Source organism: Rattus norvegicus, chromosome 9, assembly GCF_036323735.1.
Source record: "Rattus norvegicus strain BN/NHsdMcwi chromosome 9, GRCr8, whole genome shotgun sequence".
Lineage (NCBI taxonomy): Eukaryota > Metazoa > Chordata > Mammalia > Rodentia > Muridae > Rattus > Rattus norvegicus.
Genome location: NC_086027.1, coordinates 112153941 through 112687119, shown reverse-complemented (window position 1 = coordinate 112687119; position 533179 = coordinate 112153941). Strand labels below are relative to the sequence as shown.

The following is a 533179-nucleotide window of genomic DNA, read 5'->3' as shown; positions in this document are numbered from 1 at the left end:
CCCTCTTCCTTTCCTGGATCAGGCAACCTTCCTGCTTAAATACAGTTACCTCCTGCCAGACTCTTGGGAAGGTGGATCTCCAGTCAACTTGGTTGGACCAAGAGACATCTTGGAGGCTATCGAGGCACGTCTTTGGCTGTGTTTGTGGGTGTTTCACCCACTGATGGATTAAAAATTCGATTAGACTTTGGTGGAAACTGGAAGTTCTGGTCTGCTTAGAGAAACCAGGTCACAGGGAGTGTGCCTTTGAAGGACAGATTGCTAACTGAGGTGCTTATTTAACTTGTCAAAGTGGACCTGGCCATCGGGTTTTCCCAGCATCCCTCACTCCCAACCTGTTACAGGGTGTGCTGGCTAGTCTCATGTCAACTGGACACAAGCTGTAGTTATCTGAAAGAAGGGGACTTCATTTAAGACCAATGCCTCCGTGAGGTCCAGCTTTTCTCCTCTCTTGCCTTTGACATAACATGGTATGACACAAAGATCCTGGCCAGATGACTGATGATCTTGGACTTATCAGATTGAAAGTGAGGCTGAGGGAAATAAACTATTTCATTTTTTACCCAGTCTGCAATATTCTATGAAGACAACAGAGATTGGCGTCAGACAGACTTACTGGAGAAGTGCTAGGCGTGAACATTCAAAAGTGGGTCTGCTACAGTGCCACTCAGAGAGTAGCGTTTCTCTGACACTCAAAATGTTTCTGTGACACCACACGTTCATTATTATTTTTTCGTTGTTGCTGTGAGAGAATACCACAACCAAATGCCACCATGACCAGAAGGGACTTACTTTTTAAAGAGTTTGTTTTGGCCAGCACTCCTAGAAGTGAAGGTGAGTGCCCAGTGATCAGGGAGGCACGGCAGCATGAGGAGGAAGCTGCTGGGTCACAATTCCCTTCCACACGAAGGAGACAGAGATATCACATGTTCAAACATGTACGAACATGAAGCAGAGAGAGTGAACTGGAAGTGGGGGGAGACTATAAGCCCTCAGATTCCCTCCAGCAAGGTTACACCTCCGAAAGTTTCCAAAAACCCCCACTACTGTCACCAACCAGGGAAACAACTGTTCAAACACCTGAGCCTACGGAGAGAACTTGCTCCTTCAGACAACACACACCCTGCTACAAGTAAAAGTCTGACTCGGAAACCCGCAGTGAACTGTCTAGCCCAGCCTGCAGCCACCTCATCCCTTGTTCTGCCCCTCCTCTCCATGTGACGCTCACCCCATCTGCTCCTCTTTGCCCAGCCTCTCCCCACCTTCTAATCATAGATTTGGGGACAGCAGGTTACCGTCTAGGTTAAGCCCAGACAGTACCATTCAAGATACTGGTAGTTTATACTAAACAAGAGTCTAGCACTAAAATGTCAGTTTTATTCTTTCCCGTCTTCTACCAAAATTAATTGGGTATTTACCTTGGAGGGGCAAAAGAGGGTGGGGGAGAGGAACTCACAAGACACGGGCATTTCAGTCCTGCTGTACAAGTTGTCTCTGAGCATCTGCGGTACGGCACACTGTACAAGAAGCTAGAGCCACCAAGGCTTCATCCCCAAGCAGCTTATGTTTGGGCAGGAGAGGAGAGACGTTGACCACATGACTCCCATTTCATCTGCTGTGTGGTAGGACTGGAGGGCCGAGGGTTTGGGATGGTGTCCTGGTTTGTGGCATTCTAGACTTTTATTGACTTAAACATTTGCTTTCCAATGTTGTTGTTGTTGTCGTTGTCCTTCTCCTCCTCCTCCTTCTCCTCCTTCTCCTCCTTCTCCTCCTTCTCCTCCTTCTCCTCCTTCTCCTCCTCCTCCTCCTCCTCCTCCTCCTCCTCCTCCTCCTCCTCCTCCTCCTCCTCCTCCTCCTCCTCCTTCTTCTTCTTCTTCTTCTTCTTCTTCTTCTTCTTCTTCTTCTCACTTTCCGTGAACAGTTTTTAAAAGTCTTATGGGAACAGTTCCTTCCATCTCTCTGCCTTTTCTTTATTCAGAGGTTGTATTAGTCAGGCTTCTCTGAGAATAGAATGATAGGATGAATCTGTACACATTAAAAGGGGGATTTATTAGAACGGCTTACAGGCTGTGGCCCGGCTAGTCCAACAATGGCTGTCTCCTATGGAAAGGCCATGAACTCTGTAGTTGTTTCACCCGTGAAGCTCCGTGCCTCAGCTGGTCGTCAGTGTGAGCTAGAGTCCCAAAGAAGGAGGTTCTAACAGCAGGGAAGGCATGCGTGCCTCAAGAGCAGGGCTGGTGAAGTTGTCGGCAAGAGTGAGGGCAAGCAGACAAGTTTTGAAACTTTAGGAGATGAGGTCAGGACGGTAGAGGTGGGGTTTGGTGGCCTATGCCTGTTTCCAGTCCTGTTCTCTGCCCAACAAGAACAAACCTCTGCCATGTTTCCCTTGCTATGATGACAGAACGCCCTCTGAAACTGTGAGCCGACAGACCTCGACCCCCTCCATGGTTGTCTCTGGCAGGCATTATGTCAAAGCAGTGGGAAACAGAACCAACACAGGCAAAGGGGGTCAGTTTAGTCTTCTCTCCACAAATCAGCTTGCTAACTCCTCTGTTAGGAATCTGTACTGTTTCTTAAATCAAAGACTCACACTTTATGCCAGCCAGTAGGTGAGACTAGTCCCCAGCGTTCTCTTACAGAGGCAGAAGTGAATTCCCAGCGCCAATTCCAGCTTCCTTTGAACAGGTAGCTCAACATCGCAGTCGTGGTGCGCCTCACAGCTGGGGATCTGGGTACAACTTAGATTCTCCATGAACCTGCTTAAGAAGGAGGGCATTGTTCACATCTGGCTCTGCTCTTTCTCTCTAAAAGCCCGGAGAGAAGGAACACAGGAGCCGAACGCCAATGTTCACCTCTAGATTTGAGCTGAGAGGGAAGCCAGAGGCTCACTCTGGCAGAAAGCTCTCGAAGCCAGCCTTGGTGGTGGTAGTGGCGGCCTCCTCCCCACCGCCTTCCTGCAGTGTTGGAGGCAGCAGCCCCATGGGCAGACCTGTTCTGCAGTACTGCGCACTGTTTGGAGACCAAATAAGATCCTTTCAGGCGACTTCATAACTGCCGAAACCATCTCGCGCCTGAAATAGCTGGTTATTTGCTTCTTAAGACACACCCGGGCTCACATAAGGGTTCCTGAGCAACTGGGGAAGGAAGAAAAACATACGGTACAACGGATGGAATGGAAGTTCTTCAGCACCATTAGTATTTCAAATGCCTTGGAATCCATCAGCTGCGAGAGAAAGAGGAAAACAACCAGCAGATCTCCGCCAAGCTAACACACGACCAAGATCCCCAAGCCAGCAGCCACAGCAGGGCACATTTCCTTGCTCCTGCTAAGATGGTCTGGTGCAGTGCATTTTTCTAAAACGGATCTAAATCCTCCCCGTGGGCCTTTCCTCAATGGGATTAAGAAGGAGTTCGGGGAAGCAGGCGTGACAAATTAAATGTGCCTATTAGAATTTCAGCACCCGGGGCTCTCTTTCCTGTAGGTTCCTTCCCTTCCCGTGCACAGGGAGTATATGGATTCACTGTGCCAGGCCCTCCGACCTCTTAGTGGCCTGGCTTTGCTCGGGCCTGGGCTGAGGAGCACAAGGAGTCCCTCACTGTATTGGGAGACACTGCCCTCTTTCTAATACAGCGGTTCTTGCCTCTGACCATATCCCCTTTCCCAGCAGCATGGCTGCTTTGCTTTCTCTAGACCTCTATGGTCCATGTTCCCAGCCTCAGGTATGTGCGGGACAGACAGATCCGTAGCATTTTCCCTGCAGGCTAGAGGGGCCAGAGCCTGCCCCACTGTCTCAGGCTGGTGTCCATATTGTGCTGGGACAAGTACTGGATAGGCTGCGGAATCCATCTGGGTGTGGCTCTTCCTGCATAACCCCATTCCCCAGGTAGAGCACGGGAGCATGACTTTCAGCTTTGAGGTTTCATGCGGGCACATGAAACCAATGTCTATGCCGATGCTTCGGGCTGGAGGGGAGAGACCAGATTCATGCCTACCCTCTGGCTTTCCCATTTACAGCACGGAAGAGAAGGTCTTCCTTCTTCCTCTCGGCTGGAAGTCTCATCTTCATCACAGTGTTGTCATCCAATGCATCTGCATCATGATGTCATCATCCATTGCATCTGCATCATGATGTCATCATCCATTGCATCTGCATCATGATGTCATCATCCATTGCATCTGCATCATGATGTCATCATCCAATGCATCTGCATCATGATGTCATCATCCATTGCATCTGCATCATGATGTCATCATCCATTGCATCTGCATCATGATGTCATCATCCATTGCATCTGCATCATGATGTCATCATCCATTGCATCTGCATCATGATGTCATCATCCATTGCATCTGCATCATGATGTCATCATCCATTGCATCTGCATCATGATGTCATCATCCATTGCATCTGCATCATGATGTCATCATCCATTGCATCTGCATCATGATGTCATCATCCATTGCATCTGCATCATGATGCCATCATCCATTGCATCTGCATCATGATGTCATCATCCATTGCATCTGCATCATGATGTCATCATCCATTGCATCTGCATCATGATGTCATCATCCATTGCATCTGCATCATGATGCCATCATCCATTGCATCTGCATCATGATGTCATCATCCATTGCATCTGCATCATGATGTCATCATCCATTGCATCTGCATCATGATGTCATCATCCATTGCATCTGCATCATGATGTCATCATCCATTGCATCTGCATCATGATGTCATCATCCATTGCATCTGCATCATGATGTCATCATCCATTGCATCTGCATCATGATGTCATCATCCATTGCATCTGCATCATGATGCCATCATCCATTGCATCTGCATCATGATGCCATCATCCATTGCATCTGCATCATGATGTCATCATCCATTGCATCTGCATCATGATGTCATCATCCATTGCATCTGCATCATGATGCCATCATCCATTGCATCTGCATCATGATGTCATCATCCATTGCATCTGCATCATGATGTCATCATCCATTGCTGCCTTTCCATTGTAAAGCCCACATCCAAGGAACAAAGCTCGTGTAACAATATCCCTTCTATGACACCAACAATTGTCACTCAGCCCTAAATGAAACACCTGTATTAACCCTGCCCACAAGGCTCATGGGAGCATAGAAGAGCAGGCAGAAGGGTGCAAGAGGCAGGGGATGGAGTGCTGTGAGACGCCGCCTCCTGGTAAGACATGGCTGCCACACAGGATCAAACCAACAAGACCAGTCAGCGTTCCCACTGACAGCGCTTATCGGACTCAGTGGGCTGTGGAAAAGAGACAAGACATGGAGTGAGGGAGGAAGGTGTTGAGATTGCCTGAGGAGGAGGGAAAGGGGCAGTGGGGTGGGTATGATCAAGACTGGGGGGGACAGATAATATATATTCTATTGAAAATATGCATGTGCTGATACCAGCATTAATTTCCTTAGTAGAATATGTTTGATATCAAAGCCCAGGTGATTAATCACTTCTAGTAGATGTTTCAAAGCTTCTGTAGACAACAAGGCCACGACACTGTTTAGACAACCTTCTTAATTTTGATTGTTAGTATAGTGTGGTGAAAGAAACACAGAAATAAGTCTCTGTGAAGAATACAAACTTTGGGTTGGAGAGGTGGCTCAGTGGTTAAGAGCACTCTACTGCTCTTCCAGGGGTCCCGAGTTCAATTCCCAGCACGCACATGACAGCTCACAACTGTCTTTAACTCCAATTTTGGGGCATCTGATGTCCTTTTATGGCCTCTGTGGACACCAGGCATGTAAGTGGTGGACAGGTATGCATGTAGACAAAATCTGTATACACAAAATAATTTAAATTTTTTTCTTACATGCAAAACATCAATTTCACCTTTATTCCCAGGACTGGATCACTATGCAGAGTAAATGTGGAAAACAAGCAAATGACCTCAAAATGATAACTGAACTCTTTCTGAAAGGTGTGTGTATGCTTACATGAGCATGCTTACTTGCATGTGTGCAGTATGCACATACAGGAGTGTGCGTGCATTTGAGTTGCTAAAGATAGAACCCAGAGTTTCATGTGTGCTAGGCAAGCTATACTACTGAGCTTCACCCCAGCCTGTGGAAGGGTAATTTTACTGCAGTTATGCATAGTGAAGTATGCATGGCTGATTCAACTGGGACGGAAGCTGCTCTTCAGACAGAAAGTAGGAGGATGGTGGAACACGAGGAGGGCTCAGGGAGAAGGGAAGAGACAGTCAGTCAGTCCTCTCGTGTGGTACTTCTCAGAGGTGATACTTAGCAGGTAGTTACCCTGGGCACTGCAGTTTGTTCCCCCAAGTGTGCGTGAGTTAGAAGCTTGCTTCTAGTATAGAAATGTTGAGATGTGACCTGCTGTCTTTAGGGGGGGTCTCGTTCCAGAGGGGATCGAGGTGGTTCTCATGGGATCCTAGGTGATTTATAAGGAAAGCTTGACACAAACCTGAGGCATTTCAGAGGGAGATCCCCAGTTGAAAAACTGCCTGCAGGAGACTGGGCTGTGAGCACACCTGTGGTGCATTTTCTTAATTAGTAATTGATGTAGGAGGCCCCAGCATGGTGGGTGATAGTACCCCTTGGTCCTGGGTTCTATAAGAAAGGAGGTTGAGCAAGCCAGTAGGCAGCATCCTTCCATGGCTTCTGCATCAGCTCCTGCCTCCAGGATCCTGCCCAGTTTAAGTCCCTGCCTTGACTTTTCTCAGTGGACTGATTCGGGATTTGTAAGTCAAACAAGCCTTTTCTTCACGCTGATGCTCTTGGGCCTGGTGTTTGACCACAGCAACCCTAACCAGGACAGAGTGTGTATAGCTCCTCTCCATGCTCCGACTTCCTATGTCCTTATGTGATTTTCTTGTTCCTGCTTTCCTTAGTGTTGGGACCTCATCTCCATTATGAAGCCTTCATAAGAGCCAAGTAGATGCCCATATCATTCCCTTAAATCTCCAGAACTTAGAACTAAATGAATATGTCTTTATAAGTGCACAATAGCTTCAGTTATTTTTGTGACGGCAATAGAAAATGGGAATAACATAACTAATGGTTCTCATAAAGAGAACCCTGGGTGAAAATTAACAAGAAAGCTGGTTTATTTTCCTGGTGTGGACAGACCACTTGGCAAAGAGTCCAGGATAATATTTGAGCATGGGCTTTGAACCTTGACCTACCCTAGCTGTGCAACTTCTCTAAGGCCCCATCTCTAAGGTGTTGCTCACAATGCATCTGACCTCAGTGGTTGGTTGCCCTTGAGGAAATAATGCCTGCTTGTGCAGCCTCAGCTTCACACAGCATAACTACCAGGCTGCCTCGAAGCTCCCCGAAGGTCGCTGTTGGGGGTACTGGTTAGGAACGTCAGCTGTGGAGTGCTGCCTGAACATTAAGTAGTTAGTGTATTTTGTTCTTAGTTTGGCCATAGAGGAAATGTTTAAGAAGAACCAAAAGCTGAGTAAGGACAAGGGGTTGGAGGTGAACAGCGTCCAAGCAGGAGCCCCTGAAGAGTCAGATGTGAAACTTAACAATGGAGGAAAAGCAAATGAAAGGGGTAGCAATGGTAAGAGGGAAAGAGGAGGGCTGCCTTGGGGAGCTCTGGGTGTGGGGAGCAGGTGGCAGTGTTAGAGCAAGAAACATACATGAAAGACCTGTGTCGTTGTTGATGCTTGGTTGTCTGGTGAATGGCACGACTCAGATCTGGACACCATTCATCAGATGTCTTCATGGCCTCTAAGAATAAGTCTTGTGGGGCTGGAGACATGGCTCGGTGGTTAAGAGCACTGACTGCCATTTCAGAGGTCCTGAGTTCAATTCCCAGCAACCACATGGTAGCTCGTAATCATCTGCAATGGGATCCGATGCTCTCTTCTGGTGCGTCTGAAGACAGCTACAGTGTACTCTTTATCTATCTATCTATCTATCTATCTATCTATCTATCTATCTATCTATCTATTAAAATCTTAAAAAAAGTTTAAAAAAATAAGTCTTCTTTGGTCAATCTTTTGTTTTTTCTTTTGCATTTTGATTTAATTTAGCTTTGTTGTTGCTCAGAAAATCTGTTATAGGTTCTATCCAAAAATGAGGCTTTTCTGGTTCCAGAGTTCTTGGATACAGCCCAGTCCAAAGAAAAAGTCATTGCTTCCGTGGTCGGCAACATGCTTCATATGTCCACAGAAGAGTCTGAGCCCCCACAGCAGGTTAGTAGCACCTCCATGTTCTCAGAAAACACCATCTATCCCAAACACGAAGGGAGCCCCAAGTCCTCAACAAAAAACACTCAGCTGAAACAGGAAGACATTTCTAAAACCTCAAGCTACTCCAAGCAGACCAACTCTAGCAACATCCCCAAGTCCTTGGCAATAACCACCTATCCCAAACAGGGGAGCACTCTCAAGCCTGCAGCAAATGGTACCCATGACAGGGAGGCTGAAAAGCCCAAGTCCTCAGAAGACCTCATCCAATCCAAGAAAGGGGACATATTCAAGCCTTCAGAAGACTCCATCCAATCCAAGAAAGGGGACATGCCCAAGTCCTCAGAAGACCCCATCCAATCCAAAAAGGATGACACGGCCAAGTCTTTAGAAGATACCATCCAATCCAAGAATGGGGACATGCCCAAGTCCTCAGAAGACCCCATCCAATCCAAAAAGGATGACACGGCCAGGTCTTTAGAAGATTCCATCCAATCCAAGAAAGGGGACATGCCCAAGTCCTCAGACACCATTCAATCCAAGGAAAGCGAAACACCCAAGTTCTTGCAGGACACCATCCAATCCAAGGGAGGTAAAATCAACAAACAAGTGAAAGACAGCATGAAGTCCAAGGAGAGTAAAATTCGCAAGCCCTTGAAAGACAGCATCCAGTCCAAGGAGAACAAAATCCCCAAGTCCTCACAGGACTCCGCCCAGCCTAAGGAGGGTAAAATCCACAAGCCCTTAAAAGACAGCCTCCCATCCAAGGAGGGAGATATCTCTAAGCCCTCAGAAGACACCATCCAGGCCAAGGAAGAAATCACCGTGTCCCCAGAAGACACCATCCAGGCCAAGGAAGAAATCACCATGTCCCCAGAAGACACCATCCAGGCCAAGGAAGAAATCACCGTGTCCCCAGAAGACACCATCCAGGCCAAGGAAGAAATCACCGTGTCCCCAGAAGACACCATGCAGTCTAAGGAAGAAATCACCGTGTCCCCAGAAGACACAGTCCAGTCCCAGGAAGGTGACATCAAGTCTTCAGAAGACGTGCAGCCCTCGGAGAACGAAATCTTCCCTTTTGAAGCAGAAATAGAGACCCTGGAGGAAGGCATGGTGAGAGTGATCAAAGACAAAGAAGAGTTTGAGGAGGTGCTCAAAGATGCTGGAGAGAAGCTGGTAGCTGTAGATTTCTCAGCCCCTTGGTGTGGCCCTTGCAGAAAGATGAGGCCACACTTCCATTCCCTGTCTTTGAAGCATGAAGATGTGATATTCTTGGAGGTGGATACTGAGGACTGTGAACAGCTGGTGCAAGACTGTGAGGTCTTCCACCTCCCGACTTTCCAGTTTTATAAAAACGAAGAAAAGGTGGGTGAATTTTCGGGTGCCCTTGTGGAAAAACTTGAAAAGAGCATTGCAGAATTAAAGTGATCATATGTTCTGAGAACACTGTAAACTGGTTGACAGCTGGTTTATTCTTTAGTTTGCGAGAACAACAACAACAACAACAACAACAACAACAGAAGACAAAAGTGTTCGCCTAAATGGTTCTGCTTGTATATCAGAAACACGGAAGCCCACCTTTTACCTGAAAGAATCAAATCATGGAGTGGCCATATTTTTGTTGTTGTTGTTGTTGTTGCTGTTGTTCTTGTTCTTGTTCTTGTTGGGGGGGGGGAGAAAGGCAAAATTAGATATCTCCTGGATGGCTGGGTGGAAGTCGTAAGTCTTCTTTTTCCCTCTTGAAAATCTTGCTCTTTGGGTATCTGCTGCAGCACTGGAAGTGCAGGCAACTGTCTGTAGAGATTCATACCTAAGATCAGTGGGAAGCTCTTGTCATGTATTTTCTGGTGCTGGCATCTTTAGGGGTTTCGATAAGAAACTTCTGGGAACAAAGGGTTGGAATGAGTCACAGGTCTTTGCTATTCTTTTGTACTAGGAGTGATAGAGGCCCGTGCACCAAGGCTGTTTCCAGTTTGCAGAGATCATTTTTACTGATCTTTGCTCACAAAATCTGAGAGAAAAACCTAAACCTGGCTTCTCCGAGGCTCCAGTCCGAGCAATCACTGATGCCAACCTCCATGCCTAGGTAGAAAAGGACTTGCATTGTCTCCTGAGAACGGTGTTGCTGATTCCTCTTCTCAGGGGTCTACAAGACAGAAGACCCAGGTCTGGACTGGGTGGTAACTTGGGCCAGAGGTTTTGTTCTTGGGTCTTTGAAGGTTAGTTGATACACAGTGCTGGCTCTAGGTAATAAGACAACTAGTTGGGTTTGGCCAACTTCACTAGCGTGTGATACCCACGAGTGACTTTGTGATGCTGGAAATGACTTTGGGTCCCGTTGTTCTGACTATTATTGTTATTGCTGACATTTTTACTGCGACAAGGTCGTGATTGGGGGCTGCCCTCAATGAGTGTTAAGTGGTCAGTGCCATATTGTTAAACCACGGCACTACAGCAGAGTTCTAGAGAGCAGCCCATAAAAATGAGTCTTTGCAGCTGTTGAACGCTCTCATTCCCTTTGTGCGCGCTGGCGAACATGGTCTGCTTCCTACTGAGTCCGAGTATTTTTAAAAATATTAAGTCTGAGTGAACATTTTAAAGATCGGCATTCCTTCTGTAATGTGTGACAATCCAACGTTTACACTAATGCAAGGTTTGAGGCCGATCTTAGGGGCTGATGATTGTAGGTCTCTTCATGAGGAAAGACTCAGACCCTCTAGTCCTCTGCCCTGGGCCTTTGTGTGGCAAGGTAAAACAGAGAGTGGGACACCACTGTGCACCCTTAGCCCTCCTTAGAGACTTCTGTCCCAGGATCCTTTGCCGCAGGGACAGCTGTGTGACTGTGTGACGGCAGCAAAGAATATTCTGTAAGCGCTTGGCCTTCTTTCCAAAAGTGATTCAGAATGACCTACTAAAAGTATAAAGGATAAGACACAGGCCAGGGATGAGGAACGGGAGCTGCAGAAGGGATACTGTGTCACCAATAATTGCTCTGATTGGGCGGCACATTTTATTTTGAGTTTCTTCATCCCTCACAGAGAAAAGGGAAACTCATAAATCCCTAGATGCCGTCACCTGAGACTGACAGGCTTTGGAACGTGAGGGAAGGGTTAATGCTTTGCCGTAACCACGTGAATGGATGGAATCTAAATGTGAGGCAACGCTGAGCGGCCAAGGGTTGGCTTGATGGTCATTTCCCCGTTGATAACCCCAGTTCATACTGTGATCCACATGTGGTGTCTCCTGATCTTCAGCGGAAGCTGGAGCTGCAGGAACAAATGACTTCTGAGTGAGGAGATGCTCTATTCACAGTGAATGGGTGCCTTTTCCGATTTCCTGAGCATAGACTTTGACTGTATCCCACCTGCTTTTTATTCTAGTGAAGGAAACTTCTTCTGAATTTTCTATTCTAGTTTGTTCCTATTTTCCCTTGAATAGGACTAATTTTTATTATATCAGATTAGGCACACATGCCCAGAATTTAATGAATTAACCGAGTCTCTAAGCTCCCAGAATCCTGTCTGGATAGTGTACTGGCTGCAGCTCTTTCAAGCCATGCCATTTACAGGATCAGAGACACAGAGCTGTAGCATCAAAGACATTTCTGAATGGAATGCATAGGGCTGGGTTACTGTTATAGTTTGAGTATAAGAATCCCTTAAAGGCCCATGTGTGGAAGGCTTAGTTCCCAGACCCCAAACCCTCCTGTGTTGAAATTCCCAGGTGAGGAAGCCACTTTGGGGGGTAGGAGAAACTTGAACACTTGGGGCCTATTTGAAAGGAGAGCATCACCGAGGGCATACACACCCTGGAATGATGATGTGTCTTTGGCCTTTCCCTATCCACTTCCTCTGCTTCCTGATGGTCATGAGTTGACGTGCTTTCTCCATGGCAAGGGTCCAACCATGATCTTCAACCTTATTTCAGAGCCACACAGCCACCAAGTCAGCCAACTGTAGCTGAGTTTCTGAAGCATTAGTCGAGGAGAGACTCTCCCTCTTCTAAACCTGTTCCTCTTAGGTATTGGGCATAGCAGAAACAAGACTAACGAAGTGGCTGGGTTATCATAGGCAATACGTTGAAAATGGCCTTGACAACCAGTGAGATCATAGATTTCAAGGGAGATTTAGGACATCTGAATGGAAATCGAGGCGAGAAGGCAAGCTCTGAGGGCCAACACATCGGGAAGCAATGTGGGGTTCTGGTGTCTGACGGTCTAGCTTGCCCCAAAGCCATGCTACTGCCTTCTGCCTGTCACATGACCCACTTCTTGTGCTGCTTCTTTAGGCTGAGGGTGACAGTTGGATCTTGGCCTATCAGTGGGCAGCCTGTGCTGCTGGGAGACAATGAGGCATGGACTTAAACAATAAATAAAATAAGTGGAGAACCAGCCTTAACCTCTGATGGAAGCATTTTAGTGAGGATCCCACATAATCGTATCGGCAGTACATGATGATAATTTAACCACACAAAACAATGGAAGGCGAATCACGGTGACATACATCTTTAATCCCAGCACTTAGAGGCAGAGGCAGGTGGATCTGTGATTGTAAGGCCAGCCTGGTTTACATATTGAGTTCCAAGCCAGCCAGGGCTACAAAGTGAGAAGGAAGGAAGTCCTGTTAGGGTCAATAAGGAAACTCCACAAGTCAGCAATATTTAGCTTAATATTCCCAAATCAGTAGTTTTCATATGATGTAGTGATAATTAAAATTCAATACAGGAAATGACATCATTTATAATAGTAGCAGTATAAAATGCCTAGCAATAGTCCTTGAGAGAGGTACGACGAATAGGTTTGAATAAAGCGACAGTGCTCTTCTCAGACCATGTCGTTTTAACCGATGTCTCAACGGTCTGTTTTCAAAGAATAGAACAACTTACTCTAATTCACTGAGTGGAATGGACATGAAGCCTAAGTGTAAAGAATGGAAGGATGATTTACCCTGTCAGGGAGCTAAATATATAACTGGAATAGCAATTACCAGACAATGGTATTGATGATGGAGAAAAATGAGACAGAATAACCAGTATTCAGATCTTGGCATTAATAACCTAGAAAATTAAGTGCAAAGTGCTTCAGCCTAATGGATTGTTGAGTGGATTTTTTTTCCTAGAATATTGTACCTTGAAAACTTGCTATTTGGAGGGGAAAAAAAATCCGTGCATATGCCACTTGCATACCACCAAAATAAATGTAGGTTGGATTAAGATATACAACTAAAATATGAAATCATAAAAGCCGGCTGGTAGGTAGGGAGCCCACAAACCATTTGTCTGACTGGTGGGTAAGAGAAGCAACTTTTAACCACAAATGCCATAAATGAGTTGGGGCATATACAAGACCCAAATTCTCCCTGATAAAATATAAATTAAATTAATTGAAATAAAAAAATAAGGAGGGACATTTGCTAAAGGAGCAAACACCAACACTTATTCCTACAAACTAATAAACCAGCGATTCTCAGAGGGTTGGCTCACCCTGTCATGGGGGTCAGCTAAGACCATCAGAAAATACAGATGTCTACATTATGATTCAGAACAGCAGCAAGATTTCAGTTAGGAGGTAGCAGCGAAAATAATGTTATGGCTGAGGGTCACCACACCGTGAGGAGCCATCTTAAAGGGTTGGCAGCATTCGGAAAGTTGGGGACCACTGTAATAAACAGGATCAAATAGTCTCATCTAAAAGGAGGTGCGAGATGCTCAGCCACTTCCTACTGACGTAAGGGCAGATGTATAACACGTGTGGGAATTTTCCATTAGCAGGGAATGCAGGGGGACAAATGGCCAAGGTTTGAGAGTAGCTTGTGGAGAAGTAGTCAAGTCAGGTGTTGCTGGAGTTGGGTGCTGCAAGCTTTCTGACCATGGGTGCAGTGGAGTACAAATAAGTTTGCGAATTTTAGCTCATTTGTCTGCCAGGGCAAGTGTCTTAAGTGTCGGATATCTATTCTTCATAATTCTAGAGCCTAGAAGTCTGCAACCGAGGTGTCCAAAGACTCCACTTCTGAAGCAGGCAGCTTTCCTCTGTTTTACGTGTGGTTGTCCATTTGGATCTGTGCGAACCTGGCCTCTCTTTAGGCATCTGACTTTCTGTAAGAGCAACCACTCAGGTTAGGATCCACCCTAACAGCCCCATTTTATCTTAGCCCCCTATTTAAAGATCCTGTGCAAATAAAGTCATACTCTGGCATACAGGAAGTTGAACCTTCAACATAGGAATTTGGGGGAAAATAAAAGTCAACCAACAACTTCACAAGACAACGGTTAGGGACAAAGATTCTTCTGGGGTACATGGCTTAGAAATGTACAGTACAGGGGTCCCTGCCTCTCTGCCCTCTCTGCCTCCACACTTCAGATCAACCGGTAAGGAGAAAAGAGGCACCCTCAACTGTCCTTGGTAGGCTAGTGATGTCTTTGTTTCTGTTTGACTTTCAGGAATTGATGGGTCTGGTAACATCAGGGGTTTGATTCAATACAGTTTCTTGTTTCTTGGTTTTTACTACTTTGGTCAGGTTGCGATTTCATGATCAACCAGTACTTTTATTTAATTTTTTGGCATGGCCTTACTATATCATCCAGGCTAGCATCAGACTTTGCTGTGGAACCCAGACTGCTCTTGTCTCAGACTTGGCGTCATCTTGCCTTACCCACCCAGGTGCCACCGCTACTGCAAGCCTGTGCCACTCCAGCAGCAAACACGGCTCTTTTTTTTTTTTTCTTTTTCTTTTTTTTTTTTTTCAGAGCTGAGGACTGAACCCAGGGCCTTGCGCTTGCTAGGCAAGCACGCTACCACTGAGCTAAATCCCCAACCTGCAAACACGGCTCTTGACCGTCATCCTTGTGACTATAGCTTCCCGACCTGACCCCGAGTTCTGTGAACCTTGAACGTTACCTTGAAGAGTTAAGATTGTAAAATGTCTCAGGGGACTGCCTGTTCTGTAAAACATATTATGCAATTGTTTTTTTTTTTTTAAATCAGGAACTGTCGTTAAAATGCCTTGCATGGGGTGGGGGGAGGGCTCATTTTGATTAGGCATTTTATTTTTTAAAGCTCTATTTATTTATTTATTACATATAAGTACACTGTCACTGTCTTCAGACACACCGGAAGGGAGCACCAGATCCCATTACAGATGGTTGTGAGCCACCATGAGATTGCTGGGAATTGAACTCAGGACCTCTGGAAGAGCAGTCAGTGCTCTCAACCTCTGAGCCAGCTCTTCAGCCCTGATTAGGCATTTTAGAGGGAGACAAAGGAGGAGGCTCAGGAGAAAGAAGGGTGGAGGCTGGAGTTCAGTGACAGTGGGGCCAGGCCAACTGCTGGCCTTGTGATGACAGCAGTGAAGATGTTTATGGAATTTTCTGGATTGAAGTCCCATCCTGCTGATGGTAGGTAACTCTTGTCGCTTTGGTGATAACACTCTTAGGGGATGGCTCTGGGTCTGTGAGAGACTTCTGCCAGAGACATGCTCACAGCTGTCAGCAGGAGGTTCTGGTCTGTCAGGCAGGGGCTCCTTGAGTCTCCACAAGTGTCTCTGCATCCCCTTCTTCTGTCCCAGCAGGACACCAGAATGAAATCCCTGGGCTCCCTGGACAGTCATCCTTTACACAGAATCCTAGCAGGCAGGGTGGTGATCTGCCATTTGGATCTGGCCTGAGTCCTGAGGCCTTCATCCTCCCAGGTTGTTGATGGGGTGGAGGATGGGGTGTGGTGCTTGTAGAATAGTTTGCACTCCCCAAATTCACTGAGTGACAAAGCCGGGTGTGCTGGCTGGCACAGGCTTATAGTTTCGGCAACTGGGCACTAAGACAAGATCTTTAGCTCTAAGCCAGGGTTAGAGGGCTACATATTGAATTCAAGCTCAACCAGGGATATATAATGAAATCCTGTCTCAGAAAAAAATCAGAATTATGCAAGCAGAGTGGCCCCTTATTTTATTGAACGGAAGGCATAGTGGGATGCAGGCTGTCCCTGGGGATAGATACTTTCTTCTGCTCACTTATATAAAAAGGAAATTGCCAATAGTAAGCAAGAATGAAGTTCCTTAGAGTCTGTGCTGCTCACTGGTCGAGTCCAAGGACTACTAGCAAGTGTTAGAAAGTATCAAACCTACGGGAACTGAAACAAAGGGTAAGAATCTGGCCAAGGATGCTGTAGCTGACTTTAGCCAGAGGTTCTGTGTTCTAGCTGGACATTCTGGCTTCATATGATGTAAGAACACAAAGTAGATGCCCTACTGTTTAGAGATGAACTGTGAGTGATCCGGGGTAGTGTGAGCTGGGCGGTATGCTGGCGACATGAACTGTATCCACTAGCTTTCTGGTTACTTTGTGTGGAAACTGGTGAAAAGCAAATAAATCAATGAAGGAAAGATATGTTTTGTCTCACGGTTTCAGGAGATACAGCCCACAATGGTGGGAAACTTACCCCACATAAACAGGAGTAAGAGCCATCGTTGCTGCAGCTTACCAGGAGCAGAGAACTATGGGGCAGAACCAGAAGTGGGCATAATGTCCAAACTCCTACTGCCTCACTTCCGCTAGCTGGGTGTTACCTCCTGATGATTCGACAACCTCCTGAAATAGCATTGGCCGCTGAGGACCAGACATTCTACCACACACACTGATGTGGTGTGTATGTGCACCTGAGTGTGTGTGTGGGGGGGGAGAGAATGTATATGTATGTGAGTATATGTGTAAGTGTGTGAGAGAGTGTTTGAGAGAGAGTATGTGTATGGATGTATATGAGTGTGTGTGCATGTGTCTGTCTGTGTGTGTGTGTGTGAGAGAGAGAGAGAGAGAGAGAGAATGTGTGTATATGAGTATATGTGTAAGAGTGTGTGAGAGAGTATGTGTGAGAAAGAGTGTGCATATATTATATGAGTGCGAGTGTTAGTGTGTGAGAGTGTGGAGTGTGTGTGAGGGAGAAAGAGTGTGTGCGTTGAGGAAGTGTGAGTGTGTGGGGGTGAGGTGGGGGCCATTTCAGATTTAAACCTTAATACAAAACCAACTTAAACCTGATCTGGCAAAATTAGAAAGTTTTACCAAATCTTGAAATTGGAAATTCTTTTTAAATCGTTTTATTACATTTTATTGCCTTTGTGTGTATGTGTGTGCATATAGGGATGTGTGCACCATGGCTCACGTGTGGAGATCAGGGGACAGCTTGTAAGAGTCGATTTTCTCCTTTCATCACATGGGACCCATGGGATTCAGGCTGTGCACGAGCAAGATCCACTCAGCCGTTTCCCTGCTCCTCAAACAGCAAGGACGTCCCTACTTCTCAGGTCTGCCATCCACCTCGGTTTTATCGTTGGTTGCCTACTGGCTCGAGATCAGATACAAATTGAACCTTGTTCACTAGTTACCTCAACAGACATCCCAGTTCTGGCTGGCTGGCTCATGTGCTAATCCCTGAACTAGTGTGTACTCAGGGAGTTGAGATCCTTGGATTTGTCAGGCTGAGGCACTTGTACATGCCTAGAACACATCCAATCCCATCCAGTCAGATAAGTGGGGGGAGGGGTGACTTTGGAAAGTGGGAGGAAGGAAGTAATGCTGTCAAAACCGGCGTATTGATCTCAGGAGATGGTGTTGGAACACTGCTACATTCACCTCAGAGCCCACTAAGAATATTCTGGAGCCATCCTTATCCCCTCTTAGAAATCCCCATGAAGGGGCTGGGGATTTAGCTCAGTGGTAGAGCGCTTACCTAGGAAGCGCAAGGCCCTGGGTTCGGTCCCCAGCTCCGAAAAAAAAGAACCAAAAAAAAAAAAAAAAGAAATCCCCATGAAGAGCCGAGCCTATCGAGGGCTGTTTATCTGTCCAAGTTTTGTTAAGCACACCACCTTATTTCACTTTGAGTCTGATTGCATTGAGTCTGTAATCATGTAGCCTTAAGACTAGATAGTATCTGTCTTAGTCAGATGACAAATTATGACATTAAGTAACTTTCGCTAAAATTGGCCTGATGGATATGAGTCAAAATGGAACACGAAACAGTGCATTGGTCTGTTTCATGATGCTATAACAGACTACCTGACACTGGGTACTTAAACAAACAAACAAACAAAAGCCCCCAAAAACCCAAAACCAAAAACCAAAAAACCAAAGACTGGCTGGTTCTGTGTGTCAATTTGACACAAGCTGGAGTTATCACAGAGAAAGGAGCCTCCCTTGAGGAAATGTCTCCAAGAGACCCAGCTGTAAGGCATTTTCTCAATTAGTGATCAATGGGAGAAGGCCCAGCCCATGATGGGTGGTGCCATCCCTGGGCTGGTGGTCCCGGGTTCTATAAGAAAGCAAGCTGAGCAAGCCAGGGGAAGCAAGCCAGTAAGTAACATCCCTCCACGGCCTCTGCATCAGCTCCTGCTTCCTGACCTGCTTGAGTTCCAGTCCTGACTTCCTTTGGTGATGAGCAGCAATGTAGAAGTGTAAGCTGAGTAAACCCTTCCCTCCGCAGCTTGCTTCCTGGTCCTGATATTTGTGCAGGAATAGGAACCCTGACTAGACAGACCTTATCTGTTCAGCCTCTGATGCCTCACAACATGGCAGAGAAGGAAGCAGAAGCAAGAGGGGACCACGTGTGCGGTCTTGTCTTGTAAGGCCCTGCTCCCGTGAGAATTAACATACGCTGCATCTATGACCTTGTCTCTCAGGAGGCCTCACACCATAAAGATTTTACCTTCTCAATCGCCACACCCTCCGACGTACCACTTGACCTGAACAACCCACCTAAACCATAGCAAACTGTGACCCAGGGAAGACGACCAGAAAAATACAACAGATGTGAACGGGTAAGACAAGTCGGGGTGCTCTTCCAGACAGTGCCTTTGAAACTCACTCTTTACATCGGGGGACCTAATATAAGAGTGGGGGGGGGTCTGTTCCCTTTCAGTGTTAATACCTCAGTCCTTTTGATGCAGAAATAGTTAACCAAATAAATTTTTATGTGACCCAAACGTGCAAATTATGGTGCATTGTTACTTAGAACTCTGTTTTTATTTTTAGCGGATAATTTTATGTTCCCCAGACTTTGAAAGGGATCCCTGAAAGACTGCATTCTGTGTATATGAAGTAACTAAGAGGTGACCAGATGGCTTGATGGGTGAAGGTGCTTGCTGCTGAGGCTGACAACCTGAATTTGGTCTTCAGGATCCACCTGGTGGAAGGGGAACCACCCTTTGTTAAAGAACCCTCTCCTTACAGTAAATGGGGACCACCGCAGAAAAACCACGACTGGACACAATGCGGAGATCAGATCGGGGGGAGTCCAGCCGAGTTGAATGCATCTGATCCCAGGTCCTATCGCTAAGGCTCAGGGAATACTTTGGAAGAGGGGATTGAATGAGCCAGATACCAGGAAGTTTGACAGACTCTCTTAGAAATGGATGTACAAACAAGAGCAGAACAATGGCAGTACCAATAAACATGGAGAAATACACGCATGCACACGAACATGCATACTTCCACACACATGCACACTTCCACACACATGCACACACACACACACACACACACACGCACACGCACGCACATGCATGCACATGTACACACAACATGGGGGGCAGGAAGGGAGGGCGGAGGGGGGGGAGAGAGAGAGAGAGAGAGAGAGAGAGAGAGAGAGAGAGAACAACAATGGCACAATGACAATGGTAGTGTTCAACTCAGTAAGGAAACTGTAATTAACATTTTAATCAATTTAGGATTTCCAGATTCTAGAGTGGAAAAAACGACTCATTTTAAAATCAGAACTCTGATGGTAGAATAATGGTAGGTGCAAGGACATGAAGTTTGGTCACGACAGTCAGGGCTTGAAATATAGAAACTGATTATGAAAGCTAACAGAAAATGAGGCACCCATTCTATTACATGTTGGCCAGAAGTACACACTGATCAGGGGTGTCCTCTAGGTTAATAAATTTAAATCAAAGTGAATTGTGGCGTTGAGCCATTCTCCCATGTCAGTCTCTGCCCAGTCTACTGTTTCTCACAACTCCCATCTCTTGAGAGGATGAGAAATGTCACACACACACACACACACACACACACACACACACACACACACACACACACACACATCCCTTGCTGCCTTCGCCTCTGAAAGCCGCAACCCTGTGGTGTTTGAAAAGCCAAGGTAAATGTGAAGCTAATGACTACTCAATCAATATCTCCCACCGACCTTAGACAGAGGCAGAAGTCGTTGGTCAGCTAATGACTCTTGGTTTTAAAGTGAAGGTTGAGCTAGCAGCTTCCTATAGAGTGCTGTAAAAAGGAGGCTTCTCTTAAATCATGCTGGTCAGACTGGTGCTGCTGTTAGAGAGCTGAAAAACAGGAATTCACATAGTTTCTTTGTGTTGTAATTCCACTTCCGTGGGTGTCAGGGTCTGTTCCCTGTGTTCATTTCCTTGATGACCCAGATCTCTTCCGGACAGACTGAAGTCATTGTACGATAAAGACCCCTCTTCCTCCCCACCCCTTCTAGTCCTTCCTCTCTTTCTTTTGTTCTTACCTTTTCTTTTCTTCTGTTCCTCTTTCCCTGTCTCCCTAGGATTTGCTGTATAGCCCAGGCTGGCCTAAATTCAAGATTCCCCTGCCTTAGCTTTTCAACTCATAAGGGTTACAGGCACATAGTAGGTTCAGCTTGGTGGAAGTTTTTTGGAAGGACCAGGAGGTGTGGGCTTGGGGGGAGGAGGTGTGTTACTGGGAACAGGCTTTGAAGTTTCAAAAGCCTGCCACATTCCTGTCAGCTCTCTCTTCGTCATGCTTGTGGATCAAGTACAAGCTCTCAGCAACTGTTCCAGTGCCTGCCTGCCTGCCTGCTTCCCTGCTCCTGCCATGATGGTCATGGACTCTAACCCTCTGGAACTGGGAGCCCCAGATTAAGTGCTTTCTTTTGTAAGTTGCCTTGAGCATGGTGTTCTATCACAACAACTGAAAAGTTGCTAAGACAACACCACTTCTCACCTCTCCCTGAAATTCCAGTCTTTTCCATGCTTCAGGTGAACTTTCAGATTGAGTCCCCAACACTAACACCCGTTTTTTTTTTGGCCTGTGGTTTTCTTCAGATCGTTATCCAAGGATCCAAACCTCCTGACAAAGAGTCTTCCTCAAAGCCATCTGCTGCAAACTGTAGTTCCTCATGAAGTCAGGCCTCACTGAGGCAGGATTGGGGGATGGGACCTAATGGAGATGTTTGGCCATGGCAGCAGAGTGCTAATGATGAATTAATCCCCCTCCTAGGAGAATAGATCATCTATTGTGGGAGTTCAGCCCTGCCCGATCTCTTGTACACATTTCCTCTCTTCCCCTTTCTGTGTACGTGGCCCAGATCCAGAGCCTTGCCGATTTTGTGTTTCCAAGCTTCCAGAAACGTGAGCCAAAGCAAACTATAAGTTACCCAGTCTCAGGTATTCTGCTATTGAACAGAAGATGAACTTTAAAGAGAAGCAAACAAAAAGGACAGGTACCCACATGAGCTAGCAATTACAAGGTAAATAGTACTAACACTTATTGAATGCTTACGAATGGCCAGCATTTACGATCACGTATTTAGAAATAGCTTGTTTGATTTTTTTTTTCTCAAATCGGTGTGGGCAAGAGTTTTATTAGCCGTGCTTTATTTTATTAGCTCATTTCATTAGCCTTGCTAAAAATATTTTATTTGGCTGGTCATGGTGACACATATCTTTCATCCTACCACTTGGGAGGCAGAGGCAGGGGGAATCTCCATGAACTTGAAGCCAGCCTGGTCTACATAGTGAGTTCCAGGACAGCTAGAACTATATAATAGACCCTGTCTCCAAAACCAAAACTTTATGTGGATGAATGTTTTGCCTGCATCTCTGTGCACTGTGTCGGGTGCCTAAGGAGACCAGTAACTGCTGAGCCATCTTTTTGGTCCCTTACTGACCTCCTTTTAATGACAGAGTTGAACTTAGCCCTGGACTCTTGGTCCTTAGGCTATTGCTTAAGCCCATCATACATGAGGCAAGAAGATATAATGAAGATAGGAGACTTCAAAGATACTGTTATAGAACTAAACGATTAACCATTTGTGCTAAACAATTGTGGCAGATATTTTTATTCTTTTATTGCAGTGAAATACACCATAACCATTAAAAATGTGCAGCCCAGTAATGTTACGACCATTCACACCACTGTACAGTCAATCTGTAGGCCTCTTTGCATTCTGTAAAACCTAACTTTACACCCCTCCTTCCCTATAACCCCTGGGAAACACATTCTGAGTTCAAGGCCAGCCTGGTCTACAGAATACGTTCCAGGACAGAAGGCTATACAGAGAAACCCTGTCTGGAAAAACAAACCCCCAACCCCCAAAGCATGTGAATGAAGAGATTCAATTTGGTTGTAGATATAAAGGACCAACAGAAGTACATCTCATAGGACATATATAATACTGAAGAATTTTAGTTATCGTTTGGTTAAATAGAACTAAGTGTCTAATAAATCATATCATTTAGTTCTCACAGATGATAATATGTATTGGATGGTTGCTACTTAGCAGACAAAGCCATAGAGTTTAACTGTATAGTCACACAGGGTAGCATCAAGTGATGGGGTCTTAGATATACCTAAAGCACCCTGTACTTCTTGCACGTGTGTATAAGAAGGCTGCGAGCAGCCAGGCAATGTGTCAAGGAAGGCATCAATGTTCATAGACATTTCCCGTCCTTTCTCCTTGAATTTCTTTAAGAGCAGCTGTCCTCGTGGGAGAAGTGTTACCAGTTCAGACAGTGACGGGGTCTCTTTGCCACCCACCCGGGAGTGGTGGGGTGAGCAGAAGGACTAGGTGGAAACGAGAACTAAGGATGAATTCCACAGACATTTAGTAGATCATAAATGTTTAGAGGGCAGGCAAACTACCCAAGGTTGTTTCTGTATGTCCCTGTAACTTAGTGAGGTAGGGAGAGATGGACCCGTGCCTATTCTTGTCAGATGTGTGTGCTGCTATGACCTTTTAAATAACCAGAGCTTCAATTCTACACTGAAGGATTCCTTGATCCAGTGGTCCCACCACTGGATTCATCCTGTGCTCATATACGTCCTTAACGTTCTTCACTGCAGTGGTATTTGCCGCTTTAGAGAAAGAGGCACATTAATTTGCATGTTCATCAATAAGGCACAGTGATCCATGAATTCAACCAGTACAAGATGAAGAGTCATGCCAGTGGACTGTCCAATGAATGTCGAAATACCGCTGGCTCAATAAAACAATTAAGGAGCAATGTATTGAGAGTTCTTTTTTTAACTTTTTAAAATTTATTTTATGCGAAAGTTTGTTTTGCCTCCAAGTATGTCTGTGTACAGTGTCTGTGCCCAGTGCCTGGTGCCTGATGAGGCCAGAAGAAACTAACTGTTGGATCTTCTGGAAACTGGGGTTAAGGATGGTTGTGATGGTCACGTGGGTACTGGGAACCGATCCTGGGTTCTCTACAAGAGCAGCAAGTTCTCTTAACCACCGAGCCATCTCTCCAGCCCCAAAATTCTCATAAGGACTATCAATGATTACAATCAGACATAGTTTTGTAAGAAAGGTGGGAGATGACCCATAACGCGGCAGGTGATCTTGGCTGTCCTGCTACAGTGGGAGAGGTGAAATAAATGCTATTTACATACCATTGCATTATGTAGTTTATTGCCTAGGCACACACTGCTTCTAAAATAGAAGAGATAAATGAAAAAAAATTTTTAAAGATTATTAATCTAGTTTTAGCTAGTTCACCTGGTCACACAGAGAAGTGTCTTCAGGGTATTCCCTCCCCGCCCCCCGCCCCCAGCTCCTTTTCATCTTTGACTACTAATTTCATGGTGAGGCTTCAGTTTGCCTTTTCTGGGAATCTGCATTTCTCACAAATCTACAATAAGCGCCAGGCATAAATCGGCCATCACACAGTTGTGTGTTCCTGTGAATCTTCCGGCCTCGTCTCCAGGTTGTCATCTCCGAAATCATCTACTTAACAGCTGAATCTTCTCATTCCACCCCCAGCAGCCCTGCCACTCTGCAAGTGAATGTTCCCAGGTCCTGTCCATCATGACTTAGTCTCTGTACCATTCAGATAGTACAACCAGGAGAGAACATGGTGATGGGAATTGGGTGCTCGTACAGTCATTCTGGGGGAGAGCTGGAGAGGCGGGATCTATAGTAGGCTCTCTTGGGACAAGACTAACGGCACCTATCACACTCCTCTGGAACTGACATACCTTTGATCCCTTGATCAGGAAGCAACAGTGATTATTTCTTGTGGTCATAGGTCTTGTTGACCTTGCCTTTTGATAGCCAGGAAACTAAAACATGTGTTTTGAGGTTTTGTGTTCCTGTTCCAGCAGGGAAATAGCTGAAGGAGACAACATAGCTCATTGGTTGAGATAGCGTGGTTATGATAACCTCAGTAGTCTTAGGTGTTTGAGTGCTTAGCTGCGAGCTGGCGGTTGCTGTTTGGGTTGAGGAGTATGTCACTGCAGGCAGGAATTAAAGGACCTTGCGACACCTTGAGTGTGCTCTCTGCTTCCTGCTTGCAGGTCAGGATGTACGCTCTTAGCTTCCAGCTGTAGCCGCCATGGTATGCTCTTCCACTATGGACTCTTATCGCCCTGGAACTGTAAGCACAGACGAACTCCTTTATAAGCTGCTTGGTTGTGACGGTTTAATTGCAGCAATAGAATAGTAACCAGTTCAGCACATTTGATGGTCAGACTCTTAGCTGCAAAGAAGTTGACCCCTGAAGCTCAGGAAAGAATCACCAGAGGCTTTGAGAATGACAAAACCCGTTTGGCATGTCTTCCTAGTTCTCCTTGACCACACTTCCCTGCCATTGTAGCTAGTGGTTTGTTTAAAACAGTTTCCTGAGGCGCTCTGTAGGGCAGTCTCTTATTTCTCAGTGTATTGGAAGATTACAACCTATCACAGCCTGTGCTTCTGACAGGTCTGTTTCCAGTTCAGCTCTCCTGCACGTCCCGTTATTTTCTCAGCCTTGCTCCATAGACAACTCCAATGCATCTTAGTGACCGTCTAACCTGATCTTTCCATCCCTATATCCCGGCCCTGCAGTCTCTTCCTGTGGATGGCATTGCTCACCTGTGTGAGTTGGAAGTGCTTGTTAGCCTTCACTGCCTTGATTCCCCTTCCCACCTTACTGATGACTACCCCAGTCACAACAGATTGGTTACTGGTCCTACACGAGATCCATGGTTGTTCGCATCGCCACAATTCCTACCCTGCTTCATGCTGCTGTTACTTGAAATAGCCTCCAGCAAACTGCAGAAGACCCTGAACTGGTTCTCCATGACCACTCACTTTAACCCAGCCTCTGCGGTGCGTATAGGACTCCACTGTTGGACTGGAGATGTGGCTCAGAGATTGAGACTGCGTACCACTCCATCCAGTGGAGCACCAGAGTCTGCTTCCCAGCATGTCACAGGGCCATGACTACAGCTCCAGGGGAACTTACACCACCTTTTGACCTCCTTGGGTGTTGGAGATTGGTTCTTTTTTTTTTTCTTTTCTTTTCTTTTTTTTTTTTTGGAGCTTGGGACCAAACCCAGGGCCTTGCGCTTGCTAGTCAAGCGCTCTACCACTAAGCTAAATCCCCAACCCCTGGAGATTGGTTCTAATACTTTGACTCATTTGGGAATCTGCATGTCCAAACATTAAAGGTCCTTGTCCAAACGTTAAAGAGCCTTCTCCCCAACTGATTTTTTTTTTTTGGTTCATTTTTTTGGAGCAGGGGACCGAACCCAGGGCCTTGCGCTTCCTAGGCAAGCGCTCTACCACTGAGCTAAATCCCCAACCCCTCCTCAACTGATTTTTGACCAATGAAGATGCCAGTCGCCAAGGGTTGGGCAAAGGGAGATGGAGTGGGACCCTTAGAGTTTCGCAGGGTAAGACAAAGTGAGATAGAGAAGTGGTGGGATACGGACAGACGGAAGAACTGCAGGAAATAAAGCCAATCAGCCACCTGAGATTTCAGGTAAGTAGCCACTGGCCACTTCTCCTATTGGGCCTAGGGAAGCAGGCAGAGGATTAGAAGTGCCCCGGCCATTGAGCTAGGCGAGATATTAAAAATAAGCTCATGTGTGTGTGTGTGTGTCATTCATTCTTGTGTCCAAAGATCCTCTGGGTGGGTGGCTGGAAGCCGGGAACACAAAGTGGAGTAGCAGGAATCTCAGGCTACACTGGGGAACTTGCACTTACATATGTGTACACATGCAGTTTTCAAAAGCCTCCACTTTCTAAAACCCTTTGATGGCTTCTCATTTCCAAATCATTAGCATGTTTTAAAACAATCTACATGACAGTATACTATTCCCAATGGGACTGGATTTAGAACCCATTAGAAGTCAGACTTGAAACAGTCATGACTGACTGTGTCCTCACATAGGAAACCCAAACAAACTCTTCCTTCCTTTAATTGCTCTTGTCCAGTGTTTTATCAGAGCAGTGGAAAAGCAAAGGCTATCACTGGCCTTTCTGATTCCTCTCCTGACCCTATTTCCGTATTTATCCACTGGATAGCATGTCTCCTTTATTGATTTAGAATGAGCCTGGCTTGTGTCCTCCAGCCTAGTCTTCACATAAGCTACCCCTTCAGAACACACCTCATCACTCCTACAAGAAGTTTTTTTCTAGACCCTCCCATCAGTTCCCATTGGCCACACCCATCTTACCCAGAATTCTCATTTCTTCTCTTTCCTGCAATTTGAATAAAATATTAATTATTCCACCTTTGTCTCTATGGGTTGAATGCAAGGCTGCAGGTGGAAATAATGTCTCAGCATTAGTCTCCCGCATCTACCACAAGGCTAGGCAAATAGCAACATTGTAAAATTTAACGCTGATTACAGAACAGTACTGGGCACTGTTCCAAGCTCTTCTTCTACAGTAACTCCTTTAATTATTGTGACAAATCTGGAATGTAAGCTTCATTGTCTCACTTTACAGATGTCAAATTAGTAAAGAAGGGTGAAGCAAGTTGCTAAGATAACATAGTGGAAACCAGGACTGAACCAAGCATTTCAGATCTGATGTTTGTACTTTTACTGATTATATTTTATTAATCTTAATGTTTATTAAACATCATGTCCTTCAAAATGCTCCCTATCACTCATGGACAGATACATTGTTATAAAACAGGTCTGTAGTGAAGGCTAGTTTACTTGTAGAGGAGTCCTCTTGATAGATTGAGACAGGATCTTGCTGTGTAGTCCAGGCTAGCCTCAAATGTGCAGTTCTCTAGCTTCAGCTTCTCCATTGCTGACACTTTTTTTTTTTTTTTTGGTTCTTTTTTTCGGAGCTAGGGACCGAACCCAGGGCCTTGCGCTTCCTAGGCAAGCGCTCTACCACTGAGCTAAATCCCCAACCCCCATTGCTGACACTTTTATGTGTGCACCAGCATACCCAGATAAAACATGTGTCACTTGTACAAGCAACTTTGATTTAGAATGAGCCTGGCTTGTGTCCTCCAGCCTAGTCTTCACATAAGCTACCCCTTCAGAACACACCTCATCACTCCTACAAGAAGTTTCTTTCTAGACCCTCCCATCAGTTCCCATTGGCCACACCCATCTTACCCAGAATTCTCATTTCTTCTCTTTCCTGCAATTTGAATAAAATATTAATTATTCCACCTTTGTCTCTATGGGTTGAATGCAAGGCTGCAGGTGGAAATAATGTCTCAGCATTAGTCTCCCGCATCTACCTAATAGATATTGTCAAACTCATACAAGATAATCTGTCTAAAATCGAATAGTGTTAGTAAGTTCATTCCAGTTGAAGTAACAAAGCCTTAATGTCTCTTGGAGGCTCATACAATTTGGAATATGTATGTGCTTAAGAATGTGTATATGTTTATACATATGTACTTAAGGGTACTGCATTAGTCAGGGTTCTCTAGAGTTACAGAACTTACGGAATGTCTCTCTATATTAAGGCAAATTATTGGAACAACTTATAGTCTACAGTCCAACTAGTCCAGCAATAGCCAGCTGTGAATGGGAAGTCCAAGGATCTAGTAGTTGCTCAGTCCCACGAGGCTAGTTGTTTCAGCTGGTTTTCTGTAGAAGTCCGTTCCAACAGATGTGCTGGCAAGTCAGTGCAAGCAGGCAAAGAAGAGTGAGCCTTCCTTCCAGTGTCCCTATGTAGGCCTCCAGCAGAAGGTGTGGCCCACATTAAAGGTGTGTACCACCAGGCCTCCACCTGAAATAAGTTTTTTTTTCCTTGGAATTTGCTCTGTCTCAAGCTTGAACTCAGAGATCTGCTTGCCTCAGTCTCCTGGGATTAAAGGTATGTACCACCTTGCCTGGGCCTCAGCTCTGCATGGCCACTGTGCCTCAAGATCCAGATCAAAAGCCAGTGTCATCCAGCCTCATGATCTGGATCATAGACGTGCCCTCCATTTCTGGATTATAGTTCATTCCAGACAATATAGTCAAGCTGACAACTGGGAATAGACAGCATAGAAACTGCAGTGACCTTTCTGTGTTGCCCGAATCAATCTAAGAGAATGAGTGTTAGGACCCAGAGTTTAACCCTCTGTTAAATAGAAGCTAATTAGTTTTAAATTTTCCCTGGACTACTGTAGACTGTCATTTATGGTGGCTGTGAAGAGTCAAGATACAGTATCTAGGGCAGGAGAGGTGACTCAGCTTTTGAGAGCACACTTTCTTCTGGTCTCCGTGGGTAAGGTACACATACAGACAGGCACTCATGAAATAAGGAAATCGCTTAAAGATACATAGAATGTAAAACTGGGCAATGCTCCCCTTCCTGGTTTGGCTCTAATATTGACTTAATGCCTCACCTGTTTTCTTTTCCATATCTAGAACAACAAAAGTTAGCTCTTGCCAGCTGCTGTAAAGTTCAACAGGGTGTGGTGTCTGTAGAGGTCTTTGTACTACAAGAAACAGTTTAATAAAAACCAAGGCACAAGTCACAAAAACAGTGTGCTAGTTTATGAGGGGCAGATGATTCAGGGGCAGTATTGACGTCCTAATCCTAACAGGAAGATGAATCCTGACAAGTTGAATGCGTTTAGACTATTCGTCATTTAAATTCTTATGGTAGCTCTTCTTCCTTCCTTCCTTTCTTTCTTTCCTTCCTTCTTTCCTCCTCCTCCTCCTTCTGACATAAGGTCTCACTATGGAAAGGTGGATGCCTTAAAGCTATGTTGGCCCACCCTTTATGCCACCACCATCATGCCTGGCTTGTTATAATTCATATATGGTCAAACACACACACACACACACACACACACACACACACACACACACACACATATCCTGTTAATTTTTTTTAGTGACACTAAGAAGCATTTGATTTCAGTGGTAAATAATGTAAATAGGGAAAAAGTTTCTGTAACTCACCCAGTTCAGGGTTCACATGGTGAGTGGACAATCACAGTCTCATGTTGCTGGGAATTTCTACATGCTCTCCTATTGACTGGCTGTTGGCACACTGAGGATGCCTATGCTTTCTAGTAAGAGGTGTTTAACCAGCTGTGAAGTGGTTGTTTAGCTATGGAGCCTGTCCATAGAACAGTTCTTAGGCAAACATGATATTGGAGTTTGTCAGGACTCTTGGATTTTCAATTCAGAATGAAATAGATGTGCGACACTATCCTATGGACTGGTTATCATACACATTTTTTTTAAAAAATAAAACCCACAAGCTATCTTTCAAACTGTATATACTTTTGTATTCTAAAAATTGACATTTCAAAATAATTTTTGCGGACAAAAAGAATTCAAAGTATAAGTAAATTAGCATTTGCTTTTAAAACAATTTAAGCACTTCTATCTTACCAGGTTCTTCATGACTGAAGATCTATGCCTTACGTTTGGCACTGGATGGTGGTGGGGTAGGAGTGTAGACCCTCAAGTTCTTAAACTGTGGGTTTTGTGTAACTGACTGTGGGGGTTTGGAAAAGTTTGACAACAGCAAAAGGTTTCTGAATGTGCAACAATCAAATAGAAATCAAAATCGAATGAGTAGTGCAATCGGATTTGTGTAGGAGTTCATCCATGTTGGACTGTGGGTTATCACTTCAGCCTTGGTTCTGAACACGTCATGTGCACTTTGTTCTGTGTATGTAATCTTTGAAACGCCTTGGCCCAGATGTGAGATTTCTGTCTTATGAATTGCAGTGGTTTTTTTTTTTTAAATTGTAGTTTTCTAGTCTTGTAAAAGCAAAGATTATTTTTAATTATGTATACTTAAGGGTCTGTGCACCTGAGCGCAAGTGCCCCCAGGAGGCCAGAGGCATTGGCTGTTCCTGGAGTTGGGAGTTACAGGCAGATGAGAGCAGTCTGCTGTGGGTGCTGCCAAAGTCTTCTGCAAGAGCATCGTGTACTTTCAACTGCTCAGCCATCCTTTCTGCTCCTAGATTTCTACTCTTAAAAGACATAGTAGCTTAAGGAAAAAATATAATATTTTCCTATTATTGCTTCTTAGCACGTGTCAAATTTATACATTTTTGGATTGTATTGTTAGAATCTTTGATTTTAAAAATTGCAGTTTGGGTTACTGACTTGCATTTCATTAAAAAAAAATCACACAAAAAATTTGGCTGGTGATTGGGATAGAATTTCCAACTATTTTTGAAATGTTTCCAAACCTAACTTTTTTTTTTTTTTTTGCCACTTTGCACTAGGTATTTATATAAAACCGATTCTCAGCATTGGTAATTAGAAAATCAAAATAGCAATCAACTACAAAAAAGTTGAAAATGTTTAGTCTATCAAATATTCAGCCAGGAATAATTTTTATGTAGGAATGGACACGCAAACCTATCTCGTTTGTATACAAGCTAGCTTTTGTCTTAAATGTGTAAGTTTTTTCATCTTTTTTTCTTTCAAACTTCATTTTTAGGTTAGGATACAAAGTAAGCATTCAAAGAAGGAAAACAAACTTTTTTTTGTGATCAATGTTTTATACCACAATTTTATATCCTATATACCCAGGGTGGCATAAAAATTTCTCAGGTGACGGGACGGAGAGTTGAAAAAGTTTAATTAGCTGTATTCTAGACTGCCCATTTTCGACATTTACTTTCCAGACAGTCTAGGATGCCTTTCCGTGGCAGAAGCATCAATACGTGCTTTGTTTCGCACGGAGCTTCCTAGAGATTTAAATTCAAGCAGTACCATAGGACACAATAAAGGTTTATTTTTACAGCACATCCATTTGTTTTGTTTGCTCTTCCCGTCCCTGGATACCCTGGCAATGAGCTGAATATCTGTCAGCAATTTGCTTGGCAATTTTTCTCATTTGGTATAGGCTCTCCTAAGTGATGCAGATAAAATTCGTCCCTAGCACGGCACGAGAACCAGGCAAACAGATTTGGAATGAGCCACACTGTAGATACAGCACGTGAATTCCACGCCGTAGGAGCAGACATTTGGTTTCTACCCTTGATTATTTGTGCCTGGCCTAGATTTCCCCTGGAACCCGTTTGCTTTTGCGCGAGGTGTGTTTCCCTTTGCTGGGCAGGAGGGAGATCCGGGAGGCAGCTTTGGAACGGCAGGGTTAGAACAGAGCGCGCGTCCGCAGAGGGCGGAAGGAATCCCGGGCAGACCAGACGGACACGCCCTGCCGCTTTCCCAAAGGGCCGTCTCTCCTGGGATGCCTGGCTCCCAGGCAGCCTGCAAAAACCCTTTTCTTTTTCCAATGCAGACGAGACAACCTCGGCGAGCCAAAAGCAGAGTCAGCGGCCCCACCCACTCGCCTCCAACGGACCCGGGTTGCCTTCCCGGTTCCCAGCAGCCCCCGCGGAGACGCCGCCCGCACGGGGCATGCTGGGAGTCGAGGTACCCGGCACTTCTTGACTGTCTTCCGTTCGGAATTCCACTTGGAACGCTGTGAGGTAGCATCGTAGTCGGCGCTACAGCCCCGCATTCGCAGCTCCAGGGCGCCAAGAACGACGCCCCTCGCCCGGCGCCGCGCACCCCGTCTCCCACAAACAGCCCTACTACGCCCCCTGCACGCTCTACAGAGATTGACAGCAGCGCGGCGCAGGGAGCTGCGGCCAAGTCGGAGGTGCGCAGGCGCACTAGCTCAGCGCCGAGCCCAGTTAGGCCCGGAGGGCGGGGCCAACACGAGGGCTCTGGGCCGCGGGGGCGCGCACGGAGACACGTAAGGCCGTCACGTGGGGAGCCGAGGATCGCAGTGCGCGTGGCCGCGGCGACTGGTGTGGGGTTGAGTCAGTTGTGACACCCGGAGCTGCTGACCCGACAGGCAGCCCTCGGGACCCGCGGCCCGGCAGCAGGCGCGGAGCTTCGGGAATCGTGAGCCTGGCCCCGTCCTAGAGCTCCGCGGAGCCGGCGCCGCCACCGTCCCCCGCCCCCGCCAGCGAACCGCCGCCGCGGGCGCGCCCCCGCTCTGCGCTGTCTCCTATGGCGTCCGCCTCCGGGGCCATGGCGAAGCACGAGCAGATCCTGGTCCTCGACCCTCCTTCAGACCTCAAATTCAAAGGTAGGCTGGCTGGGACGCGCCCGAGCGGGGCTGGGGCCGGCGGGCGGCGGCGGGGTGGACGGGCTGCGCTCCCCTCCCCCACGCCCGGACCGAACGTCGGAGCCGCGGCTCCGCTGCGTCCCTCCGCTCGGCGCCTCGGCGTCCGCCGCTGCCGGGCCGGGCTGCGGAGGGGAGGGGAGGGAGCCGGACGGACGCCGCGGAGGGCTCTGCCCGGAGCCGCCGCCATCTTGCGGCCCACGGGGGCGCCGCGGGAGCCCGCCCGCGCCTTGCCCGCCCGCCCGCATGGCGTCCTTGCCCCAGGGCGGCCGCGGCGCGGTCCAGGCTGTGCGAGCCGGAGGCTGGGAGCAAGAGCTCCGGGGTCTGCGGGCGCCAGCGGGCGACGTTCCGCGCCTTTGGGTAGGCACGGCCCGCGGGCGAGGCGCTCAAGACCGCGGGCTTCGCCCGGAGTCTTCCCTGTCAGGTGCCGGACTCTGTCAAGCCGGGAGACCCAGCAGTGTCTGGCTGGGACTGACCCCGAGTGTTGGCACGGCCCCAAGCGCGCGGCAGAAAGCTGTGCGTCAGCTGGGGCATGCATGGTCGTAGGTTAATGGGAGTGGGTCCCTTGGGTCACGTCGACTCGTCCTTAGGTACGGAGGACCCAGCCCTTGTGCTCCTAGTCCTTGAGTTCACACTGTCTTTTTACTGAAGACGACTCAGGGTCTGTGACCCTCTTACGTTTGCGGTTTCCCAGCATACCCGGAGAAAGCTGATAAGGTGCCACACAGCTCTGGAACTGTTGACTTTGGAGCACTGACTGTGATAGACAATCACTGGTTTGGTGATCCTTGTTCAGATCCGAGGCCGTTTGCCTTCTCAGTGTGTAGGAAACGAAAAGTTATACAGAACAGTTTACTGCATTTTAAGGAGCTAAAAAGAACACGTGCTTCCTATCTTTAAATGAAAAGTGCCCCCCTCCCCCTTTGGAAAGTTAATACCTTGCGTTTTAATTTCAGCAACTGGTGAAAACAATTTCCCTTAAGCGCATATCGATTCCAGTAGGAAAAGAAAAAGTAAACCCATTATAGTAGTGTAAAAGTGAGTCCACATGAAAATAGCTGAATTGTCCTTGTAGGAACAATTTAAAATAGTTCCAGATACTTAAGACTTTTATATTTTAAATAGTTTAGGACTTAAACATGTGGTATTCTGCTAGTAGCATGCCCTGCAGGCGTTTCAGTACATTCACAAGTTCCTCCGTACTAGACAAGAACTTGATTGTGATTTTAAGGCAGTTTTAATATGCTTGGAATTGGGTCGTGAACCACACTTATAATCCCGGCATTTTGGAAGTTCAGGAACCACCCAAAGTTTGAAATAAACCTGGACTACATGTGAGACACTTGACAGTGTCTCACCCTCCGGTATTTCGAGTGTATTTTGCTGCAGCAAATTTCTGGTTGCTTGATTTAAGTTTTTTTGGAGGGGAGTTGGGCGGAGTTTGCTGAGAAGTCCTCAGAGTATTTGTACTGTAGTAGCCATCATTAGTGGGAGCGATTTAATATAAATCTTGACGATATTCTGTGTGGTTTGCTTTCCCCCTTTTGACAGTGTAGAGCAAATTTTCCTTACTGCATAGCCATGTGTGAAAGGTATTTTATGAGGCAGGTTTTAAAAACCACCAGAAATTGTGCTGTATTCATGTAGATCACTCATTTTTGATATTAAATAATTACAACCGTGTTTATGCAACAGGCTCTGTGTTACCAAAAATCCCAATGCTGGTGGAAAAGGCATGTAAATGATACCGGGGCAGGAGCACGTCTGAAAGAAGCTCTTTTCTGTAGGAAACTCAAGGAAAAGGCTCTTGAAGTTGCCTGGGGAAAGTCATGCAAAGGGAGTGGTTGAGTAAATCGGAGTGAGATGAGATGCATAGACTCCAGTCGGTCAGACTTGTGGAAAGGTGGGAGAGATGGATATGATAGGGAGAGGTGCAGAGGGTTGAAGTGAGGTTTGCTGCTTTTCTCCTTAGTGTTACTTTGTCAGCCAGAGGTAACTTGGTACAGTGGAAGCCTCTGTATTTCAATGCACAGCTTTACACTAAGTAGGGTGATTTAGAATCCACTGTGCATCTTTTGGTTGACCATATCAAAAATTATTTAACTGATCTTTACATGTCTTTCATTTAAGTATAGGTTGTTTATACATTTCATTTTGCAAAATTACTTGATTGTGTGCAAGGTTTATTTGAATTATTTGGATTCAACAGTGGTTTCTTCAGGAGTGACTCAGCCATTCTGAGATTGACAGTTTTTCTTTAATATGAATAATGACTTGATAAGTGTTATAACTTTGTAGTTTACTTCTCATAACTAGTAATATATATATAAGTCTCTTGATTGTAGAATAAATTCTAAAGCAGACCTTTTAGAGCATAAAAAGATTCATTAAGAAAATTTTTGGTTGCTTAAATTCTAGCAATACTTTAACCAATAATTTAGATTTGAAATTGGATATTTCACAGAAAAAACTTTTTTGTTCCTAACATTTACTATATTATAAAATTTGTTTATTGTTTTGTGTTGCATTTTACTGTTCCTAGCTGTTGACAGTATTGAACTTTGAAGAAGAAAGTTTTGCAAAAAGAGAATTCTAAGTGTGTGCTTGCTCATAATGGTCAGGGGAAAGAGGAAAACTGACTGAAATCCTTGTGTTGAGGTGGCTCTTGTTAGCACCTGAGGACTACAGAGCTGTGCTGCCACTGCCAGCAGTCACACCCCTTCTGAGACTGGGTTCTTTCATCCATCCCAGGATGGCTTTGGACTCCCTGTACAACCGTGAGGATCTTGAATTCATTTTAAAATTTAATTTTTTAAAGAGATTGATTTTCTTTGTGTAAGTCTTTTCCTGTAGGTACATGTGTATACTACTTGGGTCCTGGGTGCTTGTGGAGGCCAGAAGAGGGTGTCAGATCCTTTGGAAACGGAACAGGGGTTACAAATGGTCATTAGCTGCAATGTGGGTTCCTGGAATTGAACCTGGATCCTCAGGAAATGTTCTCAACCACTGAGCCATCTCTTCAACCACTTTTTAAACTAAAGAAAAAAAAATTTTTTTTGACAATTTTACAGACACACAGGGTAACGTGATCATCTCCACTATTTTGTTCTGCTCCACCTGACCCCTGCCTCATGCTTCCCTCCTACCTTTGTGTCTTCATTAAAAGATGAATATTTGTAATTATTTATGTGTGTCTTCATGTGGACATGAGTGTAGGATTCTCTGAAGCTGGGGTCACGGATGGTTGTGAGCTACCTGATGTGGATGCTGGAAGCTGAATTCAGGTCCTCTGAAGTAGCAGCCAGCGCTCTTCCATCTCCTCCGGCTCCCCTACCTTAAAAAGTTGACTCTGGTGTGGGAGCATAAGCAGCCTGCTAGCTGCCACCTCCCTTCCCCTAAAGAAGATTGACTCACCTTTTCTCAATAGTCGTCTGAGATAACCTCGAGCGGGTCTCTTGCATAGGTACCACAGCTGCTGTGAATTCAGAAGTGCAGTGGCCATGCCCCCAGACAACAGCATCTCATAGCACTCTTTTCTCTCCTCCTCCTCTTAGAGTCTCTTTATGTCCTCTTTGATAGTCTCTAAGCCTTGAGGGGAGTGTGGCCAGTTGGGACTGAGCATGCACTGTCACCAATCTTAGCACTTCTGAGTCCTGAATTAGTTACTGCTCATTACAAAAAGAAACTTCTCTGATAAAGGTTCAGAGCAGAACTTACGAATGGGTATAAACGTGTATGTTTAGAAGCAGATCAATAACATGAACATGTTGTAAAACAACAGTGGTCGGTTCTACCTAGGGCCTAAGATCTCCCCAGCAGCGACTGGGCTTTTAACTAGGTTTAAAAGGTATCAGTCCTTCTTGTGGATCAGGTTCCAAATACAATTAGAAACTGATTGGTTACCCCCATATTAGTCATGCCACTATTATATCAGTGGGCGTATCTTGCCTGGTAGGTTGGCATCGTAGCGTGGGGGATCCAAGGTTATCTTTTGATATCTTCTCCTAAGTGGCCTCCATAGCATCTTCCGGTACAATTAAAGATAGTAGGGAGGAAGTTTCTCAATCATTTCCAGATTGGTTCCTCTGTGCTGTGCATGTTATCTAAGACCTTGAGTTTTTGTTCTGCCTTCCTCTTCCCAATGCTGGGATTATAAATAAGCAGCACCATTCCTGAGCATCTTTGAATAGCAGCATTTCATAAGATAAGCACAAGCACTGATGAATACTACAGGTTTTTGGGGGGAGGCAATTTAGGAAATTTTACATGGTTCGAGAAGATGCTCTTATTCCACATAAACATCCAAATTCTGGGATGATCATTTCACAAACTGTCTTAAAATATAATCCTTAGCCAGTTCTTAAAAGGTGTAAGATACCGCCTTGCCCATGGGGTAAGGTTTGCTTGTTTGTCATTGTGGTAGGTATATCTTGCTATAGTAGACTGCTGTCTTTAACACCAGTGTGTCTGTATGCGCATACATGCTCTGTTCCCTGAGAAAGCTTTGTTTCTTTGAATTCTTACTGGTTAAGGTCAAATCCCTCATGACTCATTCTTAGACCATTTTCTAGCCATTTTTGTCCCTGTTTGCAGCCACTGGCTTCTCAAACCAAAGTGTTTCGTTTCAAAAGATTAAGTAAGCAGATAAGGCTAGGTTGTTTCCTAACCCTTCGTCAAGTATGTTTGTAAAGAGTGGGATGGTATGCTGGAGTGGGTGCCATAGTGGATCCAGGCTCTAGTATAGAGTTAAGTTGATTGGGAGCATGGGAAGGGGGGTTGAGAAGAGAGTAGTAGTGAGAGGGGATGAGAGAAGGAGAAAGGGGTCAGAGAGAGGGAAGAGAGGCCAAACAGTTCTTTTTATAGCCAGCCAGGACTACCTGGCTGTTGCTAGGTAACTGTTGGGCAGGCCTATAACTATCCTGGTCTTTTGTATCATTTTGCATTCAGACCTCTTGGAAAAGTAGTTTATGTTTTGTAGTATTATTATTCTGTGCTCAGTGCTTCTCGCCTCAATGTTTGATGTTCCCGAATGAAAGACACGCTCTGCCTTTATATTTTAATATGCCTTAAGCAGCACAATAGCTGGACAGCTGCCTACCCTCCATGCTGTTAGCATGGACCTCCCACTGATAACTAGGTTACTACTTCCTAATTTCTGTTACGGCTTGGTTGCTCCTGGGCGGCAGTCTACTGGCCCCTTTGCCTGGTGGCTCTGCCTCCCTGTCCTGCACTCCTCACGCATGGTGTCTCTCTTTTCTCCTCCTTCTGGTGGTCCCACACCTGGGAAACCTAAAACCCTGCCTCTTTCTCTTTCACCAGCTGTTGTTGCTGGCGTCTTTATTTACCAGTCAGAGTTAATTGGGGGCAGGTTCTCAGAAGCTATGCACAAGCGGTTTGGGGAACACAATTACCATTAGAATCCAAGCAGCTGTAGTGTTTGCTGTTTTCCAGTTCCTTCACATCCAAGTCATTGTAGTCACACTTCTGTCCTCACTACTTGATGTCACCTGCAGTGATCACTTCCAGTGTATATGTAACTTTATCATTTAATACTACGGAAAGTAGTATTACTCTCAGACTTCAATATCACTGTCTTATGCTTCCTCCCCCCAAGTCCCACGTGTGACCCTTTCCTTAAATGTTACTGTTTCTGACACGCTGACTTGGTTTCAATGTCCTTATTCCTTTCCTTAATCAGACTAAGTTTTTTTCTTCCTCAACTCCATATTCCTGCTCCTGCACATTTTGGCAGATACCCAGGTCTCTATTTCATTTCAGATGTACAGTCAGACACTTTGTTGTTTTGGTTTTAGAGATAAGTCTCACCATGTAACTCTGGCTGTCCAGGCTGCCCTTGAGCTGATCTTCCTGCCTCAGCCTCCTGAGTGCCACTGGCTAATTGAAAAAATTATTTTACTATTAGTTACTGAGTTTATGTATGGAGAAGGGAGGAGAGAGAGAAGTGTGTATGTCTGCATGCTGTGTCAAGGTTGTTTGTGAAGGTCAGAGGACACCCTGGATCTAACTCAGGTGGTTGGCTTGAATGACAAGTGTCTTACTGACTGAGCCCTTCTTCACTGGCTCAAAGACTACACAGTCCTTATTGCATTATTTGGATTTGAATGTTCCTATCAGGTGACAGTTCAAACCCCACATATTTCAAGCTTTCCCACTCCTTAACCTGAACATTCATGTTGTGTAATTATTCTAGCATACTCATCTCTTTTTGCCTCTGTTGATCTGACTTTTTAAAATGTGTCTTCTGCTTGTAAACTTGTTAGTTTTAGAACGAATTCCATCATGAATTTGTCAGAGGTGAGTGTGGAACTACGATTGTGAACAGTCCTTGTTTTTGTGGGGCCAATTCTACAGGTCAAGATCTCAGTTTCCAGATGGGCCGAATGTAGGGAGCCTTTGACAGTTGAGAGCTGAGACTCCAGTAGTAAATAAAAGTGACCTAGCATAGTGGTTCTTAGCCTGTTGGTTGGGACTCGTGGCAGATCTGTCTCCAACTATTTACAAGTCAACTGTAAAACTACAGCTACAATGTCATGAGGAACTGTATTAAATGGTTGCTGCATTTAGGAAAGTTGAACCACTGACCTAGAGGAAGAAAGGAACATGTGAGTACAGTATCCTGTGGTAGGAAGGCATGATGTTAACTGAAAAGGTTCCATCCAGGCAGCAGTAGTAGAAATGACCAAAGTATATGTGGTTCTAGTTTGGTAAGTTAGAAGTTTCTTCGTTTTTTTGGTTGTTTTTGTTTTTGTTTTTTTGTTTTAAGATACTGAGTGATTTAAAGTGTGTGTATTTTTTATTTTTATTTTTTTATTTGGGTGGAGGGGCAGGTGTAAAAGTATGCCAGGGTATTTTGTGTTCATTAAGAAATAATTGTAGCTATGTAAATTGGTAGTGAGGTAATTAGATGCTGTAGGCAACGATTATGGCAAGAGATGGACAGTGGTGTTGGAGATAATGAAAGGCCAAAGTAGATGTGTGTGCTGAGATAAGGTGTGGTTTCCTAGATGGTGTGCCTGAAGTGGAGGGGTGATGGCCTTCCCTGAGCTAGGGAACACTGGATGTCTGGATGAGACTAACATTTTCTTTGGGATATATGGAAGGAAGGTAGGAGGAAGACCATATTCTAGTAGTGTGACAGTATGCTTAAGACTTGCAGTAACTAATGAGAAGGATGGGATTGATTGACCTTTTGGGAGATGATTTCACATGTAATAACAATTCTCTTTAAAAAAAACTTTGAACTCTTTGCAATTGGCTTTTTCACCTGCCTGTTGGACATACTTGTATTTTGAATTTTCATAGTTCTAAAAAACGAGTGCTAGGGTATTTTGTAAAGAAATGACTAGGTTGGTGGGGTTTTTTTAGTTGTTGTTGTTGTTGTTGTTGGTGGTGGTGGTGTGTGTTTACTTTTTGTAGAGTCAGTGAGACCAAAAAGAGTATTTTGGAAGGGGGAGGGTTGGCTTTTGAAGGTTTGTGAGTACATATAAGTATTAAGTCATTTAGCTTGCCTTGGTGGCATTGGTGGGACAAGCTTATCCTAGCACTTGGAAGGTGGAAGCAAGAGAACCTGGAGTTGGAGCTAGCTTGGGCAAGAAACTGAGTCTGAAGGGGAGTTGGGGCTGGGGAATGAGACTAGGAAGATGACTCAGGTGCTTGCCTGCCAGCATGAGAACCTGAGTCTGGATCCGCAGCACCTGGGTTAAAAGGGAGGCGGGATGGCTCGTGATTGTAATCCTAGCACTATAGCACTGCAGAGACAGATGTGAGGATCCCTGGGGGCTGCAGCCCCTCAGTCCACCCTAGTCTAAGGCCTAGGCCAATGAGAGTGTCTCAGGAAGTGGACGGTGTTCTTGAGGACACCCAAGTTTATTCTTTGGCTCACATGCTTGCACATGTGTCTCTGCAGGTGCACGTATCAATTAGAGATATCAAAAATCACCTTAGAAGTCATTTTAATAGTAGGAAAATATGCTGTTGTGTACCCCTTTCATTTATAAATTTTGATTTCTGTGGTCCCAAAATAGAAGGGGAGAAATTTCCAGACATAAACAGTTCATAAGTTTAGATTTGTGTCCTTGTGAGCTGGAGTCTTGCCCAGGACCTGACTGTTGGGCCAGGTATTTCTTCACTGCAAAGCTGCCCACTAACTAGTTACTTGGACAATTTTTTATCAGATTGTTGGTATCACAGTATTTGTTCTCAGGTTACCCTTGTTTACTTTTTTACCTAAAAATGGCCTATGAACAATCAACAGGGATGCCGGCGATTTCAGCATGCCTGGGTATGCCCATGAGAAGCCACAGAGGGTTTTCCTTTAAGTGCAAAGCTCTCAGCTTAGTAGGGAAGCAAAGAAACTCTATGGTGATGTTGCAAAGATCTACAGTAACTAAGGGTCTCCCCGCATGACTTAGGATTGTCTTCGGATTTGCTGTTAACTTCAAATGATAAAAATGGATGGCTATGTTATGTGATACAGGCTTGGTTAAAATGGAAAAGGCAATAAATTATAGGACTTGATTCTGGTTTGATTTTAGGTATCCACTAGGGTTTGGGAATCTGGGAAAACTTGACTAAAGTTCTTCAGAATTAGTTTTGTTTTTCCAAATTGTTAGCATTCGTAATTGCTAAAATTATTGCTTTAATGTGTCATATTCTTTTCCCTCCAAACAGAATTTGTTATACATAGTTAAGATATTAGTTAGTGGGGTTGGGGATTTGGCTCAGTGGTAGAGTGCTTGCCTAGCAAGTGCAAGGCCCTGGGTTCGATCCCCAGCTCCGAAAAAAAAAAAAAGAATAGGAAAAAAAAAGATATTAGCTTTTATCATTGCTGTGACAAAATATGGGAAAGGCAACCAAGGAAGAAAGGCTTCTCTCATTATTCACTTTAACAGTCCAGGAAGATGAGAGTCCACTGTAGTGAGGGAATTGGGGACCGACCGGAGTTTGGGGTTACACTGAATTCCCAGTCGGGACGAAGACCTGTTGTATCGCTGGTGCTCACGGTCTTCCTCCTTTTCATCGGTCTAGTACTTCAGCCAGTGATATGCTGTGGTTCACAGTTAATGTGGGTTTCCTATCTCAGTTAAACTGACCTAGGTCACCCTTTTGGTGTGCACAGACTTACTTGTGCTGATTCTAGATTGTGTCAGGTTGACAGTGTTATCCGTCATAGGTGTATGGCTTGTTATAGGATGTATGTAGGTAATGGATGCATGACTGAAGCAAATTGGCTTGTTCCTTCCTCTCTTGCCCTCTTCACCCCTTCCCCCAGTTGAAGTTTTGTCATGTAGCAAGAATCCAGACACAGCACAGTTGAATGTCATGTGTGTTATTAGGTCTCTAGACTTGCTCTAGACTGCATGTGTGCTAATTTGTATCTTTGACCTCTTTCTATCCTTATCCCTCCCTTACCTTTTCAAGTTCTCTGTTGAAACTTTTGGGGGGAGGGGTGGCCTAGAAATGAAGATCTGTGCCTGCTTCTGCTTTCTAAGTGCTAGAATTAAAGGTGTGTGCCACCATGCCTGGCCTAAAAGACTTTGACTATGCAGAAATGGTTTGTGAAGGGACCCTGCTGGCCAGGCATCTATTTATTGGCTACTTCTAATCTCTTTTTCTTGTTGGCTTTGCCTCTTTTGAGGGACACTCATGTGAAGGCTTACTTGCTTTTCTGAGATGGATCTGGCTTTCTTAGAATTACAAAAATTGTTTTGGGGGAGAAAGCAAAACCGAAAAGAGCTATTATTTGCAAATACCTGCTTACTTACTGGGTTTTTTTATAACTGGAATGTGACTCAGATCATTCAAAATTTTAAACTTAGGAAAGTTTCCAAATGTTACTTTAAAATGTTTAAAATGTTACTTTAAAAATGTGTCTTAATGATGTAAACATTCGTTAGTATCATGATTTACTTATTAGTGTATTTTTGTTTGCCCTTTTGGAGTGGGGGAGGTGTGCTGTAATCAAACCTGAACTTTATGCATAGTAGGCAAGCATTCTGCTACTGAGATGTCTCTTCGGTACTTGCCTGAATACTTTTAAAACAAATATTCTGTGACTTAGGTTTCAATTGCTACTTGAGTTTCAATTTCTTTTTTTTTTTTTTTTTTGGAGCTGGGGACCGAACCCAGGGCCTTGCGCTTCCTAGGTAAGCGCTCTACCACTGAGCTAAATCCCCAGCCCCGAGTTTCAATTTCTAACAACTAAAAGGAAACATTTTCTTTGCATATCATTTTTATTTAAAATAAAAATCAACAGTAAGTCTTTAGCATCTACTTAGTCTTGAAGTTTTCCCAATTGTGCTTCTGCTCTGGTTTTAGTTGTTTCTTTCAGTATGTGTAAGTTTTGCCTTGATTAAAGGGGGCTCATTAGTCTTGGATGTCAGTATTTGTGGCAAAAAGTATTTCATAGATTGCATTGTGTCACTTCTGTTGTCCTGATTCACGTGATAAACTGGTTGATCATGACAGTCTTACTCTTCCATTGGAAAGGTACATAAATACGATCCATTTATTGTAATGTATAGTTGGTATGCTGAATATTCTTGAATAAACACAGTTTATATTATGTTAGGAGTGTTCCCGTTTCAGTGCTACTACCAAATAAATTCACTGATCTTGGGAGAATGTCTTTGGTTTAGGTAATACATGTCATGCAGATTTACAATTTAAATTGTAGTTAAAAATCTAATCTGGCCTGGCTAGATGGCTGAGTGGGTAAAGACACTTGTGCTTGACAATCTTGAATTTAATCCCATGACCCACATAGAGGAGGAAAAGAACAACTTTTTCAGATTGATCGCCCTCTCATCTTCACATTTACATCACACAGTGGCACCAATACACATGCGTCCCATGCACAGACATAAAGTAAAAACAAAACAACAGTAAAAAAAACCTTTAAAACTTAAAACCTACTTTGTAACGACTTTGCAAATGTTAAATCAGCTGCACATAAACGTGACATGTTGTCATCAGTTGCTGGCTTCTTGTAAGAATTTTATTAGATGTATTTGATGATACTTACTTCCCTGAGAATTGGCCCTGCATATAGAATTAAACAAGTAGGTTTAAAATTCCTCCCCTCCTCAGATAGTGTGGATTGGTTCAGGGGGCCAATGTTTTGGGATTAAACAAAACAGAATATGACTAGGAAGAATAGACTCACATCTGAAAAACCACTTAGAACCATCTTCACAGATTTCACATCTTGCGATTCAAACAACTGTTTAAAAGGAAAGGTATTTTTAAAAAGTTATGTCAAAAGTATTGAACATGCACACTTTTTGTTATTATTTCTAACATATAACAATTGACATAGTATTAACCTTTTATTTGGTATTGTCATGTAGATATATATTAAAGAACAATGGTAGGTGTATATAGGTTGAAGGTAAAAATACTGGCGTTTATTTCGATGGCAAAGGAAAAATATGCAGCTGGCCACTGGGAAAGGCTAGCTTTTCTATATACTGATGATTGACAAGTTAGGATCTTTATTCCTTGACTTTTGACACAGATGAGGTAATGAAGTTCACCCTTGAAAGACTTACTGACTTAGAGACAATGACAGGCTTGGGCCAGTGTGTGCAGAGACACTTATTTGAGAGAAGAGACGTAGGCGAGATTTTTATGGTGCTTGCTTTTTTGACTGTGATGTTACCTCTACTTCATTTCCCATGCCACCAGATTACAAATAGTAAACTCTAAAATAGATATTTGCTCTCTTGTGTTTTTTTTTTCCTTAAATATGGTTGGATCTTTGTTGTTTTGGTGCTGTTTTTGAGACAGGGTTTCACTGTGTAGCCTTGGCTGTCCTGGAACTCTGTAGACCAGGCTGGCTTGGAACTCTTACAGATCCACCTGCTTCTGTCCCTCAAACGCTGGGACTAAAGGTGTGCCCCACCATCCACTCCCACCACCTGACTGGTACTAGATCTTTCAGTGTCTGGAAAGGTGCCCCACCCCTGCCCCCAGCTTTTATTTTTGGTAGTAAGTTTGAGGCTCTTTTAGGCTACATATGAAATCTATGAAAAACAAACCAACACTAAAAAAACCAGCTGAACAACAACAAAAGTCTAGAACAAAACAAAATAACAATCACGGATATATTAGAATGTCTTAAAAAGCAACCCTAAATGTTTGATGGGGAATAATTTCTGTCTACTTCTTTATTTTCCATTGAGAAAGACACCTTCAAGATAATAAGTTGATCATAATGTCACTTAATTTTGGAGATGGAAGGGACCTAAGAGATCTTTTTGTCTATAATGGTAAGATTAATTTGGGGGATCAGTCACATTGTAAATGGCTTTAGTCTTTAAGCCATTCAGTATTCTATATTATGTTTTAACAAAATAATACACCAATAACAGAAACCAGTCCTGCCTGTCTTTTCATTGAGAGTAATGAAAAGAATAATTGTTTTAACTTTTAAAGTGCTTTCTTTTGTGAAGATGACAAATGGGTATTGGACTTATATGCCCATAATGACACTGCAGTATTGGGAAGTGGTTTAAAAGAAAGACAGACACGATGCCATCTCATTGGTAGCTTTTAACAATGATTGTGACCCACTGTGTGGGCAAACGTGGCATCTTCCCTCCTCAAATGACTACACACTCACTGCCTCTCTATTAAGTGCGTTTTGGTGAGTTTTTCACAATATATTTGGGAATTGTTTACTTATATAATCCACTGTGGATAAATAAGTGCAGTAAGTAGCTTAAATAATTAAAGCTTTGAAATATTAGAGAGGCTTAAGTAAAAGTATGAAGTCTTGGCTTAGCACTAATCCCAATCCATACTTTAGTAAAAATTTTATAAAGGGCTATATTTTAGTGTTGTAACTAAACCTTTTTGAGTAGAATAGAACTCATTTGGGGCTGGAGAGCTGACTTAGCAAATAAGAAAAGTGACTGCTGTGCTAGGGGGTCCTGAGTTCAGTTATCAGCATCCACTTGGTGGCTCACAACCATCTATAATGAGTCCTGAGGGATCAAATGCCCTTTTTTGGTGTATGGATGAACATGCAGACAGAACACCCATATACATTCTCATTTCATTTTTCCAGAAAGTGGGACTGTTGATTTGTACAAGGATGCCTACCAGTGACTGACATCAGACAGTGTTGTAACTGCAGGAGATACAGCAGTGCAGGAACTCACATCAGTCCTCGTGATCGCTCACACAGTATAGAACAGGCAAATCAATTAAGGTGATGTCCTTAAGGGGCTAGAGATGGCTGAGCAATTGAAAGTGCTTGTTGCTCTTCCAGAGGACCTGTGTTCTATTTTTCCAGTACCACATGGCAACTTTTAACAATCTGTAACTGCATTTCCAGGGGAATATGACACCCTCTTCTTGCCTTCCCAAGAACCAGGCAAACACAGATGTACATTCAGTCAAAACACCCATACACATAAAATTAAAATGAAAAGAAATATGTAGTGAACATGTTTAGAACTTTCTTGGGTGTAAAATACTTAAATGTTATTTATTTTAGGAAGTGTTAACATTGGCCTGTGGGACCAAAGGAAATAAGTACATTATATGATGCTAATCTGATTGCTCTAATGCTCCGGGAATCTTCGTGTGTATTTATGGAAATAAGTACAGTTGAGGCTCTGGAGTCAGACCTGGTTTTCTTTTACTGTTTTTGTAGACAAGGTCTTTTACACAGTCCTGACTGTCCAGAAACCATGGAGTTCAGGCCAGCCCTGAACTCACATCCTGTCTCCTGAGTGCTGGCATTAAAGAACCAGTGCACCAGCTTAGGAAACTGTGTAGCTAGTTTAAGTTAACTCGGCAAGACCTGTGCAGAGATAGTAAATAGCAATGACTTTTATTTATGTATTCACATAGGGATATCCAGCTCTCTTTAGGATTCCTACCTTTTATATTCAAAGTACAGTAAAGGTATAGTATGATCAAAGAGTAAAGCTGTAAGACTAGAATGATTTATGAAGAAAAAGAGTTTCACTTGAACATGTATACTTTCATCATTTCTTGTTTAAAAATGTTAGCTATATTTCTGGTATATGGTAATTCAACAAATAATGTATTGAGTAGCACAAGGACTCAAAGCTTGTTAACTTCTCCACTTCAGTCAGGAATGAATTTACTGTTTCTTTGGGAGTTTGTGGTGTGAGAGAATGAATGGGACAAGGCATACATAGAGTAGGAAAAATAGGAAACACCATGGAATACATATGGATTATGTTTCATGAATTGTGTGGACAGCCAGGATTCCTTTAAAGAGGTATTCTTTGGTATTGAATGTTGTGCTATTACATGGAAGCCACTAATGTAGTCTGTACCATAGTGAAGAGCTGAGAGACTTGTCAGCAATTGTGAAAAGAGTGCAATTTCATGGATGTTAGAACACTTGCAAATGTCTGAATTGAAGTAAAAGGATTACTTTGTTATTCATGACCCTGCAAGAGCTTCTGTAATTGTGGTGTTTTTCCTTGGTCACCTTCGGTTCCAAGATGGATGACAAAGGGCTTCAAATTGGAGCTATCCATAGAGCAGGGAAACCCTGAGCTTAGAGAACTTTAATCTTTCATGGTGTGCTGCACAGAAATTTACCTGACCTTTGTTGCAGAGTATGGGGCAGTAACTGTACCTGATCTGGTCCTCAGGAAGGAGGCATTATCTTAAAGGACTATTTTCTGCTTAACACATCCCTGAAAGGAGAGGAATACAGGTAGAAATGCTAGACTCATGAAGCCTTGTGCCCAAAGGGTTAGATAGGAAATGTCTGAAAGAGCCCAGCCTTAATAAAATGGGATCGGAGTGTGCAGGTGAATGTTCTTTTTTTTTTTTTTTTTGGTTCTTTTTTTTCGGAGCTGGGGACCGAACCCAGAGCCTTGCGCTTCCTAGGTACCTAGGTAAGCGCTCTACCACTGAGCTAAATCCCCAGCCCCCGGTGAATGTTCTTTATGAGGAGTGTTGTCGTGAAGGACAAAACAAGCTGCTTTCTCCCCTGCCTGATTCTCTCTGTAGCTCAGCTTAGCTTGACAATTGAGGAAAGTTTTATCATCAGTAATTCATATCATTGAGGATGGGTGGGGTGTGAATGTTTGTATGTGTCTGTCTGTCTGTCTCTGTGTCTGTCTGTTGGTAGGGTGATAACAGCTACCATAACAGCCTTATTAGCTTTTATGAATTCAGTGTTAAGATTTGTGGATTATGCCTGTGCATGCTTGATATTTTATCTTTGCATTTTTATATTTAGAATATATAATCCCTATTGGATAATATATTAAATACTCTTTAAAACACATACAATTCTTAGGAGAATTGATTAAAAATGTCATAAAGCTCAGTTATTGTTATGATCTATGGGCACTGCCATTATTAAGGAGGGGACTTCTTGTTTCACTGGTTTCAGATGTATTTATTTCTACTCTTATGCTGTGTATATGGGAGGTAAAGTGGACAGGTTTGGGGGAAGGGAATCCTCCCCTTTATCTTCATGAGTTATAGAGATGTTAAATTATCTGCTGATCAGAAACAAGCAATTGGGGAGCAGCAAAGGGTGTAAGATTGTCCACAGAGCCGGTGAGTAGCTTATAATGAAACGAGCACTTCAAGTACCAGTACTATTTCTCAGGCTTGAACTAAGCAGTTTTTAAATTTCCCCACTTCCTGTGAAGTAGTTTTTTCTCATGGTAAGCATTAGGCACATGTGTGTGTTTGTCTTACGCAGTCTGTCTTTACTTTCCTGAAAGTCTTTGTCTCAGACAGTACCAACACTCAAACTTTATTGCACATAGTTGGTGAATTTCTAAATCCAGATTTCAAAGTATGACTGTTGCAAAATTTAAAAAAACATAATTTTTGTTTATGATTCAAATAAATAGGTCAGAAGGTGACTCTGGTTCAGGGTGCTTGCAGCCCTGCTGGAAGATAGTTCAATCCTTTGAACCAATGTGGTAGGAGAGCATTGACTGCTGACCATGCTGCACATGTGGACATAGAGTCTGAGTAACACAGACAAATAAATGAATGAAAAGGATTAGATAAAACAGGACGGTTTCTATAATGTCTTTTCCTCCAGGCTTCTAGAAGACCTCTTCTCTTTTCGGTGCTGGTGGTTGAATGTAGGCCTATAGCCATCCTACAGTCTGTTTGCATCATTCCTTTGACAAACACAAAGCAAGAGCATAAAATAGATTTTAAAAAGACGATTTCAAACCATTAAAAGACCATTAAAAACGATTAAAAGTGCCTTCAAAATCAACAAGAAATTCTTGCTGCGCAAACTAGACTGTATAATCTGTCTTGGCTTTTCGGCCAAAACCAAATAGGTTTATCTTCACGTCTCACAGCCCATTTACAAACAGCAAGGATATCCTGGTTAAGTAGAGCTGGGTTGGCTTTTTGAATTCTATTTTTGTCGTTTTATTGAGTACAAAAGTAAGGCTTTAAGACAAGACTTTGCATTTAGATAGAGCATAGAACATCGTACTTAAAACACACGTGAGTGAATGGATTGAATGAATTGAGGCAGTGAGTACTGTCAGGGTTTGGTTTTGTATGGCCTTGTGAGCTCAAAGATCAGCACTGGTGACGACCACTGGGGACTGTCAGTCATGTGATGTGGTAGGAACATGAGGACAGTTTTGGCTGACAGGATGGCTCATTGGATGGAGATGCTTGTTGCCAAGCCTGAGGGATGGAGTTTGGTTTCTGGACCCCACATAATGAAAGGAGAACACTGGTTCTAAAAAGTTTCTTCTGATCTCCGTGTAGATAACCATGACACGTGTTCATACGTGCAACACACAAGCAACAATAAATAAATGTAACCAAAATTAAAAACCTAAAATCATAGTTACTTTGTGGATGAAATCACCAAAATAATGCTTTTGTGAATCCAGTTAATTTTCTTTTCCTCTGCCCCTTACCTTACAGGCCCCTTCACAGATGTAGTCACTACAAATCTTAAATTGCAGAATCCATCGGACAGAAAAGTGTGTTTCAAAGTGAAGACCACAGCGCCCCGCCGGTACTGCGTGCGGCCCAACAGTGGGGTTATTGACCCAGGGTCAATCGTGACTGTCTCAGGTAGCAGTTATGTCCTACACTAATGCAGTTTTGAATATTGACATTTTTATCTGTTTATTGTTTGGCTTCAGTTTTTGTCTAAAGGTTTTCCTTGGGTATCTGCCATATAAAATTTTACTGAAACTTTCCTACTCTGAGCTTGTGTGTGGGTGTGATTAGTTACTGTCAGTCTGAAGCATCATCTAGTCTCTGTTTCCATAACTGTCTTTCCACCGTAGTCTGTATTCTTACTCATCTTTGAAATGGCACTGTTTTGTGATTGAATCATGTTCTGTACATCCACAGAAGTGTTTTGAGGCCTTTGCTTAAAAAAATGTATGCCTGGGGCTGGGGATTTAGCTCAGTGGTAGAGCGCTTACCTAGGAGGCGTAAGGCCCTGGGTTCGGTCTAATTGTCAAGGAGTTAATGACTTTCTTTGTTTTCTTAAAATTAGATTTAAACAAATGAACACATTCTAAGTAATTGTTTAAAATCCAGTTTAAAAATGGGTTATATTAAAAGTGTTTCAGTTATCCAAATTAGAATCAGCAGAAAATGAATTTACTAATAATTGAAAGTTATAACGTGGCTTGTGCATCTTGAGACTACTACGTTTGAGTTTGACCCCATCTTGCTATTACGCTTGTGTGTTGCTGTGGTGGTGATCATGTGCCCTCTCTCTTTGTTTAGTAATGCTGCAGCCCTTTGACTATGATCCGAACGAAAAGAGTAAACATAAGTTCATGGTACAGACAATTTTTGCTCCACCAAACATTTCAGATATGGAAGCTGTGGTAAGTGTAGAAGTTGTATTTTTGGAGCTGTGGTTTAAATTTGTTTTGTTTAACTCTCAACAATCCTGACTTCCTTGCCAAAAATTAATTATCAGAACAAAATTAAAATTTAAACAATTAAAAAGCCTTTTAGTTTTTTGACACCCCCCCGCCCCCCCAAAAAAAAAAAAGGAAGACATGATTCTGCCTGTTCTGGAACTTTGTAGACCAAGGCTGACTTTGAACTTAAGAGAGATCCTCTTGCCTCTGCGTCTTCCATCACAGAGCTGGAAGGCATGCATGGCCCACCAAGCCTGAAATACTGTTCCTTGGGAACCATTTAGAAACACTAAGGTGAAGAAGACTCGTGTGTGTTGCCTTCCATTGCATTCTGTGGGTCAGAGGTCAGCTGGGTCAGGCTGGCCTCCCAGTCTGTCTACCACACAGTGTGGCTCCTAGGATGGACTCAGGCCACCAGGGTGGCAGCAGTACCCTTGCCTTCCTGGGCCCAGTGTCAGTGTGGCTTTAATTGATGGTGATGGCAGAGACACTGGTACATGATTGTAGGCGACCTGCAGTCAACTCCAGCCAGCAGCAGCCGAGCTTTCGCTTCCTGACGGGGCCGTTGTCTAAGCCACCGTTCCCAGGCTTCAGTTGTCCCCTCTGGTGAGACCTGAGTGCCACATGCTCTCTTTTCTCATCTTTGGATTTTTGTTTTGTTTCTTTTTCCTTTTAGTGGAAAGAGGCAAAACCTGACGAACTAATGGATTCTAAACTGAGATGTGTATTTGAGATGCCGAATGAAAACGATAAGCTGGTGAGTAAGAAAGAAACCTTGGTCGGTCATCAGCCTCTGACACTGGGCTTGTAGTGCCTGGTCATTTTATGAGACGTAAAAAGCTTGATAATGCTATTTCCAATTTATGATATTTTGTTTGCCCAAGAAGAAGTAAATATTACACGGTAGGTCCAAATTTCAGTGTGGAAAGAATTTCTGAGAATGCTCTCAAATTCTGAAATCATGTCTTTATCCTTTTTCTTAAAGAATAAGACATGCATATGCAGATACAGCTATAAAATCAGGGCTTCTTTTTGGGTAATCATCAATATTCTTGGACTAAAATATATAATTTACAGGGATAAGTCATCTTCCCCCCAGTTTAGCCTTTGCCAAACACTTTGCATATTTTTGTCTTCTGATCAAAATCAATTTTATTTTTTAGTGAATAATTGCTTATTGATTAGCATTAAGCAACTACATATTTGGGGGGGCTGAAGGATAGATATGTTTTTGTAGCAGACCAGTGGCCTATGCTCTATATAATATAAATTAAAAAATTTTTAAAAGTATTTTATTTTATGTGTATGGTTGCTTTGCCTTTATGTATATCTGTGCTTGTGTGGTGCCCTCAGAGACCAGAGAGGGCATAGGTTTCAATGCTTTTGAATTGCCATGGGTGGGTGCTGGCAATGGAACCCCAGGCCTTGTGGAAGAAGAGTAGCCATCTCTCCAAACCCAAGGATTTTTCATTTTTTCTGTGGTTTGTAGGAGGGACTATAGAACAAAGTTTTTGTGTGGATTGAAATGTATAAAATACTGTGGGTAAATGTAATTGGTATAATTTGGTTATAGTCTGGTATGACTCTTGCTTTGATCTGGTAACTTGTTTGCTCTATTCAGAGTAAACTATATTTCTTGATAAGAAAGCTGAAATAAAAATGCTCATAAACGTTAGTTAGGTATTGACCAGTAAATGACTTAAGTTTTCAACACATCTTTTTTTTTTTTTTTTTTTTTTTTTTCCGGAGCTGGGGACCGAACCCAGGGCCTTGCGCTTGCTAGGCAAGTGCTCTACCACTGAGCTAAATCCCCAACCCCTTCAACACATCTTTTTAAAGTGAATCAGAACCATAATTGCCAGAGTAAGAAGTACAGTGTTTAGACTTTATATGTTAGTTTCCCTGTTTATCTGTGCTGGCTCCAAAGATAATAGCTTCCATTGCTTTTTGTATTTAACAACCAAAGATAAATTTATCTTGATTGACATTACTGTAAAAGTGATTTGGGGATATTAATAATAATAGTAGTAGTTATTATTACTATTACTACTACTTTTGTTTTTTAAGACAGAGTTTCTCTGTATAACCCTGGTGACTTGGAACTCACTCTGTAGATCAGGCTGGCCTCAAATTGAGATCTGCATTGCCTCTGTCTCCTAACTGGGATTACCACCAGTCAGGCTTAGTCCCTACATTCTTCTTCTTAGATTGGTTTATTAGACCTTCCTTTCTTTCTTTCTTTCTTTTTTTTTTTTTTTTTTTTTTTTTGTTCTTTTTTTCGGAGCTGGGGACTGAACCCAGGGCCTTGTGCTTCCTAGGCAAGCGCTCTACCACTGAGCTAAATCCCCAACCCCTTATTAGACCTTTCAAGTTGGCTCTTAGCACTTAAACCAAGTAATCATTAGTGACCTCTCATTTTTAACATTTTTATTATATATATTAGCTATACATAATAGGTTTCACTGTTATTTTCATATATCTACATAATCTAGTTTGATCATGTTCAATGCCCTTGTTTTTCTTCTGCCCCCTCATGGATTCCTTTCCTTTTTCTGACTGGCCTTACTGCTACTCAGATGCTTTTTGGATCAGGCTGTCACAGGAGAATTGTTCAGTTTTGTTTACATGGCTTTGTTCGCCTCACTAGTGACAGTGAAGAGAAATACCTCTCCTCTCTCCATCAGCAGTAAGCTAGCATGAGTCTTTGGGGTGGGACGGGACTCCGTGAGCTCTGCATTCTCCTGACAGGGTTTGGGGAGCTCCTGTGCAGGTGTCGCAGCTGCTGCAAGTCGAAGAGTTGCCACATTGGTGACCTGCTGGGAAGTCAGAGCTGCACACTGCATCCCATTCTTCAAGCATTTACCTCTTTTCAGTTTCCGTACATTTTTCCTGGAGCTGTGGAGGGAAGCTGTCTGTCTTTAGAGACTGACTGACAGTCATATCACCAGTGTGCTGACTGTTAGGAACCTCTGTAGTCACCAGTGACCTAAGAACTTCCAGTTCATTTCCAATTCTCTTAATATATTATATGGCCAGGATTTTTCTAGGCTCAGACTTAAATCATTTCTTAAACACTGGAAGTGTGGCTTTGGCTGCTTATGTCTCTAATTCCAGTACTTTGGAAGCAGGAGGATTGCTGTGAGTTCCAGGTCAGCTTGTGCTACAGGGTAGTAGTTAGGCCCTTTCTTATAAAAGCGAACAAAACTCTATAAAAGTCAGAGAAGGCATTTCAGAGTGGCAGTGTGGGCACTAGATTGACAATGGCTTTTAAGGCTGTGTAATAGCAGATCCTTGTGTAGGCCTCCTGAAGTACTGTTACTATGCAGTTAAGCTTTTGTTTTGTCTTGTTCATCATTACTTGGAAGACAGGGTTTTTCTCTGGCCCAGGATGGTCCGTAACTCACTGTATGCGTAGGCTGCCCTCAAACTTGGGACAGTCCTCCTGTCTTGGCATCGTGAGAGCTTGTATTTCAGGAATAAGCCTTATGATAGTAGGTGGACATTTTTAAATGTGTGGAGTTTCCATTTCAAGATGAGACATGGTGAGGATATAGGTTAGTGGGTAGGAGGCAGGTTTAGCATACAATACCCTGGGTTAAATGACAGGACAGCACCACCGAAGCTTGTGTGGTAGAGGCACCCTGGCCCGAAACCCCAGCAACTCCAGAGGAGGAAACTGGAGGACAGTTAACTTTTGGAGTGTTGTGAAATTTACTTTTGGAAATAGGGTTCTCTATTCAAGCTCATTTTGCTGCTGGCACTCATCTGCAGAGTCTAAGAAATGTCAGTTATTGAAAAGTGTGCAGGAAACTGAAGAACTCTATGTAGAATTTGACCTTTTTTCCTACATTAATGTACATTGTGAACTAATTCTGGAATCAGTCTCATTAATAACCATCATTAATAACTATCACTTTGAATAGTTACTGGGTTTTTATGCCACAGTTACTTGAGAGTTCCGAGTTTTTTGATATATTTAACTTTGTTTCAGTATGGTAGAGAGGAGTCTGGGTTAGTTTAAACTCCCCCACCCATGCCCCAACTCTTCTGCCCTACTTTGTATTGGGGTACCCTGAACGAAATAATGAGGCATCTCACGCTGTCACACTGCACTGCTGGAGGATACTAACCTTTCCAGTGTGGTATTTGTTTTGTATTCATGGTCCTGGAAGCAGTGAGGGAAACATGGTATTTTGTGATTTCTTAGAATTTTTGGAAGACACTATAAATTAAAATGTTTGAGGTTTTGGGATCATGTCATAAGGTAACAAGCAGTCAGCTTAAATACATAATGTTTTTAGTTCATGTTTTGGTTTGTCAGAATGAACAGGGAAACTCAAGCAGTTTAAACTTAGTTAAAAAGGAGACACCATTAATTTTTTCTAGACCGCAAAACTGAAACAGTGCAGTTGTTGAGCATCACATGCACTGTCGCTCCGAGTGCAGGTCCAGCAGGCGTTTGTTTGCCTGGTACCAGAGTTGTCTACTGGAGAGCCTTTATGTGGACTCCTCATAAAGTGAAGTTCTGTATAACTTAGTTCTTCTTAGCTATTGTTTGCTTTAGATTACAAAATATTCAGTGTCCAGTTGCTGGAAGTTTTTACTTTATTTTGTTTTTGTTCTCTTGAGACAAGGTCTCTCTTAGGTAATTCTGGCTGTCCTGGCGCTCGATATGGTAGGGTAGATTGGCTTTGCACTCACTGACATCTTCTGCCTCTGCCTTTCTAGTGCTGGTATTAAAGGTGCGTGCCAGCCACCATACCTGACTCAGTTGCTTGTAGTGTTTTTAAGGATGGAATGAGGCTTTTTGATATTTTATAGCCTATTCAGTATCAATTGCTTGACATTTTCCAGATTAGTAAAACTAGTGTACTTACTGCATTGACCTACATAAATAACATCAGAGAGTCTAGACATAGTTTCTGCAAAAACTAACTTGCTTTAATGACAATGGCGCTGATTGGAACAGAGGTTCAGGAGCCGTTTTATAAAGGCATTTTATTTTTCAAAATACATGCTATTTTTGTTGAAACAAAATAGGGGATGTCTGCTAAATATTTTGTGCTCAACTTTTTGAGTTAACTAATTTTTACCTGTTAAGAGAATTTGAAAGGTAAGTAGAGAACTGTGGAATTGTGGTAGGCTAGCCAGAATATTTTATGAATTGTTGAATTTTTATTGACTTGGTGTGTTTGGGGATTAACAGGGTCCTGAGTATAAAAGAGGCTTACATATCATTACCATTTTTTAACCTTAATAAGAAAATGTTCGTGTTAAGTGTTAGCAAAAGAAAGAGGATATGACACTATTTTTCAGTTAATGACATGTATTAGTTTTTTTGTGTTTTTTTTTTTTTTTTTGCCATAGAATTAGAGGAAGAACTAATTTTTTTAGGACAGTATGAATTTTGCCTATATTTAATTAATATATACATTTGATAGATGAAGATATGCAAATAGGACAGTCTAATTTTGTGTAGAAATATTTATGAAAAGCAAGTTCACAAATGTTTTTTTTTTGCTTTGATGTTCTAATTCTGATGGGTTATTTATTTTTATAGAATAAGATATCAATATTTTACAGATTTAAGCTATTTCTTGTAGTCATTCCCAATATACAGGAGAAATCAGTTTGGTATGAATCTGAGAATATTTTTCCCATGCTACTCAGGGTAAAACTCTACCAGGGATCGCGTCAGCTGTCACCTCAGTGAGCAGCATCAGCAGTACAGTTGCAACACCTGCCAGTTATCACATGAAGAGTGATCCCAGGGAGCTAAAAGAGGTGAAGCAGGTTTGTCATAGGAGCTAACAGAAGTAGGAGACTACTAGTGTTAGTAAGTTACTGTACATACCTAAGCAGATGAGTAATATTGAGGATATTAATAAATAGTCGATTGTTTCTGAGACAGGGTCTCACATAGCCCAGATTAGTCTCAGGTCAGAGTATAGCTAAGGATGACCTTGAGTTCCTTATCTTCCTGCCCGCCCTTACAAATGCTGAGACCTGGTTCTATGCTTGGGGGTAGACCCAGGGCTTCCCGTATGCAAGCCCTCTGCTGCTTCACCAGCCACACAATTAAAGTGTTAGACTGGACCTAAAGTTACCAGGAGAGCTCAAAAGCCCGCACACAATTCTGCTCTGAAACAGTCAGTAGAGTCAGAGTGGTGAGCTGGACAGCAGTGCGAGCAGAATTAAGCTGATGTTGTTTTTCCTGTAAATGAGATTTAAAGAGCAAATACCGAAGTGGAATTTGAATCTTGTGTGAATTAGCATCGCAGATACATAGTAAGTAGGAAAGGTGGCAAACACTGCTTTTCCACAAGCATTGTGCTTTAGGAAAGAAAAATAAAAGTGCTCTGTCATCGTTACTTGGTCTTGATCACTGGACTGTCTCTAGCTCCCTCACACTAACTAATAAGACTTTAAAACACGTTCGCACCAGGGAGGCAGAGGCAGGTAGAGGGCTGTGAATTGAGGGCTAGCCTGGCCCATAGAGCTAGTTTCAGGCTAGCTGAGCTACATAGTGAGGGCCTATCTCAAACAAATGAGCCTTTTTATCTAAATGTCTAACTGTTTGGCTTTATAATTTGGAATTACTTTCTTTTGGTGACCATGGGCCTAGAGAAATCATCCTTTTGCTGTTAGGGTAGAAAGAAAAACTTTAGGAAGTCTTAATTTTTGAATATTTCAATTCATAGATTAAAAGTTTAATTCTGATGGCATAGACAGAGGTTTTGCCTTTAGCTGCACACCATCTTGGTATATCAACTCCTTTACTCACTGTAGTGCTGAGACGCCCTTTGGCTCCTCTTTTAGAGTTTGCTGCAGTGTTTGTTCTGCCCCAGGTTTCACTTTTCCCTCATTTGCCCCCAACAAGGTTAGTGAAAGGGACTGACAAGGGACGACTATGGTTTGGCCAAAGACTATGAACTAGCAGAAGGTGTAGCATGCTGGCTTGCCTTGATACCCCGCTGTAGCTTACTCTGACTTGAGCTGTAAAAGCAGGAGGCTGCTCTTGTTGGTAAGAGTCACGCACCGGATGTTGAATCTGTTTGCTTGGTCCATGGTCCTAAGAACAGTCTCCTCTTTGTGGCTCAATCTGAAGTAACTAAAAAGAGCAGGCTGACTTCCTGTAGGCAGACCCACTGATGGAGGGCTCATCAGAAGCCCTTACACAGTCGCCTGCTGAGTGTCCCGCAGAAGACTCTGTTTTCCCTCTGGGTCTCCAGCTAAGCCAGAGGGTTTGTCTATACATTAGAGACCCAGAAGTTAGGTTTGTTTGTTTGTGCATTTGCTATGCTTTGTGCTACAGATTCCGAACAACAGCCAGACTCATAACAAAAGTGAAGTGCTGAGTGATTGAATAATCCTAGATTAGAATATTTAATGAAATATCGTGCCACTTGAAATAATTAAAAGGTAGAGAAAGCAGAGCGCACACCTGTATAGTGACGTGAATGCATAGTGACATGAATGCTGCCTTTTTATTTGTACTCCTGGGTCACTGAACCAAGGGCCTACACGTTGTGTAAAACACAGGTGCAGGAGGATAGTACGAATAGTCCTATCTGCCTGTGAGACAGATGCTGTGCTTAGGACTCTTCATCCTGAAGGGAATGTGTGTGAGGACTCCGGTTATCTCTTGTTAAATGTTGTCTCTTTACAGATGGGGAGCTCTCTCTCTCTCTCTCTCTCTAAATTAGAAGTTTAGTTGTGCAGGATGGGATTTGAAAAATCAGTTTGAAGTGAATTTAATTATTGTCAAGGGAGAAAACCCAGAAAATATTGTTAGCAAAATATGAAGTAAAGGTTTTTCTTTTAGAGGTGGGTTTGGTTGGGCATCACATGATAAAGAACAGTCACAAGAGAAACTCAGAACAAACTGAAGTTAAGCAGCTCTTTAACTTTGAAGGACGTACCCTTCTCAGCTGGGAAAATTTGCTCGCAGGTCAGTCAAAAGTCACTAAGTGTCTTGCATTAGAACTCCTTGTTGCTTTTGTAAAGTACTGGCCTGGGGGGGGGGGGGGGCTTCCTGAGACCTGATGTGGCTCATAGTTGGAGGCATGGGCAGCTGGTTGTCGGGCTGCGTCTGCAGGTGGGAGGAGTGATGAGTGCTGGTGCCCACCTCCCTTCCTCACTCCAGTCGGGACCTACTCCCATTCATTCAGAGTACAGAGTTTACAGACGTGCCCCGAGGTTTGTTTACAGTCCTGGGTGATTCTACATCTGTCTAGTGGACAGTATTAACCATTATAGCTCAGTTGGCTGCCAGAATGGTTCTGTACAGCCCCTCTAATCCTGGTATAAATGACTACTTTGGGATATCATAAAATTTACTCTTGTAAATATCTTGATTAGCACTTATTACCTGGATTAAAGGTTGCCTATTTCACTTTATTTTTTGGTTTTCTGTAGCAAACCCAAGATCTCCTGCTTGCTGTCAAATGTTATATTGACTTAAACTCTCAAGCCTTCTAAAAATTTTTAACAATTAAAAATCTATCTAAATTGAAAAGGATGACTTTAAATTGATGCTGTGGTGGCATAATGATGTTGGATTTTAAGGATAATTGAAACAGTTTAGATCACAGGCTTAGAAATAATGTTAGTGTTGCCACAGATGTGCAAGTGCTTATGGTGTTGGGAAAAAGGAAGAATTTGGACCTTACAGTTTTGAAAGCTGTCTTAACCTACCACTTAAATAGAAGACTACAACATATCACACGAATTGGACAGTCTTACAGTTTGAGTAATCATCTGTGTTTATGACCACAGATAGCTTCCCATGTAGTAATCTGTTTATTGTTTCCCTTCCAGTGTTTGTACCTTCTAGTACTGTATTCCATTAATAGGCATTAGATTGTTTTTGACTGTATGTCCTTAGGTAGTTATCAATTTACAGCAATGATTGTGAGGTGTTCCTGTACCGTCCAGTTTTCTAAGCCTCATCTGAGTGCAGAATCAGACCCTCATACAACCTGTCCATTACACATGACCTGGAGCTTCTCACCCAACCTATGTCCCTTCACTGACTGCTCTTGACCAAAGTGTGTGTCTAGGGGTGAATAACAAAGAGAAGTGACTCTTCTTCCACTTGAAATTTAGAGTAAAGGGTGTAAAGGATGAGTTATTGCGACTCCTTAAGTGTCATGGTAAGGTCAGTGCCAGGGCTGTGGATTAGAGGGAGTGCACTGCTTCCTGTGGTTAACTGCTAGTGTTTACTGACATGCTCCCCTGAAAATCCTCTACAGATGGTCATATTTGCTACTTAATAAATCTTAATTCACTGAAACCTGTCATATTTTCATAATATTTTTAGAAAAGATGTAGAACTTAGATTTTTATTAGTTAAAAATCTATACCTTTTTTGCTTAAAGATTCCCTTATCTTTGAAATACAGAACGACATGGAACCTAGCAAAGCTGTCCCACTGAATGCATCCAAGCAAGATGGACCCCTGCCAAAACCACATAGTGTTTCACTCAATGACACGGAGACAAGGAAACTGATGGAAGAGTGCAAGCGACTTCAGGGAGAAATGATGAAGCTCTCAGAAGAAAACCGACACCTGAGAGTAAGTTGTTGGTTGAAAATGAGGTGACTGGATGAGGTATGAGGAGTGCGCTGGTGTCCTTCAGCCTCTCTGTGTTCATAGTTAGTCCTGTTGCTGGTTATTGAACTCGTTTGACTGTTCTTATTACTTGGAACTAGTTAATACAAGATTAAAGAAATGAAGTTTCTGAAATCTGGTAATGGAAATAAAATGGCCAGGTATCTTTAGTTAGTGTTCTAAGATTTTTTTTTTTTTTTGACATTTGATAGGATTATATTCTTTCTCTAAGTTGAAAATGCACCTGCCTATCGAATGGCCTAGCCTAGCTTAACACATTAGCATTGCTAATTAGCACCAGAGTTTGGGCATCCTCTGAGAGGATCATAGCACATGTCACCAGCCTGGGGAAGATGAGGACTCAGGACAGCTATAATGACGTGTGTCACTTCACACATTCCTAATGTTAGAACAGTAAGTTAAACTGTAATGAAGCTGGGGTGCTGGTTGAGGAATGGGGTGAGGATAGAATGGTTGATACTGAGGTAGTAAACATTCTCTAGTTTCTTAGGTTGTATGACCAGCACCTGATAAAGTTAAGAGGTATCTGTAATTTCCCCAGGACCAGGTGACACATACTATCATAACAACCACTTGCTTGAGAAACTGTTGCTTTCCTAGGAGAAGCCAAGGCAGTCACATCTCCTAAAATCATAGGACTATCAGAAACTTAAACTTAGTGCTGTGTGAAACCGTTTTAGTGAGAAGGGGGCAGCTCATTCTTTTACATGGAAGCAAATAAGGTACTTTAACACAAGGAAGCAATTTCCAGTCTGGGCAGGGGCTTCAGAGGGTTCCCGTATGTGGTCTGCATTAGTCTATGCTCCATGGTGGCCCCCTTACGTATGTTCCTAGGTTTTGCTCTGCACATATCAAGACTATGAAAATGATTCCTCCTGTGTCTGCCATGTGGCTTTTGACGTTGTTGAGTATAGGGTGCATTGATAGCCTCTGGCCCATGGCTGTGGCCAATTAAAAATGCCGTGGAGCTTAGTGGAGTGAGTACACATGTTCTGTCAGAACACATTTCTCAGTTTGTGTTTTAATAGTCATTGTTATTGCAGTGTAATTCATATCACATGAACGCTTTTGATTGTCTTGGCGGATTTATAGAATTATTCAGCAGTTGCTTTAATTCAGTTTTAGAGTTTTTCCTAATTCCACAGGTGCCCAAGGTAGATGGGAATTTATTCTTGCCCCTATTCCTAGCCCTCCACGCTCTTTATGAACTATTAGCCCCACTACTCACCTGTGTGTGCTGTTGCTTAAAATCTTTGTTTTCTGTGTTTCCCCCAGGATGAAGGCCTACGGCTCAGAAAGGTAGCACATTCGGATAAACCTGGATCCACCTCAGCCGTGTCCTTCAGAGATAATGTCACCAGTCCTCTTCCTTCTCTTCTGGTTGTAATTGCAGCCATTTTCATTGGATTCTTTCTAGGGAAATTCATCTTGTAGAGTGAAGCATGCAGAGTGCTGTTTCTTTTTTCTTTTCTCTCGACCAGAAAAAGATTTGTTTACCTACCATTTCATTGGTAGTATGGCCCGCGGTGACCATGGCCCGTGGTGACCATTTTTTTTTGTGTGTACAGCGTCATATAGGCTTTGCCTTTAATGATCTCTTACGGTTAGAAAACACAATAAAAACAAACTGTTCGGCTACTGGACAAATTGTATATTACCAGATCATCACTAGCAGATGCCAGTCGCACATCCAGTCCTTTATGAAATTCATAATAAAGAATTGTTCTTTCTTTGTGGTTTTAATAAGAGTTCAAGAATTGTTCAGTCTTGTAAATGTTATTTTAATAATCCCTTTAAATTTTATCTGTTGCTGTTACCTCTTGAAATATGATTTATTTAGATTGCTAATCCCACTCATTCAGGAAATGCCAAGAGGTTTTCTGTGGGGGAAATGGTGCCTCTTACTGTGTAAATTTTCTCCTTTACCTTTGCTAATATCATGGCAGAATTTTCTTATCCCTTGTGAGGCAGTTTGTTGACTGAGTTTTTCATCCTTACAATCCTGTCCCATGGTATTTAACATAAAAAATAAAACTGTTAACAGATTCTTGCTCGACAGCTGGTTTGTGTCTGTCATGTCATTTGTGCTGGGTCGGGTAAGGGTGGGGTGGGTGAGGAAGTTCAATCTGCAGTGAACTAATTTTATTGGACTTTATTGATTTATCTGTTTGCTTGCTTTGCCTTGCTCTGGTTTTTCAAGATAGGGCTTCTCAGTGTATCCTTGACTGTCCTGGAACTTACTCTGTAGTCCAGGCTGGCCCTGAACTCAGGTATCCGCCTGCCTCTGCCTTCTGAGCCTGAGGATTGAAGGTGCACGCTGCTGCCACCAGCCAGCAAAGGAGTGGGGCCTTGTGCACTGCACGCTTTTGTCCTGTGTGGGCTCTTCCTAGCCCTGTGGCTATGTGTAGTTTAGTCTTCAGGCTGCCTTAAGAAATGACAAGATTTAAAGCTAACGGGGATTTTGGAACATCTTAATTGAATTTATGAAATGTAACAGTGCTGTAATCGTGATGTCTCCTGCGTGCCAGCTGACTGAATCCTGTTCAGCTGACTCCATTCTTGCCAGGTTTTGTTTTAAACTTTTCTCAAGGAAGACTAATTCTCCTGTATTTCAAATACTCAGTACATTAAATAATTCTACTTTTTAATGTGTTTCTTAATAATAGCTAAAAAGAATTGTTTTTCTGTTGTGGAAATTAGTATTAGCAAAACTTGGGGATTTGCTTTTTGAAAAACAAAACATTAGTTTTGCAAATCAGTGTTAGACATGTGAAAATTACAGTTTGAACACTCATTACGTATAGATTGATGTTTCCCTGTAGTCTTATGTCTTAGTTTATATCACTTGTACTAAGATAAACTTAGAAAGTACTGTTTTCAGCTGAGAATATAGTTTATCACCTACAGGCGAGTTTGTGTTATCAAAACTAGATTTTGATTTTGTAAGAATTGGACTCTGTTGGGGAAGAAACTGAGTTGAAGGTCTTACTGTGCATGAAGCGTGTTGCAGGTCTGTACAAGGGTGTTGCCAGGTATTTGGACTGTCTTTAATTTCTCAGATTATATGTGATGTATTGTTATCCCCAGACGACTAAACAAAACAACCAGACCAGAAGTAATGCTTAGATCTATTGCTGTTGGCATTACTGCTACAGAAGTTCCCTCCCCAACGCTGAAAGCATGAGGACAACCTTACATTTTAATCCCCTGAGTATAGAATCAGCAGCTCCTTCCTTGGTCTAAAGTTCTTTATAAAATCATTCAATGGTGATAAGTTCAAGCTTGATATTTCTTTTTTCTTGGACACTTTGTTTACATTTCAAATGTTATTCCATTTCCAGGTTTCTCATCTATAAGCCACCTAGCTCATCTTCCTCTTCCTTCTAGGAGGGTGTTCCTTCCTCCCCAGCCACCCTCCTCTTCTCACCTCCCCCCTCTTCTCACCTCCCCATCCTGACATTCCACTGGGGGGTCCAGCCTTGGCAGGACCGAGGGCTTCTCCCATTGGTGCCTAACAAGGCCATCCTCTGCTACATATGCAGCTGGAGCCATGGCTCTGTCCATGTGTACTCTTTGGATGGTGGTTTAGTCCCTGGGAGCTCTGGCTGTTGGTATTGTTCTTATGGGGTTGCTGCAAACCTCTTCAGCTCTTTCAATCCTTTCTCTAACTCCTCTAGTGGGGATCCTGTTCTCAGTTCAGTGGTTGGCTGCGAGCATCCGCCTCTGTATTTGTCAGGCTCTGGCAGAGCCTCTCAGGAGACAGCTCTATCAGGCTCCTGTCAGCATGCCCTTCTTGGCTTCATCAATATTGTCTGGGTTTGGTGGCTGTATATATATGGGCTGGATGCCCAGGTGGGACAAGATCTGAATGGCCATTCCTTCAGTCTCCGCTCCAAACTTTGTCTCCATATCCCCTCCTATGAATATTTTTATTCCCCCTTTTAAGAAGGACTGAGGCATGTGAACTTTGGTTGTCCTCCTTCTTGAGCTTCACGTGTTCTGTGGATTGTATCTTGGGTAATTCAAGCATTTGGGCTAATATCCACTTATCAGTGAGTTCATACCAAGTGTGTCTTTTTGTGATTGGGTTACCTCATTCAGGATGATATTTCCATCCAGTTGCCTATGAATGTCATGAAGTCATTGTTTTTGGTAGCTGAATAGCACTCCATTGTGTAGATGAACCACATTTTCTGTATCCATTCCTCTGTTGAAGGACATCTGGGTTCTTTCCAGCTTCTGGCAATTATAGAATAAGTCTGCTATGAACATAATGGAGCATGTGTCCTTGTTATATGTTGGGGCATCATTTGGGTATATACCTAGGAGTGGTGTAGCTGGGTCCTCAGGTAGTACTATATCCAATTTTCTGAGGAACTTCCAGACTAATGACCACTTCCAGAGTGGTTGTACCAGCTTGCAATCCCACCAACAATGGAGGAGTGTTCCTCTTTCTCCACATCCTTGCCAGGATCTGCTGTTACTTGAGTTTTTGATCTTAGCCATTCTGACTGGTATGAGGTGAAATCTCAGGGTTGTTTTGATGTGCACTTCCCTTATGACTAAAGTTGAACATTTCTTTAGGTGCTTCTCAGCCATTCGATATCCTTCAGTTGAGAATTCTTTGTTTAGCTCTGTAGCCCATTTTTTAAAAGGGTAATTTGATTCTCTGGAATCTAACTTGAGTTCTTTGTATATATTGGATATTAGCCCCTCTATCAGATGTAGGATTGGTAAAGATCTTTCTCCAATCTGTTGGTTGCCGTTTTGTCCTAATGACAGTGTCCTTTGCCTTACAGAAGCTTTGCAATTTTATGAGGTCCCATTTGTTGAGTCTTGATCTTGGAGAATAAGCCATTGGTGTTTTGTTCAGAAAAATTTCTCCAGGGCCCATGTGTTTGAGGCTCTTCCCCACTTTTTCTTCTATTAGTTTGAGTGCATCTGGCTTTATGTGGAGGTCCTTGATCCACTTGGACTTAAGCTTTGTTCAGGGTGATAAGCATGGATTGATCTGCATGCTTCTACATGTTGACCTCCAGTTGAACCAGTACCATTTATTGAAAATACTGTCTTTTTTCCATTGGATGGTTTTGGCTCCTTTGTCAAAAATCAAGTGAGCACAGGTGTGTGGGTTCATTTCTCGTCTTCATTTCTATTCCATCGATCTACTGTCTCTGTACCAGTGTTATACAGTTTTTATCATGATTGCTTTGTAATGCAGCTTGAGGTCAGAGATGGTGATTCCCCCAGAAGTTCTTTTATTGTTGAGGGTAGTTTTTGCTCTCCTGGTTTTTTTGTTACTCCGGGTGAAGTTGCAAATTGTTCTAAGTCTATGAAGAATTGAGTTGGAATTTTGATGGGGATTGCATTGAGTCTGTAGATTGCTTTTGGCAAAATGGCCATTTTTACTATATTAGTCCTGCCAATCCATGAGCATGGGAGATCTTTCCATCTTCTGAGGTCTTCAGTTTCTTTCTTCAGAGACGAAGTTCTTATCATACAAATCTTTCACTTGCTTGGTTAGAGTCACACTGAGGTATTTTATATTATTTGTGACTATTGTGAAGGGTGTCATTTCCCTAATTTCTTTCTCAGCCTCTCTATCCTTTAAGTAAGCTTGATATTTCTTAAACCTTTTTTTTTTTTTAAGATTTATTTTATGTATGAGTACACTGTAGCTGTCTTCAGACACACCAGAAGAGAGCATCCAATCCCATTGTGATGAGCCACCACGTGGTTGCTGGGAATTGAACTCAGGACCTCTGGAAGAGCAGTCAGTGCTCTTAACCGTGAGCCATCTCTCCAGCCCAAGGAAAGAAATTTTCAAAAAGAAAAATCCTGTTTTGTAGAAATTCAAATTTGAATTTCTGAAAAACTAGCAAAATTGGTACGTTTTAGGTTTAAGTAAGAGACCCTCCCTGCCTCAATGTATCAAGTAGAGAAAGACCAAGAACAACATTTGATGTTAACCTTTAGCCTCCAAACACTTGCATACACATGGACATGGACCTGGATATACAACATGGGCATACACACACTCAAAATACTTTAAACACACATTCATACACGCATACACATATAGGCACACATAAAAACTGTGAAACCTAAAATTACAGAATCCAACAAATTAGATGGATCCAAAGTTAGACAAAGCTGAAGAAGGAGTTTGTTCCGAGAAATATAAGAAGGAGATGCACGTGCAGAAGATGGAAAGGAGAGGATAAAAATAAAGAACAAAAAAATCCCCCACAGTTCTGTTTCTCAGCCCCTTTGGTTTGTAGGGGAGGATTCAGGCCTTCCACGGGCTGAGGAAAAGCGTCTCACAGGCTGGCCGACACAGCTTCCTGAGTAGGTGTAAAAGGTACGGCATTTGAGTTTGGTAAACAGCTCCTCTGTGACCGCCCTGTTTGTCTTCTCTGCATCCGTGTTCGGGCTGCAGTGTCCATGGTGATGGCTGTAAATTACATTGTGTATTTGGTAGGCATTTTCTAAAGTACAGTATGTGATACTTTTGAAAATACACATGGCCCTCTCTTGACTGCCTTTCTTAGGAGACTTCATTTTTTTGTTCTTTTAGTTACTTACAGAAATGTGATCAGATTATTTTCCTTCCAAGTTCTTGGAAAGAAGTCCAGTTCTGTTGGCAGATAATATAAATTGTCTTCATCCTTTCTCGCTAGAGTTCTGCTTTGTGTATGTCAGCACGGGAGTAGACTCATCACCACTGACGTTAGTGTGGGAGGCCTTACCCGGCACTAAGTGCACTGCCGCCCTCGTTTTGTCTGTAACCAGTGCGCCTTAGTTCCGCTCACTCTTGTACCTGCCGCACACAGGTGCTCTGAGTCTCTGCTTACCGCCTTAAAGATACCTGGGGAAAGACGCAAGTTCACAAATTCTAGGTTAACGGTCCTCAAAAGTGTTCAAGTGTGTCTGAATCGTCTTAGTGCTGGTGTTGCTGCGAGATTACCTTTGCCTTATCTTTGAAACTACTTGATGTGAGCAGGTTTTAACAAGGTCAAAAGCAACAAAGATTTGACTTTTTAATGAGGTTTAAGAAGCGAACTCCAAAGTTGACATTTGCTGCGTTAGAAACATTCGCATAGTAGTTTCCCTGGAGCTTTGCCGATTCCTGTTAGTCCACTGACTGTTTCAGGGACTGGGTCTATGTGAGTTAGGGGGAGGTGTGGTTTTGTTTTGTTTTGTTTTTAAGATAGGACAAAATCAAGCTGAATAGATGGACTTTATTTTGTAGCCTCAAAAGAAGTTACAATATGGGAACCAATAAAGTGTAATGATGTGTCTGTCATTTTCACATTAAAAGCAAAAGTTACTTGAACACTGGCTTAGTTCTGAGTGAGGTGTGGGAGAAGCTGCACTCGGGGCATCTTGGGAATGCTTGGTCATCCCGAAGCTGGCTACGAAGTCTGAGTATTGGTCTGCTGGCATGACCTGGTGTGTTCTGTGTGGAAGCATCCCTTGTCAGTAAAAGCTGGCAGCCAGTAAGCCGCGGCAGGGTGAGGTGGGCAGTTTGGGGGAGGGGCTGGGGTATAGTTGGATGCAGGTTAATCACCTGGACTCAGGAAGTGGAACCGAGGTCAAGCGGCAGACACAAAATAGCATAAATAGGTTAATAAACGTTTTGAGCGAGTTGAGCAACAAGCTTACCACAAGGCCTAGGCATTTGGTTATTAGTAGGTCTCTCTTCTGTGGGAACTAGGGCACAGGTGGAAAAGCTGACGGTTAGACTGATCCCTAGGGAAATGACTTGAAAATATCCTAATACATCCCTGGTTCCAGAGCTGTGTGCTTTTGAGCAGTTAGAAACAAGTAAAACCGGGTTGGGGATTTAGCTCAGTGGTAGAGCGCTTGCCTAGGAAGCGCAAGGCCCTGGGTTCGGTCCCCAGCTCCGAAAAAAAGAACCAAAAAAAAAAAAAAAAAAATGAGTAAAACCGAGTGTGCAGCCACATGGCTTTATGCATTTGACTGACTTGGCTGTGATGCTGATAAGAGAAGCAAAGACTTACAGCCTTGCAGCCTGTGTCCCAACTTGAGCTGTTTGTTGTCCTGGAAAAAGATGTGAGGACAAATCTTGCTTAAGGACGTGGACAGTTCATGATGTCCCCCCGCTTGACTGGCCTGTGCATCCCAGTTCATTTGCTTAAGAACTGTTTCTTGGATTCCAGTTGCCCCATGTGTAAGGAACTTGAAAGATGCTCTTCAGAAAGGATGCTGTATGTTACTTTGGATATTGTTCTATACCTGAGCGGCTATCCTAAAGTCCAGATTGCTTGTAGAGGGTTTTAATTTGCAAGAATCTATCCTCACAAGTTAGTTTCTCCTCTCCACATGCAGTCCTCCTCCCCCAGTAAGTAATTCAAATAAAATTGCACATTTTGAATTGGGTGAAATGACTTTTACAAAAAGTGGGATGGGGGACTGGAGAGGATGGCTCAGTGGTTAAGAGCTCTGACTGCTCTTCCAGAGGTCCTGAGTTCAATTCCCAGCAACCACATGGTGGCTCAAAACCATCTGTAATGGGATTCAATGCCTTCTGGTGTGTGAAGACAGTGTACTCACATATATAGAATAAATAAATAAAATTTAAAAAGTGGGATGGATATTTCTGGGAGGTATTAAGAGTATTGTTGGTAAGAAACTTAACCCTTGGTTCTCAACATGAGATTTATGAAGTGCCAAAGTTAAGTTTTTCATCTCAAAGTGGATAGGGAAGGTGCAGGTAGATGGGTAGATGGGTGCTCCTGTCTCTGCAGACACTGCCTCTTATTTAAATACAAGTCTTTCCCTGTGTGTGCTTGGTACTAGCTCCTGAAGAGCACACTAGATGGCAGCAGAGTGGAGTTACACATCTGTACAGTGGGTCTCCCGTTCCAGCAGTGTCGTCCCTTCCTCGTTTGCTGTAGTTTACTTCCTTCCTTTGGAAGTTTTCCAGCTTTAACGATTTACTTTTCCCGTTTGCTTTAGCTGTACCAGAGGCCGCTATCACTAAAGGCAGACTTGGAGCCTTCATGCTCTACCCTGCCATTTCCTTCACACTGCTAACCAGGGGTTATGATCTTATCTCCAGGCTTTGGTTCATACTGTGTGTAACTACATGTATGTAAGATACCACGTCGAGTTGTCACCTAAGCGTGTCCCTGTGGTGCTTGGCCTAGGGAGTGGCACTCTTGGGAGGTCTGGCCTTGGAGGAAGTGTGTCACTGGGGTGGGCTTTGAGACCCTCCTCCCAACTTCCTGGAAGTCAAGTTTCATAGCTGTCTTTAGCTGGTGATGAACTCTCAGTTCCTGCAGCTCCGTGCCTGCCGATGCTGCCATGCTTCTGCCATGATGGAAATGGACTGAACCTCTAACTAAGCCAGTCCCAGTAAAGTGCTGTTGCTTGTAAGAGTCACTGAGGTTATAGTCTCTCCCCACAGCAATGGAACCCTAGCTAAGACAGTCCCTCACTCAGCATTTGTTTTGTTTCCACCCAAATGTAGCCCTTGAAATGTTTGGCATGGTTTTCCTTGTTGCCAACGCTAGAACTGGAAACCAAAGGCCCTGCCACATCCTGTAGCCTGTGGGTTGAGCCAGTGCCATCACTGCCTGATGGTGACACACAAGGTCTGTCGGGGGTGGGATTTCCCCTCGCTTTTAGCACAGATGTTTGGTACCACCTCGGACACCGTAGCTCTTCACGTTCCTGAGTTTCTATCTCTAGGACGGCTGGTCAGGAGAGTTGGATTTCCCCAACCCCTCCCCTGAAAGTGCTAATACATGTGTGTGTAAACCGAGGGCATGGCTGCTCCAAGGCGTGGCTAGGCAGAGGCTTTTGTTGTAGCTTCGAGGAGAGAACAGCCAGAGTCCAGAACAGAGAGGAAGCAGTAGACTGAACAAGGCCCCTGGACCAAGAGGACCAAGGCGGGGGATGAGGGGTGCAAGAGAGGAAGACAACAGATGGCCAAGAGAGTGCATAGCAGAAATGACATGGTCGTAGGAATGAGGAACTCATGACTGGAGTTTAGTGTGAAGGGCGTGTGCCAGCATGGGCTCTGAAATGTGTAACAGGTTCTTGAGATACTGAGGGAGCCTGGAGGCCAGCATGCACTTTGATGTGAGATAGGCACAGCAGGTAGCCTCTTGTCCCTTCTGCCCATGGTGAGGAAATGGCTCTGGGAGTCCTGAGGAATGCTGGCTTTTGTCTAGCCACTGGGAGTGGAGTTTCCTTGACCTGACAGTGTCTATGTCATAGGCTTTCATCGTTTTGAAAAACAACTATAAAAAGAAGTGAGTGCATATGCACGGATATGATTTTTTTTTTTTAAACATGACTACATGGGCCAGTTTGTGTCTCCAGATGATTGGCATGGGGGCGGGGGGGGATTAGGTTGTACAAAATGAAATGGCATAAAATCAGAAACTCTTAGAAAATACAAGGTTTGGGGCTGGGGATTTAGCTCAGTGGTAGAGCGCTTACCTAGGAAGCGCAAGGCACTGGGTTCGGTCCCCAGCTCCGAAAAAAAGAACCAAAAAAAAAAAAAGAAAATACAAGGTTTGAGTCACGATTCTCCCTATAACCTCTGTAAGTTCATTCTGATACATATTATTTTTACCATCTGTTATTAATTTGTATGATACCTGGTTTAGATATGCATTAACTCCAGGTGCTTCTCCCTGTGTTCAGTGAGAGTGGATCTGGGGATATGGTAAGATTACTTCATATTGAAGTAGGTCCATGTAGGGGGTTGTGCTGGGTCATTTCATGTCAAGTTGACAAAATTGAGACTCACTGGAGAGGAGGAAGCCTCAGCTGAGAGAATGCTTCCATAAGGGTGATGTTACCCTCTGGCTGGTGTTCCTGGATTCTATAAGAAAGCAGGTGGAGCAAGCCCGTCAGCAGCAGCCCTCCGTGGCCTCTGCATCAGCTCCTGCCTCCAGGTTCCTGCCTGGTTTTAGTTGCTGCCCTGGCTTCCCTCAGTGGACTGTGATTCAGGATATGTAAGTTGGGTACTCAAATTGCTTTGGACAAGGTGTTTGATCATATCAACAGAGACACTAAGACAGGGGTCCTATTGATAGAACGTTAAATAGTGAAACTGTACATAGTCATCAGAGCCCAGGATGCCCAGCCAGGGTAATGTAAAGCTGGTGCCAAGTGGGAGAGCTGAAAGGGGTCTCGATTCTGGAGTCTGTGGGATGCCACGTTTGCATGATATTTCAGATCAGCCTCTCAAATGTGACCAGCTGACAGCTTGGAGCAATTGTGTAAGAACGAGCCTACAGTGGCAGACTAGATACTTGGTTCCAAGATTGCTTTACCATTCTACTACTGGCAAGGGAGAGGGTGGGGGTGGCAAGGAGGACGTGGCTTAATGGTGAACTCAGCAAGGATGAGTCGAGAGCCACCTTTGGTCTCATCTACTAAGGAGGAGAGCATTAAAAAATAAGGGGGTTTTGAAACCTCACTGAAAGGACAAGCGTCAGCACAAGACGCATCAAGACCGAGTTCTCAGCACAAAAGAGATTTACTTGCCCCAAAGAGACAAAGCACTACCTCTGGATAGAGGGGAAAGCAAGTTGACCCAAGGGAAAATGGCAATTTATAAAGGGAAGGGGGGAAATCTTGTGTTAGGATGAGGTGTTTAATTTTGATTGGGCATGTTAATTAGGTGAGCCAAATGAATGGTTTTCAGCAAAGGGCAGAAGGGTGAAAGGCCAAACCTGTTGACCTCATGTTTGCCATGCTCAGGCCTGCTGGGGCCTCTCAGATCAAGAATGATGTCCCTGGGGTTGGGGATTTAGCTCAGCGGTAGAGCGCTTGCCTAGCGAGTGCAAGGCCCTGGGTTCGGTCCCCAGCTCCGAAAAAAAGAAAAAAGAAGAAGAAGAAGAAGAAAAAAAAAAAAAAAGAATGATGTCCCTAAAGGTTCTCCTAGCAGTGCCAGTGGTTGAAAACTTGAGAGTGTGGTCACAGTACGGTTTCAGAGTTTGGGGTTTCAACATTCAGGCTGTATGGCTGGTTGCCACCCAGTCGGCATGAATGTTATGATGCCAGGGGTAACTAGCATAGAAGTTCAAATACTAAGTCTGAGGGAGGGCATGGGAAGGAAGCCTACTGCTGAGCCGAGGCTGGTGTGGAAGTAGGTAGTGGTTCTGACTTTCTTCTTTTACTAGCTTTGACTTCTCTCTCAGTTCCAGTGCAGAAAGGCACAGCTCTGTACCTCAGGGTCGGTGCGTGCTCAGCATTGAGAGGCCTGGGTTCAGCTTTCCAGAGAAGGCATCGCTCCTAGAGCGGCGCTGCTCACGATCTGTCGGCACTGGTAGGTGAACAGCTGTGGTGGGGAGTCGTGCAGTTTAGATTAAAAATAAATGCCAATGGAGTCGCCTGAGGTGCAGCGCCTGCAGAGAAGCAGCAGGAGTAACCATCCTGGATCCTGAGGATGGGCCAACCTGAACTCTTGATTTCAGCCATGCCCTTGATGGGTCACAAGCCCTCGGGCAGCTTATGAAGCCATTCCAAGATTCAAGCTTTCTCATTTTAAAAAGTACACCCTTAGTCTGCTGTAGAGTGTGTAGAGGCCAGAGGACCACGTTTGGAATATCCTCTCAGCTGTCCTGTTGTTGCCCCATGTTGTGGAGATACTGCAGCTTTGGAACTGCAGACTGCCCCCTTCACACTCCAGCAGTTCATCGATGGGGCAGATTGTCGGGAATGGCTTCCCTGAAGCAGAGAGAAAAAGAGTCCGCCTGCCAGGCAGAGTCAGGGCAGGTCAGGGTCTGTTGGCGGACTTCCCGGCCTGCTGAGGCGTGGGATGATAAGAGGAGGTGCACTGGAGGCTCAAGGCGAGGAGCTGGATTCTGTTGACCTTGGTGGAAGGAATGGGGGCTTAGGGAGTTATTGGGTGAGAACACAGGTCTTGTGTGTATTTCAGCAAAATTGTTTCTCTTTAGCTTGTAGCTTTGCTTCTCACGGTCTTGTGGTATCAGACGGTATGGGAAATACACTCGGGGCTGGCGTGGTGATGACCTGCGGCTCTCCTATACCTGTCTCTTGCATTTTTCTTCTGTCTTTCCTATAATCAGCCTCTCCCCCCACCTCCGAGGACCATTCAGCTTCATACCAGCCAGGTCGGTACAATACATGATGGGGTGGACCCACTCAAAGCCTTGGATCTGGGCCTTGGTGGTAGCTGACTTGGTCACCTGCCAGCTCTGTCTCACTGCTCCAGACAGGTCACCCAGTGCCACCACCAGCGAGGGGCAGCGCCCATCACTGGGTCCAGCTCTTCCATGCTGCCCCGGTGAGGTGCAAGCCTTGGTAGCAGCCAGTGAGAGGGGGGACTGGTTCCTCAAAGCCCTCGGACATCAGCATGGTCCCAGACAGCAGCCCAGACCTGGGACCGTCTCATGGACTTTGTTGGCAATGGCTACAGACCCAGACATGGCCTTCAATGGCAGCATGGGCAGGACTTCACCAGGCCTCAGGTGTCAGGGCAAGCTACTCATATTAGGCTGTTCCTCACCTTCTTCTCTCCAGTTCCACCCATCTTCATGATGCTCAAACCACTTCTCTTTCCGCCCCCCATCTCTCTACCACACACCTGTACGTTGTCTTATTGACTCTGCTGGGGGCAGGCCGCATGATGGTAGGCAGGCCTCTGGGTCTCTTCTCCCCGCCTCTGCTGCGGGGCCGTGGGTGGGCTTCACAGTTTTACTTTTATAATCATAGAATTAAAAACAAAAACAAATGTATCTTGGTGGCATAGGATGACTTTAATCTGGAAAATGAAAACCTGCTTTGAGAGGTATTCTTCCGTATCAGCAGGGCTGCCTGTCGGGAGCATGCACTTTGGACTTGTGATCCCTTTCCTGACTCCAGAGCTTGCAGTAGGTCACGTTAGACTATTAGGGGTTTCAGTTCCCACTTAGCCAACTTAGTCTAAGACCATAAAACGGAGAAGTCTGGAATAAACTGTAAGTTTAAGAACTGCGAGGTTTCATGGAGAATGAGATCTTATTCCATTTGTTCTGCCCTCGCTGGGATGTGAATCACCCTTTGTCTAGTACATCCATGCCATACACACTGTGTGCCCATTAGAGGCACCTAGTGGGCCTCTCGGCTGTCAGATCACAAACACCTCAATGGCCCAAGAACAAGAGCAGAATGAAGGGCTCATCTTAGGCCAGCTAGCCTCACTGCCTTCTTCATGATGGTGCAGTGTCTTTCACTTCCCATACAGTGGTAACCGGAGCACCCACGATACAAGGTAGGTTTGTATGAGTCAATCTTGCCCAGCTGTAGACGAACGCTGGAATTCTGAGCATGTTTATCCTAAGCGAGGCTAAGCCATGGTGTTCCCTCACTAGGTTAACAAGACACACTTCCGTTCACATTTTCAACTTTAGATCTATCCGCTGTAAGTCTGCGACAGGGGGGTGAGCCTCTGTTTAGGCAGAGTTCGGTACGGTCTTTGGTTTCAGGTTATCTGTTGGGGTCTTAGGATGTATCTCGTGGATAAATATGTATTCCTGTAGGGAAGTTTGGCAATTAAAGAAAAATATGTAGTAGGGAAATATTTTAATACCCTTCCCAGATGTAATGACTAGGTCTTTAAAGACCTAGTATGTATGTATACACACTGGTCTCAGCAGTCTTGGTAGGTTCCCCGACCCCTAGTCTATTCTTAGGACTGATTCACAGTAGATCTTTATTGTGTGCAGAGTGTGCCCAGGCCCTCCGGCTTCATTTCCAGCCATGGAGAGCCCCTACAGCGGCCTGCAAAGCTTCCTTGTCTGGCCCCTTGTCTTCACCTGGTTGCTTTCTGGATTCTTGTGGGACACTGGCATAGATCTGCCTCAGGGCTGGGGTGTGGATGATATGAGCTGAAACTTTGTTTCATGTGCAATTTCTGTAGTCTTTTGTCTTAGCTCTAGGAACAACCCCTGTGACTCCTTTTCGCCTTCCTTTGTCCTCCCTTTTTGTGGAGAGAACAGCCTTGGCCTGCTTCTGATGTTCACTCTCAGTTCCTTGCCATTCCTTGTTCTCTGTCTGGAACCAGGAGTTCAGTTCCAGAGCCACGGGACATCCAGTTCTCTTGAGCAATGGGAAATCGAGGCTGGGCATACATTCCCTTTGATTTAGCTAAGGGACATTTGGGTGATTTAGCTAAGGGACAATCTGTGCTCATTCTAACGGAGCACAGATGTAGGTGACCAGATACTTGACTGTGGCACTTACAGATTGTTGGGTCTAGAGGTCTGTGCCTTTCTGGAAAGGCACTGCTGTGCCCTCCAGTCAATCTAAAACAAACAAACAAACAAACAAACAAACAAACAATCCTCTTGATAGAGCAACCCTTAGTCTTTGGGGAGGAGAGATGGGGGCCGCAGGGAACCAAAGGTAGAGAGTGGGGCCACCATGAATGGATAAAGTGTTAGTTTGTGGAGCTTGACTCCCACTCAGGGACTTGGTGGTGACAGTTACCGAGGCTCCTTCTGCCCCCACGAGGACTTGTTTAAGAAACGAGAGGAATGGAAAGGAAGCAAGATCCTTTCCTCAGTTCAGCTGTCAGAGGCAGGCACACCTTGGGTCTGGGATGGGGAGAAGCAGCTCCCTCCAGTCCTGGAACACCTCCATTTCTCAAACACCCCCAAACCTCAGGCTTCTGTGTTGGAAGTTTGATGGAACAGAGCTGGGGTGGTAGAGCAAATGGCTCGAATCTCCCAGGCGGGGGTGGGGGGGGGTTGGGGGAACACATGAATGTTCCCTGCTTTGATCCCCCAAGGCAATCGAGGTGCTAGCTGGCAGAGCCCAGCTGCTACGTGTGTGAGTGTAGATCTTTGTGAAAAGGAGCCTTATAGGTCTCATTCCTCCTGCTGCCCAGCTCCAGTTAGCACCCTCAGCTCAGAGTTATGCAGCAATGAAGTAAATGTTATCAGTTCAGAAATAAGAGGCCCTTGTTCATAGTTTTAAAGTGTTGGTCCTGAGAAGGGCTCTCCCCTCACTATGACCCTCCTGATAGGGGCATTTCTGAAGGCGCATCCTGTCTGCTACGTCCATTAGCACACGGAGTATGAGTCTGATCACTCCTCTCTTTGCCGTTGAGCTAAGTCAGGTTTCCTTATAAAATGATCCTTAATTGATCCGCATAGTTTACGTGTTCAGGATCACAACCATTATGACGTTCTAGTATATTTATGTTTGGGAATTCTCCTTAGACTTTCTAAATCTGTGTCAGTAGAGATTTTCCCCTTGTCTGAGAGGACACATTCCAAGACCCCCAAGGGACACCCCCAACCTCAGACACCATCAAATGCAACGTGTCTTCTTATGACAATGGTTAATGTGCAAATTAGGCACAGTGGGAGATTAAGAATAGCTAAAAGTAGAATAGTTATAATGATGTAACAATGTAACAATAATAACTGTGTGCATGTGGTACCTCTCCCTCAGAATACCTTGTTTTGTTTTCACCTTTTCACTTACAGGGGCTTTGTAGCCTTTGTAGCCTTTGTAGCCTTTAAGAAAACATCTAAATTGCCAGCATCACTATTTGAGCTTTGAGGCATTAGCAAGTAAAGATTATTTGGACATAGGCCCTGGGATGCTGCGACTTAAGGTTTGGTAACAGAAGCAGTTACTAAGTGACTTCGTGAGGAGCATATGCACTGTGGACACAGGCAGTGAGACCATCTTGTGTATTGTATGGGTGCATTGCCTGTCAGTTAAAAACCCGTGGCTTAGGGGTTGGGGATTTGGCTCAGTGGTAGAGTGCTTACCTAGGAAGCGCAAGGTCCTGGGTTCGGTCCCCAGCCCCGGGGGGGAAAAAAAAAAAGAAAGAAAACCCGTGGTTTCTAGGAAAGGGTAGAATAGAAGGTGGGGCATCTGGGAGGTAGAAAGAATTCTGGGATGGAGCCAGGCATGGGGGATTCACCTGGGAAGAGTTGAGGAGACAGATGTGTGGCACAGGTAACCAGCCGCATGGCAGAATATTGATTAGAATAAACAGGATAGGGGTTGGGGATTTAGCTCAGTGGTAGAGCGCTTGCCTAGCAAGCGCAAGGCCCTGGGTTCGGTCCCCAGCTCCGAAAAAAAAAAGAACCAAAAAAAAAAAAAAAGAATAAACAGGATAATTTATGATCTAGTCAGAGAAAAGCCTAGCAACATGGCCAAGGTGTTTGTAAATAGATTTGGAGTCCGAGTCTGATTTCTGGGAGGACGAACCGAGACATAACTTCTACAGACACACGTTTTGGAATATGTACTGTGGACACACGCCTTGGACAGAAGGATGATTCATGGCTTGGGTCTAGAGTTGGAACCTCAGAGAATGGAGCTGACAGAGGCCAACTAATGTCTCACGCAACAGCCAGCTTTATTCAGAGCACCAGACAATTTAGACTCCGTGGGTTAAGAAGAGTCATTTGACTAAACTGCACAGTCACAACAAGTCACACATGGCAAAAGCATGTTTTTCCAGGAGGCACATAAACAGGTAACAGTAGCCAGTTGTCAGGAATAAAGTAAGCTTACTTTGTTTCCCAAGTGCAAACCTGGGAGGGGATCGAAAGCACAACCCAAGAATTAGTACTTGCTTTCGAGGAAACTCAGGTCACAAAGCCCTTGTCTTGTTTTCTTGGAGTTTTCTCACAAGCGCTCAGAGTTCCCATCCCATGACCCCATTCTCAGACTGTGGGACTGTGTTCTGACAGTTCTGAGCGTCACCAAACTTCATCCTGCCACTTGGAATGGGGCATCCGTGTCCCATCTGCCACCTCCAGACATGTTACGGGGTACATGGCTTGTGCTGCCAACCTGTTGTCGACTGTAATTGCTGGCTGAGGGGAGAAAAAAGGCTTGGATAATGGTTTTAAAACATGACAGTAAAAATTTAAAACACAAATTATTTGTTCCTGGAAATTTCAATTTAGCATTCTCAGACTGTCATTGGCCTGACTGATGCTTTAGGCAGAAGGCACTGCTGTAACTATAGTTGGTTGTCTGGCCTCCCAGAGTCTTGCTAATTTTAGGAAAATGGCATTGCTAAATTTAAAGTATCCACAGGAGGTAGTTGTAAGCCGCCATCCAATGGTTTCTTTTTATGTTTTAGGTCAGAATCAGGTTTGTGGAACTTTCTGTGAGGACAGTAAATGTTTGGTGCCCCAAAGCAACACTAACACCCTGCCCTCCAGGTCTTCTCATTTTACCTGACGTTAAACTTGTGAATCTATAAACACACAGTTTTCACTTTTTCTAATTAAGGCAAAGCCACCCAAACCAATTGTTGTAAAACTTGGTCCCACCAGTAGATGGCAATATGGTCCTATTTCTCGAAGCCAAGCTAATTCCAGGGCTGCTTAAAAATTTTCCACTTGTGATCCCCTTTTGCCCGAGAAATCCTTACAGACCTCCAAATATCATGCATTTCCTGATAAGTCATAAGACATTTACATTAACAATTCTTTGAAATATATAATTGTATCATTTACTACAGATGAAAGCAAAATTTTCACATTACTGAGGGGGAAGTGCTTGTTTATTTTTTACAACATACTCAAGTCTTGGCAGGATATTTGATACTACAGGGTGTAGACGTTGTCACCCTTTTCAGGATTGATCGGTATTTCGACTTTATAATCCACCTTGAGATGCCACTTTGCATAAAAGTGTAGTGGAAAATGGGAGAGCTATGTTTAAGAGTTGCAAATTCTGTCCTAATCACAGCTAAAATTCATTTGACAACTGTTTAAATATGAAACTTAACACAACATCTCAGTACACACACACACACACCACTGTAGGGCTGCTGGAAGTCAGGGGACGTTGTGGAAGCCTGTTCTCTTCTACTAGCTGGGTTCTGGAGACTGAACTCAGGTTGTATTTTTTAGGGCAAATGTCTTTATCTGCCATCTTGCCAGTCCACAAACAGCAAGTTTAAAAATCAAATATTCTACTGTAATGGTCAAAAGCGATACTAAGTCGATACTTACATGGTAAGGAATGTTGGCAGTACAATGCTAAAGTTTTCTGTGACTAAGGGGTTGTATTTGTATAAGAGCAGGACGCTGTATGTACAGTAAAAATGCCACAGTTCATAGCACACAGGACTCTTGAATCGAACCCAGGTATTTCCGGCTGCATTATGGGCTGTGTCTGTGATGGTGGCGGTGTTGACAGTGTCTGTGATGGTGGCCGTGTGACAGTGCCAAGCCTGCGTGGTGTTTGTTCAGAGGTGATGCTGCAGTGAAGTTGCGTGGTGGAACATGGGCGAGCACTGCCTCAGACTCCTTAGGAGCTAGCTTATGAATTAATGATTGTTGGATGCGTTCAGGAACCCTTTCACAACACCCACTCCAGTTGTGTGACTCCGTGTGGAGCTGTGACCCACAGCTTAGGAAGCTGTGCTAATGTGCAAATTCTTAAAAAAAAATAACACCCATCTCTCAAGCGTAAACAAATGTGCAGTTACCACCTTAAACTGTACTGGGGCTGGAGGGAACGCTCCTCCTGATTGTAAGGCTCGAAATGTCCACCCCACTCCACCCTGCTTCCACTCGTTAGCTAGTCAAAATAAAGATTGTGTTTCCAACATAAAATTGGGCTAAGTGTAGTGGTAGCACGAGTAAACCCTTGTGATGAAATGATACAATAGAATATCATTGATATAATTGCTGACTTTCAGCTATGGCATTTATTTTGTTATAAGCATTAATTTTTCATAATGTTTTATAATTACACAGGGCTTTATGCGTTTAGATTCCCTTGGTCTTTCTCCCAGATGTTGAATAATTGGTTCAATTGAGATGGTTAAATTCTCGATCTACATTCATTCTTTACCCAGGTTAACCTGTGCATATTGATTCCTCTGGCCAAGGAAGAACCAGGCTTGGGTGAGGGCTTAGAGATAATAATTTAAGAAGGAAAACACCTACAGTTTTATTGATAAAATGTTCTGTGTGACCGTCTTTGAATATTCTGTTTGGAACACTAACCTCATTAACTATGAATTCAGAAGCACAATTTGGCATTGACTTCTCCGCGGCAGGTTGGAATTTTCCATTGGCTTTGACCTTATCTGCCGGGAACCGGCTTTTGCCCCCTGTGCAGTGTGCCACATCCTATGCACCACACTACCCGGAAGCCAAGGGTGATCACTTTTGACCAAAGTTGTGTTTCTTGAGTGTCTGAATCGTACCTGATAAAAGGCCATCGGAGTCAGGGGGCAGCTATGGGGTGAGCGAAGGGTGTGGGCCTGCGTTAGTAAGTTACCACTAGGTGGCAGGCCAGGTAGGCATCAGACAGGGAGAGTCCCTAGAAACTAGATTGAGGGCTGTCTGCAAAGTCTACCAAGCCTCCTTCGACGTGGGAGGAGCTTTGCATCAGTGTGCGTGCCTACTGCAAGGGGAAAGGCGACTGGAAGAATGAGTGACCCCGGAAAATGGCCCCAGGGTCCAAAGGAGATAGACCCTAAACGGGAAAATAAGCAAAAAGAGACCCCCTACCATAGATGCAATGAAGCTGCAGTCCCCTCGGGGGCTGAGTCTGTCACCTGGGAGAGGTTCAGACTGAGAACCGCCAGGCTCAGTCGTGATTGGCCCCAGGAGCCCATCGTCAAAATAGATGCAGGGATGGGGAGAGGGTGGTGGCAAACAAAGATGGACTTCATCTTTGACACAGGAGCAGCCATCTCCATGGTAACCCCCTCCCACAGGGGAGCTCATCAAAGACACATCGACCATTGTTGGAGCCACCGGTCCAGTAGGAAATACTGATTCTGTGAGCCGTGGGGTTGCTCTGCGGGAGACCACTCAATAAAACTAACTATCCCCTTTTGGGACCCGGTCTTCTCTCCTTCGGATGGTGCGTGGACTACGATAAAGCCAATCACTGTCAGACCTTCCAGCCGTCGCGGGGAAAGGCAGCAGCACTGAGCCCTGTCCTGGGAAATTTGCAACAACTGGCATGCATACATAGCAAATGGATGAGTCGCCTGGAAGGAACATCACTGTGGAGGATACTGGCCCTTCTTAAGAAGCTGGAACTGTGCGCCTTGGTTTTGCCAGAGGCATGGGACAGTGTGCACCCAAGGAAGGACAAGGGGTCTCCCTGTCAGGGACTAGCCGGGCAGCGGGACAAGAGATACTCCGCAAACTAAACACGACAACGCTACAACAGGGGTGGTCCTGTAACTTTGGGATGGAACGTGTGAAGGCAGGGGTGTAACAGACGGACGGTCCCTCAAATGGTTATGGCAAGTGCTCCATTACCTGCGAGAAAGGTCAATTGGCCCCACCCATGGGCCTCTGCTCTATCCTGGAAAAAAAAGCAGAAAACGTATCCAGATTTGACTCTAGCGCCCTCTAGTGAAAAATGTTCAACTTTCAAGTGGCTCTGTGGAGCTGGAACTGGGAAACGGTTGGTTGCTAGATCTGTTTGAAGGCCAGCCAGGTAACTTACACTGGTACTGGGGTCCTAGCCCAATTCTAGAAAACCAGACAGTCCTAGACATCCCTGATGACTCCTGCCTTACAGGCCCCCAGTGACTGGGGGAAGCAGAATGTATAGGGGCTGAGGAAAACTGTACCGGGCTGGTGACTTGAACTAAGGTCCAAATGGCACAGCCTTATATTGTGCCGATAGAATATATACCTGTTACCCAGTGTGGGTTTGCAGGATGACACCAAGCCTCCACCAGCACCAGAGGTTCCTTGAGAGGGGTCATAACGGATTCTGACAAAGAGGAGGAGAGAATGGGGTGCAGAATCTCAAACTGCCTGCCACGTGTTAAAGCAACGGAAATTCCCCAGGGCTTGAGATATTCTCCTTGTACCAGGGGTAGAACAATACTAGGGCCCTCACCACAGGAAAGAGAGAAATCCCATCTTACTCTCAGTGTTATTGGAGATGGCCCTCAATGGCGTTACTGCCACAGGAGCGACTGAGCTCAGGATCCAACAGGTCCGGCATAGCCAGCTGTCCAATCAAATGGAGGAGGGCCTCAGGCTAGCCCAGCAGAGTATAGTCACCCTGCAGAACCAGAAAGACGCCATCCCCCAGCAACCCTACAAAAATAGTAGCTGAAAAGGTGATGTGTGTCTTTAGAGGAAAAAAGATGGTTGTTTCTGCACAAACCACTCAGGGATCGTAAAGAAAATGCCAGGCAGCTGGTGGAAAACGTCAAGGTCCGAGGCAAGACAAAAGGATCTTCCTGGGGTGATACCCAAGTCGGCTTCCACTCCCGCCCCTAATAGGGGCCTTTGGGCATGATTCTCCTGATATGTATTGTTGAGTCCATACCTAAGTTTTGTCACTAGATACAGGAGAGTAGCAGGTGGACTCCATGGCCTCCACCAGCACCAGAGGTTCCTTGAGAGGGGTCATAACGGATTCTGACAAAGAAGAGGAGAGAATGGGGTGCAGAATCTCAAACTGCCTGCCACGTGTTAAAACAACGGAAATTCCCCAGGGCTCGAGTTCCATCGAGCTGTCCCCTCCCACTTGTGGCATCTCCACTTAAGGTACCAAGGAGGTGTGGTAATTGACTTTTAACACTGCCTAGCCACCCCCATGTTGGGTTGCTTCCATACTCCCACCTAATAAAAATACTGGACCGAGGCTTAGGACTGCCACCACTACAGTGCGGTTTCGGAGCCAGCGAATTAAACCTTTCTTTCCCGGGTGGAACACGGCTTCGGCTCAGTGACTCAGTTTCCTAGAAATTCTGCAACGATGACACCATCTGTCTTAGTTACAGTTCCTATCACGGTGATAAAATACTTTGACAAAAGCAACTCAAGGAAAGGAGGGTTTATTTTGGCTCAAAGTACTAGAGTCTCACTCCTTGCGGAGGAGGAGGAGGGCGGGAACTTTGCATGTGTGTGTGGGAGTCCTAGGGGCGGGAACTTGTGGGCTCGTGCTGAATTCATCTACAGTCAGGGAACAGGAACGTTGCTACTCTATTTGATTTCTTTTCCTTCATCCCAAAACTCAGCCATGGGAGCGCTATCTCCCAATTAGACCAGGCTTCCCTACCCTGGTTAACTTACAATGGCTAATCCCAGTAGGGTGCCCACAACCCTTTCTGATTCTAGGTCCGATCAAGTTGACAACCAACGTTATTTGCTTTGCTACATTTTGAACATCCGCATTCGTTTTCTTTGCTCCCAGGCCTGGGGCTGTGTGTCATTTCTCATCTCTTGTGTTTCTGGAGGTGGAGTTGTTTGGATTGTTATTGGGCCTGGAGTAGGTGCCCTGGTCCGTGGTGTGGAAGACTGGGTGTGAGAACTTCTCCTGTTCTTTCCCTCAGCCCTGCAGATGCTCTGTGCACCATTTCAGGATGCACTGCAAACTTGGAGGTTTGTCCAGAAGGACAGCTGGCTTTGTGGGAGTGAGAAACATGTTAAACCTCTGAGCTTTGGGGATGGTCTTATACCACAGTGTGGTCTTCTGTGACTGGGGATTGCTGGGAGATACTGAGCAAGGGCATGAATACCCAGTAGCTCTCTTTTCTGTCATGGTTCCACTGAAGCAGCCAAGAGTAATATGTACACAGATACACCTGTGCTCCAATAAACCTTGTCAACAAAAATCGGGGGCAGGTGTGGCTTATGCTGTAGTTGGCTGATCTTTGATCTCGACTAATACTTTGCTCCTTCAGACTTTCTTACGAATATTCTAAATAACGAAACCCGAAAGGCATTTGAACTAAGAACAGGAATGAGTGAAACTGTCTGCTCTCACTATCATTACACCATAGGGGACGCTCCAGGGACTGCACTCCTCAAGTTTCAGATAATTGTCTGCAGCTCCGTCACCATCTTGAGCACGCACTAGTCTAGGAGACCCAGAGTTTTGAGTTTATTTTGGATCCTGAAATTACTGATGTTTGTGGACTGGGGACTTAGCTCTGGTAAAGAGAGGAGCTGTTGGTCTCTCTCTCTCCTCTCTTAGGTGGCTGGGTGAGCAACCTCGTCAGGGAGTAGCTCTGGTCGAGCAGGTGCGCACAAACAAGATGGAGTTGGGGCTCTTCAGAGCCAGAAAGGGAGGGTGTACCTGTTTCTTTCGAGGTTAAAACCTTCCATCTTGGAAGGAAACTTCTTAAGACGTAGGATGTAAAGGGAAGTGAAAACATGGGGGTATTCTGCTAGGAAATCAAACGGGATAAAACACTCCACCTTGAAGGAAAGTTCCACGAACACAGGAAGCAGACAATACAAACTAGCTTCAGCAAGTCCCTGAAACGCACCAGGTTCACCAAGTCCCTCCCTCCCCGAAGAATGTAAGTGGTGAAGGCTGCTGCCAATCACTGCCAGACCAGTCAAGCTGCAAAGAAGGTTGAGGTAAGCCCAGCTGCCTGGAAGAGGCTCAGACCCATTGAACCACTGGAAAGACCACGTTCTGACCCGCTGAGCTGCCCGCAGGCTGTGCGGTGTGTTCCCAGCTTGTGAGCTTGACTCTGCTCGGTGGGCTTTGGTGATGCAGCCGACTTTGAGTTGTTTCTACTCCTGTAAGTGACCCCCAGCCCCCAGTAAAATACTCATTGGTTCAAGTTGGACTTTGGTGCTGCGTGCACTTTGGTCTGTGATGGATTCCCTTGCTGGGGTGAGTAGACACATACGGGTTTTGTCTCCCCAGGCAAAGCCTGTCACACAACAGGAAGTAATTCCTGGAAATCCTCTTTCTTCACTGAACGTTCAAATTTTCAAAATTTGAAATGTCAATACATTGCAGATTTAAATTTCCTCTTTTTGGTAAACACCATTGAGAAGTTAATATTCAAATTTTTTCGGCTTTTCAAATTCCTTTACAAAGGACATTCACCGGCACAGTCTTGGGTTCTTTGCTGTGAAGAGGCACCAGGACCTGCCTTTTGTATATTTAATAAACACTTAGCATTTACTTTGTGTCAATGACAGCTCTAAGCACTGAAACATCATGATGGTGCTGCCGTTACTTGCCCATTTTACAGGTGGAAAGACAGAGGCACAGTTAAGTAACTTATCTATGGTTACATAGCCCAGTGGAGTAAGAAGTGTGATATTTAGGAGTTGCTGGCTCTGGTCTTTGCTCCATGCTATTCATAAGGCAAGCCATGTGGCCAGCTGAGGTGTAAGAGGTGTGTGTAGGGGGATTAACTCCATGTTTCCATAGGAAGACCTGTGTAGCCACACAGGGCAGGGATGCAGGGCTGGGGAAGTAGGATGGTCCAGGAATCACCCTGCACACAGGGAGCATAGCATTTGAAGATGTTGCTACTAAGTTTTATCTCCATGTCGGTGAATACATGCTGCTGAAGGAATGGGAAACCTCAGTACCAGGGTGTGGCTGAGCAGGGGCACACGCACCAGGTGTTTAGGAAAATGCACCATCGTGGGTACCACTGTCAGATTCCCTCAGAATAAAGCCACCCAAGAGGATGGCATCTGTGGAGAGGTTCACAAGTGTGGAAGAATAAGAAGGCAATGTGGTTCGGTTCTTGGCTTCTAGGGTTTTAAAGAGCAGAATAAAGGAATCCTTTTAGTTATTGATAAAACAAGAGAGCAAGGAGGAAGCCAGGCAGGAGAGGCATGGGGTCCTCTGCAACTGCGCCTGTGAGCCTCCTCTTGGGCGTTGGGAATCAAACCCCTGTTCTCTGCAAGAACAGAGAGTGAGCACCCCCACCACTGCTATCTCTCACCCAGCAAAAGCAAAGGCTGTGTTCCATTCTGCCCTGCACGCCACAATGCACTGGAACGTCATAAAGCATGGGCCCAAGTCCCGCTCTGCTAATGGTTTAGGTACTTTGACTGCAGAGACAAACTCAACAACGAGGGAAATGCACAGCAAACCACTGAATTCTTTATCTTGAACCCTCTGTCTTCAAAGACATGGAAGTTAGGCTGGGGAGGCAGGTCTGTTAATATCTGCCTTGCTGCGTGAGTGCCAGTGTTTATTGCTCTAGAGAACATGGGACTTGACCTGGGGGCCAGTAGTGAGACAGATTAACATCTCAGGAACAGCCAGCTTTATTTAGAGTTGCAGATTATTTGTACTCTGAGGGTAAGAGGAGTCACATGAGTGATTCAAACAGGGGTCACATGTGCACACTCACAAGGACAAGCTGCAGATGGCAAAAACGTGTCTTTCCAGAGAGGTTTATAAACAAACAACAGCAGCCGGAAGTAAACTGACTCCGGTGTGCTATACCGTGGAGGGGCCGGGAAACACATGCTTAGAGCAGTTCTGTGTTCTGAAGAAAATTAGGTCACAGGGCTCTTGTTTTCTTGGTGTTTTTTTTTTTTTCCCCCCACGAGTACTTAGACTTCTCCTCACCAGAGTACACTCTTGGACTGTGTTCCGACATACCAGGACCTAAGGGGCCCCAAACACCCTTGCGATCTAAGCCCTGGATCACTGGAGCATGAAGGCCGGCTTGCATAAAGTAATGTTCAAGACTCAGCCCAGTGATAGGTTCTTGGCTCATAAAACAGGGTAGAGAGATGGCTCAGTGTTTGGGAGCACTGATGCTCTTCCAGAGGTCCTGAGTTCAAATCCCAGCAACCACATGATGGCTCACAGCCATCTGTAATGGGACCTGATACCCTCTTCTGGTGTATCTGAAGACAGCTACGGTGTACTTATAATATACAATAAATAAATAAATCTTAAAAAAAATAAGACAGGGTAGAGGACACCTGAACAGTGGCACTGGCAGCTGACCTCCATCCTCAGCATTTCTGGGTACAGATGTACCCCCTCACACATGAACAGCCTTGGTCACACACAAAACAAGAAGGAAAAAAAATCCTAATTAAATTCAATCTGTGTAATAGATACTTTAGGAAATTTACAGACATTTCCAGAAAGAAGAATCTTTTTCTCCCCAGTGCTTGGGAGAGGATGATGTCTATTTGATACGTGCTCTGATATAATTTCGAAGATGATAGGACTGGGAGCTGTGGCTGAAGGTGTGGGTGAAGGCCTTGTGTGGGAAGCTCCGGGGACATCTCTTTTTGCCACCAAAAGCAACACTGGTTGAGTCTTGAGGCATAGTCTCCCTGGAAACAAAGTACTCATTCCAATACTTTATACAAGATAGTAGGACAGCTTGGACTCCAGATTCCTAACACAATCCCCTCTTTTATCCCATGTACTCTCCCCAAGATACAGTCTGACAAGTCTGTTCTTGTAGGGACCATTAAAAAACAAGCTAATGAGGGCACCCTTCCAGCACTCGGGAGGCAGAGGCAGGTGGATCTATGGGAGTTTGGAGCCAGTCTATATGGCAAGCTCTAGGGCAACCAGGGTAGGCAGAGAGGCCTGTCTCAAAAACAAACAAACAAACAAACAAACAAACAAACAAACAAACAAACAACACGGAGACTTGTGGGGCTGGAGAAATGGCTCAGAAGTTAAGAACAACTGTTGCTCTGGTAAAGAACCCTAGTTTGGTTCTTAGCGCCCATATCAGGTGACTCACAACAGCCTGTAATTCAAGCTCTAGGGGGATCTGAAGACTCTAGGCCTGTGCGTGCGCATGTGCACGCCCGCGTACACATACATATCCCATACAAACTGTGATGGTTTGGATGTGCTTGGCTCAGGGAGTGGCACTATTAGGAGGTGTGGCCTTGTTGGAGGAGGTGTGTCACTGTGGGTATGGGCTTTAAGACCCTCATCCTAGCTGCCTGGAAGTCGTTATTCTGCCAGCAGCCTTCAGATGAAGATGTAGAACTCTCAGCTCCTTCTGTACCATGCCTGCCTGGACGCTGCCATGTTCCTGCCTTGATAATGGACTGAACCTCTGAACCTGTAAGCCAGCCCCAATTAAATGTTGGCCTTATAAGGGTTGCCTTGATCATGGTGTCTGTTCACAGCAGTAAACCCTAAGATACACGCACACACACACACACACACACACACTCACACACTCACAGACACAGACACACACTCACCAGAGCACACACAGCACACACAAGAGCACACATACAAGAGTACACACACAAACACACACAGCACATATACACACAAAGGCACACACATAAAGACTATACACATAAAAGCATACATGCACACACAGATACACGCAGACACACAGAGACACATACAGACACATCCTATGTTCATGTGCAGACTAACAGATACAAATCTTAGAAGCTAGGTAAAACCAGTAGCAAATATGATACCTCTATCATGTCTAAGAGGAAAAAAGTTGTAACAACAGTTTGGAATTTAGGAGTGCAATAATAATGAAATTAGCTTTTTGCAGAAAAAGAAAAAAAAGGGAAGTATGGAAAAATGGAAATTGATAAAGAGGGCTGGAGAGGTGGTTCAGCAGTTAAGAGCATTGACAGCTCTTCCAGAGGTCCTGAGTTCAGTTCCCAGTAACCACATGGTGGCTCACAACCATCTGTAATGGGATTGGATGCCCTTTTCTGGTGTGTCTGAGGACAGCTACAGTGTACACATATACATTAAATAAATAATTCCATAAAAATATTCTTACTAACATTCTTTTGTTTGAAGCCATTTAGATAGAAAGTACCAGATTTCCTTGCTATTTTTTTTTCTTCAAAAAAAAAATTCTCTACACAGTGGCACACACCTTTGATCATAGAACTTGAGAGGCAGAGGCAGGTACCTCTTTGTGCATTTGAGGTCAACGTGCCCTACATAGTGAGTTCAAGGACAGCCAGTGATATAGGGTGAGTCCTGCCTGAAAAAAAATATAGATATATTTTAAAATTTAGAATAAAAAATGTTTTATTTATGTGTATTTATTTACGTGTTCTCTGAGGTCAGAGTCGGGCATCGGATCTGAACCTGGGTCCTCTGCAGGAGCAATACATACTCGAACTGCTGAGCCAAGTCTCCAGGCCCTTGTGGCATTTTCAAACCCACTTCCTTTTGAGCCTCCTCCTTGCCCTCCCCCATCCGTCCTTCCCACCATTACCTTCTGCTCTCCCTCACCGCTCCCCCATACGCCTCCTGTGTTCTACTGCCCTCCTGTCCACAATCCGCATCCTTTCCTTAGCGCCTCCCCACATCGTTCCTTCTCTAGTTTCATAATCTAGAAACTACGCCCACTGCTCCTTAACACGTACAAACGTACCGCCAGGCATAGGATGCAGGGTGCTCTATTTGTCTTTCTGAGCCTGGGTTATCCCTGGATTATCTCAGTTATTTTCTGTTCACTACAGTGCCAATTTTACCATTTGAGTTTGTGGCCCAACGCACTCCCGTGGTGTTTGTACTCAGTCTCCGAATGCTGGGATTACGTTTCAGTTCCTTACCGGGGTTCCTTGCGGGTGATAGATTAGTTGTTTTGGCTGAAAGTTTGTTGTTATGACCTGTGGCAAACTGTACGGAAGGACAGGTACTTTGCTGTCTCTGCCCGGAGCACAGAACTGGTCACCAAGCAGCTTTGGCAAGCTTCTGTCATTTTAGCTTTAAAAGGCCTCGATCTCTCATAGCAGGAAAACACCTCAGTTCCTCTTAGCTGGACAGCAGCGACCAGTCCTTACTGGGGAACCGTTTTCCTCTCTGAGCATGCTCTTGACCCCGCGGGATGACACCGCTTTAGTCAGGCAGTGAAGTATTGCTGAAGGAGAGGAGGAAAGAGATACTCCATTGAGGCTGCCCGTGGAAGGTTCTAGAGCACCATTGGTATTAAATGGCAGCGGTTTACACAAAAAGGCAGGGAGAGAGGGAGACTTGTAGGGAAGGACTGGTGCCACTAGTGAACAGCCGTGGGTTGGCTGAAGTCGTTTGAAAGCTCTCCCAGACCTCCTCTCCTCTGGGTGGACCAGCCTTTCTCTGGGATCTCAGGCTGGGTCAAGGACTGAGGAGGCTAACCCATGGAGGGTGCAGGTACCTCTGTTCTTTACTCCTTGGCACACCCAGGCTATCAGTGGTCTCTTTCCTTTCTCCCCGCCATTTCTTCCTGCCTCTCTAGTGAAAGGAAGAACTCCTCTCAGAAGGGTGTCTGGTTTCAGTTGTTTTTGTTCTGCCTGATACATTCTGAAGTCTGTTCGCCTCTTTTCTCTTAGCCAAGATCATGGATATTTTGAAAAAGTTTGGCTGCCCTCTTGCTGGGAGTCCAAGGAGGACATCATGGCCTGGGGCTGAGCAGCCCGGCAGGAAGTTGTCTTTGATGGTGGAGCTGGAACTTCTGTGCTAGTTCTCTCTTGATATGGTCCTCTCCTATCTGGACCTCAGGGACTCTGAGAGTGGTAGGTACCTTGGCCAAGCTAAGACCAACCAGGGGAGCTCTCTCAGGGCACATTTCCAGCCACCAGAGTCCCTGCCACCCTATGGTTACTGAACATTTAAGGGATGTTCCACACTTCCCTGGCTTTGGAGGACAAGGGTGAAAATATTTCCCCTTCAATTCCTCTGGCCTCATTTTATATAGGCCTCTGACTATGGCTATTAAACATAGGTGCGCACTCATGCATGTGAATGTGCATGTCTGTGTGCTGATGAATATTCTTTATGAAATTCTCACTGTCCTTTCTGTCCTTCATTTCACTGTCTTCAAGCTACAGTCTTGTAGCAGCCCTGCTTGAAGGAGCCCTCCTGCCACATGGCCTCCATCTCCTTAGCACTCTGCCTCTTGGAGCCAACCTGGTACTCCTCAACTCTCTCCCTTGAGCCCTTCCTCCTTTCCTCTTGGCCCATCTCCACACCTTTCTTCACCTGCTCACCCACAGAACACTCTTTAACAAGGATCCACAGTTACCACGTCTGCCTAGGACCCAAAGATGGCAACAGTAACCAAGAAAGGAACACCCACCCAACAAGGGCAAGAACAGATATTACAACTCCAGATGCCTACATCCCACGGCAAAAACATAAACATGAATGGCAAGACACTATGCCTTCCACTAGAACCCAGTAACCTACTGCAGTAGGCCGTGACAAATGAAATATAGCTGAGTGGAAAGACAAGGGCTTCAAAACAGCAATTCGAATATTCAAGCCTTTGACAGGACATGAACAAATTGTTTAATAATGACCATGAAAACATAAACAGTTGAAAAAAATAATAAAAAACAGTTTAAGTCATGAAATTAGAAATAAAATCAATAAAGAAAACATAAACTGAAAAAAAAAGTCCTGGAAATAAAAGCTATAGGAGGCTAAGCAAAAGTCACAGAGGTGGGGTTGGGGATTTAGCTCAGTGGTAGAGCGCTTGCCTAGGAAGCGCAAGGCCCTGGGTTCGGTCCCCAGCTCCGAAAAAAGAACAACAACAACAAAAAAAAAAGTCACAGAGGTAAGCCTTATGGACAGGTTACAAAATATGGGAGAAAGAAGATTTGGTCTGAAGAGCCTGGGTACAAGAAATGTATAACTCAGCCAAAGAAAGTGCTAAATCTAAACACATCCAGGCACAACACATCCAGGAAATCTGGGGCACTGTGAAAAGACAAATCTACAAAGAATAAGGATAGAGAATGTAGAAGAAAACAAAGTCAAATAAACAGAAAATATTTATGATGAAACCATAGAAGAAAGTTTCTACAACCTAAGAGAGGAGGTGCCTGTTAAGGTACAAGAAGCATACAGATCGCCAAGTAGAAATATAAACATAATTCCCCATGATATACGATAATCAAAACACTAAATGTACAGAACAAAGAAAATATATTAAAAGCTATAAGGGAAAATGACCTAGTATCATACAAAAGTAGGCTCATTAGAATAACACCTGACTTCCCAATAGAGACTCTAAAAGCCACAAGGGTCTAGATGAATGTTTTATAAACTCTGAGAGACTATAGATACCAGCTAAGATGATACCCAGCAAAACTATCACACTAGAGGGAGAAATAAAGGCGTTCTTCAATAAAGATAAATTTAAGCAATTTCAACCAACAAATTTAGCTCTAGAAATCACTAGAAGGAAAATTCAGTGGTGAGGTTAACCACACCCAAGAAGACACAGGAATAAATAATCCCAGGGCAGCAAATCAAAAGAGGGGAAAGTCCACACCATACCAACAAAATAACAGGAACCAATAAATGCTGCTCATTGATAACTTTCAATACTAGTGGCCTAAATTCTCCAGTAAAATATCAGACTAATAGATTTTATTATAAAATAGGATCCATTTTTGTGCTGTATCCAAGAAACACACTTTGTCATCAACAATGGACAGAACCTCAGGATAAAAGGATGGAAAATGTATTTCAAGCAAATTGACCTCAAAAGCAAGCAGGTACAGCCATTTTAATAGCTGACAAAATATACCTCAAACCAAAACTAATTAGAAGACGTAGGGAAGGACACTACATAATCATCAAAGGAAAAAAAAACCCAAGAGGATATTGTAATTCTAAACATTGTTTTTTGCTCCAAACACAAGGACGTCCAAGTTCGTAAAAGGAACACCACTGCAGCTAAAATGTCCTATGGACCCTCCCATGGTGATAGTGAGTTACTTCAGTACTCCACCCGTGCCAACGGAAAGGTCAGCCAGATAAAACTAACAGAGACATTCTAAAGTTAAGTGAGGACGCAAATCAAATGGACTTGGCAGGCATCTACAGAACATTCCACTCAAATAGAAAAGAATGTACTTTCTTCCCAGCAGGCCATGGGACTTTCTGCAAATTGACCACACATCGGACACAAAGAAAGTCTCAACAGTTATAAGAAAATTGAACTAACACTGCGTCCTACTTAACCACGGAGGAGGATTAAAGCGAGTCAACAACAACGCAACAGAAGCAACGGAAAGGATGTAAACTCACAGGAACAGAATGACTCACCACTGAGCGACGTGTGTGAAGACAGAGATCGAGAAGTACATTAAACCTTTTTAGAACTGAATGAAAATGAAAACACAGTGTACTCAAACCGGTGGGACACAAAGAAGGCAGTTCTTAGAGGCCAGTTCATAGTATTGTCAAAGCCTGGAGAAGTCTCAGATTCGCCACTTAGTAACGCACCCAGAGGGCGTGTAACAAGAGGAAACAATTCCCCCAGACAGTAGACATCAGGAAACAAACAAATCCAGGGCTGAAGTCAATGAAAGGGAAACAAAATATTTACGAAGAACCAATGAAATAAAGAGTTGGCTCTTAGAGAAAATCAACAGGAAGGACAAAATAAAGTTAGGATTGAAAAGAGGGCATCACAACGAACACTGAGGAAACCCAGAGAATCACGAGGACACACTTTACAACCGGTACTCCACCAAACTGGAAGAAACAAAAGAAATGAGTGTATTTTTTTTTAAATTTATATGACCTGCCAGAGTTAAGACCAGATAAGCATTTTAAACAGACTCTTAATCATGAATGAAATAGAAGCAGTAATTAAAGTCTCCCAAGCAAAAAAAGCCCAGGGCCAGATGGATTCACTGCAGAACTCTACCATATTTTTAAAAAAGAATTAATGCCAACATTCCTCAAATTATTCTGTAAAATAGAAACAGAACATTTTGCAATTCCTTTTATGAGGTCATATTAGCCCTATTACTAAAGCTATATAAAAGTTCAATAAAAAATTTACACCAATATCCTTTATGAACATAGGCACAAAATTTCTCAAATGTTTGCAAATGGAATCTAAGAACACAGCAGAAAGGATTATCCTCCAGGATCAGGTAGGCTACATCTCAGAGACGCAGGGACGTTTCCATACAACAAACCAGTAAGCATAATCCATCCCATAAGCAGACTAAAGACAAAACCCATAGGATGCAGAAGAGGCCTTTGACAAAATCTGACTTCTCTTTATGATTGAAGACTTGGAGAGGCTGACAGTACGAAGGACAAACCTTATTATAGTAAAGGGGATTGACAGTGAGTCCCCAGGCGACTTCATCCTAGAGGGGGAGAAACTCAAGTGTATTTCTTCTAAAATCAGTGACCAGACAAAGTTGTCCACTCTCTCCTTACCTAGTCAGTGTGGTACCCAGCGTCTGACCTAGAGCAATGAGACAGCTGAAGGGGATCAAGAGGATCCAGATAGGAAGGAAGAAGTAAGTGCCTTTATTTTGGATGATATTATTTTGTACACAAAGCCCCTAAAAACTACATCAGGGAATGTCTACAGCTATCTACACTTTCAGTAAAGTAACAGGATACAAAATTAAGAATTTTGTCTTATACTAGTCAGAACGGTCAAGGTCAGTACACGAAATGACTGTACATTCTAGCAAGGATATGGGGAAAGGGACACACTTATTCATTGCTGGTGGGAGTGTAAACTTGGGTAGCCACCATGGAAATCAGCGTAATGCGTCCTCAGGAAGCAGAGACCAGATTTGTACCACTCTTGAGTATAAGCCCATAGGAGTCTGTCTATATCCTGCTATAGGAGACACTTGTTCATCCATGTTCACTGTGGCTTGACTTACAATAGGCAGAGATTGGAAACTGCCTCGATGTCCATCAATTGATGGGCAATGAAAAAGATGGCATATTTATACATTATTATTATTATACATTATATATTACGTATTTATATATTGTGAAGCAGTTGCTAAGAAGAATGAAACCATGAAACTCACAGGTTAATGGCTAGACCTCGGAAAAACTCAACTTGAGTGGGCTAGCCCGGACCCCAAAATACAAATACTTTATGTTTTCTTTTAAAATGTGGTTGTTATATTTTAACACTTCAACATGCGTGCTAAAATAATTGTAACCATAAAGGGCCTCTAGGAAGGGTCTAGGTGGGAGGAGAAGGTTTTCCAAGGAAGGGGAACTCGAATACGTTTGTATGGAGAGACAGAGGTGCAACTAGAAATGGGAGAATTGGATAGGGAGGGAGGAGGAAGGACAAGCGTGTAGGGAGGACAGCTGATGTAAGGCCCGTTTGAGGGCCATCTGCAAAGCTGATACTGTAGAAGCTTCCTGAAATATATACATTCACGAAAGGAGTCCCCAAAATAACAGGGAGACAGTGCCTCAAGTAAACATTGTCATCAGGTAGAACCCTCAGAGCCAGGAAGCCAGGGACGGGTTATAGCTTGTGGAGTCACTGGCCAGTCGTACCCATGGAAACTGGAAGACCTCACAGGTGATGGCCAAAGCTGTTGCTTGCTCCCCACAATCTGATGACAAAGCCCTATTGCTGGAGGCAACTCATGCCATAGAACACGGAGAAGTCGAGTTGGCACCTAATGAGGGTTTCACCCCTACGGACGAGTGTTCTCGGTGCTGGTAGGAACTCTGCGTGCGACTGAAGGACAAGTCAATGTCTCCAGTATCTTGCAGCCACTAACTCTGCAGCGTATTGCAGTGACTCACCAACAAGATATACTGGTTTAATAGTGGCACAGATGTTATGGACATGACAAACCATCCTTTAGGAGATGAAATCCGCACTTGATCCTGCTACTGTGGTCAAGAACAGAACACTAGATAGAGCATAGGTCCTGGGCAGGGGTGGGGGAGGTGGGGGTAGGGAGGACGGAGGTGGGGGGAGACTGAATACTATTCTTCTTCTAAAGGAACATAGCAATACAATTACTCCTCCTGGCGGTCTGCTGTACCTATAGAACAGTTCCTCCATCAGCCGTCATCAGAGATAGTTCTTGTTGTAGACGAGAACAAACACAGAGACCCACTTCTGGACAATGGGCAGAGTCAGCACACTTAGTCCTAAGTGATGTGTCTTCATCAAAACGCTCCCCTTGAGGCTCAGGGAAGTGTTCGGGAGAATAGGTGGAAATATTGTACGAGCCAGATGGGACGGTGACTCCAAGGAAACTGTCTTCTGCACACAGCAGAACCGATGCACAGAGGGATTCAGAGCCCACGGCAGCAGTTTCAAGCCAGACTGTACAGGTTTAAGCCAGGTGAGGTTCCACCCTTCTAAGAAGGGGAAGTGAACATCCTTAACTAGAAGCTATCTACAATTGATACCTAGTGGCAAAGAGAAACCACTTCTCTCCAATGGAGTCTGTCTGGGTGTATTAACTCCACTTCAGGGCAGACCACGTGACCAAAAGTAGTGGGCAGCCACAAGCTCAGCAGGGTTTTGGTAGCCCTCTGACCTCATCTCGCTGTTTGGGTATTTTGTGTTTAGTGGCTTTTTTGCTTGCTTATTTCTCTCTCTCTCTCTCTCTCTCTCTCTCTCTCTCTCTCTCTCTCTCTCTCTCTGTGTGTGTGTATGTATATATATGTATATTTTTGCTTGTATGCTTCTTATTCTTTTGTTTTTGTTTTAAAGAGAAAGAGAGAAAAAGAATGGACTGGAGAGATGGCTCAGTGGTTAAGAGCAGACTATTCTTCCAGAGGTCCTGAGTTCAAATCCCAGCAACCACGTGGTGGCTCACAATCATTTGTAATGGATCCGATGCCCTCTTCTGGTGTGTCTGAAGACAGCTACAGTGTACTCATATACATAAAGTAAATAAATCTGAAAAAAAAAGAAAAAACAAAGAGTTCGGTGGGGAGGGAGATGGGGAGGATCTGGGAGGAATTTGGGGAGGGAAATGCATGAATCAGAATATATTGTATGAAGTAATTTTTTCAGTTAAAAAACTATGTCCACCCCCTACCAAAAAAAAATAAAGAAAATATGAAAAACCTATTTGAAACGCAATCTTTCCTCTGTTAGCACAGTGTCTTCACAAACTTACAGGGTATTTTTAAGGCATTGAATTTAAACTCGCCCCCTTGTGGTTAGTACGTGTCAAAACACCCTGGGTATTTGGTAAATGACTACAGTTTTGACTGGCTTCAGATTTTCTTCTAAAGAAAGAAATTTGCCAAAAGCTACTTCTTTCAAAGATATACGGTATAACAGAGTCGTAGGCATGGAGGAAGCGCTGACTGCTGCCGAGGCGTTTGTGCGGCTGCTGGGAGGCTACACACAGTACACATGGAATCCGAGCTGTGTTTGCTTGTTTGAACTTATTGCTTATAAACTGAATACACGCGAGGTACGGGTGGGGTAGGGCTGGTGGAATGACAGCTTGTGATTGGCTAAACCCTTGAGACAGTTAAAGGTCAACCCGCTGGCTCCAAGAGCGACTTGCACAGCATTCTTAGCGACCAGCTGGAGAGCCTGGAGCGCTGGGGTGAGTAATTGTAGCTCCAATTGCTGGCGACAGTCCTGCCCTTTAGTAACCTGGACCACAAAAGACACAAATGTAGGTTGAACTTCACCCCTCAGAGTCCCAAAGCCCTGGCTATTTGAAGAGACTTCTAGTCTTTGGGGACTCTAGGCCTATCTACCACGCTTACCGCATCAGACTCCAGATTAGTCTCTGCCCTGCAACTTCCGCATTTGGTAGAGGCAGTGTTTTGGGGGAGAGTATAGAAGGTGGGGCAGCTCTGGTAACAGCTCCAGGGCATCTCCAGTTGCCTTGCTGATCAGTCTCCATGTTCTCCAGCAGTTCAACTCTTCCTCTCCCTCCCGCCCGTCTTCTTACCACCTTCCCATCCTTCCTTCTTGGACACGTCCACGTTTGGATTTCCAAAGAGAAAATTCCAACGTGAAGATTGGCACACACATAAAGGGCAAAGAATAGATGGGAACAAATCAAATCAAATCAAAACAAAACCTCACAAGTAACCTAGAAAATAATGTCAAAGTTATCAGTCAGGAAGTATTCCTAGGGGTAGGGAAGAGTGGGGTAGAAGTCTATAATTAAAGTCCATCCGATCGATGCTGTCTTCTCTGTGGTCTCTGGTCACATTCACTTTGTTCTTTAGGGTTATAGTTTAAATCTGGTGTTCCCTAATGGAAGCTACATTTCCAAAGACTTGATCTTGTTTTTAAAAGTTCTCAAAAGTCGCCTTTTATGTCGCCTACATATCTCAAAGCTTGTTTTAATTGAAGCTTTAAAAGGCTGTCCAGAGATTAATATTAACTTTCTAGAAGGAAAAGCATGCGGACAAACTGCCAAGAAACCAGGCATTTTGCTGGAGCTTGTTCAGTACGAGCGATGTCTCAGGAATGTTTTGATTTTTCATGTAAGTCTTTGGCTGCAAGGTAAGCGCTAGATTTTCATCTTCCTGAGAACTATTGAACGTTCCCCCAAAATGTATTCATTCATATAATTAATTCCAGGAAGTACTGTTCTAAAAAGTTCTTCTTGTCAATAAATTTGGAGAAAATTACATATCACATTGTCATTCAGGATTCATTATATATGCACACATACTAATAACCCCCCCCCAAATCTTGCAGCATGACAGTCTACATAAATTTGTTCAGTCTAGGGTTCAATCCAGTCCGGTGATTAAAATAATTAATCACATAGCTTTTTGAATGGATTTCAATGTAAGAGATTATATTTCACACTGCACTTTCGAGAATTACTATTTTAAATTAACTGTGGTTTCTTGCTTCTTCTTCTTCCTCTTCTTCCTCCTCCTCCTCCTCCTCCTCTTCCTCTTCCTCTTCCTCTTCCTCTTCTTCTTCTTCTTCTTCTTCTTCTTCTTCTTCTTCTTCTTCTTCTTCTTCTTCTTCTTCTTCTTCTTCTTCTTCGTTCATTTCTTCAAATGTTTCTGGTTTATTCAGTACAAGCCCGCACTCCCTCAAAATGACTCTAGCACACTAATGAATTATTTTACCCCCAGTGCTTTGTGCTGTATTTCAGCAGTAACATCTGTGTTAACTGTTTAGGGCTACCAGTTTCCCACAGTAACACAGCGGATGCTTTGTTGACACCACGACTCTAACATCATGGAATCTAGCATCTTGCACAGGCTCTATAACTATTCGAATAACTAAAAGTAGTCATTAATTTTTCCCTCTATAATGCCTATCTTATAGAAGACCAGTTAGATGCTTTTAATAACAGCCCCCAAAGTGCAAACCGTGGCCATTTGGTGGTGGTAGATGTTTTTTGTGTAGAGTAGGTGTGAGTTGAGGACTGATTGCTTTGGGTAGTTCAAGGAATGGGGATTTGAGAAGTGGCTCATCTTGTTCATTGGTAAATTGTAAATAGAAATCCCAGGTTAAGAGCAGTGTTTGGGGTCAGGGGAGGAAGGCAACACATATGGCTTTCTAAGTATTTGTCTACATGTTAGGAGTCCAAAACAGTCTGAAAAATAAATCTAGATTTTGAATGAAGTCAGACTGTAGGTAGAAGTCCAGGGGTCATTGGTCTGTCATGCACTTGACAGCATGAGGCTAGATTGCCTCAACTCCAGAGAGATAAGAGGGTGGGGAAATGTGCTTTGGCCACAAGGTTGATAGGAATATGTAAATTCATTGTATGTGGATGTACTTCGTAAACCATGAAGTGCTATGCAGGACATATGTTCCTTAGTTCCAGAAGATTCCCTGAGGAAATACATTGAATTTGATTTTCAGGAGTGTGAGGAATGGCTTAGGGGGTTGCATTTGATGAAACACACCCCTCGAACTTTAACACCAGTAGTTCACCCAAACAGGGACTTGTCCTTTCAGTAACAACACCAAGATACACATGAGAGAGCTTAGTTGTGGTTTCCCAGTGCCGTGTGTTCTGCACCTCTGTTGGTCAATTTCCTACGTGCTTCTCATCTTCATGATCATTTCACCCAGGAAGGTAGAAGAAACAGAAAGTAAGAAAGAAGGCTACGTGGATCTACCAGAAAGGCAGACTTTCTCCAATTACCTATTCAGATTTAGAAACATGTATGCATACGTATATATGTATATAACATATGTATATGTACAAGCATGTATGTAACAACACTTAATGAAAAAGGAAGCCATGGATCTTGAAGTGAGTGGGGAGGGGAGTATGGGAGGGCACAGAGAGGGGAGATGATGTTCTTACACTATAATCTCAAAGAGTAGAAGAAATAATTTACAAAAAGTTTTAGATTGTGCTTTTAGTTGCAAAAGAAAATTCACCAGTCTTGCCAAGAGCACCCAACCGAGAGTGCTGCCTCCGTGAGGACACTGAGGACCAACAAAACGAAGGCAGAGTGAGATTCCAGGGCCATGGTACCCGCCACAGCAGGGCAGAAAAATATGTCCATGGTAAGAGCTGCAGAAAGAAGTAGGACTTCACTTGTGGCTAAAACGTGGATTGAGAAACACAAAACGATTGACCAAAATCTCCTGAACACAGGTCGAGAAATCCTAAATAAAGTATCATCAGAATGAAACCAACAATGTACAAGCAGAATTAATTCTGGGTCTTATATTTCTACACTTGTTGGCTTACACACACACACACACACACACACACACACACACACACACAGAGTCACACACACAAATATACACATGCACGCCCATACATACAGACATATCACAATCCCTTCCCCCACCCCACCTTGCATACACACACTCATACATGTAAATACTACAGAAACTCACAATATAAAAGCTTACTCTGTGGCATGGTTTGAAATTTAATTCATTATTCCTCAAGGTAGGCTATCAGGGTAGGGTGCTGTTGTTTTCTTGAGAACATCTGTTCTCTTCATGGAGCACTCTCAGAGTCTGGGAATCTATCTATCTATCTATCTATCTATCTATCTATCTATCTATCTATCATCTATCTACCTACCTACCTACCCATCCATCCATCCATCCATCCATCCATCCATCTCTATCTCCTATCTCCTATCTATCTATCTATCTATCTATCTATCTATCTATCTATCTATCATCTATCTATCAATCTATCTATCATCTATCTATCATCTATCTATCTATCTCTATCTATCTATCTATCATCTATCTATCAATCTATCTATCATCTATCTATCATCTATCTATCATCTATCTATCATCTATCTATCTATCTCTATCTATCTCTATCTATCTCTATCTATCTATCTATCTATCTATCTATCTATCTATCATCTATCTATCATCTATCTATCTCTATCTATCTATCATCTATCTATCATCTATCTATCTATCTATCTATCTATCTATCTATCTATCTATCTATCTATCTATCTATCTATCTATCTATCTATCTATCATCTATCTATTCTATCTATTCTATCTATTCTATCTATTCTATCTATCATCAGCTCTGGACAGACACAGAATCCTGCACCACAGTAGTCAGTGACAGGCATCTCCGTGCAGTTGCAGATGATGCCCAGCAGGTGGTGCTATCCTTGGGAGCTAGAGCTACTCTTCGAGCACAGAGGGATTGTTCTGCGGCGCTAAGCTCCTCAGGACCAGAAGCTGGGACGTCAGATTGGTTATTGCTTACTGGAACACCATATATTTATACTGAGCACCAGAGACCACCCCATGAAACTCTTGATTATTCTTACCTTGAGGATGGTATTCATTCCATTAGAGTCTGTCTTCTTTATGGTCGCTTAGGGGAAAATGTCTTGTAACTTTACCAGGAGTGACTGTTTCTCTTACAACCCGTTAGATTTTAAGCTTCTGAACACAGTAAATTGTGGCTTTGAGCATTATTTTTAAGACAAACTTGTAGCACACCCCTGGCAAATGAATAAATGTGATTTTATGACACGAACATACCTACCTCACCCTACCTTATTTCTTTATTCCTTTTTACTCTTTTATCTAGCTTTTGCCCACTTAAGATCTATTCTGCTTCTGCATCTGGTCATTTCCTGAATGCATCCCGAAAACGTTTATAAATGACGAGGTGTCAGTAGCTGGGCACACACAGAGTGTTGGGTTATTAGTGGAAAGGATAACCCAGCACGAGGCACTGAGCTGGGATTGTACTCCAGGAGCTGACTCTGCCTGCCGGAAGAAATAAATGTAACTGAAAGAAAGGTGGAAACAACGTTAACTTGGAAAACCAGTGAATGTTTCAAAGCCAGGCAGGTTAATCAAAGGGCAGGCACCAGTGTAACTCCATAGAAAGAGTACACGGGCCCTGACCCATTCATTCTTCATCTTCCCTGTCATAGTCAGGGTTTCTATCCCTGCACAAACATCATGACCTAGAAGCAAGTTGGGGAGGAAAGGGTTTATTCAGCTTACACTTTCCACATTGCTGTTCATCACCAAAGGAAGTCAGGACTGGAACTCAAGCAGGTCAGGAAGCAGGAGCTGATGCAGAGGCCATGGAGGGATGTTACTTACTGGCTTGCTTCCCCTGGCTTGCTCAGCTTGCTTTCTTATAGAACCCAGGACCACCAGCCCAGGGATGGCACCACCCACAAGGGCCCGCCCCCTTGATCACTAATTGAGAAAACGCTTTACAGCTGGGTCTCTTGGAGACATTTCTTCAAGGGAGGCTCCTTTCTCTGTGATAACTCCAGCTGTGTCAGGTTGACACGCAAAACCAGCCGGTACATCCCCTAAGGTGAACTTGAGTGAGCTTTTCCAGTTGTCAGCGTGGCTAAGAAAATGGAAATCCATTTTCCTGGAGTTTCTTCATGGTCAGCCCTGCTGTCTCTCGTCAAGGGCGGTTTGCTAGTAGTCTGCCTACTCTTCCGACCCAAGTTAGACGTTACATTTCTGATGATGAGGCTGAGAGGTCGGACTCTTGTTCTCTCCCCACAGAGAGGAGACTCGGCAGCCATCCAGCAAAGACCATTGAGCCCTGACATCCCTCGCTCCTGTTCATCCTGAATGTTCACCGTGAAACGTAAGTCTACATGGCTACCTGCACCTCAGTTGTTACAGTGACATCTTGGGGACATTCCCCGGGAGGCAAAGCAGCTATGTATGTGAAGACATGGACTTTGTCTCTTATACTTGTCAAGGTGGTTAGCACAATATTAAATAAATAATAAAAAACCCCAATGATGACAAGTGACTGCATGGAAGTAGGAGGGGGGACACTCAGTCACTGTCAGCGGCAGTGAAAACGGATACGGCCTCCATAGAGGTCAGTGTGGCGGTTCCTTAAAAAGCTAAAAATAGATCCACCATGTGACCCAGCTATACCACCAGCGCTGGCCGGTCTCCTGTCCACTTGATACACTAACCAGAAACCAGAGTTGTCCGAAAGGAGGACACATCAACTGAGAAACCGCAGCCATAGTATCTGGCTGTAAGGCATTTTCTTCATCGGTGGTTGATGGAGGAGAGTCCAGCCCCTTGTGGGTGGGGCCATCCCTGGCTTGGTGGTTTATAAGAAAGCAGGCTGAGCAAGCTATGGGGAGCAAGCCAGTAAGCAGCACCTCTTTATGGCCTCAGCATCAGCTCCTGCCCCTAGGGTCCAGCCCTATTTGATGTCCTGTTCTGACTTCCTTTGATGATGAACAGCGATATGGGGGTGTAGGTTAAATAACCATCCCCTCCCCTTGCTTCTGTGGTCATGCTGTAGCAATAGAAACTCTAACTAAGACACCACTCTTGGACAGATACCCAAAGGACTCTGTATCCTGCCTCAGAGACACCTGGCGATTTATGTTCACTGCTGCTCTATTTATAAAAGCCCAGAAATGGAAACATGCTGGATGTCCATCTGTTGATCCACACTGGTCAATCTAACATAGTCCCTTTAATACAGCAGCTCCTGCCATTTAGTTCACTGAGATCGGTAGGGGTAGCTAAAGGGAGCCCTTCTTAGGTCAGAACAAACCTCAAAAACTTGCCTCAAAGGAACCTATACCCAAATTAAATTGGGTCGGTGTCCTAGTTAACTTCGACTCTCCGCTTGGCGCAGCCTTGAATGATGTGAGACTGGAGTCTCAGTTGACAGACGGTCCCGGTCACACTGTTGAGGACTGCTTTCATTACTGACTGATGTAGGAGGAACCAGCCCACTCTGGGCTGCACCATCCCTAGGCCATGTGGTGTTCAGCTGTATAAGAAAGCTTGGTAAGCACAAGCCCGTGAGCCAGCAGAGCAAGCAGTGTTCCTTTACGTTTTCTGCTCCAAGCTCCTGACAGAGTTTCTACCGTGGCTGCCCACCAGTGATGGACTGTACTGTTCCTCCTTGAGTTGCTTTTGGTTACTGTTTTATCCCACCAACAGAAACCAGACTACACCCATCATTTTGCTGACCAATTTTGTTCTGTAGAACATTTTTTTTAAAGATTTATTTATTTTATTTTTATGAGTACACTGTAGCTGTCTTCAGACACACTAGGAGAGGGATCAGATCTCATCACAGATGGTTGTGAGCCACCATGTGGTTGCTGGGAATTGAACTCAGGACCTGTGGAAGAGCAGTCAGTGCTCTTAATCACTGAGCCATCCCTCTAGCCCTCTGTAGAATATTTTTAAAGTAATGAAACAATCATTTGACAATTACCAGAGACTAATGGGTTGGATCTAACACATAGGGGGCCTACTGTGTGTGTGTGTGTGTGTGTGTGTGTGTGTGTGTGTGTGTGTGAGAGAGAGAGAGAGAGAGAGAGAGAGAGAGAGAGAGAGAAGACAGTCAAAGACAGCATGACAAATCCACTGTTTCCCCGTGAGTACTGTATGTGTGCGTGGCTGTGCTTTCAGTGTGGTACCAAAGGCTTCACACTGAAAGGGAATTGAAATAACCTAGCCAAGGCACGTGTGCACGAGCCCAGAGGAGGAAGAAAACCTCTAGATGTGGAGAATGTGCCCATAATTGCTGTTACAATATTACCTCAAATGGTCATTTTTCAAAAAAAAAGTTGGCAAAACATGCAAGGATCAGGAAAATGCGACTTATAGACAGGAGGAGAAAGTGAGTAAGGTTTTTCTTAAAAGGGACGAGCTGTCAGATTAACAGCCCAATCCTTTAAAGAGTCCATATTTAAAGAAATCAGGGAAGAAATCAAGCAAGCATTTAGTAAAATGTAGAATACCAATAAAGGCAGAAACACACACACACACACACACACACACACACACACTCTACATATGAAATAAATGAAACATTTGGAATTGAAAGTCTAAAAACCAAAGCTGACCAAAGAACGAGAGGAAAAGTGAGCCCTTTACAGCATACTTAGGTTTGTCTAACAAGAACACTAGGGGAGAAGAGAAAGATGCAGGAGAAACAAAAACAATTCAAAAACAGAACAACCCCAAACCCAGAGATACAAACATCCCAAACGTGCTCCAAAGGAGCAGTGAGTTCCGATGCGAGGAAGCAGGGGGGCTCACGCTGGGGCTCACACTGAGACTTGTCAGCATAGACAGGCCACAAGGAGCTACGAAGATGATGTAACTGGAAAGGAGCAAGAGAGAACAGTGCTCTGCTCATAAAAGGGTTCACACAATGGGACGGCTGCTCTCGGATGTCAACTTGTCTACATCTGGAATGAACTAAAAAACCCCAAGTAAAAGGCATACCCGTGAGTAACTTCTGCCTAATCTGAAGTGTAAAGACACAGCTAATCCTGGCCACACCTTCTGGAAGTCTATGGAAGGACTTAGAAGAAGGAAGCTTGTGCTCTTCACCTGCTTGCGAGAGCCTTGCTAGTCCATTCCTTCACTGGCACCGGAGCCGACTTCTTTGTGATTCCAGCATCTACTGAAGACCAGATGAGACAGAGCAACTACAGGGTACTTGGACTTTCCATTCCTAGACAGCCAGTGTTGGATTAGCTGGACCACAGATCACACACACACACACACACACACACACACACACACACACACGCAGAGGGAGAGGGGAGAGGGAGAGGGAGAGGGGAAGAGGAGGAGAGGGAGAGGGAGAGGGAGAGGGAGAGGGAGAGGGAGAGGGAGAGGGAGAGGGAGAGGGAGAGAGTTTCATTCTATACTTCTTTTCCTCTAGAGAAACCCTGACTAATACAGATTGACAATTGACTTCTTGTTAGCAACAACAAAGCCAGAAAAGCAACAGAAGAATGTATTCAAAAGTTCTAAAAGTTAAAAAAAAACAACTAAAGCTAGATACCATCCTAGCAAGACTTAAAACAAAAAGGGAGGGTAAAATGTGGGATTCCAAGATAAATGAAAGGTGAGGGCATTTGCTGCTAGCAGATTTACTCTATAAGAAATAATCTGCTGTTATTCTCTTACATTGTCTTATATTGGCTGAGTCAACCGTCTGTGAAACCTCCAAAGTTTGAGCCTCAAGGTCTATTCAAAAACCTTCTCCTCATATCATTCTGTATATTTCTTCTCAGAATACAGTTTCAAAATCTTTTTAAGAAAAAAGGGGTTGGGGATTTAGCTCAGTGGTAGAGCGCTTGCCTAGCAAGCACAAGGCCCTGGGTTCGGTCCCCAGCTCCGAAAAAAAGAAAAAAAAAGAAAAAAAAAAAGAAAAAAAAACTGTGGTGCAACATTTCTCGGGGGAAATGTGAGCAGTGTTTGCTCACTCCAGTGAGGGTGCTAATAAGTCAACGTGACGACTCCACCCAAGCCTGATGTGTGAAACCGTGATTTCATTTAGATTGCTTGCTGGAGTGTGCATGGCAAGGTATACTGACGAGAACAGGGACGGCGGGAAGCAGCGGCCCTCCACTGCATTGCAGAAGCAACCACAAGGAAGGCTGCTACATAAAAATCCACCTTCACTGAACTGTCCAGTTCCTGTCCTGTAGGATCTCCCAAGATCATGTGTAGTTCTTGGGGGCCGGGAGGAGCTAATGGCTGAAATCCCAACCTGCGATCCCCTTCTTCCCCTCCTTCCGTTAGGAACTGTCAGTCAATCATCACCACAGAGCCACCCTCACTATCCCACTCTGTTTATTTCACAGCTACTGGGCTTGTTGCACTCAAGGTGACAATGGACTGGTCATGCCACACTTGGAGGAAAAGGGCGTATTAAAATGAAATGCAAGCACAGACGAGTTCTTTATTGCTCATGTAAGGATTTGGGGCTTAGATATGTAAAATCCCAAGTTCTTCTAATTCTTAAAAGAGATATCCTTCATGAAGTCTGCACGGAACAGCACTCTAAGATCAAACGCATAAATACATTTGCAAGAGTATATATGCAGATTCATACTGAGTTATATCGATAGCTATATACTATTGTGCTATTTCAGCTGATTCAAATGGATATGACCCAGGAGATCATCACAGACTCAAACCTTCAGATGCTTCTGAGTTCTGAGGAAAACAATCTGTGAAGCCTTAAAAACACCTGGATTCAAGCTCAGGTAAAGACCAGCATATATAAATATCAGTGCCACAACACAGCCCTTGCCTCAGAGAATAAAAGATGGTTTATTCTTAATCCAAAAGTGGGTGACCACAGTCTAGGATCAGAGATTTGCGTTACCCTAAATAATCATGTCGTGCTAGAGGAATGGTGTCACGAAATCTTATTAGGTACAGAACAAAGACTGTCCTAAGTCAAGGAGAATCGTAGGTACAAGTTATGGCAAAGTGAAGAAGCCACCTTACAAGTTTTAAACGCTCTCTGGTTATGTTCTGAGCCTCTGGGTGGGTGGAAGATGGTGGTTTGCTAAGAATACATTTGAATGGTTTTGACAGTCACAAGGAAGTAAGGTCAGACACAGAGGTGGGCAGTAAATGCTTTCAGAAAGGCCAAAAATAGCCCAGGGAACTTGGTCCTAGTCTGCAACTTCTTATCCCGTAACCAGGGAGTTTGGTGTTCAGCCTTGTAGATTCTTTAAGACAGGCGAGTCTTCTGATTCCCGGGGATTAGAGTTCAAGGAAGAGCAATGAATTTTTAATCGCACCCCAGGTTGCTTCTGAGAGCTGTCTGAAAGGATATATCAGTTTTCTGCCCCTTTTCTAGGGTAGGAATTGAGCAACTCATGAGGGAATAGTGATGGAACTCCTGAGAAATGCCCTTAGTACTGGCAGTAGTCTTCAGAAGGAATTCCTTCTGTTTTGTGCTCCGTTATTGACTTGGAGGACTCTTTTTTTTTTTTTTTTTTTTGTCTTTTTTTTTTTTGTCTACTTCTATATGGCAGCATGCTTTTTCTCTTCTCTGAACAACTATTCCAGGTAGTCAGGTCAATAACATGGATTAAAGGACCATCCCCAGTGAATCAGGTTTACCTGAATATAAGGTACTTTTCCTTCCCAGAATACCTAGAACCCAGTGCTGTCCTTTTTTTTTTTTTTTTTTTTTTTTTTTTTTATTAACTTGAGTATTTCTTATTTACATTTCGAGTGTTATTCCCTTTCCCGTTTTCCAGGCCAACATCCCCCTAACCCCTCCCCCCTTCTATGTGGGTGTTCCCCTCCCCATCCTCCCCCCATTACCACCCTCCCCCCAACAATTACATTCATTCGGGGTTCAGTCTTGGCAGGACCAAGGGCTTCCCCTTCCACTGGTGCTCTTACTAGCATATTCATTGCTACCTATGAGGTCAGAGTCCAGGGTCAGTCCATGTATAGTCTTTGGGTAGTGGCTTAGTCCCTGGAAGCTCTGGTTGGTTGGCATTGTTGTTCATATGGGGTCTCAAACCCCTTCAAGCTCTTTCAGTCCTTTCTCTGATTCCTTCAACGGGGGTCCTGTTCTCAGTTCAGTGGTTTGCTGCTGGCATTCGCCTCTGTGTTTGCTGTATTCTTGCTGTGTCTCTCAGGAGAGATCTACATCCGGTTCCTGTCGGCCTGCACTTCTTTGCTTCATCCATCTTGTCTAATTGGGTGGCTGTATATGTATGGGCCACATGTGGGGCAGGCTCTGAATGGGTGTTCCTTCTGTGTCTGTTTTAATCTTTGCCTCCCTATTCCCTGCCAAGGGTATCCTTGTTCCCCTTTAAAAGAAGGAGTGAAGCATTCACATTTTGATCATCCGTCTTGAGTTTCATGTGTTCTATGCATCTAGGGTAATTCAAGCATTTGGGCTAATAGCCACGTATTGGAGGACTCTTTTAAATTCAGTCAGTGGCTCTTTTGCTCACTGAAAACCTGTACTCAAGGTTTGCATTGTATCGGTTTTCTACTCACTGTGAATCCTCACGTTCATGATTAGTGCCATCAACTTTGCTTCCTTGCTCTTGAATCATTGGTCCATTCTACATCACTCAAAAGAAACAAAGCAAGCGCCACTCTCAGAGGGGAGAGTGCTCTGATGTCTGTGGAGGTTCTGTTTGGTTGGATTTCTGACCAATAAACTTTGACTGCTGCATCACCCAAGCTCACCCCAGAATGGGTAACAGCTTGCAAAACTGGGAACCTGTGGTACACTGCACAGCCTGTGGTCAGTTCAAAAGGTGACAAGACTGTCCTTTCCAGGTTCCTCAGCTGGTCTGAGCTTCTTCGAGGCAGTTAAGCTTCTTCCAGCCTGCTTGGCAGGATTGGGAATCTTTGCAACTTGGCTTGTTTGAGAGTGACTCTCAGCAGTCTTTACTGTTGCTCTTGGGGAAGGAGGAGCCCAGTGAACCTGGCCAGTTTCAGGGACTTCCTGAAGCTCTTCAGTTGTGTGTGCTTGAGTGCGTGTGTGTGTGTGTGTGTGTGTGTGTGTGTGTGTGTGTGTGTGTGCGTGCATATGCAGACCAACCTCAGGTGTTGCTCTTCTGCATATCTTGTTTGTTATTTTTCTTTTACTTTTGAGATTATAATATGATTACATCATATTTCCTTTTTCTTCTTATACATCTCACACATACCCCTTCTTGCCTTCTTTCAAATTCATATTCTCTTTTCATTAATTGTTGTTACATGCATGTATGCTTATGTATATACATATGTATTATAACTATAACCTTCTCTGTTTGTATAATGTTACTTGTGTTTTCCAAGCTAGTCATTTGCTATTGGATAACCATTTGCTGTGCTCTTCCCTGGGGAAGACTATTTCTCTGACTTTTAGCATTTCTTTCTTTCTTTTTTTTTTTTTTTTTTCGGAGCTGGGGACCGAACCCAGGGCCTTGCGCGTCCTAGGCAAGCGCTCTAACCACTGAGCTAAATCCCCAACCCCTTACTTTTAGCATTTCTTAAGCCCTGTAGTTCTTTGTGTGGGGCTGATGCCTCATGAGTTTCCCTGTCCACTTTGGCATGACTGCCTTTCAGCAAAATCTGGGCCCTCTGGCTCTTAGAATCTTTCTGCCTCCTCACTGCAATGTTCCCTGAGCCTGAGGTGCAGTAAAAATTTTGTAAATTTTGTAAAAATATCCATCAGGCACGGGCTCTTGAGAATAGGTCTGCCTTTAGCCTAGAGCTCTCCAAAAAGACTGTACAGCTGGTCGATGAGCTCTAAAGAGCCCCCAGTCTCCCCTTAGCCAGCACTGGGATGACAAACAAACCCGACCACGCTCCATTTTTTTTTAGCTGACTTTGAGGGTGGGGTAGGGCCATCAAATTAACATCCTTGCGATTTTATACAAGCAAACACTTTACTGACAAAGACCTCTCTCAGGCCCCATTCTTGGATTCTAGAACCTCCATCAACTACTGCCAATTTGCAGATAAGGGAATTTTTACACTGTTATTTATATAACATAAAATTTCATTTCCATAGGCCCTTGTCATTGATGTTACTTTGAGTTTGCCTGTGGGATACCTGTTAGTGACTACCTTGTTGTTGTAACAAAATATACATGTTGTAGCAAAATATATGTTGAAAGTATCTTAAGGAAAGAAGTACTTATTTTGGCTTGAAGGTACAGAGGATACAGTCTGTCCATCATGGAGGAGAAGGCAGGGCTCAAGGGCATGGTGTCCCTAATGACTTTGTATCCATAGTCAGGAAGCAGAGAGGGGTGGCTACAGGGCTCTTCTGCCATCTTTTATTCAGTCTAAGGCATCCTGCCAACAGCTGGTTCATTCAGGGTGTGTCTTCTCTCTCCAGTCTAAGGCCCCACAGATATTCCCACTAAGGCCTACTAAGTGCCTACCTCCAGCCAAACTGACAATGGAGATTAAGCACCACATGGCGTGAGGAAGCAGATACTGGTAACACTGCTGTGATGGTTTGAATATGCTTGGCCCAGGGAGCGGCACTATTTGGAAGTGTGGCCTTGTTGGAGTAGGTGTGTCACTGTAGGTGTGGACTTTAAGACCCTAGCTGCCTGCCTGGAAGTCAGTATTCTGCTAGCAGCCTTCAGATGAAGATGTAGAACTCTCAGCTCTGTCTGCACCATGCCTGCCTGGATGCTGCCCTGTTTCCACCTTGATGATGATGGACTGAACCTCTGAACCTGTAAACCAGCCCCAATTAAATGTTGTTTTTTTTTTTTTCTAAGACTTGTATTGGTCACAGCAATAAAACCCTAACTAAGATAATTGCTTTTTACAAGATGTCTAGGAGAGGTTGTCTGCAAAGAATAAAGTCTACAGTTTTCTTCTTGATTGTCTACATGATCTCACTCCTCTGTGGAGAGGTCATTACTGGTCAGGAGGATACAGATAAACTGTGTATCCTCTGTACACCATGGAGGCCTTTCCTGATCACCACGATTTATCCTGCACTATTAGAGTTCTGTACTAACTAATGCCCAGTGTCCTCAAGATCGAGAGTTTGCTTCCTCTAGTCATGTCTAATGTTCTAGAGCACAGAATCAGGACAGAGCTGTTCTTCACTCTATGGATTCATGCCCCTCCTCCCCCTTTTTCCAGCCAGACTTTGTCACAGAGAAATTCGGATATTCTGTCACACACAGCTGCTTACACTCCTGTGTCTAATAGTGAAGGCTTCATAGAGAACCACAGGTCAGCCACTTCTCTGTTTAGGCAGTCGGGTCATTCCAGTTGCTCATCGGTTGATCGCATGAGTTCTGTGTGGTTTGGTTTTTATCCTCACCTTTTCAACCCAAAACTTTACACGTCTTCAGCTTAGGGAAGCCCTTCACCTTTCTGGCCAATCTCTTTTCTCTGGTGGCTCTCCTACTTTTTAAGAAACGACTTCCAGACCTTCTTAGTTACGGTCAAATGACAAAAGTGAGAACAACGGAAAGGTTTGTATGTTGTACTAGAATGTTTCAGCCAGAGAGAATTATCAGTTTTATTCCACATTCTAGATTCTTTGCTCATTAAACAATGGTATTTATGCTGCTTAGTACCTCATGTCTTTAATCTCTGCATTCAGAGGCAGAGGCAGGCAGATCTCTACCAGTGAGTTCCAGGACAGCCAGGACTACACACAGAGAAACCCTGTTTTGAAGCAACCAGACAAACACAAACAATACAGGTACATTTATAAAATTCAGTACCAAAACAGATAAAAATTATATGAGAAAGATGTAAATCTATTTCTTTTTTACTTTTTTGTTTAAAATTTACTTTACATACTGATAGAAGCTCTCTCGTCTCCTCACAACCTCTCCCCCACCATAGTCTCTCCTCCTTTGCCCCTACTCTCCTTCTCTGAGAAAAGGAACCCCCCTCCCCTCTAACCCCTGTAACAAACTATATCAAGTCACTGCAGGACTGGCCACATCCTCTCCCACTGAGGCCAGAAGAGGCAGCCTAGTTGAGGGGAACAGGATCCACAGGCAGGCAACAGAATCAAGGCCAGACTCCCTTCCAGTTGTCGGGGGACCTGTATGAACACCAAGCTGCACATCTGCTACACATGTGCAGGGGTCCTCTGTCCAGCACATGCATGGTCTATGGTTTGTGGATCCATCTCTGGGGGCCCCCAATTGTCTAGGTTAGTTGACTCTGTTGGTCTTCTTGTGGAGTTCCTGTCCCCTTCTGGGCCCCCAATCCTTCCCCCAGCTCTTTCACGAGACTCCCCAAGCTCTATCCACTGTTGGCTGTGGGTCTCTGCATCTGTTTCAGTCAGCTGCTGGGTGGAGTCTCTCAGAGGACAGTTATGCTAGGCTCCTGTCTGTAAGCACAGCAGAGTATCATTAATAGTGTTTGGTGCTTGCCCATGGGATGGGTCTCAAGTTAGGCCAGTCATTGGTCGGCCGTTCCCTCAGTCTCTGCTCTGTCACCCGTCCCTGCACTTCTGTAGGCAGGACAGATTTTGGGTAAAAGGTTTCATGGGTAGGTTGGTGTTCTTATCCCTCCACAGCAAGTCCTGCCTGGCCTCAGAAGATGGCTTTCTGTCCCCAACTGCTAGGAGACTCACCTAGAGTCACCCTCACAGACTCCTTGGAGTGTCTCCCATCCTAAGTCTGGCACATCCTAGAGATGCCTCCCCATCCCTGTGCACCCATACATCTAAGTTAAAGTAGATGGCTTTCTAGTTGTCGGTGAACATTTGCAGAATGAGGTGGTATTTTATTTTTGTGGGCAGTTTCCCCCTTAAACTTCCCTGGAGTATGATCACTGTGTCAGCATTGTTTCGTGCGTGCAACCATATCGACATACGGGCCTGTCCTTTCTCACCAAATAACTCAGTCCGAGAAGGTGCCATATTTTTATCATCCTCATATACACAGGAACATCAACCAGATTGCACTTAAAGTGAAGGGTATTGGACACTGTTTGGTAGTACTAGAGACAATTCGGTTAAAAGTAATTTTTATTTCTCGTTTCTGCGTACATGCTTCTTAAATATTGTATACTGATGGTGAAAGTAAAGTGTCCTGTCCCACAGCACACGCCCTATATGGGAGTCCATGGACAATTAGAGTCAGTTCTGCAATCCGCTCGTAGGCTGTTTACCGCATTAGCAGTTTGCATCAAAGCCAAATGGCTTCCCGTGGCGAGTAAAGGCAGTTTAAGACTATGCCTGAGCGAGGTTTGGTCTGTGCTGTCAATTCATAACAGTTTTCCCAAAGGAGTAAACAGTTGATTGGTGGGACAGAAATATAAGCAGCTGCTGTTTAAACTTTAATCACTTTTTTACCCATATCACCCAAAGCCTCCTAAATCATCTTTATTTAAAACATTTGTTCCAACAGTATAGATACAGCTGTTTTATATTCATCGTGTTTATACTTAGTGCTTCCGGAGAATCGCTTATTTAAAAAGGTAAAGTGCTTGTACTGGTTGTTAGTCACAATTGGTGGTCTTAAAAGTCCAATTCCTAGGATTTCGTACTTTAAGCCAACCACGCATGCGTCAAGCCGCTGTTGGCGCCGCGCTCCCCACTTTTATGAGCTGACCCTGCCCCAGGGTGACCTGGGTACTTCTGCATCAGCGCAGTGGTAGGGAAGTGCTCTGCGCTATGGTCTCATCATCTCAGCATTAGGTAGTCTGAACCTTCATGTCAGAAAAGGGGAGGGAGCCCCGAGCCCCACCCAGGACGAGGGGCAATCTGGGAAATGGGGTCGACTGGATGAGCAGGAGTTTATAACTGGAAAATGGGGTCGACTGGATGAGCAGGACTTTATAACTCTCTTGAGTGCCAGTTTACAAGGAAAAACGGAGCACGTTTTCCTCCAGGAAGTACAGCCACCACCATTTCACACCAAATGTGCTTGCCAGCCTTTGCTCTAGACTGGTGCTTACTTCCCCCCAAGCGTTCGAATCACAACTGGCTTTTGCTAGTTTCTTGAATTTGTTATCACAGAGTGAGGGTCTTGTTTCTTACAATAGCGATGGACTGTAACCTGGAATTGTGAACTCATAAAGTTTCCACTCCTAAGTCGCCTCTTGCCTGGATGTTTTTGTCACAGTAGCCGAAAAGGAGAGGTGCGTGGACTGTCAGAGCAGTGTTTGTGAGATTCAAGCTGCTCACACAGCAGTGATTTATTACCAGTGAGAATAGCCCTGCTATCTAGACATCCCACCTGTTGTTTATCTTCCTGATGACCTCCCGTGAATCACCCCCCTGGACACGCTGCTGTACAACGCTTTTACGACTTGGTTTTCACTTTTGAGATGAATTCTCTGGATCATAGTTTAGCTATGCGAATCATTTTCAGAAGCACAAACTGGTTTCCCAAGTATTTAAAGCTTATCTCACTCCCACGGGCCCTGTAGGGGAGTCCCATTGTTCCACACCTAACAACGGGTGTCAGCCAGCATTGTCCTTAGAGTTAGCTAGTGTAGTTAGAAGTAGAATTCCATTATAATTTTAGTCTTAATTTTCCTAAAGGATATTATTTTGAGTGCATTGACTTAGAAAAAAATCTGAGATGTTTTCTGAGTATCATTACAGTTTATTTCTTCCTAATTACTATATTTTGCCATTTCCCCCACCTTTTATTATATTTGTTATGTTGCCTAATCCTTGCTGGCCTTCACCAGTAAATGCTTTCCTGGAGCGCCATTTGCCACAGGTTCTTGAACGTGACAAATTTTGTCACTCAGCTCTAAGTATTCTAGAAGTCTTGTTAGTATTTCATTTTTGATCTATGGATCATTTATAATTTTATTTTTTCCATACATAAATGATTAATTTTTTTGGGATATTTCTCTGTATTTTCATGTCCAGGAGCCTAGGGAACTCTCAGATTCCCTGCCCTGAGGTGTCAAAGCTTCCACTGTGGAATAAAATGTATCGCCATTCTAGATACTGTATCAGGAGAGAACACACTCGCTAATAGCTCAGTGTATTCTAAACATTGTTGTTCCATATGCATTCTATACCAGGCTGTTCAAATGCTGGCTCCACCCTTGCAGATGGTCTTCTCAGGCCCTCCCTGGGGCTTGTAACTCCCTTGACTCTGAGGATGTAATCCCAGGCCAGTTCTCATTCACTTTCCTAGAGTCACAAAGACTCCACACTGGAGTGCGAGGCGGCTGTGCTTTTCCTTGGGGTGTTCAGGCTTATTTGTTTGATGTCATCTCTTGGGCTTCAAGGTTTCTGATTTACTTTCACAAAGTTGCTTTTAGACACAGGACCCAAAAGCTTCTGCATGCCACCAGCTTCACCAGCACTGAAGGATCACTGATTCTTTTAAATTAAAAAGAAACATTGTATTTCTTCTTTTAGAATTTCATGATTCTCTTCTATGCATACTGATTACATGCATACCCACCCCCTCCAGGTTCACCCAGTGATGAATAATCTTTCCATTTAGGTACTGGGGCCTAGCAACTAGACATTGTAACCTCCACTTCTATGTGAAGTAACTGATACACCTAGAAGTTAAGCTATTGGCACAATGTCAGAGACGTAGCCTGGTGCGGGTCAGGTTTAAAGTAAGGAACTGGCTTGTGTAACACACAGGTATACACCATGCCACAGAGGAGCCTGAGTGGGAGCCCCCAGGCACAAGGAGAGAAGTGGAAAGGAACAAGACACTGGCTGAATGACAGACCTTATTGTAAGGGTTGGCAGGGTCAGTACTGTGGAAAAAACAGATAAGAGCAGAACGAAATGGCTGATGGTTCGTATGCCCGGAGATCATTGTTATCTCTTCCCTCTGTCTTAGAGGACAGAGATTAGTTTTAATCATTCCATTTTCTTGGCATTTGAATATATTTAGGAGTAAATATCTTTTGCTGTGAAAATCACATCTTTGTAAGTAAAATCTAAAATCATGCTTTTCTTTTGCCCATTTCACAAGAAATCTTCAAGATAAGGCCTTGGGAGCTATCGGAACCGTGACGTAGATTCAACTTCAGACCTTCCTCGAAAGGGTAAGTCAAGGGCACTGGAGGAGGGGCTGGGTCTCAGGGAAGCTGACATCAGCAGTAACTGTGGGTTTTCTAGTTGTCTCACTATTTGAAGGGGTATTTTATTTACTTAGAAAAAGAGATCAGTCCAATCTTAGACAAACTTCACTCACTTTTTATTCACTCAAGTTTTATTTCCATTTAGACCAGAAAGTTCAGGAACTTCCCCATGTTTGAGGATTTCTAGATAATCAAAGGAAATTTAAAATTTACAGACCCTATTAACATAAACATATCAGTTTTATAATACCTCATTCAGAAAATAACACAAAGGCTATTGCTTGGCAGTAAACTAAAGGGGGAATAATTCAACTTAGCAAGTCCAATTTGGCCTTTTACATATTGTGTTGTGATTTCCACATAGAATAAATAACAGCAGCAACAACACCATGCTGTTTTCATTTTGATTTTCTATTTACATTTGAAATTGTCAGGGTGTTGCTAGACACTGACGTCTGCCCCCATCTTCACAAGTCAGCACGTAGCCTGTCTGTTACTATCCTTGGGAGGAATAGAATGGGACACGCTTATACTGCAGGAAGCCTTATTGCGAGGTTCTAGGTTCTATTTCCAACCAAATAGTCTATTAGACGCTGCGGTGGTTTGAAGCAGAATGGCCCCCACAGGTTAATATACCTGAACATTTAATTCCCAGTTGGTGGACAGTTTAGGAAGGACTAGGAAGCATGGCCTTGTTGAAAGAGGTGTGTCACTGGGATAGACTTTGAAGTTTCAAAAACCTATACCAGGCCCAGACTCTCTGCCTTCTGCTCATGGAAGAGGTATGAGCTCTCAGTTACTGCTTAGCGCCATGTCTGCCTGTCTGCTGCTGTGCTCCCTGCCATGGTGATCATGGACTCGCCCTGTGACACTGTAAGCAAGCCCCCAGTTAGATGCCTTATTTTATAAGTTGCCTTGGTCATGGTGTCTCTTCACAGCAATAGAACAGTAAATAAAGCAGAGGTCGAATCATTTACTAATTTATTGATTAGTTTGCTATCATGTACATCCTGGACTTATAACTATAAAGTTATCTTGCTAATCTCTTCTAGTAGGTGTTTTCCAAACATTTATTCTATTTCTACATATCAGGGAATTTGGATCAAAACCATAAAGTAAACTTCTGGGTAAAAATATATATTCTATGTACATATACGTTTAGATCAAGCACATCATCTATTCAATGGATGCCGCACTTCATACATGCATGCATGCATGCATACATACATACACACACACACATATCCACATACATTTAAAGTACTTCACCTTATTGAATCTATACAACTCTTACTATCATCCGTTTTTACAAGTAAACTGAAGCTCGAGTGACTGTTGGAAAGAGACAGAGAAATCTGGCCCCTAGGCTCCCTGGTACCTTTCTGCCTTCCTGATGCTTCCACTGAGGACCACACAGGACCCAGAAGTGCATCTTTACGTTGCTTTACTCTCCCTCCAGGTCTCTGGTTCTTACAGCGACCGACCGTCCACCGGGAGTCCTACTCATTGGCCAAATCCAATCTTTAGGATAATTGCCCAGGCCTGGGAAATTGTCAGGCTCAAAGCCCCTTTTAGCCAATGAGGGACAGAGCATACTGTCATTACCCACTCTGATAAGCTGCTGGACACTCTTCCTAGCCCTCTGCCGTGTTCTAGCAGAGGCTAGGAGGTGGTGTCAGAACCAGAATAGTTTGAAGCTCCCCTTGCTCTCCATCATCCTTGCCTCTTCCGGCTTCCCTTGCCTCTTTTATCCCCGCCCCCTTCTCGCTAGGTTAGCCCCGCCTCCTCTAGGTCCCCCCCCCCCCCCCCCCGTCTAGGCTAGCTCCGCCCCTCTCTAGGCTGGCCCCGCCCCCTCTCTAGGTTGGCCCTGTACGTGTCTTCAAAGAAGATCAGTTGAGTTGCTTTTGAAAACGCCCTAGGTGAATCTATTTTACTCTTTTACCTTTCCCTAAAGTCTGGTGCCCTGTGGAAGCCTCTGGTCTGCTTATAGGAACTACGATAACGCAGTTGTATTCATTTTTAGCATAAGTGTGTTGTATTAAGTTATTATTTAGATAATATGGATTAGCACTTAGTTTACATGTAGAAGAAAACTTATATTACTCTGAGCATGGCAACGACTTTTAGATACTACTCTGAACAAGGAGACAAGCATGGAGTAGAAGAAAACACTCCCCAAACTTACATCCAATCAAGAATGCAATGAGACTTATACAAAGAAGTCCTATGACTAAATAGTAAGAGAATGCACCGCTGATTACGGAATGGGACAAAAACTTTCACACACGCCTCACTAAATATATAAAAATATATTTTATATAAAATAATACGTTATATATAATATCCATGAGAGATAAAGCAAAGCTATCCCAGTGACATGAAGTCATGGAAATGCACATTTAAACAATAAATACAGCTCTCTGGACCTGACAGCCAGGAGGCACCATCATGGCTGTCGCCACAAGGACCTAAAGATTTGGTGCAAGGAGCTCAAGAGTCAGGACAATCCACCAGCAGCCGCGAGCCAAACTGCGGGATTCTGGCCAGGTCATCCAGCTCCACCTTCCATCGAGTTGCAGTGAAAAGATTACTTATTATGAATCACCCTAGTCGGCCGGCTCTGTCCCTGTCCCAGATCTCCGAAAGACAAAGCTCCCAAGCTGAGAGAACAGAACAGCTGTGGTTGTGGGCGTCACAGATGACGCAGATTCTGGAAACTCCGAAGCTAAAGCCGTATGCACTGCTGCACCCAAAGTCGAAGTCCCAAGGCTTCAGATAAGAGCCTCACCTTTGACCGCCCTGGTCGCCCAAGGGCTGTGGCACTGTGCTCCTCTAAAGGGTCAAGAGGTACATTTTGACAAGGCCCTGGCAACCTCACACGGCCACACAAAAACTAATGTCCACTCCAAGGGCCTGGAGTTCAAGCACGCTAGAGGTCAAAGGGCCAGCTATGGCTGTAAAAACTAACTCTGGATCTTACTGTTATTAAAAAACAAAACAAAACAAAACAAAACCCCCTCAAACCCCAACTTTGGATATTGAAAAAAAACAAACATGACTATACTATACATTCATCAGAATGGACGACACTCAGACACTGACAACGTAAAAATGGATGAGACCGTGAACAAGGACTCTCATCAGTTGATTAGGAAATAAAAATGGTACTGTCACAGTGAAGACAACTTAGAAGTTTCTTAGAAAGCAAAACACATCGCACACTGACAACCCAACCTTCATACACTTTGGTATTTACCTATATACAAGTTCCAAATGTAAGTCCCCGGAAATACCTGTACACGTATGCTGATAATAGCCTTTTTTTATAATTGTAAAATGTTGGAAGCCACAAAGCTGTTCTTCAGTAGATATAGAAAAGGCAACTTGTACATCCACATAACGGAATATTAGCCGGCACTGAAGAAGGACAGCACTGTCCGACGCTGTGAAACGGTGAGGAAGAGCCTTGGCCGAATATTACTAATCGAAAGAAATCTTCAGAGACTACGCTGCGTGGTTCCAGATGGACAAAGCGAAAGAAACCTCAGAGAACAAACATTTCAGGTGTAGAGGAGAAGGATGAGAGAGAATGGACCAGCGAGCTGAGCACGGAGGACTGGTAACAGAGTGGCAACAGAGCATGCGCACTGTGTCAGACAGCATTCGCCAGACTCCTGAAATGTACAGCTCGAGTGACTTGAGTGTCATCGATGGACTGGGCGACTCCGATGCGTCACCGTTGATTCACGTTGTAACTAAGAGTCTCCTACAGGGGATGTGGATAGAGGGATGGGCGGTACCAGTATGGAATAAGGATCCGGATCGGACTCTGTGCTCTCTTCTCATTTTTGTTCTGAACTTAAAACTGTTCTTGAAATATAAAACCACTAAGCAGGAACGTCACGTGTGCACACAGAGCAAACATGAATTTAAACATCCACCTTCTCAACGTGACAAATGACCTTCACGGCTTTATCACGATCGTTAACTAAAGGCTCTTAGTGCCCCTCAGTAACTAAGCTCGGGCATGTCCGTGTGGACTTTCCAGCCAGGCTAACTGAGGTGGAAAGGTGCACGCAGGCAGCACCGTGTAGGCTTTGATTTTTCAGAACCTACTTTTAAAAAAAATACTTTATTTACATTCCAGCCATTGCCCCGCCTCTCAGTTCACTCTCACAGTTTCTCATCCCATTCCTCCTCCCCTTTGCCTCCTAGAGGGTGCTTCCCCTCTCCCCTCCCCCACCAGGCACCCCCCCCCCCTTCCCTGGGACCTCAAGAGGGTTAGGCACATCATCTCAGCAACCCAGCATCGTGATTTTGCATGTTATATTAAGTATAACTCTCTGGTGGCGAATCTGGGGCATCCGCAGGCCTCTTGTTAGCTACATTTTTGTCCCTGTCCAAAAGCAAGTTCCCTCTTCCTGCCTCTTCTCTTCCCCTCTCTGACCTGAAAGTCCTGCCTACTCCTAGGCCAGAGATTGGTCCCCTGGAATCTTTATTCATTAGGAGAAGTTCCTGCCACATTTCACCCTTTCTGTCTGTCCAATTAAAAAAGAACTTTCCTCTCTAATGTAAGCTGAGCACAACTATCACCATTCTGTAACTTACAAAGTACAAAACACACCTAACACCCAGTCCACCATTTTTTTTTTTTTGTTGTGTCCTGGCTAGCTTGTATACTATCTGAAAACTATCCAATTAAATATGTCTCCTCAATGTTAAATAACCTGGGTGGGCTATGAGATTATAATTAGTCTTTCAACCCCATCAGAAATCCATCTGAGAAAATCAATATTATCTGAAAATACAGGAAGCCTAACACAGCTCCCAGAACTGAGACGTCGTAGAAACCTCTGCCCACCTATACAGCCCGTGTGTTGTCAGGAAGTTGGAGCCTCAGTCTCCAGCCTTCTGGCCTGGATCATCTGACAGACTTCATGAAACAGGAATTATTAAGGAATGGCTCATTCTGTCTCGGCAGAACCAAGCTGTCCTTCCCTGTAACTTGTGTCCTCTCAAGAACAGTACAGGTTTTTGGATAAATAGGCAGTTTCTGCCCAGTGGGCACCCAGCCACAATGTACAACCTGACCTGGAGGTAGAGAGGCTCAGCTGCTTCTCGGAATCCACAAATGGGGAGCAGTCGGGAGCAGATATGTCTCAACAAAGCGAGTAAAGAACATCAAATGTCACATCCTGTGGAGTTCTGACGTTTCTGAAAGCTATCTACCTATGTAAAGTAACCAGACTGTTGTCCATTAACTACCCTCAGCTATTTCTAATAGAAATATCTCGCAAACACCCAAGTAATTATTAACTCAGAGCCATGAATTTGCTATCTGGCCCTTAACTCCTATGCTTAATCAGCTCAGCTCAGTTTGTAATGGCATTCATAGAAGGACTGGGCCCAAGCCTTGTACTCTAAACATTTTTGAGACAGTAGAGGAAATTTATGCCAATAAAAACCCTGATTTTGCATTAAAACGAATTCTGTACCAGTGTGAGAAATTATAACATCAACTCAGCTACAAAATGAGATGATGGCCACACAATCAATTCTAGCTATTTCCTGCCTGTTAAATTATGACCATTTCTAAATCCCCCAGAAAGACATCCTTACAATAACCACCTCTAGCCCCCACAAGTCCAGGGAACCAGGGCGATGACTCTCATAGCTACTTCCAGTAGTATATGGGCATTGAGATATCTTTGACAAGGGTGGGGGTGCGGAAGGGAGGGAAAATGGGGAGTTGTTAGGCCTTAAAAAGGCCACACCAATGATGTCTCTGATGTCTGTCCTGACTGGATCTGGCTGAAAGTCCCTGAGATCAGGAGTTCAAGCAGGTCAGTTCAGCACATCTGACGATGGATCTCACCAAAGCTGTGCATTCTGTAATATACAAATCTCAAAACAAAATTAAGTATCATCAAGATATCTGTTTTGTTTGAGTCTCTGGAATCTAGTCTTCAGGGGGTCTCCCTTCGTCATATTTGATCCATGTAACTCTGTAAAGTGTGTAGACACTAATCACTTGGTAAAACACCAAGACAAAGCCTTTCTCCCAAAATGGCATGTCCTTGAGCCAGTAACCAGAAAAACCTTTAGCTTGACCTCTCTCCCAGAGGAATAATATAACCACAAAACTCAAAATCACACCCATTTTGAAAATTAAAGTAATCCCGAACTAAACTAAACTAAACGCTGTGTGAGCCTATTCTTGGGTTTTTTTCTATTCTGTCATGTCAGGAAATTAATCCAACATTCCCAGAGAGCGCACAAAGAGTAAAAGTTTCCTGTAGACTTCAACATACCGTCTACCTGTTGTGCTCTCTGCCTGGAGCCACAGACTTCTCTTTATTGAGACCTTCTCATTAGCAGGCAAATTATCACTGCTCTCTACTTGGCGTCAGTGACTAATTTTCTCTATCTTAGTTCCGAACCACAGGTGAAATTCCCCACGTGATTTGGACAAAATCTGTATATAAATCTATCCTAAAAGCAAATAATACCAATTTTATGAATTCATCGTTCAATCAGTACCTGCTCCAATGAGTAGGCAGCTTCCATTCCCGAGCTCTCTGACTCAGAGCAGCCATCTTGTCTCTTTTCACAGCGGGGGACCTCAGGCCCCCCCCCCTCTGTTTCAAGGTTCCCGCCTTGAGTCAACAAGTGACTCAACTCTACCCCTCTAGCCAAACTTTCTAACTAGATTTCTTTTTTTTTTTTTTTGGTTCTTTTTTTCGGAGCTGGGGACCGAACCCAGGGCCTTGCACTTCCTAGGCAAGCGCTCTACCACTGGGCTAAATCCCCAACCCCTCTAACTAGATTTCTAACTAAAGGCTAAGAATCTTACATTTCTAGCGGATTCTTGCCTGCCACGTTGGACGTCATCTGTTGTGTGAAATAGTAAAAAAAAAAACCACCATGCTACCACCGTTAGCAAGGCACCAGACTTCCCTCATCTTGTGGAGACTCTCTGACCTGGCGCTCCGAAATCTCTCCACCTGACTCACTCACTAAGTTCCCCTGGTGGGTTGCCGCCACGCCAGTCCCATGCATCCAAATTCACATGGCTAGCTGGGATGTACTTCTCACAAACCCACGCTCTGCCGCTGTATCTTTCTCTCTGGAACCCAGCTAAGTTGCCCTGTGAAGGAAAACACACAAACATAGTGTACAATCAACAGGTAACACAATCACTGGGTGCGCATCCTAATTCATAAGCCATTCTAAGTTAAATATGGGGGCCTCTCGTTTGCTACACCTTCCTCCAAGCTCTCCCCATCCAAAAGCCCTGAGTCAGAAATTTTGACTGTGGGTTAGTAACCCAGTCCCTCCATTCGAAGCCCTCACTATCTACTGGAGGTGGACTCTTGAAGTTCCCTCCCCCCACTGTTGGGCATTTTGGCTAAGGTCACCTCCATTTAGTCCTAAGAGTCTCTCGCCTCCTGGGTCTCTGGGACTTTCTAGAGGGTCCCCCTCTTCCAACCCCCAGAGGCTGCATATTTCCATTGATTCTCCTGGCCCTCTGGGCTTCTCTGCTGTTCCCCCAGTCCATATCTGATCCTGTTCCCCATTTCTCCTCCCTCTCTCCTCTCTAGCCCAGGTCCCTCCCTCCTTTTGTGCCTCTCATGACTATTTTGTTCTCCCTTCTAAGTGGGATGGAAGCATCCCCACTTGGGCCTACCTGCTTGTTAAATCAAAACCCATTTTTAATAAGGGTTCTTAATCACTTTAACGTCCCTTGTAGCCTACCACCAGAGGTAGAAAGGAAAGGTTAATAGGGCAAGGGAGGATCTGGACCTGTTTAGAAATAGTTCTTTGGAGCAATCCCAACCAGCATTGTCAGGAACCAGCCGTTCAGTTCACACAAATCAGCAGAGCCAGCTCGATCCACTCACAAACTCTCTTCACAAATCAGCAATGGCAGGTCGCCCCAGAAGCCACCAGAACACTACCAGAAATTCCTTAGAATGCGTCTCTCTATGAGGTCACAACAAACCATGACCAGCAACAAACGTCAAGGTGAGCCAGTGCCATAGAGTAGAGTCAGCAGAGACTAAGGCCAGCAAAGCCCAGTGATGGCCAGCAAAAAATGGTAAGGCACACCGATACCACACCGATACCACACAGCACCACCCACCGATACCACACAGCGTCACCCACCGATACCACACAGCGTCACCCACCGATACCACACAGTGTCACCCACCGATACCACACAGCGTCACCCACCGATACCACACAGTGTTGCCCGCCGTCTCCTGGGTTATATTTATACACTTTCTAAACATCACGTGTTCTCTCAAAGTGTCCACTCCAGGAAAACATCACATGCCCTTTTACCAGGCTGCTGCTTCCAGAAAAACACACGTGTCTGTTCTCAGCTGAACATCCTCTCATATGAAGTTTCCAGAAAAACTTCACACGACTCAACCAAGTCTCCAAAGAAACCAGGAATTTCCACTTCATATCCCGTTTTCTGTTTAAAAAACTGTCCTTTTATCTAACAATATCAACTCATACACAATAGAAACAGTGGTAAGAATCATAAAGCTAGAACTTTATATCACACCTTAAACAAATAGCTTACGTACAATATAGGCAAACAATATTCTAACAAAAACAGCCTTAAATTTCTGTCACTACATAATTAGGCAAAACAACCTTAAGTTTCTACCAATATACAGTAATTAAGAAAAATAATCTACCATTTTAGGTGATAACAGCCACAACACAGCAAACGACCCAAACCATCCACCCCAGTGTAAGGGATCAGGACAGTCATCTTCTTATGTAATTGCTTCCTGATGAACTGGAACAAAGAATTCCTGTTTGGGGCCTGAGGGGAAAAATAGTTAGAAAAGAAAGAAAAAGCTAGTTATCGCATTTATTGTCCAGTTTCTTCATTATTTAGCGTGTCAGAGTTGTCTGTCCAGTCACTGTGTTACCTGTCTAGAATCTGTGTTGTCTGTTCATTTTATGTATTGCCTGTCAAGTCTCTGTGCGATTGACAACTTGGGCTAGCCCCTTTGAAGTTGATTTCCATTCCTATCCTGGAGAGATCAGTAACCGAGACAGTCTGTGAGAGTAAATCACCTGGGCCGTTTGCTCTGTGAAGACATTCGTGTTTCTGCTGATAAGAGTTTCTCCCTGGCCAGATCTAATCTTTGTAAGTTTTGTTGGTAAATTTTAATATATATATAATATGTATTATATATATTAAAGATTTATTTACTTTATGTATATGAACATACTGTGGCTGTCTTCAGACACACCAGAAGAGGGCGTCAGATCCCATTACACATGGCTGTGAGCCACCATGTGGTTGCTGGGAACAGAACTCAGAACCTCTGGAAGAGCAGTCAGTGCTCTTAACCACTGAGCCATCTCTCCAGCCCCTGGCAACCATTCATTCCCTGTAGATACATGAGCATAACCATGTCCCCATCTTGAGACTAATACAGTTTCCATTCTAACATCAATACAGCTCTATAGTATGTTGGTTGGTCAGGTTCCTCAGTTTTTTGATAACCCAGTGTCTCTCAGCTGCTGCTGTTCCTCTTTTACCAACTTTAAGGAAACTGAGAGTCAACAATGCTTTATTTAGTCTGTTCCTCGGGGGTTTTACTCTCCCCTTTTGTTTAATAGGCATCTCTTTTAAGATACGATTGGCTCTCCTATAACCACATGTTCTGTGGGATTGTGTGTTATACCAATAACATGCTTTATATTGTAATATGTGAAGAATTGCTTCATCTTATTGGATACATATGTGGGAACATTACCAGGTTTAGCTTGTGCAGGTATCCCCATAATTGTCATTATTTCCAATTAATGTGTAATTACACAATCAGCCTTTTTGGGACTAAAAGCAGTAGCCCATTGAAACCCTGAGCGCATGTCAGTGGTATGGTGTATGTACCTCGGCTTTTCAAATCCTGCAAGACAGAAAACATCCTTCTGCCAGATGTCACTTCTTTTGGTACCCCCAGGGTCACTGCCAGCAGGCAAAGGAGTTCAGTGTACAGAGAATACATAGGACATTTTTAATCATTTCTTTGGCTTGTTGCCAAGTGATGGAAAATTTCCCCGTTAACATGATCTTTCTCATGAAATTGTGAGGCTTTCAACACATTTCCTTTTAGTAATTGGTCAATTTCCTCATTTCCTTGAGCTGATAGACTGGGAAAACCTGCATGAGCCTGTATATGAGTCATGTATAATGGATGGTTTCTACTTCTGACGGCCTGTTGCAACTGTATAAACAATAAAGTTAATTCTGAGTTATCAGGTACACATTCAGAAGAGAATCAATGATTATATTAAGAGATTCAAGGTAATCTAATAATACCATAAGGACTGCATACAATTCTGAGTTTTGAACTGATGTATATGGACTTTTGGTCACCTCGCTTATTTTATCTGCTTTATAACCTGCCACCCCCATCTTGTTTGCATCCATATAGAATGTTGGTGCCTCCGGAACTGGTGTTCTCTTTACTATACCAGGAAGAACCCAATTAGTTCTTTTCATAAACTGTATACATTTGTTTTTTGAATATTTGTTATTGATTTCACCCAAGTAATTACTACAAGCTCTTTGGCAGTGTTTATTGATCACCCATAATGACATAACCTCAGCGTTTGGCCAGCTCTGTTTGTGTTAATTGATGTAATGTTATTCTACCTCTTATAATTAATTCAGGAATCTTTTCTATATATGTCTTCAATTTTTATTTTGTTTATAAGTTAAGAAAAATCCATTTCATAATGCTATCTTCTCTTTGCATAATAAGTCCAGTAGGAGAATGAATTGAAGGCAAAATGACCAAAATACAAGCAAGTTTGGGATCAATTAAATTCATATATGCATCTTGTGGTCTTTGTTCTACAAGATTTCTTTTTCTGCTTCAGCTATTAGACATCTTGGACTGTTTAAAACTGAATCTCCTTGTAATGTTTGAAATAAATTATTTAACTCATTTGTACTCAATACAATTGTACTTAATACAATTGTAGACCTCAGTCAGTTAATATCTCCCACTAAATTTTGAAAATCATTAAGAGTTTCCAACTGGTCCTTAAAAATTTGTACCTTTTGTGACTGACTTCTTTGTTGATTGATTTTATAATCCAAAAACTAAGTGACTCTCCTCTTTGTACTTTGTTTTGGAGCAATCTATAACTCCCAACATGGCAGAATTATTCGTGTTACTTTCAACACATTCTCTAAAATGTCTTCTTCAGAGTCAGCCAACAGACTGTCATCTATATAGCATATAAATGACAGTTTGAAGAAATTGCTTTTGGACTATTTCTAATGATTGTTACACAAAATACTGGCATAAAGTTGGATATTTAGCATTCCCTGTGGAAGCACCTTCCAGTAGCATCTCTTTGGTGGGTGACTATTATTCAAAGTAGGTGCTGAGAAAGCAAACCTTCCCTATCCTGCTCATGCGAGGGTATTGTGAAAAAGTAATCTTTCAAATCAGTTATTACTATAGACCATGATCTTGGTATAAAGATGTAAAGGAAGTCCAGGCTGTACATGACCCATTGAATTACCTTACCTACCTCTTAAATCCATTTTCACCCTCCGTTTTCCTGATTTCTTCCTTACAACAAACGCAGGGGAATTCTGTGGGCTGGTAGACTCTTCTGTATGTCGAGCCTCCAGTTTCTCTCGTACCAGTTGTTCAAATGCCTGTGACTTTTCTTTTGTTATGGCCCAGGACTCTTGCAATCCAGGTATGTTTGATAGCCACTCAGGGGCAAGGCTGTTGGTACATCATCAGTGGCCCCTTTTATAAATTTGGAAACTCAATCCCTATGATGTCCTGTCTCCACACAGCTCGTGGTTGTTCTTGTTCACCCATATCAATACCTTCCCCAGGGGAATCTACCCCATCACCCCTAACTTCCTCATTTGCTGTCTTTGGAATTGCAGGACTTTTACTTTGCGTTCCCCATTGTTTCCCATAAATTTATGGTTACATCAGCCATACAATATTTCAATTTCCGTGTCTGCCCTTTTGGTCCCACATAAGTAATCCATCGGACACTATTGTCTTATGCGTAGTAATTTACCAATTCTGTTTAAGTTGTGTGCAAACCTTCTGAAGTGGCCAATCTGGATCCCACAAATTTTGGGAAATTACATTAACATCAGCTCCTGTATCTACCAAACCTTCTATGTCAACACCATTCCTTCGTACCACTAATGCAGGTCTCCGATCGTTAATCACTGTTTTTCAGGAGACACATTTCCCAACACTCCCAAAAGCCCTTGTTCTTTCTACCATAGCAGCCTTGCCCTTGATGTAAGGAAACAAGAGCAGTCAAGAAATTCTCTCCCTTGCATCAATTCGAATCCCCCTTTCCACTATGCCATGATTTTTATTTCTTCCTAGCTGTCCCCATCTAATGCAGCTGGATGCACAATAAATTCTTAAGAAGTTTATGCACTTCTTCCCAAGATTACTCTCCCTGTCCCTGAAGGTAAGGAACCATACACACCTGTGGTCTAACTTGTAACATTCAACTTTTGGGGATAACGTAAGAGGCGTAGCCAACTCCAGAGCTGCACTTCCTTCTGTAGCACGTAGAAGATAGAAAACGCTTAGCTTTGATTTTCCTGCCTGCTTGGTATGACCTGGCTAACCAAAGGAAATGGCTCACATTGTTAGCTGTGGGGCCTCGAGCTGACAGGCCCCTCAGTTTGTTTCCCGATGGTCAGAGGTTACCTCCTATGTTTCTCTTGAACTGACAATCCTTTGACCAATGTTTTCCCTTTCCACAGTGGCTACAGTTCCCTGAAAGCTCTGTGGCTCACCAGAACCTGTTTGTTCTCTTCTACGAATACCATATTCTCTGGAGCCAATGTACCTGCTGTTTTGAGCTGTGAATCTTCTAGCTTTACAATTTCTTTGGAAATGACTAAATTCTTCACAATTAGAGCATTGGGCACTTTGAATCCTGAAATTTCCAGCTATGATTTGCCCTATGATCTTGGCATTATGCTTCCGAGAACCAATACTAGTTGTTTCCTTATCCATTCATCTACTGGGGCTCCTCATGCTTTCAATGATCTGAAAACCCTCTTGCATTCAGTATTTGCTTTTTCAAACACCAGTATTTCTATCAATGACTATCTTGTTTCAGGGTCTATTCACAGCTGAACCCAACCCCTGTAAGAATTCTGTAAAGGCTTCTCTGGAGCCTTGTATTATCTTATTAATGAAATAGATTTCTTTCCCCCGGGCTCCTCAATCATACCCCAAGTTCTTAAAGCTGCCACGGGATAGTCTTCTTGTCAGTCAGCATAATGGTCTTCCCCAAGCTGCTGTTCTTTAGTAACATTTAAGCCCCCACCACTACATTTCACTGTTCTAAATTTTTTGTGGCTTTGTGCCTCCACCCCAATAACCACTGTAATCGCTGTCCAGCTTCTAGCACAGCTGACACCAATCCCTTCCAGTCTTGGGGGATAACCCCATGCTGTGTGGCCCAGTTATTTAGCATTTCTTTAACAAACGGAGAGTGCAACCCATACAGTACCACAGCCTCTTTAACATGCTTGAGAGCTAGCATTTCTTTTTTCTTTTTTTTTTTTTTTGGTCCTTTTTTTCGGAGCTGGGGACCGAACCCAGGGCCTTGCGCTTGCTAGGCAAGCGCTCTACCACTGAGCTAAATCCCCAGCCCCGAGAGCTAGCATTTCTGTCGGACATCAGGTCAGCTCATCGTAGGCAGGAATACCACCATTCGCAGGCATATGCTGCAGAAGGACTGGCAAGGCTGAAGGTGCCTGTGTAGGCCCACAGCAAACCCCCAATAGAGCACTTGGCAGAACACGTTTGTCCCGCCTCCTGCTCTTCCAGGCCCCGTGTCTCACCGAGGTGCTCGAGGCATCTGGCAGTGAGTGTGTGGGGCACGGCATGGTTGGCAGTTTACCTTCCAGCCTAGTTTGCTTCCTGCTTTCATCGTGCAGTTCATTCCCGTTCTCAGACACCAAGCCTGAAGCCTGTTGTTCTCCTCCCACCAGCTCTTTTTGTTTTCCCAGCACTTTTACCTCTATCTGCAAACTCTCAAAGTACATAGTCAACTCTGCATTCTTCTCTAACAGAAGAGAAATTTCGGGCCTTCCCTTAAACTTTTACAAAATAGTATTCGTGGAAACTATGATGCAGTACCCAAAAAACCCCCTCTGGAGGCAAGGGAGACCGCTCAGCAGTAGTAGCTGCTATTTTGCCAACCTCCTTAGACAACATTGCTATCTACCAAAACCCACCTTTTCCTCTAGTACATTAGTAGCAGAGTTACTCATAATGCCTAAGTCACACTGGGCACCACCTGTAGGCTTTGATTTTTCAAAACTTACTTTTTTTTAAGGCTTGTTTTATTTTAATGACTGATCCATTGAGGTTGCAGCCAGGCCACTATATACAGATACGAGGAAAGCTTTATTTCTTGGTCTCTTCCTCCTTGGACAGAGTCTTGATGATCTCTTCCTTCGTGGCCTGGAGGCGGTCCTCCCGGCGCTTTCGTGCTTCCTTGGTCTTAGACCTGCGAGCCTCAGCCTGGTCAGCCAGTAGCTTCTTGCTGGCCTTGTCGGCCTTCAGTTTGTGGATCTGCTCCGTGTGAATCCGCTTGTTTTGAATACATTCCCTTTGACCTTCAGGTACAGGCTGTGATACATATGGTGGTCAATCTTCTTCGATTCCCAGTATCTCCTGAGGAGCTGGAGCAGGATCCTAATCCTTCTCACCCAGGTCACCTTCTCAGGCATCTGAGTGTTGGCAGTACCCTTCCCCTTCCCTATGCCCATATGCCTGCCCTTCTGTCGGGCCAAAGTGGTCTTCCAGCAGCAAGCCCAGGAATGGACAGTCACAGGCTTCCAGATGATCAGCCCATCTGTGATCAGCTTCCTGATCTGCTGACAGGAGTTGGAACAGGCAATTTCGTTGGTTTCATTGGGGTCTAACCAGACCTTCTTTTTACCACAGTAGAGGACACCAGACGCAAGCCTTTTCTGCAGCCTGAGCACACTCATGGGCGTGGATACAGCAGCGAATGGAAGGCTCAAAACGTACTTTTAATAAGGGTTCTTAGATGCTTTAATGTCCCTTCTAGCCCATCAGAGGTAGTGGAAAGGAAAGGTTAATAGGGCAAAGGAGGATCTGGACCTGTTTAGAAATAGTTCTTTGGAGCAATCCCAATTGGTGTTGTCAGGAAATCAGCAGTTCAGTTCGCACGAATCAGCAGAGGCGGCTCAACAACACCATTCACGAATCAGCAATGGCGGCTTGGTCCAGAAGTAACTGAGAGGCTCTGCCAACCAGTCTGAGTCTGTGGGAGCAGCAAGAAGCTGCTGGAACACCACCAGAAGATCTTTGGTGCATTTCTCGGTGTGAAGTCACAACAAATGATTACTGGCAAAGGACGGCAAGGCGAACCAATACCACACGGCGAACCAATACCACACAGCATTGTCAGTGAAGACCAGCATCAGCAAAACCCAATGGTGACCAGCAAAGGACGGCAAGGCGAACCAATACCACACGGCGAACCAATACCATTCGGCATTGTCAGTGAAGACCAGCATCAGCAAAACCCAATGGTGACCAGCAAAGGACGGCAAGGCGAACCAATACCATGCAGCGTCGCCCGCTGTCTCTTGGGTTATCTTTATACATTTTCCGAACATCATGTGTTCTCTCAAGCGTCCACGCTAGGAAAACACCACATGCCCTTTTACCAGGCTACTTATAGAAAAACAGGTTAGTTCTCAGCAAAACATCCTCCCACAGGTTTGCTCCAGCAAAAATATCCTCTCACAAGACAGCTTCGGAAAAACATCACGTGACACACCCGAGTCTGCAAGGAAACCAGAAAGTGTCACCGTTACCTGGGCTGGAGTCCTTGGCGGTATCAACAGGTACAGGGAGCTGAGAAGCGATATCATCTCATCTGCTCCCTGAATATCTTTGTAGTATAACCAGCTGCCTCACCCTCTTGTGGCCAAACTAGCCACACCATGCTAGGTACCTTCAGACTGTGAGCCAAATAAATGTATGTTCCTTCCATAATTTTTAAAGGTATTTTATCATAGTAGTGAGACTAGCAGATAATACAGAAAACCAAGCAAGGAATGCAATGGGCTTACATTTTACTGGGTTTCTTAATATTCCTAATTTCTTAATATTCTTTGCGTGGACTAAAGAGTGTATCGCTATTACTTTTATGGTTTGTTTTAATAACAATCGCTGTAAAAATAAATCTCACATAGGAATCATAATAGTTATAGAAGAAATTTAAAAATTTAAAATCAACTTTAAATATCAATTTTGGCTTTTATCTAAATCAAATACTGTATATTCAGTTTTAAAACATTAGTTTGTTTCTATAAGTTCTCCTATTAAGTTCTATCACAACTAAAATTAATGTTCAAGAAATTCAGTATCTACAAACCTTTTGTGCTTGAATATTATTTTGATAGGAAATAAATTTTCCCTTGGGTTCGGTCCCCAGCTCCAAAAAAAAAAAAAAAAAAAAAAAAAAAAAAAAAAAAAAAAAAAAAAGGAAAAAAGGAAAAAAAAAAGGAAATAAATTTTCTTTTTGGTTTTCCATCATCACAAAAAATTAATTACCACAAATCAGAGGTATAAGACAATGTTCATTTAGTATCTGGCAGTTTTGTGTATCATAAACATGGGCGAGCTGAGTATACTCTTCACTCAGTGTCTCAAAAGTTAGAAATCTAGACAGCATCTACAAATAACAAGAGGCTGATATGAAAGGAATAAAGGCTTAACTCAGTGCCTGTTTCTGGGTACAAAGTTAACGGAAATGAGAACTGTGTCACAGGGGTATGGGCCGATGTTTGCTGTAGGTGCTGCAGTAGAAAGGAAAGCCCATCAAGATGCTAAGTCTCCACTTACTGAAGGAGCAGAGGAGTTCAGCCTTCTCAGAAAGACCGACTGACCCTCCCCCACACTGCTCCCACTAGCACATTCTAGCTACTTTTATTCAGTCATTACATAAAATTAATCGAGACTGGGAAAGAGTCCATCTACCAAAGTTATCTTGCCCTTGCTGCCCGAGAACGGACAACCCACACAGATCTCAGCCCCTTTTGACCACGGCTAGCCATAATCAAAAGTAAGAACTCCCAAGTTTCCGGGAGTGTCCTTTGACCAAGGTTTGTGCAGCTGCAAGCTCTCACCCAGGGAGACAGCTTTTCAAGGTTCAGTCTCCAGACAGTTTGGGTAGACACAGAACTCTTAACTGAAGGCACGCAGCTCAGACAGAAAGGTTGAACTCTGCAGATACCAGAGTTAGCAGTGTACGTGTGGAAACAGCCAGGGAAAGTCTTGAATACACTCATCAGATAAACAGTCTGCGTGAGGGGATACGTATTCTGGTTAACTATGGTCGTCTTTTCACAATATCTGCATATCCGAACATCAAAAATCTATTTCGCCAATGCATAGAGGTTTCTCAATCATACATACCTCAATAAAGCTGTGAGGAGAAATGGCTGAGGAGCAGACACAGCCTCACCTGGTTGGCATGTTTGGTAAGAAATGCATGCCCTTCAGTGCTCATCCACACGGTCAGCCAAGGTCAGCCAAGGTCAGATCAATCAAATTGTAGGCCAAACGTCACCAGCTTTCATTTTCAAAAGCGTTTGTTCAGCTCTTTGCTTGTCTGACGGAATCTCATCCCAGATGAGGACTCTTTAAGGCTCCTCCTGTTGGCTTTTTTTTAACTTAGTGCTTCCTTTCAAAATTCCCTTAGTTTTGAACTTTTTAAAATTGAGGTGGAACTTAAGGAGTAATATTTATTTCTTCCTTTCACAATGTGCACTCAGAAAGAACATACGTTTGCCCCAGAAGTTTAAGAATATCAAGCCCGATATGATTCACCTGTACAAGAGAGAAGAGGGTACCGTGTTGCCTGGGTGTACAAAGCACTGGTTCTCATCCCCAGTGTCACAGATGCCACACTGACCGCTGTAATCCCAGCGCTGGGGAGGTGGAGAAAGTAGGTCCAGAAGTCCAAGTTTATCCTCAACTACATAATGAATTAAAGTCCAGCCTGGGCTACAAAAGACCCTACCCCATTAAAACCCAAAAACGTTTGAGAAGGAAGAAAATTCTTGTGGTTCCATGCCTTTGAAAAACGTGCTGGCATTGTTAGGTTTATAGACTGTTGCCTCAGCTGTAAATACTTTTACCTTTTCTTGACACAAATGGTCCGGCGAGGCCTGTTCGTCGTAAGTTAGAACAAAATTTATCGAAATTATAGTTGAGTTTTGCTTCTCTAGTTATGCCAAAACGAGAAAAGAACTATGAACATTAAAATCATCGAAAGTATCCATATGTGCTTTAGTTGAAAAAGAACTTTGAAAAACTAATCTCAAAATACCACACAGTGCCTCAGTGTTGAAAATGCAATATCAACAGAAACGCTAGTAATTCCTGTACCGGTGCCCTTGAAGTTGTAGCTTTACTGAGAGTTTGATAAAACCGTTTGAGAACAGGGCCGGTCCTGCTTATCCAGTTTATACACTGGTGCTATCTGTATCCTGTTTCCAGCATTGCCAAGGGAAAACCAGAAATGGAGAGGCGCCATCGGCAGATCTTTCTCCTCCGCCTGGGTAAGACTGAGAGCCTGGGCAGGGGGTATCTGACAGGACGTGTGAGGAATGGTAGAGCTTTGCTTTCTGCTCTAAACTAATTAGGCACCAACTTCTGTAAGCTTAAAAACATACATTATCAAAACCCCATGCAAAAGCGCTGGTCAGTAAGCCCTGAAAGCAGCAGAAAGACCCCAGCCTTCAAACAGCGTCTCTCCCCAATTCCCCCAACCCCGTACTGTACTTCTTCTGGTCAATCCAGTTGAGCCTTTAAGCCAAGAGGTTCTCAACTTGTGGGGTGCGACCCCCGCTGGATTAAACGACTCCATCATACGGGCCGCCTCAGACCATCAGAAAACAAAGATATTTACATTACAAATTATAACAGTGGCAAAACTACAACAGAGAAGCAATGAAATAATTTTGTGGTTGAGGGTCACTATAGCGTGAGGGACTGTGTTAAAGGGTGGCAGCATTAGGAAGCTTGAGAACCACTGCTTTAAAGTAATTAATCTAAATATGTCGGATTCTAACTCGCGTGTTTCGGCTGCGTTTTTGGTATACACAACGTTCCATGAATGTGTCAGCGCTTAGAGCTCCCTGGGGTTCATAGCGTCTGTGAAAATCATACTCTTGTTGATATGAGCTTGAAGATTTTTTTTTTTTTTTTGGTTTTTTTTTTTTTTTTTTTTTTTTGGTTGTCTTTTTTGGTTGGGTGGAAATGCCTAATTTTTTTCTTTCTGTAGCTGTTAAATAAAACATACGCTAAACGTATTAATTCTGCTTGGAGCGGCTTGCATTTTACATTGAGTTGAAACTTGTTCAGAATGACGTCCTCCTCAAACAGCACCAGTCTGCTGACTTGAGGTTTTGCTTCGGCTTTCCGATAGGTGTGGCTGATAGGAAGCGAGCCGCACCTTCACCGTGATGAGTCTTTTTGCGCCAGATACTGTCCCATCACCCCCAGTGCCGCTTCGGTTTCGCCCCAGTTCTGTGCTGTGCCTCCGGCTCCAGTTAACTCCACTAACCCGAACCACAGGCAGAGGATGGCACTGGAGGGTGGGAATAAGTGAGCTCTAGCTTCTTATAGGGCAGCCGAAAGCTGGTCGCATTCCTCAACCAAAGGACACATTGTTAAATTAAACGCCACTTTCCTACAGGCCCTCCCAGGATGGTCCCGAGAGTGACATCTGTCCATTCTCTCCTTGTTTGACCCCGGGGAACTTTCTTCTATTTTTATAACTGTGCCTAGTTTCAGAAACAATTCCTTCAGTCACTGCATTTGAGTGTATTTTATGTATCCTGTCAAACTATTAAATGAAACAAAGGATTAGCTTTTCAATTTAGCTCTCCTAGGAATAAAAAATAATAACCCAGTGTAAACACGATCAATGTACTTATTTTTTTTTTTTTCTTTTCTTTTTTTCGGAGCTGGGGACCGAACCCAGGGCCTTGCGGTTGCTAGGCAAGCAAGTGCTCTACCACTGAGCCAAATCCCCAACCCCGTCAATGTACTTCTTTAGTAATTTTTGCACTAAATGTGGCGTGCCCTGGTTTTGTTGATATATTCATAAAAACACGCTCAGATATTTTTCAAAAGGAAATAAAGGATGGGTACTAGAACAGCTGCGAAAGCAGACCTTCCCACATGGTCAAAAGACAAAGAATGAAAAAAGATTAATAAATTGGCTAAAAGAAACCCAGTAAGAGAATGGTCACCAGCATTTGGTGGAAAGCCTCCATTCTGAACAACCGACATAATCCATGCTCCCTTCTCTGAGGCACTCAGGACGGAGTCACTCTCTGCTCACAGTGAAGAATCACAAGCGGAACAGCGACTCAGACCCACTGGCCTCAATGTGTGCATAGCTCATTGTCCTAACCAGCTGCTCTGTTCTTCTCGCCGTGTGTCTAAGTCAGGGTTCCATTGTTGTGAAGCGACTACGACCAAGGCAACCCTTAGGGGAAAACATTTAACTGGGGCTGGTTTACAGTTTCAGAGATTTAGTCCATTTCACCGCAGAAGAAAACATGGCAGTCAGGGTACTGGAGAAGGAGCTGAGAGTCTATATCTGCAGGCAGGAGGAAGGGCCAGGCTCGAGCTTCCGATGCCGCAAAGCCCGCCCCTTAGTGACACACTTCCTCCAACAAAGAAAGCCACACCCACTCCGACAAGGCCACACCTCCTAATAGTGTCACTCCCTATGAATTTATGGAAGCTATTTTTACTCAAACCACCACACAGTAGTTTTGCAAATGAAGCAAGTTATAATAAATACTCCGAGTCATGTGATCTGATAAGCTTGCACGGCAACAGAATAGGAAACACATTGGTTGGGCTCAGTGTTAGGTTTGTTTCCCCAAGCCAGTTTAAATTATTCCCCAGTAAGTAAATTATTCCCCTGATTTTCTTCTTGATACATTTTTATAAGTTTTGCACATGGTTTATTATTTTGTATTGTGTTGGTGTTCTGAGAAGAATTACAATTTCCCTTTAGGTTTTTGATCTGTAACTATGCCAGTTTATAAGTCACCTGTGGTCAATAAGTTTGGAGTAATAACTTCCACTTATCATGAAGAACTCCTGAAATCTAATTTTGAAAGTACAAACAGAAGGAAGAATAGAAAACCAAAGTAAGTCTATGATTTTTCTGCCTCTTTGTGGACATTCTGAATCACTATAGATGGTCTCAAAAGTTTAAAAAATTGTGAGGTTATAAGAAAAAAAACAAGTGCAGTTTTGTAACTGGAGGTAGAAAAATATAAAGGTTCAATATTTTTAGTTTATTATATAATATAATTATATTAATTATATTTTACTTGAAATAAATGTTTTCTGTTTTCTGTACAATTTAAATTGCCACTGGATTCATGAAATGCACGAGAAAAAACTTTTAATAGTGGCCATTTTCAGTCTTTTAAATTCCAACATAATAGAAAGTTTTCCCACTTTGAAATTATTGGGGTAAATTTTCTACCGAATGCAAGTACAGCTTAGCAGAGCTGTTGCAAAGGCTTTGCAATCACAGGCTGTGTATCTTTTCTGTGTTTGCTTCAGTTTTTTAGTTGGTGTGCTTCTGTTTTTGTTCTAACATCATACATTATAAAAAACAAGGGGAGGCAGGAAAAGTTATCAACAAACCACAAGGATAAAGATACAATTTATAACACAGCATCCAAGAACGGAGTTTTACTTCAGGTTCTGAAAATGCTGGTAATGTATTCGGAGTTCTACGGATAGGTCAGATAACAGAGTAAAAGTGATTGGTGTATCTAAACAAAGATGCTAGAATTGAGAACATTTGACCACTGTAGACTGTATGATTCGTCTTACTCCTAGAAATCTAGCCAGCAGAGGAAAAATAATTTGTATGAAGATGTTCATAGCAGGCCCTGATTGCATCTAAAAATGCAAGTTTTCTAGTGCTTACTACAGGAAGGGCCAAATAGATGAGGGGCCGTACCAAGGTGGAATAGATTGGAAATATTTGTAAGAAAAACATAACTTTCCTCTTGTCATACTGAAAGGAGTTCTCCGTGGAACTGGATATTTGTAACTTGCTATTATGTGTCTCATAGAGCGTTTTCTTTATTGGTGACCAGAAGTTAACTTCAGGTAGCTTTGAGGGCTCAAATAAGCACTTGATACAAACTCTACTTCTCTGATACAATTCTTTACCTTGTAGTTTGATGGGATTGCAAACCCATGGCTCACCCTATCCTGTCCCCAACACGTTTAGAAAATCATTCAACTTCTTAGTTGTAGAAGCAAGCATGCCATGCCTCATCACTCCCTTTTATTCTCTTATTGAACTGACATTGTCAAGACCACAGAGACGTGATAGGGTAGTGGAATATATGCCTTCCCTCCATGGTTTAGCAACTGCTTTAAAAGGGATACAATTGGAAGTTAGCCTTATGTAACAACAATTATAATCTGATCACTCTAGTTAGTGACAATTGGTATTGTCTCCTTCTTGGCCTGTGGCATTCAGTGGTCGCTGTGGCAAAGGCTGCTAATTGCAACTCTCCTAGATCCCTTTTTCCATTTGCTCACCTTAGCAGAATATTTTTTAGTAGGATACATAGTGAAACATTGAAGCATGCATTTCTCAGATGCCCCTGCTGTTAATGTACTATGGGTATGATCCCTTTAAGTGCCGTGTTAGCAGAAATTTTGCTATAGTTTAATTTTGTGCTCATTTATAAGGAGAAATACGTCTTCCATCTTCTCGTTCTTTGTTGCTTCTGTTTAGTGGGAATTGGGTTGCAGTGACTAGAGAAGATGCTTTGGCCCACAAAGTAGCAAGAAAATCCCGTGAACCTCCTACACAGACACTCTGCCCTAGATCACATGTCTTGGGTCTTCCACCTGAAAAGGGGAAGTCTATATTGATTACAACAATTACGTCATTTTACAGCAGTTGAACTATTTTTATTGCGCTTGAAATGTATTTCTGATGTAGCTCTTGACATTAATTTCTCTGTAACAAAGTGACCAGCAACAACACTCTACAGCCTCAGTTGTTATCTGTCTTTACTCTTTCCAGATGACTCACTGATTCTACTGAGCAAAACACTCACTTTTGGGCTTTGGACCAGTTGGGTTAGGAGAGAAGATTCATCCCTTACAGCTATTTTCCTGGATTCTTATACATTCAAATACATAGTAAAGAGATGTTCATAAACATCACTGACAAACAGTACATTCTGAGTCACCCCACTTTTTAACACCCTTGAACTGAACCAAATCTCATCCTTCTCTGGCGTAACTCCTTTGTTGGAGAGAAAATGACCAACCCCCTTGTTTTACTGTATTTTCTCCCTGGATATCATTGTAATTCCCCATCTCATGAGCTTTTTCCCAAGCAGGGGATGTTCTTGATTTCATCAGACAGTTCCTTGTGGCACCAGAAGATTACCACATGTTAGAAAAGTCACGTGTATTTAATATTTAAATTTTGCTTTAATTCAATTAATATATTATACACGTTATATATTGTGATAATTTTATACTTGAGAAGGGCATGTAATGCTCAGATCTGAATGAATGCTCTGCAAACCCGTGTACCTTTCAATACACATTTGAGAAACATAATAATTTTTAGAGCTATACTTACCCTACTATTCTGTAAAACACCAGAACTTACTAATTCTCTCTCTGCGCTGGTTGGTACCCAATCTCATCTTTCTCTATCTCCCTCCAACCCCCTCATTGCAGACTTTATGGTCACCATTCTACTCTCAAACTCCAGGAGACAAAGTATGTTAGTGTCTACATATAACTGAGAATCTGTTAGAATAGCTTACTGTGTCTAGATTACTCCAATTAGCATAATGTCCCCAGCTCTACCATTGCTGGAAATGACAGGACTTCACTCTTATGTCAGAACAACACCCCATTTCTTTTATCCGTTTACTCTACAGCGGGTCTTCCTTGGGCTGTAGAACTGACATGTCATCTGATAGCTTCATTTTTTTTAAAAGATTTATTTATTATTATATTTATATGAGTACACTGTAGCTGTCCTCAGACACACCAGAAGAGGGCATCGGATCCCATTACAGAGGGTTGTGAGCCACCATGTGGTTGCTGGGAATTGAACTCAGGACCTCACATTTGACTGATTTCTGTCCCCCCAACACAGCCATTTTGCCAAGGTAAAGTGGCATATAACTATGGCAGGAATTTCTCCTTCTCTGATTACTGGTAATACTGAAAACTTTTTTTCAAACTTGTTGGCCATTTATGTTTCTTTCTTAAAACAAACAAACGAACAGACAAACAATTATCTACCCAGATCACCTCTCCACTTTATTGTTGCGTTGCCTGGTTGTACTGTTGTTGAGTGTTTGTGTTCCACACAAATCACACATCCGTCCTGGTCCCACAACTCTTTTGCAGATGTCTCCTCCCTTTCTCCCTTCTCTTTTCAGCTTTTCACTCTTTTCCTTGCTGTGCTGAGTTGCAACCTTTTTGTCTCTATTGCCTCTGCTGCCTGTGTTTTGGAATGTATCCAAACAGTCTTTGCCCTTACCAGTGTTGCCTCCAGTATTGTGCTTTGTCTTTTGATTGACTTTGACTTTAGTTGTGTGTCCGTGGCCTACCTACTTTTCTCTTTGGCACATGGCTGTCTGGTTTTCACAGTACCGTTTCTGGAAGAATCTGTTTCACCGTCCATCTATGCACTTAGCATCTCTGTGAGAAATCAGTTGGCTGTAAGCACATGGATATGTTTCTGGGGTTTCTGTCCTGTGGATCAGGTGTGTCAGGAGTTTCAGAAAAGTCTGTCAGTCATGCCATTTCCCTTTCAGTGAATAATGGGAGTTATAAAAAGGATAAGGTGCATGAGTATTTTTCCTTTTAGAATTAAATATTTAATATTTATTAATGCATATAATGTATTTAGATTCAACTGACCCCTCATTTCCTCCTCTTCAACTCCTCCCTATCCCTGTTCCCACGATATTCTCCTGAAAGTCCCTTCTGAAGCAAAACGTTTCAAGTAAAGTTTGTCTTTGTTATATAAACACACAAACTCAAAACCTGTTACCCACATAACTGAATCTCTCTGAGATTAGTAATTACATGTGAGGATAGATGACATTAAACATAAGACATTTGGTTGTTTTAAAGAGTGCCTCATAGAGACAGCCTTGCCTGCACTGGTACCAAACTCAGAAGAGAAACTTTATAAATTTAGGGGCAAACATTTAGAAAGGGAAATATTTTGAATTTTCTTCTAAGTGGCCTTTACTCAACATTCAGTCTGTATGACAACCTGCTCTTCCCATGTCCACTTAGAATTCCATTTACTATTTGAATTGGAGGATCTCCATTTTCAAAGCTTAACAGGCTACCTAGTTTATTAAGACTGCATCACAGTTTAAAAGCTAAAGCAATATCAAAACAGAATTAGAGACCATATACACTTCGATATGATTGTAGAGCCGGGTATGTGGTCTCTTTAAAGCCTACTGCGTATGCACACAAGTCAAGGATGACAGAGTATTTCTAGAGTCTGACCTCAAAAGTCTAGGCCCAATGAGTCAAGTGAGGTCAATTCAGGGTACTGCTGTGTTCACAGAATAGACTTCTGGGTACTTCTGCTTCACGGTCTTGACTCCTGGTTTATCCTGTTCAGGACATGAGTCTGTCCTGCTGCACATGAGGATTCCTGCTGCACATACATGCATCATGGCCACACCAAGGGGCAAAGCTCCTTCCTCCTGTAGGCACTTTCTGATGGTTAGGAGAAGCCATATTAATTATAATTTGAAGTTGCTATCTGTTTCAATTCAATTTCTTTTACCTGCTGTGTCAACTTTATGTATAAAAGAGTAATCAGTAAGGTTTTTGTTTCTTTTTTCCATCCATGTATTGGTTAACACCCTGGAAAACATATTTTTAAAATTTCTATAATGAAATTACTCTTCTAATGACTTCACCAACCCTTTGAACAGGAATTCTAGTGTCTTTTGGTCTTCAGTATTGATATTTATGCTATGCATAGTTTGGGGATTGTTTTCCTCTATTTTTTGTTATCTAGGGCTAAGAAGTTTTTTTCATTAGGTATAGTTTCAAACTATGATAATTACTGATGATGAGGAAGATGAAGATGATGGTGGTGATGATGGTGGTGGTGGCGTTGATGATGATGATGATATAACAAGACTACCTTGTAGAACTTTATGCCAAAAGGCACACCCATGCCTGTTCTCTTCACTGAGTACCGTGTTCTCAGCACGTCGTTCTGAAGTTATCATGATTACCCGGACAGATGTAATCTGAACAGTACTGTCTCTCTTAGTTACTTTTCTATCTCCGTGAAGAGAGATCCTGACTGAAGAAACTTGTACACCAAAGCATTTAATGGGAGGCCTGCTTACCGCCTCCATCACCATCATGGCGGTGGTGCCGCATCTCTGAAGGAAATCAGTCCCGTTTCTAAGTAACCATCACGAGCATCGAGCTTATGCCAGAAAACATGCTGTGTGTTCTGTGGTACTGCTTCTTAAAATCTTACGAGATTCTGTCTCCGTTTCATTAGAGGGGGATTTACAACCAGCTCGCCTAGCCTGGGTCACCCAAGAGAACTGAGTTCTCATGGTACCCCACCACCTTTTCCCAGCATGTCTCCTTGTCGGGACGTGTTTTGTAAAGTGTGGTTGCCTGAGTGAAAACGGCCCACATAGACCCACATACTTGAATGTTTGGGTCCCTGATTGGTAGAACTATTTTTGGGAAGGATCATGAGATGCAGCCTGGTTGGAGGAGGTGTGTCACTGGGGGGCAGGAGATGGATTTCAAAAGCCAGACTGTTCTCAGGTCTTTCTGCCTCACCTGCTGCATCAGGATGTGAGCTCTCAGCTGCTGCTCCAGCACCGGGCCTACCCGCCTGCTGCCGTCTTCCCCCCGCCATGATGCTCATGGACTCGTCCTCTGAAACCGTAAGCAAGACCTCGGTTGCCATGGTCATGGTGTCTCTTCCCAGCAATAGAACAAGTGACTAAGACCACGTTCCTCTCTCAGACTGTGAGCCTCCCGAGGCTGGTTCTCATCACTTAGCTTTCTTTAGAGCTTAGAGCCAGCAAAATGTCTCCATTAAGTATTTATGAATAAACCAAATCGCAACCGAGATAAACAGTCAGTTTGGATTGGCTATCCACACAATCAGTGCGTTTTAGTGTGTTTACTTTCTATGTAAATTTAAGACAATAGTCTTCGTAGCTTCCATTAAACAGGACTGTCCTCCTGGGATGGTCTGTGTTTGCCTTTGTGGAATCCTTTGATATTTTGAAGAAATTGCGATCTAGGAAGCTAAATTATATTTTACTTTCAAATGCCTGTATTAATATTTTTTACCATTCCTCCTGTGACTTATTACTTACTATAGGTATATATTATATAACACTAATGAAAGGGTTAATTTTTCTATATTCAACGGTGGAGAAATGGTTAAAAAAAGCTTTATTTATTTCCTTTTGTGCATTTGTTAATATGGACTGTGGGAGACAAATTAAGACATTCAATATCTGTACTGAAAATAGGAAATTATTAACTTCGTGTATTCCCGACAGAACATTACAGACCAGAACCTATATTGAAAAATAATCAACAAAAATACAATTATTTGTAAGCTGTTCTAAGCACAGAAATTGAATTAGATACTGTTTCATCACAAGACTTTCTTTTGCTTAGAAATAAATGCATCCCTGAGTTTATGAGGAGGTTGATGTAAAATATTTAATTTCATAAAATAAAATTTAAATTCATGTTCAAAACCCTGGATAGATAGTATATTTGGGGATGACCATGTTTGGTATGGGGGGGGAGGGGGATATCTGTTTAACGTTTATTAATACCGTTCTATTAAGATTTGTACATTGGACCCTCGGATCCCGGCCCGCAGCAGCTCTCTGCTCCCAGACCCTGTGAGAGAGAGACCCAACCGCCTGGTCAGGTGGGCACTCCTGAGGCTGCAGAGCGGAAAAGACCACCAACACTGCTCACCCCTGCCCACATCCCTGGCCCAAGAGGAAACTGTATAAGGCCTCTGGGCTCCCGTGGGGGAGGGCCCAGGAGCGGCAGGACCCCTGCCAGAGACACCACCGGACCCTGAAGGAAACAGACCGGATAAACAGTTCTCTGCACCCAAATCCCGTGGGAGGGAGAGCTAAACCTTCAGAGAGGCAGACAAGCCTGGGAAACCAGAAGAGACTGATCTCTGTACATACATCTCGGACGCCAGAGGAAAACACCAAAGGCCATCTGGAACCCTGGTGCACTGAAGCTCCCGGAAGAGGCGGCACAGGTATTCCTGGTTGCTGCCGCCGCAGAGAGCCCGTGGGCAGCACCCCACGAGCGAACTTGAGCCTCGGGACCACAGGTAAGACCAACTTTTCTGCTGCAAGAAAGCTGCCTGGTGAACTCAAGACACAGGCCCACAGGAACAGCTGAAGACCTGTAGAGAGGAAAAACTACACGCCCGAAAGCAGAACACTCTGTTCCCATAACTGGCTGAAAGAAAACAGGAAAACAGGTCTACAGCACTCCTGACACACAGGCTTATAGGACAGTCTAGCCACTGTCAGAAATAGCAGAACAAAGTAACACTAGAGATAATCTGATGGCGAGAGGCAAGCGCAGGAACCCAAGCAACAGAAACCAAGACTACTTGGCATCATCGGAGCCCAATTCTCCCACCAAAACAAACATGGAATATCCAAACACACCAGAAAAGCAAGATCTAGTTTCAAAATCATATTTGATCATGATGCTGGAGGACTTCAAGAAAGATGTGAAGAACTCCCTTAGGGAAACACAGGAAAACATTAATAAACAAGTAGAAGCCTACAGAGAGGAATCGCAAAAATCCCTGAAAGAATTCCAGGAAAACACAATCAAACAGTTGAAGGAATTAAAAATGGAAATAGAAGCAATCAAGAAAGAACACATGGAAACAACCCTGGATATAGAAAACCAAAAGAAGAGACAAGGAGCTGTAGATACAAGCTTCACCAACAGAATACAAGAGATGGAAGAGAGAATCTCAGGAGCAGAAGATTCCATAGAAATCATTGACTCAACTGTCAAAGATAATGTAAAGCGGAAAAAGCTACTGGTCCAAAACATACAGGAAATCCAGGACTCAATGAGAAGATCAAACCTAAGGATAATAGGTATAGAAGAGAGTGAAGACTCCCAGCTCAAAGGACCAGTAAATATCTTCAACAAAATCATAGAAGAAAACTTCCCTAATGTAAAAAAAGAGATACCCATAGGCATACAAGAAGCCTACAGAACTCCAAATAGATTGGACCAGAAAAGAAACACCTCCCGTCACATAATAGTCAAAACACCAAACGCACAAAATAAAGAAAGAATATTAAAAGCAGTAAGGGAAAAAGGTCAAGTAACATATAAAGGCAGACCTATCAGAATCACACCAGACTTCTCGCCAGAAACTATGAAGGCCAGAAGATCCTGGACTGATGTCATACAGACCCTAAGAGAACACAAATGCCAGCCCAGGTTACTGTATCCTGCAAAACTCTCAATTAACATAGATGGAGAAACCAAGATATTCCATGACAAAACCAAATTTACACAATATCTTTCTACAAATCCAGCACTACAAGGGATAATAAATGGTAAAGCCCAACATAAGGAGGCAAGCTATAACCTAGAAGAAGCAAGAAACTAATCGTCTTGGCAACAAAACAAAGAGAACGAAAGCACACAAACATAACCTCACATCCAAATATGAATATAACGGGAAGCAATAATCACTATTCCTTAATATCTCTCAACATCAATGGCCTCAACTCCCCAATAAAAAGACATAGATTAACAAACTGGATACGCAACGAGGACCCTGCATTCTGCTGCCTACAGGAAACACACCTCAGAGACAAAGACAGACATTACCTCAGAGTGAAAGGCTGGAAAACAATTTTCCAAGCAAATGGTCAGAAGAAGCAAGCTGGAGTAGCCATTCTAATATCAAATAAAATCAATTTTCAATTAAAAGTCATCAAAAAAGATAAGGAAGGACACTTCATATTCATCAAAGGAAAAATCCACCAAGATGAACTCTCAATCCTAAATATCTATGCCCCAAATACAAGGGCACCTACATACATAAAAGAAACCTTACTAAAGCTCAAAACACACATTGCACCTCACACAATAATAGTGGGAGATTTCAACACCCCACTCTCATCAATGGACAGATCATGGAAACAGAAATTGAACAGAGATGTAGACAGACTAAGAGAAGTCATGAGCCAAATGGACTTAACGGATATTTATAGAACATTCTATCCTAAAGCAAAAGGATATACCTTCTTCTCAGCTCCTCATGGTACTTTCTCCAAAATTGACCATATAATTGGTCAAAAAATGGGCCTCAGCAGGTACAGAAAGATAGAAATAATCCCATGCGTGCTATCGGACCACCACGGCCTAAAACTGGTCTTCAATAACAATCAAGGAAGAATGCCCACATATACTTGGAAATTGAACAATGCTCTACTCAATGATAACCTGGTCAAGGAAGAAATAAAGAAAGAAATTAAAAACTTTTTAGAATTTAATGAAAATGAAGGTACAACATACCCAAACTTATGGGACACAATGAAAGCTGCGCTAAGAGGAAAACTCATAGCGCTGAGTGCCTGCAGAAAGAAACAGGAAAGAGCATATGTCAGCAGCTTGACAGCACAGCTAAAAGCACTAGAAGAAAAAGAAGCAAATACACCCAGGAGGAGTAGAAGGCAGGAAATAATCAAACTCAGAGCTGAAATCAACCAAGTAGAAACAAAAAGGACCATAGAAAGAATCAACAGAACCAAAAGTTGGTTCTTTGAGAAAATCAACAAGATAGATAAACCCTTAGCCAGACTAACGAGAGGACACAGAGAGTGCGTCCAAATTAACAAAATCAGAAATGAAAAGGGAGACATAACAACAGATTCAGAGGAAATTCAAAAAATCATCAGATCTTACTATAAAAACCTATATTCAACAAAACTTGAAAATCTTCAGGAAATGGATAATTTCCTAGACAGATACCAGGTACCGAAGTTAAATCAGGAACAGATAAACCAGTTAAACAACCCCATAACTCCTAAGGAAATAGAAGCAGTCATTAAAGGTCTCCCAACCAAAAAGAGCCCAGGTCCAGACGGGTTTAGTGCAGAATTCTACCAAACCTTCATAGAAGACCTCATACCAATATTATCCAAACTATTCCACAAAATTGAAACAGATGGATCACTACCGAATACCTTCTACGAAGCCACAATTACTCTTATACCTAAACCACACAAAGACACAACAAAGAAAGAGAACTTCAGACCAATTTCCCTTATGAATATCGATGCAAAAATACTCAACAAAATTCTGGCAAACCGAATCCAAGAGCACATCAAAACAATCATCCACCATGACCAAGTAGGCTTCATCCCAGGCATGCAGGGATGGTTTAATATACGGAAAACCATCAACGTGATCCATTATATAAACAAACTGAAAGAACAAAACCACATGATCATTTCATTAGACGCTGAGAAAGCATTTGACAAAATTCAACACCCCTTCATGATAAAAGTCCTGGAGAGAATAGGAATTCAAGGCCCATACCTGAACATAGTAAAAGCCATATACAGCAAACCAGTTGCTAACATTAAACTAAATGGAGAGAAACTCGAAGCAATCCCACTAAAATCAGGGACTAGACAAGGCTGCCCACTCTCTCCCTACTTATTCAATATAGTTCTTGAAGTTCTAGCCAGAGCAATCAGACAACAAAAGGAGGTCAAGGGGATACAGATCGGAAAAGAAGAAGTCAAAATATCACTGTTTGCAGATGATATGATAGTGTATTTAAGTGATCCCAAAAGTTCCACCAGAGAACTACTAAAGCTGATAAACAACTTCAGCAAAGTGGCTGGGTATAAAATTAACTCAAATAAATCAGTAGCCTTCCTCTACACAAAAGAGAAACAAGCCGAGAAAGAAATTAGGGAAACGACACCCTTCATAATAGACCCAAATAATATAAAGTACCTCGGGGTGACTTTAACCAAGCAAGTAAAAGATCTGTACAATAAGAACTTCAAGACACTGAAGAAGGAAATTGAAGAAGACCTCAGAAGTTGGAAAGATCTCCCATGCTCATGGATTGGCAGGATTAATATAGTAAAAATGGCCATTTTACCAAAAGCAATCTACAGATTCAATGCAATCCCCATCAAAATACCAATCCAATTCTTCAAAGAGTTAGACAGAACAATTTGCAAATTCATCTGGAATAACAAAAAACCCAGGATAGCTAAAGCTATCCTCAACAATAAAAGGACTTCAGGGGGAATCACTATCCCTGAACTCAAGCAGTATTACAGAGCAATAGTGATAAAAACTGCATGGTATTGGTACAGAGACAGACAGATAGACCAATGGAATAGAATTGAAGACCCAGAAATGAACCCACACACCTATGGTCACTTGATTTTTGACAAAGGAGCCAAAACCATCAAATGGAAAAAAGATAGCATTTTCAGCAAATGGTGCTGGTTCAACTGGAGGTCAACATGTAGAAGAATGCAGATCGATCCATGCTTATCACCCTGTACAAAGCTTAAGTCCAAGTGGATCAAGGACCTCCACATCAAACCAGACACACTCAAACTAATAGAAGAAAAACTAGGGAAGCATCTGGAACACATGGGCACTGGAAAAAATTTCCTAAACAAAACACCAATGGCTTACGCTCTAAGATCAAGAATCGACAAATGGGATCTCATAAAACTACAAAGCTTCTGTAAGGCAAAGGACACGGTGGTTAGGACAAAACGGCAACCAACAGATTGGGAAAAGATCTTTACCAATCCTACAACAGATAGAGGCCTTATATCCAAAATATACAAAGAACTCAAGAAGTTAGACCGCAGGGAAACAAATAACCCTATTAAAAATGGGGTTCAGAGCTAAACAAAGAATTCACAGCTGAGGAATGCCGAATGGCTGAGAAACACCTAAAGAAATGTTCAACATCTTTAGTCATAAGGGAAATGCAAATCAAAACAACCCTGAGATTTCACCTCACACCAGTGAGAATGGCTAAGATCAAAAACTCAGGGGACAACAGATGCTGGCGAGGATGTGGAGGAAGAGGAACACTCCTCCATTGTTGGTGGGATTGCAAACTGGTACAACCATTCTGGAAATCAGTCTGGAGAATCCTCAGAAAATTGGACATTGAACTGCCTGAGGATCCAGCTATACCTCTCTTGGGCATATACCCCAAAGATGCCCCAACATATAAAAAAGACACATGCTCCACTATGTTCATTGCAGCCTTATTTATAATAGCCAGAAGCTGGAAAGAACCCAGATGCCCTTCAACAGAGGAATGGATACAGAAAATGTGGTACATCTACAGAATGGAATATTACTCAGCTATCAAAAACAACGACTTTATGAAATTCGTAGGCAAATGGTTGGAACTGGAAAACATCATCCTGAGTGAGCTAACCCAATCACAGAAAGACATACATGGTATGCACTCATTGATAAGTGGCTATTAGCCCAAATGCTTGAATTACCCTAGATGCCTAGAGCAAATGAAACTCAAGACGGATGATCAAAATGTGAATGCTTCACTCCTTCTTTAAAAGGGGAACAAGAATACCCTTGGCAGGGAAGAGAGAGGCAAAGATTAAAACAGAGACTGAAGGAACACCCATTCAGAGTCTGCCCCACATGTGGCCCATACATATATAGCCACCCAATTAGACAAGATGGATGAAGCAAAGAAGTGCAGACCGACAGGAGCCGGATGTAGATCGCTCCTAAGAGACACAGCCAGAATACAGCAAATACAGAGGCGAATGCCAGCAGCAAACCACTGAACTGAGAATAGGACCCCCGTTGAAGAAATCAGAGAAAGAACTGGAAGAGCTTGAAGGGGCTCGAGACTCCATATGTACAACAATGCCAAGCAACCAGAGCTTCCAGGGACTAAGCCCCTACCCAAAGACTATACATGGACTGACCCTGGACTCTGACCTCATAGGTAGCAATGCATATCCTAGTAAGAGCACCAGTGGAAGGGGAAGCCCTGGGTCCTGCTAAGACTGAACCCCCAGTGAACTAGACTGGTGGGGGGAGGGCGGCAATGGGGGGAGGGTTGGGAGGGGAACACCCATAAGGAAGGGGAGGGGGGAGGGGGATGTTTGCCCGGATACCGGGAAAGGGAATAACACTTGAAATGTATATAAGAAATACTCAAGTTAATAAAAAAATATAGAAATAAACAAAACAACAAAAAAGATTTGTACATTGTAAGCTCCTATAGAAAATTGCAAACGAGCTCAAAGATGTTAAGTTTCTTAAATATTGTTTTTATTATTTTAAATATATGCACTTCTGTGTGATTCTTAAGCCATCTTTTCCTTTTTAATTAAACAATACACATTCTATACTTTTTTTAATTAGTTAACTCACTTTATGTGTCTGAGTACACTGTAGCTGTCTTCAGACATAGCAGAAGAGGGCACCAGATCCCACTACAGATGGCTACGAGCCATCCTGTGGTTGCTGGGAATTGAACTCAGGACCTCTGGAAGAGCAGTCAGCGCTCTTAACCACTGAGCCATCTCTCCAGCACATTTTTCTTCATTCTATACTTTTCAATCAGCATATATAAAGCAAACACCAGGTGCTCACTAAGCTAATTAATACATGAATTAATTTTATATATAGTTAATTACTATATATCATTTAAATATATATTAATAGCACACACACATATATATGACATAGAGAGTAACTTAAACTCGAGCCACAAGGTGAATACTAAATTACAGAGTGTATTTCTGTAGGTTACAGCCAGACCTTGGCTGAGTTCTCTGTCCTTTGTTATTACACGCTTCCAAGCACAGACTTTCACATCTGCCTCCCTCACCCTCATCCCCTCAGTCATCCTCTCCACATCCCTGCTGTGCCCAGCCTCCCACTGGTCTGTTCTCTGAACAGCAGGCTCAGATCTTTACTGAGCAGGCGATGTCGACTTCTCCCGCTCCGATTTAAACCTCCACTGCCTTCCAATCACATCCCAAGCAAAATTCTAACAATTTTAATTTACTCTAACAAGCCAAATTCTCAAAACCCAAATACCTTCCAGGGCCAGGTCCCCAGCTATAATCCACTTAAAAGGAAATCCCTAAATCACAAAAGAAAAATATAATCGTGTATACATAGGGAAATTTAATTAAGTGTGCCCACACTTAGCACAGCAATGGAAAAAATGTTAAAGTAAGGCAAACATACTGCAAACAGTGAGCAGATATTTAACGATAATTAAACCAGTTATTAACCAGATTTATCTACTGGGCACCTATATTTTGATTTTTTTCCCTCATTTTTTTATTAGATCTTTAAGGATTCTGTGCAATGTGTTTTGATCATATCCATCCCTCTCCTAACTTCACCCAGAACCATTCCTTTTCTTAACCACCCAACTGGGTGTTTCTCTCTCTCTCTCTCTCTCTCTCTCTCTCTCTCCTCATCAAATCCAATTTATGCCGCCCGGATATTCTCGGGTATGTAATCCTCCAGTGGATCTTGGTCTACCCACCAGGCTGCCCCTCTTGCAGCAGGTCACCTGCTAATCACCCCTCTCCCAAGGGGTTGTGTTGGACTTCGTGCCCACTTCTTTTTCTCTGTGCTGGCATTTTGCCTTGAGCCCTGCCCCGTCCGCACCTCGCGTGTATTCAGTTTATAAGCAATAAGTTCAATGAAGCAAACGAACACAGCTACGATTCCACGTGACTACCTTGTGTACTGTGTGTAGCCTGCCAGCAGCGGCACAAACACCTCGGCAGCGGTCAGCGCTTCCTCCATGCCTATGACCCGGTTTACCGTGTATCTTTGAAAGAAGAAAGTCTGGAGCCAGTCACAGCTGCAGTCGGCAAATACCCAGGGTGTTGTGACACGCACCAACCACAAGGGGGCGTGTGTTGTCACTGCCATCGTGAGCTTAGCTGCCTTGCTGTGTCTAGAAAACACTCTCGGCACTCACCCACAACCTCTGACTCTTACAATCCTTTTTAGCCCCGTCTTACACAGCGATCTCTGAGTCTTTGGCGGAAGTATGACATAGATGTCCCACTTAGGGCTGAGCACTCTGCAGCCATCTGTTCTCTGCACTTCCATGGGTTGGGTGGGTCTCTGTTTTCGCCACTATCTGTTGCTGAAAGAAACCTTTCTGATGAGGGTTGAGAAATGCACGACCGTATGGATGTAAAAGTGAGTCGTTAGGAGTTGGCTTAATATCATGACCATTTAGCAGAATAAGAATAGCAGCATCACCCCTAGGTCCCATGGCCTGTCTAGCCACAATAACTTGGCTCATTAACAGTGTAAGACCTGGTTTTTGTCTTATGGGTTAGCAATTAAATCCAAACAGGAAGTGGTTGGTTATATCCATGATGTTCATGCCACCATTTCGTCGGTGGGCATGTGTTGCCAGGCCTGTGGTTATTATAGCTTGAAGGGTTCACAGCTGGGTAAGAATGATGGCTGCCTCTCTTTTCTGGCAGCCCACAGTATACCTTCCAGCACCGTGAAAGCTAGCCAGTAGGGAGAAAGCTTTCAGACAAGTACCAGTTTGATTACTCCATGTTCTATGACTCAAGTATGTGTTGTTTTAGGAACAGTACTTGATAGCACTGTTTTTAATTCTTTCCTTCCTTCCTTCCTTCCTTCCTTCCTTCCTTCCTTCCTTCCTTCTTGTTTATCATTAAACTAGTTCTTTGACAATTTCATACATGTGTATAATGCATTCTGGTTACCCTCTTCCCCTAAAGCAGTGACTTTTCCTTCCCGTGACTCTATCTCTCTTCAACTTCATCTGGCTGTTCGATAGGCTCAGGATGAAGAAGAGTCATTGGTCTCAGCTGTGTATTGACTACTGACTCGATCAAGCTCTAGCAGATATTTTAAATTCAGTAGTCAACAGAGATGACCCTAATTGAACCAAATGGGTCACACAACAAAACTAAAAGTCATAAACCCGAGGAAAAGATGGGTGGGAAGAGGTAGGTATGTGAGGGAGATAAGGGAGGTCTTTGAGGGGAGAGAGTACCCGTGTGATGTTCCAGCAGATTCCTACCAAATGTACCGATTAAATTCAACATTCTTTGAATCATTCTTCCTTTCCTTTAGTGTTCTTGACTTCCATGAATCGGTTTCCTGAATTAGGTTAACTCTCTTTAGGGCCCACATGTGAGAGACTACATATACTGCCTCTGCTGTCATGACTGGCTCTTTTCACTTAACATCATGTCCTCCAGTTCTTTCCTTGTTTGACAACAGGATTTCATTCTTCCCATGGCTGCATAATACCCCACTGTGTATACCTGTCATATCATCTCTACTTATCTGTTGATGGACACATTTAGGCTGATTATGTATCTCAGCTACTGAGAACTGATCCACCAGAAATACAGATGTATAAGCCTCTTTGCCAGGCTGATTCCTTTTTCTTCGCACATACACCCAGAAAGGAGATAGCTGAATCACGTGGTGGATTAGTTTCTGAGAGCATTCTCACAGCAATCCACACAAGAGCACAGAGATCACAGCTAGTATTTGTCAACAACGCGCACAACTCCATTTGAGAGGACACCAGGGTCCAAGGGTTGGGTAGAAGAGATACGAAAATCTAGATCCTACTGCCTGAAAGTTGCACCAAGGACTTGAAAAAAAAACTGCCAGCAGACAGGAAGTCTAGGGCTGCCTTTCTCTATCATTAATGGGTTGCTTACAGCGTGGCTAGTCAAAACGTAGCATCCCATTCGTGAGTCATTTCTACTGTAAGCATTGCTTGCAATAACTTAGTGACACTTATTTTTAACAGGCAGGTAAGAGAATCAAATGAACTCTAAGTCAGATGTATGTTCCAGAAAACCTCACCTCTTCTGCTCATGGGATGGAGAATGAACATGAGTAGTCTTATATGTGCCAACCTGTGAACAGGTGCATGGATTTATGACTGACATACACCAGCTAGTGGGATTATGGAGTTGGTAGATAGATTTCTCTGTAGACTTGGGTAGAAAATGCCCAGCTGATTCTCAGTACGTGTACCGCTTTATATAACCACCGTCTTAGTTAGTGTTTCATTGCTGTGGACAGACACCATGACCAAGGCAACTCTTATAAAGGAAAACATTTAATTGGGGCTGGCTCACAGGTTCAGAGGTTCAGTCCAGTATCATCACGGTGGGAAGCATGATAGACATGGTGCTGGGAAAGGAGCTGAGAGTTCTACATCAGCAGGCAGCAGGAAGTGACAGTGACACATTAACTAGGCTTGGGCTTCTGAGTCAAAGCCCACCCCCTAGTGACTACTTCCTTCGATGAAACCACACCTACTCCAACAAGACCACACCTCCTAATAGTGCCACTCCCTATGGACCAAGGATTCAAACACATGAGTCTACCAGGGGTCACACCTCTTCAAACCACCACAACCACAATGTTCGTAAGTTCCTAAGTCTGCACATCTTCATCAGCTCTAGACATCTTCATCCTTTTTAATGCAGCATGTGGGTAGATGAGTAAAAGACCCCACTATGGTTTTAAACTGGACTCCCTTATTCTTTAGGTTGTTGAGTGGATCCCATGTTTATCAATCATTTGGTTTTCTTCTTTCGAGACTTACTTGCTCATGTCTTCACGTCTCTGACATGTGGAAGTTTTTACATACTGGTCACGAGTCCTTTGCTACCCACATATATTGAAAACGTGCTCTTCTGCTTAAAATTTTATCTTTTCACTCTCATATCCTTAAAGGTCAGTGTGAAAGAAGAAAGGTTCATATCACAGCACTAAAGGAAGTAACACACACATATGATAAGCAGAGGTGGTAAAAAAAATATGCACAGGTGTGAAAATCACTATGCAACAACGATATCCACCAACCGAGAATTAACCCCAAATACAGAGCTTTTATAATCCTCGTTCTTATTAATGCATGGCAAACCTTATAAGAAATAACAGAAAAGGGGTTGGGGATTTAGCTCAGTGGTAGAGCGCTTGCCTAGGAAGCGCAAGGCCCTGGGTTCGGTCCCCAGCTCCGAAAAAAAGAACCAAAAAAAAAAAAAAATAAATAAAAAGAAATAACAGAAAAGACAACACAAAGGAAATTGTCATATTTGCTGTGATAAAATGTCACTGCATTGTAGAACCAGTAGAGTTTGAAGAAGATCTTTTGTAAATTTAATGGTAGAAGCGTGCTAGCATTGTAGAAACTTGGCCTCATTGGTTTATTTATTTAAAACCTGTCTTCCCCCTTTCAATTATACTACAGTATGGTTGGCATAATCGAAAGTATACTACAGTATAATTAATAAAAAATGCATACCTTTGAGATATTTGACTTAATGTTTTGATGTGAACACACATAGTTAAATGTTTATCCCAGTCAAGCCAGTTAGCATTACATTGTTACCCTTTTAGAAGTTGTGATGACAGCTCTTAGCAAATTGGAAGAAGGATAACATTGTATCTTTGTTTATGCTGCTATGGAATAGGTCTAGATCTTACTTAACTTGCTTAGGTAAAACTTTGTGCTCCTGAGTGAGATCTGCTCATCCGCCTCTGGCCCTGGCCATCTCTAGTTTGGCCTCTGTCACTGAGTTTGACTATTTAGGCTCCACAGGTCAGTGAGCTCATGTGGTATTCGTCCTGCACATGTATGTTACTCAGTTCAACATCCTCACGATCATCCATGTTGCTGTGAGTGTCAGGATTTTCTCCCACTTAAAAGAACGAATAGCATCCCATCACTTACACACCCTGCATTTTCTTTATCTGTTCACCACCCTGAACTGCGCCCATAGCTTGACCGTTAGGAACAACACTCCAGTGAATGTGGGGGCTGTATATTCCCATTTGGATACTGATTATATTTCTCTTATACAAGTGCGCAGAATTAGGATCGTCAGACCGTGGTCATTCTACTTTTATACTTTATCCTGCGAGGCAATGTCACACTCCCCTCCATCCCCCCATTGCAGAACTGATTTATGTTTCCAGAGTTGGGGTGCAAGGGCTCCCCTTTCTCCTTATCCATTACTCTTCTCCCATGCACTGCATCTCAACTACAGTTTCCCCTTCCTCCACTCCTCCCAGTTCATCTCCCCCCTCCTCTGTTTTCTTTTTTTTTTTCCTTTTTTCGGAGCTGGGGACTGAACCCAGGACCTTGAGCTTGCTAGGCAAGCGCTCTACCGCTGAGCTAAATCCCCAACCCCCTCCTCTGTTTTCTTAAAAAAAAAAAAAAAAGGCCTCCCAGAAAAATCCATCCAACATGGCCTAACCAGATAGAGTAGAACAAACCTTCATACCATTTCTCCTTCCCGGAGAGATGTGTGCATCTGTCCCTCCTTGAGTCTCCTTGTTACTCATCCCCTCTGGGTCTGTGCATTGTAGCGTGACTGTCCTTTACTTAGCAGCTAGTGTCCACTTATGAGTACATACCTCGTTTGTTTTTCTGGATCTAGGACACCTCACTTGCGATCCTAGTTCCATCCATTTACCTTCAAATTTCATGATGTTATTGTCTTCAGCGGTAGAGTAATACTCCATTGTGTAAATGTACCACTTCCTTTTTATCCGTTGCCTGGGACATCTATGTTGTTTCCAGCATCTGGCTAATGGTTAAGCAAGTGTCCTTGTGGGATGCCCGAGTGGTGTAACTGGATTTTGAGGTAGATTGATTCCCAGTTTCCCGAGGAACGGTTATATCGATTTCCAAAGTGGCGGTACAAGTTCGTGCTCCTACCATCAATGGAGGAGTGTTTCCCTCGCTGTGGATTAGGCACAAGCTGTCACTTGTGTTTTTGATCTTAGCCATTCTGGCAGGAGTAATATAGAATCTCAGGGTCGTTTTGATTTGCATTTCCCCAATGGCTAAGGATATTGGTAGTTCACTGTTGTGGATTGAAGAGTTCATAGCTGGCATGATGATAACTTTCTCTCTCGGACACCATGCAGAGTAGCTCCAAGCACCACAAATGTTTACTCAGCAGCAGTGAAGTCTCCCGTTAGCACAAGTGCAACTTCTCCATGTTCGATGAGCTCTCCAAGGGTTGTCTTTGGCAATGGGACCTTACAGTCAATTTATGGAGGGCAACTATCAGTCTTGGCAATAGCCTGAGGTGTTTGGGCAGCTTCTGTGCGGCCTCTTTGGCTAACTCAATTACATGTAACCCATTGTGTACAGGAGGCTTCAGTAGACGACAAGGAGTGTCTAGTTGGAACATGGTCTCCCTGTTATTTGGTGACTCCAGTTATATTCCTTTATTATTGAAAAGCTTAAAGCCTAACATCCACACATATGAGAAAACACACATTGTCTTTTTGAGTCTGGCGGAGTCTGGCTTACCTCACTCAGGATGATTTCTTTCTAGTCTATCCATTTACTACAAAGCTCACATTTTTCAATACAGCTGCACAATATTCCCTTGTGTCCATGTTTTCATTGTCCATTCTTCAGTTGACGGACATCTCAGCTGTTTCCATTTTCCCGGTATTGCGAATAAAGCATCAGTGTACGTGTGTACAGGTGAGCAGGTGTCTCGTAGGAGGTTGGAGAGTCCTTTGGGTGCACGTTCAAGGGTGGTGGATCTGGATCTTGAGGGAGAGTTATTGAACTGCCAGACTGATTTCCATAGCGGCTGTAGAGTTTGCATTCTCACCTCAATGAAAAGTGTTTCAGTTTCCCTATATCATCACCAGTGTTAGCTCTCATTAAAAAAATTATCTATGTATCTCGGTATCTAGCTATGTATCTAAGTATCTATGTATCTATCTATGTGTGTATGTCTGTCTGTCTATCTATCTATCTATCTATCTATCTATCTATCTATCTATCTATCTATCTATCTATCTATCTATCTTCCTTTCTCTGTTAGAACCGGTTCAGCAAGCACCTGAGATTCTTGAAATGCTTTCCCATGCTAATGAGCCATTCTGGTACCATATTTCTTTAGCCAATGACCTTTGCCCATCCTGGATCTTCCTATCCCATTTCCCCCCACCCCCAAATTATATAAGCCTTGAATCACCCCAAGTGAAGTTACTCTGCCTCCCTGCAGCTGGTCCCAGTGGGTCTTAGCCCTACATACTCAGGGTTTCCGAACCCTCCATCTGTCAACTCTCCTCCCTTTGCCTGGACCATATTGGCTGATGACCCAAGAGAGCAGGGAGAGCCACATCCATCCATCTCTGATCTTGACCATTCTGACTGGGGTAAGGTGAAGTCTCAAAGTAGTTTTAACTCACGTTCCACGATGGCCGAGGATGTCGAATATTCTTTGTTTCTCGACCATTTGAGTTTCATTGCTTGAGAACTCCCTTAGCTCTGTACCCCGCCTTTTAAAACCGGGTCATTTGTCTCACTGCCACTTGTTTTTTCCCACTCTTTGTGTATTTTAGATACAAACCATCTACCAGAGGTGTGATTAGTCAGGGCATTTTCTCATTCTGTAGCTTGCTGCTTTGCCCGAATGATGTATAATTCCCATACAGACGCTTTTCAGCTTCACGAGGTCCCATCTGTTAGTTGTTGGCTTTGGAACCTTTGCTCTTGGTGGTCTGTTCAGAATGCCTTTTCCTGTGCCCATGAGTTCAAGGCCATTCCTCAGCTCCACCTCTATCAGGTTCAGGGCATCTAGTCTTAGGTTGAGGTCCTTAGCCCGTTTGAGGTTGACTTTTGTGCTAGGTGATACGTATGGATCTATCTGCGTTCTTATGCGTCCAGCCATTCTATCTGCCATGCGTCATTGTTTGAGTGAGATCTTCTGTAGAGCCCTTTGAGATGGGAGATGGCAATACCTCCAGCAATTCTTTTATTGGTCGAGATTGTTTTAGCTATCCTGTTTTGTCTCCGGTGGGTTTCTATATGAAGTTGAAGTTTTGTTTTTTTTCATTTCTGTGAAGAATTGTGTTGGAATTGCATGGTATAGGCAGATTGCTTTTGGCAGGATGGCCATTTTCACTATGTCAACGCTCAAAACCACCAACTGTGGACTTACAGAACACCTCATCCACCATCATTGTACCCCACACAATATCGCTTCTGATCGAGGAACTCACTTTCAGACAGAAAGATGTGACATGGGGCCCATGGTCACGATTCCACTGGTCGTACTACATTCTCTGCCATCCTGAGCAGATGGCCTGATAGAACAATGACAGATTTTGAAGACACAGTTCTAGTGCAGGTTAAGTGGCAATGGCCTATAGGGCTGGAACAGGGCTCTCCAGAAAGGCACTATATGTTTTGAACCAACATCTAATATATGGTATGATTTTCCCCATAGCTAGGACTTATGGGACCAGAGTGGGAGAGGGAATAGTTCCACTCACTACCTCTCTAGTATCCTACTAGGACAACTTTTGCTTACTGTTCCTGTGAGTTTAAATTCTGCTGACCTAGAAGTTTTAGTTTCAGAGAGGGGAGAGGTCCTTCCAGGAGCCACAGAAACATTCCATTGAAGTGGAGGGCCACACCCCTCCCCCAAACCCCCCATGCCACTTTGGACTTTTGATGTCCTTAAACCAGCAGGCTAAGAAAAGAATAACAGTGTCAGAAGGGGTGAAAGATTCAGATTACCAAGGAGAGATTGTATTACTTCTCTGTAAGAAAGATTATGTCTGGAGTGCAGGAAATCCTTTAGGATGTCTCTTAGTGTTGCCATAGCCTGTGATTAAAATCAATGTGAAACTACAACGATCTGACCCAAGCAGGATGGTAAAGGACAAAGACCCTTCAGGAATGAAGATGTGGGTCCCTCCCCTTAGAAAAGAACCAGGACCCGCCGAGGTGCTTGCTGAGGGTGGGGGAGTACAGGATGGGTCAGGAGGCTGTGAGAAGTCTGGGCATGGAGTGTCCAACTTACAGATGAAAACTCCTGGAGGTTGTGGGAAGGATGCATAGGTGGCTTTACACCGTCAACCTTAGGAAAGGACTTTGAAGATAAGCTTTAACCACTGCTCTCGGCTGCTCCTGACGGGTACGGTTTGAGGCAGCAGCGTTGGGTGTGGGTGGAGCTGTAAGCGTTTGCTTTGTCATCAACAGTGAACTTATGTTCATACTTTAAAAACTAATCCCTAATGAGAGCATAAAAATAACAAAGAGCCAACCTTTATGTCTGGTATCTTTGTATAAACTGGAAAATTAAATCAACTTTGAATTCTTCATGTAGATGCTTCATGTAGATTAAAAACAAAACAAAACAAAAACCAAAACCCAAGAAAAGCAAATAGAAAAATACCCTGCACCATCCCCAGTGGCAACGAGAAAAGAATGTCCAGCCTCTCTCCACTGTGTCTAACCAGCAGCATCTCATAAGTAGAAAGTAAAATGGGGAGGAGAAAGTCAAACTCGGAGTTAATCATTTTACAATTACAACTCCTGCGGACTGTGCAAGCCCAAAGGCTTCAGTTCTTCCCAGACTGTTCCGGATGCCCCGAGAGGGCCAGGGTGTGTGTCTGTCCCATCTCTGCATCCTTAGTGCACATTTCAGTGCCTCAGGGGGGCTTGGGATGGTGCCAACAAATTGGTTAGAGCATTAACTATTCTCCAAGCTCTGTCTGCAGTTCCAGTTTGCAGTGTCTTCTCATTCTCTCTGCTGGGTCTGAGACTCTGCCCCATTGCCATTGGTTTTTGGCATATCTCTCTGCTTAGAAGGATGAAAATTTATTCAGTGGCAGCATTAGATTTTTTTTTGTTTTTTCTACACTCCACAGAACAATTAATTTAGCAAATTCTGAATGCAGTAAGCCATAAATGAACGTGTTTCTGTTTCTCCAGATTTTTCCTAGTAACATAATTCCAACAGTTTCTTGACTGTGAAAAGAAAAATAATTCATTGACTTTACCAACTTCATAACATTTTCCTGATTTTTTTTTTTAAATTTTGAGGTTGATGGGAGGAAATCTCAGGACATAGTCCCTACTAGCCGAGAGCTGACTTTGTAGCCTGTTATGGTCTCTAACTCACACACTCCCCTCCACAACCTCCAAAATGCTAGCATCCCTGACCTAGCCTGACTGTTGTCATCTCAAAACATGTCTAATACTGGACTTACTCTGTACCCTTGCATCAAATCTGCACCTCTGAGCAGTTTGCACTGCTTCAGTGGGTAGCAATTCTGTCCTTTCAGTGGGTCACTTGACTCATGACTCCCTGTTCCTTAAGCTCAACGGATAACTCTCTGGCCAGTGTAATGTAAAGCACATACATTATTCAAATAATCGTCTCTACTTCTGTTGCTGCTCTCCTGGCCGGAACCACCGTCATCTCTTGTCTAGGCACACATGTGACTACTGCTGTAGATATGTCCCACGTCCTCCCCTCCAGCTCTCAGCAGATCACTACAGCGACACGAAGGCTTCCTAGTCCCGCCACTCTCCTTGCAGATGCTCTGCAATGGCAGCCTCTTGGGCAGCGTCATCATGGCTACTTGCTCCCCAGCTGAAATTACTCCGTATGTCAATACTTAGCTGTAGCCACAGTTGTACCGAATCCGTCTGGAGGGAATAAAGATTTAGCATAAATGGGACCGACACCAATTTGTGTGAGGAGATAAATGAAGAACAGCATAACTGGAGCTGTTCTTGATGTCACCTATGAAGAAAACACCCAAGAGCCTGTTGGTAAGCATCTTAGGAATGTCTTTCCCAGGACAAAAAGCCTTTGGAAATGAGAATGTGGGCCTAGGTTATCTGCTGGGGTATGCTGGATGATACTGATCTCGTTTGCATGAGAGACAAGAGACGTGATTAGAAAGTAGAGCGCTTTCCCTAGAACACTGTTACCTGTACCCACTAGAAGATGATTAATTAAAATTAGATGATAGCTATAATTATTGTTTTTCTGCACAGGCCATCATTTTCAGTTACCAAAGAATTCATATTGAGATTCAACAACACAGATAACCGAGTCAAGGAGGAAGAACTGTTGGAGCAGGCCCGGAAATTCACTGTCAGGTGTAAGGTAAGGGTTGGCGCTCTGGGCACTCGGCGCGTAAGTCTCATTCTCCAGCTTGTAAATGCTTACCTGCTGCCCAGTACCGAGAGAAGAGGAAAGGGATACGGGGAATAGACAGCTGCTACCTTTAAGCGTAAGTAGGCAGCACTAAGACACTAATGTTATAACTAAACAATACAATGTCGCATAATTCTGGGCAGTGGCTGCCCCATAAAAGAAAAGGTATAACGTTTTATTTCCAAACTCTGGTCACAAACCATTGGCCCAGAAGAATGGCTTTTATATATAACTGAGAAATAGTAACGGAGACAAATAAATAACGAAGGGGTGCACATAGATGCACATGGATGGAGGGATGCACATGGATGAAGGGATGCACATGGATGAAGGGATGCACATGGATGGAGGGATGTACATGTTTGAAGGGATGTACATGGATGGAGGGATGTACATGGATGGATGCACATGGATGAAGGGGTGCACATGGATGGATGCACATGGATGAAGGGATGCACATGGATGAAGGGATGCACATGGATGGAGGGATGCACATGGATGGAGGGATGCACATGGATGGAGGGATGCACATTTCCATTTGCTGTTTTCCTGTTTCCCCATCACAGAGGAAGTTGGGCCTCAAGACCCTGGGCTCTGGGAAGCATGTGCATCTTCCGACTGCATGGGCTGAGGTCATCTATCTGGCTCAGTGCAAAGGGGAGATCCAAGATGGTATGTATATGGTCCCAACTGCAGACAAACCCCAAGTGTCCCTCAGCTCACAAGGACATGATTTGAGAATTTAGAGTTTTATTAAACTGACTAAATGTAAGGTAGGCGATTCTTCTTTTTCTACCAAGATGGCTCATGATGTTCCTTAACCAAAGTTCCTCTGTAATTCTGAATTTATGACTTTGACTGTTGAGCTTTTTAGTTACAAAATGGGTTTTAAAAGCTCAGCTGGGTGATGGTGGCACAGGTCTTTAATCCCAGCACTGGGGAGGCAGAGGCAGGTGGATCTCTGTGAGTTCACGTTCAACCTGGTCTACAGGCAACTCCAGGACAATCAAAGCCACACAGAGAAACCCTGTCCTAAAAACAAAGCAAAAACCAAACCCAACCAAAGCTTTTTCTCAGTATAGTCTTTACTGCCTTCCCCCTAAAGTTGGTAACACATTTAAGTCACTGTATAGTCTTTGAGTAAGTTTACCTGCAGTGCTTAGTTACCTAAATAAAGGGGTTTATGCGCATTATAGCCTTACTTATAAAACGTTAACCAGATGGCCGTTGGCTTGGCTTTTTTCCTTCTGCTTTAATGCCTTTGCTCATAGCCTTTTATCTGGTACTTCTCACTTACATGGCTTCTTCCAAGCAACTTCCAGCTAATCTAAAAAAGAAATTAAATAACATTATTTTTAAGGGGATAAAATTCCTTCTCTCGTTAAACTAAACGTTATGTGTGTGCCTTATAAAATGAGTTTGGGGATGTTAACTGCTAAGGTCAGAGGATATTTCCCGAGGAAATTGGGATTTGTAATGATGCCGGAGAGCTCAAGAACTCAGAGAAGGAAGCATGTTTTGCACTTAACTTGTTTTTATGGCCCTGCGACTCAGCACTGGCACCTCTCAGACGTTTAAGAGATACTGTGGTGTTAGGCCTCGTGGTTTACCACCAACCATCTTCATTGCTACCAAAGGAGCAGGGAAATGGAAGAGAGGGAAAGAGGGGCGGGCCTTGGGGAGAGGGGCAGGCCTTGGGGAGGAGGGTTACATAGACACCTGTTTCCCTTGGGGATTTGGCCTTGGAAATCGCCCACAGTGACTTTCCTGGGTTCTATTGACTGAAACAGTCACTAGGCCTGCTGGGCTTTGAGGCAACTCTCACTGGGAAGGTTAGAAAGCATTTCCAAGTACAAAGGAGCCCAGAGTAGGATGGACAAACACTGGATTGCAAGATGTAAGCACAGTATGCAGAAAGCCAAGGTTAATTTTTCAGTGACAAACTTTGTCTTCATTCACGTTTCAGAGGCTTTAAATATGCTCTATGCCTCTTTGGACCATGTTTCCTTCGATTGCGACCAGCTTCCCACCCTGTTTTTTCTTGCGGAATCAGTTTTATATCGACTCTGCTGCGATGCATTCAAGAAGGAATATTTATATTCAGTTGAGATAAAACTGGTGAAGGTATGCTTCAAATTTTAATTCTTAAAGGCACGAGCGATAAGTGCTGTCTGCTTTGGGATCAAACAAGATATTGGCATTTAAGAAGGGCGGTTTAATCATCTCTGAGCATGAATATAGTATGTAGGTTGCTGCTTAATGGCAAAGGTGAAATAGTTTGAGAAAATGGAATTTCACAAACTGTTTAAGAATATAACTATGTAAAAATAATCATGCCGCTGTTCTAAGTACACAAAGATTTTCTTTCAAGGATTAAAAAAAGGGTTTTTTACTTTCATTTTATGCAGATGGGTCATTTGCTCCCATGTGTCTGCATACTGTGCATGTATCCTGTGTGTGTGTATGTGTGTGTGTATGTGTGTGTGTGTTTGTGTGTTTGAGTGTATGTGTGTGAGTTTATGTGTATGTGTCTGTGTATATGTGTATGTATGTGTGTATGTTTATATGTGTGTGCATGTGTGTATACATGTGTGTATGGGTGTTCATTAGTGTGTGTATGTGTGTGTGTGTGTGAGTGTGTATGTGTGTATGTGTCTTAGGGTTTTACTGCTGTGAACAGACACCATGACCAAGACAAGTCTTATAAATGATATTTAATTGGGCTGGCTTACAGGTTCAGAGGTTCAGTCCATTATCATCAAGTCAGGAACATGGCAGCATCCAGGCAGGCATGGTGAAGGCAGAACTGAGTGTTCAACATCTTCACCTGAAGGCTGCTAGTGGAAGACTCACTAGCAGGCAGCAAGGACTAGGGTATTAAAGCCCACACCCACTGTGACACACCTATTTCAACAGGGCCACACCTCTTAATAGTGTTACTCCCTGACCCAAGCATATATAAACCATCACGTTCCTCTCCCTGGTCCCTATAGGTTTGTTCAAACATGAGTCTACGGGAGCTACACCTAAACATAGCATAATGCAAAATACATTTAGTTCAACTTCCAGAGTCCCTATAGTCTATAGCAGTCTTATCAAACTTAAAAGTCCAAAGTTCAAAGTCTCTTTTGCAAGTCTTCTAATCACTTAACTGCAATCCCCAAAGCAAGACAGGAAACCAGCTGGGCAAACTCCAAACTCTGCATCTCCATGTCTGATGTGAAGCTGTCTTCAGAACTCCAGCTCCTTTTTCATCTGTGGTGACTGCAACAAACTTCTTTCTCCTGGGCTGGTTCTCCTCCCTGTTAGCAGCTTTCCTCAATAGATAGCCCACAGCTCTGGCATCTCAAACCTCTTGGGGTCTCCAAGGCAACTTCAATGTTACAGCTTCTTATTTTAATGTCTGGGATACACACATGGTCTTCTAGGATCCTCCAAAGGGCTGACATCACTTCTCCAGCTCAGGTTGATCCACTCCACTGCTGCTGCTCTTCTTGGTGGTCATCCCATGGTACCGGCATCTCCAAAATATGCTGGAGTCTTCCGCTGTAACTAGGCTTCAGCAATAGGCTCTCATAGGCTCTCTTCATGGGGCCAAGTCTCAACTCCTTTGCATGACCCCTTCAGTCCTGGGTCATCAACTACAACTGAAGCTGCACCTTCACCAATGGCCTTCCATGGTCTCTCATGAAAGACCCCCAGAGTGGGGAGACCCTCACTCAAGTCTCGGGATGATGCAACACCCCAAGAACTCACACAAGACCGTCCTTGTTGTAATCACATGAGTTTATCGATAGCAACCAGTGCACTGGGGTCGAGACTCGTATCCCACGCAGGGGCAGTGGAGTTCGACCCCGAGAGGCTGGGAGAAGAGGTATTTAAAGGGAGAAACCACAACTCGAGGGGGCAGGGATGGCGTCATAGAATAACAGTGAAAAATCACAAGGAAGAACTCTGTCCCCCAAGATTGTTTCCTAGGAGAAGCTGTCTCCTACTTCTCAGATTGTTTAACTTCATGGTCCGCTAGTTCCTAGGAGAAGTTGTTTCCTGCTTCTCAAGATTGTTCTCTAAGATTTATGGTCAGCTAGTTTCTGGGAGAAAGCTGTTGAGCTGGCCAATGTAATTATCCATTCTATAGCCCTAGGCGAGGCTTCTTGGAACATACAATTCTGGGGCCTAACCTGTTTTCTTTTTCTGCTCTAAACTTTGTGTCTAGGGGGGCAACTTTAAAACTTTTATCTTTCACTCACAGTACCCAGCCTCAGCTGCTCTTCATGACTCCTTCCTGCCTTCAAAACCAGTACCACCTGGGTGACTCTACACTTTACAAAACACAGCTGCAGCAAGAGGTACAACCTTGGCTATCTCTGGAACACAGTTTCTTTGTGCTCTCAGAAAACACTTCCCAGAAGACTTTACCTCAGTGATGCAGGTTTCTTTTTAATCACCACTAATTTCTTAGCTCCAGCTAACCACCATCAATTGTCCCAGTTGTTCCTTCTATATTTTGCTCTAAAGCCAGAGCCACATGGCTAGAACTGCTGAATTCCATTGCTTGCTGGGGCTGGAACATGCCCCACCCCCCATTCTATTACTAGCTTTCTGTTTTCCAACTCCCTCTCTGCCTAAGTTTGACCTTCCTGGAACTTGCTCTGTAGATTGACCTTGAACTCAAAGATCTGCCTGTCTGTCTCCACTGGGATTAAAGGTGTGGTGCACCAATCCTGAATTTCAGTTTTTCTTCACCTAGAACTTGCTTTGTTCTAGGCTGGGCCTTGAAGTCAGAGATCTGCTTGTCTTTGACTCCTGGGATTAAAAGCTTGTACTACCATGCCAGGACCTAAACTTAGCTGGGTGGGATCTTGCCCCAAGTCACTACTCCCTTGATTCAATTTAATATCCTTAAGCACAAGATTCAGCTCTATTTTATTTCCTGGTGCCCCTTTAATACTCGAACCATTTATTTCATATTTTTCCTTTCTCAGCTTGCTACACTTAATTAAAATGCTCTTCATGAGGCTTAACCAGAGAACAAAGTATATGATGGGCATCTTTGAGACTTCCTTTGTCAATGCAATTAGTCTGAGTCTCTTCACTTCAGGCAGACTCTTCAGACAATGGCAAAAAGTAGCCCTTTTTCCACCAAAATACCACAAACCAGTTTCTAGGCCACATGTTGAAATTGTCCACTGAAACCTCTTGGACCAGGTACTCACAATTCAAATCACTCTCAGTAACAAAGGCTTCCATATTCCTACTAGCATAGCCCATTAAGCCCAATTTAAAGCATTCCACTGCTTTCCAAATCCAAAGTCCCCAAATCCACATTTCTCCAAATAAAAGCATGGTCAGGACTATCACAGCAATACCCCACTCCTGGTACCAACTTCTGTCTTAGTTAGGGTTTTACTGCTGTGAGCAGATACCATGACCAAGGCAAGTCTCACAAAAGACAACATTTAATTGGGGCTGGCTTATAGGTTCAGAAGTCCAGTCTATTATCATCAAGGCAGGAATATGGAAGCATCCAGACAGGCATGGTACAGGAGGAGCTGAGAGTTCTACATCTTCATCTGAAGGCTGCTAGTGGAAGACTGACTTCCAGGCAGCTAGGGTGAAGGTCTTAAGCCCAGACCCTCAGTGCCATGCCTATTTCAACAAGGCCACATCTCCTAATAGTGCCATTCCCTGGGCCAAGCATATACAAACCATCACAGTGTGTGTGTATGTGTGAATGTATGTGTGTGAGTGTGTATGTGTTTATGTGCTTGTGTGTGTGTGTGTGTGTGTGTGTGTGTGTGTGTGTGTGTGTAGTGCTCTCAGAGGAAAGATGAAGGAACTGGATCCTCTGGACCTACAGTTACAGACTCCAGCTGTGAGCTTCCATGTAGGTGCTGGAAACTGAGCCCATGTCCTCTGCGAATTAGAACAACAACGCTCTTAACCACTGACCTCTCTCTCTAGCCCTTTCCTTTAGGGATTAAAAAAAAAACATGCAAAGATTAAAACAGAGACTGAAGGAACACCCATTCAGAGCCTGCCCCACATGTGGCCCATACATATACAGCCACCCAATTAGACAAGATGGATGAAGCAAAGAAGTGCAGACCGACAGGAGCCGGATGTAGATCGCTCCTGAGAGACACAGCCAGAATACAGCAAACACAGAGGCGAATACCAGCAGCAAACCACTGAACTGAGAATAGGTCCCCCGTTGAAGGAATGAGAGAAAGAACTGGAAGAGCTTGAAGGGGCTCGAGACCCCAAAAGTACAACAATGCCAAGCAACCAGAGCTTCCAGGGACTAAGCCACTACCTAAAGACTATACATGGACTGACCCTGGACTCTGACCTCATAGGTAGCAATGAATATCCTAGTAAGAGCACCAGTGGAAGGGGAAGCCCTGGGTCCTGCTAAGACTGAACCCCCAGTGAACTAGACTGGTGGGGGTAGGGCGGCAATGGGGGGAGGGTTGGGAGGGGAACACCCATAAGGAAGGGGGGGGGAGGGGGATGTTTGCCCGGATACCGGGAAAGGGAATAACACTCGAAATGTATATAAGAAATACTCAAGTTAATAAAAAAAAAAAAGAATTAAAGACTATCTAATGAAAATGCCAAAAAAAAAAAAAACATGCTATGTTCATTATTTAAAGCTTCTGAGAAATAACTTTAATTTTAATTTGATGGGAGTGGCCCTGTCAATTCTCTATCATACCAGAGTGATTCATCAGGGAGCCGCCATCATAAGGTTTATGCTTTATAAATCTTCAGTCAAATGCTCCCAATGTTTGTAATAGCCAGTTGACATGGGAACAGTTGACATGGGAAAAATTTATTATAAAATGATTTTAAGAATAACTAGTGTTTTATTGCAAATAAATTAAGCTTAAATAATGTTTCATTATTACAGAAAAGCAAAAAAGATTAGGAGAGTTCCTTAAGAATTCAGTGCCACCTGTCTATAACAAGCAAAACTGATCACAGCTTTGGTTAGGAGAGCATTCCCAAGTCCATCCACCATTAGGAAGTTTTGGAGAGATAACTGTGTCATGTCCTTTGTCTCAGAGCATTCTGACCATGTTAGGAGTGGCAGAATGTTAGGAAACATCAGATAAACTGCCTAAGCAGAGACCTGAGATCCTGCATAGAAGAAAAGACTTAACATATTTACACTTGTCTTGGTGTGGTGAGATTATAATGATTTAAAAAAATTTTATTTATATATTTTATGTATGTGAATACACTGTTGCTGTCTTCAGACACTCCAGAAGAGGGCATCAGATCCCATTACAGATGGTTGTGAGCCACCATGTGATTGCTGGGAATTGAACTCAGGACCTCTGGAAGAGCAGTCAGTGCTCTTAACTGCTGAGCCATGTTGCTGTAAAATTTAAAAAGTTTTATTTTACCTGTACTAGATCTGGTACCACAGTGCCCCAAGACATCTACTTGATATTTTCATCTCAGTCAGCAAAGCGTCTCACCTGCTCTGCTCCATCCCATATCACACTGCCGATGGCTTCTCTCTCAGCCTGGCAACAATCTCTCTACCTATCCAGTTCCCAAGGCAGGTTGCCAGACATACACATCCCAATTCCGTGGTGGTCCAATGTCTCCAGCCACCACACTCTCTTGAATTTGATTAAATCACCACATGAAAGAACACACAACACAATAACCTCTGATCCAATTGATAAGATACAATTGCCCACCTAGACACACAAAGCCCTGAACACATCCATCCCTTAAGAACATTCACAACAACCTGTAAATGTGCAGAGAGGAATCTCAACATCAGCCTCCATGTTCTCTCTGCTCCTCCTCCTTCCCTCACTCCCTCCCACCCATCCTTCCTTCTCGTCCAATGACAGGCCTCATTCTATCTTGTGCCTGCCTTCACCTGCAGACATCATCCTACAGAGCCATCTCTCCAGCCACTGATTATAATGATTTAAAAAATTTTTTTTTGTATTTCCCAAACTTCTCATTATGGAGACACATTTATATGTGAGAATATGAAGACAGATCAGAGTTTAAATATAGATACAGGTGTGGGACAGAGGACACCCACGTTTGTGTTCATAATGAAAGAGGTCAAATGGAAATGCACAGCACAGCCTCACAAGTCCACTGTCCATGCTGCTGCAGCCACCCTGCTCCACGCCTCGGCTTGGTTTTCTGCAGAGGAAAAGAGTCAGCCCCTCGTGCTGACTTTTTGTGTCTCACAGTGTATGGGCCATAGTCACCTCCATTTTGAACATCAGTGAAGAGCTAAACAAATGACCATTTCAGCAGGAAATGTTTTGAAAACCTAGACTGGCCTACTATAGTCCAGAAAGTCCAGTAGGCTCTCAGCCACAATTTTATCTTTTTGAGCTAATACGAACTAGCCAGTGGGAATAGCTTGGCCTGAGTCCCAAAGTGCCATCCTGGCTTTTGTAGAGTTTTCTTTATGAAGCGAAAAGTCTATTGGAAACCTTCCTTCTGCTCTCTCCATTTGACAGAAGATGTTGTCGAAAGGTACTATTCCTGTTGCAACGTGATGGGGAAGACTTTTGTGGTGGGTAAGAGAGAAAACATCTGGAGGCATCTGGAAGAGTCCAGAGCAGAGAGAGAGAGAGAGAGAGAGAGAGAGAGACAGAGACAGAGACAGAGACAGAGACACAGATAGAGAGACAGAGAGAAGAGGAGGAGGAGGAGTACTGGACATGACCAGGGTTTTCTTTGAGAGAAAGGAGAACAGCAAAAATGGCTGGCAGGCAGAGAAACCTTGATGTTATGAAGAGGGTGGAGATCTGGAACACTCTGGGGCTAGCACAGTGGAGGAGCAGGAGGGAAGTAAGAAAGGCTTTGAGATGTGTAACAAAGATGTGAATAGGAACTGAAGAAATCTGGAGGCCAGCACCGGGTTTGACATTCATGCAACCGCAAGTACATGTCAACGGAGAGCCGTGGGTTGGCCCTTCTGCCCAACGCAAGGGAATGATGCCTGTTTTGGGTATGGGAGCCTATTCTACAAGTTCCTGAAAGAATGCCGGCCTTCATCTAACATCCAAAAGTCCTGTGCAGTCCAGCTTGAGGTGTCATTTCTGGACATACGCACTTTTGGAGACACAACTACTGTAACGAATTTGGGAGTCCCATCAGAGTCAACTCACAGGAAACTTGGCTTCCCCTCTGGGAATTCTTGGTCTCACTAATGAGTGAATCCAAGAGCAGACTCGAACAGAAGCTCAAGGACAACTTTATTGGAATTGAAAAGAAAAGCCCCAGGGCAGGCCAGCTGTCTGTCTCAGCAGCTTCCCAGAGGCCATGGAGGGGAGAGAGAGAGAGAGAGAGAGAGAGAGAGAGAGAGAGAGAGAGAGAGAGAGAGAGAGCGCTAAGATCCAAGAGTGCTTCGTGGTGGCTTGTAGTGACTGTGCTGGGAGTGGGGGGTGGGGGTGGGATCCTGGAAATGGCTTACACTTCATCCCACTGGAAGGTTAATTACTCCTCCAGTCTCTCCAGCATGGCTTGAAGTGAACTTGCCTTCCTGAAGGGTAGTACCACCCTGGGCCATCCCAATGGCCTAAGGCAGAAGGGAAGAGGTAGCAGCATAGGTCACCATCACCAGGTAGATTGCATTCTTCTGGAAAGACGGAGAGCCACTCTGCCCGTGACACTGTCAGAGCAGACTCCAGCTCCACTCCAACTTCTGACTCCTCGTTCAACGAAACTACTAAGGCCTGATTAAAACAGCAATATACGGCCCCCGAGCACAGCCCCAAGTCCAGATTTTGTGCATGGTCTTGGTCTTTCCTGTTGTCTGTTCTCTAAACAGAAGAATTTTAGCCATCGAAGTGTTTCTCAAAAACTGCAGAGAGTAAAATATAAGAAACACCAGTCCGGATTCGTGTAAGCTACAAAATAAAATAAATTGTGTACAGAGCTTCAGTATAAACACAGACATACAGAGCAAGATAATTCCTATGTAGCAGTGATCTCCCAGTTAGAGGTGTCGGGGACACAAGAGGAGAGGCAGAAAGAAAATGGAGGAAGGTGAAGAAAGGGAGGGAGGTGGGGAGAACGGGCAGTCAGAAGCAGAGACTCAGGTGGAAGGTCAGGCTGCAGAGAAAAGAGACACAGAGATGTCCAGAGATAAGCAAAAGGACAGTTTCCAGTAGAATGATACAAACAAAACACTCCTGAGCTGTCTTTTTGTTGCTTGTTTTTTTCTTTTCTGGGTGTAGTAGTAACTAAGGAAAACGTCTCCGTCAGGTAACATTGACGAGGAAATAGGAAATTAGGGTATAAGACAGCATGACCATTTTTATTATTCCCCTCGATATGATCACCGCCCCTTTAAAAGGTCTTAAATGATGCTCCCGGGCTGCCTTTTTAGCCTGTACCTTTAATCCTGGGAGCCTGTGCGTGTTAGCGGGTCACCAGACCTGTTGCTGTGTGTTACACAGCCAGTGGATTTTTTAAAAACTGGATTTTTAAATTTATTTACATTTCAAATGTTATCCTGTTTCCTGGTTTCCCTTTTGCACACCCCCTATCCCATCCTCCCACCCCCTGCTTCTGTGACGGTGCTCCCCCACCTACCCACCCACTCCCACCTCTATTCCTCTACACTGGGGCATCGAGCCTTCACAGCACCAAGAGCCTCCCGTCCTCTTGATGCCAGATAAGGCCCCTTCAGCGCCTTCAGTCCTTTCTCTAACTCCTCTACCAGGGTCCCTGTGATCAGCTCAATGGTTGGCTTCGAGCATCTGTATGCTCTGTATTCGTCGGGCTCTGGCAGAGCCTCTCAGGAGACAGCTGTATCAGGCTCCTGTCAGCATGCACTTCTTGGCATCAGCAACAGTGTCTGGGTTTGGTGTCTGCCTGACAGCCGGTGGATTTTTACTTTCTTACTTCCTAACAGCACTTTCTCTGAGTGTCAACCGTGTACAAAGCCCATTGCTCACACACTGTGCACACTTTACTTTTATGTGTAAAAGGCTGGTGTTTGTACGGTTTAGGAACATTTCTTTTTTTTTTTTTTATTAACTTGAGTATTTCTTATATACATTTCAAGTGTTATTCCCTTTCCCGGTATCCGGGCAAACATCCCCCTCCCCCCTCCCCTTCCTTATGGGTGTTCCCCTCCCAACCCTCCCCCCATTGCCGCCCTCCCACCACCAGTCTAGTTCACTGGGGGTTCAGTCTTAGCAGGACCCAGGAACATTTCTAAATACCAATTTCTGTTCACCAAATCACTGTCATTAACAAAGGCCCCTGGTATAAAAAGACCGTTGACTTGAGGGTTTACTTGAAAGGGAGTGGATTTGGGGAAAGACCACCCTAGCTTTCAGTTCCTGGAATAGAATTTATCGTCTTTCTGTAACAGTGAGGGGAGAAGCATTTGAGGCTTGGCCGTGCTCGATTACCACGTTCTATTTTAACACATGCCTCAGTCAATACTTTGTGCCTCTGTTAAAAGTGTTTGATTTCTCTCACGCAAACTTAATGGCCGTCGTTCCTGTCATTCTATGTGGCTCTTTGATTTAGTAACTCACACAGAATGCAGCCCATTTTTAAGAATTACGGTTTTCATGTTGTTATATGAGATCTTGTGTATTGTATGTTTCTGCAGATGTCCCACTTTCTGTAGCTTATGTAAAACAGCCCAGTTTTAGCCGCAGATACACTCCTTTGGTCAGAGAAGAGTTTGCTGTGTTCAGTGTGGCGATGTGATGAGGGACAGGCACCCCGTACAGCTTGTGATGAGAAGCTGCACATTTCCCGGTGCTCCCCAAGTCTGTTTTTCAAGCCATTTTGGTTAGAAGCCATGGGAGGAACTCTATAACACCGCATGATCTACCCATACATAATACACAGCCTTCTATACACCGAGGTAAAGGGAATTCCAAAATTCATCGTAGCATTTTCTTTCATCATGTGTCTTATTTTTGTTTAAAAACCCCATCAATTCACTCCATGAGTTATTTAAGGGCTCCCATCTACAATTCAGAAAAACAATGTTGCTTTAAAGGACACAGAACCAAAAGGCATCCAGAATGGCTCGTCTGAACGAGGGTAGAGATGACTTATTTAAGTCTTTTTCTGGCTGAACCAGCATTTCAGTCTTGACATAACCGTTTTAAAGTTATTTCAAGAACACATAATATCAACCAAGTTTGAAATTGTTTTATCAGAAAGTAAGTGTAGTAATAAAAAGGTTTATCTTTCTCTATGGCTTTTAGGCATCTAGTGGTGCAATACACAAATGCCTTTCTCTCTTCTCTCCTGACAGATTGGCTATCTGATCTTCTTACGACTTTTTGTATTTTTCCTGCACGGTCACTTAGAAAATTTTAAACAACACTTGCTCAGGCTGCAGCCATATTTATACGGTAGAGTATCTTTTATTTTTATGCTTATAACTGTTTTATGCTCCATTTTAAAAATCTCAGACTGTCACCATAAAGAGTGTAAGCTGTTTAATGTCTCATGAGAAGTGAGGCCTCCAGTGAGGGCTGCTGGACCCGCAGTGTCTCTTCAGTGTTTGTTTCCCCTCAGAAACTTAGAACTTCCTGTGGTGAGGACATTTTAAAATCTTGTCTCCCTGCAGTCTGAATAAAACCTACATCCTTATGAACTGTACTCATCACCCATGCTATAGACAACCGGGATCTAACCTTGGCTGAAACTAAGAATTTGTCTGACCGTCACCCCCTTCTCCCCATTCCCTGCTATCCTTCTGTGAGCAACCATTTTTATTTTCCAACTACTTGTATATGGTGGTGACCCAGGCTCAACTTTCCCACCTGTAACAGTAGCTACCACAGCAAACAAACAATAAAGCAACGAAGTTCGTATTTTAAAGTAAGTCTATTGGCAGTGTAGACGCTGGACAGGAATAGGGAGAGAAGAGAATTCTGGAGGCCATCTCAGCGTGGACATATAGCAGGGTGCTTTCAGTCATCCTGATCGATCTTCAAAGGCAGACATGCTATCAGCACTTGGACACATTATAGTAGGCATTCGGTTACACACTGGAAAGAAGGACTTGTTGAGAAACAGCTATTGAAAACAGACATGGTTGCAATGGGGAGTGCCTTATGGCAACATAGTTTTAAAACATTTAGAAGAGAAAAGACTGATTTTTAGATCATTGGCTCTAGGTCACCTGTGTACAAAAGCGAGGAATCAGGAGGAAGTTGGTGTTCTTAGGTATCGACTGATACGTTCAAAATTTGGAAAAATGCGACAGTGTATTTGAGTGTCACAGAAGAAGTGAAGAGAAGGATTTACACAGCTAAGGAGACCCGAGGGTGTCATATCCCATATGAAATCCACTGAACCCGTTTAATGTCGCTCATATATAAATGTGTTCAGGGTTTATCCCTTGAGACTGGATGAACAGGAGCTCGCTCCTGGGGAAAACAGAATAGCAATATTAATTAATGTGTACTATATGTACAGCAAATAATTATATATTATAACATATAATACACAGACTATGTTAAGTCATACCTATAGTTTAATTTAAAATTTTTAAGAATTTCATAGACCAGTGCTACATTTACATTATCTTCCCCCTCCACTTCTCCCCAATCCTCCTGACCTCTTTTCAAATTCATGACTCCTTTTTTAATTACATCCATGTGCCTGTGTAACTATGGACAGATCACACTGAATCCACTTGGCACTGTCCACGTATGTATGTGTGTGTGTAGAGCGAGTCTCTCAGAGCTCTATCCTCAGATGCAGAGATCCCTTAATTAACGGCAGCGGAAAGCTGGAGAAGAGTGTACTTGACTGTCCATTCAACCATCACACAAAGCTGTCTCGAATTATAAAAACTCTCACAAGATTTACTTAAGGTGCAGTGTCCTTCCTCACCCCCAGAGGACACACCCACCATTATAAATTTTAGCTAGAGAGAGCAACGCACAACAGCGGGAGCTCAGAAACACTGAACTTAACGACACTTTAACAGCTAAAAGACTAACTGAGCGCAGTGCGAGGCACGAACAAAACGTCCCTCACGATCTTTCTCCCAACAGCGCTTTATTACTCGGAACCATCCTACTACAAGTATCCAAACATCCTCTCCAGTCTGCAGTTCATCCTGAAGACGGCGGAAATTATATGCAAGAGAGAGCTTCATTTTGAAGTGTTTGAGAGCTTACGTGAAGTGGAGGACCCATTTTCTGATACGGTAGGTAAACAAATATGGCGGGTACGCTAGGTTGCGTTTCCATGAGGTAAAATGGCTGTGACCCTACACTTATTCTCATCAGTTAAGCACGCCCTGGTGAAGCCAGGCTTAGATTGAGGGAGGTCGGGAGAGTGGGATGCTCAGGCACACCTCTTGGATCATAGAATGCTCAACAGGGCATGGGCTGTTCATGTGATTTGTTACTTCTTTGAGAGGCGCAAGGGCGTACCAACTCTTCCACATAGGCCATGCCTCAGCCACTTAAGAATACTAGCATGACTTAGATTCCTAAGAGAACATTTTAGCAGATCCTATTTCATCCAGGGGAAGGATGCCTGGCCATGAAACATATGTCACAGGGTCATGTTCTCCATTTTTCACGTTGAAATAACATTTAATCTGCCACTGAAGTCAGCTGAGAACTTCTCAGTGCTCCAACCGGCACCCAGCTTTAGACCCAGCACCAGGGAGGCAGAAGCAGGAGGATCTCTGTGAGCTCAAGGCCAGCTTCACCCAGAAAGTTTAGTGGCAGCCAGAGACACACAGTGAGATTCCACCCTCTTCAGTTCAAGTTGAGAGATTAAAATAATTCTAATACATAGTTAAATATTATACAAACAAGTCCAATGAACCATGCCATTGTGTATAAGACATGTTTTTCAAAGGACAAACTTCAGTGTCCTCGGTAATAATTTATTTCATTTACTCAAATATTTTCTGAATAACAATGCCAGTACTATAGAACAGGGTTTTTTCAATTAATTTTATAGTCTATAAACAGAAAATCTGTTCTTTTAATTTTTCAAAAAGGAGAACATCTTTTTTTTTGTGCATACAGTGCACATGCATGCATGTATTCACATTTGCACGTGTGTGGTCACGAGTGTTTGTGTAGATCACAAGGCCAGAGGGAGATGTTGGAACCCTCACCGACTGCTCTGGACCCTAGAGGCAGAGTCTTTCCTTGAACCTGGAGATGTTCCATTCTTCCTGGCTGGCCGAGCTAGGCAGCTTGCGCCAGAATCCCCTGTCTCCAACTCTAGAGAGCTGGCATGACAGGCGGGCTGTCTGAGCAGCCAGCTTTTCTGTGAGGGCTGTAGACTCACAACCCCCCCCTTCCCCCCAGTGGTAAGCACTTCATCCACTGAGTCTTTTCACCAGCCTGGAAAATACTTAAAAAAATAATTAATTAATTTTTTTACTTATTCACTTTACATCCGCTCAAGGAAAATACTTCTAAGTTAAGTTCTAACAATTTGTGAAATCTAAAGATTTGTGAAAATTCCTCTTAAAATAGCTTTATCTATGTGTGACCTCACAATCTTCCCACACTCCCTCTCCTGCCTTTCAAACACTAACTATGAACTTAGCAAAAATACATTTTATCATGTACGTTTATAACTTTTAAACTTAGGTATTTGTCCCTCGGCTCATTAGCGATAGGCCGTCAGCATAAAAAGTGACACTTGCTAAGTAATTCGAATCATTTGTTTATAATTAATAACAAACGCAAGTTGTGCCATGCAAAAGGAGGTACTTGTTTCAAAATTAAAAATATGTTTTGATGATAAATCTACTTAAGGTAGGATGTGAAACTGCTAAAAGAACAGTGATCCCAGAGAGGAACGACCTGCAGGACAACCGAATGTGTGACCTAAAACATAGCCATAACGTTTAGGTGTTCGCTCTAACTTAAACAGGTCACAGTGATTTTCAGAGGAGGATGCGGCTACCTTGACGGAAATGAGTGACCCGAGTGTTGTATCTCCTAGTAGTGTCGCAACCTGCAATTTGCCTATGCAAATATAGCAACCTCAGCCCCACCACGTTCTGGCTCAGGTGGGGCCACACATTTCCAGGCTGGTTCTGTTGAAGAACAAACCTATTTCCACCCTTGGAAGCAATGGACACGCGCTGCTCGAAGGGGCAAAGCCCCACAGCTCACGGGACGGACCCGTCTGCCGAGAGCGACATGCGCAGTCCGAGTCTTCCCGTGCCTTTTCCACTCTGTAGAACAAAGGACCTCAATTCTATTTCAGCTCTATCCGCGCGATTCTCTGAGGGGACTATAACGCATTTGGGGCTGTCAGGTTTATTGCCTTTCTTTTCCTTCTCCAATTACTTCATAATATAACAACCATAAAGGATAGTGGAGCCACAGTGCTCCTAAATCACCGCTCGGCTAATCAGCACTGATTCATGGCATGATTGCAAGCCCTAAAGTTCCCCAGTTTCCACCCAATTTCTCCAGTGTGGCTTTTCGAAGCCAGCCTCTCCAGTTCAGCCGAGCCTCTGCCCATTCAATACCCATTTCATTCCCTACTTCGGGGAGTGAGAGAGGAAAAGAAGAGATAATAGAACGTAAAAGCTACACCAGTGGCCATTTCTTCTCCCGTCGTTATCGATGCTATATTGCAGTCCAGGATTTATCGATCTATCCATCATCCCTTATCGTCTGACTCTACTAAAAGGGCCACGCACAGCCTGCACTGGACATTGTAAAGTATCTTATGTTTAATGCTCACAGAAACGGAGTAAAAGCACTTGCAGAATTTGCTGTACAACCAGTGCTAGAATTACTTCAAAATCCTGTAGAATTTACATATCGTAAGATACACGATACAGATGTTTGGTTTCACCCCCAGGTAGGACACTTCCTTCCCTTGCCCCCAGACACAGTTTCTTCTCTTAATGTCCCTTTAAGTAATCCAGATCCATAATTCCCACCAACTTTGATAAAGTGGTACACTTTTATTAGCTTTGCAATTGCAGAGCCCCATTGCAGGACTGAATTTCCCACTCTGTCTGGCCAGCAGCACAGTTGACGTTTCTAAGCACAGTTGTCACTTGACAGTAACAACGGAGTTCTTTGGAGGATATGAAAGAACTCAGCTAAAATGGAGTGGCCCCCTTATTAAATATTACTATCTAACATATAAATAGTTCCCTGAAAAGCAGCAGATACACCAAATTTTGCATTCTGATGTGATCAGGAGTCTTTCCCTCTCACACCTCACACACTCTGTAAGCAAAAGGATGTGATCAAAATCTGGGACACTCTGCCAAGCGTCAGGGATGCTAACCGAGAAGAGCATCCTAACGAGATGGGTGGCCTTCAAACTTAGGAGCACTGTCCAGCGATTTGTGTTGCTATCTGGCTACCACGTTTGTATTAAGAGGTCTTTTCATGGCAATGCTACTGACCCCTAAAATGACTGAAAACAGGACAAAACTCGGAACGCTGCATCTGCAAGCCACAGCAGAGCCCACACCTCCAATCTCAACTCTGTTCAAAGAGTCTGATCAGTCCCTCGGAGGGAGTGTACTTACAGTCTCGAAAACAGCGTGTTATCAGGATTCCCAACAGCACTTGGGCAGGTGGGCGTCTCACAGAAGGGACTGTGCAAACTGCGGGATGATAGTCGGAGGCTGGACGGCATGGGAGGAAGATGGAGAAATCACAGGACATGGTGAAAGAAAAAGAAATAGAAAAAGAAAGAAAGAAAAGGCAGGCAGAGAGGGCTGGAAAAATGTTCTCCAAAGTCACTGAATTCGGTGCTTGGTGCTTATCAAATTATCATCCAGTAAAAGCCACTCTCAATTTTCCCCTCCTTTTTTTATGTTGGTGTGCATGCCTGTGTGTAGCCAAGTGCGAGCATCTAGGTGGGCGTGGATGCCAGAGACCGACACCTGGTATCTTCTTGTTGTCTCTGTCCTCCAACCCCCAGCACTCACAGCACCATTATGCCTAGTTTTGTCATCTGTGCTGAGGATCCAAACTCAGGTCCTCATCCCTGTGTAACAGACACCTCTCTGGCTGACCAGTCCCCCAACACCATCTCCTTTCCACGTCAGAGCTACCACAGGTTGACAATTGGCAAAGTGAAACAATAAGAGGAAGTATGGGGAAAAGTCAAGCATATATTAAGTTTTCATTAGATCGAACATGCACAGCCACTCTGCCAGAGAATCGCAATGTTTTAAAATGTCCCTTAACCTCTGTGCTCCTCTTTGCGGCATTCTCGTCTCCCAACCCCAGTAAGTTGATTTGGCATAAAGATAGGAGCTTCTGTGGCACATAATAACTGTCAGGGCTGCTCTCTCCTGCTCTGGGACCACAGGATTGAACCACGTGATTATCACCATTCCATCAATCCTTTCTTTTTGATAATGCCAAGGCCATTAAGCCAAAGGTCAGGAGGGGGAGCACGTGTTTGTCAGAGACAATGGGGTTCGTTCCTCTGAGGAGGGAGAAAGGAGAAGGGGGCGCCCACACTCCCAGGAGGAACTGTGAATGCTTCAGAGGGAGCACTCTGGGCTCTTTATTTATTATTATTATTATTATTATTATTATTATTATTTTCTTCAGCATTTGGACCTAGAGAGATCAAGGGGAGCCTGAGAAAACAGGAGTTCCCTTTAGATTCTCCTATTGAAAACTAAGGGTGATTCTATGACCAGATATTTTTGTGGGCAACACGGTTGCTTCCTTTTTGACTGTGTTTAAGAACAAGTCTCAGTAAACAGCTTTTAAAAACCACAGTCTCGGGACTAAGCCACCAACCCAAGAGCACACATGGGGGGACCCATGGCTCTAGCTACAGATATGGAGGGTGGCCTTATCTGGCATCAATGGGAGGGGAGGCCCTTGGTCCTGTGGAGGCTTGTTACCCCATCATAAGGGGATGCTAGAGCAGCGAGGCGGGAATAGGGTGTGTCGGGAAGCGCCCTCATAGAGGCAAAGGGAAGGGGGGAGAGGTGGGGGGGCGTGTGGAGGGGACACCAGGAAGGGGACAACATTTGAAATGTGAACATATAAAATGACCAATAAAAAACAAGGAAAAACCCATAGTCTTGGAGTAGTATCCAGGACATGTAGTTTGTGTTTGTGCCTAACAAGTCACAATGACCCGACTGTGTCAGACCAGGCTGTAATACATGGTGTCAAATCAGTTCTCAACAGCAGAGGCCACCTTTTCTCATTCTCCACCATGTGTAAAAACGACATCATAACAGATTAAGAGAAAGCGTAGGTCTTGTGCGGAACCCTCACCTGGACCGTTTTATATGGCTTGCTAGTTTGAGGCAGTGTCTTTCTAAATTCCCTGAACATAGATTCAGTTTGACGTCCTTCTGTTTCAGGTGTTCTCTTACTGGATATCGGGACTGCGGCCGTCCGTCACACGGCTCACCTCCTAACGTTTCACCATGTGTCATGTCGGATATTTATTTACTTAACTTAGTCGTCTCTGTAGCCATATAGTGTCTATGATCTAGAAAAGAATTGCTTTAAACTCATTGGTCAGGCTGTCTCAAAAATTTAAAACGGATCTATATCCCTGCTTATGGGAACCTTGGTTCCCATAAGCCTGAAGCCTGAAGACCACCAGACACACAGGCTGAGATGTAGCCGAGGGCTCCCGAGACAATTTCATGTAATGTCTCTTACTCTTTGACTAGTTTCCACTGAGTTAATCTGAGCATTTACCGGAGTCAGCACGGCTCAGTCCAATGTCTTACGTTATCTCAGACGATAACTTCCCTGTGGAATACTGTAACGCCCCAAACATGGCTCTGTTTATATAGTTCCTTTCCTGGATTACTGCTTCCAGGGCCAGCGGGCTCCCGCAGACCTTGACTCTAGCATCTAACTATTCCTGACATGAAAAAAAAAAAAATCAGTACACAAAGAATACAATTAAAATGGCTTGCTAGAAAACTTGAGTGGTTTTAATTTGAAAATTTGTATGAACCTCCAGCTTTTTAAGAGGACTCAACATGAAGACTATCTTTAGATCTTAGCTCTGATATTTTATATAATAACCGAGGGAAATGAAATCCTTTAGATGTGAAGTGTTGTTTGCCAGTACAGAATGTGACCGGCCCTTGGACCTTTGGGGCGGGGCGAGGGCGGGGCGAGGCGGGGCGGGGGCGGGGAAGAGTGCTATGATGTCATGGAGTGTCAATCACCGCAGCAGACCAATTATTTAACGAAGCTGTCAGGGAACACTTGGAGAACACAAACGGAAAAACTTCTTAGTATCTAAATTTGTAGTTTTCAAAGAACAAACTCTAACAGGCATTGGTCATGCTCTATGAGGCATTTGTTTGGTTGTTAATGCAGAGAAATCCACGTTTCAGAGTCCAGTCTGTTAAAACTTTCCCTGTTGCCCCTTGATGATCAGGTGTTGTATAGAAGGGAGCCACACGGAGTCCAAGGACAGTCACCCAACAGTGGTCCTCCAGACATTCTGGGGACTTTTGTCTTATTGTAGACTGATTCACTGAACACAGGGATTTGTGTAAAGATTTTGAGTGAAAATTAGGCTCACATCAACTATCCACACCTAAAAGTACTTGGCGACTCTACTTAGTAACACATAAAATGCAAGCGAATATTCATTTCGGTTGGTATACCTAAAATGTATTTTCAATTCTGTGCAAGTCAAAGAACTCTTTGGCAGATCAATGTCCATGTTGTAATTTCAGAATCATGTGCAGCTGAACAAGAGAGGCTATGAAGTCAACCACCTGCTCTGGCACAGTGTGGCTGCGTGGTCCTGCGTTCAGGACAATCGTCCTCAGCTGAATGCGGTGCTAGACCACATCCTCTTCCACAAAGCGCAGCTTCAGACCAAATGCTGGTAAGGGCGATTCCGTAAATCCCGGGTGACTCCGGGAGACCTTAGCTCGGAAATGTTAATCACGGCTCAGCTGCCGACGAATACACTTTATAGTCTCAGCTCCAAAGACAAAAGCCACACGCATATTTTATATCGGCCATACCAATGAATTGTTGCTGTCTCTGTTGTCCTGTTCTGCTGGCTGCTCTGGGTAGTTTGTCTCTATTAAATGAAATGTGCTACAGAGAAGAAATTCATTCCTGTGTTTAAAACATTTCTTACTTCTCATGTTGCTGGATCTCCGCTATGAGATCATCTATCACATATCTGAAAGGGAATGTGCGGATGCTATTTCTTTGTGCTTTTCAAAGAACATACAAGACCATTTAATCTCAGTAAGGGTTAGCTTCTCCTGGTCCACGTGTTAATTTAAGAAGGAGCATAGATGTCCTACAAAAGCAGGCTGGGTACAGTGGAAGGAAGACCTTAGCTTCTATAGATTGACCAGGAATAATTACATTTGTAGGAGTCAGTGGATTGTTTAGTGTATGTATGTATATGTGTGTGTATGTGTGTGTATGTCAGGAATAATTATATTTGTAGGGGTCAGTGGATTGTTTAGTGTATGTGTGTGTGTATGTATGTATGTGTATGTGTATGTGTGTATATGTCAGGAATAATTATATTTGTAGGGTTCAGTGTATTGTTTAGTGTTTGTGTGTGTATGCATGTATATGTGTAGGTGTGTGTATGTGTGTATGTGTATGTATGTGTGAACTCAAGTTAATTGACATACCTACCACTTCTCATACTTACTTGTTCTTGGTGAGAATGTTGAAACCTATTGTTTTTACATTTTGAACAAACAATGTGTTGATGATGGTTACCATGCTATGTGGATTGCTAGAACTCTGTCCCACTGTTTCAACAGTTCTTCCTTCTGTACAGCGACGGTCCTCCTTCCAGGCCTCAGATTAACTTCGCATTAGATTTCTAAGAGTTTGGATTTCACATGGGAGACCATGAAATATTTACCTTCCTTTACTAGCCTATGCATTTAGCACAGTATTCCCCAAGTTCACCCAGGTGTCACTGACGAATGAATAGTATCCCATGTAACATGTAGTCCACCGTCTGTCAATGAGCAGGGCAAACCTGACACACTCAGCATTCTGATTTCTATTCATTTGGATGCTTAGTCAGAAGAGAGGTTGCTGGGTCACAGGGCATCCTATTTAGAATTCTTTTGAGGTGTTTTTAAACCCCCATCTTGGATTCGGTTACATTCCAACATACCGAGGGTTCTCTTTGTTCATTCCCTCACAATTACCTTCTATTTCATTGCACATACCCATGGTTAAGAGGTGTGAGGTGAGAGTTCACACCCACAGTAACAGATGTGAGGTGAGAGTTCATTCCTATGGTAACAGGTGTGAGGTGAGAGAGGTCACACCCACGGCAATAGGTGTGAGGTGACAGTTCACATCCTTGGTACCAGGTATGAGGTAAGAGAATTCACACCCATGGTAACAGGTGTGAAGTGGCAGTTCCTACCCATGGTGGTAAGTGCGAGGTGGGAGTTCTCTGGGGCTTCAATCTTTATTACGTTCATTATTGGTGAGGTGGAGCCTCGTTCACGTAACTGTGAGCTGTCTGTGTGGTGTCCTCTAAGAACTGTTGAGTCAGGGCCTTTGTCTTTAAGCTGGGTTGTTTGTTTGCTCATGAATAACCTGAGATCCTTAGATATTAATTCATCGGATGCATGCTTTTTTCCCCACATATGAATTCTCTCTCCTTCTCTTTCCTCCTTCTCCCCATTCCCTTTTCTCCTCCTGTCCTTCTTCCTTTCTTCCATCTCTCTTTGACAGAGCCCCATGTAGCCCAGTTTAGATTTTAACTTATTGTGCGATCTACACTGGCCTTGAACTCATCATGGCGGTTCCTCCTGCCTCAGACTTACGTTAACCATTTAGCCATTTTTAAATGTTGTATCAACACATATTTAATTAATTTGCTGACCATTTATGTTTAAGGCTGTCAACAGGCCTCTAAAAACCAGGTACTTCATAGATTTTGGGGTTACAGACAATACAAACTGTTGTTATTTTAAAAAGGAAACTTATCACTTTAGTATGTTTGCCAGAGCCTGGGACAGGGTTCCAAGTATCCCAGTAGTAGAGGACGTTTTCCCAGGAGGACATCACTGCACTGTCAACTGGTAACTGCCTGGGTCATCTGAAGCTTTCCTTCTTTTATCTGGGAGGGTGTGAGAATCATCTAGTAAGGTGGGACAAGTAACCCCGAGTGATAATAGAGAGGGCACGACAGCCGTCTGAATAATGCCAAATCATTTTGATACTGTTTATTGTGTTTCTCTTTTTATTTTAAGAAAGTAACCTTTCATTAGAAAAATAAAAAACATGATTCTAGTCAACAAACCACAACTGATGTTCAGAGACCAACTATAGCTACTTAGGGTGTGGCCTAGCTTGTCACTAAGGCTGAGGACCCGAGTTCAATCCCTGGAATGTGCACGATAGAAGATGAGAATCAACTCCTGAAAACTGCCCTCTCACCTGCACACACGTTCCTGGGCACGTGCCTGTACACATGGGTGTACACACACGTGTGAACACACACAACACTACATAAATGTAAGGCCATCTTTAAAAGTGTCTTAGTGTTCTATTGCTATGAAGAGACACCATGACCATGACAACTCTTATGAAGGAAAACATTTAATTGGGGCTGGTTTACAGTTTCAGAGGTTCTGTCCAGCATCATCATGGTGGGAAGCACGGCGACATGCACGTGATGCTGGACGATCTGAGACTTCCGAATCGGGACCTATAAGCAGCAGGAAGAGAATCAGCTTGAGTTTCTGACACCCCAAAGCCCACCCTGTACTTCCTCCAGCAAGGCCACTCCTATTCCAGGAAGGCCACACCTCCTAATGGTGTCACTTCCTGTGAGCCAAGCATTCCAACACCTGAGTGTACAGGGGCCATTCCTGCTCAAACCACCACAAAGAAATTGAGTAAAGGTTTAAGCTTGCACTAAATCTGTTCAGGATAGCCTCACATTAAATATAAAAGTAACTTTTCTTATTACGGTACTTAGGTGACTTAGACAGCAGCATGTACAGATAGCAAGACGCCACAACTCCAGATAAAACAGAGCATCGATCGAATTGTTGGAACTACACAGAAATGCCTTCTTGCCTTCTAGGGATCCTTCTCTGTCACTCTCATGGTGTACTCTGTGACACCCAAGGGTAACGCAGAAACCGGGAAAGCAAACAATATATCCAGAATAAAAAGAGACACTGAAAGGGCTGTTGAGAGGTGGGCTGTCAAGATTTTCTTAACTGACACTTGAGGAGAGAGACCTTTTCTCAGCCTTCTTATGTTGACACCGGTGAGGGTTAAGAGGAGTAACCAGAGAGATGTTGGCACCTGTGGGTATCAGAGACAACATAATGATGGAGAATGCTGAGATATTTAGTGCAATGAAAGACAACTTAATTAGGATACTCAATGACTCATCTGGTCATTCTGATTGGTTGGTCTGTAGCTGACCCATACATCTCCCTATTATATAACCCCATTTCCTATAACCCCGTTTTTAGACTACCTATAACACAAAAGGAAAGGAAAACCATCAGCTTTTAAGTCTGAAAATGGACACACACACACACACGCACACATGCACACACATGTGCGCACACACACAATCTATCATAGAATTAAAGCATCCTTGCTGGGACCATGATGTCCCAAGAGGAAAGAGTGTCCCCAAGCCAACACAATATAAAACACAAGGGAGAATCAGAGGAGTGGAGAATGCAGCCGTCCCCCTCCCCCAGCTGCCACACTGTGGCCTTTGTCCACCCAGAGAAGGAGATGGGAAGCCTGCTAGAAGGCAGACTAAATTTCCTATGCTGTTGTATGCTCTCAGTGTTCTGCCCTGCAGGGTGGCCTTTCCCAAAGTGCCCCATTTGCTTCTGAGAGATATCTCAAGCCAGCTCCAGAGGCTTTCAAGTCCAACATGAAAAAATTATATTTCTAATTGAATTGTTGGCCTACAAAGATGGCAGAGAAACATAACATTGGAGAGGACCGTCATCACATAAAACCTCCCAAAGCAAACTAACCATTTATGTGCCCACGTGTCCCGTTTATATGCCCACGTATGCATTAAAAAAAGCCTGATAGTTTAAAACTGGACCAACTTGGCAAATGCCTGTCAGACTTTAGAGTAATTGTGTTTCCTCAAAATAAACCAAGAATCAGGTGCTTTGGGGACAATAGACTCTTCACTCCCCTGCCATCCTTTGTCTGTCTGAACTCCTCAGCCCTGATAACTCTAGCGTCCATGGGCACGTCTCACTGGAAGCTTTTAAACAAAAGGCGTGGTGCTGTTTTCATTCTTCACAAGCTGAGGTGACTTCATGTGAATCCAGGTTTCTACTTTGTTGATTTTTCTTGGTTCATATTCCTCATAGATCTATAGATCCTCCTCACTGTTGGTAAGCATTTAATCTGCTGGTGGGAGACATACATTTATGTAACACTGCATCATCATGCAGTGTTCAACCTAAGTCAGGAGACCTCCATTTTGGACCGCTTACTCCCTGTGCCATTTTCAATGAGTCACTAAATACCGATGAACCAGCTTGCTGACCATCCAGAGAGAAAAGAGTTGTTATTTCTCCCTTCCGTTTCCTCCCTCCAAACCCTCCCACGTAACCCTCTGCTCTCTTTCAAATCATGAACTCAGTTGTTACACACACACACACACACACACACACACACACACACACCATATAATAGACTATATAAACACATCCTGCTCAAACTGAATAGTGTTAGTTGTATGTATATGCATTCTGGACTTCTTAAAAGGTTTCTGAGAGGTTTAAGTAAGACAATTCTCCCTTACTTTATGTTCTTCTAACTCAGATTTGAACTGACTTTCCTCAGCTAGTTTCTGTTTGGTTGCGATTTGTACTAAAGGGCATTTCCTGACAAGTTAATCAAATTAGTTCATCCTCCTCTTCTCTTCCTCTCCTCCTAGCCCCGCTTCTTCCCTCCTCTCTGCTCACTATATAGCCTCGGCTAACCCCGAGTTCACTATGTAGACTAAGATGGCTTCGAACTCATAGAAATCTGCCTGCCTCTATTCCTACCCCACCTTTCCTTTCTAACCTAGTGTCTAAACGGGCTGCAAACACATCGGTTGCAGCTCCCACGTGCTGCCCCGCCCTCTGTTCCCGGTCCACAGCCTCCTTGCGAAGTCCTAGCATCGTTTGCAGTTGTCTTTCCCTAGCCGGCCTCTTGGACATAACTCTCTCCCTCAGTAATGTGTCCCGCGCTGCCAGGATCACAACATAAATGCGATTGCATCCCTTTCTAGCTTGACAGTATTTACTAAGGAATGGCTTTCCACTACACCGGAGCTGCAGCCCAGCCAATGTTGCACAACTTACCGTGATATCGGAAAACCAGTAAGAGCAGAAATGGAAGATCCCGTTGGCTGGATTCACTGCTGTTAGCCACACAGTCAGCCTAAAGCAGCCCAGGGGACGGGCAGAGAGGAGGAATCAGTGGCCGTGTGCGCCTGATAAACGGTAGCCATTGCCTCCTGACAATGCCTTCAGTCTCCTTCAAAAACGAAGGACCTTCTGTAATCCAGTGAAGGAAACCCTTTCAGCAGACAGGATCAAGAACAGAATTTTCACATAGTCATCTCTTTGAAATGTAAAAAACAAAACAAAACAAAACAATATCTAAGCAGCAGGAGAGAAAAACATTCTGTAGACTAGGGGTCAAATCAGTGATAAAGATGATGCTAATAATTTATACCGACCCTATTCTACTTGGTCTGTTTCTTTATGGCATTAAACTAGTTATTTAAAAGTTGCTACTTTCTACTTAAAAATATCTTTTACTAAGGAATCTACTTAAAGGATATATTTGCATTTCATTATGCACCCTTCTGTGGAACCCTCCTGTCTCTGCCTCCCATCTTGTTGGGATGGGAGACTGGGGGGTGGGGGGTGGGGTGGTGACCCCTGGGATTATCAATGTGGTCCATGTCACATCCAGCTTTACGGTGGGTCTGGGGGACTAGAACTCAGCTCCTCACACTTATCCTTTAAGCCACATCCTTGGGTTCTCTGTAAAAAATATCTTTAAGAGTTGTGGTTTTCTTGAGGAAGCAGACTGATACTTGTTTTCAGCCCTAGTATACATTTTCACCGGTCCCGGAGACTCTGTCCGGTTTTCCCTTTACGTACCCCAGAGTGAAAAGATCGCCATGGAAATGGACAGTTTAAGGCGAGGTATCTGTGTTGACAGCGGTTAAAGTCGTGGTTTTGAGTAGTTGAAGACTAGGACCCACCACTGCGATCACCGAGGACCGCCATGTGATCTCACCTCCACAGTTTACCCCCACCCCTATCCCCACCCCCACCCCGAGAAAGCCCTCGCCTGCATTCTCACCGCACAACTTCTCCTTATGTCCTCGCCACATACCTCTCAGGACTTTTCATTGTTTGAATCCCGATAACTCTGAAGAAATAGGAAGAGACCGATGATAGATACAATGAAACACAGAATTAAGATCCCTGATAGTTTATTTTTAAAATCCAGCATCCCAGGGTAAGGGATCATCTGTATTTTCCCCTGATCCTGTGACTCACAGGATAAACTTGAAGACGAACGCGATTTTTTTTTCTTTGTTTTCTTTGGGACCTGGCTGCTTCGGTTCCCAGTATAGAGAGTGGTTATTCCTTAGTGGGTCTCCTAATTCCAGGTCTACCCATATTATGGCTTGTGCTGCCCCTGTAAGTTGAGGGACCATTTTTGTTACTGGATTTCAAGGTTGTGTGTGGATTTTGATCTAGACAGTGCTTTCTGGAATATTTATGGCGAGGTTGGAATAACCTCTAAAAATGTAACCAGTTGGAGACATTTTAATTCCATTTCTCCAAAAGAGCAACCTACTCCCTGGGCGCACGGTTTGGAGGAATAAACTGAACCTGGAGCTCTCAGCCGTCGATGGTCTCACCTCCTCCCAGATGTGCGTGGCTGTCACTGTGAAGCCTGGGTCAGTCTCTTTGTCTACACAATTAGGGGAAATGCACAGCACCTGTTCCTCACGTGGTCCCTGTGCAGTTTCAAAGCTTTGTGAAATCAAGTTGCTGGTAACTGAACCTTTTCTGCATCTTCAAGGAGCCCGAGCGGGGCGCTAGCGGTGTGTGTGTGTGTGTGTGTGTGTGTGTGTGTGTGTGTGTGTGTGTGTGTGTATGTGTGTGTGCGTGTGCATGTTCACCCCGTTCCAGCCCCAGCTCTCCTCTCTGTGTGCATTGATTTTCAATTCTGACTTTTAACAAATTTCAGCGCCCACGTATTGATGCATGAGTCTATTTTTGGCAGGAGCAGTTTTGCTTATAGAAGGTCTTGCAGTCAACAGCACTGATGGAAAAGAGTGTGCTTCTAGCGAGGGAGCACTTTTTCTGCCATAAGTGGCTGACACTGAGATGGTTTTCAATGCATAGCTTGGTGAGCATGCCCTAGTTTAGATACAACTCCCCGGACAGAAAAGAGAACAGAGGAAAGCCTGAGGAGGTACGCTGTTCTCAGGGGCAGGGCAGGGTGGGGGAAGCCCCCGAACTCTCCTTCTGTGGGGGCCTTGTCCCACCTGTGGAGCATTCGTGGTGAGTGTGAATGGGACTCATTCCTCCTGGAGGTCACTGAATGTCCCTCGGCCACTCTGGGACTTTACTTGGAAAGTCATGGAAAGTTACCTTTTAACACCAGAGAAACAGCCATTCACCTCAGTTCAACACCCTAACCCAGCTATTTCAAGTTGGTAATGGCCCACCATTATCAGATTTTGCTTCTTACTTGTTCACATAGACCAGTAAGACTGAGCTAGGCGGGAGACGGCAGAAGCAGATGTATCAGGCAGTTGTTCACAGCGTTTACTTAGTAGCAGAGCTGAGGCTCTGCAGTATCTTGGAATTAGGGGTATCGGTTGGGATTTAGTCTTCTCCGTGTTAGAGAAATCCAGCTGCACTCGTGACCAGATAGGGCGTCAGTCATCGCCCAGGACAAGCAAAGCGCTGTGACATACATGCTCTGACTCATGGGTCCTCTGACCCCTGATCTGTCACCCCAGCATGTGACTTTCAGAGTTGCTACTACAGCACAGAAGTTCTAATTCTGGTATTAGTCGGTATTCCAGGCAGGAGGAAGAGGATCAGTGAAGGAAATAAAAGTTCTAATTTTTTTTTAAATTCTAATTTATTTAAGTACTATTTTTTTATTAAAAAATAGAAAAAATAGCTTAGGGATTTTTCTTTGTATGTATGCCTCCTTCTGTGTTTTGTCTTGAAACAGTCCCATTATGTAGTCTGCACTGGCTGTGACCTTGTATTCTTCCTGCCTCAGTTTATCAAGTGTAATTACAGGTGTGTGTCGCCCCACCTAGTGATACAAATTTATTTCTATCTCATCGGCCAAACCAACGTCACACGGTGCTTTCAATCTCCAAGGTAATTTCGAGTCAAATGTACTGCGCTATAACTTAGATATAATACGTACTTAGACATAATCTCGGTATATTTTTATATAGACCTGTCATTTTTGAGAAACCTACTCATATATTCCAAGCCACACAACATCCCATGCTGAGGGGACAATCTGTGCCAAGCATTTTGCCATCTCGAGTGAAACCTGAGCCCTTTTAGGCCACAGGGAGGTTTAGTGTTGAAACACTTAAGAAACGACTTAGAAAAGAAAGAAGTGCAAAGCCATCTGAGTTGCCAGAGGAGACGTTGTTACAGTTAAGTGAGCACTGAAGGGAGTATGTGCGAGTGTCTTGGGCTTCTCCGTGCGTACAGTCTGCCACGTTAAAGAGAAAGGGATTTGAAAAATCTGAAACGAGTCCAAAGCTGTCAAATTTAAATCAAGTAGACAATTAGTGCTAAAGACCCCTGAGATCTGTAAAGCTCTATTAGTGTATTTAGGGTGGTCTTTGTCTCATAGAAGGCATTCCTCTCTGTACCTCTCAAAACCTAGTTTATCAGCATTTATTAACTGTAGAAAGTGACGGGCTCTGTGGTGGAATTCTCATACAAGCACGGAATGTACTTTGACCATAGCTACTGTTCCTTTCCTCCCTCTCCCGATCCCTTGGCCCCGCCTCCTGCAGGCTCCTGTCCCTTCCCCATAGAGGGCCTGTTCTAGGCCTCTCTTCCTTCATGTCTTTATGGGGGGAGAGGCCGTCTAGATTCCGAAGAAAAGGAAAATTTGTGTATTTGTCTTCCTTAGCCTGGCTTAACTCACTTAACGTGTTGAGTGTGTGCATAGGGAGAGCATGATGGATGCTCCCCTAAGCTGAATCCCCTGATACAGCATAATAGTGAGATTCAAACACGCTTGTTAAACACCCGGGATGCTCAACTTACCCAGCACCCACAGCCAAGGCCACAAACGCTCTCCATGCGGGCAATCTCACATTTGCTGTCTCTTAACTCTTCCAGCCTGTACGCACTGCAGTTGGGTGAACCCAAAACAATGGCATAGGCTGTACTTTCTTGAAAACCTTGTTACGTATGAACATTAATGGCCAGTAACTTTCAGTATAAATTCCCACTTATATAGAATTTTAAAAGGCTACCTTGTGATCTTATTCTTTCTCTATGAAATATGCATTTTATTTTGAGATATTTCATTTTTCAAAGAATAACATAATACCGAGGTTTGTCATGAAAAGAAAACCCTCCTCAAATTGACCCTGTTGAGTCAGTCGCCAGAGAACGACTCAGAACATCTCGCAATGACTCAAGGGTTCCCCTGAGAGCCGCAGCCTTTGACTACTGTGTCACACAGATGTGGAAATGTTTCCTGGTGGTTATTACCCCAATGCTGCCAGCCTAGTATCTTAAATTCATAAACTTCTTAAACTATCACTCTTCTTTGTAGACTTTTATTATAATTCATGCCAGCTAGAATCTTCCAGTGTTGAAGATAAATATATCTGACAATCAGAACTCCCATTTCCTTTGGCTTCAATGCTTTTTCATTAAGATTGATTGCTCCCATTATCTATTAAGGCCTTTATCGCTTGTTTACCATTCAGGTTGGATTCAGCGCTGGCTTTGTTGGTCCTGGGGGAAGCCGCTAAGTTGAACATGGCCTGCTTGAAAACACTGATGGACCTAATGACACATTTCCTCTTGTCTCCTCAGAGCCAGGTAACACCTCGCCGTGTAGCTGTGAAAGTAGACGGGCGGAAACATGCTCTACTCTTACCGTCACGCAAATTACATACCGCATCCGAGTGCCTGATGTGTGTAGATCGGTAATGGCTAATGTTGGTGTGTGGTTTTTTTGTATATGTAAATTACTTGTGATAGCATTCATAAACATGTTTGAAAATTTTAGTGGAAAGGGGATCATTTCGTCCCGAACTGTTGACTATTAAGTTTGTTTCTGTATTTTTTACAGTTTACAAATGATATTGAACTCGAATCCTTTTTAATTTTTATTTTTTAAACAATTTCATACAGGAATGCAGTGCATCACGGTCCTAGCCACACTAATTGCCCTCTTTTCCCCTTTCCCATCATGATCATCCTTTCTATTTTATGCCATTTTTCTCTCTCCTCTTTATCTTTGATTTTCCTTTTTTTGTTTTAACTCAATGCAATACATTCTGATTATGGTTTTCTTTTCCCCAAGCCCTTCCAAATCCTTCCCACCTCCCTACTCACCCAACACCACACTCTTACTCTTTAGAAAGCAAGCAAATCAAAGCCGAAACCAACCAACCAGCCAGTCAGCCAGTCAGTCAGCCAGCCAGCCAGCCAGCCAGTCAGTCAGTCAGTCAGCCAGCCAGCCAGCCAGTCAGTCAGTCAGCCAGTCAGCCAGCCAGACAGTCAGTCAGTCAGTCAGCCAGTCAGCCAGACAGTCAGTCAGTCAGTCAGTCAGCCAGTCAGCCAAAGTCAGTCAGTCAGCCAGTCAGCCAAAGTCAGTCAGTCAGCCAGTCAGACAGACAGTCAGTCAGTCAGTCAGTCAGCCAGTCAGCCAGCCAACCAAAAACAAAACAAAAACAAACAAAAACTTAAAGAAAGTACACAAGAAGCATACACACAAAAATCTCTCTCTCTGTGTGTGTGTGTGTGTGTGTGTGTGTGTGATAATAGGGAAGGAAATGCACCAAGTGAGCCCCCCAGTACCAGGAATGGGTTACATCCAGTTGAGTTGTCGGCCAAAGGTCTCCCATGGAACCCCCAAACACTTCAGGCTATCCCCAAGTTTATTGGTCGCTCTCCACAAGCTGAGAGCTGTGGAGCAGGTGTCTGTTGAATTAAATACCTAGTTAATAAATCCTGGTGAGGGGATCACCACCCACCTCAATGGTTTATATTTGGAATGAAACACACACACACACACACACACACACACACAGCCTTTATATTTTGACATGTCTTAAACAGTTCAATAGCTGGGCCACTGCCTTAACCATCATGTGGTTAATTTAGTGAGCTACAGAATTTAGTGAATATTTCATCTTGGCTGCTCTGTACCCAGAAGGCTGCCCAACTGGGCTGCACACTAGGCTGTGCTCTCCCAGCTCCTTCCCAAGGTGGCCATGCCTTTCTGTCCTGCACTCTAAGCCATGGCGACTCTGGGAAATTCCAAAAGCCTGCCTCTGTCTGTCCTTCCCAGCTATTGGCTGTTGGCATTTTTATTTACCAATCAGAACCAACTGGGGGCAGGTTCCCAGAAGCTACGTGGAGACACTCATATAAGCAGTTTTGGGAACCAAATTAACATTAGAATATAAGTAGCATTGGCTGAACCCACTACAGGTATCACAAGTGTTTAGTGGGCCTTTGAGGGGCTGATACAATGCACATCCTGTTTAGGACACAACACTCAATGGTCACTTACTCTTACTTGTTTGACCAGGTTTGAAACTCTGTGGTCTCCATAGCTGTAGATATTTGACTGCATTTACATTATGAGGCGTGTATTTGGTTCTGCGGAATAGACCTAAAACCCTACCAGAAAGTTGTTGGTTACCAGGCAACGAAGAGTCAGGCTGATATCGAACCTGGGGGCGTGTTTTGCCTGGCAGATGGGTGTTGTGGCTTTCAGGGCCTAGAGCTGGATACGGCTGTTGATTTTTGTGTCCCAGATTTTGCGGGGGACATTCTGGGACTATGGACACACAGCCGTCATGAAGGGAGCTTCTAGATAAATTCCTGCTTGTTTCCCCTGCTTCCTAAAGCAAAGAGCATGGTGCCATCACCAACAGGATTTTGCATGTAGAACTGTAATTCTTACAGATGGGGTTCTTACTGCATTTTCACTGTTTCTGTTGAATAAATTACTTAGTGAAATACTACGATCTCTCTCTCTCTCTCTCTCTCTCTCTCTCTCTCTCTCTCTCTCTCTCCCTCCCTCCCTCCCTCTCTCTCTCTCTTTCTCTCTCCGCCTGTCTGCCTGCCTCTCTGTCTCTCTGTCTCTGTCTCTGTCTGTCTGTCTCTCTCTCTCTCTCTCTCTCTCTCTCTCTCTCTCTCTCTGTGGTATTTATGAGTGTCTGGGTTTGTGTATGTGTGTCTGTAGACATAGGTCAATGTCAAGTATTGTTTTGACACAGTCTCTCATTGAACTTGGAGCTCACAGAATAGTTAAGCCCCTGGGGTGCTTGGGATACTCGGATTCCAGGGTGTGCTGCCACCAATGGGTGTTTTATGTGGGTGCTGGGGATGTGAGTGCAGGTCCTCAGGTTTGCACAGCAATCATTTATGCTCTGAGCTATCTCTCCACAGCCACCGCCCTTCGTTTACCACGAACTTCCCAGTGAGGCTGTCTCTGAGAACAGGTTCTGGGAACGCACTCTCAAACTCTGTCCTGAAAGTTGTAATTCTTTTGTATTTTCATGCATATGAAAGTTACACACACTAGACAAGACTATTTCCCAAAATAATATGGAAGGAACTATTTCTTTAATTGATTATTTGAGAGCCACACACATGTAAATCATGCATTTGGATCAAGTCTATCTCCTATTTCCATACCCCTTTCTCCCTCCCAACTTTACATATTCTGTTTTTTAAAACCCTCCGAGAACACTCAGTGTGGCCGGTTTGTGAAAGGGTGTGTAGGCCTATCTACTGGACAACCACTTGGGCCTGCAAGGCGCCATAGCACTGAATAAAACAAACTGCTTCAATGGATTAATTTTTAAAAATTATTCCATTTATTTACATCTCAAATGTTGCCCCCCTGGTCCCCCTCCCAGAGTTCTTTCCCCCATCTCCTCTTCCCTTTGCTTCTGAGAGAGTCCCCCACCCCAGGTGTCCCCCTTTTCTGCGGCATCAAGTCTCTACAGAATTAGGTGCATCCTTTCCTACTGAGGCCAGACAAGGCAGCCCTCTGCTACATATGTGCCAGGGACCTCAGACCAGCCTGTGCATGCCCTTTGGTTGGTGGTTTAGTTTCTCTGAGCTCCCAGGGGTCTAGGTTAGTTGACACTTGTTCTTTCTGTGAGGTTGCCATCCCCCTCAGTTCCTTCGATCCTTTCCCCTAACTCTTCCATAGGGGTCCCTGACCTGACTGCAATGGTTGGCGATGGGTCTCTTTCTGCATCTGTCTCAGTCAGCTGCTGGTAGAGCCTCTCAGAGGACAGGCATGCTAGGCTCCTGTCTGCAAGCACAACATGGCATCAGTAATAGTGCCAGGGATTGGTGCCCACCCAAGTTGGGTGGCCATTTTTTTAGTCTCTGCTTCATTTTTGTCCCTGCATTTCTTTGGACAGGGACAATTTTGGGTCAGAGATGTTGAAGGTAGTTTGGTGACCTCATCCCTCAACTGGGGATCCTGTCTGTCTACTGGAGGTGATCTCTTTAGGTTCCATCTCCCTGCTATTTGGAATTTTGGCCAAGGCCACCCACATTGCGTCCCGGGAGCCTCCCACCTTCCAGAATCTCTGGGACTTTCTAGAGGTCCCCCTTACCCTCAGCCCCACCCCTGGCAGTTGCGTATTTCCACTCATTCTCCTGCCCTCTGGGCCTCTCACCTGTTTCCCCTGACATCCAATCCTGACCTCTTTCCCTCCCTCCTCCCCCTCCCATCCAGGTCCATCCCTCTCTCTTCCGCCCATGATTATTTTGTTTCCTTTTCTAAGTGGGATTGAAACATCCTCACTTTGGCCTTCCATTTTGTTTAACTTCTTTGTTCTGTGGGGGTGCACCACCGGTATGCTGAGCTTTTAGGCTAATATCCACTTATCAGTGAGTGCGTACTCTGTGGGTGTGGGTGACCTCACTCAGGATATTTCCATCATTCTAGTTCCATCCATTTACCTGCAAATTTCATGATGTCCTCGTTTTTAATAGCTGAATAGTATTCCATTGTGTAAATGAACCACATTTTCTGTATCCATTCTTTGGTTGAGGGACATCTGAGTTGTTTCTAGTTTCTGACTATTTTGAATAAAGCTGCTATGAACATAGTGGAGCATCTTTTGAGTATATGGCCGGGAGTGGTGTAGCTGGGTCTTCAGATAGAGCTATTTCAAATATTCTTGTATGCAGCAGAGTGATGGATCCTGTTACTTATATTCAGTCTGCTAGCCTGTGTCTTTTTATTGGGGAATTGAGCCCATTGATTTTGAGAGATGTTAAGGACCAAAGATTGTTAGCTTTTGTTATTTTGTTGTTAGTGGTGGTATTGTGTGTGTGCATGACTCACTTCCTTTGGGTTTGTTGTGAGATAATGAGTTTCTTATGTTTTCTTGCGTGTAGGTTCCCTCCTTGTGTTGGAGTTTTCCTTCGAGAATCCTCTGTAGAGCTGGATTAGTAGAAACATATTGTTTAAACTTGTTTTTTTTATGGAATATCTTGGTTTCTCCATCTGTGGCGATTTGGAGTTTTGTTGGGTATAGTAGCCTGGGCTGGTATCTGTGATCTCCTAGGGTCTGCAAGACATCTGTCCAGGGTCTTCTGTCTTGTAGAGTCTCTGTTGAGAAGTCAGGTGTACTTTTGATAGGTCTGCCTCTATCTGTCACTTGGCCTTTTTCTCTTACAGCTTTTAATATTCTTTCTTTGTCCTTTAAGTTTAGTGTTTTGAATACTGTGTGGCAGGAGGATTTCCTTTTTTGGTTCCAACCTGTTTGGTGTTCCATAGGCTTCTTAAACATTAATGGCCATTTCTTTCTTTAGGTTAGGGAAGTTTTCTTCTATGCTTTTATTGAAGATGTTTTCTGGCCCTTTGAACTGGGAATTTTCACTCTCTTCTATTCCTATCATTCTTAGATTTGGTCGTTTCACTGTGTCCTGGATTTCCTGGATGCTTTGGGTTAGGAGCTTTTTACGCTTTGTAATTTCTTTGGCTGATGTGTCAATATTTTCCATGGTATCTTCTATGTCTAAGATTCTCTCTTCTGCCTCTTGTATTCTGTTGGTGATGCTTACATCTGTATTTCCTGACCTTTCCCCTAGGTTTTCCGTTTGCAGGGTTCGCTCCACCTGTGTTTTCTTTATTGCTTCTACTTCCATTTTTAGGTCTTGGACCGCTTTTCAGTTCCCTCACCTACTGATCGTATCTCCCTGCATTTCTTTAAGGGGTTTATTGGTTTCCTCTTTAAGGGCTTCTACCTGTTTGCCTGTGTCCTCCTGTATTTTAAAGAAAGAATTATTTATAATCTTCCTTAAGGCCTCTGTCATCTTCATGGGGTAGGACTTCAGGTCATAATCCTGCTCTTCAGGGGTGTTGGGCTGTCCAGGGCTTGTTGTAGTAGGAGAGCTGGGTTCTGGTGGTGCCACAGTGCACCAGCTTCTGTTGATCATGTTCTTGCTTTCGATATCTGGTTATCTCTGGTGTTAACTGGCTTGGGTGTCTCCCAAGAGGCACCTCCCCAGAGGCAGGCAGAGCTGTGTGACCTGGGTTAGATCAGTCATCCTGGGAGAGAGGCAGGGATGTGGGATGGGGGAGCAGGCAGCTGATCTGCCATGGATGCAGGCAGAGGTGTAGACCAGAAGAGTGGGACAGATCCCACACCCGCTGGACTCCGTGGGGTCCCAGCTGGAGTGGGGATTGGGGCAGGGATCTCACCTGTGTCCCTGAGTAGGGCAGACCTCCTGGGAGATGGGCAGTGCTGTGGGGTCAGGGGGTAAGCAGGCCTGCTGATCTGTCACGGGTGCAGGAGGAGGTGCAATAGATTAATTTATTTTCCATAGATTACTAAAGCGATCGGATGCTTGCTACTTCACATATGTATTAGTTACCTGTATCTCTGAACTAATTTTTAAATAAAACTTACTCATCAAAAACTAAGTCTCATGAGCACATTTAGAAATTCTAATTAGTTTCACAACAACTGCATAACATTGGAATAAATCATTTTTGTTATAATTATACTATACATCTGGTTTCGAAGCTGACAGAACGTACTTTGATTCTCTAATGTGCACTTCTGATTTTTTTGGTCTCAGGAAGACTACTGCAGTATATATGACATCCCCTGGGCCTCAGACATCGTCTTCATATACACATCAATTATTGCGGAAGTCTGTCTGTACGCAGCCACCTCTGACCTGAGGAAAACAGCTTTGATTGGGTTCTGTGTGTGCAAAGACCCGCAGCAGGACATTCACCTCACCAACAAGTCTGAGGAGATGCCCGAATTAGATGGAGCAAGCATTTTAACTCTGCTGAAGTATTTCTCTTCCAGGATCTCTGATAACTGTAAGTAACAAGCTTTTCTTTTTAGTGGATCATATTTTCTAATCATCCCTGTCTCCTATGTATAACAACCTTTCACAGAGTGCTTACGTCTAAATACGAATAATAGCTCTCAGTCCAGTAAGACTTCCCAGGGGAAGTATTTTTTTAAAATTGATTTTTAAAAATCAGTAATTGTAAGACGACTGATATCTAAAATAAACTCAGTAGGTTTTCTGGTTCCAATCAGGTAACTTGGAAACTTAAGATGGCTGAGGCGGCTGTGGGATGTGTTTCCTCTTTCCTTCTGCTCTTTCCTAAGGAGTTTTCTCTCCATTCCTCTAAGCACCTGCCTTTAATCTCCTGTCCTGCTCTTTTTTTCTATCAAGAAATTTCTCTTTGGTTACTCCATCATCATCATCAACAACATCACCAACGGCCGTGATCAATATTGTTATATTTTGCTACCAAGTTGCGGTTGACCAGAAACTAAGGATCTTCCTGCCTTAGGCTCCCAGTACTGGGGTCCAGGCTCACGTGTACACACCGGGCTTTCACTCACTGTACTTCACTCCTGACTCTATCCCTGCCTCGAATGACAAATCTAAAAGCTGCCTCACTACTGGGATTGTTGAGAATATTGGGAATCACTAATAATACTTTAAAAAGAGGGACCGTGATCTGATATAAGAAATGCATCTGTTGGTCTAATCTAACAGTCAGTGTGCAGTCGGGCTGACTGAACGTCACAGGTAGAACGGAAGGCACCGGAAGTGATTACTGGTGCAGTCTGTTGGACTGGATTACCTGTTAGTCTCAAGAGTCTGGGACAGGTGCTGCCCCTTTACCGTCTGGCACATGCTGTTCAGCTGTCAGGCGAGCACACCCCAAAGACTGGCTTTTTCCCCTGCAGTGGTGTCATCAGCGGACCTATGGAGCGCCTTCTAGGCAGGTGGTCCTGGGTTGTAGGGTAAAGCTAGTAAATTAGTCAGGGAGCCTAGTTTTTCCACAGCTGCGGCTTCATGTCCCTCCCTGCCTTGAGGGAGGCATTAGATATATATAATTTTATTTTCATAGATACCTGATGACTTTCATGTTTGTCTTAGTCACCATCCTCTTATTATGAAGAGACACCATGGCCAAAGCAACTCTTATAAAAGAAAGCATTGAACTGGGGGCTGGCTCCCAGTTTCAGAAGCTTAGTCCATTGTCATCACAGTAGGGGGCATGGCACACATAGGCAGACAAGATCCTGAGGAGGTAGCTGATAGTTCTACATCCTGATCTGCAGGTAGCAGAAAGGGAGAGACACACTGGGCCTGGCCTGGTCTTTTGAAACCTCAAAGCCCCCCCCCCCCCATGTGACACACTTCCTAATCCTTCTAATCCCATCAAACAGTTCTACTCCCTGGTGACTAGTTCAAATATGTGAGCTCATGGGGCCATTTTAATTCAAACCACAACAATGTGATTTTATCATATTAACATACTGTGTGTGTGTGTGTATGTGTGTGTGTGTAGTTGAATAATTACAAAGCCTTTTTACATTGAAAACTTCTGTTCTCATTTAAAATGCCTCAGTGTTTAATACCGGATTATTTTTTATTACATTCATCAAATACCACCTTTTCGTTTTTTTCTAACTTTATGCTATTCTAGTTTTCTTAGTTTGTGGTACCATTTTATTTCCATTTCCTTCCAGTTTTCTTGTTTCCTTTTTTTTTTTTTTTTTTTTTCGGAGCTGGGGACCGAACCCAGGGCCTTGTGCTTGCTAGGCAAGCGCTCTACCACTGAGCTAAATACCCAACCCTTTCTTGTTTCCTTTTTAAAGAGTAACTCAGTGCCCAAGCTCACAGCTCCTGTGAGAAGGTTACATATTACTCAACTTTTACATATTTAACTAGCATAAATGCATCTGTTGGTCTAATCTAACAGTCAGTGTGCAGTGACCCAAACTTTACCTGTCAGTGTGTGCGGCTTGTGGCTAAGATTTTGTGAAAAGTCTGTCCCAGAAAATGACTGTTCTGCTGTTGTATCGTTGTGCTTATCCGCAAGACAGGCTTTAGGAATTAGCATGGCCTTGGCTCTCTGCCTCACTCATATTAAGAATATTTGGGAACTGGTGGGCACTTTGCCTCAGAGCAGCTTCCCTACACATGCTCACACACATGTGCAAGCCTGCATGCTGAATGACAGACATAAATGCCTGCCCCAAATATGCCTATTTGCTGTCCACGGTGACATCTTGATACACGTAACACTCAACCAGAGGAGAAAAGAAGTATCGATAGATTAAATGTGTATAATCAATTATCCATCTATGTGTGTAAATTTACTGGCCACACATCCTAACTAGAGGAAATAAATCCAAAGTTCCTCATGGAATAGTTCGTTCAGTAACTAGAAGAAAACCTACAGCACCTTCATGTCTGATAAGGAACGTCTCCATGAAATGGAGACCCCGATTTTAAAAGACATGATTAGATAAGATCTGGGTACAAAAACTGGTTAACATTAAAATGCAAATGAAGGTCAGACAATGTGAACATGCATTAGAGTAGAGAGGATAATAAAAGAAATTCTGTCATTACGGTCACCGCTTTCAGCCTCATTTCTAAGCTTATTGGACCAAGAGCAAATCCTAACTTGTATGCATCTCTTTTTCTCAGTTGCCCTCTTCCCTAAGACAAAACTGTGTGCTATAATCTGACCTGTAAGTCAGGTCTGGAACATTAAACGTATTCCCCATCCTGTAAACTTCTCTGAGGAGGTACCCACAGCATCCAATGTGAGGTGGGCTGACTAGCCCTCCAGGCTGCAGTGGGTGCTCTCTGCTTTCTTACAAGAGAGCTTCAGTGTAGGGCTAGAAGTCCTGGAACAGCTTCATGTGTCAGGGAAATGCCCTTGGCCTGGGACCCTGGAGCTGCCAGGCAGCTCAGGAGGAACCGTGGTTTCTCTCTCTTTCTCTACTTATTGAAGGGTCGGGCTGAGAGTTCCGAAGACTGTAGGAGGGGCAGAAGTAGATGCTTTCAGTTCAGAGTGGGTGACAGTAAGTGGGTATCGTAAGCAGAACAGAAGAAAAGACTCCACGGCCACTTGTGGTTCCATTTGCAAAGCTAAGTTAGCAGCTAAATTCTGTGGCCGGTGTGACTGCTGTGCTCAGCAAACATAGGGCAGGCTTCCGTGTCTCTGTCAACACTGCTTTGGTGAGACGTCGTCTGTGACGTCTGTAGACAATAGTTCTAGATCTTACAGCTGAAACTGTCCTTCTAAATTTATTTTCAAGAAATCTAAACTAACTAGGCAAAGGGTTACGGATGTTTTTAGAGTTAAGAAATATTGTTGTCTTTCTCAGGAAGTTCTGTTTTCTGTTTATGTTTAAATAAAAGTGTACCTACTATTTTGCTCTCAAATATTTCTGGGGTCATGACCCCTTTGGGGGGCCAAACAACCTTTTCACAGAGGTCACCTAAGGCCATCAGAAAACACAGATATTTACACTATGACTCACAATAGTAGCAAAATTACAGTTCTAAAGGAGCAACGAAAATAATTTTATGGCTGGGTTAACCACATCACGAGGAACTGTATTAAAGGGTCACGGCATTCGGAAAGGTGAGAGCCGCTACTATAGGGTGAAATAATAAACTGAAAATTTCAAGTACTTTGTCTACACAAAGATCTCATCAGCCTAATGAATTAACATTTTGAAGCACAATTCAAGTATTTCATTTAGTTCAGTTATCTGGAGTCTACCACAGAGGAAAAAGAGCAATGGCCTAAAAATAATACATTGTTTCTAAAGCACTTAGATACAGTCTAACATGTCACTTCTTAACAGTATGTTAGCAAACTAAGGAAAAAGGTTTAAACTTTCTGTCCAAATTAATTAAGAAGCTGATATGTGTGCATTAATAAAGTAACTCAGTATGTGCTTGGAAGTTCTATGTTACATATGTCAAAATTAAGGTCACCTCTGTGATCGATCACCTTTGGAATGATTTACTCTTGTATTTTATCTGGCCTAGAAGTTTCATCTTCTTTCTTTACCTTCTCTCTTTTGGTGTCACCTGGCTGCTGGGTGGTGGTAGCACATAAGTTTAATCTCAACACTCAGGAGGCAGGGGCAGAGGGGCAGAGAGGCAGAGAGGCAGAGGGGCAGAGGGGCAGAGGGGAGGGGCAGAGGGGCAGAGGGGAGGGGCAGAGAGGCAGAGGGGCAGAGGGGCAGAGGGGCAGAGGGGAGGGGCAGAGGGGCAGAGGGGCAGAGGGGCAGAGGGGAGGGGCAGAGGGGCAGAGGGGCAGAGGGGCAGAGGGGCAGAGGGGCAGAGGGGCAGAGGGGAGGGGCAGAGGGGCAGAGAGGCAGAGAGGCAGAGGGGCAGAGGGGCAGAGGGGCAGAGGGGAGGGGCAGAGGGGCAGAGAGGCAGAGGGGCAGAGGGGAGGGGCAGAGGGGCAGAGAGGCAGAGAGGCAGAGGGGCAGAGGGGCAGAGGGGCAGAGGGGCAGAGGGGAGGGGCAGAGGGGAGGGGCAGAGGGGCAGAGAGGCAGAGAGGCAGAGGGGCAGAGGGGAGGGGCAGAGAGGCAGAGGGGCAGAGAGGCAGAGGGGCAGAGGGGCAGAGGGGCAGAGGGGCAGAGGGGAGGGGCAGAGGGGCAGAGAGGCAGAGGGGCAGAGGGGAGGGGCAGAGGGGCAGAGAGGCAGAGGGGCAGAGGGGCAGAGAGGCAGAGGGGCAGAGGGGCAGAGGGGCAGAGGGGCAGAGGTACAGGCAGGGGGATTTTTGTGAGTTCAAGGCCAACCTGGTATACAGAGTGAGTTCCAGGACAGCCAGGGCCATCCAGTGAAATCCAGTCCAGAACGAATCCAAAACAAACAAATGAATGAATGAACGAACAACAACAACAACAACCACAACAAAAATGCCAAGAGAAACCTGATACTGCTCAGGTAGAGAAATTCCCAATTTCATCTTGCACATTAGAACGGAAAGTCTTTCCAGTGTTTTGATGTGATCAACATTAAAATTTAATATTATGTTATATATATCCTGAGGCTGCAGAGCAGAAGAGACCACCAACACTGCCCACCCCTGCCCACATCCCTGGCCCAAGAGGAAACTGTATAAGGCCTCTGGGTTCCCGTAGGGGAGGGCCCGGGAGCGGCAGGACCCCTGCGCCTGAGACACCGCCGGAACCTGAAGGAAACAGACCGGATAAACAGTTCTCTGCACCCAAATCCTGTGGGAGGGAGAGCTAAACCTTCAGAGAGGCGGACACGCCTGGGAAACCAGAAGAGACTGCACTCTGTGCACATCCAGATGCCAGAGGAAAACACCAAACGTCATCTGGAACCCTGGTGCACGGAGGCTCCCGGAAAGAGCGGCGCAGATCTTCCTGGTTGCTGCTGCCGCGGAGAGGACTTAGGCAGTACCCCACGAGCAAACTTGAGCCTTGGAACCACAGGTAGGACCAACTTTTCCCCTGCAAGAAACCTTCCTGGTGAACTCAAGACACAGGCCCACAGGAACAGCTGAAGACCTGTAGAGAGGAAAAACTACACGCCCGAAAGCAGAACACTCTGTCCCCATAACTGGCTGAAAGAAAACAGGAAAACAGGTCTACAGCACTCCTGACACACAGGCTTATAGGTCAGTCTAGCCATGGTCAGAAATAGCAGAACAAAGTAACACTAGAGATAATCTGATGGCGAGAGGCAAGCGCAGGAACCCAAGCAACAGAAACCAAGACTACATGGCATCATCGGAGCCCAATTCTCCCACCAAAGCAAACACGGAATATCCAAACACACCAGAAAAGCAAGATCTAGTTTCAAAATCATATTTGATCATGATGCTGGAGGACTTCAAGAAAGACATAAAGAACTCCCTTAGAGAACAAGTAGAAGCCTACAGAGAGGAATGGCAAAAATCCCTGAAAGAATTCCAGGAAAACACAATCAAACAGTTGAAGGAATTAAAAATGGAAATAGAAGAAATCAAGAAAGAACACATGGAAACAACCCTGGACATAGAAAATCAAAAGAAAAGACAAGGAGCTGTAGATACAAGCTTCACCAACAGAATACAAGAGATGGAAGAGAGAATCTCGGGAGCAGAAGATTCCCTAGAAATCATTGACTCAACTGTCAAAGATAATGTAAAGCGGAAAAAGCTACTGGTCCAAAACATACAGGAAATCCAGGACTCAATGAGAAGATCAAACCTAAGGATAATAGGTATAGAAGAGAGTGAAGACTCCCAGCTCAAAGGACCAGTAAATATCTTCAACAAAATCATAGAAGAAAACTTCCCTAACCTAAAAAAAGAGATACCCATAGGCATACAAGAAGCCTACAGAACTCCAAATAGATTGGACCAGAAAAGAAACACCTCCCGTCACATAATTGTCAAAACACCAAACGCACAAAATAAAGAATATTAAAAGCAGTAAGGGAAAAAGGTCAAGTAACATATAAAGGCAGACCTATCAGAATCACACCAGACTTTTCGCCAGAAACTATGAAGGCCAGAAGATCCTGGGCAGATGTCATACAGACCCTAAGAGAACACAAATGCCAGCCCAGGTTACTGTATCCTGCAAAACTCTCAATTAACATAGATGGAGAAACCAAGATATTCCATGACAAAACCAAATTTACACAATATCTTTCTACAAATCCAGTACTACAAAGGATAATAAAGGGTAAAGCCCAACATAAGGAGGCAAGCTATACCCTAGAAGAAGCAAGAAACTAATCGTCTTGGCAACAAAACAAAGAGAATGAAAGCACACAAACATAACCTCACATCCAAATATGAATATAACAGGAAGCAATAATCACTATTCCTTAATATCTCTCAACATCAATGGCCTCAACTCCCCAGTAAAAAGACATAGATTAACAAACTGGATACGCAACGAGGACCCTGCATTCTGCTGCCTACAGGAAACACACCTCAGAGACAAAGACAGACACTACCTCAGAGTGAAAGGCTGGAAAACAACTTTCCAAGCAAATGGTCAGAAGAAGCAAGCTGGAGTAGCCATTCTAATATCAAATAAAATCAATTTTCAATTAAAAGTCATCAAAAAAGATAAGGAAGGACACTTCATATTCATCAAAGGAAAAATCCACCAAGATGAACTCTCAATCCTCATCTTAGATTGGTTTATATACAAGTGTGCAATTTCTAGGCTTGAAAGTAAAATGATGCTATCTGGTGCTGGATAGAGGAGCCTTATTTTTTATTATGGCAGCTTGCTATTTTTGTAACATGGTGATTTGGTTGAACACATAAAGTACAGTAGTAACTGATCTCCCCCTCTTCCTGGATGAGTGAGGAGATGATTAAATGTTGATGTCAGCATCCATGAGCATATTCAGATGAGCTTCTGCTTCTGTTGAAAAGGATGCTGTGTTTGATTGTGGTCCGAAGCTTTGAAGCACTACTTGGCATCTCCTTCCTTGGAGGTCTCACTGTTTAAACATAACAGATTTGATAGCTTGTTGGTAAGGTGAGGTCCAGCTTGTCTCCACTAGGTCATCTTCATGTGAATCCGGTGGTTATACGGTTTTGTTCTAGGGATATTTCATTTTTTTAATAACGGTTTTAGCTGACATTCATGGAGAGAATGAATCCTTAGAACTGTGCCACTAGTGAAAGGAAATCCTGTCTAGAGTATGTTTCTTTACAAAGCTGTGTCACACCATCCTTTGGGCCCTCTGCTGGAAAAGTAGAATCAAGTCTCAAATAATGCCTTTTAAATTGTATCCTCTAGTATTATAGATGTAGGACAGTACTGTATCATACCTCTGTGGATGTAAAATAGCTTGTACCTGCTTTATGATATGTAGTAGTGATCGTGCTTTATCAGAGCTGTTTTTAATGATGTTGCTCAGAATGTTTTCTTTCCAGATGATGATTGAGAAGCTAATTTAAAAAAAAAATGGTGCCAGGTACCACAAGAGTATCAGAACTGTGCTGTTTTCTCGGGTTTTGTTTTTTTACTTTTTTTTTTTAATGGAGTGTGCTGGATGTCTCTACAGTTTTGTTCAGATGACTGCAGAACCTGGAAAAGCTGTTGCTGCTGTTGATGCATAACACACTGCTATTATTGGTCTTTTCATATAAATATAAATATATATATACAGATATATAATTTGAATTTTTTGAAACTTTACCTGTGCTGTCAACTTTCGAAAAAAGTATCCCCGTTTACTGTGTTGAGTTGGCACTGTACAGAAATTAACAGCCATATTGGTCTAGAAATGTTGAACTTAAGTTTTTTCCATTTGTACAGGGGTAACACACTGTATGAAATATGTAAGGTCTTATATACGTGGGTTTGATTACAAAAACTAATAAAGTATTCTCTAGATTAAAAAAAATTTAATATTATGTTATATATGTGTGTAGAGGCACACACACACACACACACAAATGTATGCAAACACACATACATAATGCTACATCACTACATATGGGACACCTACCCTTTACTACATTGTATTCTTTATAAGTTAATGAATGAGTTAGGGATTCTGTTCTCAGACAGATCTCAGGACTTGTGAGTTTGTAAACCCATCGCCTATTGCCCCTGCCACCCTGCTCTGTCATTTGGAGTGTAACTATTTGTCCTTGCTGTTCATCTCCTTTTTCAACATTCACAGATGAAGTGATTCCTAGGACACGGTCATCCAAAAATGTCATCTTAGCTCCGTAGCACTCGTTCCACTCCTCACTTTGTCCTCTTTCCTAACCCCCGTCCTCCTCTTCCCTTCAAATCGCCCTCACTTCTCTTTCATATACAGAACACTTGTATATATAATATATATGTACACACATGAGAAAATATAAATATATATGAAATATGTAAGCATATGTGAATTGTGTAACCATGTATGAAATAAATAAGCATATAGATGAAATATAAATAAAATATAAAAAAAGCAAAGAACTAGAAATACAGCATTTCAAGCACTTAGTGAGCTAGCATAGGTTCTAACCCTGACTTCATAACAGTACATCAGTGAAGGGAAGAGAGGAGGCTTAGACTCCCTGTCCACATTATACATAAATTATATATATGCATATGTATATATGTACAAAGTTTAGACTTCCTGTCCAAATTATATTTATATATGTATATATATGCACATACATAAATATATGTGTTTTCTCTATATGTCTATAATGCATGTATAACATACATGAGCACTTCGGGAATTTGCATGCCATCCTCGGCCAGAGTCATGACAACCATGTGTGCATCGGGCCAGTTTTGATGTCTCCAGAGCCAGTATCTGATCTTCACCATTTTTATTACCTAACAGGTATAATTGTAGTATTTCTCCCCTCACTGGCTTGGTTCACCTGCTGCCATGTCATTAAGATTCATACATGCTGGCATAGGTAACAGGCCTCAGGAGCACAGGAATGACACTAATAGGCTTTCAGACCTTAACTTTAATTCCTTTGGCTAAATCCCCTCCACCCTCCCAAAGCAGGGCCACACAGCAATTTGCCTTGAAGTTTTCAAAGAAGTCGCTCACAGTATTCCACCATGGCTGTACCATACCACCTTCTTGGCAAAACCACAAAAGTGGGGTTGGGGATTTAGCTCAGCGGTAGAGTACTTGCCTAGCAAGCGCAAGGCCCTGGGTTTGGTCCCCAGCTCCAAAAAACAAACAAACAAACAAAACAAAAAACAAAAAACAAAAAAAAACCCAACCCCCCCAAAAAAACAAAAAACAAAACAAACAAACAAAAAACCCAAAAAAACCAAAAAAAACCAAAAAAACAAAAAAAACCCCCAAAAAACCCACAAAAGCACTGCAAATTCTTCACAGCCGTGGTCGCGTTTGTCTCTTTACCCTCATCTTCCTTTAGCTGTCGGTGTGTCTCCTTTAAAGAACTGACTCTTCGAGTCCTTTGTCTACACTTTCAGTGGGAGGGGTGAGATCGCTGTTTCCTTTGCTGAGAAAGTTGGGGAGATTTATACTCTGATTTTGTCTGTTTGCCCCTTTGAGGTAGGGCCTTGACCCATGGCCACACCATGCCTGGAGCTCACTGGGAAGTTTTAAAGTCTTGATCTCTTCCCCACTAGGCCACCCTGGGGATTTCCATCTTGGCAGTTGAGAGAGAAGGACAACTTGGCTATGGAGATTCACTGCTTCCTCACCAAGGACATATCTCCAGTAGGAAAAACTTGATGTCATTTAAAATATATAACCAGAGGGGTTGGGGATTTAGCTCAGTGGTAGAGCGCTTGCCTAGGAAGCGCAAGGCCCTGGGTTCGGTCCCCAGCTCCCAAAAGAAGAACCAAAAAAAAAAAAAACAAAAACAAAAACAGATACCTGCCGTCTAAGGCCAATATCTCAGCATCTCTCTTCACAGAGTTCTCTTTCTGGTTTTTTGAAATGGCAATCTATTTCCCCCTCCCTTCCTTCCCTCCAAGTCCTCCTATACACTTAGTTACTAGGCTGCAATTACCTTTAACTTTCATTCCTTATTAATGGGCGCGTGCACGACATGGGGTCCACATGTCACGTTGTCAATGTGAGGGTCAGAGGATGACCTCGTGGGTTGTTTCAGGTCACCAGGCTCCTTCAGAGGATCCCTCTGGCCCGCCTTACTAGTCCTTCCGTTGTTTATAACTTCCTTGTGTACTTTGGAGATTAACATTAGCATAAGGTGGGTTGCAGGTGTATTTTCCCATTATTTTCTTTAACAATATCTTAAACAAGTGAGACTTTGTTTCCAGTGTTCTCACTCCTCTCTTTAAGATTGTTGCCTCATGGTCATAGACAGAGATCCAGGGACACTACCTCTCAATAAGTATAAAGTGACCTAGTTATTTTTCTTATTTTTAAAAATGCCCTGTCTGCTTTTAATTGAGAACAGCCAGACATCAATTTAAATTATTATTACCACATGGCAGTCTGTCCTTCATTGCTTTAATGTGTACACAATACGAAATGAATTACAGAACTGTGTTTATTTTCCCAGGGATAGATTTTTTTTGCCCATAGTGTGTGATCTTTTTTTTTAATGCATTATTACATTTTTTCTTTTTTCTACTGGATACCTTTTATTTACATTTCAAATGTTATTCCCTTTCCCGGTTTCCTATCTACAAACCTCCTATCCCAAACCCCTTTCCCCCTTCTTCTATGAGGGTGTTCCCTCTCCCAACCACCCCCGCTTCCCGCCTCCCGGCCCTGACATTCCCCTACACTGGGGGGGGGGTCCAGCCTTAGAAGGACCAAGGGCTTCTCCTCCCACTGGTGTCCAACAAAGTCATCCTCTGCTACATATGCAGCTGGAGCCATGGGTCTGTCCATGTGTACTCTTTAGGTAGTGGTTTAGTCCCTGGGAGCTCTGGTTGGTTGGTATTGTTGTTCTTATGGGGTTGGAAGCACCTTCAGTTCCTTCAAACCTTTCTCTAATTCCTCCAATGGGGACCCCCATTCTCAGTTCAATGGTTTGCTGCTAGCATTCACCTCTGTATTTGTCCGGCTCTGATAGAGCCTTTCAGGAGACAGCTATATCAGGCTCCTATCAGCATGCACTTCTTGGCTTCAGCAATGTTGTCTAGGTTTGGTGGCTGTATATATATATATATATATATGCTGGATTCCCAGGTGGGGCAGGTTCTGAATGGCCTTTCCTTCAATCTTTGCTCCAAACTTTGTCCCCATATCTCCTCCTATGAATATTTTTGTTCCCCCTTTTTAGAAGGACTGAAGCATCCACACTTCGGTTATCCTTCTTCTTGAACTTCATGTGGTCCGTGGATTGTATCTTGGGTAATTCGAGCTTTTGGGCTAATACCCATTTATCAGTAAGTGCATACCATGTGTGTTCTTGTGAGGTTGGGTTATCTCACTCAGGATGACATTTTCTAGCTCTGTCCATTTGCTTATGAATGTCACGGAGTCTTTGTTTTTGATAGCTGACTAGTACTCCATTGTGTAGATGTACCACATTTTCTGTATCCATTCCTCTGTTGAAGGTGCCCCCCAGGTGGTGGAACCAGTTTGGGAGGTGGGTTCAGCAGGAGAAAATGTGGTGCTGGGGGCCTTTGAAAACTGCCTGGGTCATAGTCACCTATCTGCTCTGTTTCTTGGGAGCCATGGGAGGGAAGTCTCCTCTGCCACAGGCTCCCGCCACCACAGGCGGAATTGTTGAAACCATAAACCAGAACATAGTAACTGATTCCTCTGGTTAAGTTGTTTGTCTGGGACACTTGGTACTGTAACAAAACCTGTCTCCCACACTAGCATGCTTTGTTGAGTTTACATCCAAGGTAATCAGGATATTGATACATAATTTATCTCCTTTTGTGGCATCATATTTTGTTTCATAAAGCAGGTTTGAAAGTGCTCCCTCCTCTAGTTTTTCATTTAGAAAAGTCTGAGGAGTGATGCTGCCTTTATTAACTTTCACTGTAGTATTTGAATCCCCCTAATTCCTCCTCTCCCTCCAATCCCTTCCATGTTCTCCTTTAGCCTCTCCTGAATTCCTTTCCTTAATTCCTCTCAAGTTCATGACCTCCTTTTTACATGGCTATTGTTACACACACTCGTGGGCACCACTACTTGTTTAGGTTTTGAGTCAATGTTTCTTACTGAACCTGGACTGTCTGGCCTGCGAATCCGTGTCTTTGCTGTCAGTGCTGGTGTTACAGGCTCTGCCGCCATAGCAGGGTCTTCACGTGGGTTTGGGGGACTTGAAATCAGATCTTCATGTTTGGACATCAAGTACATTACCCACTGAACCGTCTCCCAGCTCATCAGACTCTTTTTGTTGTTGTTTCCTCAGCACACCTGTAAACATAACATTTTTATTACACTGCTTTACTTTCCAAGGTTGCCTTTAAGTTTCCTTCTTATTCTCATTTAGCCTTGGGATATAAACACTTGTGAAAATCACCTTGCCTCTGTTGACATAATCTGTATCTCATGGTAGTACAAAATTAGCTAAGTGAAACTGAGAAGAAATCAAGGAAACAGGAGTCTAGCATTTTGTAAGGCTATTTGTAAGAATCACAGTTGGTCCTGACAAAAAAACGAATCACTTTTGTCCCTTTCAGCTATGACTCCAGGCAGTAATTATTTTTAATGAACAGATCTCCATAATTTACAGTTGGAAAACATCATGAAACTCACATAAGGCAAGTCCCACCCGCTCTCACTAACATGTTGGCACCCTACTTGGCTTCTCTTCCAGTCACCCATCACATCCCAATAAAACATCCTGCTAACTCTCTGTCTTTGGCCGCCAATCGTCCCTGCACAAACGGGAGCATATTTCTAAGAGCGGTTCTCCTCCGTTTATTCTGTTGCATACCTGCTTAATACGAGCAACAGGAACCAATTGTGATTACATATGCAAAATAACTTTCCGTACTACTTATATGTAAATTCGTCATGCACATATGCATGTCTAACATCATTTTTATAATTTGGTAATGTTCCAAACATTGTATCACACAACCAAAATGCAACCCTCATTTTCATGCTCTTGTCTGTCTCTCTTGTTATCTGCACAGAAGCTTGGGAGACCTCAGGAACACCTCAGCTCTTGACAGCAGCTGTAAGTTTGGGGGGGTGTCCCAGAATTTTTTTGACACCCACTGTGATCTTGGGGATCCCCGAGACAAGCGCTTGTCTTATTTTGTTAAAGGACTCACACGACTAACAAAATCCCTTCTCCTTTATTATGACTTAAAACTGTGAAAGGATACAGATTAAAACCAGCCAAGGGAAAAACAGTGCAGGAAGCAGAGTAAGCCAAGAGCTCACATCCTCCTGTTGTGGGTCTGTGTGGACGGACGGCATTTCCCACTAGTAACAGTGAGTGATAAGGAACCAAGGGTATACTCTGTTATGGGAGGTTTCCCATGATTTATTATTCATAGTTTTATTGTGGATCTCAGACAGATGGCTTGCCGAATGGCTCGCTCTAGTCTCTGGCATTTCCAGAGGTTGAACTGATCTGATATGGCTCTGTGAGGAATCACATTTCCAACCAAGATTACCCATGCCAAGTAAATAGAGTCACTTAAATAATCCTTCATCCATCCATCCTTCCTTCCTTCCTTCCCTTCCCTTCTCTTTCCCTTCCCTTCCCTTCTCTTCCTTCCTTCCCTTTCTTTGGTATGTATGTATGTATGTATGTATGTATGTATGTGTGTGTGTGTATGTATGTATGTATGTATATGTATGTATGTATATGTATCTCTATCATCTTTCTTGTGTGTGCGTGCGTGTGCATGAGTGTCATGCTGGTACAAATGGAGGTTAGAGAACACCTTTGGGGAGTTGGTTCTCTCCTTCCATTTTATGAGTTCCCGGACTCAAAATCCTCACTCTAGGTTGGCAAGAAGTACCCATGACCCATCTCAATGGCCCTCAAGTAAGAAGGCATTTTAAAAATTAAATTCTTTTATTTATTTACATTCCAAATGCTGCCCCCTTTCCCAGCACCCCTCACAGGGTTCTTCACCCCATCCCTCCTTCCCTTGCCTCTGAGAAGGTCCTCCCCCACCCCATTCCCTTACTCCCTCTTATCCTCCCACCTCACCACCCCCAGCACCTCCCTTTCCCTGGGGCGTCAAGTTTCTACAGATTAGGTCCACCCTCTCCCACTGAGGTCAGACAAGGCAATCCTCTGCTACGTTGTGCCAGGGGCCATGGACTACCCGTGCTCTTTGCTCTGGGAGCTCCAGGTTAGTTGACACTCTTGGTCTTCCTATGGGGTTTCCATCCCCTTCAGGTCCTTCAGTTCTTCCCCTAACTCTACCACAGGGGCCCCCGACCTGAGTCCAATGGTTGGCCATAGTTCTCTGCATCTCAGAGGTCAGCCATGGAAGCACAACATGGCGTCAGTAATAGTGTCAGGGCTTGGTTCCCGCCCACGGGATGGATCCCAACTTGGGCCGGTCACTGGAGGGCCTTTCAGAAGGCACTTTTTTATTTTATTTTATATATATATATTTTACTAGAAAAAGTCTTCTATTTCTCTAAATATGTAAGCTGCTTTTGGACCAAACCCTCTGCATTCCCTGTTTCCTTTGGGAAGACTGTTCTGGGGTTTCTGGACATCTCACACTTTCTATCCTTTGAAACTTGGCTGCCCGTTATCCCATCGAGGCATTTCTTTCCCTTCTGGTCATCAGCAGTGGCTCTCACTGTGCCACCAGGACTGATGCTGCTCCGTTTACTTTCTCCACATCTGCCTCTTCCAGTTGAGCTGTGTATCCCACAGGCACTGATGTGGTAGTTTCTATTGGTGAAGACAACAGCGCTGGGAGATGGCGCCTGCTCTGTGTTTGCCCACACACAGCTGGCTGTCGAGTCTTACCCATGTTAGCTTCCGGGCCCTGGCCTCATCAGTTTTGTTCCACACAGCATCTGATAAAGGTGCACTTTGAACCACATCACACGTTTGCACTACCTTCCAGCCACACATCTGATTTCACTAAGTAGATTGCATTTGTCAAAATCACAGAGGCTGAAACTCACTAATAGTCACTCGGACAAACACAGACGTTTGTATTCCACATTTGCAGACTGTTTGCAGTCTGTATATCCAGAGTGGTAATTAGAAGGAGTCCAAAACAAAACAGTATAGTAAAAGAGAGTTCCTAATCCTAGGTTTCAAATACACAGATTCTTAGTGAATTCTGGGAATGTATAGTTTTGTTCCTTTCCATCCCCTGAGGCCCTGCCTGCTTAGTTTCATGGGTAGGCATGGTCTCTCTCTGTATATTTTAAGTGACACTTGGTAGCCACCATAGAGTTGCTGAGAGCAGAACAGAAGACTGGCTTGGTCCTGGACTAAGAGTTGCATAACAGGCAAGCTTCCCAGGAGGGTGTAGCCGTGTGGATGAGAAGGCTCTCCGTGACAGTTCCAGCCCATGCCATCTGTTGCTACAGGGTTCCTCCCGTCATTAACTGTCAGAACACTACATGAATGGACTCTCCTCATTGATACCACTTATCGGCAGTACTCCAGCACAGTTCAAGCAGCTTACTTGTTAAAAAAAAAGTAAGAAAATTTCAAAAGAATTTTGAGTTTGACAGCACAGACATTTGTTAGAATATGTTTTATGGATTTGTCATTGAGCTCGAGGACTATAAGACCAAATCATTTTCAATTTGACACGAACCACTGTAGTCTTATAAAATAATTTTCTTCAATTAATAATTTAAACGTGTGAGGGAAAATGGGCTGTATGTATTTTAATCATTCTTTTTTAAGGTCAGGAAGTTGGGAGGTGAGCACGGTCACACATAAAGTCAGCCCTTGGGGAGACTACAGCAGGAGGATCAAAAAATTGAGGTCAGAAGAATAGAGGCTGAAGAGACACATGCAGATATGAGCTCATAGTATCTCCAGATAATAAACTGGGGACACTGGATAGCAGCTTCTGAAGAGAAGCCTGGTGGCTAAACACCAATGGTTTAAATAGCAAAATAAAATGGAAAATATAAATCAGAACAGGGGAAAATCCATCTGTCTTAGATAGGGTTTCCTTTGTTGTGAACAGACACCATGATCAGAGCAACTCTTATAAAGGACAACATTTAACTGGGGCTGGTTTAAAAGTTCTGAGTTTCAGTCTATCATCACAGCAGGAAGCAGAACAGTGTCCAGCTAGGCATAGCCATGGAGGAGCTGAGAGTTCTACATCTTTATCCAAAGGAAGCCAGGAGCAGACTAGACTTCAAGCAGCTAGACGGAAGGTTTCAAAGCCCACCCCACAATGTCACACTTCCGCCAACAAGGCCACACCTCTTAGTAGTGCCACTCCCTGGGCCAAGTGTATTCAAACCACCACACCACCCCTGAGGGATCAGTGCATCCAGGAGCTCTTCCCTCCCAGGGAAGCAGAAATGCAACACCAGAGGGCAGGAATCATGACCAAGAACTTGAGGAAATGTGCCCTACATGCTCATTAACAGAGATTTTAAACACCAGAGAAAGGGAAAGAAGGAGACAGAAGTTGTCCACTGCACTGGTAGAGGGCCGAGGCACCAGGAAGAGCCTCTCTTCTGTGCTTGCCACTAAAGCAATGATGAGAAATCATTTAGCAAACGACTTTTCTCAGAAGACAACTAGACCCTCTGGGGATTACAACCAGGGGAGCCCAGAGCAAAGACAGACCAACAGGACACTTCTAGATTACAGAGAAGCAGCAGAACCATGCAGTATCTAGTGAGAGGGAAGCCTAGCTAGAACTGGAGTCTGCAAGAGAATTGACCCACAGTCTCTAATCACATGACAGACATTGGGAAGGATGTCTCAGGGAGGAGTCACTGTTCCCAACCCACCCTGCAAAGAACCTCTCACCGATGGGCCTGGTCATCATCATCTGTGATCTGAACTCCCACAGGTGTGACTAGCATCGGGAAGTTCAGGAAGGAAGGCTGGGAATCTGGATGCTAAGCAGGCAAGAGATCACATTCAGACTCTACCACATTGGTCTCTCTGCCCTCCTCTTTTATATAATGCCCAATGTCAAGTTATCAGGACACCGGTCATTTTTACTCTCTCTTTCTCTTCTAGTCATTTCTTTATATCTATCTAGTTATTATTATTATTATTATTATTATTATTATTATTATTATTATTATTATTGGTCTTTCCAAGGAACATAGCATGGCCTAGTTTGGGATCCTCCATGCGTCAGACTTCTGAAATCTGTTATTGTTTTAGGTCATCAAACTGTAATTTTTCCTCACCTCCTCTCTGTACCATTAGTCACAGACACATCTTCTCTAACCCTCGTCCCTGTGTCTCCCATTTTCTTAGGTTGTGAACCCTTAGCCTTATTGGCAGATCCATCTGCTCCCCACTTCTATTTAGTTTTTCTTTTCTATGCTTCTCAACCACTCCAGCTCTAATCACTAGTCGTAGTCTGTTTTCCCCTCCACTCCCACACAGTAATGAACAGCTCTGCGTTCACAGTTCTACACGCCTCCCTCTACTTCCTAAAATGACCTGAGTTTAAGGGGTGATCACTTTTTACTTGATAGCCACTGCATTTTCACAGTGCCCTACCCTTTGATAGTTTTCCTTATAAAACTATATTATGCTCTTGGGAACATTCAATATTGATCCGGTGCTGAGGATCTAACTAGTGAATTAGATCTCCGGTGCAGCAAACAAAAATGGAAACCAAGTTCTATTATAACCAAGCACCTCTGAAACTTTTCGAAGACTGCAAGTACTTCCACTGGGTGAATGAGGGCGGTCAAAAGAAATAACCAACCAGCAGTCTAACTCACAGGTAAAAGTACCACTGGACAAATGCAAGGGACAAGAAAAACCAAAGCAACCTGACTCCTTGGAACTCACAGAAGCGCCCTCTAATGAGAGAAAATTAGTCGACTTTCTAGGCAAGAATGTAAAACAACAATGTTAAGTTTGCTTGGATAAATCTAAGAAGCCACAAATACACCACTGAATGCATTCCAAGAGAACATAAACAGAATGAAATGAAAAAATGGATATGAAAGTGAGATTCAACAATGACAGAGAAATAACAACAACAAAAAAATCAATATGAACGACTGGAAATAAAAAAGTGCCAAATGTCGAATAAAAGCTCTGCAGAAAGTTTCTGCAGCAAAATGGATCCAGGGGAGACAGAATACAGGGCTCAAAGACGGATGATTAGAACATTCATCTTTCTGTTCTTTTCTGCTACCTCTCTGCCCACCTTCATTAGGCTTGCTGGAGCCTGAAACAAACAGGTGAGCTTCCCTTCCCCCACACTCCTTCCCTGCTTCTGGGCCATCAGGGTTAACGCCCCTAATACCTGCTACAACAGGAATATCCAGGGATCAAAGCCAAAAGCCCTCAAAAGAACACAATCAAGAAAAGCCAGGACAGTTTGACCCCTTCAGAGCACAGTTACTCTATTACAGCAGGCCCTGGATATCCTAACACAGCTGAAGCCCAAGAAAGTGACCTTAAATTCCATCTTATAAAGATAATAGAGGCCTTTAAAGAGGAAAAAAGTAAAGCTGTTAAGAAATACAAGAAAATACAATCAAACAGGCAGACGTCTTTAAAGAGGAAACAAATCCCTTAAAGATATACAAGAAAATGCAGTTAAACAGATGAAGGAAATAAATGGAACTGTTCAAGACCTGAAAATGGAAATAGAAGCAATAAAGAAAACATAACTGAGGGAATCCTGGAGGTGGAAAACCTGGGGAAGGGAACAGGAACTACAGATGCAAGCATCACCACCAGAATGCAGGAGATGGAAGAGAGAATCTCAGGCATAGAAGATAGAATAGAAGAAATTGATACATCAGTCAAAGAAAGTGTTAGTTCTAAAAAAAATTCCCGACACAAAACATCCAGGAAACCTGGGATACCATGAAAAGACCTCATCTAAGAATAATAGGAATAGAAGATGGTGAAGAAAGGCCCAGAAATTATTCTCAACAAAATCATAGAAGAAAACTTTCCTAATCTAAGAAAGGCGATGCCTATAAACATACAAGAAGCTTATAGAACATCAATAAGACGGACCAGAAATGAAAATCCTTCCATCACATAACAATCAAAACACTAAGTCTACAGAACAAAGAGAATATTAAAAGTGGCAAGGGAAAAAGGTCAGATAACATACAAAGGCAGACCTACCAGAATGACCCCTGACTTTCCAACAGAGACTCTTAAAAGCTAGAAGGGCCTGAATGCATATTTTGAAACTTTTACAAAAGACCACAGATGCCCACCTAGACTATGATTATGATATGATATGATTTTATACATAAGCATTCTCCAAAATTCTACTCAAGAACTCCGACAGCTGATAAACACCTTTAAGCAAAGTGGATGAATAAAAAATTAACACAAAGAAACCAGTAGCCTCCCTTTATACAAATGATAAATGGTCCAAGAAAGAAAATAACACCCTCTACAATAGTCATGAGTAATATATATAATATATATTATCTTGATAGAACTTTAACTGAGCAAGTGAAAGACTTATATGACAAGAACTTCAAGTCATTGAAGAAAGATATTGGGGAAAGATCTCAAAAGATGGAAAGATCTCCCAAGCTCATGGATTTGTAGGATTAATATAGTGAAAATGGTCATCTTACCCAAATCAGTTTACAGATTCAATGCAATTCTCATCAAATTCCAACACAATTTTTAAATAGACCTAGACAGAGCAATTCTCAACTTCATGTGGAAAAACAAAAGAGCCAGCATAATGAAAACACCTTAACACAAAACCACACATATAGTAAATCTAATAGAAGAGAAAGTGGGCATAGCCTTGAACTCATTGGAACAGGAGACAACTTCCTGAAGAGAACACCAGTGGGTCAGGCTCTAAGACCAACAACTGACCAATGGGACCTCACGAAACTGAAAAACTTCTATGAGGGAAAGGACACTGTCAACGGGACAAAATAGCCTGCAGTCTGGGAAAAATATCTCCATTAACCCTTCATCTGACAGGGCCGATATTTAAAATTTATAAAGAACTCAACAAGTTTGACACCAACAACCCAAATAACCCAATTTAAACAATGGGTACAGAGCTAAATAGAGAATTCTCAACAGAGGAGTCTCGAATGTCTGAGAAGCACTTAAAAAAGTGTTCAAAGTCCTTAGTCATCAAGGAAACGCAAATCAAAACAACCCTGAGATTCTACCTCACACCAATCAGAATGGCTAAGATCAAAAACTCAGGTGACAGCAGATGCTGTCGAGGATGTGGAGAAAGAGGAACACTCCTCCATTGTTGGTGGGATTGCAGGCTGGTACAATCACTTTGGAAATCAATTTGGTGGATTCCCAAAAACCCGAGAATAGTTTCACCTCAAGACCCAGCTATACCACTCCTGGGCATATACCCAAAAGATGCTCTACCATCCCAAAAGACACCTGCTCCACTATGTTCATAGCAGCTTCATTTGTAATAGCCAGAAGCTGGAAACAACATAGGTGTTTCTCAACTGAAGAATGGCTAAAGAAAATGTGTCACATCTATACAATGGAATACCACCCAGCTATTAAAAAACAAAGACATTATGAAATTTGCAGGCAAATGGATGGATCTTGAGAATATCATCCCGAGTGAGGCAACCACGTGGATATTAGCCATAGAATACAGGATACCCATGCTACATTCCACAGACCCAATGAAGCTAAACAAGAAGAGAGGATGCTTGAATCTCACCCAGAAGAGGGAATTAAATAGTTACGGGAGGCGGATGGAGGGAGGGAACTGGGTGGGAGAGGGGGTGAGGAGGGGAATGGGTGGGTTCAGGATCAGGTGTGGGGAGAGACAGGAGAGATGGCCAGATGGCCGTGAGAATGAATGGGAATCTGCAACTGACAGAGGGTGGAGAGTTGGGCATCTTGAGGATGTGACAGAGACCTTGGATGGGGGACCATTCAGGAATCAGTATGGGTAACTGTATCTGTGAGTTACAGCAGTGGGGATGTGGAACCTGAAGAGACTATGTCCTGTAGCTAGGCAGGGACCCCAATGGAGCTATAGGGACACCAACCCACCCACAAAACATTCAAGCCAAACTTTATCCTGTCTAAAAGAAATGCAGGGACAGGATGGAGCAGAGACTGAGGGAACGGCCAACCAATGACTGCCCAACTAGAGACCCATCCCATGAACGAGTGCTGGTGCTCGTCCTGATGCTATTAATGATTCTGTTATGTTTGCATAGAGGAGTCTAGCATGGCTGTCCTCTGAGGGCTCCATCTAGAAGCTGACTCAGATGGATGCAGATACCTACAACCAAACAGTGGGTGGAGCTTGGGGACGCTTATGGAAGAGTAGCGGGAAGGATTTGGCTCTGAGATAGGAACTCCACAGGAAGACCAACCTGGACCCCTGGGGGCTCTCAGACTGAATCACCAACCAAAGCACATATATGAGCTGAAACTAGGCCTCCCTTCTCATGACAAGGCTGAACCTCCCCTTGTAGCGGATGTGCAGGTTGGTCTTCCTTGGGTACCAAACAACTAGAGCCAGGGGGCCACCCCAAAAGCTGTTGCCTGTCTGTGGGATATGTTCTAGCTGGACTGCCTTGTCTGGCCTCAGTGGGAAAGGATGCACCTAGACCCATTGATGTGCTAGGGTTGGGGGATCTCCACTCTCCCAAAGGGGAGGATTGTGGGAGGGGGTGACTGGGAGGAGGGACAGTGAGCCAGGTGTCAAGTGAATAAGAAAAAAGAATATTCAGGTAATGACACAGTTAGCTCAGTAAGAAAGTATACACAGGGCGTGTGAGATCTGTAGGACACTGTAATAAAACCAAGTCTATGAATCATGGACACATGAACAGAAGAAGAATTTCATGAAAAAATACGTGGAAAACATTCTTTTAAAAAGGCATAAGAGAAATTTCTGAAGCCCATTCAAGTTTACCCAGGTAAAATTGGCATTTAGAATCCCTAACAGACAAGACGAAGAAAGAGTCTGCCTGTGGTCTATTATAATTAAAGCACTAAATATACACCCCAGGACGCATATGCCAGATGCTAGAGAAACACTGGGTCACAGACAAGGCAAGCCTATCAGAGTAAAAGCAGGTGTGTTAGCAGGAACTTTAAAAGGCAGCAGGCCTTAGAACATTGCATTTCGGTGTCTAAAAGACAACACATACCAATCCAATCCACTCTATCTGGCAAAGCTGTCGTGCTTAAAGGTTAACTAAAAGAAAACAAACAAGGGATCCATGGGCACTAAGTCAGTTTTACAGAAGACACCGAAAGAATGCTTTGGACTAAAGAGAAAGATCAATCCATTTTGGAGGTGATAGGAAAGTATAAGCCACTTTAAAAGACAACTACCAAGTGAAAACCAGGAGAAAAGCAAACACTGAAGAATGAACAAGATGACAACAGTTACCACACACCTCCATCAGTGACCTTAGCTCCTCAACAAAAAGACACAGACCAGCAGGTTGGATCGAGGACAATGAAAAGCAGAGTCTATCTCTTCGATGCCTCCAAGGAGTGCGCCTTATCTAAAGACATCCACACTAAGGGTGAGAAGATGGGGAAAGGTACTGCAGGCAGAGCAAACGGAACAACGGAGCAAGCGCGTGTCACTCTAAAACCCCCCATAAGAAATCAAACAAGCCAATCAATAATAATAATGGTCATTAAAAAGTAAGCACAAATGAAGAAAAACACTGCTCAGCCATCAGGGAGGATACGAAGTCAAGCTCTACCTGAGGTCTCTCACCCAGTCAGAAAGGTAGCCATTGGGAAAACAACGGGTGCAGTCACAAAGATCAACATGAAGGTCCCCGTCCCCAAACTAAAAATAGACGTAGCCTACGACCCCAGTGAAACCATTCTTGGGGATTTACCTGAAGAACTCCAAGTGGACGTGTGTTAGCGCGGTGGTTCATCCGTGTTCACCGCAGCACTGCCCACAGTGGCTCAGAAAACCAGCCTAGATGTTCATTGGCAGGGAACAGACAAGAAAGCATGACATGTAGAAACCATGGGTGCAACTGTAGACATTTATATTAAGTAACTGCGGGAGAGTCACATTTACGTGTGACCTTTTGTTTGCCGCTCCTAGGTTTTATATAGATTCATGAAAGTACAGGAGAACAAAGGGAGAGAAGCTAAAGGGTCAGGGAGACAGCATGGCTGGGAAAATGCTCAAGGAATATTAGACACTTGTGTGGAAATGCCCTTCTGTAGCCCAGTGACATTGTATTTGGTGTCTGAAAGACAACAAATACCATTTTTAAAACAGAGTTTGTGGTATACGTGACGGTGGCGTACCCCGAAGCCCACGTGGTGACGGCTCAGTCCTCAGCCTCGCAGTACTGGGAGATGCTGAGTCCTTCTGGAAGCTGGAAGGAGCCTGGCGGTCTAGAGCTCCCTTCCACGGGCTGTCAGAACCTTCCTGAATCTTCTCTTTGCCTTGCTGTCTCCTGGCTGCGGTGTGCTTAGCAGCTTTGCTCCAGGAGATATTCCTTGTGATGAAATTCCGCCTCTGTAGATCAGTGGTTCTCAACCTGTGGTGGTCATAGATCAGATATCCTGCATATCAGAGATTTACATTATGATTCATAACAGTGGCACAATTAAGATATGGAAATGGTTATGGAGTACTTCCATGGATGGGGGTCAGCACAACAGGAGGCTCTGTACTAAAGGGTCTCAGTATAGGAGAGCGGGAACTGCTTCTGTAGACTGAAAGACAGGGGACGACTGACCACAGATGTGAGCAACTTTAACTGTGATTTAAATAATTTTCCTCCTTAATAAAAACAGTCCTAGCTTAGGCTGAGCGACTTGGTGAGACCTTAGCCCAGAGTTTAGACACAGCAATGGGCGATGAATCACAGAAAGAAATGTATAGATTGGGATTCTATCAGTAAATAGTGGTACATACCTGCCATCCCAACAGAAGAGAGCAGATGGTCTAGTCACGTGTTCAAGGCCAGCCTTGATTATGAGATGTATTCAAGGTCAGTCTGGGTTACATGAGACTCTGTTTCAAAAGAAGAGAGCAGAAAACCCAGAAGACAATATAACAATTAAAAACCAGTTAAAATCTGTAACAAATGATACTTGTTTTATCAAAGCCCTTTTCAGGGCTGGGGAGCTGGCTCAACCATGAGCTCTGTCATGAGACTGGAGTTGAGAACCTGTCGCCTCCATCGGGCGGCTCACAAGGGACAGCATGGTCAGCTCATAGTGGTCTGGAACTCTTTTCTGTTCTTCAAAGGTATTTGTACACACACACACACACACACACACACACACACACACACACACACACACACACAGAGAGAGAGAGAGAGAGAGAGAGAGAGAGAGAACACACACATACATAAAGCATCAGAAGTAAATCCTATTAAAACTTTTCTCACCTAAGACTCAGTTTGAAAAATAACTTAAAAATTCAAAATTGGGGCAAATGAGATGCCTTAATCAGTGCAGGAATTGCCACCAGGCCTGATGATCTGAGGTTAATCCCTGTGACCCACATGGTAGAAGGAGAAAATGGATTTCCTCAAGTTGTCCTCTGACTCCCACCTATCACCATGGTAATCAGATGCCAACACAGACATACACACAGACATACACACAGACATACACACAGACATACACACAGACATACACACACATACACACACACACATACACACACCCACAAGACACAGACACACACATGGACACACACAGACATACACATACACACACACTCACAGATACACCACAGACATACACACACACTCACATATATATACACACACAGACACATGCACACACAGACACACACACAGACACACACACACAGACACACACAGATACACAGACAGATATACACACACACTCATAGACACACATATCCTCACAGACATGCACATAGACATACACAGATACATATACACACAAAAACAGACATATACACATACACACACAGACACACAGACACACAGAGACACAGACACACACACATATACACACACAGAGGCACACACAGAGACATAGACAGATAGGCAGACAGACACACACAGAGGCACATGAACACACACAGACACACACACTCACAGACACAGACACACACACATAGACACACACACAGAGACACATATACACAGACACACACACACTTATATACACACACTTACAGACACACACACACACACACTCACTCACTCACACACCCCTGTTACACAAAATAAACACATTTAAAATACAGTAATAGTAGAAACCCTCGATAGCCCTTTGCCTGTGTGGATCCTAGTGTTTCTCTTCCTGTGACTCTGTAAAGCAGCATCACTCATGTTTTCCTTGGTGCATCTCTGCAGCCATGTTCTATGGAAAAGTTTCGTGTTGCTGGAAGTCAGATCATCCCAATCCTTCCCCATTTTCCAGGCGTTCTTCACCTCTACTTCCAAACCGACCCCTCTGAACAACCATCTCATTTTCGCAAGCGATCGCACGGTTGTTTCTGTTTCCTAACTTTAAGAACAAGCTTCTCCTTTGACCTTTGCTCACCACAGCGGTTTCATCAGTTGTTCTCTCTGCCAGCTGGCGTTTGTTCGTCCTCTCCAGTCCCCTCCTGCCTGTCACAATGAGGACCTATTATCATACAGTTCTCATCACCCAGTTCACCACTGAATGGCTAGGACACAGCATGGAACAGACAGAGCGCCGCTCCTCTGCAGAGACGTCAACCTTTGCGTCTGCTGCCATATTCTGTTGGCTAACTTTACAGCCTCCATATTATTAGGAACTCGTTTCTTCAGCCCAGTGTGACATCCTCTCTCTCCTCAGAACCGCACCTCTGCAGGAGTCCTATTATCAGTTCAGCTACTCCAATTTCCTTTAGCACAACTCCAGTTTTGTCCTTAAAAGCACTGTTAGGCAGCATACTAATCCTAGATAAATGGAGATTGTTTTTACCCTACGTCTTCTGTGTTATAGTCATGGGGCTGAGGGATTGGTATGTCAGAGTGGATCAAATAACACCTGTCTTCCTAGAACTATGGGTAACATGCACCCTTCCAATATGATTTACATATAATTTTGTAAGCGCTAGCCAGGAAACTAACTATGAAGATTCAGAGAGTTTCTTAATAGGATATGAACAGAACAATGGCTTGGAGGCCACTAAAGTGTAGTGTACTATTGGATGGATGGACGTAGTGTTAAGTGAAAGGGGTAATTTACATTAATGTTAGAAGACAGAATTCAGCATTCACCCAAGAACTCCAGTCTTCGGCCTCACTTTCTCTGTGTAACGTCTTTGCAATTGATGAAAGTGGATGAGTGATGACAGATGTATTCTAAAATGATATATTAAAATGACAGAGTCATGGTTGTCTGGCTCTCTAATTTGGGATTTATACAGACAAATGACATAGCATGGGTTAGGAATGGCTACCTAGCCTGCAGTAAGCCTGACTATAAAGGTGAGTAGGAGATCTGATATAGCATTTAATGGCTGACTCTTTCTGGTATCCTCCTACGAGAGGCCAGTCTCCAACATTCGTCTCTACCCTTTCTCCAAATCACCCTGCTTGCAAGGTGGGGTGAGGTCTTGCCTTGTCCAGCTCTCTCCCTTACTCTACCAGCCCTCACCCAGAGTCTTGCACTGGCAGTCCCATTACATCATCTTTCCAAGGATCTACTGTTTTCTGTAAGTCATTCCAGCTCCAGACTGGTCTATTTCCAGTGGCTAAAAGCCACTGGTTATCTATTTCCAAGAAAGAAAACATAATTAAATTTGCATTCTTTTGATTATATTCTGTTTTTGTAGTGAGAAACATTACTATTCGTCAATGGGCCCATTTTCAGTTACAGAACTTTGAGTATTACACATAATTATTACATAAATTATTGTACATAATTTGATTGACACAGGGAGGAGCATCTTACTAGATGTCTGGCTGCCTGCCTTCCCTTCCCTTCCCTTTCCTTCCTTCCTTCCTTCCTTCCTTCCTTCCTTCCTTCCTTCCTTCCTTCCTCCCTCCCTTCCTCTCTTCCTTCCTTTAAGTGACAGTGACATAGAGTGAACAACCTTTAGGATAGGAGGTCAGAGGATGCCTTTCTTCAATATCTGAAATGTATGCACATTTTCTCTTTCTCTCTTCTAGCCTTTCCCTTGCTTTTCTTACCTTGTGGCCTTTCCCTGTGAATGAGTGTGTGAACTGTCTGAGTCGGGGCATGTGTTGCATGGCGTAGATCACATAGAGTGGGGCATGTGTTGCATGGCGTAGATCACATAGGGCATTACCTCCTTACTGCTCATCGGCTGTGTTACTATAGGGAACATTTGAGGGAACATTGTTTCCTGTGTTTCCTTTCATGTGTTAAACACACACACACACACTCGCGCACACACACACACACACACACACACACACACACACACACGCTAAATAAACATAAGTATAAGGCCTATAATAGAAGTATAGCACAGACTAGAATCCAGACATAGTTGGCCCGCCAGTTTATGCCAATTAAAATAATTATTATCCTTTTGTTTGTTTTGTTCAAGGCAGGGTCTCACTATGTAGACCAGGCTGGCTTCAAACTCACAGAGATCTGTCTGCTTTTGCCTCCTAGGTGCTGGGATCAAAGGCATGAACTGTTATGTCTGGATTTTTAAAGTAATAATTATTCTTATTGAAGTTTTGGGGTTTTAATACATTCTATCTCTTTTTGTAAAAGTGTATTCTTCTTTTTCTTTAGAAAACTTGAAGTTTTCCCATAGGCCCAGTTCTTTTCCATACTATGTTATAACTAAATTTAGTTTGTCTCTCTTCTGAGAACCGTATGATTTCATTATTCAGATTTATTTTTCCTGTGTCTACCTAAATCAGAATTATCGATGCCAAGCATCACCACATAGAATATAGCCTAGCTAGGTTAAAAAGAGTAATTGAAGGATAAATGACATTAATTTTAATCTTGAGAGTAGAACTTAATATAGTTAAATTTCTAACTATTTTGTCGTGTTTAGGTTGGAGAGCATTTTAATTTTCAGTTTCTCTAGATTAATAGCATTAATTATGAATGTGAGTAAAATTTAACTTTTTCATGCATAAGATAGTATATTCTCAAAAATTGTTATTTTCTTCCTCCTCCTCCTCCTCCTCCTCCTCCTCCTCCTCCTCCTCCTCCTCCTCCTCCTCCTCCTCCTCCTCCTCCTCCTCCTTCTCCATCATTATCACCACCACCACCACCACCACCATCACCACCACCACCACCATTCCCACAGGTGCGAAGGTGATCTGGGTCGGATACTATGGCATAGTGTATAACCTGGTGAAGATGTCATGGGAACTTCAGGGTGACGAGGAACAGGATGGATTTAGAAACATGGTATGGCAAACACTGCAAAAGATAAAGGATTATGAGGAAGACCCACGAATCCAAAACGCAGTAACGATAGCCCAGGTGAGTCCTCAAACTTGTCCTCTCTCAGCAGGAACCGTGTGTAGCAGTTCTCTGCAGAGAGTAGAACTTCCACGTCCAATGAGCCATAGTGGTTCGTCATCCCTCGATGACGTCACCTTGAGTTCCATACTCGTCTACTGTTGTTCCACGGTGAGGGCTAAGTTGAAGGTTTTAGTATAATCAGAATTAAATAAACTGGACAAACACAGGCCAAAACCAAGTGAAACAACCCAAGCGGAGACTAATCCAAACATCGATTTTGGTACATCGATGTAGCAAAACAATCCGACAGACATGTAGTAGGTACACCACTACTAAAGTCGCCAAGCCACAGCTTCTCCCCTCTTTTCAGAAGAACATGGCGTATTAGCTCGGTAAGTGATCCTGTTTCAGGAACATTGCACGAACTTCTGCCTCTAGGGTTCCGTCCGGGAAGGGTTTGATGAATGTACACACTCTCTTCCACAAGGAGCGCTCAGAGAGGTTGGCTGTCCTCTGCGGCTTCTCAGAGCTTGCAGAACACCTGTCCAAGGCCCTTCAGGCTCCTAGAGTCTTCACTGAGAAGCCATGCGCCTTTCTAATGGCTCTCCCTTTGTCTGTTACTTGGTCTCTTTGCCTTGCTGATTATTAATATTCCTATGTGTGTATTTAGTATTTCGATCTTTATGTGTTATGGATCATTCCTCTTTTGGTTCTATTTGGTGTTCTGTATCCTTCTTGTACCATGAAAGGCTTCGGAAAACTTTCTTCTATGATTTTGTGGAAAGTAATTTCTGTGCCTTTGGCCTCAGTTTCTCCCCCCTCTGTTCCTATTACTTGTTCTTTCACAGAGTCTGAGATTTTCTAGATGTGGTGTGCTCAGATTTGTTCAATATTTCCTTTGACTGTGGTGTCCATTTCTTCTCTCCTTTTTTGCATGTCTGGGACGATTTCTTCCATGTCTCGTGCCCTTTTGGTGAGCACACACAGAAGTTGCTTCTAGATCGATTATAGGGCATGAAGTAAAATTTATGGGAAAAATTATGCTGTTGGCAAAAACAAAAAATATATAAAAATAGAGTAATAGATTATTCAATAAAAAATAAAATTGATTAGTTGAGAAATTGTTCTTTGGAACAAAGTAGACAATTTGTAGAATAGGTACAAATGAGAAATCTAGAAAAATACTCATCATGAAAGCTGGAGAGGAGCTCTAAGATGTGGAGAACAGTTACTAGGTCTCTTCACAAGTTCATGCTAATGTATTTGAAGGCACAGAGTGTGACGGTTGGTCTTAATGCCAACCACATGAGTAGGGAGCCATGCCCGAAGAATTGTTCTGATTGGCCGTTGCTGATGCCCTGGGCTGCTTCCCAGAGATAGAAGGTTTGTCCCTATTGCGGAAGAAGACACCATGAACTTGGACAGAGCACTCTGAGGTCCTGACCTAAAAGCCTTCTCCCTGTGGGTAACTTTTATAGAGCTGGAAAGTACTATGCAATGGGCCAAGGGGGAAGCAACCAACAATCTTACCCATCTTGAAGCCATCGGACCACAACTATGACCGGCAAGGGAAGCTATTCCTAAGGGTATAGTAGTGGCATTGACATCTTGGTGCCAAGCAGCAACTTTCTAATTGGACCTAAGGCTAACTCAACAGGAACGAATTCTTATAGTGTAGGCTCACCTTATATAGGCTATAGTCTTTTTGAGAACCCTGGCCAGTCATGTGGGAGAATGAATGGATTTCCGAGACAAGCGATTTGATTTAGTGAATGTAGGAAACCAAGATGAACGTATTCATTACCATGTTGTTTCACATGGCACTTAAGTCACGACGACTTGTGCACTTAGGTGTGGCATTTTCCCACTGGAAGTATGTCCTATAGTAAATGAAAAATGCAAAGAAGTTGTCAGAATTCACCACTGGAGCAGCCGTGAACAGAAAGGAAACAAGAGTTTAAATTCTCAGTTCCTATAACCACCTGGACTGCAGCAAATCAAAACCCACAGCCTTAGTTCTCTTGGGTGTCCCGCGCGCAACCTCCCGCCGGCAAGGAGCACGCGGACATTAGAAATCCTTACTGTAACCACTTTATTAATCTTAGAAGAGGAAAAGCCACGCTGCGCCAACATGGGGCGCTTATAAAACCCTCATGCGGCGCACCCACACCTGATTGGTTGTTACCCATGATCTCATAAGGCATGCCCCGGAGTGGGCAAAGACCTGGCACGAAGGCACACTTGCACATGCGCACAGTTAACTTCCTGAAAGGGGGGCTGGCTGGCGCTGCGAAGGTTGGCGCCATCTTGCAATGGCGGAGTCTATCCTGACCTATCACGTGGGGCGCAGTGGAAGACAGCGCCATCTAGTGGTGGCGAACGTATTGCGGCCCTCTACACTTGGGTACTCAGTGGTACTAACCATGCATGCTCACAAGAAAAGATACTACTGGACACACAGGAGAGGGGAAGCCCAGGGACGGGCAGTCTAGGGGCAGGGCCCTGGTGCAAGCCGAAGGCAGTTACAGAGATGCGGCCCTTGGAAGACCTTGAGGGTACTTAGCTATCAGTCTTTCTCTGAAAGTGAGGCCAAAAAGCCCTCAACCAAAGGGCTGCCTCCTGTGACTGGAGCTAATATTACAAAGTAAATACAATTTCTGCTCAACAAATAAATAAATAAAAAAAAACCCCAAGTTGTGTTTTAAAACTGCCAGTCTCTTATTATTTCTATAGTAGACTATGAAAGAAGGGGACATTTATATTTAATATAAAAACTCAATATCAAACTGATAAACTTCGCATGAAGAAATTACAGTTGGTAAATATCTTGAGGGAGTGGACAAGAGTCACAATATGAAGGAAACCAATTAAATTATTATTTCTCCTGCAGTGGTTTCTTTGTTCCTTCAGGTCATGAAAATACGGTCCCAAGGCTAGAAAAACCCTCCAGAATTGATGGAGGGCGGCTCATTTTCAGAGCATGACTTGTTTCAAGATTCCAAAGGGGGTGGAGAAGCTGAGGTGGTGTCGGCCCGGCGGCTCTTAGCTTTGGACATAGCAGCCATTGAGATTCTGCAAGTAAGCAGGTCTCCCCGGGATGGCTCAGGTCTCCATCCTCAGGTGGCAAGGGTGTAAGCAGCACCGATGTCCGCTCAGGCCTGAGGCACCACCCTAATAAACTGCTAGAACTTCACCACGAGGAGGGAAACTATTCCGTTCCAGGCTGTTTGCTTTAGAGGCATTTGCAAGTTTGCTGACGAAACACTACAAACTCGCGGGTGTTTCACGGGTGTTTTACAGTTTGCTTATCGCAGTAGTTAATTACCCGCCCTCAAAAGTGTCTAAATTTGCGTAGGAAAAGAATCGAGACGTTTTGAAGTTACTGAGTCATTCTCCTGAAAATACAGCCATGACGTTGCAGTGTTAGAATGATACCGCAGACTCAAACGGTATGCAAAAGCAAGGAGCGTTCGTTCCTGCACGCAGGGGCCCAGCTCCATCGGGATGGGAGGACCGCAACGGGATTCACAGATAGGATTTTAAAGCTAAAAAGAGGGACACTTGGGGGCGGGGCTATAGGTGATCTGTATCTTGATTGGTGGGTTCCATCTCTGGGGGCTGGGCGATGCTGTGACTCAGACTAACTGTGCTTGCTTCATGCCAAGGACCGGCAGCTCTTGACATCTTGGTCACAGATTTGGCTCTTATAAGCTGGAAGGGGGTTCCCTTTACACAAGCCTATGGTTGTTACAGCAAACGACTTGCCCAGTTCTGGGAAGCAGAGACTCAGGCCTGGTCTCCTGGACTGCTAGTTTGCAGCCTGCCTCGGTGTTAGCCTGTTTCAGGCCAATTCCTTCTTTTCAGCAGTAACGTGTCATCTGTCCGACACACTGGCCATTTACACAATGCTGTCATTTCTTCTTCATATCTTATTTTATTTTCATTCAGGTTAATTTCTCATCATATATATATATATATATATATATATATATATATATATATATATATATATCATTGAAGTTTCTTGCTCTTTCTTGGGTTTAAATTAGTGATTAATCACCCAACTTCATAATTCTTTACTACAAGCTTAACAAATGTTGACAGGTAGAAGGTCAGGCGGTCGATGATTCGGAGCCTGTACTCCACGTTCTTAGTAGAAAATGAGACTTTGACTTGTCAGCCTTTTAATCCTCAGTATGACGTGACTGATAATCTGTAGGAACTACGTATGATTAGGAAGTGGTTTTCCTCCCCCCTCGGAAGAAAACAGACAACTGCCTGCCCCACTGCGACTAAAATGTTCTACTTACATTACACTCTACTTAAATTTTACCTTTGTTTTTTTGTTTTTGACCAAGAGCTCAGAAAGAACCAGTAAAAAGAAATCAACCGTAGTGACCACCACTGTATACCCAACGGTCCCTCTACCGGGACCAGGACAGAAATCCCCCACACCCTCATAGTCTCTGTGGACCTCACTCCTGACTCTGTGTAGACTGTGTGGGGGTGTGACAGGAACGGCAGTCAGCGTTCTGGACAACTTTAATGGACTCAGAAGTGCATGCCTCTCACTGACCCTTACTCTTCCCCCCAACCCCTGTCTGCTTCTAGGACTCCTTTGATTACGTCTATTGCTCTCTGATGTGTTATCTATTTCCCATGCCACTTCAGATCTCAAGGGGATGACACCGTAAGCCCACGAGCCACCTCACGTTTGTGTATTCTATCATTAGAACTCGGTCTCCATGCGTGTTTTCAAGGTCAATCACTTGATGTAAGCTGTTCCTGTTTTCAACGTTTTAGTAAATATCTACAGATAATTACATTTGAAATTCATAAGTCAATCAGGCCCAGCAAATATAGCAAATACTAGATGATGCAGCAAGGCTTCAGACTCAGGGAGAGAGCAGATGGTTGGCATAGCCAGGAGCCCATCGGCTATGCACGCGATTTTGACACAGGCTGAAGAAGGGCCTTGCTTACTTGAACCAGGAATTGATAGGGAGGCAAGTCTTCTTCAGCGAAAACTCTAAATTGGGAATTTCTGAGAGCAGCTCTATTGATTTAGCGGAAGTTTAGTTTAGTGTTCACTTGGTATTAAACAATATGTCGTAAATATAACGTATCTGATGAAGACCAAAGGACCCTCACTCTAGGCCTGCCTCACATCAAGGTTACTCAGAACCAGATAGAGTCAATTAAGCTGCTGTACAGCAAAACCATGACTTCTAGACACAAATCCTAAGATATCTGACGTAGGAAGTATCATTTAGTTTATTTTGCATTTGATCAGTATTATACAAACGAAGGTCATATGATAGCTAATCCCTTCTCCGGCTTCCTCCTCAGTCAGCTGTGGCCCACGTTCACCAGCTGGTTCCATCTCGGTGACCTAGAGCCCAGCATGGCGATTAGTGAGGATGACCCAGGCCGTGGCCTAGGCTGTTTTGTGTGCCTAATTGCTATGCTGAGGACTTGGAGAAGATGCTTATTTCTCAGGGGCTGATTGTAGACAGGACTGACAGACTTCCTAAAGATGTCATGAAAGGGACAGGAGGCCATTCACATTGTGGACTTCTGCGTGCTCAGGGGGAGCTAATCATTCTTTACTAACTGTCTGCATTGCATTGATCACTGAATAGAAAGACTGATAGATCCATCCCTAGGACGGTACAAAGAGTGTCTTGATGACATCATAGTAGATCTGGTAAATCAATGTGAGCCTTGCTCTCCTGGGTCAAGCAGTTCACCTCCCCAAGGTTAATTGTCACAAGCAAGTTGGTGAAAACGACCTCTCAAAGTGTTGGATACAGCCAAGACTTTGTCAGAACCGAAATTCCAGACACGTTTGTTGTTGGATGTGCCCATTGATTATAACGAGGACTTCAGGGATTTGCATCATGTTTGTGTCATTAGCGAAACCAGAAAAGGCAACGGCAAAGCCTATGGCGAGAGTTCAGTTTGCGTGCGCAAACACGAGTTGTCCCACTGACGCTGCCAGCAAAACTGTGAGGCATTCTGGTTCTGTGGCCATCTGCTTCATAAAGCTTTTTGCATGAATGTTGAGAGAATTTTATGTTGGATATTTTTAGAAAGGTCAGTTGCTGTCCCATTCTTGAACTTTTGGTGTGCACTATGAGCCTATAGGCAGGCAGTCTGTTCCCTCTTGTAGACTGTCGTTCAACTTATGAATCAAACAAAATTTTGAAATTACCATTGTCAAGTAATAATACTGATATTGTATCCATAAGAAACATTTAAGGAGAAGATGTGTTAGGGTTTTAATTGGCATTTAAAATTTTTTCTTATCTGAGAAAGAACAGATCTGATTGAGTATTGTTAATTATGCCTCTGTGCCTTTAGAGCAGTCTGAAGCAGTCAGTCTCACGCCAGCATCAGCGTCTAAACCCATGCTTCAGCAGTGAACTGGCTATACTGTGCCACTAGGATTATTTCAAGGAATATTTTGAGACTCTGTGTGTGTGTGTGTGTGTGTGTGTGTGTGTGTGTGTGTGTGTGTGTAGTCCTGGCTGTCCTAGAACTCACTCTGAAGACCAGGTTGGCCTTGAGCTCAGAAATCTGTGTGTCTCTGCCTCCTGAATGCTAGAATTTAAGACTTACACCACCAGTGCCCTGCTAACATTTCTTTTAAAAAAGCAAATAAATAAATTCTAAAAATTAATAAATAAGAATATGAAAATATACTTGAGTCCTTATTAAATCCATTTTTATTTAATATGAAAATGTAAAGAGGTCTGAAACAGTAATCCAAACATAAAAATTTTGTATGTTACGCAGTAGACATAGCCTTCCAACATATATCAATAATTTAAATGGGAGATTAAATATATGGGTAGCCCCATCAAAACACATTGCACATTCTGGACACTCACATAGACACTATTTTATACTTGTGAGAAATAAACTATTGCTGTCTTCAACTAGAGTTTGAGCTGCAAACCTAAATCACGAGTGTAGTCAGTGATGGAAGGTGGCTAGGCAGAGGAACATTTCACAGATGATGAACTGTCGTGAGGCAGTCTTCGCCTGACTTGGACAGTTTGGAAAACACTTTGGATTGCGCGTCAGTAGGCATTAAATTTAAAGGGACATTTATGAAAGCAAAGGTAGATGTTTGGTTGGGTTCATAAAAATAATCTAAATGGATTTCAGATTTGTTTGTTTGAAGAGAAACAATTTGGAGAAAGAGAGCTCTCTTCATTGAATTTTAGTTGTTTGGTTACTTTGTAGTGTGAAATTGCTACATAGAATATATATATTCAAAACAATGAATTACTGCTTTGGAAATGGTGGTATACAGCGATTGAGGTGGCCTCCATTTTATTTGAGCCTCTCTTACTGACGTCTCTGCATAACTTTCCTCTTCCGAGTCTTGATTCGACCACATGACTTGATTTGGATCACGGCACAGTTATACATGCTGAAGTGTGACAGAGGCATACAAAGTGAAGTCTTTTGTGTCTTCTCCTGGAATTTTGTAACTGTCACCACCCAAAGTTCACTACTTAGTGGAGGTCGAAAGGAAACCTGGCCCCAAGCAGAGAGAGCCTCCCTAGCTCCTCCCCCTCCCTCCCCTAGACTGGCCTTCTCCACAGAACCTGACAGCATGCAAGCAGGTCTGTAAGCACCGTGGCTATCCCTCTGCTGTTCCCAAACTCAGGCTACTGACCTCGAAACCGCGAGTTAAGCAAACAGTTGTGTTTAGGAGTGACACTCCGATACAGCGAGTTCTGAGTTTGACAGCTGTACACATGGGATTTTATTTCACTACCCTGTTGGTATTATCTTTGTTTTGCTTAAGTGCTTGAGACAAGGTTTGCATATGGTCAGACTTGCTTTATGATAGAGGTTAACGTTGAATTCTCAGCTTCCTCCCCCTCCGAAGCAGTAAAATAGTGTGCATGCTCCACTCTTTGGTTCAAGCTCATCGTTAAAAAAAAAAAAAGACAGTAATAGTATTATTAAAACTGGTTAAGCATTTACAGTGTGTCCTATATTTGCCTTAATTAGCAGATTTGCATAAAACCATGACACACGCTATTTTTACCTTTATTTTACAGATGTGGAAATTAAAATTTTAAATGAGGATTCATATTTTCTCCAAGATTAGCTAGCTTGCTTTTAGATACATGGTTACCAATACTGCTTGAAATCATATCTATATTATACTCTGACTTCCCTCCTCTGCTGAGTACCCTTACAAAAACCTTGGAGTCCTATGTGAGCATGCTTGTGTGTGAGCATTGCATATACACAGATCAAGCTGTGAAGAGCAAGCCAGTAAGCAGCACACTCCATGGCCTCTGCATCAGCTCCTGCCTCCTGCCCTGCTTGGGTTCCTGCCCTGATTTCTTTAGATGATTGTCATGGTTTGAATATGCTTGGCCTAGGGAGTGGCATTCTTTGGAGGTGTGGCCTTGTTGGAGTAGGTGTGTCACTGTCGGTGTGGGCTTTAAGACCCTCATCCTAGCTGCCTGGAAGTCAGTCTGCTAACAGCCTTCAGATGGAGATGTAGAACTCTCAGCTCCTCCTGTGCCATGCCTGCCTGGATGCTGTCATGCTCCTGCCTTGATGATGGACTGAACCTCTGAACCTGTGAGCCAGCCCCAACTAAATGTTGTTCTTATAAGGGTTGCCTTGGTCATGGTGTCTGTTCGAAGCAGTAAAGCCCTAACTAGGTCAAAGATGGAAAATGATGTAGCAGTGTAAGCCAAATAAACCCTTTCCTACCCTCGTTGCTTGCCTCTGAAAGCTGCTTTTCATTATGGTGCTCCATTCGGAAATACCAACCCTGGCTGAGATGGCGGTGGACAGACGGTCACAAGGTGTTATCAGGACAGACCCGGCTGTGTTCTAGAGAGGATTGTGTAAGGACTTTGGAACTTTGGGCTGGAAAATAATAATAGCAAAATAACAATAATAAAAATATCCATTATTTTAAGTATATATATGAAATTTTGTGTAGCAATTTTATACTACAAAGTAACCAAACAATTAAAATTCCGTGAAGATTGCTTTCTCTTCAAACAAACAAATCCAAAATCCATTTAGATTCTTTATTTTTATGAAACCAATTGAGAGCTGAGAGCTGGGCGGGGCAGTCCTGAAGGGGCTTGGAAGATAAAACTGTTGAGGGCAGCGCAGGCACAGAAGACGATGGAGGCCTGGCCTGTGGCGTTCCCGAGAGCCGCTTGAGACTCTTAAAGGTTCTATGGGGGCCATTTGCAATTTCGAATTAAGAATCCGTGGTTCTTGTCAGCTGGGCTGATGGAAGTCAGCTGTGACCACTGAGAAACCAGAACCTAAATGAAACTGTTGCTTTGCCGGGGCAGTTGATGCTGGTCATCTGAAGCTGAGATAAACAGGAATTAAGGAGAGACCAGCACCGCTGAGCTGAAGTCTTGCGGGAAGCCTTCCCCAGACTCAGCACACAGAAGCTGAGTTCCAGAGGCGGTCAAGGCTGTGCCTCATGCTAGCAGATGAACCTGATCACGTGTAAGGGTCTCCCAGGTGGTATTGGTTTTGCAGGCACAGGAGTGTTGTGTAGAGCAGCTGAGCATGAGAGATCACTGGCGAAGGTGTAGCTTCAGTAGCAGTCGAAGCCCCAGGACTGAGGAGGTCATGCAGAGAGTTGAGAATTGGCAAGATGAAGAGAGCCCAGGAGAGGCTAGGTCAAAGAGCAGCCCAGTTGCAATAAGAAACCGCAGCATTTTCGAGAAGCCTGTGCCGTGGGACAAGCGATGAGGGCAGCAGGAGCTGCAGAGTGGGGTCGCCCTGAGACCATGAGACAGGCGGTGTGTGCTGCGGCCAGCCCTTAGTAGGAGCCCAGAGGACAGTGAGTGAATCCCAGAAGTCTAACACCGAGCTTTAAATGACTGGGGCTGGTTTTACTTTGTTTAGATTGTGACAGCGCCCTGGGGTTTTCCCCTTCAGAATAAGAAAGCATTTAACTCATTGTTAGTTTTACATGAGTCTACAGCTGAAAGACTTTGAACTTTTAAAGAGAGTTTTGAGGTTTTATAGAGACTTTGAGTTTAAAAGAGAATTTTGATTTTTTTCTTTCAAAAAAGACTGAATTTTAAAGCGCTGAAATGTTTAAAATTTGTAGGAATTTTAAGTTTGTAGTATAGTTTACATTACATGTTTACATATATTTATAGCTTATGTTACATATTTATATTTATTTATATGATAGCTTGAGGATGAACAAAATTGGAAAGGTTGTTCGTTGTTCAATAGCCTATTGATTGAGCAAGTTGACAAGGGGTCAATTGTGCTGGCTAGCTTTATGTCAACATTGTAGAAGCTAGGGTCGCTTTGGAAGAGGGAAACTCAACTAAAAAAAAAACCCCACTAATGGCCATGTGAACAGAGCTGAGGTGAATATTCTTGATTGGTGGGCGATGGGGAAAGGCCCAGCTCACTGTGGAGGGTGTCATCCCTGGGCTGGTGGTCCTGGGTACTCTAGGAAAGTAGGCTGAGCAAGGCATGAGGAGCAAGCCAGTCAACAGCACCCCTCCTTGGCTTCTGAATCTGTTCCTGCCTCCAGGTTTCTGTCCTGTTTGAGTTCTTGCCTACTTTTCTTTGGTGATGATCAGTGATGTGTGGAAGCCTTTCCTCCACAAGTTGCTTCTGGTCTTGATGTTTAATCAGGACAATAGTGACAACTCTAAGACAGTGAGATAGCCAGTCGTCTGTGTAGTAGTGTGATAGCTGGTCCTCTGTGTGAAATAAATAATGCTTTTAATCTTTTTAATACTAAGATGGTTATTTTTCCCTACCTCTTTGCCATTTGGATTTCCCTCACTTGTGAATTGATAATTCGAAAGCATTTTCTCCTCAAATTATCTATGTATTGTCCAGCCATCTTTCCAAACTTCTTCCCAAACGGCTATGCAATACTTGCTCATTACCATGTGGTTTCTCCTGCTTCAGTTATCCCTTCGTGACTTCCACATACCTCTAGGCGTCAAGGTCTTTGGTTTTGTTTTTAGCTCTCCCTTCTCATCCTCTCCCTCCTCTTCCTTTTCTTCCTCCTTCTCCCTCTCCTCCCCCCTCTCCTCCCTTTCTTCTTGTTTAGCACGTTGTTACTTTCTAGTATCAAACAAGGATGCAGTGTATGCCTAGACATAATCTTTATCAAAATAGAAACAAAGTAAAGATACACAGATTAAAAATGTTTATCTCTGACACACCAAATGCAAACACCTAAGGAGGGACTGTTTAGTGAAATATTTAACGGTTTAGGGCTTCATACATCTATCCCTTCTAATCACTCCTCTCCGCTCTAAACAAGGCGTTTACCCCAGGCTCTAGGTCTTGTTAATGTGAGCAGCTTCATATGTTACACAATTAGCATCTGTCTGTGCCAGCGAACATGTCTCCCAGATTCATCAACATTCTGTGTGACAATTTAAACTGTGGCTCAGCGCAGCAACCCATTAGCTTATAGTGTATCCATCATGTTTCCTGTTGGCAGAGATGCATGCTGTCGGACTACCCTACCACAAGCAGGCCTGTACATGCCATTGGGAGCAACACTTTTCACCTCAGATAAACAAGATAGCTGATACTTATTTAACTTTTATTTTAAAAATCACCACAGAAGGCATTAAATACCACTATGGCAATCTCAAAATGCCTTTTTGTGGTTGCTTCCCTCTCCTTATGTCTCCGCCTCCTTCCTCCCTTCCCTTGGGCCCTTGTTTGTAGCTTGACCTTCAGCCTCCTTCCTGCTTTGGGGGTCACAGACATTCATTTGTTCCTGTTTCTTCCTTGGCACCCAGTTTTATCGTCTTTTGGGTTCCTTTCTAGTTTCCTAGGCTGCACACACATTTACAGCCCTCATAGACACATGTACAAGCTAGGATCTGCGTGTGAGAAACTGTTGTTTTTCGTCTTTCTTAATTTGGGTCACTTCATTTAATAATTCATTATTAATGGTACCCTTTTCAGATCCATCTACTTCCCCAAAATTTCATAATTCCCATTTCCCTTATAGAAGTGCCGATATTTGAACAGTTATTTTTATCATGCAGAAACTGAAATTTTACATTGATTGACTAGAACTGGGCATTGAAGAGTGAAGAAGAAAGATGATCCAACTAAGTAGATAATGCAGAAAGCTCCCCCATGTGCGACAGCCTGGGCTAATTCACCTTTGCTATGGGTTGAGATTTGAATTACGGCTGTGCATGCGTATCAGGATGTGTCTTGGCGGTGCACATCTGCACGAACTGTGATTGATTCAGCGGCAGTGAATTTTGTAGGTTTCCGTTTATTTCAGGTTTAATATTTCAATCTAATTTTTAAATGGTGTCTTAGTTCATTCGACTGTTGTTTGATGAAAAATACCCTGATGGAGGCAACCTAGGGGAGAAAGGTTTTAACTCATGATTCCCGGTGATAGCCCATTGCAGCAGGGAAGGGCAAATGACAGGGGCTTGAGAGAACTGGTCATATGTCAAAAAGCAGAGAGGAATACACTGATGAATGCAGGCTAGTATTCATCTCTTTCCTTCTCATATAGTCCACACCCCAAATACAGAGGATGTGCTTACCCACCTCCTAAGGCTGGGTCTTTAACATGGATGAGCACAATCAAGGCAACCCCCACAGGCAATCCCCCACAGACAACCCCCACAGACAACCCCCCACAGACAACCCCCAACAGACATGCCCACAGACAATTCCCCACAGACAATCCCCCACAGACAATTCCCCACAGCCAACCCCCCACAGACATGCCCACAGACAATCCCCCACAGACAATCCCCCACAGGCAATCCCCCACAGACAACCCCCCACAGCCAACCCCCCACAGACAACCCTCAACAGACAACCGCCCACAGACATGCCCACAGACAATCCCCTACAGACAGTCCCCCACAGACAATCCCCCACAGACAGATAATCCCCCACAGACAGATAATCCCCCACAGACATGCCCACAGGCCAATGGAATCTAGGCAATCCCTCATTGAGATAGACGATTCTAGCCTATATAAAGCCGACAGCTTTATACGAAACAGGTAGTCTTCTGGGCTGAGCTTTTGACACAGCACACATAAGATGTAAATGCTTATAACTGCTTTATTTCAGTGTTTTTTTTCTCACCTCATTCTCATGTCTTTGGTCATAAAAGGTTTTTATTGGATTTTGTCGCGCGCCCAATGTCCCGCCAGCAAGAACGACACGTGGCAACAGGATTCTTCTGCGAGCAAGCCTTTACTGTGTTACAGCTCTTCTTAGTGTTACAGCTCTCTTAGTGTTACAGCTCTCTTGAACAGGGACTCCGAGCAGCAAAATCGCTCGGCTTATATAGACAACAGTATGCTAATTATCTCTCAGGGATTGGTGGGGCTTGGATCACCCCACTACTTGTCCTCCAGGGATTGGCCGAGAATGAATCACCTCATTAGCATATTAACGGTCAACTAACACCTGGTGCATAAACCGCACATGTGCAGTACCGCTGTTCACCACTAGAGGGAGCCCTAGCAAGGGGACAAGCCTGCACATGCACAGTAAGTCGTTTATATCCAGACAAGGCTGGATGTCGGCACCATCTTTGTTTCGCCGCGCCGCTCTCTACAGGATTTGATGGAATAAATAGTACAGGCTTCAGGAGAAATAGTCTCTAAGCTAAGTTCTTAAAAATTCCCATACTCACTAGTCAACCCAAGTCACTGGCTGAGGACCTTTGAGCAGCAGTGGCAGTCCCAGCTTCTGTCTCCCCCCCTGCTCCTGGAATTGCTATTTCTTGAGTTCCAAAGCCAATGGTCTTACCCCTCTGTACCACTTACCCAGTTAAACACACACATATCCATTTATATTTTTATATCCTTCCTTCTCAATATAGTTAGTACGATCATACAAGACAGCTAAGCAGATGTCACTTAGACAAGTAAGGCAAACCCACATCAGGTTCTAGAAAATGAGCATGTCTCACCCACAGGTTACTGGGCTGAACACTTCAGCTCTATGAAAATCGTGTTTTTAAATCGGATTGAATGGGAACATTTTGTAAGCAAGCGGTCTTTATTTTTATCTTAAAACATGAACGTCATGGGACAAACCTCTGTTTTATTTCTTCCTTTGACACTCTGTTGACTTCAGTCGTTTGCAATAAAGACTGTCAAGGTTTAGTTGTTTATGCATATGCGTCCATGCTTCTTTAGTAACTCGCTAATTCACGGGTCCCACAGGGCCATTTTATATGTCTTCCCGGATGCCCCTTTTGAAGATGATATATAAACTGTCTGGAAGATGTTTGTGACTAAAGTGTGCCTATTTTTAGCTGTTCATTTACTACTCCACGTGTGTAGGGAACATAAAAACAATACCTGTATAAGGAAGGCTCAGGACTTAAGAAATCTGAGTCTGTAACACAAGCTTCGCCCTTTTCTGTCCTGTCCCTTGCTTTCCCCAACCCCTGTTCATGTCAGATACTACTGTAGCTTACAGGGAGTGACATGAAGCTTTTATTATGATCTACTGAGCACCACGTGGGGGAGGTATGTACTAGAATGCTAGGTAAATAGAAATATTCTCGTACATTAAAATCAAATATGCATTTCATATGGTAGACTTTTGAATTTAATGAAAATTTTTTAGTTTAATATTTCAATTCATTTTCAACGCCAATAAATCCACTGCTAACTATACAAGCTACTACCATATAGCATACATATCCATAATAACATTCTGCCATCCATAATCTCATTATATCTGTTCAGAATATTGAGTGATTTCAAAGGTTCGAGGAGAGGTGAAATATCTAACAAGAATATTTGAGATGAAAATCAATCCCGAATAGATCCCTAAACACGAGTCCTTTTGTGCACCGAAGTGAACATAAACCCAATATAAAGAAAATCCCGTCAGAGTGGCCTAATAGGCAAATGCTAATTAGCGCATTCTGTTTGAAATGTTTCCAGAAAGGCTTGTATTGAGGGAGGCTTCTCAGTGCTGGTGAGTCAGCAGCTTATGCTGGCACATGCAGGAGAAGCCATCACGTCTGAAGGCTCTCTGCCATCTGCTATGTGACCTGGATCATCAAGGAAAAATACGCAGAGCTCTAAGGGATGTGTGACTCTATTCAGGGTGTCTCCTGACTCCTCAGATACAACCCTCTGTGGTTATATTTCAATGGCAAGACTGTTAAAAATAAAATAGTTTTTATACTTCATAACGTCTCCACAGTCCTAGCACTGCCTGTTGGGCAGAAGGGACAGCCGTCAGTCTATTTGCCTCCCGGTGCCTGCCTGTCTCCTCCTCCATGCCTGACTTGTTTTGGCATAAATGGAAAAGCTGGATATGGAAGGATAGCTATGCTTTTGGAGATCTCTTCTCCTTAGATTCTCAGCAACCAAGTGCTGAAGTCACGGCACCACGTTTAGGCAGTGTGCCTGCTCATGGGCACAGCAAAGTTCTAAGCACCTCATCCACCACCTGCACTGACCTCCGTAGCTCTCCTACTCTCGCTGCCAATGTGGCTCAGGGTGAAATAAACGGTATGCGGTCCATGCCCTGTCAGTGAACACTACTCCAAGGCCCTGCTGTTTGTACTGTGTCAGGCTTTTTCTGAAAGTAAACGTGAAGGAGGGGCTGACGTTGAAGAGGTTTGCGGTCAGAAGGAGCTAGAAAACATAGTCAACTCTCGTGGTCAACGTTTACAAGATCACTTGAACACGTTGTTACTACTTCAACTCAGCGGTAGGGAAAGAGGTACAGAGAGTGCATAACTCGCAGGAAACCACATAACTTGTGAGTGGGAAACATCAAGCTCTCATTCAGTCCTTTCTTTAACCCTCCTCAGCTGCCTGTCTAAAACGTTAATGTTCCTACATTCTGTATTTGCAACACTGGCCAAGGTAATGAAAAATGAAGCCCTCATGACCAGACATATATCACACACACACACACACACACACACACACACACACACACACACACACACACACATAAAATTTATTAGATAGTTTGTGTATTTACGTTTCAAATGTTATTCCCTACCAGGCTTCCTGCTCTTCATCCCCCCTGCTTCTATAAGGGTGCTCCCCCTCTCACCCACCCACCCCCACCTCAGCACCCTGGCGTTCCCCTACACTGGGGAAAAGAGCCTTCACAGGACCAAGGGCTTCTCCTCTTATTGGTGCCAGACAAGGCCCATCCTCTGCTACACATGTGGCTGGAGTCATGGGTCCCTCCACGTGTACTCTTTGGTTGGTGGTTTGGTCCCTGGGAGCTCTGGGGGTTCTGGTTGGTTGGCATTGTTGTTCTTCCTATGGGGTTGCAAACCCCTTCGCTCCTTCAGTCCTTTCTTTAACTGCTCCATTGGGGTCCCCTTGTTCAGTCCTATGGTTAGCTGCAAGCATCCTCTTCTGTTTCAGTAGGGCTCTGAGAGAGCCTCTCAGGAGACATCCATATCAGGCTCCTGTCAATAAGCTCTTCTTGGCATCAGGAATAGTGACTGGGTTTTGTGGCTGCCTGTGGGATGGATCCCCAGGTGGGGCAGGCTCTGTTCTACTCTTTGTCCCTGTATTTCCTCCTGTGAGTATTTTGTTCCCCCTTCTAAGAAGGACTGACACATCCACATTTTGGTTGTCCTTCTTGAGCTTCATATGGTCTGTGGATTGTATCTTGGGAATTCTGAGATTTTGGGCTAATATCCACGGATCAGTGAGTGAACACCATGTGTGTTCTTGTGTGACTGGATTACCTCACTCAGGATATTTTCTAGTTCCATCCATTTGCCTAAGAATTTCATGAAGTCATTGTTTTTTATAGCTTAGTGGTACTCCATTGTGTAAACGTAGCACATTTTCTGTATCCATTCCTCTGTTGAAGGGTAACTTGCTCTCTGAATAATGTCACTCTGATGTGTGTTTCCAGGCTTGACCATTTGATACCGAGTAACCAGTTGGTGCCCTTTCCCTGGGGAAACGATTTCTGCCCATCTCAGCACTCCTTGGCCGCCTGTAGCTCTTTGCACAGGGCTGAGGCCACATCCACGTTGGCACGTCTATCTCTGTTGACCTTGCTCAGCTCACGTTTATGGACATAGCATCTGCTATTGCTGGGAGTCACGACGTCCCAGCATACTTCCTGACCTGCTCTTCTAACAGTTCTCCCCCATCTTCTGCAATGTTCCTCAAGCCTTAGGTGTGGGGGCGCTTTGTAGATGTATCGGCTGGGGCTGGACTCCACAACTCCGTGCTCCGATTGGCTGTGGTTTCCTGCGGAGGGTCCCATCTGTTGCAAAAAGAAGTTTCCATGATGAGGTTGAAGACTACACTTACCTGTGTTTATAAGAACAAATGTTTAGGGCGTGGTTAGAGATAAGTAAAGAGATACTGTAGGTTCTCCTGCAAGATCCATGTCTTTAGTATCAGTGAGGAGTTGGGTAGGATCCCAGCACCCAGCTTTCTGTTGCTTCTGCTGTTGTTGACATCCAGCCTTAAATCCGTGGCGGTCAGATAGCATGCAAGGTTTGCAAGGTTTAATTTCCTCAGATCTGCTGAGACTTGCTTTGTGTCTGAGTATGTGGTCAATTTTGGTGAGAGTTTCATGAGATGCTCAGAAGGAAGCACGTTCTATGGTGTCTGGTGAATGTTCTGTAAATACCTGTTAGGTTCACCTGATTTAGGAAGTTATCAACCCCACATTCCTGTTTAGGTTTTGTCTAGGTTAATGGTCTATTGGTGAGAGCGGGGTATTGAAGTCACCCACTATCAATGTGTGAGGTCAATATTTGATTTAAATTGTAGTAGTTTTCTTTTTTCTTTTTTGGAATTCTTTTCCTTTTTGATATTATTATTATTATTATTATTATTATTATTATTATTAAATCTTTTTTTACAGTCGTCATTATCTGCCCTCCAACTGGTCCTCATTCTAGTCCTTCTCCCCTGTCTCCAAGAGGATGTCCCCCTCCACCCAACTTGGATGCTCTTGTGTTTGGTACATAAATGTTTAGAACTGTAATGTCCTCTAGGTGGATTTTCCTTTGATGAGTATATAGGGACCTTCCCTATCTTTTCAGATTATTTTTTGCTTGAAATCTCTTGTCAGATCTTAGAATGGTTGTACTGACTTGCTTCTTGGGTTCATCAGCTTGGAATATCTTTTCCCACCCTTACTCTGGGTGATGCTTATTCTTGATGGGAATTCTTGGATGCAGCAGCATGGATCTTGTTCTTGTATCCAGTGCTATTCTGTGTCTTTTTCCTGGTGGAATTGAGATGGTTAATGTGTGCTGCACATGCACAGGTGTGGAGGTCAGGGGACAGAGCTTGTAGGTATCCGTCTGTCCTTCTGTGTGCGGGTCTTCAAAAGAATCATGTCAAACCAAAGAAACCAAGCCTCTGAATATCTCGGAAGTCAGTCGTGGATGGCACATCACATATATTGGAGATTTTGAGCAGTCTCTCACTTTGAGTAGAATTTGCTGAAATGTTTCAGATTTTTTTGTACTCTTTGTCATGGCTTTGGTGGGTGCCGTTAATTAGAGTCTACATGCTTTGAAATATAATATGGTGACTGATTAATATACATAGTTTTCACATTTTATGTGGCATTAAAGTAAAATAAAAAAACCAATGAATAAAATTCCTGAAATATTTTTAACCGTAGCTAAATGCAAAGCCATTGTTTCTGTACTCCCTTTGATTTAAAAATCCATTCTGTAGAAATGCTGTCTTCACTCTAATGGGATCTTGAGCTATAAGCAGAATAAAGGAAATTTCATATAATGAAGTATACAGCACTTCAAGCGCTTGTGTTGATGAGACTTTTGTATGTCAAGGGCATTATATTTAAAATGTGAATTTTATCACCACATTAAAAATTACCTAACTGTGCACTAATACATAATTGTTCTTTTTGCTGAGTATTGCTCTATTTGTAGACTGGGGGAGGTTATTGCAAAGGTCAGCTTTACAATTTTTTTAAAAAATACTTATTTATTTGATATATGTATATATTTATTTATTATTTATATGAGTATCCTGCTGCTCTCTTCACACACACCAGAAGAGGGCATCAGATCCCATTACAGGTGGTTGTGAGCCACCATGTGGTTGCTGGGATTTGAACTGAGGACCTCTGGAAGAGCAGTCAGTGCTCTTAACCTCTGAGCCATCTCTGCAGCCCAACAAAATGTATATTACATTTGTGTTCATGTGTGCTGCACATGCACAGGGACGCATGTGGAGGTCAGAGGACAGCTTGTGGACATCTGTTCTTTCCTCTATATGGGTCCTGTGGACCAAACTCAGACAATCAGTGTTTGTGGCAAAAGCATTTTCCCACCAAGCTCACGATTACTCTTACTCATTAGAAAGAAGGCACTGCTAGTCAAAGAAAACATACACATTATCTTCTATTAAATAAATTGAGCTTTCTTTCATTCAACCGTATTCCAATCACTCCTTTTTCTTTTTCATTTTGCCCCAACAGGCTGAATTGAATGACGCAGCTGACCCTTTCAGCTCAAAGGCCGCACCAAACTCAGAAGCTTTCTCCAAGTACATCGGGTGGAGAATCGCTAACACTCTCTCCAGACTCTTTTTCCCCTCTCTGGATGTCTCCGCTCTCCCTCAAAAGACGCCCGTGGAAACAGACCTGCAAAGGAAACACACCATCAGCAAAAGGCAGCCCGAAAAAAAGGGAGTAGTGCGCATTGTTATGAAGTAAGTGAAACGGGGTCTCATTGCTCTGTGTGTGTGTGGGGGGACAGTTCACAGGCATAGACAGTATAATCAAGGATGTTTCCTGAACCCAGTTTCTCCCTTTCACTTATCCCGAGCCAGCTCCTCCTCAGAAGGCAGTAGCTTCCTCAGGAATTATCTTTTCCTATTTAAAACAGAATCAGTACAAGAATGCAAGTCAATGTTAAGGTGATTCTTGTATAGGAATACAAGTTAAAAAAGAAAACTACACACACTTGATGTTTAGACGCTCAAGACTTTATTTTTAGATGTGTTTGTGTGTATACATATCTATACATATAATGTGTGTTAAATTCATGTACCCCCATAGTCTCAAACTAATAATCTGGTAAATTGCAAGTATAAGGATAATATATTTTATGCCTTAAACACTTGTGAATATCTTTAAATTTACTTCTAATTTTACTTTAGAATAAATTTACTTCTCAGGAAAACATAGACTTGGGATAGGTTGATGTAGGTGAGTGGTTTTCAATGTGTATCTGACGTATCTGCAATGATATCACCAGGGCCTTGAGATGCTTATTACTAATGTACTTAGATATTCCCCCTACTTTACTCCTCTGACATATTACAATGAAGAATCTCAGCGTGGATCTCACAATGTGTGTGACCTACATTGTTTAATATGCAAAGCTTTATTCTAGACAGGAAGACTTTATTTTTCAACCCAGCTCATTTAAAGAATATGTCATATATATTTTTTGCTATTAATTTTGATGAGCTCCACAGAGGACTCATATGTATTAATATTTTTAACAATTCACATTTGATATCTTAACCCTTCCTTGAGCAGGATATTTACCAAAGACCGATTATGGTTAGACTGTACTTCAAACCGGTATTTCACACACCCCATTCTTCCAATAGCACACTTCTTCTCTGTATTTCAGAAATGATGGTTGGTTGCCCTTGTTTTGGGTCATTTTCCTGTATATCAGTCTTCTGCTTCTGGTTGGCTCTGAGCAGAGTGGGGAAGCCTAGCTGGTACAGCTCGCTGCTGATAATGTATCTACGAATTTGGATCCAACGATGCCTTTTATTCACACTGCTACAAATGACTCTCCATTAGTATTCATCTTTATTTACTACCCGACTGAAGTATTTCTGGTTTTTTAAAATGTTTACCGAATATTTAAAGAATACTGGTCCGCCTTCCCAAACGAGAGATGACTGGATGTGCACATGACCAGGGATTGGAAATGGCTGCTTCTCTTCTTTAGTAATACTTGAACTCCCACGTTCACCGCTCAGTACTCTGGCTCGCCTTTAGTATAAACTTCTTATTTCAGCATCTCCCAGTTGTTCCTCATGTGTGTTCCAGGCTGCGACGTTGAGTAGATTAATTGGCGGAGACCCTGAGTAAATTCTCTTAAGAGATTTGTCTCCTGGATAAACAATTGTATTAAGTATGAAAGATTTATTTCTTCTTTCTTGGCTTTTGCTTCTTTCCTCTCCCTTAGGTGTTTGTTATTTCAGTATCTCTCTGAAAAATAGATTAGTGTCCTGGGTGTAGGCCTCTCTTTCTCCCTGTCTTTACTCAGAATTGTCCCTTGTTTATCTGTTACTTGTGACACTGGCTTTTGGACTATGTTTTCACACTCTTTAGTTGGATTTGTGAAAATCCATTTGGCCTGTTTATTTCACTAGAGCTATGACAGTGTTGATGGATAGAAAAGGACCTGTTGGTCAAGCATAAGCAACAGCAAAGGTATCTATCCATCCATCTGTCTGTCTGTCTGTCTATCTATCTATCTATCTCTCTATCATCTATCTATCTATCCATCCATCATCTATCTATCTATCTATCTATCTATCTATCTATCCATCTATCATCCATCTGTCTGTCTGTCTGTCTATCTATCTATCTATATCTCTATCTATCTATCTATCATCTATCTATCCATCCATCTATCATCTATCTATCTATCATCTATCTATCCATCCATCTATCATCTATCTATCTATCATCTATCTATCCATCCATCTATCATCCATCCATCTGTCTGTCTGTCTGTCTGTCTATCTATCTATCTATCTATCATCTATCTATTTTTCTAACAGAATAGCTGTTAAGTAGTAAACTGTCACACAAAGCAAAACACATTATAAAGGACAACGGATGAGAAAGATCTAGACGTAAACACACATCTATTCAATATTAGAACTTCTAAACATCTGAAGCCAATATTGATGAACCAGATGACAGGAAGGGACAGAAATACAATGATAAGACATATTTCAATATCCGACATTCAGTAATAGACAAAGTATCCAATAGGTCAATATGAATAAGTTGGGTTTGAGTAATACTAGATCAAATACATCCAACAGATACATGAACACCCCCATACCCAACAATAGTAGAATTTAAAGATTTCTTTTCCTATTGCCATGGAGTCTTTTCTGAGTTAATGTAACACAAATAATCTTTAAAAAAATCTAAGAAGAATAAGAAAATATCAAGTTTGCTATTTTTTCTCGAACTAACATAACAAATCTAGAAGCCAAAGCACAAATATTGGAGATTTTATATAAGTTTGGGAATGAAAATACTTTTGAATAACAGTTGGATCAAAATATAAATCAAAAGGTGATTAGCACTTAGAAACAAAACCAAACTACAGCACATTACAAGTTACAGGCAGAGCTGGAGGAAGGGTAGGGCTTTTCTTTGGGACCTGACAGTAAGCAGAGAGCTGAGAAGTTCTCTGGTGCCTCAGTGTTCCAGAGCACTCGGACTTCAGGGTGGAAGTCCGGAAATGCACTTCCAAGGGAGAACTGGGAGCTCCCACACTGAAGAATCATTCCAATGAATTTATTTTTAGAGCAAAATTGAAGACCGAATTGTAGTTTGGGCTTAAAATTACTCAAAATTTTTGTCTTTTATACATTTGTAAGCACACATCTTTACTTACATGATCTATAGAATTCCCTTCTCATGAAATTTTTCAAGAGGAAATTGATCCCTTTGGTCCTATGTGCTAGGCTGGGGGAGGGTTAGTGGGACGGGTCATTAGACACATGCGTTGTGTGCCCCTGGGCATTTTTTTAAAATGGAAAAAAAAATATCATTACGACTCTTTGCTGCTTCATCAGAACTGCAGATAGAAACTAAGGTATATAACCCTTCCGCTTCAAAGCACAGTGTTCTCCATTTTCTCTCCTTGTCAATAAAAGCATCTTGCGTGTAACTGAAGGCTGAAAATTTATAGCCCCTAAAGCAAGTTAGAAAAACAAACTTTTCATTTCTAGACTCATTTGTGTCCCAGTTTCTAAAGTCCACGTTTTCATGCTACACCTTGAATCTGAAGATTCATGATGGTCTCCGTATAAATGAAGACTGGGACACTGGTAACTTAAAGCTCTATCGTTCATAATCCTTGGCTGATCAATACTCTGAGGACCTCATTTATTCGCAAACGACTAGACCAGGCTATGACGGGCAAACCTGGTGAACGCCGACTGTCAGCTTCTCCTGCCACTCCAGCAGATGTCACGCCACCGTGAATGGACGGATGATCAAGGTGGACCTGATTTCTCCCTGAAACTCCTTCACAGAGGATCTAGCTCAGCTCCAAAGTGTGATTTAACCAATGGCGGCGAGGTAGAACGGTGAACTCTTCATTTCCCTCAGACTGGGAAAATTCACTACAGGAGGAAAAAAAGACCTAAAAGGAGGACCTCTACAGCAACCAAAGAGAAGCCAGAGGGACCCATCATGGCTCTTCGTAGCCCACTGGTAAATGTGTAGAGATCTGCAGAAGAAACAGCCTGCGCCTCAACACTGATTTCTGTAAGAAACACGGCCTTTCTGCTCTTCCAGTTTCTGGCAAACATGAAAACCCTTTTCAGTGCACAAACAAATAATTTTCTTAGTTTCTTAATTTATTAAAAAGCTAATTGTCAAAATAATTGTTGAGTTATTATTAGTTACCCATAATTTAGTAATCTTTTTATTCATAAATAATTCCCTTAGTTTTAAAAATCACCGTACGGTCAAGGCTGGTCCCCACTGCTTGCGCTAAAGTCATCCTCTCCCTCGGCCTTCTGGTGCTAGGATTGCAGATGTGCACTGCCACCCCGGCCAGCCGCCAGCCATCGGAAGTCTGGTATTAGCTGCACAAGGGATCTTGGATATGCCAGGAACTTGAAATCCGGAGCTTTGAGACATGCCCATTTCCACAAACACAGGTAGCCATCGAAACATTTGTAGAGAAACTTTCATGAAGGAAGAGACCTGGACCTTTCCTTAGTCTTAGGTAGTGAGCTGTCAAATGATCGATGATGAATTCTGTTTCCCAATGGACCCTCATGCTGTCCATGTTCAGCGTTCCCTTGGGTGTACTTTCCTCCAACAAAGACACTGAGATTTAGAGATGTGATTAGTCCAGAGACCATGTTGATGTCCCTGGTCTGCTGTGGACAAGGAAGCTTCATTTGCTGTGGTATCTATGACTGCAGCTTCGTAACTGAGAATGAGAGACAGCGAAGGCTACTGTGATGACCTCTTCCCCCACTCCATTCTCCCACAAAAAGGAGCAGCACAGACAGGAAGCTATGAAGAGAGTCCTTACAACCCCGATAAACACGCTGAAGTGCAGCTCCTCACAGTCTGTGGCTTCTGGCGGGAGGGTGGGGAAGGACTGGGGTTTCTTTAAGGGACTTTAACTGGGAGTCTGACCACGCTCCAGTGAGTATCTAGGCAACCCAAGTAGGACTTGGTGGAAAGTGAGGTTAGTTTGTTTAGCAGGGATGCAAGGGTGGGAGCATAAACCTGGGAGGAGTGGGAAGTGAGTGTGACCAGGATGCATTGTATAAAATTCCCAAATAATCAATAAAAAATATTATGTTGAGGTAAAATGCGATTTGCCTAAGGGTTCACAGCTGTTCACTCTGGAGTTCAGATTTAAATAAAGATGTTCTGACTCCAATACACCATGCTCTTTTTCTTCCCCTCCCAGCGAATGCCATTTGAATTAAAAGGTGCTAACAATTGTTAGAGAGCTTGCCTTCAAACCATAATAAATGCAACCCTTCCTTATGTTTCTTTTCAGTTCCTGCCTTTTGACTTTGAAAACATGACATTGATTAGGACACACATCTTGAGTAAACTCTAAACATCTCCAGTTCATCAACAGGGCATTTATGACATTTTCTAATTACCATGATTCTTGCAAAGCCAGTGGGAAATCTGAAACATGGATAGAGTTTAAAAGGAGAGTCCCAAGGATTGAATTGGTCTGTTAATATCTTCCAGGCTTCCCTCTACTTCTAGAATCTGAACAAATCCTGTAAACAAATCTGCTTATTTCTGTTCCATACAGGGAACAAGGCACAAGACACACTTTATCTGACTTTTGACTTGTAATAATTGCACGTACCAAATGTGACGGCCAGACCAAGGCAGGCATGTTTATCTTGTCATGCCTTCAAGTTGTCAAGCTGTCAGGCACCTCTCTTTTAAGTGTTCATAAGACACAACAGGTGATGATGAACCGTAACATCCTATTGTGCTGGGGAACACCAAAACCTGTCCCCTCTCTCTGAGTGTGCTTGGGTATCCACGACGCAAGGGCCCTGACCCCTATGTCTCCTCCCCTTAACTCGTCTTCATTCTATACTCAGATAAAACCAAGTCAGCTTAACCTAATGTCCCCCATTGCACCCGTTCTCTTGAGAAGCTCATCCTTCTCGGCAGACAGTCTTCTACTGTCCAGGGACCACATTTCCCCCCACCCATTCCTGCGTGAGGACCCGAGTTGGTTCTCTGTCTTTGCTTTCGTGATAGCACACCAAGCAGGTCACAAAGACAGACCCTGGGGCGCAGATTCACATCCAGAAGTGTAGAGCTGGACCTGACAGCGCATCTGTTTGTAAGTTTGGAAGCACGGTCCTCTGTGGCCACATTGTCTGCATTTCCACCGACACCGGGAGAGTTCACTTTTCTCCCTGTCCTTGTCACTGCTAGGCAGCCTTTCCCTTCTTCAGTATGGCCGTGCTAATGGAGTAAGATGACCTCTTATCTGCGTTTGGCTCAATTTCTTGATGACTAATGCCTTCATGTGTTTAGAAACCTGTTGTGCACTTGTGTCTATTCTCTCGAAGACTGTCTATTCAGATTACCAGTGTATTTTAGTTAGATTTCTTACTTCTATCTTAACATTCTTAGAAGTCTTTTTACATAGTTTTAAACATTAATCCTCCATCAGTTGAATAGTCTACAGATATTCTCTGCTGCTGTCTCCTGATTGTGTCTCTTGCTATGGGAAAGCTCAGTTCGATGAGATTCAATGCACCTGATTTCTATTTAGCTGTCTGTGCTTTTGGGGTCAAATCTAGAAGACCATTGCCAAGGCCATTTGTCTTGCAGTGTTTTCCTGGTTTTGTTTCATAATTTTAGGCATTACATTATGTCTTTACACCATCTTTTTTTATTCTGAGGAGAAGGGTCACAGTTCAGTCCTGTCCATATGGGCATAGATATTTCTTTTAGTTTTTTTATTCATTATTTATGTGTGTGTTTCTGACTCGTGTGTGTGCATCACATGTGTGCAAGATCCCAAAGAAGACAGCAAAGAGCATCGATTCTCTGGAACTAGAGTCACCGTCAGTTGTGATATGTATGCTGAGGGCTGTACCACGTCCCCAGCAAGAGCAGGAGGCGCTCACCACCAAGGAACCTTTTCCAGCCTCAGAACTGGGTATTCTTGATGTGTTGGACACTACAGCATGCCATATACACTATGGTCATTTATACATACGTATGTACATACATACATATATATACATATATACATATACATATACATATACATATACATATACATATACATATACGTTTCTGTTGCTGTGATAAAACACCAAACAAAAGCAGCATTGTGAACGAAAGGGTCTATATGGTTGATAGGGACATTATCAGGGGTCACCAAGGTACCCAAAGGAGAAAACTGCCTAAGCCAATGCTGCCCACAGGCTTGCTCAGCTTACATAACCCAGAACCACTTGCCTAGGGATAGTAATGCCCATAATGGGCTTTGCCCACCCTTATCAATCAATCCAGAAAATGCCCCACAGATATGCTCAGAGCTAATCTGATAAAGACAACTCCTCAATTGAGGCTCACGTTTTCTGGACAATTCTAGTTTCTGTTAAATTGGCAAAACCCAACCAGCACGCATTCTCAGAAATTTATGAATCAGGCAGCACATCAGGTATTAAGACACAGATAAGATAATAATGATACTGTTTTATAATAATCACTTAAGAAGCTGGAGAGATGGTTCAGTGTTAAGATCACTTGTAGCTTCTACAGAGGACCTGGGCTTGGTACCCACACCCATACAGTGGTTTACAGCCATCCCTAACTCCAGTTATGGTGAGACCTGATGCCCTCTTCTGACCTTTGTGGGCACCAGGCACGCACATGTTTGCACATACATATCTGTAGACAAAACACTCATATACATAAAATGATATAAATATTTAAATTAATAACTACTTAAAACTTTAAAACCATTCATGATCACACATAATATCAACTCTGTCTTCTGACAGCTGCTTTTTTAAAATTGATTTTAATAAATTAGCTCATTTCTCTATGCCTTAGGAGTGTAGTCCTAAAAGAGTTGTATGGTGCTGTAAGGTCTGTTCTGAAGAGAGGAATGTAGGTAACATGCCTACACACTCCAGTTCCTGATTTTCTTGTTCAGTCATTACTAGATTTTCTTAAGTATTTCTTTATAAAGCACTACGAAGACCGTAATGAAGAGCAAGTGAAAAGCACCTCACATTTCTGCTTGTTTTGCTTTATCTTCAAGATACAACTTGCTAGGATCCTTCAGAGAACACACAGCGTTATAATGGCTCTGCTTTTATATATTATTATCCTCTTGCTTCTGCCTAGTTAAAAACAGTTTATACCAAGTTTTCACCACGTGCTGTGTGCTTGCGTGTATAGACTTTATGGTTGTGTTAGGTAGGAACCTGACCGATAGACTACCTATACGTTACAAAAGGAGACTCAGTGGACTGGTTTACATGAGAGGGGTTAGTTCAACAATGGGCATTCGTACCTTAACTCCATGGAGCTGGATTCTTAAATCTCAGCCTGGCACCAAAAACCTGGAAGATTCGTGAAGACTTGCTTGCTTGCTTTCAGTCCACTGCAGTGCTGAAGGGGCTGGAGCCTGAAGCAGCCATAGTGGTGACCACAGCAGCAGCATGGAGGGAGAGAACAGATACACTCACAGAAACCAATGTAGACAAACGACGTGGCTTGGTACTCAGACCTCTATACCTGGGTCATGCACTGAAAGGTGCAACATTCAGAGAGAAGGTCCTTCCCTCTCAGGCAGTCCTTTCTGGAAATATCCTCATACACCCCCTTAGGAGTATTTCTCTCAGTTAAACTCAGGTCCCATCACATTTACAACATTAACCACAGTGGTTATGCTGGGCAGATTTACTAGGAAAAGTAAAGTGGAGATTTCCGAAGTCCACACAGCCGATCTCGGTTGTTGGCTGGAGAGAAGTAAAGAAAACAGTAAAGGGCTTCTTCAGAGAGTGGGCTTTTACATCTTGTCTCTTGTGAGATGTCTGAGTGATAAGAAACCAACTATTATTTTAGATCAGTCCTGCAACATGCTAAAACTTCTGGGATTTGTAGTGCCCATAATTCTTCCACATACCCCCACCCCCTTTAAGACACAGTAATTTTGATCCTGAATCAGGTCATAATTCTACTTTCAGCTCTTTGAAGATCTCCACCCCAAATATCTGGACCATTTACAGGACCATCAGTGTATAAATGCACTATTTAAAATTTTATTTTTAATTGTGTGTGTATGTGTGTGTGTGTGTGTGTGTGTGTGTGTGTGTGTCTGTGGATATGTGCACATGGGTGCATATGCTTGTGGAGGCCAGAAGAGGGCGCCAAAGCTCCTGCAGCTAGAGCTTCGGTGCATGTGAGCCACCCAGCACGAGTGTTGAAACCTTGGTTATCTGAAAAAGCAGTGTATGCTCTTAATCACTCAGCCACCCCTCCAGTCTGTCAATGTTCTCTTTTACCCATCACACACTGATCTTTTGACTAAGTCCTAAAGCCACTTCCTCCATGGGAAATCACAGACCATTGTGGTTTGGATAATTGACTTGATTAGTGATGCTGAAAACACTGCTGTATACTTGTCAGCCATTTGAACAACCTCTTAGAAAAATGCCTTCAGATCGTCTTTGCCAATAATCAAGTTTTGTCTGCAGATCTTAGTTTCAGTTTATAAAAAAATGCTTTATGGTTGAATTGTACGAATTCCTTACCTATTTTGGATATTAACCATCCGTTTTGATTTTGAAATTACAGTTGGATTATTACATTTACCTCTCCCCCTTTCTCCTCCAGGCCCTGTCACAACCTCCTCCCTACTCTCCTTTAAATTCATGACGTCCTTTTCATTAATTGTTACTGCATGCATATGTGTTTGTATATACATATATTTTTCTTAAAATAACTCATTGAGACCACATAATGTTACTTGTATGTGAATTTTCAGGGCTGACCTTTGGCACTGGACAGATAATGTGTGTGTTCTTTCCTGGGGAGGAGCACCTCTACCTCATCTAGCTTTTCTCTGTTTTTTTTATTGTTTATTATATGTGTATAATAAACCCCACCCCACCCCACCCCACCCCAGGGCTGGCATTTTATGTTTTGGCTTGCTGTGTAATTTTGCAGATCGACATAGTTTCATTTCTTCATTCTGTTGGGACTTAGGTGCTGTGAGGTGAAATCCACTGATCAAATGGCTCTCCATTCCTCTATTCTCACCAGGTGTCTTAGCATTACCACAGTTTGCCTTGTAGGTGAACCTCCCTGACTTTGTTACAGCTACTAATCCTGTTTCAGTTGCTGAAACAGAGCCTTGATCTCAGCAGGAACTTTTGTTTTGCAGCAGTGGGACCACTCCATAGCTTCAGTTCCCACTTGTCATCATAAATGCTTTCCTTCAAAACCACTGTCGCCCTCTGAACTCTTCATTAAGAGTGGGATGATGTAGAATTCTAAACACTACACAGGTATTAACATGATATTAATGAGATAGAAGAAATTTTATATTTCAAATACAGATGAACTAGAATCATGATGGCCCCTTTACGGGACAACAACAGAAACGAAGTCTACATGTTTTGTATTTTATTTTTCATATCCTCGTTGGTCTGCCAGAGAAAAGGAAAGTATTGGGCTTGTTGTAAGATATTTTCACAGTAGTTTGCAAGCATTTATTACCTGCTTGGTTAGGAGAGAAATCTTGACTGGGGCATTGATCAAATTTTTACAATTGTTCTACCTTTCGAGCTCTCAGAAAACATGAAGCCAACAATGTTCAGGTCTTGATCTTTTCCTCTTTTAAATACTTGATAGGGTCATGTTGTGGTAAAATTAAAAAAGGTTTCTTTTATCCCATGCTAGTGAGGGCATCGTAGGGCCACATGGCATCTGTGGGATATTTTCATCTCAGTCAACAAAGCATCTCATCTGCTAAGCTCCATCCCATCTCACACTTGCCGATGGCTACTCTCTGAGCCTGACAATTTCTGTACCCATCTAGTTCCCAAGTCAGGTTGCCACCATGCCAGGCAAAATCCTGTACACACCCATCTCTTAAGAATATTCATAACAACCTGTAAAGTGCAGAGGGAAATCTTAACATCCGCCTCCATGTTTTCTCTGCTGCTCTCCCTCCCCTCACCTGGTCTCCTCCACTCTGAAACTTTTCTCCCACCCATTCTTTCTTCTCAAACAATAACAGGCCTCATTCTATCCTGTACCTGCCTTCACCTGCATGATGACATCAACCTACAGGGTCAGGTATTTGATCTCTGAGCATGAACTGAACAAGCACCTGTCACCTCTCAGGGTGAACAAGGTTCCAGTTAACCAGGCTTTACCACAGCCGACACTGGCTACAGGTGTGAATGGTAAGGGGAAAACAGCTCCCAAGAGAAGCTGAATTCCTTCACAGAGCACTCTGTGCAGGCATTGTGTGAGCTACCACCACACAAGAAAGAAAGGAACCTCAGAATAAAGAAAAAGTAAGCCTCAGCCAGGGGTATGTCTGCTAGTTTCTCGGCTAGATTCACACTCGTGTCTAGCCTATCTTCCCCATAGGATTCATTCAAAACTGTGTGCTCAGACTGCTGAGTTTCATGCACTTCTTCAGCCATCGTTTACAGGACACTGCAGATATTCTTTCCCATGGGAACTTAAATTCAAGTTTATAAGATAGATGTTGGTTACAATCTCACATGTCAAAACAAGCATATATGTTCAGTATCTGTAACAATGTGTACAAGGAAAGTGAGTTCACAGTACCATAGCAATGTTCAAGAGGGATGCACGTGTGTGTGTGTGTGTGTGTGTGTGTGTGTGTGTGTATGCGTGTGTAAAACATATAAAAGCTTTCAGTGGGATGTTGAGGGGAGGTGTCTCCTCAGGAGGAAGACACCATCCAACAGAGGACAGAGAGTAGGAATTCCCAGTGGTGAAAAGTGGGTGATAGGACACTTAAGTACACAAAAGAATGATGCAGTTGGCCCATGCACCACAGGGGGAAAGACTTGGAGAAAGAAGCAGTCGGGATTTCTAGTTTCATCTTAGGCACACAAGAAGCACTTGGTGGTTGAGTGAGGAGTGACGTACGTGTGTGTGTGTGTGTGTGTGTGTGTGTGTGTGTGTGTGTGTTAGGGTTTTACTGCTGTGAACAGACATCATGACCAAGGCAAGTCTTATAAAGGACAACATTTAATTGGGACTGCCTTACAGGTTCAGAGGTTCAGTCCATTATCACCAAGGCAAGAGCATGGCAGCATCCAGATAGGCATGGTACAGGAGGAGCTGAGAGTTCTACATCTCCATCTGAAGACTGCTAGTGGAAGACTGACTTCCAGGTAGCTAGGGTGAGGGTCTTAAGCCCACATCCACAGAGACACACCTACTCCAAAAAGGCCACACCTTCTAATAGTGTCATTCCCTGGGCCAAGCATATACAAACCATCACAATGTGTGTGTGTGTGTGTGTGTGTGTGTGTGTGTGTGTGAGAGAGAGAGAGAGAGAGAGAGAGTGTGTGTTAGGTGACACTAGGCAAATTAACTCCTTTAAACATAAATATCTTAAATAAGGCAATGAGGATACATTTGTTTTGAGTAATCTTGAGAACTTAAAAGTAATTATCTACCACTGGATATATACATTTATGATGTGGATTTATAAATATGTATTTATATAAAACATACATTTAAATAAAATATCACATTATATACAGATTATTTACCTATACATGTGTGCATGTAATAGCTTATTACCATGTAGAAGAGAAATCTTTATCCCATGTCTATTGTAGCACTATCCCATTTAGATATAAAATGAAGAGAACCTAAGTGTCTATCAGTTGAGGGATTGATGAAGAAAATGTGGACACAGGAAAGCAGGGCTGAAACCTTGTCACATGCAGCAATGTGAGACAGTTATATTAAATGAAACAAGCCAGGCACAGAATGACCAATACTTCACGGGCTTGTTAGTACATGAATTTTTCACAAAGAAGGTAAGGTTAGATCTGCACTTACCGGAGCCTGGGAAGACTCGAGGGAAGGGATGTAAGAAAAGGGATTGATGAGTATTAAGTTAGAGGTAAGAGAAAAAAGTTTGGATATTTTATTGAACAGTTTAGTGACTATAGACAACACATACTGTGTGTATGGACACCTTAAAAAACCGAATAGAATTTTGAAGATTTTCATTAAAATGATAATTGATTCAAGAGACGTGCATTTGTTGACCTGATTTATATATGGATGTATTCACATTTAAATTTCACAAAGTGACATATAAAATTTAATGTGTGAGTTGGAAATGTTAATAACAAAAAAGTGATTATGATAACATCCAAGATTGTGTAAGTACAAAACTATTATTATATTAATTGCATAATCATAATATAATCTAACCTATAAACAGCATGAATGTACACATTATACTGGTCAAAACAGAGGAAGAAGGCAGAAAGATCTTGATATTTAAAGAAAAGGTAGTAGGAAATAGATGAGAGGGAGGAAGGGAGAGAAAGAGGAGGGTGAGGAGGGAGAGAGGGGGAGGAAAGAAGGGGGTGAGGAGGAAGAGGGAGAGGGGGGAGAAGAGGAGATAGACCAGCCAGTCCAGCAGAGGCCCCAGTGAGAGAGGGAGGGAAGACAGAGGGGTGGTTGGGGCGGTTGGGGCATTTGGGACAGAGAAGACATAACTTTGCTTTGGAACTCTCCGGATTTGAGGTAGTGTTTTTTGAGTCCCCTCAGCCAAGGTGTCAAGTGGGCAGTGAGTTTCACAGTTCTGCAGCTCAGGAGGAAGTGTGGGCTGGAACGACGGACGGTGCTGATGGAGGGTGTGGGTGGAGCGGGTGCTGCCTTGGCAGAAGCACAGAGCAGGATGGGCGGTTGGGCTTGGTGCAATTTTTGAGGAATGCCACCATTCAGTGTCTAAAAGAAGGAGAGGGATCTAAAATGGTAAACCACACTTTAGAAACAGCCAAGGGAGTGGGAGAAAAACCCACGGTATTTTTTATAAAAATCTTGAGGGAAAAAAAAGGCTCAGAAGTCCATGATGATCTTAAGCCACAGGACTGTTTTTTTAAAAAATAGTCAGTGTGTAGCCCACATTCTGTAGAGACTACCCAGGCAGTGACAGAAGCTTCCTCTTTCAGCACCCTGGACAGCTCATTCTGTTCCGTGAATACAGGGACCGCTGGAGTCACTCCAATAGAGGGCTCTCCCTTGCTCCTGTCTGCACAGTGGAAAGGTTCACAGAAGGATAACATTGAGAGGGAAGCAGGAAAACTAACTGCAGATCTTTACCCCTTCCTAAACTCCTCCAAATCCATCCCCCAGTCTCACCCCTAGCTGGGCTACAGACCATATGCTGAGGCTTCTCACCCCCACTTTCTCCAGTGGATCACACAGATTTCCCCTTCCAAACTTCCCTTCTCTCTCATTGATCTATCCCAGACCCCTATCCCAGAGGCACTCCCATCAACCCATAGGCCTCTCTGACCAGGGAAACAGGCAGGCTAAAGGTAGATATTGACGTCTTCCTCCACTCCTCCAAGTCTCTTTCCCTGGTCTCATCCCAGCTCTGTGGCAGACCACCTGCTGAGGCGTTTCTCACCTCCTTTCTCTATTCCCAGGGCACTAAGCAGATCCTGGTGGAACACCCTGCTTTCCTCCCTCCTGTGACCCACTCAGCCACGCTTCCCCCAGTCCATCCCCATTCCTACTTTTTAGCTCCCCATACCTAGAAACACATTTTACCAGGAACCCCCCAATGGCCACACCCATCGGGATCCCAGAAAGTTTTCCTGCCAGGCAATACACAGTCATCACACCCTCCTAAGGACCAGGGAGGACAACAGAAACCAAGGGAAAACCATTCTTCCGACAAAGACAGGACCAGAGATCAGTACCAAGAATTATCAACAGATGCTCTACAAACTCTTAAGTGACTACAGATGCCAAATATAAATGCAGACAATAAGACATTCCATGGATAAAAAGCAAATTTAAGCAATATCTTAATATTTATAAACTGAGCCCTATAGAAGACACTAGAAGAAAAAGTCCAACTTAAAGAGGTTAACCACACCCAAGAAAACACAATACAGAATCCCTGACCAGCAAATCAAAAGAGGGGAAATATATACACACACATGTACACACACACAATAGACACACATAGAGACACATGCAGACACATGGATGCACACAGACACACACCCACAAAAAAATATCAGGAATCAGTGAATGCTGCTCATTGGTTTCTGCAACATTGTTGGCCTCAATTCCCCAATAAAAAGACACAGACTAACAGATTGGATTAAAAAACAAAACCAAACAGGATCTAACCTACAGCTTTATCCAAGAAACACACCTTAACACCAAGTAGGAAAAATTCTTAGTATAAAAGGATTGAAAAAAGATATTTCAAGGAAATAGGCCTAAGAAACAGGCTGGTGTTAACTGGCAAAATAGACTTCAAACATACCAGAAGAGATAGGGAAGGACATTAGATACTCCTCAAAGAAAAAATCCACCAAGAGGGCATTGCAATTCTTAACATCTATGCATCTAATACAGGGGCACCATGTTTGTAGAAGAAACACTACTGAAGCTTAGATCACATAGATCACAGTGAGAAATTTCAGTACCCACTCTCACCAAGATGCAGGTCATCCAGGGAGAAACTAAACTGAGAGGTGCTAGAGCTAACATGATATAAACAAAACGGACCTAACAGATATTTATAGAACATTTCATCCAAGCTCAAAAGAATATACCTTCTTTGCTGCACTCCATGAAACTTTTCCAAAATTGACCACGTACTCAAACACAAAGCAAGTGCCTACAGATACAAGAAAATTAGGAGAATACCTTGTATCTTATCAGACTACCACAGATTAAGGCTGGATATCAACAAAGACAGAAACAACAGAGTTGAAAAGGGGGACATAGCAGGCACTAAAGAAATCCAGAGAATCCTAAAAACCTATACTTCACTAAATTAGAAAATCCAAAAGAAATGGCAAAAAAGAAAAAGAAATAAAGTCCAGGGCCAGACGCTTTTAGCACAGAATTCTACCATACTTTCTTTTTTTATTGTGTACTTTATGTATTTACATTTCAAATGCTATCCCATTTCCTGGTTCCCCCCTCCCATCTCCCCTCCCACTGCTTCTTATGAGGATGCTCCCCCTCCCACCTACCCATCCCCACCTCAACACCCTGGCATTCCCCTACACTGGGGAAATGAGCCTTCACAGGACCAAGGGCTTCTCCTCTTATTGATACAAGACAATGTCATCCTCTGCTACATATGCAGTTGGAGCCATGGGTCCCTCCATGTGTGCTCTTTGGTTGGTGGTTTAGTCCCTGAGAGCTCTGGGGGATCTGGTTGGTTGATATTGTTGTTCTTCCTATGGGGTTAAAAAGAGTTAACACCAATACTCTTCAAATTATTCCACAAATTAGTAACAGAAGGAACATTAACGAATTTATTTTATGAGGCAACAGTTACCCTGATACTCAACAAAGACTGAGAATTAGAGACCAATTTCATTCATGAACCTAGAAGCAAAATTTATCAATAAAATACTTGCAACCTGAATCCAAGGACATATCAAAAAGATCATCAACCACAATCAACTCCTCTCTATCTGGTAATGCAGAGATGGTTTAACATATACAAGTTGATTAACATAACCCATCATATCGACAAACTGAAAGACAAATACCACACAATCATCTCATTTGGGAAAGGTCATTGACAAAGTCCAACATCTCCTCATGACAAGACTCCTGAAGAGACTAGGATACAAGGGACGTTACCTCAACATAAGAAAGGCAGGCTACAGCAGGCTCATAGCCAACATCAACAGTGTAAATGGAGAAAAACTCCCACCAAGTTCCACTAAAATCAAGGCCAAGACAAGGCTTTTCATTTTCTCCAGACCCATTCAATGTAGTCCTCGAAGTATCAGCTAGAGCAATAAGACAACTAAAGATCATGGGAATTCAAATTGGAAAAGAGGAAGTCAAATTACAATGATATGGCAAAAAATACGCACAAGTGACCCTAAAAATTCTAGGGAACTCCTACAGCTGGGAAACACTTCCAGCAATGCAGCTGTGAACAAAAATAAATTTATTTTGAAGTTATAATGACATCACTCCTTCTTCCCTTTCTTTCCTCCACACCCTCCCTTGTACCCGACACAAAGTCGCTCTTTCAAATTCATGTTTTCTTTTCTTGTTGTTATACTCTGTCTCTCTGAAATACTTAAACACCACCTGCTCAGTCCTGTATGTTACTTGCACACGTTTTCAGGGTTGACCATTTGATACCGGATAACCAGCGGTGTGAGAAGCCTTCCCTGCGGAAGACCTTCTCCAACCCTCAGCAGGGCTTAGATGCCTGCAGTTCTTCGTCTAGGGTTGAGGCCTTGTGACCTTTCTCCCTTCTATGTTAGCATGCCATCGTTCAGCTCATGTTTAGAAAGCCACGTTGTGGAAACATTGTGGCATAGCTTCTGACATTTCTAAGAGGCAAAACCTTATGGCAAACCTTTTATTCCTCTGTCGCTTACAGCCTTTCTTTCCTCATCTACAGCGATCCCCAAACATTAGGTACAGAAATTAGGTGGTCTGTGTATCATTTGGGACTCCTCTCCCCTGCTCTGCATTTTGATTGGTGACGGTTTTCTGTAATAGTCTCAGTTTGTTGAAAAGAGAAGTCTCTTGATAAGGGGTGAGAACTACACTTACTTATGATTACAAGGACACACACATAGAATGTAGTTAGAAGTTACATGTAAAGTGGAGGTCATAAGTTCATCTCCAAGATCCAGAACTTCAGTAGTTACAGACAGATGGATGCGTTTTCCCTTCCGGAAACTATTCCCCTCCTATGAATTGAGTGCATATTAAGTCCAACGAGAGAGAGATTGGGTGCTGCAAGATTATGTGTGCCTCTAATGCATCCTTAGGGTTAGAGTGCCTCATAGTGCACCTCATAGGCGTCAGAGTGGAGCAGGACTATTGTTCGCTTCCTTCGTTTGGAGGTTTGTACCATGCCCTTCAGTAGTATCGTCGAAGTTAGCGCTCAGAGAGGAGATTTTCACATCCCACCCAGGGGCTGTCTTAGTCAATGTTCTGCTACCGCAAAGAGACATGATGACCGTGGAAACTCTCATAAAGGACAACATTTATTTGGGCTTCGCTCCCGGTTTCAGAGATTTAGTCCATTATCAGCATGGCAGGAAGCATGGTGGCATGCAGGCAGACACTGTCCTAGAGGAGTTGACAGTTTTCTAGCCAGATTGGTAGACAGCAGGAAGAGAGAGACAGTGGGCCTGGCTCAAGCTTTTTATTCTTTCTTTTTTTTTTGGAGCTGGGGACCGAACCCAGGGCCTTGCGCTTGCTAGGCAAGCGCTCTACCACTGAGCTAAATCCCCAACCCTGGCTCAAGCTTTTGAAACCCCAAAGCCCACGCTCTTCCAACAAGGCCACACCTCCAATCCCTTTCAAGTAGTGCCACTCCTTAATTACCAAGCATTCAAGTGTGTGAGCCTTTGGGGTCATTCCTATTCCAACCACCACAGGGCCTCTGAGCCCTATGTCTGAAGTACATAGCACCTTCAGCAATCGGGACTTTTAACTGGGGGTGAAGGTGGGGTCAACCAAGGGCAACAGTGGCATCCTACAATGTATCTGGAGTCTCTTTTACAAATCTGACCAACGGCTGAAGAGGGGGCTTTCATACCTAGCTTTGGAACTCCTGTTAGATTGCCTATGGACCTAGGGAGGAGCATTGTCAGTCCAGGTGGAAAAATTTCATTTAAAGTATGTATTTATGTACAGACTTATACATAGTTTTTGGCATTGTTTTTTAGGTAGGTAGTTAACAGTGTGACTTCTCATGACTTTTTCAGACACCTTTGCTGATATTTTACCTTACTCCTCATTCTGTATTTATCTTTCTCCCTCTTCCTCATTAGAGCCCTCCCTCCCCTGTTTTCCCTGTTTCCCCTTCAGAAAACTTGTGTCCTGCTATTCCTATTTCTCTTGTTCACCCGCCCTGCGCTGTTCCCTTTTATCTCCCTGGTTCATGTAGTTACTGCAGGTTATGTACTCACATCTGAAGCTTTGGGGCTCGGATCCTCAGATGAGAGAGGACACGTGGCATTTGCCTTTCTGGATCTGGGTTACCTCTCTCAATCTGATCTTTTCTAGTTCCATTCACTTACCAGCAAAGTTCAGGATTTCCTTTTTATCGACATGGGGTCTCACTAAGCAGTCCTGGCTGTTCATGAACTCACAGAGAACTGCACTCCTCTTATCTCCTGAGTGCTGGGTTTAAAGGCATGCACAACCACCCTTGGAATTTTATTTTTCTTTTAGGTTGAGTGGTGTCACATGGCGTATATGTGTAAGAAGTGTTGATTATGTGTGCCATTAGGAATATCGGTGTGTCACTTGGTTTACCAAAAAGGCTGTAGAGTCCTGAAGTTGGGGGATTGCCTCTGTCCCAGTGCCTTTTTTAGTGCCCGTACTTCATGACTTCCATTTTCATTTGAGAAAGGGAACTCTCACTGAAACTAACCAGACCATGGGAAGGACCGTAGTCAACCCAGAGGCCTTAATCCATGGTAGCGTATGTCAGGAGACAGGGAGGTGAAGTCAGGTCTTAGAATTGTCTCACACATATTTTCGTTGCCTCTAACATACATGGCTACTAAGATTCTTGAATTTCTGCATCTCAAAACAAATCAAATATGTACTTCAGATATGCCTTTCATTTCAAAGTTTACACTTCTCCCACCTGACCTGTATTTACCTTTGTTTTCCCTTCTCCCACGTTCTTTCTAAGCGGATGCCTCTGTACTCAAATGCTCACCACGCCTTTGATCTTTAATAAATTGTCATATCCATTTATCATCCCGAGCAGCCTCCGCACTCAATGCCAAGACTGTCAGTGCAATAGAAGGTCCGTAATTGGTAGGCATCCATCATTTCTAAAGTGATATGTCACTAAGTTCTTGGCAGTCCACAACAGTTCGCTCACCCGCGTCTTGTTGAGTCAGAATTAATGTCAAGTGGTGTTTTTTCTTCTGCTTTTTCTTAAATATAAAAGAATTCAAAAGGAAAAGCTTGCCCTAAGCTGTGAAATTTTACTAAGCCATTTATGTAAGCAAACCAGTGTTGTCAGACACAATTCTCGGTGTTCTGGCCGGCAAATCAACCCCCTATTATCTTACTGTCATTAAGATGGAGAGAAGGTGATGAGGGAGCCACAGGGGAACAGCCACATGGTGATTACGCTGGCTTCTTCTCTTTCTGGGCAAGAAATAACTTGGGATGCAACCAGCAGGGACCTGTTAAGAACCGCTTACTAAGGTCTGTACATTTACAAAATATATCTGACATCCCCTCACAGTTCCCAAATGCCTGTTGGTCTCATTCTATTAATGTTCACCTTCTACCAGTATATAGTAAGATACAGGAGAAAAAACCAACCCCATAAATGAAGGGGTCCACGTTGCACCCAACTTCCACCAGAGAATTTTATTTGGCTGGGAGAGACAAGGCCTCGGAGTCCGGGAAGCCCCACATCTATACTGGCGCTCTACGAGGAGGCCTCCAACATTGCTGCCGACTGTGAGTTGATTTTACACAGGCTGAAGACCTTCCTTGTCTCAGCCTGGAAAAGGCAGAAGAAGCGGAAACGGCTGAATAACTGGGTTTCCAAAAATATCTATTAGCAGAACTCCACATTGGCTTTCAGAAACACTTCCAAAATCCCCATCCTTGCTGTTTCCAGTCACCACAGAGTACTCTCTGTCATGAGGAACTCTAAACACAGCTGGGCAAACAATGAACACGAGTTAAGCACAGCATCTGAAGTAAGGGAGGCCGTGATGAGCGCATGCACCAGAAGAAAGAGCCGCACAAAAGAACTGCCAAGTTCCCCTCTCCTCTTGTTCAGTTTTATGTGTGTTCTGTCAGTCAGCCCAATGTGGAAACAGTGAAAACCCCTTAAGTTCTGGTTACTGACAATCTCTTTCTGCTGCCCCTAAGCCAAGATGGACTCAGTGGATGGCTTTACCATAAATTTGTCCAATCCTCTTCCAGAAATCATGGAAGATTTTACTACTGCTTAGTTAGACACATTCGGAGGATGGTAAGTTAACAAGCCCAAGACAGTGGTCGTTTGGCTCAAATACATGATCGGAAAACTACGATAACTTTGTGAGAAGAGTGTAAGAACAGAACATTATATTTTAGGAAGGAATGAGGTTATATAAATGGAATCACATGGGCTGCTCAAGGCGTTTCTCCCTCCCTCTCCCCAGAGTCATCTGACTCAGTGGGGCTCCCAGTCACCTGAAACAGGAGTCGCTCGGTGTCCACATGTCTAGTGGCTGAGCAAACCTCTCTGCCAGCAAAGCCCACAACCCTCCCCTCTGATTGTGGCCGCCTTTTACCAGATGAGTGAGATTGGGAGAGAGGGGAGCTGCTAACTTAACTGATGTTGGTTTAGACTCCTGATTTGAATGATCATAACTGGCTCTTCTCGTCAGTAACCATGGGGCAAAGGTTGTCAGGTTTTCAAAGCAGCATATGACAACTGCCTATAACACTGCTTGCAGAGCGATTACACATTTATATTTTAGTAAAATCAACCTTAAATGTATTAGTGTGTTTTCTACCATGACCTGTCTCCTCAACTCCAAATACAATGTTATGGAAAAACATCTACACGTCGCAACATAATGGCATGACTGAGAAGTTGACTTAGCCATTAAATGTAGATGGTAAAATGTTGGGTGGTATCGGCATCCATCTGTATTTCCAGCCTCGAAAGACACAGAGAGGTGATCCCCAGAACAAGCTGCCTAGTGTTCTTAGTCATATCCAGGAGCTCTGGGTTTGATTGAGAGACCTGCCTCATACAGCTTCATAGAAGAGAGTCATTGAGGACAATTCCTTGTGGCAACCTTGCCGTGCACACATGCACACATCTTTATGTGCATGCACCCCTTCATCAAAACCATGCACACAACATACATGTACATGGAAAAAAGGAAGCCAAAAATAATCTACAAAATACACACACGCATGCACACACGCACACACACATATTCAAAGTTAGCAACCATAATACAAGATCAGTAAGAAAGTTATACAATTTAACATTTGCTATTCATTATCTGTGGTGTGTGAAAGAAACTGACCTCATATGACTGAGGCCACAGGAGGCGCCATAACCATCCTATCCTTGAAGGAAAGCAGTTAAGGATCCACTGGTAGTGAAGATCACTCAGAACAACAAGCCTATGTATTAATGCTAGAGAATGGGAAGGACTTAGATGCTTATGACTAGTTTAGACATTTGGCAGAAGAATGGATAAATTACCCAGTTCCTTCCGCCCCTCATCTTTCCTGCCCTAAGCCCAAACTACATTTTTTTTTTTTTTGGTTCTGTTTTTCGGAGCTGGGGACCGAACCCAGGGCCTTGCGCTTCCTAGGCAAGCGCTCTACCACTGAGCTAAATCCCCAACCCCATTTTTTTTTTAAAAGAAAAGATTGGTAGTGTTTTGGGTAAGTGTGGCTGTGCCTTTGGAGGACACCATGGATAACACAAACCTATTGTCTTTTTCCCCGTTGGATCAATAAACTGTTTTGATCAGTCATCTTGTGTACACACTCTGCCACACTGACCACCAGGACTGCTGGTGGTTCATCTCCACTCATGAAGAATCCAAAGAGCTAGAGGCAACAGAGAGCAGGGGGCATGGCCAGGAGGCGTCCACAGGAGTCCCCTGGTCTAGCGCTCTTCTTGTACTCGAGGAGAGTGGAATCTTACAGCCCAAACTGGCTTTACCAAGACCATACTCAAGATAAGCAGGAGAGTAGGAGTGGAATTAGAACCTAAGGTTTTCCTCAGTTCCATCCGGGCAAAAAAATTCTCTTAATTTTATACAATTATAGTAATATTCCAAGGTTTGAAATAAGCGTTTAGGGAAAGAAATGGTATACATTGAAAGAGGACTAACACGAATTCTGTTAACCTCTTGGGTAAAGTCTTTGAGATACCAGAATAAAAACAAGAATGTAATCATAGTTACATAGCAACGAGATGGCTGGTTTTGTGTGTTACCTTGTTTGAGCCATCAATGTTTGGCCTTTTCATCAAACACTCATTATGCAAGTGTCTAGAAAGAGTTGTTGGGAGATATGAGCATTGGACTCGGTAGGTTGAGGTGAAGGGATTCTTTTCTATGCTGGAGAGGTTCAAATCCAGTGAATCCAGAGCTTGATTAGAACAGAAAACCTGGCCTTTGTGTGGTAGGGACATCCTGCTTCCCAGCTGCTTCGAGCTTCTTGATTCAAACTGAAATTGGAACAGTTACCCCATGAAAGACCAAGCTGCACATCTGTGTCGTGGGTTTCCCGTGGTGCTCTTGGTACTCTGGTGTGAATTCTGCTTCCTCAAGAGGAGCGGATCACATAGTCAGGTGATTCCATGTGAACCTTCTCCAGTTTAACTGGTCAAATAAAGGCTAGAGCCTGTGATTGGGCAGTGGAGGGGAAAGGTGGGGCTAAAGGCTTTAGAGAGTGGAATGGGAGCAGTGTGAAGGGGGACTGGGAGGAGAGGGGACTGATATTTTAATGTAAAATGAATGAATGAAGAAATAAATGAATGAAAAAGAACACCCCCTTCAAATAAAAAGGAAAAAAAAAAGGAAGAAGAAATAGTTGCTTACCTCAGAACTGAACACCCTCCTCATTTACAGACCTGAATTTAAATGGTAGGTCTCCTGGGTCTTAGTCCATAAGATTAGAATAAGAGATTCAGTAGGACGCCTGCATCGCCACCTTGCTTACTGATGTCTTGCGAGCCTTCATAGCCACCTGAAGTAGCCTCCCCAGCTTCTCTCTCCAGGCAGACCTCTGGCTGACAGTTAAATTTGCTAACGTCCTAAGGGCTTCAGTGTTGCACATTTCTGCCCCAGCCTCAGCATCTCCTTGAAAGCACAACCATCAAGACTTACGAGGAACCCACTTTGCTCTGCTCAGGCAACCACGTTAACGTCTTTTCTCCACATTTGTTTTTTCACATATATAATTGGTATTTCATAACTCAACCTGTTAAAAGACAGTTTTAATACAGGACTGCATAATTCCCACCCCACGTGAGATGAAAACCGTCCGGGAGCCCAAAGTAATGAATTAAAATTGTACCAATACGAGTACTATATCTATAAATAGACAACCATTTTCATTTATAGCTGAACGCAGACATGCTGTGCTGTGTTTGCAAATGGCCTGACTGGTTCAGGATAAAACACTGCTAAGATATCCAAAGGAACATGTTCTCTGACCTGCAAACATCAAGTAGGAAGGAGATTACAAGGGGAACTGTGTTATGCATCCGTGATATCAACCGGGGGGTGACCCCCATCCCCCCATACAATACAACCTTAAGGGTCACATCCTTAGGTATGGAAAAGCCAAAGGCATAATTTTTTTTCTCTCTAAGGAAGTCACACAGCTCCATTTAATGCTCAGTCATTTGGCAAACACACAGGCTAATGTCTTTAAAGTTAAAAAGTAAGGTGAAGGAGAAATAATTGCCATGAATTCAGCAGTGAAATTGAGGTCCTGTTCTCTATTACAGACCTGGGATAGTGGCTATAAATGAAAGGCAAGACACCTTAGTTATGGTTTCTACTGTTGTGCACAGATACCATGACCACAGCAACTCTTACAAAGGGAAACATTTATTTGGGGCTTGCAGTTCAGAGGTCCAGGCCATTATCATCATGGTGGGAAACATGACCGCATGCAGGCAGAGAGGTAGCTGAGAATTCTCCCTCTGGATCTGCAGGCCTCTGGAACAGAGAGTGACACTGGGCCTGGCTTGAGAATCTGAAACCTTAAAACCCACCTCCAGTGACTTCTAACAGGGCCACAGCTACTTCAAGGTCACACCTCCTAATAGTGCCACTCCCTATGAACCTAAGGGGGCTATTTTTTTTAAGTCTTTTTAATTGCATTTTAAAATTTACATTTTAAATGTTATCCCATTTCCTGGTTTCCCCTCCAGAAACCTGCTATCCCACCCAACCCCTGCTTCCATGACGGTGTTCCCTCACCCACCCACTCCCTCTCTCCCATCTCCTCAGCCTGGCATTCCACCATACTGGGACATCAAGGTTTGACAGGACCAAGGGCCTCTCCTCCCACTGATTCCCAACAAGGCCATCCTCTGCTATACATATGTGAATGGAGACATAGGTTCATTCCTGTGTTCTCTTGGGATGGTGGTTTCATCCCTGGGAGATCTGGGGGTGGGGGTGGGGTCTAGTTAGTTGATATTGTGTTATTCTTATGAAGTTGCAAACCACTTCAGCTCCTTCAGTCCTTTCTCTAACTCCTCCAATGGGGATCCTGTTCTCAGTTCAATGGTTGGCTGTGAGCATCCACCTCTGTATTTGTCAGGCTCTGACAGAGCCTCTCAGCAGACAGGTATATCAGGCTCCTGTCAGCATGCGCTTCTTGGCATCAGCAACATCATATGGGTTTGGTGACTGTGTATGGGATGCATCCCCAAGTGGGGAAGTCTCTGGATGGCCTTGCAGTCTCTGCTCCACACTTTGTCTCTGTATTTCCCCCTGTGAGTATTTTTGTTCCCCCTTCTAAGAAGGTCTGAAGCATCTGTACTTTGGTTGTCCTTCTTCTTGAGCTTCACGTGGTTTGTGAATTATATCTTGGGTATTCTGAGATTTTGGGCTAATATCCTCTTATCAGTGAGTACACACCATGTGTGTTCTTTTGTGATTGGGTTACCTCACTCAGGATATTTTCTAGTTCCATCCATTTATTTGCCTATGAATTTCATGAAGTCATTGTTTTTAATAGCTGTATAGTACTCCATTGTGTAGATGTACCACATTCTCTGTATCCATTCCTCTGTTGAAGGACATCTTGGTTCTTTCCAGCTTCTGGCTATTATAAATAAGGCTGCTATGAACACAGTGGAGCATGTGTCCTTGTTATATGTTGGAGCATCTTTTGGGTTTATGCCCAGGAGTGGTATAGCTGGATTCTCAGGTAGTGCAATGTCCAACTTTCTGAGGAACCTCCAGACTGATTTCCAGAGTGGTTGTACCAGTTTGAAATCTATGGGGCCCATTTTCATCCAAACCACGACACAAGGTAAAGAAGGGAGGAGGCATGAAGATGCAGAGCCAATGGATTGAGAGGCTCTCAGCATATGTTTGAGCGGACTGGCATCTGAACCCACAGAGCCTATGTGTCTGGAGTGTATGAAAGGTCACTCCCGGGGAAGGTTTACAATAATAGTGATTCCCATCTGTGCCTCAGTGGTCCCCTAGCCAGATTTCGCCTTCAGCCCTAGGCACGGTAGGTAACTGACAGTATTATATCATCCTTTAAATGGATATCTAAATACTTCACATTTAATACACACAAAACTGAAAATGTCCACTCTCCCCTCGCCCTTGCTCATCATTAGTTTTTTTCAATAGTTGATCTTGTCATCACTTCAGGTATGAAAGGATCTTCTGCTGTTTCCTTTGCATCCGTAACATATCAGATGTTCCCACGGTCTTGTTTCCAGATATTTCTATAATTCCCTCACTTCTCAACCCGTTACCCCCTGATTTAAAAAGAAAAAAAAAACTGACAGGTCAGCCGAGGCAGTCCAGCTGTTGAGGTGACGATGGTTGAGATTGGCTGTTGGGAGCGATGAGAGAAGGCTGACCCAAACTGGAATCTACCTGCACCATGCCCAAGGCTAGGCACTAGATATCAGTGCTGAGGCAGTGGTCCTCAACTTTCCTAACGCTGACATTTTAATACAGTTCCTTATGTTTTGGCGATTCCCCAACCATAAAAACCATTATTTTCATTGCTACTTCATAACCAGAATTTTGCTACTGTTATAAATCATACCATTAATGCTCCTGTTTTCTGACTGTCTTAGGCAGCCCCTGTGAAAGGGTTGTTTGGACCCCCAAAGGCTTGGTGACCCACAGATTGAGAACTGCTTACTGACCCAGATGATAATCTAAAATACCTTAGACAGCTTGGTACGCGAACAAGGCACCACTGTTTTAAGTCCCATAGGTGGAACTAATGGGACAATAAAACTGAAAATCAAGATTCTACTCAGGCATCCAGGAAAGATCTCTCTGAGGAGGGGACAATTGGGTGGTGACCTGCCGAAGAACACTTTGCCTTGTAGACTGTGCACAGAGTCTGTCGACTAAGTATCAGCCCACGTAAGGGGGAGAAGGAGAGAGATCACCACGAGCCTGATCATAACAAGGGGGCTGGTACACCTGCCCAGCAGTGAGAGGAGGAGGTGAAGCCAGACAGGCGAGGGTGCCCCTGGCCCTGAATTAGCACTTCCGGTTTTAATCAGAGGGCAGAGGGAAGGGATCAGGAGATTTTTAAATTTTTACCGATTATTTGGAAATTTCACATAAGGCACCCCAGGCACCCACTCCAGGGTCGCGACGAGGCTGATTTATCTGTAAAAGCCAGGACCGTAGTCCGAGGGTGACAGCCAAGCCGCGCCCACCTCTCTCTTACCCCATTTCCCTTTCAAAATTAAAAGCGGTCATCACGTTGACCTGGGTTTATACTACTTACCTTCAGAATTTTCCCCACCAGATCTCTTCCTTCCAGTGGGTGACAAGTGCAGCCCACGCCAGCTGAAAGTCACTGGAAAAGTCCTTTTGTCCCAAGGAGGGGAATGCCTGACCTAGTCACTGGAATAGTAGAAAATACAGAAAGCTAAAAGGCATTGCCGTTCTTAGTTCCTAATAATCCCACAAGTCAGACTTTGGGAGTTGGCCTCTAGACTTGCATAGTTTATTTACTAAAGTTATTTTTGTCTAATTTTTTTTTGTTTTAAAATAAAATACACCATCCACTTTACTGGAGTTTATGGTGAAAACAACCCTCACAATGCTGTCAAAAATCTCAAATACTTTATAACATAATAATGATTGTCCATGTCTTAGTGAGCCTGGCTCTTAGCATCTTAATGACAATAGTTCATCCGTTTCTGTTCCAGTCATGGGTTTTCCTTATCACAAAATTTCCAATGATCAAATGAGGAAATGTTCATTTTGACACCGATTTTGGCTCTCAGGCTCATTTTTTTTTTTTTTTTTTGGATCTTTTTTTCGGAGCTGGGGACCGAACCCAGGGCCTTGCGCTTCCTAGGCATCTCAGGCGCATTTTAATTTGCGTGCATTCTGTACACTTGAGCATCTCATGCCCTCTACTCTCACAGAATAGCTTGGTAGACCTGTCTCAAGACTCAACGGAACTGAAGAGCTTCCTTCTCTCTATGATGGCCAAACTCCATCATACTTCAGCAAAGTCACAATATCAGGCCTTCTGCTTCTCCTCCAATGGTGACAGTTTTCTGTAAGTCAACTCACTTCATACTTTGTCACCTTCAACTGATGGTTTTGGAAGCATCCATTTATGATGTCTTCATGAGATTTTTTTTTCTCTTGCATTTACTTAAATTTTTAAAGAGGGCCTTAAAGCTCCCTTGTCTACTGGCTCTGTGGAATGGGTTTTTAATGAGACAATTCTTCATTTTAGGGCTGTTTGTAATTGTGACACTTCTATTTTCCCTAAATCTTAACTCATTTGAGCACCTTTAAAAGGATGACCCACACTGCCTCAATCTTAAGCCATAGCTTTGTGAAATAAATGTGTCTCGTGAAAACTTACGCTGTAACTCTTAAACGTGGGTGCTCGAAAGTTTAAACCCCCGATTATATTTAAAATGCCATTTTAACTCCCCCCTAAGGGTTACATGGCCTGATCCTGAAGACAAACCATAATGATTAGTTATGACAAGACTAATTACAACTTACATCCTACTTTCCCCCTATGGTTTCTTTATAAAAAGACAAACCTATGAATAGATGAGATGCCGATATTTTGTATTCAAAGGACTGAGCACAGAGGACCATGCTTCACTAAAGTAAGCGCTTTCACAGCATTTCCATCAGGACAACAACAGGCATGTGCTCCCGCTTTCTGTCCCAGTGTGAGCACGGAGAAGGTGTTTTCACACCATTAGTTTTTGCTAGAGCCTGAGAAGAAAGGAATGAATGTCACTTCTTTATTTCAGTGTAAGCAACCTGGCAAGCGGCCATGGATGGATGCATAGTATAAGTAAAATGAACACTTCTAAAAAATGTAAAATGGTTTGCAAAAACAGGCACACCGCTTTATGTCTCATGTTTTTATCAACTCCTGGGGATTTTAGGAAAGTGGTGGGAAGTTCTTTGCATAATGAAGGAACTATTTCTAGGGCCAGATGGAAACTCAGAACCTTGCAATTTCATAATTCCAGTCACCTGGTTTTTCTTCTTTCTAGTTGGTCATTCTAGCTCCATGATGCTTGAAAGAGTTTGGGGGTCCTCAACTTCAGGAGAACATACATTAGCTTAACCCAGGGACCTCAGAAGTATCCAGTGTGATCAATTCTTTGGTCTTATCACCCCATATTTACAGAGTTTTAAAAGTACTTTCCATCATTTGTTTTCTTCCTTCCTTGTACTTTGGGCAAACATTGTTTATTTCTTTAATTTTAGCACCTTAAAGGGTAGACCTTAGGTTGCTGATTCTACAACTCTTGTTTTCTCAAATACTTCTTTAACTAGACATTCCCTTCAAGGCAGAGACTTTGAGATTGGATATTGTCAGAAGAACTGAGTGTAACTACTGTTTTTCATCCTAGTTGGTTGTATATTTGGTCTCTGGTTATTTATAATTATTAATGATTTTCAACTTTTAAATATTGAAGAAGTCTGCGACCATCATTACATTTACATCAGATTTAGTTCCCTTCTGACCAGAGTAAATATTGTACAGAATTATCAGTTTTAACAGCTGTGAGGGGCCTTCTTATGATCCACCATTTGATGTGCTCCAGATGTGCTGGCACTGGTCACACTCTACCACTGCATGGTGCTCTAGTGGACCAGCTTAGGGCGAAGAGCATGAACATAGCTGAGACTTTTTCCTCATCTCCCTTGGACTCTGTTTATTAGTGAGAGAAGAGTATAAAAATCTCCACCTTCAGATGTAGACTCCAGATGTTGAATCACGATTCAGTCCGAGTCTGCTCTCTGCTTACAGAGTCTCTCTCATTAAGTGCATGTACATTCAAGGTATCAATACATTTGAGAAACTAACCCTTGAAGTGCTAAGAGGCATCCTTTGTTGCTAGAGAGCCCTCTCACATGAAATTTTACTTTCATATGAGTACTTCTGCCCCAGCTTTTAATGCTTATCTACTCCTTACACACACATACGTGCGCGCGCGCACACACACACACACACACACACACACACACACACACCCCACACACATATTAAATATATTACATATATGCATCCACCACACATACCTATGTATATAACTACTTGTGGTGGTTTGAATTAGAATGGTCCTCAGAGGCTCCTATGTTTCAATACTTGTTCTGCAGTTGGTGGTACTATTTGGGAAGGATTAGGAGGTGTGGCTTTTGGGAGGAGGTGTGTCCCTGGAAGTGGGTTTTGAGGCTTCAAAAGACACTGTCATTCCAGTTGGCTCTCTCTGCTTTGAACTCATCCTCTGTTGCATGCTGCTGCATGGAGTTCTCTGTGTTTTTGGCCATTCTGAAAGGCACCTGTTTTTCCTGACACTTAAAGGAACGAACCTGAACCTATCTGCTTAAGTTATAAGTTTGCCATATTTTCTTCTTGCTTTAGTTTGAAGTCTGTGCCATTTTAGTCCATATGAATACTTCCAGATTTCAGAATGCCTTATTTTAATGTATTCTACGTAATTTTCCATGCTTATGTCATGAGTGCTTGACTTTAAAGTGTGAGACATTGAAATTACTATTGTTGTCCCTTTAATTAATATTTTAAAAATGTGTTTTATGTCTCTCTCTCTCTCTCTCTCTCTCTCTCTCTCTCTGTGTGTGTGTGTGTGTGTGTGTGTGTGTGTGTGCGTGTGCGCACGTGCTGTGAGGTACCTGTGAAGATCAAAGGACAAGTTTCTGGAGTTGATTTTCTCTTTCTACCATAGGTTCTAGGGATGTAACTCAGGCCATCATGCATGCACAACAAGGAATTTTTTTCCAGCTGAATTATCTCAGTAGACTTTAGTCATTTGTAAAATGACAAAATTCAATGTTCTATTTTAATGTATTGTGTCAAGGAAGAAAAGGAAATTAAAATTTTCCTTGAGATAAAAGGCAGTGGAAAGGCAGCATACCAAAGCCAGTGGGGTACAGCCAGGGCAGCTGTAAGAAGGTGGTTTACAGCAACAAGTTCTACATCAAAGAAGAAAGAAAAAGACCTCAGTGAAGGACCTAGATGTCTTGAGGATCTAAGGAAAGAAAGAATGAAAACATGGGAGAGTGGTGTTGATGGTCCTGAAGGTGAGCCCTGAAGGGCAATGGGAGTGAGGGTGAGCCCTGGAGGGCAATGGTCCTGAGGGTGAGCCCTGGAGGGCAATGGGAGTGAGGGCGAGCCCTGGAGGGCCATACTAGTCCCTGACATAAGGAACAGATTAGAAACCCATACTTGGGAGCCAGGGTCTCATGGGTCCTGCAGAAGATTCAGTTTTTTTCTTCAACCTGGCTTCTTCTGTGATAACCAATTCCCTCTTCTGCCTTAAAATCTATGACAGGAAGCAGAGGGACTCATGTCCTAACCCCTGCCTCCAACTTCACGTTAGAAGAAGAAAGGGAAATAGTAAAAATAGAGGGCCAATAGCTAAAACACAGGAAAAGCATTATAAAATATTGCAGAGAAAAAGAAATGCCTTTGGAATGAAAATGAAACTAAAACAACAAAAACCAAAAACCAAACAAACCATTAAATAGAGAGGCAAAAAAAAAAAAAAAAAAAGAAAAGAAAAATGAAATTCACATGCGATCAGAAATTCAAAGTGGAATAACCACAAATGACGTAGCAGAAGGGCAGAACGCCACGAGACGGTATTCTCAACAGTCACGCGTTAAACTAAGAAAATCTGGACGACATTCACCATACAAGGATTGGTGTGTGAACAAAGAGAAGGACCTGAATGGTTCATCCACAAGTAAAGAGGGGAGTAAGGGCCCTGTGGGTAAAGCTCTTGTCTCAGAAGTTTGTGGACCGAGTTCAGATCCTGAACGCCCATGTAAAAAGCCATGCATATGTGCATGTATGTGCAGGCATGTGTGCATGTGCACGCATGTGCACACACACACACAAATAAATGTATAAGTATAAATGTAAAGAGACAGAAACAGTAACATTTCCATCAAATGAGAGCCCATCTCTTTACATATTGATGGCTAAATTCCAGCAACTTTAAAAAGAAAATCAATGTCAATTCCCAAACTCTGGCAATAAAATGGAACCGATATCATAGCATTCATTCTGTGTCCATCATTACTGCAATATCAAAATCAAGGACACCAGAACAACAGCAGCAAACAAGCACACCAGCACCAAGAATCCTCACTGGACATAGAAGAAACAAAACCTGAGCATGACACTACCACACAACTCAAGAGCACTGTGTGTGTGTGTGTGTGTGTGTGTGTGTGTGTATGTGCGTGTCTGTGTGTGTGCATGTGTGTGTGCGTGCATGTGTGTTTGTGTGGTGTGACCAAACCCCACACCTCGTGCGTGCTAGGCAAATGTTATACCACTGAGCTCTATCCCCATTCTTATCCAGCATGTTAAAAACCCTGTCACCGCAGCCCAGTGGGGGTCATCTCAACGATCAAAAGATGGATCGATCTATGCACATTGATCAGTGCGCTGCATTGTATTGATAGAGTAAGGCAGGGAACGTGCTCATTTCAACAGATGAACAGCAGATGTTTGACAACATTCGATATCCCTTCACGATTAAAACTCTCAGATCACTAAGATCATTAAGATAGCATGAGCATGCGTGCGCACAGGCAGAGCCATTTATGGCGAAGGTGCTCTCGATGGCACGCGGACTGGGAAAAGTTCGGAGGCTTTTTCTTCGAGGTCAGGAAAAGACAAGGACACTCAGTTCTTCTACATCCATTCAACATAGAACCAGAGTCCAAGCCAGAGCACCCAGGCAAGAAAGAAATTAAGTTGTTTGCAGATAATGTCATCTTAGATGTAGAAAACCATAGACACTGACAAAGGGCTGTTACAGGTTTCAGTAATTCTCATGACAGAATAAATATGCAAAAATTCAGGACTGTTTCTATATATGGACAGTAAACCGTATGAATAAGATTCTCTTCATACTGGACACATTAAATCAGCAAGGAGAGGAAAGGAGCCAGAGAAGTCTAAGGTAAAAACCTTCACTCATTACTAACGCCTCCTCTCCACTTGGACCTTTGTTAAGGTCACACATTCAGATTAAGGATGGTGGCCCCCACTCTATAAATGTGTTCCGCCTTCCAGGTTGGAGCCATGTTTGAATGTTCTAGAAGGTGGAACCGATTGGGGAATCATGCATTCATTAGGCCCCAGCTGGTCTTGGTAGCCTTCACCACTGGCTAAGCCGTGGACCGTGATATCAAATCTTCACGTTCAAAAGAAGGTGAAATTATAGACTTCTCTTTTGTGAGAAACCTCCTCATAATTAAAGTGTCCTGAAGAGTCACATCAACCATACTTAACTTAATGCACAGAGACCCAGTGTTTTTCTTGTTTCTGTTCTTTCTTCTTTTTCTCTTGATGAACTCCTCCTTGCTCACAGAGGATGCCTTTTCCTCAGAATCCACCCAAACCCCATGTTTGTGTCTTCAACTCAGATCTCAGATTTCCCACAGAGCTATGACTCTCCTAAGCCCCCTGCTTATCTTTGGCATCTGTGAAATCTATATTTATGGCTTATAGATCACCACATAGCTTATTTTTTATTGCCATCATTCAATATTAACTGAGTGTCAGCCCCTAGAATCCTTTGGGTATCTCCCCGATAGATTTCTCAATTCTAATTTATGGGTGTATGGTTGGTGTTCGTCATGAGTTTCCTTAAAGTCTGGTAACTAAGGAATGCTGAGAGCTGGGGAAATCGTCTTTCCCCAGGAGGAGCTTACTGGTTGGTTATCTAATACCAGAGGGCTGACTCCGGGAACATATATGCAAGTAACATCATACAGACCGAGCAGGCTATATTTATGAATGCACATGTATGCACATTCCCATACATGGATGTAAACACAGTGAAAAGAGAGAGCATGACTATGAAAGAGATAAGGGAGCAGTACGTGGGGGAGTTTTTAAGAGATAATGGTGAATGGAGAAATGTTGTAATTATATCATAATCTCAAAAAATAAAAGAAATAGGGCTGGAGAGATGGCTCAGTGGTTAAGGGCACTGAATTCTCTTCCAGAGGTCCTGAGCTCAAATCCCAGCAACTACACGGTGGCTCACAACCATCTGTAATGGGAACCAATGCCCTCTTCTGGTGTGTCTGAGGACAGTGACAATGTACTCACATACATAAAATAAATAAGTAAATCTTTTAAAAAATTCAAGAAATAATTTTAAAAAGTGACAAAATGTAAAACTACAGGAAATGTCTTGATCTGGGGGAGATCACAAGTTTCCACCCCAAAAGTGGAAACTTAAGGTTTCCTTGGAAAGTGAGTTGTGTTGGCTGTCGTTTTGTTGGGGCAAACACGTGAAGGAGTGTTTTCCTGAAGTGGACACAGGTGAAAGACGAAGGCAGAGCCGTGAAGGAACGTGTGGCTGAAGCAGGCGCAGGTGAGAGGGTGTTTTGCTAAAGCGAGCGTGTGAAAGGACACGTGACGAAGGATTCTTTGCTAACGATGTGAATGTATTGGTCTCCCTTACACTGCATAGTTGAGCTGCATTTGTCGGGACTCCACAGAGAGAAATGCATCAGAAACCTTCGGGTATGTTGTGGCTTCGTGCCACTTCCACAGACTTGGGCTGACTGGCAGAGTGATGTCAGCTGATGTAGACTTGTGGAGTTTAGCTAACACGATGAGGCAAGACAGCTGGCGAGGCAAGACCTGTGGAGGACACATGTTAGGAGGGAGTATGAATAGGACTTGACAGACAGTGATGGAAGGGTTGAGCCTGGCTTGCTTATAGAGGTAGCTGGGTAATGCTTGCTGGTCTCGAGTCTTCCTGACCCTGCGTCACTGAGAGAGGCACAGCTGAGAACTTCTCCTGGTGCTCCTGCTGGCCCTGGTCCCTCCTGCCTGGCTTGTGCAGACTGGGCTGAGGCTGGCAGTTCCTGCTAGGTCACGCCACTGCTGATGCTATACCAGCTCTACAGAGCTGGACCGCTGGCGTATTCATGAAGTGTTTGTGAGAGGATCGAGCTGCCGCTGCTGACCTGTGAACCAAGCTACTCATTTCCTGACGATCCAGATGGGACTTGCTCCAAAGAAGAATCCCCGACAGGTCCACTTCCCCGCATCCTTTCTTTTCCACTACCTCTAGTGGGTGGTGGGTTAGAAGGGAGGTTAAAGCATTTAAAGCATCATTAAAAGTAGGTCAAGAAAAATATTAAAGTACCCCACCCAAGCACTTTATTAATTGACAACGGGGAGATCACAGGTGTACCTCGCACAAGCAATTAATAGACAAGAAACCTGAGACCTAGTCAGTTAATCAGCTTTTAACAATTGACTAGAAAGCTAATGGCCCCCAATCATATAGTTTAAAACATGTAGCTTTTCTTCTCATCAAAAACATGCAGTAGGTTCATAAAAAGGTATTTTCCTAGCCCACAGCAAAGCATCTCTTTATCCTGTCTCTTCCTGTAGTCCCCCCTTCATCCTAGTGTAGCAGAATGACCTGGGATTCATTCATATTCATATTCATATTCATATTCTCTCTCTCTCTCTCTCTCTCTCTCTCTCTCTCTCTCTCTCTCTCTCTCTCTCTCTCTCTCTCTCTCCTCCCTCCCTATCCCAGCTTTCTGTGCCCCCCAGTCCATCTCTCTCATTTATTTATTTGTTATTCTCTCTCTCTCTCTCTCTCTCTCTCTCTCTCTCTCTCTCTCTCTCTCTCTCTCTCTCTCTCTCTCTCTCTCCCTCCCTCCCTCCCTCCCTCCCTCCCTCCCTCCCTCCCTCCCCACTCCCACCACCATTCTCTGCGGGTTGGGGGGGTGGAGGGGGTTGTCCTGTGTCTGTAGTACCGGCAGAGGCCAGAAGAGGGCACCCCATATTCCTGGAACAGGAGTCTCCGAGGCTGTGTGCCACTGTGTGGGTTCTGGGAATATAACCCAAGACCTCTGGCAGAGCTGCCAGTGATTTAAACCCTTGCGGTTGAGTTCTTTACAGCGAAGTCATGGGTAAAATACTTACCCTTCAAACTGGGAGTGTTGAGAGGCTTTGACCAATCACGTTAATCTGCACTGTGGGGGAGGTGGGCCAGCCTAGCTCGCTTAATCTACTCCTCGCTATGATCCGGGTGGCCAGAAGTAGGTGGTCATGGCAGGACTGACTGGTGTGTGCACATCTGAACCCTTAATTGGCAGAGCTGAATTCTAATGTCCTAACTGCAGCCGTGTTATGCCAGAAACAAGTTCTGTTTGGACGTGTTTACCTCTGGGACACAGTCATGGCACCACAGGATGGCACCTTAAGTATGTTTCTACAGAAGCCACATCAAAACGAATTCAGAAATCTTTACAGACGAGAAAATCGCGCCCTCTTACTCTAGAACCTCTGGGGAGTGTCGCATTTCAGGATCTTAGACCGTCTAAGTTGTGTGGCTTCTTTGCGCAGAACCTAACATGAAAAAAAATCACCATTGATTTTATGAAATAAAATTGAATTCAGGATCATTTTAAATTGTTAAAGAGCCTAGGTTGTTGTCCAAATAAGTTTAATATAACTAACTTTAACCTGTAAAAATGAAAAAAAAATTCCCCCCAAAACACAATAAAACTACCAAAGTAAATTTTAAATTCTTAACAAAACTTCCAGTTTAACTCCAGATTATTGTGGATTGAAGGTTTGGTAATTTTGTTGTTTGATAGCAAGTTTTCTAAGAAATCATGGTATTAAATTCATATGAAAATAAGTAAAAAACAAGATAATCACTGGGCTGGAATGGTATTTGGGGAGCCTGCCTTTTTTATTACATAATATTTATTTTCCCCATTACTATTTGGTCAGAGTCAGGAATAGACAAGCTCCATGGCATTGGGGTTCCAGTAAAGATAAAGGATACGAATGAACTAACTTAATGGCACATATATTTTATTATTCCCATAATTGGTCAGGAAATAAAATATTGTACCTAATTTACTTCATCGATTTCCACCATGGTTCTACCGCTATGTATTGCTAACTCATTATGTCTTGGGACATGACATAATGATTTTCCTATCTCTAAAGCCTCATGTGTTCATTTCGACACAGCTTTACTCTAAGCACAGTGCTCTATTTATCCAGCAAGTAAATTTTCTCTTTGTTCTGTTCACCAAGAGGGGCAGTCTCTGAAGCACAATCATTGTTTTAAAATAGACCTGTGGGTACTGTACTCTGGTGCACATTGGAATTACCCAAGAGAATTTCTACAGATCCTGAAGTCGAGGCATAGTCAAATTAAATCAGACACCCTGGAAGTGGAATGGAGACACCATTGTTACTGTTCAAAAAACTCAAAGCTAATTGCAACGTGCAAACAAGTCTGGAACCAATTGGAATAAATGGAAGGAGAATGCTGAAATGTTAGGATAAAGGCAAACCTAATTTTAATATACTATTGATAACCAATGATAATTATAGTATGTAATACTAATTATTAATAGACTAATAGTTATTACCAAGGTGGGAGTCTCACGTTGTTGTTCACACTGGCCTTGAACTCCTGTTCCCAAGCAATTCTGTCAGACTCCTCTAGTGCCATTCTGCCAGATGAGCCTCTAGTGCCGTGACTCTCCACCTTCCTAATGCTGTGACCCTTTAATACAGCTCCTTATGATGTGGCGACCCCAACTGTAAGATTATCTTTTGTTGCTAATTCATAACTGTAGTTTTGCTACTGTTACAAATGGTAACATAAATATTTTTGGAGATAGAGGTTTGCCAACATTTTACCTGAGCTGAGAGCACTGCCCTGGCATGTCCCCACAGTACTCAAAATATATTGTTATTTTAACTGTACAAATTTATAGGATATCTTATGATAATTTCATAGATGTATATAGTACTTAACAATTAAGTCAGCAGAGTTAACATTTTTGCACACAATTAAGCAGTTAACATTTAATAGTTGTTTACATGTACGGCTTCCTTTGATATTTAATGTATGTACACAGTATGTATAGATCATAATAATTAATTTTGCTGTCTCCATATGAGTACATACTTGGTCTTAATGCCTCTAAAAGACCTTTCTCTTTGGAAGCTCTTCCCTGTCCCTGACTGATTATGTAGTTCTGACAGTGGACCAAATCAAAACATGGAAGAAATATTTCCAGATGTTGGTTTAGCAAAAATTTTAGGAAGACATCTCAAAGCACAGGAAATAAAATAAAGTTTTTTCTCCCAACAAATAAAACAATATTTGGAGAGACATCAACACCGGAAATAGCAGTTAATTTCATGAGATTGGGAGAGAGATGAAATCTCCAAAAGCTTCATTTAAAAATTGTTAAAGGAATCAAATTAACAGAAGAGAGAAAGATAAAAAAATGTGATCAAGATGGGGAAAAGGCAGCTAGGACAGTGGACACACACACACACACACACACACACACACACACACACCACCAGGCAGCAAGGACAGTGGGCACACACACACACACACACACACACACACACACACACACACACACACCACCAGGCAGCTAGGACAGTGGGCACACACACACTGCCAAGCCCCAACCCCCCAACATTTCAGACTGGGGAGCAGCAGGAACATGGGTTTGAAGGTATCCGAGGCCACAAAGGGAGAAACTATCAAACAAACGAACAGAAGAGTACTGCAACCATGTGAGATAGGACTTCCATTTGTTGCTGGTGGGGCTGTAATATTCACAAAGCCAAAATAGAAAATAGCATCGAGTAGGCTCAGAATCACACTTACACCCGCCATGTGACCTAGTGATCTGAGAACTGGGCACACATCCAAGGGAAGTGGAATTGTCATGGTGAAGAAATACTGGCCCTATTGTGTGTGTGTGTGTGTGTGTGTGTGTGTGTGTGTGTGTGTGTATGCCACACACACAGGCGCACATTGTTCACAATAGGCACAAACAAATTATCTAGATTTTCATCTCATAATGAGTAGATAAGAACATGTGTTCTGTATATATTGTGGAATACTATTCAGCCATAGAAAGAATCCTATCGTATGCCATATTACAGGAGCTGACGGTGATTGTGTTCTTTGAGAGGAGTCAGTAATAGACAGACTGTTGATGGTTGTGGTACGGACACCCAAAAGCAGCCGACTCCATACAAGTTGATTATAGTTACTGCAGTGTAGGAAAAGCGAGGAGGGCAGAGGTGGCGGGCTTTCGATTGACAGGTACTAAGTTACAGTTACCCAGGACTCAGACACACTGCTGCTTTCAAGTAGAAGGGAGGATTTGGTGTTTGAACCAAGATGCAGTGTTCAGTATGTGGAGAGCTAGAACGTTGAACCCAATTTAGTCCCTGCACAATTTGATATGCGTCAAAGGATGACATTTCAGTTCACAAGTATACTCATGCTTTACGGTGCTGTGGACCAGTAAAATAAACTTCACTGAAACAAGAGAACTGTAACGACCATGTCATCATATTCATAAACTTCACTGAAACAAGAGAACTGTAACGACCGTGTCATCATATTCATAAACTTCACTAAAACAAGAGAACTCTAACGACCATGTCATCATATTCATAAATTTCAGGCTAAGTTGGCAGTGCTGTGTATATCCTTACGACCATGGCCAAACTGGTCATTTAACTCTGGATTCCACAAGCTTTAGTGTTTAATATCGAGATTGGCTTATTTTTATTTTAGTCTGGTTTTTTTTTTTTTTGGTTCTTTTTTTTCGGAGCTGGGGACCGAACCCAGGGCCTTGCGCTTCCTAGGTAAGTGCTCTACCACTGAGCTAAATCCCCAGCCCCTTAGTCTGGTTTTTGATCTACTGCCTCACTCCCGTTTGCTAGGTCAACTCTGAAGCAGATAGAAAACCAGAGAGTACAGCATTATTTACCCCTCTGCAAACAAGTTCCATCTTGAGCAGCTGCCCACCGTGGTCGACCTCGCTCTGTTTGTCCTATCATCCACCATAATCTTGGTGATTAGGACAATAATTTCTGGCCCATTGTGGGCATCACCCAATTTTATTTACGAGTAATGAATTATGGCTTCAACTCATTTTCCAAGTAATATTACGTCTCCCAGAGTAGCAAACTGCCTTTATATGTCATCCAACTTCGAAAAGTTCCCCATTAAGAGTCATCTTCGCGGGGCTGGGGATTTAGCTCAGTGGTAGAGCGCTTACCTAGGAAGCGCAAGGCCCTGGGTTCGGTCCCCAGCTCCGAAAAAGAGAACCAAAAAAAAAAAAAAAAAAAAAAAAAGAGTCATCTTCGCACGTTTCCTCAGTGAAGCAGTCTCTCGATTCTTGAAAGGCGTTCTTGGGTCCTGGCATGTTCTCCCCTCTCCTTGCTGACCCATCCAAGTTTCCTTAGGAATCTTATCTGTTTGCATAGCCAGCAGAGTCCACAAGTCATTATCACACGACTGTGTTCTGTAGATCTGTCCAATATTGTCTGTAAAATTGTATTGGCTTAACTTTGCTTACTATATTTTAGACTGCTCCTTGGGCTTTTAAACTCTCTCTACTTGGTTTACGTTCTAAAATACATCGCTAAACCATGATGGAGGTGATCTTTCATGGAGACTTTAACCCGTTTCTTTGTTCTTCTCTAACCCTGCTTGCATTTCTTATATTTCCAGTCTGCCAAGTTTAGAAAGATCACCTAAATATTTATCTTTTAAAAATTTCCCTTATTTTTTTCTCATATTTACCACCTCCATCTAATTCTCTTAAATTATCTTATCTTAAATTAAAATGTGGCCCACAATCTAGAAAACTAACCTTTTAGGCCTGCCTGTCAAATTCAATACTTGCACATATTAGTAAGTGTGTAGTCACTAACACATTTAATTCTAGAATTATTAAATCAATCTAGAACGAAAGCTGTACCCATAATGAAACAGTCTCCACCTCGAGAACCCATCGGCCTTTTCTCTTTCCCATTCTATATAATTTTACTTTTTGGATAGTATAATATTAACCATAATATATTATATTAATTATATTTTGTGATGGGCAGTTCCCCCACCTGTTTCTATGCTTTGGAGTGTGATGCATAGCTAAGACGCTATCACCTGATTTACAATAAGGAGGTTATATATTTTTTTCTTCTAGGTCTTTTATTCTGTTTACCTTTTATGCTGAAGTCTTTGACCAGCCTTAGTTAATTCTCTCACGTGGACTGGCAGAAAGGTCTGAGTTCATTCTGCAGTCTGTGGACAGCAAACTGTCTCCACGGTATTTACTCCAGCAATGGTTCGTTGCTTTGAGCTGTTTGGACAGTTGTTGTAAACCAATTCTGTGGACTTTCAAGTCAACGCCACCGATATTACATTTGTTCTTACACCAGTATCACAACTGGAAATGGGGGACTTGTGAACGTCCAGATTTTAAAGGATTTTCTGAGGCTGTTTTGATTTTTTTTTTTGTTCTAATACATTTCCACATTTCAGAACTCTATTGTTAATTTTGGCAAAAAACGGAGATCCAACTGGGTTTTAAATAATATGTATTTAAAAATTGCTATGGCAAATCCATGAAAATGGGGTGGTGGCATATTTCCAGATGTTCAAACAACTTTTTCTCCTTGGGAGGAGAATATTATGAATCATCTGGATGGATTACACTAGTTTTAGAGTATAATTTTTTTCACTTCATGTTGCTGGATTCAGTTTTCTAGAATTTGTTTTTTGTTTTTGCCAGGGGCTGTAATTCATTCCCTTTGTTATTTACTCGTTCTCTTAGACTGAGGCGAGAAGTTATCTGCTTCTAGTAGAAAAAAGTACGAGGCATCAATTAAGTCTGTAAGCAGCCAATAGAATTCACCAACATTGACTTGTGGGTGGTGGTCTTGTTTGGTATATGTCTCGTGTCACTATTTAATTCCCTTAACTAGTTACAGGTCCAATTGTATTTGTGACATCTTTTTCTATTTCCTACTTTTGTTTTATTAGTACTTTTCCATTTCAAGTGTGTGTGTGTGTGTGTGTGTGTGTGTGTGTGTGTGTGTGTGTACTCATGGCTAGGCATGACGTGGATCACAAGGAACAACCTTTAAGTACTGGATTTTGCCTTTCCACCATGTTCAAGACAGCGTCTTGGCACCACACAAACCTGGCTAGTCCAGCAATCTTTTGTCTCTACCTCCACCTCTGGTAGAAGCACATTGGGATAAGAGACAATCCCCATTGCATGTGTTTTATGGGCATCTATTTTGTTTTAAGGATTATTTTTAAAAGATGTAGTTTTACTTTTTATACAATACATTTTGATCACTCTTTCCCCTTTCCCAACTCCTCCAAATACCTTTTTACCTTACCCACCCAACTCCATGTTTTCTCTCTGTCTCTCTCCTTCTTCCTGTCTCTCTCTAAGAGGAAGAAGAACCTTCCTGCCCCATGAAGTTCAAAACAAAACAAAAGACCCCAATAAGATAAAAAACAAAACCAAAATAAAACAAAACAAAAAGCACATAAAAACATGGAGTCCCTTTTGCACTGTCCACCTATTCCTGAGCGTGAGAGCTTCTCAGAAGTGTCCTCCACATACCCTGTGAAACTCCACTGGAGAAAACTGGCTCAGCCTCTCCCAGCAGGTATTGACTGCGATCGCTTCTTGGTAAGGGTTGGCACTTTATATTTTTTGTATTCACTTCTCAGTGCTGGATTTTGTCTGGCTTGAACCTGTGCAGGTCTCCTGACTGTTCTGAGTTTCTGTACATTATCCCTACTATGTGCAGGTCTCCTGACTGTTCTCAGTTTCTGTACATTATCCCTACTATGTGCAGGTCTCATGCCTGTTCTCAGTTTCTGTGTATTATCCCTACTGTGTGCAGGTCTCATGCCTGTTGTCACAGTCTCTGTGCACTATCCCTACTGTGTACAGGTCTGCCTGATCTCAGTCACTGTGTATTATCCCTACTGTGTGCAGGTCTTGTGCCTATTGTCACAGTCTCTGTGCATTATCCTACTGTGTCTGGCAGATACTATCTCCTTGAACTCATCCTCCACCTCTGGCTCCTACAATCTTTCTGCCTCCTCTCCTGCATAGATCCCTGGGTCTTGAGGGGAGGATATGATAAAAACATCCCACTTGGTCAACGATTCAACAATACATAACCCATTCCTGTTATATTTAGTTGGGGCATTGTCTCTTCCATTATATGGTGACTCCATTTAAATTTCTTTCCCATTTATGTATTCATATTGATACACAAATATATATTATATACACACATGTATACATACATACACACATACATTATATACTACATACATTTCATATATGCATATATTACCTTAGAAGCATATATTTGTATATACATACATATATATACATACATACATACATACATATATGCATGCCATTTGATTTCTGAAACAGTCACAACAATAGCCCATCTTCACTCGATTTTAGAAATTTAAGCTATCTATCTATAGCCCTGTCTCCCATCTGTCTCTGGTCCTGCCCCTCTCTTTGATCAGACTAACGCTATTATTTCTGTTGACCTTTCAAGTAAAAACACCCGTTTCCAATTTTCTCAAGTGCGTTTCTATCCTCTATTTCATGTATTTGCACTGTAATCTTATTTTTTCCAATGCTTAGGTCTTGGCTTAAATTTGCTTTGCCTTTTCTAGTCTCATAGAAGGGAGATAGTCAAGTCTCTCGGTTTTTTTTTTTTTTTTTTTTTTTTTTTTTTTTTAGTTTTAATTCATCTCCAGGTATTTTCCAACCTCTTTTTTTAAAAAATCAGTTTTTTGTAAGATGAATTATATGTAGGAATATGGTCTAATTTCATGTGCATAAATAATTAAAATTCATTTTTATTTCTAATTTTATCCTGTTCTGTGATGACACGATTTGAAATGTTTTAACTGCATTAAGATGGCTCGTTTTCCATCCTTAGTTGATCATAGGGAACAAGGCAGCTCCGTTTGCCAAAGAAGTTTATTCAGCTGGAAGTGGGGTGTTCAGATTGCTACTTAGTTTGTAACATCGTTCAAGTCTCTGCTTCCTCATTGTGTTTTACCTGTGTGCTTCACACATCCTGGAAGGCGGGTTGGTGGCGGCTCTGCTCTGTTGCCCGTCACACTGTCTAATAGACCTTCATGGCCCTTACTCCCTACTTCATGTATTCTGAGGCTTTTATTAAGTCATTTACCCAGAGAGGCCGACCTTTTGTTATTATTAGATGTCCTTTGTTGTTACATTTTAACCTTTAATTTGTTTAATGTAAGCATTGAGAGCCCCACTTGACCTTCAGCGCCGTTTGCCTTGTGAAACCCTTGTATCTTTTAACTTTTAGCCCATCTGTGTTTCTACTGATGTCATCTGTGTGCACTGGTTCAAGTCAGGGCTCCTCCCTCCGAGTCTTCAGTGCCTTCGGATCTCAGTGCCTTCACCTTTGCTGCAGTTCCCGCTTCCTTCCGTCAGGTGTTCCTCAGCACGCTGCAGAGCTCCCCTCTGGTTCCGTACTTTTTACCCACTTCTGCCTCCTTTTGCACAAGCTGGTTTTCTAACGACACATTCCAATTCAGCATTTTGTTTTTTTAAAAAAGTTATTTCATTCATATTTCCCCTGCAATTTGGAATTAACATAATTACTATTTAAATCTTTGTTCACATTGGCATCAACCTAATTTCAACAACATGTAGCTCTTGTTCCGGAACATTATTCTTTCTAGTCACTTATTGTTGCACGAGTCAATCTTTACAGATCGTACCGCTAACACAAATTTATGATTACTGCTTTCTGAAGTAATTTTAAAGTATAGAAGACAAAAGACTTAAAACACAAGTAAAAATATATTCTTTTTTGATATTTCACTATGGTGTAACTTTCCCCAATATACCGTGTTTCTTATATAGATTTGAGTTAATTCTGTGTGGTGTGGATTTCCATCTGAAGGAATTTCTTTAACACTCCCTTTTGGGAAGTGGGCCCCGGGAAGATTCTCAATATTTGAAAGAAAGTATTTTTCCCATGCACGGAACGTTTCTTGGATGCTTTATGCATCAGCCCTTGAAATGTGTCCCACCACCACCTTCCCTTACCTGTTCCTTCTTCAAACGACAGTGCCTCAAGCTTGTTTCACTCGCAAAACATTCATTGCTTTAATTTACGGATTTAATTATAAAACTCTTCTAACTGGGCTAATTCATTTGCTGCCTCATGCTCTCTGTCATCTGTGCCCATCATTAATTAAACAACCGTTTTAAATGTTTCAACAGATTTCTTACGTGGCGGTGATCTCTGGCCAGCCTGTGACTATGAGCGCCTGTCTGTAGATGGGACACATCCTCTTCCAGTGTTCTAGCCTGTTGATTAGAATTCCTGAGAGGGCGAATTGTTGTAGGATAGGGCTCTTTTTACTTAAACAGCTAATGGTTCTTGGTTTGAAATGCTCGATTTTCCACTTAAAAGTTCCTTTTAACCCATCAATAATGGTGGGGCTACGTAGCCATCTTGCTTTCTGTTCAGTTTCTCTCTTACTGAGTTTCATTGCTGTTGGAACATAGGAGAGATGTAAGGACAAAAAGAGGAGTTTGTTCTTTTTGGAGTATATTGTTATAAGTCAGTGGTCAATGTCTCCAATACAAGTATCGAAAGTAGCTCAGAAGCATGGCTTTTCACACAGACTTTTCATACCTTTGTCAACACTTCTGACACACACGTTCCTCAGTTCTGTTGTCTCCTGGTCACCCTTCCTTTTTGTAAAGAATTTGTCAATATTTTTTAATAGCTTGTGAATTTTGCCTCCATATTTGTACCATGTGTGTACCTGCAGTGGCCACAAGATGGCGTCAGGTCCCCTTGACCTGGAGTTTCAAGTGGTCATGAGTCATGAGGCTGGGAGTAGAACCCAGAGGTCCTGCAACAGATGCTCTAACCCACCCACGCCGCCCCCCCAACCATCCCTCCAGCCCCACACTCAACTTTTTGAACTGAAATTTGAACCCTCAGAATTCACTTAATCACCCATCAATATAAGTGTGTGATTTAGCATTGAAATATTATAACTAAAATTTGTAGGCACAATGGACAAAGCAGTGTGTGAAATGATGTAATAGAAGATGCAATATTATGGGATGGAAGGATGAGTTTCAAAACAATCCAGTTATCGTGTACATGTAAAAGATGTTTTCAGCAAATAATGTGATTATGGATGATTAATAAACAGAGAGTACATATTGACCAGGCACATGCGATTAGATTAAGCACAACAATCTCCTAATTTAATGGATAAAGCAACTATAAAGGGCTGAAGTGACCCTTTTGATCTAAAATGATCTTTTCATTCACTTGAGAAATAGTGCCTCATCTTCAGTTTGGTGGAAAATGCTTCTCAGTGCATACGTTCTTGTAAAAATAGACAACTATTTTAAATTTTAATAGATTAATATTTTATTCAATTTTGTTTTTAATAGATAATGAGTTTTGATTGCACAAAAGAACTGCAAAGTACTTATTTTGGTGTTACCTTACTGGATGACGAACTGAACTTCTGACTCTTTTCCTTCATTCTTCTCATCTATTCTGAAGGCAGGGACTGGAAGCTCCTTGGTTACTGTAAATAGTGCCATGGTGTAAGCAGGGTATGGAGGGAGGGGTTTCTGTGGTATGCTGAGTGGCCCTGTTCCCAACAGCCAATTACAGCATCAGCATGGCCTACGTGTCTATCAACAGATAAATAAAGAAAACATCTCACACACACACTGACCACACATTCACACACATACACACAGAAACACACACATGTGCACAGAAACATATACATACACAAAAGCACACAGAGACTCATGTACACAAAAGCACACACACAGACACACATATACAAAAGCACACCTATATGCACACAGAGTCACACATGTATACACATACACAAAAGCATGCACACACAGAGACACACACATACACAAAAGCACACACACACACACTCACATACACACACACACACACTCACATACATACACTCACATACCCAGACACACATACACATACATACACACATATATACACATACATACAGACATACACATACACACACACACATGTACACACACTCACATACACACACAGACATACACATATACACACACACACGCCCACATGCACACACACATACATACACACATACACACACATACAGACACACACATACACAATAGACATACACAAACACACATACACACATAGACATACACAAACACACATACACACATAGACATACACAAACACACACACATACACCACACATAATACACATATACACACACATACCCAGACACACATACACATACAGACACACAGACATCCACATACACACACATGCACACATGCACACATGCACACACACACACACCTACACACTCACATACATACACTCACATATACATACACACACATGGACACACAGATACATACTTACACACATATATACACACAGACATACACAGACACACACACACATACACACACACGCAAACATACACACACATATACACAGACACACAGACCACACACATACATACACATATACACACAGACACAGACATACACAGACACACACATATACACACACATACACACGCACACATACATACACATATACACACACAGTCATACACAGACACACACATACACACATACACACACACAGACACACACACACATGCGTGTGCACACACACACGATCACATAGTTTGCACAAAGTAGAAAGAACAGAAGATCACTGTGTTCAGCCACATTAGACTCAAAGAAAAATGCAATATTTCCCTCTCAAAAGCAGAACCTACAGTTTTTGTTTTCAAAAAGAAAAACAAAACCAGCAAACAAAGCAGAGAAGGTATAATGGAGAATGGAGAATGTGTGGGATGAAGAGACCCAAGGGAAGAGGAGGAGAGCTGAAGAAGACGCTGAGATGACACTGCTAAAGCCCATTACTGTGTGTAGTATGTGTGTCTTTGCCATGTTTCTACTTCACACTCCCAAGAGCCAGGTTTGCCTCAGTGCCCCGCTAGTACTGAAGAAGTTAGTAAGAAAATTCGGTCACAAGAAAGTCGTGATCGGCCCCGTTGTGTGGAGAATGCATCTGGCAGCAGTCATTCTACATTATCTTAAAAACAGCCAAATGAAAAATATCGAGTCTTAGATGTGGCTAATAATTTAACACAGGAATTGTCACCACTCTTCAGTTTTTTCCCTAGCTTCTTTGGAGAACACTTTAAATTCTGTGGCTTCTCAAAGACTGGCATTTGCATACGCAAACGACAACCACAACGACAGGAGACTAAAAATCCTCAGGGGCAGTTCTTGACTGTGCAAACCATACATGTTGTGGAGAAATGCTAAGCCATTTCCAAGGGGCAGGGGGCCACTCTTAACGCAAACTTTTGTTTTTTTCCCCCCTGTATGATAGGCAATAAGGTTTAAACATTATTAGGTACCTGAGGAAATTAAAACAGAAGTGAGGAGCCAAAGAAGTCACCACGCGTGAGAGGCGATTAATGGAAATGTTTTGAGATGAGCCGATCAGTGGGAATAACTTAACTTCACGTATCTTCCTCTTGGCACAAAAAACCGCATCGCATTAAAATTTATCCTGGATTTGGGGGCTGTAAATATATGCCTTGCACACGAGACTCTGAACCCAAGTGACCTCTGCACAAAAGACCACCATGGACTCAGACACAGAACCGACGACCGCAGGAGGTCATCTGCTTTCTGGAGTGCTTTACCCCACCCAGGCAGCGCAGTGCTACTCGGAAAGAGAGACATTTAGTCCTCGATTGCCATGGAACACTGAAAACAGGACTCTCAAGCAGATAACTCCAGGAATTCAAAATGTGCACTGACAACGGGATAAATGGGTTATGCTAAGCAAATTAACTATTCTGAAAGGAGAGCTGGCTGGCTGGTTTCCCATGAAATTAGTAATGACCCCGAGTATGACCTCAAGAACCAACGTAAAATATGTGCTTTGTGGTGCAGTTCACATCAAGTTTAAAAATCACGGCTTTAAGGCTGAGGAGAGGCGGTATTCGGAGAATGGTTAAAGACCGGAAACGGAGCATGAAGGGCATTAGGTTACTTGGGTAATTTATTTTGATTTCTTGACCTGGGTTTTATTTAATAAAATCCATTGACTTGGTGATAACTCAAATTGTCCACGTGTGCACTAAAGTCTAAACAGTCACCCTGTATCTCAACTGTGTCCGTAAGCAGAAAGCTAAGGCTAAAATAGTTTAAAAATAATTCCTTACCTGTGTGCCAGTTACATCTGAATATATTTTAACAGGAGCCAGTTAATATTTGAGGTCTGAAAGACATCGGCCATGAGATCTCTTTAGATATTTCAGAAGAAATGACTGTGATAAAACCATGGGGGCTCCCTGTGATACGTCGGAATCGGTTGTCTTCTGTCTCCAGAACTTCTGAGAATACAGAGACATGTTGATATGCCTACAGACTCAGTGAGAGTTTAACCACTGTATGTCCTAACCCAGGGCACATCCTGAAGCTTTTGCCACCCTATTCATTTTTTTCAGACAGTGGAATAGTTTAATGAGATAATGTTTTTCATGTATGAACATTTTTTCTGCACGACCCCCATTCCACTTCTCTCCCGTCTCCCTTGTGCTTTCCTCCATCTACCCCTCAAACGCATAAAGAAAGAAACCCCTCTTTCTTTAGTTATTACCGTTACATGTGTATGTATGAATATATAAATACAACATGCTGACTGCTTAGTGTCACACGTGCATGCTTGCAGGGCTGACTTACTCTTAACCCACAAAGAGAGATACCCTCACCAAGCCCCAACATCCCCACCCACTCCTATTCAACACACTTCCTTTGTAACACGGGGTAGACCGGACTGTGTCTGCATCCTTTTAGACAGCTGGAAGGCACCAGCAGTCTAGCAGGAACGAGAAACGCTATATACTGAAAACTCTGGAAACCCAGAACACTGCTTTGTGATGGAAACGCACCGAGACCTCTCCATATCCCTTTGCTTCATATGCAGACTCTCAAAAACTGTGCTTGCAGAAGAATTTTCAGTTTCTCTGTTCTATCTTTCACTTCAAATGTGACACCCTGGACAGTATTTTGACTAGTTTATGGTGTCCGTTTCTGTTTCTGTATGCACACATGAAGAATGTGGTAGAGAAGTGGAGCTCTCTTCCCTGCATAATCCAAATCCACTCTCCCCAAACTGCCATGGTGTTACCTACGAAGTTGCCTCTCTCTCTTACCTGAAGTTACAAAGACAGTAATTGTGCGCCTCCGTTTTGCACACATAGCCTTCAGAGTGCGGAATCGTGATGAGGACAGTGACTTCAAAATGAAAGGGACATTATATTCTTAAAGCAAAAAGTCTAAATTTATGATTATTGTTTCAGGTTAAAGTTAGAAAACTTTAAAGAATAACTTAGTAATATTTTAGTGAGCGGATTGATTTCCACAGTTTGTAAAGTAGAAGGCAGGTAGACGTGGGACTGGATCAACAAGGGCGATTCACACAGGAATGACCCACAGATGAGACAACTTCGCTGTGACGACATACAAGTGAAAGATTCAGCGGGAACCAAGAGATTCTTATGCCTGAGGCATGTCACATGCTAATGCTATTCTGAATGGGATAATGAATGCCTTTCTACTATAATAACACCTATTCTAATCCTCTCGTTCTAAGCTGCACACAAATATAAAGGATATTAAGAATATATTTGACATGTCAGTGAAATAAAACGCTGTCACAGGAAAACACTCTCCTGCTGCTTCAGAGAACGGCGAGCCAAGGCAAGACGTACAGCTTCCAAAGTGGAGAACGTTGGTTCCATGGCAGCGTTGTGTTACAGTCATTGTATTTCCATTATCCAAAATGAGCATGTGGACTTAATCACTTAATTGATGGATGCCAATACGGCAAGCTGACATCAGTTCCTCATCAGTACAAATCGTTGTGTTTTCATAGGCACACATCAGAGAAAATACAGGTATTTCAGCAAACTGTTCCATGGTCCAGGGGAAGGGTGTTTTCTGAACAGTCGTAGTCTGGTTCTGCTGAAGAGAGCAATAGTTAATATAACAATCAAGGGCCCCTGTGACTGACAGAAACACAGTGCTTTATATAATGCTCTCGCTAATATTACAGTTCCGCACTTCAACTTCCTGACAGGCAAAGCACAGTGATTAAATATAATTACTTGAGCAAAATACACAGTGACGCAAAGTTGGATTCCTCCTCAGAATGATTTACTAAGACATTTACAAAACCATCTTTGTTCTTCCAAGCAACAATTGCTAAATAATGGCTGGTCTCACCAGCCAAGAATGCTAGTTCCCACCTCTAGCAGAATGCGGCAAGGGTCCACTGTGAGAGACATCTCAGGGATTCTTTTTTTTTTTTTTTTTTTGGTTCTTTTTTTTTTTCGGAGCTGGGGACCGAACCCAGGGCCTTGCGCTTCCTAGGTAAGCACTCTACCACTGAGCTAAATCCCCAGCCCCCATCTCAGGGATTCTTAACGGGCAGCTCAGCTGTCTGCCTACCGCAAGCTGCGGGGCAACCCAGATCGCGGCTCCTTTCCTCCCGTGGAAATGACATCGATGCCAAAGACAGTCTGGCTTTAAGTCACTGTGTTGGAAAGATTCCTCGTTTAGAAGCCCCTGTGAATGCCCAAATAGGCTTTGGGTTTGTCTTAAGAAACTTCTAGTAGTTTTGAATGGACTGCCAGAAAAGTTAGTTTATTACTCTCAGAGGAAGATGTGGCTTCACACACCGTGGTGGTTTAAGTAAGAATGTCAACCCCAGGCTCAGATGTTCGCCTGCCTGGCCCACAGCTCGCAGAGCCCTTTGGGTTGGCATTAGGAGGCGTGGCCTTTCAGGAGGCGCGAGACACTGGGGCTAGTCTTCGAGGTCCAAAGCCTAACACGGTTCCCACCTTGTTTCCTGCTTGTGGTTCAACATATGAGCCCTGCCCCTTGCCCTCCCTCCCCCCTCCCCCCTCCCCCCTCCCCCACATCAACCGCCCTAGCCCTCGGGAACCATAAACCCAAATATACTTCTCCTTTCATAATTTGCCTTGGTCACGGTGTTTTATCCCAGTAATAGAAAAATAACTAATCCGCACGCCTTCTTAATGTTTATTGGGAACTTTTAATAAGTGATTTTCATAGTTCCAAAGTCCATCTTCTCTTTTCTTTTTTAAAGAACAATTGTTTAATCCTCTGGGTATTGGTAATTTCCAGCCAACAAACCTGAAAGTTAAAGTCTTTCTTTCTTAAGAACCCAGAGAGTTAGGCAGCTGAAAAAAGACTTTCTTTTCCCCTTAAAAGCTCAGGTCATCAAGCATGTTGCGCATGCAGGAAAATAAGCAGCATCAGGAGCAGCAAGAGTTCCACACGGGAGACGCTCACAGGTTTAGGATGCCACTGGCCACCAGGCTGGTTGTGTGACATCTAGAACCTTCACGATGCCTCCTGATATTAATTAAAAATCCATTTCATAGATATTTCATTCTATGTTCTCCCTTTCCATGAGCATGCACCTTATAGGTTTTCTAGGAATGGAATGAAAATACTTCACGCCTTGTGTTGACAACACCAGAAACTCATTTCCTCCTGGTTCTAGATACACAAGGTCCAAGATCAAGCTATTGGGAGCTGGGAGGTGGGGAGGGGGGGGGAGTTGGCGTCTCTCAAAGCCTTTGCCATGCATGATAACTGTCTTCCTGTTTATTCGCACAGCAAACTTCCTGTTCCTCTGGCTTTTATAATCTTCCCTCCATGTCTTTGTCAACGATCCTGTGCCTCAGGTGCAGGGACCGCATTGTAGATGTATTAGTTAGGACTAGACACCACATGATCTCTTGTTTTCTGCATTTTGATTGGGTGTGCTTTTCTGCAGATGGGTCTCTTCATCTGAGATATATACTTACATGCTGCATTACGGAGATTGAACAAGCTATATTTATGGTTTTAGTAATGTGTGTGTGCGTGCGTGTGTGTGTGTGTGTGTGTGTGTGTGTGTGTGCATGAGTACACACACATAACCACAATTACAGAAAAAGGAAGCCATGCATTTGAGAGAGCACAAAGGGGGATACATGTAGAGCTTGGAAGGAGGAAAGAGGGAGTTGATGTAATTATATTATAATCACAAATATTATAAAACATGTTTTATCTGGATTTCATACACAAAAGAGATGCATTGAACAATTCACACACACACACACACAACTTTAACTAGACTATGAATTCTTGGGTAGCATCAGCTGATGGGCTAGGGTTTGTAGTTGTATTAGAAACTTTGTACTCCATTGTTCTTGGAGCTCAATTTATGCTCCAAGAACAGTGGAGTACAGAATTTCTAATATAACTTAAGTGCAAACGTGTGCTTTATCTTTTCAAAGGAGTCTTTGCCTGTGCACATGAACAAGAAAAAAATAAAATGCGTGAGTGAAACAAGCGTCTTGTGAGGGAAAATAGAAACTGTAGATATTGGAAAGAAAAAAGTAGGCTCTGTCACGGTCTCCTTCTCATGGATACTGCTAACACTGTTAGACAAAAACCTTGAAGTTATTGTACTTAAAGGGTTTGCTGCATTCACACGAAGGGGGCAATCAGGCTAACTTCCCCTCAGATTTAGCTGAGGCGCCAAGGAACATGCAACACCTTGTAGTGTACAAGGGTTCCCACATGTTAAAACATGCTGTCTGTTTCCCCACTAAGATACCTCACAGCCCGACTGTTACCAGGAACCACGGGGATTTCTGGAAGGGGCATTGCACATAAAGTCCTCTTAATGTCTTTGAGAGCCCAAGGCAGAGACTTCCTTGGAGGTGAGTGTTGAAGTGTGGTATGCCTGCCCTCTCAGAGCAGAGCCCACCTCATATCTAGACAAACAGGATGGGGAACCGTGACACCTTCCTGGGTTTTGTTGTCAGAATGAGCAGTGTGTCATCTGAAACTGCACTTAAACAAAACGTGTCACAACAAAAGAATGCATGGATGCTTCTTGTGGAAAAGGTAGGAACTCTAGGGATGAGGGACATTCTCACACACATACCCCCCAAATAACATGAATTTCAGCTGCACAGATTCGCTGTACCACACACACACACACACACACACTCACACACACGCACACACACTCACATACACACATACTCACACACACATACACTCACACTCTCACACATGCACACACACTTTTATACACTCTCACACACTCACACACTCACACACACTCACACAATACACTCACACACTCTCATACATGCACACACACTCTTACACACTCACACACACGCACACACACTCTCACATACACACACTCACACACACACTCACACATACACACACATACACTCACACACTCTCACACATGCACACACTCTTACACACTCACACACCCACACTCACACACATACACTCACACTCTCACACATGCACACACACTCTCACACACACACACAGTCACACACACTCACAGACGCACACACATACACTCACACGCTCTCACACATGCACACACACTCTTATGCACTCTCACATACACACTCACACTCACACACACGTACTTGTATATCTTTTTTCTGATATTGTTATTCTTTGCTCTCCCATCATGGGAAGTAAACACTACTCTGACATCTGAGGCTATCACTTAATTCATACCCATACCCAGTAATTCGTACTTATTTTAGATAACAGCATATCAATAAACCATCTACTTTGTATTTTAACATGAATACCTGAATGCGAGCAGAACATGGAGGATGGCAGCAGACCTGCCAAAGTTAACCCGAGAAAGCCAGTAAGGCCGACCTCCCAAAATGAACCCGAGAAAGCCAGCGAGGCCTCAGTCCTTTAAACAACTGTAGGGCACTAAGGAATGCTGAGAATGGGAGTAATGGCCGTCTCCAGGGAAGAGCACGGTGATTGGTATCTAAGACCACGTGGTCGTCCCTGAACCTTGCACACAAGTAACGTTACACAGACTGAGCAGGTTGTATTTAGGAATAATATGTACATACACATATACATACACGCGTGTAACAACCATTGAATGAACAAGGAGGCCATGAAAGAGAAATGAAGGGTGTGTGGGAGGGAGAAGAAAGAAACAGGAAAATTAATCTCAAAACTCCACCCAATGTGTGTATATTAGCTCATGTGTCATTGGGAACATACATGAATCATTCAAGGGGCCAGGAAGCAGAAGCGCGCATGCGCAGCTGGCTAGCTGTGGCAAGATGGCTCTGCGAACTGGTTGTGTAATCTGCGCAGTAATGTGGAAGGGGATTTCTTTTCCTCTGGACCTTTGTCCTAATTTATTTTAGTGCCTTAGAGTTTGGGTTTTTTTGCCAGTTGGTGACATATTTTGACTTGCATCCCACTGTTCCCCCCTGTGGCTGCGATATTTTGAGAGGCCCAATGCCTATTCCTTAGTGAATTTCGGATTCATGTAGTTATTTTTCTGGTTTTTTTGACTGACTTTTTTTTTATCATAAATTTAAGCCTTAAGTTAAAGCTCTCACCCCAAATTTCCCCCCAACAGATATGTTTTTTTTTTCCTCTCATTTTCCTTATGGTTTTGAAAGAACCTAGCTGGAGTCTCAAGATGGCGCACCCCAGGAAACACCGATCCTGAACAAGCCCCCAAATGAAAGATCCCAGTCAGAGAGAGACCCTTACTCAAGTCTCGGGAAATTGAGGACCCCAGACACAGAGAGACCATTTTGGATGTAATAAGCAAAGGCGAGGTTTATTACGGTGACCTATTACAGAGATCTCCGGGCCGACACGTATCCCACGCAGGAGACAGAGGAGTCGACCCCGAAACTCAAAAGTCAGGGGTTTATATAGGGAAGGCTAGGGAGTTTGGCGTGGTTACACACAATTGGCTAATTTATGGCGTGGCTATAAATGATTGGCTCATTTAAACATAGCAGTGAGATCACAACACAGCAGAAGAGTACGTGCTGACTGGGGCGTTTAGGATTTTAGAAGCCTAGGCTGGTTCCTGTATTCCTTTTCTTTATCTTTATGGCCTGTCAGTCTTGGCTGTAGGGCGGGCCCCGCCCTGCCTGGACTTGTCTGGGCTTGCTTCTTATAGTTTTTGGCTCTGAGTCTGTGGATTTTGAAACTTATTCTTTTAACTTTATATTTTTAAACCTTAAATCTGTATAATTTTCCTTTCATTTTCTTTTCATGGTTTTTGTTTTTTAAGTTTAGTGTAATTAATTACCTGTTTCCTTTAAGTGTTTTAAGTGCCTGTACCTTTCTTAATTTTTTTCTTTCTTCTTATCTAAATGTATTGTACCATAATTTTAACAGACCACTGCAGTTTTGATCTCGGTGTTCTTAATCTGCCTAGAATATTTTACTTTAGTGTCCAGCGCCTTGTAGTGACTTGATTTTGTTATTTTTCATATGCAGTACAATACATTTTGCATCTATACATGTAAGTTTTTGTGAAGGTGTGTGCTGCTTCAGTTTGTCAAACGGCACGCACACCAAGCGTCTTCAGAGCCCCCTTCTGTTTCTGTGCCGAGACCACAGTTTTAATGGTTATGACTCTCCCATGAATCTTTGTGTCAGAGCCAATCTTCTTCAGTTCTCATGAATAACTTGATCTTATATTCATAATCTGTTGCTTCTCTGTAGACTTAAAGACCACATTTATTAACGCTACAAGGATATTCACTAGAATTTTAATTTGAATTATTGGAAAGTAATGATTCTCCTTCCTTCAGATGTTTCATCTATAAACGAGATTATGTACACGTCTCCTTACAATTAAAAATGGTTACTGGGCAGCATGACTACTGATTTGTGATCATTGTATCTAGTATAACCTTTGAACTGTCTCATCTGTCTTGAAGTTTACATGATCAACTGTGTATGTGACACATCCACTCACCTAGTCTAACATGATTTTCATGTGTACTTTTCTCTCTATTTTTTTCTTGCCTAGGCTACCCAGGTATTCTTGTAAGCACATGCTGGCTGATGACTGCCTTTGAGTCACTCTGGGGGAAACACAGAGGTTCTTGCTATAGAAGATTCATGCTTCCTGGGCATGAACTGAGGGGCACGAACCTAACATGGGGTTCTTGGGACTTAACTACTCTTATATGCTGAGCACCACTTCTCTCTGACTAGCTCTGTGATCCACCATTCCCACAATATTTAAACAACAGTTAGACACAGTGTTCAGTCATGGTTTATTTTTCCTTAATTTACTGGAATAGACTCTACACTTTCCAGTTTCTGAAGTGTAGATAAAAGTGGCACTGGGGGCCTTTATGTCTTTCCGTGGAATTTACATTTTATTGATAAAATTTCATCGTTGTCAGTTTCATTTTTGTTCTGTAAGTGGCTTTTATAAGAAATATGTTCTCATCTTCATCAGTTCTGCCAGTGCAATCTTACCTGAGGTATTTTCCTGTTTTTCTATACTTTGGCATCCTCTCAATATTTTGAATATACTTCAAAGTAACTTGTTTGGGCATTTTTCTTTATAGTTCTGCAAACTCATGGATATCCTTTTTAGAAAAGTAAAAGATAAGCCCTTTCTCACGATCATCTTTAAAATTTAAGTTTTATTGTGTGTGCATGTGTGCATGTGGTTTTTGTGTGTTGTGTATATACATATAAATGTATGTACATATGTATGCATGTGCATATGCATGCATTTATGTATGCGCACACATGTCTACGTGCATGTGTATGCACGCATGTATGCTGGTGTGCTGGCCTGTGTATGTGTGTGTGGAGACCAGAGGTCAACATTAAGCATCTTTCTCTGTTGTTTTCCAACTTACTCTGAGACAGGGTCTTGTGCTGAGGCCAGAGATTGCTGTTTGGTTAGGCAGTCTGGCCAGCAAACCTTCGGTCCTCCTGTTGTCTCCGATCCCACCCCAGCAGTGGGGTTAAAGACTTGTGCTGCGTAACTTGGCTCCTGCCAAGTAAGGAATGAGTAATTCTCTCCCACTAGCACCCTCCCCCTTCCTTCCCCCTCCTCTTTCTTTCCTTCTCTTTTTCCTCTTCTCTACTTGACAAGGTCTCAGCGTCTCAGGTGTGGGGAGTAGAAGTGGGTGGCGTGGTGCTCGCTCATGCTATTATTCATGGCATTAACCTTTTGTAGGATTTTTAAATTAAGCTGCTTTTAGGTTTTCTGCTCTATCTGCACCACATCTTGTTAAGATGATCCAGTTACTCATATTCAAGGCAAACTTACTTTTGGTAATCTTTTTATAAATACTTTAGTTTCAGGTTTTGTGAATTTTTGCTTTTCCAGTATTAAAATTTCAATATGAATATTGTTACTGGGTACATCTTTTCTCCGTTTTCCTCTCCATAACTTAAGAAGAAACATGATAATCCTGACTGTTACTTTGTAGCTTCTTTAGTTAGAAATTCAAGCATTGCTGTGTGGATTGGGAACCGTATGGAGCCTAGTCTTCAGGAATAAAGCAAGGAAAGAAAAAGATGAGGAACACAAAAGGAAGTGAGGCCTTACCCAATTGAAACGCCCCCTTCCCCCATTGGAACGCCCCCTTACCCAATTGGAACGCCCCCTTACCCAATTGAAACGCCCCCTTACCCCACTGGAACGCCCTCTTTCCCCCATTGGAACGCCCCTGACCCCATTGGAACGCCCCTTTCCTCTCTGCACAGTGCTTCTCAAGCTAAATCTGCCTTCCTCTTTCACCTTGACACCTACAGTAGCTCAAAGTGCTGTCTCCACTTTTGTGTGTTGTCTCTTCTCAATCCGATGTTTTCTAGCTGGGCCAGTGTTTCCCCTTACTGCACTCCGGGAGGTTTTAGATGCAGCTTTTGTCCTTAGGGAAATGGAGGCGCTTCTGACAGGACTTTTAGTTCACTAAAAGGATGCAAAGAATCATTCTATTAAAGGGTGTGGGATCTTCACCACCTTGCCTCTCTCATGACCGCTAGAGTGGTTATCTTTACTGTTCACAAAGACTTCCCGGGGATCCTAACCTCCGTGTTCTCTTAACTCAGAAACCGTCAGCACTTGGACTGTGCTAAAATAGAGTAAAACATTTGGTTTATTTCACCTTTGATTAGGTAATAGAGCTTCTGCATTCTATTTGATTAATAGGAAAGCATGAAATGAAATACTAATCTAAATGGTTCTTTTAAGGTTAGAAATAATTATAATTTGAAGAAACATGTTATTTTTTCAGAGCGGGGGAACCTATCGCAAAGAAGCAAATGTGTTTGAAATGGAAGTCGTTGACTTGTTTTTACAAAACTGAAGAATGCTTACCCAGGGTTTTTGATTAAGTGTAATAGATGACACCAAAGCAACTCAATTAGGTTAATTCGTCAGGAAAATAAAATAGTCAATTTGATAGTTAAACATAGACCTCAGCTCTGACATTAAAATCGATATCAAACAAAGCAATATTTCTTTCATTTATTCTCTCCCAAACAAAGAATATTTTGCCTTTAAATATAATTTTCCCCCGGGCCAATTGCTCAGATTTAATTTGTTAGCCGTGAATATCCGAGGGACAGCGGTGCAGGCGTATTTGCTGCCTAAAGACTTCCTTTTTTTTTTTTTTTTTTTTTTTTTGCTTTAGTTCAGTTGTTCCTCAGAGCTTATTTCTTTTGTGAAATGGGAATAAGCGGGTTCTATCCAAGGGTTATAGGAAACCATGCCCGCGCGACTGTTTATACCACGTGACTGTTTATACCACGTGACTGTTTATCCACTCCACAGCATTTCCAAGCAGGAGAAATGACTTCAACAGACAGCAGAATTTTAATAATTGTAATATCTTGATTTATTATTATCCTTCTAGATAATAGAAGGTTGGTTTCCTGAAATGTATTTTCTAAGTCTAAAACATTTTTCTTTGAGCTAAAAAATCCTGTCTTCTTGCATCCTTTGATCTGGTAACCAGGCCATTCTAGTAATCGATGATATAAAAATAATGTCCTTACAATAAAAGCTATGAAAATAGCATCTCTCTTTGTTCTAAGACGTGCAGTAGCTTTGGCAGACTCTCTGCGAAGTTGGCTGTGGACTTCTGAAGGCCTGGGTGCCATCACGTGAGTGCTTCGCAGAAACTGGAGTAGGTGCACCCAGACTAGACATGGCTGTGAGCACAGGCGCCCCTTGTGCTTCTGTTCCTGTTTCACTGTCTCATGCATGGCGGGGGCCCCCGTATAAACAATTCCCCAAACACCTGACAGGGCAGAAGACACGGAAACCCCTCAGTTCCCAGCCTCGGCCTTGTTTCTTGCAGCAGTTCCGGCCACCAAGTAGGAAGCCATAGGAAGATGAAGAGCAATGGTGCTAAATCTGTCCCCATCTTGCCAGATGCAGGGACTTGATATACCACAGGCAACCTTTCTGCGGTTCCCTCCCACAAATGGATAACTTTATAGACAAAACAGTTTTGTTATAAGGATTAACGCATAATTATTTTAGAGATGATTGGGTTTTGCTGATACGTCCGTGCGCCTGTCATGCTTTGATCCTGTTCCCGTGTTCTCGTGTTCATCCCGGCCATCCTCCTGTCTCTTTCTAGTCCCTAGCGCTCCTCCTTCTCTAAGTTCATTTTAAAAATTTATCACTTTATTTCAATGCATGAGAGAAAACACAAAATACTTCATTCTTTCTGTCTGGAAGTTTTTATGTAAACATGATTCCATTCATTTTCATCCAAGTGACTAGAGTTCATTCCTCCTTATGACTTAATAATGTAGCACCATGCATGTGTCCATACACACCACATCTTTTCTTTCTTTTGTTCATTCCAGACAAGGTTTCACTGTAGTCCTGCCTGGAACCAGCTTTGTGCACGCACAGTAACCACCTCTATTGTCCACCATTCCTCTGCAGAATCCAGAGGTATCTGGCGCTGTTTTCCTTTTGCCTGGAGGACTTTTGTAAACATATATTATTTTTTTTGTGTGGTGCAAAATATATGATCCCACCGGTGATGGATTCTTTAAGTCCATCGGAAAATTGCTTATTGTACCTTAATATCTGTGGGAGGCTGTTACAGGGAATGAATTCTGTGTTGAAAGTGTTGTTTCTTTAAACAGGGCTCGACTCCTTTTTCTATCGCTGTTATTTTCTGTCTTGTCCTAGATGCACACATGAAAACCTGCTCTGGCCTGTATTGTTGCTTCTGTGCACAGAATGTATTTCCCCCGGTCAGTTTCATTATCATTCTCTTTATCCTTGATGTTTCGTTGTTTGATTTAGTCGTTTGGTTAGAATCTAAGTGTATATTATTTCTAGCTTGCTAGGTTCACTGAGTTTGGAAGAAGCTGCTTTTGATGATGTAATGTCAACATGGCAGGGGCTGGGGCAGGGGGATCATGACTTCAAGCTGAGTCTGGGCAACAGGGTTGAGTCCTGTTTCATAAAGGAGCAACGTTAAAAGAAACTTGGTTATTATTTCTTGAATTCCCATTCCATTCTCCCTAACACCAGAGTCTGTTACAGCCATATATACATGTTCAGCCACTTCAAGTTCTTCTGTAGTGTTACTGGGGCTCTGTTCCTTTAACATTGTCTTCTTTTCCCTCTTTGTACTTTAATTGGAAAGTTTAATGCCTGTATCTTTAATCTCCCTTCTTGAAAAACTTTTTGGATTTTTTTCATTTATTAAAAATAGTTTTTTCTTCACATAATATATACTGAATAGTTTCCCCTCCCCCTACTCCTCCCAGTCCAGTTTCCCCTCCATCTACTCCTCCCAGCACCCCCCCCATCCTGATCCACTTCCTTTCTGTCTCTCATTAAAAAACAAACATGCTTCTAGGAGATAATACAATAAAACAAGACAAAACAAAGCTTTGGAACTGGACAAAACAAACAGCAGGAAAAAGAGCCCAAGAGAAGGCATGACAATCAAAGACCCATTCATTCACACACTCAGGACTCCCATAAGAAGCCACTACACTGGAAGCCTTAATGTGTGTGCGGAGGACTTGCTGTAGACCCATCAGGGTCCTGCGTCGGTTACCTCAGTCTCTGAGTTCATATGACCTTTGATCCTGTGGATTTAGAGGGTCTTGTTTTGCCGGTGTCCTCCGTCCCTTCTGACTTCACACTCTTTTCTGCCTCCTCTTCAGGGGAGGGGGTCCCCTGAGCACTGAGGGGAGGAATTTGATGGGGACATCCCACTTAGGGCTAAGTGTTCCAAGGTCTCCAACTCTCTGTATGTTTGGCTGTGTGTCCTGCGACTGTTCCCATCTGCTGCAGACAGAAGCCTCTCTGATGACGGCTGAGCGGAGGCACTGATCTACGAGAACAGCAGAATGTCATCAGGTGTCATCTTATTGCTACTTAAAAAAATCAATAGTACTCAGTTTTACTCTAGGTCTCTCTGGTATCTAGACCACTGCTTGGTCCCTCACACAGTGTTGGGTGGCTTCCGTCTCCTGAAGTGGGCGTATGTCAAATCAGATACTGGTTGGCCACTCCCACAGGGTTCGGCTCACGGTTGCACTAGTGTATCTTACGGGCAGGACGCCATTGTTGATCCAAGGGTTTGTGGCTGCCTTGGTGTTTAGGTTTCTCTTAGTACTCTCCTGTACCAAAGATTCTAGAATCTGGGGTGAGCGCTCCAAGTTTCCCAGTTCTAGCTCAAGGTTTTCATGTTTAATGAGTTGCGTGCGCACTGTCTTTGCCAAGAGGGCCCTCTTTGTGGAGAACTATCTACAGTCTTGGTAACAATCTAGGTTGTCTGGGGGATTTCCCATGGGAGCCATTTGGTGCACAAGTCAGTCAGATGTACCCTAGTCCCCAGACTGGAAACTTCATTTGGTGATGAGAGGTAGCCACTGGGGTTCTGTCTCCCCCATCATCTGGCAAATGATCGCCCTCATGTATGTGTAATTTTAGTAAGCTTCTGATGTATTAGGTTTCCACATTCCTCCCCAAACGCGCCTTGATTTTAGCTCTTTCTTCCCACATCACCGCCTTTGTCCTACTTTCTACTGCCCCCAACATGATCCTCCAGTTCCAGCCCTCCTCTTCGTCCATGACTTAATCTTTGTGGTTCTGTGGATTGTAGCTTGGCTGTCATTGATTTGGCGACTGATATCCACCCATAAGCAAGTGTTCTTTGGGTCTGGAATACCTCCTGCAGGATGATCCCTCCCACCCCCTAGAGCAGCAGTGAGCATGCTCAAGCCAGTGTCTCTGTAATACAACGAAGCATCCTTTGGGTATATGCCCAAAGTTGGTACAGCTTGATCTTTAGATAGATCAATCTCCATTAACTTGAGGAACCTCCATACTGATTTTCATAGTGGCCTTAGGAGACGACACTCCTCTGAGCAATGGAGGAGTGTTCCCTTTGCTCCACATCTCCAGCATGAGTCATTGTGCTGACCTTGGCCATTCTGACAGGCACAAGATGAAATCTCAGAGTTGTTTTGATTTGCATTTCTCTGACTGTTGAGGACGTTGATCATTTAAGTGTTCTTAGCTATCCGGGTTCCCTCTTTTGAGAAACCTCTGTTTTCATCCATAGTCCCATTTTTAAATTTGTCTATTTGTGTTCCTCTTAGCTAACTGTGTTTGTGTTTCTTTAGTTATTTGTATATTTTAGATATTAGCCCTCTATTTGTAATTTGTAAGAATCTTCTCCTCCTTTTCTGAATAAAGGTGTCCACTGCCTTACAGAGCTCTTAAGGTTTGCACTGTCACACTTATTAATTATGGATCCCAGTGTGAATGCTAATTGTATCCTACTGAGAAAGTTTTTTTCTGTGCCAGAGAGTTCAAGGGTATTTCCCCACTTTCTCTTCCATTAGGTCCAGTGTATCTGGTTTTATGTTGAGGTTTTTGACCCATTGGGCGTTGACTTCTGTGCAGGGTGATAAGTGGATCTACATGCATTTTCTATATGTAGTCATCCAGTTTGACCAGCACCATGTGTTGAAGATGCTGTCCTTTTCCAGTGTGTATTTGTGGCTTCTGCATGGAAAAGCAAGTGTCCATATGTATGTGGATTTATATCTGGGACTTCAATTTGATCATATTGATCAATGTGTTATTTTTTTATGGCTTTACCATACCTCCTACCTCTGCCCCCTTACTTTGTAGTACATGTTGTATAGTACATGTTGTATAGTACATGTTGTATAGTACATGTTGTATAGTGCATGTTGTATAGTACATGTTGTATAGTGCATGTTGTATAGTACATGTTGTATAGTGCATGTTGTATAGTGCATGCTGTATAGTACATGTTGTATAGTGCATGTTGTATAGTGCATGTTGTATAGTGCATGTTGTATAGTGCATGTTGTATAGTGCATGTTGTATAGTGCATGTTGTATAGTGCATGTTGTATAGTGCATGTTGTATAGTGCATGTTGTATAGTGCATGTTGTATAGTGCATGTTGTATAGTACAGGTTGTAGTACATGTTGTATAGTACATGTTGTATAGTACATGTTGTATAGTACATGTTGTATAGTGCATGTTGTATAGTACATGTTGTATAGTGCATGTTGTATAGTGCATGTTGTATAGTGCATGTTGTATAGTGCATGTTGTATAATGCATGTTGTATAATGCATGCTGTATAGTACAGGTTGTAGTACATGTTGTATAGTACATGTTGTATAGTACATGTTGTATAGTACATGTTGTATAGTACATGTTGTATAGTACATGTTGTGTAGTATATGTTGTGTAGTACATGTTATGTAGTACGTGGTGTAGTACATGTTGTAGTACATGTTGTAGAACATGTTGTATTTACATCTTCAAATTGGGGGTGGTGATATCTTCATCGGGATTGTTTCAGTGATTTTGTTTTTTCCTTTCCTGTTTTCACTTGAAGCTGAAAATCGTCCTTTTTATGTATGTGAAGAATTATGTTAGAATTTTGATGGGATTGCACTGAATCTGTAGATTGCCTTTTGATAGGATTGACAATTTTACCGGATTAATCCCATCTACCTATGAGCTTGGGAGATCTTTCCATCTTCTGATATCATCTTTAATTTTTTCTTCAATGTCTTAAAGTTTTTTTTTTTAATTATGCAAGTCTTTCACTTGCTTGACTAGAGTTACCCCAAGATATTTTATATTACTTGAGGCTATTGTGAAAGGTGTTTTTTTTTTCTCCTGATTTCTTTTTCAGACTATTTGTCATTTGTGTGTGGGAAGGCTACTGACTTTTGTGTTTTAAGTTTGTACTCCATTATTTTGCTGAAATTGTTTATCAGCTATTGGAATGTACAGGTAGAACATGTTTTTAGGGTTACTAATGTATTCGAGAACATCATCTGCAAACAAAGATACTTTGATTCCTTCCTTTTCAATTTGTATCTCCTCGATTTCCCTCAGTTGTCTTACTGCTCTCACTGAGACTTCAAAGTACTATGTTTAGTAGGCATGGAGAGAGTGCAAAGCCTTGTCTTATTCCTGATTTTAGTAGACTTGCTTTGAGTTTCTCTCTATTTAAGTTGATGTTGGTTGTAGGCTTGCTGTAAACTGCCTTTATAAGGTATATTGCATGTATCTTTAATCTCTCCAGAACTTCTATCATAAAAGGATGCAGGATTTTACCAGGGGACTTTGCTGCATCAGATGACCATGTGCTTTTGTCTTTCCGTTTGTTTATATGGTGGATGACATTGTTCACCCAAGCTCCTTAGCTTCCCTACAGTAACCTGGAACTTTCAGAACTCATTTGTTTCTCATAGCAGAGCCTGGTCCTTCATCCTTTGATGTCCACTGTGTCAAGCGCAGTGATGTATATTTCTCCTTTAAAATGATGTTTTCCAGATAAGCATAAATAGGAACCTGTTATTTCATCCTATATGTAAGTGTGCATTCATAATTCAAAACAGAATTTCCAAAAGATGGATTTTGTAAGTGTATGCCTTAGGATGCAAACCTCTCCTTCCCTGTGTGTAGCCAATAAATCAAGTCCTCTGAGCAACTCCGAGCAGCTCCAAGCACTTCATTTCACATGTTCACAACTCTGCTTTCAGCTCTGATTTTTCCTCATAATTTTTAAAGCATAGGTCTTCTAGAATAGTATATTACTGCTCTTTAGCTTTCTAGATTAGAAATTAATTCATGTTAGTAGACAACAGGAGCTCTATCACATATCTCGATTCATTCAAGTTACTTGACTTGAATCATATTTATTTAAAGAGACAGTGTTTGTTTAGAGGAGGCAACAAAAGTGTATGTTGCAAAAACCAAAATGTTAGTCCCTGCTTTTTTTCTTAACAAACTTTTTTCATAGCTCATTTATCATTTAGAATAGCCACAGGGCTAGCTGTGTCACTTAAAAAACTCTGCAGAAAAGAGCCTGCTCTCGCAATATTCTCTGTTTTCCACTTCCCTGTGTTGCGATCTGCTGCTCCTGTCTCTGCTTCCACAACCCTTATGTAATATGGGGATGTAGCTACTGGCTTTTCCTTGGCAACATCAAATCCCTCCCCACATCCCTTTTTCTTTTCAAACATTAGCAATCACATGGTGAATAAATGAATATATTTCATTTGTTTTACGCCTTTGAGATTTAGCTAGCACACATGCTTTTTAAAATCTCCTGTTTTCAGTTACCCATATGATGTAAATATTTTCTCAATTCATTAACTGTTTCTAGGAAGAGTGTCGTAAGAGCAGGCTGTGGTTTTTTTGCAGGTCGCCACATCTCTTTCTTAGAGTGGAAGTAGGTATGTAACTGCAGGATGAATTGATACAAAGTGTTACTTTCCCAAACAAACCAAGCGCCATGTTGCAGCAGGGGCTTGAACTAAGGTTCTGCGGTCACTCATCAGTTATTAACATTCAGAACTGTTACTTTTAGCCACAATGTAGCTGGACTTGCTGGACTCAGGAGGCTGAGGCAGGAGATTATCAGGTTCAGGACCTGTGTGGGCTACGGAGCAAGTTCAAGGGAGGTCTGGGCAGCGTGGGGAAACTTGACTTCAAAATCGAAAGTAAGGATGTGGCTGTGATGTAGTTCAGTGGTAGAGCAGGAACTCGCATATCATGCAAAAATTCCCTCCTTCAATCTCCAGTCTGGAGCGAAAGTGTAACGCTAGACAGACGGCTCTGTAGACACCAGTGTGCATAGATTTTATTCAGTCACCTGAATTATAATGAGTTTTCAGTCAACAATTGTCCCCAACTATGAGGTGACCTTGGAGGACTATGATGCACCCAAAACACTTCTGTTTCCTAGAGACACTGTGGCAGTCACAGTTGAACTGCAGAGGGCTGACTGCTGGTGTGCCAATGCTGGCATGAACATCACTGGACTGCCAGTCACGTATGTTCATAACTTAGGGCTGGATAATGATAACATGACTATCTTGCTGAACTATAGATTCACTGCACTATCATACATAACTTTTAATGTATGAGAGAAAGTTTATTACAAGCAGCACACTATGTTACTCTACCACGGCCTCATCTATTTTTACCATCTCTGAGTTGGAACATTTTCTCTTGCACTTGATTTCATGTCATACTGTTTTCTTCATCATGGCATTATAAACAATAGGATATATGTATATATCCTATTATATCATACATTATGTATTATATAAATTATTTATGCATATATGTCTGAATGTATTGTTTATGCTTTGTATTATATTTGTCAAATATATAACAAACATACTAAACATATGTATTACTCTATATTATGTATATTATGTCTATAACTACGAGCATTCATGTTATATAGATTAGATGTGCCCCAAGTTGACTAGGTTGATGCTGGTATCCCCCATGATAGCTGCATGAAGTCTTGGCACATTTCCCAGAATGTACCTCTGGCATTAAGGGATGTGTCACTTCACAAATCGACTACTGCTGACCGCCCCCCCCCCCAGATTATTACCTGCATGCATGAGTTTTGAATTATCAAGTTTTTAAAGCAAACCTTTAATGTCTTTATTTGTGTATGAAAATGTTATGGGATGGTCATCTGAAGAGATTATTAAAATCGTCATTAAGTACATTGAACATTAAAGAGAAAACTAAAGTAGTATTCTGTTGCACTCAGGCTGTCACTCTGAGTCTTGATCTGGGCAAAACATTAACATTTTTAACCTAAGTGACTGGTGGGGGCATGTTCACACCCCCTGCCTTGCCATAGGACACTAGCCACAAATCACAGCCGACAGCAGTGGAGTGGCTTCCGAAGTTGAATGCGACATTTGTGTCAAGCAAAGGTGCCAGTGACAAACAGAACGCTGAATGTGAATGCAGCTGTAAGGAAGTAAGCAAAATGCCTCACAGATAGTGTGTTACCAAGAAGGCTGGTCCTCGTGACCTGATTTTTCCTGTCTTCACTTATCAGTATAATCATTTGACAGCTTCCTCTTCTCTCTCCACTGTGGAGAACTTCCAGTGGTGCTTTCTCAGATGGCTTCAATCACTGTAGGAAGCAACTGTCAATTGATAAGCATGTACCACCTCCAGAAGAGCAGTCATAGGCTCTCGTGAGCTTCCCCTGTGAAGTTAGCGTTGGAGACATTGCTAGGCCTCCCTTCTGAGTCCCTGTAGTCAGGTCCTCTGAAAGGCATGTAGTTTAGTGTCTGGGAGCATAGAATTTTACAATAGGTTCACAGAGGATGATAGATAGATCTATAGATAGGTATATAGATAGATATAGATAGGATGAATGTGTACTGGTAGATAGATACAGAGATAAGATGGATAGATGATTAATAGATGAACAGATAGATGATATATAAACAAACCAAAGATTCTTGATATATATATCTTTCCAAACACTATATTAATATTATCCCAGTTATCTTTTTGTTCAAAATGGTCAGCTCTCCCCATGTTTTAAAAATACAGAATAGCTTTCCTACTTTGTGTGTTAATTTTTTCTCATTACATAAAGATGATGCTTTTAAATATGAGAGTTATCTGAATAAATTTGAACTTAAAGGTCACACCATATGTAGCCAGGCTGGGAACCCAGGTTTCCATCTATGTTGGTGGCAGTGTTCCAGTTGCAAACATTTAGCAGACTGTTGGCACGCAGAGGTCTAGATTCCGTACTTCCTAATCCAGACTTGAAGAGAGATGTTTTTCTTCCCTCCCTCAGCATCTTTAGTTTCCCCCCAGAATCAATGCAGTGAGCAACACAGCAGCAGACCACCATGAGAGCCCGCTGCAGTAGAACAAGGCTGTGTTCCTAAAGCAGCACTGATTCCCCACTCATTTGACAAATATTTTGTTCGCCTTTCACTCTCTGATAACCATTTATTGAGCTTCTGAAATTTCTTAACCAACAAGGGTTCAAAGGGCAGGTTCTTCTCTCCTTTGGCCCTTTGAATGGAGAAGACAGCTAGAATATTAAGATCAGCGTGTAAAAACTGTCCTTAAAAGCACTCCAGCAATGTCATGGGAAATTCAAGTGTGGCTCCTTCATAAGAGGTGAATAGGACAGACTGCTCTGAGCCAGTGACAACTGAGTCCCAATGTTACCCACAAGACAGCCCTGAAGACTTGGAGTCTGAGTATGTCAGAGAGTAATCGCAAAGGCCCCCTAGTGGAAACACTCAGCTTAGCTTATTGTGGGACAGAAGCTAGGCTAGTGTGTCTGAACAACAAGGAGACCAGGCAGGAATGCTAGCGTAGTCTTGATGAGATGCACTCTTGAACTTGGACTAAGGAGAGAGTATGGATAGGAGAGAGTTCAAAAGTAGGACCCACAGAGACCATCAGTACTATAAGTACTATCAGTACCACAGTATATCAGTACTATAATCTGAGCCACAGAAAGGTTGGCTAAAAGCAGGAAAAGCTCCTGTATGTTTGGACATATATGTTTCAGACAACAGTAGGAATATTATGAACATAAGAAGAATGGCTTACATAGACATGAGAAAGGCAGGCCTGAATGAACAAAATTGATACATTTAATGTCTGGTTCATATAAAGTTTTACATAGCTAGTAAACATCCAAATGATAGAATACTGTTTGTATATGGTAGAGTGTATGTGTGTGTGAGTAGAAAAGTTTCCTTAAGGATAATTTTTAAATATGTTCATCAAGCAGTTAAGCAGATTTATATCGCAGTGTTTATACTAAGTAAATACTTGGCATTCTGCTGTAAGTTTTTTTGGTGTGCTCCCTTTCAGTAGCTTCAGACAGAAAGAGAAGACCATTCACACACAACCACATAGAAATCCTCAAAGCCAGGAGATAGAAATTAATACAATGCTATCATGAAGCTGGTCACGGCCAGCTGTTTCTACGTGCTCTCTCCTTACGTATTTCTCCTCCAGGTCCAGCCTCAGGAGGTTGCATAGCACAGGCGTTCAGTTGCTGCTTCTCTGTTTTCTCTTTATTTGAACTCCCCCAACTTTTCTTTGATCTTTCTAGGGGGCACAGGAGATTACTCTGTGGAATGAAGCTCATGTGACTGTTTTTTCATCCACGTTATCTTCAGGTTACCCATCTTCAGCATGAATAGCGGAGAGAGGCAACATGTCCCCGCTGAGACACTGTCACCAGGGGTCCATTAGCCACTTCTGTTATTGGTAACTTTTACTTTCAACACTTGAGTCAGTGGTGTCCAGTCTATTCTTGCTGGAAACATACTTTCCATTCCTTTTCTAATGAACAGATTTGCAGGGAAACATTGTTTTTATTAAATCCTGTTTCCTATTCAGTGTTAATCCCCTAATTTTTATAGTTATAGTTTTTGGCTAACAATTTTTTTTTTGGCATTGCCAGGAGGTTGGAAAAGTTTTTACTCCTAAAATTTTAACTGTAGTTATGAGTTAGCATTTTCTTGAAATAGATTTTCAATTTTTAATTAACAACTCATTGAAATAAACTATTTCTATTTTTGAATTTCAGTTAGTATAAATGCTTTGGTAAAGAGTTAAATTCACTAGTGTAAGGTCAAAAGGGAAGACTTACTCATAAGGTTAAAAAGTCAACCTTTGGGCTGGGGATTTAGCTCAGTGGTAGAGCGCTTACCTAGGAAGCACAAGGCCCTGGGTTCGGTCCCCAGCTCCGAAAAAAAAAAAAAAAAAAAAGAACCAAAAAAAAAAAAAAAAAAGTCAACCTTTGGGTTTTTTTGTATTTTCACGATCAGTCTTTGTACTCCTGTCCTTGAAGCTTCGCAAGCTTCGACACTGAGCAACACCAATCCACTGCTGCATCAAAGAATGAAATCTTCAGTTAAAAACAGGGTTGGTCGGCACAGTCTAGAGATATTTCTGTCCTGCCTACCATCGTCACGGGACAGGGCCTGCTGCCAGTCCAGATGGAAATCACAGAAACTTGGTGTTTCTAATGCAGCGGCATAAAATGTAAACTTTGATACCTATGTTTGCTTCCGGATGTAAATAAAATGGATGTAAATGAAGCTGTTAAATACGCTATAAATACCCTGCTCTCAAAGGTGCCCGAAGATTACTTACCCTAATGAACTGATTTCTGTGGCTTGACTGGAAGTGCAGGGCTTGCCTTTTTATTTGATGTTCCCTAATAGACTGAAAGTAAGAGCAAGAGAGAGGAATTAAATAGAATATAGGAATAGTTTCACCTTAGATGTCATATTCAGCAAGTCAGCTAAGCAAATATTTGGAGCATTTTACACACCAGAGCCCAGCCAAGCAGGACAGCAGACTCATGCTTTAACTGCTCAAGCATCTCACCGCCTCTGACCAGCTCCAAACACAGAGGGATATAGTTATCTTCTTTAAATGAAAAACACCCACAGAATTAGAAGAAAATAAATGAAAAGAATCATAAAAATCCAGAAAAGAAATGGGCAGTAGGGAAGGGAGCTGAAGATAGCGGACATGAACTGACAAGGATCCCATCATGCATTGCGTGCTAGGCACGGACCTGCGGATGATGCAGCCCACAGTAGAGGGTGGAAGTCATGCTCGCAGTTCTTCAGTTTGGCTCCATTTCCTTTCCCACAAAGGATGTGGAAGATGCTTCTTGCTGTTGCTGCCTAGGGCTGGGTCTTAGGCCAGGCTATATTCCTGGGAAAATAAGAGAAAACCTCCCGAGGAAGGGATTGTACTCAACCCCCACTAAACCCAACAGCCTGAGTTATCCTTCTGCAGCTCAAGGTCAGATGCTCCGCCAAGAGCACGCAGCACCTTCCATTCTTTCCTAAAACAATGTATCAACCCGGAAAACAATGATTTAAATTCTAAAACTAAGACACTGGAAAGAGAGGAAAAGGAGACTAGCTCATGAAAGGTCGGGGGGTGGGATGAACGAGAAGATGAAAACGTCAGCTTCAAAAGGGTCAGACAGCATTGCAGAAGGGGAAGAGAGAATAGAAGAGGTGCAGGATCAGGCAGGACGCTGAATAAAGTCTTCCGGACATGACTGGACATTGCTCCTAAACTACTTGCAGTGGGGTTTGCAGTGCAGACCAATACATAAGCAGGTCAACATCTTGTCAAGGCCGGGGGCTGGGGGTGGGAGGAGGAGGTGGGGGAAGGGTTATTTTGGGCCTCATCTTTGTTGGAGAGACTATTTATAGTTAATTATAGCTGGGGAAAGGTATCCCTTTCTTCGGTGGGGTATCCACTGATAAGTTGTTCGTGCTCCAGTAAGTTCCACCCCCATGCTTGTGAAAGCAACCCTGAGTACACGCAGTGTGTCACACACACACACACACACACACACACACACACACACGACACTAATGTAGGAGAGGGATCTCTCAGGTAGAGGATAAGTTTCAGCATGAGGAGTAAGGATGAGAGAGGGTGATTGCGATGTTAGTGAATATATATATATATGTATATATATATATATATATATATTTGTGTGTGAGTGTGTGTGTGCACGCGTGTGTAAAACTGTCAAAGAATAAAAAATAGTCTTTAAAAAGCTGCAAAAGATGGACTTTATGGAAACTGATGAAAATTCCCAGCGATTTTGGAACAGCGGCAAGCATTTTGAATCTCTCAGCTGATCATCAACCCACAGTGTAGGTTATCAACATCTAATACATGAAACCACAGTTAATGGAGAAGGAGAGTCTAGACAGTTCAGGTATGGACGCCTCCCAAGCCCGCACCCCCAACCCCTCACAGTTCCATCTCCGTTGATAGATGCTCCTAGGACCGAAGAGCAAACCAAAACCAGAACCAAACTCTGTAGCCCAAACCCTCACCATCGCAGAATGAAAGAGAACCAAGCAAACAAATTCAGATTCGAAATGTGGTTTCATTCAAGATGAAATAACAGAGAATAAATTTTAAATGCTTATAATAAACATGTATAGGGCATTGAAGATGCAGATTGAGGGGAAATGTCTAATTTATAAGATTAAACATTGAGGGGCTGGAGAGATGGCTCAGCGGTTAAGAGCACTGGCTGCTCTTCCAGAGGTCCTGAGTTCAAATCCCAGCACCCACATGGTGGCTATGACCATCGGTAAAGGGATCTGACGCCCTCTTCTGGTGTGTCTGAAGACAGCAATGGTGTCCTCAGAAACATAAAATAAACAACAAGTAAATCTTAAAAGAAGATTAAACATTGAGAGAAGAGATACACCTTTTATCCTTAATCACAATAAAACATCATGCATTTACTCATATAAGTATATATGAGTATTTGGCTACCCTGTAATTATACTAGAATGATAATGCACATTGTTTATCAAGTTACTTATTTGAGTCATTTTTGTAATATGAATAGTTTGAGCGGGTTTTCTGAGATATACCGCTCTTTCCGTGAAACTTACCACTTTGATCCAAATTGCCTCCGATCTTCCCCAAAGCCCTTCCTTCTTTCATTACAAGGCCTTTGAGATTTTCCCATCACCGCGCTGTGTGCAGCAGTAACTGTTCTGACTCTGCCGAACATTTCATTGTCTATGTCTGCCGAGTGCTTATTCCTATACCATTCGAGGAATTTGGTTCCCAGGGTTTTTTGGTGACCATAAATACCCGACTGTTTAAACCAACATATTTTTGTTTTCTTTTACCACGTCAAATCCCTGCAGGCAGAGTTCTGGGTTGTGTCATAAATGCTTGCCTAACGCCTGAATGAAATCGACACGTTGGTGTCTAAAGATGGCTGGTCCCACTCTGTCTTCCCATCCAGAATTTATGTAAATCCCCTGGCAGAATTTGTCATTAGTGGCCTGGTTTCCTGTTTATTGTTTACAGTCCTTCTCATGGGTGTGCTGTGGCTTCAGGTTGCCTTTGCTGAGTGACTCATTATAAACAGTGAATTTTGTGCCCCAGTTTGGAAGATGCTTCACCAACCTTTTCCCTGTATTATCTTCTGTAAAATTATTTAAATAACCCATTGCTATTAATTAATGGAATATAACAATAGTTTTTACATAGCATAAATGTTTTGGCAGATAGTTATCTATCCAGTGTTTTGTCCTTGTCTATGGCTTATTTTTAATTTTTGACATTTTACGTCATGGAAATGTTTTTGAATCTGGATGAAATCCAGTCCTTAAATTTTATTTAAATAAAATTGGTCAAGTTTTTTTTGTAATAGAAACCAAGAAGGTTCATTTGAATTAGGAAGGCTGTCTCCTTTCTCATTTTATTATTGTAAAAGTTTTTTTTAATTTTTATATCATGGAAGGCATCTGCAAATGTACATTCTAAAGTTTGGGGCTATTTAAAATCTTTCAAGAATTTCCAGTGAGATTCTATTCTACTTCTGGTCTCCTGGAAAATGGACTCTCTTCAGTGCCTACTACTCATACTCACAAACATTGTGTTCCTCTCCTGCCTCCCTTTGCTCTTTTCTGTTTTTACAATCCCATGGAAAATGATTTATTTTATTGTATTTTTTATCGAGAATAGATTTTTAGATACAATATTCTCTGATTATGGTTTCCTCTCCCAACTCCCAGATCTGAGCTCACCACTTCACTAACCCAAAAAGCTACCTCCTTTCTTGTCTTTTCTCACTAGGATACAAAGAAGCATCTAAAAATAGTAAGACAAAATAACATAAAATGGAACAAACAAATCATAGTGGAGCAAAGCAAACGGATGAATAAACAGAAGAGCCAAAGGAAAAAGCTCAAGAAACACTAGAAACACAGAGATACACACGTTCTCACACACAGAAGTCCCGTACAAATACAAAACTGCCATTTCTTCCTTAATGGTTTCCAGCACACAGTAGACACAGCCAAACATCCTTCTGCAGGAAGCCCAACTGCTACAGTGTATCTCTCAGTCCCCGAATCTCCTTTTCCTTTTGTAAGTGTCTATTTCAGGCCTCTCAGGACATTTGCCCACCATCTCCCTATTGTTGAAGTGATGAGAATTAATTCGATTGTAGTATTATACTTTTTTAAGTATCAGAGCTTCTAAAAGGAAATTTCTCTTTATATTCTAGTTTTGACCCATTATATTCTAGTTTTGACCCATTTGTGGTCTCCTTTCATGAAATTCTGTTTGAGGAGACCAGAGATTTGGTTTCTGTTCGATGGCTTGCTCATCTTCTAATTTCATTTGCTAATCTATGCACTTGTCCCACTTCCCTTTACTTCTAAGAATGCAATTTGTTTTTCTTTGTTGGTTTCTTAAAGTAAAAGGTCATGACTTGAAGAGTTTTTAGAATTTCCAAACATTATGAGCATTCTAGATGTCCCTATATGCATTTCCTTCTAACTACTGTCTCAACTACACTGGACATTTCCTGTTTCTCCAACCTTGAACCACGGGGCATCTAGAAATAGAGTGTAATTCTGAATCCCTGCAGATTCCCTAGATTTCTTTCTGTTTGTTATTTTTTTCCTAGTTTAAAAATCTCATGGTTCATATGATTTTTATTCTCTTATATTTGTTGTGATTTGATTTATGACCCTGAATATCTAATTTTGTGATCATTCCTTACATACTTAAAAATTATTTATATTCTTCTGTGACAGTTCTGTCTTTTGTTGTCATTGGTTTTCTTTCTACATTTCTTTTACTTTCTATATTAAGTATTGAGAGAAAACTACTGAAATTCTCAAGTATAATTATGAAATTTCACATGAAGCTCAAGACAAAGGAAGACCAAATTGTGGACACTTCAGTCCTTCTTAGAAAGGGGAACAAAATACTCACAGGAGCATTTTGTGTGGAGCAAAGTGTGGAGTAGAGACTGAAGGAAAGGCCATCCAGAGACTGCCCCACCTGGGGATCCACCCATATACATAGTCACCAAACCCAGTCACTATTGCGGATGCCAAGAAGTGCATGCTGACAGGAGCCTGATAAAGCTGTCTCCTGAGAGGCTCTGCCAGAGCCTGACAAATACGGAGGTGGATGTTTGCAGCCAACCATTGAACTGAGAACAGGATCCCCAATGGAGGAGTTATTGAAAGGACTGAAGGAGCTGAAGGGGTTTGCAACCCCATAGGAAGAACAACAATATCAACCAGACATCCCAGAGCTCCTGGGGACTAAACCACCAACCAGAGAGCACACATGGAGGGACCCATGGCTCCATCCGCATATGTAGCAGAGGATGGCCTTGTCAGGCATCAGTGGGAGGAGAGGCCCTTGGTCCTGTGAAGGCTCGATGCCCCTTGATGCCAGGACCGGAAGGCAGGAGGGAGTAGATGGGTGGGTGGGGGAGCACCCTTATAGGAGGAGGGGGATGGGATAGAGGGGATAACATTTGAAATGTAAGTAAAGAAAATATCCAATAAAATTATGAAATTTTCTGTTTTTAACTCCATGATTCTCACTTTATATATTCAGACACAGATTTCAGACTCATATACATTTAGGATTTTTTTTTTTGTTCTTAGTTGATCTTTTTCATTATTTTTAAAATATTCTTGCAGCCTGGAACTATCCAGTATCCAAGCCACACTGCCCAAGGTGATTATGACCTACAGTGGGTGGTGACCACCCGACTTCAATTCTTGCACATGAAACTGAACCTTTGTTGATTAAAAAGAAAATAGATGAAGCAAGCAGACAGCTGCGATGGAAAACTCAAGACAGGGAAATAATGACTCCGAAGAGAAGCTCCCATGATCGGGTGAAGCCTGCAGGCTGAGGTGGAGCACAGGTAGCTAGGAACAGAAGCAGAGCTGAAGTCCTTGCGTCATGTAATCTGGAATTCTGCCCAAAGTGAAATATGTCTGTAGATCGGTCGCACTGCGTACCTGTAATCGAGTTCTTAAGCTTCCGGTTAGGGCGTATGGGTAGACATAAAAAGTCAGTGACTTTTACCTGAGGTAGGAGTCTGTACAGACTCAACACAAGGAGTCTGTACAGATGCTAGGAAGGCCTCCTGTGGTATGGAAAAGTGGAACAAAAGCAGCTATGAGGTCATTTACAGTAAAGTAATGAATGATTTACTGAGCAGACATAGAAGCGATCTTCATAGCATGAAACATTTACTATTAATGTGATTCCACTTTTCCTTTCAGGCGCAATCACTTCAATTAGTGACTATTTTCTAGTTTTCACGCTGTTTCACCTTCCGTTAAGAGCCTGAGGAGTATGCGCATGCGTGCATGGGCGGGGCCTGCGTGCTGTGCTGAGACTAGAAGATTGCCTGCCGCCATCTAGTCAAGAGAAAAGGCCAGTGGCACACACATCTGGTGTGAAGTCTTTAGTAGTTTTCCTTGCATTTGCTCCTCTTGTGGGCCTTTACCCCTAAACTGGCAATGCCACAGGATGAAAACAGAGACGTCGCTCTGGCATCTGCTTGCAAATCTCTCTTGTGTCTTTCGTTTGTACCGCTGCAGTAGAGCTGAGGGTTTTCCCGGCTGTCCTCCTTAATATGATTTACAGAGCCTGCACAGAGAGCATTTGGCAACGTCTATTTTTGGTCTCACTTGCAGAGTCCTAATTTGCATCTCCTCGTGGGTCACCATGGCCTAAATTGATCCGCACTGACCTAGCTCATTTTAAATCACTCACGGTTTGTCTGTATGCACACAGAACAAAACACTTCCTGTGCCTCAGAGGCTGCAAAATCAATCCCAAGGAAATTAAAGCGATCTGGATGAGTTCTTCAAATACAAGTGTGCTCTGTTGTTTTGTTCAAAATTGAGAGGAGTCTCAAAATAAACTAAAACGCTGTAAGCTACTAACAGACTATCTAGGTAATATTTGCACCATTTGCGTGTGATATGAATCACATTTCCCGGCTTAAAATGTGATTAATATTCCATCATTCAATTCATATTGTCTTTTATTGTATTTTTGAGCATTTGTCAAATTTTTGGCACAAGGGAAAATTTTTATTTCACTACAGTCATAAAGGTTGAGCTGGTACTACAAGATACTGTAGCTACCTGTCCTTGGGAAGAGACATGCAAAGAAGTGGCCAATATTGAATGAGGCTCATTTAACCAGTGAATGGTAACAGTAATTGAAATGTCTTTGAGTATTTTAACATTTATTTGTAAATAAAATTTGTCTTTAAATAAACTACTGAACTGTAAAACAAAAACTTATATTACTTATTATATTTACAAAAACGATGCCATACTTGGAAATATACTGTATTAGCTGAGACTTCTGCCTAATATATATTTAGTATTTTTTTTATAAATAGCTATTCTAATTATAAATAATAAAAACTATAAGGAAGATAAAGGGATAGAAGGATTCCTGAAAGGAGACTCAGTGGAAGAGATCAGGAATTGTTCCGTCGGTTAAACTGAGTTAGCTAAGCTTTGAAGAGGAAGCTGCTTAGGACAAGGAAGGAGGAGAGTTAGTCCAGGAAACGAACAGTGTTAAAATTTTAAAGCAAAAATTCAGAGTCACAGAGTTTCTGGAAATAAAATTACCTGGGCATTTTCTAATTTAAAGGAAGAAGCTTACACAAAAGCACGTGAACCATAGACTAAGCTTTTCCCTAAGAGAACAGAGAGCTAAGAAGCAGAAGGGTGAACCACTTACCTGAGCAAAGCTATTTGCACAATCACACCGTAAAGTAGCAATGGTTCGCTACGATGAACACGTACTTTTATTCCATTTCAGGCAAGCGCTGTATGCCTTGTCTGTTGGCCTAACACGTGGTCACTCGGTAACATACACTTCTTGATCTTTTGCCTCAATCTTTTCCTGGGTCCATCATGCCATTCCTCTGGGTAAGGACAACGAAGGCAGGCATGTATGGATGGTTGTGGGGTTAACTGACTTCAGGTTGGAAGACTACTCTGTTGCTGGGACCTGACAGGGCTGTATGCACAAGACAAACACTTAAAGGGTTCTGACGCGTTCCTTGCAGTTTGGGCCTGAAGAGCGCCATCTATGGACCATTGCGTGTACATCCAGAGAGTGGTCCAGGGGGCTCCGTTTGTCAGAACCCACAGTCCCTGTTGTGATAAGTGGGTGCTCTAGTCATTTAACTCTTAAACATTTAGACCAATCTCTTCGCCTCCCAGCTTTCGTGAAGAGCATAACAGAGTGAGTGCTAGCTTCAGCATGACAGACCTTGCAATAGTTTGAGAGGTGAATAAAAACTAGATATTTGGAAGAAATCAGAAAATTTTCAAGATTAAAAAAAAAAAAAAAACAACCCAAAAAATCCAAATAAACCAAAAACCAAACCAAACAACCATAAAAACTGAGGCATTCCAAACACAGTTTGTAATGAAGGCTGACCTTGAGTTCATGGTCCTCCTGCCTCAAATCCTGAGTGCAGGGGTCCCAGCTGTGACGGATGTACCCAGTTTGTCTTCTCTGTTTTGAACCTGGAGATCTCAACTGGGTGCTCCATGCCATGGCTTTATTCTCATGGCACCTTTTCTGTTCTGTTGGCTGCTGGTTGCTCTGTTAATCTTCACGGTGACCCCTGGTTTCCCTCCCACACGTTGTCATCCCACAGTGGTTTTTTTTTCCTTCCATCTTTATAAATGTGTCCTCCTCTTTTATAGGTATTATATATCTTTGCCAAAAAGTATCAGGTACCAGTTTTCCGTTCCCTTTTAGCAGTTATTACAAAATATTTTTAGAATTTTTATCATCTTCTTCATCATCTATGGAATCATGTGTTGACATTCTTTCGGTGCAATAATTTCAAGCCTTTTTGACAACTTTCTCCTACTTGCTATGCCTATCAAAGTGAACTCTACAGAAGACCGGGGTTCATCAGTAAGATGTATTTGTCAATTGTATTTGTGTCCCTGCCTCCCACATTTATGTGACAGCGGGAGACCATTTAGATCTACATTTACGTGTCATGGTGATTGTCAAAATGCCTAGCCTGTTCCTGAGCTCTTGGGAGCATTTATGTCTCACAGTTGTGTTGGCATCATGTGACTTTCCTGAGATGTCTAAAAACACCACCACCACTCCAGACTCACTGGCACCATTACAGAGAGGAAACCTGCAGATCAAATAGAAAATAATCCATCCAAGTCCAGCTAGGAGGACCATCGAGTTTATTGGGGTTACTTACAGGAACGTAGATGACAGAGAGGCATCTACACCACCAGGGGGTATCCCTGGTTACTGAGGAGTCCCATGCACCCACAGCGTAGATGCACCAAGGAGTTTCCTGGCTAACATATGGGTAACTACCCAACCAAAGTAAATTATTTACCCTTTACCATGTCTCAGAGAAGGGAGGAAACTCGTAAGGGTTCTTGAACCTTGGAATTCTCATGAGCCCCTTGAATCTCTTTAGGTCTCTGATGATCATGAGCTTCTCCCATATTGCCCTGAGGAAGAGTTAGTAGACCTTACCTCACTAATGTCCTATGAGACTAAAGATGGCCAGAAGTGAAACAGAAGAAATAGCTCATGAGAATTAGGATGTGGCACTCCCCCTATCTATTGTTCCTGGACCTCTGAAATGTCAGCAATGATAAATCTTACTCTGTCTTAAAGCTAGGCCCATTTCAGTTCCCCTGGTGGTGTTCTGTTTTTTCCTCCATGGACTCTTACTAGTGATAAGTATTCTTTCTAGGACATACCATAATCTCTACCCCTCAATTTTCTTCTCTCTGATTTTTAAATTACTTTATATCTTGTAAAGTCTGATTATAAATATGAGACACAATACAGGGAAGGTAAAACCACCTCTTGGTGCTATAGCATCAGCCCCTGGGGGACTTGTGACTCTGTTGTCTTAAAACCTATGCCTGTTTTTAGATTCTGGAATCTGAAAAGAGTTCCTTCACTTCTCTCTAAATGGCTCTCATTATAAGCCATAGCTCCAGTGACTCCTAGATCATTGTATCACCCCACAGAAAGTCGAGCTTCTAGGCTGTACCCAGTTTTCAGCATGCCTGCTGTGACTCCACCAAGCAGACTCTATCCAAGAGCCCTGCTTGTGACGAATGAGAGTGAGAAGCCAAGTCCAGGATAGTCTACTTTAAAATAATTTGGAACCGTGGATGCAGCTCAATGGAGGAATGTTTGCCTGGTATGCATGAAGCCCCAGACACAACTGCAAATGCAAAGGGTAATTGTCAGACGTGGTGCTATTCACCAATATATCACCAATAATGTCCGTGCATCTCGTAACTAAAGAGACATGCCCGGAAGGCCAGCACGGCATGATCGAGATGCAGAATATAACAGTCCTGGGTCGCTCACGTGTGGCACCCCTAGCCGCTCAGTCCCCTGAAACCAAAGGTTGGGCACCATCGAGTATGCTGTCCAGCAGGGAGGAAGTCACACACCTCTTACCTCCTTCTGTTTCTTCCTCCAAATCTGTATAGTTGCCATGGCAATCAATAGCTCCTCTCCTACGATCGCCCTTCCAATCTTTGATAATGACCACCACCATTCGACTCCAATCGGTTCAGAGATGGTCCCACATCGCCGAGCACTTCCCGTTCAATCTGCACAATCATCAGAACAATCATTTTGAAACGGAATTCTGATCACACGGTTTCCCTGCGTAAAAGCCTCCGAAACTTCGAGGCCGTAGTCCTGAATTCAGGTAGACTTCGTCTGAAACTGCCCGCAGACTCGGAGCCCGCGCTTTATCTGTAACTTCCACCCTCAGAGACTCCTTTCTCACCTCACACATCCAGGCACGGGACTATCGGACGGCTCTGCCGGCACAGCAGTAAAAGTCCACACATGCTCTGATGGGATTTTCCTAGATAAAGGGCTGGACTCCAGAGAGGGCAGCTCCACAATGACTTCCGGTAATCCTCGACTCCCGAGTGTACCTGTCGGTGTCTAGTGTGCTTCATCGAATGGGCACAAACTTAATTCTTAACTTCTAAGAATCAGAATGGGTCAGATGACATGAGAAGAAACTTCCAAGGTCAGGTAATAAATACATCTGTAGTAGAAGTGCCCAACCTGAAGAAAATCAATTGCCACATTTGGAGCTGCTCTAAAGGACAGACAGAAGGAGCGATGTGTCTGACCAACAGCCAATAAGGCCACAAGGCTTCCAAGAGTCTTACAAGTAAAGTCATAACTGGGTGCTCGATTGACTGAGCTTTGAAATGGCTGAAGTACCTGGCAGCACTTCCTTTCCACATTGTCCAATGTCCAAATTCTTGACCCAGAAAAACAGAAAAGATAAATGTCTGTTATTTTAGCTTGCTAATTTGTTATGTAGCATTATGTAACTAGTTTATATTATCACAACCCAATGAGAGTGATTTTTCACCATGCCCACCACCCAGCCAGAGTTTCCAATTGTCTTTGTACTATTTTATCCATAAACACAAATGATAGATAAGAGGTTCATGAAAAAGTAGATAGTTTCATGGTTAACATTTTTATTTCGGAGCTGGGGACTGAACCCAGGGCCTTGCACTTGCTAGGCAAGCACTCTACCACTGAGCTCAATCCCCAACCCCATCATTTTCTTTATGATGATGATGAAACCATGCACCAGGGACCAGACAGTGAAACAATTGTTTTGGGGCATTGAAAACTAATTATGTCAACATAGAACTGTGACAGTCCCGGATTATATTTGGCTGATATTTGTTTAGCTAGAAAGGTTCCATATACAATTTTTTGTTAAGATAGAGGTATTCAAGATAACAAACGACATCTAAATATACCCCACCAAGGTCTATTGAATCTGATAATGCGGCGCTGGCCTTCACACCACTAAGTTCCTCTCACTGGTTATACTTTGAGAAACTTCTTATTGTGCTCTCTCAAATGAGGAATCGGGCCAGGAAACAGACAGGAAGGTGGGGTTGGTCCCAAGAGAAAATAAAAATTCTCTCAATAGAATATTCCCAGGGTGGCAATATCCTACCAGGCCACGAGAGCAGCGGATTTCAATGAATGCCTACAAACCAAACTAAAGCAAAATACACCCCCATAACAACAGAACAAAATAAAACCAAAACAACCTCCCTCCCACCCAAAAAAGGAAAAAAAAATCAACCAGCCTACCAAACAGATAAAGCCACTAAAACTCAACATGTTCTTGTCTTTCAAGGCACATTACTACGTCTTCTCACTTGTGTCATACGTCATACGTAGCACAGTTCTCAGTGCCTCTCCACAAGTCCCGCTCTGTCTCCAGGTTTGCAGCTGGAGTTGCACTCTTGCGTTACCTGCTTTGTGAGACGGCTTGCATATCATCCTGACTGCATCTTTTGACGCCCCCCCCCCCCAACATATCACAATCCTGTTGTGAAAATCACATAGATGAGTGTCTACTCTTCAAGTAATGAAAAGGCCCCAGACACTGATCTATAAATTGACTTCGGAGATTGTCGACAAACTGCAGGAGGGCATTCACTGAGTGGGCGATGTGAGGGTGTCAGCAGATTCTGTTTGGTGCCAAACAGGAACATTTTTTGTCTAGAAGTAGAGAAAGAATTTCTTCCATAAAGCATGTATACAGGCTACTTTGCCCAACAATTGCAAAAAAAAAATTCTTTTAAAGGCATTTATTATGTGTTTCTTTGTTGCTTCTGTGGGCTCTATTCAACGTGAAGATACTTGAAACCTTCCAGCTGGAATTGTATATGGGAACCACTAGATCAAGTAACGTGAATGGCAGGGAATATTGAGACGGACACGGTAGAAGCAAATGTCTTGGACAGAGCCCCTGGGACAGCTTTACTGGGAATGTCAGAAGTTCAATGACCCTGGGGTCTCCTTCCGAGTTGTCCACATTAAGTAGTTACCAGAACATTGCTCCAGCTACTGCTGTTGGAGGGGAGAGAGATTAGAACATTTTTACTAGCGTCGAGTAGACTGTGATCTACAGACAGATTAAAATCTAAGAATGGCACAAAGTCTCTGATTAGCTGTTATAGGAGATTTTAAAGTTTGGAACAGGTGGCAGGGAATATAATAGTCAGTTGGGAACAAATCCTTACTGGTCTACGTTTTTAAGAGTAGCCAAGAAAACGGGTTTGCCGTTACTTCAGTTGTGGTGGTGGTATTTTGGGGGTTTCTTTAAATGCTAAGTTTCATGTAAAGTACTGTATAAACTTGAGACTGTACTTGGGTGAGCCAATTCAGGCAAAGAAAATAAAAGTAATATTCAAACTATAATCAGATATGATTTACAATTTGCACCGCTCAGCAATCCCAAGTGGAAAATAAAAATATTTAATTGGGATAAAGATCTTTCCCTCAGGTGCTCACTAAATCACGTAATTAAAAACTCCCTCTCTGAGAAATGCATGAAAAATTAAATCTGACAGGTGGGCTATTGAGTCTAAAACTCGTAGTTGAATCTGTCCGTGAAGATTTGAAGCACTTAGTTTCTAGGGATGACGCATGGTTCTTAAGGAAAATGAGTGGAAATGAGAGAAACGGTAACTGAAGACTTACCAGATGGTTCCAGTCTCACTTTCTGAGGGCTCCGTGACCTAAGGCATTGTAGACATGCTCAGAGGCTTCCAGAGCCTCGAGGAAACTATGATCAGTTTGAATTCTGACTTCCAGTCTAATTTTCTTCAAACTATGCTGAGGGAAAACAAATACATGATTTGAATCCCCCAACCCCCAGCCTTATAATCCAACAGTAAAATATGCATAAATCCCATAGCGGGGTGGGGGTTGGGGGAAGGCAGTACAAACACGATGCAACCCTAGGTGAATCACACTAAGTACAGAGCAAATGTGTTTCATCAGAGGGGAGAAAAGACTAATGATTTCCTATAGCCTGTGCTCTGGGGCCGTGAGGTGGGAGCTGCGGCTCACGGTGCGCTCTGTGTAGCACCTCTCTGGAGCTGGAGGATGCTGAGCTACGGAGGCATAAGATGTACAAGCAGGATGTAATTCTGTGGGTCTGTGGACAAGTGAGGTCTAAACTCGGCCGTGCTCGACAATATAATCAGAGGACAATTGTGTAGTACCAAAAGGCTTGGAGAGACAGGCGTGCTTCTTCTCACCAAGCCCGGGAAAAGGCACGAACAGAAGCCACAGGTAGATAGGGCATGCTCAGTACTGGGTGCACCAAACTGCACAACGGAGCCCTGTGGTGGTATCTCTGGCACGTGAGCCTAAGCATCTTAAAACAAAGATCAGAAAGGCCTGGGCGTGCTTTCAGACGGTTGTGCCATAGCCTTGTGGAGAAGTCACAGAATCCAGTGAGAGCATACAGGACTTGCAGGCATCCTAGGAAATAACTGACTACATTCTTGGGGATAGACAGTCTGAGCGGTAGCATGTGAACTACACCTCTGGTAATTTGTGTTGGACCTACCCAGGCTCAAGGCACAAGCACAGTCCTTCAGTTTCTCTGTAACTGTGTTTGACATGTTCTGTATCCATCTAATCACCTATACAAAGGTCACTTTGTATCTCATTTTGATTATTCAGGAAAAGGTACTCCAGATGTGCTTCATGGGTGTGAAAATGTACTTTCTAATTGGCTTTTATATAGATATGTACAAATTAATACTCCCACCAAGTGATGATGATAGTGTAGTAAAAGTGAGAGGCAAATCCCTACGATCCAGATGTTGCTAAAACTGGAAACTCTTTGTATCTTTTTAGTTGATTGACTTTCTCTTCATTGCAAAAGGTCAGATACTATAAATTTATATAATTCTTACATTTAAAAATTGTTTTCTTCAACTCTATGCATTCTTAAAACTATTTTTACTTGGTTTGAATGTTTATAAGTAAAACTATACTATATATTTTCCTATATAAATTTTGTTTTACCTTTTCTATGTGATTTCACATTTTATGTGGTCCATTCATTTATTTTCTTTAAACAATAACATGTATTTTACATTTAAATATTTTATATATTAAATAATTAGTTATAACACTTTAAGGTACTAGAATTATATAAAAAGACAGCTAGTTTGCCTTTGTACTGTTGGTAAGATCTGGATTATTCCAGTTTTCCATTATTGTAAGACAGTTCATATGTGCAATGTGTCCCTTCCTTGCTTTTGTGTGGGTCCTTACTGAAGCCAGACGGTTCTACTTCTTAAAAACCTTCCCGCTCACTCAGATTATTTTCTTCCTGTAGTTCTATCCCTTTGACAAATTTTCTTCATTACATCCTTCTGAGAAATTTTCTATTTCATGTGTTGACTCTTTCACTTCTAGCATTAATATGTAGGTTATTAGAGAATAGTTCATATAAGACCCCATTTTCTTCTGAAATTCTATTGTTCTACTTTATTTGAATATTATCATTTCTCTCTCTCTCTCTCTCTCTCTCTCTCTCTCTCTCTCTCTCTCTCTCTCCTTCTTTCTTCTGCAATGGTGGCAGGCAAACAAACCTATCACCTTATGTTCACCTGCAGCCTGGCTAGCACAGTTATTTAAAAGCCCATGTTTACAGTTTCAACATGAGTTCTTTTAATGCATGGTGAAATTTGTATATGAAGAAAATGCAAAGCAATGGGGCCGGAGAGATGGCTCAGCATTTAGGAGCGTTTGTTGCTCTTGCAGAAGACCCAGGTTAGAGTCCCAGCACCTAAATAGTTGACAAGTGTTCTAGGGGATCCAGTGTCCCCATCTGGTCTCAACACTACACACGTGTGATGCTCAGACATCCCGGCAAAACACTCATATGTAGTAAAGACAGATTTAAAAACACATATATCATTGACATTCAGTGCATCTACAACGATTCCTTCTTCCCCTCGTAACTTCATTATTGGGAGGTTGCTTTGTCTAACCCAATCTGATACGAGGTGGACCTACCTATTAATTCAAACCTATTTGTAATTCAACTATAACCCCAAATCACAGATTTTCACAAGACCCGAGTGAGATACTGGAATATTTATGAACAGTCTTTCCAAATTTTCAGAACTTCAAAGTCTGCCCTCTGCGGTTCATAGGGAGTCCTCTGACCTTTCTCTGCTTACGTACCAAGCAGCCCCTTGAGCACAAACCTAGCTACCATCATAGACTCACATTTTTATTGCTCTGGTCCTCAATTCCGGGCCGCTGATAGCTCTACAATCTAATTTTACATTACCAGTCCCTTGAGGTTTCCAAGTCTCTACCAACTTTCTTTCTAAACAAAACTCCCTTCCTTGAGTATTTTATTTCGGATGTTTTTTTTTTCCTTTTGCTCCATAAAACAACTGTGTAAAAGCCCCTTTGGAGGCATACGGCTTGAAAAATAATGCTTATTCCCAATGGCCCATTTCTTGGAGGCCTTGGCAACTCTTGACCTGGCTGCTTCTATGGGCCATTGATGTTTTAAAACAGTTTTATTAAGTAACCTTTGACCTTTGTAACAGTTGTTGTCTCTAGAGGCCTCTGTCCTCTTTAAGCCTCCAGTTCATGGTGACAGAGAAAGAGCACAAGGCTCTGAGTCGTATGTCAAGGAGCGATGCCAGCTGATCTGTGTGTGCTGCCTGCCCCGTGTCCTGACAGAACCGTCTCTTAACAATAACTGCCAGGCTTTCAGAACAACCTCGCCATCGCTCACACCTTCTGGGAAGCATCCATGTCTATTTCCCATCCTTGATATAAGAACAAAACTAAGTCACAAATGGGACTTCATTTTCATCCAGCTCCAAGGTCTATTGGGACAGCCATATAAAGCCCATCTTTCATAACCTTGCAGCTCAAAAATTGTATGGTACCACTTTACAGCAGTTTTCTAGGGTCCTACCCATGTCGTCTTGTACTTCATTGAAGTTTTGGGTGACAGTATCCAGTGCTTTCCTTTTCCTGTCTCTATATCAGTCTTATGACAGCAGCCTCTTTGTGGTGGACATTGGTTCAGATGACCTGGAGAGCAAGTGAAGTCCATCATCTTTGCTGTGTCTCGGGGTTTATCTACACCAGCTCTCCACACTGCTCCCCAGATGACTTCATCACCCTTTTGCAATCTGTAGTGTGTCAGACTGAGTTATCCAAAAGATGCTCCCCAACCCCAACTCTTAGTGCCCATGAGAGGGACTCTACTTGGAAGCAAAAGAAGTCTTTTCCAATGTAATCAATACCAGGCTCTGAAGATGAGACCATCCTGGGTTAGGCAGCTGCACCAAAGAGAAGACGTACTGGACGTATCCAGCAGGCACTACTCTACTCAGGGACACTCAACAGGAGGAGGCGTTTGAACTCAGCTTACTTGAAACAAACAGCAGGATAGCTTCTAAGCTGGTGGGAAAGTGTGGGAGAAGAACTCAATTAGGTGACTGTGACCTGTTAGTTAACTGGTAACTTATCCAAGGCTCCCAGACTTCCCTCAGACACTGGCAAATGGGGGCTAACTTCACAGATGGTTTGTACATTGAGGAAGAGCTTCAGTTCATCGAGAAGGACATCTCAGCTCAGATGAAGTTTACATTTCAAAGGGCTGAAAGAGAATTTAGAGTTGATGGCCTGGGGGAAATACTTTAAGAAAATGGAGGTTAATAGCCTGTAGCCTAAGACACCCATTTAAAGTCTGGTAGACTGAGGCAACATTAGAGCTATTTTGGTTGCGTGAATCTTAAATCTAATGATAGTATTCCTGTGCACAGAGGAAGTGGCCTTGGGAAGACAGACGCATGAGGATAATGTATTGGATAAATAGCCTCAGCCAGGGGATAGCAAGGATAGCCAATCCCTTCAACAGAAGCACATCCCCTGCTGGGGTTATTAGAAGAACTGTTTCTCGGGTATTCTGAGCTTTTGGGCTAATATCCACTTATCAGTGAGTGTATACCATGTGTGTTCTTTTGTGACTGGGTTACCTCACTCAGGATGATATTTTCTAGTTCCATCCATTTGCCTAAGAAGTTAAGTAGTCATTGTAAAAGAACAATATCAACCAACCAGACCGCCCAGAGCTCCCAGGGACTAAACCACCAACCAAAGAGTACACATGGGGGGACGAATGGCTCCAGCCGCATATGTAGTGAGGATGGCATTGTCGGGCATCAATAGGAGGTGAAACCCTTGGTTCTGTGAAGGCTCGATGCCCCAGTGTAGGGGGTCAGGGTGTTGAGGTGGGAGTGGGTGGGTGGGAGTAGGTGGGTGGGAGTGGGAGCATCCTCATAGAAGCAGGGGGAGGGGGAGGGAAGACGGGAGAGGGGGGAACCGGGAAAGGGGATAACATTTGGAATGTAAATACATAAAATATCCAATAAAAAAAGAGAACTAACTGGCAACACTCCAGACCATGAAACAAAGAATTACAGGAAAAGTGTCTCCACTTCTCACTTACTATAAAATAGTAGAATTCTGCAACTCATTAAAGACTCATTATGACTGCCCATACTTTTTGTTCATTCCTGAGTCCTGTAGATGATAGAATAAGCTAAAAGTTGTGGCTTCCTCTTTTACATTATGTTGATAATAATGTTTCAAAACACACCTGTACAGTGTTTGATGCACACCTTACCTCCGTGAGATAGCAAGTATTGTTCTCCATATTAGGGACACAATGACACGATATGAGAGAAGCGAAGTCACGTGCTTAGCTATCTTTGTTATTTTACCAAATCTACCCATTCTCACCTTGCCTTGAAGTTACTCTTATTCATGTGTTTCTCTCTTGGTGCAAATGAGTGGACAGCTAGAGCTAAACACCACAGATAAGCAGACCCATTTAAGTTTTCCCTTTAAAAGTCCTTTGAGCATCATATAACTTGCACTTAAAATTTTTTATGTATTATTTAAGTAGGACTATGAGACAACTTACTTTTAACCTTTAAATAATTCCTAAGATTCTACCTAACTCTTCAGAGTGCTTAGTGTCTTTCTCTGAACTTTGGAAATGCCCCAGCTTTCGTGGAATGAATATAGTTAACCCACATGTCAGCCTCTGTCTGTCCTCCAACTCCCAGCTTTCTAGAGCCACAGTTTTCTTTAATATTTTAATAGCAGCGAGAAGATCGCACCATTTCTCAGCACTACTGGTTGGGAGGGAGCTCCCTGTTCCCAGTGCCGTGTGGCTTCCTGTGAACCACAGATCTGCTTCATCGTGCAGCCCAACTCCTGAGATCCTAACTCTTACTGCAGTGGGCACCGATGAGATAAACTGGTGCTAGCTTAGAAAATATAGAGGGTTGAAGCATCCTGGAAGATTCCCGGGTTCACCCATCCTGTGGGAGACATACAGGCATTGTGGGGTGTTTACTGACAGTGTCTTGGGCACGTAAAAAGAAAACAGACAGAAATCTCCTTGTTTGGGTCGCTGTTCAGAAAAACATCAAACTCACACGGGCTCGTGATGAATGTAACATTACAACTGAGGTAAGTGCAGAAAGAAAAGGTCTCTGCAGGATCCGATACTACTGAACTAGGCTTGAACTAAAGGCGCTAACCCAACGAACATGGACGAGGAGGAGAAGAGAAGAGGGAAACAGTTGACAACATACACAGACAGACAACCCTGAGGGCAAGAGTCTGCTGAAGAAATTACAAGTGAACCTGTGACCTGGACATACATAGATCTAGGAAATTAGACAACTGGGAGTCATAGTAAACGGCTTTCACAAGTACACAGCACGCGTCAGCATCCTAGATGGTAGTTGATGGGGAGAGAGTGAACAGTTGGAAAGTCCAGAGTCTCTTCTAAGATTCTGAGATTAAGGCAATCTCTTAATTGCAACCCTTTAATAGTGATGATGATGATGATGATGATGATGATGACGATGACGACGACGACGACGACGACGACGACGACGACGACGATGATGATGATAAAGCAAACTACATACTTCCAACATAATGGCACAGGGTATAGATTATCATTCCAAAAGGAAAAATGGGGAAATCATGATAAAACACTGGACCAAAGCAAGACTGAAGCCCTGCAGGGAAAACGCCAAATCCTGTAGTTCTACGTCAGGATCCAAAGGGACATGGAAGGGTTTAGTGGGTCTTGCCTTCCAGCTTTGCTGACTGTAACACATTTCTCTGTCTTGGAATGGTTCCATTCTGTCTTCGCGTCTTCTGCCAGGTGTCCCACGGCTCTGGCATCTACAACACTCTTGAGTTCTCCAACACCATCCAGGCTTCACCACACAGCTTCACACATCAGCCTCTTAGGGACTCCATGCAGGGAACTCCCCTGCCACACACCTCAGCAGTTTTCCTTAACGTGAAGGAGATTCTAAAATCCCTTTACTACTGACTCATCATTGACTCTAAAGCCAGGACTGCATGGCTGATGCTGCCAATTTCTATTGGCTGCTTGGGATGGAGACTGGTCCTCCCCTTTAATTACATTAGCCTAAATTTTGATTTGTTGCTCTTTCCTTTATTGAGTAAACTTTAGGCATTTCCTTTTATAAGCTGGAAGCTTAGCTGGGTGTGGTCTTGCTTTGAGGGCACCATACCCTTGATTCCATTTCCCATCAAGCCTTTCTTTTAACTTCTCATCTCTTTGAGCACAAGACTTGGTTCCAGCATTAAAATTCCTCTTGCTCCTTTTCTCTTCAAGTTGTACATTTAAAAAATGTCTTCATTTGTATTTATTTATTCATTTACTTATTTTTGGCATTTCTATTCATTTTCGTCATAGATCTGCATACCAGGGCTCACTAATAACCCCAAGCAACAGAGTCAACATTAAGCTATCTTGAAATCTTCTCTGCCAATAGAATTAGTCTACTCCTTTTCAATTTAGCCTCAGGCAGATCCTTCAGACAGGGCAAAAGCAGCCACATTCGCTGCCAAAACATCACAAGAATGGTCTCTGGCTATTTTTACCTATGGGCCTCCATAGCTCACAATGTTCTCAGCTGTCTTCCAGTAGGGCCCTGTTGTCAGTTTGTGGAAAGAGCAACCCCATTGTCTTGGCAGCAGCCTAGGTTGTTTGGGATTGTCTATGGGACCCTTTAAGGCAACCCCTTTTGTCAACTGGATAAAACCCAGTCCCTGGTACTGGAAATTTTGTTTGGTGATGGCCATTCAGGACTCCATCATTATTTGGAGACTTCATTAGATGACCTTTATGTATTTTATAGAGTTTCCACTGAAGTAGATTTCTATATCACCTCAATTCTAGCTCTCTTTCTACTCATTCCCCACTACAGTTCTGTCCTCCCTCCCTCTCCCCACTGATCCTCACATTTGAATCTATTCCCCTGCCTCCAGTCCACTATAAAATCTATTCTCTTTCCACCTCCCAGGGAGATCCAGATGTCTCCCCTCCTTCCCCCAGCCCCTTCTTCTATACATAACCTCTCTGGCTCTATGGATTGCAGCTTGGTTATCACTTACTTAACAGCCTGAGTCACAGCCATTAGGCATAAGAACCAACTGGAAGTGGCATGGCTTTTTGAAACCTTAAAAGCTCACCTCCAGTGACATATCTCCTCCATCAAGGGCACACCTCCTAATCTTTTTTGAATAGTTCTAAGAACTGGGGACCAAATATTCAACCAAATAAGCTCATGGGGCCATACTCATTCAAACCACCACACTGAATAACAAATTCCAAAGATGAGGCATGAGTCCAGAGGAGAGATGGTGATGGTTTGAAGGGGAAAGAGTGTTGTGTAGGTAGATGGAGAGCTGAAAAGCATTTACTTAAGGATCGAGCAGTTCTGCAAAGGGATAATGAAAAACAAGAATGCAGAACTTGTTAGAATGATACGGGCAACAAACATGAGAAAAGTAATGTGAAGTACTCCAAACTAATGGACTGATCAAACTTCATTTTGTGATACTGAAATTTCTCATGAATTTTCTCTTTTTGGTCTCTTACCTAAGCTTTTTCCTTTACAATTTTTCTTTTCTCCCTCACCCCTCACCCCTTTCCCCATTTCATTTGTTACATATTTCTTACTGTGCACAATTCTTTCCTAGTATCTGAAATAGTAGAATTAGTATGTGGGCATTTGGCTCTAAATCTGCCTTAGTTGGGGACCCAGCTTTATAATAGCAGCAAATTTATAAGCTCTTGCTAAATTATCACAGTAATATGGTTAACTTAAAAATATTAGACTCACATCATCTTTTCATAATTTCTTAGGTCAAATTCTTAGGTTTGGGTTAGGTTAGAGCTTTCAAGCTGGTAGGGTCCTGTGAGAAATGACAAGTGTGTTCACGTCCCCACTGAGTACAGCTGTATTCCAATATCTTATCTCTCCTTTGTGCTCTTACAGCTTATTAGCTACGTCTCAGCTGTAGAGTTTGCATCTGCCACAAGAGGATTATCTTTTCAGAAGGTTATTATTTTCTAGTTTTCATTGTACAATCTCATGTCTTACTCTCAAAAAAATGTTAGTTATGGTAATCCAAAATGACTTTGACAAACTACAAGTTAGTACACCAGTAATCTATCAGAGTAAGGTTAATAAAGCAGTGTCAAGATGCTTAATAATTAATTGTCACTTAAATATGTCTTAAAAAGGATTGCATCTCAACCTAATGCTAGACATTTTTTTGTGTGTGTGTTTTTTTTGAAGGGAACATCCTTCTGTGTTAGAATTGTCCATGTTTCCGTATCCAGATTTCTTCACCAAGGCGGATAAGAAATTGGAAGAAGTCATTGACCATCATGTAAGACTGACTTTTTTAATTAAAAAATGAATATAATTACATTATTTTCACTCTACCTTACTTCCCTCCAATTCTATCCCTACTCTTCTTCAAATTCATAGCCTGTATTTACTTAGTTGTTGATATATATGCATATATATCTAAATATATAAGTACAGCCTGCTCAGTCTGTATAACATTAAGTATAAGTACATGATCTCAGGGCCAAATACTTTGTACTGGTATTAGATAAATGATTTTGGGCCCCTTCTCCAGGGAAGACTATTTTCCCCAATCTTAGCATTTGTTAATAACCTGTTTTTGTTGTTGTTGTTGTTGTTTTTTAAACTAGGGTTAAAAGCTTATGATATTTTCCCTTTTGTATCAGCATGCCTTATAGTGTCATCCCTGTTTAGATCTTGCTTAGGTAGCCATGTTGATGAGACTTCATGGGTATAACTTCTCAGACATTCTAGAAACAATATTCATTCTCCTATCAAATCACATAGACTAGCAGAGTGGATTAGAAACAGGTTCCTTCCTTTTACTGATTCTGGGAAGTATATCTTGTCTTCAAAGATGGACACTGGCTTAGCGTCAAAAACTGAACATAGATCTTCCAAGCGACCAGGACCAAGACGAAGCCAGACATTGTTATCAGAATATTCGACAAAATAGACTTCAAACCAAATCCAGTACAACTAGATCTACACTTACAGATTAATTATGAAAAAAAAATAGTGATTCTACTAGTCCCATCTCTCCATTAGGAAGTTCAACAGAGAAACATCAAAGGACACAATGGATCGAATGGACCCAACAGACATCAATACCCTACCTCCTAGGTAGCTGGGCAGGGGAACACTGGAATTCAATGACACTGTAGATCATCTTAGCATACATCTACAGAACATTCTACTCAAACATCACAAAATACACATCCTTAGTAGCACATGTGACATACTTTGACTAAAATCAACCACATATTAGGACACAAAGCAAATCTCAAGAGATATGGGAAATTGAAATAACTCCTTTTATTCCATGTGACCACAGTGTAATTAGACTGCAACTCCGCAGTGAGAGAAACGATGGAGCATACACACACTCACAGAGAGTAAAGAATACACCACTGGATTATAAAGGGATGAAAAGTAAAACTCTGGAATTGTATAAATATGAATATACAAAGCCTGTGAATGCAGTGCTAAGAGAGAAATCTTAAAGCTCTGAGAGAGAGAGAGAGAGAGAGAGAGAGAGAGAGAGAGAGAGAGAGAGAAAGAGAAAGAGAAAGAGAAAGAGAGGGGGAGAGAGAGAGAGAGCACGCGAGCGTGCAGAGGAGAATTCTGAAATCAATGACCTAATGTACCTTAAGGCTGAACAAAACAAAACAAAAAATCAAATCCAAATCATTGGATACAAATAAATAGTAAGATCAGGGCATAAATTAGTGGAATAAAAATGAAGCAAATAAAAAAAATCACTAAAACAAAAAGTTGGGTTTTTTTTTTAGAAGATAAATAATTGGAAAAATCTCAGATAAAAACACCAGACTAAAGAGAGAAAGGATCCATATCAGTAAAATTAGAGATGAAAAGGAAGACATTATAAGATACCAATGAAAACCAGAAAATCATGAAGAAATACTTTAAAATTTTATATTCCACCGAATTGGAAAATCCAAATGAATTTCTAGATAGGTATGACCTATCAAAACTAAACCAATATGAAATAAATAAGACAAACAGACTTGCAACAAATATAAACATAGAAATTATAGTTAAAATATCTCAATTTTATAAAATAATGATCCCTAAAGGGAATTTAGTTCAATCAGATCTTCTAAGAACTAGGACCAATACTTCTCAGATTATTATGCCAAATAGAAAATGAAAGAAAACTTTCAAACTCTTTTTAAAGGACCAGCATTATTCTAATCCTAAAACAAGAGAAAGACATACCAAGAAAATAAAATTACAGACCAATCTCTAATAAACACAGACTGAAAAATTCTCAGTAAAATACTTGCCACCTAAATTTAAGAACATAAAGAAACCATTCATCTTGATCAAGTTTACTTCACTACTCACATACAGTTTCAACAGATGGAAATCAACATAACTCATCCACACAGTATCAATGACAGAAATCACATGGCCATCTTAATAGATATAAAAAAGGCCTTTGACAAAACCATACATCCACCCCTTCATAATAAAAGCTATGGAGAGCCTAGGCATTAGGGAGCACATCTCAACTAAATAAAGGCAACATTTGGAACACATGTAGCAGATGTCATGCTTAAATGGAGAACTTGAAGCATCCCTACAAGGACAAGGCAGGAGTGCCCAGTTTTTCATGACTATTCAATATATATTTGGATCAATTATTTCCAAAAGGATCAAAGACCCCAATGTTAGATCTGAAATTCTGAAATTATTAGAGGATAATGTAGGAAGTACACTTAAAGATAGGGACAGGCCTTTCAAATAGGACTCCATTCAGGGACTAAGGCTAACAACCGACAAATAGAAACTCATGGCATTACGAAGAGTCTACACTGCAAAGGAAGCCTGCAAAATAGGGGAAGCCCTATGCCAGCTCTATACCTGATAGAAAATTAGAATGTAGAATCTACAACGAGCTTAAAATCTAAATATCAAGTAAACGAATGACCTACTTAGCAAATAGTTTAAGGGACCGAAGGTAGCGTTCTCCAAAGAAGAAACACGGATGACTAATAAACACTTTAAAAAAATGTTTACCATCCTTAGCCACCAGAAAATTAAATTCAAAGTGGTTTGATATTTTATCACACACAGTCAGAAGGACTATTATTAGAGAAATAACGAAGTATGAACACTGGTACGGACAATGAAAACGAACTCCTTTAGTCCCTGTCAGTGGGAGTGTAAACTGGTGCCTCCCCTGTGGGAATCAGTGCTCATAGTCCTCAGAAAGCTCAAAATGATGCTGCTGTATAGCCCAGCTCTACCCTTCCTGGGCATATAGCTAATAGTCTTTATACCCCTCTATGGACACTTCTTCCTTCCACGTTTATTGCTGCTCTAATCACAGTAGCAAGGAAATGGAATCAGCTTAGATGCCCGTCAGCGAATGAATGGATGGTGACATCATATGGTTTAAACATGTAAACATATCAAGTTGGAACTCATCTGGAGTTTTCCTACCTGCTAAATAGACTTAATAGCGCTATAAAGGCTATTTTAGGGGGAAAGTTAACAACAGTGTTATTCTGCTATGAATTCCATGAGCTATAATGATCTGTGCCCTCTAACGCATTAGTGGTATGATAGTTACGTGAACAACCAACCATTTTCTGATTGGAACTAAGACCTGTCTCATGGAGAAGAATACATTCCTGGTAGTCAACCTGGTTAAGAGCCAATGGCTGGGCAGGTCGTAGACCACAGGGAAAACCTTATGTTTTGCCAAGTGCACATAAAGTACTTGTGTTTATTTACATATATTAGTGCTGCACTCAACCTTCTTACTACACTGGGCAGGGGCTGATAAAGCAACTCATAACTGGTCAAACTGCCAACAACAGGAGATGGAGTGTTCAGGGCAACCACATCAGCCCTTCAAGGTCAAGAGAACATTGTTGAAGATGATCAGACACAGTGCCAATATTAGCAGATTGTGGGGAGATCAGCCCCGATAGATACACCTACATCATGGCTCCTACATCTTTGGCCTAGGGAAGGTTGCAGAAGAGGAGAAGAATGAAGATTGTAGGAGCCATAATGCCAGAAAGTTTCCTGGGAAATTATCTCCTAGATATGAATACTGCATAAACAAGACCAGAACAATAACAATATAACGGAAATGTTAACAAGAAAGGAGAAGATTCTGTGGGATTTCCCACCCTTAGGCAAAGAACTTCAGGCCACTAAATATTGCCAATGGAAGAGGAATCAGCCTCATCCATTGTTGGTTATCCAATGAAAAGTGACCACCCTTAAAACCATATATGTACACACAACAAAAATGAAGTCAATGTGTTGCTTTTAATAAATCTTTTTTTAAAAGATTTATTTATTTAATATTATAAGTACACTGTAGCTGTCTCCAGACACACCAGAAGAGGGCATCAGATCTCATTACAGATAGTTGTGAGCCATGTGTGGTTGCTGGGATTTGAGGTTAGGACCTCTGGAAGAGCAATCAGTGTTCTTAACCACTGAGCCATCTCTCCAACCCCAGCATGCTGTATTTATATACTTGTGCATACACACACACACAAGCATATATGTATGTAATATTAATAAAAAGAGTTGAGAGTAGAGTGGAGACATAGGAGGGATTTGAGAGATGGTATCCCAGAGGGATGAAAGTGTGTGTGTGTGTGTGTGTGTGTGTGTGTGTGTGTGTGTGTGTGGTGGAGTGATGTAATCTCTTATAAATAAAAATAATATAAGAACTTAAAAAATAAGAGAACTAGAGGATAAGGAGATGCACAGGAAAAAATGTCTTCTGGCCATGTCACAGGTATTAAACTCATGTTGCCATGGTTGCCTGCACAAGACTTACATGAGATTGGGCACATTTCATTATGCGTAGGGAAGTAGTCTCTCTACGTCCTCTCAGATCCTTGAGGGACTACTGGCTGCTGATAATCATTGAGTCAGGATGTCAGGTTCTCTAGTTGGCTATCCTCCAATAAACTGCCTTTGCTCTAGTAAACAAGTTCTGACCCACACTTGGGCAAGAGTCTGGTTAAACTCAGAAGGTTACACACAAAATGTAGACTTGAAGTCAGGGTGGGAGAACTTATTGAGGAGGAGGGAAGAGACAGAATGAGGCGGGAATGAGGTTTAGTTAACAACGACTGAAATTGATGTAATTGTATGAGACAGGCAAACAACAAAAACTTCAAAGGCTAAAAATAAACTGTAAGACTTATGAGAAAAAAGTATCTGTTGCTATTGAACATTACAAATTGGTAAATTAAATGATTTTCAGGTTTTGCACATCATGAATGTTTTTGCTACAATTTCCTGTACATTTCATCCAATATATTATTTTCTGAGAAACTGAATATTTAATGTTGATGTTCAGGTAACACCTCAAGGAACATGACAGTAACTTATTTCCTGTAGTATTAAAATCGAATCAGGTCTGTTATAATTAAGCCCTAGTTTTGCCTCCTAATCCCAGGCTCTCAGAATTTACAAGTACATTGGCCAAATAGCTAGGCTCTTCTCTGACTAGATATAACTTAAAATATCCCATTTATTCTAGCCTACGTTCTGCAACATGGCTGGTTACATGGGCCTAGGTACTGTATGTAACTTGTCACATCTTTTTGGCAACTCTTCTACCTTCTCCTCCCACAGAATTCTTTTTCTATTTCCCATTTCTATTTCCTGCCTAAGCCATAGACCTTTTAATTGACAGGTAATGTATCCATACAATACACAAGATATTCTCTCTACAAATCTCCCTTTTAGTCCAATAAAAGGCTCTTTTTCTTTCAAATGTAACAATTATGAAAAGTATAAGGCATGATTATATATTTACAATGTCCAGTCCATTTATATTTGGCAATTTAAATGTAGTGTTCTATCTTCTGTCCTGTCTTGGGGAAGTTCAGAGTTCTGTATCTAAATCACTATCTTAACCTGTATTACAATTCTAAAAATATCTTCTTAAATCCTCAACAATTTAAGCTTAGAGTAAGACTATGACTATATAGTCTTCAACCCTATCAGAGACCTGAGAAGGAAGTAAATATTACTTCAGTTTGTAGGAAATGCAAGGACGCAGCTCCCAGAAATTATAGAAATGACAGAAACAACTGACTGCCTTGACAGTCCCCAATATTCTCTATAAAACTGGAGCACCTATCCTCAGCCTTCTGGTCCCAAATATCTAACAGACCTTTTAAGAATCAGGAATTATGAAGGATTTGCTGGCCCCATCTTGGCAGAACTTGCAAATTGACTTCTCTGTATTAGTTTGTCCTTTCTGAACAGCATTCTGTCTGCAGATAAAGTTAGGGCATTCTCTTACACAGTGGCTAGCTTGCCACAATTGAAGCAACCCCATATGGGGGTCTTTTGATGTTTATCATCTTCTTCCAAGTTGAATGGGGTGCTGCCAGGAGCTGATATGTCTCAATGTCAGGAAACCCTTAAATTAAAAAAAAATCTTTAAATGTCATATTCTTTGCATCTCTGAGATTTTTGAAGGCCATCTATTCATAGCACATCTGAATAAGCAAACATTACCTGTCTCCCAGCCACCTATTATCTGTACAACACAGGATGTACATTTAAATGTTGATCCAAGACTAGTAATTTGATATGACCATGAGTTTGACTATCTGACTCTTAACTTGCATTGCTTAATTATTTTAAACAGTTTGTAATAGCAGTCATTAAAGAACTGGGACTGAACCTTGTATTCTAAGATGAGTTGTATGGGTATAACAACTATATAAAAGTTAAAACATACAAATATGTTATAATAAATTAATTTTAAATCTGTATCAATATACAAAATTGTATCAGTGTAAGAGAATGTAACTTCAATTTTGCATCAACATGTAAAGATCTCTACCAATGTAGATTATGGCTATAAAATTCTTTTGTTTAAGAGTAGATTTAAGGGGTTGGGGATTTAGCTCAGTGGTAGAGCACTTGCCTGGCAAGCGCAAGGCCTTGGGTTTGGTCCCCAGCTCCGAAAAAAAGAAAAAAAAGAGTAGATTTAATAATCCATCCCTATTTGTCAAATTTCTTATAATATTACTATATTCTCCTTTCTCTATTCAACACCCTTCCCTTTACTTAAGAAAGAAAGGATGGGGAAGAGAAAAGGAAAGAGAGAAATCCCTGAGTCTAAGCTCCCTAATTCATTTCCTTCCTGTCCAAGACCTTAATTATTTGTAAAGCATTCCCTAAAATGACAATATATCTATAATTCATAAAATGACCAAAACCATCCACCCCAACTTAAGGGACTGGAATGACAGCTTTCTTATAATTGCCTTCTGCTGAATTGGAGTAAAGTATTCCTGTTTGGGGGCCCGAAAGGAAATTGAAAAAATTTTATGTTGAGAAAGTTCAGGACCGTCCCGCCTGGAACAGTCGGAAAGGCTGGATGAACCAAGGTCATCTGGGATTAGCAGTCCTTTCTGAAGCTGTTCTAGAAATGAATCTCTTGAAAGAGCATCAGTTGAGTCAGGATCAGTCAGGGAGCTGGAACAGCAGGTCATTTCATCATCACCGAGGGTGAGTGTTGTTAGGGCTGCTCTCTTGGTGTTTCGTTTCATAATATATAAACCTCATAACCATTATTTAGTTCTATAACAGATCAGTTAAAGATGAACTTTTGCTCCTAGTTTGAGCAGGTGAAAGACTGTCTTTGTTTAGGAGCGAGTTTGATCATATAACCATATTGTGATATAAATCTTCATACGTGCTGTACAGAAGGATGGTACAGAAGGATTCATAATCTAGAGGACTCTGTAACCAACAGAATCCATTGGCTATGGGAAGCTGAAGTTCTGGCCAGAGGCATTTTTATGTCTCAGTCAGTGAGCGCTGATCCTACGTAGAGGGATCAGCAAATCATGTTACCTGTCCTGCTTGGTCTTGTTGACCTCTTTCTTTTTATCTGTAGCCAAGATCTTCAGGGGGCCTTCCTCAATCAAATCTGATCCTTATTACTTTGGAAGGGGTCCAAAGCCTTTTCTTCTTTTCTGTTAACACAAATACAGAGCCTCTCTCCCACAATAACATGTGCTTGGTGCAGCAACCCAAAGCCATCAAAAGTATAGATTGATTCAATTCAGCAGCCTCTAGTTTTGTTTAGGTATGCTCTATTTTGACCTCTCTCATAGAGGATTTGTAATGCCATTATAACCACCAAACTTATAACCACCTTCATCTTGATAATTAAAACAACTTAAAACAATTTACGTTTATTTATTGAGTTAGAGTTTCTCTGTGTAGCCCAAGCTGACCTGGATTTGTATGAAGATGAGACCAGCCTCAGGTTCACAACAAACCTGGCTATCCTTGCCTTTGTCTACTAAGCACTGAGATCAAAGGCCTGGATTTACTCATTCATTCAAGTATCTTTAAAAACATTTATTATATCAATCTCCATTTATTTCTCCCTTCTTTGGGGATTAATATCTCTGTAAATATATTTATATCTATGTCTGTGTCTGTGTCTATGTCTATGTATTCTTTGTACTCCCAGATGTCCCACCTCTGCCTAAGCCATAGACTTCTTAATTGACAGGTGATGCATCCATACAATACACAGGATGTTCTCTCCACACAGGTCATCTACTATATACATATATACTACGCTTCAGTTTTAGTGTTTACTCACATGAGTATTTAAACATTTTGAAAAACTCTACTCTTGTAGTAAGGTTGCATGGCATGCTGTGAGTGTTAAGCTGAGGGTGACAGACAAACACAAAAAACAAAACAATGAAACATTGCAGGTGGGAGTCTTAGGGGTTTCCAGCAGATCATGGCTGGAGTGACTCTACACCAAATAGTCCACTTAGTTTGAAGAGGGCTTACTACTACTCCTTACACCCATTTCCTCTGTCAACTGTGTTAGAAAAGGGTAAGTTGCCCCTGGTGTTTAGTGCTTCCCCATCCTTAGTTCCAAAAGTAATTACACCTTCTTAGCTTTCTTCATGTCAGAACTCCCGTCTGCTACAGTGCAGAACTGCATGGCCGGTAATTTCAGGTCTAACCTTACTAGTATTAAGACTGAACCCTTTACTTTGGGATTGTATGCTCTATACAGTTTCTTTTTCCTTCAGCTATACCTTTCATTTCATAATGCTGTCATGGGAATACAAGCATTGAACCTGACAGAAAATACACTGGGATGTAGAAAGAAACCTTTCTTCCTTCCTTTCTTTCTTTCTTTCTTTCTTTCTTTCTTTCTTTCTTTCTTCCTTCCTTCCTTCCTTCCTTCCTTCCTTCCTTCCTTTCTTCCTTTCTTTCTTTTTTTTTTTTTTTTTCAGAGCTGGGGACCGAACCCAGGGCCTTGCGCTTGCTAGGCAAGCACTCTACCATTGAGCCAAATCCCCAACCCTGCAGTCTTCAAATATGCTAGAGTAGAAGAAACTTGAGGGACACCCCTGCAAACAGTAAGAGGAGAACGACTATAGCAGTGGGCATCTGAAAAGCTATTTTGACATGTGCTTTCTCCATGGAAAAGTAATATGTGAATGAATTATTCTCTCTGTCATAGTGGCAAAAAGATATGGAGACCCTAAAGCAAATAGAAGCCGTGTGTGAGGCCCAAAATCGGAAGGACGAAGAGGAAAAGGAGAAGATTCGCTTTCAAGAAATTATGAAGCAGAGAGAAAGGAAACTGAACAAACAAACCAAACCCTATGAAATAACTCCGTCAGAAAAAAAAGAGTGACCCAGAAAAAAAATGTGGGTTCTGCCAGCCGGAATCCAGCGCTGCAACAAACGCCAAGTGAGCTCGGCGTAGAGGAGCTTTCTTAGCGTCAGCCTGCTGCAGCCATTTTAAAAAAGAAGTTGCTATCTTGGTACCCGTTAGTAGTCACAGCATAGTCTTAAATTAACAGCCAACTCTTCATCACACGTAGGTGAAGTGGTTTCGCCAGCTACACCCATTCTTCCCTCAGCGGTCCTCCCCTTGCTCTAGGATCGCTCTTCCAACCACTCTAAGCTTTGACATTCTCTGCACTGTGAGAAGAAAGTGAAACGAAGCCTGATTAACGAGTCAGGACATGAGGTGGGGGTGTGTGCGAGAATTTTTCTTTAGAGCGAGAGTGAACACGGGATTGAGCCCCTAGAATCATTCCTATTTGAATAAAGAAATTAGGATGGCTCTGGAATCTGTATTTTATCGTCGGAATTTGAAGAACTAAACCCCACTTGATAAATGGCGGTACATAAGCAAGTCCAGAAAGGCAAGTCCCCAAGGTCAGCGTGATGTTTGAGGGATGGCCAAAGACACCCCTGAGTGACAGCCGTTTGTGTTTGCCACATGAGCTTATGAGACTGGGTTTGAAGGAGCCCAGAAAGATTGGTACTAACCGCTCAAGGCAGTCACCCCACCAGGAATTATTTTATAAACGGTATTTCATTTCACCTGAGATCCTCAACCCATGGGCAAGGATGAAAGGGTGGAGCCCTTATGGTGCCTGAGGCTCCTTTTTGAAGATACAGATAATATATTTTTAAATTTCACTTCAACTCACACATGTGGTTTGGTAATACTCAAGAGGCAAGTACTTTATTAGGGACGTCAAATGTGATACAGGTCAGAGTGGTACCCCAAATTAGTGAAGGACCTAGGGAATGACCACTCCATCTAGAGGAACACCCTACACTTTCCACACGTGTACGCACAGCACTGGGGCTTTTCCGAGTCTTTCAAGATGGCTGCATCCAGGTAAGATTTCTTGTTAAAGGAAAGTTACCGCTTTACAGAGCTGGAAAGTACTTTGGGGCTTGAATTTGGAAAATGGGCCACACATTTATGGTCTGTATCATGAGGTTCGTAGGTATTATTTTTGGTGTTGTTGTTGTTCATGATAACAGTAACCAAAGGGACAAGAATGTGGTGGAGAGAGAGCGTTCTGTTTCCATTCCCCATTTACCTGGTTCACAGTCACGTTTCTTTACTTATTCCCTCCTGTCCTATAGGAAACCTCACAATACACCATACATCTCCCTCATCTTGGCTTTAAATCTACTTGCAAAGCGAATGAAATACGAATCCAGAAGACCAGCTAGTTCCATGTCTTTACGAGCTGCTCACCACCGTATCATAAGATTCTGTCCACCCACTCTACCCAAGCAAGTCTGGATTTCCTCCCACCTTCCCTCACACCCTGCGATGTGGACTTTACCAAACCCTGGCTGCTGTCTAATCTTATCTACTGGCTTGTTGGCACACGTGACCACCGAGCTGTGAGGAAAGGAGTGTGAATAGTCTAACTGCCACTTTTCCTTACCATCTCTGTAGAGAGATGCCGGACCCTCCATTTTCTGGCATCTGCGTGTCTTCTGGTCCCCCTGGAGACTTTTATTTTTCTGTTATAGTCCTGGACCCTCATTGTTTGACTACTGTCACGGGTCCATAGCTTTCTCAATACGTCCAGTGTGCCATCCTTGCACATGCTTAGGGTTTTTTTTTATCACCCTTTTGCTGTCATGGTTGTTGTGACATGGAAGGAAGCAGGTGTAGGATCTCCATAGTAACAGGCAGACGACGATACAGGGAAAGATGAGCAGAGCGTGAGGTGATCGAATTCCTTCATCTTTCTTCTTACATTACAGTTTAAAATATAAAGGGAGACATTTCTTATAGCTGTCTGTCTGATTCCTCTGGAAATGTTAGCGACTTCATGCTCATAGATCTGGAGCCACGTTCCGGTTTTGATTTCTGGTTGCCCTAAAACAGTAGACAAGTTAACAATCCCCTTATGCTTAAATTCATTCATTTTTTAAGGTGAACGTAATTAGGTAAAGATTGTCACAAGCAAATGCTAATTAGAAAAACAAGGTTGTCAATAATTTTACCAGAGAGAATTCAATATAAAGAACTGATTTAAAAGTGTGTGTGTGTGTGTGTGTGTGTGTGTGTGTGTGTGTGTGTGTGTGTGTGCCTGACAAGTTTATGTGCACCATGTACATGCAGAAGTCCTTGGGGACCAGACAATGATGCTGAATGTCCTGGAACTACAGCTATAAGCAGGTCTGAGCCTTGATGTAAATCCTCGGAACCGAAGTTGTGTCCTTCGCAAGAGCAGTAAGTGCTCTTAACGGAAGAGACATCTCTCCAGCCCCAAGGAACTGTTTTTGAAAGGATGACTTAGAACTGAAATTAGAGAAAGGGAAATAGAAGAATAACACTGAACTGTAGGAGAACGCTCACCTTTTAGCTCCACGGACTCGGAAACACTAGAGTTCTGTGGAGGGGAGGAGACACCTCGCAGAGGAGGACCTTTGGAGAGGAGGCTGCTCTCCTCTTGCTGGTGCCTCTGAAGGACACAATGGAGTTGGCTTAGAGAGAAATCATCAAAAGAGGAACAAGCTGTCTCTACAGATCATTCCAGAAACAATTAGACCCTCCCTTCTCTCAATTATCCTTCAGCAGTTGTTTTTCAGCATCACAGAAAAGGAGGAGGTTGGTTTAGAACCGGTGGTACTAAATGACTAGGGAGAATGCGTGGTGTAGCCTAGAATGGCTACAGGCTACAGGCTACAGGCGTAAGGAAATACTTCCTTTATTTTGCTGAATAGATTTCTAGTATAATTTACCTTCTATGCTTGCTTCCAGTTTGAAAGAATAAACCAAGGCTTTATGGAATTCATTGGTTGTGGATTTTCTGTAGGCTCCTCCTAATAACCCTCATTATATATATGTATATATAATATATAAGAATAATATAAATATTTAAGAATATAGTCTTCACACTAAACCACAGTCCTTTACAGGATTCAGAATGAATATGATGGGGTTAGTTTTCCTGCAGGACTAGAAACTCTTAGGCACGCGTTGTTGAGGAAAGAAGCAGAGAAGACAGTAGTTTATTCTGAACCACGGCATGAAATGAATATTTCTCTCTTCCTGGTTATAGAAGCACAGGTGAGTTGACCTATGGAGGTTTGGAAGAACACAGGAGATACTTTTAAAGAAAAAAAATAACCACCAAACACACACTCAGCCCTGGCAAAGTGGTTACTCATGGAACAACGGTTCGGGGAGAAGCATCAAAAGTAGCTGACATCATTCATCCAGAAAGACTATGACAGTGCATGGATGTTATACTTCAAGTAGCTGATTCGTCCCTCTCTATCAGTAACTGACTGTTACCATTTTCTAGAGAATTAAGCTTGACCGTTCTTTCTCATACTTTAAATGTATCAGCAAAGACAAAGAAGGTTTCAATATATCATCTGTAAGTTCCCTATTGCTTTAAATCCACAAAGATTCCTTTCCCCTAACACGTCCCCATAATTGTATTATTATGCTCCCAGCTACAGAATGATGGGAGATTTTTATCTGATATTGTGGATGGGCAATTATTTAATATGGGGGATTCTCTGTGCTTCTTCACTGTTGAACTGCACTTTTCGCATCCCTGCAGTAGAGGCCAGCAGCTCCCCACCCTGCCCTCTCCAGGGCTCTGCTTCCAGCTGTGACAATCACAGGTCCTTTGGAAATGACCTAGTCGCTCCTGAGTGGGAAAGACCAGAGTGGGTCTCATGAACGCCCCCTCACCCCTCCCTTTGCTGAAGTGAGGACATGAGTCATAACATCGGAGCTTTTAAGATGCGGCTTTCTTAGTTTTGATTATTGCATGGGCTTTATACAATCACGGTTTTAGACATCCCCCAATTACTATCCATTATTTCCTTCCTACGCCTTCTGGCTGCAGCTTCCCAGCTAGTCCCTCCCACCCCTACGCCTCTCTCTTCTTTTTCTTTAGACACAATGAGTTTAATTAGGATTGCGTGTATGATCACCGATAGAAAGTTATTATTGGAGCGTGAGCGGTGGCCACACCATTGCAGAGAATAACACCCCACTCAAGTCACAGGTAACGGCCAGTAGCTCATGGAAAGGGGTGGGCCCTCATGAGCCCTCCCCCATCCGTGATGGAAAGCTGAAGGTCTAAGTGTTGGGAGGATCCTATGCAGGAATCCATAGCCACTGTCTATTCATGGTTGGGGTCGTGATGTGTTATCAGAAAGACAATGTTTCCTAACTTTCCTCTTTATCTTCTGGTTCTTACAATCCTTCCAGACCCTCTTCCGCAATATTGCTTGGGTCTTGAAAAGGGTGGTATAGAGGTTCCAGTTAGGACTAAGAACTAAACAGTCACCTATCCTCAGGACTTTGACCAGTTCTGTGTCTGCACTAAGTTTCACCTGCAGCAAGCCAAGCGTTGTAGTCCACGGCTGAGAACAGCACCAGGCTAAGGGTAAGAACATACGTATTCAGAAGGCAGTCTGACAACATGTCAGGGACTTCGGCTTTAGCTGGGTTTATAGTACATCTATTTCCCCCCTCCTGAATGAGCCTCAGATCTAATCAGAATGAGGCTGGCCACTCCCCCCACCCCCAAGCCTTCCTACTGCTATTACAGCAGTGCACGTGACTTGCCTGATAGGTTGGTACTGTAGCACGAAGGGACCACAGTAGGCTAAAACGTTAACTTTTCTCCTCCATCACCCAGAATAGCTTCTTACAACATCATGGACACTAGTCAGCAGTCAGATAAGTCCCAGCTTGGTTTCTTTGCATACCATATGCAAAATGTGTCTTTGGTAATCTGATATTGTACTCTAGTTTTGCTGGGCAGCTAGAAACACTGACAATAGCCTGGTTGTTTTGTAATCTCCTGGTCCCAACCTGAATAAGAACTCACAGGCAGGGCCCCTGTCCTTGGCATTGGGACTTTTTTTTTTGAAGACCCTTGCCTTTGGGGAATAGCATTGTCTACGTATACAGAGTACCTCAGTTTTAATTCTCTTAAAAAAAAAACAGTAGTACTATTTAATTGTATATGGAGTAGGAGGTGTCTATATGGATTCACCATACATCTTTAGTCCTGGTTAGGTGCTCTCCCTACACACCTTTCTCGCATCCTATCGTCACATAAGTCTTTCAGTCTAGTGCCTTCTCCTCCTTTTACTATCACCCCAGCTCAAGCACACCCCCAAATCACTTCTTGGCCTCTATAGATGCTCACGCAAGCTTGACAATGGAAATATAAACATTCAAAGCTGGGCTCTTCATAAAGAGAACAGATGGCGTCTTCCTTTCAGGGCCTGGGTTACTTCACTCGTCTTGATATTTTTCCAACCCGATCCATTTTCTTACAAATCTCATAGTTTCATTTTACTTAAGTGCGAAATAAAATCCCATCGCATAGACACACACAACATTTTCATCATCCTTTCTCCAGCTGATGGACGTCTAGTGCTATTCTCCTTCCTAACTCTCGTCGTTAGGGAGAGCAGCAATGAATATGGATGGGCAGGTAACTGTTGCAGGATGTAGAGCGCTTTGGGTGTGTTCCCACGAGTGGTGTTTCTGAATCATAGAGAAGTCTTATTCTTAGGGTTTTCAGACCTAGCCAGACTAACTTCCACAGTGGCTGCAACACTTTGCCCTCCCACCGACAGTATATTAAGTTCCCCCTTGGCCGCATCGGAGCCAGCATTTATTGACATTTATATTCCTGATGATGGCTGTTCTGACTGAGACGGAATCTCAAAGTAGTTTGGAATTTGCATGCCCTGAGGGACAACGACCTTGAACACCTTTACAACTATCTGACAGGCCTTTGGATTGCTTTGAGAATTCTCCGCTCAGTTCCACAGACGTTTTCTTGTTTCGGATGATTGGTTTTCTTGGAGTTCAGTTTCCTTCGTATGCTTGGTTCTTTGTATATTCTACACATTAATCTTCTGTCAGGTGTATGGCTGACACAGACTTTTCTGCATCTTCTCTAACTTTACAGTTTCCTTTGCTGTACCAAGAACTTTGAATCCCACAAGGTCCCATTTGACAACGTATTGGCTTTAGTTCCTGAGCACCCAAAGCCCCACTAAGACTGTCCTTATGTATATACCTCTACTGTGTGGGGCGCTCCCAATTATTCCTCTAGCAATCCGAGAGTTGTGGGTCTTATGCTGAGGTCCTTGACTCATTTGCAATTGATTTACTTGCAGGATGAGAGACAAGGATCACGCTTTACTCTTCTGTATATTTAGGAACTGGTGTAGTCTCCTGGCAGGTCCTTCAGCCACACAGTATCGATACAGGGTTTCACACACCATTGCTGATGATGCTGCTTTTCCCCTCCACTATACCTTTGTCCTCTTTTGTGAGAAATGTCAGGCCCTGTAGCTGCATGGACTTAACTCCACGTCTTCCGTCCTATCGCTTCTATGTGAGCATCACGTGTCTGTCGTCGTGTCAGAACCATGCTGACCTTTTTTGAGGGTGGGTACCGAGGTTTCAGTTTTGCTAACAGAACCACAAGGAGTCTGTCCTGTGGCCTCCTGGGACGTAACACTGGAGGACTGAAGGTTCCAAGTACTCAGTGAAGGGGGAAGTGACAGACACAATAACTTGAGCTAATCATATGATCGAGAGCTGGGATATCCAGCTCTGAGTGGCCAGGCAAAGTTTCGGACCAATGGCAGGGGAGGGTATTAACTAGAGAGACCAGTCAACCACAGGGCCAGTCTAAGGTGCAGGATGCCTTCAGGGACAGGGTTTAAGCAGCTAGTGGTCAATGGCTCTAGGACTTGCCAGCCCGTGGTTTTTCTGGCTGGAGGTTTTTAAAGGTCCTGCCAGCACACCAGACCAGTTCTTATTGGGTTCTGAGGATCTGATCGCACTTGGCCAGTCACTCAGAGCAACGCAACATGCCATTGATCTGGGAAAGCTTGCACACCTGTGAAGACTCGGTCATTGAGCCAATCTGTTTCACTTTGAGCAGGACGAAGTTGTAAGACTTCTTGCTCAAAACTTCAGCATTCCTCTAGGGTTGGTCACTGTGGGGTCATCACCAAACACCTGGATGCCTGCAACTAGCTGTGAACTTCTGCCATGATCCCCAGTCATCTTGGGAAGATCTGAAAGGCAGCCCTATCCATGCCCTTGGTGACCTGATCAGAGTAGAGAGTCCGTGTTAGCTTATCCATCTGACAGAAGATTGTCTTCCCCATTGCAGTCCTCAGCTTCTTTGTTCCCCAGGATGTTGGGCAAACCCACCTCCCACCATCCCTGCTGGTGGAGTCTTCCCTGTACTTCTCCTTGGCTATAGTCTTCAGGTTATGGTAGACTTCTGCTTCAAGGCTCATAGCTCTCGAGAAGCTGGATGCTCGAATGCACCCATGGGGTGGATCATTAACTCTTTCATGGCCAGCTGGTTGCTTAACATGGCACTGCTGTTGATCACATTGAGAGCCAGGGTAGCAGGATGATGGCCGGGTACCAGCTAGGTCAGCGATGTGATGGTACAGGGCACAACCTTCTCCACAGCACTAGCTTTGCAGACAGCAAAGGGCACTTTTAGGGTGGCATTTGCACCAAACTTAAATTTATTTCCAGTGTCAGATATCTCAACCAACAGTTTGTCATTCTTCTCTTGTTCAATATTCAGTTTCTTGTTAACCAGGTGCCCCCCCCCTTTTAATTTTGCTGTGTTCTACAGCTGTCAGGGAAACCTTCCCTGCACAGGGGATCTTAACATTGTCCCAAAGTTTCAGGGCCTCAAATATTCCAGGTGATTCACCATTGAGTATGGCAGCTCAGAACAGACCTTCTGAGGTGTGGAGGTCAATGTCAACATGAGATTGCCACAACTGTCAAAGATCTCTCTAGCATATATTTTCAGGATAGACACAGTGTGTTTCTGGCAGGAAAGAGAGAGAGAGAGATACAGGAGCCCAGCCGTAGGCTGCTCTGTGTTTGTATTACTATGTATTACATTGTAATCCAATGTTCCCAGCTGAGTCTACTTGGGGAAAAGGGATGGATCAGGTAGTATAATTTGCCATCAGATACATAATGCCTCTAACACTTTTTTGTTGTTGTTCAGGACAACCTTGGATATCCAGGGTCCTTTGTGTTCCCATATGAGTTTTATGGTTGTTCTTAAAGTTTGTGAAGAACTGAGTTGCCATTTTGATTGAGAGTGAATTCAGTGCGTAAATTGGCGTTTGGTAGGATGGATACGTTTATATTAATTCTTGCTTTCCATGAGTATGGGATGTCTTTCTTCTAGCGTCATAGTCAATTCCCCTCTTCAGTGTTTTAACTTAAGTGTGGAGCTCTTTCATTTCCTTCTTTTGGCTTAAGGAGAGCCTTTCCCTGCTCTTTCTCAGTCTGCCATTGCTACATAGGCACTGGTTTTTGAGTGTTAATTTCATATTCTGCTGTTGCTGAAGGTGTTTATTATTAGCTCTAGGAGTTTTCTGGTGGATTCTGATTCTATATTTTAAACATTCCAGTGATTTGTTGTCGTTTTGCATGTTTTAATTAATTAGCTAATTAATCAATTAATGACATTTATCACTTCTCTGTGAGCTAAATGCAAAGGAAGGCAGGGATCCTAGCAGTGTGGTGCCCCTGCCCTGCAGTAAGCAAACTGTACTTCTCAGCCCTCAGATTCACTTTCTGGAGACTTGTGGTTTTGTTTTTCTTGTACTAATTCTAGCTATTTTCTCTGGCACAGAATGTGTATGCAACCAGGGGAAAATGCACTTTAAATTATCATCCTGTATAAAATAAAATTCATAGGTTTGTGCAGTTTTGAAAATTCTGTTGTCGATTTGGTTACTTGTGGGTTACATGAATTTTTCATAGTGACACATATTTCAGGGATAATTTGGTCCTAATGTTATTCAAACTCATTCTTTCCCACAGTCATTCTAGCTAAGGGACCTATTTACATAATACCTAATGCCTTGTTTCTTTCAACTGCTTCATTGAGAAGCCGAAAATAAACAAAAGGAAATGTATCCTAAGGTGGTTTCTTGTTGGTAGACATTCATGGCAACACAGCTGCCAATCCACGGTCCCCCTCTGAGTCTATTTGGGAAAAGGGGATCCTTTCTCATGAACTGAGTAGGTAGAGGCCATGAATTCCAGGGTCTAGTACATTCTCAAAATGCCGGTGCCCTGGTAGTGTTTTCAGTGGGATTTCAAATAATGAAAAAGTAAAAAATAAAAGAAAACTTGGGGAAGAAATCTGTTTGCCCTAGATCTGTTTTCTCTTGTCTTCCCAATGAAAGTTTTATACTTAAAAAAAAAATAAGAAAAAGGAAGAAGAGTTTCTTCCAACTCATTAGGAGAAGAAATTGTGAAAAGTCAAGTAAAGATAGATTTGAGGCCCCTTGGTACCACACCTCTTACCCCAAGGGAAGCGGGCAGACATCTGAGGGTCATTAGCAGGTTGGTAGCATCAATCCTGCACTCCTGAGGACCTGCCAAAGTACAGGGTAAATATTGAACTCAGCCATTTCCTAGGATGCAGCCACTAAGGGGACATGAATAAGTGAACAACATGACCAGCACTGTCTTTCAGTATATCAAACACAAACAGACACAAGGAATTAGTTCACACGTCAGGCCCTGCCAGCGAAGGAAGCTCTCGGTTCCTTCGCTGTGCAGCGAAGACCAGGGAGGAACCCGAGGGCACAGGGAAGGGTTTAGGAGGCAGCCCCATCTCCTGCCTTACCCAGGATCTGTCCCACTGCACATGCCCAAACATGGCCTTGGGCATGGAAAAGAGAATCTGAAGGGGTAAATTAATTATCCAGAGCAACCACATTAGTGGTTAAAGAGCCTCTTCAAGTCCTGGATTTGGCTAATTTTAAATCTGAGCTCCTGAGCCTAATTTTTGGCCCTGCTCCAAGAATACCACCAGCAGAGGAACCTTGTGTGTGTGTGTGTGAACAATGTTTTCATAACCCTTCAAAGACTAAACTTTCTTTTGATACTTAAAATGCAATATAGAACTAAGTTTGTTTACTTGCAGTGGATCTATGAAGTAGGCATTTGACACATTACATACATGACCAGGCAGAGCCTGTACCTAAACATCGGTACACTAACCTGTTGCATTACTCATTTGTTCATTTGTTTACTAAAGAAAGTTTAACGATTGCTAGATTCTACATATACTGTTATTCCCTGGAGACGTACCAGTGAATCAATATAAATTACAAGTAAAATTTCAATTTCACATAGAGATGGGCGAGGAACAGATAGTCAGGGTGATGAGCGGAAAGGATGGAAGGTTTTTTTTTTTTTTTTGTCTTTTTGTTTCTGTTTTTTTGTTTTAAATAGGGCCAGAAGGAGGGTCCACTCTGAGGATTTTGACAAAGATTAGAATGCAGTGGCACTATGAGTCATCTAAAGCCCCAAGTCCTGAGGTAACAGTGTTTGAGAAGAGAAAACACAGAATCAAAAATTCCTAAAACAGGTCTGGAAGGATGACTCAGTTGTTAGGAAGCTTTCGATAAGCCAGGAACGACAGCAGAGTCTGTGACCCCAGCGTGTGGACCCGGGAAAAACGGACACCGTAGAGTTCAGTGTTAGGCAGCCTCCGTGAATCATCGAGCTCCAAGTTCATCGAGAAGCCCTATCTCAGAAAATTAGCACAGTGGTGAAGAAAGATCCCTGATGACCTCCAACTTCATGCTTCAAGAGAAGCAGATACCACAGAGAGGGTGGTGACCCTGGACGGTGGAAAAGAGGTCAAATCTGAGAGGTGAGTCTGGCACAGACCGTGAAGTTGCCAGCGTTGGGGTTTCTGATGGGGATTTTTTTTTTTTTCTGAGTGCTGAGAAATTCTTCTACCGTGATGGTGAAGCTAATCCACCAGGTAAATATGTTAAAAATGTAATGAGGATTTTTTTTCTTTTTAAATTGGAAGGTGTAGTTTTCTTTTCTTTTGAGGTGCTGGGATCCAAATTCCAGACCATGTGCGTTCCAGACAACCAGACTATTACAGAGATACGACATCCCCACGCCTTGAACTTAGTATCTAACATGCCTAATTCTTCATATATTTTCCCCAAAAGTCAAATAATTAATTTTTTTTATTTTAAATGATGGGGTTTGACTTAAAGTTCTAACTTCCAAAATCTTATATAAAACCATGATGCAAAACAAGGATGAATTTAAATATCCTTCTCTTGCAAATACCTGGAAGTCGGTGAAACACTTAATACTAACTTGGTAAAGATAAAAACAGCCCTGAAACACTCTAAGTGGTAGTGGGATGTCTTCAGTGTTGTTAGGAAAACATGTGCTCCAAGGAAATACCGACACCTTTATGCCATGTAGGTGTGGCTTCCTGCCGTTGCTGCTGCTGGAAAGCGAGACAGAGCTGCTTTAATGGGATCAATTTAACCCCCCCCCCCAAACATCATGTATTTGATAAATCAATGGTCACGATTGCATCAACCTGGGCCGGCAGGGCGGCCATTGAAGACAGGTTGGTGTCTCAGTGCGACCGGCCTGCAGGTGCTCCCTCGTTCCCACTCACTGTGTTTTGTCACAGCAATGGAGAGGAAAAGAGATCTGATTGCACTTGGCAGTTGCTTCCCACTCACTGTATTTGTGAAAGACAGGCTTGATCAAGGTTGAATTCCCAATTATTTCCTGCTGTGAGAAGCAAGATAAAACAAACTCTCAAGTATCCAATGCAATTAGCTGTTCTATTGACTTACTTCTAATGTAAAAATCATATTCCCTTTGAAGGAAGAAAAAGCAGGTGCTGTTATGGAGGGAGTGGGTGCTGCTTGTTTCTGTGTCTCTGAGATCAGAGCTCTGAGATCAGAAGTCTAGAGAGACATGCTACAGGATATAGCGGAAATTATATTATGAAAACATTTAATTAATATATACATTAGGTATTTTATTCTTCTTCCGATAAATTATAGTCCCTCAGTGTCATTAAATGCCACACTATTTGTCCAGAGATAATGGCTCGGGCCTGTAATTCCAGCATGTCAGCGGCTAGGGCAGCGGGATTATTACCAGTTGGAGGCCAATCCCATCTACAGTGAAGGGCTATGGAGTGGAGCTGTGCCTCGAAAACAAAACAACTCAAAAGAGGAGCACAAAGCATCCTTGTTCACAGTACCACAAAGGTGTAAGCAAACAGTGTGTCCAGTGACACTGAGTGGGTAGACAAAATGCAACATATACATTCCATGTGCTTAGCTTCAAAAATTAAATCTAAATGCATGGTATGACATGGACAGACCCCAAGGATCCCATTCTATGGACAGTAAGACGACAAGAGGACAAATACTGCCTGATTGTACCACCGGAGATACTGAGCGGTCTAGTGCATAAAACAGAAAGGAGAATGGCATTACCAGGGTCTAGGGAAAGAGCAATGCAGTCCCCATCAGGAAGAGGCAGTGTAGCAGTTCTGAGAGCACTGTGAACATCAAGGCTCATCTGGCTGAGACCCTGAGCAAGCGGACTCATTACCATTCCTGAACGTGACTGTTTAAACGTGCCAATAACAAAACTTGTCTAGGATGGGGTATGGCTCTGTCTAATAGTGTGTTCTTGGCCCAACGCCAAGCTCAATTAAGTGAGACACTACTATAAAATAGAAAAAATATGTCCTTTTGTAGATTGTGGATTAAATGAGTATTTTATTCATGGGACGATTCTACCCCAATACTTGGCACTCAGTCCTCGAAAAACATGTGAGATTTTATTTTATCAATAGTAAAATTATCAAATATAAATTTCCAAATACTGCCTGTAGAAAATAACAGTTGACTTCAAATGAGAAGCCCAAGTCTTCTCACATAAATTGAATATGGATTAAGGAAAACAGATCAATTATTCTATAAAAACACACAAATCCCTTTGTGTACAGATGCATGGAAGCAACTTTCGCATCCTACTTCTAGCATCCCCTTGTATTCCTAATCTGTGTTCTTGTATGTAATACTTAATACTAGTGACACCTGGGTCTAGAAATCAGCCAGAGCGCTGATTACTAAATCACAGCCATTTAAAGCATAGAAGCCAAGTTAATAAACTCTTAAAGGAAATCTATCCTTTTGAGTCATCATGGTGCGCCCTGCTGGAACCTGGTGATGGGAGAAGGCAAGCCTATGTCTCTTTTCCCCCTTCCCTACCGTACATACACAATGATGCAACCCATTCCACGTGCCAAGTTTGAGAACAGATACATTGTACTATCAGGTCAGGGGTTAGTAACATTGGCAATATGCACCAACCTTTCTGATACTTACTGATACTTACGGATACATGGGTTCAAAGCTCATAGAGTTCAACCTAAAATTTCTCCAAAGAGGGAATCCAGATTCCAATAGTAATTCATGGTGTGAATGCAGTGCCTGACAAATTACTTTAACAAATGACTCACATTTTTCTTACATTTCAACATTTTGAAAGGGGGCTGGTTTAGTAATTGATGATACTTTATAACTGCAGTCACACAAGTGGCAGTTGTGACATGGCTGTTAGTGCCTATGCATGCAGGACTTTGATCAGAGCTGTTTACAGCTGACCTTCTGTCACAAGAGCTGTGTGCATTGTTGGCCCTTAGCAAATGGAGTCAAATGTCTACTTAAAACATCTCGAAAAGGATTACACTGTGAACTGACCCAGAAACAAGTGTGTGAGAAGACAGAAAGGCTCTGGCACAAATAGAGTGTTTGAGAAATAAATGCTTATGATTAGAAGAATATTTTCAACTTTATATTTGCTTTCAAAGTAGCAGCAAATAAAATTTAAAATATGGGTCCCCAGGAAGAGGTGAAATGGTGGACATTTTCTTGCTTAGTTTATTGGTTATCCCTTGATACAATAACATTGTATGACTCCACCTGCAAAGTCTTGAGTTTAAACCAGATAAGCTGCAATCACAACTGTATCTGATCAAGGCTAACAGTACCTAGGGGGCTTGACTTCCTAGGCCTCCATTTCACATGGTTCCTAGAAACCCCTGGGAGTAGAAGGCTAGAGAGGCATGTTTTTCTCTTTCTTATGGTTGGGAACAAAAAGAATGGACGGAAAAAAGAAGGCATGGACTCTGGAAGAAATGTGGAGAGATCTGGAACTGTTAGGGAGGTGATACATGATATAATCATAGCAGGTTGGAACCATGCATAGAAATTTTTTTTGTCTTTTTGGCAATGGCCTACATGTCTGACCCATAAAATGAAAAACTACATATTTCCATTTGAAGGATCTGTTTTCTGAGATGAACTTAAGAGAGAAAACTGTAGGTGATATCTTATATGAATATAATGAATTATATGAATATAATGATTTTATGTAGACTAAGAAACAACCTCTTCAGTGTTTTTTTTAATTTTATTTTTCTTGGATATTTTATGTATTTACATTTCAAATGTTGTCCCTTTTTCCCCCTCTTCCGTCTCCCCTCCCCCTTCCCCCTGCTTCTATGAGGATACTCCCACTCCCACCCACCCACTCCAACCTGGCGCTCCCCTATACTGGGGAAATGAGCTTTCACAGGACCAAGGGCTTTTCCTCCTATTGATGCTGGACAATGCCATCCTTTGCTACGTATGTGTCTGGAGTCATGGGTCCCTCCATGTGTACTCGTTGCTTGGTAGTTTAGTCCCTGAGAGATCTGGTGGTGTCTGGTTGGTTGATATTGTTCTTTCTATGGTGTTGGAAACCCCTTCAGCTCCTTCACTCTTTTAACTCCTCCACTGGGGTCCCCTTGTTCAGTCCAATGGTTAGCTGCAAGCATCCTCATCTGTATCAGTAGGGCTCTGGCAGAGCCTCTTAGGGGACACCCATATCTGGATCCTGTCAGCAAGCACTTCTTGGCATCAGCAATAGTGACTGGGTTTGGTGACTGCATACGGGATGGATCCCCAGGTAGGGCAGTCACTGGATGGCCTTTTCTTCAGTCCCTGCTCCACTCTTTGTCCCTGTATTTCCTCCCATGAGTGAGTATTTTGTTTTCCTTTCTTAGATGGAATGAAGTATCCACGTTTTGGTCTTTCTTCTTCTAGAGCTTCATATGATCTGTGGATTTTTCCTTAGAAATGCCAAGCTTTTGGGCTAATGTCTACTTATCAGTGAGTGCATACCATTTATATTCTTTTGTCACTGGGTTACCTCACTCAGGATGATATTTTCTAGTTCCATCCATTTGCCTAAGAATTCCATGTAGTCATTGTTTTTAATAGCTGAGTAGTACTCCATTGTGTAGATGTACCACATTTTCTGTATCCATTCCTCTGTTGAAGGGCATCTGGGTTCTTTCCAGCTTCTGTCTATTATAAATAAGGCTGTTATGAACACAATAAAACATGTGTCCTTGTTATACCTCATTTGTGTATATGCCCAGGAGTGGTACAGCTGGGTCCTCAGGTGGTACTATGTCCAATTTTCTGGGGAACCACCAGACAGATTTCCAGAGTGATTTACCAGCTTGCAATCTCACCAATGGAGGAGTGTTCCTCGTTTTCCACATCGTCACCAGCATCTGCTGTCACCTGAATTTTTGATCTTAGCCATTCTGACTGGTGTGAGGTGGCATCTCAGGGTTGTTTTGATTTGCATTTCCCTGATGGTTAAGGATGTTGAACATTTCTTTTGGTGCATCTCAGCCATTCAATATTCCTCAGGTGAGAATTCTTTGTTTAGCTCTGTACCCCATTTTTTAATAGGATCATTTGATTCTCTGGAGTCTAACTTCTTGAGTTCTTTGTATATACTAGATATTAGCCCTCTATCTGATGTAGGATTGGTAAGACCTTTTCCTAATCTGTTGGTTGCCATTTTGTCCTAATGACAGTGTCCTTTGCCTTACAGAAGCTTTGCAGTTTTATGAGGCCCCATTTGTTGATTCTAGATCTTAGAGCATAAGCCATGGATGTTCTGTTTAGGAAATTTCCCCCCATGCTCATGTGTTTGAGGCTCTTCCCTACTTTCTCTTCTATTAGTTTCAGTGTATCTGATTTGATGTGGAGTTCTTCCATCCACTTGGACTTGAGCTTTGTACAAGGAGATAAGAATGGGTCTATTTGCATTCTTCTACATGTTGATCTCCAGTTGAACCATCAACATTTGTTGAAAATGCTGTCTATTTTCCACTGGATGGTTTTAGCTCCTTTGTCAGTTCAAGTGACCATAGGTGTGTGGGTTCATTTCTGGGTCTTCAATGCTATTCCATTTATGTACCTGCCCGTCCCTGTACCAATACCGATACAGCTGGGGGTTGGGGATGGTGATTCCCCTAGAGTTCTTTTATTGTTGAAAACAGTTTTCGCTATCCTGGGTTTTTTGCTTTTCCAAATGAATTTGCAAATCGCTCTTTCTAATTCTATGAAGAATCGACTTTTGATGGGGATGGCATTGAATCTGTAGACTGCTTACAGCAAGATGGCCATTTTTACTATATTAATCCTGCCAATCCATGAGCAAGGGAGATTTTTCCATCTTCTGAGATCTTCAATTTCTTTCTTCAGAGACTTGAAGTTCTTGTTATACAGATCTTTCACTTGCTTGGTTAGAGTCATATCAAGGTATTTTATATTATTTGTGGCTATTGTGAAGGGTGTCATTTCCCTAATTTTTCTCAGCCTGTTTATTCTTTGAATAGATGAAGGTTACTGATTTGTTTGAGTTAACTTTATATCCAGCTACTTTGCTGAAGTTGTTTTCAGCTGTAGGAGTTTTCTGGTGGAATTTTTGGGATCACTTAAGTATATGATCATATCATATTAAACTAGTTATATTTTGACTTCTTTTCCAATTTGTATGCCATTGATCTCTTTTTGTTGTCTAATTGCTCTGGCTAGGACTTCAAGTACTATACTGAATAAGTATGGAGAGAGTGGGCAGCCTTGTCTAGTCCTTGATTTTAGTGGGATTGCTTCAAGTTTCTCTTCATTTAGTTTGGTTGGTTACTGGTTTCCTGTATGTTGCTTTTACTATGTTTAGGTATGGGCCTTAAATTTCTTTTTTTTTTCTTTTTTTCAGAGCTGGGGACCGAACCCAGGGCCTTATGCTTCCTAGGCAAGCGCTCTACCACTGAGCTAAATCCCCAACCCCTGGGCTTTAAATTTCTAATCTTTCAAAGACTTTATCATGAAAGTGTGTTGAATTTTGTCAAATGCTTTTTCAGCATCTAATGAAATGTTCGTGTGGTTTTTTTTAATTCCTTGAGTGTGTTTATATAGTGGATTACATCGCTGGATTTCTCTATATTGAACCAACCTTGCATCCCTGGGATGGACCATACATAATCATGGTGAATGATCATTTTGATGTGTTCTTGGATTCAGTTTGTGAAAATTTTGAGTATTTTTGCATCAATATTCATGAGGGAAATTGGTCTGAAGTTCTCTTTCTTTGTAGGGTCTTTACGTGGTTTAGGTGTAAGCATAATTGTGGCTTCAAAGAATAAATTGGGTAATATTCCCTTTGTTTAGGTCTTCTTTGAAGGTCTGAGAGAATTCTGCACTAAACCCATCTGGTCCTGGGCTTCCTTTTTTTTTTTTTTTTTTTTTTTTTTTAATGACTGCTTCTATTTCTTCAGGGGTTATGGAACTGTTTAGATGGTTTATCTTATCCTGATTTAACTTTGGTACATGGCATCTGTCTAGAAACTTGTCCATTTCCTCCAGATTTTTCAGTTTTGTTGAATATAGGCTTTTGTAGTAGGAACTGATGATTTTTTTTTAATTTCCTCAATTTCTGTTGTTATGTCTCTCTTTTAATTTCTGATTTTGTTAATTTGGATACTGTCTCTCTGCCCTCTGGTTAGTCTGGCTAAGGGCTTATCTATTTTGTTGATTTTCTCAAAGAACCACCTCCTGGTTTTGTTGATTCTTTGTATAATTTTTTGTTTCTACTTTGTTGATTTCAGCTCTGAGTTTAATTATTTCCTGCCATCTACTCCTCTTAGGTGAATTTTCTTCTTTTTGTTTTAGAGTTTTCTGGTGTGCTATAAAGCTATTAGTATATGCTCTCTCCAATTTCTTATTTGGAGGCACTCAGACCTATGAGTTTTCCTCTTAGCACTGCTTTCATTGTGTCCCATAAGTTTGGGTATGTTTTACCTTCATTTTCATTAAATTCTAAAAAAGCTTTAATTTCTTTATTTCTTCTATTCCAAGTTGTCATTGAGTATTGTTCAGCTTCCATGTATGTGTGGGCTTTCTTGTTTTTGCTGTTATTGAAGACCAGCCTTAGTCCATGGTGATCTGATAGAATGCATGGGATTATTTCAATCTCCTTGTATCTATTGTGGCCTGATTTGTGACCAATTATTTGGTCAATTTTTGAGAAGGTACCATGAGGTGCTGAGAAGAAGGTATATTCTTTTGTTTTAGGATCAAATGTTCTATAGATGTCTGTTAAGTCCATTTGGTTCATAACTTTGTTAGTTTCACTGTGTCTCTGTTTAGTTTGTTTCCATGATCTGTCCATTGATGAGAGTGGTGTATTCAAGTTTATGATTGTGTGTGGTACATGTGTATGCTTTGAGCTTTAGTAATGTTTCTTTTATGAATGTAGGTGCCCTTGCATTTGGAGCATAGATGTTCATAATTGAGAGGTCATCTTGGTAGATACTTCCTTTGATATTAGAATGGCTACTCCAGCTTGTTACTTGGGACATTTGCTTGGAAAATCTTTTCCCAGCCTTTTACTCTTAGGTAGTCTCTGTCTTTGTCACTGAGGTGTGTTTCCTGTATGTAGCAAAATGCTAGGTCCTTTTAAGTATCCAGTCTGTTTGTCTTAACGTCTTTTTTATTGGGGAATTTGAGTCCATTGATGTTAAGAGATAATGATTGTTTCCTGTTGCTTTGTTTAAGTTAGAGGTGGAATTAAATTTGTGTGACTATCTTCTTTTGGGTTTGTTTCAAGATTACTTTCTTGCTTTTTCTAGGGTGTAGTTTCTCTTCTTGTGTTGGAGTTTTTCATCTATTTTCCTTTGTAGGGTTGGATTTGTGGAAAGATATTATGTAAATTTGGTTTTGTTATGGAATATCTTGGTTTCTCCATCTATGGTAATTGAGAGTTTTGCTGGATATAGTAGCCTGGGCTGGCATTTGTGTTCTCTTAGGGTCTGTATGTCATCTGTCCAGGATCTTCTGGCTTTCATAGTTTCTGGTGAGAAGTCTGGTGTAATTCTAATAGGTCTGCCTTTATATGTTACTTAATAGCATGGTTTGGAACTAGCACATTGATTCCACTCAGCCTAGGGGGACACCATTCAGTAGTGTCACCAGGAGACCATCTGAGAGATTGTTATTTTAAGAAAGAAATTCATCACTTTTGTGGATTATGCTATTGTAGGGCCTGTCTAACAAGTCTGAAATCCATAGGCCAAGCTCTAAGAAAGGGTTAGAACTCATCAGAGGACAGAACTGATGGTCACAGATGGAGATTCTCACATGCTTTTAAAACCTTCCAGTTGGGAGAATCAGAGTCACCAGGATTATGCAGACACCTCCACAGTGTCAATGTTTTGTCACCTATCTGGGAATGGAAGCCATTATTGATGAAAGCTAAAGAAAGGGGATGCTTTATGCTCTTTGGTGAATGAAACTACCAGATTACAAAAGAAAGAGCATGGGTATCAGAGGCAGGAATGAAGTACAGGTGTGAGACAGATTCCGACACTGACAGGTGTGAGGACAGCGACAGCTGTCTGTCCACTGAACATAAACAAGTTGGCAAATACGTTAGAACTAAGAACAAACTTCAAGCAAGGATGGGCTGATGTGAACAAATAGAGCATGTAGATTTATCATTAGAGAATTATAGAACATATGGTAGATTTTTTAGGCTAGTAGTATACAAGTAGTACCCAGGATTACAGGAAATGTCTTAAATTTTTAAGTTATATTTGTGATGGTTGGGGACCATAGGAAAATAATAGGCCCTTAAGAATAAGCTAGTCAGTAGAATAGAAACCAAGGACAGCTTGAGAGGTCATAGGACTGACTAGAGGCCAGAAAGGGGAGTGGCTGCTTATACTGGTTCTGCATGATATGAAGCTGAACTTTGGCTGGGGTGAGGTCTGGGGTAGGAAACATGGGGGAGGGTTTGAACTCAGTTTTGGCACTTTCTTCCCGCACCTCTCTTCAGCAGAGGCATATACTCTATCCCTAGCATTCTCCTGCGGGAAGAGATCCATCAAGGTTTCACCGTGAGTAGGAAGAGATCCATCAAGGTTTCACCGTGAGTAGGAAGAGATCCATCAAGGTTTCACCGTGAGTAGGAAGAGATCCATCAAGGTTTCACCGTGAGTAGGAAGAGATCCATCAAGGTTTCACCGTGAGTAGGAAGAGATCCATCAAGGTTTCACCGTGAGTAGGAAGAGGGGGCTGAAGATGCTCAGCTGTTGCTAAGAAGCACACTTTCCTGGAGAAAAAAGAAAGATAAAGGTCTAAAATGATGGGATCTGATGCTTCTCATAAGCCTTCCTTGTGTCCACTTTGCTGCAAATGGTAGCTTCCATTCTTTCTGACCTCATACGATTTTATTGAGTATATATTAGATTTCCTTCAGCTACATATCTGTGGGCGAACATTTCAGCCGATTTCATGGCTTATGTTTTGGGAATAGAACTACAATAAACATAGGAATGTAGGTATCTCTTTTTGGGTGGTTACTTCATTTGCCTTGTATACATACCCAGAAGTTGATGGGTAGATCATATAGTGGTTCAAATTTTATTTTTTTAGAGGAATCTTCATATTGTTTTCCATAAATGGAAATGGCCACTCCCCTTCCCAGCCCCTATTCCTGTGACCTCTCAAATTGGTATTTCCAAATACCCAGCTAGAACAGAAAATCAGAACATGGGAAACATATCAACTCATTTGCTCGATCCCCCATAGTGTGTAAATATTCTTTTCCCCACATCTCTGGCAGCGTTTGTTAATATCTCCTTTTATAACCTAACCACTATGACTTGGACGTGATGAAATCTCAGGGTAGCCTCGAGTTGCAAATGATGGGAAACTTTCCCCACATGTTTAGGCCATTTGTATCGCTCTTCTGGGAAGAATCCTTTATTGGCCTAGTTAAAGCTGAAAAACATGGGGAGCAGACAGATAAACAGGCTCAGAAATATTCGTCACTTAAGAATGGCAGAGACACCAAGATTATAATGAATAATACTTGTGCTGGCTAAGAAATGCACTAGAGGGAAAATATTACGTTAACATTTTCAAGATGAGCTAATGATTTTTTAATTCACTTTTGCAAAAACTCATCTCTGTGGCAACATTGCTCCCCTTTTATGTTTGAGGAATCAGGGAAACTGAAATTTCAACTAAAGCATTTATAAAGCAGTGTATAGCATTGACTGTTTAGATGGATCTTCCTGTCCGTGTTGGAATTTGGGGAGTAAATAAAGGCAGGCCTTGAATTTTTCTGTCTAAATGGGAAGGTGGTAGAGCATTGGCACTCATGGACTCATTAGAATAATTTTAATCATATAAACTAAGATTATAAGCAACTGTCAAGGTAACATAGAAGTTATCTGAATACAGTAACATAAATGACTTATCTTTATGTGTCACCTAAGAGTTAGCCACAGGTTTGCTAATTATAACTTTAAATGGCATACCTAAATAGCTTCAAAATTTGTAAATCTATATGAGAATATTTTATGTCTGTTGGCAGCAAAACACATGTATTTATTTATTCTATTGTAACTAATAGAAAAAATATAAAATGAAATCAGAGGCCAGTGAAAATACGATACAGTAGTGTTTACATCCAGATTCGCAGAAAGGGGCTATGGAGATGGCGTAGCAGTTAAGGGCACTGGCTCCTCTTCAGAGGACCCGAGTTCAGTTCCCAGCACCTCCATGGCAGCCAACCACTGGGTGTAACCCTACTCCAAGGAGCTGTGACGCCCTCACTGGCCACGGGGGCTCTTTCATGCCTGGAGTGCAATCTACTCATACAGGCTCACATACGTGCATACAAACGAAAACAAACACCAAAGTCATTGACACTTTCAGTTTATTACAGACACTTCGGGTGTCCATGGTTTCCTGGCTAAGAATCCATGCACTAAGGATAGTCCAAGCCTAAGTCATTAATCTTATACTTGACTTAATTTGCTATATACCAAGACAAGAGAATTCTGAAAAAAAAAATTACCATGGCTCCCCAACTCGCCATGGCCATTTACAGTAGTGAAAGAGTCTAGAAGTTCCCGTGTGGCTTGCTGAAAGTGACAGTGGGGCACTCTTTTATTTGAGCAAGTGAAGGGACAGTGGCCAAATGTCTGGCCACAGCCTGTTGTATCTGGTACATCCCAAACTAGCTGTCTTAAGTACAGACTTTTATGGTAAGATGAAAAACCTTCTGGCGGACTCGTTTTAACCACAAGTCTTACTCTACACACTGAGCCACAGTCTTGATTGCTAACAGAGGAATTAGAAAGACAGGAAGCTGAATATTTATGTAGAGCCAAAGAAACAGTGATGCTACGAATTGTCCAAAGTGTCATTTAAGGACTCTTATTTTGATGTTTTAGCAGAGGGTCTTAGTGGGTGTCCCAACCTTGAGCTTCTAATTCTCTTATCTCAATTTCCAAATGTCGAGTATCCATTTGTTCTCTCATTGACTGGGCGACACAGTTATTACTGAATTAAAGATATGAAGTGTTACAGGTAATATAGGATCTACATTCGTTTGCATATATGAGCATTGTGTGGATAATTCTCTGATTGTGGCTACACATCACCCTTTTCAGACACCCATTCTGACCCAGCAAGACTACAAGCTCTGCTATTAACTATTTTATTGTTTCTCAGAAAGCTCTGTATTCGTATCTTGGAGCTGTCACAACAAAGACCATGGATTTGCGGCCCAAGGTTAGAGAAACACACCCATTCCCAGTTCTGGGATCAAGCTTGAGAAATGAGTTGCAGGAAGAACTCTCCATCCAAAGGCTCCAGCCGTGGCTGGGCCTCACTTGGGTCCTCTGCCAGGTGGCCTCAAGCCTGTGGCTGCAAACATCCTGTCTCTCATCCCATCTTTTCAAGTGTCTCTTCTCTGCTATTCTCCTCAGGACAAGCACCAGTGGATTCAGGCCCAAGAGCAAACCTCAGGCGTCTCTGACATAGAATGAGTGATTTGCAAAGAGGTAGAGGTGGACATATTGTCACAGTTTCAAATGGCTTCTTATTGCTTCTTTCATTGAAATTATAATTATGTCACCCCCCCTTCCCTTTCCTCCCTGCAAATCCTCTCTTGTATCCTCCTCGCTCTCTTTCAAACTCATGGCTTCTTTCCATTAGACACTGTTACATGCATACATGTGTACATATATGTTCCCAAATAGAACATGCTCAGTCTGTACAATGTTAATTGTATATATGCCTTCAGTCATGACCATTTGAAATACAATAATTAATTGCTGTGCTCTTCCCTGGGGAAGACTTTCTCCCCTCACGGAATTCTTTAGTTCCCTGTAGTTCTTTGTGAAAGTTTAGGGGCCTCATACGCTTTTCCTGTCTATTGTCCTTGTCCAGCCCATGTCACGGTCTCACAGCAGAGTCACCGACCCTCAGGTTCTTAACAGCCTCTCTGACTTCTTGTGCAATGTTCCCTGATAAGAGAAAACACACCCTTTCCAGTTCTGGGGTCAAAAATGAGAAATCAAAGGACTAGGAAGGCTGCTCAGCTGATTTTCTAGCTGCTATAGCATTCGGAGGTCTTACGTCCATTTGGAACGTTGTATTTGATTTAAAATTTAATCATTTTTTCTAATTTTCAAAAGTTTGACATAAAGTTCCTCATTGCATTCTTTTTTACCTTGCATATCATCTTGATTTACTGAGGAATAATTTCTATACTGAGTAGAAGTCTTATCTTCATAAGTATTGTTAGTTGTATGTTGAAGTAAACAGGATGTAGTCAAGGTACAGATTGTAGAGAGCTTTTCCAGTTCTCTTCCAAGCTCTGCTATCTGCACTTCTGAGCAGACAATCTCCTTACAAAGAGAAGACAATCCAGTTCTAGTTTCTAAAGTTACTGATTACTTTTACCTATTGTACAACTTCTTTTTTCCTATGTTCTTCATTTTATTTGCCCCACCCCCATGTGTATTATGTAGCCCAGGGTGGCCTTGAACTCATTTTCCTACCACTTCAGTCTGCCAGCTGCTGGATCACAGACATCCATGCACCAGCCACGTGACCCATAGAAATTCATGTAGATGGATTCACATCGTATGAACACACCAAAGACTGTGCATTCTCCAGTTGATGGCTGCTTCCAGTTTGGGCAACAAAAGTTTTGACATGGTAAGTTCTGTGAAAAATATCTTTATTTCTCCCGATAGATCCTGAAAACACAGCTTCCAGGTTGCAGGTGCATCAAAACTCAAATATTTCTCATAGTTTACTCTTTTACAGTGTCCCACAAACGCATAAGGGTTTTCCCTGCTCTGTGTTCCCTTCCAGTGCTTACCTGTGATAGCATAGGACTGTCCTGACTCACTGAATGGTGCACACAAACAGGCCCAAGCAAAGCTTAGGGAAGTCACTGTCCAGGAGAGCTGAGTCTTGAGGGTGACATAATCAGACTTGGTGGCAGCAGGGACCTTTATGCATCAAGCCATCTCTGTGGCCCACAGTTTCCAGCTCCAGGATCTCTTATTGATGTAGGCTTTGCTATATTGCCAAGTCTGTTTTCTGAATCCTAGACATACGCAACTTTTTGATCACAGCCCCCGAAGACTCCAGACACGCTCCGGTGCCTCCTCCTCATTAGGGTTTCAGTTGTATAAAATAGAGGGATTTATCACAGTCTTTCCATACACCATGTCATATATTTTGTTCATACTGACACCCTTGTCACCCTCCCTTGTCCCCCTTCAGCCATCTCATACTTCTCCCTTCTTCTCTCTCTTATATTTATTATAAATATGCTAATTATGGTTTGCATACATTAAAAAGATACTTAAAAATTTATTCTGTCTATGGGAGAAAGGACACAATCTTTTCTCTATTGGTCTGCCATATTTCATTTAACCTGCTGGTCTCTCATTCCACCCGTTTCCCCACAAATGACAAGATTTTGTTCTTCTTTGTTCGAATAAGACTTTGCTCTGTATATATACCATATTTTCTTCATACATATGCTGTATATATCTATATATAGATATATATGCTGGTTTTACACTTTGGCTGTTGTGAGTCGTGTCATAATAAATGTGGAGATAGGGTGGGAGAGGTGGCTCAGAGGGAAAAGGCACTTCCTGCCAAGCCTGATGACTTGAGTTTGTTTCCACCAGAACCTATTATGTCAAAGGAGAGAGAGAACTGACTCCTTCAGATTGTCGTCCTCTGACTTTCTCCCATGAGTCGTGTCATGGCGCCCCCACCTCAAAAATGTAACCCAGAGAAGAAACCTTAAGAAGCAATAAACATGGGCGCACAGGTATTGTTGCTGCACACTGACATAGACTCACTCAGGTGCACGCCAGAGGAGCCCTGGGCCAAGCACACACCAGTTCTCTTTCATTCTGTGAGAGGCCTCTATACTGACTAGTGGCTACGCTAGTGACATGTCTGCCATCAGAGTATAAGAGTTCCTTGTCCCCTGCATCTGATCAGCATTTGTTCTTTGTTGTCTTGATGGTAGTCAATACGCCTGGGGTAAGTTAGAGTCTTACTGAAGACTTGATTTGTGTTTCTCCTTCTTGTATCTGTCCATTCAATTATTTATTAGTTCCTCCCTTTGGGCTGTGTGTGTGTGTGTGTGTGTGTGTGTGTGTTGCTTTTCTAGATCTCTCTATAGTCTAGATATTAATCTACCATCACAAGAAGCTGTTTCCTTATTCTGTCCTGTACAGCAGCTTTCAATGCAATGCTGTTGTGATTACAGTAGAGAAGAACGTAGATGAACACGTATCACTATATCAGGATGTAGGCATTTGGGTGGTATAGCCAGACTGTGTGGCTGAGCTCTTTCTAGCGGGGAGCCTCCATACTGGTTTCCATAGTGACCAAGCCACTTTGTACTCCTACCAGCAGTGAATAAGTGTTTCTCTTTTCCCATGTCCACACCAACATTTATTGTAATTTATTCATTTTGATCTTACCCATTCTGGCTGGTTTAAGATAAAATTTCAAAGTTGTTTTAATTTGACTATTCCTAATGGCTAATGCTGCTATACATTTTTTAGGTGTTTGAGTCATTTGTGCTTCTACTTTAGAAATCTGCTTAGTTTATGCTCTATTTTTAAGTAATCGTTTTTTACGTTTTGAAAAAAAAAAAAACCACATGGAAACCCACAACTGCTTAATACACAGAAATTAAGGGGCATCAGGATGTTCCTCACTAACTGAGATGTCTATATCATATCCCTCCCCTCATGGCTCAATGATCTATGTGGGGTAGAAAGATTGTAGTGTGGATAACATCAGCAAAACCATACACAACAGGGCAGATGTACACGCAAACTCACAGAGTCTGTGACCACACGGATAAGATCTGCAGAAGCTCAAACCAGAGAAAATCCTGCATGAAGAAGGGGATCCCTAGCCGAGGCATTTGGTTGTTGTCGGGAGGACTGACATCAGTTTCCTTCAGTGTAATGACACTTGTTATAACCACCCCATTCCAGGGCAGACCCCATTCGCAGGAGTAGTCAGTCAACAGAAGCTGGACTCAGTTATTGAGAGGGTGCAGATATGAAGTTAAGCAGGTTGGGGGTTAGGAGAAAAACTTGAAAGGAATTGGGGGAGGGAATGAACATGTCTAAAATATATTGTGTGATATTCTCAAAGAATAAATAAAATACTGTATTTTTAAAGAGTTAGAATGAATGGAGGTCCCCTATCATGGCACAATGATGCTCCTCCTAGACCGCACAGGCTAACAAGCTAAAACCTCGGTGCCAAGCACGGCTTCCTCTTTTGAAGGCCAGTGGATTCCTACAGCCCCCAAACATCAGTAACTTCTAATGTTATTGCTTATCCTCTAGAACTTGACAGAAAGAAACTACTGCTAAAGACACCACACATTTGAGTCATAGAACATGGAGAAATCCAGCTGGTGTTGACTTGGATGCCTCATCCCCCGCTGAATAGATTTCATAATACTGGAAGGTACTGTAGATGCCACTAGAGGAGAGAAGTAGCCTTCCTATCTAGCTGTAAACCCTAGGAGGTACAGGGATGTGTAGCCTGGAATACATGGCCACTGGTGCAATAGTAGCACAAATATTATAAGAGTAACTGACTGCTTTCTGATTGATTTTAAGTCTTGCTCCAGAAGATGAACCCCATACCTAACCCATTATCAGGCAGAGGGCTGATAATGGCTACCCTGGTCATAGGTCTTAGATCATCTACGACTACTTTTCTGTTAAATGGACATAGTATTAACTATGTATAGGCTGACGCCTGCTGACTTATTGTAATACCCATACATCAATGCATCTCTCAATCCTTACCGGAGAAGCTTCTACTTGAAGTAGATAATGATAACACTGAGACCTATAACTCGTCAAAGTTCAGAAAATAAGGGACTGCAAAATGCTGAGCCCTAAAAGAGACCTCCGTATCATAGCTTCTCTTTCTAAGGCTCAGGGATGACTGTAGAGAGAGGGCCGGAAGGATTTAAGCATCAGAGGTGGTGGATGACTCTGAGGAAATTGTTGGACACAGCTCCACATATGAGCTCACAATGGTCTGGTACACCTCTTTTGATGGCCAATGGGTTCTCAGAGCCTCTGAACATCACATGTTACTGCTAACACTATTGCTTACCCTCCAGAGCTTGATAGCAAGCTTCTATTGCTAAAGAAACCACATATTTGAGAAATTATTGGACCTGCACAGGCTCACGCCACAACGAATTCCAAAATGAGAAAAAAAAAAAAAAAAAAAAAACGAGACATGAAGTCCCGCCCTTAGCCCAGGAGATATTGGGAACTGATAGTTACTCAGAGGAGAATGGGTTTTCTTTACAAGTTTGCTTGCTGACAAGCTGACCACCCTTCTACAGAAGGCCACACATCCAAGAATATATGGGCAGCACAAATAGGTCTTAATTGGTTAATAAATGGGGGACACACATTTGGATGGACACAGTAATGGTGCAGATCTGGGAGGAACTGGTGGAAGAGGTAACTGGGATTAGAACATAAAGTATGAAATTCTCAAAACCAAAACAGAACAAAAACCAAAATGGATCTAATTGTTTTTTAAAAACCTCTATCCTTGTTGACTGGTCCAATCTTCTACTTTATAAGTCCCGATTCCCTGTCTTTAATTTGAACCATCATACTGTTAGGGACTTCCCTTGAATTTTCTAATTGAATCTGTGATGTGTTTTCAGTCCTGTCTTCAGTTCAGTTTGAGTTTTCAGTAGTATTTCTATCTCTTTATTGAATTCACTTTTATAACCCTGCATCATCTTCGTACTTTCATTCAGTCTTTTGTGTTTTCTTGGACTTCACCTGGGGGGTTTATTTCTGTCCTTTTTAAGTTCATTAAGGTGTTTGCCTTTGTCTTTCTGAATTCTTTGGGTTCTTTTTTTTTTAACCTTAAATTCTTTGACTTAGTTTATCCTTGAACTTTTAAATTCTGTGTCCTGTGTGTTGTCTAAGTAACTTCCATTGGAGAATGTATCCCCAGGGTGGGTGGTCTTTGGCAGAGGATGCATACTATCTTGGCCTTTAATATTGTTTGTAGTTTCGAAATAGGACTTGGGCACATTGGTTTAGTTTGTTGGCTGTGTGTCTGATGTGAGGACTTTGTGGAAGAAAGGGTAGAAAGATCATCGTAAGAACTGAAGGACCAGGATGCTTGCTGCCTGATAGTGCCTTCCAGATACGACTGGAGGCCCCACCCATTGAATCTCAACAATATGGCTGCCACAACGAGTTCTGCATAACAACCATATTGGCCTTCATGTTGATGTTGTTGGGGGACGTTTCACAAGGCCTCATTTCTAGATGCACAGTCATGGGTGGTCAGTGACTGATGAGAGAGGTGATTTTGTCTCCTTCAGTGACATCGGCCCTCCTTGATGATGATAATAATGGTAGAAAAAGAGCTCGTGAATGGGAGGGAGATGGGGGAGATGTGAATGGCATTGTAAGAGGGAGAGGTAGGGGTGTAAATGATTGAACTTTTATGCATGAACTTCTAAAAATTATACATATTACAAAAATAGTTCTCCCCTCCACATAATTCACTGTTGGACCTTTAAAACTAATGCTTCTTTCCTTTCCTACTCTATCCCTCCATTTAGAAGACTTGCAGATGTTGGAGCCAGCTCTTTCTCAAGATGGTGCCTCCTTTCCATACCCCCTCCCCGCCTCCACACTGCCCAGATGCCCCCAGGAGCTGAAGCAAATTCAGAGATCTCTCGCTGATGGGCCCACACTGCCTACCGATCATTTTTGGCCTGCTGAATTTCAAGGCTTTTGGATTATGTTAACAAACAAAGGCTAAATTCTCCTCGGGTTTGAATTCATCGACTCAAATCCCCACAGGTTCCTGTTGTGATTCTTCCCGCTGGCATAAATAATTCCCCTCTTTTCAATAAATCTTTGTAGCATTTCTAGGGCATCACGAGCTACATATTTTCTGATATTCTGGCTAAATCTCCGGAGCTCTGACCGGTCCCTGGCAGCTCTCAGCCATGCCATGTCTCACCTCTTGAAAAATCTGTGTATAAATGAAGCTGAACAGATCAAAATAAGGATGGGGCAACCTTCATTTTTCTAGCAAATCCAGAAGGGAAAGGAGAATTCTACCACAGTGGATTGATTTGATCTTTCTGAGAGTGGTGCTAAGGAGGGCCATGCTTGCTAGAAAACTCAAGGTTCAGCACTTAGATGTATTTCTTTGTCTGATAGCCATTTAAATACATTTAAACATTTTTCTAATTCTGCTTGCCAAGTGTTTGATTACTTGAAGTTTTCTCTAGAGTTGGAACCCCGAGATTGAGACACTTCAATCTACGTAGGGAGCCTCAGGCTGTCAGAGCATGACCCTCCATGTGTGAGAGGATCTGATCTGTGCCTGAAGTGAGCCATCCGTTTTCACTGTTACATCTTTACAGATTTAAAGACATTCAACATCTCCTGCTAGACAGTGGTAAGCAAGAGAAAGGAGCGTTTACTCTGGTTTAGCATTCTTCCTTATTTTGATTATTTGAGACAGGGTTTTTCTGTGCATCCCTGGTTGACCTGGAACTCGATCTGTAGACCAGGCTGCCTTCCATATCAGAGATCCGCCTGCCTCTTCCTCCAGGGCTGGGACTAAATACGTGCACCACCAACCCGTTAGAATCCTCTCATTTTTGATCTGGTCCTAAATGTCTGACTTTTTTCCCTTTAGGAAATTATTTTTCTTTCCTTGGTGAGATTGTCAATCAAGGTACGCTGACTTCTTCTGGGGAGAAAATGTCATTTCCTCTGGGGATTCTGTTTGTGTGGACTTTGAGTCTTTAAGTCAATAGAAGAAAGAATAAGTAAACAAAACAAAAAACAAGCAAATGTACAAAAAAAACCAAAACAAACAAAAACAAAAACCAAACAAGCCTCTTCGGCAGTGTTCCCTGTCATCGGAATCATTGAGAAGACTGTCAGCCAACTGCCCTGAACAGAGCTGTCCCCATCTTCCTCCTCCTCAGGGCTGTCACAGGCTGTGGAACCTCCCAAACCTCACAATTTCTTGCTAAATTGCCTAGGATGTGTTATTTACATAGAAATTGACTTATAAAAATGTCTCCAGTTAGATTGTATATGATTTTAATAGTAATTACTTACTCTACGATTGGCTTCCAAGTTTGATTTCTTAACGCACAGAACTTAAATATTTCAAGTAGAATCCAGAAGGAGCTACTTCCTTTAGTCAGGGCTCTGAGGAAAGACGTTCACGTTCGAGTCTGCACACAGCGCGCCTGTCTATCGAACAGACCAGCAAGACGGTGCATTCGGCCACCCCTAAATCCACAAGCTTTAGAGCTGGTGTTTTTGCAAGTTGCTGCATCCGTGGGGAGCACACTACGCGGATGCAAGCGTCAGATACAGCACGCATGTACGTAGGTTCCACATTTCCGCAGAGTCATAATCTGCAGTGCCTTTCTTCAGCCACTTCAGTCTCCCCTCTTGGTTTCCACTGATGGTGGAAAGAGATGTCTAGGAAAATATTGTCCACTCCAGGAGAAAAACAATGGCTATGTGAGGACTAAGGTGGCAGGAACTCAGTCCTGTTCTCAGGGGACCTGCGATGTCTCAGGCATTCAGGATCAAACCACCCTTTTAAATGAGGCAGCCCTCCTCATTCTGACCAGTTACTCCTGGCAGGAAGGTTTATTTAATACTGCTATATCTTCTGATATTACCAAAAACACATTGGAAAAAGTTTTTCAGTAAATATATAATAATATCTTAATTATCTATTAAAAATTAATTTCTAGAATAAGGTCAGTCATCATTTCAAGGAAATCAGTATGCCTGTTGCTCCTAGGCTTCAAAGAAACAAAGCCATGATATTTAGTATGAATTTGAGACATTTAAAACTCTTGGGAGCACACTATTTCGAATTGGTTTTAACACATTGAGTTCATAAACCACCCTAGCAGGGTACTTCGGTCATGGAATGAATACCCAGAAATACCCCACAAGGACCTTCAGGGCCTAACAGTGCCGGCCGACACTGGGGTCCGTGAGAAAGACACTTCCGTTGCTGGTGTGGGCTTGTGCATTCACTCCCTCTGTGGTGTGTTGGAACAGACTAAGGAACCCTCATTTCAGGGCTTGCAGTCCCCAAGTCTTGGCAGTGAATGTGATGCCCATGTCGTGTTACTTTTGGGCTACTAGAGCTCGCTGCTGGATCCTGGAGGAAAGCAAACTCCAGTTTTGTCCCAGAGGATCTTGAAGTCCACAGGAGAACAGGAGTGGCATCCCTATCCAGATGCATTAGTCAAACTTGAGCCACTTCTGACAGGCAGTTTCCAAAACCCATCAGCCTCATCTACCCAGATACAACAGAGTGGCACTGTTTTTCTCTGTGACACAAGGCTCCCAAATACCAAGGAGGGAGGCCGTTTCCGACACACGCTGCTTTGAGGAGGAATTGGAAGTAGAAGGGGAAAGCAGAGTGAATGTCATCCCCTGATGGATGTAGGGAGGAAGGAATTCAATTGTCTTAGGAGCAAGATTAAGATAATCGGAAATGAGAATACAGCACAAAAATCACCAAGCGTTACAGCAGTGAGGGCCTCAGAATGCAGGATCTGGAGGTCCAAGCGAATCTATGAAAGTAGAAATGTCTTGTTTGTTCGCACAAGTCAGTGTTTCCACAAATGCCAGCATGCTATTGGTGGATTTTCTAATAAATATAAATAGGAGAAAGGAAAAGGTAGGAAGGGACTGGCGGGTGGACACCAAGTCAGAATTGGGTGGGAGTGAGAAGCTGCCGTGTGCTGTTGTGCAGTGGGGTTGTTTCAGAAGACTCACCCTGCGAGTCCCATGCTAAAGAAAGTCTTCCCAACTGCTTCTCTTGTGTCATCCATGTGGAAGGCCAGAAACACATTGTCATCTTTGCCTTGCGTCGCATCCTTCGAGGTGAGGAGCTCACCTATGACCACAAGTTTCCCATCGAGGATGCCAGCAACAAGCTGCCCTGCAACTGTGGCGCCAAGCGCTGCCGTCGCTTCCTTAACTGAGGCCATGGCTGCCCCGGATTCCTCACGTGCCCGCTGCCATCTCACCCTGGCCTGTGGCTCCCTATTCTCAGTATCTCACTCCTACTTTCCTGTTCATGGTGGATTTGGGCATGTAATGGGGCAGGAGCCCTGCCTTCACCCCTCCTGCCCACCCAGCCATTGCCTCCTTCCTCTTTCCCTGGGGACCCAGGATGTAGATATTGTACAAAGGTTTCTAAATCCCTTCTTTTCTATGCACTTTTTTATTTAAGAGGGCAGGGTCCCAGGTGGGAATCCCCCCACAATAAAGTCTGTCAACGTTTGGAAAAAAAAAAAAAGGTCTTTGGTTTTGAGACAGGGTTTCTCTGTGTAGCCCTGCTGTCCTGGAACTAGCCCCATAGGCCAGGCTCAGAGACCTGCCTGACCCTGCTTCCTGAATGCTGGGATTAAAAGTGTGTACACTTACTTCCAACCACGCCCCTGTTGCCTGTCCAGCTACTTACATAGGAACTTGGTCTATGGTCACCATAGATCAGAACAGAGTCTCCATGCTAATGAGGTATCTGTAGGCCCTGAGGGTTTAGCTAATAAGGTTCCCTTCCTAGATATCCCTTCCTGCAAAAAGTGTTTAATCTCCCACCCACCCTGAGGAGGTTGTATGCACCCATTTTCCATGAAGAACAATCAGTAAATGGTACGGATAAGCATGCGTTGTCTCTTTCATCAGGAACTGCCACTGGGAGTGTGGAGGAAGCCTTTGTCTGCAGAGTTGCTCAGTCTAAGTCTCCCGCAGAAGCCCCCAAACCCCACCCCGTGCTCTCAGACAGGCTCTCAGGTAAACTAAGGACAATCACCGATGAGCTAACCTCAAGTTCCCTATCCCCTCAGGCCCAGGGGTCCTCAGCCTGTGGACACAACTCAGTTCCCAACTCTCTGAGACCCAGTGACAGCATCTGAATGACTAGAAATTTGGGAGGCCCCAGCCCTGTGCTTCTCATCGCAGGCTGGTGGACCCCTGACCCTCTGTTCCAACTCCTCGACTCGGATTTCCTATAGCAACTGAATGCCCGGGAGTCAGGGAACCCCAGCTTCAGCCTCCCCTGTCTTAAGCTGCATTTTCCCACACCCTTAGTGGTCTCTGAGCGCTTCCCTTGAGCCCAGCATCCACAGTGGGTATAGGGTAAATGCAGTCTAGCTTCTCAGAGTTTTACCTCAGCAGTGAGGTGGGATTCAGAACCATACCTAGTCAAAAAATTTTTATGTATGTTTATATTATTTTATGTGTATGAGTGTTTTGCCTGCATGTGCTTCTGTATACCACGTGACTGCTTGGTCTCCAAGGAGGCAATGAGCTTCTATGAGGGTTCTGTGCATTGAGCCAAGGTCGTTCGCAACATCAACGGGTGCCCTTAACCACTGAGCCAACTCTCTGGCCTTCAACTTTTGTGGGGCCAGGGAGCTGTAGGGAGCAGGCCTCGAGCAAGAGTAGACTTGAGGAATGCCCAGATCCCCAAAATCTTGTCTATTAAAGTAAAAAATGTCTATCAATGCTGAACTTACGTAAGTTATTTGTTTGAGCGCATCATGATAATGAGGAAATTACTATGTCCCTGATTCTGCCTTCCCTTTACCAGCACATCAGAATATCAGCTAAATTGTCAATACTGGTGATTTTTTTTTTTTTTTACAGAAAACCAAGATGCAAATGTTATTTTAAATTGGCCTAATGTCCTGTATTTTGTAGGTAGAGCAGTCAGAACTTTAAACTTTATCGTAAGCTCTACATTTTTGCCACCTAGAAGGACCACCTCATCTAAGGTAAACTCAGAAAGCAACACAGAGGAATCCGCGTGTTTCTGAGCTCAGAGGTCACCACTCTAGGCCCTAAGCTCTGGAGCATCAGAGAGGAGTAGGTACTGGGAAGGGCCTTCAGATAAAGAAAATGGACTGCAGACTAATTATGGATGGATAAAGAAATCTCATGCCGAGAGGGAGAAGATCGGTCCTAAGGTCCAAGCCGCAGAAACGAACCCTGCAGCTCAGCTGTGGTAAACAGGCCACTTGGGGACGGCCCTGAGTGGCCATCCCTTATCGGTCATCACAGATACCCATGGCTGGGTCCCCTGAGCAGAGACAACCACAGACTCTTGGCAATGTGTGATTCAGTCAGAAATGAATGAAACACAACTATAGCTGTACTGTTTTTCTTTGTCATAACAGGGTTTGATAGACAGGGTATTTAAAGAACAATTCAATTCAATTCTCCCCTCTCTTCCCCATTCCCTGCCTCCCTCCCTCTCCCCCCTCTCATCTTTATATAATCCTCATTCCCTTCAAACATGAAAACAGAAATCAATAAATAAAAATATCTTGGCTTTTCTGCAGACCGGTTGTCTCCCAGAGAGATTAAGTATTTTATTTCTGGGTCTGAAGCATAAGAGTTTATTTTAGCAAAGATTTGACACAGGTCTGCGGCAGAGTCTGTAAGCAGGGGGAGGGAGGCTCCAAAGGCTTACTGGCATTTATATGCTGCCATGCCTGGGCATTACCAGAATCCAGCTCAGCTCTTCACACCTTCTTCAGGAAGTGTCTTTATTCCTCCTGACAGCAGGATTAATGGCTGTGCTCAGAAGAAAGCCAACTGCCAAAAAAGTTTACTTCCTGCAGCCGTCTTTCCTTTTCTTGTGCCCTGTAAGCGGTTTCCTGCCCTGGGTTAGATGGAATGTTCCTTGGGGTTCTTTGTGGCAAGCTATGGAACCCGAAAGTTCCATATGCATAAAGGGATCAAGGGTGCATGTCCTCAGGCATGGCAAGAGACTCTAGTCTGAACTTCAGTGATGCCCATTCCCATGGGTAGCAGGTCACCAGGGTCCTGCTGCCTTCGACACACGGAAGCCACCACTAGAGCTATCCCCGAGGAACTCCTGGGCTCTTATTTTCATCACCTATTTGTTTGCTTCCGGTTAGTAGGCAGTGATGGTTCTGCTGCCCACTGCCCCGCCCCCAGCCATCATCACTGTGGTTCAGTGCAGACCATCTGCAATGTAAAGGAAATCAGAGAGCTTTGCAAGGCTGTGGATCGTTCTCCACCTCCTTGGTTAAGCAGCTCGGTCTGGACAGGTTGGATCAGTGTCACCCGCATGCGTTAGGACTCTTTTATCTCCCATAGCCTTCTTGAGCACACAGCAATGACGGCACTAGATCAGAACAGATAGTGTCAGATGCCAAGGCTTGGATTCTGGGGCCTTCGCACCTCTGCCTGGAGAGAAGCCAGGAACGCCATGGTTTTACGCACAGCCACACCTCCCTCTCGGCACAGCCTCTTTTGCACAACTGCGCAATCCAAACCCACCATTTCACAGACTTGGAGTGTGACTCAGGATCAGTTGTCTAGAAAGTAACACATCACTTCTCCGCACAGCCACCACGAGATGAGGCTTGAGCACAGTGGCCCATGCCCATTCACTTCACCAGAGCAAGAGTTAGCAGTAGAATTAGGTATCATTCAATAGAATGGAACCATTATCTTGAGGGCTAATATTAAAAATTATTATTTAGCATAAATCCAAAATAAAAAGCACCTATGCAAAATACAATCCCAAAGATGTCATTCATTCCAGACATTTCATCTCAGGATGATGGAAGATCAAAGGCTGGTGTCTTAGCCCTGGAGGATGGCTCTGTCAGCAGAGTGTTGATTGTATAGGCAGGAGGTTGTACTTTTGGATCCTCAGAACCCTTATAAAATGCAGGGCACAGCTTCACATGCTTCTAACTCTAGCACTGGGGAAACACAGGCAGGAGGCTCCCTGCAGCTCCCTGGCCAGCAAGTGAAGTGAAATTAGTAAGCTCTAGGTTCAGTGAGAGACCTGTCTTGGAGACTAACTGAGGAAGACCCATGATATTTGCCTCTGTCTTCCACATACATGTGCATACATGCCTGGGCACCTGTATACATGTGCACCCACATGTGTAAATATGCACACAGGCAGACACAATATGTACAAATAAAATCTTTTCTACCATTAATCAGTTGCAGCTTTTGAAGGTTCTGATAGACATGGTCCATATAACTAAGGAACATTTTCTTTCTTAGGGGAAATAAGAGTAACATGCTTGGGGCCGCAGAGATGGCTCAGTGGTTAAGAGCACTGACTGCTCTTCCAGGGGTCCTGAGTTCAATTCCCAGCAACCACATGATGGCTCACAACCATCTGTAATGGGATCTGATGCCCTCTTCTGGTGTGTCTGAAGAGAGCTACGGTGTACTCATAAATAAATAAATCTTTAAGGAAATAAAAAATAACCTGCATAGGGCAATTAGCAAGGGACACAAGGAAATTAAAGTTCATTCTCTGAGAGCTAGAGTGACATCAGCCAAACTAGAGTGACAGCCAAACAAAAGCTGACATGACATATGGGATTCCTATTGTGAATTAGAATAAACTCGCTTTTTTAATGACTACCATAGTCACGCAGGAAAGCATTTGCCAAAGCCGTCAGTTGAATATTTAGGCACGGGCACTGTGGAATAAATCCATTCTAACATTGAAAATCAAAGGACAGAGGAAGGGAGTTCAGTCGTGGATCATCCGAGTATCAGAAGAGAGATGGCAGAATTCTTTAATCAAAGCCCACTTCCTGGTTTGATACTGTTTGAATGATGGTCTCTACTCAAACATTCACTCTGACACTTACTTCCCTCAGAGCGGAATGGTAGAGAGAGCAGCAGCCTTCAGGGCCTCGCTAGGTCCCCTCATGAGTTGGATTAGCTCACGTGTGGAAGGACTGACGTTGAAGGGAGCGCTTTCCTCTTTTCTCTGCCTTCTACTCTGCCTGGACATCATGATAAGATCCTACACTGTCTGATACAGAGAGGCAGCACTCATGGCACACAAGTACCTGGGTCTTGGAATCCCCAGAGTCCTGAACAGTGAGTCCTGGATTTCTGTTGTTCACAAAGTAGCCAATCCACGGCATTGTGTTATAACAACACCAGGTATTTTCTGTCTCCCGGTGGCTGCCTATGTATTCCTAAGCCTACACCTCACCTCTCTGACTGTATTCTTCTTTCTAACTCTGTCCCGCCTTTCTCCTTCCTACGGGGATAATCTGCTGGGTTGGCTGGAATTAGGCATGGACTTCTGCAAGGACAAGGTATCACGTAGCTATGATGTGGATTTACCAAACATTTGAAATGCAGGTCCTCTACAGAAGAGTCTCATCTCAGCGAGCACAAGCAGTAATTCTGACTTCAATATTTCCAGGTCAGTATAATAGTATGAGTCCACTTTACCAATTTTCTTTTTCTTTTTTTTCCTTTTCTTTTTTTTTTTTTCGGAGCTGGGGACCGAACCCAGGGCCTTGCACTTGTTAGGCAAGCGCTCTACCACTGAGCTAAATCCCCAACCCCTACCAATTTTCATATGAACATTTAACAGACTGTTCTAGAACATACCAAGGAGACAACTGTCTCACTCCTATAACAGTGGAAAGATAATTCTGGCAGGACCTTGACTATGGCAGTAAAATAATTTGTGTGTGCACTTGGCTTTGTTGGACACAGATTCTTACTCTGTAGCTCACTCTGCCTTGAACTCCCAATCCCGTCTCAGTCCCCGAGGACTGGGACTGCAGGCGCACACCTCCACACCCATGTGGAAATGCCGTAAGTGAGGTACTCAGGAGCTGCAAATTTCATTTACTGTGCTATTTATGTCCATTTTTTTCCTGTGAATAATTAAAAGTAGACGGTTTACAGAAACCCACAGCCACCCCTGGGGTGAACTGTGTCTACTTGGGATGACAGGTTACTGAGTGAAGAACAGACTATCAATAACAGTTTTATATTTTTAAAACAATAATTTCCTCTTACTTCAGACTGAAGCAACACGCTGTGCGAAATTATACATCGTGGAGCAGCGGCTGAGAAGTCGGCATACATCACTATCAATACTGCTGCTAGGAAAGCCAAAAATTACCATACCTAACAATAATTTTTACTTTAACAGAGAGACTGGGGGACATAGAAAGAAACCAACTTATTCTTACAAATGGTGGGTTTAACGCACAGTGAACCAATTGATGTGTAAATTGGTTTTGACGAATGCTTGTGTTAAGTGTGGTTATTTATCATGAATCCATTATATGAATTAGTTGCAAAGTTATAACAAATGGTCATTATTAATCTTATCTTCTCTGTGGCTAGGAAATGACTCAAGGCAATTACCTTTCAAGAGCTGGCGTTCTAAGGATGGCAGGTAAGCCTCAGAACCAGGGAGAATAGAAGCCTGCATTTGCTTAGCCTTTTACATGGGAAGGGATATTTTTCATAAAGCCTGCTTTATCTTCAATTAAACCCTTCAAGTTACTGGCTTCTGATGTTTCTGTAGTAACAGCTGTTATAGGTATAATAAAAACCCTTACATATTATTTTTTTTGTGGTATGACATTTGAAACTTAAACGGATGGCACAGATTCTAATCTTGAGGAATTGACAGTTTACCCGGGATGGTCTAGCCGTTCTTGGCTGCAGCCTTAGCATTTTCTCTGTGGCCCAGTGGCAGATTACAGAGCTGTTTTAAGTGTTATCCTCTTCAGCATGTGACATAAATAACTGGAAGACGCTGTCTTTCTGAGGAAGAAAATGCAATGTTTCTTCAAGGATGCTATCATGACCCAACTTTCAGCCGAAAATCAGAGAGGCAAAGAGTTGCCTGCATTGATAACCTGGAGCCCTCAGTTAGGAGGGGATATAAATTTTGGTCATCAGTTTTCAAATTCATTCTCTCTCTCTCTCTCTCTCTCTCTCTCTCTCTCTCTCTCTCTCTCTCCTTTCTGTGTCTCTGTCTTGTATGCCTGTCTGTCTCTTGTTCTTCTGGACCTATGCTTAAAAATACTCTTAAAACTGCATCTCAAAGAGGGGGGAAATGTCAACAGAAGAGAAAAGAATCCATCTCTTCGATTCTGATGATGAGAGGTCAGCTTACAGGTACAGGTGTCAAGCGTCCTTAGAAACCGTTACATAAAATAACAAAGTAACACTTTATGTTGTTCCTGGTCTGAAACAGTCCGAGGGTGTGCTAAGCCTAGACTTTCGAATATTGACTAGCGTAGAGTGCCACTGCTCGTGAGTGCTGAGCTGGGTGCTGTGGGTAGGGCGGAGGGGAAAGATCACTACAGAGGAGGGACTAACCAGAGGACTGATGCCCCGGAGTGTTCACACCTTGATGCCAACAGCTCATCACGGCCTGCTACATAGTTTATTAATGAAGATTTAATTAATCTAACAATGAAAGAGAACATGCCAAATGCATTGTTTCTCGCAGGTAACAGTGGTTCAGGGCTTTTCTTCTACCTCACTCTATTTCTAGGCAATGCCCTCCCTTTTTCGATCCACTTCCTGTGGCTAAGTGCTGACAGGAGCTTCAGACCTCTTGTCTGCTGATGAGTCAGCAGGGCAGGAAAAAGTGGAAGGGGAAAAAGCATCTATTTTCCCTTTAAAGACATTTGCTGGGAGCCACACAGCCTTCATGTATATGCAATTGGGAAGATGTAGTCATGAGAGGCCGGGAAATGGAGCTTTGATTCCAGCTGGCTATAAGCCCAGTTAAATATTGTGTATGCTAAGACTCCCAGTTTCTGCTCAGCATATAGGCTGCTATAAAGAGCTCCATCTTTCCTGCTGGTATAGCAACAACCATAGCAGCAGCAACACCAAACACCCTGAATGTCGGTAGCTGCTCTTGAACCTAGCAGAAAGCTTTCGAGAACTGTCTGAGATGGGGCTTTATTGCTATGCAGAGACACAACGACAAAGGCAACTCAAGGACCACATTTGATTGGGGCTGGCTTATAGTTTCAGAGGTTCAGTCCACTATCACCACAGCAGGAAGCAGGACAGCCATCAGGCACACGTGGTCCTGAAGCTTGGAGCTTGATAACTGGGAGACTTTACAGCCTGCCTACAGGGTGACACACTTCCTCCAACAAGGCCACGCCTCCTCAAGAAGGCCACTCCCTATGGTCAAGAATTCAAGCCCGTGAATCTACCGGGCCAAACCTATTCAAACCACCATAGGTACTAACTAACCTGAAAGGTAAAGGAAGACGTGGACAGTGTCCACAGAAGACAGCACCGATACACAAACATCCAATCACCTGAAATGGATTGTTATAAGTAAGACTGTAGCTTAATGCTTAAATACGATGATAAAAGTCCTACTGTAAGTTACAGGGCAACCTCTGGACGGAGCACTGCACTAACTCTGCTGCTTCTGTTGCTGTTGTTGATTTTTGTTTTGTTTTTCCTGCAAATGGTCACAGGAAGTTCTGACACCTGGAGTGCAGGGATCTGGGAAAGCCCAGACCAGACTGTCTTTCCCTGTCTCTTTATGGTAACTGCAAAGCTCTATTTTAGAGACAGGGTGACACGACCTGATGTGATTAGATCATTGATGAAAACTCACTGGCACTGGGGAGAAAAACAACAAGAAAATCAAAACCAACAATGAAATCTTCGATTCCTGACAAGGATTAAGATATCCTGACGGACTCATTCCTGCAGCTGAGAGTCTGGATACGGTCAATGAGAAACAGTTGCCAGGACTCAGGGAATCCATGTTTGCTAGTAACTGGCAACAACAGAGGCTACCCCAACACTCTAATCATTGAGTGACAAGTACACTTGAAGTATATTAAATACAGTTAAGTGTAAGATTCACATTTCTTACTTTTAAAATTGATTTTGGTACACAAATGGTTGAGCCAAAATATAGAAATATATCACGCACTTATGTATATGCAAAATAATCCACACGATGTGTTGATAATATTAGAATAGAAAGTGGTAGGGAGAAGTTAGGAATGTATTATTGTTGTGTTCTTATACTATTTGCAGTGGTTAATTTATTATTGGATACAAATTTCAAATTCTAAGGCAATGACTAAAGGATTTAATAGAGTTATAAACAATAGGTTTAATGGAATAAAAAAAGTAGTAACGTGAAGGCACAGATACTTGACAACACATAGTAATAACTGCAGAAAGAGATTTAAATTAAACATGTTGATAATTACAGTATGTATGAATAGTTCAAAATAATATTTATAAAGTAGAGGATAAATCAAATTTAAAGAGCATGTTTCAAGTATATGCTATGATTGAATAAATCTGAGCTTTAGAAACACAATAAGCTAAAACTAAAAGAATAGAAAAAACTATATCCCGTGTCCCTGCTAGATCCACTGTTGCTACAGTGAAACAGCACAGCCAAAAACAACTGAGGAAGAAATGATTTATTTTGTTTATATATCCTGAGACCCAGTTCACTGAGGGAAGCCAGGGCAGGAACTCAAATCAGGTCAGATACTAAAGGCAGGAGCTGATGCAGAGGCCATGGAGGGGTGCTGCTTACTGGCTTGCTTCCCCTGGCTTGCTCAGCCTGCTTTCTTATAGAACCCAGGACCACCAGCCTAGGAATGGCACCAATCATGATGGTCTGTGCCCTCCCAATCATCACTAATTATCAAAGTATCCTGTAGGCCTGCCTGCACCCTGATCTTATGGAAGCATTTTTCTTTTCTTTTCTTTTCTTTTCTTTTCTTTTTTCTTTTCTTTTCCTTTCTTTTCTCTTCTTTTCTTTTCTTTTCCTTTCTTCCCTTTCCTTTCCTTTTCCTTTTCTTTTTCTTCTCTTTTTTTTCCTTCCTTTTCTTCCTTTCTTTTAACATTTCTTTGTTCCTTTATTGAAAATAGATTTTTTTTCTCATATCACATATCCTAACTGCCATTTCCCCCTCACTCAACTTCTCCCAGTTACTTCCCACCCCCTTCTCTCTGGCTTTACTTCCTTTTTGTCTCATTAAAAAACAGACTTCTAAGGGATAATAATATATGATATAATTGATATAAAATATAATAAGATAAAAAAACTAATACACCAGAATAGGACAAAACAGAAGACAGAGAACCTAAGAGAAGGTCCGAGAAACGGAGACTGAGACAAGGCACCTCCAAAGATGCTGCCGAGTTCACTTCCTGTCGGCCATCTTTTGCCGGGCATGAAGCCTAGCTATAAGAATAGTTTTCCCCCCAGCAAGACTCCCTTGGAGGAAACTAAATGTTTATGTGCAAGTGGTTACCAATTGGAGATTGTGTCTAGGTTAGGGAAGGGGACTTGGGTCCTCTTTTCTTTCCGGCTGGTAGACCCAGCCTGGTGCAGACCCTACAGGCCCTCCGCACTGCCTCAGTCTCCGTGCGTTCACGTGTGCTCTACTGTCCACTTAGAGAGTCCTGTTTTCTTGGTGTCCCCCTTCTCCCCTGGCTCCTCTACTCTTCTCCCTGGAGGCATTATCTCAGCTGAGCCCCTCCTCTCCAACGGCTCTAGCTTATGTCAAGTTGGCATAAAATTAGCCAGCACACCATGCTGTTGAGGGAAGGACAGCTAACGCAGTTATATTAATACCATCAGAGGAAAGCATCATCCAGGAGGCACAAGTATGCTACGGGTCAATAAGGTGACCCATTCTTCAAGTTGAACTGAACATCAGTGCGTCTAAGTAACAAAGCTCCAAGATATGTGAGCAAAGTCTGGTAAAGATGAAAGGAATAACATTAAATGACAACATAATTCTAGAATGTTTGCATATTTTACATTTAAGTATAGCATAGTAGGAAGAAAAATGGATAAAGATACAAACGACTTGAAAACTTCTCTCAAATGATTTTACCTCTGTGTCAGTGAAACCCATTAAAGATACCTCAGAGGCACCAAAATATGTTGGTGTCACATTAAGGAATGACATCAGACTTTCTCTCAGGTTTTAATTTGACCAAGCGTGAGTCCAACTCTGAACTCTGGACGGAATGAAGCCCATTCCGTCTTCCATTTGTCTCTAGTAATGGGCTTTGATCTCCTTTTTTTTTTTTTTGATAGCACAGAAAGCACAGCATGGGAAAGCAGACTTCTTTACAGAAATTGTTATCAGAGTTTTTACAAAGAAGAAATTTTACTGACCCCGCAGCTCTTAGAAAAGCAACTGCAAACAGGTATCATGAAGCTATGCCCACGGTGGTCTCACCATTCACTGTGGATATTTGATTTGAGATCACGTTCAAGCTCATGTGTTATTGAGCAAATGATTACTACAGTGTGTGCGTGCGTGCACACACACATACACATACACTACACACACCACACACACACCACACACCACACACACACCCACACCATACACAGCACACCACACACACACACACCCCATACACACACATCACACACACTACACACCACACACCACATACACCACACACACCATACACCACACACACCATACACCACACACACCACACACACACACACACCACACCACACACACACACACCACACACACCACACACACACACACACCACACCACACACACACACACACCACACACCACACACACATACACACACCACACCACACAAACACACACACACCATACCACACACACCACACACACCACATACACCACACACACCACACCACACACACACCACACACCACACACACACACACCATACACAGCACACCACACACACACACCCCATACACACACATCACACACACCACACACACTACACACCACACACCACATACACCACACACACCATACACCACATACACCACACACACCACACACCACACACACCACACACACCACACCACACACACACCCCACCTACCATACCACACACACCACCACACACACACACCACACACCACACACCACATACCACACACACACACCCCATACACACATACCACACACCACACACATACTCCACACCACACCACACCACACACATACACCACACCACACACATACACCACACCACACCACACACATATACCACACCACATCACACCACACACACACCACACACACACCGCACACACACCACACACACACACACCACACCACACACCACACACACACCACTCGACACACATACACCACACCACACACACACACCACACATACCACACACACACCACACATACACACCACACACCACACACCACAGCACACATACACACCACAGCACACACCACACACATACCATACACACACACACCCCACACCACACACCACATACACACACTATACACACATACACTATACACACACCACACCACACACACCACACACACACATACACTACACATACACACACACACACACACACACACACACACACACACACATACTTCCCTGGGTCAGGGACCATGGTTTATAACTTAAGATTAAAACTATGCACTTGGGGCTGGGGATTTAGCTCAGTGGTAGAGCGCTTACCTAGGAAGCGCAAGGCCCTGGGTTCGATCCCCAGCTCCGAAAAAAAGAACCAAAAAAAAAAAAAAAAAAACTATGCACTTAGCTTCGGATATAAAATTTGATTGCATGAGAAACTCAAGGCATTAAATTGTGTGTGTGTTTTAAGGTGGGCTAAATGCAAGTGACGTACAGAATAGAATAGCGGATTAATTACACTGTCTTAAAAGATCTGAGAATGTAGTTAGTATATATGGTGTGAGAAAAACCTATTTTCAATAAACAGAAAGGAAGGAAGGAAAGGGAGGGAGACAAGAGAAGAGACGAGACAAGAAGAGAAAAGAAGAAAATGAGGCCCAACAAATGTTCCTGCTTTTCAAACACAAGAAATATTTTCATAAAATTATATCACTGCACACTCAGTTGAGGTTTTCTTTATTCTACCAAATTTCATCAGAGCTTACGTACATTACAAGTGTGCAAGAAATACCATCCCACGTAAACTGTATGATATACAGTAAAGCAAACATCAACACACTAAGTAATTGAAATTATTTAATAGACAACCAGAGAATTAAAATAGCATCAGTAGGAGTAATCTATCCATACCATGGGATGTTGTGAAACTAGAAAGCGTGTGAACAGAAAAAACAGTCACTAAGAGTGTTCTAAGGTAGTTCATTACTGCCAATAAAGCAACAGTGAAATCATGAATAAAAAGCAGTCATTACTAAATTTAGGCACCACCCCCTTGACAGATGGCTAGCAGGAGCCAGTGAGATGTCTCTGTGAGTCAAGGCACCTGTTGTCAAGCCTGCCAACCAAAGTCTGATATCGGAAAGTCCAAACCTACACGGTGAATGACCGAACAAACTCACACACATAATACATGTGTTGACTTTCACACATGTATTCTGTGGTGTGAACATACATACACACAGAGGGAGTGGGGGGGAGACAGACAGACACTCATGCATGTATGCACACACACAAATAAAAAGCAAATGCAAGTTTAGAAAGTTTAATGGCTCTGGGACTGACTCCATGTTAGATCTCTGGAATAAGAACTTAATTCAGTTGTGTTGGTCGAATGTCTGTGCCACTTCATGTGGAAGCTTTACTCCTTCAAGATGATGATGTGGTGTGAGGAAACCTGATACTGAGAAAGCATGTACATTATTAAATTGGATGGAGCCACAACTTCTCTCCCGCCCATTTTTCAGTACAGGAAACCACATGTATTTGTTTATCCCGTTAGTGGACTTGTTTAACACAGCTCCTTCGTTCTGCCTAACATTTCCTTTTTATCAAGATTTTTTTTTTGCTTCCTAATCTATATGTCTAATCTTCTCTTTTGTTTAATGCTGCTATCTCGGAGAGTTAAGAGTTAAGTCCATGAATGAAATACAAAGTCGATACAGTAACTGGTATCCTGAACCAATTCTTTAACTCCACCAAGCAGAGTGGCCTCTGTTATCTTCTGGTATCTGGAACAGCATAACCAATTATTAGAAAACTATAGACTGCTAGAAACCTAGGGCAATGGCTGGCTCGGTGGTTAAAGTGCTTGACGTGTGTGCATGAAGACCAAATCCAACTCCAGAACACAATGAAAAGAAACCAGGTGTGGTGGCTTGCCCTTGTAACCCAGCATGGGGGCAGCCAAAGGCTATGGCTTACAAACAAACAAGTGAGTGAGTAAATAAACAATAAATAAATAAAGTTAAACGGCACCTAAGGATAGCTGATTGTCTACTGACCTCTACACTTACCTGCACACACAGACATATCTGTCACACCCCTAGAAAACCCCTGACATGTACACACACACAAACACACACACGCACGCACACACACACACACACACACACACACCAAACATCCCAGAAGACAGAAGTAACTGGGAGAGTAGAGGGCAGTATGAGCTCGTTTCTGCTTGCCTGGCTCACTAATGATGCATAGGATGTGTTGGCAGCAGACACAATGGCTGGCACCAAGCTCAATTTATCATTAGGCAAGCCAAGCTCTGCGTGTTCCTTTCCTCCACAAACCAAGCCCTTCAGCACTTGACGTATTACTCCTGTGCTGCCCCAACTCCCATATAGTTCACCTCAGTGATTTCCATCCTCTTGGGGATGCGAGCACAGGGCCATTTGTACCCTTCTATCTTGCCTTTGTCTCTAGATATCTAGATGATCAAGACGTGTCATTCCTCTGACAAGATCAATTATATTTAATTTTATTGGACCAAGAGACACGATGTTTACAAGAAAATATAATACATACAATGTCCCTGGGTATTCTTGAATACATAATTATAACATTTCTCTCCCCAGCCTTTGACCAAGTTCATTTAATTGTCTAGCCTAAAATCTGAGCATATCCCAGAACATCATTTCAATTTTCCTGTCCAATCAACACTGTACATTGCTTATTATTATTTGAGAAACACCATTGTTTGAAAGATCTATTTTCTCATTTTATCCCCAATTATATTGGCTTATGTATTTGTTGAGTGAGTGAATGAAAAAATGGGTTGTCCCCTCTCTTACACACACACACACACACACACACACACACACACACACGCATGCAAGCTTATTCTTAGAATTTATAATTAATTTATAGATACCAGCATTTCTTAAGTGAGATTTGACACAATTATCTCACTATGTTCAGATATGTCACACTTATTAGCCCCAGGGAAAACACAGTGAAGCCAAAGACCATCTCTGCCATGACAGTTCACTTCAAAACAAGGGAGAATAAGGTAAATTCTGTGCTGCACATACACAGGGCGATGCACCCATCAAAGAGCTGAACTGCTATACAGTCATGGCAGTAATGCCTTGAGAAACCACTGGTCCTCACTCCTGTCAGAGGCGATGGATGGCCAGAGGGTGGTTCTTTCAAGAAGAAAGAGCCGCTAGGGTTTGTCATTTTCAACAGGTAGAGAGCCGATGAATTCTTCCCAGCACAGAAAGTATCTGTCTCAATTGTGGACATGGCTTTTTGCTCTATCCATGCAAGTATCAAACAGTTGTTACTAAAATAGAATGTTCAAAACCAAGTACTATTAGCAGGGAAGGTCCAGAACTGAAGACCATGGATATTGCCCCCATCCTCGGCTTGCCTGGCACTGTCCACATAGGAAGAGAGCCAGTAGAGAAAGTTTTCGAGTCTGTTCGAGACTTCTTTATGTCTTATAGCTGAAGTGTATGATATCTTCAACTATAGGCTCTTACCATCAAATTGTCATGAGTAATCAAGGGGGATAGCAGTGGCCAGTGTTGTTTTGGGTGCCTCTCTGAGGCCCCCTTGACTAATAACACATAGGAAAGTAGCACATGCTTAGAACTGATTTTCACTTAATAACCCATATATTCCGGAAATAATATAGCTCCACCATGTACTTCAGTCCAACCCTATGTCTTCCACCCCTTTACAAGTTTATGGCCTTTTACTGTTGATTATTGTCAATATGTATATATATATATATATATATATATACATATATATACACACACACATATATGTATGTATGTACACACACACACACACACACACACACACACACATACACGCAAACCTGCTGAGTCTGTCTAGTGTTTTCCTATATCACTTCAGAGCTGATCACTTAGTGCTGGATAAACAATTAGGATGCCCATCCTTGGGAAGACTCATTCTCCCTCTCTCAGGAGTTATGACTTTGTCTCCAGTGAGGCCCTTTGGTATTTTCTCCCTCCACATTAGTATGTCTATCGGTCTTCTCACTTATGAAGCCATGTTTAAGTAGCTATGTTGTGGTTTCACAGATGACGCTTCCCTATCATCTCTGAGAGACAAGCTCACAGCATGATTATTGGTCTTCTGCCTGTTACAGTCTTTCCACCCCCTCTTCCTCAATGTTCTCTGAAAAGTGAAGAAGTTGTACAGATGTATCCATTGGGGAACAATCGTTCTTTATATGTTGACCCGTTGCAGTTTCCTGTAGTGGTCTTAGGAGGCTATGAAGAGAAGTTTCTTTGATGGTGCTCTGAACTAAACTTACCCATGGATATAGGATAAGTATTCAGAACACAGTTAGGAGTTGTGCTGGTTTTATACCGTGGCAGTAGTAATTTCCCCTCTAAGATCCATGGCTTTGCTAGACTCTGGGAGTTACCTAGTTTCCCAGTACTGGGTGTGATTGATTTCCTGTTGAGTAACTGCTAAGTCCATCTAGAACAGGGGTTCTCAACCTTCCTAATGCTGGAACCCTTAGTACAGTTCCTCACATTGTGGTGACCCCAACCATAAAATTATTTTTGCTGCTTCTCCATAATTTTGATAGTGTTATGAATTGTAATTTAAATATCTGTGTTTCCTGATCGTCTTAAATGACCCCTGTGAAAGGCTTATTTGACCCCAAAGGAGTCACAACCCACAGGTTACGAACCACTGAACTAGAAGATTTGAGAGCTCCTTTTGTACCCTTAGGAATAGTCTGCTCTGCTGGGCATTACTGTAGTAGAACTAGTCTACAGCTAGGTAGAAATATTTATTGCTTTTATCCTTTGCTCTGAAATCTACTTCCTCGAGGTGCTTTGATGACAGCTCCATCTTCAGTCCTTCGAGTTTTATGTCCAAAGCACACAATGTCTTTGCAATAAGGATTTACGTTCAACTTTTAGGAGACCACCCGAGGCCATAGCAGTAGCCTATATTGGTTTAGGAGTCTCCTGAACTACCCTGACCAATCACACCAAAGGTTACTCATGCCTCATCCTGGGATATTATTTTTAAAATGTTTCTCAGTTATTTATATTTAGTTCTTTCAGAATTTGCTATTTAGCGCCATGCTCTATTTTTAAATTGGATTGTTTTATTGATGTGCAGGGTGTTTGCTTTACTTTGCTTTTTAGTTCTTTGTATATTCTACATACCCTCTGTCAGACCTATGGTCTGTAGATAACCTTTGCCTCTCTGCAGTCTACCTCTTCACTTAAGTGGTGACATTCTTTGTTTTACAGAAGCTTTTTAACTTCATGAGTTCCCATTTATTAATTTCTGATCTTAATGCTTGTCCTATCAGAGTCTTCAAAAGTTCTTTCCCGTGAGTTGAGTCTGGGCATATTCCCTATTTTTCTCTCCTATATTCAAGATTTCAAGTGTTATGTTGAGGTTTTTTTTTTTCCTTGGAGTTGAAGTCTGTGCAGAGTGAGGCATATGGATCTGGTTTTGTTCTTCTACGTGCAGCTATTCAGTTTGACCAGCATCCACTGTTGAAGATCCCATCTTTTCCATGATGTATATTGTTAGTCCCTTTGCCCAAAGTCAACTAGGAATGTGGACTTACATATAGACCAGTTTTATTGCATTGATCATTGTACCTGTTTTTTTTTTATTCCAGTGCCATGCTGTTTTTATTATTATAGCTCTGAGGTATAACTTAAAATCAGTGATAGTGATCTCCCTACCTGTCCTATTATTGTTCAGGATTGCTTTTTAGTATCCTGGATCTCTGTATTTCCACATGAATCTTAAGACTCTTTTAAAAACATATGTGAGGAATCGTGTTAGGATTTTAATAAGGAATACATTGAACATGTAACCTGCTTTTGCAGGCTGGGCATTTTTACAATGTTAATACTGCTAATCCATGATCAAGATTAAAGTCTTTCCACCTTTTAGTGTCTTCTCAAGTGTCCTTTTTTGTGTGTAAATCTTTTACATTCTTGGTAAGATTTACTCTAAGATATTTTATTTTATTGGGGTTATTGTGGATATAATTGGCTCACCGATTTCCTTCACAGTATTCTTGTCATTTGTGTGTAGGGAGACTTGATATTTATGTTAATTTCGTATCCTGATATTTTGTTCAAAGTCTTTTTCTGTGTTGGAGACTCATGGCAGAGTGCTTAGAGTCTTATGCATAGAATCATATTACCTACAAGCAAGGAGGCTTTGACTTCTTTCTTGGTTTCACAGTTGAAACAACATTCACAAGACCTATGTAGGCTCAAGCCTGACTAAATTCCATCATGTGAAGGGGAGGGAATCATAGAGTTCCATCTACAGCTAAGAGATAGTTGATAGTTCCTTAGGTATTTGGTTTTTTTGTTTTTTGTTTGTTTTGGTTTTTTTTTTTTTTTTTTTTTTTTTTTTTTTTTTTTTTGGCCAGTGTGAGGAAAAACACATACATATAAATCTGTCTAGATCTGTACCAAGCCCCTTGGTCTTGAGACAAACTTTCTAACAGTGACCTCTCTCTTCTATGTGAGATATCTCCCATCTTTTCTCCCCTCCCCCATGATGATTAGGCTTGCACCCATCTGACTGGCTTAATGTGACACCTACCACCATAAATCACTGCTAACTTCAAGATAGTGTATTGCTCTGTACCGAATGAAGATCTCTGGTGTTTACATCCACTCTCCCCACGTACTGCCTCAACTCTGAGCTCTGGGGTTTATCTATTTTCCTTTAACAAAACTGTCATTTGCATAGCTTCAACCATCTTGATATGAGGACCCCCCATTAGTGAAGAAGAGCCATGTAGGAAGCAAAGAATGTTGCCCAGATTTGGAAACCGATTAAAGGGCACGTTGGTTCATCTCTGCCTACAGGGCATGAAATGAATAGCTACTAAAGTAGTGGTTCTCAGCCTGTGGGTCACAACTCCTTGGTGGTGTGGGGAGGGGGAAGTTACAGATCAGATATCCTGCATATCAGATATTTGCATTATGTTTTGTAACAGTAGCAAAATTACATTTATAAAGTAGCAATGAAATAATTTTATGGATGGGGCCACCATAACATGAGCAACTGTGTTCAAGAGTTACAGCATTAGAAAGGTTAAGAACTACTGTACTAAGACTTTCTCAGAGAAATTTCTAACAATTGAGTTGATGATGGAGACTCAAAAATTCAACAGAGAAAAAGAGTTGAACATGTAAAGCTAACTTATTAGGCAGCCAGTGGCCATGAAAGGTACAAGGAGAAAATCTAATTCATCAACAGTAGCTCACTGAGCCAATACCCAAGGCACAGGGGATACTCTATGCAGTTAAGTTTATGTAGCCATCCAGAAGGGTATTTTTATTGACTCATGTTATGGTTATCAACAAATATTTTAAATAATTTATTAATTATGTTTTTATACAATGTATTTTGCTCATGATCACCCCCAACTCCTCCTTTTTACTTCTTTTAGATCTGCCCCTACTATCTACTGAACAAAGGACATTAAGAACTGAGGCTGACAATGCTCCCCACAAAGCTGTAGATTAACAAAACCCTTCCAACCTCCTTTCCAATGGCTGATCAGAGTAGTTCAGGTAACTCTCAGATTAGTATAGACTATCAGTGTAGAGCTCTTTGGTTGCCTCTTGGGGGATAAGGATCAGCCCCTATTATGATGACACTGCACACTTAGGACATAAGAGTCAGATGACTTGAGCTGGATCTGACCTGATAGCGTTTTTTCTTTTGGTCTAGCCTCTGTGGTAGCAGAAAATATTATGCAAGCTGCCAAGGTGGGGGAGCAATTAAACATCTCTACGCAGTTATAACATTCATGAATGACAACAACAGCCAGAATGACAAGATGGCGGAAAGAGGAACTTGCATGCGGAGTCATGAGGGAGTTGAAGCAAGCAAGAAAGAGTGGCTGAAAGGGGCAGCAGGGATGAGCTAGGGGTACTGTTGGTGGCTCTGCACCACAAGGCCCAGTCTCAAGGGGATGGAGGTGACCTTGGAAAAGGGGCCTGGGATGGCAAGCAGCTGAAGGTCTAAGAGACTCTGGGGAGACCAGAATGGAGGAAGGATAAAGATATCTGGGCTCCTGCCAAGTGTGATGGCTGTGCACCCCTGTAAGCGAGTGGTTACGTAGGCCAGTGGGGAGCCACGAAGAATCTATTTTTGTCTGAAAAACTGTTCACAATCCTTAATCATTAGAGAAATGAGAATTAAAATTACTTTGATAGTTTATCTTAGCCAAGTTGGGACGGCCAAGATTAAGACAAATGGTAGCGTGGATGCGGGAATACAGGAAACCAGTCTGGGTAGGCATGCAAATTATCTATGGGTAGTTTCAATCAATGAAATCTATCTCTAAATTGAGTGGCAGCGATACTCTCTGCTTGAACTCAAATGGAGTGTCAGAGGAATAAGATAAACATGGTCTGGTGAGTTTAGGCAGAATCTATAAATATTTTCTGAGAGAAGACAGGTAAGAAAAAAAAAACGATTGCTTATTTATTTTCAGAATCCTAGGATGACGCCCATAGGCATATAATAATGCAAAAGCATCCCCAAGTGAAATTTGATCTGTAATATCCGGGGGCTCCGGTTTACAATTCTTTATTCTCTTTATTTTAATTTTCCTTTGAGTGCGATTGTGCGCTGAGATTTCAGAGGACAGCTGCGCTAGTCTGTTTCTCCAGAGACCTACTTGAAAAAGGAAGTCTGGGGTTGCTGAGGGGGAAGACCTGCTACCATGAAGCAGACAGTGAGAGAAAACAACTAAAATTTGGGTAGTTAACGGAAGCCTTGCAGCCCAATGCTTCTTTGTCAAGCGCATATTCTGAGCTTCTTACACAATTTTAAAAGTTGGGGCAGAACAAGCTTATTACTTTAGGACCCGTGGGCTTTGTCCATCTTTGTCCATCAGAGAGATCGAATACACTGTCTTTTCTGCAGAGAGCGTTTTTGTTTGTTTGTTTATTTTTGTTTGTTTGTTGTTGTTGTTGTTCTTTTAGAGGAGATCTTGAGAATCTGCCTAACGAGTCATTAAATGCTTTGCAGCATTACAAACCTCTGTCACCGTGGGTCAGGGAGGGCACTTGCCCTTTTGTGGAAGAGCAGAAACAGATTGGTTTGTCCTCCGGCAGCAGTGGCAGTGGGAAGGGTCTACAGAGGGACTCCCCAGGCCACTGCAGCAGGTGCACCTCCCGCCTGCTCCTCCATTCCATGGAAGTGTGGAGATCACAGGAGGCTCCCAGTTGAGCCCTGCTTGATCCTCATTCCCGAAGAAGGACTTTGCCAGATGCTATGTTTTCCTGTTTATTTGCCCTTTTATTTGCAACCAGCAAACCTAGAGATGAAAGCTGAAAGCCATTTTCATGTCTAATATTGAATATCTGCATTATTTAAAATGGATATCAATTTAAATTATTTAAAGAAGGTAGCTCTTTGATCATAAGTGCTCATTTTAAAAGACCAAAGAGAGTAGAATTCAGGCTCCCTAAGCCCCAATTATAGACCATATCCTATATTAGCATGTACAGAGTGGCTCTGTCCCCCATACTACAGTAAAGGTGTTTCCTAAACTCTCTTTCTTTTTTTCTTCTTGGAGTTGAGAAAATGTCTTCTTGATAAACAAAAGGTCAATTTCTCTTTCACCATATGGAGAGCACTGTCCTAATCATTTTTAACTGTCAAACTGACATAGCCTAGAATCATTCCAGGAACTCAATAGAGGGATTGCTCAGATTATATGGACCTGTGGGCATATCTATGAAGAACTGTTTTGATTGCTAAGTGATGTAAGAGGACCCGGGATACTGTGGCTAATGCTTGCCCCAGGTGCCCAGATTTTTAACTCACAGTGTCACATGAATGGCACACCAAGAGAGTCTGTGCTTCCCTTTGAAAGGTCACAAGCCACACCTTCATGGTCCGCACTGCTCTCAGGATTATCTTCCAAGCTCCCATAACAACTCACTAAGCCCTGAACACTCCAAGGATTTCCCAACCCCAAATCCCAAATACCTTCCCCAATCGCACATAAACAAAGATAAAAGAAACAAATCAGGTCTTTCCCGGTAACACCCACTGAAGTTGGTATGCCATGACACTTTCAGAACCAGTGCCGCCTGGGTGCGTCTAACATATTTCCAAGTCTGGCTGCCATCATGAGATAGACGTAGCCTTGACCACTCTAGACCACAGTTTCGTGTGCTGATGCTGAAGAAATTATTCCCAAAGAATTTCAATCCAGTACAAGTCCCGGGACTGAAGGGGTCATAGAGAAAAGCTGAATGAAGTTGGCACCATGGGTTGGGCTAGCGTCCCTGAGGAGAGTCCGGGAGAAGCCCCAGAGCTGGTGGGGACAACGCCCTACTGGAGATGTGAGTCCGTGGAGTGGCCATTGAGGGTGGTAGCAGGTATGGAGAAGAACCTGCCTGAGCCGGGAGACTAACCGTGCGGTTTGTGGATAGCAGAGCCAGAGAAATGGAGCTTTGGTACCATTCGGAAACCGGGAGAGCATGCGCTGATTCCAGACACCGAATGGTGAGCTCTTGACACTGCCGACTTGTGGTTTTGATTTGATTTGATTGTGACTTACCTTGCTCTCTTACTTACAGGCTTGCAGTCACGAGACTTTGGATTTTTTTTTTTTTTTTTAGAGTGAATTTCAAATTTTAAAGAGACTTCGGGAAAGGACTGAATTTTTTTAGACCATAGACCTTTTAAAGTTATTTATGTTTTATATTGAAAACTAATGAGAATGTAAAATCTTAGAGTGAATGAAAAAAAGAAAAGAGTATAATTGAATAGTGATGATTTGTGGGTCAAGTTGACAAGGGATCAAGTTGTCCTGGTTAGTTTTGCTTGTTTTTGTCAACTTGATACAAGTTAGGGTGGAAGGTCCCCAGTACACTGTGGGATGAGGTGCACTAGGGGATCCCTGGTTAGGTGATCTTAAGTTATATAAGAGATCAGACTGAATAACCCAGGAAGAGCAAATCAGTCAGCAGGGTTTCTCCATGGCTTCTGTTTCAGTTCCTACCTTCGTGTTCCTGCCCTGACTTCCCTCCATGGTAGACTGTAAGCTGAAATAAATTCTTTCCCCCCTGAGTTCTTTTTGTTCATAGTCTTTATCATAGCAATAGATAGAACAGCATAGAAATGTATCCCATGCTTATGGATACTACAGAGATATAGTAATTAAAACATCATGCTATTGGACTAAAAACAGACACATCCATCAACTGATGGATCAAACTGAAGACCAGAATACAAGTCCACATACCTATAGATACCCGGTTTTACATAAAGAAGCTAAAGATACACTGGAGAAGAGGAGGCATCTTCAATAAATGATGCTGGTCAAACTGAATGCTTTGTGTAGAAGAGTGAAAATAGACCCATATTTATCACATGGCACAAAGCTCAACTCTAGATGGATCAAGGATCTCAAGAAAAAAGAAAAGAAAGTAGCAGATAATCTTGAAATCATTAACACCGAGAAGATCTTTCTCAGCAGAGCACCAACAACATTAAAATCAATGATCAATAAATGGGACCTCATGAAACTGAAAAGCTTCTATATACAAAGAACACCATCATTTGGGCAAAGTGGCAGGGTAAAGAATCCAAAAATATCTTTAATGATTGCATATCCGACAGGGGGTTAATATCTAAAATATACGAAGAGCTCAAATACTGTACATCAAGAAAACAAGTAATTCAGGCACCTCAGAACTAAACAGAGTTCACAGAAGATGAGACACCAATGGTTGAGAAATGCTCAAAAGAAATGTTCATCAGCCTTAGTCTTTAGGGATATGAAAATTGAAACTATTCTGAGATTTCATTTTTCAGCTGTCAGAATGGATAAAATCAATAAAACAAACTACAACCCAAGCTGGCAAGGATACAGAGTAAGAGGAACTCCTAATGCTGGCGGGAGTGTAAGTTCGTACAGCCACTATGGAGATTAGGGAGGCAGTTGTTCAGGAAGCTGGAAGGAGGTCTACCTCAAAATCTAGCTGAACCACTCTGGGAACGCACACCCCAAGGCTCTCCAGTTACTACAGAGACACCTGCTCATCCACACCCATTGCTGCCATGTTACTATAGCCCAAAACTGGAAGCAGCCTGTCTATCAAGTAAGGAATGGATTATGAAAACACGGAACATTAACACAATGGAATATTACTTGGCTGTTTGAAAAAAAAAAACCCAAATCATGAAATTACCAGGTAAATGGACAGAGCTAGGAAAACTCATGAGTCACATGGGAAGATGGTGCTATACAAGCGCGCGTGTGCGCGCGCACACACACACACACACACACACACACACACACACACACACACACACACACGGAGTCTAAATAGAGTCGTTCAGGCAAGGGGAAGACACCACTCCAACTAGACATGTTTCACAGCGAAGTGAAGCCTCTAGGGCTGGGAATAGGTTAGGGAATTGGTTGTGTATCACTCAAAGGGGCCCCTGGAAACGCTCAAACATCTCAGCTCTTGTAGCACTATTGGGCGCTTTCCATAAGTGATGGTTAAGCCCCTTTTCTGAAGAGAATACTTGCATGACTCATTGATCATGGAGAAATTAAGCTGGAGCCTAACTAGAGGCTTTGCTCCCAATCACTGGTATTCATAGAACTAAAAGGTACTCTGCACAATGTCAGCATGCTGTCAGAGGAGAAAGGCAACTGCCAACCTAGCTACGATGGTTGCCTGCCTGTGTGATATGCTGGTGTAATGGCGGCCTGAATGTCGTTGAGAGTGACCAACCACTCACTCATTAAATTCAAGGCCCACTTGATGGGATGGACCTTATACCTGACATTTCTGTGGTTGTCATGAACCTTATAACAGATATGCCATGGATATATAGAAAAACCAAACATTCTGTTCTGTTAAATGAATGTATCAATATAATGACTCCAAATGGCATTGTGCTACTCCCACATCTCAGTGATTCACTCAGCCATCATCAGAGAAGCTTCCTCTTGCAGTCCATGGGAGCAGGCACAGTGAGACCCACTTGGTCCTAAACGTCTGTCTTCATCAAAACCTTCCAAGGAAACAATGTCTTCTAGATGTAGTGGGACTGATAAACATACAAACCTACGAGAGGTGGCAGTATGCATAGACCCCGAATAGGTTCAAGCTGGACAGGGTTTCTGTGCTAGAAGAGGGAGAGGACATGGCTTCTCCCCCTGAGAAGTTATCTGCAATTGACATTTCAATGCAAAGAAAAGAATCCGCTTTCTCTAATAGAGTCTCATTGTGTATATTAACTACGATTAAGGGCAGGCCTCAAGCCCAGCAGTAGATGGTCAACACAAACTAAACCCATGGTGTTTCTGTGGAGTTCTTGTCTCATATTGCTTTGGTCATTTTTTTGTCTTACTGTTTTATTGCTTATATATTACTGTTTCCAATCTTGTGTTTTTATGGTGAGTGTGTGTGTGTGTGTGTGTGTGTGTGTATTTCTTGTGTTTCTGTTTTTTTATTGTATTTTTGTATATTTTGTTTCGATTTTGTTTGCTTGTTTGTTTTCTTTGTAACGAGAGAAAAGAAATGTGTTTGAGTTGTTCAGATAAAAGGTCGAAGGATCTGGGATGAGCCGGGGGAAGGAAACCTTAATCAGAATATATTGTATGAACTTTTCTCCAATAAAAAAATAAATAAAATGAAGCTAACTGGCACCGGTGGCCTGTAACTTATATTGAAATATACCCGTTTCTCTCTTAAGTTGCTTTGGATCATAGTGTTTTATCACAGCAGCAACAACAACAACAACAACAACACAACATAGAAAGAAAACCAGAATAGGTCCAAAATTTCACATTGCCCCTTCCAAGTGAATATAATCAGTTGTGTTGCTATAACAAAATTCCATGTACCATAAAGCTTATAAATGACAGGTGCACATCTCCAAGCTCTGGGACAATACCACATTACCTCCCTAGAGCTGTAATTTGATAAACTATGTCCAGCGGAAGATGAAGTTTGTGAAAAGCAGCCTCCCAAAGAGTCCTTGAGCTATCATCATGGCAGTCAGGGGTTCCTTTAAGTTTTCAGAATGTTCAAAGCACACGTGACCAGAAGGAGTAAACCCTTGAGTATTATTTGTTCTGCCAAAGGACATTATGTCAGGTGTACATCTATAAAAATGTGCAAGATCTATGCAAAGAAAAACCACAAAACATCATGTCACAGAGAACATCGCATGTTCATTGATAGGAGGACTTGGTATTTTCAAGACGGTTTGTTCCATCTCGATTTATGAACTTAACACAACTTCTATCAAACTCTCAGCAAGGTATTTAGAGCACATCTACAAACCAATACTACACTTTCTTAAAGAACCAAAACACAAATCTGAAGATGAAAGAGGAGGAGGATGACACAGTAGCAAAGTTGGAAGATCTAAACAAGGCTTCAGGATTACCATGGTTACATAGTCAGTATGGGGTGGAGTTGTCAAGAAACAAAGTATCCTGTAGTAGAACAGAGAGCTCAGAACACACCCATGCACGCCTAATCAGCCTTCCACAAAAGAGCAAAGGGAACACAACAGAGAAGCGAATCTTTGATAAATGCTGCCTTTGAGAGCTGAAAATGAGGGTGCGAAATGGTATGTCTACTCTAGAGAAATTTTTGGCATTTCCATACAGGTTAAACAAAGAGTTACCCTATGATTGACCAACTTTACCTCTAGACACATTTCCGAGAGAACTGTAGCCACTTGTCCATGTATAGACTGGTGTAGAAATGAACATTGTGGTGTCAACTGTAAAAGCCAATACATGGAAACAACTCAAGTATCCATTAATTGATGAATGGTTAAGCAAAAAGGAACACATGGAATATTAGCTGACCTTACAGAAGTGAACTACGGACACTGGCAACAATACAGATAAAGCATCAAAGGAGTGAGATGTAAAATTCCCCTGTTGTACAATTGTACTTATATGTTAAATTCCCAGAATTTAGTCAGAGGCTGCATTTCTGGGTTCCAGAGACTAGGGGAAAAGCTCATGGGAAAAATACTACTTTTCAGAGTTCATTTTTTTTTTTGGTTATTTTATTTATTTACATTTCAAATGTTATCTCCCTTCCCAGTTTCCCCTCCACAAGCCTCCTATCCCCTACCTGCTCCCACTGCCTCTATGAGGGTGCTCCCCTACCTGCCCATCCACTCCTGCCTCAGTGTCCTAGCATTCTCCTACCCTGGGTTATCAAGTCTCCACAGGACCAAGGGTTTTCCCTCCCAATGATATCAGATAAGACCATCCTCTGCTACATATTCAGTTGAAGCCATGGATCTCCCCTTATGTACTCTTTGGTTGGTGGTTTAGTCCCTGGGAGCTTTTGGGGTCTTTGGTTGGTTGATACTGCTGTTCTTCCTATGGGATTTCAAACCCCTTCAGCTCCTTCAGTCCTTGCCCTAACTTCTTCATCAGAGTCCCACACTCAGTCTGATGTTTGGTTGTGTACTTCTATTTTTCTATTGGTCTTGCTCTGGCAGAGCCTCTCAGAGGACAGCTATACCAGGCTCCTGCCAGTAAGTACTTCTTGGCATCAGCAATTGTGTCTGGGTTTGGTGTCTGCAGATGGGATGGATCCTTAGGTAGGGAAGTCTCTGGATGGCCTTTCCTTCAGTTTCTGCTCCACTTTTTGTTCCTACATTTCCTTTTGACAGGAAGAATTCTGGTGGGGGAGTGAACTCAACCCTCAACTGGGTGCCGTGCCTGTCCACTGGATATGGTCTCCACAGGTTCCATCTCCCCTGTGTTAGGTATTCTGGCTAATGTCCTCCCTTTTTGAGTCCTGGGAACCTCTTGAGACCCTGGCATCTGGGACCTTCTAGTGGCTACCCCTAGTTCCCCCTCCTCCACTGCTACATACTTATTTTCAAATTCCTCACCCTCTGTACTTCCCCTCTATCTCCTCCCACATTTGAACTTTTCCCCCTGTTCCCTCCCCCGCCTCTCTCCCTCTACTTCCCAAGATTATTTTCTTCCCCATTCTGAGTAGGACTGCAGCATTCACACTTTGGTGTGATCTTCTTTCTTCTTGGGTTTCATATGGTCTGTGAGTTGTATCGTGGGTATTCCGAGCTTTTTGCCTAACATCCACTTCTCGGTGAGTGCATACCATGTGTGTTCTTTTGTGGCTGGGTTACCTCACTCAGGATGGTGTTTTCTAGTTCCATCCATTTGCCTAAGAATTTCATGTAGTCATTGTTTTTAATAGCTGAGTAGTACTCCATTGTGCAGATGTACCATATTTTCTGTAGCCATTCCTCTGTTGAGGGACATCTTGGTTGTTTCCAGCTTCTGGCTATTATATATAAGGCTGCTATGAACATAGTGGAGCATGTGTCCCTGTTGTATGTTGAAGCATCTTTTGGGTATATGCCCAGGAATAGTATAGCTGGGTCCTTAGGTAATACTATGTCTAATTTTCTGGGGAACTATGTCTAGTTTTCTGAGGAACCGCTAGACTGACTTCCAGAGAGGTCGTACCAGCTTGCAATTGATAGGATGGGGAAAGTGGTTGATAGCGGTTGCAGCTGCCTAGCTCGTGGATACTCTAAAAGCCTTAAACTATTTCTATCTGTGTATGTGTGTGCATGGTGTGTATATTCATGTGGGTACGTGTAGCAGGAAATATTAAAAAAGCAATCTGTGCTACTGCCGGCAAGGCACCGGCAGACTGGCCGTCATGTCCTCTGCCCGGCAGACTCTGACCCAGAGCTCTGAAATCTCTTCACTGATTTGCTAAGTTCCCATGGCGAGTTGCCGCGACACCAGCCCCACGCTTCCAAATTTCCACCACTTTTTTGGGTGTACTTCTTGCAAGCCCACACTTTGCTGTCAGACCTTTCTCTCTGGAACCCAGCTGAGTCGCCATGTGAAGGAAAACACCATACAAACTTGGTTTACAATCAACAAGTAACACAGTCGCTGGGCGCAGCACCTAGCATCCTAATTTGTAAGCCAGTCTAAGTTAAATCCTCCGGTAGCGGATCCCAGCGGATCCACCACCTATGATGAGGGCCTCCCCTACCTACATTTTGTCTCCATCTTCTCTCCCATCCAAAGGGAATGCATCTTTCTCATGCATGCCCTCTTCCTTTCTCTGACCGGAAGTCCCACCTACTCCTCGCCCAGTGATTGGTCCCCTGAAATCTTTATTCATTAGGGGAAGGTTCTGCCACAGGTATGCGCATGTGCACATGCAGGAACACACACGTTTTTGGAGGACAGATGTCAAAACCAGATATCTTTTTTTCACTTACAGATTCTCTCACTGAATCTAGACTTTGTGATTGAGGTAGGCTGGCAGACTGTTGAGCTTCAGGAATCCAACGGTATCTGCCTCCCCGGCACTCCGGTTACAGGTCTATGCTGCCTCACACTGGCTTTTATGTGAGTGTTGAGGATTTCACTTAAGATCTTTGTGCTTGCACAGTAGCCACATGATCAGCTGAGGCTTCTCCTGGGGCCCAACTACACACTATAAAATTATAAATTTTGTTATATGAAATATATATCAATAAAATATTATTAAAAAACCAAATAACATGAAAAAAACAGAGATAGTTTGTTTTTTTACAAATCCCAACAGGAAGATGCAAGGGGGTAGGGTATTTTCTGTTTCTTATTTAAACATTCATTTGCTGATTTATTTTTAAAACGCCATGTTATAGGAAGGGAAACCCTGTTCAGATGGAGCTCTGGGAATGCCTGAACTGTTGAGTTACTTACTGATTCAGTGTGTATAATGTGTACAATCATTTGTAGTCATTTTAAAAGGTTTACTTATTTATTTTATGGGAGTACACTGTCACTGTCTTCAAACACACCAGAAGAGGGCATCAGATCTCATTACAGATGGTTGTGAGCCATCTTGTGGTTGTTGGGAATTGAACTCAGAACCTCTGGAAAGTGGTCAGTGCTCTTAACTACTGAGCCACGTCTACAACCCAATTTTTAGTCATTCTTACCCTCATTGCCCTCTTTCACTCCCTTCTATCTCGTGCTGAAATCCTTCTTCTTCCCCCAAAGCAAAAAAAGTTACATGTATGGAAGAGATTTCCTGAAGCAGTGAGGTCATTTTTAAAGAAAGGGCCATTTTGTCCAGACTCACTCTGTACTCCTAGATCTAGACTAGGCTGCCTGCCCTGACTCACTCTGTACTCCTAGGTCTAGATTAGGTATGCATGCCCTGACTCACTGTGTACTCCTAGATCTAGACTAGGTATGCCTGCCCTGACTTACTCTGTACTCCTAGATCTAGACTAGGTATTCACACCTTGACTCACTGTGTACTCCTAGATCTAGACTAGGCATGCCTGCCCTGACTCATTCTGTACTCCTAGATCTAGACTAGGTGTGAACACCCTAACTCATTGTGTACTCATAGATCTAGACTAGGTATTCACATCTTGACTCACTGTGTACTTCCAGATCTAGACTAGGTATGCATGCCCTGACTCATTGTGTACTCCTAGATCTATACTATACACAACATTCTACACAGCCTTTCATTGCCATTCACTGCTTAGACATAAATTCCTCAGTGGATAATGAATGATGACAGGAATACTGATTATCAACATGATAGGTCTTAGAACCACCACAGAGGTAAAAGAGCAGGTGTATTTGATTATGAGGTAAGGGATGACTACAGACTGCAGAGTCTAAAGGTCATCCCAGGTTGTCACTGTGGGACAAAAGGTCTTTCTCAAGAGATGCTATCTGGATATCCCAAGAGGGAGCCAGTTCTGTAGATAACCAGAAAGGTTTCTAACCTAAGAGAACTGTCAGTACCCAGGGCCACAGAAAAAAATGCATGACAGAGCTGGCCAAGAGGGCACAGAGGCATAGTCAAGAAATGTCAGCCTGGTCAGTGCAGTCAACGGAGGTCACTGGACTGACACTAGTACAGATTGAACAGAGCCATCATTAAAGAAGATTTGATGATATATGGAAATGCTTAATTTGCATGCCTATTAAGTAGCAAGAAAGCCACTGTCCAACAACTTGATTTCTCCCAAGGACTGCAGCAAGGAACGTGGTGGAGCTGTGAACCGTGCTGTGCATCTCCATGGTGACATCCAGGGATGACCTGATTACTCTGACCAGCATGGTAGTGATACTTTGCTGCTTCTGTATTCTGAGTGTATTCCTCTCAGGACAGGCATCTCCTAAAATGAGGACAGACTTCGGTAGGGGAGAATCAAGCAGGAAACTCTCCGGCTTCCCTGCTAGCAGCTCTGTTAATGGATGTGCCCTGTGCCACACTGTGCACAATGAATGCTTTTTCTTTTCCAATTAAAATCGATCAGCATGACTAACACTAAAAGGCCCCTGCTTTAAATATTCTCAGGATTAGCATTTGGCCTGGGTGAGATGCTACAGTAGGACCACGGATACTCGTGTTCAAAATGTGGGACACCACGGCATAATCATGGGGGTTCTTGTTCAGATTGTGGGAGGCTGCAGCACGGCCGTAGGGGTTCTTGCTTGGAAACTCTCCAGGTTCCCAGCGAAAAGCCCAACCATAGGGCTGATAATGCAGAGGGCTCTGATAAGATGGGAGCCCACTCCTGTGTCCCAGAACAGCTCTGCTGCTACCTACGACAGTGGCTCTCATAAGGAAGAGCAGTTAAACTCAGCCATTCGCTGTCAGTCCAAAACGGATTCCTTTTGTACCTACTATAATTGTTCAGTACCAGGTGAGGGGAGGGACAATGAAATATATCCGCACATGTGAAACTATAACTCCACTTTATTTTCCATTTTCTAATATACTGGAAGGCATTTCCTGTCCAGGTGAAGCCACGCCTCTCGTTCTTCCTTCGGGCAATGTCATTGGTCAGGGTGGGATTACTCTGTTGCTTTTGTCATATTTAATTAACTTCCCTCACAAACAGAGCGACAAAAGAAACAAATCTAAGAATCACAACATGTTCAAAACAACCTGGGGACGAGGAAGGAGATAGCAAGCAATGGAATGAGTGTTATTAGTTTGATTCATAATTGGTGTGCGAAAAAATACGTGTTTGGGGAAAATCCCAATTCCATTTAAAACTGAATATGAAGCAAATGTTCTGTGACTTACGTTCTATCTGGTATGGAGACCGTAGTTGATTATAGTGCCTATATGATCGTGCTTCCTAATTGTATTAGTTTGTTACTCTAAAAGGAAAGTATGATTGTGGTATTGGAATAATGTACTCCTCTGATGACCTCTTTTTCCCCCACTAGGAACTGGGCTGCATCCTGGGGTCTTGGCAGTAATTTCACAGACTAAATCTTTATGATTTAAAGAGGCGATTGTGGTGGTCATATTTTATTTATTTATTGGATTAACTGTACTTAGAAAGTAGCTACTGTAGGGTGGCTTTTGACCCCTGAAGACACAGAAGTGTTTGACAGAAGAGGAATTTTCAGAGAGCAAGCGTGGGCGAGGAAGGTACAGCTGTTTCCCACCCTTGTTCCGTGTCCTCTCCACAGAAGCAATCGCAATATCCAAGAACAAACTCTGCAGCCAAATGACCGGATCCAAGTCTTCTGAGCCTGGATGCGGGCATGGTCCGTGAACACGCAAATGCAAGGTGATTCCTATTCACTATTTAAATCCCCAGAACCGTATCAGCTGGCCTCTCATTAATACCCTCGAAGTGATCTTTCTTATGATCCACATGTGAAACAACTTAACGAAAGCCATTCTGTATGTCAAACTTCATTCCATTCCATTTTCTCCTGGTTGAAAACTGGCACAAAAGATGTTCTGTCTTCCCAAACACTTTCCTCTGGGAGCCAAAGGCCTGATGATGTATAATCTTTCCTGAAGGTTTGATGGCAAGGCTTCACAAAGCAAACATTGTCCCCCCCATGTTATATCGCCCTGACAAACAGAAACGCTGAGCCATTTAATTACCAAGCCTGCCTGACACACTCAGAAAGTCAAACATTCTGGCAGTGTCTATCAGAAGGGGGAAAATGCACTGAATTCCCAGAGTCACTTGTCAAGACAATGTCAACAAAGAAGCTCGTAAATACTCTGTTAGCCCAGGAGGAGACACGAGTGTGCACTGTGGGCACTCCCCGTCCCCGAGGCTCTGTGTCAGCACCTTTCTTTCACCCTGAAGCTTTGCATCCTAGTTTACTAATGCACTGATCTTTACACTATAAGCACAGGACACAAGAACAGTAGGCCAGACAGATGTCCCTGGTGAGGGTTGGTCTACAGTTTACAGAGGTTTCAAATCTAGAATTTAGACACGTAATTCCCAGGGCAACCGACGGAAGGAACCTGGGTAAGCAACAGAGGCCACAGAGTACTCCTGTGTGACATACAATGCTAAGGATTCAGAGTCTTTCATGTTTCAGAGCTTGAGCACATCACCAGCACGTGCCTGTTACCTTTATTTTAATGTCCCCTCCTCCTCAGAGAAGAGTTAATCCCCGTAACAAATTGCAGCCCATCTTACAGTAAAAACTTAGCAAAAGTATAAAAGCCACTCACTCTCTAAAGGCTTTGGTTTGCATGCTTGAGAAGCTTTCTCATTTTTTTTCTCCCTGTCAATCATATATGAAGAGAGCAAAGCACACAGGCTGTGAGGAGGGGCACCGTGCGAGAGCTTGAGTGCAGTGGGGGTGTGTGTGTGTGTGGGAGATGGTAAAGTCCCTCTCTCCTGTTGAGTTTAGGGAGATGGGAAAAAGAAAGAAAGCACGTAGAAGGAAAAGACAGAGAAATAGCTCAGGGGTAAGAGCACCTGCTGTATGGGTGTGAAGACTGGGCAAGCATGTATAAAAGCCAAGCATGGCTGTGACTTTCCTCAGCCCTGTCAAGGTGGAGACAGTAGGATCAGGACTCTGAGCTTCCAGGCTATCTCTGGGTTTGGCAAAAGACCCCATGTTAAGAAAACAGGGTAGAGAGTGATAGAGTAAAACACTACTATCTTCCTCTGGCCTCCACATATATCCATGTGGGCATGAAAACCCACACATGTAAACACATGCACACACACGTGTGCATGCACATACCACTCTCTCTCACACACATGTACATACCTCACACATATCACAAACACAATCAGATACTCATACATACACAACAGACATGCACATACACGAACATCCCACACACATCACACACATGCACATATTCACATATACCATAGATACACCACACATATACCACACACATACATGCACACACACAGAAACACACAGAGACACACACAGTCACATACAGAGTCATACACATACAAACACACACACACACAGACGCACAGACACATAGACACACACAGAGAGATATACACACACAGACACACACACACTTGAACCTCAATAGAGAGTATGCCTCCATAAGATAAGACTATAGGCAACACTGTAATAAAAAAAATAAACTTAGTGATTGATGTGAGAGGGCCCAGCCCATTGTGGTGGTGCCATCCCTGTGCTGGTGGTTTTGGGTTCTATAAGAAAGCAGACTAAGCAAGACATGAGGAATGAGCCAGGGAGCAGCATGGCCTCTGCATCAGCTCCTGCCTCTAGGTTCCTGCACTGCCTGACTTCCTGCCCCGACTTCCTTCCATGATGAACAGTGATATGGAAGTGTAAGCCAGATAAACAAACTCTTTCCTGCCCAAGTAGCTTTTGGTCATGGTGTTTTGTCATAGCAATCACAACCTTAAGACATTTTGTTAACACTAAATTCATACAATCAGGAAGTTGGCAAATGTCTGGGATACTAGCTGTGGAGATCTACCAAAAAAACAGTATAAGACAACATTTTAGGCTGAGAGAAATCTTATATAACATGATTGGGGGCTCATTTATATACTTGTCAAATAATAAATTCTGTGACATTTATTTTATTGTTTTAAAAATTACATTCTAAAAAAAATCGTGTGATGTATTTCGTCAGTTACAACTCTTGAGAATTCCACACATGAACACTGTATTTCTTCGTGGGATATTACCATTGCCCCTCACTGCATCCTGGGACTTGAAAGTAAGGCCCAGGTGCTGAAGACACACGGCAGCTTGGACTCCATATTTGAAGGAATTGACCTGGAAGCCTCCCCACCGAGGACCAACTAGCTCTCCTAGTACCCAAATGGTACTATGCAAGCTGCCAAGGAGAAAAGCAATCAGTAAGAGTTCTACCCAGCTATAAATCCTGAGACCCACACAGTCCCCAAGGGTGAAATAGTCACATTTGTAATTTCCATATAACCGTCAATCACCTAACTGGACTTAGTTCACTCAGTAGGTGGGATTCATATTTTGTACTGTAAGCTCCGTCAATTAAGAGTAGCCAATTAGGTCATAGACATTACAGAGCAGACATTTCTGTCACTTTCCTATGCTCACATAATCTGAAACGGCTTCCTAAATATTTATCCTTGTATCCTCAGGTGAGGCTCACTCTCAGTCACCATCTCCTCAACGAAGCTCATGTTTTATAGCAGACAGAGGCTACAACAGAAATTTATAACTGGCCAAACTGGATCCAGATAGAAGGGGGGGCGGGGAAGAACTGGGAGGAGTGGAGGTTGGGAAACTATAACCAGGGTATATTGTATGGGAAATAATCTATTTCCAACAAAAGGGAAAATACAATATATAATATAAATATAAAGAGAATACTGACCATGGGGTGCCTACCACAGACTGATAAATCTACAATACAACCTCGGAATGTAGTACTCAGAGAATGCTGCAGATGAAGGGTTGGATTTTAAGAGCCAGGGGACCAGGATGTTTGCTGTGAGATATGGGGAAGAGAGAAACTTCACCCAAGGAATCTCAAAAATACAGCCACCTAAGCAGAACCCATACCCTGACAACAGCAGGTGACTTGCCAACGTGAATGTGGGGAATCTCAAAATGCCTGGGTCTAGAGGAAGGGCTACAAGCAATTAGTGGGTGCTGAGACAGGGAGAATCAGTCCCATTAAAAATATCACGTAGTCCTTTTGCCTGTGGTTATAATTATAACCTAAGTGGTTAGTATTAATTAAATTATTTCGCCAATTTTACTTTAACTTTTCAAGATTAAAATTCCCAACTAAACATTTTTTTTCACCATCCCCTATAACATTGATTGTGGTCTCACCTTAGGCAGACTTTTCCAATACCAATTATCCTTAGATAATGAAGTTTTATGTAGATATCACTTCACGGTGTTCTGTTTCCATTAAACATAGTTTAAAATAGAGGCAACTTAAAATCTAACATACGATAGAGTAAAACTGGGTGAGGCTTTTGTTTGTTTTTATGCCCCAGTCAGTGAGTTCATCCATTCAAACTAAAACAAGATGGTTGCTCCAGCTTCTGATGTCAGGCAAGTCTTTGAGATGGCAAGTGGGAGACACAGGAAAGACAAACCCTCCTCAGGCCAAGCCCACCAAAATTTTGGTTACTTCTCCGCCACCAGAAGTGAAGAATCAGTTCATGGATCTCTCAAGGCTTCGCTCACTTCTGGTTTTGTAGTAGACTAATTTGTAATAATTAATTTTATTCTGAATAGTTCTGGAAATGCTCCTGAGATTCTTGGGTGTCCTCTCAATGCCAGATGAGGCTTTTCATTTGGAAGCCCAGTTCCACTTGGGGATATAGTTCAGTTGGGAAAGTATTTGCAAAGCATGCACAAACCCCTGGGTATGGGGGAGCACATCTGCAATCCTACCAGAGGGAAGGTGAGAACAAGGGGATTCAAAGTTAAAGGGCAGTTTTGATGATGTAGTGAGTTCAAGGCTAACCTCAGATACATAAAATTCTGTCTGAGAGAGGAAGAAAATGAGAAGGAAAAAAGGAAGAGGAAAAAGAGGATGGAGAGGAAGAGGAGGAGGAAGAAGGAGAGGAAGAGGAGGAAGAGGGAAGAGGAGGGGGGAGAAGTACTAGTATTAGTGGAGGCTGTAACAGCCCTGAAACAGAACATTTATTTCTGTATCTGATCATTCTTTTCTGACTTAGTGAAGTGTGAGTTTCAGAGAGAAGAAGGCATTTTGTTAAGTGATGAGTAAGAGAGACTCAAGCAGGTGTGGCAGAACTCATAAAATAAAATACTTTTTCCTTTCACTCACTATGGCTTTGCTATAGACACACCATTCAGCCCCTGCAACTGAAGGCTGTTTCATTCAGTTGAGGGACTCGTGGATTTGCAATTTGGGATGAGTGAATGGACAAGGAGAGCCAAGGCCAATAAACCCGATAGTAAGGACTGTTAATACAGCGAGGAACAAGGCGGTAGCACTTATGGGTAAAGATACAACGGATACTAGTAAAGAAACGCCCTGGCAATTTAATGTAACACAGCCATCGCGTGGCTGACACAGAGCTGGAGAATGCACTCCTGGGATTCCAGTACACCTGAAGGGTTTGATCCATCGATCGTCTTCCTCTGCTTTAGAGCTCGCTCACATGACCTCTCAAGAAATACTCCTTTGTAGTAGAGCAATTTCATGAAATGCTCATGACTCAACCCTAAGGAATGTGCACAACCTATTTGAGCTCTGAAACATCTTAGGGAGGCCAGAGTTCCATAGCAGCCTCTCTCCCGTCCTGTCAGTCAACCAGTACACTTTATTTCTGTGGTGCATCAGTAAGCTGTTATCATGTAATAAATTATCATTGGCAAAGCTGGCATCTATGCACTAATAGTAAAAATATACAGGATTAGAGGGCATATAGAAATAGAAGACAGATTAGTCTCTTTTTAAGGAAAAATATTTTTATTTATTTACAGTCCAGCTGCTGCCCCTCCCAGTTCCCCCCTCTCACAGTTCCACATCTCATTCCTCCTCCTCATTGTCTTTGAGAGGGTGTTCCCTCCACCAGGCCCCCCTTCTTCCCTGGGGCCTCAAGTCTCTCAAGGATTCGATGTATCTTCTTGAGGCCAACCAGGCAGTCCTCTGCTGTACATGTGCCAGGGGCCTTGGACCAGCTGTGTATGCTCCTGCTGGGAGGCTTGGTCTCTGGGAGCTCCCTGGGGTCTGGGTTAGTTGAGACTGCTAGTCTACCTACAGGGTTACCCTCCCCTCAGCTTCTTCAATCCTTCCCTCAATTTAACCATAGGAGTCTCTGACTTCAAGTCCAATGGTTGGGTGTAAGTATCTGCTTCTGTCTCAGTCAGCTGCTGGCAGGGCCTCTCAGAGGACAGCCATGCTAGGCTCCCATCTATAAGTACACCATAGTATAAGGCCTTGGTGCAACCCCATGAGATGGATCCCAGCTTGGGCTGGTCACTGGACTGCCTTCCTTCAGACTCTTCTTCATTTTTGTCCCTGCAGTTTTTTTTTTTTTTTTGACAGGAACAATTCAGAAATTTTGACTGTGGGTTAGTAACCCTGTCCCTCCACTTGAGGCTCTTCTATCTACTAGAGGTGAACTCTTCGAGTTCCCTCTACTCATTGTTAGGAATTTCATCTAAGGTCACCCCCTTTGAGAGCTGAGAGTCTCTCAACTCCTGGGTCTCTGGTACATTCTAAGGAGTCCCCCACCCTCCACCCCCATGGTTTCATATTTCCATTCATTTTCCTGGACCTCTGGGCTCCTCCCACCTCCATACCTGATCCTGTTCCCAGATTAGTATCTTTAAAGGGATAACTTAGCCTTCCACTTGAAATCTACTTTAATAATCAGATCATCAGTTTCCCTAAAGACCCCAGAAACCATGAAAATCATTAAGTAGCACTGGGCTTAAGGAAAGATTTATAGTGTGCCAATCTGACATGGTGTGTTTCCGAAAGCTGAGAGCAAAACTACTTAATCTGGGGATAAGTAATTTTTTTTAACTTTCACTTCCCACATTACAATATGATTCACTGACAAAATCTTTTCGTTGTAATAGAGAAATCAATGGGGGGATGGGGTGTGGTTTCCCAGTGTGCGCTTTAAGTCTCCATGCCTTAAACGCCTCTGCAACTCAAGTCTAACCTTCCACCGAACACTGTCCAGTACACAGGGTCCTCATTAGGTGGCACTCTACATCATAATTAAAAAAAAAAAATCTTACAGCATCCTTCTTCTTCTTGACTTGTCCTTTGCAGATATAAAACATCAAAAGCCTATTGTCTTTCTTGTGTAATATTGACTAGTTTAATCTAACATTGTGACCATAGTTTTCACATTCCTTAATCTTGAAACAATTCTAAAATATCTAATATTATGTTGTCCCAGAATCCCTTCTTTGTTTGCTGGTGTAACTCTTTCTCTGTGACCATAATAGAACTCCCAATTACAACATTTTTCCTTTCTTGACAAAAATGTTATAGGATAGTGGTTTTCTTTTAAATAGTATTAGAATTACTCACTAGCCCTTTAAATGCTACATTATTAATAAAAGTTTATCATTCATCTGTCATTTTTGCTGGACCTTAGACTGTAACAATCCCAGGCCTATCATGGCTAAATTAGATATATTCCCTCCCAAATAGGAGAACGGGGGGACAGTGCTCCTGGAGTCTCCACTCACCACTGTTTGCAACATGTTACAACTACTGGAGAAAGAGATTTACCAGCTTCTTCAGAAGACAAACACAGACCCACAATATGCCCCAGGCAGTCTGAACATTTATCCCAAAGCACGGAAGTACATCAATAAAGACTGACAGGTGAAAGTCATAGGAAATTTTATCTGTAAGAGTCCCAAACTTTCCAGTAATTTATACTCAAGTATAAATACTCAAGTATTTATAAAATGGCAGGTAGACTCTGGTATATTTAGCCAATGGCATACTCCTGCAAAGTTAAAAAATGTATTAATGCATGAAGGAAGGGCTGGAAGGACAGCTCAGGGTGTAAGTAAAGTGCTTGCTGCACAAGTAAGACGTCTGGAATCTGGATCCCAGAGCAGTCGGAAAGAAGGCAAGTGCTCATACTGGGGCTCATGACTGGCCATGCTAGTGGAAACAGGATCATGTTCAATGATAGACAATGTCTCAAAAAATTATGTAGAACAGCAGAAGAGGATACTAGATATCAATCTCTGATCTCCACATACATTCATACACACACAAACAAATACTGGTGAACTTTCTTATATGTATATAGCATACAAACATGTAGGCACAAACACATGGTGAAAACCTAGGGGAATTTGAAATAATTATGTTGAGCAAAAAAAGATATAAAACAATATACATTATATAATCACAATTTCATGTGATTATAGAAAAATCAAGTCAATCTATAATTGATTGTGGAAAGCCAGGGTGTCAATAAGGAAGGAAAATAAATTTGTACAAAGAATTTTTTTAATTTTATTTTTCTTGGGTATTTTATATATTTACATTTCAAATGTTATCCCCTTTCACCGCATCCAATACCCCTCCCTCTTCCCCTGCTTGTGTGAGGATATTCCCACTCCCACCCACATATTCCAACCTCAACGCCCTGGCATTACTTTACAATGGGGAAATGAGCCTTCACAGGACCAAGGGCTTTTCCTCTTTATTGATGCAGGACAATCCTCTGCTACATATGTGGCTGGAGTCATGGGTCCTGCCATGTTTACTCACTGGTTGGTTGTTTAGTCCCTGGAAGCTCTAGTTGAGTCTGGTAGGTTGATATTGTTCTTCTTCCTATGGTGTTGCAAACCCTTTCACCTCATTTGGTCTTTTCTCTAACTTCTCCATTGGGGTCAGTCCAATGGTTAGCTGCAACCATTCTAATCTGTATCAGTAGGGCTATGGCAAAGCCTCTCAGGAGACATCCATATCTGGCTCCTATTCAATTTGTTTGGAGAAGCCTAAAGAACTCCAAACAGATTGGACCAGAAAAGAAACTCCTCCCATCACATAATAGTCAAACACCAAATACATAAAACAAAGAAAAATATTAAAAGTAATAAAGAAAAAAGATCAAGTAACATATAAAGGCAGATCTATCAGAATTACACCAGACTTCTCAACAGAGACTATGAAAGCTAGAAGATCCTGGACAGATGTCATACAGACCCTATGAGAACACAAATGCCAGCCCAGGCTACTATATCCAGCAAAACTCTCAATTATGGTGATTGATGGAGAAACCAAGATATTCCATGATAAAACCAACTTTACACAATGTCTTTCCATTAGTCCAGCCCTACAAAGGATAATAGATGGAAAACTCCAACACAAGGAGGGTAACTACACCCTCCTTTGTGTAGAAAAAGCAAGAAAGTAGTCTCCTTGCAACAAAACCATCTAAACAGTCTCATAAACCCCAAGGAAACAGAAGCAGTCATTGAAAGTCTCCCAACAACAACAACAACAACAACAACAATAATAATGCCCAGGACCAGATGGGTTTAGTGCAGAATTCTACCAGACCTTCAGAGAAGACCTACTACCAATACTCTTCAAACTATTCCCAAAATAGAAGCAGAAGGAACAGTACCCAATTTGTTCTTCGAAGCCACAATTACGTTTATACCTAAACCACACAAAGAAAGAGAACTTCAGACCAATCTCCCTCATGAATATCAATGCAAAAATACTCAATAAAATTCTCAAAAACTGAATCCAAGAATACATCAAAACAATCATTCACCATGATTAAGTAGGCTTCATCCCAGGGATGCAAGGATGGTTCAATATGCAGAAATCCATCAATGTAATTCACTATATAAACAAACTCAAGGAAAAAATCCCCACACAATCATTTCATTAGATGCTGAGAAAGCATTTGACAACATTCGACCCCTCTTCATGATAAAAGTCTTGGAAAGATCAGGAATACAAGGCTCATACCTAAACATAGTACAAGCAACATACAGCAAAACAGTAGCCAACATCACACTAAATGGAGAGAAACTTGAAGCAATCCTTCTAAAATCAGGGAGTAGACAAGGCTGCCCACTCTCTCTGTACCTATTCAATATAGTACAAAGGACTTTAACATGGATCAAAAGTTTGTACATCTTCATAAATGTGGATATGATTATTTACATATCAATACACATGAACACACATACAATGCATATTTAAATATGTGTATATATACCTAGAGAATAAAACGGGTTTTTCTCTCGAACATTACTTAATTTTCACAGCATACAAAATTTGGCTGCTCATGTCTAAAGTCTGTAGTGTATAAAATACCATTCCCTGGCCAGCTAATCAGTATGTACAGTACTCAGTATGTATAAGATACATATGTACATCTATAAAATACTGTATTTTAACTACATGTAGCTTATGTCACTGGTATGTATTTTAAACTGTTGGGATAAAATAACGTAAATAAAGATGTTTAATGTTGTCATACATCTGAAGAGTTTCCCAACAGCCTTTCACCAATGTGTTTCTAAGACGTGCATGTTAGAACGAGGGCCTGAGACACAGCACGCTGCTTATGTCTATGGAAGCCCAAGGTGGTAGCTTAGCGTTCCCATTTCTCGCCAGCCGAGGCACGGTGTGTTGGCCCTGGGAATCTGAATCTTAGTATGTTTGACACAATGACCTAGGGATATCTTGTAATTAAGTTTGGCACTGCAGAGACCCGTAACAGTAGCATCTGGAAAATGGCAGCAGTTATGTCTGAAAAGACATGGATGCTACAAGAATCAGTCACCGTCTAGGAAACCTGCAGCAGAAGCGCTCAGACACCAGAGGTCTGGACCTGACTCTCCCACCGCGCCCGACCTTCCCCAGGGTGCTTTTCATAGTCTACCACACCTCAGCAACTTGCAATTTGTACGTGCTGTTACCGTCTCTCCTTTGAGTGATTTTTCCTTTCAAAAACTGTATCATTTGCCTGTGTGAAGATGTGAACTTCAGTTAACTTCCAGGGAAGCCGGAAGTTAACTGAAAGTTAGGCTTGAGTCTGTATGATTAAAAAACTCTTGTAGAGGAAAGTATTTAATTGGGAGCTAGCTTGAAGTTTCGGAGACTTAGTCCTGGTAGGAAGCCTGGTGGCACATATGGTGTGGAAGCAGGAGTTAGAGCTGAAAGCTGCACCAGGATCTACAGGCAGAGAGGGGTAGCAGAGTGAGCCAGAGGGGGCGGGGCAACCCAGCAACACTGTGATTGGCATGGGCTTTTGAACTTCCCAAGCCCACCCCCATTGATATTCTTCCTGAACAAGGACACTGTAGGTAGCTAATCCTTTCAAATAGTGCTACTGCCAGGTGAGCATTCATATGTATGAGCCTATGGGGGCCGCTCTTAAACCACCATTCTGGTCAAGCATGCTTTGTATCTTGCATACTTTAAAAACGAATGGCTAACTTTCCCTCACAATGTCTAAAAAGGGAGCTAGAAGAAGATGCTCGTGGACGATATAAAAGATAAAAAAAACGAACAGACACAAAACGCCAGTAAAAGTGGGAGAATGAAAAGGATGCCATTCTTAGTTCCAGATAATAGATCACAATGCCCAGGCAACTGAGGTAAAGGCGCTACAGGGAATCAAAGTGTCCTCCCAGAAGCCGGAAGTTACCTCAGTTTAGTCTCTCATGGTCTGAAGGGAAGCCAGCCCACGTATTTGAGAACAACAATGTGGTAAGTTTTGAGATCCCTTAAAAATCTAAGTCCTCTGTGTTTTCTTTATTGTGTGATTTTAGTGGATATTTAATTAATTCTCGTGGACTTGATGTAATATTTTCATGTGTAGGAAAATAACGCCCACAGTGACGGCTCCAAGAGACCAAACAATGACATTTATTTTGGCAGCATCTATTGATGTAATTTCTCAGTGTATGAGCCTCACGCCAGCGACTTCCTAAGAGAAACACTCATAAAAGCCGCAGATGCACGCACTGCCTTTCAGAACACTTAAGTGGACATTACGCACGGTGGTGGGCGCACTTGAAGAAATGGTGGACTCAGCAATTAAGGAGGTTCTAGACTACCGGGAAAGGGCATCATCTAAGATATTAAACCTGTTTCAAGCCGCTGTTTGCACCTGCACCTCCGAGATATCCTGCGTTCCTACCCATTTTCCCTCATCTTCTAGGCCCCTTCTGCCTTCTTTCTTGCATTTCGAGTTTGAGGCCAGCTTGGCCTCAAACTTATCTGAGTCCCCATTCCAGCTCACTCCCCTGTGCGAGCCCCACCCCTGGCACACAGACACTGAGTGTCTGTTCTCACACGATATCAGGTTCACTTGTGTCTCTGTCTCAGACTGTAATCATCTTCATGGTAACCTTAAGTAAGCCGACTCCTGTTTATGAGTTTAGATACTGGCCCCACAGAAGGGATCCTGACCACCCAGGTTGAAATGTCACGTCATGGGACAGCTTAATGTCACTGTGCCATGTATCACCTGACATTCCTGGTTATTACCTATACTTCCACCTGGAATTAAACAATTTGAAAATGAAGTTGTTATCTATTATAATAACTGATGCATCTCTGCTGTCTATAATCCTGCCTGGCTGGGTTAAATAACCTGTAACTGTGTACTTTATGAACTCGTAATGGGTCAAAAGGACATGGGGAGTGAATTCCACTTACACGCACTTGAAAGTCCATGCATTGAAGTGGTCTGAGCTGTTGCAACACAGTGAAGAAGTCTCTATTCAGCAGAGTCATAGTTAAGTACAGGGACCAGTGCTGGGACACAGCTCAGTGCTTCATGAACACATGAGAATTTACAGTCAGGGAACCCTGTGGGGAGCAAGTGGGTGGAAAATTCCTAAGGAGAAACAAGGGGAGACACTGGGTAACCAGCCTGATAGGATTCATGCTAAGGGCAGGTCTGAGTGACCAGATCATGTATGAGGGACGAGGAAACTGGTGACGTCAGGAGACCAATACAGTTGGTCTATGGAAGAGTGCTTGGGACCTTTCTAGCCAGTGTTGGAAAGAGACCCTACGACAGATGTCCACTTTTAAATGACTTTGCCTTCTTTTGATCAATACGAACAAGTAGAACCGCTGAGTAAATTATACAAATATTTCCGGAATGTTCCATGCTCAGAGCCCTCCTAGGCAGTGTATAAGCTCAGAAGAAAACAGGTGAGATGAAAATTGGTCTCTGGCCTCCTGCAAGGCAAAACTGAGCAGTTTTCTTCTGCCAAGCAGGGAAGATAAATGCAGTAAACAGGAAGTGGGTATATTATCCTTCCAGGAACCGGTAATGGCCTTCGGAGGCGTGGGCACCTGCTTATGAGCTCTCCAGATGAATTGTTTAAAAACTACTTAGGGTGTATCTTTTCTTTCTTCATTTGTTCCTTTTATTTGCAATTCTGTTGCCTTTTGGAAATCATTATGAGGAAAGAGCAAATCAGAGTGGGCAGACTCTGTTTGAGCTTGTACAGAGTCAGCAAGATGATCGTAAGTGCATTTGCAGGGGGCGGGGGGAATGTATGGGGAGAGCATACTGCTCGCTTGCTTTTCCTCACATCACCTGGAGCAGCCCACGCTCGCCTGCCAAGGCCTTGGCGTGCAGCCCCTGATGGCTCCTCAAAGGCCGCTGTGCAGCACTTGCTGATTCCACATTGCCGAAGGAGAAGGAAATATCTGTAGAGGCTCCAGAGACCTCTGTGGCTTAGCTCTTCTGCTTACCAAGTGCTTTACCTCCAAAGGTAACCATAGAGGAAAATCTTGGCCTAATTTACTGGAACCATAACAGATATTTATTGGATAAACGCATAGGTCAGTCGCACCTTCCTAGGAATTGCTATTAAATCCAGAAGCCAATGTAGTGTGTCTGCATGGAGAGCTTGGGTTTAAAGTGCTTCCTTTGAAATTGTTCCTTCTGTAACAAACCTGACACAGCCAGCCCAGAGGACCGCTTGAGAAAACACCCAACTGCCCATCGGTTTCCTATTCCCTTATGATGGGATGAAGAAAAGGAAACCTGGAGATGGTTAGGACTATCTGACTTTAGTGAGGAGAAGAGAACAAGTGTGCCCATACAAGTGTGTGCACACACATAAGCACAGACATACAAACATACACACACATACATACACACTACATACACAGGTGCATATACACAGACACACACGGACAGACAGACAAGCACACACCCACACACATACACTCAAAACCAGACACATACATATACACAACAGATACACAGGCACACGCTCACACATACACATATACAGTCACGCAGAGACATACACACACTACTGGGTATATCCATTCTCCAAATTCATAGAAAGCTACCATGTTTGACAGAATGGCTTTTTTGCCTTCTCTTTCCCAACATGTCTAGCTCACAGCAGTGTGAACCACGAGGGCAGCAGGAGGGAGACAAAGCTTACTATGAAATCTTTGTGATTTGGAAACCTGCACTCCAGGTCCAGGGTGCTGATGACTCTCAGCGTGTAAGCCTTTCGCTGTACAGCATCTCTTACCCTGTGCTACCCCCGCTCAGTGTCTTCCTAAACATGAAACATGAGTCTCTTCAGTCACTTACCAAACATTTCCCAGACACTCACGATGGTCCAGGCGTGATACCAAGGATTTGCTCTTGGAGAACTCAGAACCCAGTAAAGGAGAATGACCTGAATCAAGTAAGCACAAGCCAATCACTCTGGATATCACACTGCCTGAGACACACTGTGTGGGAACAAAAGACTCTGGGGACAGAGAGTGAGAAGCTTCCAGCTTTGCAGCCTGAGCCTATCTGTTTCTGCATCTGGTACAAGAAAATCAGAATATTTCATCATAAAAACACTTCTGCAAAATCGCTAGTCTAGTTCATAGGAAACAGGACACCCAATAGCCATGACTCCATTGCTTTACATTGACGTCTGACCACTGTGTATGAAGAGCTGATCCTCACACTTTTGCCAATGAGCAAAACTGTGGCCAGAATTTAACAAGACATTGTTGTAAAAATTAGCTCTCCATTGTATCTCTTCAGGGAAACTCAAGCCACGCAAACTTTGAAAACGTATGGAGGGACTGGGTTCTGCATCATCAGGACAGAGTGACCTGTGGCGGAGCGGTGCTGGAAAGGTGGCAGGTGCCTCTACGCAGCTGCTGATGGGCTGGTTCTTTCCCTCGGTGCTGCAAATGGGGTGTCCACAGACACGGTGGGATTTCATTCAACTTTAAGAACGATGAAATAACAGAAAACTGGATGGCTCTGGAAGTCCTACATTGAGTTAGAGTTGATGTATGTAATTTGCATATATATGAATATAAATGAGATGAACTGTGAATAAAGCTTTCAAAACTAGAAAAGACACAAAGAAGATATTAAAAAAAAAAAACAAAAAACAAAAACCAACCCTGTGGAAAGGAGTGGGGCAAAAGGACACATGCGCCATGGAGACCGAAAGCTGACTGGGAGGTGGGGAGAGAGCATACGGGGTGAGGCAAGGGCCAGGGGGACGAGGTGCAGGGCGAAGAATTCACTAAAACTCTTTTAGTTTGGAAATGCTATACACATAGCTAACAATGTATTTGCTAATTTAAATGGCGAGCTGACAGTTCTGTAGCTTACTATTGCCAACACAGAATGCATGGAGTCTGTGTTAAGGGCAGAGCATTCTGTCAGCTCAAATACAGCCATTGCTCCAGCTGTTGAAATACTTTCAACACTTCCGGTTGTCCCACTGCATCTTGCAAAATAGGATTGAAGTCAGAGGGAGAAACTGTGTTCACGATGTACCCCTGAGGTAATTTCTCAGAGAGCTGTGCAACAGGACCCCTCTCTTCTCCTACTAGAATGATCAGTCATGCCACTGCTAGCCAGGTACAAACATGGTTTTTGGTGTTTGAACCATTACTACAAACTCAGAGATAGCTGTTAAGTAAACTATGGTTTCATGTTGGCTGTACAAGGCCTGACATGTAAGTCGCATAAATGACTTACATTCAGCCACCTGCTGGGAAGGCAAAAAGATCTTCTAGACCTTGAAATCTGTCACAGGCATTGTTTACTGTGGTCTGGACTTTGCCTTTTATAGCATCCAGTGATTTTTGCCTAAGTGCTATATGATCTCAACCCCGTAGAGATGGTATTGAGCAAGTGACGCCCAGCCGTATTTAGGCGGTGGCCTTGGAATGTCCTCAGGAGGGCTTTCTGTCATGGTGAGCTCTGAGATCCAATTTTAATTTCTTCAGTTGTCAAATTGGGGCTTGTCCCAGTTTAATGAGAGTTCACAGTAGCATGGGAATAACCAAAAGAATTTGTTGAACTCCAGTATTTAAGGGTGAGGGCCAAGGTTATCCGTTTTTGTAAGGTCCTGTAAGAGGTAGGATGCATAGCTAGTTAGAAAAAAAATGATTAAATGCCTTTCAGCATGGCCAAAGGGTGGTTTGATGAAGTGGGGCGCGCACATGTGCGTGCGCGCGCGCATACACACACACACACACACACACACACACACACACACACACACACACGCCACACACGTAAGAAAAGAGTTCTAGGAAGAAGTAAGAAAATTCGGCTTTCGAAATCCAGCATTTGTGTTGGAGGTCAGGTTTTGTAAAAGCACCACGGCACCTGCAGACTCTGTGAGCCCCTACTACACACTGTTGTTTTTCACTTAATCAAAAATGAGTGAATCCTTTAAAAAAGGAAGAAAAAATGGGTGGGGCAATAGCTAGTTCAAAATTTTCTACTTGAAATGATGTGGTAATAACCAAAATATTACCCTTTCTGGTCTCAGCCAAACCGAAAGGCAAAAACAGCAATGGAGAGCAAGGCTATTAAATCTGGGCTTACAGGGAAGACAGAGCGTTACAAAGCAGAAGACGCTCCCAGCCAGTGGAGCAGGTTGCCTTGATCAGCAAGCAGTTCAAAAGGAAAACTAATTCTTTGAAAACAATTTGGAAAGGACCTTGAAAACCAAATCCAAACAATACTCTGGGCTGACATTTCAAAGCGGAATTTGCTCTTCATTCTAATCCCTTCGGGTAGTGTTATCAGAGAGAGGATGTGACATATGGAACTGAAAATATTCAGGGAGACGAAGGGGTAGTCAGACGCGCACAATTGGAAGAGGCCCCGAGATTACAATCTGGCTCACCTCATCCACCCAGCCTCAGCTCTCTCAGCTCTCCCAAGAGCTGTCGTTCATGAGGAGCTGTGGAGGGCCAGCACGGGGTGACTTTCCACATCCTTAAAAGAACTCTAAGGTGACCACTGCCTAGAGTGATTGACTGCTTTACCGAGTCTAAGACTTTGTAAGGGATGAACTCAACCTCGGACCCCAAATCTGCCGCTCTCTGCTGTCTGCTTCTGAACTGGCTTCGCTTCCAACTGTTACTCTAACATTATTTATGTCCCGTTGGTGTCCAAGCACACAGGGAAAGGTTAGTGGGCTCTGCGTTTTCTTGCCTTTTAACAGAGGATTTCATACGAAACTACAACAGAATGGTTCTAGAAGTAGAAATGGACTGCTATTGGAGAAACGCTTCCTCTTGCTTCCCTGCCCTTCCTGCTTTATTGCTGCTTGTTTTCTCTGGCAGCCACTACAGAGCTTGTGGTCTTCGGTTCTAGAGGAGACATTCCCCAGCGGTGGAAAAGGGGGGCATAATTATTGATTGGAACTTTTTTCTCTGTAGTCTTCAGTGGTGTGTTCCAGATGTGTTATGTTTACATAGCTGGGCGGTTACGATAATCTGTAATAACTTTTTTTTCTGTTTGAAGTGAACTTTACACGGAAACCACAAGTGAGCAATAATGAATGACTTTACATCTCGAGGAACCCATTATGTATTGATGGATGGCATAGGCCGCCACTATGACGGCCAAAGGCAACAAGTCTACCAGCCTTTCTGTTAACAGCGTCCCTTCCGGGACAGGAAATGCACCACGGAGAATGGGTCATTAATTCCGATGTACATGAATTGAAAGCACATGGGGGATGTGCAGTGATTTAACATGGTACCGGTCAATCGAGAATGAAAACCTGGCCCTCACTGAGAGAGCTTCTGAGTCAACTGTGTACTCCTTGCTTCCAGGAGATGGATTCTAGTTCCAGTAGGGGCTCCCTTCCCCATTTCACTTCCTCTGTTCTCTCTCTAACATCCCCTCCCCCATCTCTTCCTCCCTACCCCTCTGCTGGATAGCTCCCTAGATGGTTAAAATTAGCAGCCTAAGTTCTTGCAGAGAGGGAGCAGGGTGTCCAAACCAAAGGGTGGTCCACTGAGCTTAGCAAAGCAGCTGTGACCAGGGTGACACCTGGTGTGTCACTTAGGGAGTTTGGAAGTCCCTGCCAGCGAGCTGTCCAGAGACCTGGAGTGAAAGAAAGCCCACTGGACTTTGACTTCACCTTCTGGGAGAACCTGAGGCACTACAGAAGGTGCAGCCTGGGCATCCTCTGTGACCTTCAAAGCCAACAGCGGCAGCAAGAGGTGTTGGTGGATTAACTGTCCTGGGGCAGGACCGTGGGACACAGGGACTGAAGAAGCTGGCATCCAAGAGTTTCTGGTGTCAGTTCCTTTTGTTTCTGTGAAGCTACTTAACGAGGTTCTTCATGCATAAAATTAATTTTTTGCCTTCTTCCACAAGCCTGTACCACTAAAGGATTTACCTGCACTTTTGTCTGATTTTATTTATGTGCGCCTTAAAGAGGACCCAAATCATAATGGAGGCTGTCGCTGCCTATGATGGGAAATACAAAGAGACTGAAAGCAGGCAGCCATCAGGCCCCCCTCAGATGCCAGGATGCGTTCTGCAGAAGCTATCCCCTGTGGAAACATTGAGGCCCCCTTTCATCTGGAGCACTATCTCACGTCAGATCCTAATTTGTTTCTGTGGGAGAGGGGCAGGAGCAGAGCTATTAATAAACAGTGCAAATAATTAGGCTTCATGGGAATTTGGTGGTTTTCTTACATAATAGATTTACTCCCAAATCTTTTTCAACTCTGTCTTGCTAGAATGCTCCGTGGCCGGTAGATTGCTGCATTGGTTGTCTGCTGGGAGCACCTCCGGACAGCAGGCTTGTTCGTAATAACTACTCGTGATCACTAAGCATCATCTAAGGCCGGACCTTGTGCCAAGCACTGTGCCTATGTGATGTCACCTAACCACCCAACAGGGCTGCCAGTCTTGCTTTAAAAACAAGGCAGCTACAACTTCAAGGGGCTTAAAGCTGCCCAAGGCTGCATGCCACAGTCCTTGTGGAATCGGGCTTTCCTAGTCTGTAAGGAGAAATGCAGTCCTTTGACTGTTCTGAGCCATGCTCTCTCTTAAAGGTCAGAAGAGACAATGATGCTGTTAGGAACAAACACTAGACTGGAAATAGGACACAGTTCTGCTTACTTCTCCTCTTATTGCTAAGTACTGTGTAACTTTGAGAAAGTAACTCTACTTCTCTGGTCACCTCCCCCTTCTCAAGATTGTGACTATGGCCTGAGGAAACTGACCAGCTTCTAGAATTTTTATTTCAGAGCATCCTCATCACCTAGTTAGCACCAGAGTGTGGAACCCACATATGTTAGCTCCCAGACAGGAACAACTGAGCTTATTTCTTCAAGAGCTAAAACATTTGGAACTTTGCCACCATGTGGAGAATATGGGGATGGTCGAGGATTTCCAAAGCTGCTAGTGACTGCCAAAGATGCTGCAAAATATCACACCTTTTCCTTGCTCAGCTGCCTCTTGCCAACGCTCGAGATTAAGATGCACGATGACAGCCAAAATCGAAGTCTCACAAGGTAGCTAAGCTCTGGCAACTGGAGAAGACAAGCTTCGTGGAGTCCTGAGGCCCTGACGGTGACAGGCACCTTCCTGAGAAATCCCTGAGACTTCCTGGTGCTTCGTGTGCTGGGAGAGCTTACCCCTATTAGTAACTTATATTTCCAACAGGCGAACAATGTCACTGGCCATGGAGTCACAGGGACGAACATCAAAGACACAAAAGACCTTTGTCCATGTCATGGGCTCTTGTCTTCGATGCTGCAACAAATGGATCATGGCAGTAATCCTTTCAAGAGAGGCCTAACTCAGAAACTACAGAGCTCTGAGCACCATGCTAGCTAGGAGAGCTGAAGAAAACCATCAATGGACTCACAGCATGAATGTACAGATAAAGAACGGCATGTGGAGGACTATGTTGTTTTGTAAAAGGTATTGTGACTATTTGTAGGGTACCCAGACAGCTAAATAGGAATGGGCCCCAGAGAAGGGTATTTAATGTCTAAGGAAGGAAGGAAGGAAAAAAGAAAGAAAAAAAAGAAAAAAAGGAAGGAAGGAAGAAAGAAAGGAAGGAAGAAAGAAAGGAAGGAAGGAAGGAGAGAAAGAAAAGAAAAGAAATTGAAGAGTGCTTGAGCTGGATATTAAGAGATAACTGGAGAGATGGAACAGAGCCCTAACAAAAAATAAACAATCCTTCACTTATCGTGCCACGTTTCAGGAGAGAAAGGGTGCTTAGCCAGAGTCATGATATTTTCTCAAAGGGATTTCGGTTACCTCAATGTGTAATATACCTACTCCTCCATTTTCTAATTGCAGGCCATTCTTATTTGCTTCCTAAAAACCTTACTGTGAAACCCACCTCCAACTCTCTGTCTTGGAAGAAAAGTGGGAAAGAGGAAGTCTCTCTTTAAACAATCAACGAGAAGAAATGACAAGAGAAGAACCTGGAACCCAAGGGACTCTCGGCCGGACACACATGAGACAAGTTTTAGGCAACAGGGTCAGGAAAGTCAAGGACTGACTACTCAAGGAAAGATCTGTGGGAACAAAACAGAAGGTTAGCAAGGCCACAGCCTCTCACTGATCACCAGCAGGGCCCCGTCATTATAGCCACTTAGTGAAATGCCTCGACTGATGGCATAGAGAGATTGGAAACATCCTTTAAACACAAAGTACGGAGAAATAATTTGAATTCTTATCAGGATTGGCAGAGATATGTACACTGGCCATCTCCTCTATGCTATAACAGAGTACCACAGACTAAGAAGAGAAAATTATTCCGGTAGTTGAGGAGGCTAGGAAGTGCAACATGAAGCCAGAGACCTTCTGTGCTGTACATAGATGAGTACGGTATCCATATGGATATCAGGGAAGATGAAGCCAAACTCATTGAATTGTGAGACCCATTCCTGTGGCAACAGTGTTTCTTTATTCTTGAGGATGTGAGCATGTTGCCAAATGACTCCACCTTAGGCTAACACCTCATTTTCAACCTAAAAATTATGGAAAACATGTTTAAGATGTTCAAAACACAAGAGAAGTTTTAATGCGTGAGAGAGCTGCGGGCTAGGTTAACCTGAACATTCCCTGAGAAAGTTACAACCCGATAAACTGAACACCACACGTCACTGGCGAGATTCCATTTGTAAATCTCTATCCTACACTCACTCACATGGCTCTCCCCTTTTGTTGAACAGATATCTACTATCTGAGAAGGCAAAGCTGGTTAATTAACTAGGAAAATCTCTTTCCTGAGAGCTACAGTGTGGTAAGATAATATGTATTGATAATAATAAGCAAACATGATGCTAACGGGATCACCATACACAAGGACGCAGCACTCTGAGAGCTTCATGAATATTGTTTCACCCTTATTAAAGTCCATGAGGTATGTGATATTGGCATCATCTTAGACATAGGGGAACTAAGGCACAGCAAGGTAATTTGTTCACGACTCTCAGATAACGTAAGAAGGAAACCTGGCGTGTCTTGCTGTAAGGCCTGTCCTCTGCTTGCATGCAGTTGAAATGAGCTCTTGGGCACATAAGAAAGAATTAATATTTCCTAAATTAATGTTATACTTTTTTTTCAAGGAAGGAGTTGAGAGCTCTGGGCAGTGGATCCCTTTTCACAATCCACACAGAGGGAGGAAAGCCTGTGTGTGGGAGGCAAGATGCCATGGCTCTGTGCTTGATGCTGGGAACAGATGTAACGCCATGGCTCCGAATCAGAATGCTCCTCTCCAAGGAGCGAGTCTGAGGCATTTAACCAGTCGGCTCATGATGTGCTTAAGAAGAGGCGAGTACGTTCTGAAATAAGCCTTCCTCCCAGATGTTGCTCAAGATTTGGAAATGGCAGAGTTGTTCCAAAGAAGGAACCAGCTACACAACAATGTTTCCTTGGGTGTGCAATCCAAACAGGGTATTATCTTATCATTTCTTTGAGGAGCCAACTAGCGTTAAAAAAGAAAAATTGAAGGGTTTTTAAAAAGGTTTTGTCTATGCTGCCTAGTTTTATAATCCAAAGGCTTAGTTCACAGACTTAAAAAAAAATCCAGATTAATTCACACTTGAGCATTTGGGTGAAACCGTTATTTTCTACCAGGCAGGCCAATTTTCTTCTCTCTTCAGTATGTCTGTGGTTTTGTCGTTCCAGTTTATTCTCCCGTACAGAGAATACTGCACTGCAGCGTGCTTTCCTTTGATTTTTGTTTTGTTTTGTTTTGAAATCCTGAGAGAGCATCAGTCTACCACCCCTATTTTCAGTAAAATGCAAATAGTGTATATATTTAGAATGGGTTGGTAAATAATTTATAGCCTATGTAATAAATTATTTATTTACTCCAGGCATACATATTTAGAATATGAGCATGCATATTTTATAGTCTGTGCCACTGCTAACGAAACAAATTAAATCAGCCTGCTGCAGCTCTGGGCCACCCTGAAAATCTCTCTCTCTCTCTCTCTCTCTCTCTCACACACACACACACACACACACACACACACACACACACACACACACACACACACGCATGCACACACACACACACACACTGCAGTGCCCTGCAAGCAATCATGCCCCTATATACTTTTCAAAGTTATTGCATTGCAGAATCTAGAACATTCAGGCTTTGGGGTCCCTTTCAATCCCTCTTGCTTGTTTATAACCTTCCAGTATTACTTTCTCTCCAACCTTTATGTAGCTTAATAAGTATCTGATTCATTATTCCCAAATCAATACATTTTTACTGAGTGCTGACACTATATAATTGACACTCTAGGTTTACTGTGAATACTAGAAGAATATTAACTATGGGCTCTTCTGTAAGAGTAAGGATCTAGATAAGTTATACGAACACTTTAAATTTAATAAATTGATATACATATAGGTAGAAAATTAAAACAAAAATCAGAACAGTCTAATTATTATAAATATTTTTTTAAAAAAAGAACATTTAAACAGAAGGATACCATTTGGTTAAAATTCTGAATTTGAACATATATGGAGAAGATTTTGTGATTTGTGACTAAAATGGCCTTCCTTGCACATCACTTACATGACTTCTATTCTAGAAACTTGTATTGCATATACACATCTATTTGATTTTTAATTGAGACAGGGTCTAACTGTGTACCTCAGTTTACCTGAAACTCACTATGTAGACCAGGCAAGTCTCCTAGCCTCAAAGTCACAGAGATCTGCCTGTATCTGCCTCCTGGGTGCTGGGATTAAGGCCTGAACAACCATGCTAAGCAGTATTAAGCATTTTGAATATGTACACTGTGAAACACAAGGCACATGTAAAGAAATGAAGTCATAGACAACCATCAAAGGCAAGGAAATCTGAATACAAGATCATGTACTGCACATAGTAAACTGGTTTTAATTCTAGAAACTCCCCCTTTGGAACCTCGATGAAGAAATACTTTTAAACCCATTGACCTATCTTTCAAGGTAGTGCCTAGGTGGTCAGCCATGTCAAGATGAAGCTGGATATCTCCTTCCCAGTCCCTGGCTGTCTAAAACTCACTGAAGTGGGCGATGCCTATAACTTTTGTACATTCTATGAGCAGTGATTGGCCACAGAAGTAGCTGCTGGTGGTCTAGGTGAGGAGTGGAAGGGTTATGTTCTGAATCATTGGTGGGAACAACAAGCAAGGTTTTCCCATGAGACAAGGCATCCTGACCCAGGGCAGAATGTGCCTGCTGCTGAGTAAGGGGCATTCCAGTCATAGACTGAGAGGAACTGGAGAGTGGAAACGTGAGTTTGCAGATGCATTGTGGATGCCAATCTGAGTATTCTCAGCTAGGCTATTCTTTAAAGAAGGAGGGAAGGTTATTCACAAGCTGACAAATGCTGTGCCTCATGGTTGGGGCCAAAAAGAGCTTTTCATTGATGTCCTCCAATATGTCGTCAGAAAGCCCTTAAATGAAGAGAAGAAGCCCAGGAGAAGGGTAACAAGATCCATTGTTCTGTTATTTCACACACTCTGTTCCGTGAATGGTGACATATGGTGCTGATGAAGCCACACACCAAGACAACACAAGGAGGAGGCTGCACAATATGCTAAACCTTTGGTCAAGAAAATGAAAGAAACTAAAGTGGGGAAAAGGCCTGGAACAGATCACCAAGAGACTGGCTACCCTGGATGAGAGCTGCTCCTTCTAAGTCTAAATCCAGGCAACAAAAGTAACAAATAAAGGATCAGACCTTGAAAACAAATTGACACTGTTTCCAGAGTGTCTTGTGTTGGCTGCTCAGTGGAGTCCTCTCAGCCTTTTTAGGGTGTAACTTCTAGACTGCCATTTCAGTAACAGAGAAATTAAGGCAGGATTTAAAATTACCCTGGTGGCAAAGTCAAACCAAACCAAAACTAAGTAAACCAAAACAATAAACCCAACCACCAACCATGGAACAACAAAACTAGATGAGATGACAGACTTTAAAGTTCCAGCTTCCAAGTTCTGAAATATGCCCATCTCTACTGCACTCTAAATAACTATACCCAGATAGCACTTTGTATCAGTTTACAAGGGATAAAATAAAAAAAAAATACTAAAGAACACCTCTGACACCAAAACCAAGTCCCTAAACTGAGCAGAAAGACTAAGGATGGCCACTCTTTGGCGACTGCAGAAGAAAGGCATCTGACCTCTAACTCTGTTTTGCAAAGAGAGAGGACACACCCTGCACTTGTCCAAAAGCTTGTCTGGGCGCAGGGTGGGGGCAGAGCCAAGTCTCTCATTCCATCTCCAATGCAATCACCTTCTTCCTCCTTTATCCCGATCTACCAAAGCTCCAGCTTGGAGTATGCAATCCAAGTTCTCCCACACTCTGGTCATTGAATGACTGGGTCCTGTACCCTCATCACAGTATAGTAAGAACCCCAGACTCCACTTCTTCTGACATTAAATAAAGTTGCTCTGGCTGCCAAGGTCATCTAAATTCTCATCTTTTACATCTTCTTACAGAGTTGACTTTTACAACGGCTGCGCCTGCACTTGGAGAGAGGACTCTGAGAAATTTGTGATTAGTCCTTGGAAACAGACCAATGTTTGGCAGTGTCTGTGCTAGAAATTTTAGGTTGTCTGTTTTGGCCAACTGTCTTCAACACTGCTTCCACAGGAACATCTTGCTCCTGGTTTTAGAGGAAATGCTTCGTTTCCCTTAATCAACATGGTGTTGGCCATTGGTTGCCATACACATGTTTACTATTCTGTAGTGTTTGTTACCCCTCTCCCCCTGGTGCTTTCAAGACTCTTCTCATAAACAGATGTAGAAGTCTACTATGAATCTCATGGAGTGATCATGCAACTCTGTCTTTAATAAAATGTATGTACTGACTTGTGCTTATTGATGTGTATTAAAGTATCCTTATGTCTCTGGAAGGGAACCAATTCAATGGTGGTATATAGCCTTCTCAATGTATTATAGAATTTAGTATTTAATGACTTTTTAGAGGATTTTCACTGTGATGCTCCTCAAAACAACTGTTTACAATGTGTGCACGTGTGTGTGTGTGTGTGTCTGTCTGTCTGTCCATTTTTGTAGAATTCTCAGGGTAATGCTGACTTCCTAAGTTGAGTTTGAAAACATTCTTTTCCTTCCCATTCCTTTTAAATTTTATTTGTTTTCATATTTTATTTCATCACTTTTCTTTATCATATTTTTATATATTTTATAAAATATTTTTCATATTAATCATATTTTCTTTGAGCATTCCCTATGTGTTTCGATAAAACCCATACTCATTACCTCAACTATTTCTCACATCTGCCCTCCTTTCCTCTTCCCATCCAGTGTTGTGTCCCATCAATGAAGACAGATCTGTGCGTCCCAAATACCTTGGGTGTATGCTCTTCTATTGGGGCATGGTTGACCTATCAGGAGCTGCACTTTTAGAGAAAACAGATCCTTCCTTGCCCAGCAGGTGAGAATTGACAAGAACTCTTTGGCGAAGGGTATGACCTGGCGCCCAGCTCCCGTCGCCACGCTGGTTTAGGCTTGCATAAGTCTCGTGTATGTCAAGCTCTGAATTTTATGTGCAGCTTTAGTTTATGGATATAACAATAGCCATTAAGAGCTGGCTTAATACTGAATTCACCTAACAGAATAATAGACATGCGTTCTCCCATAGTGTCTGTGTTCTTTCTAGTCATAGGTTCTTTAATGTGGGGAACATTAGAGTAAGTTTTCCTCTAGGGTTTGTTAGAATTCAACAGTTCATTATTCTATTCCTAGAGCTTCTTTTGTTGAAGGACTTTATTCCATTGTATTGATATGTATAAGGTTTTTAACTCAAATTCTTGTGCTATTGATAGGCTGGATGTACCCAGAAATTTGTCAATTTCTTTAATGTTTTTAAGTTTATTAGAATACAGGTTTGAAAGTGATCCTATTTTTAGAAATATCTGTTGTAATAGTCTGTTGTCTCCAACTGTATTAATTTGCATCTTTTCTCTCTCCTGACCAAGCATCTAACGTTTATCTTTATTTCAGGGAACTGAGTGTGCTCACTGTTCTTTCTGTCTTCATGCTGACCTGTTTCTTTTCCTACTTTGCATGTGGTGTGTACTTGTTCTTCTAAGACTTCAGTTAGTTATCTAAGAACACAAATTTTCCTCATGCCGGCACTCGTCAATCTACATTTTTCTTTTTCCACTGTGTTTTTCTGTATTATCTCAGAGGTCCTGGTGCATTGTGATCTCATTTTTACTTGAAAGTAGGAATTCTTCCATTTCTCTTTCAGTTTCTTCAGTGAGCCACAGACCATGCAAACTATATTGTTCATCTTGCTAGCAGTCCATCTGTGCCCATCCCCCAAACCCTCATGGCTCCCCCACGAAGTCCGTTTGTGTTATTTGTAAACTCTCACTGGAGCATGGTCAAACTCTCAGTGCCTCTCCTTTTAGACAGAACTGAGTCATCCCCCCCACCCCCATCTCTGTCAGAAGCCATTGCTGTTTCATGTTTTAGAATCTTTCTTTGCTGAATTTCTTGTCCGACTGCTAAATACATCACTCAAAATTGGAATTTGCTTCTTTGATACATATATATTTATTTGAATTCTGAGGACATCATTAGCATTTAATACTAGAATTTGGATTTGGATTCTTTTTTTAATGTTTTTTTATTATTTTTATGTGGACTGGTGTTTTGCTTGCAAGTATGTCTGTGTGAGGGTGTTGGATCCCCTGGAACTGGAGTGACGGACAGTTCTGAGTTACTACATGGGTGCTGGGAATTGAACAGGGGTCCTCTGGAAGAGCAGCCTGTGCTCTTAACTGCTGATCCATTTCTTCAGGCTCTAGAATTTGAATTCTTTACCCAGCTATGTGAGTTTAATTTTTAAAGACCTATAAAGGCAGAAAAATATTTTTTGGAAGACCCATATGCCATGATTCCAACATTTCATGTGTTTGTACATCACTATTTGCATGGACATCAGGGTGGGTCTCCCTGCTGACTTGATAGCTGGTCTTCCTAGTCACCAGCCTTCTCCTGAGAGCACTGCTCACAGGGCATGCAATCACCTGCTATAATTACCAGGCAGTAGCAAACCACTCAGAAGTACAATAAGTCACAAGGAAAGGCAGGCACTATATCGCCAACATAATGAAGGATAAATTAGAGTGAGCTAAGAAGTTAAACATTGAGAGAGGGAGACCTGGGGCTAACAAATGCAAGTCCCTATGCTCAATCCTTAGTATTGCCAGAAAAGACAACCTAAGAAATATAAAGGCAATAATAATAATAATAATAATAATAATAATAATAATAATAAATAAAATTATAGAATAAAATGAAGAGTTCAAGAAAATAGTAAAAAGAAATAAGCCAGATGTTCTGAGTGGTAGAAGCCTCAATTGAGCAAAGGCTTCCTGAGAATGGGATTGTAAGTAGGCAAGCCTATAGCACATTTTTTTAGTTAGTGATTAATGCCCCACCCCCAGCTCATTGCAGGTGATTCATCCCCGGGTTGGTGGTCCTGGGTTCTATAAGAAAGCAGACTGGGTAGGCTCTGGGGTGCAAGCCAGTGAACCACACCCTCCATGGCCTCTGCATCAACTCCTGCCCCCAGGTTCCTGCCCTGCTTGAGTTCCTGCCCTGACTTCTGTCAGCGGACTGTGACTTGGGATATTGGAAGCCAAGTAAACCCTTTCCTCCCCAAGTTTGTGATCACGGTGTCTCATCACAGCAATAGAACCCTAATTAATACACGAGATTAAAGAAAATGAAGACAGGAAAAAGGGAAAGCAGGTCAGAAAGAAGCAAAAGTTAACAATTGTAAAATAAGGGAAATTAGATAAAACGAGCAGAGGAAAAGCATAGCATTAAAAATTAAACAAATAACGGTAAAAGCAGCAGGAAGGAGAAGATGTAAGAACATAAAAGGCCAAGAGAAGTAGACGCTCCTTTCTGCGCTGGCTGCTAATACGAAGCCACCATATGCGGGGGCGGGTGGGGAGCAAAGGAGTCCACTGCAGCCCCTCACTGCTTCTGCCACACCAGCTGGTCCTGAATGGCCGCTATGGGGCCACGCTTGTCAATGGTATGTGGTCAGCAACCAGGCTGTGCTCACCAGAGAGGTTTCCTTCTCTGTATACCAGGTTCCTCTGTTACTGACCCTAATTCATCTTGTAGTCTACCTGCTGGTCTGAGTCTCACAGTTGCTTGAAGCCACCGAAAAAATAAAGAGGTGCTACCCGAGGGTGTAACAAAGCGAGGGGAAGCAGATAGAGCAGAGTTGTGCACTAAACGGGGAAGGCCTAGGAATCAAAGCTCTCTGCCTGCCTTGCTTCGTTCTCCGACTCCACCCAGTGCGCCTGAGGAGGGTTAGAAGCTACGGAAAGGACGCGATCCACTGCAATCTTTTTCAGTTTCCCAGATATGCCCAACAGCAAGCTGCATACAGTAAACTGATGGCCCACAGACCCACAGGCCACCAGCGCTAGCATGGATTCTCCACAGTATCTCACAGGTGATGGACTCCATTCTCGCCACACTGGACTGGGATACCAGTCACCACGCCCTGCACTTCCCCGCTAGATTTCTACTTGATCTCTGTGGGTATGCATCTGAGCTCCAACTTTTGTGGACGTTTCTTATGACCCTCTTTACCCAGAGATGGTGCAGGGTATCTTCAGGATCCCTGATTAGTGATTATCTCTGAAGTCTCAGCCAGTAGACCCCTCTTTCTAGTTGATGCCTGGCTATCAAAAACAAAATACTGGGAGCTACGTAATGGTGCTGGTGTTTTCCCGGTAGTAGCCTGACATCCACCTACTCTTCTCATTCAGACTTTCATGGACAAAGTTTCTAATCTGCCTGCCATCTTACTCCAGAAGCCACTTTTGTGGTTGTGCTGGTAGTTTGCCTAAACGTTAACTTATGACTTTTCGGTTCATTTAGTTGCATGTGTTTTAACTTGATAATTCACATTTTCATGGGTGTTCTTTCCTATCTGCTTAGGTTAACCATTATCTTTACGTGTGTGTGTGTGTGTGTGTGTGTGTGTGTGTGTGTGTGTGTGCGCTGGCAAGCATGAAACTGTCCTTTTGTACATGTTTAACAAGTGCTCTATACTGAGCCACACCCCAACCTTTCTTTGCAAATCCTTTTACTGTTTGAGAATTTCATAAATGCGCATAATACATTTGGAACAAATCAACCTTTCATTTCCTCCCCGACCCCCTTGCTCCCTTAGCTCAACCATCACTTTCCCCTCCCAACTGGATCCACGCCTTTTTTAAACCCAGTGAGTTCACTCAGTGCTGGTCGTGTGTGCTTGGGCTTAGGGCCAACAACTGCAAGGTGGACAGCCCCTCGGGGCTGCATATCCCCAATCCTTTCTTAATCAATCACTTGAAAGTCACCGAGGCTTGCTTTGCAATCCTGAAAGTGGCTAATTTACAAAAGTTTCACAGTTTTGGAAATAATGAAGCTCTTGTCATTATTGAGCAGATAATGACAAGATGTCTCCTATGTGTCTGTCACTTCAAGCCTCGAGTTACACTGTTTACCTATATTCTCAGATTTATTTTGCTTGTTTCACTTAACAGTTTATGTGAGCAGTAGGCTATCTACCTTTCAATTACGGTATGATCTTGTCTAATTCTCCTTGCATTTCTGTCCCTTTAGGGTTTGAGGTATGAAGTTGCATTGGTAAAAATCACACATTTAAATCGTTATAAACTCTCGGTGAGCTCCTCCTGCTATCGCTGTGAAGTGTCCTTCTGTCTTTGCTAATGGCTTTTTCATTAGAGTCAGTTTGTCTGACATGGCTGGCCACCCAATGTCGTTTATTTGTGTTTTATTTTATGCCCAGCTATTTTAGACAATTTTACTGGGAAATCCAATCAAGTTGTTTAGCCTACAGTGTGGCAGCTCAGAGTGCTGTGATTTTCTCAACTCAATTTTCCCTCCAATGTGGTTCCTTGGATTACCTTTTATTGTTTCCGAGTTCTTTCTTTCCAGTCGTCTTACTTTAATAATTCGCTGTTCCGATAAAGATGTTATAACATCTTCCTGCTTGGGTGGCTGCTGCCTGTAACCTATACCTCTCTGAGGCTAGTGGAGCAGAAAATGAGCACAAGGTAAAATGAAATGCTCAGGAACAGCTCACGCAGCTCGCTCTCCAGAGACTGACGAGAACGCCCCGCCCGTAGTTTATTTACGGATGTTTCCAATGTTTTCTCCACTAAAATCGGTGAAACGGAGTCCTAAATTTAGAATTACACCCGGAATTTCTCTAGTTCATGAATCATTGGCACCAAAGTAAAAACAGAATTCTGAGCCAAGAGAAAGTGCCAGCTAAAAGTGGAGTCGGAGGAGTGAATGGAGCTGGAGGAGGAACGCTTCCCTCCTCCTCTCTGCTCGAGCCCTTTTGTCTCCTTGCTGGCACCAGGAAGCCAGGCCCCTGCCAAGTAGGCCTCTGTTCTGCCCAGAATTAGAACTCAGCCTGGCGATACTGAGACTTCTCACGCAGTGGGCGGATCCTCACTTTCCACTTGCCGCTCCTTTAATAGAATTCTATCCTTTAGATATTCCATATTTACTTTATTTCCTGTGTCAGACAGCAAATAATAGCAGCTACCATACCAGGGATGGGATGGGGATAACCAAGGTGCTAGATTTCTAATGTTTGTAAGTGCCAAGCATCTGATTAGTCACAAAATGACTTATAATTAAGTGTAAGCCCTTGTCGACATGACTTCTCACTCCCCTTCCAAGGATTAGAGCGGCAATCGTGAGACCTCCATCTTCAAGATACATTTTAAAAGCAAAACCTACCATGCTTTCTAATTCTGGTCTTAATTTAGATTAATGTTTGCACAGTATTGAAGACTGTAAACACATTTATCTATTCAAATACATATACATGTACCCATGTATAGGCATGTACACTTGTGTCCACGTGTCTGCCATGGCCAATACTCTTAGTGGAGTTTTCAAATTTGTAGAGGGATTTTATTCCAGCAACATGACTTCTCTGGCAAGGGGTGACATCCAAAGACGTAGGTCTGTGTGATCTGACTGGAATGCAGACACTCCACACACCTTCAATTCCTTTGGCTGGAACACAGTCAGGTCTTTAGTACACACCTTTAAGGTAAAATTAGTTTGTAGAAGGGAGCAGCCATGTTTGAAAATGATTTCTAATTGAGGGGCAGACAAAATGACAAATCAGAGAGAGATGTGACAGAATGAGTCAGAGATAGGATACACCCAACTCTCATGAGAACAGCAGAGGAAAGAGAAACTATTTAAGCGCAGCTCAGGAAGAGAGAGTCGGTAAATTAGGAATCAGTTCAGTCACTGCACTTTCTGCAGTGCAGCTGAATTCAGGCAATGCAGTTAAGATTGAGTTCAGTTGAGTTGAGTTCTGAGCAGTTAAACTGAATGCAGTTGAGTTCAGTTCAGAGGCAGTTTTTCCAAGCAGAGCAATTCAGTCAGAAGTCAAGAAGCCCATTTGAATCAGTCAGCTTGGGGAGGAGTTTGAGCCAAAAACAGCAAAGTTTAATCAGCCAGCTAAAGTTCAGAAAGGACTAGAAAGGGTGAGCTTATTCAGCAGTTAAGTTTCACAGGCTGAAACATTCTAAGCCTAGCCTAGCAGATGGAGGCTAGAAGATTGCATGGAGTCTAGAAGCTTTCAGGCCTAGGCCTAGGGATAGTTAGAACAGAGAAAAAAGTGCTCTGGGCTCAGCCCAAGCCATGTATTTGTAAAACTTGGATATAGCTCTCATCTCACCACTTCCTCTAAGGAAATAAAAGCTACTTCTACACAGACATGAATATAATTGCATGTTGTCAATAAGTCCTTATCAATAAAACACCAGTGTTCTGCCTATAGATGCTTTGAGCTTTGAATAAGACCAGTTTGCCTTGTGATTGGGGTTTCTTTCTAGGTAGTAACAGGCTGTATGCACCTGTATTAATAAACTCAAACGCCATTGCCCATCTGATGTAGAGAGGACTAACATGTTCTGGACAGAATAAGCTGCCTTCTATCACCTAAGACACAGAAAAAAACCACAAGATTTTAGGCAGGTACTCAAAGAAAATTACTCGCAGCTACATCAGTCTTAAGACAGTGTGCATATTTCTAAACCAAGAAACCCAGCAGTCAGGTTTAATAAGTGGTTTCTTCTTATTCACATGGCAGGTAATTATACCAGTGAGTAGAAATCAAAAACTCTTGTTATCCACAGAAAGAAACAGGGGACGCTCTGGCTAACTGAGGGAAGTTCTGATAGCAAAGCTTACTTATGTTAAAGTAAATTCTGAGCAAACATTCTTTGGCTTTCTAGATGGTATCAGATGTAAGCATAGGCTGCTAATTAACGAACTGGGAAATGAGAGTTAGAACTGTCCTTGGCGCAAGTGATTTATAAAGCCTAAGTCAATTTACATATGTAATAAAGTTCCTATAGTAGAATTAGAAAGGATTTTTAGAAAAATCTATGTTTCCATTAAAATAAAGGGACGCGATAAGTGTTGATATTCTTAAACAAGTGGTTGCCACAAAGCTTTATGGAAGTGATCATTGACATTTTATTTTAGAAGTTCTATATGCACATAAGTGGAGTAGAAGTTTCTAAATATGTATATAAATCACAATTCACAAAATTAGCCACGGAGTAGTGGGTAATCATATCAAATTTAATTTCACTGAACAGGTATCATGTAAAGTTCTTATCCTCAATCTTTATAATGTTTAATTTATTTTTACTACATCTAATCAGAAATCATCAGTTTCCTTAATCAAGACCAATAAAGGCATAAGTAGTGGAAGGATTCTGTAGTCAACCAAGATGTATGGCTACCCAGAGTCACTTTGGAATGTTTGACGTTTACCTAGATGGCTACCTAGTTAACAATCTTTTTATTTTTTATTTTTTATTCTGTACTCATACATAGAAAACCTTGGGATTGGGGAATGAAGTTACTGGTCATTTGTTGTTCTGAAAACAACTTGTTTATGCTTTCATCATTGTAGCTTCATGATCATTAATATGGTTGGTTTATATCTGAATTACAGTAAGAGAAATCTGCCTTTGACTACAGGACTCTACCATTATTTCACAGAACAACTTTGTTTGCTTGTCCGAAGAAAAATCATAGTCTGCTGGTCAAGGAAGCAGGTAAGCTAACTGAAGATCACCACCCTTTTCTCCTTTCCTTCAAACCCAGCCCCCAGCTCATCCCCCAACTCCAGCACGTACTTCCTGGCCATCCACAGGCCACTCTGGCCGGAAACAAGCAGGCTACCTGCAGATCTTTACCACCAAGTCCAACCACCCAGTCTTAGCTTCGTAGCAGACTACTGGCCGAGTTCTCTTCCCCCCTTCTGTCCCCAGTCCCGGGGACTAAGAGTATCCTCATTGAACACTCTGCTTTCACCCTCCTGAGACGCTTCCAGCTACCATCTCCTTGCCCATCCTTATTCCTACATGTGGGCACCCAATACCTAAAAACATGTGTTATATGGAACCACCAGTGCCCAAAACCTGTAAAGGTCCCAGAAGAATTTGCTATAGCAACACACAGTCACCACACTCTCTTGAGAACCACAGGGGGCAACAGAAACCAAAGAACAAAATACCCATCCAAACAAAGACAAGACCATGTATCAGTACTGAGAGCTACAATCTATCTAACCACTGATACTTAGATATTAGTGGGAAATCACTACCAATAACAGCCAGAACAATAAATCCCCAACAGAGTCCAGCAACCCTACTACCGCAGACCCTCAGTGTTGTGACATACCTGAAGAACAAGACAAAGACCTTGAAATGGCTTTATGAATATGATAGAGGTCCCTAAAGAGGAATAAACCAAGGCCTACCAAAAGCACAGAAAGGAAAACTCCAACCTAAAGAAGTTAATGAGACCCAAGAAAACAGAATAAAAAATCCAGACCAAAAAATCAAAAGAGAAAGACATATACATACAAGTACACACACACACACACACACACACACACACACACACACACACACTAAGAATCCATAAATACTGCTTATTGATATCTCTAAACACCAATGGTCTCGATTCCTAATTAAAAACGCTCAGACAAACAGAATGGATATAGAAATAGGATCTATTTTTCTGCTGCATCTGAGAAACACAATCTAACATAAAGGATAGATATCATATTGGGGTAAAGTGTCAGGAAAAGATATTCTAAGCAAATGTACCTAAGAAGCAACATATTGTAGATATTTTAATAGCTGACAAAATAGACTTAAACCAAACTGTTTCTAAAATGATTGGGGAGGACACTGTTCTCGAAGGAAAAATCCACCAAGAGGACATTACAATCCTTAACATCTAGGCAACAACCATAAGGGCACCAAGGTTCATAAAAAACCACTTCTTCATTTAAGTCACACATTGATCCTTACACATGGACAGGGAAGACTTCAACTTCAATATTCCACTCTCATGGTCATCTGGACAAAAACTAAATAGAGAAAGTGCCGGAGCTAGCTGATGTTATAAACCACGCGAATCTAACATTTACAGAACATTGCACCCAAACACAAAAGAATATGCCTTCTTCTCAGCACCTCATGGAACCTCTACAAGACTGACCACATACTGAGACAAAGAGCAAGTCTCAACGGATACAAGAAGATTGGGGGAAAAATAACATGTAGCAACATATCTGACCACCATGGATTAAACCTGGATGTCAACAGAAACAGCAACAACAGAAAGCTTACAAACTCATGGAAACTGAACAATTGTCTAATGAATGCAAAGTGAATCAAGGCAGAAATTAAGTAAGAAATGAATACTTTCTAGAATCCAGTGAAAATGAATAAACAACAAAGCCAAACGTATGGGACACAGTGGAGGCTGCTCTAAGAGGCAAGTTTACCGCACTGAGAGCCTATGTACAAGGTGGAATGATGTCATGCTAATGATGGAGCAGTAAAGCTAAGAGCTCTAGAACAAAACGGAAGAAACCATCCCCACACGACCTAATGCCAAGAAATATTACCATGTAGGATTGGAATCAATTCAGCAGCAACAAAACCATAAGCCAAAACCAGAAGCAAAGTAAAGCAAAACAAAACGAAGACAAATAAGACAAACAAAAAACCCACAAAGAATCAATAAAAGAGTTGATTCTTTGAGAAAAAAAAAATCAATAAAATCGACACACTCTTATCCAAGCTAACTAAATGATGGAGAGAGAAGACCCAAATTAACAAAATTAAAGTGCGTGTGGTAACAGACACACAGGAGACCCAGGAAATCCTAAGTCTGTACTTTAACACCCATTGCCACACCAAATTAGAAAATATAAATATACTTCATATATATCTATATAAAACCAAAGATAAGTGAAGGCCAGATAAACAGCAGTTTAAGCAGACCCACAACCTGCAGTGAAATAGTCTCACTGTAGCCGTCGTCAAAAGTCCTTGAACCGAAACACCCTCGGGAAAGACGGTTTTAGCACAGAATTCTATCAGACTTTCAAAAAATGCCCTTTGACAAAAGCTAACACCCCCTTCACGATAAAGGTGTTGGAGAGATCAGGGATACAAGGGACACCCCTAACATCGTAGAGGCAGTCTACAGCAAGCCCATCAAAGCATTGCCACTAAAACTATGTTGAAAAAAAATGTAAGGACGTCCCCTTCTTCATACCTATCCAATACAATATGCGAAAATAAACGTAGTTCATGAAATCATGGCTAGAGCAGTAAGGCAAAGGAAGGAGATCGAGCAGGGATACAAATAGAGAAGAAGTCAAAGGAGCTCTGTTTGCAGCGGATACGGTAGGATACATCAGTGACCTTAAACCTTCACCAGGAATCTCCTACAGCTGATGGGCAAAGATTCAATATACATAATTATAAAACAAATCCCTTCTATGTACAAATGAAACATGGACAAAGCCAACTACCTCCGTTTCTCTGGGGACAGATTGTATTTGGACAGAATTGCCTTGGTCCTTCACCAGAATGCAGAGCAAGCCAATTGCTCGCATGTGACAGAAGTGAAATGGACTGTGGCCTGGGAAGCAGGGACCTAAGTGCAGATCTCCACCTCTCCAGTCTGTCCTCCCAATCCACTTCCCGGGTCTTATTCTCAGCTCCGTAGCAGAACACTTGTGCAGCCTCCCTCCCCATCTTACCCCCTCTCTGGCAGGTCACAGAGTCTTCCCCTCCAAACCTTCATCCCTGGATTTATTGGTTTATCCCAGTCCCCAGCTCCAGCAAGCATTCCTTGAGAAGCCAAAGGCCTCTCAGCCAGGGAGGCGGGAAGGCTAACTGGATCTTCACCCCCACTACAGCAGATCCACCCTTACTACAGCAGGCCCTGAGGAGTGCCGCACAGCTCAAAACACAAGACCAACGCCTGAAAATTGCCTTTACGAATATTCTAGGGGGTCTTTAAAGATGAGATGAGTAAATCCATTAAAGAAACCCATGAAAACACAAACTCTGGAAGGAAATGAACACTTTAAGACCTGGAAAGCACAAACAGAATCAGTAAAGGAAACCCAAACTGAGGGAAATCTGGAGATGAAAAATTTAGGAACTCAAAACAGGAACTTCGCCCACAGAATACAAGAGACAAAGGGGAAATTTAGGTATTGAAGATACAATAGAAGGAATGGATACCCCAGTGAAAGAAAATGTTAAATCTAAAACAAACAAACAAAACAAAACAAAAAACCCAAAACCTCCTGGCACAAAACATCCAAGAAATCTAGGACTCTATGAAAATACCGAATCTACGAATAATAGATATTATATCCCTATAATAATAGGGATAGGCGAAGAAGAAAGACATCCAGGCCAATAGAGGAAGGAGAAAGAAGAAGGAGGTGCCTATCATGGTGCAGGAAGCGTAGAGAACACCCATTGGACTGGAGCAGAAGAGAAAGTTGCCCTTGCCACGTAATAATCAAAACACTAAGCCTACAGAAGAAAGAAAAAAAATATTAAAAGTTGAAAGGAAAACAGACCACGTAACAAATAAAGGCAGACATATTGAAATTCTACCTGACCTCTCAATGGAGACTCAAAAGTCAGAAGGGTCTGGGCAGAGGTACTGCAGACTCTAAGAGGCCATAGATGACAGCCAAGTCTACTATACCCAGCGAAACTTTCAATCACAGTAGATTGCATCTGAGTTGCGGTTACTCTTGTGAGGATAGAACACCTTGACCAAAGGCAAGCCAGGGAGATATGGATTTGCTTGGCTTTTACTTCCATACCCACAGGCTATCACTGAAGGAAGTCAGGATGGGAACCCAAACAAAGGTAGGTTCCTGCAGGTGGTCGCTGATGCAGAAGCCAAGGACAGGTCTGCTACCTGGACTGGTCTCATGGCTTGCTCAGCTCGTTTTCCTATAAAACCTAGGACCACCAGCCAAGGGATGGCACCACACACTGTAAGACTCGACCTGAGTCTTAATTACCAGGAGACTCCCATGAATAAGACATGAGACCAGAGATCATCGCAATAGCAAGAGGATTATTATTCCAGAAAGCTGGGGTCCGCCTACTTCTCGAGGAGAGGCGACCTCAAACAATTTGTTAGTACAGTTTTATGTATTCTATAAAGGGTGGGTTACAGCGATGGTGATTGGGCATGTGGGGGGCATTGGTGAGCTCAATCAACTTTCTTTAGGTTGCATCCTTGAAATGCATTCTTTTAGGTTGAGACAGTCCTGCTGTGAGGACAGCGCTCCCTGGCAACCTGAACTGCACCAGACAAGATTGGTGCACTCCCTCCTGGATGGGAGGGGCTGTTTGAGGCTGGTGAAAAAGTACTGGGTCTCTCAACACCATAGTCCTTCCACATCAATCACTAAATAAGTGTCCCACAGGCTTGCCTACAGCCTAGCCTTGTGGAGGCGTTTTCCTAATTGTGGTTCCCTCCTCTCAGATGATTCTAGCCTGTGTCGAATTGACATAAAATTAGCGAACACAACTGACCCCTTGCCAATTTGACACACAACACCTTTTAATACATAACCTTCTCTCTCCATTTTTTTTTTTTGGTTCATCCCCAAGATCTCAGAATAATAAATATCACCAACATAAAACAGATTGCAAATTTAAAAGTCCCACAGTCTTTACCATTTCAAACACTTTAAAAGTTCAGTCTCCATAAAGATCCAAAATGTCTTTTAAAATCCAAAATATCTTTTAAAAATTCAAAATCTCTCAACTGTGGGTTCCTATAAAACCAAAACTAAGTTAAGTACTTTCTTACTTTAAGAAGGGAGAACCAGGTCTACGGCCATACCACCCGAAACACGCCCGATCTCGTCTGATCTCGGAAGCTAAGCAGGATCGGGCCTGGTTAGTACTTGGATGGGAGACCGCCTGGGAATACCGGGTGCTGTAGGCTTTAAAAAAAAAGAAAAAGAAAAAGAAAAAGAAAAAAGAAGGGAGAACCAGGGCACAGTTAACCTAAACAATGGAAAGGCCCACCCTCACAGTGTAAATAATTCAATCTTCTATATCAGGGATTTACTCACTATTTTCTGGGCTCCTCCAAAGGATTTGGGCCACTTTTCCAGCTCCTCCCTCTGTAGCACATATAGTTAGTTCCTCATCTAGACTCTGGTTGGCTCCACTCCACTGCTACTGGTGGTCCTGTTAGTTGTCCCATGGTACTGGCATCCCCCAAATTCTAGGATCTTCTACTGCAACCGAATTTACTTTCACCAATAGCATCTCTTGGGCTCTCTTCATGGTGCCAGCCCTCAGGTTCTCTGCATGACCCCTTCAGTCCTTCAGGGGCTTCCCCTGCTACTCCAGCTGCACCTTCACCAGCGGCCGCTCACAGAGCCAAGCCTCAGCTGCTCTCCATGATTCCCTTCGGGCCTTCAAAACCAGGACCACCTGGGAGACTCTTACACGTTACCAGGTTTGGCCGCCAAACCTTGAGGTAACCTTGAGGTTACCTTGAGGTAAAACCTTGGCCACCTCTGAACACAGCTTGCATATGCTGACTCCGACCAAGCGTTTCTGGAAAGAGTTCACCTCGCACTTCTTAGTCATGGACGATTCTTCAGCCCTAGCTGAACAGCATCCATTGTCCCAGCCAAATGGAGGTTTTCTTTAGTGTTTCTGGTCTCTTGTTAATCAAAGCTAATTCTTCAGCTCCAGCCGACCAGACACCATAGATTCTTCACACAAATGTCTTCGTAGAGTCTTTGCTTCCCTATGAAACTTCACAAACCAGGCCTCCATCTTCTACATTACTTTCAACATTCTTATCTTCTACAGAAGAGCCCACTGGGCTCAACACTCAGTGGCTTTCCTAGAGCAATGTTCCAAAGTCCTTCCACAACTCTCCAGAAAGCAACATGGTCAGGTGTGTCGCAACAGTTCCTCACTAACCTGGTACCAATTGGTCTTAATTATAGTTACAATTGCAATACTATGTCCAAAAGCAAGTCAGAGAGGAAAGGGCTTACTTGGCTTACACTTCCATATCCATAGTTCATCACTGAAGGAAGTCAGGATAGGGACCCAAACAGCAGGAACCTGGAGTCAGAAGCTGAGGTTCTGCTTAGTGGCTTGTTCTTATGGATTGCTCAGCCTGCTTTCTTATAGAACCCAGGATTACCAGCCAAAGGATAGCACCACCCACCATAGGGTGGACCCTCCCACATCAACCACTAATTAAGAAAATGCTCTACATGATTGCCTACAGCCTTATCTTATGGAGGCAGTTTCTTATTTGTGGCTTCCTCCTTTCAGATGATTCTAGACTGGGCCAAGTTGACATAAAATTAACCAGCAGTGATGGAGAAAATAAGACATTCCATGAGAAAAGAAATCCAGCCCACCAGAAGGTGCTAGAAGGTGCTAGAAGGAAAACTTCAACTTAAAGAGGTTAACCACACCCAGGAAAAAGGGAATAAATAATTCCAGACCAGTAAATCACACACACACACACACACACACACACACACACACACACACACACACACACACACACCCCACTACCACCACCACCACCACTGCAAGATAACAGAAATCAACAAACACTGCTCATTGATACCAGTCAATATCAAGTGTCTCAATTCCCCAATAAAAAGACACACTAACAAAAGATGTGAAAAGAGGATCCATCCTTTTGCTATATCTAAGAAACTTAGCATTGAGGATAGCCATCACCTCAGGGTAAAATGATAGAAAAAGAATTTCAAGAAAATAGACTGAAGAAGAAAGCTGTTGTCTCCATTTTAATACCTGACAAAAGTGTTCAAACAAAAGAAAAACTAATCAAAAGAGCTAGGGAAGAACTTTCATCAAAGAAAAAGTCTACTAAGAGGACATCCCAGTTCTTAACATCCATGCACTAAACACAAACTCAAGTTCATAAAAAGACACTACTACAGTGGAATCCACATTTTGACCCTCACACACTGAGAGTTCGAGACTTTGATATCCCACTCTTGACAATAGACAGGTCATCCAGATAAAATCTAAACAGGAGAATGCTGGAGCTAACTGACAGTATAAATCAAATGGACCCGGCAGATATTTACAGAACATTTCACCCAAACAAAAGAATATAGCTTCTTAGAACCTCATGGAACCTTCTCCAAGACTGACCACATATTCCACCAACAAAGCAAGTTACAATGGATGCAAGAAAATTGAAATATTTCCTTGCGAATATTCTCTCTGACCACCATGGATTAAATGTGGATATTATCAACAGGAGAAACCACAAAAAGCTTATAAACATGGAAACTGAACAATTCTCTACCGAGTGAGAAATGGGTCAAGACAGAAATTAAGGAAGAAATAAAGTAGAAATGAATGAGAATGAATATATAACATATCTAAACATATGGGACACAATGAAGGTGGTTCTAGGAGACAGGTTCACAGGACTAAGAGTCTACATAAAATAATGGAGAAATCTCATACTATTAACTTAACAGCACACTTGAAATCTTTAAAACAAAATGAAGAAATCACACCCAAAGTGAGTAGACAAGGAGTACTTAAACTCAGGGCCAAAACCTATGAAATAGAAACAAACAAACAATAGAAGGAATCAAGGAAACAAAGAGTTGGTTCTTTGAGAGAACAAAAATAAATATTGATAAATCCTTGTCTAACTAGAAGGTGAATAGAGAACATGCAAATTAGCAAACTTAGAGAGAGGGCATCACAAGAACAGACATCAAGAATATCCAGAGAACCATAAGGACATACTTTTTTTTCTTTTTTTTTTCTTTTTTTTTTTTTTTAGAGAATACTTTATTAGTTTTTGTAATCAAACCCACGTATATAAGACCTTACATATTTAATACAGTGTGTTACCACTGTACAAATGGAAAAAACTTAAGTTCAACATTTCTAGACCAATATGGCTGTTAATTTCTGTACAGTGCCACTCAACACAGTAAACGGGGATACTTTTTTCAAAAGTTGACAGCACAGGTAAAGTTTCAAAAAATTCAAATTATATATCTGTATATATATATTTATATTTATATAAAAAGACCAATAATAGCAGTGTGTTATGCATCAACAGCAGCAACAGCTTTTCCAGGTTCTGCAGTCATCTGAACAAAACTGTAGAGACATCCAGCACACTCCATTAAAAAAAAAAAAAGTAAAAAAACGAAACCCGAGAAAACAGCACAGTTCTGTTACTCTTGTGGTACCTGGCACCATTTTCTTTTTAAATTAGCTTCTCAATCATCATCTGGAAAGAAAACATTCTGAGCAACATCATTAAAAACAGCTCTGATAAAGCACGGTCACTACTACGTATCATAAAGCAGGTACAAGCTATTTTACATCCACAGAGGTATGATACAGTACTGTTCTACATCTATAATACTAGAGGATACAATTTAAAAGGCATTATTTGAGACTTGATTCTACTTTTCCAGCAGAGAGCCCAAAGGATGGTGTGACACAGCTTTGTAAAGAAACATACTCTAGACAGGATTTCCTTTCACTAGTGGCACAGTTCTAAGGATTCATTCTCTCCATGAATGTCAGCTAAAACCGTTATTAAAAAAATGAAATATCCCTAGAACAAAACCGTATAACCACCGGATTCACATGAAGATGACCTAGTGGAGACAAGCTGGACCTCACCTTACCAACAAGCTATCAAATCTGTTATGTTTAAACAGTGAGACCTCCAAGGAAGGAGATGCCAAGTAGTGCTTCAAAGCTTCGGACCACAATCAAACACAGCATCCTTTTCAACAGAAGCAGAAGCTCATCTGAATATGCTCATGGATGCTGACATCAACATTTAATCATCTCCTCACTCATCCAGGAAGAGGGGGAGATCAGTTACTACTGTACTTTAATGTGTTCAACCAAATCACCATATTACAAAAATAGCAAGCTGCCATAATAAAAAATAAGGCTCCTCTATCCAGCACCAGATAGCATCATTTTACTTTCAAGCCTAGAAATTGCACACTTGTATATAAACCAATCGAAGATGAGGATTGAGAGTTCATCTTGGTGGATTTTTCCTTTGATGAATATGAAGTGTCCTTCCTTATCTTTTTTGATGACTTTTAATTGAAAATTGATTTTATTTGATATTAGAATGGCTACTCCAGCTTGCTTCTTCTGACCATTTGCTTGGAAAGTTGTTTTCCAGCCTTTCACTCTGAGGTAGTGTCTGTCTTTGTCTCTGAGGTGTGTTTCTGTAGGCAGCAGAATGCAGGGTCCTCATTGCGTATCCAGTTTGTTAATCTATGTCTTTTTATTGGGGAGTTGAGGCCATTGATGTTGAGAGATATTAAGGAATAGTGATTATTGCTTCCTGTTATATTCATATTTGGATGTGAGGTTATGTTTGTGTGCTTTCATTCTCTTTGTTTTGTTGCCAAGACGATTAGTTTCTTGCTTCTTCTAGGGTATAGCTTGCCTCCTTATGTTGGGCTTTAACCTTTATTATCCTTTGTAGTGCTGGATTTGTAGAAAGATATTGTGTAAATTTGGTTTTGTCATGGAATATCTTGGTTTCTCCATCTATGTTAATTGAGAGTTTTGCAGGGTACAGTAACCTGGGCTGGCATTTGTGTTCTCTTAGGGTCTGTATGACATCTGTCCAGGATCTTCTGGCCTTCATAGTTTCTGGCGAAAAGTCTGGTGTGATTCTGATAGGTCTGCCTTTATATGTTACTTGACCTTTTTCCCTTACTGCTTTTAATATTCTTTCTTTATTTTGTGCGTTTGGTGTTTTGACAATTATGTGACGGGAGGTGTTTCTTTTCTGGTCCAATCTATTTGGAGTTCTGTAGGCTTCTTGTATGCCTATGGGTATCTCTTTTTTTAGGTTAGGGAAGTTTTCTTCTATGATTTTGTTGAAGATATTTACTGGTCCTTTGAGCTGGGAGTCTTCACTCTCTTCTATACCTATTATCCTTAGGTTTGATCTTCTCATTGAGTCCTGGATTTCCTGTATGTTTTGGACCAGTAGCTTTTTCTGCTTTACATTATCTTTGACAGTTGAGTCAATGATTTCTATGGAATCTTCTGCTCCTGAGATTCTCTCTTCCATCTGTTGTATTCTGTTGGTGAAGCTTGTATCTACAGCTCCTTGTCTTTTCTTTTGATTTTCTATGTCCAGGGTTGTTTCCATGTGTTCTTTCTTGATTGCTTCTATTTCCATTTTTAATTCCTTCAACTGTTTGATTGTGTTTTCCTGGAATTCTTTCAGGGATTTTTGCGATTCCTCTCTGTAGGCTTCTACTTGTTCTCTAAGGGAGTTCTTTATGTCTTTCTTGAAGTCCTCCAGCATCATGATCAAATATGATTTTGAAACTAGATCTTGCTTTTCTGGTGTGTTTAGATATTCCGTGTTTGCTTTGGTGGGAGAATTGGGCTCCGATGATGCCATGTAGTCTTGGTTTCTGTTGCTTGGGTTTCTGCGCTTGCCTCTCGCCATCAGATTATCTCTAGTGTTACTTTGTTCTGCTATTTCTGACCGTGGCTAGACTGTCCTATAAGCCTGTGTGTCAGGAGTGCTGTAGACCTGTTTTCCTGTTTTCTTTCAGCCAGTTCTGGGGACAGAGTGTTCTGCTTTTGGGCGTGTAGTTTTTCCTCTCTACAGGTCTTCAGCTGTTCCTGTGGGCCTGTGTCTTGAGTTCACCAGGCAGGTTTCTTGCAGGGGAAAAGTTGGTCCTACCTGTGGTTCCAAGGCTCAAGTTTGCTCGTGGGGTACTGCCTAAGTCCTCTCTGCGGCGGCAGCAACCAGGAAGATCTGCGCCGCTCTTTCCGGGAGCCTCCGTGCACCAGGGTTCCAGATGGCGTTTGGTGTTTTCCTCTGGCATCTGGATGTGCACAGAGTGCAGTCTCTTCTGGTTTCCCAGGCTTGTCTGCCTCTCTGAAGGTTTAGCTCTCCCTCCCACGGGATTTGGGTCAGGACATACTTTAAAAACCTGTACTCTACCAAATTAGAAAATCTTACAAACAGATAATTTTCTCAATACATACCACTTACCAAAGTTAAATCAAGATCAGACAAGCAATTTAAACAGAGTCACTAAAAATTTCCCAACCAAAAACACAAAGCCAGATTCCATCATACTTTCCAAGAGGACTTAAAGCCAATACTGTTCAAATTATTTCAGAAAATAAAGCAGAAGAAACATTCTATAATTTGTTTTTACGAGGCCACGATTACTCTGATACCCAAACCACATAACACCCAACAATGAAGAAGAATTACAGACCAATTTCTCTTATGAATATAGATGCAAAACATTCTCAATAAAATACTGGATTCAACCCCAGAGATTCAAGGATGGCTTAACATACATAAATGAGTAAATGTAATCTACCACATAAACAAATCGGAGGACAGAAACCACATGATTGTCTCAGCTGCAAAAAGGCCTTTGACAAAAATCCAACACCTCTTTATAATAAATGTCCTGGAGAGAATGAAGATACAGGGACATACCTCAAATAATAAAGGCAGTTTACAGCAAGTCCATAGACAATACCGGCTTAAAGAGAAAGTCAAAGTAATTCCACTAAAACCAGGAACAAAGCAAGGTTGTCCACTTTGTCTGTACATACTCAGTAAAGTATTGAAGTCTTAGCTAAACCATTAAGGCAACTGAAGGAGATCAAGGTGGGATACAAATTGGAAAGGAAGAAAGCAAAGTATCTTCACTGACAGGTGATATGATAGTATTTGTAAGTGACCATAAAACCTCCACTGGGAAACTCCTACAGCTGATCAGCAAGGTATCTGGATGCATAATTAATTCATAAAAAGGAATAGTTATCCTAAGTACAAATAACAAATAATGAGAAAGAAAACTGGCAGACAACACCTTCTACAATAGCCTCAAATAATATCAAATATCTTGAGGTAACTAACCAAGCAAATGAAAGACTTGTATGACAAAAACCTTATGTCTTTCCCTGAACAACCCAGGCTGTTGTCAAGACTACAGCTTGTTCTCCACAGTGACAGCAAGACCCCATTGCTGAGGACACAATTCATGAACCATGTAGAAGTTGAGCTTCTATGAGTGCCTACAGAGAGCCTTCATCACTCCTATGTTCTAGTGTCTTTGGTACAGGAAGGTATTCTGCCTGCTACCAAATGAGAAATGTAAACCCCAACCCTGTCACAAAAACCCGTTATCTACAATGGTGTCCTGCCTATACAATATGTGTCTTAGTTAGGGTTTTACTGCTGTGAACAGATACCATGACCAAAGCAATTCTTATTAAAAAAAAAACAAAACAACAACATTTAATTGGGGCTGACTTATAGGTTCAGAGGTTCAGAGCATCCAGGCAGGCATGGCGCAGGAGGAGCTGAGAGTTCTATGTCTTCATGTGAAGGCCACTAGGAGAAGACTGGCTTCCAGGCAGCTAGGATACAGTCCTTAAAGACCATTCCCACAGTGATAGATTTATTACAACAAGGCCACACCTACTCCAACAAGGCCACACCTCCAAATAGTGCCACTCCCTGGGCCAAGAATATTCAAACCACCACAATGGGCAATGGTGGCGCAAAGTTTGTGTGAGTAACAGACCAAAATCAGATTTGATTTAAAGCCCACTCAACCAGAGGGAACCCATACACTGCTTGAGCGATCAAATGCCTGAGACTGTGTAATCCAGGGACCTCAGGGGAAAGCCATGCATGATTGCTCTAAAAAGAAAAGTAACAATAAAATGGCTCCTAACAACATTCTGCTGTATACTTGTAGATTGTGCTTTGCTCAGCCATAATCAGAGAAGTTTCTTCCTGTAGCAGATGGGAAAAGACATGGAGACCCACAGCTAGTGTTTGTGCAGAGTGAGAGATCTTGGAACACTCAGCCCTAAATTGGATCATCAAATCACTCCCATCATGGCTTCGGGAATGCTGGGGAAGGGGAGGCAGAAGAGGGCACCAATAAAACAGACCCTCTAAATCAACAGGATCAAAGCACATACGGACTCAGATCCTGAGGACTGAGCACAGGGCTGCACAGGACTGTACCAAGTCCTCTGTGTATCAATTACAGGTTCCAGTTTAGTGTTTTTATGGGATTCCTGAGCATTGGAATGAGTGGGTCTCTGATTCTCGTGCTCTTGGGCTCTTTTCCTTCTGTTTGTTTAGCCCCGATTCCAAACTGTTATATTTTTGTTATATTTTTTTAATTATATTATATCACATGTTAAAATTTATACTATTATTCTTTAGAAGCCTGTTCATTTTTCAATGAGAGATAGAGAAGGATCCAGATGGGAGGGGAATTGAGGAGGAAGTGGGAACAGAAGTGGAGAAGCTGTAATCAGGATATAGGTGAGGAAAAAAAATCTATTTTCAATAAGAGAAGGAAAATTCTGAAAAGAAAAAAAAATCAAGCGACTATCATTAATGCCCCCAGGACACACAGACTTTATAAACAGTCTGATTTCTGGCATCTCTCGGCTGTTTGTACTGTCTCGGTGTTTGCAGGGTCAAAGCTGTTATCTCTAAGAATGGGCAGAGTTGTGAGCACACCCCTCTGGCTTATACACCGGGTGTCATACAAGCAACCGTCATGGTCAGCAGAAATGGACTTCAGGAGACACTCTACATCCAGGAGACATGGGAGTGGATTGTTGAGGATGTCAGCACCTACATTAAGAAAACTGGCACATGTCTGGCAAAGTAAGCTTTTTGACTGAAACAATGCCATGCTGTTGTTGGGTGCTGGTGTGTCTTGGCAGCTGGGACAGGGGAGGTGGCAAGGCCAGTGGAGCCAATCTGGTAAAGGTTAGGATTCTCTTATCCTTACTGTCAGCTGGAGAAGCCTTTGTCACTGCCCCTCAATGGTCCCTAACGCTGGTGGTATTTGGACTGCCTCTGAATGCTAAGTGGAGACCGGTGTTCTCAAACATGTCACAACTGAAATAAAGTCTATTGAAATGGGGAAAAAATCATCGAAAGAAACCATTCATGCAAACAAACCAGGTCTGTGTGTGTTTTTTTAAACTCTGTCTTGGATTTTAAAATCATCGTTTAAAAAAAAAAGCCTACATTTTTCAATTGTGAGTTTTATAAGTGTGTATAAATTATGTGTGTATTAAAAACTATGATTCCTTGGGGGGGAGTATAACATCATAAAAAAGCCAAATATCTTCCTCAAAAGTAGGACACTCTAGTTTAATTTCTACCACTGCTTTCTGTAAAGATTATGGATAAAAACCGTAATATGCCTTATCTTCTACTTTCCCCATCTCTAATGCTGTATGATGTCTAAAGTCCTCTGCAGTGCTATAAGGTGATTCTGGTCACATTCATTTAAGTAATGCTGCCATTACTGATGTTAAAACATCTGTGTGATTCCCACCAGTCCTTGCATTTGAAGACTCACACTGCATGCAGGTGACAAGACTTCCTACTCCTGCCCCCTCTTCTTTGCTCCCAGGCTACTGAGAGTTTTGTTTTTCTTCTTTCCCACCTACCGTCTCATCTCTTGGCCTGCTGACCCCAAGGAGAGCTCAGGGAACAGAAGGAAGCCTTGGACACAGCGAGGGACTGGCCCCTGGACTGGGTTGCAGGTAGCAACTGGCTTCATGGCTATGTTCTTTTTAGTCTGAGTTATCTGAAGTAGGGACAGTGTACAGGGTAAAGAACATCAAATCCACATGAAAAGACTGCACATCCAGATACTGCCTCATTCACTTTCTGGTTCCTGTGAGCACGAGAGAAATGCATTCAATTTGAATAAGACACGGTTCCCTTTCTGTAAAGTGACAACTATGTTAAGAATCGATTAAAAGGTGTGACAGTGCTGGCACGGTGGTACACACATTGTACATGGTGGCACAATCATCACAGGCAGGGCCACTCTCATTTCTTTCCTTCCTGTAATTCCACTACTAACGACAGTTCCCAGGGGTTGGCGACAATGGTCCCATAAAGCAATAGCCTATGTACCACAGAGACTGGAACAGAAATTTATCTCTTCATTGGGGTTTGTTGACAGTTTGAAATGAGCCTTGGATAAACAATAGCCTTGTCTGAGGTTGCCTGCTATTCTCTCCTCTGATGCTTGTGTTTAAAAAATACATGAGGATTTTTCAGTTCAGAACCTGAGAGAGAGAAAGGACATGAACTTCAAACATGATCAGAAGATGTTTTAGTGCCTCCCCATACCCTCCCCCGCTCCCTTTGGAGATAGCAAGTGCAAATTACTATCAAAGCAGACAGAGTTCTGGACAGCAGCCTGAGGAAAGAGTGTGGCTAGCATTGATCTTGGTCAACATCTGTGTTGTTTCCAATCAGGAATCAACAAATGCCAAATTGGAATTCTGAGCTCAGACCTGTCAGTGCCCTGTCTCCATAGTTACTTTTGGTGAGTGTTTTTAGGGACACAATTATAAGGCAGATGGGGAAGCTGCATGATTGACAGGATGAGCGTTTGCTGTGAGGGGGGAACCATTTCACCTGGTAAGGAAGGCGGGGCTGAGGCTGGGCGGAGCTGGGGCCCCCGAAGCCCAAAGGCTCTGCCTTCCTTCCCCGTGGCTTCCTTAGCCAACTACAACAAACTTGGGAGCTTAAAATAACATGTTTACTATTTTATGTTCCGAAGGTCAGAAACCCAACAGGGTATAATACTGGGCTAAAATTCCAGTTCTTGATAGGCTTGGTTCGCTCCAGAAGCCCAAGAAGGTAACATGTTTATTTTGCTCTATTCTTAGTTTTTGACAGCCACCACATTCCTTGTCTCGTGGCACTCAGCCACTTCCAGTGGCAGTAGTGGTCATGTAAGTCCTCGGGGCTTACCACAGTGTCTGTTCCTTTCCAGCTACTTCACCGATAGAGGCTGTCATGCTCGCAGTGGATCTTCCTGGGTAGTCGAGGGCCATCTAAGTCTGTTGACAGATAAAGCTAAGTCCAGCTGAGACCTTAATCACATTATACTCTGTTACACAGCACAGCATTCCGAGAGTCAGGACTATCTTTGGGAGTCTTATTCGGGGTCTACAGTATTTCATGTTGGTAAGTACACACTTGAGGGGGTCTGCGAAGACTGTCCGAGCTTTTGGGTTTGGGGTTGTTTCTGGAAAGTGACTAGATTGAAACTGTCTCCAAAGATGGAGATTGAATAACGAAGGAAAGCTGGAAATAAACAGAACAGTCAGACTTGGAGAGAAAGTGGCATTCCTTTTCCACTGGCCCACATCCTTCAACAGAATGATTCCATTTTAAGGGCCTGGAGAAATGGCTGGTTAAGAACACTGGCTTCTATTCCACAGGACTTGGGTTCAATTCTCAGAGCCTATATGGTGGCTCACAACTATCTCTAGTTCCAGGGGGATTTTCTCTCTTCTGGACACTCTGGGCACCAGACACAAAAAGAACGCAGACATACATGAAGGCAAAACACCCATACATGTAAAATACTAAAGTAATTTAAAATATATCTTGTTTTAGAAATCCCATCTAAATATAGTGGGGGTAAAGATTTGTGAATGAAACACTTACTGCACATGGTACTAGTGGATATAAATGAGGAGACTAGCAGTTGTGAATTGTCAGATTTAATATAAGATCATCCCCCTGACTGTATTTTCTGTGGCCATAAAAGAGCATTTTTTATTTTAGAGCAAGAAATTTTATTTTTAGCTTTTATTGAGTCTATTTTAGCTCTCTTCAGTGCCTCTTCCCTTTTTTTTCCATGCTTGACCTACTATTCATCAACTTAAAAACTGAATAACTAGTAAATGTGCCTGCAGGAGGTGAGAGAATACATCATAAACACTCTAGACCAAGGTTTTATGGAGCATTAAGTTAGACTCAACCAAACAGGCACTACAGAAGTGACAACACATCTGATGAACTCTTTTTTAGAGAACTGTTACAAGATGCTAGAGAAGTGGAGAAGACAGGAGTCTGTACCCGGGAGCCCTTTAAATCATGAAGGCCTTAACTTCTGGAAGCCCCATCTGAGCTGAGGTCATCACTGGATACATTGGATAATTGTTATCTGAGCTGAGGTCATCACTGAATACATTGGATAATTGTTATGAGCTGAGGTCATCACTGGATACATTGGATAATTGTTATCTGAGCTGAGGTCATCACTGAATACATTGGATAATTGTTATGAGCTGAGGTCATCACTGGATACATTGGATAATTGTTATCTGAGCTGAGGTCATCACTGAATACACTGGATAATTGTTATCTGAGCTGAGGTCATCACTGAATACATTGGATAATTGTTATGAGCTGAGGTCATCACTGGATACATTGGATAATTGTTATCTGAGCTGAGGTCATCACTGGATACATTGCATACATTGTTACATTGGTGCGTGTTAGTTTAGAATCCAAACAGTATTCTGAGCACTCATTTTTACCTCTTATTTTTCTTTCCATCTGTGTCCAGATAATCTATACCTCGTAAGCCACCTTCCAGACCCTCTGGAACCAGCTAAGGTGAATCGGGTGAATCTATAGAATACTACTGAGCATGCGCGTGTGGTTACTGTGTCCTCATCAGCTTGCTCCTACTTAAAGGTCTGATGTTTTTAGCTTTCTCTGTTGTGAGGCAGATTGGCTGTGAAGCTCTGCTCTGGCAAATCTTCTGAATCTCCTGACTTTTCTATGGTTTTACTTCCCTGTTATGCAAACCAACACACAGAATCCGGCCATGTTTTCTTGTGTATTCAGACGATCCTCTCAGGTGGCCTAGTCTCTGTCACTTCATTTTAGTAGGAAAAGGAAACAGTCCTACAGAACCAGGAAATGAACTGCTTTCTAGAAACTCCAGTATCGACAGAATCCCAGGGTTTGTTTGGAAAAGATCTACAGATTCTAGTACTATTTATTTGTGTGTATTTCACACCAACTTCTAAAGTAATGCCTTACTCTGCCATACTAGAAAAACTTAAAAATAAAACAGAAAAACAACAAGTAAAAAGTAAAACTCCACACAAAATACAGGGTTATTTATAGCTATAGGGAAAGTCTCATTAAAATCAATTCATGGTAAATATTTCTTGAATTATTCTTATATATACATTGATCCAATCCAAGATCTCAAACATCTTTAAATTCACTTCAATGCATCATTCATACAAGGAAATGCATGTTGGAGAAGGAGGAGGAGGCTACACAGCATAAAAATCTTGGAGAAATTCAGGATATTTTGATTTTATCCTAAAGAAATGAAAATCATTGAACTCTTAGGATGGCGTCTGATGTGTAACACTGAAGACCTGTGGAGATTAAGTTTGAGGAACCAAAATAAGACAATTAAAGAGGGTACCAATATAAGTCAGGGAGCTATGAATAAAGACTTTGATGAGATTCATGGTATTAATAGAAAAGAATAAAGTGACAAAACTAACATCCTAACATTATCAAATTAGCAGAATTTGCTGATGAATTGGAGTTGAGACATGAAGGGAAGGAAGATATCTGACAGATAATGTTCAGAATTGGTTGTTATACATGTTCTGTGTAAATGCAATCACCTCCAGGAGCCAGGTAAAAAAAAACAAGAGACTTAGTAGTTAATGGATCCTCAACCCTTGGAACAGAGGAAAGATTCTGAATATTTGTGTGTGTGTGTGTGTGTGTGTGTGTGTGTGTGTGTGTGTGTGTGTGTATGAGAGAGAGAGAGAGAGAGAGAGAGATTGTGTTATATACTCACAAGAAAGAGATTGTGTGATATACTCACAATACAATAATACAATTCCAATTATCTTCTATGCCTATGTTTATGTGCATATAAACATACATATATACTTTACATATACTTAGGAAGGGGTTTAGATGGAATTATAGCAACATGTTAATAATGGCTGAAAGTACCGAGGTTTTGAGCAAATAAATGTTACAGCTATGTTTATTATAGCACTATAATTAAAGTTAAAGTTATAACTCAGCTTCCTCACGACTCTTGAGTCTTTCTTCCATTGATAAAGCCTCTGAATGATTTCTGCTTTCAGTTATTGAGCCATCAGATTGGGGTTCTACATATAACCCAAGATGACCCCTTCCTCCAAGTTATTTATTTTATGTAAGATAATATATTTAGAGAGGTAAAGCTCAAAGCCTGGACATCTGTAGAAGACCACTGTTCTCTCTGTCCCAACAGTTCAAGGATAAGCTTTAATTAATGGTATCTCTTGACCTAACTACTTCTCACTACTCTATACTATTAATATATGACGATTGAGAGGTTCCAGGACTCCTTCTGCTCCATCAGAATAGTCAGAGATCTATGTCTGCATCACCTCTGATAACTGATCATAACTTCCTTTCCTTGTAGCAACAGACATGTGAGATAGTCACTACAGGGGTGGAGAGAGCCAGTTATGCACTTGTTAAGTTTATAACAATTTGACAGAAAATATTTTCAACAAAATCATAGAAGAAAAATTTCCTAACCTAAAGAAAGAAATGCCTATTAATGTACATGAAACTTAAAGAACACCAAATAGATTGGACCAAAAAAAGAAAACAAAATTCTCTTGCCACATAATAATCAAAATAGTAAATACACAGAACAAAGAAAGAATATTAAAAGCTCCAAGAGAAAAGGCTAAGAAACATATATTAGAATTACATCTGACTTCTCAACAGATACTTTGAAAGCCGGGAGGACCTGGGCAAATGTCTTGCAGTCCCTAGGAGATCACATGTGCCAGCCTAGACTACTATATTCAGCAAAACTTTCGATTACCATAGGAAAGAACAAGATATTCCACGACAAAACTAAATTTAAACAATACACATCCACAACTTCAGCACTATAAATGAAACTAGAAGAAAAAAACCCCTCCAACCTAAGGAGGTTAAAGTTAACTACACCCAAGAAAACACAGGAAAAAATAATTTCAAACCAGGAAAAAATGAAAGAAGGGAAAGGCACACACCCAACCAACAACATCAACATAAGAGGGATTAACAATCATTGATATTTAATATCTCCAACATCAATGAACCCAGTTCCCCGAGAAAACAGATGTCTACAAAACATTTCACCCCAACAAAAAGTATACACATTCTTAGCACCTCATAGAACCTTCTCCAAAACTGGCCATATACTTAGTCACAAAACAAGTCTCAATAGGTACAAGAAAATTGAAATAACCCCCTTCATCTTATTAGAGCACTGTGAATTAAAGCTGGACCTCAACAACAACAGAAACAACAGAAAGCTACAATCTCATGAAAACTAAATAACTCTCTACTCAGTGATCACTGGGTCAAATTTAAGTTGAAAGAAGAAATTAGAGACTTTTTAGTCTTCAAAGAAGATGAAGGCACACATGCCCGACCTTCTGGGACACAAAAAAAGCACTAAGTGCCATAGTAAAGAAATTAGTGAGATCTCCTACTAATGACTCAACAGAACAACTGAAAGCTTTAGAACAAACAGAAGCAAACACACCCAAGAGGAGTAGATGGCAGGAAATAATCAAACTCAGAGCTGAAATCAATAAAATAGGAACCAAGAGAATAAAAAGAATCAATGAAACAAAATTAGTTCTTTGAGAAAATCAACAAGATGAACAAACCCTTAGCCAAACTAACTAAACGGTAGAGAGAGAATATCTAAATTAGCAAAATCAGAAATGAAAAGGGGACATAGCAAAAGACACTAGGGACACCCAAAGAACCATTAGGTCTTACTTCAAAAGCCTGTACTCCACAAAGTTGGAAAAATCATAGTGAAATGGATGATTTTCTAGACCAATACTACTTACCAAAGTTAAATAAAAAGCAGGTCAACTATTTAAACAGCCATATAACCCCTAAGGAAATAGAAGCAGTTATCAAAAGTCTCCCAATCAAAACAAACAAAGAAACCCAGGGCCAGATGGTTTTAGTGCACAACTCTACCAGACTTTCAACAAGAGCCATAGCATACCAATACTCTTCAAACTATTCCATAAAATAGAAACAGAAAGATCACTGCCAAGTTAATTATATGAGTCCACAGTCACCTTGATACCTAAATCACACAAGGAAAATTTAAACTAATTTCTTTTATGAGCATTGATGCAAAAATACTCAGTAAAATATTTCCAAACCAAATCCTAGAACACATCAAAAACATCATCCACCATGGTCATGTAGACTTCATCCAGTGATGCAGGCATAGTTCAACATATGAAAATGCTTCAATGTAATCTACTGTATAAACAAAATAAAGCAAAATGCCACATGGTCATTTCACTGGTGCTGAAAAGCCTTTGGCAAAATCCAACATCCTTTCATGATAAAAGTCCTGGAGAGATCAGGGATATAATGTACATACCTAAGCACAATAAAGGCAATATATACCAAGCTGCTAATCACCATCAACTTAAATGAAAAGAAACTTAAAGGAATCTCACTAGAATCATGGACAAGACAATGCTGTCAACTCTCTCCATAGACAATATTATTATCTTAAAGTTCTAGTGAGAACAACAAGACAAGTAAAGGAGATGAGATCAAGGGAATACAAATTAGAAAGGAAGAAGTCAGAGCATTGCTATTCACAGGTGATATGATAGTATACATAAATGATCCTAGAACCTCTACCAAAGAACTCCTACAGCTGAAAAACACCTTCAGGGAAGAGGCTGGATACAAAATTAACTAAAGAAAAAACAAACAAACAAAAAAATAGTAAACCTCCTATATACAAATGATAAAACAGGCTGAGAAAGAAATTAAGGAAACAATATCTTTTGCAGTAGCCACACATAATACAAAATATCTTGCTGTATTGAAACACCTGTATGACCAGAACATCAAATCTTTGAAGAAAGAAATTGAAGAAGATATCAGATGATGGGAAGATCTCCCACATTCATGGATCGGTAGGATTCACAGGTAAACGGCCATACTCTCAAAAGCAATCTACAGATCCAATGCAATTCCCATCAAAAGTCTAACACAATTCTTTACAGAACAATACTCAATTTCATATGGAAAACAATAGAATAGTTAAAACAATCCTGTACAGTAAAAGAACTTTTGGAGATATCATAACCCCTAATTTCAAGCTGTACTACAGAACAATAGTAACAAAAACCACATGGTACTAGCACAAAAATAGACATATTAATCAATGGAATTGAATCAAAGTAACCCACATACCTGTGGACACTTGTTTTTCGATCAAACATCCAAAGCTATACATTGAAAAAAAGAAAGCACCTTCAACAAATGGTGGTCTAACTGAATGTCTGCATGTAGAGGTCTGCATGTAGAATGCAAATAGAGCCATATTTATCATCCTGCACAAAACTCAAGTCCCAGTGGAGCAAAGACCTCGATATAAAACCAGCTACTCTAAATCTGCTAGAAGAGAAAGTGGGGACTAACCCTGAGCCCAGGTACGGGAGACAACTTCCTTAACAAAATGCCAATAGCTTAGGTAGTAAGTGCAACAGTTAATAAATTGGGCCTCATGAACCTAAAAAAAAAAAAAAAAGAAAGAAAAAAGAAACTTCTGTAATGCAAAGGGCACCATCAGTAAGACAAAACAGAATAGGAAAAGGTTTTAACCAACTCCACATCTGACAGAGGGTTAAATATATAAAACATCTAAAATATACAAAGAGCTCAAAAAAACAAATAACACAGTTAAAAATGGGGTACAGATGTAAACAGAGAATCCTTGACAGAAGAATCTCTAGTGGATGAGAAGGACTTAAAGAAATGTTCAACATCCCTAGTCATCAGGGAAATGCAAACAAAAACACTCCGAGACTCCATCTTTTACTCATCAAAATGGCTGAGATCAAAACCTCAAGTGACAGTTCATGTTGGCGAGGTTATGGAGCAAGGGGAACAATCCTCCATTGCTGGTGACAGTGCAAACCTGCACAGCTACTTTGGAAATCAATGTGGCATTTTCTCAGAACATTGGGAGTAGATCTACCTCAGGACCCAGCTCTACCACTCCCAGGCACATATCCAGAAGAAGGTGGGCTATACCACAAAGACATGTGCTCAACTGTGTTCATAGCAGCTTTATTTGTAATACACAGAAACTGGACAACCTGGATGTCCCTCAACTGAAAAACGGATAAAAAAAAAGTGGTACAATTGTGCCTTAGTTAGGGTTTTACTGCTGTGAACAGACACCATGACCAAGGCAACTCTTAGAAGGACAACATCTAACTGGGGCTGGCTTACAGGTTCAGAGGTTCAGCCCACTATCATCAAGGTGGGAACATGGCAGCATCCAGGCAGGCCTGGTGCAGGAGGAGCTGATGAGAGTTCTACATCTTCACCTGAAGGCTGCTAGTGGAAGACTGACTTCAAGGCAGCTCGAAAGTGAATCTTATGACCCACACCCACCGGGACACACCTGCTCCAACAGGGCTACACCTTCTAATCCTGCCACTGGGGGTGGCATATACATCACAATTTGCAACGGAGTATTACTCTGCCATTAGAAACAAGGACATCATGAAATTTGCAAGCTAATGGATGTAACTAGAAAAAGGCATCCTGAGTGAGGTAACCCAGCCCCAGAAAAATAAACATGGTATGTACTCACTTACAAGTGGATATTAGCCATAAGTACAGGATACCCATGCTAAAACCCACAGACTCAAAGAAGCTAGGGAACAAAGAAGGCCCAAGGATGACACTTGAATTTCACTAAGGAGAAGTAGATTAGACATTGGGGGTGTATGAGGGGAGGGGATAGTGTCAGAGATGGGGTGGGCATGGGAACAGGTCATATGAGGTGGGGGAGGATGGACGGAGAGATTACTGGGAGAGAGTACTGGGAATGGGAGAGATATGTCTGGGGCAAGCTAGAAACCTAGGACAATGGAATCTATAGCTAAGACCCCTAGTGATGGGGGATATGGAGCCTGAACTGGTCAGCCTCTGTAGCTAGGCGAGACTTCCAATGGAGGGATTGAGACACTGACCTAGCCACAAAAACCTAGACTCAGAATTTGTCCAGCCTTCAACATGTACAGGGATAAAAGATGGAGCAGAATTTGAGGGAAGGGCCAAGCGAGGACTGGCCCAGCCTGAGACCCGTGCTGTGAGAGGGAGTCTACCTCCAACATTATTAATGGTATTCTGTTTTACTTGTAGACAGGAGCCTGCATAACTGTCATCTGACAGGAACTGAGAGGAACTGAGGCAGAGCCCTCCAGCCAAACATTAAGTGGAGCTTGGAGAATCCTGTGGAAGAAGGGGAGGAAGAATTAAAGGAGAAAATTAAAGGGCTGGTGGCTCGAGAATACCACAAGACCTAGAGTCAACTAGAGACTGGGTGCATAAAGGTTCACAGAGACTGAACTGACAACCAGAGAGTGTGAATAGGACAGATCTAGGCTCTCTGCACATGTGCAGCAGTTGTGCAGCTGGGTCTTAGGTGGGACTCCTAAAGTGGGAGTCAGGGCTGCCCTGCCTCTAACTCTGTTACCTGCCTTTGGATCCCCTTCCCCTAATGGGGCTGCCTTGTTTAGCCTCAAAAGAAGAAGATGTGTCTAATCTTATTGTAACTTGATATGTCAAGTCTGGTTGATATTCATGGGAGGCCTTCCCTTTTGTGAGTAGGAAGGGGAGTGAGAGGAAGGAAATGGAAGGAGAAGAGGGACCGGACGCTGTGATTGGGATGTAAAGTAAATAAATAGCTTAATAAATAAGAAAAAATCACTATTAAATAACTCAGTAAGTCACCAAACATTTCAGTCACATCTAAGATCAAAGACAAAAACCGAAACCAAGCCAGAACAAAACAAAACAAAAACCCTATACCTCCTATCACCACATGCAGAAATGGCGAATAAATAAAATCAAAGCTCACACAATTTTATATTAAAGTATCTTGAATGGAAGTCAGAAGTTCCTCAGAGAAAGTGATCACCATTTGTCTGAGGATAGGCACAGGGAACCTGGGAGATCTCCCCATGAAGGGCCTGTCTTACATTACACGTGCCCATGTTTCAACCCTGTGGAGACAGAGTGCTAGGTCATCACAGTGCACCACTGCATTCAAGACCTTACTTTCAATCCACTTGTAATCCAAATGGATAGGGGAGATTCTAGGGATGATCTATTAACTCTTTCTATCACCAGGCAGACTCCCTTGTCCCCAAATCTATCAGCATCCCTGGTTTACACACTTGGTAGTCATTTGCGATATCGAACACATGGGCACTGGGGAGAATTTCCTGAACAGAACACATAATGGCTCATGCTCTAGCATCAACAATCGACAAATGGGACCTCATAAAATTGCAAAGCTTCTGTAAGGCAAAGGACGCTGTCATTAGGACAAAACAGCAACCAACAGATTGGGAAAAGGTCTTTACCAATCCTACATCTGATAGAGGGCTTATATCCAAAATATACAAAGAACTCAAGAAGTTAGACTCCAGAGAGCCAAATAATCCTATTAAAAATGGGGTACAGAGCTAAACAAAGAGTTCTCAATAGAAGAATACTGAATGGCCGAGAAGCACCTAAAGAAAATGTTCAACATCCTTAGTCATCAGGGAAACGCAAATCAAATCAACACAGAGGAACTGAAGAGTTTCTCGAATAGTCTGCTTGGTCATAGAGTCACGTATCAGGCCAGGACGGCGTTTTAATGGAAGCCTGCAAATGCCAGTGACTCACTTCAAATCACTTCATATTCTCAAACGCTGCTGCTCCTACCGGCCCTTGTATGTTTAGCAAAGTGGATTATGATGGTTTTAGGTTTATCATCTGGTAAACGGCCACTGACATAGCTTTCATCTCAATCACGAGGGAGGACCCAAAGCAATTTGCATTCACTTAAATTTACGTTAGACACCTACAGTCTCAGCTTGTGTGTTAACTCACTTTTCTCTGTGTATAATACGGTTCTGAGGAATCCAGTCTGTTTGAACATCACTTTACCTCACGTTGTGCAAGGATAATAGGCTACCACAGTTTTGAGTAATTTGTAAAGGACAGAAATCCATTCCCTCCCAATTCTAGAGGCTGTGAAGCAGGAGCTCAGGGCTTTGGTATGTAACTAACAATGCCTTTCTTATATTCACAGGTAAAGAACAGAACAGTGCAGTGGCGAATATTTTGTCCCCAGTCATCAGAAGACTATGAGAGACAGGACCTACTCTTGTCATCCTTGTTCAGTGTCACTGACCCATTCCCGAAGGCAAGGCCCTTGTCACCTAAAGCCCTCGTCCAGCCCAGTCTCCAATACCACTGCACTCTGCACTGGGTATTAAGGTCCAACGCATGAGTTTGTGGCGACTCATTTGGAATGTAGAAGACATTCAGAAGAAAATTGCAATGGTCCATTTACTTATAATGTCATATTAATCAAATTGGATGAACAAATCGTGACAAAAATGTCAGAGCCGTAGTGAGGCTCATGTGACCCAGGTGGTTGGAAAGTCATCTCATCTCAATGAATATTTTAAGACTTAGGTAATGGAGACCTGTCAGGATAGCACCACAGATGGAAAAGGTAAATGATTATGTTTCAAATAATTGACGCAGAAGCACGATGCCGAATGAGCTTCTTTTGATTCTGAGGGACACCATATTTCACTCTTTGAAACATTTCCTGTGACCACTTATCAATGGCACAACGGCTTAAGTTTGGAATCCAGCCCAAGAGAGCCTCCTGATGTGAAGCCGGCCCCATTTGGTGACTTACAGAAGTGGACAGGCCCTGTGGATAAGAGGTTATTACAGTGGGAGGTGGGAGACTCTGACGGGTGCTCCATACAGCACTCTAACACTGCACCATGGGCTAGGCTTCAGAACACTGCACTGTGTGGCTATGCAGAAGGAAAGCCGTGTCGTGGTTTTGCCATTTAAAAATAGCTCCTGGGACACTACTAGACTGAGAAGGGTAGAGGAACTGATAACAGTCTAAAAGTCACCACGATGCTAGAATAATCATGTGAGCTAGTTTATGTCAACCCCCCCAACCCCCATGATGGTATTCAATGCCAGTTCATCACAAGGTAGAAGAAGTACATTTGGAACCTGGTAGGGTCTGGGCCAAAAGGCAGTAGCAACCTGCAGGGGCATGAGTCTCCAATCTCTAAGTGCTTAACCACAGATGAACTGATGTGGTTCCTCACCTCAGATCCTCAGCCGCACAATTTATAAATTCATAATGTTTCCATAAGACTATGGGCAGTCTGGCTGAGTATGGTGGTCCAGGCTAAAACTGAATTGTTTGTATCTTGGAATGCTAAAGGAATTTATTCTAGTGAGAATTTAAATAGTGAGTGAAGTCATTCATGTTCTGCGAAAAGAGAAGTTTATACTGATTCATTGACATTATTAAATGGCTTGCATAATTAACCAGAGTATTAGATCAAGATTGGATGCTGTAACAAGGGAGCAGGGGTATGTAAATGTGCCGTGAACACTGGCACAGAGGACAGAAGTCTTCACACCCTCTTACTAACAACCACCTGACTCTACCGTGGAAAAGACTCACTATTCAGCTTGACCGAATGGCTTAGTCAGCTCACATCAATCTCATCCATCATCAGCAACATTCGGGCTTTGACCGAATGAACAAGTTAACAGTTACTTAGTGGGAAGAACGGAAGAGCTGCATGGGATACAATGACAATTCTTATTCCTCCACTGCCAAACGCCCAACTTCTTAGAAGGAAACCGAGCACTGAGTCCTTGACATAGTGCCACATGCAATCCCAAACTGGAATGTTCATCACACGGAAGCACTTCCGTTACTGTAGACTCACTGCAGAGGTCAGCACGCCCTCTGAAGAAAACTGATACGTACTCTTCGCATACATAGAGTCTTCAGACTCTGACTCACTGAGTAGGGATCTTAGCTAATGTAGCAATCTACCTGAGGATAGTTTTGTAGGCTGAAAGAAGTGAACTGAGCACAGGACTTGTGCGATGGGGCAACAATGTAACTCCAGTCTTTCAGAGGCTAGAGAACCAACAATTTGAGGACTGCTGTGATCTATATCAAGCTCAAGGGTATACAGGATTAGATACTGAGAAAAAAGGGGGAAAAAGAAAGGAAGGGAGGGAGGAAAGGAAAACAAAAAGAGGAAAATAAATAACCCCTAATCCTATGTAATAGCTCTAGGACAAATCAAGCCCCCCTTTGAAGGCAACACTGTACATCTGAGGTGTCAGTGTGGTTAGAACACTCATGATAGTGTTTGCCACGATGCTACAGTTGTTCCAAGATGCTAAGTCCAGATATGTGAAACCAGGAGATGGACTAATATTAAGCAAATTACAGTAGTGATAGAAAAATGAATACTGCGTTTTCTCTCATTTATCGATCCTAGATTTTATAGACATATAAAATCAAGGTTGACATGAAAACAGAAGCAAAACAGTATTGGATAACAAAGAAGGCTGAGGGGAGGGGTGGAGACAGAAAGGCACATACAATGATAGGACCTGAGAAAATACTCAAAGCCTGTTATATACTAACAGGAAAAATGTCCTTACGAAACCCAGCACTACGTACATTGAACATATGTTAATTAAAAGATTTTTAAAAGAAGCAGTAATTTTAGTTACCTTTATTCCCAGGGACCCACTTAGAGAATTTTATTTTTCTTTCATCAACTTTAAATCTGTGCATAGACATCTGGGTTCACAGTAGAAAGACTTTTACCAGAGGACACGGGCCGGGTAAAGTGTCCGACTTCAAAGGAGATCTGATACCCTAGTATCACTTGAGTTTCTGGTGCTCAGGAAAGCAAGCCATGAATAACTAATGTTCTGTCAGGCCTAATCTGCCCAAATCCTAAGTGGGAGGCAGGCCTGCTGTCCCACAGTGGGGGCAGTGGTTCCCCAGGGTACTCCGATGTCCACCCCAATCAAATCAATCAGTGGGTAATTACGGTACGCATGGCCTGGACAAGACATAGAGGCTGAAGGCATCAAAAGACCCTTATCAAAAAAATCTACACAGACAAGCAGAGGTGCTAAGTGGTGGCATGGAAAAAATTTAACTGAGTAACGGGGGTGGGGTGGGGGTGAGGGAGGGGGAGAGGGGGGGGAGAGAGAGTGCTTGACCTGAAAGTGCATCCCCTAGTGAGTTAGTCTTCCCTGTCAGGAAGCCACAATCTGTGCTATTGAACATTTCATCTCCCACAAGGAAAAATCAACCACAGTCCTACTGAAGCTCTTACCCAATAGGATGAGATGGACTTTTACATGACTCCCGGGGATCTCAATCGACTACAATGACAGCTGTTGGGTGCCACCCAGTTCCCCCAAGATACTCCTTCTCCAGCTGCCAGGGTGTTGCCAGCCAAGGGCTCACAGATTGCAAATCGACCTCAGCCGACAGTTTTGGCATCCCACATGCCTACACAACCTTCGCAGGAGCAAGCCTCGACAACCACCGGTTAATATGAAAGCACAAAGGCCTCGGCTCCCTGCTCCAACTGGGCTGTTGGAGCATCTCTCTTTGCAGCAGGATGAGGCTCTGATGCACGCCATTGCATCTTCTTTGCTTAACTCTTCTCCCTTCCATATCTTACTGGCCGTGTTGTGAGGACCCCATGGTGTTTCTGGTCCCATAAACTCTACAAGGAAACATGTGTTAGGATCTGCTGCTTGGTACAGAAAACCATCAATCAATCATATCGTTGTTATTTACTCAGAAAAGAGTCGATGAAAACATAGGATCTGTACTTACTAGACAGATCCTTTGGTGGTAATTTAGGCCCATTAAATACAGAGATGGCTCAGAGGGTAACAGCGCTTGCCATGAAATCCTGCCAACCTGAGACCAAACCCCAGAGCCCACATAGATGTAGAAGGAACGAACCAAACTACTCAGAGCTGGACACCGATCAATATACGATTAATGTATAAAAATGATATAGAGGGGTTGGGGATTTGGCTCAGTGGTAGAGCGCTTGCCTAGCAAGCACAAGGCCCCAGGTTCAGGCCCCAGCTCCAAAAAAAAAAAAAAAAAAAAAAAAAAAGATATAGAAATTAGAACTGAACCTCAGGGAAAACAATAATTAAAACTTTTCAAAAATTGAACATCCCACTTTGGAAAAGAATGAGGTATGATTGTTTGTTTTGAAACTGAAGATGTGTGTGGCTATGACAAAAGCACCATAAACTAAGTAGTTTATAAACCACACAGATGTATTTCTCAGAGCTCTGGAGGCTGGGAAGTCCAAGATCAAGGCAGGTGTCACCAATGTGTAATGTGAGAACCAGCTTTCTGTTTAACTATTGTCACCTTCTAACCATACCCTCACATTTACAAGGGAAAGACAGGTGTGTAAGGCTTTTCAGACGGCACTGGTTTCACACAGAAAGGCTCACGCCTCGTGATCCTGTCCCCCCATCTTCGACTACTGACACCCTAGTTGGTTAGCATTTCAATATACGCATTTGAGACAGAAGCTAAAAGCATTCATGACTGCGTGTAAGGAGAAACCATATATCTGTGAACACTGTCAGTATCACAAAATAAACTATGAGTTATGAGTTATGTGTTAGTTTATTCTATAACAAGACACCACAAAATTGCTGGGTTAAAGTGCAGAAATGTATTGTGTCACAGTCTCTGTGCGTCAGAAGTTGATCACGTTTTGGCTGAGTTTCATCAGGTAGGAGTACTGTATCCAGTCTACGGCATCACCAGGTGCCTGGACCCTTCTTTGAGTTCATTTAAGTGTGGGAAGGGTGCAACTATTCAACTGAATCCCCTCTTCTTGTCAGCTGGTCCCCTCAATTTACTATAGGACAGTAGATGTCCCTTTCCACAAGGGGCTCATTAGAGTTCACCACATGCTCATGATCTTTCAAGAAGGGCCCAGGATCTTTCCAAGGACAACTGGATCATTCCTGCTAGGAGAAGTCTTCTGATTGTCAACTGATTTGCAGCAGCACCATGATAGCGGTCCCACATTACATTGCAGACTGGGCCCATACTCATTAGCAGACACATTGCACCAAGGGTATCTTGGAAGCCACCTCAGAAGTCTGCCTGACACAAAGTGTTTTCCTCCTGAGCATTTCCACTGTTCAAGCCACAGGCTTACTCATGGGTCACTGAATTTAAGGTTTCTAGGATGACAGATATGCTTCCTGGACAGTGGGACTGTAAGTGTCTGAAATGAGACCATCCTCAATTAGCGGGGCTTCAGACATTTCTGGGGTTACAGGAATGGGATCTGAATGTTTAAAGCAGTGTTTCTCAACCTGTGGGTCATAACCCCTTTGCGGGGAGCAAAGAAACATTTCACAGGGGTCACCCAAGACTATCAGAGCACACAGTTGTTTATGTTATGAGTGATAACAGTAGCAAAATTGCAGTTATGAAATAGCAATAAAATAATTTTATGGTTGGAAGTCACCCTGACATGAGGATCTGTATTAAAAGTCACAGCATTAGGAAGGTTGAGTATTGAAGGCCAACTTTGACATCACAGGGTAAACTGAGGTGGGTCACAGAGTCTGAGTCCTTGATTGATCACTCAGCAGACTTTTCCCTGGAGGGAATAATGGTTGATTCTTTTTGGCCAGCAAAATATTCTCTAGGGCAATTGAGAAAAAGAGTGTCTGAAGGGGAGAATAATCACACACACACACACACACACACACACACACACACACACACACACACACGGTGGATGGAGCAAAGTTCCAAAAAGTTTATTCTTTCTCTCACAGCCTATATATCCCAGCAAAATCTTTCAAGCAGTATAAAAATTACAATGTGATTACATTCTATTTTTCTTTAAGTAAATGAGATCACAATGAGTATATGTTAAAAACATATTCCCAATATCCTCATATGATCAAATGTTTCATGTATTATCAATGAAAATAAAAACAAATCATTCCACCAAAACCCACACACATTTGTAACTAAGCAACTTGTTATAGATTAACAAAGTGTATACAAGGTAATTTTCTCAGCCAGTTTCTCTTACTGGCAGGCTGCCATTTGTGGATACAAAGAAATGAACAATTATTTTATTACTTATCTTAAAAAGCAGTCTTATAAAAATCTTAAAAGAATTACAAATCTAAACTTTCATATAGTAAAACAATCGGTCATTTCTACTTTAAATCCTCAGGGGTACACATCTAGTCATCAACAATTACTTCTTATATTATATCAGGAAGCTGAGGGCAAAAATGGGTACACCATGATCACCAGCCCAGCTTTAGCAAGAGAGTCATGACAGCTAATAAGAGTCAACCTTCCATTGTTCTTGTTCCCTGACCTCAAAAAAATCCCCAGCTCGACTATCAAGAGTGTGCTTTTCCGAACTTCAAGTTGTTCCCTAAGATTTTTCTACATCAGAGCCACTAACAGAAACATCCTAACGTAACTTTACTAACAATCCGCTTCTTCAAATTATTTCTAAGGGTGGTTGGTGGCCATTGCTAAGAATCTAGATCTCTACGTTCTTTCCTGAAGGAGTTGACTGAATGACTAATCTCCTCCAGCAGCAACACTTGAAGATTATCAAGCAATATTGTTACAAATGTCAATGACACTGCCCAGCAAGGACCCGGGACACCCCTTAGAGCCTTTAGGAGCTCGAAGGCAACAAACAGAGCAAAACCGTACTGTACCATGAAGTTGGTAGTCCTCGGGGGCTCTGCCTCTCCAAGGCGCACACATTGTGATTGTGCTAGCCTGTGGGACACATTCTATGGCACATCGCTGTCCTTCCTACGTGGCCCCAACACTTGAGAACCACCGGTTCCAATATTACTCTCCCCTTCCCCAGAGACTTCAAACCTCACAGGTCTCGGGGTGAGCTGGGATATGGGAACTTTACAGCACCAGGAAGAACAGCCTCAGAGCAGCCAGGACATCATCTGGCACTAGGGGACATCCATTTCCGGGGACAAACCAGTATCTTTTAGGGATGGAATCAGAAGAGGGCCACCTCTTTAGTCTATTCTTCCTCTGTTTTCCGATTTTCCTTTGGAGTGTGTTACAATATTCTGTGCAGAACTACAACAGTCACTAAACTGAAGCCCTTTCTGAAGAGGAGGAGAGAATCACCAGGCTGGAGTTCAGAGATGGAAAGCCAGACTCCCTAAGAACCTGGCTACAGATGCTGCCAGGCCTAAGGGAAGCGAGGGGAGCATAATTATCCCTCGCCCTGATGGGCCAGCACAATCTGCTCTCATTGTGTGAGGCTACTGCCTCCTGCCGCCAGGGCCCTCCAAATCAGACAGAAAAGGATTCATTTGGCTTCACTGAAGTGAGGAACTGGGAAAAGCATGGACTCTCCTTACATCTTGGCTTCCAGTTCCTGTATCATTGGCACCAAGAGCTGAGCAGAACAAAGAGATCTTTATCTTTGCTCAGTGAGCAGCTCATCTGGTCCTTGTGCAGGAACCAAGCAACCTCTATAAACAAGTGTTCACTGTTGGGGAGCTTCTAAACGAGGGGACAGGCACGGTACAGCGCTTCTGAGATGGATCTCCTGTTAACATCATGGCCAGGTGAATGTTAAACAAGGAACCAAGCAAAATCAAACATATTATTTCTATAGGCAGCAGACTACTCAATGTATTTGAACTAAACATTTTGATTTTTACCTGTATAGAATTTGAAATATGTTCCACTAGGTATATGATCATTTCAATAACCAAGAGAAAAGGCAAAAGAGAATGAAGGAGAGGTTCCAAGAAAAGTACAAGGCTACTTAGTTTTCCTCATTCAGAGATGACCAGCACGAGTGTTTCAAATTATACCCATCACGGCGTTGATGTATTTCACATGATCATGAATGCCACTTGGTAGATTGAACATTTTAAATAAAAGTATATCATGCATGAGAGTGAGATGGCAAGGGTCATAAATTCCTCCAAACTTCAGCATCTAGTTGATATTACTCCGGGACTTCATCATGAAACCTCTTAGCAGACTTTGCTCCCTGGAGCTCTGGACCATGCCTGTCAGGCAATAAGAAATGTGTCAGTCCTTCTGATTGAGGGCTGCCCGAGAATGTTTACTATTCCTTTTCTTCTAAATCCATAGACTCATTGGTTATGTAAGGGAATATAGAGCCCTTTCACTTAGGCATCGTAATTAGTCTGCTTTTCTTTGGTCATTAACAAGTTGCCCACCATTTAGCAATGGCCAAGCTCCATCTACAGGGTCCTTTCAATAAGGAAAGAGAACAGTCTTTCCAATGACTTCCTCACTCCTGAGGATCATCAATGCCTGGGACTTTAATACACGTTTTCTCAATTAATTAAGTATTTGAATACTTACTTTTCGCGAATCAGAGTATCCCACTTTCTGCCTGGATCTATTCCTACTTTGCTGGAATAGTCACTCGTCTCAGTGTCTTATTTTGGATAAGATGATGCTGAATGGCCATACATACGACCCTTTCAAAATGGTTTCCTTATCACTATTTAACAAAAGAGATAGAAATCAAGGCATAATATTGCAAAACATTTTTCAAATTTTGCAACAAAAGAGAACAGGACAAAAAAAATTAAAATGGCCAGAGCATAATTTACAAAGTGAAGTAAATCTCTGCCTATCATCAAGGACAGTTAATATCTCCATTGATGCAATAGTGGTATAAATGTTAGAGGAGCAACCAACACCTTGCCGATTGAATTCAAAGCCTACTCCACAGGAGCGGACTCGTGCCTGGTCCCATTGATGGAGACGAGCTTGGTGCACCTCTTAGCTCTCCGAGTGCTAAGGTTTAAATGGGACATCTACATCACATACACTCTTCTAAGGCTTTGGGGATCACTGCGGAAGAAGGAGGGGATGATTCTAAAAGCGGAAGGTAGTGAATGCTCGAGTGAGGCAATGTTTGAAGACGTGACAGCGCCACTGTGCACACGGATCGTTGGGGCTACGACCGTATGCACAAGGTCTACGCAAGATCAAACCAGACAAATCCCAGCATGAAAATGGTGGGGTTCATGAAATCCACACCTATTTGAAGAGCTATTAGGAACTTCTAACTGATGGTGAGGTAGAGTCTGTCTTTTTCAGAGTAGCCATTACGGGAGCTACGTGTGCCCACTCCTGTAGCACACAAATCCTGTACTAAATCGACTGAGTGGGTTTTAGAAAAAGAGCATATGAATTTGGAGGGAGAAATAGTAAGTCAGGGAGAAACCAGGGTGGGGGAATGGGTGGTTGGAATATCTTTTAGGCATCTATGAAACTCTTAAACAATAAAAAATTAAAAATAAAGTTATTAATGTATAAAACCAGACATGAATTACTTAGTTGTTTTTTTTTTCCCATGAGAGCAAATAGGATGCATTGATATAAATCAGAACTTGGAATGCAATTTAAAAATAATCTTTGGAAGAATGTATCTCTAATAAATAAAGTTGAAAGGTAATTAGTATTGTTAAAAACCTAGTGAGTAGTAAAATTCTAAGTTATTTACGGCCATTATGGAAATAGAAGTCCTTTGATTTATATACAAAGCTTAAACGCCAATATTTAATACTATATCTAGATTTATATCCCAATGAAATGAAGTCAATATCTCAAAAAAGATCTACCTCATATGATTATTATAATGTTATTCATAAATAGCCAATCAGAAGCGTGTGCACAGACACATACATGCACACAAAGCATACTATTTTATTTACACAGAGACAAGAAAGAAAATCATTTCTAAAACCATAGATAAGCATGGAAGGCATTCTACTAAAAGGGACAACTCAGACATAGACGGGGAGATACACTGCTAAGTCTTTAATGAGGGATATACAGAACTCAGCTTAAAGCGGAAGTTTGGTGATTAGCAGGTACTATGATGTAGGATACATACAGGACCATTACTTAAAATGCTAACACACTCAGTTACAATTTGAGGGAGTTCTGGGATCTAACGCATGGTGTGGCTATGAGAGTTGATAAAACACTGTGAGGGAAATAGAAGATGGGTCAGGAGAGTTTGTCTGACATTTCTTTTAGGGACACTTTTGTCCCCATTACTAAGATTCAGGTTCCAGCTCCATCTACTTTTGTCCTACTCCCTGGGCCTAGTTTCTCTGGGGACACAGTAAAAATATATTTAAACTATGAGCTGAATGTCTCCCAAAGGAATAGCTTTGCAGCCAGATTTCCATGGTCCTTAAATAGTTGGTAAGTCACATTCCCAAGAGCATGGTGTCAGCATCAAATTTTCTGTCAGAGGCATTGGGAGTGTGATATCAGGGGGCAGAGGTAGAGCCCACAGAGAAGATACTGTATGTGTTTGTAGAATTCCTGCTAGATCCCACAGATGTGAAATTTTCTTGAAATACTCATTTCTTCCTACCTTTCCCCTCCCTTTAGCTTTGCAATCTGTTACACCCACACGCTAGAGGGTCCTGTCTATGAACACTGCCGCATGTGTTCATGTGAAAATGAGACAATAGTAAGACAATAAGAAATGGTACCTTCAAAGAAGGTGGAGCTGTAAGAAGAGAGCTGAGCTGAGCTGGTGAATGGGGTGCTTTGGTTTGTAATTTTCATTTTCTCTAAAGATGTAACCATGTCAGTCTCTAAGCTTTGACTCTTGAAAGTAAGCAGTTTTGGTACCGTGCAACTTGAATCTACTGTAGGGCCCAGTCACCGTATCTGTCTGTTAGACAACAGGAAGGGTTTTCTGTTCTGTGTGGAATACTTCTATCCATGAAGTCTTTATATTTTCTATTTTAGGAAGTTTTTCCTTAAACTCTTCAATTCAAAGCCACTTATTTGGCATATTACACAAATAAAATGGAAATACGTGCATTAAAAATTGGCTACAAACAGGGCCTGGAGGCAGGAATGAGAAGATTCAGCTTCCGAAGCCAAGGGCTGGAGAGATGGCTCAGTGGTGAGGAGCAGCCATTGCTCTTGCTGGGTTAGACCCAGTGCCAGTCCTCGGCCGCTCAGATCCAGCTCTGACTCTGGCTCCAGGCATCTGAAATCTTCTTCTGACCCGATCCCCTTATGCATACATCAAGAACCTCACCAAACACACTGAGGGAAAACTACAAATGCATCTTTAGTATTTTAAAACTTTGGTTTAGTTTTGAGTTCGTGTTTAAGTTACGACATGATTTGTCACAATCGCCCTTTTCTCTCCACTCTAAAAAGAGTTCAAGGCCACCCTGGGGTGCACAGTGAGATCTTTCGAACAACAACGAACACTAACAGATCCATTTGTACGCCCATGTTTCCTGAGACCGGAATTCAAATTTGTATTTCAGAGTATTTTTTGTTTGCTCTTGTTTTACTTAACTAGAAGGCTAAGCCCGAAAACCACATTGAAAAGGAAGGCAGAGGTAAACTTCTGAGACAGGGGTTTCTCTCATGGAAAATATTCCTTTCCTGAGAGTAAATTTCTTAAATCCTGGCAGCTCTCAGTCATGTTTCATCTACTTTCAAATGGTACGAAGTGACCGGAGACGCTATGGGCTCTCACAGCTGGCGGGAGCATCGTGCTTTGTGTTCGCTAGTTGTAATGTCAACCTGACACGGGCCAGATCTTCAACAGATGAGAACCCCACTGAGAAATTGCTACCATAAGGTCCAGTGGCTTCGTGAAACTAATTTTCTTAATTAGTGATTGATGAAGGATGGCCTAGCTTACTGTGGGCATTGCTAGCCTTAGGCTAGTGGTCCTGGGGTCTCTAAGAAAGCAGGCTGAGCAAGCCATGGAGAGCAAGCCAGGGAGCAGCGCCCCTCCATGGCCTCTGCACCAGCCCCTGCCTCCAGGCTCCTTCTTATCTTGGCCCGTTCTATTGGATCGCGCCTTGAGATAGAGAAGCCGAACTTCCTCCCCAAGTTGGTGGTGGGCATGGCGCTCCATCACAGCAATCGAACCCTAACTAATACATGAGATTAAAGAAAACGAAGACAGGAAAAAGGGAAAGCAGGTCAGAAAGAAGCAAAAGTTAACAACTGTAAAATAAGGGGAATTAGATAAAACGAGCAGAGGAAAAGCATAGCATTAAAAATTAAACAAATAACGGTAAAAGCAGCAGGAAGGAGAAGATGTAAGAACATAAAAAGCCAAGAGAAGTAGACGCTCCGTTCTGCGCTGGCTGCTAATACGAAGCCAGCATATGCGGGGGCGGGTGGGGAGCAAAGGAGTCCACTGCAGCCCCTCACTGCTTCCGCCACACCAGCTGGTCCTGAATGGCCGCTATGGGGCCACGCTTGTCAATGGTATGTGGTCAGCAACCAGGCTGTGCTCGCCAGAGAGGCTTCCTTCTCTGCATACCAGGTTCCTCTGTTACTGACCCCTAATTCATTTTGTTGTCTACCTACTGCAAACAAGAATAGAGAGGAAGTTGTGAAAACAAGCCAGAAAGCAGCACCCTCCGCGCCCTGTGCATCAGCTCCTGCCTCCAGCTCCTGCTGTGTTTTGAGTTCCTGTCCTGATTTCCTCACAAGCCAAATACCTTTCCTCCCCCTTGCTTTTGCTCATGGCGTTTCATCACAGCCACAGTGGTCCTAATACACCCTGCTCCCATGTAGCTATCGAATAGAAACAGTGGATGCTACACTGCTCAGGTGGCCCAGAAAAACAAAGGACGATCCACCTGAAGTGTTAGCATAGATGGTGAAAATCCCATACAATCCTTCCAACGCCATTGCTCATAGGATTCCAAAATCGAAATACTCGGTTCGACATTGAGACTTGTAGCCTCGGTACAAGAGTTCTCTTAAGGATTTGGACTTCATGCAAGTCAACATTTCTCTATTTTGAGTTAAAATTCAGCCCACTCAGCTATTCTGTATTTCATGTTTTATTATTTCACATGTCCATTTCTAAACACTTCCCCAGTCGGGAGCGAGAACAAAGCCACCTACTATGAATTCTGGTCACACTGATAAAGGCTTGTCGGGATTGGAGGGTATTTCTGAGAACGAGTAAATCAAGAGTTGTTAGCAGGGAGCCACGTAATCACTTGTGTATCCCATCACAAGCAGGTCACTTCTCTGTTCTGAGAATACTGGGATGGAAATCAGTCTTCAGTATAGTTCAGATCATCACTAGCCAGGAGAAAAGGAAGAGGAGGAAAACTAAGTGTGAGGAGAGGTTGGACATGAACTACGTACATTGTAAGCATTTCTGCGAATGCTACATGCTAGACACATGCTAGACACATGCTTGACACATGCTAGAGTTATCTGGAAAGGGGGGACCTCAGGTGAGAAAAGGACCCCATCTGATTCTCTGTGCGCCAGTCTGCAGGGTATTGTTTTTGATCAGAGATTAATGTGAAGTGGGCCACCCCTGGGAGGGTGGACGCAGTCTGAGCACGCCATGGGAACCAACCCAGTCAGCAGGGTTCCTGCATGGTCTGTATTTCACTTCTTGCCTCCAAGTTCCTGGCGTCTGGCTTTGCCTTCATGACGGATTACAACTGAAGCTAACAATAGACCCTTTCTTTGCCACGTTGGTTTTGGTCATAGTGTTTTATTTAGCAATAGAGAGCAAAGTCAGATGCAGGCTTAAAAGTTTTTTTTTTTTTAAATTAAGTTTTTTTGGCAGTTTCATTGGCCAAGAGACTACCAACCCATATGTCAAAGTCACAATTAGAAGTAGAAAGAAGTAGACACCTCGTGACGGCTTTACTAACAAAATTAAAACAAGAAAACCTTAGGTAAGGATGTTGTTTGGTGGTAGAGCACATGCAAGGCCCTGGATGTGATCTGTAACACAAGAACGGGGGGCGTGGGGGCGTGGGAGTGTGGATCTACTCAGGGTAACACGATTAAATTCGGTGGGGTTTTGAGATTAAAAGATATAAATGATACAAACTGCACTAATTGTAAAGTAGGTAAATGAAAGGTTTGTGTTGAAAAAAATATACGTAGTTTTCATAGTGACCACAGTGTTCCAGAACAGATTTTAGTCCTTTCTGTATGGAAAAAGCAAACAAGGAGGTGGTACTAGGTGAATTTAGAAGTCACCCCCAACACACACACCACACACACACACACACACACACACAGACACACACACCACACACCACACCACACACACAGACACAGACACCACACCACACACACAGACACACACACACACACACAGACACACACACCACACACCACACCACACACACCACACATACATACACACACACAGATACACACACACCACACATACACACACACAGAGACACACACACAGAGAGACACACACACACACATAAACACACACACCACACACCACACCACACACACAGACACAGACACACACACCACACACCACACCACACACACAGACACACACACACCACATACACACACACAGAGACACACACACACAGACACACACACACAGACACACACACCACACCACACACACCACACATACATACACACACACAGACACACACACACACACTCAGACACACACACAGACACACACAAGAGACACACACACACACCACACATACACACATACACACAGACACACACACACACACACACACACACACACACACTCACACACAGAGCACTGGATCTGAATCCATGTCCTGTGGGGAAGCAGTGAGAACAAGTCAATGTGGAAACATAAAGTCAACACTTGGCTCCGGCTCTGTAGATTCGGTCACTCCACTTTCATTTCATGACCTCCACCTCAGAGCCAGGAGGCATCGAATTAGAGGCTTTTAAATATAAGCCAATCTGTACGATTTATGTAAACTGAAGAACCCTCTTTAAGAGTGCATTTTATAGGGCCATCCAGCACATTAATACTCTTTTGTGAAGTTTTAGATTTTTTTTCTGCATGATTTTTTTAAAGCATGATTAAAACTGATAATGACCTAGGCTTTACTGGGAACTGCAACCATGTCTGACAGTGACACTATTCTCTCCATTTCCCCCCAAAAATCAAATGGACATCAATAGGCCAGAGGTCACGCACTTCAATCCAATACATCTCTTTCTGTTCTTCAGAAATAGTGACATATGCCGTGAGACTACTTAGAGTCAGCTTTCAACACAAACAGAGATCTTGCATTTACTGTGTCAGTCACCACGTGGTGAAGACTGGCAGGCAGAGACAGACCTGAATAATCACACACAGATCTGAGAGCAGGGCGGCCCCGCCTCCTGACTTGCTAGATTGAGCAACTGGAGCTACAGTGGTTGTTGAGCAGCAACTACTTCTGTTGATTTCTCTCCGGCCCCGGTGTGACCTGATAGTTGTTGGAGAGGAGGAAAATGGGACGTTTCAATTCCACTGAGTAAACGGAGGGCTCTCGCAATGAATGCAGCCAGACTTCCATTCTGGGGCCGGGAGCCTGATGCTCCATAAAGCTTTGTGAAGTGTGGCCACTGCAAAGCTGAGCAGTGTGGAGGGAAACTCATCACTCCTGAAAGCAGCCGAGACGGGAGAGGACTGAGTCTTGGCAGCCGCTTGGCCAAGAAACCTGTAAATGTCCAGCGTATCGATCAGAGAAGGCAACTGAAGCAAAACGGTTCATTTGAGGACCGCTTTCCCCGGGAGAGCCAATCTCGCGGTGCCCTTCAAGATCAGTCTCACACATCCGCCAGAATGTATTTAAAACACAAGTTGTGTGGCTCCTGGAAATCCATTCCAGAAATAATCATCATGTATACAGCAGACAGGATTAATGAAAACCATCAGCGCTTAGCAGAACAGCTCTACCGTGGAGGCGAAGCGACTTGTACATTTGTGCATCTGTGTGTTTTCTCAATAGGCCAGTTGCTTTCATTTTAATGTTGGTTTGTTTCCTTGAAGGAAAAGTATTTGTAGCATCAATTTTCAGGTCTCAGCTTGCTTCTATCCTTTGATTCCAGATCACCTACAAATTCCTTTAATTTCTCTCCCCATTGAATGTATCCAGTAGTATCTCTCTCCCTCCCCCGAACCTCCCGCTCTCTGTGAGATTTCATGTGTGTATGAGAAAGGTTGAACATCTTCAGAATGTATGGCTAACGGTGTTTTTAAGAAGTGTACATGCTTCCAAAGTAAAGAGGTACTGCCGTTCCATAGGTTTCATCCTTTGATTTCTTACTGTAGACAATATTGTGCTTTAAGAGAAACTTACCCATGCGTTTTAGCCTCGTTCTCCTGAAAGGCTGAGACAAAGGCTTCTACAGAGGTGTTCTGTTTGTGAATGGGCTCAGAGTATAGGTTCTGAGAGACAAAACAGTGCCGCCCTCTCAGCCTAGGCCGAGTGTTCCTGTTCTCATGCACTTACCCACATTATTTCAGTAGCAGAAAAAAGTCAGTCTCACAAAGTCAGTCAAACACTGTTTCTAGGTTTAAATTAGGGTATAACTACCTAACAAGACGACTGTTCTTGTTGGATATGGGAAACCTGAAGACAAATTGCTGACGACAAAGGAAGGATTTCAGCACCTGGACTCATCATCTGCCCCCGGTCAATTTCCTAGTGAATATATTGGGAAGTGTGAAGTACAAAGTCAAGGTTCATGGACCAAGAGCCCTGCCAGTTCCCTAGTTGACCACGCTGGGAACGGTGTGCCCAGGTTTCATTTCTCAGAGACGTTAAATCTTTGTCTACCAAACAGAATGTCAATGACTGCTTTGATGACGAAGACGATGACTATGTGGAGATATAAACATCGATATGTGTAGCATCTGCCCTTCCTACCCCACTGAGGATATTGTATGGGTGGCTAGGCTAGGTTTGCTCTGATAACAGCCACCAACTCACACAGGTAGTAGCCTAAGGAGAAAACTATACCCTTAAGCCGATGGAATTGTCTATGAACACGAGCACAGTCGCTTAGCCTTCTATGGGGAAGGCCAGAATCAGTCAAAATAGTTTTCCTTCCCTTTCTAGTAGGTCGCAATCAATTATATCAGAGAGAAATAATTGATGGGCAGGTAAGAAAAAGGAAGATACGAACATGTAATGCAAAAAAGTAAATTTTGTGTTTGATACCAATCCTCTTGTACAAGCACATCACATCCAGCATGCAGATGTGCACACATATAAATAAATACACACCTGGGTTTATTTTGCCAGAGATGTGTGTGGTGTGTGTACACTGTCCACTTGACCCTTTAAGTCATAGGAGTTACCTTCATGGTGCCCAGGAAAAATGACACAAATGTGTATGTTAGGCAAGCACGGTGTTATAAATTTTTAGAAATGGAATGGAAGTTATAAGCCAGTTCAAGTTAGTGTCATCTGCCCCTTGGCTTATTTATCAAAGATAGCACTTGGTGCCCAGTTTGCTCTACGTGAGGGCACGTTGAAAGTTAGAAAGGACTCCTCTTAAGCTCTACAGCGTAGGTGAGCACTGACAGATTTATATCCGGCAATCAGCATAGCATAAAAACACTAGAAAACACACCTGGACAGAGATCAGGTGACACAGACCCAGCCCAATTATTGGTCTGCAAGTCTATGGCCAAAGGGCAGCCTGTCACTTCCACACAGTAGGAATGGGGCTCTCTGCTGGAGCGAATGTGGGGTTTATGCTTTCACCATACAAGTCAGCGATATAACAGAATTTTTACCAAAAAAAAAAAAAAATCATGGCTAAGGGCATAGATTCCCTCTTTATGCTGAAGAGAAAGAGAAAGAAAGAGCTTCGGAAGAGATAAGAAACACCCGATGTTGTTTCTCTAGTCCATGCTAACAGAAAGGACTGGCGCAGAGCAATGATGTAGGCCGACTACAGAGCCTAGTCTAGCCGCTACAGCCGAACACGAGGAGATGTTTACCAGTCAGAAACCCAGCTGTCGTAGGCTGAGTCAGTTGGACATAGCATGATGATGTCATGGTTTTGTTCAAACAGACAAAGGACAAAGTGAAAAGCATCATATACACCTCATCAGGAGATTGTATTATTTACTGCCGGCCGATGCACCCCCCTCCTTCCCTCTGTTCCCAGGCCTCCTGTACAGCCCTGGACTCTTCCATGTTCCCAACTAGCTTTCTCTTGTCTTCCTATGCAGGCCCCATTTCTTGTCTTCTTTAGTCTTCCTTCAAGGCTGTACACTTTGCTAGCTCATCCGTTTTTCTGGATTCAATCCCTTTTACCGAGTGGATCTATTGGGTGCCCAGAGTTTTGTCCCTTTAATAGTCACAACAAGTTCACCGTGAGCATACTTCCCTATGTCAGACTTTCAGATTAGTAGGTTAAGATTTAGCAGGAGTAAGTTCTCCTAAAATCACATTTCCATTAAGTTCATGACTGAAATTTAAACCCCCATTTCTGTCCAAGTCTAAAATTGTTGGCCTTTACCAACACCCTTTAAAGGATGATCCTCCTGAGACAGTGTGCTCCAGGCAGAACAGGACTGGGGCGCATACGAACTCACAGAGACGCAGGCAGCACACACAGAGCTGCACGCAGTCCAGCCAGATAGGGTCCCAGAACTTTGAGCGGGAAGTGTACACTGAGTCCTGCCTCTAACCGAGGAGTTATGTGCAGTTGATACCTGTTCCCACCAATGGAATATCCCTGGGTATTCAGATCACACTTCAAGTCAGGCTCCATACCATATAGTTGGCCAACACCGCAAACGTATGAACTCAGTGAACTTATAAACTTAAAGAAATATTTTGTATTTTTTTAAAAAAACTGTCATACTGGTCATTTGCTTGATGTGTGTGTGTGTGTGTGTGTGTGTGTGTGTGTGTGTGTGCTCGTGGGTTTTTTTTTTTTTTTGCTTATTTTTTTATTTTTGAATATACAGTTGGGTGGATGGAAAATGGAAAGGATCTTGGAGGAGATGGGGAGAGTAAAACATAATGAAATATATTGTCTGAAAAATTTCAATTACAGAAAGGAAAAAATTGCCCTTTTACTGCATTATAGCATCAAATTAAATCAAATGAACCATGACAAAGTTCTTGCACTGTAAGCCTGAGGGTGCATTAGTGGCACACACACCTATAAGGTAACCAACTGCTCTCTGATTGGACTTAAAGCCCATAAGCTAGAGAGAAACCCTGCCTGATACTGGAAACCTAGGTGACTACCCAGGGCTGGAGGAGTCATACATCTTGGAGGAGAACCTATAGCCATAACTTTATTAAACCAACACACTCTCTAACCCTAACCACATGCTGAATATTTTTTCACTATACCCACAGGTAAGGGTAGTCCTCACCTCTCTCGTGAAGGAAGCGTCTCTTTGCAGTAGAGAGAGAGACCGTCATAGAGAACCACAGCCAAAACAAACACAGAGTTGTGAAGCCGTGTCTCATCGGCTACGTCTACCAAACCATTCCCGCACCTAAGGCTTAGAAAATGGTGCAGGAGAGAAAGCAGAATGTTTGCAAAAGCCAGAAGGTCAGAAAATGTGTTTCCTAGGAATGCCCGAAGCGTCGCCCACATGGGTGCCTAAACATGAGCCAAACAAGCTACACCCTCAAAGTCTTGCCATTGTGAAGGGCAACCACAGTAGACATGCCAAAGTGGGGGGAAAACTCATGAGGCCCCTGCTGTAGGCAAAGGACTGCAGGCAGCTAAGTAATACTGAGAGCGGGAGAAACAGTCTTCTCCAGGGAAGAACTCACTAGTTAGTTATCCAATACCAAAGGTCAGTCTTTAAAACACACATACAAGTGACATTATACAAAACGAGTAGGTTATATTTAGCATATATATGTATATATCATATCATAATTTATATCACATATATGTATATATATAGTGATATATATACATATATATGTATATATATTATATATCAATGGGGCAAAGCAAAGGAATGGCAGAGAAAGCAGACCTGATGTGAGTCTGAAGTTGGGGCAGTAGTTCACTATTTTTCCCACTTGAAACATGAAGCATACTATTGAGTAAACATTTGCAAATTATCACAGAAGGTATCTTAACCTTGCCAGGACATGGGGTAAAGAAAGGGAAGGCATGGCTCTTTACCCTGTAACCTCTGGCACACAGGAAAAGAGCCAAGGCCTTCTCTTTGAATACTTTGAGGTCTGACTTTCAATTCAATTGCAATCATTCTGGCGGCCCTTTCTCCAGGGTCTGCACTTCCATTGGCATCCTGGGCATGCAGAAGGCTGCTTCTGCAGTTCCCGGGAGTCCCTCCTCCTTCCCCTGAGACAGCAGCAGCACTTCTTCAAAGAACTCAGGGCTTTACAGAAGGCATGGAAAGCCAGACTTCACATGCCATTTTGCTTCAGGATCTACAAAAACACCTTGAAGCCTGAAGATGTTAAGGGGTTATTTACTTGCTTGGGAAAAAAAGCATGAGAAAAGTAAAAAGAAAAATTAATATTTTAATATGCTTGCTTGCAACACATACAATGCTTATGGGTTTAGAATTAATGAGACTTGAATGAATGCAAGTGAAAATGGTATTGCACACCTAAATTAAATACTATATTCTGTCTTATACCTACTGGGACCTGTTCCAAGTGTATCATCCCCCAGGTATTTAGACAAGACATTATACTGTCTAGAATATTCCCCGTGCCATGAAGAAATAGAAAGGCAAACACGCCCTTCATGGCTTCAGTTCAGCTGATATTTATCTACTAAATTGCAAGTCTTTTTGACAAGGAAGAGCTGTTTTCTTTTGCTTTATCCTCCTCACGCTTTTCCAAAATGACTAAACCACTAATTTCTCCAGGCTTGCATCATTGCTGGGTTCCATGAAAAACCCCTTCCAATGCTTGGCTTATTTTTCTCAGTGCAGAGAAAAGGCTGTCAGACATTCTCCTTAATTCCAGTCGTAGCTTCAAGGTCCTTGGAGGTAAAGCGGACGCTTGATTTACATGTTAAGTGTTACTTGCCTGCGTGATGTGTGTTCGTGAGATCCTGGGTGTGCTGTGGAGTCTGAGTCAGTGCTCAGGTGTTGTGTCCCGGGGCTCTATTTAGGGAAGGCCTTGGGGAATGAGGCCCATGTTCGTTAAGACAGTCCTAGGGACACCTATTATTGGCAGGTGTGCGAACTACCTGCAGCAGCGTGAACACAAAGAAAGGACTTTCTAAGCGACTTCCCACGGCTGCCCGTTGCTGACACACTGCCTCTATTTCATTGGATTTTTAAAGCAACCACATTTGGGGTCTGCTCTCTGCCTGTGGATGGATTTTAGTTACTATTATACCCCAGGAATAACTGGGCATAATAACAACAAAAGACTCCATCACAGGGCCGGGAGAGGGAGCCGCACATCGTTATCAGAAACAAAACAGCAGTCTGGGAGCTCGATTACTTTTAACACGTGGCAAAGGTGAGAGGACAGTCCCGAGTTATTTCCTATGGAGATTTTACATTTGAACCTCACTCCTGGACCCCGGAAATATGACGGCAAGTCTGGCAGTAGGATCCACCTCTGCCTATTCTGTAGTATTGTTATACAAGGATTTCAAGTTAGTCAGATAGAACCCTCCTTGTGCCCCGCAATGAATGCTCATTAAAAACAGATATACACGAAAATGTTTTCTTTCAGTTTATGCTACTGTAGCAGAGAATGCAACCATTAAGAGTATCAGATTTGTGTCTCAGTGTTTGTATGTAGTTCAAAAGAGAGTTAACAGAATTAGGTGGCGTTTCTATAATTATGTGCACAAAGGAATCTTGTGTCTGTTTCATTGTTGTTTGTCATTTTGCTTCATTTTTTTAATAATAAGCACATGTATGGCTACTCTTGTCATATCCTTTTACACCCAATATAAGAGCACTGCTTTTTGTAATAAGGTCGCTTCCTTCTGCCAATCCTCAATAGCACCCGAGGGAAAAAAAAGTAAATTAAAGCCCGTGCCCATGAATCACTAAGATTTTCCAACCTCTCTGAGGCAGAGAGATTTATGTGAGGAAACCGAGAGCTTTTTGCAACCTGTCTTACAATGTGCGTTGCCTGCACAGTAAGATATGTCTTCCTCTCCTCCTTCTGTGTTATCTAGCCTCCAAAGGTCACAAAAGCTAAATCCAGATCTAATGACACCCAGTGGCGTCTCTGTTGCCAAGAGACTACTGGCCAAGCATAATGTAACACATTCATTAATGCAGAGCCGCGTCTCCCTGAGCGTTTATTACACTCCTGAGCATAGGCTCGGAGCAGCATATGTTTGCTCTGAGGAAAGAGCTATTCCGAGCCGAAATAGCAGCGAAAGTTCTAATCATGAACTTCATTATAAAAAGTTGAGGTTGGCCTTGGCATTTTTTGTTAACTAAGGCAAGAAACTCCAGGATAACTCCTGATAGATGGTGTTCTTTTCACTGTGGCAGCTAAACCCTAGGCACATGTATGTATGTTTATATTCCCGTGAGAAGCAAACATTATGCTATGTAAAACTCTACATTGAATCCCAAATCGAGCTATTGGTCTAGGAGCTCATTAACCTGTAGAGGTTCGGAAATCTCCAGAACAGGTCTGTTTGGGCCATCCCAGTGGACTTGGAATAGCTTGGGACTTGTTGGACTCCATTCCGGAAGCACAAGCAAAAAGGCAAGAGGTTACTACTTCCTTGTTTTTATCCCCCTTGTTTGGAAAGCATCTCTTTCTTACTCTCGGTGCAATCAAATCTCTGAGAGGGACTGAGCCTCAGCAGTCAAGTTCTTATGGCCACTGAGCGGCACACACCTTCATGAAGTATGTTATTTAAAACCGAGCTTGGCACCGTGCAAGCAGAAGGCCTTCCCCCTTACCCCGTAAGACCACAGACCAATTATAGTTTGAGACCATCAATTTCCCCCCAATGGGGCCTCTTTGAGAATAAAGGGCAAAGGTTTCTCTGCTGCGTGGCTCCAAGGCCTGGCTAATTTAATGTCACTGAAGAGCTCTACTGGGTGCACAGCACAGGTGACACATTAACATGTGGCTCGGGGTGAGAAATAATCCGGCATTGAAGTTTCTTGGGAAAAACACATTCACTAGACATGGGAACAGGAGGCAAGTTCAAGTCTGCCCTCCGAGAGCAGGGTCAGGATTCCAAGGTTACACTACATCCCAGAAAACCAGCAGCAGCCTTCTGTCTTTGGTGAAGTTGCTTTGCTGCAAGACAGCATACACTTAAAGAATTCTGTCACATCTAACCCAGATCACAGACTATGGTCTCTACCGAATGTTCACATTTGCGTTCCGACCCAAAGCTTACCCGGACGAGAGACGAAGATGGTGTTATCTGCTAATGGTGCAACCCTCCATCCCATCAGGGAGGAAATGGCTGATGTGCAAAGCTGTCTCTCAGGAGGAAACGGCTCCTGAAAGCTTGGGCACACAGAGATGAATGGATTTGCCAGTGGCTCAACTAAGTGTTGAGGAAGGAGCTGGACTCAGAGCCAAGGATCCAGGCTTCTATTCCCATTTGTACTTTTGCCTCATCTGTCAAAGAGCAGACAATGTGCTGTGCGACCTTGTCTTACTGTTTATTAAGTCCCAATATGTGGGGGCCTCTGGCAGTTCCTCAGAAAAAGAAGTTCTTTCCAGCAGTCTGTGCAGCTCTGATTTGACTGTCATTAATTCTCCAACTAGTACATAGGAAAGCTTATCACGAGACTGGTCTTACATTGTTTGTTTGCTTTTTAAAACTGGTTGTTTTGGATGTCCTGCCCTTTAAGGCATAGGTTATGATGGGCAGAAACAGAAATCTGCATAGGAGTTTGGGTATTGGAAGCAGCCAATACCCAAAGTTTACTGACTGACGCAAACACCAGGTGAGGCTCATAGAACTTGGACTCCCACAGCATCTCTCCCTCCGTTTATTGTTGTTGCCGCAGATGTGTGTGCAGTGCTGTGGCAAAGTTTCCAGATGCCCCTGCAGCCCTTGACCCCCATCAAGGTTACATGCAATGAGAGCCTAACGAAGCCTCCAGTTGGTCTTTGTGGAGCCCTTGTCCCCGAATGCTACTCTATGTCCCTGTCGCATGTCCAGCTTTCATTCCACAGCTTTTCCTTCGAACTCTCAGTAAGGATAACCTGCCCCAGTTGCAGAAAGAGAAACATTTCTTGAGCTGAAGAGATGACTCAGTGGTTAAGAGCACTGGCTGCTCTTCCAGAGGTCCTGAGTTCAATTCCCAGCAACTACATGGTGGCTCACAACCGTCTGTAATGGGATCTGATGCCCTCTTCTGGTGTCCTTAGACACCTACAGTATACTTATATAGAATAAATAAATAAATCTTTAAAACAGAGTCTTTTCTTTCATGGGCGTGAGCAGCAACTTGTCTCTAAGTCCTTGACAATTTACCTTCTCGACTTTTACTGCTTGGCCTTCCTTAGCTAATTACAAATCTAACTTTCATTATTTTTTATCCCCATAAAAATAATTGTTTATCCCCAGTCTTTCATTCTTTGACTGAAGCCATCTCACAATTTTGGGAGTGGGAGCGTTGAGGTGGAACTCCACAGGGTGAGTCCTCTGGCCCCTGGTGCTTAGCTGCTGCTAGGCTGTGCCATAGCAGTGTTGGGAGTGACTCCATAGTCACGGGTTGCTGGAGTTCAGATGAAGATGGTGGTGTGTCTGTGGGGGAAAGCGTGGAGATAAATTCAGGGACCAGTGGGGTATCACTCCACAGGACAAGTAGCGGTTCTCTAGAATTGCATATCCTCGCTTCAGGAATGTAGTGTGGACTTCATGCTCTCAACATCCACTAAGTGTCTGCCTACCACAGCCAGCACAGAAACAATCTGAATGAGATAAGGAGACAGTTCAGTTTAGCAGCACTACTCAGTCGCTGATGTTGGTGCGAACTTTGAGTGTGGGACCCTGGCAAGTTTATGTCAGGCATATTTAAGCACAGCGGAGTTTTGGGAAAAAAATCCCTGGTGATGATTAGTGTGTATGACAAGGCTTAAGACATGGCTATTGGCCACATCGAATACAAGTGGTATGGATTGAGGTAATTGTGAGAAAGGGTCTAGGGGAGCCATTATGGCCTGGACATTTAGATAGTGCGGAGGTCACCGGGCTATTAAACACATCCCCAGCCTTCTGTGCAGAAATGGTTATACAGTTCCCCCTTTGAAGAGACAGTCGTACATGTTTAACACTCCTGTTTCCCAGGCTCTTATCTGCGGGCACAAGTACCTATACTCATCCCGTAGCCTACCACACCTCCTGGTTGTCGGGTCCAAGATTCACTGAAGGAGGACCCCAGACGCAGAGAGTACACAAAGGCAAAAAGCGTTTATTGTGCAGAAATCACCAGCATGCAGGGGTCAACCATTCATCAAAGCGACGACACTTGAGGGGCTCGCAGGTCCCTTTTTATGCGGCTGGGGGAATTTCCCAGAAGGGTTAGGTAACCTCTAATATGATTGGTAAGGGCAAAGCAGTGCATTGGCACAGTTCTATGGGCCACTATGTTAGTTTCCTCATCTCTGGTGAGGCCTTGAAGAGTTTCAGTCACCAGCTCTGTCTGGCCTTGTTATCTCCTCTGGCCAGGTGTCCCAGGAGCTGGCTCAGAGTTTCACACTCATCCCCCCCTTAAGCCAGGGTTGCCACTGATCAACGGCCCATTGTCAGTGGCTTCCTCCAGGGAGCACAGATTGCTTCCCAGGGAATTGAAAATTTTATTCCAAGGTTTTTGGACCTCTCAGTTGTTCTCCAAAATTCTTTCCCTTCTGATTACAAACAGTGCATTCAGTCCCTCCGGGTACCTATCAAAGCCATGAGTGCAAAACCTGTCGTTCTATTATCTTCAATATAAATTCAGTCAGTTGGGTCCTAAATAACAGCAGAAGGGGGAGCCTTTCCCAGCCAGTTCACCTACCAATACTGTCATGGCAAATAAACTCCAGGCCTTACTTATGCTGTTGAGGAATGAGCTACTTCATGACATACAACACACATCCACACAGGCAGGCGCACACACAAACACACACACACACACATCCACACATCCACACACACATACACTCACATCCACACACACACACACACACACACACACTCACATCCACACACACACATCCACACACACACATCCACACACACATACACTCACATCCACACACACACATACATACACACACATACACACACATACACACACACATACACTCACATCCACACACACACACACATCCACACACACACATCCACACACACACACATCCACACACACATACACTCACATACACACACATACACACACACATACACACACATACACTCACATCCACACACACACACATCCACACACACACACACATCCACACACACACACATACACACACATACACTCACATACACACACATACACACACATACACTCACATCCACACACACAAACACATACACACAGGCAGGCGCACACACAAACACACACACACATCCACACACACACACACACTCACATACACTCACATACACACACATACACACACACATACACACACACACACACACATACACACACACACTCACATCCACGCATCCACACACACATACGCTCACATCCACACACACACACACACACACATCCACACACACACACATCCACACACACACACATCCACACACACATACACTCACATACACATACACATACACACACACATACACTCACATACACATACACATACACACACATACACTCACATCCACACACACACACATACACACACATACACACACACATACACACACACACATACACACACACATATACTCACATACACACACACACATACACACACACATACACACTCACATACACACACACACACATACACACACACAGATACACAGACACACACACACTCACGCACACGCATGCAGAGAGTGAGAGAGACAGAGAGAGACAGAGAGACAGGGATTCAAATGGTTGAAAATTTTATTTTAAAGCTGTTATTTGTAGTATCTGTAATAGTATGAAGTTTTCAGAAAACAGACGCTATTATGGAAATTATTAAATTTTAATAAAGGATATTGAAGAAAGAGAGAGATGTTGATGAAACAGAAGAAGAGAGGTCATACCTGCGCAGAGGAAAATTCAATAGTGTAAAAATGTCACCTGTCCTAACACTGTACTAAGAAGAAAATGCAGCCCGGTAAGCTGTCCGTGAGCTGCTTCGTGGACAACTGGACACAGAGTAAAGGTAGCTCGCGCACATGTACGAATGAAGTGAGGCGTTTCTTATAATATTATATTAATATTATAAATTTTAATTATTAGATATTATAAAATTTAATTACAAAATAACACGACACTAGTGCAAAGAAACCAAATGGAGAGGCCGGAGAGAACCAGGCAAACACTGAAACCCATATGCTAAGCTGGAGTGGAAAGGAAAGAGCACTGGACTCAGACGGGAAACTGGTAATCTAAAATTAGATTTAACTCTAAGTGAAAAAGCAAAATTCTCTAAAACTTTTAGAAGCATTTATTTATGTATTTATTTATGTATTTATGTATTTATGTATTTATTTATTTATTTTGAAGCCATTTAATCTATGAACTAAAGTCTGGAAATGGTTCTTTACACAAAGCAGGTGAGAGGACTCAATGCAGACCTTTAACTTGCTAACTTTGGTTTATCAAAATGCAACACATGGAAAGTGAAAGTAGGGGCTGCAAGGTCCTACGAGAGTATGGACTCCCACCCCGAGGCTCATGCCTGTCACGCCAGCGCCTGGGAGACGGAAGCAGCGTTGAGAAACTTCATCCAACAAGCCCATGCCTCCTAACCCTTCCAAAACAGTCTCCCGACACAGAACCAAACGTTCAAATGTGCGAGCCTATGAGAGCCGTTCCCATTCAAACCACCACGGGATTCATGAAGGCCTTTCTGAATGACTGTGCAGAGGCAGGTGGGTGCGCGTTATAGTAATGGATTCTTATTATAGGTCGATGAATAAGAGTTCAGCCCCCACAAAGGAGAGAAAAGAGAAGAAAAAAGAAAAGTAAAAGAGTTCAACCCCAGACACACCTTCATAGCAAGTTCTAGACCAGACTGGATTGCATAATGAGACCTCATCTCAAATAGTCAAACAGGCAAAATACAGTAACTGCAGCACAAACAATAAGAAAATATCAGCCTGACTTTTAAAATGACCTAAGATCAGATATGAGCCCGTCCAAAGGGACAGCCCGGGGAAACCGTGCTTGATTCCGCAGTGGAAGGAGAGAACCATCTCCCGCAAGTTGTCCTCTGACCTCTAGGCGTGCGTAACGGCATCACACTCACCAGACACACAAAAACACACATACCAAGACGTGAGTATATGAGGACGTCCAGACTGCTAATTGAAGTATTTATTAGCTAATAAACACTGAGAGCGGGGGATAAACCTCACACGTGCATCAATAAACAGGATGGTGGGGCCCAGGAGAGCTACCGTGTGCAGCATTAGTAGGAATTACAGTCACACAGCCTCAACGGAGAGCAACCTCAGGCGCAAAATGTCGATTTAAAAAGCAAGCTTTAGAAGAACCCGCATCTATAAAACATCTTGTATGAATTTCAAAATGCTACGTTCTCTCAGATACATGTTTAAAATGCATTACAACTTAAAAAGGAAAAGAAAGAAAGAAAAAAGCGAGCCAACAGAAAAATATAAAGACCAGATCAATCGCTGGTACAAGAAGTAGGACACCTGGACACAGGTCAGGACTGTCTCCCACTTGACCATCTCACCTCTGGCCCAGGACATAAAACAAAACAACAACCACAACAACAGAAGCCAAACAAACAAAAGAACCCAGGCCAACTGAAAACTACATCAATAACAAAAACCACTGTAAGTCCCTGAGATTTCAGGGCTTATGTGCTGTGGTGACGACTGTTTGCCAGCTGAACAAACACAAAATCAATGCGGGATTCTGTTGGTCCTGTTCTGTGACGGGTTTCTTAACTATGTTTTGTGTCTACCTTCGTGGCTTAAAATATCACACCTGCAGGCTTACACTCTAGTTTGGGAACCAGACTGTGGGCCCGAAGATGGCGGGATGAATCTTTCTGAATAGGTCCCCCGCTGGATGGGAATTATATCGGAAAAAGAAATCGACCCGCACTTAGATGGCTCTTGGATGAGAAACAGCAGCGAGCCCGAGGGTGTGACATTCATTAGGCCCTTCAGGGGAAAAGCTAAGCGTGGAATCACAGGAAGCTAGAAGAGAAAGCAGTCCTTAGACAACGACAGATCCACCGTTTACCCTCAGAGAGTGGCACCAAGGAAGGAAGCAGAGAGAGCAGGATGAATCCGGAGAAACATTTACCGATCTCCCACTGGAGCCCAGCCCCGCAGTCTGGCCTATGGGAAGAGCCCGAGCGCAGTCATTTCCTCCACCTGCTTCCTTCGCCACTGACCTTTGATTTACACCCACAGCATTCTTCCTCTCTGCTTGCCGCATCCTTCTTCGCTTTCTTTCTTTCTTTCAAATAGAGAATGCTTTCAAATAACTTTAACAATATTTACCTCTCACAGTCTGAAGTCTCTTCTCATCCTCTTTTTCTTTCTTTCCCCTCTTTGCGGAATCCTTTTAAATATTTCCTGGCTTGAGTTATTTCTCTGTGTTGGCTGACCGTCTGCTGGGTAAGACCCACATGTTTCTCTGGGGTCTCAATGTGTTAACCGTTCTTAAACACAAACAGACAGACAGATGTGCCTTCCTCCTTTCCAGTATGGTGCCAGTGCCTCCAGTCTCAAAGATTTTCATGCTTTCTCCTTAGCGCCTATATTTTCAAAGATTGAAAAAAATAGGTCCTTTTAATGTGATATGAAATTGAAATTAGCTTCAAGAATGTTAGGATATATTCAGATCCAGAATTAATGGAGAGATATGAAATATTTAAAGGGCTTCCTTTAATTTACAAGGCTCTTTTCACAGATGCGTCAAAATGCTAAATATATGTCCTACCCTCTACCAGACTGCTCGACCACAATTATGCCACAAACCTATATAGAATCAAGTCTAGCGGAGTATCTTCTGGAGAGTAATGATCAGGGTTCCTATTTTCACCCACCTCTTTGACGTGGGTCAAGTGACATTCAGTCAGTACACCGTGCTTCTTCTGCTGGATTAAAGTACACTAGAGGTTGGGACATCTATCCTTCAGTACCATAGAGAAATAAAACAGAGATCTTACTGTATAGGGCTCAGCTGCTGCCATTTTTAGAACAGAGCTTGTGTGGATTTTTGAGGAGCAGAAAGTGTGAAGACCATCTACGGTCCATACCACCCATCACCCATGTGTCACTTTCCTGCTTGTTGTCTCCCTCTACTCTGCTATTGTCTCCCTCTACTGATATAGTTCCTTTGTTTGGCAGTGGGGGGAGACTTCACTGATTTCTCCAGGGATACATGTGATCTGGCCTAATCCAATCAGAACATTTTTTTCAGATGCAGTGAAGTAAGGAGGAAATAATGCCACCAGCTACAATGAGAAAAAGTATTCACATTTCATGGAACTTTGTGAATGTCTCCATTGTTGTTTATTTTACTTCAGACCCTCATTCGCTCTCAGCCGGAGCATCTGTGCACCTCTGTGATGGTTAATGTTGAAGATCACGCTGACTGAACTGGGTGATGCCTTTGAGATTGGGAAAGGGACCTCTAGCACCTATGCGGGCATTTCCACAGGAGAACAGACCGTGAAAGCTCTGACACAGTCGATGGCTATAAACTAGGGTAGACAGACAGATGGGCGCCTCATTAAGGAGTCATTGAGAAGCTCGCCTGGCCCTGGCTCTTTTCTAACTTTACTCCCCTTTGCTGTGAGTGGAACAGCTCTGTTCCCAGGATCTCGCCTCACCACGATGGATGGATACCTATGAATCCCATGACTGAAATACATCTTTTCTATGTTTTTAAACATTTTTAAATTAAAATATAATTAGACCATTTTCCCTTCTCTTTTCCCCCATGCAGTCCCCTATTCCTCTCTCTCACATCCGTGGTCTCATTTCTTTCACTGCTTTTACACACATCACAACTGGGACTGGAAGTGTCAATCTCACTTCTAACTCAACATTTTTACCCATGCTCCTTTGCTTCAGACAATTTTTTTTTGTAGAGAATCTTCAAGGATGCTTTTGTATGTAGACCCTACTTTAAAAATTACCTTTCAAAAATTCATACCCCTGGCCACTCTGTCTAACGAATTCACCAAATCACTAATTTCCCATTATAATTCTAGATTTGATGTTTGTAAGTACCAATTTTTAAAATAGTGTCTCCATTTTATAAATAAAGATAGCATTCGTTATTTCAATAAAAAAATCAAGGCCTCAAGAAAGAGCTCTCTTCCTCTCTTCCCTCTCTGTCCCTTCTCTCCCCATTCACCTCCTCTTTCCTTCCCTCTCCCTTTCCATCTCCCTCTCCCTTCCCCCCATCTCTCTCTGCCTTTCTCTGTCTCTACTACATTCTTGGCTCCTCTCCCCGTGCCATAAATAGTTCATTCTATATGAAAAAAGCAAGCAAGCAAGCAAGAAAAGAAATGATAATGGAGTCAAAATTTCCAGTGACCAGCATGGTGGACCAGCCATAAAGTGCATAAGTGGCATTCACAGGTTGGTGGTAACCAGTAGCTATCTAGTTGGACTTGGGGGGTCTGCACATCAGGAGAGAAATAATTCATGACACTAAAAAGCTAGCCAGCTTTCCAGAGCTAATGTTGTCGCAAACATTAGAAAAGGACCTACTACCGTCTCTTTGCTGGACCAGCATAATTCCTTAGAGCATTCTAAATATTATCCTTATACCCACAGAGAAGTGTAGCTGCCATCCATCATCAGAGATTGATGGATACGCTTTACAGTAAATGGAGAATATGGCAGAAAACCACAACTGGATACAATTTAGAGATCAACATCGATGGGGATCCCAGATATAGTAAGTCAGTCTAATCCACAGCTCCAGCATCTAAGACCAAGAATGGCATGGAACGGGGTGGAAAGACTGTAAGAGCTGGAATGTTAGTAAGTCTGGTGAAAATGGCTCTCCTAGACGTGGCTTCATGGTGAGGTCGGACAATGGCACTATCAATGGACATGTAATACTGGAGGGAACATGTGGTCTCTTCCCTAGACTAAGAACTACAGGCAACTAATGACTCTTGGGAGAGGGAGAACTAGCCTCCCTGGGGGACAAGGCCCCTTACTGGTTGTTCAATACAGAGTGGTGAGTAATATGCACTCCACTGGGTTGTTGGGTTAGAGTAGATGACACCGTGTGTTAAGTGGTGAGGACTGTGCCTCACATACAAATTGCTCCCATATATTGGCTCACTACAGTTGTCATAATTATTCCAAGGTTCGAAATGGGTATGCTGTACCTTCCTTAAGTGACACCTGGTCGTAAATATCAGATGTCAGGAGTCTTGAGATTACTGTGACAGTAATCTCTGTCACTCTGAGTACGCCTTGCAACTCTGTGGCCCTCCTGAAAGACCTTGTGGTATTATGGAGGGCTCACTATCAGGTGACATTTCTTCTGTGTCCCTCAGTCATACACACAAACAACAAAAGTGTACTTGGCAGGTTGTATTTGTGCATTCATACATCATACACACACCACACACACACACACACACACACCAATGATAATCAAAGACAAATAGGCTATTAACTTGAGAGTTGTGGGGAAGACACAGAGTGCTTGGAGAGAGAGTACTTGGGAAGAACTAGAAGGAGAAAAGGGAGGGGGAAATAATGTGATTCTATTTAATTTAAAAAATGTATTTGAAAATAAAAACAACAAAATTCAAAACAAAACATGAACAAGGTTGAAATATTGAACTAGGAAGTTTCATCCTTATCCAAACTTAGGTCAGACTATTATTTAGACCTCGATTGCTGAAACTGTTTCCTTGAAGGTAAATACTTCACACTGGGCATGGTGTCAAACACCTTTAGTCAGAGCACTTGGGAGGCAAAGGCAGGTGGGTCTCTGTGATCTGAAAGCCAGACAGGTCCACATAACAAACTCCAGAACAGCCAGGAAGACATAGTGAGACCCCGTCTCCAGATGAATAAACAAATAACTGACCTCGTCTGGCAAAATAGTAATGTGGACAAAGTATTTCAAGTCCTAAAGATTAATTTCTGAAATCATTGAAATGTTGCCACCAGCATGCAGCAGAACGACAAAACTTAAAATAGCAGAGGAAAGCGTGTTAAAGCTGCTCACGTGAGAGGATCATATAAGGAAGAATTGAGTAACGCAGGGTTGCAGGTTTGTGGATGACACAGGAAACAGCATTGTGATAACTACAGAATGAAAATAGAAATAAAATATGTCGTCAATGTAAGATTTTGTCTTTCCGTGAAAGAAGTCCATTGGCAAAGCTTCTTCAAAAAAAACAAAAGTTATTTGTTGTTTCGAAGTGAGGTTATAGATAAATTATGAGTTCAGATATTTTCAACCTAATGTGATTTGAATTTAAGTAATTTAAGTGCAGTAATTTCACCATGAAATAGAAGGGCTATAATTAAAAGTGACTCTTGCCAAGATCTCTCGGAGACGTTGGTAGCACAAGAACAGGTGTGGGTGCAGATCTGAGTGGCGACCAGTTAACCCTGTCGATGCCGAAGGAGCCTTCTCCAAGCTTTTAGTGTTTACACCATGGGCATATTTTAAAGCAACTGCCTATTTCAGCACTGGGAAAAGAGTTAGTCATAGGCAGCCACGTGATGGCTGAATATACTGGAGAAACAGATACTGAAGTGGTTAGGAGGTGGATGTGAGCGGTTCTGCCTGGAGCTGTAACTCAGAAGGTGCAGCTGCAGTCCTCCCTTGGTCTTTTTAAAACATCAACTGGAGGTCAAAACTCAAAACAATGTGACCCTCTACACAACCTGAAACCTAAAAGTTTCCCAAGGCTTCTTCTGTGAATTAAATGGCCAGGATTACACACACACACACACACTCTCTCTCTCTCTCTCTCTCTCTCTCTCTCTCTCTCTCTCTCTCTCTCTCTCCATTTGAATGAAGTTCAGGGCAGTTGATCAGAAAAATAAATTCAACAAAAGAAGGGCAACCTTAAACTCAAAAAAAGAGCAGGCAATCCAACACAAAAGGAAGCAAACAATAGACTTTGGCCATTCTGAGCTTCCCGAGCCTGTGCTGAGCTTCCCAGGCCTCTGAGGGAGTGAGGGCTGCTGAAGGTCTGGCCACAGCCTGACTAATCTAAGTCCAAGAAACCAATGTCAAAGCACCATGTGGCCCCAGACATGACTTGTGCAGCCTTGCAGCAAGCCCTTTTCTAAGGACACCTTAAAACTTTCTGATCCACCCTAAACCCAGTTTCCTTTGCTAATCTGTATTTCATGGGATCCTCATGACTTTTGCTTTTGAATTTGCCCCAGATGTGGGCCAGGAATTCCCATTGTACTTCCTACTCCTCTTCATTTGCACAAGAACATCCTACACCAACTCCTGAGTCTCTTGACAACACTGTCCCCATCAGCATTTCCGGTATAGACAGGACATGTTATAAATGGTACATGTCCCTGTCACAGCGCCCACTCCTTTTCAGACATGAGATGTGTTATCTTGGAATGATGTTATAAACAATGCAACTTTGTCCCCAGTGCCAAATCATTACCTTTGATTATTTTCCGAGCTAAGTAGAAAGTCCTTGTGTCCCCTCTTGGAATATAAAATGCTAGAGTACTAGACCTTGTCTTCTGTGTCTCCCCACGAGCACTCGCCGTGACGGCAAGCCCAGCAGCGACACGATGTATAATGGATGAAAGGCTTATAGAATTAGTCAAGAGGGAGGCAGAGATTCGTTAGTGCGTTAGGTCCCCTGATAGCACTAAAGATCAAAGGGGGTAGAAAATACCACAGAGTGGCCACACAGAACTGAACTGGGATCCCCGTAGGTCGTGGATGAGGGGGTCACTTCCCCTTCTTTCTTCTATTCCGATCTCACCTCCTTCCTGTAAGACCCTCTTCTCCCAGTCCACCTCCATTCCCTGGGGACTCCACCAAACACTGGCATAGACAGGTTTCCTTCTTCCTGTGGAGTCTCTCTGCCTTCCCTTCTAGTCCATTCCCATTCCTGTGTGTCAGCCTCCGGTACCTAGGAACACCGTGTGCCTGATACCCCCAGGAGCCACACAGAGCTGGAATAAGGAAGGTGATTCCCATGGTAGTCCCCAGGCCATGTTAGGGTCTCTCCATCCTCACTCAGCCCCGTAGCAGTCTGCTGCTGGTACCCTGCCTTTCCCTCCATTCACTGGTGACTAGACTCTTGGTACAAACCTTCTGACCCCCTCATCCACGACTCTCTAGATTGCTCTTTGTCTTACAGGAGCCCATTTGAAGGAATCCCTCCTCCAACCGCATCTCTAACTTCCCAAGGACCCTAAGGATCGTTTTATTCTTTCAAAACCCCTCTCAGCCATTTGCCTTCTCCTACCTACCTCTCGTCCTCTCTGCCACTGACCAACCTGAAAGAAAACTCTCGACAAAGCAAAAGAAAAATTCCAAGCGGACACCGCAATTTTAAATACTTATGCACCAAACACTAGGGCAAAGCAAGTTCATAAAAGAAATACTACCAATGCTAAAATTACATGATGACCCTCACACACTGATAGTAGGAGACTTTAATATCCATTCTAACTAATAAACAGACCATCTAGGCATAAACTAAATAGAAAAATGCTGGAATTAAATAATGTTGTAAATCAAATGGACTTAGCAGGTTATTTACAGAACATTTCACCTAAACACAAAAGAATATAGCTTCTTCTCAGCACCTCATGGAACTTTCTCCAAAACTAATAACATACTTGTATAAAAATAATTTTTAAATCCATTTTTCCTTCTGGTCCCTTCATTTCCTTCAATAATGATTCTGAGACTAATATTTATTATTAAATGCTTAGGCCGTAAGCTTTGGCTCATTCCCTGACTATCTCATAACTTATTTAACCCATTTAAACTACTCTATGTCTACCATGTTATCTCTCCTTCAGTCCCAGCCCACTTCTTCCTTTGCTTCTCCTCAGCATCTCCCTGCTGGTTTACATCCTTCTTCCCAGTCTGTCTCCCATCTCATCTCTCTCAGCTCTTCCTGTGTCTCTTTTTTATCTCTTACCATTTCCCAGAATCCCCTCTCTTTCTGCCAGTGTCCCGCCTCCTATTTATTGTCTCTTCTTATTGGCCATCGGCTTTTTTACCGACAGCTGATATTTATAAGAGATTCTCTCTACATACTTGGACAAAAAACAAGTGTCAACAGATACGAGAAAATTGAAATGCCACTCTGCATTCTATGTGGCCATTATAAATTAAAGCTGGATAGCAACAACAATAGGAACAACACGAAGCCTACAAGGTCATGGAAACAGAATACTCACCACCAAATGAAAAAAAATGGGTCACTTCAGGAATCAAGAAGTAAATTTAAAAAACACCTTAGAATTGAATGGAAATGAAAACGCAACATACTTGAACTTAGGGGACCCAGGGAAGCCAGATCTAAGAAATAAATTGGAGAGCTATTATTAGCAACTTAACAGCACACCTGGAGGCTCCAAAGCAAAGGAAGAAATAAGAACTCAAAGGAGAAGACACTGAGAAATAGCCAAACTCAGGAATGAAATCAGAAATTCAAAATATAACGAGTCAATGAAACAGAGAATTCATCTCAGAAAAATCACGAGATTATAAACCCTTTGTCAATTTAAGCCAATGACAGAAATAGAAGATCCAAATTAGTAAAATATGAGATGAAAATGGGGATGGAGGGAATGAATCACTGGTCTAAGGAATAATAAAGACATACTTTATAAAAACCCATATGCCATCAAAATGAAAAATCTAAGACAAAGGGATATAATTTTTGATATGTATGACCTACTTAAACTAAATCAAACCCAAATAAGCAATTTAAACCTATATCCAACATCGACCTAGCTGAAGAGAAACTCAGAGCATCAAGAACAAGATAGTGATGTCCACTTGTCCCATACCTGTTTAAAGTCTTGAAGTCTTAGCTAGAGCAATTACACAACTGGAGGAGATCACGTAGGAATACAGATAGCGAGAAAGAAGTCAAAGCATCTTTATTTGCAGATGACGTGATTTATATATAAAGACCCTCCAAAGTCTAACAGGAAGCTTCTGCTGCTGATTGACACTTTCATCAACGTAGCAGCAGGGTGCAAAATTAACTCACAAAATCAGGAACCACTCTGTATACAAGTGGGCTGACTGGAAGAAACCAGGAAAACGGTACCTTTTCCAATAGCCTAGAACAACACACAAGTGAAAGACCTGTATAATAAGAAGTTTAAGACGTTGAAGAAATAGACTGAAGAAGACATCAGAAGAAGAAAAGATCTGCAGAGCCCATATAGTGAATTCATATAGTGAAAATGGCCATTCTATCAAAAGCACCCTACAGATTCAATTCAACCCCCATTAAAAGCCCAACACGAAAATTGAACACAATAATTCTTCACAGAAAATTGAAAGGACAATTTTCAGCTTCGTATGAAAACACAGAAAATCAGGAAAGCTAAAACAATCCCGACTAATAAAAGGACTACTAGAGACATAGCCACCCTCAATTTAAGGGTGTACTACAGAGCTATCCTAATACAAACATGAGGGTGTTGGCATAACACCAGACACCTTGATCAGTGGAACTGAACTGAATATGAGATATAACTCCACATACCTGTGGACATTTTATTTTTCCCAAGTAAGCCAGATAATACATAGTTGAGAAAACACAGCATCTTCCAAAACTTATGATGGACTGTCTGGGTGGCTACATGTATGAGGATTCAAATAGATTTATCACCCTGTACAAAACTCAGCTCCCAGTGGATCAAGGACCCCAAGATAAGATGAACTACCCTGAATCTGATAAAGGAGAAAGTGGGAAATAGTCTTGAACTCATCGACACTGGAAAAGACTTTCCGAATAGAACACCATTAACACAGGGACTAAGGCCAATGGCTGAAAAGCTTCTGTGTAACAGAAAGTACATTCTCATCTGACAAAGTGGCAGCCTACAGAGTGGGAAAAGATTTTTACAAACGGAGGGTTAATATTTAAAATATATAAAAACTTAAAAATAAAACCTAGACATCAATTTAAAACTGGGTACATATCTGGACAGAGTTCTCAAATGATACACAAATGACTGAGAAACCCTTAAAGAAATGTTTCATATCCTTAGTCATTATGGAAATGCAAATCAAATCTACTTTATATTTCATCTTCCACCACTCAGGATAGTCACGATTAATTTTAAAAAATGACAGCTAATGCTGGCAAGGATAAGGGAAAGGATTGATGCTGGCAATGAAAACGTGCGTACCCATCTTGGAAATCGGGAGGCTGGGGATATAGATTCAAGATGCAGCTGTAACACCCTTGGGCACACCCACCCAAAGGACAACATTGTACTACAGAGACTTTTACTCAACTTTACTCATTGCTACTTTACTCATAATAGCCCAAAATTCCAAACAGTTTGGATGTCCATCAACAGGCGAATGGATAATAAAAGTGTGAATTACTCCTCTGTTAAAAATGAATTATAAAATTCGCCAGTAAATGGGTTGAGCTAGAAGAAGTTATTCCAAGTATGATTACACAGATCCCAAAGAACAAATAGCATGTATATGCTCTGATATGCAGTTGTTAGCTTTTAAGCCTTCGATAAGTGTGTTACAATCCACATAACTGCAGAGGTTAGGTTCTGAGTAAGGAATGGGGTGGATCTCACAAGGAAGAGGAAATAAAGCGTACACTACAGAGAGAAGAGGGGGAGACGGGAGTGGGAAGACTAAGTGTGGAGGGAAAGTAAAGAGGGGCCTACAACTAACACTCAAAGCCACTGGAGGGATCCTGTGGAAACCCGTAGAAGACTCTTAAAATGTCTACATATATAAAAGAATTAGAAACGCAAATAACAGGGAGACGATGCTCAGCCTAGACATCTTTTGCCCCCAACTGAACCATCCTATGCCAGCAATGGCTGACGTCTAGTTTAGTCGTTGGTCAGAAAGGCCTCATGGAAGCCCCCAGACAATTAAAGCTATTTTCAAGCAAGTCATTGCCCTAGTGTTTAAACATCTCTCTCAACACAAAGACACCGAGGTAGTGCCTATCTAAAACCATCACCCTATTGACCAGTTTTCATGGCACTGGAATTGACTCCATGCCCTACCAGAGGAGAAGGTAACTAATTATCAATCCAGCTACAAACCCTGCAATCTAGAACAGTGACCCATCTGCATGATATCCTGGAGCAATAGTGACACGAACGATGTGGGAGAAACCAATCATTCCCACTTGTGGAAGGGTACTCCACAAGACGGAGTCCACGCCTGACACTGCGTGGGCAGCCAAGAACATGGAGCTGGTGGGCTGTGGATCTATGAGAAAAGCAAAAATGATTATTCCTGCTAAAGGAACATAGCAATACAATGACCCCTATGACATTCGGCTGTGCCTTATCTATCCATCATCAGAGAGGCTTCCTCTCACAGTTGACGGAAGTGAAATGTCTCACAACTGAACAACCCACTGGGGGAAACTTTAGAACACTGAGTCCTAAGGGATGCCTTCATCAATCTTCTCCTCTGAAGGCTCAGGGAGATACCCCAAAAGGGAAGTGGCAAGAATGTAAGAACCAGAGAGGTTGGAGGACGACTGCAAGTAAACAATGTTTTTCTGACACGGCAGACTGGGACGCTCTTATGAACTCAGAGACTGTGGCAGCGCACACGGAACCTGTACAGGTTCAAGCCACTCTGGGTCTCAATGCTATGAGGGGGAAGCGGACACAAGCTCCCGTCCCTAACCGTGAATACATCTCCAACTGACATCTGCTTACAAAGGAAAAACTAGGTCTCTCCAGTGGATTCTCACTGTGTACATTAAACACGCTTAATAGCAGGCCTCATGCCCACAGTAGATCGTCAACATAAAATTGACTCAACTCCAGTTTTACAGACTTTGTCTCGCATTACTTAGAACATTTTTTTGTCTTATCGGTCTTTTCTTTGTAGATCATGATTCTGAATTTTGTGTTTTTATGGGTTATGTTGTATCTGTTCCTTGTGGTTTCTCTTTGTGTTTTGTTTCATTCTGATTTGTTTGCCTTTTGGTTACTAATTCTTTCTTTTAAAGTATCAAATTAATTTAATTTTATTTGTTTAATTTTATTTCTTACTGATTTTATTTTTTTTTCATTTTATTGGTTATTTTATTTACATTTCGATTGTTGTCCCCTTTCCTGGTGTCCCTTCTGCAAACTCCCACATCCAATGCCCCTCCCCTTTGTAGCTTTCTAAAGAGAGAGAGAGAGAGAGAGAGAGAGAGAGAGAGAGAGAGAGAGAAACTGTGGAGTTGTTGGGGTAGGCCCATGGGGAGGAGGACCTGTGAGTTAGGTGGGGGGGGGAGGATAATCAGAATGTATTGTATGAAAATGATTTTCAATAATAAGGATATAAAAATAACAAAAACCTTTCCAAAAGACCTTACTCTGGGCCTTATAGCAAATCTGCCTTATTTTTACCCTTCAATTTAAAAGTTGGCAGTATAATTTTTCCTTTCTTTATCCCTTGCTGGTACCTGATCACGTAGAGTTCCATCAAGGAGTTACCCTGAAGATCTCTGGCCAGTATCTGGACCATCTGCTAATTTAACTTGGCAGATGTTCAGATACCAAAAAAGAAAATCCCTTCTTGCATACATACTACATTATATGGCACCTTACAAGCAAGTGCCCTAATACACGGCATATGAAACTACATAAAAAAACACCACAGACATATGAAATGATTCCATTGCAAGGATGGCCAGCAAGCACAGTGTCTATACGGAAATGATTAGAAGATAGATAGATAGATAGATAGATAGATAGATAGATAGATAGATAGATAGATATCACTAGCTATGTATTGCACACAATGTATTCCACACGTATTGACCCATATGAAAGGAAGACTCCTCCTCCTTTTTTGAGTTTGCTGTAAAGGGATATGCGGGGTGAAAATTGGCCTGTATCTGCGAAAGCTAGCTACATTTTATAGGGTGCTGTTGCTGGTCCTGTTCTGGGCCATCATTTGGGTAAAACAAATGATGTGGTTCAAGCATTCAATTATCTTATCAAACCAGAGTAAACTCTTCTGGGGTGCCAGGTCCTAACAGGAGAAGCCGAGGAAGCAGCTCTGAATATAGATGGAAGGCCTATCTTCAATGCCCTTACAACTCATGGCAGTGATTCTCGGTCACTTGTCATGCCATTAGTGATAGATAACTGCTCTGTATTGCGACTCTGATAGCTCTAACTAATGATCGTAACTAATGGTTGAAGAGAGATGTATTGCTCTTCCCGAAGGAAACTGAATAAGGTAGGGTGATATTGGAGGGAGATGTCAAAGGTTGGCTTCTGAGAGGCACAATTTTCACTGAGCTAAATTGTGAGGAGAGAGGTTATGCCTGGTAAAGACGAGCAAACACGAAGGCCATTCCCCGCTTTTCTTAATTTACGTCTGAGGGCGGCTAGCCTGATCCCTGACCAAGACAATATCCCATGGCTGTGACAACTGTGTCTGAGTGTGACCTTCTTTATAGCAGGTTTTAAAAGGACAGAAATCCGACAAAAAGATTGTTTCTCACCTTCAAAGAAACAGAAGTGTCGGCTGGCTTGGCACACCTCCCATACTGTGGCGTAGAGTAATGGCACTGCACTCTCGAATGGCGAGAATGCCTCCACGTGTCTCAGGGCTGAGCACGGTGCAAGGAGACTCTATTAGTCAGATAGCACAGATCGAGGTCGTCTCGAGGAGAAAGCTTATGTGACAGTCGTTCCTGTTTCAGGTTTTCATTAAGCCACGTCCCTTCTGCTATACTAATCTACTTTCCATTTCTTTTCTTTTTCATAAAAGATTTATTATTTAATGTGTTTGAGGCTTTGGCTGCATGTATGTCTGTGTACCGTGTATATGCCTGGTGTGCTGTATGTATATATATGTATGTATGTATGTATACCGTGTGTATGCCTGGTATGTATGTATGTATGTATACCGTGTGTATGCCTGGTATGTATGTATGTATGTATGTATGTATGTATGTATACCATGTATGTGCCTGGTGAGGAAGGATGGCAGAATTGGGTGTCAGGAACTGGGGCTGGGGTTATAGTCACGTGGGAGCTTTTCCACAGGTTCTGGGAATTGAACCCTGGTCCTCTGAAAGGTCAGCCGGTGTTCTTAATAGCTGAACCATCTTCTTTAGCCCCTCCTTTAAAACAGAAAGCAGCAGGCACGTTGAACCTGGGACCTATGCTCATCCCCAGAGTAGGTCTGATCTTTTCCTAACTAGTGAGCTCTTATCTGGCAAACAATAGCACCACCATTAAATACAAAGGACATGGAGTCAGGCAGCCTGGGTCCAAATCCTGGAGACCCTGCTTTGCCCGGCTGTGTGTTGTGGAACAGGTTGGATCTCTCCAACGTGAGCTCCCGTGTCTGTAACGCAGTGGTTACAGTATTAGTGGTGGGAACATTAGGGAGGTCATCCATGCTTAGAATGCTCTCCCTCCAAGTCAGCAGGCAGGCCATGAGAAGGGAGCACAGAAGACGCGGTCACCATTCTCCCTAACCCCAGAGAGTCGACCTGTGACGCCCGTCTTCTAGGCATCAAGAATATGTGGCTTCATTTTAGTCCTGACAACAGATTTCAAAAGCCTTGGATTGAGGGCAGAAAAGAGACATGGTCCCTTTCACACATTCAGTTTTCACAAGACTCAAAAAGGTGCAGAGAGAGAGAGAGAGAGAGAGAGAGAGAGAGAGAGAGAGAGAACACTTGTTTCAATTAGATGCTAAAACAATTACAGAAAAGAATAGAGGAAAAGGAAGGTCATTTTGCAGATGGCTGGCCACTCAAAGCCAACCTGTTTTCTATCCGCTTCTAACAAGGGAAGAGGGGGGACATTTTGAAAGCTCTTGCCTCCATTTGAGGTCACTGCTGATTCCATTTTTAATAATCTACCTCTGGGTGATTAATAAATTTCCAATAATAAGTCTGCAAGCAAAAGAAGCGGTGGCCTAGCTCTCCCCGAATGCCTGTAAACATTTAATATTTTATGCCCTTCTGCTCTCCCTTCTCCAAGGCCTGCAACTAGGCTTGTTCTCTTCGTGTGCCAACAGCAGATCTAATTTGCGTGGCATTGGTTATTCATCTAATGTCCCTCGCCTGTTCCTCTGTAGATTGGTGGCCTGGTGACTGTTTCAAAGCCACCGAGTATTATATTGCTAATCTTTGTTTTCTCAAAGGCTGGCCTAGTTCCTGGAACATTGCTTTCCACTGAAGTTTGTTTAAGGGGAGATTACAATGGAGGAAACTATTTTTTCCAGGGTAGAGGTGTCAGAAGCTGTGCTATTGATACAGTACAGGCTAACAATAGGAGAAAATTAACACACGCTACTGAGAGTAAAAAGAAAACTTAAAAAATAGTGTTCCGGCTAGAGTTGGGAGGGCTAACGAACACTTATTTCCATATGCTTTTAATAATATGAATGGAAGCAACCAGTTTATTCCCACATAAATTTAAAAGAAAGATTCCCAGGAGAAAGTCTGAGTCCAGTCAGATTCAGCAGTTGGATGGGGTCCTTCAGGGGTGACCTCTCCATTGAAGAAGCGGGTGAATGCCGTGAGGGCTCCTTACCCATGAGATGCCATGAAGGTGGCTGGACCCTGGTGCTGCAGGTTGGTGGTTGTACTTGTGTCTGGAGTTTATCATGGGCGCCTGAGGCACCAAGCACATACTGTCCTGGTTGTTTTCAGTTTCTGATTGTTGTAGCATGATCTTTAACAGTAGTAAGTTTGATCTGCACTTGTTCAGCAAAGACTCCAGATAATTCTGTTGCATGCGTGTGCACACGACCACACATAGGCCTCTACTCCACTCTGAGCTCATATACTTTTCTTACACGTCAGTAGGGTGCTGAGGGTCAACAAAGAAGTGTTTCGCCTTTCTCCTGACCCAGTGAAGATTGTTGGTGTTTGTAACTGAGATTAAAGCAGACCCAAGCTCCTTCCACATTTCCTGGCAAGGAGGCATCAGGGCAACTGAAGATGAAGACAGCTGCAGACACCAGACACAGTCACTGTTGCAGATGCCAAGAAGGGCTAGCTGACAGGAGCCTGATATGAATGTCTCCTGAGAGGCTTTTCTAAAGCCTTACTGACACAGATGAGGATGCTTGCAGCCAACCATTGGACTGGACAAGGGAACTACAATGGAGGAGTTAAAGAAAGGACTGAAGGAGCTGAAGGGGTTTGCAATCCCATAGGAAGAACAACAATATCAACCAACCAGACCCCACCAGGGCTCCCAGGGATTAAACCATCAACCAATGAGTATACATGGAGGGACCCATGGCCCCAGTCACATATGTAGCAGAGGATGGCATTGTCTGGCACCAATAGGAGGAGAAGTTCTTGGTCCCGTGAAGGCTCATTTCCCCAATCTAGAGGAATGCCAGGGTGTTGAGGTGGGGGTGGGTGGGTGGGAGTGGGAGCATCCTCATAGAAGAAGCAGGGGGAGGGGGAGGGAAGATGGGAGAGGGGGGAACTGGGAAAGGGGATAACATTTGAAATGTAAATACATAAAATATCCAAGAAAAATGAAATAAAATAAAAAAAAAGCCTTAGAGGGTACTGGGGATGGGGGCTCATTTTCAGAGATGACAGCACCTGACAGGAAGCAGTAGCTTCTTGTAAGGAAGATCATTTACTCAAGAACCTCCACTTACCCCAAATCTGTTATGGCCAACAACTTACACAAAAATCCCAAGTCATCAATGTGTAGAGAGTGAATGTTTCCCAGACACAACAGGGTAGACGGATCGATGAACTGTCCACAGCAGCCATGACAGCATGCACAAAACCGGCACAAGCCCAAGCCACACAAAATCCCAGTATGGAGAAGGGGAGATGGGCACAAACTCTCACCTCTAGTTGAGGAGCTATTGATGTTAGGCTACTGCTGGGAGCATGAAAATCAGGTTCTGTTATTGTTTGTATGTTTGCTTGTTTTTGATGTGACTTCTTGTATACTGACTGCACTCCAAGGCAGGGCCCATGACTAGGAGATTCAGAGAGGAACATAAACACACAGACACACAGACACAGACACAGACACAGACACAGACACACACACACACACACACACACACACACACACACACGACAGAGAGAGACAGAGAGACAGAGAGGTAGAGAGAGAGACAGAGAGACAGAGAGGTAGAGAGAGAGATGGGTTATGAGGAGAGAGGTGGGGAGAAACTGGGCAAAATTGGGGGAAGAGGGAGGAATATGATCAAAATACATTGTCTGAAATTATCAAAGAATAAAAACATTATAAACAGGAATGCATAGATAAAATGATTTGGGGTTGTAGGTGAAAGGTTAAAAATAAATAAGCTTATACATTTTATTTGTAATTATTCCTTTTCTAACTTAAAGCCTGATGCTTATCTAAGGCATGAAGAAATGTGGCCTTCAAGTCTCCATGTAATTTTGTATTAATTTATCCACTCCCAACTGTTCTCAGAAATTTTAAAAGTTTGTTTTTCTCTACACCTTTGACAGGTCTGTTATGGAGTCTACATCCTAACAAGGTGCCCTGGCTTAGGATGCAGCCCATCCTTGCACACTCCATTGGAGACTCTTGTAAGGCACCCCAAGAACACTGTAAAGTATTCCACATGTTAGATATGCCTCACCTGCACCTTTACCTCAGTGTTTCCTGTTGCTGGCACAGTCAGGGATTCTCTAAAGGAAGATGCTCGATGGGTGAGAGCACGCACTGCTCTTACAGAGGACCCGGGTTCAGTTCAGCACCCACATTCATCACACCCACATATAAACCCAGCTCTGTGATGATCCAATGCCCCCGGCTTCCATGGGCACCTATTCATGTGAATGTACTGAAACACAGACACGTGGTTTAAAATATAAATTTAATAATAGTTTTCCGATCTCTGTTGTTCTCAGCCTGCTGGCAGGATGACTGTAATAATCCCTTTCGGATTGTACGGCATACCAGAAATATAATGTTTCCTTCAAAAGTCAATGTGAATTAAATTCCTTTGAATCAAAGGTTGGGGGTTTAAGATAGGCTGGGAGTAAGAAGGCCATGGGGCTGGCTGCGTCTACTACTGACCTTATATAAGAAATGATGAACTCTCTCTTATCTTCTTGATAGGAGGCCAATGGCATGCGGCTAATCTAGGCCCCCACCCTCCCACAGGAAGGGAGCCCACGACATCGTCTTCTCTGATGATCAGAGTTGGAAAAGAAGGCTCTCTGGTCTTTTTAAGAGAGGCAGACCTCTCTAAAAATCTAGCATGGTTTTTAGAATAATTTCTTCTCCCAAAGGTTCAGAGAGAGTACTTATAATTACAGCTTCCTTAATGGAACGATGGTTTTTTAAGGAGAGAGAGTACCTTATTTTTCAGTTCTACGAGAGCTGAGGTGAAAGACAGGTTAGGCCTAAAGGCAGGAAATTTAATCTAAAATGTAGTTAAGTTGGAGAAAGGGCTGTTTGGGGACGCTATTACTAGACCCCCATCCAGGTTAAAAGAAAGTGAGACACAGAAGGAAGAAGCCCCTCATGGTGATGTATCAAGCTCAACGAGTTCCAGCCACCCCAGCCTTACAGTTCTCATCACCAGGTGCCTGTGATGCAACATTAGTGGCTTTAATTGTTTTTTTTAAGTTATTTTTTTACTGATCGTTGGATCTGGTTCATTTACATTGCCTGTGTGGTGCTGTGGAGAAAGTAGTTTGAGGGAAAAGGGGAAGAGGAAAAAATGGATAAAGATAGCTGGAAAGGAGAGTCCCAAGGCATCGTTTCACACCTCATTCCATATAGTCTGCAACCATATGTTCAGCGTGGAGCTGAAGATATATATATATATACATACATACATATATACATATATATACATACATATATACATATATATATATATCTTCAAATATATATCAAAATGAGTTAAAGTCCAGATACGATTGAAAGACAGGGAGTCTCAGGGTATATGCACACATACACACACATACACACACACACACACACACACACACACACGCTAGCAAGACCCATAGAGATTCTCAAAGACACTGTCCAACATTAGTCTGTTTTTCAAAATTGGAATATTTGGAACAGAGAGCAAACTTTAAAAAGAGAAGTGAATTAAAGATCATGCATTTACTTAAAGCGACCCTGGCTGGCCAACTACAGCTTTGGAAATACCAGGTCTGCGCTATAGGTAGAAGACTGGTGCTGATTTCTAGTTTGAAGGTGCTCACTCTCCAACAGAGGCCCATCTTCGGTAGAAACACGAATGTCTAGAGAAAAGGCAGAAGGCGGGGGGAGGAAATCTTGATAAGCCACCAAAAAATGTGAGGGTCTGGAAAGAAGAGAAAAGCAAGATGGAGAGAGAGGCTAAGAGACAGAACTGGCAAAAAGGAGTATCCCATGCTAAGCCAAGGGAGTGAGAAGTCTAGAGTAATCCATTGCTGAGAGCCAGTGATGCAGTTAAGGAACACTGACTCTGTAAGGTTTGGGGGATACAGAAATCAAACTGCACACGGTTGTCAAGACAGTGGTAGAGGGTCAGGCTCAAGCAGGGAGCTGTAGATGAATGTAGAGTGAGAAGGAAAATATTTGAGTTGGACAAAAAGAGAACCTATTGGTTTCCAATATAAGGGATGTTATGATCTGGATGAAAAGCTCCTATACAAAGGGCTGGTGTGTACGGAGGAATCTGGTGGTTCCTCTGATGCAGTCCATGTTTCTTTCCCATCTCTGATATGTAATTTCCACACTCCAGGAAGCTGTAGCCGTTTGAGCAAACCCTGTAGGGTATTCCTCCATGCATGCTCTCCAGGCCAAGATGCTCTAAACGAGTTACTGCTTAGGGAGACCGTGCCATGAGCTGGATGACAGCTACACATGGCCTATGCATCTTGGCAGCATTGAGTGAGTTGTTCAGGCTTTGAGGCAGAATCTTAATGTTTCCCAAAGGACACTGGGGACATGGCGGGAGCCGTGACACTCAGTGCAGTGTGCAAAGCAGTGAACGAGAAATCCGTCACCTGGGCTAATGTATTTTCCTACATTGGGCATCTGTTTCCGGAGAGTGACCCTTTGCCAGACTTTTTAAAAATGTCCCTCCATCTGTCGTGAAGCCATAACGATTTTGCCAAAATCTGCCGTTAATCTTTTCACTGACCGCAGATCTTCCAGCTGTGAAGATGAGGAACATTTGGAAGAATTAAAGTCATATCTTCTTATTTCCCCTTCTAAATTCCCCTTGAATTCCCATATCTTTAAAACAGGTTCACAACACATCGGTGGTGATTTATTTAGATTTATTTCAGTTCCTACATCTGGTCATTTCCCACTCTTAACCTCTGTATCCATTTCTAGTCTGTGGCTCCCCTGAGAACAGGACTCTACTACCCTCAGTGTCTCTCACCTGGTAAATGATCTTTTTGCTCGTTCCTTTTCTGTATTTTAAATTCATCTTTCTCAGTGACCCTCCTACACGGGCTCTCTCTGTTGCTCTCTCAATGATAGCCTGGTCCTCTGGGGCTCTAAGCAGGCTGAAGGACAAGAAGCAATTGAAAGAGAGAGGAGATCAAGTGCTTTTCAGATACATTTCTGATTTTTGTCTATAATGAGGTTGGCCAGTGTATCAGCCCTGTAGGTGCACATGTACTTTGGGGAAATTAGAAACCAACCGAGAAGCAGTAAACAAACTCAAAACACTATCCACTGCCACTAGAAATAAATGAATATATCTAATTATAAAAAGCATAACTCATCCAGTCCTGGATAAAACCTCGCTGGGACCAAGAGATCTATTCAGAGAGCTATTTTTAGGAAACACGAAACTCCATGGAAAGAAATAATAGACCAAAGACACGGACATCGGCAGCAATGGGGAACTGAGTGCTAGGTCATCTTCGGAGTCCTGTTTAATGTCAGTGGTTAAAATGTAGTAGCACATATTGTTGACCACATTTAAGTGCTGGCATATAGTCTAGGATGTTGTCTCCAAGACTGATCCATCTCCCATAATTGATTGAGACCCTAACTCATGGTGGGAAGGCACTGCTGCTAATTCTGACTTTGTGACACCGGATCAGAGCCACCATCTTTAGTCTGGCCGAAGACAAAGACAGTTCTTTGTCTGTACACACACACACACACACACACACACACACACACACACACACACACACATACTCAGAAGGCCCAACACTGCACATGTGGTTTTGCCTCTCCTTTTGGAAAGCTGAATAATAAAAAGGGATTTATCCACTTTTAAATTTCATCTGTGCACAGAGTGAAATCTGCTTACATCCTTCCTGGCTTCTGACATTGCTCTTTCTCAAGCCTTGCGAAGCCAGTGGGAGCCAGCCCTCTTACTGCTTACCCTTATATTATTAGGCCGTGGAGCAGGGAGGGGAAGCTGGGATGTGCAATCTGTCAGCTATTCTGCAACCTAATGAGGCACGAGAACAAAGGCTCTCGGTGCAAGAAAGTTCTCCACATTGAAGGAACTAAGATGAGGATTTGCAGATTCCAGCAAATCCCAGGAGACTTTTTAAGTAAACCAGCCTGGCTCTTCTGGCTACACGGGAGAGAGGCCTGTCAGTCACCGGGTCAGTGCCCTGCAGCTTCCTAAATGCCATATAATACCAAAGGCTTAGCCCCACTTGTACCTGTAAGTCAGGTCTGCACTCAGACCCCGCATAAGCTAAAGTAACCTCCTTTAAACGCCATAGCTCGTGTGAGTCCACTATGGAGACGCCCCGAGGAATAATGACAGCTGACTGCTGAGAAGAGACAAGGTAAGAGACCGGGACTGACGAAGTGGGAGGTAAAGACGTGAACTCGGGAGGCAGAAAGGCTACACTAGGGGTCATGTTGATGCTCCCACCCACCCTCCTTCTGTCCCTCTCTCTCTTTGAGGAGAGCTTTAGAACGGAGATAATGATTCAGAGGGTTAGGCTTGGGTAGCTGAGGACTGAAGGCGTGCAGGTCAGGTAGCACAAGCAAGGGTGAAGGCTGGACCACAGAGCAGAACTATGTGGCCACTCACTGCTGAAATGGCTGCCAAGCTGTGGAAGATGTGAAGCAAGAATAATGGAGGGTGCGTGCGCAGTAATGAGTGCATCTTCTTTTCATTAGCATAGGTGAGCATCAGGCTCCATGATTTAAGAGGGAGTAAGGAGGATTGCAGCTCATAGCTCTGAGATGGTAGTTTGCGGTGTTGGTTTGTGACTCTCCCTCTCCCTTCCTCCCTCCCCCTCCCCCCTGTGTGTGTGTGTGTGTGTGTGTGTGTGTGTGTGTGTGTGTGTGTGTTTTCCAGGGTACTGCAAAACTGCAAACAACAGTTGCTGCATATTCTTCAGGGCCACATTAAAATATTAAATAGTTTAGAACAGAACAAATATTATCAGTGGGTGCAGAGTCTGGAAAAAAAAAACATTAAAATGATGAGAGCCAATGCCCACACTGAGCCATGCTGGGAGCTATAAATATAAAATATCTGAGGAGGGCGACAGGAGGCGTCTCTCAAGTGCAGCCTCCTAAATGCCAAATTTCCCAAGGCGGAAGTCAATGTGGACTTAGGTCAGTCCCGGGAAGCCAGCATGGCGCCCGCTTTCTCCGTGATTGGACTCAGCGGCGTGCCCCAAATCACAGAGGTGATTACCCAAGACAGATATTCTCACATTCACGTCTGTGCACCAGCACATTGGAACGTACACAAGTGCTTCTCCGTAAATGTTCCCCGTGCTCCCGTGAATGCGCGACCCACACAAAGAGTTGAGTCAATGTGTGTTCGATGGGATCCGGAATTGTGAACTTAGAAAAAACCCAAAACTTTAAGAGACTGTGTTCAGGCAGACACGGAGGGTGACACTGGAAGGAATTAAGTGAGCGCTGTTTCTGTGTAGGAACGTTTTAGTTTCTTCTTTGAGTAGGCTCTACTTAATTGTTGAGTGCCTTGGATCAGCCACAGTCTAAAAAGTAATCCAGGATAGATGACGGGGACTAAAGGACAAGGTCAGAGGCTGGAACTGCTTGAGGGTCGGGTGCTCAGGGGATCAGAGTCCCATACAAGACGGCGGAAACTACAGAAGTGGGCGAGAGCTGACGATGGCTGAGGATGAGATATCTAGGCCTATGCGTACCAGAAAAAGCAGCCAAGGCTTCTGACTCATGCCACAGCCGGTCCAAGCTAGAACACCCAGACAGAGCCACACCATAAAAAAAATGGTATGACTCCACCAAGGATATGCTGGCCCATAGTGATCTTTCCTTCATAGCATAGCTGACTCTTAGGGGAAGGCTAGGGAGAGAGACTGATTTCTTTTGGTTTTTTTTTTTTTTTTTTTTTTTGGTTCTTTTTTTCGGAGCTGGGGACCGAACCCAGGGCCTTGCGCTTCCTAGGTAAGCGCTCTACCACTGAGCTAAATCCCCAGCCCCGAGACTGATTTCTTAAATACCAGTCCAACAGCAGAGAATGACTTGAATCTGTTGTGACCCATTAACGTTGTAAATATGTCCACAAAAAGAGAACAGTGACTTGAAGAAAGAAATAGAGAAAGAAATTCGATCAACAAAATAAATGTAAATAGGTAAGTTTAAGCATGTGCATGTGCGCGAGCGTGCACACACACACCCCAAATAAAAAACACCTGCACCTTTCAAAACTGACCAGTCCCCAGAGTCCCGATAGAAGAAGCTATATCATGAAAATGGCCATGCAATATTTTCAATAAAGTCATAGAAGAAAAATTTGTAAATGTAGAAAAGGAATCTTCATTCAAGCACAAGAAGATAAAATTAAAAAATTAAGCAGCTGTAACGGACAACTGCAGAAAACCCCACCCAAATACTAAGGAATTAACATTATTCTCAGCAAGTCATGGAATGTCCTCCCAGATGGATTCCGTGTTCGAACACAAGACAAGTTTCAAAAATAAAGGCAAATTAAAATGACAACTTAGAGTCTATCTAAATCTAGCAAGTGAACAGCAAGAGAGTTTCAGTAAATACTCAGACTCACGAAGAACAACCAAATCACTATTGGGTGGCATAAATGGGTAAAGGAAGAAGTCAAGATCGAAATTTACAAATGCCTGAAATTGAATGGAAATGGATCTACAACCTGCTAAAATCCATGGAATACAACAAGGGCAATGAAAGCAGCCTAGAAAGGGAATTTACAGCGTTAACACTCCATACCTATAGAATAATCGGAAGTCAAATAAACAACCTAAATAATTTATATGTGTCATATTATATATGATATGTGACATGTAAGCATACACACATTATATATTATTTCAAGATTAAGAGAGGCGATGAATTTGAAAGGGAGTGGGACAGGTGTGGAAAGGGTTTGAGGGAGAAAGGGGGAGTGGGGAAATGATGTGCTTATATTTTAATTAAAATAAAATATGTAAAAAGCAGCAGACAGAAAAATAGTTAAATAAGACAGGGCGGAATCTAATATGGTAGAAATAGAAAATAGAATAAGAAAAGTGAAAAGGTGACTCTTTGGAAAAAACAAATGGTCTTAGCAAACTGTCCTAGGGGTTTCATGGTTGTGGTAAAATAAGATGACCAAAGCAACCAGAAGCAGAAAGATTTGTATGGCTTTGTCAGGACAGGAGTTCAAGCAGGGCAGGAACCTGGAGGCAGTAGCTGATGCAGAGGCCTTGGAGGGATGCTGCTTACTGCCTTGCTCCCCGTGGCTTGCTCAACACCCTTTCTTATAGAACCCAAGACCACCACCCACAATGGTCTAGGCCCTCCCACATCAACCACTAATTAAGAAAATGCCCTACGGGCTTGCTTACCGCCCCATCTTATCCAAGATCTTCTCAACTGAGGCTCCCTCTTCACTGATGACTCTAGTGTCTGTCAACTTGACACAGAACTTGCCAGGACAACTGACATCTTTTCAACCTGTCGAGCAAAGACATCGCTCTTAAGCCACAACCTTTTCTTTCTTTTTTCCCCCCAGGATCACACATTAATGAAGACATCACAATATAAATTATTTTTTAAACTTAAAAAGTCCCACAGACTCAAAAATTCAAACACTTTAAATGCTTTCTTTAAAAAATATCCATTCCCTTTTAAAATACAAAGTCTCTATAAAATGTCAAAATCTTTTAAGAGGTTTAAAGTCTTTCAACTGGGGTTTGTGTAAAATCAGGAATAAATTAAATATTTTTTTTTTACTTCAAGAGGACGACCAGAATGCAGTCACAATTAGATCAAAGCTAACTCAAACGTGAACTGTAAAAAGCTCCATATCCCGTCTTCTGTACTCCAAGGGGTTTGGGTTACTTCTCTGACTGTGCCCTCTGCAGCATACAGCTTGTCTCCTATGATCTGTCTGGCTCTACTCCATGATTGCTATTGCGTTGGTGGTCATCCTAGGGTACTGGTATCTTCAAACTGTTGGGGTCTTCTGCACCTGGCTTAATTTTTACCAAAAACATCTCCTGGACTCTTCATGTTGCCAAGCCTCAACTTCTCTGCATGACCTCTTCAATCCTGGACCTTCAGTTGCTGCTAAGAGGACACCTTCACCAATGACCTTTCTTGGCCTCTCAAAGTGCCAGGACTCAGCTGCTCTCCAAGTCCCTTTCATGTTTTTAGAACCAGCACCACCTGGGAGACTCCCACACTACCCATGTTTGGCTCTCAGGTCAAGGTACACCCTTGGCTGCCTCTGGAACACAGCCTCTGTGTGCAGACTCTGAGGAAACACTTCCCAGAAGGCTTTACCTCAGTCATGATGGTCTCCTTTTTATCGCCACTGATTTGTTAGTTCCAGATGAGCAGCATCAATTGTCCCAGTAAAGCAATAGTTGTTAAAGGAAGAAATGAAAGAAAAGTCTTAAATTAAGAAAATTAGAGGTGCAAAGGGAGAGATTTCAACAGATGCCAACATAATTCAGAAAATATGGGTAAACCTCAAGAGCCCATATTTCACTGACTTGAAAATGTAAGGTAGATGAATAGGTTTCTGATAAAATCTACAAATTATCTAATAAGTTAAACAAATAACTTCAACAGATCTATAAAAAAATAATGAAACTGGACCAATAATAAAATGCTTACCGTTTTAAAAAGCCAAGGACCACACTGATTCACTAGAGAATTCTACCAGATCGTCAATGAAGACCTAAGCCAATACTTCTGAACTCATTGAATAAAATAGGAATGGTTCTTTTTTTTTTCCTCCATCTTTATTAACTTGAGTATTTCTTTTTTTTTTATTTTATTAACTTGAGTATTTCTTATATACATTTCGAGTGTTATTCCCTTTCCCGGTTTCCGGGCAAACATCCCCCTCCCCCCTCCCCTTCCTAATGGGTGTTCCCCTCCCCACCCTCCCCCCATTGCTGCCCTCCCTCCAACAGTCTAGTTCACTGGGGGTTCAGTCTTAGCAGGACCCATGGCTTCCCCTTCCACTGGTGCTCTTACTAGGATATTCATTGCTACCTATGAGGTCAGAGTCCAAGGTCAGTCCATGTATAGTCTTTAGGTAGTGGCTTAGTCCCTGGAAGCTCTGGTTGCTTGGCATTGTTGTACCTATGGGGTCTCGAGCCCCTTCAAGCTCTTCCAGTTCTTTCTCTGATTCCTTCAACGGGGGTCCTATTCTCAGTTCAGTGGTTTGCTGCTGGCATTCGCCTCTGTATTTGCTGTATTCTGGCTGTGTCTCTCAGGAGAGATCTACATCCGGTTCCTGTCGGCCTGCACTTCTTTGCTTCATCCATCTTGTCTAATTGGATGGCTGTATATGTATGGGCTACATGTGGGGCAGGCTCTGAAGGTGTTCCTTCAGTCTCTGTTTTAATCTTTGCCTCTCTATCCCCTGCCAAGGGTATTCTTGTTCCCCTTTTAAAGAAGGAGTGAAGCATTCACATTTTGATCATCCGTCTTGCGTTTCATTTGTTCTAGGCATCTAGGGTAATTCAAGCATTTGGGCTAATAGCCACTTATCAATGAGTGCATATCATGTGTGTCTTTCTGTGATTGGGTTAGCTCACTCAGGATGATATTTTCCAGTTCCAACCATTTGCCTATGAATTTCATAAAGTCATTGTTTTTGATAGCTGAGTAATATTCCATTGTGTAGATGTACCACATTTTCTGTATCCATTCCTCTGTTGAAGGAATGGTTCTAAATTGTTTTTATAAAGGTCATATTACTCTGACATTCAAACCATGTAGAAACATGACAAAAGAAAAAGCAAGGGAGAAATTACAGAATGATCTTCCTCATGAATAAAGACACGGAAAATTCTCAATAAAATGCAAACCGAGTTTAAGATCACACTAAAATGACCATCCATCATCATCAAGTTGACTTCATTCCATAGATGCAAGGGTGGATCAACATAAATCAAAAATGTAATTTACCATATGAATAGACTCAGAGAGAGAAAACCCAGTCATCTCAGTAGACACAAAGGAGGCTTTTGATAAGATAAATACCATCTCTTCATCATAAAGGTCATTGAAGGTCAAGACACAGAGGAAGCTTATCTCAACGAAATAAAGGCGAGACAGAGTCAACATCAAGCTAAAGGAGAAAAACTCAGTGCTCCCATAGAGATCAGGAACAAGACAAGGAACACACACACACACACACACAATGCTATTCAATACAGTGTTTGGAGTCCTAGCTTCCTCTCCTTGCAGTAGATGACAAGTAGCACAGCAATGCCCACCTGGGGGTGACGTGCAGGGAACTAAAGACTGTAGAGTCCTCAGCTCCAAACCGATCATTTACGTCTCACCCCCAAGCTCAGGGATCATTGCAGAACAGGGTCCGAGAGCCGGAGGTGGTAAAAGACTTTCAAGAAAAGTGGTTTCCAGACACCAGAAGGCAGAAGCTCACACAAAAGCATGGCAATTGTGACAGCATGCAGGAGGCTATGGGAAGCTCACACAAATGCATGGCAATTGTGACAGCATGCAGGAGGCTGTGGAAAGCTAAAAGCAAGCCAGACAAAATCATGGAGGGGGAGGGGAAGAGGAGGGGAAGGGAGAAGAAAGAGAGAAGATGGGAAAGGGAGAGGTAATCTTACCAAGTTGAGAAGTTGAGAGTCATATTTGATGGCTACTGGGAGAGGGAGAGAGAGAGAGAGAGAGAGAGAGAGAGAGAGAGAGAGAGAGAGAGACTGACTCACTCTGAAATGAAAAATTATGACACTAAAAGAGTTGAAGAAGACGATAGAAGATAGAAAGACCTCTTGTGTTCATGTGACAATCA

General features: G+C 42.8%; 3 protein-coding genes, 4 long non-coding RNA genes, 1 other non-coding gene and 3 pseudogenes across 20 annotated transcripts; 6 read left to right on the top strand and 5 right to left on the bottom strand.

Annotated features, from left to right (window-relative positions):
• The first annotated feature begins 5092 nt into the window (after positions 1-5092).
• Txndc2 (thioredoxin domain containing 2) lies at positions 5093-9661 on the top strand. Of its 4 annotated transcripts, XM_006245607.5 has the most exons (3): positions 5093-5213; positions 5889-5964; positions 8114-9661. In XM_006245607.5, the coding sequence occupies exons 2-3, from the start codon at positions 5901-5903 to the stop codon at positions 9634-9636; spliced, it is 1587 nt and encodes a 528-aa protein (XP_006245669.1). In that variant the 5' UTR covers positions 5093-5213; positions 5889-5900; the 3' UTR covers positions 9637-9661. The 4 variants fall into 4 exon arrangements, with proteins under 4 accessions (XP_006245669.1, NP_001005559.2, NP_001139476.1 ...); NM_001005559.2 differs by lacking the exon at positions 5889-5964 and having other exon boundaries at positions 5154-5213; NM_001146004.1 differs by lacking the exons at positions 5093-5213; positions 5889-5964 and adding an exon at positions 7337-7574.
• Positions 9662-32388: 22727 nt separating this feature from the next.
• Vapa (VAMP associated protein A) lies at positions 32389-62329 on the top strand. 5 transcript variants are annotated; one of them, XM_039084145.2, is made up of 8 exons: positions 32898-33094; positions 35277-35511; positions 49673-49825; positions 50495-50598; positions 51314-51394; positions 56308-56430; positions 60041-60214; positions 61547-62329. In XM_039084145.2, exons 2-8 carry the CDS (start codon positions 35487-35489, stop codon positions 61703-61705), a joined length of 819 nt encoding a protein of 272 aa, XP_038940073.1. In that variant the 5' UTR covers positions 32898-33094; positions 35277-35486; the 3' UTR covers positions 61706-62329.
• Positions 62330-77615: 15286 nt separating this feature from the next.
• On the bottom strand, positions 77616-88946 carry LOC134480621 (uncharacterized). The gene is made up of 2 exons (XR_010055074.1): positions 81914-88946; positions 77616-78102 (listed from the first exon to the last, which is right to left on the bottom strand). It is a non-coding gene; the product is annotated as an uncharacterized LOC134480621 (long non-coding RNA).
• Positions 88947-97020: 8074 nt separating this feature from the next.
• Rpl18-ps10 (ribosomal protein L18, pseudogene 10) lies at positions 97021-121248 on the top strand (annotated as a pseudogene).
• An 877-nt stretch (positions 121249-122125) lies between these two features.
• Positions 122126-125749, bottom strand: LOC134480620 (uncharacterized). Its single transcript, XR_010055073.1, has 2 exons — positions 124248-125749; positions 122126-123591 (listed from the first exon to the last, which is right to left on the bottom strand). It is a non-coding gene; the product is annotated as an uncharacterized LOC134480620 (long non-coding RNA).
• Tmem232 (transmembrane protein 232) lies at positions 124493-352551 on the top strand. Its single transcript, NM_001270390.2, has 13 exons — positions 124493-124542; positions 162552-162663; positions 163281-163386; positions 164681-164838; positions 174998-175097; positions 176754-176908; positions 183398-183552; positions 193681-193795; positions 200048-200300; positions 229039-229217; positions 248682-248914; positions 342615-342708; positions 351940-352551. The coding sequence occupies exons 1-13, from the start codon at positions 124526-124528 to the stop codon at positions 352114-352116; spliced, it is 1854 nt and encodes a 617-aa protein (NP_001257319.1). The 5' UTR covers positions 124493-124525; the 3' UTR covers positions 352117-352551.
• LOC134480619 (large ribosomal subunit protein eL19-like) lies at positions 130846-132093 on the bottom strand (annotated as a pseudogene).
• On the bottom strand, positions 206532-226607 carry LOC102552718 (uncharacterized). Of its 2 annotated transcripts, XR_357275.5 has the most exons (5): positions 226199-226607; positions 224695-224793; positions 224079-224314; positions 223652-223737; positions 206532-213094 (listed from the first exon to the last, which is right to left on the bottom strand). It is a non-coding gene; the product is annotated as an uncharacterized LOC102552718 (long non-coding RNA). The 2 variants fall into 2 exon arrangements; XR_005489378.2 differs by having other exon boundaries at positions 224695-226605.
• On the top strand, positions 233255-241842 carry LOC134480618 (hypoxanthine-guanine phosphoribosyltransferase-like; annotated as a pseudogene).
• A 103242-nt stretch (positions 352552-455793) lies between the features above and the next one.
• LOC120094858 (5S ribosomal RNA) lies at positions 455794-455912 on the top strand. Its single transcript, XR_005489557.1, has one exon. It is a non-coding gene; the product is annotated as a 5S ribosomal RNA (ribosomal RNA).
• Positions 455913-522803: 66891 nt separating this feature from the next.
• LOC108351983 (uncharacterized) lies at positions 522804-532791 on the bottom strand. 5 transcript variants are annotated; one of them, XR_005489374.2, is made up of 6 exons: positions 532635-532791; positions 530683-530713; positions 529743-529851; positions 525341-525467; positions 524958-525108; positions 522804-524207 (listed from the first exon to the last, which is right to left on the bottom strand). It is a non-coding gene; the product is annotated as an uncharacterized LOC108351983 (long non-coding RNA). The 5 variants fall into 5 exon arrangements; XR_005489376.2 differs by lacking the exon at positions 525341-525467; XR_001839920.2 differs by lacking the exon at positions 530683-530713 and having other exon boundaries at positions 532635-532786.
• Positions 532792-533179: the final 388 nt, after the last annotated feature.

Bases quoted from the DNA above. Each gene is read 5' to 3' on its own strand.
- Txndc2 (NM_001146004.1), top strand. From the start codon at position 7,445: ATGTTTAAGAAGAACCAAAAGCTGAGTAAGGACAAGGGGTTGGAGGTG. The intron at 7,575-8,113 runs GTAAGAGGGAAA...TTCTGGTTCCAG, and splicing joins AAATGAAAGGGGTAGCAATG to AGTTCTTGGATACAGCCCAG.
- Vapa (XM_008767384.2), top strand. From the start codon at position 32,620: ATGGCGTCCGCCTCCGGGGCCATGGCGAAGCACGAGCAGATCCTGGTC. The intron at 49,826-50,494 runs GTAGCAGTTATG...CTCTTTGTTTAG, and splicing joins GTCAATCGTGACTGTCTCAG to TAATGCTGCAGCCCTTTGAC. The intron at 56,431-60,040 runs GTTTGTCATAGG...TTTGAAATACAG, and splicing joins AGCTAAAAGAGGTGAAGCAG to AACGACATGGAACCTAGCAA.
- Tmem232 (NM_001270390.2), top strand. The intron at 175,098-176,753 runs GTAGAGTATCTT...TTCTCCCAACAG, and splicing joins GCTGCAGCCATATTTATACG to CGCTTTATTACTCGGAACCA. The intron at 248,915-342,614 runs GTAAGTGAAACG...TTTTTTTTGAAG, and splicing joins GTAGTGCGCATTGTTATGAA to GGAACATCCTTCTGTGTTAG.